Source organism: Grampus griseus (assembly GCF_964374135.1).
Source record: "Grampus griseus genome assembly, chromosome: 2".
NCBI lineage: Eukaryota > Metazoa > Chordata > Mammalia > Artiodactyla > Delphinidae > Grampus > Grampus griseus.
Window position 1 is genome coordinate 127,509,841 of NC_139018.1, and position 576,716 is coordinate 128,086,556.

At 44.4% G+C, this 576,716-nt stretch overlaps 3 protein-coding genes across 4 annotated transcripts; 2 read left to right on the forward strand and 1 right to left on the reverse strand.

Moving 5' to 3' along the window:
• The first annotated feature begins 4,750 nt into the window (after window positions 1–4,750).
• Window positions 4,751–303,974, forward strand: IGF1R (insulin like growth factor 1 receptor). 2 transcript variants are annotated; one of them, XM_082647870.1, is made up of 21 exons: window positions 4,751–4,881; window positions 63,323–63,868; window positions 243,951–244,263; window positions 248,019–248,167; window positions 250,949–251,093; window positions 260,178–260,392; window positions 262,296–262,422; window positions 263,919–264,157; window positions 266,522–266,689; window positions 266,874–267,081; window positions 270,496–270,779; window positions 272,081–272,217; window positions 272,692–272,851; window positions 276,496–276,598; window positions 277,127–277,197; window positions 281,072–281,301; window positions 281,567–281,677; window positions 285,633–285,792; window positions 288,640–288,769; window positions 295,039–295,173; window positions 303,415–303,974. In XM_082647870.1, the coding sequence occupies exons 1-21, from the start codon at window positions 4,788–4,790 to the stop codon at window positions 303,794–303,796; spliced, it is 4,107 nt and encodes a 1,368-aa protein (XP_082503996.1). In that variant the 5' UTR covers window positions 4,751–4,787; the 3' UTR covers window positions 303,797–303,974. The 2 variants fall into 2 exon arrangements, with proteins under 2 accessions (XP_082503996.1, XP_082503997.1); XM_082647871.1 differs by having other exon boundaries at window positions 266,877–267,081.
• Window positions 303,975–313,729: 9,755 nt separating this feature from the next.
• Window positions 313,730–362,986, reverse strand: PGPEP1L (pyroglutamyl-peptidase I like). Its single transcript, XM_082649090.1, is given in 6 exon segments — window positions 313,730–314,402; window positions 314,405–314,523; window positions 324,980–325,206; window positions 326,212–326,334; window positions 355,727–355,779; window positions 362,914–362,986. Coding segments are annotated over 6 exon segments (588 nt in total). The 5' UTR covers window positions 362,948–362,986; the 3' UTR covers window positions 313,730–314,370.
• Window positions 362,987–377,749: 14,763 nt separating this feature from the next.
• LOC309818778 (protein FAM169B-like) lies at window positions 377,750–462,906 on the forward strand (the record flags this gene model as incomplete). Its single annotated transcript, XM_082648713.1, has 9 exons — window positions 377,750–377,780; window positions 398,119–398,252; window positions 401,528–401,627; window positions 422,029–422,114; window positions 427,017–427,194; window positions 452,165–452,347; window positions 456,162–456,293; window positions 460,646–460,740; window positions 461,982–462,906. The coding sequence occupies 9 exons, from the start codon at window positions 377,750–377,752 to the stop codon at window positions 462,159–462,161; spliced, it is 1,119 nt and encodes a 372-aa protein (XP_082504839.1). The 3' UTR covers window positions 462,162–462,906.
• Window positions 462,907–576,716: the final 113,810 nt, after the last annotated feature.

A 576,716-nucleotide genomic window follows, 5' to 3' on the forward strand; every position in this document is an offset into this window, starting at 1 on the left:
CATGAGTTAGGTGTATGTTTACTTAACCTTATAGGAAACTGCCAGACAATTTACAGAATGCACTCTTAATGAACCTGATTACCTATGGAGTGAATTCTTTGACATTGTTTGTTTCATGATTTGTTTTTGTCTTGAATTGCATTGATAGGCTATGGGTACATATTCCTTGAAATATATCCTTAAGGGTAAGACCTTGATTAACTATACAATTTTAGTGGTTCTTTAATGCTTCTGATTTGTTTATACAAACAGCTTGGAATCTAGAAGAATCATATTGGAAAGCTGGGATGATCTCTTTCATGAATTTCTCCCATATTTTTCTTTCTTATCTACTTTAATATTTTATACATGCAAAAATATGTGTAACATATGTGTTAGTTATAAAGCACAATTATAAAATGGAAATCTGTAAATCTACCACCCCATCTGAGGATGAACATATTTTCAAGAACATTGCATGTGCCTTTGGGGTTCTCCCCACTTCCTCCCTGAAGTAACCAAGGTCTGGATTTTGTGCTCTTTATGAATCCTCTTGCTAAGACAAAAACAAAAGCAAAACAAAACAAAACAAAAATATTTTATCATGTATTTGATGGTCTTGCTTTAAAATTTGCCTCATAGTTTTTGTTTTCCCTGCTTTTAAGAGCTTTATCAGAATGGTATTATGTGTATAGTTTTTCGGAACTTACATTTCTTTACTTAACATATTCTTTCAAAGATCTGCTCATGTTGTATGTGGCTGTAGTTTATTCACTCGCTGTTGAATGACATTCCTTTCTGGGAATATATCACAATATATTGTATTACTTGTCAACTGTCATTTGTGCTGTTTCTCATATTTTTCACTTGGTATATATTACATTTGGCGGGGGGGATCTGGTACATTTAGCACAGTAATTTGAGATATAACTCTTTTCAAGTAAACAGTTTTTATAAAGTGAAAATGACCAACCAGTTTCAGTTCCAAAGTAAGGGAAATTTATAAGATACCTGGGGAAAATTGCATAAAACAAAATGTGTGATGCATTGGCAGTGCAGTTGTAAAGCAAATACTCCAATTAATGTTTTACTACCTGATTTTATTTCTAAGGTTGAAAAAATAAGCTTGACTTTGGTATGTAGAATGTAATAATTGAAGAAAATGCAAATCACCTTCTTTGCGTAATCAAGGTAGAGCTGAAAGGCAACCTAAATTTTGATTTTTTTTCTAAATATTAAGCTATATGATAAAAAACATTTAACTTCACTGTCTAAAATAATTTAACCTTATTGACGTCCTAGCACTTTAGGAAAAAAAAAACATTTAAAAAAATCACAAATGAAAGCTCATTTTGGTTAAAAAAAAACCCCTACAATTTAAATAACTGTATGCATTTCTCTTTATTCCATATACCCCCTTATGTTCTCAGGGACAACTGAATGAATTTACTAATACTAAAATATTTATTGTGTAGTATTTAAAGATCTTATATTAGCATCATTCTTTTAAAAAATCAGCTCTAAACTTTTGTCTTAATTTACAAGTATGTATTACAAAATTCTGAATATTAAATATAATGAAAATATAATATTGATATTCTTTTACATTTAATTGCAGAGTGGATCTGTAGGCATTGAAACCAACCTCATATAGGGAATTGTCTGAAGAAATATTTAAAAATTAGTAGACCAAATTTTAATTATTCATATGGTAGTGCCTACTTTTAAAATGATACATGCTAAATTTAAATTTCTTTTTAAAGATTCAAATATATTTCTTTCTTTGCTAATGTCCAGGAATATCTAAAACTGGAACATTTTATTTAAAAATTCAGCTGAATTTCAGTTAAACAAAACAATCCCATATGAATGACTTTCTTAAGTAAAAAAAGATTTATTTCCCTTCTATCCAACTGACTTACTGAATTGAGCTAAAAATTTCCAAGGGGAAAAATGATCTAGGGAATAAATATAGGGGGAAAAGGGCTAGTTTTCCATTATAATAGCTTTTGACTTGTTTTCAGCTCTTAATTTAAAAAATTATTTACGAACGATGGGATGCATAATGTAACGCGGAAACCTTTTACAATTAGAGTAAAAAAAAAAGAAAACTACTTTCCTTTGGAACAGATCCCCTCTTACCAGACAGCCTGATTGTTTATGAGACTAACACTTCTACTCAATCTCGACATTCACAACTCTTTGTTAGCCATCTTCTTTTTACTTATTATTGACAGCAATTAGCCTGAGTCATGAAACTGGACCACATTAAAGGCGACACGTGGTCCAATCACTATTTTTAAAAGTCCACGTATTTCAAACTCCTCTCTCTAGCCATTGCGGGGCTGTTTCCCGCTTTGAGGACCTGGTCTCCGCAGCGTTATTCATTAGATGTCAGTCCTAGGGCAAGTCTCTCTTTGGGGAAACCTCTCCTTGGGCACATTCAAGAAAACCACAGAGGAGACTGGACTGGAAGTTTCTAGTCACTTACAGAGCGAAGGAGGCAAGAGAGACGTGCCCGGGAGGACCCGAGGCAGGTGCGGGTGGGTTTCCGCAGTGACCACTCATTGTGCTTGTGTGAGGCGTGTTCGCCTGTCGCGAACCCAACCGGGAGACCCGTCTCGGCCCCGGTCCCCCCACCCCTTCCTCGGGGAACCCCTCGGACACGCCCCCTAGCCTCGGGGCCCCCGGAGCCCCGCACCGTGCACGCGCCCTGGCCGCTCCCCTCAGCTGTCCACGTGGTGGAGCCAGGAGAAGCGCGAATCCGCGAGGATCTCTCTGGACCCGCCGCGGGTCTCGGAGGCCGGGCCAGCGCTACCCAACCCGGCCGGCCCCCAGTCCGGGCCCCCATATTTCCTCTCCCGGAGGGAGGGAGGCGACACTCCGCGGGCCAGCCCTCCCCGGCTCCTGCCGCGCCCCCTGGCGGCCGCCGCGGGGACGCGCGCTGGGCACGCGGGGCAGCCTGTCTGGGCTCCCCTTCCCCGGCTCCGGGCCCCAGCGGGCCGTCTCCCATTGCTCCCGGGGCCGAGCCACGGGAGCCGCGCCCTTCGCCCTAGCTGCCCGCGAGCCCTGGAACTGTGGGCTCCCCGATGGCGACGCCGTGGCTGCCCCAACCTTGCGCGAATGTGCCCACTTAGTAGCCTGGGGGGTCTCCTTTCTCCCAGGTATGCCCCTCCCGCCACGTTAGAGCTTTCCAGCAGGCTGCGAAAAAATGCCGCATGCACGCACTTATTTATTTCTTTTGCAACAGCTGCAAGAAACAATGAAGCTTTTCAAGAACTGGGGAAACGCGTTTTCCAGCCTTGCTGTTGTTGTTTTCAATGAACCTCTCGGGCCCCGCACTCCCCGCCCGCCCCCACCCCCCACCCCCCACCCCCGCCCCTCCTCCCCTCCCCTGCTAGCTCCTCCGCTGTGCCCGGACAGGCGCCTGGGGCATTGTTTTTGGAGTCTTGCGGGAGGGGAGGGCGCGTGCAGGGTGGCCGGCGCAGTGCGGGTGGGGGCGAGAGCGTGTGGGCGCGCGCGCGTGTGCCCGCGCGGGCAGGGGGCGGGGGCGGTGCTTCGCAGCTTCGCATCCCACGCTCGGGCTCCGCTCCGCACTGCCCTGAGATCCCAGGCTCCGGCTCTTGGCGCGCGCCGGCCTGGGCCGGGCCCTCCGCGCGCCGCGGCTGCGGCTGTGGCCGCTCCAGTGTGCGCGCGGGCGGGTGTGCGCGCGGGCGAGTGTGCGCGGCCCCGAGAGCGCGCGCGCGCGAGCCCCCAGTGTGTGGCAGCGGCGGCGGCAGCGGCGCGGCGAGGCTGAGGCTCTTGTTTACCAGCATTAACTCTGCTGAGCGGAAAAAAAAAAAAAAAAAAAAGGAAAAAAACCCGAGGAGGAGCGAGCGCACCAGGCGAACTCGAGAGGCGAGCGAGAGAGAGGGACGCCGCCAGCGAGCCTGCCCCCGGCGCGCCCGTGCCTGGAGGTTGCAGACCCTCGGCCCCGCTCCCCGGGCCCTCCACGCCCCTCCCGCGCGAGGGGAGCTCCACGGCGCGCCGCGCGCCTCGGCTTTGACCTTCAGCGAGCCGGGGCCCCCGCGCGGAGCCGGCGGCGGCGGCGGCGGCGGCGGCGGCGGGCGGGGGCCGGCGCGGGCCGGGCGGCGGCGGCGCGGAGCCCGGGCGGCGCGGCGGGAGTGCTGAGCGCGGCGCGGTCGGCCCGCCGCTTTGTGTGTGTCCTGGATTTGGGAAGGAGCTCGCGGCGGCGGCGGCGGCGGAGCTGAGGGAGGAGGCGGCGGCGAGCGGAGCCCGGAGGAGGAGGAGGAGGGGGAGCCGCTCATTCATTTTTACTCCGTATTTCTGCCCCCGGTCGGCCTCGCCCGCGACCCGGACTTCGGGGCAATCTTGCGAACTGCGTCGCGCCCTCCCGCCGCGGAGGCTCGGGCGTCGGACAGCCTCCTCCTCTGTCTGGGGCCGGTTTTGTCCTTCCTCGCCGAGACGGATTTGGGCTTTGCCCCCTTTCTTTGCAGTTTTTCCTCCCTCCTGTCTCTTTGGGTTTGAAAATGGAGGCCGACGACGCCGACAGCCCGCCCCGGCGCGCATCGGGTTCCCGACTCCGCCGAGTCCTCGGCCGCGGCTGCCGGCGCTGAGGGGCCGCCCAGCGCCGCCGCCCGCCCCGTCCGCGCAGCCCCGCGGACCCCCGGCCGGCGCCGCCTTTGGAATATTGTTGCCTTCGCCCTTGTTTTTGGAGGGGGGGGCGAAGACTGAGTTTGAGACTTTTTCTTTTCCTTCCCACCCCCCTTTTTTTTTGAGAAAGGGGAATTTCGTCCCAAATAAAAGGAATGAAGTCTGGCTCCGGAGGAGGGTCCCCGACCTCGCTGTGGGGGCTCCTATTTTTCTCCGCCGCGCTCTCGCTCTGGCCGACGAGTGGAGAAAGTGAGTATGTGCCCGCCGCCCGCGGCCACTGCGGGAACTTTTCCTCTGAGGGGCTGCGCCCTGTTTGCGAAACACGAGTTGCCACCGTCGCAGCTGTTGGGCTCCCGATCTCGGGAGCCGCGGGGCGGGGCGCCGAGGGGCTCGGCCGGAAGGCCGGAGGGGCCCCGGGGCCCAGGCTCGTTAGTTTGGAGCCCCGCGGGCCCCAGCTCAGCGCATCCCCACGTGGGAAGGGCCTCGGTGGCTTTCTCTTTCGCTGTCCCTAGAGCCCTGCCCCGGGGGTCGGCTGTCTCCGCAGCGCTCACTCCCGGGCGGCCCGCGGGCTCCAGCAGGGAAGTTCGCGCCCGGCTTCCCGCACCACGCGCCCCTCCCGGTGCGCGGGGCCGCGCACCGCGCAGGCGGCGGTGACAGCTCGCGCGGCCACCTCGCGGCTGGGGCAAACTCGGTGACCGGTGGCGGGAGCGGGCAGCCTGCTGGCCTTTGGGGATGCAAGGTGCCCTGGAGGAGGTGCCTGGCGGAGAGGCTTCGCAGCCCCAGGATGGGTTTCCAAACATTCCAGCGCGGCCTTCTGTGGCCCAACGCGCTTTGTCCCTTGGGCTCTTTGGGTTCCTGGCCTTTCATGTCGCTTTCGCCGGACCCGCGGTGGGTCGCTAGTCCCCGGCTTCCCGGGGCTGCTCAGTGCTGCTTGGGGGTGCGGGGAGCGTTCCCGCCTAGGCCCCCCACGCCTCCACGAAGCCCCTGGAAAAGTGCGAGGTCGGGGGCCCTGCGTCAGTTGGGCTGTTCCGGGGAGCGCGTCCGGACCCCCAGTTCAGAGGGTGCTGGGAGCTTCTCCCAGTTTCTACCGGCGGGTGGACGCTCTCCTCCTCCTGTCAGTGCTAGGGGTGGTAGGGCAGCATCCGAGTGTGCGGGAGTGGGTGTGTGGTCGGAGCCGACTTGCATTTCCATACACGTGCTCGCAACGCGGGGCTGTAGCTGCAGCCACACGGCCGCTCCGGGACACCGAGACGCCGGGCCCTGGCGAGAGGTGTCGTGCGTCGTCGTTTAAGGGGCACCAGGATCTGCGGCGGCGGGGGTGCGGAGGAGGGTGTTTTGTTTTGCTAGCGCGCAACCTTGGGCTGGGTTTCGTGGCCAGAGTTTTGTTGCATTCCCTCCCCCGCTGCCCCGCACTTCCTTTGTACATAGTTAATAAGCAATATCGCTCCACACGCTGTCGCCTGCAATCTGATAGCTTTTGTTTTGGTAGTGTCGGGTAGGGGTAGGGAAGTGCGGGGAGGGAGGGAGTGAGAACTTAGGGCCCCGCGGTGTGTGGAGGGAGGAAAGGAGAGAGTCCTGTTCTTCTCAAAACATTAAAGTGAGGCTTACTGATACATTCGCGATGGCAGGGTAACTTGAACACGATTAAAGTTTAAATGCAGCCACAGAACTGGGGCTAGGAACGACGAGGGCGTGTTGGTGAGTAATGCTTGCCGAGGGTATGCAGGTGGTGCCAATTAACTTTGAAAAATCACGACGGAGCCTCGAAGAGTGAGGGGGGGAATCGGGAGGCAGCGGGGCTGTCTGTCCCCATCATAGGGGCAGTTCGGAAAGGCTGTTCCTGTAAACAAACCCTTCTTAAACGTTTTGTAAGAAATGAGTCCATGATGGAGTAAGAGCAGATTTTTATAGAATTAGCGTGTTTACTTCATGGAGTAAGACTCTGATTGAGTCCGGACCTTCTACAAGTCTGAACTCTCCTGTTCTTTGTTTTCTAAACTTTCCTCTGGCTGGATTGGGCGAAGGGCTTTCGGCTCCCTTCTAAGGCTCGCAGATGGTGTTTGGGGGGACAGAGGAGGGTTTCTAGCCTTTAAAAGCTAAATATAGCTTAGGAGACACAGGAGAGTTAATCCATTTTACTACAGCATGTGGTTGAACTGTGTCGTGTTTCTAGTTTTATTGTTTAATGTTAGTAAGTTCTGAAGTTCACAACAGCAGGAATGGCCTTGCTTCTCCCATGCAGGACTCCGGCATTTTAAAATAGGATATCAAAAAAAAAAATGTAAAAAAATAGGATATCATGTTTGGAGTTCTTCGTGAAAAATATCTTGGCGAAAGGTGGTTTTTTCCCCTGAGAAAACAGGAGGGGTAGGGGCATTTTAACATACTTTTATAGTTCTAGATGCCAAAGCTTTGCTCAAGGGTCCCTTGAAAATGGTTGGTTTCTGAAAACTTGATGGATGGCCAGAAAGCACCCCAATCCTCATTATGGTTTGTTGAAGTTCAAACTCACTACCTGCCCCTCCCTACCTACAGCTTGGAAGTTTTCAGGAGTAAATGATATGCTCAGTGTCAGCGTGTGTTCAGTCCTTAGTCCAAAAGGTGCTGGAATGCTTACTTCTGATAGAAATAAACCACTGAGTCCTATCAGAGACCAACATTCTTTTGGCTGTCTAGTATAATATAATAAAGACTGGGGTGCTGTTGATTAATATTGTGTTGGCCTGTTTAGGGATTAGTGTTTTCTCTCAGAGTGTGATAGCAGTAGGGATGATTTTTTAAATCTTTAACTTAGAAAATCAAGAAGTTTCGAAGCAGATGAAGTCATACAGAATTTTTTATCAATGTACTGTGAACAGTGCATCTGAAGAAGGGAGGTTTGGGAGTTAGGAGTGATAGCCAAATAATATGATGCTTTTTTATATTAAAAAAGTCAATGTGCACTTTAAATGTATTGTGGCCATCTCATTAAAAAGATGTGTCATCTTTCTGCCCTAGGCACAGTCATATCTTATTGTCAGGGAAATGTAGGTATGTGAAAGGTTGGTGTTAAAAGAAGTTGCTGTTTTATTACCAGGAGAAGAATCCAGAATAAGAAGTTTGGAAAGAACCTAAATAGCAAATTATAGTTTAGCCTCTCTAGAGGGAAATAGCAAGTAAACGGTACTTTTGCGGAGGGGTGGGGCGTGGGTTGGAAGTTTAAAAGGGTATATATTTGATTTGTCAGAAGGATTAGAAAAGTCCAACGTTAAGAAATATGCTAAGGTTGACTGGAAGAACATTAAAAACATGCTAAGTGAAAGAAGTCAGTCACAAAAGACCACGTATTATATGATTCCATTTATATGAAGTCCAGAATTAACAAATCCATGGCGACAGAAAGTAGATTAGTGGTTGCATAGGGCTGGGGGAGGAGGGGGTGGGGAGTGGCTGCTAATGGATGCAGGGTTTCTTTTTGGGGTGATGAAAATATTCTAAAATTAGTTTGTGGCGATGGTTGCACAACCTTCTGAAAATACTAAAAACCATTGAACTGTACACTTTAAATGAGTGATTTTTATGCTATGTGAATTATATCCCAAATGTAATATGGGATTTTTTTTTTAAAGAAATATGCTAAGGTTGAAAAGAATGCGTTGTGTTACTCTGAACATAGAATCTAGATTAAAATTATTAAGTAAATTTGTCCAGCAGGTTGATGTCTCTCTTTTTTTAATTTATGGAGTTTTTCAGATCCATGAACTACAAACTGATCGCTGAAGCTCTAACAGCAGAGATTCAGTGCCATAGGAGAAAAAGACAGACAGGAAAAAAGAATCTTGGTTAGACATAGCTCACATTAAGGATTAAGGGGTTGGGTTAAAAAAACGCAAGTGCTAGTAGTGAAGGTCCGATTTGTGACAGTAAAATCCTTAACTGAATCTGAAACAATGTTGGTCTTTCCAAGATGAGAGTTTAGGAGCCGAGTCTGGATGGCATTTTCTATTCCAGTTTTCTTACATATGTTTTCGAACAAGAAAGAATGTAATGTTTAAGATGATAAAGAATTTCCACTGTCTTTTTTTGATATCCCATATTAACCAACCTGGTAGTAAAAACTGAGGAAGAACTGTTCATTTTAATGCAGTGGGCTTTCTTTTTCTTCTTTGTTGCTTGTTTTATTTCTTAAATAGCTCCAGAACCTGAGCAGGAAAGAGAATCTTTGTAGGATACAGCAGCTTTTTCAGGTATACAGTGATTATTTTATTTTTTAATTAAAATTTCTTATTGAACAAAAGATTAAAAAACATAGCAAAGGCATTTTTGTTTTCAAACTGTTCTGTCTTTATCCAGATTTACCTTGGCCTTTTAATAGGAAAAGACCGTAAATTCAGTTGTTGTTTATATTTGTTTTTGGTCTTCATCTGAGGCTCAGTTTACTAATAAAAATGTTTCCTGTTCTTCTTATTGTTGCAAGATCAGGGCAGTAATGAATATCAACTGTATCGTTTTCACTTGTTGCCTTAGAGTTTTGCCAAGGAGAGCCCTCCAGGGACAGTAGCTTCCTTTTAAATCTGGTTTCATTTGTTTTGTAAGAATGAGCTGTAAGAAGCAACTGAATCCAGCCAGCACTTATTGAGCACCTGCTGTATGGAAGCTGGATCCTTTGTTAAGTGATGCCCGAGCCTGCACAGAAAGAGAACTTCACTTTTGTCCTTGGGGCATTTTTGTATAATCGTGCATGAAACAAAGTTTCTGGAAAATTCAGATCTTTTTCAGACTCAGCACAGGGTACACAGTTCTCAAATAACATTTTAAAGGCCCTTTAAAAACATTTCTGTAGACTTAAGACAGGAAGCAAATCACTGTTGTTGATATTCTGAAGGCCTGTGCAGCACCGCTTGCCTTATTAATACCTTCCCTCCTATTGCATTGTTGCTGGCAGGCTGTGGCATCCATGAGACAGTCACCCATCTCGATCAGCTGCACTGCCTTGTTTATAACATTGGTTATGACAATTGTGATTAAAAATGGACAGTGTCGTAGTTACCATTTGCCAGAACTTTAGTAGGAGTTACAGGTGTGTACATGAATGTTTCACAGCACGTTTTGAGTTGTAAGGAAGATGGGACTTACTTGGTTTACATTTTTTGGATTTACACATTGCTTAGTTAGCTTTCTGGAAATCTTTAGAGAACTTTCATAATTGTAAGGCCTTATTTAATTTAAAATACTTGACTGCTTTTAAAAGTGTGAGAGGCTAAGAAAGAGATTGAGGAGGCAATTAAATCTTGAAATGTTTTTTAATTGTAAAATGTCCAAGCCATGTTTCTCTCTGGGTTGTGATTTTTTTCGATTTGTTTTCAAAACTCACTTAAAAATCAACCCTAGTTCATAGAAGAGGTATTTGTGCCCACAGGCCAACTTGCTTTGAACTGCTGTTCTTAGCCAACTTATGACAGGTGCTATCTGAGTCCAAGAGATGCATGCCTCTCAATTGTACTAAATATATAATAGTTGCACACGTGCTTGGGATATAGTTTCTTGATTTCTCTGTCTGAGATGTTCCAAAGGAAAATTCTGAACACTTTAAAGACAAGTTGAATTATGAATGAAGCACTCTGACTTCTCCTTGAAAATGGTGTTTGGCATCCGATTATCAAGAGGAACTTCTCCAGTTATTTGTAAAGAAATGATTTAGCTTAAACTAAGGTGGCAGGGGGGTGGGGTGGGTGGGTGGAGTGGGGAACAACAGTCCCAATGTTTTTGCACATTGAGACTTGTTGACATTTGGGGAGGATTTTCAGTATTTGGAAAGATTAAAACTTTGAAATAAGTACCACCCTTATACCAACCCCCAAGGATCTGGAAGGAACTGATTTCTTCTGAGGAAGGGGCATACATTTTGTGTAAAACGGTTGGTAAACAGAAGATCTTTAAAAACAAGTTAGGTTGTTATCTCAATAGATGCACATTCCCTGGGCATGGTGAAGTTCGTTTCTTTTGATAAATTGTTTTGGTTATATTCGACTCAAAATATTAACAGTGTCTTTGATTTTGAGACTTTTGAAGATTGAAGACTAAATTGTTTTCTATTTTTTTTCCCATTTTTAAATCATCAGTTTTACTCATGTTGTAAAATCCCAAATAATATGTTTAGAAGACTTCTCTACTTTTTCCACTTACGCCAGCTTCACTTAGGGCTTATGAAATTGATTAATTTCAAAATCTGAAGGGAATATTGATATTTCTTTATTTGAATTAAATGGTTTTTTCTCTTTCCTCTTTTCCTCAATAAATACATGTTGAGTACTTATTGGACTCAATTCTTTAAGTTTAAAAATTTGTTCTGATATCATAAACTATTCTACATATGATTTTAAATATATGAGTCAAAACACAGAAGTTACTTGCTATGTTTGTTTAAAACACTAAAACAAACTAGTAAATGAGGCTTTCATTTTTCTTTCTTTTTTCTGCCCTGGACTAGAAGAATTTTTAGATTTTACTGGAACACAGCAGAAAGTTTCTTTTATGATGAGGGATGAATGCCTATGATTGCAATAACTTTTACCGTGTATTGTTGCTACTATTTGTGATGGGGAAAGGTAGGTAGGGATGCAGGGACTGCCTTTATTCTCATATTGGTCCTCTCCTTGGTTAGTACTGGTGATGGCTACTTGGCCAGTTGCTGGGGATGCGTCCATGGAGCTGAGTGTCCCATGTATGATTGCTGATGGTTTCTTATTTGAAATAGATTGGAGGCTAGCCACATAGGGAAAATGCATGCATAAGACAGGTACCACCAAATGCTGCAGAGATAGCTATACCTGCTTTAAATTGTTCACATTGTGATAGTCTGGAAGCCTTAAAAATTTGTTTTTTAATTTAAGCATTTATATTTTAAAGAGGAAGTATTCTATTCTATTCTTGAGGAAGTATTCTATTCCTAGTCCAGAAAGTTCTTGGGGGAGGGAGGTTTGAAAGTTTATTTTTTATATCACTCTTTAGCCTCTTAGTTCCCTTAACAAGACAAGCATCTACTTTAGTAATAGTTGTATGATAAAAAATGCCACTTGTTCAGAATTGTGTGTGTGTATTTCCATCCATTCATCTGAGTTCTGACAGTTTCAAGTACATTATTGTTGCTGTTTTGTATACTTTTGTATGGCTACTTTTTTTTTTTTTTTAAACCTATCACGAGCTTTCTTTAAACTGGCTTCGGAATTATTTGTCAGGTTGGTAATTCAGGTGTATGCATGCTGCTTTCTAAATTACTCTTGACGTGAGAGAACAAATATATGTTGACAGTCTTAAAGCATAAATGTTTTATAGAGCAGAACTTTAAAATTTTCCTTAGATGTTTTGGATGCCTACTTTCAGCTTATCCTCTCATATAAAATACAGTCAGTGGTTTGTCTCTATAAAATTGATTATTGGAAATACATGTTAGACTAAGTACGTGAGACAGTACCAATTTGAGTTAGGCAAATTTTAGTTAATAACACTTTAAGGGAGAAAAGTCTGATGATGATTAGGGAGAGATGAGTTTATAACAATTTTTCTGAAATTGGAAGCATACTAGTGACCTTTAATAACCTCCTGGAGAAAAGTAGTAAGCATAGAAAGAAAGCCCAGGTGAGAGGTCCATGATCTACCTTCCTCTATCAGCTGGCAGTAGTTTTAAGTCATCAGCTATTAATTATATTTAGGTTGCAAAACCCTCAGCAGTTGTGCTCAGATTATCAGTGTCATCCTGTGTTTATTCTCCCCACCTAATTTTCTGGGGTCTCACAGTAGTGGGGTAATACCTACCAATAGCTCACAGACTCCGAATTTGAAAGAGGAACACATTGTCATGAAAACAAACGAACAAAGAGACCAGCGACAGAGGAAGATCTGCTGTTCAGCTTCTGTAGTTCTGTTGTCTGATATCTGTGGATAATGAGTTCATGGCACATGTGAGGTCACAGCATGGTATAGTTTAATCACAGGAAATTCTTTTGTATTGCTGCTTTACTTTGTCGAGCGATATATTTGGGATTTTCTGTCTAACATTACCTCAGTAAGAATTTCAACAACAAATGTTGGATCAGGATGGAATTCCTAGTTAAATTTCAGTTCATCAGCCCTTTTCTGGGGAGACTCATTCATTGAATGTTTCCTTTCTACCTCACTGAGTCACTTGAAATTGTTCAGATTTGTGCATTTCTGGCTCCACCCTGGTCCAGTCCAGACCTGCATGGACTCTTAGAGGAGATGCTTGGTTGGCCTCTGGGCCGGGCACTCTGACTCCTGTGCCCTCCCTCTGCTTTGATGGACTTGCCAGCCCCAGATACTCAGCATGTGCCGCATCATGGTCCAGGAATCAGGTCCAAGGGCCCCCATCTAGGGCTGTAATCCGTCCTACTGAGACTGTGCTGTAGGGATCCCGTGTGAATTCCCAGCACTCTCCAGCAATGGGCTCTAGCTGTGCGGTAAGTAAGCCCATTCCTGTCTCCATGGTTTTGCTCCTGCTGTGTTCATGGCTTGGCATGTTTTTCCTCTTTACTGCTCCCTGTCCCCTCCCCCCTCCAAACTGAATAGTGGAAAGTGCTACTCTAGAGCACAGCAAGGTCACCTGGTTCTAGTTTCTCCTTCGCTGCCAATTAGTTCCCAGGCCCTGAACAAGTTAACTTTTCTGAGTCTCAACAGAAATGTAGAGACTTGAAATAATTGGGGGAGAGTTTTCTCCTTTTCTCATTAAACAACAAAATAAAACCATCTTCTAATATATTTAGAAAATTAAGGTCAGAAAAATTGGGGGAAGAGGAATATTTTTTCATTTAAAAAAATCTCTAGGTTTCAGATCTGTGAAATAGGGACAATACTGTAACTGTCTAAAGATGGGACACTAAGTCAGTTAATTCCTGTCCCTCAAATACCTTCCTGTGGTTATAGTACATCTGAGATGCCATCCTTTAATTTCTAACTCAGATTCCTTCTCCTTCCTGAAGCTTTTCTTGATTACCTTCATTTCTATAGACCTGACTTCCCCCTTATTCCTTTTGATGTCATACCCCCTGCTATGCCGGTAAACAGTGATTTGTTTTGTCTGGTACCTGAGCTGTTGTCATTTTATGAGACTGTAGAGAGCAGGGCAGCCAAAGGGCTTGGGTTTGAATCTCAGCTGCTCAATAGCTAAGGTCTCAAGCAAATTGTTTAATCTTCCTGTGCCTCAGTTCCCTCATCTGCAATACTATGGTTTATTTTTAAATTAATTAATTAATTTATTTTTGGCTGCGTTGGGTCTTCGTTGCTGCGTGCGGGCTTCTCACTGTGGTGGCTTCTCTTGTGGCGGAGCACGGGCTCTAGGCACATGGGCTTCAGTAGTTGTGGCTCGCACGCTCTAGAGCACAGGCTCAGTAGTTGTGGCACACAAGCCCAGTTGCTCCACGGTATGTGGGATCCTCCCGGACCAGGGATCAAACCCGTGTCCCCTGCACTGGCAGGCAGATTCTCAACCACTGCGCCACCAGGGAAGCCCTGTAATATTATAATTTTAATAGAACCTATTCCAGACATTTATTCATAAAAACGAAGTGAACTGATACATATGTCAAGTGCTTAGAACAGAGGCTGGCATATACTGAGCCCTCAGACTTTAGCTTGCTACTGCTCATGACATGACATCCATGAACAGAGATGTTATTTGGGTAGTGCTAGAAACATAGGACGCACTTGACATTTGACTGCCATTGTCAGAGCCTGGCACATAGTAGGTGCTCAATAAATGTTCTGTAATAAAGCTTTATTTTGCTAAGGTGCTTATTAACAGGATTGCAATTTGCTTCTTAAACACAGTTGTGTGATTTTACCTTTTTTCAGTAAACAGTGGCCAGTGCCTGCAGTGCAGCATCCATTTCAGAGATCTGCTTATTATGCTTTCTCTCTTAATTCTTTCATTTGTCAATTTTTGCTGGTGCCCAAGAAGTGTCCAGTGTGCACTTTGCCCACCTCACTAACGCATAGGCGCCATCTAGTGGCCAGAAAGGAAATTTAGCCTCTTGGGTCCTGAATTAACAGTGCCCTATGGATGAAGATAGCAATTACTCCACTGCCCTTCTTAGATTTTGCTGTTTGGCTTGGTTCCTGGGAATCCGGTTTGCAGGAAAATGTGGAGACTGCAGGCTTCTGTAGGAACCGTTGGGATATGGTTTTGAATTAAGATTGTTCTACTGCAACAGTGAGCTAGCATGAGAGAATTAGGGTCTTACTAAGTGATGTAAGCAACCTTGGCAAAGTTGTTATATCTAGTGTGCCTTTTACAATTTGGGATTTAAGATGTTTTTACAGGACTTTAGAAAATGACAACTTCTAAAATACTTCTTTTGAGGTTAGAGATTTAAAAAACCTATTGATTCATTTTTAAAAATAAGGAAGATTTACTTCCCATTGTTCTACTTAAAATATGTGGTAAAACTTTAATTATTATTCTTAAATGTGTGCCCTTGGGCAGTTTTTATGTAGTTCAGGTGTTTACCAGCCAGAAATCCTAATAGAGAATAGTAACAAACACTGTTATTGCTGGCGTTGGGTCTCACATTGGTTGTATTTTGTTAGACATTTTTCTATATTTGGCTTCATACTTCTTGGGTATTTTCAGAATCCACTTTCTCACTTCCTTAGTTGAGGCTACACTAAGTTAGTGTATAGATAGTTCTTCAGTTTTATATTTTGAAAGTTTTAGACTGGTCTCTCCGTGATTGCTTTTTATTATTCTTAATTTGGAAGTCATTGGTTTGGCTGTCTGATACAGGACTGCAACCTGCCATCATCTAAGACATTTTGAACAGCAGCTCCGGCTGTTTCTGAAACAGGCTGTACCCATTCAAGTCTCTCTGCCTTGGCAGGTGGGAGCCTCTCTGCTTGGAACAACTATATTACCAATTTGCCCTCTGGCAAACTCTTTTCAGAATTAGCTACAGTTCCCCCTCTCTGGTGGCCTTGATCCTGCATGCTGGTTGGCCTCACAGCTCTCTCCTTATACCCCTATTAGTGCATCACCCCCAAATTGTTTTATCCCACTGGTCGGGGAAGGGAATGGTACCTTGGTCATCCTTGAATTCCCAGGACGCGGCCCAGTGCCTGGCACATAGGAAGACCTCAAGAAACAGAAGACTTCTTAAAGGGACAAACTCTGTCCCTCTCCCCACTCCCCCATTCACTTTGAAGCACTCTTTACAACACTATTTACAACGAATTTATTTTCATCTTGTCATGATCACTCTGCCAGGTGAAACATTTTATCAGGCCAGTTACTACTACATAGAACTTGAAAGCAATCTTTAAAATCATTGTTTCATCAGGCTTTTTGTACACTGAGGTGAATAAAAATCTTAGAACCCCTGGAAAGGTCACTTGTGATTCTAGCCCTGTGTCAAGGCTGCCTCATCCCTCTGGAGGGAAGCCTTGTTCCAGAAGTTCCCTATAGGTAGGGTTTAATGAATCACTCATCAGCACCAATTTTGTCCTTGGCAGGCTTCAAACTATGTGGAGCTGGGCTCCTGATTGGAGGCAAGCAGTCGGGCTGGGCTCTGCTGTGTGGTGTGCCTGGCTTGGCCTGATGCAGGGGAGCAGGGGGGAGCCTCAGGGGGTCCGGTGGGCACTGCCTCCTCCGCAGCTGCTGACCACTCACACTCTTCCCTCTGAATGACAGGGACCCTCTAGGCTGTTTCTTATGGCTTTTCTAGTCCTCAGATCCTGAGACAATGTAGAGAGAGATGGAGTTCTTAGGAAGGTCTAGTTGGAAGCAGCAGCATCACTGTGAGCAGACATTTGCTTCTGTTTCTTGCATTGTTTTCTTGGTGAGGCCAGTAGACGTTTGCAGTGGATCCTGGCAGGGACAGTAGCTAATCTTAAAGACCTCTGTCACTTAAGTGCTCCCTCTTCTTTAGGGGTCTGGATAAGGCCTTTGACGGCCTCATCGTAGGGCCGTTGGAGGTGAAGCCTGCTCCCTGCACACCACCCCTCCCCCGGAAGTTTACTTGTCTAGGATGGTGTGACGAGGACTCCTGAACATAATTAACACCTAAGAGATTATCGTTAAAAGCGTCATACCCCTGAGGAGACTCGTAAGACGGGATATTTCTTATAGAAAATGTAAACATAATCATTTGAAACTGGCACATTAATTTCAAGCATAGATTGTAAGAGAGTTTTGTAAAATCTCCATGCGAATGTTGAACAGAGTGGATGTGAACCCACCAGGACAAGCCAGCACAGTGCCTGCCTTTCATCTGTCCTTGTCGTGGGGCTGCCTATGCGCAGCGCTGCCTGCCTTTGAAGCCCCCGTCCCCGCACGTACCCCTCTACCTCCCTTTCTCAGGTGTAGGCAGGTATTGGAGCAGGAGTTCCAGGCCTCAGTGTCCCCATCTGTAGTTTGGGATGATGGGAGGATTAGCAATATTGTATCTCAGGTGCTCAGCAGAACCAGCTTGTAGAAAGCATCCAACAGATGCATGTTTTTGTCTGTCTTTTCTCCACATGCTGTGGTGGCCTTGCCGGCCTTTCCCCAGGGCTCCAGGCTCCGGCCTTCCCCACATGCTAACCACTGGAGGATTGACCTCCTTTCCTATATCTACAGTGAAGTTTTGAACTCATGAAGTGTGTGGGCTGCAGGGGTGGGGACGTCGAGCTGCTGAAGAGCACGAGAGGCTGTAGGGGGACGTCTGACTTCAGTGCTCCTTGAATGTATTGGCTCTCAGGGTCCCAGGGGCAAGGTTCCTGGTGGGGCAGGGCCCGTGGAGGTGGGGAGGGCAGGACAGCCAAGCGCTCTGTGAGAGGACTCAGCCTTTTGTGCGTCAACGTGTTCCCTGGGAGACAGTGTGCAAGGGAGGCCTCTCTGGCCTCTTGATGGGGTCCCTGGCATGAACCGGTGAAGGTGTAGGTGAGGGAGGCCCAGGAGGAGGCGGCTCACACAGCAGAGCCCTTCAGAAACAGCTGCCCTGGACTTTAGAAGTGCACACACACATACACCTCATCTTTGTTGGGGGCATCAGGGGTACCTGGTAAGGGTGAGGACCAAGCTGAAACTGGGGGAGCCAACACGGCCTCCAGACTTACTCCTCTCCTCTAAAAATAAAAGTGAAACCTCTTCAGGTGAGCTTGTGCGTTCATTGCCATATGCTGCTTTCCAGCTTTCCAAGGGAACGCAGTCGAGTGATGACCCTGGTTTCCCTCTGAGCTAGGTCATGGGCCCGGCTGGCTGTGGCCTTGGCCTGCTGCGATTGGGGTGGGCAGGGCCTGGCCCCCTGCAGTGCTGGCAGACCTCGCAGGGCCGTTTCCAGGCCTCACCGCACCACCCGGAGCAGTGAGGAATGATTTGTTTGAAAGGGGATGCCAGCTCTGTGTCCAGGTCTGGGCTTTGCTACTGGTGCTTTTTAACGCGTATTGATTTATGCTTTTAACTCGACCAGGCACGTTGTAGTTCTGAGAAGCAGTTGCTGGTCCTTAGCTGGGGCTTGGTGCTGGAAGATTCCTGCTGCCTGTTCTGCAGCTGTTTTCACTGGACAAATAACCTTAAAAACACGCCAGTTTCAGAGGCTTCCTGAAGGGCCTGGGGACTCTGGTGCTACTTTCCTGCTATCAGCATAGTGAATTCTGAATTTTAAATCTCTTTTCACCTGTTGGAGCAAGCAGAGCCTAAGCGTCTCAGAGTGTCCGTTTTCCTTAGTTGGAAAGCAGGCCTTCTGCTGTGCCACAGACTGCTTTTCTCCCCGGTCATGTTTGATGGTCCAGATTCCCTTTAGAGATTTGAGTTAGAGCCTGGAGTCTCTCAAAATGAGAAGTCTACTGATGGGCTGTTCCTGGGACACCTTGTTTTCCTTCTCTGCCCCGGTTTTCTCATCTGTAAAATGGGAGTTGATAATGGTACCCATTTCAGAGGACAAGACTAAGTATTTCATGAGCAAATACGCATACATTCCTTTGAATGTATGACATTCCTGTCATTTGCACTAGGGGTTAGCTCTTCTTATTTTTGCTAAGGATGGAGGAAATACACATGAAAAGTTGTCTATTTCCTTAAAGAATAATTGGTACCCTCCTGGTGTGTATGGATGCTGATGTACTGCTTTTAGCATCATTTGCCTTCTCTGACCTTTACATTAAGACTTGAGCTTCATTTTACTTAGAGGAGTTTCACGAGTGCTTGGTCCAGCCTTCGTCTTTGGGGATGGAAGACACTTCCCTCCCTTCTGTTCCTCTCTCTTCCTGTTATCCCTTCTGCCTCCGGGGAAGGGTGTGAAACATTCTCCTCCAGGAGAGGCAGTTATTTGAATCCCAAGAAAGCCCAGGTGTCAGCACTACAGGACAGAAATGAGTCATTCCCACAATAGTGTGAAGCGTGTACAGCCCTGCACTCTCTTCCTTCCTCAGGAATAGCTCAGGTAATTAGGGGTCAGGCAGCCTTCTGGGGAAGAAGCAGATCTGCATGAGAAATGAGGGTGGGAGTCATAGCCCCTGCCCAAATTTAGGACACAGGATCTGAAACACATGAATCTACTTATCCAGAAAAACTAATTAAAATATTTAAAATTGAGAGTGTGGAAAAATTGAGAACCTGTGGCCCTTGTAGGTCAAGGGCTGTTTGCAGGAATGGGAGTCCCAGAGCCTGGGTCCCCGGCTGCCAGAGAAGGTCTCAGCGAGGGGGTGGGAAGCCAGCCACAGAAATGGTGCCTGGTTAGTAAATGCTTTACTGGAGAGCTTCCCCTAGGACAGAGAGAAGGAATTGCCCTCTTACTCTGCTCTCTTGGGTTGAACGGGGTCTCTGCTTATCAGAATGGGGATCCAGGTTTAGTCCTGCTTCAAGAGCTTGTTAGGTGGGGTTGGGTGGTCTCACTAGGGGGCCATAACCTTTGGTGGTGTTTCTAAGAGACATGTGTCTTGAATCCAAACCACTTACTCAACGAACTTGATGAAACAACTCACAGTAAGAGATGATGCTTTTCTTAGGGGGAGGAGTTAATTCCTTTGGTTTAAAACTTATTTCTTGAGGCCAATAAGCACATGAAAAGATGCTCCACATCACTAGTCATTAGGGAAATGCAGATCAAAATGACGAAGAGATACCAGTTCACACCCATGAGGATGGCAATTATCAAAAAATTGAAAACAACAACTGTTGGCAAGGATGTGAAGAAATTGTAGCCCTTGTGCATTGCTGGTGGGAAAGTAAATTGTGCAGTCACTGTGGAAAAGTGTGGTGGTCCCTTGAAAAATTAAACGTAGAATTGCAGTCTGATCCAGCAGTCCTATGTTAGTATATACCCAAAAGAATTGACAGCAGGGAGTCAGAGATATTTTGCACACCTATGTTCATAGCAGCAAATAATTGTTTGCAATAGCCAAAAGGTGGAAGCAACCCAAGTGTCCATCAATGGATGAATGGTTAAACAAAATGTGACCCATACAAGCAATGAAATATTATGCAGCCTTAAAAAGGAAAGAGGTTCTGACACATGCTGCAACAGGGATGAACCTTGAGGACATCATGTTAAGTGAAATAAGCCAGACACAAATAAACAAATACCATATGATTCCACTTATATGAGGTACCTAGAGCTGTCACATTTATAGTGACAGAAAGTAGAATGGTGGGTACCAGGGGCTGGGGGAGGGGGGAGGATGGGGAGTTAGTGTCTGATGGGTTTGGAGGTTCAGTTTCTCAAGATGGAAAGTGTTCTGTGGATGGATGGTGGCGATGGTTGTGCAACAGTGTGAATGTGTTTAATGACACTGAACTGTGCACTTAAATATGGATAAAGTGGTACTTTTTTTTAATTTTATTTTTTATTTTTTGCGGTACGCGGGCTTCTCACTGCTGTGGCCTCTCCTGTTGCGGAGCACAGGCTCTGGACTTGCAGGCTCAGCGGCCATGGCTCACGGGCCCAGCCGCTCCGCGGCATGTGGGATCCTCCTGGACCGGGGCACGAACCCGTGTCCCCTGCATTGGCAGGCAGACTCTCAACCACTGCGCCATTTTATGTTGTGTTTATTTTACCAAAATTTCAAAAAATCTTATTTCTTGATTGGTTCAACTATGAGTATATGCCATGTGGGAGAGTGGGGGAGACAGACTGAAGAAGGCCAACCCCTGCCCATGGTGGCCACGGTGGAGAAGGCAAGCCAAGGGTGTCACAGGTGCCATGGGAGCACAGTGGAGGGTGTGTGAGGTCAAGGGAGGCCTCACCAGCAAATGTAGATTTGAGCTGAGTCACCAGGGATGGGTTCGTTTTCCATAATGAGAGAGTGTCACAGATCATGTTTTCCTTTCAGGGAAAGCAAGTCAGGAGTCAGACTCTCATGCCATCGACTCACAAATGAAATTTATTACTAATCAGCCATGTGACGTGTAATTGCTTTTTCATTTTCTTATTTTTCCAGATGAGAGATTTGTTTAGATATTTGGTTTCCTCACTGATTAGACTGGAAGTTTTTCATTTGCTTTGACAACTCAATTTCTTCCTGCACACTGTCTCCCCCACGGCATAGGGAGCCCTGAAGGAAAGGGCTTGACCTCTGCAAGCAAGAATGGGAGCATCTCCGAAGTAGAAAAGAGCCAGTGCCTTCCTGTACAGAAGAGAAAATGGAGGCCCCAAGGGGTGTGTTGCTTGAGGGCACAGGGCATGTGCTGCATGTCCAAGGCCAGGCCCGCCTGCCCACCATTCCAGCAGATGCTCTCTGGGCCTGGTTCTTTGTCCTAAGTTGTCACCCTCTAGTTTAACCAGGAGTCAGGGCTCAGGCCTGGACCTGCTGGATTCCAACAAGACCGGGAGGTAGGCAAGCCTGTTTGGCGGTGAAAGGACTTTTCTCCACCCTGCTCAGTTGAGCAGTCTCTAGGTGTGGGCCCTGTGGGAGGAATCTCACTGCTGGCAGCTTAGCCAGGTTTGGAAGTTGGACTGGTATTTTCCCTGCATCTTGGAAGCAAGCCCGAGGGACCACTCTTGTCTTCCCCTGGGCAGGAGGTATTGTCACATGACAAGAGGGTGGTGCACCCCTTTCCCAAGTTGGTGATGTGCTCTTATGGAGCTGGAGGGATGTCTGCATTGGCTCAGGCTTTTATGACAAATTATCATAGACTGGGGGGTTAAACAACAGACATTTTATTTCCCACGGTTTTGGAGGCTGGAAGTCCAACATCAAGGTGCTGGCAGATCGAGTGTCTGATGAGGGCCTACTTACTGGTTTGCAGATGGCCGTCTTCACGTGGTATCTTCATGTGGTGGAGAGAGAGGGAGGGAGAGAGCGCATGCTCTGGTTTCTTCTTTTAAGGACACTCATCCCACCAAGGGGCCCCACCCTCATGACCTCGTTAAACCTAATGACCCTCAAGGCCCCACATCCTAATACCATCCCACTGGGGGTTAGGGCTTCAGCATATGAATTTTCAGGGGACACAAACATGCATCCCATAATGATGGAATAATATATATATAACATTATATTATTATAATATAATACATATATATATTTGTTCTTGGCCAGTTTTGAGAGTTGGTTACAGGTTAGGTTTGAAAAACTAAGTGAAATTCAGTACCTAAAAGTATATACTTTCAAGATGGCACTAAGCACATTTGCCTTCTGATGCTCCAGCCAAATGCTTAAAATGTATAGTTTGTCTTCTGGGCACCTGATTGCTTCTCTTAAAGTGAATGCTTCTTGAGAGGAATACAGTTATTGGGAAATCTCACATGACCCCATTTCTGCCATTTTTGGACAAAGAAGTTGCTGCCTTTAAACTCTGCAGTAGCTCCTGGGGGGAATTGTACTCCAGGACAGCTTAACTTTGAGTTTTTGAAAGCTGGGTTCCTTGGTGAGCACTCATCTTTCAAATGCATGGAATGCAGTTCAGAGGCACTCATCTTAACTTCCTCAGGGTCTATTTTGTAAACCTGACTCCAGCATGGTGGGGAGGGGTTGATGCGGGCTGTGCTGAGGACAGTCCTGCCTCTGGCCCACTTGGGAGTCTGAGCGGTACTTCCTCTCAGCACATCCAGAAGGCTGGATGACTGGGGAGGTGACTGTTAATTGTTTATAAGCATGAACTGTTTACAAGTCATACTTGCTATTTTCAATCTGACATTGCTATTATGTTGTTTTGTTTCTGTTCACAGCTGAGTTTTAAGCTGGGTAGGATTTAAGGATGAGTCACTCCCATGACGGTGAAATCAGTATCGATCAAGCCTTCCCATTACCTTCCGTTAATCCTGTGAGCAGTTTAGAGACGGATGAGACCTCTTAAGACTTCTGCTAGGAGGATCCCCTGCGTGCCGGTTGCTGCCTGCGGGTTGGGCTTCCTTAGGACTCGGTTAGCCCCTTTAATTTGCTGATCTGAAACCTGCAGGAGACGTTTACCATGCTTCTTGGATCCTCCGCTGCCTGAAAATGGGGCGTGCTTAAGTGAAGGGGATAGAAGCCCATGTGAGGTTTTCTCCCCTGTCCCGAACTCCACCCTGACCACCCGTTTGAATGTTCAGTGAGCGTGTGCCAGTTACTTGTGGGGAATTTATGATCCTTTTCTTGCCGCCCTGGACTCCTACTTGAAGGCCGATTTGCCACCTTTTTCTTGTCTCGATCAGAAAGTTGCCCTGAGGGTCATGTGTGCGTGGCAGCTGTGGATTCTTATGGATGAAAGGACAGAGAAAGGTCCAGGGTTAGATGTATGGGCAGAGGGGTGGGAGCAGGACAGCAGCAGGACCACAGAGATCAGCCTTTTCTCGGCCCTGGGAATTCAGGCCCCGACTCCCACGAGGGCAGTGGCCGAAGAGCTCACACCCACCTTCCCTCTGTCCTCTCAGCAGCCCTGCCAGGTAGGTGTGGAAGCCGAAGGCTGCCTGCGCTGGGCCGTGCAGCTGGCTTGGTGGCCCACCTTCGAGTCCTGAGCGTGGTCCCAGAGGCTGACCAAGCTGCGTGGGGCCTGGAGGGTGATCTGGCTCCTGGAGGGGCAGTGGGTCTTTCTCTCTGATGCCAGGCCCACCCCGGGCGCCTGTGAGAGCAGGGGCTGAGGGCGTCACTTGGATGTGGCTACAGTGAGCAGCAGAGTGGAAGGGTTTGGAGATGCTTTTACTGCAGAGCTGAGGAGGCGAACAGGTCAATCAGGGGCCTAAGGGATGTTGAGCTGAGCTCGATAGAGAGAATCTGGTTTTGTAGGAGTTGAAGAGAGACAAATTGGAGTGTCTGGATGTTCAGGGACCTGCCAGTGGTAGGAAGGTGTCACAGATGCAGCTCCAGCCTTAAAAAGAGCTTACTGTGCGGCTGAGAAGATCCGGCGTACACAGCTGCTAGGAGAGGCCTGGGCACTGCAATGAATGAGAACAGGGTGAGCAGAGTGGGAAAGGGTGGTGGAAATTGAGGGGGAGATCCTGAGGCTCCCTGGAAGAGGTGCTTGGAGGACCAGGATTTCACTAGGCATGGGGTGAGCTGAGGTTAGGACCTTAACAGCGTGCGGTGGGGCTTGAAGAAAAGGCTGGAGAGGAGGGTTTGTGGAGGTGGTAGTGGAGGATGAGGCTGGAGGCAGATTGGGAATGGTTTTGGGGGTCCTCAGAGGCCAGCCACGTTGAGGGATGTGGGTGAGTCTCGAGGGCAAAAATAGTTCATTAAAGACTGGTTCTCGGGCTTCCCTGGTGGCGCAGTGGTTGAGAATCTGCCTGCCAATGAAGGGGACATGGGTTCGAGCCCTGGTCTGGGAGGATCCCACAAGCCGCGGACCAGCTAGTTCCGTGAGCCACAGCTACTGAGCCTGTGCGTCTGGAGCTTGTGCTCCGCAATGAGAGGCCGCGATAGTGAGAGGCCCGCGCACTGCGATGAAGAGTGGCCCCCGCTTGCCCCAACTAGAGAAAGCCCTTGCACAGAAACGAAGACCCAACACAGCAAAAATAAATAAATTAATTAATGAACTCCTACCCCCAACATCTTCTTTTAAAAAAAATTAAAAAGGGCCTCCCTGGTGGCACAGCGGTTGAGAGTCCGTCTGCTGATGCAGGGGACGTGGGCTTGTGCCCTGGTCCGGGAGGATCCCACATGCTGCGGAGCGGCTGGGCCCGTGAGCCATGGCCACTGAGCCTGTGCGTCTGGAGCCTGTGCTCCGCAACGGGAGAGGCCACAACAGTGAGAGGCCCGCGTACCGCAAAAAAAAAAAAAAAGACTGGTTCTCTTATTCGTGTAAGTTAAAGAAACACACTGGAGGCCACTGGTCTTTGTGAAATAACCCAGACCTTTTTTGGGGAGATAGAGGAGGCCAGTCCCTCCTGTATGCGAGCATGCCATCGCATTGTACATTCCGGTGTATTTGCCTGTATTTGATTATGGCAGATTTATTGTGATGCCAGACAAAGGCCTCCCAAATTATCACATCTGATAGGAATAAGTAGAAATGACTTCATTTCCATTCTTTTTTCCTTTGCTTTCCACCCCAGATCAACATTTTTTTATACATGTCATCGCATACAACCTGCTAGTGGAGGTGGTATGTCTGATCCCTATAGAAAATAATTGGGAATATTTTCCAGGCCGTGGTAGCTTTCTGGTGTTTGGACTGTGAGGGCTTTGGAATGGAAAGGCATTTCTGATTGAGCTGTCATTACTTTTGGAAGGAGGATGATGGTGCGCTCTTTGCCCTCGATCAGCATGATAAACTCCTATGCAGACGTCTGTTGGGTGTCTTTGCAGAGGAGCGAGCCCTGCACTGTTGCTCGAGCTCCATTTGAAACAGGTGAGGGAGCGATGTCCCCCTCAAATCGGCGTGGCTGAAAGCGTTCACGCAGTTTTGTTGTGTGGGCCTTTGAATTTTACTTAGATGTAGTAGAATCTATCAGGTAGAGTCTTTCTCGAAAACAAAAGTGAGCATCAATATCCATCAATTGTAGTGTGTTTTGAGATGTGAAATATTTAGGGTCCTGAGTCTATTGCAGGTTCCACACTGGGAGGGAACAAGGAGGCTGAAGCATGGGGCCGGCTCTGTCTATGCCCCCCAGGACCTTTCACCCCCTTCTCTTGAGCAACATCTTAAACAAAACCCCATTTGTAGACAGTAAGTCCCCACTGAACCTTTAATTATGGGGGCAAGGTATGTGTGGTGGTAGGGGCATGAAGCCAGAGGTTAGGGGCTTACTCACTGGTTAATTTTCCCTGGCCTTTCTCTCTCAAGTCTCGACTCTTTTAAGATTCAGAAAATAATGCAAAATGCCTGAGATTTCTGAAATTCCTGGCCCTGGAGACTTAAGGACATGAAAGAGCCAGGGTTTTCAGGCTGGCCATTTCAGCATCAACCATTTCCCACTTCCTGATTCATAGCTTCCAGGATTTGTAATGTCTGTAGACATTTTTTTTCTCTCTCTCGTTTAAAAGCAGCCATTGAAAGAAAAAATAAATAGCAAAATCTCCATCCCAGAAGTTCTACTTCCTGTTGTTGTACTATTGAGCTCTGAAAAATAGCTTCACAAGTTTAGGCTCTTGTTTGGGCTATTTCAAAGGAATTCTTGAGATCTTTTTGTTTGGACAGGCAGTATGAAGGTGATAAGTTAAAAGAACTTCAGTTTAATCAGCACAGAAGTGCACAGGCGAAATTTTAGGTTCTTTCTTAGCTTTATGGTGTATGTGTGAATATAACCCAAGCAATAGTGAGTTCTCTAGGGCACACAGACATTTGCAACAATGCCACTTGTTTCCCTTATAATGTTAATGTTTATTTTTGAAAGACTTGTTCAGGTACAAATTACACTTTGTGAATATAAAAGAAGTGGGAATATTTATAATTCCTGCAACAAGGGAGAAAGATCCAAAGTAATCAACAAAATGATGGAATGTCAGGCTTCACATTTTTTTTCCCACCAACACTTTTCATTAAATAAAAGTGCGGATCAGCAAAAGTGTCTCAAGTTCAAATGCTTCCGTGCTACAAATTTTATTCCTTCTATTTGAAAGTTCTGATGTAATTTGTGATAAAAGTCAACATTTTGAGAAACAGAAGAACCTTTTCGGCTTCAAGGGAAGATATCTTAGCCACTGAAGTAGTTCTCATTGTGTTAACTAATTCTGGCCCAGAATCATTTCATCTGCGGTGAATGGTTTCCCCCCGCCACCCCCAAATCCAGGGGCCTAAAAAGTTGAAGCAGATATCTACTGATACTTGATCTGGGCTTTCATGAAGATTAATGAAAATGTTTCTGGGTAGAATTCCTAATGTCCAGCTCCCATTGTGTAGCTCAGTACCTGTTCTGTGCAGATGCTGGGCTGTGTTTTCATCTAGGAGCATGTTAAAGTGCTGTTGCCTGCCTTCTCTGGGGTTATGGTAGCATCTGTTTGGAGGGCAGGTGGTTTTACACAATCTGGTTAATTGATATATTGGTGGAACAGCCCATCTTCTGGGGGACTCTTCCTAGAGGTCATAAACAGGAGAGGTGTCTTTCTGTTTTGTCTTTCTTCAACTGCCCATCCAGTGGGGGAATAACAGCTCTCATCTCTAGTTTTTGGGGGCTCTCTTAACAATAAAAATTGGGGAAAAAAGTACTCAATCCCTGGGTATAACTTTTAGTTTTTAGTGATTTTGTTTTTTTAAAGCACAAAGACCTTTGACTCTCCGTAGCCTTACACATCATCTTTGGAAACACCGCGTTTATAACAAAATAGGTGGTAACTGCTGGATTCTCCCACACGAGGTTACGGTTAGACACACCTGCCTCACCTCTGGCTGATGAATAAATCTTTCCAGGGCTTCCCTGGTGGCGCAGTGGTTGAGAGTCCGCCTGCCGATGCAGGGGACGCGGGTTCGTGCCCCGGTCCGGGAAGATACCACATGCCGCGGAGCGGCTGGGCCCGTGAGCCATGGCCGCTGAGCTTGCACGTCCGGAGCCTGTGCTCCGCAACGGGAGAGGCCACAACAGTGAGAGGCCCGTGTACCGCAAAAAAAAAAAAAAAAAAAAAAAAATGGTGGTAGAGAGAGCTCTTGGGAGCAGGGTGCTCTGAATTAGCAGATGAAGCAACTGCTTTTTAAAATTGCTGTTCATTCTGTGAAACAGTTGATGTGCAAATACCTAATAAGCAACCCCTCTGTGTCGGGCTCTGCTAATTAGTTTTGAATTTTGCGTGTTTGAGGCCAGCATGTTCTTCTCTCTGGAAATCTAGAGAGCTCCCTTTTCTCCTCATCCAGTGAACTTCCCATTGTCATTGCAGTTTCTCTAAAAAATATTTGTACAACTGTGGAACCACGTTTCTCTTGTCTAGTGAATGCTGTCTTGGGGGCCATAGACAAGTTTAATTGGCAGAATGAGTTGGTGGTGGTCTCTGAATGGTCAAAATGTTAATGCCATCTATAGCAAACCTGTATGTTTAAAAGTAATGATAAATTTTCAGCTTTTGGGGGAGAGTGGATTTTAGTCGTGCTTTAAAATAATTACTACAGAATCTAATTCTTGTATTGAGACAGAATTTGTTATCAAATCATAATTACACATGCCAAAAGGACAAAACAGTGATCATGATTGCTTTAACCTAAAATTTTGGAAAGAGAAACTGAAGGCTCCATGAATGCAAGAATTGTGTTCACTGTTGGGTCCATGGTACTTGGCACGTGGTGGGTTTTATGAAATGCAAAGAAACGGAGACCAGAGAGTTCTAAGATCACAACCAAAGCAAAGCTTCCTGCCCTCTTCCACTTACTGCACTCCCGATAGAGCCCATTGCCTCTTGTAGATGAGCCCTGCAGTCGAGAGGGTTCATAATAGCTGTGAGAATTGATTCAACAATCACATGTGCATATGGCAGTACAACCATTTCACATATTTGACCTGTTTAAAGATAATGTGCCACTGTGATGAACAATGAACCTTTAATTAGGGGCAAATATGCCTGCCACCTATGCTACAATTATTACATTTATTGCTTTTTTCCAATTATAATAGTAATAAATGGTTATTAGGGGAAAATCAGAAACTATCATTGGGAAAAAAGGAAAATAAAAATCATCTGTAGTCAATCAGTGTAGAGGTAAACATTGTTAATAGTTTGTTGTTATTTCCTAAGGTCTTTTATTCCCCCTCAACTTATGTGTGTACCTGTATATTTTAAAAACAAAATGGGTGTTCAGTCTACACAGATTTTTATCCTCATTTTCCCCGCTTATCATCACATTGTGAATTTTTGTCTCTTGCATTATATTTTTATCATCTGCAATATGGTTTTTAGTTAAATAATTAAAATTATAATTGTATAATTGATAAATTTAAGCATTTTACAATTTTTGCCATTAAAAATACTGTGATAAAATCATGTGTACTATTGTTCATGTGCTACTCTTATTAGTTCTTTGGGTTAGACTCCTAAAAGTTGAAAGTATGGAATATTAGGACTTCTTTAAGTGTGCATACTTTTGATCCTAGATAAATACTGCCAAATTGCTTTCCAGAAAACTCCTAATTTAAGCTCCCAGCAACAGTACCTGTCACCCATGTTCTTCACCAGTATTGAATGCTAAATTGAGCCTTGCAGTTTTAGCATTTAAAAAATTTAATCTCACTGTTTTAGTTTGTTTCATCTTTTTCTTTTAGTTCTTTAATGCTTCGAGGATTTATTTTGTATTTCAGTAAATTGAGATACCTCCCCCGTTGATTATTCAGTTTTCTGAACATGGTGATGTTTTCTTTTTACCTTCCCTGGATTATCTAATATATTTTGTATTATAGGATCTATTTAAAAACTATCTTTTCCCTCTGATCTGTGTGCTGTTTGTGGTAAAATCGTACTGTCTCACACATGGTAGCTTCATTATATATATTAATATCTTCTAGGAAGAATCTCTACTCAGTGAAATATTTTTGGAGAAGCATTCTTCCACCTGAAGTTTTGCGTGTGTGTGTGTTTTGTTTTGCAGGTCATCTTCTCCATCACCCTCCTGTAAAAGAAAAAATCCATTGGATTTTGGTTGTGATTGTTAATAAATCAATTAAGGAGAAGATAACATTACCAGATATTCGGACTTCTCAGTCAAGGACATTTCATGGCTCTCTTTATTCAACTTTTATTTATCTATTAAGAAATCATAGAAAGTCATAGAGGTTTATACTTTTCCCTTTGGGTTATTCCTAGGTAATTAACACTCTTTTGTTGCTATTGTGGAAGGAATCTTTATTCCCCTTTATATCTTTTAACTGATTATTGCTTTTGTGTGAGGAAAGCTATGGAATTTTGTATATTTATCTTGTATTTACCCAATTCATTGATTGCTCTTGTTAGTTATAGTTTCTTTCAGTTGATTCTCCTGATTTTTCTATACAGAGAGTCGCTGATGACCAATAAGGATAACTTTGTCTCCAGTTTTTTCAGTACTTTGTTTCAGGTATGTATCATTTAGGAAGATAAATGGCTGCAAATAACAGGAAATCTGCCTGATAAAGGCTTAAGCAGTCAGGACTGCTTTTTTTCCAGTTTAAGAAGTCTAGAGGGAAGCAGTCTGTGGCCACTGCAGTGTGCTCAAAGAGGGCATGGAGGACCACAGTCCAGGCTTCTGTTTCTCCATCCATCACTGTGTCTTTGGTCCTCACGTCACAAGATGGCCCCTGTGCCTCCAAGCATCACATCTGTGTTTCAGGCAGGCAGGAAGAGGAAGGTATAAAGGCAAAGGGCAAAAGGGCAGAATGACTTGCCAGCAAGTCCTGCGTAGCCAACTGTCGCTTCCTCAATGGCCACCACTGGCTAGAAGGTGGGAGGTGGTTAGTGGGCCTGCTGTGGGGGTGGGGTGGGGGGTGGGTCAATCAAGCAGCATTCACTGGCTGCAGGGTCTTATTGCATTGGCTGGTTCATCTAAATAGTATTAAATGCTGTTTATGGGGATGTTGGCCCTTTTTGGCTTATATTAATGCTAATGTTCCTGGTATTCCTCAATATGTATGATATCTTTTGGTTTAAGAGAGGTTTTCATCATGTTGAAGAATTACCTGTCTAGTTTTCGTGGGTGACTAATTAGGGATGGATGTTGACTGTCATCAGATGTTGTTTTGGTATCCATTTAGATTGAGATATTGTTGTTGTTATACCCATTAAGGTGATGTGGGAATAGATTACCTGGTAGTCATTCCTCAAATTCCTGGCATAGACTGTTTTTGGTTGTGGTGGGTGACTGTTTAGATTCATAATTTGGTTTGCTTACATTGCATTAAAATTTTTTCATCTCTATATTTAAGTGAGATAACTCTATGGTTCTCTTTGTATGCTGTCTTTTCCTGGTTTTGCTATCAGGATTATGCTAGCTTTGTAAAGTGAACTACCAGTGATTACCTTTTTACCTTCTCTGCAACAGTTGATATAGTGGCAATACAGTGTCCTTTGAAGGCTTGAAAGGGCTCACTTGTTAAACAGTTTGGAGACTGATGCTTTAAAAAATGGATTGTTCTGTGACAACTTAAAAAAATTCTTCCATGGCTATTGGTCTGTTCCAGATTTCTGGTTTTTTTTAAAAATCAATTTTGGTAGGTTAAAGATTTCCAACAAATCAGTCTAATCACATTCAAAAATTACAGCTTAGTTGTCTGTAGAATATTCTTTCTGGTGTTATTTCTTCAGTATGTGTTTTCTCATTTCTATTTTTAGTTACTTTTCTCCTTTATTCTTGGTTAGACCTGCCAGTGCTTTCTTTGTTTTGGGGCTCCTTCCCTCCCCCAAAGAACCAGAATTAATTACTTCCTTTAAGCTTTCTTAGTATTTTGCTTATGTTAGGATTTTGTCTCTTTACACATCTACCTTGCTTATCAGGAGCAAAGATCAGGAGCTGCTTGAGGCCAAGCACTCTGTCTCCTTTCTCTGCACTCTATTTCTTACACACGTCTGTCCACCTGGTACATGACACACATCTGCTTGTTTAATTCTTGCTTTGCATCCACCATCGGCTGTTGCTGTTGTTAGAAGGGAGGTTTTCATTGATTGTAATCTGTGCAGTGGAGTTGCATTGACCTTGCAGGCTTTATGGAGAGGAAGATGCTTGCATATTTGGGTTCATCCCACGGGGTAGCTAGCCCCTGGATAAACCTCCAGGTTGATGTAGCATTGTAATTTGCTGGGTAGTTGGGGAACTCCAGAGGGTGGCTTGGATAACCTCCTGTGGTTCCTGGCTGCAGAGGTGGGAGCAGAGTTGGGACACCATCAACCTAGGTGATGTTCTATGTGAGGGACGGCCTGGATCCTCTTGGGCTCATGCTCCAGCCTCGGAGCTATTCTTACAGGTGCTGTGACATGCCCTTCACCTCAGTGGAGAATCTTGTCCTATGTAAGTCTGGCTCAGTTTAATTTGAAAATTCGGCTCGTGTCTCTGATTTAGACCTGTATCAAGCCAAGATCCTTGAATTTAGGATTTCTCTGGTGGCATCTTGATTATTATCTGGTACACGTGACCACAAGGAGATTGTCATTATTCAGCATGGGTGAGGTGAGGGAGGATAAATGCTATGATTTCTGTTGGGTCATGTAAAATCGATCTGGAATTTTGATGGAGCCTTTATACTGTTTCTTTTGAGCTGGGTGATTCTCCATGTAGGGTGGAGAGTGATTAGGAAGGAGTTGGCTGCCCTTGAGGATGCTCTCAGTCACAGGATCATCTGGTGGGGGCAGGATTGATGAATGAACGACAGGGTGGATATGTGAGCAACCTGCACCCTGGAAACATGCAAGCGGCCTGCCATTGCCATCTGGTCACACAGAGTATTCAGTGGTGATCTGGTTTGACATGATTTTGAGTAACTTCCATCTCCAGTTGATACCAGGGATCTTGCATTTACAAAGGTGATCTGAGTTGTTCTCCAGGAAGGGCTGGGAATATTCTAGGAGAAATGTTTGCTGAAGGTATTCTGCTGGGCGAGCTGGTGTTCCATTTAGGGCCCAAGGGGACCAACCTTAACATTGAAAAAGCATGTCTGTGCTCTTGGATTATTTTTTTGTGGGGAAAAGTATCAAATATAAGAGGAGTCTTTTTCTTTAAATAGTTGATTCAGAAATGTTAGAGGTTTAATTGAAGAACTTGTCTACATTTTTACATTTTCCTTAGGAACATAGAAACTAGTATCTTTCTCTGGGTTGCTTTTAAAATTTATATTTAATGGCTTGTTTTGGGGTCTCAGATGCAGTGGACGGTAATACTGAACTTTTCTTGCTGTGCATTTTGCTCCAAGTGGGCTCTTGGGCAGCCCTTCCCTCCCTAGAGTTGATTAACCTCTTGTGTCAGTGACCTCTTTCCCTGCCAGTGCATCTTGTATGCACTACACGGTACTGGGGTGATTGGTTTATTTTTCTCTCCTGTCATTGTTACAGGGGTTCTTTAAAGCAGGGAAAACGTTCTTTATTTCCCTAGGGCCTGACAAAGTGCCTGGCACATAGTAGGTGTTCATTAAGACAGGTGGAATTGGGTTGGCATTACTAGGTTTTAGAGGATCTGACTAGTTTGACTTCAAAGGGAGATAAAGTGCCTTTTCAAAGGTACAGCTCAGCGATTCCTCAAGTGATCTGGATGTTTACTTTAGGATTCAAAAAGTAAAGTGTTCCGTTTAGTAGTCTAAGTCTTTCACAATCTGATGTTATCCAGTTCTGTTGAATCTCCTCTGTTGTCCCAGATTTGGGGGCCGTTCCTGCTTACAAGGCAGGGAGGTGGCTGGCAAGTCCCCTGGATTCTGCAAAGGGATGTGTCTTCCCTGGGCACTGACCAGCTGGGTTGCAGCTTGTTTATTGCCGTCGGTTTTTAAAGGATGAGGTAGTCTTAGCTCAGCTTAGTTCCATATACAGTAGTTTTGTTTGTTGAGGAAATTGCTGTCTATTGAAGTTTTTAAGATGTCAGGGATATTATGAACTGCAATCAAGTGGGTGTCCTCTTATGTAAGTGCATGTGACAAGCCAATTTCACAAGCACATCTCATCAGTCACAGTTGGATGGTAAGGTTTATTGTTCAAAGTTTTTTGTTGTGTGTGTGTGTGTTTTAAGTAGGGGAGGGAAGCCTCTATGTAGAAACCAAATGGTTTTAGAGGCCAAGAAATGGCACGAAGACATGGGTGTTTAGAAATCTGGACATAATTCCTCATTCCTCTTACTCTCTTCCTTCTTGATCTCTGGGACACTGAGACACCTGTTACTTCAACTCCTTGTTCAGAATATCAAGATGTAATGAAAGGCAAGTGTTGTGACCACCTGGTGGGTATGGATCCCTAGAAGAGCCCTGGAGGCTGATGAAGCCACTCCGAGCAGCATCTTTACCAACTCAGCCTCTGAGCTGAGCCAAGTGCTTTGTTCGTTTGCAAACGGTGCTGCCCATTCCTTAGCCAGTTGCTTAAATCACTTTGGATGTGTTGACAGCCTCAAAAAAGTCACAACTTAAGGGCTTCCCTGGTGGCGCAGTGGTTGAGAGTCCGCCTGCCGATGCAGGGGACACGGGTTTGAGCCCCGGTCCGGGAAGATCCCACATGCTGCGGAGCAACAAAGCCTGTGCGCCGCAACTACTGGGCTTATTCTTTAGAGCCTGCGAGCCACAACTACTGAGCCTGCGTGCCACAACTACTGAAGCCCACGCACCTAGAGCCTGCGCTCTGTGACAAGAGAAGCCACCGCAATGAGAAGCCCACCCACCACAGCTAGAGAAAGGCCATGCGCAGCAATGCAGACCCAACACAGCCAAAAATAAATAAATTTATATATTAAAAAAACAAAGAACCAAAGTTTTAAAAAAAAAAGTTCAAATTTGAAAAAAATGTAAGGGAATGATCTCCTAGGGAGACAGCCTCTGCCTAAAAAATGAAAGCTTTAAAGACATAAATTCTATGTTATAAACAACTTGTAATTTTGATCGTTTTCAGTTGTGGCTCCAACAACCTCTGTGATAGATCTTAAATATGTTTATCACAGCTGGAAAAATGTTTTATTGTCATCTTTGTTTATCTGGTTGTGTCTTACTGTAGCTCTGCTCCTTTGTTTTATGTTTTTTAATAGAAGGGGTGCAGATGAATGTAAACGATACCTAAGAATTGAAACAGGAAAAAAAGAAACACAATGTATTCATCCAAAGCTCTTTCCAGGTTATAGCTAGACGTCACCTGGCAGCCTCCAAGCTGTGGTTTATTGAATAATACTTAATACTTAGCACAGTCCTCAGTGAAGATCTTTTTATGGCCTTTTCTGAATGTTTTTACAAACATAACTAAAGCTTATTCAGATGAGGGCAGGGAGCTTTCTTTATTTTCCTTTTTAATAGGAGCAAGTTTGGCCATTGGGATGCTACCGTTTAGTAAATAGAAGGAGAATTGCAGTTGGAGGAGCCCCTCCGTGTGCTGAGAGCGTGCGTGGGCTTTGGTAAATCTGGGCTTTCATTCCACCATTTAGTGACTTATTTGGGGCAAATTATGTAGTGCCCCCCACCCCCACCCCCCCCCCCCGAGCTTCTAGATGTTTGGGAAACCCTGTGAAGAGTTAGGTCCCACAGTATGCATTCCACATATACATTTTTTCTTCCTCTTCTTTCCTGCATGATTTTTCATAGCCTTGATTTTAGCCCTGCCACTCTGCAGATAACTGGGTGCCATTTGTTAACATAATTTGAAAATTGCAAATTCATTTTAATAATATCTTAGGTCAAGCGTAAAGAGGAAAGTCAGTTTTATGGCCCCAAATCGTACTAGAAAGCTAAATAGAAACCAGTTTTAGATTATTTTAGTTTATCTGTTTCTTTGCCATTCCACCTGATGTATACTGGAGGATCGAATTTCACTAGATTGAAAATCTGAAGATTGATTGGCTCCTAGCATTTCAGGATTCCATTTAACTTTTAAGCAGGAACTCTTGGCTTTTAAGAATGATGCTGTGTTTGAATTCATGGTTAACCTCACCATGATTTCCGGGAAGTGAATGGAAACTTGGCTGGCAGGCACGTGAGCCCAGCAATGGTGCATGGTGGTCTTTAGACCACCGGGAATTGGCCCTGTGGGTCCTTGCTGAGGCTGCAACTTAAAAGGTCACAGACCCCCAACTTCCTCCTTGAGCAGATTAGTGCAGGGGGTTAAAGAGAACCCAGACCCTTGCTCCTCTGGGGTTTTCCATGCTTGGCTTCCTGCTGGACTCTCCTTCCAGATACCCTCCTGGGCCTCTCCTCCTCTGACCTGCTCTGTGCCTGCCCTTCGGCATCTTCCCAGTGGCCAGGCACAACCTCTTTCCTGGGCCTCCAGGAGCAGCCTTGTCTGGCTCGAACAGTGTCTGTATTTGCAGACTGTCTGCCCGGAGTCTCTCTAAAAATGCCTTTTGAGAGCTGGGCCCCCAGGTGGTGCCTCCAGAAGACTGGAAGATGGGAGAAGACTGTGCAAGAGACCAGCGTGCTCCTGGTGTGCAAATCTGTTCAGGGCTGGCAGTGGGTCCCAGTGGTCAGCAGCTACCCTCTCTTGCACCCCTTGTAGCCTGATCACCAAACCTTGGGGTTGCAGCCTTTTTGCATGGTGGGGCAGCTACCAGTGTCTAAAACTATTGGGTTGGCCAAAAAGTGCCTTCGGTTTTTAAGTAAAAATAGAAGACACATTTCTCATTTTCACCAAGAACTTTATTGAACAACGTATTCACCCTTTTGTTCCATTACCTTCTGCCATTTTTCAGGCAATTTCATAATTCCATCTTCCCAAAACTTTTTATCTTTTTGAGCAAAAAACTGTTCTGGGTGCCTTTTACAGTCTTCTAGGGAATTGAAATTTTTTCCATTAAGAGAATTTTAGACCTAAATAAATGGAAATCTGAAGGTGCAATGTCTGGTGAGTATGACGGATGAATCAGAACTTCCCAGCCAAACTGTAGCAGTTTTTGCCTGGTCATCAAAGAAACATGCAGTCTTGCATTATTCTTATGGAAGTTTTTGCATTTTCTGTTGACTAATTCTGGACGCCTTTCATCGAGTGCTGCTTTCAGTTGGCCTAATTGGGGGCAGTACTTGTTGGAATTAATCATTTGGTTTTCCAGAAGGAGCTCACAATGGAGGACTCCCTTCCAATCCCACCATATCCACAACATCTCTTTCTTTGGATGAAGACCGGCCTTTGATGTGGTTGGTGGTGGTTCATTTCGCTTGCTTCGTGATCTCTTCCGTTCCACATTGTTGTACAGTATCCACTTTTCGTCACCTGTCACAATTTGTTTTAAAAACGGAACAATTTCAATTACATTTAAGTAGAGAATCCCATGCGGAAATACGGTTAAGAAGGTTTTTTTCCGCTTATGTGGAACCCAAACATCAAAGCGATTAACATAACCAGGCTGGTGCAAATGATTTTCAATGCTTGATTTGGATATTTTGAGTATATTGGCTATCTCCTGCGTGGTGTAATGTTGATGGTTCTCAATTAATGTCTTGATTTGATCACTATCCACTTCAACTGGTCTACCTGACTGTGGAGCAGTGTCCAGCGAGAAATCTCTGGCCTGAAACTTCGCAAACCACTTTTGACACGTTCGATCAGTCACAGCACCTTCTCCATACACTGCACAAGTCTTTTCTTGCATTTTGGTTGAGATTTTACCTTTCTTGAAATAATAAAGCATAATATGCCGAAAATGTTGCTTTTTTCCTTCCATCTTCATTATTAAAACGGCTACACAAAAATTCACCGATTTTGATGTCTTTTTTCAAAATGCACGCTAATATGACAGCTGTCACATACAATCTAACAAAATTGTTTTGAATGAAGTTAAAGACAGCTAAGTGCTACTAGAGCCATCTTACGAAAAAAACCAAACGAACCTTTTGGCCAACACAATAGTTTGAACTTTACTTAGAGCAGTGTCAGGAGCAATTGACGGCACTTTTTTTTTCTAATTTTAATTGTATACAAAACACAAAATTACCTACACATAACATAAAATTTATGATCTTAACCATTTTAAAGCATACATTTCATTGACATTAAATATATTCACATTGTTCTGGAACCATCACCACCATCCATCTCCAGAGCTTTTCATCTTCCCACACTGAAACTCTGTACTCATTGAACACTAACTCCCCATTTCTGCCTCGCCTCAGCCCCTGGTAAATACCATTCTACTTTCTGTCTCTAAGAACATGACTGCTCTCAGGAACCTCATATAAGTAGGATCAAACACTGTCCTTTTGTGGCTGGCTTATTCACTTAGCATAAATGTTTTCAAGGTTGATTCACGTTGTAGCGTGTATCAGAATTTCTAAAGTCAGAAAAATATTCCATTATATGTATATGACATATTTTGTTTATCATCTCAATGGATACTGGGGTTGCTTCTACCTTTGGGCTATTGTGAATAATGCTGCTATGAACATGGGTTTATAAATATCTCTTGGAGACCCTGCTTTCAATTCTTTTGGGTGTACACCCAGAGCTGGAATTGCTGGATCATATGGTAATTCCGTGATTAATTTTTGAGGAACCACAGTACTGCTTCTATAAAGGCTGCATCATTTTATATTCCCACCAGCAGTGCACAAGGGTTCCAGTTTCTCAGCATCCTTGTCAACATTTTTTTTTTTTTTTGCGGTATGCGGGCCTCTCACTGCTGTGGCCTCTCCCGTTGCAGAGCACAGGCTCCGGACGTACAGGCTCAGCGGCCATGGCTCATGGGCCCAGCCACTCCGCGGCATGTGGGATCTTCCCGACCGGGGCACGAACCCGTGTCCCCTGCATTGGCAGGCGGATTCTCAACCACTGCGCCACCAGGGAAGCCCAACGTTTGTTATTTTGTTTGCTTACTTGTTTATTGGTTGGTAGTAGCCGTCCTAATGGGTATGAGGTGCTATCTTATTGTGGATTTGATTGAGGACACTTTAAAGTTTTAGCAAAGTTTGGTGAAGTATTTGGACTTTTTATGGACACACACGGACTTAAACATGACGGTTTGGGTAGGAGGAGAGGGGAGAGAGTGTGTGAACCACAGCAGCTGATTTTGTACTTGTTATTAATTTGCCCGGTGTTTACTGAGACCTGCTCTTCCTTAGACTTGGGCTGGGTGGGCCCTTGTGAAAGACAGAGAATAAATACAGTCTCTGCCGCCCAGGAGCTCATAGTCCAGTAGCAAGTGAGCACCTGAACCCACAGGTTTAGGGAGATGAGTGCTGCCAGTGTCCCACGGCTGAGCAGAGAGGGAAGGGTCAAGTTGGCACCAAGGTGAGTGTCGAAGGCTGGTGTCGAGAAGATGAGTGTTTTGTTAGAAGGAGCTTCTGGGAAACCTGTGTACCTGATGTGCTGGAGTTTGGGAACCCAGGGTGGCTCCATGTATTGTCCTTGGAGGGGGAGTCCAGGAGCTGAGGCTGGAGGTATTGGCATGGTCAGATCACAGCCCTCACAGGCTATTCTAAGGAGGTTGGGTTTTATCTGGAAGGCACAGGGAGCCTTTGAAGGACTTGAAATAGAAGAATGGGCACCATCAGATTTGCGTTTTAGGAAGACCGCTGTGGTAGCAGGATAGGGGGTGCGTTGTAGATGGTTAGGCCGGGGACCCAGCCCCCAGACAGGTGCTGTGTTGTCATCAGGGAAGAGGTGGCAGCAGCAGCAGCCAGGACTTGGCATCGATGCCATTGGGCTCCAAAGCTGTCATTGTGTAATGGTTAAATTCGGACAAAGAAATAAAGCTCTTAACAGTTATAGCTGCAGAACTCTGTCTCATTTTGCCTTCACATTTTGGCTTTGCTCTCTCTGGCTTCATGGGGAAGATGGAAGCTACTCATCTCTCAGCTGGAGTTAAAGTTCCTCATGATCCCTGGCCCTGGTTTGGTGATGCGACTTGAGCGTATGTGGATGTGGACGGCACAATGGGCTCACCTGGAGATGTTTGCTTGTGGAGCCGCAGCAGGTACCATGTGCTCTGTGGTTCCAGCATGAAACAGGGACTGCTGGACAGGGCGTAGGGTCCCACTGGTTGAGGGCTCTGCGTGCCTGCTTGGTATTTAGAGGAGGACGAGGAGGCTGCCGGCTGGGCTGCCAGTGTGTTCTCTGGTGATCTAAACGTGGATTCTTGTTTCGTGAGCAGAGTGCAGGGTTTGGATTGTGACTCCAGCCCTGGCCTGAGTTCATAGTGAGCAGCTGTGCAGAGCTCTCACTCTGGCTTACTACGCAGATTGTTACCTGGGGGTGTTATGACGCTACTATTTCACGTATGTACCATTGTGTGGAATTGGCACATATGGGGATGACTTTATAACCCTTTTTTTGGGTGGGGGGGCAAGGCTTACCTCTGCTGGGTGTGCTGCATGTTCTCTAGAAACATCTCTGCTTGGCAGCATGCGATGAGGGCTTCATTCTACCCTGCCACCAGCTAGTGGGGGAATTTTGAGAAAGTCATCTAATCTCTCTAGACCTTGGTTTATTCATCTGTGAAGTCGTTTATAGATGCTTAAGGCTCAAGAGTACTTGGTTAGTTATCTGTGACTCAGGAGGCCCGAAGATGAGGTTCAGAGCTCTTTTTGAAATTGCATGCAAGCTCTGTAGTTTTTTGGAGAAAAGGCTCCGGTTTATATCAGACTTTCTGAGACCCAGGTACTAAAAAAGAAACCATGATTAATCTCAGAGGCTCCCTTTTAGCCCTCGTGCTTCCATGCATCAGCATCTGCATTTGGACGGTTCCTCCATGGCCTGGCCTTTCCTTCCTCCTCCCCTCCTCTGTGTGGTGGGTGTGACTTTGCCTTGCCCAGTTGTCAGTGTCAAGTAAGCAGAACCTCAGCCAGTGTTAGCAAAATTAAATCACTCCAAAAAAAAAATCAATGTTAGTGAAATTAAGCCACTTGATCTTAAAAGCAACTTGGAATAACAATTTTTCATCTTTATTGCATTATTCCCCCCGTCTAGATATCTTACAGTTCTTTCTGTTCGTTTGCTTTTGAGTCCTTTCAAGGAGCAGCAGCTTTGGATAGTTGCAGTAGGTATTTGGATACTCCAGTTGGGGACCCAGTGTTCTGTCCTAGGTTGATTAATCAGAAGGTATTAATCTAAAATATTAGAAATTATTTACTCAGGAGGAGACCTTGCATAGTTTAAAGGTGATTCAGAAGGCAGGTTAAGGTCTTGCCATACTTTCCTGCTGTTAACGGGTATCAGTTACCATGTTCTCCTAGCTCTGCCAGGATGCTCCAGGGAGAGCAGTGTCCATCCTCATGGACCCTGTTGGACAGAGAGATTCTGTTACCAGCGGTCCAGCTTACGGGTGAGTGAGGGCTGAGGGCCACGGCCAGGGTGCTCCTTGATTATGCTCTCCCCCAACACCTCCCACAACCTCTAGGCTGTGGGCAGAGGAGTGGGCGTGTCTGGCCCTAGATCAGAATCACAAAATGTTTGTCGGTTCCTTTGGGTGTGGTTTGGGGCCAAGGAGATGGAGCAAGTACGGAATGAACTGCGAGGATTTATCGTCATTTTGATGATGATGATTATTAAAAAATATGTGCTTCTGGTAAAACACTTAAACAGAAGGTAAGGAGCAAAAACGCCGAGCTCTCCTGTCTCCACTCTTCTCAGGCTCTTCCTTCTTCCATCCTACTTCCCAAAGGTAAGCTTCACAGATACTCACTACATGCAGCGAACACGTCGTGTCCTGGGCGTTTTTAAAACATAAATGTGCAATTTGTGGTTTTTCAAGGTAATGTATCTTGGATAGCTTCCTGTAGCAGAGAGATCTATCTACTTTGTTTTTAAAATGGTTTTGCATGTACATGTAATATATGAATGTGTGCTCCTTGTAAAAATTAAAACAGCCCAGAGTCACAGAGTAGAGGTGTTAGCTTTCTCTCTTCTCTCCCTGGTATCTCTGAATCCACTCCCCCTGCCCCTAGAAGTAACCACTGCTAACAACTCCGTATGTCTCTTCCAGGCATTCTCTCCTGTGTGTTTATACACCTGTCGGCAGGTGAGGAGGGAAGCAGCCACAGAGCAATACCGATAGTTTAACAACAACAACAAAAAAACGTAAATACGATCCCTATTGTCATGAGTGTCATCCTCCCTCTCTCTGTCACTGTCTGTCTCTTTTTTAAGTGAGCCTGTTCTGTTAGAATAGTTTTAGGTTACACAGAAGTTGCTGTGACAGTACAGAGTCCATATATACCCCTTAACAGCTTCCCCTGGTAACATCCTACGTTGCCATGGTGTGTGTGCCACAACTGGGGAACCAGCATTAGCACATCACTATTCATTAATGAAACTCAACACTTTTGAAAGATTTCACCAGTTTTTGCCCCGTGTGCCTTTTCTGTCCCAGGATCCCAGGCAGGATCCCACGTTCATTCATTTAGTTGTTGTGTGTCTGTCACCTCCTCTGGTCTGTAACAGTTTCTCAGACGTTCCTTGTTCTTGGTGGCTGTGACAGTTTTGAGGAACACTGGTCAGGTTTTATGCAGAGTGTCCCTCAATTTGGGTTCATCTGATGGTTCTCCTGTGGTTAGACTGGGATCCTGGGTTTGGGCGGTGGGGGAGACCCCAGAGGTGAATTGCCCTCTGTCAGTGTATCCAGGGAACCACACTATCAACATGACCTACCCCCCAGTGATGTTAATCTTGACTGCTTGGTTGAGGTGGTGTTTATTGGACTTCTCTACTGTAAAGGGGTTTAAAAAATCAGCAACATATTGATACTCTCTGTTCTTTTTAATTGCTCTGTATTGATCATTGTAAGGAGACCTTGCAGTTTCTTTAAAAGATGGACATTTAGGTTGTTTCCTGGTTTTTGACTCTATAAATAAGATTCCAGGGAATGCTTTCACATTTATCTCTCTGTCCCACTTTATGTGAGGGGTGGGTCCCCGGAAAAGGAGTTACTGGGTCAACGAGTTTCAGGCATTTGAATGTTTGGCTGGATGTTGCCCTCCAAAATGGCTACATGCTTGCATTCCTACCAAAAGTAGGAGAGCCTCTGTGCCCCTGTTCTCACCATGCTTGGTGTTAGGAGATTTATACTTTTTGCTATTCTGATAAGATAAAATGTTTTAGTTCTCATTTGTCTAATCATGATGCCCTGGAAGTCTTGCTGTAGATGGATGACCACGAATCCTGGACTGTCGAGGAGCATTTGAGAAACCAAGCTCTGCTAGAAATATAAACAAAATAGAGATCTCTTCTGCAGGAATCAGAGCCTTTATCTGAAATCTTTCCCACAGGCCCCAGCATTTAAAAGTGGAAAGCACTCAAGATGTGTTACACCAAGTTTGTTGTTTTCCATCTGATACATCTGCGAGAGCTGCTGCCTGATGGTGTGTGCGTGTTTTGATGGGAAGAAGTACATCTTGTCTCGAGCACCAGGGGACCCGGGGTGAGGGAGGCCTGGTGGATGCAGGAGTGCTCAAGCAGTGGGAGGACCCTGGATCCTCGGTCTTCAGGGTCATTACATTTTGCCCAGGCTTTGGCCCAGGTTCCTTTGACCTGTGTCTCCTCCCTCAGGGCATTGACCCTGGAGCACGTAGGCGCAGTGGTGTTCCCTAACCCTGGGGCCCGGTGGACCAGCAGGCCTGGTCCCATGCGAACACCCTGTTCTTACTGCCCCCCCTAATTGCTGCCCACCAGCTCCAGCCACAGTGCTGTGACTGGGAGGCATGTTAAGCCTCAGAGGCTGGGTCTGGGCTGAGCAGAATGCAGTGGGCACGGGGGTGGGGATGGCCACGGGCAGATGCTGACCCTTCCTGTGAGTGGTGCCACCCGCACGTGGGGAGACAGGATTTGCCGACTGTGGGGACTTGAGACGTTGGCCTAGCCTTTTTTCTCCCTTGCAGATCAACTTCACTTCAATCGCATACTCGTAGCTTGGTTCTGTGCAGCCCCTGAGCGTGGCTGCTGTCCAGCTGGCTCTCCCTCCAGCCGTGTGACGCGGGGAACACGGCTGCAGAGGACTCCCCCTCCCAGGGGTTTGTTTGTCCTCTGAGAGAGGGTCATCTGTTTTCCATGTTTCCCTGCTGTCCAGGGTAGAATTCTTAAAGGCGGCATAGTACATTATCCTAAAGAGGAGACATGGGAGAAAGTTCGGACTCTCTCAGAGCGCCTAAGGTGGGACCACCCAGCAGCACCTGTCTCGTTTCTGGTTTCCATTTAGAAACATGTCCATTATCCAGTACCAAGGAGCACTCGAAGGAATCCCATTGCACTTAATTGCCATACTTTTATGTCTCCAGGTTTTGTTTTTGTTTTAAAGCATAATTATTCTTGTCTATACCATGCTGCTGACTTTTAAGCAAACTAACAGTACGGGCTGGGTAAGGATGCAGGGAGACTGAATTGGAGGGTTGTTCGAGGGGTTACCCACTGCATCGTTTGTTCACGTCCACCCATTCCATGGTAGGCTCTTTAATCCTCTGTGACAGCCTAGCAAGTGGGCATGCCTGTCACCCCTAAACCAATGAGAAGGAGCCTTGGGAGGCTCCAGGCTCCCAGCTGTGCTGCTGGGTGGCTTTGTGAATATCTGCCACTTTCCTGGAGTGAGGGGTGGTGGCAGCGTGGCGTTCCCCCCTTCCCCTGGGACCTCAGTGTGCAGTGCTCCCCTGTCCCCAGCACCCCTGAGCCCACTCACCTGAAGGGCATGGGTGAGAGGGATGCAGATGCTGTGGCTGCATTTGGCCCCTTGCACCTCACTAAGTAGTTTGCTTTAAAGGCAAGTGTCGCTCAGTTTCTCAGAGTTCTCCAGGAACTTGAGAATTATATTGTTATAAACCTGAACTTGTAAAGAAAAAAAAAAGAGCTTCTCAACTGCTGTGAAAGAGCATATAGATTTTTTGATTGGGTGGTAACTCTCTTAACATTAGGGTTTCTTGGTGTGATCTGAATTTCAGCACCAAATAAAGACTGTGTGCGCTAAGGTTGAGGGGGCCGACTTCTCTGTGACTTGCAGAGGAAAGTTTGACCCGTTTCTGAGTAGAATTGTTTTAAAGAACAACGGATACGTGGAGGGAACTTTGTTTGAGAACTGAGATAAAAGTGGGTATGTGATTTCATGGGAACACAGGGGCTGATGAGTGGCAGTTGTCTGATGGAGTTGAAATCCTGCGTTCCGAATCTGTGAGCTCCGCCTATGTCCTCCAAGGAAAACTTTGCCTGTGCAGGAAGAGTTCTCGGAGTTCGACGAAAGTGTATTTTCTCTCTTTATTTTTTCGCCATGGTTTGTGAACAAAAACAAGAATTTGACGTTCTGCAGTGGAATTAACTTGTGGCAGCAATATATGCTTTTCCGTGGGATAAGAGGTCAGAAACGATAGCAGTTTCCCCCCAAGGCAGGGTTTTCATCCCTTTACACGTGGGTTGAGGTATCTGTAAGGCTCTTATGTGAGGGGTCGGGGCTTTGGGGTTGACAGAGGTGTCCACCCTCTGAGCTTGGTCAGATGGCTCTCGAGGTGCACAGGCTGTAGAAGGGCCTCTCTTCTGGTCTCAGGTTCCGGGCAGTAGCATCCTTGCCAGCCTTGCAGTATCACTAAAAAGGAATTTTCTGCTCAGAATCATGTGAGGGAATCCATATGTAAGCCCCAGCTCTGGCCCCTATAGTGACGAACCGATCCCAGGTGGGTCATTTGTTGGTCAGTGTCCTCGGCTGTAAACAGGGCAGATATCACCCCCACAGAGTTACTAGCAGTCGGTGAAATCAAGCTTATAAAATCTCTGAAATGTGCAGGTCCACAGAAATCTTTGTCACCTCTTTAGGCAGCCCATTCTGACTTCAGATAAATCCTATTGTGTGTTCTTATATGGAACCCAAAGCCTTTGCCCTGTGTTGATTCTACATTCTGTGTTCCCGTTCCCCATCAGCTTCACATAGAACCCAGCCAGCCCTCCTTCCTGTGGACCTGCGAATGCTCGTTTTCTGCAGCTGTTACCTATGAGATGGATTTCAGGTCCCTCTTCCTCCTGGCTGTCACTTGGATCCTCTCCCATTTTCTCTCTTCTCTTCTAAAGTGTGGAGACAGAAACCTAGTTTTGGGGACCTCTCCTCTCCTCTTACTTTACAAAGCCTCCCCGAGTATAGTCTAAGGCTGGCTGACTTTTTTTTTGGCAGCCAAAACGCCCCATCGTCACATACAGAAATTGTATCCAGTTAAATCTCCTAAGTCTTTTTCACACCTCCTACATTTGTGCATTTCTTTTTTTGCATCCAAGTGTCCAAATAACATTATTTCCTCTATTGCAATTCCAATCTGTTGATCTTTTTATCTCATGACTCTGTCATCCAATGTATTTGCCATCTCTCCAAGAAACTTGTCATCCTTGAATTTGATAAACATTTTATCTGTGCCATCGTTCAAGTAATTGATAAAGATGTGGAAACATACAGAAAGAGCCTCGTGGCCTTCCACTAGAGACCTTCTTTGTGCCATTCATGAGTCAGCACATCGGAGGGTGAATTGTGCATTTACGAAGCTATTCAAATGTAGTTCGTATTGTTTCACCTTGTTGACGAGGGTATGATGAAATTTTAACACGGCACTGTAGATGAAGTCTTGTGCCCCCGAAGTCTACCAATTTAAAGTCCTCAGGCCAAGAAGGAAAAATAAATCCAAATTTCCAAGTCATTGTGGTTTATGATGGTTTATGGTTTATGATCCATGGCTTCACTTTGCAGCAGTGTTTTTCTTCTGTTTCTGCCTTTGGTTGATAATACGAGAGTACAGGGAGGGAATGTTACTATGGTGGCTTGGGTGTTGGGCTGTTATCTGGAGCAGAGTGGGATTGAACTGCTTGGGAGAAAGGCATTTAACTGATCTTTTGGGGAGCCAAGGTCTGGGAGGGCACTGGTTTAGGATGTCCACTCCTGGCAGGATGCAGGGAGTGTCTTCCTGGAGGCTGCTGGCTAGGCAGCCATGGCATGGATAGAGATATTTTGAATGCAGAGCGTACCAGGCCTCGGTAAAGTTGCAGCATCGCTCAGTGAAGGAGTCAAGGATGCGATTGGCCTCCAGTTGCTTGGATAAGCACACAGTGGAAGAAATACCTGTCCCTTGGAGAGGAGGTGAATCTGGAGGTGTTAGAGCAGCATAATAAATGCCGAAGCTGTAGAAAATACAAAGGCCTTGGCAAAAGTGGGAGTGAGGACTTAAGGGCAGGAGCTGCGGCAAGGGGACAGGCTGGAGCGTGACGGAATTTTCTCGTGCTCACCTCACCACATTTTACAAGGCAAGAGCTGCGTGGAGGTACGACTGTATCTGGCTATAGGAAATGACCTGGGAACAGCAAAAGTTAGAAAATTGATAAACTAGTGTGAGAATTCTGCCCTTGAATCACATCTGACGGAGAGGTCAGCCACAGTCTAGTTGGCAGGGGTGGGGCCTTGCAAGTGGGTTTTTTAGCTTCTTCCCACTTCGTATAGAGGTGTCTGCAGGTGCCCACCTGTCTGACCACTTAATACCTGCCTTGTGTGCTCAGAGCCCATTTTCATGGAGAGTCTGTGCAGGACTCTTATGAGGCCCCTGATTTGTGCCCTGAGGTCTCTGGTTGTACTGGGTGCAGCCCCCCCTGTTATGCCTGGCCTGGCAGCTTATTTCTAAATGCCCCACCCATCTGTGGCAGAGCTGCTTTTCTTCCCACTGGGTTCTCTTTGGTCATGGGTGGTGGATGGGCTGTGTGGCCTGCCTTTAGCTGTTCATTTACACTTGTGTGACCCATGAGGGCCAGAATAAAAACAGTGAAAATTCTCCCCTATGCTTTTAAAAAATTGTGCTTTTAAAAAATTTAATATGTGTACACATATTAAAAAATATGTGTACAAATACACATAGCATAGAATTTACCATCTTAACTGTTTTTAAGTGTACAGTCATGTTAGGGTTGTACAACCAATCTCCAGAACTTTCTTCATCTTGAAAAGCTGAAACTGTACTCATTAAACAACTCTCCATTCCCCCCTACCCCCACCATTCTATTTTCTGCCTCTTTGAACTTGACTGGTGTATGTGGTGGGATCATACAGTATTTGTTCTTTTGTGGTTGGCTAATTTCCACTCGGCATCATGCCCTTAGGGTTCATCCATGTTGTAGCAGGTGTCAGAATTTTCTTTCTTTTTAAGACTGAATGCTGTTTCATTGTATGGACAGACCACATTTTATTTATCCATCCATCTGTTAATGGACACTTGGGTTGCTTCCACCTTTTGGCTGTTGGGAACAATGCTGCTATGGACATGGGCATATAATCCTCTATACTTTGGTTTGGTTACTGACCACTGCCAGAATGACCATTCCCAAACTCCATATTTTTATGATATGCCCAGACCCCTCAGTGGTTGCACTTTTCCATTGCCTTATGAGTGCTGGGACGCTGGCTCCCACTGGGGTTTCCCTTGGCTGCTTTAGTGCCTTCTGTTCCAGGCTTCCCTTTGCCCCCCTGCTCTCCCTCAGACCTCTCCCTCCCCTTTCTCCTCTGTTTAGATCTCTGCTGCCCCTGCCCACCCCCCCCCCGCCCCCTCCCCGGCCCTGGGCCCAGCTCCATGTGGTCCCTGCTGAAGTCAACAGGTGGACCACACTTCTTTCTTGGAGCCCCTGCTGTGTGTAGCTTGCGGTGAGCGCTTGCTTGCTTTTAATGGGATAACTCCCTCTCTGGGCATCTGAGCTGGGTGTCCTGTTATGTTTTGTGTGATGGTTCTCTGTAGCAGGTATGCGTTGGCTCCTCGGGCATCCATGGGGTGTTAACGTTTGTCTGAGTGTGCATCCAGCCCGCGGTGCTGGCTGTGTGAGGGTCACTGCAGGCGAGCCCTGGGCGCTGCCCTGGGGGGCACGGAGTGTGTGGTTTTAGAGCCCATCAGGACTGGCTGCTCCGTGAAGGCAGGAGTGTGTTGGTTTTGTTCACTGCCGACTTCCCAGAACCTGGAAAGTACACGTTAGCACTTGGGAGGTGTTTTATAAGTATTTGTTGGAAGAATGAATACATCTAGTCCCGTACCCTCATCTGAATCAGGAGGAAACCGAGGCACGGCAGTGAAGGACCAATCTCAGGCCAAGTGGTGGTTGGTTGGAGATGGAACCAAGAGTTATCTGGTCCCTGAAGACCGACCTGGTGCCCCTCCCCTCCATCAAAGGCCCCCAATCATATTCAAAGCCTCAGCCATTCAAGGGCCTGACCTTTAACACCACATCCATGAAGAATCGCCTCAAAGTACAGGGGGGAACAGATACGTGGGGTTTCCGCACTGATTATCAGCTTGTTTAGATAATTGGCTAATTGAAAGAGTACAGGTCACTCAAGGGAACTGGAGCATCGTAGAGCCAAGTAAAATACTTTTTAAATGAGTATGTGAATTCTAAGTGCAATGATACGTGTTCTACAAAAGCCAGTGAGATAGAATGGGGGCCACAGGGGCGACTTTTATTTTAGAAGACTTGCCTGTTTCTGAGTAGAAAATCCAAAGTCATAAGGAAGAGGGAAGAGAAGGCAGACGAAACACATTTTCCAGGTCAGGCTGCAGCAGGTCTGCTTGCCTCTCTTTGATCCTACTGTATACCTCCTGCAGGGCGTGAGCCCCATAGCGCCATCCACTGGCTGCACGGATTCAGGGTTCGGAGGCTGACGCGCTCTCACACCTGCACTGTGGTGTGCCTGGTTAGCGGTGAGGCTCCCACAGGGCCCGTGGGGGCCTGAGCAGGTGGCTATAACCAAGGGAGTCTAGTCCCCGTGTGCTGCTTCATCAAAAAGGCAACCAGCCGTCAGAACTGGAAATAAGTAGAAAGGATGGGAGGCTTTCATAAAGGCGCTTTTGAAATACAGAGACTTAGAAAGAATATTGGGCTTTCGATATTTTAAGATCAGAAAGGGATTTGGAGTAACCGCCAGAGCAGGCAAAGTTGTTTTTAATGAAGACCCAGGAAAACAGTTGGTGCGCCTCCGTTGAAACAAATACAGCTTCCTTCTTTACCAATCTGTCTGGCCCCAGGTGCTGTATGTGATGGGGACGCTGGGGCTTGTGTTCCCTACAGCCTTTGAATTAATTCCCGGTAAGTTTCCATTTCTTCATTGGCAGGCAGGATGTAAACATCTCACTTGTCTTTGTAAGTTCTGTGCCACATTGTAGCACTCTGTTTTCAAGTTCAGAGCCTTCAGGACTACATATTATATGTGCATGGGTTTTTAGGTTGTGTATAGTAGACATGGCTCTTATTTGGGGCAGTGAACTTGTTCACTACACATTGAAAATTACACTTGATTTTTAATTTCTGTCCCCACAGTCACCTGTGTAACGCAATCCCTTACATTCTTAAGATGGCCTTTAGTTACTTAATGTGTCAGGTGGCCGGACTGCAGTCTGTGTAAAATATAAATGTACATACACAACGTAAATACATCCTCATTGATACAGAAAGATAAAAAGGCTTAACATGAATTGTGTCTGTTTACATTTACACAGAAAATTCTACTTTAACAAACTTGGGAGTATCAGTAGTGTTTGTTATCACAACATTGTCTTTTTTTCCCCATCTCTGATTTTTTTTTTTTTTTTTTTTGCGGTACGAGGGCCTCTCACTGTTGTGGCCTCTCCCGTTGCGGAGCACAGGCTCCAGATGTGCAGGCTCAGCGGCCATGGCTCATGGGCCTAGCCGCTCTGCGGCATGTGGGATCTTCCCGGACCGGGGCATGAACCTGTGTCCCCTGCATCGGCAGGCAGACTCTCAACCACTGCGCCACCAGGGAAGCCCCATCTCTGACTTTTTGGTTAGTTGTAGTCTACAGAGGAGAAGCTGGTAGAAAGAAACCCATGCCCTGCCTTCCCTGAGTACAATAGAGGGTGTGCTGAGACCTTTACTCAGGGAAGGGGCCACAGACTGAACAGCCACGGGTGGACTGGGGGGCACTAGGGACACTCCAACTCCACCACCTTTTCCTTCTGCTTTGCTGTGCTTCCTACATTGTGTCTGTGGGATGCTTGGGGATTTTCTGGTGAAGATCACATTAAGAACTACAGGTGCACAGGCTTTTCCTGCATCACATAGCAAATGCAGTGGGCAGGGAGGGTAGTGACAGGTAAGGGGGGGGTTAAAGTATTATTTTCTGGGGCAGTGGTTCTCAAAGGGTGGTACCCAGGCCAGCAGGATCAGCATCACCCAGGCACTTACTAGAAATGCAAGTCCTCAGGCCCCTGTGTTCTGTGTTTTACCAAGCCCTCCAGGTGGTTCTGATGCATGCTCACGATTTTGAAGACTGTCCTTCAACCTGCAAAATGAAATTGACCTACTGAGCGCTTGTCTCAGTCTGCTTTCTAGCATCTGCCCTGCTGTTACCCTTGTTCTTTCCCTGTCACACAGGCTGTACCCCTGGGGTTCCCCTGAACTGCCACCAGCCACCTCCAGGTATGTGCCCCCCTTCCCCGCTCCCTGCCTGCCTTTCTGGCAAGACCCTGCTCATCTTTCAGGTCATCCTCCGGGATCCCTTCCTCTGAGAAGGCTTCCTGATCTCCCCAGAGGTGGGGTGTCATGGGCCCCCTTCTTTGCGGTTCCTGAGCCCTGTTCATTGACTATTAAAACTTCTGTTCTACTTTCCACTGGCTTGAGAGGTGGTTGCTATGTCTCCTTGCACAAAACTCAGCTATACATGAATCCTCTCCTAATCTCTTGAATCTGTTTGGCTTTCATAGAGTGATAGCGTCTAGAGGGAGTTTTGCAGTACTAAGTGATTGGTTCCAAAGAGTTAATTTTAAGGGAAATAAGGAACGCTTATCCTGGGCCGATGGCCAAGACATCGGTTTTGTTATGTCGTGTTTTACCACCAGAACCAGAGATGACAACTGGTTCACGAATATGTTTTTCTTCCATTATTTGCCTGTAGACCTGCAGGAAAGTGATGCTAATTATGCTTCCCGATGTCTTTTATTTCCAAGTACAGCGAAGACTGTCCCATGTCCCATATTTTTAAAGAAGAGTTGATCAAAGTGGAGAACATTTTAATTAGATAACTACCTCTGCTATTCTTTAATGGAATTGGTGTCAGAAGGCTAACCCACAGTTTTGCTCATTTCCCCCCTTTTTTATATATTAGTAATATTTAGATGGGGACAACACTATGGATGAATGTTTTTATTAATGTTTAATTTATGTAGTAATATTGCCTCAAGCCTATTACCGTCGATAGGAACACAAAAGCCCTTATCTGATTCTGTGACAGCCTCTGTGTGGTAGGTATGAACAGCCCATTTTGCAGGTGTGGAAAATGAGGCTTAGAGACGGGAGGGATGTGAACCGTTGAGGTCAGGAGCCAGGCAATAGCACTCCAGCGCTTGGACCTGAGTCACCCCATTTTTCTTTTTCTAGGATCCAAGATTGTGTTTAATATTGAGCATATGATAGAGTTGTAATTGAATTTCTTGTATATTTGCTCTTCCAAATACTTAGATACACAGCTTTTGGGGGGCTTCTCAATAAATGCTTTTCATTAGCCCTTCTTATATTAGCAGTTCTTAGGGATTTATTTTCCAAAGATGTGTAGTTTGTTTATGCCATTCACTCAAGTCCCTGGAACAGAAATTCTGCCTTTTTGATGTTTTAAAAATACCTAGGAATTTGGGGGGAATAGTATTTCTTTCAATGGAAAGACTATTTAAAATGGTCTTTGGGGGGAAGTGCCTTCTACCCCACCCCCTTGCCGGCCCAGGCCCCCATCCTTACCTTCCAGCTGTGCTCTTTCCCTCTGCTTCCTGCTTGCCTTCAATTCCATGAGCTTCGATGATTATTTCTTTACAGGCCAGCCTGCGATCTCACATGCCAGTGCCTTTTCTAAGGTTTGCGAGTTCTTTGGCTCTCTGTTGCTTTGAAAAGGGAGAAGCGGTGTTTTACAATTTCCTTTTAATCACCAATGAGTAGTAGCAAGGGTATGCCTTTCCTTCCTACACTGTGTGGAATACTCACTCCCTCAAAGCTTGTATTATTTCGCGGCATAAATGAAGCATCCTGTATTCTCTTTCCTGTTTGTGGCTTGTGCCTTCCGAGCACTGTGCTATCATTAATGGTCCAACTGGGTTTTCCCTCTTCAGTTCCTATCACAAAACACCCCGAAGACTGACAGTGTCACTGATGGAATCCAAAATGGCTGGCGGTCGGGTCCTGCCTTGCACTTTGTGGCTTCGGCTTGTCTTTTCTTCAGGAATAAGTGGGTAGTTTCTTCCTACTTTTCTTCTATAAATGGGGAAAAAGTGTCCAGTGTGGAGGCACCTCTTTTGTTTGAAGAAGCTGTTGGTTCTGGCCCTGTAGTGTGGCCTCTGTGAATGGAATGGTCTATACTGGCTATGGAGGGGAGCCAGGAGGCAGAGTAAAAGGGATTCTTCCCTAGTGTCTGTTTTGGTGGCCATAGAAAACTTAAGCAAACTTTAGTTTTGTGTCTTTATGCTCTTTCCCTGGGTACTGAATTTTCTGGTCTATTGGAGAGGATAGCAAACATTTATTGATGCTAACACTTGCTAGTATCATCAATATATGAATATCAATATGAATACAACAATAATAGATTGCATCCAGGTACTCCTCTATAAAAACTTCTGTTTACTATTTAGGAGGAAACTAATATACTTAATTTACAATAGCATGGAAGGAATATGAATGTTTAGACTGGGCATAGGAAGGAATAAATAGTACAAAAGAAAAAAAAAGACTTTCTCATTGAGTCATTGGCCTGAAGCTGGGTCGTATGTCTTGATTTGGAGAGTCCTCTGGGGGCAGATACCTGATGGAGACCTTGTTCTCTCCATTTCACCTCAGGAAAGGGGAGCAGGAGTGGGAAGCAGGATACAAGGCTTCCTTGGCCCCAGTCGGGCAGCACATCTTTCCTGCAGCTGCCGTGTGCCCGACGTTAGGCCTGGGAGAAAAAGCAGTAAACAAACAGGGCAGAGCCTGTGCTTTCAGTGGGGGTAATAGACACTGATCGCTCAGCTAAACACATCCGTTCAGGTATTGACATTTTTCAGACATGAAAAGTGCTCTGAAATCGATGAAATGGAGAAATGAGGGAGGGAGAGGCAGTAGGGGAGTGCTGGTGAAGCTAGGGTGTTTGGGCAAAGCTCTGAGGAGGTGACATTTGAATGCAGAGCCTCATGATGGGAATGAGGCAGACATGTGACAGGAGGTGGACCCCAGACAGCAGGGCATGAAGGAAGGCACTTGGGGGCCTAAGCGCACTGAGTGAGAACATACTAGAGAAGAGGTAGAAGGAGGCCTGGGTGGTGCGGGCTGGATAGCGGGCTGTCGCTGTTGTCCAGGCTGGAGATGACGGTGGCTCAGGTCAGAGTGAGAGCGGTGGACGGAGACAGGTGGATGTGGAGAAAGGCACTTGCTGTGCGTGTGTGTTAATGATGTGTGGACTGTGCACAGCTGCTGTTTCAGGCGCCGGAGATAGAATTGTGAGCCAAATAGAAAATCACTTCCTGTCCCCCTGGAGCTGATGTCGCAGTGGGAGTGGTCAGCGTGAGAAGAAAGGCCAGGGCTTGGTCCTGAGGAGGGTGGACACGCCCTGGGGGGGGGAGTGGATGGCGTGGTCAAAGAGCTGTGGTGGGAAGAACATCTGAGATTCCCACAGGCTTGGGAGCTGGAGCCAGGAGGACCGTTTTTCTCAGCTTTACTGAGATGATATTGACATTAAAATATGACATAAACATAAGTTTAAGGTGTATGGTGTGGTGATTAGTTACATGGCAAAATGATCACCAACATAAGGTCAGTTAACACCTCCATCCCCTCACAAAAATACGATTTCTGCACATCTGTGGTTTTAACGCTTAAGATCTACTCTCTTAACAGCTTTCAAGTATATAGTTCAGTATTGTTCATTATGGTCACCAAGCTGTGTATTCGCTCCTCCAGTCCTATTGGGGAGTTTATACCCTTGGACCAACATCTCCCCTGGCCCCTGGCAACCACCATTCTAGTCTATTTCTATGGGTTTGGCTTTTTTAGATTCCACATATAAGTGAGAACATAGTGTTTGCCTTTCTCTGTTTGACATTTCAATAAGCATGAGGCCCAAGAGGATGTGTTGCTCCACTGGATACCATGTGGTATGGGGGGGAGAGGAGAATCAGGAATGACTCCTTGGTTTTTGATATGAGCAGTTCAGGGAATGGGAGTGTCAGTGACCAAATATGGAAGCTTGGGAGGCGGACTGAGGTGGGGGTGGGGGACATGAGTTATTAGATTCCTAAGTGGAGCCATGGAGTAGGCAGGTGGATTTTCAACTGCAGAGCTCAGAGCTCCGGGACCATGACACGCCACTGAGAATGAACCAGTGTAGGGGCGGCGCACGAAGCCTGTTGCCCACGTGAAATGACAGAGGCTGACATTTTAGAGGTCAGGTTGAAGAGGAAGGGTGGACAGTGGGTATGTGGGATCAGAGGGGCCTAGAGAAGGAGGCGAGGCCAGAAGACTCTGAAGAGGTCAAGTAAGATGAGGACTGGAACTGTCCTTGTTTTTCTTTTTTTTTTTTTTTTAACATCATTATCGGAGTATAATTGCTTTACAATGGTGTGCTAGTTTCTGCTGTACCACAAAGTGAATCAGCTATACATAAACATAAATCCCCATATCTCCTCCCTCTTGCGTCTTCCTTCCACCCTCGCTATCCCACCCCTCTAGATGGACACAAAGCACCGAGCAGATCTCCCTGTGCTATGCGGCTGCTTCCTACTAGCTATCTGTTTTACATTTGGTAGTGTACATATGTCCATGCCACTATCTACCTTCGTCCCATCTTACCCTTCCCCCTCCCGTGTCCTCAAGTCCATTCTCTACGCCTGCCTCTTTATTCCTGTCCTGCCCATAGGTTCTTCAGAACCATTTTTTTTTTTTTAGATTCCATATATATGTGTTAGCATACGGTATTTGTTTTTCTCTTTCTGACTACTTCACTCTGTATGACAGTCTCTAGGTCCATCCACTTGACTACAAATAATTCAGTTTCGTTTCTTTTTATGGCTGAGTAATATTCCATTGTATATATGTGCCCCATCTTCTTTATCCATTCATCTGTTGATGGATCCTTAGGTTGCTTCCATGTCCTGGCTATTGTAAATAGAGCTGCAATGAACATTGTGATACATGATTCTTTTTGAATTATGGTTTTCTCAGGGTATATGCCCAGTAGTGGGATCGCTGGGTCGTATGGTAGTTCTATTTTTAGTTTTTAAAGGAACCTCCATACTGTTCTCCATAGTGACGGTATCAATTTATATTCCCACCAACAGTGCAAGAGGGTTCCCTTTTCTCCGCACCCTTTCAGCATTTATTGTTCGTAGACTTTTTTTTTTTTTTTTTTTTTGCAGAACGCGGGCCTTTCACTGTTGTGGCCTCTCCTGCTGCGGAGCACAGGCTCTGGACGCGCAGGCTCAGCGGCCGTGGCTCACGGGCCTAGCCGCTCCGTGGCATGTGGGATCTTCCCGGACCGGGGCACGAACCCATGTCCCCTGCATCGGCAGGCGGACTCTCAACCACTGTGCCAGGGAAGCCCTGTTTGTAGACTTTTTGATGATGGCCATTCTGACCGGTGTGAGGTGATACCTCATTGTAGATTTGATTTGCATTTCTCTAATGATTAGTGATATTGAGCATCCTTTCATGTGTTTGTTGGCAGTCTGTATACCTTCTTTGGAGAAATGTCTAGATCTTCTGCCCATTTTTGGATTGGGTTGTTTGTTTTTTTGGTATTGTGCTGCATGAGCTGCCTATATATTTTGGAGATTAATCCTTTGTCAGTTGCTTCGTTTGCAAATATTTTCTCCCATTCTAAAGATTGTCTTTTCATCTTGTTTATGGTTTCCTTTGCTGTGCAAAAGCTTTGAAGTTTCATTAAGTCCCATTTGTTTATTTTTGTTTTTATTTCCATTTTTCTAGGAGGTGGGTTAAAAAGGATCTTGCTGTGATGTGTGTCATAGAGTGTTCTGCCTATGTTTTCCTCTAAGAGTTTTATAGTGTCTGGCCTTACATTTAGGTCTTTAATCCATTTTGAGTTTATTTTTGTGTATGGTGTTAGGAAGTGTTCTAATTTCATTCTTTTACATGTAGCCGTCCAGTTTTCCCAACACCACTTATTGAAGAGGCTGTCTTTTCTCCATTGTATACTCTTGCCTCCTTTATCAAATATAAGGTGACCATATGTGCATAGGTTTATCTCTGGGCTTTCTATCCTGTTCCATTGATCTCTGTTTCTGTTTTTGTGCCAGTACCATACTGTCTTGATTACTGTAGCTTTGTATTATAGTCTGAAGTCAGGGAGCCTGATTCATCCAGCTCCGTTTTTCGTTCTCAAGATTGCTTTGGTTATTGGGGTCTTTTGTGTTTCCATACAAATAGTGCAATTTTTTGTTCTAGTTCTGTGAAAAATGCCATTGGTAGTTTGATAGGGATTGCATTGAATCTATAGATTGCTTTGGTTAGTATAGTCATTTTCACAATGTTGATTCTTCCAATCCAAGAACATGGTATATCTCTCCATCTGTTTGTATCATCTTTAATTTCTTTCATCAGTGTCATAATTTTCTGCATACAGGTCTTTTCTCTCCTTAGGTAGGTTAATCCTAGGTATTTTATTCTTTTTGTTGCAATGGTAAATGGGAGTGTTTCCTTAATTTCTCTTTCAGATTTTTCATCATTAGTGTATAGGAATGCAAGAGATTTCTGTGCATTAATTTTATATCCTGCTACTTTACCAAATTCATTGATTAGCTCTAATAGTTTTCTGGTAGCATCTTTGGGATTCTGTATGTATAGTATCATGTCATCTGCGAACAGTGAGTTTTACTTCTTCTTTTCCATTTGGTTTCCTTTTATTTCTTTTTCTTCTCTGTTTGCTGTAGCTAAAACTTCCAAAACTGTGTTGAATAATGGTGGTGAGAGTGGGCAACTTTGTCTTGTTCCTGATCTTAAAGGAAATGGTTTCAGTTTTTCATCATTGAGAACCATGTTGGCTGTGGGTTTGTCATGTATGGCCTTTATTATGTTGAGGTAGTTTCCCTCTATGCCTACTTTTCTGCAGAGTTTTTATCATAAATGGGTGTTGAATTTTGTCGAAAGCTTTTTCCGCATCTCTTGAGATGATCATATAGTTTTTCTCCTTCAATTTGTTAATATGGTTTATCACATTGATTGATTTGCATATATTGAAGAATCCTTGCATTCCTGGGATTAACCCCACTTGATCGTGGTGTATGATCCTTTTAATGTGCTGCTGGTTTCTGTTTGCTAGTATTTTGTTTAGGGTTTTTGCATCTGTGCTCATCAGTGATATTGGCCTGTAGTTTTCTTTTTTTGTGACATCTTTGTCTGGTTTTGGTATCGGGTGATGGTGGCCTCATAGAATGAGTTTGGAGTGTTCCTCCCTCTGCTATATTTTGGAAGAGTTTGAGAAGGATAGGTGGTTAGCTCTCCTCTGAATGTTTCATAGAATTCTCCTGTGAAGCCATCTGGTCCTGGGTTTTGTTTGTTGGAAGATTTTTAATCACAGTTTCAATTTCAGTGCTTGTGATTGGTCTGTGTATATTTTCTATTTTTTCCTGCTTCAGTCTCGGAAGGTTGAGCTTTTGTACGAATTTGTCCATTTCTTCCAGGTTGTCCATTTTATTGGCATAGAGTTGCTTGTAGTAGTCTCTCATGATCCTTTGTATTTGTGCATTATCAGTTGTTACTTCTCCTTTTTCATTTCTAATTCTATTGATGTGAGTCTTCTCCCTTTTTTTCTGATGAGTCTGGCTAGTGGTTTATCAATTTTGTTTATCTTCTCAAAGAACCAGCTTTTAGTTTTGTTGATCTTAGCTACTCTTTCCTTCATTTCTTTTTCATTTGTTTCTGATCTGATCTTTATGATTTCTTTCCTTCTGCTAACTCTGGGGTTTTTTTGTTCTTCTTTCTCTAATTGCTTTAGGTGTAAGGTTAGGTTGTTTATTTGAGATGTTTCTTGTTTCTTGAGGTAGGATTGTATTGCTATAAACTTCCCTCTTAGAACTACTTTTGCTGCATCCCATAGGTTTTGAGTCATTGTGTTTTCATTGTCATTTGTCGAGGTATTTTTTGATTTCCTCTTTGATTTCTTCAGTGATGTCTTGGTTATTTAGTAGTGTATTGTTTAGCCTCCATGTGTTTGTATTTTTTACAGATTTTTTCCTGTTACTGATATGTAGTCTCATAGCGTTGTGGTCAGAAAAGATACTTCATACGATTTCAATTTTCTTAAATTTACCAAGGCTTGATTTGTGACCCAAGATATGATCTATTCTGGAGAATGTTCCATGAGCACTTGAGAAGACAGTGTATTCTGTTGTTTTTGGATGGAATGTCCTATAAATGTCAGTTAAATCCATCTTGTTTAATGTACCATTTAAAGCTTGTGTTTCCTTATTTATTTTCATTTTGGATGATCTGTCCATTGGTGAAAGTGGGGTGTTAAAGTCCCCTACTATGATTGTGTTACTGTCAATTTCCCCTTTTATGGCTGTTAGCATTTGCCTTAAGTATTAAGGTGCTCCTATGTTGGGTGCATAAATATTTACAATTGTTATATCTTCTTCTTGGATTGATCCCTTGATCATTATGTAGTGTCCTTCTTTGTCTCTTCTAATAGTCTTTATTTTAAAGTCTATTTTGTCTGATATGAGAATTGCTACTCCAGCTTTCTTTTGATTTCCATTTGCATGGAATATCTTTTTCCATCCCCTCACTTTCAGTTTGTATGTGTCCCTAGGTCTGAAGTGGGTGTCTTGTAGACAGCATATATACAGGTCTTGTTTTTGTATCCATTCAGCCAGTCTTTGTCTTTTGGTTGGAGCATTTAATCCATTTACATTTAAGGTAGGTATCGATATGTATGTTCCTGTTACCATATTCTTAATTGTTTTGGATTTGTTATTGTAGGTCTTTTCCTTCTCCTGTGTTTCCTGCCTAGAGAACTTCCTTTAGGATGTTCTGTAAAGCTGGTTTGGTGGTGCTGAATTCTCTTAGCTTTTGCTTCTCTGTAAAGGTTTTAATTTCTCTGTCGAATCTGAATGAGATCCTTGCTGGGTAGAGTAATGTTGGTTGTAGGTTTTACCCTTTCATCACTTTAAATATGTCCTGCCACTGCCTTCTGGCTTGCAGAGTTTCTGCTGAAAGTTCAGCTGTTAACCTTATTGGCATTCCCTTGTATGTTATTTGTTGCTTTTCCCTTGCTGCTTTTAATATTTTTTCTTTGTATTTAATTTTTGATAGTTCGATTAATATGTGTCTTGGCGTGTTTCTCCTGGATTTATTCTGTATGGGACTCTCTGTGCTTCCTGGACTTGATTGACTATTTCCTTTCCCATATTAGGGAAGTTTTCAACTATAATCTCTTCAAGTGTTTTCTCAGTCCCTTTCTTTTTCTCTTCTTCTTTGGGACCCCTATAATTCGAATGTTGGTGCATTTAATGTTGTCCTAGAGGTCTCTGAGACTGTCCTCAGTTCTTTTCATTCTTTTTTCTTTATTCTGTTCTGCAGTAGTTATTTCCACTATTTTAACTTCCAGGTCACGTATCTGTTTTTCTGCATCAGTTATTCTGCTATTGATTCCTTCTAGAGAATTTTTAATTTCATTTATTATATTGTTCATCATTGTTTGCTCTTTAGTTTTTCTAATCCTTGTTAAACGTTTCTTGTATTTTCTCCATTCTATTTCCAAGATTTTGGATCACCTTTACTATCATTATTCTGAATTCTTTTTCAGGTAGACTGCTGATTTCCTCTTCATTTGTTAGGTCTGGTCGGTTTTTATCTTGCTCCTTCATCTGCTGTGTGTTTTTCTGTCTTCTCATTGTGCTTAACTTACTGTGTTTGGGGTCTCTTTTCTGCAGGCTGCAGGTTCATAGTTCTCGTTATTTTTGGTGTCTGCTCCCAGTGGGTAAGGTTGGTTCAGTGGGCTGTGTAGGCTTCCTGGTGGAGGAGACTGGTGCCTGTGTTCTGGTGGATGAGACTGGATCTTGTCTTTCTGGTGGGCAGGACCACGTCCGGTGGTGTGTTTTGGGGTGTCTGTGAACTTATTATGATTTTAGGCAGCCTCTCTGCTAATGTGTGGGGTTGTGTTCCTGTCTTGCTAGTTGTTTGGCATAGGGTGTCCGGCACTGTAGCTTGCTGGTCATTGAGTGGAACTGGGTCTTCGCTTCAAGATGGAGATCTGTGAGAGAGCTTTCACCGTTTTTTATTACGTGGGGCTGGGAGGTCTCTGGTGAACTCGGCTCTACCACCTCAGAGGCTCAGGCCTGACAGCCGGCTGGAGCACCAAGACTGTGATTGTGGAGGCTTGGTGAATCCAAAATCTGATGTAGTAGGCCAGCAGGCCGGAGACTCTGGGAAGAGTTGCAGCCCAAACGAAGGCTGCCGGCAGAATCCCTGTCCTTGGTTTTGATAATGTCATTGGAGGCTTTGCTAAGCTATTTGGTATCATGACCAGGGCAGAAGGGTAGTTGGAGTGGGTTGGAGGTAACCGGTTGGTGAAGATGCTAAGAGATGGGACTGTCCAAGAACTATGTGAAGTTTGGCTGTGAAGGGGCTGGTGTGTTGTGTATGTGACCTTATGTGAAGTACTTGTCTCCTCAAATCGAATTCCTCACCTTCCGGCTGGTGATGGGATTACATAATGTGAGGTACTGTTGAGAGCATCGCAGGAAATGAAGCACACTGATGCATCCAGAGCTTCCAGCACAACCTCTTGCCTGACTGTGGATGTTCTCAGAGTGCTTGTTTCTCCCGTGCTCTTCTCTGTCTGAGAGGCTTCATTTTCCCATCAGTAAAAGGAGGAAATTAGGCCAAATGAAGTTTCCAGTTCTAGGTTCTCACACGTTGCCTGCTTCTCAGCCCAGGGGCTCCCCACTTCCCCCTCTCCCACTGCCTCTGTCCAGTTTCTGCCTGTGGCTGTAAGCCCCACTGGACTCTCTTCCCTTTTCCCACATCTACTCTGCTTTGATTCTGTCTTGCACTCGATCACCAGATTACTTCTCCAAAAAAAACCACAACACCTTGCTTAGCCTTCTCTCTCACCCAAGAGTCTTGAGAGGGGCCTCATTCCTGAGATGAATGTACCTGTCCCCACCTGTGATCCTTTATGACTTGAGCTGTGCTAGACTCACTTCTGCTCTCCTCTGCACCCCTGGCCATCAGATTGGCTGCCGCTTGAATGTATCTTGTTCTGCCTTTTCTCTGGCCTCTGGAATGTTATACCCAGTTTTAAATCCCACCTGTCCCTCAGGAGCTGGTGCGTGTGCAGTGCCCCTTGGTGCTGTGATACAAAGGACCATCTCTCTGCAGGAAGCTCCAAGGCTACTCCTGTCTGCCTTGCTTAGTTCCACTCACATCTAGAGTGGGCCTGCAATGTGCACACACCAACCACCTCCTGCTTCACCTGACAGTTGTTTATCACAGGTCTCAGCTCCCGCCTCCACCACGAGCCTCCTCTGAGGTTTCTTTGCATCTCCTGCAGTGCCATGCATGTTGGGTGCTTCACAAATTAACAAATTACATCAATCAAAAAACGTCACTTTGAGAAGCTGTAATGGAAGGTTTGGGGATTATTAAGTTTTAAGAGAGGATAGTAACCAAGGGTTTTTCTTTGTGTGTATGTTTAGAATTAAAAAAAAAAGTTTCCAGTATTGAGGCTGTTTTATCAAAAGCCTTTAAAATCTGCAGATGCCTTGGCCCAGCAATTCTACTTCTAGGGATTTGTCCTAAGAAAACAGTTTTGAATATCTGCAGAGAATGTCCACTGCAGTGTTGTTTATGATGTGAAAATATGGAGATAACCTAAATATCCAACAATAGGGGATTGGTTTAAAAAGAAAAGAACTCACGGTGCATATTCATATCCTAGAATTACTGTCTCCTTAAAATAATGATGTAGTAAGGCAATGACTTGGTAAAATGTTCATATGAAATGAAGGAAGTATGTTTGAAAACATATTATTGTCCGATTTCCTTTACCTTAAATTATAAAGAAAGGATAATTGGCATAGGTAGTGGTATCTTTGGATGTTGGGATTACTGATGATTTTTACTATCTTTTTGCTATCTGTTACCTAACCTTTCTGCAGGAAGCATACTTTCTTGATTAAGAAAACACTTTATTAAAGTTGGAATTGGATACCTCTTTTATTCATATAAATCACATATTCTTATCTTGCTGCTAAGTTAGCCTTTCTGTCTACACTCATGCAGTGTTGGGGAGAGCCCAAGGCCACCTGCCCATGTCAAATGGTGGTAGGAAACATGGGAGCGTGCTTCTTGGGGTCCCTACCTTCTAGGTCACAGTGACTGTTCTCCAGTGTATACTGCATGGTGTCCTTGAGGCTGGCTGCAGGAGTGAGTCGTTGTCCCTTGGCTCCTGAGCTCTGTGTTCAGGTGCAGGGCACTGACGCTCTGCAGCAGGGGTGGGGAATGTGCAGCCTGGCAGCTGTGCAGTCAGGCCTGGGTTGCAACCTTGACCCTCCCCTGTGCTCCTGTGCGGCCCTGGGCTTTAAGCTGTGGTTTGCACATTGGTGGGATGGGGATGGCACCTCCGGTGACAGTGAGTGTGTTGCACAGCATCTGGCCCAGACTGGGCACTTCCCCAAGGACGGCTGGCTGCTGAGCTCCCCAGATAGCCCACCTGCAGCCACTCCTAAATGGGGTCTTATTTCTTTAATAATAATATAGGTTTCCTGGAAACTGGTCATGTTATGGGTTGGGAAATAGTTTTTAAAAAGTGGTTTCCTTGTAACTGAGACCTGTCCCGCCCTCCCCTCTTGTCTCCCTGCAGTCTGTGGGCCAGGCATCGACATCCGCAACGACTACCAGCAGCTGAAGCGGCTGGAGAACTGCACGGTGATCGAGGGCTACCTCCACATCCTGCTCATTTCCAAGGCTGAGGACTACCGCAGCTACCGCTTCCCCAAGCTCACGGTCATCACTGAGTACCTGCTGCTGTTCCGCGTGGCCGGCCTCGAGAGCCTCGGTGACCTCTTCCCCAACCTCACAGTCATCCGTGGCTGGAAGCTCTTCTACAACTACGCCCTGGTCATCTTCGAGATGACCAACCTCAAGGATATTGGGCTCTACAACCTGCGAAACATTACCCGTGGGGCCATCCGGATCGAGAAGAATGCTGACCTCTGCTACCTCTCCACGGTGGACTGGTCCCTAATCCTGGATGCCGTGTCCAATAACTACATCGTGGGGAATAAACCCCCAAAGGAGTGTGGGGACCTGTGCCCGGGGACGATGGAGGAGAAGCCGCTGTGTGAGAAGACGACCATCAACAACGAGTACAACTACCGCTGCTGGACCACGAACCGCTGTCAGAAAAGTAAGATGAGGATATGACCGTGGCTCCCCTCCTGCTTCTCTCTACCCCCCTCCCCCGCCCTCCCTCCTCTTCTGAATGCGTGGTTCCGACGGGTGGGTACGGCTGTATTGCAATTAGGATGTGGGGTCTTGAGGGGCTTCCTTTTGCATCTGGGAACTGGTAGGTGCAGGACTGTGGCCTGGCTGCAGGCCATCCCGGCTTCTGTCAGACCATTCCAGTCACACACTAGAAACCGTCACTGCACTCCTGGGCTAGAGGCTTGAGGAACTGCTGCTTTGAATTTCTGATGAGAAGGGTGACCTGGTGTGCTTGAAAGTGCCTAAGCCCTGGCAGTCAGAGGCTGCATACGTATCAGCTCTTCCATCCTTTGCGTGAAAGGATGTTTTTTGGTAACGCAGGGCTTCCTTAGCGTGAGTACACCTGGAATATTGTGGAATAAAGGAAAGGTAAAGGCTAATTCACATCCTGTGAAAGTGGTGACCCGCACCCAGTCCTTGGTCCTTAATGATGACGTTACAGTGCTTGGGCATCCTGGTTTATGATGGAGCATCCTTGGAGCACCACCCCAAGGCGGTGGGGGCAGGGGAACCCTGGACCAGTTTCTAGGAGTCCCAGGTTCAGGTCGACCTTGCAGGCTTTGTACACCCCAGGCTACTGCTTCCTTTCTTTTCTACCTCTTTCTTGAAGAATTGTGCAAATCTTGTGAATCACTTATTGAAAGAACTTTGCAATGTGTTTACTGGTCTTGGGGGTCAGGTGGTGGTATTTGGAAGATTCTCGTTTATTCATCTGCTGTGTGTGCTTATTTTCCTTTGAGTATAACTGAACTCTTGCCTGATTGTGATTGATACCTTGAGCGCCGGGTTGTTGGGTATTGAAATGTGACTCTGGGCCTTTGTCTTCTTGCTTTCAGCAATGTTTAGGTCTGTTGGCCAGGAGGGTTCCCCTCACTGGTTGGAAGGCAGTGTGGTAGCTATAAATAGCTGTTTAATGGTTGGCCCAGTTAGAGACCCAAGGAGCCCATGTACTGTAGCTAGTCACGGAGAGCCAAGAAATCCCAAATTGGTAGGCTTGCCTAAACCGTGATGCGTGTAAAATAAACAGACCAAAGGCCAGAGCCCACAGGTAACATTGTTTCAGTTCCCTGCCAGCCAGGGTGGAAGCAGAGAAAGGATGCTTGCTTTGAAGAGCACACGCTTTCCTGCCCTCTGTCATTGGATCAGCGGGTAGGTGAACACTGGTTCGGTAAGGGAGGGATCCCACTGGCTGAAACCAGGACCTTGAAGAGCTGAGAACACCATTGGGCCACTTGGAGAATCCCTTTTGGCTAAGGTTGGGGGAAATACTGTGCTGAAGTCATATTTGTGATTGATTAAAATAGTATCCTATCATTAGGTTACCTGCTAGTTCTGAGAAAACAACAAAAAATATGTTCAAGTAGTCTTGACATTTAAAACTTTTATTTTAAAAGAAAAAGCCATCATCAAAGGAGGTGTCATGTGTCGTGGAAAGATGTTGGATGTGGTATAAGAGGCCCGGGTGACCGTGGGCCAGCCAGCCATTCTGGGCTGTAGTTGGATATGTTTAGAATGTTCCATTGGGCAGCCCCATACTATTCCTTAGTGGTGATCACGTGTGTGTGCAAAACTGATTTGAAAACTCGTAAGGTCTGTACAAAAGGGAGGTGTTACATAAAAAGTCGTTAGGTGGGCACTTGTTCAGTGATTCAGTCGGTATATTTAGGTCTCACTATGGACTTTGGGCTGTTTCTGGCCAGCTGCTTGTTGAAGAAGCCTGGAGCAGGGGCGAGGCATGAGTTCTGGGCCCAAGTCTAGTAGCCGTGACTAGAAATGAGCAAGTAACTTAAACTTGGCTTGGCCCTCAGTTTCTTCATCTGCAAAATGTGATAGCCCCTTGCCTTCCCCATAGGGCTGTTGGAAGATTAGAAAGAGAAAGAGGAAGAGCTCCATGAGAAAGGACCAGGAGATGGAAATGGGGCCTTGGTGCTTCTACAACTGATGCTGATGGGCCTGCTGGCCAGACACCCTCTCCTCCAAGGCCACACCCTGCAGCCTTCTCCCAGGCCAGTGTCTCAGGCCTCCTGATGTTTTTCTGTGATTTCACAATGGAGTATTTACTTAAAATTAATAACAGCATTCAGGGAAATTGTCTCCCCTTCAGCTTGTCCTGAAAACTCAAGCGTTGGCAGGTTTCTTGGAGATTTTCTAGTTGAATCAGAACTCTTTCCCTTTGCATAGATTCCCTTCTGACCTGCTCTGTCCTGTGGAGTAGCCACTAGCCCCACGTCTTGTCGAGTACCTGAACTGCGGCCTATCCAAATTGAGATATTTTTAAGTGTAAAATACACACTGGATTTCAAAGTGTAGTATGGGGGAAAGAAAGTAAGATATTTCCTTAATATTTTGTATGTTGATTACATGTTAAAAATGATGCTTGAGATGAAGTAAAATACATTCCTATAATTTCACCTGTTTCTTTTTACTTTTTAATATGGCTTCTAGAAAATTTGAAATTGCAGATGTAGTTCGCATTCTAATTCTTTTGGAGAATGCTGCTTTAGATCATGCCGTCAAAGGCCCTGGGTTCTTGCCCGCATCATCTCTCTGGCTGAGCACTGCAGTGCTGTGGTGCTCCACAGCTCTCCAGCCAGAGAGCTTAGGAACGATTCAAGGAGCCAGGTGGAGGGCATTGAGTCCAAACAGAATGTCTGCCTTGGGGTCCACATTAGTCTTAAGATGGCCAGTTTAAAAGATTTAAGCATAGAAGAATCCCATTCTATTTTTCTTCCCAGGGCTGGCTACAGACGGAGGGGGAGCATCTGGAGAGATATGTCCAGTCAGGGATATGTGTGACATTTTTGACATAACGGAGAAACGCTCAGTTATGCAGTGCTGATAGGCAGTTTTCACCTGACGCTCTCCTTTAAACTCCCTCTGTAGATCCTGACTGCGGTGGCAGGCAACTGCGTCTACAGCCCCGCTAAGGAAATTACTACGCTGTGGGTTCTCTGCCCGCTTCTGTATTTCTCTGTTGTCTTACAATTTTGAGGGGTGGTTTTATGCAGGCTTGAGTTACTCATTCCTAGAAAGTGATTGACCCTTAGAAAAATGGAGTATGGCTTTTTCCTTCCATGACAGTGTAACTGGTGCCCCCTGAGATGCGACACCGTTGACTCCTTTATCCCTGCCTGCCAGCGTCACTGATTCTCCTCCTACCTGTGCAGCTGTCTCTTTTCTGGCTCCTCGTCCAGTCTTTAATAGCTGTTTTCCAGAGTAACATCCTGGGCCCTCTCTCCACTGTCCTGTTCCCCCAGAATATCTCACCCACTGCTTCAGCATCCTCCCATCTGCATCTGGCTTCCAAATACCATCTCCAGCTCTGACCTCTGTGTGAGCTCTCGACCCTGTCTGCTGTCATGACTGGACCCCCATGGGCGTTTCAGCATCTGGTGGTCTTCTCTGGCTCCTCATTTATAGCCCAGGGTTTTCCTTGTTTCCACTCCTGTGGGTAGTGTTCTTGTTCTCCAAGCTCCCATGTCGGACACTTGGGTACCATCTGGATGCTTCCTTCTCCAACCAGACACCAAGCCCTTTCCATCTGAAATGTTTCCCTAGTCTGCCTTCCTCTGCTCTCCCCGTGTTCGGTGACACGGCCTCTCCCCAGCCTTCTTGCCTCTCTGTCTCGGCCCAGTGACCTTCCCCACACGCATGCTGACCAAGAGGCTCCTGTCCCTAAAATCCTGTAGAGGAGCCTGTGAAACCCCATGAAGCAGGCTGTGCACCTGGCCTTGTGCCTTCAGGTCCTTGACCAGCTGGCCGCCCACTGCTGGAGGACTGCAGGGCTTTGTGGACTCCGGTGAGCCCTTCCTGAAGAGGAGAAGCCTGTCTGTGATGCTGAGTAAATTCTGGGCATATCTTCCAACGCTTGGCCAGCGTGGCTGTCCCCCCAGGGGTGAGCACGCACCTGCTTTGTGAAAGATTGATTGTCAGGAAAATACATTTTCCCCCTTGCGCAGAGAAGGGTGTGGAGTAACAGTCCTCAGCGAGCCAAAAGCCTCGAGGATTATGAAATGCGGATGTTTCCTGTGTAATTTTCATGGTCGTTGCTCCCAGGGAGTCACCCAGACCGTCCCCAGCTCATAACTGGCTGGGAGGGTCAACCATGGGTGGGAGCTCTTCTCTCCCCTGCCCCGGTCAGAATGATTCAAAGCCAAAGATGATGGAGAAGGGTGGGAACCATCTTGAAAGTTGAAGCTTGGCCTGGGGTGCTGTTCATTTATTCGCTGGAGGTCGGCCACGTCCACAGAGGGAATGGGGTGAACCTTCTCTGGGCACCTGTGCTTCTTTCCCCACCCAGTGTGTTGCCTAACTGTGTGTGGTGTTTGCTTGCGTTGGGGCTTTCTGGTACCTGATTTCAGGTATTACTGCTGAAGTTAGTCTCCAAGTACTTTGTAACCCGTCAGGGTGAACAGCTTGTGGTCCACTCGGATCACTATTTTGCCTGTGAGCAGGCCTGGTCTTTGCCAGGCAATCCACCAAGCCTGCAAGCCTGGCCGTGTTGGAAGTTGGCTTCGCTGGTGGTGCAGCCTTACTGCAATTAAAAAGGCATTGACTGGGAACAGCTGTCCCGGAGCTTGTTGCATTTCCTACTGCCTTCGAGATGAGAAACCAGAAAAATAGCAGAGCGGAGCCTTCAAGTGACAAGGCAGGAAATGGCTCCCTTTATTGACAAAAGGAACACATTATACTGCCGTCTCACTGATGGGGTCAGGGACTTCAAATGAAGGCAGGTGGTGTAAAAAAGATAATTCTACGTGTTTTCCCCCCAAACATGTTCTTCTGTTTTTGTTTATCGGACACTCCTCACAAGGGTGGTATTGGTGTGTGGGGCGGAATTGCACCCCTTCCTCATTTGCTTACAGATTGATATGTCAGGCCTGCCAGGTAAAAGTGGGGGGCTTGTTTAAGTTTTTGTAAATCACCTGCTGCATTGAGATGAGGTGGGGAGACAGTTTCTCTGCCCTGAGACCCCATGCATTATTTCATCCTAACACTTCTGGCTAATTCTTCTTCTTTTCTTCTTTTTCTTTTTTAAAGCTTCTTGTGAGGGAGATTTCCCCCTGTGAAATACCGTGTAGTCTCTTGCCACTGTGGACCAGGGTAGGGGCCTGCGTGTCCGCGTGGGGCAGAGGGAGGCCTGAGCATCCGAGAGGAAGGGGCAGACCGTCCAGAGGGCTCCGGCCTGTGTGTAGCTCGGAGCTGGTCTCTCTCCCCCTAGAAGGCCCCTGCTCTGGTTGGCTGCTCCCAGTGTGGGGGTTTCTTTATTTAGAAGGGGGTCACATGCCCCTGGGCCTCACTTCTCTGCCTTCTATAGTCACGCATAAAGGTAGCATTCTCTTCTCCCTGACTGGCGACCCTGTTACCAAGATGGAGAGGCACTTTGTGCCCCTCTGTCCCGTGGACCCTCTTAGCTGACCCCGCCTCTTAGTTCCCGTGCCTTGTCATTGAAAGGCTTCATTCTCCGCTAAGTGTCACCTAATTAAGGTGTCACTCTCCTGCGCTCCCTTCAGAAGTTTGTTTTTTAATAGGGATCTCATCTTAGAGATGAAAAAGCTTTCAGAATAAGTCTCCTAGGGTGATTTTTGCAATTCTAGGTGTTTGGAAAATATTCTGGACTCCCTTCCCATCTCATCAGTTAAGCCTACTTGTAAGACCATTCTGGTTTCTTCCTACTCCTAAAAAGCCTCTTTCTTTTGTTGCGTTAATATTTCTATCTTGCTTTCCTTGTGTGTGTGCCAGCGTGACATTCTCTGCTAGAGTGGGGATGACGTGGAACGTGTGGGCCCGTGGCTAATCCTGTCCTGGACTGCGTTGCTCAACTTGAGTGCATAGGGTGGCTTGGGACTTAGGTTTGGCTCGCAGTGGAGCTGGGAGCCATGACTTGGAAACACGCCTCCTTCTAGCACATGGTGTGATGCCGGGACTCAGGCAGCATGAGGTGGGGTCTCTGACACCATCCTGGGATGGAGTGCTCCCCTGACTTGGAGGAAGCAAGAGACAGCCAAGGTGTTCCAGGAACGCTGGGGGCAGGAGATGGAATCTCTGTCTGCAACACACAGGATACAGAATAGGCATCTGTTTATCACTGTGCCTAACTTCGGAATCTGGACTTAAGACATGTACAGATCTTTTATGTGGAAGAAGGAACCCCATAAACCCCCTAGCTTTATGGAAATCCAAAAGCTAGACCATTCTGGGTTCTGCCACTGGCTAACACATGTGAGCTGGACGTTGTCATGAGAGCTGGGGTTTTGTCTAGTTCCTGACAGGCCTGTCTTCTCAGTCTCTGGAGGAATAGCTCCCTGCAGAGCCCTCGTAGCTGTGTGAGCTGCCCTGCAGGAGGAGGCGAGGGCTGAGCACTTCTTAGAGCTCGGGAGAGACAGCTGCCATCTCAGGTCAGGGAGTGATGGGGGCTTCTGGGGCCTGTGTAGGCAGGGAAGAGTGTCCAGGGAAGATTGTGCTCCTTCAGGGTCAGCATGGCCACTCTTCTGCAGTGTTCAGGGTGTCTTGTTGCTGGCCAGGACCTCACTCCTGGTTTTCCCAGCGTATGCATCCCTGACAACACTGTGGAGGCAGCAGCTACCATCACGTGCCTGCCACCTTCTACTTGACTGGTCTTCAGGCATGTTTAGGTGGCCTCACACCTGGAAGGTGTGGGTTTCCCCTGTGGACCATTATGGTATTTAAGATTGAGATTTGCAAGAATATATAATTTTGTACAAAATAGGATTTAAAAAAAAAAAAACCCTACATTCCAGTATGGACAAATGACATCATATGGCAAAGGTTTAAGAACAGTCTGTGAGGCTTCCCTGGTGGCACAGTGGTTGAGAATCTGCCTGCCAACGCAGGGGACACGGGTTCGAGCCCTGGTCTGGGAAGATCCCACATGCTGTGGAGCAACTGGACCCGTGAGCCACAACTACTGAGCCTGCGCGACTGGAGCTTGTGCTCCACAACGGGAGAGGCCGCGATAGTGAGAGGCCCACGCACCGCCATGAAGGGTGGCCCCCGCTCGCCGCAACTAGAGAAAGCCCTTGCACAGAAATGAAGACCCAACACAGCCAAAAATAAAATAAATAAATAAGTAAAAATTTTAAAAAAAGGAACAGTCTGTGAATTGAGAGGATTCCATACATTAGCCTTCTGTGTTCCCAGGTGCTGGGGTGAGGCTTCCAGGACCCATCTTCCATCTCTGAAACAGGAATGAGCAGGTTTGGAATTTGTAAAGCACTGGACAGAGGGTACAGCACATAGTAGGTTCTTGGAAAATGGTAGCAGCTGCTATTATTTTTAAAAATCGAACTTAATACCTAAGAGCTGCATTCTGAGGTTATTTAAAATTCTGAGCATTAAACTGGATTGACTGTGTATGTTTACTGCCATGTCTTATATGGTCTTTCTCTATTGCTTTTTCTAAATTGCAAAAATTCAATTATCATAAATAGCATGGCATAGTGTAGGAGTGGTTCTTGCTAGTTTAATCCAAATTGTTCAAATTGCTGTGTCTGTCCAGATAAGCCATATCTTTAAAGGACATTCGGTGAGGTACATATGTCTATATGGGGATGCCAGTGGGGCCTCTATAGTTACGTGTAAACTCTATTTATTTGGTTATCAAACCATATGAATTTATTCCGCTTGCAGGCTTGGTGTTGGGAAGAATTAAGAATATCAACAACAAGATTCTTGTTTGATTCTAACATTAAATATTATCTTTTTAAAATGTGTTTTTCGCAGAGAGCAGCAGAGTGGGCACAATTTGGGGTAAAGATAACAAGGACGTACATTTTTATTTGTGACAACTGCAGGTCTCACAGGGTAAAGGTAGCTAACTGCCTGCTCCCTGCTGAAGCATGTGCCTGTTTATTCTCTTCTTTGGTTAATACTAACTTGGTGTGTGTGCGTGCACGTGTGCGCGTGCATACCACTTTATTCTCCCACCCAGCCTCTTCTGCTTTGGCTGTTTTGTTTTATTTCCATCCTCTCACCCCCAGTGCAGGAAACAAACACTGGGTCTCTCTGTCCTCCCTTAGATCTTCCTTCCGTTCAAGGGGATCAGGTGGGTGGGAAAATGCTGTGCAGGAATGTCAGGCCCTCTCCCGGAAGCCCAACTTCTATTTCAGCTCATTATCTGACAGAAATCGCTTTTTGTTTCTCTGCCGTGGTCACAAGCAACCACCGGGTCCTCTTTCCTTTCTTTGTGCCATTTTTCACAGCATCCACGTGGGATGGGAACAGAGGCAGTGTGTTTGGGGACTCTGCATTAAGACGGTGCAGACAGACCCGACCCATGTGTAGCTGCCTCCCATTTGTTTTTGCAAATCCTAATGAAGGGACTCGGGTGAAGGCTGTGAGGTTACTGGAGCTGGTGCAGGCAGGCAGGCCGCTGAGTGCAGGGACTGAGGCTGGGCAGCCCCTGGGCCCTGATCCGTCTGTGCCCGGGGCCCCTGGGAAGCAGGGCCCAGCTGTGACGCGCCTCCATCTGCCCTTAGCAGCAGATCTATGAACCGAGGCTGCCGTTCTGGGTTTCTGGATAGATGCAAAGTGCTTGGATGGTTTTTAGCAGCTGCCAAGACCGGGGAGTAGGGCTTAGTAGTAAAAAGGGTGAAAAAATAAAAGAAAATTAGGAAGCGTAGAGCCTGCAATACGAAAAAAGGCAAGATGAAGGTTGATATTAGAAACACTTCCTGGGCAGCCGAAGTGTTCGAATTAGGATTTATTTATTTATTTATTTATTTATTTATTTGTTTATTTATTTTAACCCCAGAAGGTATTAGTGGTAATATGGAGACAAATGGAAACTAGTCAGATTTCCTAGGTCCAGAAAATGCAAGCTTTATTCCTGTGGTTCCCAGTGTGATGTTTCTGTCCTGATTTCTTGACCTCCAAATGGCCCCTTATGCTTTGCTAAATCGACAATGTTATTAGGGTCTTATTAGACTGTTCCTCAGATAGGTTATAGGATGTATTTTTGTTCCCTTCCTCAGGGGACTTGAAATGATTGGATTATTTTGTAATACGTTGATACTTCTTTTAGAAGCATTTGCATAACTGTGTCAAAGAAGCTTTGGAACAGGTTTTTAAGCAGTGTTGCAGGAAATGTCCCTCGTGCTCTCCTCCACTCATGAGGGAAGACAGAGCAGCCCAGATGCAGGATGGGGCATTTCATGCTCCCTCTTTGTAACTTCACTCATGGGCTGGGTGCACCGTCCAGGTGGTACAGTCTAGGTGACATGGTATCATCTTCTGAGATCAGTGGGTTTCCTGCCCCTCTGACCCCAGCCGCCCCCTCTTTGTGGCCATCATTTCACATTCACTGTGGGAGTCAAGGCTCGAAGGATCTTGACACCATCGTTGCTTATGAATAGAATTCTGAGAATGTATCATTTTCTCAGAAGAATGCTTCTTTAGCTCAACAAATATTTCTTGTTTGCTAAGAAAAAAATCCTTGGAAAAGTCATTGGATGCCCAAGATGGGCGACTAGGAGCGGGGGTGAACTTCTGGGTCTGCTTAAATAAAGCAGTATTTTATTGAGAGGCAATTGATAAAACAGCCAAAGCCAACTTAACAGACTGTCATTTTAAGATGAATTTGTTTTGCAGGATTAATTTGATTTTACATTTTAGATACAACAGCTCTCTGGGCCCCACTGTTGCTTCTGCCTGTTACCAGGCAGAGGAAATGGTTAGGCTGCAGCCACAGATTCACTGAATTTCATGCTAACGCTGTGGGGTCAGGGGACTTAAGACCCTCAACTTGACTTGGTCCCATGGGAAGGTTTATACTGTTTTTTTGGGTAACTGCAACTCTGTCTTGTTGGGCACTGTTGTTCTAACATGGAAAGCCTCAGAGCTTAGAGAGGAGCCACTGAAGATGTGTGAGGAGGGATTAAGTGGTTGTGAGAGGGAAATGGTGATCGGGATGGTGTTCAGACCCCCTTTCCACTAGTAAATAAAAGGTGAGTGGTTTTGGTGACTGGTTTAGCCTGAGCCAGTGCAGATTCTCTTTTCGTAAACAAGCCTGGTGTACATTGTGCAGTTTTAAAAGTGTAAAGTGTGGACTTTCATATGCCAGCTCTTCAACCACCAGTCTCAAACTCTTCCACCATTATCAAAATAAATGCAGACCTCTCGTCAGCATCTTCTCATCTCTGAAGCTAGGATGGAGAGACAGGTGGTGGGTAATCAAAAGGCAAGGAGGAGTAGGGGGCCGCCCTGCCTCACGATCAGATGGAATTTGCATGGAAATTGTGAACACACAAGCATCATTGTTTATTGCAGAAAGCACTGACGAGACTCCTCTGCTGCCGGGTAGCTGAGCGGCCCAATGCCAGCCCTTCCCCTCCCTGCTCCTCGGTTTCCTCATCTTTCCCTGTTGCAGAGTAAGGTGTTGGGGACCTGGGATGGAGCCACTGGCCCTGGCCTTCAGGAAACACTGCTGGAGAATGGAAACAGGTGTTCTAGACTCGCCGTGGTGTGAAGCAGTTGACCTCTTTTGGGATGGGCCCTACCCTTAGGGACAGGCTCCGAGAGCAGTCCTTGGATTGTGGGCTGCGAGTAGTGGTCTCTGACAAGCTCACCGAGGGGTAGCAGATAGAGCATAGGCTGGCGAAGCATCTCAGTGAAAGGGTAGAAGGAGAGAAAAGCAAAATTCCCATTGTTTCCTTCGGTCAGCCTGTTGTGTGCAAGTCCCATGACAGGCAATGAGATGATAGAAACTTAGTATTTTGTTAAGAGAGAAGATAAAAACGTGGCATTGCAGAGAGAGACACACACACAGCGTATGCCGTGTGATGAGGCACTCCACATTTTTTGCCTAAAGAGAAGGAGAGGCAGCAAGTGCTAAGAGCTCCAAGGGGGGAGAGTTCTGTATTTGGAGCTTTGCATGGAAAGAGCATTTGCCTCAAGTGAAATGGAAGGCTTTCATGCAGAACGTTCCCACTTGCTCAGTACTGTTTGCCTAGCACTGTATACACGGCCCTCAACTCATGAATGGGTTGCACTTTGCAAGCCGTATGGAAGGTGGAGGGTATTATTTCACAAAAACAGAAGTCTGAGTGGTGATTGAGGTCCCAGCCGGCAGCCCTGCCCCAAGCCTGTTCAGCTGAGATATCATTTGTGTGTAACTCCTGCCGACAGCTTGTAGAAGAGACTTGTTGAGCTTTATCCCAGAAGGTGGTGCCTTTGCTGACTGATGGGTGAGGCAGGGGTGGTGATGGGAAGCTGGTGGTTTCCACTTTATATCTGATTAAAAAAAAAAGAATCCCTCCCTGAGGGCTCAGCCTTTCCCAGATGGTCAGACAGGCCTGCGGGACGAGGCTGGAGTGTGCAGTGGGAACAGGAGCTGGGACTCAGCTGGGACATTCTGGTGTCCCACTTGGCTGGGTGGGAGGATTCTAAGTTGAATCCAGAACACGTCCACCAGAAGGTGCAGTTTCTGCCCTTGAAGGACTCAAGTTGGTTTCTGTGGTGGTGGACTTTTGGTTCATTACTCATGTCATGATGTTTATGAAGTGCGGATTTGTGACCTATGTCTGGGTTAGATTCCCTGCTCCACCACCAGGGCCACCAAGCAAGTTTTATTACATAAGGTCAGTAAAGTGTCTGACAGTCTCTGGAACCAGAACAGTCTCAGGACATTTTAGTTCCTCCTCTTTTTCCCACTTTGGATCTGATGTGTTTGGGGGGCTGATTTAAGCTTTTTATCACTTTTCTTATTGTGAACTGTTCTTTGTAAATTGTGACAACAAAGGGATCGCAGACAGCCTCCTCCCTCTCTCCTGTCTCTGTCCTCTAGTCAGAGAAAAACTCAGCCTATGATCTTTGGCCTAGAGAAATATTAAATCTATGTTAAGTATGCAGACATGAATGGGCAAAGGAAGGATTTGTGGCAATGAGGATCTGCTGAAACAAATAAGTCATGTAAATAGGCAGAAAGAAATGTGAAATTGATTGCATCTTTCAGCTCCTGGTACTTAATGCAAAGATAAAGTAGTGGGAAAAGGTTGTCACTTGAAGTAATAGAAAGATGAGGGAATTTTGAAGCTGGCTGGGATTTTCCTGCCTGCTAATAGAGTGACTTGGATTACAGACTATAAAAGTGAAGATGTTTGAGGAGGGCAGTTCCATTTAGTACGGATCATGACACTCCCTGCTTTCTGAGCATCTTCTGTTCCAGAGGGGAAGAAGCAGAAATCCCCAGGCCTGGAAGATATTGGATAACAGCTCATTAAACTCTTGTCATAAGCCTTCATTTAGCGTCGTGGGAAGACTCACAATATCTACATTATGAAACCACTTAGATTTTTAAAAAATGCATGTTGTTAACATTTTTTGTTTATTAAGTGGAGCAGTAGATTGGAACTGAATGGATTTGATTCTCTCATCCTGTGTCGTATGCTCAGAAGCCCAAGGTTTCCCAGAATTTTTATTGTGGTAGTGAGAGCACATTTAATTAGTAGGTTTGAAAAGCTTTGGAACAGTTTAGGCCTGTCCACAGTTAATTGACTCAGTGATTAATATTTTGAGAAAATGTGAAGAATTAAACAAATTTACATTTCTTCTAGGATTTTATTTTGTTATTTAAGGTTATACTAAGTGAGTTAATTTTTGAACTAATAAAAGCAAACTATAGCAGGTAACCACTAACTGTTCATGTTATGCATCACCCTCCAGCACACCCCAGATTATTCCATGCGCATCACCTGTGAACCAAGAACCTATGCGCTTACAAGATTAATTTTTAAGGAAGCTCAACTTTCTGGATTTCCATGGTAAGGAAGTTTTTGGTGTGGGCCCCAGAAATGAGAGCTTCCTGGGAGGTAGAGACCGTCTCTCCAGATGGGTCAGTGAAGGACTGTTGTGCGTTGTCTTCTAGGCACTGGCAGTTCTGAAGCAGGGGCTACTAGTGCAGGATGAAAAAGCTGGTTCAGGGAGCTGCAGTATGTCTGTGTGGATCTCACAGTGGAAAGAAAGCTTTAGAGATCATCTAGTCTGACCCCTGACTTGGTTCAGAAATCCCGTCTCCAAGGACCTCAGCATGTGCTCTCACGTGTCTGGCCATTTTCACTCTAAGTTACAGCTGTCATGGTGAACCTCTCCTGGGCCCACAGCTTCATTTTTCCATTAAGCTAAGACCTCTGTAGCAGATGCACCCTTGACATTTTTCCTTGTATCTAAACGTATGCTTGACTGGGGGTGGGCTTTCTAGCTGAGAAGGGGCCTGGGTTAGAGCGAACAGGCTGTGATGGCTCCAGAGCGCTTTGCCCTTGTAGAACATGTTCTGGTTTAGGAAGTGAGAAGAGAGCTTTTCCTTCAGTGGAGAAAGGAGGCAACAGGAGGCTGAGACCCCTGGTCTCACCCCTTGTCCTCACAGCAGGATCCTTCAGCCCTGCCCAGGTATCTATGGATTTGGTTATTCAAGGGTGTGGTGCCATTAGAGCAAAAGAAAAGTCATGGGCCCTGGAATATATAGAAGTTCAATTAGAACTTTGTGTTCCATGTGACTTTGTAGGAACTAGCTTCACATGCCGTGCTTAATCCCCCTGAAAAGTCATGGTGAGTTAGAGGGAAACTTCGACTTGAAAAAGGTCTGGAAGATTGAGCCAAGGCCACCCCCACGGCTCTTGAGGGTCAAGCTGTTTTAGAACCTGGAACACTCCCCTGTCCACCGTCTCCAGCTGGGCACACTCCCTCCTTCCCCTGCCATCATCCGCCCTGCTCCCTTTTCCACTCTCAAGGGCTCTGGGCCTGATGAGAGGGTGGGTGAGTGCCCTAGGCCATACCGATAAATGTGAACAGTGCCAAGAGAAAGGTATTCACCTGATGGTAGAAACATAACTGCAGCATCTTATTAGGTCTGGGTCATTGTCTCCTTGTTCAGTATCTTTACGTGATTCAGTGTTTTCTGTGGGATAGGAAAAAAATCCACATCTAAATCCCAGGCATCTAACAATATTGACAAAAGGGCATTTTTGCTAATCTCTGGTTAAAGCTCTTCAAAACCTGTTAGCAGATCCCCCTACATTTGGAGGTTTTGCAGATTAGAACCCCACCATGCTTCTGCAAATCCCAAAATGAGCTGGCCCTCCAAGGAGCCTGTTGATCTAACCGTGGTGGACCCTGGGGTCTAGCGGGATCAGCTCAGAGGGGAGTTCTTCTGCGTGAGATCTCTGTACAGGTGAACTGACCCCTGCGCCTCCTGGATCCCTGTGGCAATTAGAAAGGACTGTGTTTATGATCGCAGCCAGCCTTCATGGAGCAATTACTACGTGCCAGGCGCCTCTCGAGTGGTCTCCTTCAATCTTTGTCGAAGCCTGTAGGGTGTATGTGGCCATTCCCATCCCCTCCATTTTTTATGGATGAGGAAACTGAGGCACAGAGAATGACATAATAGGTGTAAGTTTTCATGCAGCTAAGCTGCCAACCTGGAATCAGACCTGCTTTTCTTTGATTCCATAGCCTGTGATTCTCCCCATCACACCATGCCACTTTCCAGGGAGCCGCTATGTGCTGTCCAGTGAACATACACCCAACAGTGACCGGCTGGCCTGTCTTGCGCTGGAGAAGGCTAGGCCCCACGGTTGACCGATTCTTGATATCCTGCTCTAGCCAAGGGGCTTCGGTGCACAGCCACCTAGTAAAGGTGGTGAGGGTTCTGTTAGCGTGGCCTCCCCACCTCCTCCCTCTTATTCCTCCCCCTCCCCCCAACCCACCTTCTTTACATGGTCAGAAAATGTATGACTCTAAAGATAAAGGAAAGATGAAAATGAAAGAGTAACATAAGCATAGTCAAATTACAGATGCTTAATTATGAAATGACTTGTTTCTGAATTTTAAATACTTGTGTCTCAGACTTTACTCCCCCCTCCCCTCCCCTCCCCTCCACTTAGGGTGGATTTATTTTTACATTGATGGATTATTTTCACATAGGGAGCAAAACTTTGAGCTGATCAGTGATCAGGTACCTTTGTTTGGCTGATTTGTAACTGGGAGACTTTTTTTTTCTTTTTAAAACCCTTCTTTAATCTTGTAAAAATATCTTTAAATGAATGGATGCTTTAGCTCTGGTCAAGGGCAGGTTGTGATAAAGGACTAAAGGGATGTGATTTACAGGAAACTTTTTATTCTTTTATTTAAAAAAAGAAGTAACAGTCATGCAGGGAGTAATATGAAGTGTCAGGAAATGATTTCTTGAAATCAAATCTTGGATTGCCGATTTCCCCATGAATTAGACTCCTGAATGATGAGTTGGCCACGTAGCCCTTTTTTTTTTTTTTTCCAGTTTTCTTTTATTTATTGGGTAAACCAAACTTGTTGCCTGTCCGGTGTTTAGTTCTGCTTCCCTCAGGCAACCATCATTTACTCAGAGTTTTACTCAAAGAGATAAAGGTGCACCATGAAACTCTGCTCTACGATCCGTTAGCAAAGTTAGGCCTGAGTCCAGAGCCCAGATGCTCTGCGAGCCCCGTGTATGTGTGTGTGTGGTGGTGGTGGGGGGCGGGCAGAGGGCTGTCACTGGAGCTCAGGTGGCCCCACCCTCTGCAGAAGTGACTGTCCTGCCCCTCCTGCGCTGCACCCCGGCTAGAGGGCAGAGCTCAGGTTTTCTCTCTGGGGAAGGGGCCCTGGGCTGCTTCCTCCACCCGCCTGTCCTCCTGTCCTCTGGGTGGGCTGGGCACCGGCGAATTCCTGTGCACTTAGTCACCAGGCGTGCAGCCGTGGGACGATGGTGAGACCGAGACCGCTGCGGCTGCTGTCACCCCAAAGGAATGCCCGCTGCCCAACTGCTGGGCTGGAAAAGGTCTCCTACAGGCAGCCCCGCTGAGGCCAAGGGAAGCCCCCTCCTCTGCTTTCCCATCAAAGGAAAAAGGAGCCAGAGCTAGCACTGTGCTCCCTGGGTATGACCCTTCAACTCACTTTTTAAATGCGTATTTTTGTTTTGCACATTCCTGGGTCTGTAAACACACCCATGGCTATTCAAGCTAGTCATGTTAGTGAAAAGCGATGTTTCCGGCAAGAATTTCTCCCCATTGGATCACCTGTCCTTTTGTCACTCTGGGAAAGGCTGGCCAGCTTTGGTGGGGGTGGGAACGGTCAGGTTGGCTTCTTCAGCCTGGGTAGTCTCCTCATCCAGGGCTTCCCTCGAGACCCCTGTTCATGGGACAGCAGAACAAGGATGAGGGTTGGCCCCCAGTCTTACCTGTGCCAGCTTGTTGAGCCCATCCTGCCTGTTCCCCCAAAGTCAGCTGCTGGGTGAAACCCCAGGGTATGGCTGGTAGTTTTTTCTCTGAACAGATTTTTAAGTGGCTTCCTTTACTCTAGTGGGGAAGCCAACACCTTTACCCTGTGTCCAGAAAGCTCCTTCTAGAAGGAGATAGTAGAATCAGACAGATCCAGCTGAGAGTCTTGGCTGTGTTAGCTCCTGGCTCCGACACCTTGGTCCGGAGCTTCCCTTTCTGTGGCTCTTCTGTGAGCCAGGTGCTGGCTTCCTTCCCAGGCTGTAGGGGGTAAAGGACAGGGCTCAGCACAGGGCCTGGCACAGGACCCTTCCTCAGTGTAATACCAGCAGACGCCGTCGTGATGCTTTTACTCCCATGGGTGGAAGTGTTACAGAATGAGAGGATTACAAAGTAGGCACAGAAATATTGCATATTGAATGCTTTGGGTTCATACATTTCCAAAGAGTGAGATTCTCACGACACCGCTGTTTTCTTAGAAGTTAGATCTTCATATGCCGATAGAAATTAAGTGTAAAAAGGTGCAGACCATTGTAGGTAGTGTGAGCCTTCAGGTCTGCCTTTAGAAAGAGCATATATGGTGGTAAATGCTTGTACAACCATGAAATAGTTTTTCAAAAGGACTCCCAGACAGTGATAAGCACTTATACTCTGTGGGAAGAGGCTGGAGATGCTGGGTGACCCCCACTGTTCACCTTGTGCTCTTTTAGCACTGTGTGGATTTTCTGACCATGTGCATTTAGTGCTTTTATTCTTTTCGAAGGTCAGCGGGTATTATCTGGACAATAAGATTATGGTCCGTTTTTTAATTTTCTTTGTTATACTTCTTTGCCTTAAAAAAACTGTAATGTGTTTTTTTTTAAGGTAGTTTTTTGTTTTGTTTTATCTCTTTTCTTTCTTTTTTTTTTTTTTTGTGGTACGCGGGCCTCTCACTGTTGTGGCCTCTCCCGCTGCAGAGCACAGGCTCCAGACGCGCAGGCTCAGCGGCCATGGCTCACGGGCCCAGCCGCTCCGCGGCATGTGGGATCTTCCTGGACCGGGGCACAAACCCGTGTCCCCCGCATCGGCAGGAGGACTCTCAACCACTGCGCCACCAGGGAAGCCCCCCCCTTTTTTTTTTTTTTGCTGTTTTGTTTTATTTTTCTTCACATCTGATTGTCCTTCTGTGAGAGCAGGCTCTGTGTGAGGACTTAGTGAAATCCTCAGCTCTCTGGAGACAGTAGCTGGGAAGCTCCTTGCTGTTCCTATTGAGAATCGGGCTTTCTCAGGAATAGAAGCCTGGGATTCACCTTCATCCTCTATAAGAGCCCAAACAGTAGGTGCTGGCAGGGACCTTGGTGCGGAATGCCCTTGGGACTGTGTGTGTGTGTGTTTCTTTGGTAAATGGCCTTGACAATGCCGTGTACTTTTGGCAGGCTTGGATAAGGTATTCCCTGCGTAACCCTTGAAAAGAACAATTCTCACTTGTAACACCCTGTTTCTGCAGTTCATGATTTTGTAATTAAAAATTTATGGGATCCCAGGGGCCCATTTAAAGGGCGTCTGGTCTTAACAGACTAGGTAAAAACAGAATTTGTGTCATTGGTTCCTTTAATTTCTCAAATATGGTTATTTGTAAGTGCCTCCTACTGGATGCTTGTGCTCAGTGTTTTATTGATGAAAGAGGCAAGATTACCTAAGGAAACCAGGTGGCCTCACATTCTAATGTCTGAGTGCATCACTGCTTCTCGGGCATTACCTTGGGCAGGTCACCTTGCCTCTCTTGGAAACAGGAAAAGGCATTGTACCCCATCAGTGGTTTGCAGGTTTTTTGACCAGACCCACAGTAAGACGTAGATTTACATCCTAGCCCCAGGACAAAATAAGGATATAACTAAGATAAGTGTTTCCAAAACACTTCTTATCTGATACAGTGCTCACTCTTCCTACCCAAGAAATACCATAATATTTTCTTATTCGATTCTAACGCTGGTAAGAGATGTATTCAACTGATTTTGAGAACTGTCACTGGGTGGCAACTTGGGGTTTGAAAAACACATGATTAAGGTCTTTTCTAGCTTTGATTTTGAGATTAAGGTCTTTTCTAGCTCTGATTTTGAGTGTGTTGGCTCCGAGTTGAGAATCCTGAACTTAGTACACATGGAATTGGCCTTTGAGGTCAGCTTTCTGTTTTCATATGAAAATGAGGAGGGAAGAGCATTACTTATTTCTTAATGGCTACCCCCAAGGATGGGAGGGTTATAAGAATTTGAGTGTATGTTCCTAGTGGAAGGGTGTATTTTGTTGTCCATCCACAAGCATTTTTGAATATTGTGATCAATTGTATCTTATGTACTTTATATCACTTCCTACTTTGTAAAATAACTTAAGTTTGCCATTATTTTTGTTACTTCAATAACTGACTTTTATACCTTCCTGTTTTTCCTCATACTACTTTAATACATACCAAAAAACTAAAGAATTTATCACGTCATTGTAACCACCAGTGTATTATTTTATACTGGAGGCTTTTTATTAGAAGGGAGCTTGATTCAGAGTGACAGCAGATAATGTATGAGCGCTTATTATGTACTGGGTGCTCTTTCTGTTAACTCACACTTGCAAATAACCCCATTAGCTAAGTTCTAGCCATGCTTTGTTGGGCGTGTGAAATCATTAGACGAATTTTGAAAATAACTTGGTCTGTTCTGAAAGGCTCTATGTGATCCAAACCCTGTGGACCAGTCCCTGGTAACTTTGACGGCCATTTTGAAATGTTACCATAGTGATAATTCTTCTGGAATCTCAAGCCATTAAAAGTGATATGGCTAACTCTGGGCTGTGTGCTATAAAAATAGGTGTCATGGAATGTGTGAATCCTTTTCTCAAGATTATAGTCTATACCAACTGAAGGAATATTTTAGTTGATCCTAGAATACTTATTAGGGGCTTGTTGCTCTGCTACCTCTTTTCTTCGTGATGCAGGTCATCGATCCGCATAATCATTAACCTGTTGGAATGAATGGCGTTTAAAAAACTGTTCAATTTTTCCCTCATCTGATGACTTCAGTTATTTTGTCCCTTGCCTCCTTCTCCCAGTGAATTTTTCAAATTGGGTTATGACAAAAGATTAATGACTATTGATATAGCTTCCATAGATTGGTTTGTTTAACTGTGTCTGGTGCTCCTTGGTCCTGTGGCTGGGACTTTGGCCTCTTACCCCGCCAGTCGTGGCGCCTCTTCGAGGAGGCTTGGGAGTTGGCACCAATTATGTCCTGTTTCCTGGAATGTGCTGTGGGCACCTCAGTGGACAGAACACCCTTTCAGCTTTGTGCTGCCCCTTTCACTTCTGAACCCCAGGGTAATAATTAAAAGAGTCTATATTAGTCCCTTCTCTCGTTAGAGGAATACAGGTTGGCGACTCGTAAATAGCGATTAACCCAATGGTCTGGGACGTGAGGCAAACCGCTGGAGAATGTGGGCTGCAGGGACAGTTGACAGCATGTTTACACACAGTTGTGCTGTTGGTTCTATGTGTTGACTGGAATTACTGTCACTGGGGGCAGGGGTTGGGGGGGAGACCAGCTTCACTCCGCCAAGTGGGTAGCCTTAAACCGACTGTGTGTATTTATTTCACAGTCATGGTCCTCACCTCCAAGCTCTCAGTACCATGCGTGCAGCACTGAGGTTCAGCACGCATTGGCTGGTTGCTGCCTCTGCCGGGCACTGAGCTCAGCTCTGGGGACGTGCAGATGAGGGCGCATAGCTGCTCTCCTGGAGGAGACTCACCTAGTGGCACAGACTGAGGTGTTAATAAACTACACAGCAGTGTGGCGTGGATTTTATCAGGGCTGTGTGTGAAGTGTCATGGGAGCCTGGGAGGGGGCTGGTTGGCGTGGAGGGGTCAGGGATGGGTCACACATGAGCAGGGCCTCAGCAGATGCAGAGGAGTTTGTTAGGTACCAGAGATTGAGGGATGAAGTGAATAAAGGCAGTACAGGAATAAATTGGATAGGCAGATTGCCTCAAAGAATGGGGCGGGGAGGCTGGCAGAAACCAGGTTGTGCTGGGCCAGTTTGTCTGCCTGACTGAGGAGATTGGACCTGACTTTACAGGCAGGTGGTGGCTGAGAAGCAGGAGAATGCTAAGAGCAGGTTTGTGTTCTGTAAAGGTTCTCTGACAGTCATTGGGGGAGGGAGGAAGAGAAGCTGGTAGACGCGGTGGGTGGAGAGCGAGCATAGAAAAGGGTGCCAGAGGCCTTTGGAGAAAGATTTAGCAGGACCTGGTGAAGGATGAGGGTGATGGGGACAGCAGAAGAAAAGCAACGAGCCTAAGCATGACCAGTTGAAGAAACTGAGTGATCGCTGGTGCCATTGACCAGGATAGAGGAAGACAGGATAGAAATTTGGTGGGGAGGGAGGGAGAGTGTTTACAGTTTCAACGTGTTAAGTTTGGGGTGCTTGGTGTGAGCAGGTGGACCAGTCTAGGAGGTTTCTGGAAACACCAACATGGCTAGAGAGAGAGAAAGCAGTGGATGCTGTTCTGGAAATCATCCCAGGACTTTGGAGGGGTGTGTGGAGTGGGAAGAAGAGAGTCCCTGGGCCCACTTTTCAGGATAAATCTTCATCTTTTCAATATTCTATATAAGAAAGAGCAGCAGATACAAAGAAGAATGTCTGTGCATCATCAAGCACCTGGCATATTCCCTGGAGGAGAGTTCAGTGAGCCCCTGTAGCAGCAGGAACCCCCAGCCCCTAGTGACCTGGGGACTGGGTCCAATGGCAGCTCTGAGTCTCCAAGGGAGGAGGCTGTTTTGAAGGGCCCAGGTTCTTCCTGTCAGGTTTCAAACAAAGATAGAGGAACCACAGAGAAAGTTTAGGTTAAGCCCCATGTGGTCCAGAGGAGGCCACAGTATCTCAGGAAGGGAAATTCATCCAAGGCCTTTGGAGGAGCCAGGCCTCCCCTACTGTTGCCTTTCCCCCAGCACTATCACTTGAGAGAATAATCCTCCAGAAACCTTAAGCGTATTCTCAGTATAAGTAGCGTGAGCAAAACTACCTGATAAAGGTGAGAAGGGATGGAACCCCCTCCACCCTACCCAGTAAGATCTTAACAAGATGTGGATGTAACACAGGACTGCTTGTGAGCTACTTCTGCTTCCAAAATCACCATGCTAGGGACCCCTAAACAATGACCAGAAAAGGGTCTTTGGGAGGCAACGCCTAGGGGTTTATCTGGTTTACCTCTGATCGCCTCTTCCTTTCTTACAAGTCTTATGTCCAGATAATTTAGTACATTTGATCTGCTAGCGGGTGGGACCGTAATGGGGCTGATATTACACACCCTGAAAGTCCTTTACAAACATACCATGGTGGTGATAACAATAGTTTCCCGAGCAGCAGGTAACATTAGCCTGCCTCATGGGACCCTCGGATGCTGGCCATGCATGTTGCCATTCTTAGATGGAAGCGTGTGCATTCAATTCATGTAAACTATACTGCTGTTTCCATTTGAGGTTTTTGCTGTACTGTAATTTCTTTAGATTTTGTATTTTCCATAATGGTATCACTTAATGTAAAGATCACTCAGGCTTCGTGGCTGGGCATAATAACAGGTATTCATTCTCCTTTAGCAATTTTCCTGTCCTGTTAACCTACAGTCACAGGACATGACGTTTTCATTCAACCTTTTTTTTTTAATGTTTAAAATACTTGGCTATAAATGCATCCTTTTTTATTTCAAAGTAGGTTAGCCTTAATCAAGTCTCAATATTTCTCATCATGCTTTTTTCCTTCAAGTGGAAACACATGGAGAGAAAGTCACGTGTTTCTATCCTCTGGCTCACCTGGTACTGCCCAGAATGGCATACAGAGTTTGCATCCATGGAGGCTTTGTAAAGGTGGCATTAACTTTGCAGTAAAGTAAGTGACCCCAGACCTGTGTCACTTCAGACTTGGTCAAGCGCTAACCAAGCACCTTAAAACTTAAACAGAGGTGTGAGCTTGATAAATCAGTGTGTGTTTTGGACTAATTGGTGACCACCATTCTGAACATTAACTGCCCTTGGATTCCAGGAGGCTGATTGTGTGTAACCTTTGAATACCTCCCTGAGTTTGGACAAGAACTAAATTCATATGGTGCCTTTGTATTTTAAAGGACTCTGGGGGGCCATGAATCACTTTCTTCTAAGGGCAATTTTTGCATTGTTTACTTTTTACGGTTGTTGTTCTGAATTTGGCATTTCCCATCTATGCCAAGACAAATTTATAGGTTAGACTTAAAAAAAATCTGTACAACCTAAATGTGAAAACCAGCCTGGGGGAAGGACTCTATAACTCTACACCCAATTTCCTGCATTTAAAAAAATGCATTGGTAGCAGTATCCTTTCTTCTTGTCTCTGCTTTCTGGTGACATGTGAGACGCTGGCATGTCCTTGTGGCAGTGCTGATTGGACTGTGGCTCTGTTCACTGTGGTTTCCAAGGTTGGGGGAAATGGGGGTGCTGTTTACGGAAGTGCTCTCATGCCAGGGGCTCCTGCAGCGGCCACTTCCCACTTCTTCCAATTCAGGGAGGGCTTCTTGACCTCATGGGAAATGTGTTGTATGGAAATGAAAATGTAGTTTCATTTCCAAGGGGCGATAAACCCATTTCAACTGGTTAATGCAAAAAAAAAAAAAAAAAAAAAAGCCATTTTCATCTCAATGGGAAAGTTTGGGAATGGATCAAGCTTCAGGAGAGCCCCTGGGCACTGCCTTCCCCCGCTCCCCCGACTCGCCTGCTTGCCACGTTGTCTCCATTCTTAAGATACATATGGTGGTGAGAGGGTTGTTAGCAGCTTCAACCCTGCATCCGCCCAGCTTTGGGTTTGGTGCCCAAGAGCCAGTGGTCTGTTCTAATGGCTCAGACTCATTTCCTTACATCTCTGTTGGCTGAGCTCGGCCCTGGTCCCTGCACTCTACCAGTGTGTTCCAGGGAAATGATGCTTTGATGGGCAAGCCCAGGCCACGTGGTCCCTGAGCCTCAGGGAGGAAGAGGGCAAGGTGATCTCCCCGAGGAAAATGTGGATGTTCTGATCAGAAGAAAGAAAGTCGAGAAACAACACCCACCCACTGTATATAGGCAGCACAAGGTTTACAGGAATACATTTCAGCGTGTGAACAGGTTGGAGGTACTTCCAAGGGCAAACAGGACTTTGGTTTCTTTCTCTTAGTGAGTTTAGAGGCAGATACTCTTTCTTCATGAGATGCTTCTTATTGTGGGGCACAGACGGCCTCTAGCTTCTCCCTCCTAACTCTCCTGCCCACTCTACCCAGAGCTCTCTGCCCTGGAGGAGGAGGGCCTGGTGCCATTGCTCTGTTGTCAAAATTGCATTGAACAGGCACATCAAATTAAAAACTTTTGGGCTCACTCACCAAAATGGTTTCCTGTACAATATTCCCCTGAGGGGGGATTGCAAGTAGTTATTTATCCATTTCATTGATCTATTGTTTTTATTAAAAAGAAAAAAAAATCCAACCAACAGAGGAAGTGTAGCCAGCTGCCTAAAGAGTAGAGATGATGGGAGATGATATTTTGATTACATTAATCCATATCCTGTTAGTTCCCTTTGCTTCTGTCGCTGCTACTGGTGAAGTTACTAATGTGAACTAATTACATTTGCTCTGAAAAGCCAGAATTTTTAATGTGTCTCAGCAAGAAAGGTTAATATTATCAATTTAACAGCATGAATGAAACATTGTGTGTATTGAACTTGAACTGTCCTAAAAGCTTGGATAATAAAAACCCAGTGGCTTCTTTTGTAACTCACTGAATAAACAGCTATTGGTGAGAGATGGTTCATACTTTCTTCTTCTCTTTGAGTCTGACGGGGTGCTAGGCAGGCAGTGCTAGATGCTGTCTGTTTACGGGGCAATCTGGCGTGTAACATAGCAGACCACGTGACTAAAGGTGCTCCCTCCTTTTAAAAGTGTGGTGAGGGGGCTGCATATGTCTTCCTGATCAGTGGGCGTATTTTATTTTATTTTTTAACATCTTTATTGGAGTATAATTGCTTTACAATGTTGTGTTAGTTTCTGCTGTACAACAAAGTGAATCAGCAATATGTATACATATATCCCCATATCCCCTCCCTCTTGCGTCTCCCACCCTCCCTATCCCACCCCTCTAGGTGGTCACAAAGCACCAAGCTTATCTCCCTTTGCTATGTGGCTGCTTCCCACTAGCTAGCTATTTTACATTTGGTAGTGTATATATATCAATGCTACTCTCTCACTTCGTAGTGGGGGTATTTTAAAAGAGAAAAACAAATCACTTCACCCCCCCAGTGCTAACAGACTTCCTGTTTTAAAAGCATCTATGAATTACCAGGACTTAACAGCACAATATATCAGTACTTAAAATGTCAGTCGTTTCTCTGGAACCAGCCAGCCCCTAAAAGACAGCATTTTGGAGAGCAAGGTGTTCTGGGAGGGGCACCTCACCTTCAGGGACTTACATGACCCAGTCTCTTGCCCACACACATGGTCCCTGCAGTGCTCCCTTATGTGTAACTGTTTCCTGCTTTCCTGTGACTGACTCAGTGGTGAACAATGAGAATTGGCAGAGCCCTCGGCTGTTCTACGCTATCTGTGTCTTGGGAACCGTCAGGTGGCTTTCTCTCTGGGGCAGTGTGTTGAAGTTTTTGGCTGGTGACACTTTGGTGACCAGTTGGTTCCTCGGTGTCATTCAGTGTTGAGATTAGGAGCCCAGAGTGGATCTGTTCTGCTGAGAACATGACTGTCTCTCTCTGGCCTGAGAGGGATGGTAAGAGTAAGTTGATGGCTGGAAATCTGGTAAGATCTGAGGATGAGGTCGTTCAGATAAATTCCAAATGGTCCTCGGCTAAGTTTTTCAACTGGAATTTTTCCCAAAAAGTCATTTTTAGAAGAATTAAAAAAATGATCTTGCCTCCTTCCTTCCTCTCCCCTCCTCACCAGTATCCTAAGATGAAGAGGAGCAGGTTTTAGAAATACTTTTTTTCATCATGTATTTTTCAGCATTCTGAGCCTGTTGAGATCCATGTTGATCACCGTTGACCTGAGATCCACTGTGGAGCAGAGGGATGGAGTTAGAAGAGGAGGGGAGGTCTCGGGGGTGTGTGGGTGGGGAGGGGCGGCAGGTCTGTAACCTCCTCTCTGGCTCTCAAAGAGTCTCAGGCCAGCCCTTCAGGATTTGTGCCATTTGTATGGCGCTGACAGGGAAGGGCCCGCCCAGGCCCTTGATGTCTGTTGTGGGCGCAGAAGTGTTTCTGGGTCCTGATCTGAGCTCCTCCAGTCTTGTTTGTGTGTTTTGTTTTTTGCGGTACGCGGGCCTCTCACTGTTGGGGCCTCTCCCGTTGCGGAGCACAGGCTCCGGACGTGCAGGCTCAGCGGCCATGGCTCACGGGCCCAGCCGCTCCGCAGCATGTGGGATCTTTCCGGACCGGGGCACGAAGCCGTGTCCCCTGAATCGGCAGGCGGACTCTCAACCACTGCGCCACCAGGGAAGCCCCTCCAGTCTTGTTGATGAGGGCTGTCATTCCAATTCCTCTGGCTGCCCTTGTCATTCAGGTGTTTCTGTGTGCTGGGTCACGCTCGTGTGTCTGGACTGAAATCCTATGACAGTCCATCCGGTTCATGCCTAAATTTGGTCAGGGAGCCTGACGATAGAAAACGATGATGGAGGCAGCAGTTACCCTCCATCTGAGTAAACCATGGTTTATTCCTCAGTTTGGTACTGTTGTAAGGCCAGGGGAGGGGCCGGCTGTTGAAGAGCTTTAAAATGACCGGTGGGATGGGATATCCTATTCAGACTTAGGCTTGTCCAAGTTGCCGGTGCCCGTGCCCAAGGCCCTTGTCTCAGATGCTGTCTGTCCGTGGTGATGTCCTGCTGGACGTGGCCGAGTGCCCACCCTGGCTGCTGGAGACCATGCCTGGCACATGGCTCAGGCCTGATAAATATCAGAGAGGCTATTTATGAACATGTGTGGTCATTTTCTTTATGTTCCAGGTATTGTATGTGAGCTAGAAAATTGCCCCACAGAACTTTAGTCCTGACTTGTTCATTATTAGGCAGTTGTGCCTTTTTGAGGCCAAGTCACAATCCATCCCCTCTTCCTACCCCCATCCCCCACCTCCCTATTCATAAACCTCAGTTTCATTTTCAGGTGAATTTCTCTATTAAGGTTATAAAAGACCAAAATGACTGGAAATTCGGACTTGTACTTGAATACCTCATGATGTCCAACATTCTCTTGAATCCTGTTTTACAGTTTGCCCAGCATACTCACTTGATCCTCCCAACGGCCATTTAGGTGGGTGTAATTAACTGCAGTTTACATTCTAGATGATTGAATGTTGTGCAGTATCGTTGCCCAAGCTTCTTAAGTGAACCCTCACACCCTTCCAGTGCCAGGATGTATACTCATATCCTGAAACACAAACAGAACAAAACTAAATAAGAACCAGATCTAGATGACCTTTTGTCCTACTTAAAAATTCAGAGCTTATACTGCTTTAAAAAAATGAGTTATAACTTTGAGTGTGGAAACGACATGCTCGCTGCTTTTATGCTGTAGCTGTACCATCTGGGGGCTGTACTCTGCATTTTAGACAGAACTGACCTTGATTAATGCTTGACTCAGGAACTATGCAGAACATCCAGGAAATGGTGGTGGCTGATCTTGGCCATTCCTGGTTTTGTGAAATAAAGGCTCACGTGCTGTGTTATCTGGGTGACCTGGTGAAGGTCTAGTGTGAGAGAATCTGCTGCTCTTGTGTTTGTCAACAGCCCTGTCAGCGAATCTTATGCACACATATTATTTTTCCATCATTTTCCTCAAAATGGCACTTTGGGACTTTTCCAGAGTCGAAGTGTAACTGGGGGTATTCATCAAAACAAAATTATAAATTGATAAGACATTATGTCTTTTGATACCAAATGGCATTTGCTTGGTGCTTCATCAGACCCTCTGTTAAAAATTTGTCTCTTGAACCTATACTACCGGCATGAGATTATTATGAAAATAGTCTGAAAAAGGGTATCTTTGCTAAAAGAAAATATTAACCTCGTGACTGGAAACTTGATCTGAAGGAGAGGACGGGAGTCTTGTGACTGTATCTGACATTCATCCTGTCCCCTCTGCTATGTACGTTTATGGGGGACGAGGTTTAACAATTCTGTGAAGAACTCAAGCCTAGAGAACAAACCTGAGAGCATGCTTACATAGTGTCACGTTCTACTTGAAATATTTTGTCTTCATTATGTATTTCAGAGAGTAAAAGCATTATGGCTCAATGTTCTATTAAGCTTTGGGTTAGTTCTCTTGATGTTTGAAAATGTCTTAGCATTCCTGTGTTTGTTGGGCTTGCGATGTAGTTTTGCCCTAATTTACATACCTTGTGCAGGTGATGAATTCACCGTGGGATGTGTGTGGTTTTATGAACTCTTCTTTCCAGTTTTTCCTTTAGAGAATGTCAGGGCGGCAGTTAGGAAGATGATAAATGAGGCCCAGAGTAAATGAAGGCTAAAAAAAGCATTTAACAGGTCAAGAATCTGAAGCTTTTGAGAAGAAAAAAACAATAAACAAGAAACCCAAACAAAGCCAAAACACAGTCCTGAAGCACAACCCATCAAAACCAGGGTTTCAGCATTAACCATAGCCTTGCTGCCAACTCACACTAAGAGCTGTAAAGGCTTTTGTGGTTGGTTATGTGTGACATTAAGAAACCGATGTGTCTGAGAGAAGGAGGGGTTCTCTTTTTGAGGAGAAAAGGACAACAGAGGGAAATGTTTTATTTACAGTAAATACGCGGCTTGCGTCTCTGTAGGGCAGAGCTTGGTTGCTCGAGTTTGGGAGGCAGGAGAGGGGAGGATATTAAAATGTCTGTGCTGCGGAGCTCCCATTAGGGCTGCATGTGTGAAAACATTCTAGAATTCACACAGCTTAGACAAAGTGTTTGATTTAGGAATTACTCCTTCCTGCTCCTTGGCCCCCCCCAAGTGCCTCTCCCCCACTTCCCTGTTAGGAATCTGAATTGGCTCTTTAAAGAGATTGAGTAAAATTTAATTATCTAGGGAAACCTCCACTTTGTATTCCACAGGAATAGTCTTTCTGGTGGGCACATCTCAGAATATCTGTAGTCCAAAAAAATCCTTCCTGAGTAGAAATATTCAAAGGATGGTATTTAATATTGCTTCAACTTTTGTTTTTAAAAAAGTTTTATATGCTCTGTAGTTCCCAGTCTGACTTCACATTTCTAGACCCCATATTTTAGAATAACCCTGAACTGTTGTGTTGACCTGTCCATTTTGCTTTCCATTAAGCTGCCTCCATTGTAGGACTTTTGCTAGAGCTTCACTGTGGTTTTCCTGAGCATTGGGGGTACCCAGGAATCTGTGCACTCTGAAAAAACTTTTGGCTTCTCTGTTCATATCACTTCCTAAAACTTTTAGACACTACATAGAGAAGTGACTTTCTTCTAGGGTTAGGTAAAAGAAAGAAAGACAAATACAGTATGATATCACTTATATGTGGAATCTAAAAAATGCAACAAACTAGTAAATATAACAAAAAGAAGCAGACTCACAGATACACACAACAAACCTAGTGGTTACCAGTGGGAGGGGAAGGACAATATAGGGGCTGGGGAGTGGGAGGTATGAACTAGTAGGTGTAAGATAGGCTACAAGGTTGTATTGTACAACACAGGGAATATAGCTAATATTTTGTAGTAACTATAAATGGAAAGTAACCTTTAAAAATTGTATAAAATTTTAAAATTAAATTAATAATTTTAAAAAGAATTAGAGTTAAGCTTTTGGAAATAAATCAGTGTGATTGCACAGGTGTAAATAAATAAACAAACAAACAAATAAATAAATAAATCTGTTTTGAGAGCAGGAAAAAAAGACTTCCTTCCTGGATGAGGTTTGCTGTCCAGTCTTTCTGCCTGGTTTGCTCATTTCCTTCTTCAGCAACAGGAGGCTCTATATTGGCCTTTTATCAGGTACCCAGAGTGTCATGCCAAAAAATAGTAGACTCTTACCAAAAGCATCCCCTCATGGAGAAGAAACTGCCAAGTCCTTTCCAGGCCGCCGAAGGGTTCTTCAGGTGTCACATCACCCTGTGTTGGAAAACAGACACACTTGTGTACCTGCTGGCTGACACCAGTCCATCACTGCATCCTAGTCCTGTATTTCCTCAGTTTCTGTAGAGTAGTTCTTCTTGGACTAGAGGGACTCTCGGAGTTGTTGGATTTTTCCAGGAGATACTGTGAAGGATCGTCATAAAGAAGCAAAATCAGGTCTTGGTCTAAAGCTTTCAGTAAGTAGGTTTAAAGGCGTAGTCCTGTCATTCTCTTCCTACATGTGGATTTTTATGTGGTTAGTAATACAGTTGTATACATTTATTTATCTAAATTTCTGTTATTTGTTCATGTTCGTGTGGATACATATTAATATATATACACTTGTGTTCAGACAGACTTCCAGCGTGTTTGAAAGGGTTGAGATGCCTAGTTTACAGAAGCCTCTGAGAAGTCAGGTGTGGGGGGCAGAAGGTGAGCCGGTGTGAGGTGGGGAACTTGGTGCTTTAAGAACCGGTCTGTCCTTGGAAAGCTAAGGCTGTAAGCATTCTCTCCCAGAGCTGGGTCCTGAAATGGTTCACCCTACTCTCGTCTGGGTGGGAAACATTCTCTTCAAAGATCAGATCTTCTCCCTGAGGAGTATGTCCAGCTGTCCCGCTTGTGTATCCTGTGAAATATCCATTTAAAATTAGCCCACACCTGGAGTGTGGACAACACGGAGTTAGGTCTAAAACACATCATTTTGTGGATAAATGAGGAATTGAGTAACATTTGAAAATAAACCCGCCAGAACTAGTGCTGGTCATTGTTAAAGCAGGCAGGAGCGGAGGGTAGCTTGGTCTGCCTGAGAGGTGAGATGCTTGAGGGGACGAGTGGGCCCTCGCATGGGGCATCTGTGCGCTCTGATACTGTGGAGATGTTGTAAACATTTCTGAAGGGATTAAGATAATTTTGTAGCATTACCTCTAGGCTAATGTGGCTTGATCTGAACCAGTCCCAGCCACAACTCCTGTGATATATGATTAGCGTAAGATTTTCTGAAGTTCAAAATTTCAATGTAATTTTATTATTTTTTTAAAAAAGACGTAGTGATCATTGGGATTGTTTCAAATAATATTATTTTCACTTGTTACAAAAATTAAGTTCACCTGTATAATAATTGCCCTCATAATGAATCCCTTAAGGAAACACATGTTAATTATGATTCATGGTAAATAGGTTATTTTTAGATTTTTTTTTTATTGCCCCTTCTTCCAGTAACTAGCACTTCTGTGTCTGCCTTTTGAAAATAAAGTACAAATTAGAAGGTTGTAAACCTAAGGGAGGTAAGATGGAAATGCATTTCTGTTTTTATAATTTGCTGCTGATAGGATTTAGAAACAAACAAAACAGTGTTTCCACAACACAGATGTATCATCAAGGTCTTACAATGTACCTTGAGGTAATTGGGATTTTCATGTCTTTTGGAGGAGGGCAGGCCAGTGAGTCATTCATCTCTTCTTTCATTGGTTCATTCATTATGTAAACACGTATTAGATGCTCATTGGGCACGAAGAGTCATTTGCATACATTGGTGCCTGCCCATGTGGACTGACTATTGGGAAGTGCATTAATCACACCAGCCACAAACAAATACACTAGTTCCCCCTTATTTGAGGGGGATACATACGTCCCAAGACCCCCAGTGGATGCCTGAAACTGTGGGTGGTACTGAACCCTATATGTACTATGTTTTTTCCTATACATATATACCTGTGATAAAATTTAATTATAAATTAGGCACAGTAAGAGATCAACAACAAAAATTCATGATAAAGTAGAATAATTATAGCAATATACTGTAATAAAATTTATGTAAATGTGGTCTTTCTCTCTCTCTCAAAATATCTTATGGTACAAATTTAGTGCCTTTTCCATCTTAACTAAGCACTTACCATACACCGTGGCCATAACTTGTGCAGTTTGAGGTGTGACAGCAAAACTAGCACAAATTTCTTTTTTCCTTCTTCACAATTTTATAAAGGGAAGATTCATTCTTACCATAGATCTTAGCAACCTCAGCATATGATTTTTTTTTCCCTTTCTTTTTTAAGTCTAGAGCTTTCAATTTTCACTTAAAGGAAGCACTTTACAGCTTCTCTTTGGCACATCCAAGTTGCCAGCATCACTACTCTTGGGCTTTGGGGCTGTTATTAAGTAAAATAAGGGTCACTTGAACACAAGTCCTGTGATACCATTGATCTGATAACTGAGACGGCTACTAGGTGACTAATGGGCGGATACGCTGGACAAAGGGGGGTACTCACGTCCCGGGCTGGATGGGGCAGGAGGGCCTGCTTTTTCATTGGGCTGCACAGAACAGCATGCAATTTAATACTTATGAATTGTTAATTTCTGGAGTTTTCCATTTAATATTTTCGGACTGTGGTTGACTGAGGGTGACCAAAACTGTGGGCAGTGAAACTGCAGATAAGAGAGGGCTACTGTAGAACATGGCATCTGTGACGAGGGCCACCAAGGCCAGCTGTGGTGCTGTGAAGCTGAGAGGGAGAGGAAAGCCTGTGTCCAGGGCCCATGGTGGGAATGGAGGGGGGCAGGGACGGGGCCAGGCCACGGCAGGGTCCCAGAGGCCAGGTCGAGGGCTTTGTGTTCACCATGTCACGAAGGGAAATCAGATGTGGGGTGCGCATGTGTGAGAGAGAGAGGATATAGTATTGAGAATGTCATATAAAGAATCACCCTGGTCCCCGTGTGCAGAGTAGATTAGAGAGCAGGCCTATTAGGAAGCTATTGGAGGAGCCGAGGCAAAGCGTGCAGTGAACTTGGACTAGTGGCAGCGATAAGAAGAGGTGAGCTGTGGAGAGGTTAGGAGGGCAAGTGGCCCAGACTCTGCTGAGCGGGTGGGTGAACAGGACTCAAGGATAGTGTGCAGGGTTCTGGCCTGGACGGCGGCTGTGGCAGTGCCTGTCCCTGAGCCAGGCGATGCCGGAGCAATCAGGCGGCAAGGATCACGAGTGTGAGTTTGACTTTGGAGGCAGTGAGTCTGAGGCACCTCCGAGTCAGACAGGCCTTTGGAATGTGGACTGGTGCTCAGAGCGGGGTCTGGGATGGCAGCTTAGTTGGGAAGTTCCTAGTCCAGCATCCGGGGAGGGGGTTTGGGGTGAAGAGGCTGTGCCAGGGATGGAGCCTGGAGGCACGTCGACGGTCAAGGGCCGGATTGGGGAACAGGAACCTGTCAAGGAGACCGAGTGGTCCAAGCACAGGGAGGAAGGCAAGGGAGTGTGGTGTCAAGGATCCAGGCGAGAGGTTTCTAGGAGGGAGTGGTTGGTCAAAAGTGCCCAAAGCCACCACGGAGGAAGAGAAAGGAAGAGGGCCACTGGGTCTTGCCACAGGGAGGCTTTGAGTATGTCACCTGAGAGCTGATGCAGGGGCGTGGTTGGGGGGGAAGTGGATGGTGGGAGGCGAGGACATAGAGACGGGTGGCCGTGCCTGAGGCAGAAGGGATGGCAGCTGGAGACTTTGAGGATGGAGTTTGTTTTCTTTACTTTTTTTTTTTGGCCATGCCATGTGGCTTGTGGGATCTTAGTTCCTTGACCGGGGGCGGGGGGTCGAACCCGGGCCGCCTGCAGTGGAAGTGTGGAGTCCTAACCACTGGACCGCCAGGGAATTCCCCATGGACTTTGTTTTCTTTAACAGAGCCTGGAGTCCATGGGAGGGACCCTGCTGAGAGGGAGGGGGGGTCAATGAGAGAAGAGGGGAAAGCCCAGCAAGGATCTGGAGGCTGAGGATGGCTCCAAAGTGCAGATGCAGGGATTCGTTTCAGATAAGAGAGGGGGCAGATGGTCCCTTAGAGGTGACAGTAATGCTGACTGTTCCCTGTTTCATGCCATATTATGACATTTACTGTGGACTTTGTGTATGTTTTCTCATTTCATCCTGGCAGAACCCTATGAGTAGAAGCTGCCATTACCGGCTCATAGAGGAGGACGCTGAGTCCTGGAGAGGCTTCAGAACCATGCCCGTAGTCCCCCAGGAGGGACACAACCTAGTGCAGGACACGACCCCGGCACTTCCTTTCCATGAGCCCGTAGCCTTGGCGAGGAGCTGGGCTGGAGTGGTGGCCTTGTGCTCTGACCCAAAGGCCTGGGGGTAATGGCAACCGTGTCGTGACATTCTTACCCAGTAAAAGTTAGCATGAACTTAATGCTTTCGGGGATGGTTGCATTTATTTTCATGGTTAGTTCTTTTCCTAGTAATATTAACTAGTGTAGGGAGAGGAAAGCTAAGTACTCTTGGAGTAAAACAGCAGTATCTGTGTATTGATTTACTCAACTGAGCTTTCACCTCAATTACTGGCGTTAATTTACACTTTTTTATATTCTTGGTGTTATGAAATGATGGCCATGCATTTATTATAAAATGGTACCAGTTACTCTTTTTTGGAATACATGCATTGGGCCACTGGCTGCATTACGCATTTGCCTACATGACCCCCATTTGATGCTCCTGGCACCCCCATTTGGTTTGTGTGTTGCCACTGACACCTGTTGCAGGTGAGGAAGCTGGGAGGCACAGAGGCCTAGAGGCAGTGACCCGTCAGGAGCTCCTCAGTGGCAGAGCTGTCTCTCCCTCCCGGGTTCTTCTCTCTTCTCTCTCCTCTCTCGTTTCCCTTGAAATGAGAGGGGACTTGGAAACTGGCCTGTGTGGGGGCCCTGGTGGGGCAAGAGGGCTGTGCTTCTCTTTGGTCCTGTTATGGTGTCCTGAGGATAAAGGAGAAAAAAAAAAAGTCTTTGAGGAATTGCAGATGCTGTGTGAGAGATGTCAGGCTGAAAATCCTGGAAGCTGTTCAAATTCCTCTTCGGAGAAACTTCTCTTTTCTCTTCCTTTCCTGTTTGAACGTTAAAGCTGCTCTAAAATCTAAAAGTCCAACAATCTCTATTGTCAAGACTTTGGAAAAACAACAACACTTAACACATTGCGGTTGTGACAGTTTGGCGGTGGTATCTATGAAAGTTATGTAAATGCAGGTAACCTTTGAGCCGGAAGTCCTACTTCTGGGAATTTGTCGTATGATACACCTGCACACATAAAAATTGCAGCATTGTTTGTGATTGTAGTAGACTGGGAACAATCCACGTGTCCTTCAACAGGGACTGGTTAATAAACTAAGATATAGGCACAGAATGGAATACTCTGTAGCTTAAAGAAGCACAAAGACACTCTGTTCTCTGTGTGAATAGATCTCCAGGATATTAACTGAAAAAAGGCAAGGTTTACTTCTTTTTTGTAAAATTAAGGAGTGGAAAATAAAACTATATCTTTGCATTTGCTGGTGTTTATATAGACTGACACCAGAAGGAAAACCAAGAAAGTGAGTAATGTGAGGACACCTGGGGGCAGGCGGGGAACAAACCAGGTAGGGACAGGGTGGAAGTGACACACCTCAGTGTACATTTTTGTATTATTTTCAGTTTTGTCTTGTGCTTATATTATGTATTAAAAGTTAAAAAAAAAAATACTGCTGTGCTTTCTCCTGCTCAGGTAGCAGTGTGCTCTGGAACTCCCTCTATGTTGATCTTGGATGGCATTCCCCTCTTGCAGGAAGACCGAGTGGAAGAGGCCAGTCCATGTCCCTTGGATAGATTTCCTTATTCTGTAACTTACACATCATTTGGGTGGTTGCCTCTCGCCACTTCTAAGAAATCACCTTGGCACTCCTTGTTGCATGGGTGTTTCTCCCACAGTCCACACCCTTCTAACATCACCTACACCAGTAGAGGGGAAACTTGTGCATTTTCTTAGTTTGTAGAAAGGGGTATTTCTAGACATGTTTGCCATCTTCTTTTGGCTTCCTTATCCTTCTCATCATTCAAGTCACAAGGTCTGCTGATCAAATATACTCCCATTTTTAAAAAGAACTTACTTTCTGATTGTTCTGCTTTTAATAGAGGGTTGAGGCCACTACGTGCATATGGTAAGGAATTCAAAGGGCCACATGGATGTGTCTCGTTACTTGTTTCTCTTACCCTCTTTGGGCACTTGAATGGTGTTGATTTTTTCACTAATAAGCATTGGTGAAGAAACGCTTTGAACGCTGGTTTGGAGCAGTGTTATTCTACATCTCTTGAGTTGATCCTAAGCTCTCTCTTGCTCTCTCTTCCCCATCCGCCCACCCCCCGCGCACCTCTCGGCCTGTAGGATTTTAGTTCCCCAACTAGGGACTGAACCCCGGGCCCCAGCAGTGACAGTGCTGAGTCCTAACCACCGGACCGCAAGGGGATTCCCTGATCCTAAGTTCTCTTGATGGATGAATATGTAATTCACCAGGTTCATGGATCACTATGATTACTTTTTCAAGCTATCAGCTATTTAGCTGTCTAATGCCAAATGTTCAGGAGATAATATAAATTCGGTGTAATGTAAATTCAAGCTGTTGACTCCAGCAAATTACCCTTTGAATTATAGCTCTATTGGTTCCCATTTATAGCCACCCTTTAACCACTCAGTTTGTAATCAGAGTATGTCACTTTGGGTGCTAAGTTGAATATGGCTTAGTTTGCATCTTAGATTCCCTCTGACAACTCAGTCTCATAAGAAGAGGTGTGTGAGCATGAGAACCGTGTTGTGTGGTCCTGGAGGGCATGTGGGGGCTTGGTAGTGATTAGAAGGGGATTTTGAGATTTAAAAAAAAGCTACTCCAAACTGCGGCCCTTGGACAATGAATCGACTGGTGGATCGCCACTCTGTGGTTGGGACTTTCGGAGGAGTCCATAAGTTCTGCTGCATCTCTCCAGAGCAAGAGAGAAATGATGCTATGATAAATTTGGGTCAGCTGTGTTGCAGCCCATGGTAGTGGGTATCACTAGTTTGTTGGGAAAATGGCTCCTTACCGACTCTGAAAAATATCACCTATAATACTTGCTTTAGCAGCAGAATGTTTCACTCGTGGTGTGTATGTGTGTGTGGGTGTGTGTGGGTGTTGTGCGGTGTTGTAGGGAGGGGATGAGTTAGGCCAAAGATGTTTGGAATATATTTGTAGGAGATAAATGTTTGCCTATTGAATAATTCTAAAACTAAAAATACCCCCCCCCCGCTTAATTTTGATTTGATTTGATTTGCTTATTGCTACCAGGGAATGATTCTTACATGATCAAAGCATGCTTTCACATATATATTTCTGCATGTCCTTTCTTTATCCATTTAGGTGCATTCCTCAGCGATTATATGTAAAATACAAATGTGTATGCAAATCGTCTTTTTCTATTGACTTTCATTGTAAAATCTGAAAACTGTAGGATCTAAAACAAATCCTGTTTATGACTCCTAATATTCACTTACAAGTGATTGCCTTTATCAGCATTCTGAGTGTTTTGAAACCTTTTGCTATCGCTACAAACATTTAGTTAATTGCTTTTATTCTTGAGCCATCCTTGCTGTACTCTAGGACCTGATTTTCGGCAGCTACAGTGGCTACTCCAGGAGTTATTAGAATTAAGAGCCAGAGGGAGATGCTGTTTAAGTTCCATTTAGGCTGGGTGGGTGTGCGCACATCTTCCGTGTGGGGTGTCTAAGGGGCTCTGTGCTGCAGGGTCAGGCTGGGAAGAAGGCCCTTTGGGTGCATCTCTTTTCTTTCAATGAGGCCCCAAACGTGCATTAGTGAAGTGCTTCCTGTTGACCCATTATTCAACAAGTATTTGTTGTTCCTGGAGGATAACATTGCCTCTTTTTTTTTTCCAGTTGGTTTAAAAAATTGAGTTTAGGTAGGATTCATGTTGAAGCAGTATAATTTAATAGGTTATTGACCACCTCTCTGAAACTCTTCTTCATCTGTAAGATGGGACTGATACCACCTACCCAACTGGCTCACATCCTACAGGTCAACACCTATAGGTCAATATAAGCAACGTTGGGAGCTAATGACCTAGAGGTTGATTTCAGAGATGCTTTAGTTTCAATTTGAGGTTGCTTTGCAACCGGCAAGAGATATTAACACTTCAGTTTGTGATGCTCTCTCCTCCTTGTGACACCCTCCTTGTTATTAATGCTTTAGACACTTATACTAGTACTCACCAGGAACCACAGAATAAGTCCTTTTATTAAATGAATAGCTTCTAATTTACCTATTTTTAAAACTTGGGTTTTTTGTACTCGCCTTATATGTAACCAAGGGGGAATGCTATCTCTTCAAGTGCAGAGGTAACGGTTTAAACTGTCTTAAATATTTATTTGTATTTCTGTTTGTTCTTGGTGACATAAAGTGATTTGAGTCACTCTGACATTTAATCAAGTTAAACAGTGTGGCTTGTAGAAAAAATGTCTAGCAGGTAATCTGAGAGCTTGATAACTAGTAAACAGCTGAGAAATTTTATCAGGATTAATTTATTAATTTCTTAAGCACCTCTTGTCCAGTTTGCCTTTAATTTTCATTTTTTCTAAGTTTCCATTAGCAACTGTGGCCTCACTCATTATTTAATAATGAATGGTTACAAATTGTTTGTGTGTTTTTGTAATTAGAATGTGATAGCAATCATCTATCAGATGAGCTGACACTGTAATGACATAAAGTCAGTAACAATTATGCCTAACAGGAAAATTAATTATGTAATCCTATCATACCCTATTTCACCTAGGAGATTAGATTTGGCTGTGACTAGGCTGGGCTAGGCAGGTGACAGTGTGGTGTAACACTTCTCATTTTTCTGGATAGGCTAGTCCACTGTCATGTTCACCGTATGACCCTGGAAAATCACTTGATTTAGATTTTTAAAAGAAATATTTTCAGGCTTTTGATTTTCTGCTTAAAGGGAGAGAGGGAGAGGGAGAGAGGACCGCTTTTACTTGGGTGGTTTATTCTTCCTGTTTTTTAGTGCATAAGGATATTTGCTGGATTTTCATCCAAGAGGGGCCATCCTTTCTTCTCTTTCCTTACCTATTAGGGACAAGAGCTGTGAGAGTGAATTGTCTGCATACAGCGATACCACTTTGACTCCAGAGAAAGTTCTTACTTTACCTCCGATCTAAGGCACCCCTTCCTCCAGCACATGGAGCAGTTGCAAGTCCAAGGTGCAGGCAGGGACTGGACAGGCTGAGGGGTTCTCAGGTGACTCTGGAGCACCCGACCATGCCTGTACTGGGGTCCCGGGCTGGCCTGTTGTGCAGCCCTCACTGTCCCCTGAGGTTTTGTGGGTCTCAGGCAAGGTGGATGGTCTCTCAGTTCAGGTGCACTTTGCCTGAGAGGAACCCTGATATTATCTAGTCCGGCTTCTCATCTTCCAGGTATAAAAACTGCCGTACTCGGGTATTTAATGATTTGTCTAAGGGTGGAGCTGGGAACACAACCTAAGTCTTCTGAGCCTAGGATGGTATTCTTTCTATCACACCTTGTTCCTACTTTGTTCTGTTTTTTTATTTTTTTTTATTTTTATTTTTTAAAGGAATTTTGCCTTTTTTATTTTTAAATTTTATTTATTTATTTATGGCTGTGTTGGCTCTTCATTTCTGTGCGAGGGCTTTCTCTAGTTGCGGCAAGCGGGGGCCACTCTTCATCGCGGTGCGCCGACCTCTCACTATCGCGGCCTCTCCTGTTGCAGAGCACAGGCTCCAGACGCGCAGGCTCAGTAATTGTGGCTCACGGGGCTAGTTGCTCCGCGGCATGTGGGATCCTCCCAGACCACGGCTCGAACCTGTGTCCCCTGCATTGGCAGGCAGATTCTCAACCACTGCGCCACCAGGGAAGCCCTGTTCTGTTTTTTTTAAATTGCTTAAAACTACTCAGCATCTAGGGATAAAAGTTTGTCTCTCAGCTGAAGAATTTGGAAAAACTCCAGAAAAGTCAAGCCCCATAAGTTCATCACTGAGAGCAGTTGAGTACATTTTCTTCTAGGTTTTTAAAGCATATTTTACCATAGTCAAGCCTCTTCTAGTAACACGTTTATTTCCTGGAAGTTTAAAGTCTTTCAGTGCCATGAAGTCATTCTAAGCCTTATTTTTTAATGATGATGTAACATTGCATGGGATGAAGGTGTCACAATGTATTTAATCATTCCCCAGTGTTGGCCATTTGTACTGGTTCCAGTTTTTCATAATTTTTCATGATTATAAATAAAACTGCAGTGAACACTGCCATACCTTAATCTTTGTCCTTTACTTCAAATGAACTCCTTAGGATACATCCTCTGAAATAGGGTTTCTGAGGAAAGGTATGAACTTAAGGCTCTTGCCCTGTTGCTTCCCAGACAAGCTATTGCCAGTTTAAACTCTGATTCCTGCTCCTAAATCCCGTGTGTGAGATGGTGACGTTCACTTTGTGAGAAGTACCCCACAAATAAGAAAACCACGAGAAGACAGACTAGCACCACTGTTTGGGTATATGCTGTGGTTCACGTGGGTTCCTCCTACCTCTTTCCCCCTCCAGCCTAAGTCAGTCTCATTCTAGATAATCAACATACACAATGTAAACTCTTTACTGTTTATATTATACATTTATTTTTAACCCCCCCCCCCCCCCCCCCCGCTGTCAGTGTTTGTTTGCATGGGAATCAGAGCATCGGGCTGTGTCCTTCAGGAGGTTTTCCATGCCCAGGTGTGTACAGTCTTAGTTCTTTGGGGACTGAGTTGGGGTGGCCCCAAACCCATTTACACATCTCCCCACACACCTGGCCTCATCGTTGGCTCTTCCACATCTCCCTGCCCCCAATATTAGTCAACGATAAGTCGGAGCTTTGAATTAAACATTCCCTAGTGGACTTTTGTGTTTGTTTTTCTTTTTTTATCGAAGTATAGTTGTTGTTTTTTTTCTTTCGGCATTTGTGGACTTTTGACATTTATGACTATTTTCTGAACCCCAAACCAGGTCATTTTGTATAAATCAGGACACACAACTGTGAAAACTCAGGGCATGGGGCAGTTTTAGCCAGTGGGTCCTGCTGTCTGTGGAATTGTCTTGCTTTAAATCCATTTTTAAGGAATGGAGTGTTTATGAATGAAACCATACTTAAATTTTATCCCCTAAATATATTTACATGTGAATAATATAGCTCAACCTAGTGATTTTATATATATATATATATATAAAATTTACTTTGAGTTATAAATGATACATAACTATATTTTAAGTAAAATGTATTATTTCAATCAATATCAAACCTCCAAAAAGAAAAACCTATGATCATAATAAATAAAAGTTACTCAGATGAGTTGAGGAATATGTTTGGGACTGGAAAATTAGATAAACTTTGATATAAATTCTTAGAGGAAAGCAGAGTTTCTTTTTCTAAGTATATTTATAAAGTTGATAGGATTTTACATTAACGTAGTTTTTGAATTACTTCATTTAGTTTTTAACTTATCATCTGGAAGGGGACTGTGAGGAATTCCCTGTTAGTGAAACCATGGTTTCTTACAGATGGTTTTATTTCCTTTTTGTGATATTGCTTGGATCATGAAACAAGTATCTTGGAAAATGTGAGATACAAAGATGTGAGTTGAGTGATCTCTCTTGCATGTAAGCTCTTTCTGTAATAGAGAAAGGCTACTTTTAGTTTAAGCTGAGATGTTTCTCGTTTTCACTCTTGGCTGTGACTTTGTTGAGAGGAGCTTCTGTGCCTTTCTCCTTGAGGACAGTGTCTGCTTCTTGACATTATAGTGTTCCCCCCACCCTCTTGGCCAGCTCGTTTCCCAGGGAAGCCCAGTTTTTCTTTTTTGGAAAAATTTAGACGTATTTTAACACCCAATTAAACTCTCTTCCCTGTTGTTACTTTTTCCTTCTCCATATTTTGTTCTTAATGAATACTGTCTTACAGAATGGGACCAGTATCAAGACAGGGAGGGGACCAGGTCTCAACATTGCCCTTTTTCTTTTCTGCTTTTTTTTTTTTTTTTTTTTTGCGGTACGCGGGCCTCTCACTGTTGTGGCCTCTCCCGTTGCGGAGCACAGGCTCCGGACGCGCAGGCTCAGCGGCTATGGCTCACGGGCCCAGCTGCTCCGCGGCATGTGGGATCTTCCCGGACTGGGGCACGAAGCTGTGTCCCCTGCATCGGCAGGCAGACTCTCAACCACTGCGCCACCAGGGAAGCCCTCTTTTCTGCTTTTAATGATCCCTAATTAATCCAGGCAGCTTGGAAGCAGTAGCAGTGACTCTTCCTGATGTTTTCTTTCTACATTTCCATCTGGGATTTGTATATAGAGGGTTCTACCAGTGCTTCCTTTGTCCTTTTCTTATTGTCCAGAGAGTCTTAAGAGATCTTCTCCAGGAAATCCCTAGCTGCTGCCAGCAGTCTGCCTGTGAATATTTGAGAGAAGTGTCTGCTTTTTAAATAGCAGTGAAGAAGTTCAAGGCTGGTGTTGTGGTTGTGACCAACTCCCAATGTGACTGAGGACTGCAAACGTTTTCAGGTCACCTTTGACTCAAACTGGCAGCAGTGGTAACGTTGAAAAGAAATCCGAACAGAACCTTGGCTATAGTTGGAAGCAGCAAAGGCTGTGGATTTAGGTACTGCCAGGCAGCCCTTGGAGACCCACAGGGGGAAGTTTAGTTCCTTGTTTCTGTTCGTTTTTGAGAGGAATGAGCTAATAAAAAGACACTAGTAATGACGAGCTTCGTAGGTGAGGTTAGACAGTTAACCCTCTTAACAAGCCAAAGACAGGTGGGAGAAGCTATCCCCATTTTACAGATGAGGAAACAGAGGCTCTGGGAGGCTAAGGAACTTGCTACTATGTGAAGTCAGGATTCAAACAGTTGATCTGAGGCCAGCTGCTGCAAGGTATTCCCTTCCTACCTTCCTTTCTAAATTGTCTGTGCCTGGAAGGCGCTTTGTGCCATCAAAACAGATTTTGGCGGGGGAGTGGGGGTCTCTTTAAAATTTTCTTTAACAGAATAAAGATAATTTAAAAATGATGCACATGAAAGATAATATCTATATATATAAAACACATCTCAATGTGTTCTTTCTCTAGGAATATGAAAATATGCACATTTGTACAGTATAATTTTGGGTTTTCATAAAAATAGGATCATCTATTAATATAAAGAGTATTCTATAAATAGTATTCTGTAGCATTTTTGTTGATTTTTCTTAAAATATGGATGTCACTTTAGGTCAATTGCATGTATTAAAATGATGGCAATTTCCAATATGCATGTACTGTAATTTAATCAGCCATATTATACTGATGGACAACATGTTGCTTCTTGTTTGTTTTTTTTCTGTGTTTTGTTGTGCTACTAAAACAGGATTACAGTAAATTCACTTATATATACATATATATCCTTGTTTGCTGCTACTTTTGTTTCTGTGGGAAAGGGCATTATTACCTTGCTCCTGATTTTAATAAAAATATTTCAGGGCTTCCCTGGTGGCGCAGTGGTTGAGAGAACGCCTGCCGATGCAGGGTACACGGGTTCGTGCCCCGGTCGGGGAAGATCCCACATGCCATGGAGCGGCTCGGCCCGTGAGCCATGGCCGCTGAGCCTGCGCGTCCGGAGCCTGTGCTCCGCACCGGGAGAGGCCATAACAGTGAGAGGCCCGCGTACCGCAAAAAAAAAAAAAAAATTCAGTGTTTTAAGCATTGAATATGCCTTTGTTAAGTTTTGGTAAATATAACTGATCATATTTAAGTAGCGTATATCCATTCATGTTTTAGTTTTTATTGAAAGAAGTTGATGAATTTTATTAAATGCCTTTTTGTCATGATATATCGATAATTGTAAGCTTTTGCCTCTATTTTGTGGTGTAATAAATTACGTTGATTAGATTTCCCAATACTGAATCATCTTTGGATTCCTAGAATAACCCTGATTTGTTATGGTGTGGTATTCCTTTCATATGTTGCTAAATTTGATTTGCTAATACTTTATTTAATTTTTATGACTGCAGTCTTGAGATGGGTCTGGAGTTTCTTCCTTATTTGCACTCTGTCAGGTATTGATATTAGGATTATGGGATTTTTTGTTTGTTTGTTTTGTGGTACGCGGACCTCTCACCGCTGTGGCCTCTCCCGTTGCGGAGCACAGGCTCCGGACATGCAGGCCCAGCAGCCATGGCTCACGGGCCCAGCTGCTCCGCGGCATGTGGGATCTTCGCGGACCGGGGCATGAACCCGTGTCGGCAGGCGGACTCTCAACCACTGCGCCACCAGGGAAGCCCCTAGGATTATGTTTTTAAAATGATTTAAGAAGAATTCATCCTTTTCTAAAGTCTGAAAGCATTTGCATAATACAGGAAATACCTAGTTTTTAAATATTAAGGGGAAATCAGCTGGAAAACCACCTGGGCTTGGTACCTCCCCCAACCCTATCCCAAAATCTTTTAAAGCACATTCTTTAATTTTTTAGAATATATTACAGTTGTTCTATTCATCTCTTTACATTTTCTCTGGATCTTGATATTTCCTACTTGCTAGCAAATTAGTTTGCCTAAATTTAAGTTTATTGCACAGAATTGTACATAATATTGTTAAAATTTTTTTTGATATTCATGGTAATAACCCCTTCCTTATTGCTAATGCATATTTTTGCTTTTGTCCTTTTCCCTCCTTAATCAGGCTTGTTAGAGGTTTATATATTTTATTCTCTTCAAAGAACTAGGTATATTAATTTTATATTCAATATTACTTTTTAATTTAATTTCAGTATGTAATCTTTATTAATTCACTTTTACTATTCCTTTTGACTTAAGTTTAATGCCTGTCTCATTTTACTTTTAGTCTTTTAAAATAATGGCATTTAAGGCTATAAATTTTCTTTAACAACAGCTTTAGTTATGTACCTTTGGTTTTAAGATCCGTCTCCTTTTTGTTATTTTCTAGATGGTTTATAATTAAAATATTTACTTGCACTTTGATTCTGAGATTATTTAGGAGCATGTCACTAAATTTTCTTTGGGGTATCTTTTGATATCTTATTACCATCTATGAATGTGGCTCTGAAATATCTATCTAGGGGATTTATTAAAGTTTACTCGTGTCCAAGTACATGATCAATTTTTAATTGTTCCAGGGACATAAAAAAATTATATCCTTGATAAAATACAAAGCTTTCATTTTCTATATTTAGTAAATCAAACTTATTGATTGCATTATATTCAGAGCATCCAAATCTCTGTTTGTTTTTACTGTCAAATTGAGAGGTATGTTAAAGTGTCTTTTATAATTTTTAAGCTGTCATATTTCTAAGAGCTTTTGCTTAATGTATTCACCTCCCATTTTGTTTGATGCATAAAGATGTATAATTCTTATTTTTGCCTCAGATTACATATTTATCATTATGTAATATCCCATTTTGTTCAGTTTAGTACTTACGGCCTTGAATTCTTCTTTATTTGATTTTAATATTGCCACCCTTGTTTTCTTTGTATTTGCTTTGTATACTTTTGTTCAACTCTTCATTTTTAAACTCTTTATCACTTTGTTTTGGGCAGGTTCCATGTTTTGTTTTTGTTTTAAATAGAGCTGGACTTTTAAAATCCAAGGTGACAGTCTTGTCCTTTAACAGGGAAATTCTGCCTTGTCTCTATTGTGATAACTGATCAATTTTGCTTTATTACTTTCATCTTATTCAGTGGTTGTCTCTTATTTTACTTTGTTTTGTTCTTCTCAATTCTTATGGAATTGTTAATTTAAAAGTTGCATTATTTTTTGTTTTGTTTTGTTATTTGTTGGTTTTTTTTGCGGTACGCGGGCCTCTCACTGTTGTGGCCTCTCCCGTTGCGGAGCACAGGCTCCAGACACGCAGGCTCAGCGGCCATGGCTCACGGGCCCAGCCGCTCCGCAGCATGTGGTATCCTCCCGGACCGGGGCACGAGCCTGTGTCCCCTGCATCGGCAGGCGGACTCTCAACCACTGTGCCACCAGGGAAGCCCAAAAGTTGCATTATTTTTAATCCTGCCAGTGCCTAACAGTTGAAAGTAAAACTCTCGTAACATACCAGCATTAAATCTTTTGTCCACCTGGATGTACATTTGCTGAACTCGTGTTGTCCCCATAACTCTGTATCTCATGGGTCTGTCCTCCAAATCTCTTATCCTTTCACTCATGAATTCCAATTGTGTTCTTGTCCTTTGCTTCTTAATGCCTACATTTCTTCTCCTTAATCCTCCAGAACATTAATTTGATACTCTAGAGCAATAGGTATTTTCTCTTCATTTAATTTAATTTTTTATTTTTAAAATTTTATTTTATTATGGTAAGAACACTTGACATGAGATTTATCCTCTTACATTTTGAAGTGTATAGTACGGTATTGTGACTATAGGTACAATGTTGTACAGCAGGTCCTTAGAGTTTAGTCATTTTGTTTAACTGAGACTTTATGCTTTCCTGTTAAGTTTTTCATTGTTTTTTTTTTAATTCAGAAAGTTTTTTTTTTTTTTTTTTTTTTTTTTACTATTTATTTATTTTTGGCTGTGTTGGGTCTTCGTTTCTGTGCGAGGGCTTTCTCCAGCTGCGGCAAGTGGGGGCCACCCTTCATCACTGTGCGCAGGCCTCTCACTATCGTGGCCTCTCTTGTTGCGGAGCACACGCTCCAGACGCACAGGCTCAGTAGTTATGGCTCATGGGCCTAGTTGCTCCGCGGCATGCGAGATCCTCCCAGACCAGGGCTCGAACCCGTGTCCCCTGCGTTGGCAGGCAGATTCTCAACCACTGCGCCACCAGGGAAGCCCCAATTCAGAAAGTTTTTAAGCTATGATCGCGTCTCCATATGTGTTCTCATTACTTTTTTGTTAAAATTTTCCTCTGCTTCATTAGTTTTACTTCCGTGAGTGGCACTTGCAGTTCAGCTCGTTCACCCTCCCTCAGCCCCTTGTCCCTTTGCCTGCTTCCAGCTGCCCTCAGCAGCCATGCAGGTCCCAGGTTGTGTCACGCAGCTGGTGACAAAGTAGCAAGTGGTAGATGCTGGAACTGAGGGAACAGATAGTCTACTGCTGCGTTCTCTGTCCCCAGCGTCTCCTGGCCACAAGGCTTGGGAACTGTGCCACCTCCCATTGAAGCCACCTTCCCTGGGGTTTCAGCGGGGTCCAAAGCCTTCTCCCCTTCACGTGGACCCTCAGCTACACTGACTGTGGAGAATCACACCTGCTCTCTCTTCTGGAGCTATTCCCTGCCCTACCCACCCCTTAGAAGTCCCTCAACCCCAGGCAATGCCAGCAAGCTTTATAGTTGTCCTTGTTACTTCAGGAAGACCTGGCAGGGAGGCAGGATCAAGTCTGTTTGCTCAGGCCACCATCTTCCCCATAGAGAATGTGTCAGAGTAGAAATTTATTTGCTCTGTGTATTGTGAGATAGAAATAGAAAAAAATGCATACCTGCATTGGGAAGCAGCTGTTAAGAGTGATGATACATCAGTGGGGCAGGATTGGCTTTAATTTAACTGTTTGAAATTAGGATACTTCTGTGAAGGAGACATGCACAGTATGTTTGTCTTATGGAAAGGACTGTGTTTCTTACCCTCATCCCCAGCACCTTTGCCCCCACATCACTCAGTACAGAGAGTAAGACATCCTACCAATGGAGTAATCAACATCAATTATACACCTATAAGTGTACACACACACATACACACCCCCCCGCCCCACCCCCCCCACCCCCCCACCCCCCCACCCCCCCTCCGAGAGAAAGGTGGAATTTCCTCTCTTCACAGGTGGAAAACTTGAAGCAAGATACCTAACCTGCTCGGCCCAAATTGGGGAGTGTTAGCATCTGCATCTTAGGATAGGTGTTTGTGGCTTATATTAGCAGGCTAGTTATATGAAGTAGCACTGGGGTGTCCCAGAAAGGACTGCAGAATTAGGTTAAGGCCATGTATGCTTCATTTTAATGAGTCTTATCTTTGGAATTAGTGTGTTTTCCTGCTTTCCAGTATCTTAGAATGGAAGTGCCCAAGTACATCCAGGATTTGGTCCAACGTGGGAAAGACCTTCCCTTGCATCACAGAAGGGCCCCTTGTGTGGTCCATTTGATGAACGCACGGATTATTGCAGTGAGGTGCTATAGAAATAGCTTCATGTCCTTGCAAAATTGCCAACACAAGTAAGAACCTGGAAATTGTTGCTATGCATGTATATCAGGTTTCTTAACCACTTCCATACTGAATTTTCTAAAAGATTTTTTAAAATTTTCAAGTTTTGTAGGCATCTGGGGCAGTATGTCAGACAAAGTTGACTATTTTCAAGGCATTTTTAGACGCTTAGGTACATATTCTGTTTAAAATATCTCTGTGTATCAGGTCTCAAAGTTAAAGTGCCTGTAACCTGCTAATAAAATAGGTGTCTGTTCTGGCCAGCTGAGGTTAAACCACAGTACAAATTGCAGGGTTACTGAATGTTGCTAGCTTTTTATTCCTCAAACGATTTATCTGCCTTCCTGTCCCAAAGCACTTTGAGACTTACTTCTTATCTAAGTTGACCAGTATTTGCAGACAGGGCCAGTGCCTTTGCTGCCACTTTTACTTGTTTTCTGCAAGAGAGCACCATCATCTTTGTCTTTTTTAATGAAGCATTAAGGTCCGTTTACATAGTGATAAATAAAGTAATTACTGCAGCGATGGCGTTCCGCCTAAGTTACCTCGAAAACTGAATGCAAAATCTTTTTAATAGCTCCGTAAGGGTCTCTTGAAGTGTCACAGATTTTTATAACGATAGCTGTAATACAAGTGCCATTATTTACTGGGAGACTTGAACACTCTGACCATTTCCATGGGTCCTCGTGCATCTCCAGCTGAGCTGAGGGAACATCACCGCAGACGCGTGTGTGCTGGCTCCTGTGATGGGTGTTTGCCAGGGTAGCCCTCCGCCAGCGGAAGGAGGCTGGCCTACCACCATCTTGTGATGCCTGGGCTGTGGCTAGTCCAGCTCCCTGTTGCCATGGAGGAGGTTTTAGGATATCTTCTTTTCTGGAAGAAGAGAGCTTCTGTTTTGGGAACTCTAAGGCACTGCCTGGTTTGGAGAGTGTTATGTAAGGAGTTATTCTGTTTTCTGATTGCCCATCATTTGATACAGACCAAACAAAGAACACTTCAGTGATGAAAGGGGAAGGGAACTGTTGCTCAGCTCTTTTCTTGCGGGTATCATTTGCTTCTTGATGTCTAAGTTATTTCGACATTTTAAAGGGACATATATTCTGAACAGTCTCTTTGTGCCAAGTGCAGAGTGAACTAGAGATGAGTTTAGCACAGAGCTGTACGGACAGTCACCCTCTTGGGAGAGTCTGGACCTAGGTGCCATGTGGCCACCCTACAGTGGGGATTCTGCAGCTCTATGTGGAAGGTGCCCCTGGCTCTGAGTTCCAGAGTGTTCTCCTGTGGGAAAGGCTGCAAGGGCGAGGCCTAGCGCTTGGGTTCTTTGTACATCTGTTATTGGCTGTCACTGGCTTTGATGGCTTGGGGTCTCAGGGAGACATGCCATTGTCACTCCCTGCAGTCTGCCAGTGCACAGCTTTCCAGGTCTTGCTGGGTCCCAAGTGAATTTCACAGAGGCAGAGAGGGAGAAGGAACACAATCCAGAGCCAAACTGGGGAAGAGAAAAGGGTCTACAGTCATGGGAGGATGGGGTGGAAGGTGTAGCATTCAGAGCAGGTAGGGAAGTGATGTCATCGCACAGTTCACAGAGAGGGGCCCAGCCAAGGGTGACGCCCTCGTGATTTGACTTCATAGCTGGTCCAGGGCTGGCTACCCGGGTGAGGGGCCAGAGCCAGGGGTACAGGCTAGATGTGCTCCCCGTCCTAGGCTAGGAGAGCCCGCGTGAGCCTCTAGCTCTGCGGGACCCTGCCCTTTCCTGCTGAGGTTTGAGGTGGACCCTCTAATTGCATTCCCACCTGGTAGTCTAGTGGTCTCACCCCTGGGCTTGAGCTCTTGCCCCTGCCAGACAAGCCTTTACTCCTGGGGGTATTCTGTAGGTCCTATTCAGTCCTAACTCCTCTATGATGGCTATCGTGGATGCATCTTTTCAACAAACATGTATTTGCCACCTGTAACTGCCAGGCACTGTGCTAGGCATGGGGTGGTGGGGTGATGATAGTGATGAACTCGCCTTTGGTCCTGCTTTCAGGGTGCTCATGGTCTAGTGGGAGATACAGAGAAAACTTACATCTTAGCCACACAGCCTTTTATTCCTCACCTGTTTTATCAGCCAGTCTTGCCTTCCTATCATTTATTCCCTGTTTAGAGTGTGTCTGAGTCATGTGGCACTTCCATACAGAGACTGCACTGTGGGTTTCCCCGCCTTTTGTAATGATCCCACTTACCTGTCTGACGATGACAATAATTCTTGCATGTGTACAGTGACCGTTACATTTGCATAAAGAAATATTGAAGAATATCCAAGAAACTCAGGAACATTGTTACCTCCTAAATATGTACCTTTTCGTATTATTTTGATATTAGAACCATGTGATTATATCACCTATTACAAAAATGTTTTGAATTTAAAAAATGCACACATTCCAAAAGTTAATTTTTCTGCTATGGAGATCATATTCATTCAAATATGTAAATTAAATTTAAAAGAAAAAGTAGACATTTGAGAGAAAATGAAAACCAACATAATGTGTAGAAATGCAGCTTTGACCATCTCTTGTTATTTAATATTAACATTTTCTGCTGTTCATCTGATATAGTTTAGCTAGGGAAAATCTTTTCATTTCTTTTCTTTCCAACTTTGTTTTTCTCACTGTATTTAAACCTTTCTCCATCCTGTTGTGTTAATTTTCAGTGTTGTGTTTTCGGATGTGAATTAGGGATCACAAGTGATCTTTGAAAGCAAGCAGACATCCTGAGGGCCATAGTTTGTTTGCTTGTTTGTTTTTAGCAACAGTTGACATGGTACAACTGACACGGCTGGGACTTCTGTTTTGTGTTTTTACAACAAAGCACTGTGTCATTGTCATCCTCATGTGGAGCAGGTGCCCCCCCCCCACCTTTCCCTTGTCTGTGAGGCCTTGTGACTGTGTTAATGCACAGCGTCCTCCCACCCTGGGAAGGATGCAGGTTCTCTTTGGAAATCCCTGGGTCTTAGTCTCATCCAAGTTATAACCTTAAATTCTGGTGCACACTTGCTTGTTAAAACTGGTCTAAGTGGATTTAACCTCTTTTGTGCCTTCATTTTGAGTGCTTGGGCTGGAGAGTCCCTTGGAGACCACCTGCCTGGTCATCCACATGTGCTTGCAAATGGCATACAAGTTTTGGGGATTCTTTTTCTGGTAACAGCTTTACTGAGATACTATTCACATACCATACAGTTTACCCATTTAAAGTGTACAATTCAGTGGCTTTTAGTACCTTCAGAGTTACACAGCCATCACCACAATTAGTTTTTTTTAAGAGTATACAATGTTATGATTTAATATATGTATACATTGTGAAATGATTACTACAACCAACGTAATTAGCACATCTACCACCTCACATAGTTATGTGAGGGTTTTTGTTTGTTTGTTTGTTTTTGGTGGTAAGAACACTTCAGTTCTACTCTCCTAGCAAATTTCAGGTGTTGATAGTATACAATACAGTGTTATTAAGGATAGTCACCGTGCTGTGCATCAGAACCTCAGAACTTATTCATCTTATAATGGAAGGTTTGTACATTTTGACCAGCATCTCCTCATTTGCCCCACCCTACGACCCTTGGCAGATGTGTCTGGTTCTATGGGTTTGAATGTCTAGATTCTACGTATAAGTGAGATTGTGCAGTATTTGTGTTTCTCTGTCTGGCTCATTTCACGCAGCGTAATGTCTACCAGGTTCATCCATGTTATCACAAATGACAGGATTTCCTTTATTTTTATGACAATAATATTATATATACGTGTATATATATATATACACGTATATATATATATGTATGTACATGCACACACACATGCACACACACGTATACATATATGTGATATAGAGATATCTCACATTTTCTTTTCCATTCATCTGTCAACGGATATTTAGGTTAGATGTGGATATCTTGACTATTGTGAATAATGCTGCAACGAACATGGGTGCACTTTCAATAATGGCCGTACACTTCTAGCAGTGCTCCCCAGCAGTGATACTGTCCTGCCCAGTGTGACCCTGTTAACATGAGTGGCCTTTAGTGAGAGAGTGTCCTGTTTTTAAAGCATTTTTTCCCCTCGTGGGTCCCTTAGGGAGTGGTCCTTGCTGTGTGCATGTGCCAGGTATGGGTACGTGTTTCAGCTTTTTTATTCTTCTGGAGAACATAATTGTTGCTAATGAGAACGCTTGGCATTGCATCTGATTTGTTTTTGCTGCTGCTGTATTAGTAATAAATAGGTACTCAGTTTGCATATTTAACACCACGTCTTCCTTCAGCCCACACCTCCTCACTACAGGATCAGCTTTTCATTGCTTGGTAGAGCTTTTAATTACATGGGGCTTTTCTGTCTTAACTGGGATATAACTTTTCTCCTTATTAATCAGAAAAAGTCACCAAGAATGTTACAGTGTATAATGGGGAGGAATATTCACAAATAAGCTTTTTTTTTTCTTTTCCTTCCCTTTTTTTTTTTGGTTACACTACTTTTATCACAAGAAAAAAGAGGACTTTTGAAAGTAAAAATAAATTATTCATTTGCTAAAATCATCGACCTTCATGAGTAATACAGTTGGTTTAGTGTTTACAACAAAGGAATTACATACAGGAGAATGCTGGGGACTTACTGAATAAGAGAAATTAGATTTCATTACAAATACAGGCTTTCAACACAGAGAAAGGGTACACTTTATAAATATTGTGAAGAGTTTTTAGAGGTAATAGAATAATAGAGAGTACTAAACCAGTTCAACCAATTTCTAGTGTATTTTTTAACAACACTGTTTCAATGATAATGCTTTACATTGTCTTCGAATCCACAGCTCCACTAAGGTGCCTTGTGTTTTCAGAGCCATTGAGAGTCTGTTTTAAGACTTCCTTTCTGATGTATGTGGTGGGACATTTGCTTTTATTAAAAAACATTTATTATTTTTTTTATTGAGGTAAAATTCACATTACATAAAATTAGCCTTTGAAAAGTGAACAATTCAGTGACATTTAGTTCATCACAATGTTTTGCAACCCCCGTCTCTAACTATCTAGTCCAGAACATTTTCATCAGTTCAACAGGAAACTCTGTACCCATTGAGCAGTTCTCTCTGTTCCCCCTTCCCACCGGCCCCTCACAACCCCTGATCTGTCGCTATGTATTTACCTACTCTGAACATTTCATATGAGTGGAATCATACACTATGTGACCTTTTGTTTCTGGCTTCTTTCACTTATCATATTTTTAAGGTTCATCCATGTTGTAGCATGTATCAGTCCTTTATTACTTTTTTTTTTTTTAATTATTTTTGCCTGTGTTGGGTCTTCGTTGCTGCACATGGGCTTTCCCTAGTTGTGGCAAGTGGGGAAGCCCTTAGTTCATTTTTTATTAAGGTATAATCGACATGTAACATTATATTAGTTTCAGTTGTACAGCATACTAAGTTGATTATTTGTATATATTTACAAAGTGATCACACAATAAGTCTGGTTAACACCCATCACCTCACCTAGTTACAGAATTTTTTTCTCATGGTGAGAACTTTGAAGATTTACTCTCTTAGAAACTTTCAAATACGCAGAACAGTGTTGTTAACTGTGGTCGTCGCCATGCTGTGCATTACTTTTTAATGGGTTTTTAATGGGTTTTTGTGGTAGTTGTGGAGGTGATGGTGTGGTTTTCTCTCTCTCATTTTTTTTTGGGGGGGTGGTTATTCTTAATATATCTTCATATATCTGAGTAGTTGAGTTGGTGATTGAATAACTCATTTCTTGATTATTTTACTCTCTGTGGGTCTACAGGGACCTGTCTTTATATCCCTGTTTAAGTCCTCTTTTTAAAAATTTCACAATGTTAACCTCTGCCAAAGTGGGTGCAGTTACGGTGGGTGGTAGGAAGCAAACCTATTGATTTATTCTTGCAGGCATCAGAAGCAGCACCACTTTAAAATGTTTTGTCATGATCATCTTGTACCCATAGTTCTGTACTAAGTCAGTTACTTTGTTAATTCAAGTTACTCAACAGGAGGTTACTTAAGCAAGTGAGAAATTTATCATTTTATTTGTAGAAAGACTCCATTTCAGCTAGCCAGCCACTTTATTCCAGGGCTGCATGTTGTAAGAGTGGGCTGCCTCCAGGTGTGCCCTTGACCCCTACCCTCCCAGGATGCCTTTTGAGCTATTGGAAAACCCAGATAGGTGTTTTGCATTGGTCAATGGGAATCATTAATTTTCCCATCTATATTTGTTCTGTGTTCTCTGGATTATTAGTTGTAAATAGTTCATTTTTACATGCTTGTATTAGATTCTTTATGTGATCTCTTAATATAAGTGCACTAGGGGAAGAACCATCTCAGTAGTATTATTTTTAATAGTTCAGAGGAAATATCTTTTCTGAGCATGGATTTTTCTGTTCCATCTTTCTTTTCCAGGTAGGCTGTAATTCTGTGCTGTGGTTTTGTTTGGAAGTGGTGTTTTTGTCAAGGTTGCTACCACTGTGAAGTAAGAAAGGGTATGTCAGTGTACAAGGCATAACCGTAATTACCTGGTTGGGCGTGGCTTGTATTTTTTCCTGACTCTTCATGAAATTTTGAAAAATTGAGACCAAAAGCGAGGTTCCTTTTTCCCCTCTAAAAGCTGTTTTAAAATAAAAAATGTAATGAATGTTACATTTGTTAATGTTATGACTGCTTCGAATAACCCAGAAAATATTTTTTATTGTCGGTATTCAATAATTTGCAAGTATAATGATCTCATAGGTAGGTTTTACCTTGATATGTTTTTAGAAATGGTGGTACTTAATATATTAAAATGTGTGGCTCTTAGTTAAAATAGGTTGTCACGGGATGTTGCGCATGAACAGAACTTCATACTTGCACCCAGCTTGTTTCATTCCAGGCAGCCAGCATCCTGGCTGGTGAGGGCCACACTTCCTGCTGGTACTGCTAGGATAGGGAGAGGTGGGGATCACTGTGCCTGTCTTATCTCCCAGCTCAGATCCTTAGCATTGCTTGAATATTTGTGTGTTTGTGTGGGGGTGATGTTTTCCTGAGAATGCTGCTAAATAACAGGAATTCCAAGAGTTCCTCAGCCTGCAGCCCAGTGGTGTGTGTTTCTTCTAGCAATGAGGTAAAATTCATATTGCTGGGGAGACAGCCAGACTTAGAGTTAGAAAACCATCCTCCTGGAGGAGGGGGTGGACTCTTTGGAAATCCACAGGTCCTTTTCCCACACAGGCCACCCTTCAGGACCTTGGATGAGCTCATTTTCCCAGGAAATTGGACTGAGGTCTCCTGATATCTTCAGCTGCACTGAGATTTTTTTTTCCCCCGTAACTTTGATTTCAGTTGATATGTAGTCTCTCCAAAGAAAATATTGATCAGATGCCCTTTCTACACCGTGGCATTGTGCAAGAGGTATCAGGTTTTAAAGTAAAAGTGCACCATTCTGGCCGCTCAGAGCTTACATATTAATACATTTAGCCAATGTGAAATATAAGCCCATTTGATGTTTGTTGCAAAAAAAAAATAGTTTATCTCATCTCTTATTTTAACTCTTTTTGGCACAGAATGTATCAGAAGAGTCAGCAAGAGTTTTAAGTATGTGAATAAATGTTTTGCTCTGTTTTGTGAAAACTTTTAAACAGAAAGACTTAATATTTTCTTTGTAAGCAAACAGCATCAAAAAATAACATTTCTCTGCCTTTCTAGGCTGCATCTTATGGCTAATTTGTCCATGAAGGGATATGTTTTGTGTGATATGGTTTAAATCACTTAAACCCTTGAAAACGTTGCCAAACTCACTCATCTTTGCTTTGACAAGTATAAGGCGTCAGAAAATGAATGGAAGTTAACTCATATTCTCCCTTTTCTGCTGGCTCCCTTCTGTTCTTTTTCTGTAAAAACTCCTAGAGCTCCACTCCTAGGCCTACTCCCAGGAGCCTCCTCAGCCCTCAATCTAGCAGCAGAGCTGCCTGCGTGCAGGGAAAGTAGGAAGATGCTCTCCCGTCATCCCTTTCTTTTAAACTTGGTAAGAAATGTGTCCCAGCATATCAGATGCTCTCAGAATCTCAGCGTGTTACACTACTAGTAATTAAAACTGGAGCCCAAATTGAAGGAGAAATTTTTTTTTTTTTTTTTGTCGGTACGCAGGCCTCTCACTGCTGTGGCCTCTCCCGTTGCGGAGCACAGGCTCTGTACGCGCAGGCTCAGCGGCCATGGCTCACGGGCCGAGTCGCTCCGCGGCATGTGGGATCTTCCCGGACCGGGGCACGAACCCGTGTCCCCTGCATCGGCAGGCGTTCTCTCAACCACTGCGCCACCAGGGAAGCCCCGAGAAATAATTTTTTATTGATTGCTGGCATTTGTAGAAAAGGTTCAATTAGACCAGGATACTAAGGGGGCTTAATGGTGCTTTTATCTGCCGGCACTGACATGGGTATTTTCTGTATCTCGTTTTGCTTGGGAACTTATGAGTCTCTACCACCTTCTGATGAGTGTACCAGCAGCACAGCTTTTACACTTATTAACCATGGCCGTTTTGTTTTGTTTTGTTTTTAAACTTACACATCATGGCACATGCTCAAAGGTTTTCCCAGACACAGTTCCTCTGAAGCGGGATTTGAGGTACTTGCCCCTTCTGTCCTAGGGCACATTGTTTTAGCCCTTCTGTGGTCTTTCCTGTCCTCTGTGGCTCTCTGGGTGCCAGTGGGCCATTAGCTGTCTCTCAAGTCCCTTCCCCTCCCAGCTGTACCCCAGCTCTGTGTAACTCCTCTCGGATATGGAATTTGGGGTCTCCACCACGTCGGCGGACTTCCTAGTTTGGAGGTGATGGTGAGTCACCATAGACTGATTAATGTCCTTCTGCTGGAATTAGAAGTTAGGGGAAGAGAGGTTTGGGCAGATTTTTATCCTGAGGACCTTTGAACCAGGGAATGGAGGGGTAGGTTCAGGGTGTGGGAGTCCATGAAACTGTGAAATATTGTGTCAGCATTTTGTCTATGTGCCTTGTTCTGGGCTGGAGGGACGCCTACAGTCATCAGATTCTCAACTATATTTCTGACCCCTAAACCTTTAGAAACCACCAGTCAATAAGAAGTTTCCAGTTGTGTCTTATTAGTCCCCATGGCAGTCTCTTGGAGAGAGAATGGAGAAAAGTTGGAGAATGGCTCCGTCTGGCTTCATCCCATTGATGAAGCTTTGAGTGGGGGTTGTTGATGAGAGTTGGGCCCCTGTTGTGTAAGGAAGCACAACTCTCCATCTAATGGGGCCCTCAGCGTGCAGCGGGTGGGGGGCGTGGAATGGGACGATGGTGGCCCTGCTGTTTCTATCGGCTCCATCCATCCGTTGTGTATCCTTCTGTCCAAGTCCCTGACATGGAGATCAGGAAGGGGCTGATCTATAGACCCTGCTGCTGCTCTGCTTTCCTAACGTGTGGCGGGACAGTTGATACTTAGTCTGGAGAACAAGACTAAGTAGGATTCGTGAGTATTTTCCCTGCATGCTACCCTCCTATTCTCCACCCCTCTATTCGCCCATCCTTCCCTCTCTTTCTCTGTCCTCACCGCTGTTGCCTGGGGCTCCCAGATTCCCCCAAATGGAGCAGACCCACCTGCAGATGTGTGTGCTTACATGTGCATGTGTATTTGATGAGAAAAAGGGACAAGAAAACGGTGCAGTGGAAGGTGAGGCAGTTGGTCTGGGCCAGAATGTGCCCCCAGAGTGAACTCTGGTGGGGCCCAAATGCATCCTGGAGAGAATAGCTCTCAGGCCAGGGCTTGGGCTGCTTACTGAAGTTCATCTACAAACAAGCAATGACTTATGCAAGAGACGCGTTCAATGATAAAGGGAGAGGAAAAAATTTAAGGGCACAGTTAGGTTTGGATTGTTTGCTTGTTTGTTTGGTTTTTGGCAATTATTGTAAAGCCCAGGGTGTTCTTTGTTTACCAGCAGCGTGCTGATCAGGTTACGGACCCGTTCAGGCTGACTTTCCCTCCTGCCCTTCCTCCTTCCTTCTCCTGCTCTGCCTACAATTTTTTTAAGTAGGCAGGAAGTCTTTTAATTTTTTAACAGCATGGGAATCGCTTAAAGGTCCTCCCTTCTAGTGGTGTATTCATAGCAGCTTAGGTGTGGAAAGACCAGTTTGCACAGCTGAGTTCTCAAATGAACACGCTGCTCATGTTCTTTACATGCATGCATCGAGTGCTTCTCCACGGAGACCCCCAGACTGTGAATAAACATAGAATTTTAGTTGAACTAAAAGCATGAATTTTTTTCTTTAAGATATAACCCCATGGCAATTGTGGAATAATTTGAAAATTTCTGAAAACATGAAGCAGGTGTTTGATGATCAGTTTTCTGACTTATAAATTTGTGAAATAAACCGTATCAAAAATTGCTGTTTTACATGTGTAAATATTTTGTTACAGTTGATTTATTAATACTTTCTAGCCTCTGGAAAAAGAGGAACTTTTTGAAAGTGGCTGGTATTTTTGCTATGCTTTTTCTTTCTCTTTTTTTCTTTTTTTGACTCCTCATGGAGTAGTAGTAGGCTCTGTTCTGTGGAATTACTATTGAACAGGCTATTCTGAACACCAAGGCTTGTGAAGAATTAGAATGGAAGAAGACTTCAAAAGGTCCTTTTTTTGGTAGGGAAGGGGAAGGGGAATGTGGACCAGTAGCAGCAGTCGTGACTTGTTGTTATTCTTTCCATGGCAGGTAAGTAAAGATCATACACAGTGCGTGCTGGTCTCAGGATTGTGAGCGAGGGGGATGTTGAAGGCCGATAGTTAGAATCATTCTCCTTCCCCTTTGGCTAGAGCCATTGCTACTCCTTGATTCAAAGTGCTCCTTACATTATAAATACATGGATTTATGTTCTAAGCTCAGAATTAAAGAATCTTGCCTCACATTTGCGTGCCTCTCTTTCTGAATAAATACTGGTTAGGATCAGGTCAAGTATAGATAAAGTCAGAAAATTGTTTCCAGTAGAGGAACTTTTATCATCATCTCCCCTGGCTACAGTACTCAGATACTTTTGTGTCATTGTTTTTGCCATGCTAGGTAAGTAGCTGGTGTTTCAGAAGATCTCAACCCAACCCCCAATCACACGTTCCCATCCAGAATGTTGGGGGTTGTGCAAAACTTGAGGCTTGAAGTGACTGTCATTTTCTAAAAGATACATGTGGCTGCTCTTGGCCTGGAAGTTCAGCTTTATAAACATACATATAATTAGGGAGGATCAAGGTACCTGTGAACTCTTAACTTGCTCATAAGGGTTGAATCAATTCCCTGAGTGGGGAGAGCGGGAAGCTGTAATGCTAGATAGCTTAATATTCTAATGAAAAAGTTCTTAAGAAGTATGTGAAATATTGACACAAGGGTTCCCATGGAGTGTTGCTTAAGCTGTGAGGTGCCTTGGGGGACATGGACCAGCAACCATTTCCTTTTGCTCACAGCACCCAGGTTTTCCTTTGAGGACCCTATCTGCACTGTGTAGTAGTCACACATTTTGGATGACGTTAATCTCAAACTTGGCATAAGGGGATCAGAGCATCCTCCCATCCCCAAAGGATGGGCTGTCACACAGGCCCACATTATAATCAGGGGGAGGCATTTCCTGGCCACCATTAACAGTACAATTTGGGTTGATTCATTAGAACACTACTCAGGACTTTGGTTTGGTGGTTCTGGGAAGCAGTGTGAATAAGCTTGCGCATTGCAGTTGTGCTGGAGCCATCTTGTAACCACAAGGGACGCCAACTTGAAGACGAAGCCAGTGGGGAGATGGGGGCAGGACAGGGAGAATCACTGAAACATGGAGCAGTAGCCCAGAGCAAACTGGGTGGAGTAGAAATCCACCCTGTTTCTGTATGTTTCAGTTTTGAGCAAATCTTCTTTATTGTATAATCCATTTAAATCAATTATTTTTATTCCTTTGGAGTTGATTGTTGGTCAATGGCCAATTTGGAAATAGCTGAAGAATTAGGCTATGGGTTAGATAATAACACTATGACAAAACAGAGAGGATCTTAAAAGAGGAGGACCATTCACTGAGGTTTTATGAGCCCTCCCTCAGTCCCTTCAAATCAGATTTTAGTTCTTTCCCCTCCAAGTCTTCTGTACTTAGGAATGTTGTGTCTTAAGTCACGTTGGCCACAGTGCCATCGTGGATCCCTCTTGATTCAGGTTGGATTCATTTGTCCAAATGTGGGGCCAAGATACAAGGCAGAGATTGAAAATTGGAGAATGTCATGCACATTTTCCCACAAAGGATTGAAGGATTTGTTTACCACAAATCGCATGAGAACTGTCTGTTGCATGAGAGCAATGTCTGGGTTTTCAGGCATGGAAAATACAGAGCTTGACTATAGAGTATAGTTTTTTTTGACTGATAATTGTTTCTTTAAGAAGAAATGTAGAATATTATTCAGCCTTCAAAAGGAAAATTCCACTACATGCTACAATATGGATGAACCTTGAGGACATTGTGCTGAGTGAAGTAAGCCAGTCGCAAAAAGAAAAATAGTGTTTGACTCCACTTGTATGAGGTCCCTAGAGTAGTCAAATTCATAGAGACAGAAAGTAGAAGGGTGACTGCCAGGGTCTGTGGGAAGGGGGGAATGGGGAGTTAGTGTTTAATGGGTACAGAGTTTCAGGTGTTTGAGAGGAATAGAGTTCTGCAAATGGATGATGTTGATGATGGTTGCTCAACAATATGAATGTACTTAACAGTACTGAACTGTGCATTTAGAACTGGTTTAAATGGTAACTTTTATATTATATATATTTTACCACAATTAAAATAACTTAATTTTTTTTTAAAAAAGAAGAAATTAATTGAGCAGGTCATTGGATATTAGATCAGAAAGCAGGAGGTGGGGTCTCACTTGCTCATTTTGTAGCTCAGGGAATCCTGGAGCTGAGCTCACATGCCTGCCGGATGGTCCTGGGTGTGAGTTCTGACTTGGGTTGGGGGCTGTGTGATTACTAACATGCCTTAGCCCCAGATTCCTTATAAGGAAAACAGGTAGATAATATCTGAGGCATTTTCATCAAGTCTTTGGCGGTGCCAGGTCCCTGGGAGCCCTCAGCATAGGTGACACCTGACTTGTCCTAGGCTAGACTTCAGGTTTACTGTCCCCCTCATGCCACGGCCCCTCTACAGCCCTGTGTCAGGTATCATGTGCTGCCATGTCTCTATTTTATCAGTCATGGATCAGCAGGAAGCCCTAACTTGTTTGTTCATTGTAATCACTGGGGAGCTTTTTAAATCTAGAGCCAGGCTGCCCTCCCCCGAGACCAGTCGAATTACCACTTGCGGTGGGACAGGGCATCGGTATTTCCCCCCAGTTTTATTGAGGTATAGTTGGCAAATAAAATTGTAGATCTTTAAAGTGTACAAGGTGATGATTTGATGTTCCTATACATTGTGAAAGGATTCCCAACATCAAGTTAATTAACATCCATCATCTGACATAGTTACTTTTTTTTTGATAAGAATGCTTATGATCTGCTCGCTTAACACATTTCATTTATACAATATAGTCACCATGTTATGCATTAAAGCCTCAGACTTTATTCATCTTAAAACTGAAAGTTTGAAACCCTGTTACCAGCCACTCCCCATTTCCGCCATGCCCTCAGCCCTTGACAACCCTCATTCTACTATCTTGAGAGTGAAAGTTTTTCTTAATTCAACATTATCTTTCAGTTTCCACATGTTAGTGATTCCCTGCAGTATTTGCCTTTCTCTAAGCTTTGTCTAGATTGTTTTACTTGGTGTAATGACCTCTAGGTTTATCCATGTTGTCGTAAATGCAGGATTTCCTTCCTTTTTGCTGCTGAAAAATATTCCATTGTGTATATAGACACACCATATTTTCTTTATCCATTCATCTGTAGATGGACATTAGGCTGTTTCTATATCTTGTCTATTGTGAATAATGCTTCCGTGAACACGGGAGTGCAGACACTTCTTTGAGATAATGATTTTGTTTCCTTTGGGTCTATACCCAGAAGTGAGATTCTTGGATCATGTGGTAGTTCCACTGTTAATGTTTTCAGGAAGCTCCATACTATTTTCCATGGTGGCTGCACCAATTTACATTCCCACCAATAGTACATAAAGGCTCTCTTTTTTCCACATCCTCACCAACACTTGTTGTCTCTTGTCTTTTTGATGATAGCCATCCCCGCAGGTGTGAGGTGATATCTCACTGTGGTTCTGCTTTGCATTTCCCTGATGGTCAGCTGTGGTGAGGACATCCCAGGTGAGTACTGTGTGCGAACAAGCTGAGGGATGCTGCCCTGGACAGTGTTCTTCTTATGTCTCAGCCTGGTGTCCCGTCACTGCTACCACCACAGTTATGCCACCTATGGACTGTCCCAAGGTCCCGCTTGTGGGAAAACCCTGGGGAAGGTCCTCTGCCCCCTCTGAGATGTGAGAGTGACGCCCGTAAGCCCCAGCTGAAGCTGGGCAGGGGTGGCCAGGGAAGGACCATCTCCCTGTGTGGTGATTCTGGGAACAGGACCCCTGGGGGGCTTGTGAAGTTTCACCTGGCTGGGCCCCCCCCCCCGCCCCCACAGGGCTTCGTGACCCAGCACTTCTCTTACAAGTTCTGCGGTGACCCTGCTGCTGCTAGACCTAGAGTGCACTTGGAGAACCACTGGCCTGTTGAACAAATCTTTGCAAATTAGGGAGGTGTGTCATGGGAGGAAGTGTATCTAGAGTTGAAAGAGTATTTGCTTGAATACGTTGCTGAGCATTTGCCAAGAACACAGCCTTCTTTCTGGCTTTAATCATACATAGAGTCTCTAAATCACACGTAATTACACATCCTTTAAGCAGCTTTTGACTGACTTTGGGTTTCTCTTTATGGTGATTTTCCTTAAACTCCTGAAGGGAGGGCAGGTAGGGCAAGAGAGATTGTATTTCTTTAAAAACAAAACAAAAGGCATATTAGTTACTAGTAGAGTTGCCTTCTAAGTACTTGACTTTAGAAGCGTTACTTTCAGGAGCCCCTTCAGGCCCCCCTGGGTTGAGTTAGGGGCTCTGTGTAGCTGAGGCACATGTGGGGGCCACCCGGCAAGGCACCTAGTCAGGATGCTGATCTGCCCTTGCCTCTCGACTCACCTGAGGCCACGTCAGTGAGCGAGGATGGGGGTCTGTCTTGTCGCAAGAGTGTTTTCAAACTGATTGTTTGGTCTGTGCCTGGCTGTTAGTCCACAGAAAAGCCCGAAAGAACTCACGTCTTAAATGCCCATGACCTTGAATGGTTTTTCCCAAGAGGTGGCCGGATATGTGCTCCTGTCACCTCAGGTATGCGTCCAGACTGCTGTTGTTTCGACGCTGGACACAGGTGCTTAGGAAAATTCCTCACCAAAGGGCTTTCGGGCTTGACAAGCTCTTGCTGTTTCTGTGACCTTGTGCGGTGTCTGGTTTCACGGAAGGCTTTGTTTCTGGGTTCTCGTGGCTGCACTCAGCCTGGCCCTGTAATCACTGGGCGCCTGGAAGGGCTGCGGTCTGCTTCCTGGGGTGCGCTCACATACCGTGTCAGCCCACGTGTGTCGCCGTGGCGGCAGGGGGCCTGGGGGGCAGGGTCGCGAAGCGCACTCAATTCCTGATCATGGCCTTTGTTTGAATTTTGCACTTGCCACAGATGGAGACATTCCTTTGAGCTGCTCAGTGTGGTTTGTTTGAAATGGGCCATCTCTTAATTCACGTGACCCTGGAGCTGGGTAGGGTAGGTCCACATGCTTTTCCACGTTTAAAGTTTAGAAGCTGTTAGCTGTAACCTTTCAAAGAGAGAAGAACTTGCCTTGAATTCAATTTCAGCGTTTGGAAGTTTGAGGAAGGTAGTGAAGGGGGCAAGGGAGGCTCTTAGGAGGTCAAGGGGCCAGCCTTGTGGCCTACGTCGGAAGTCTTTAGTGGCCTATGCAAGAAAGGGATCTCAAGGGTTCAGATGGCTGTGGCATCTCAGGCTGCACATGTCAGTGATGAGAAGAGCACCTAAGGAATGATGTACACTGCAGGGGCCACCCAGAGTCGGGGGATGCTGTGGCGGGCGGGAGGGTGACGCAAGCACACCCTGAAAGCTCATGGAGAGAATGGCATTTTAGCTTAAGGAGGACACAGATGCATCATAGAGTCCACAGACACACACCCTAGACTTGGAGAGGAGCAGCTTGGAGCGGCTGCATTGTTTTTCAGAAAAGTAGGGTAAGTTCCCTGTCAGGATCCCACATGGAGATTGTGACAGTAAGACCCACATGAGGACTGACAGTGGGGAAGGAGAGGAGAGGAGAGGAGAACCTGACAGTACAAAGACCCATGCATGCTATTGTGGTTTTGGTGAGCGTGGGAGATATTGTCATTTATTGAGCACCTACTGCATGCCGGGTGGAGTATTTTCCATAGGGATACTGCAGAACTCAGTAAAAGCAGCTCTGGACAAGTCTGTGGGGGAAAAGAGAGCAGAAATGGGCAGTTATACCCCCTGTTCTGAGAACACAAGAGGGGCATCATGACCAGCTCTGCCTGTGGGCTGCTGAAGGCTTCACAGAGCAGGGGCATCTGCTCAAGGGCTCCGTCACCCCTGTGGTGCATGACATCTGGTTATCTTAACTAGTGGGGAATGGAGAATTTGTAAGGTCTGTTCAATCTGCCTGTATTGACAGTTTTGTTCTTTGAAAAATTAAGAGTGTCTCGCTCCTTTGGCTCCTTTCTCACAATCCTTGGTGCTAAGGTATAGATAGACTTCGTTTATTGGTTCATAATCCCTCATTTTATTATTCATTATTCATGACCTACATGCCTATTGGAAGTCATCCGGTCCCACCCCTCCACTTCACAGGTGAGAAAACAGAGACCTGGACTGGGGCTGTGATTTACAGTTTGTCACATGGTGCAGAAGCCCAGTGGGCACAGGGGCTCAGCCTCTGACTCTCTCTAGTCCGCAGGCTCCTTGACAATAGGAAGGATGCCTTCCAGGGGAACAGAGTAGGGAGTGGAGACGGCCCTGGGCTGGGTGTGCAAAGGCCGGTCTCTGACTGGCCCAGTGACTGAGCAGGTCCCCTCCCTGACCCCTGAGTCTGTTCCCTTTGATGGAGTAGGAGGTGAGGCTGCTCCCTTCTGACTGACAGCATTCCCTTTCACATCTGTCCTGTCTGGAGCCACAGCCTGGTAGTGGCCTTGCAGTGGGAGCCACTGGAGCCATGTGTCGGATCTCAGACGGTGACCTTTGCTGTGTGATTTCCAGTGACTGATCACTGTGGTGTCTCTGGAAGTTAGCATGTGAGTAGTTCTCTGCCTTTTGAAAACAATGGAAAAACCCATTACCAGCTCCCAAACCAGCTGTCTTTCTGCTGATGAACAGAGAGCAAACCATGAAGAACAAAAGAGTGGTTCCTTGTAAGTGCTCTGGGAGTACATAATACCTTTTAAATAAGATTAAAAATTATGTATTATTCTTCCATCCTGGCATCACTGTCAGATAATTGAGCATGAGAGCATTAGGCACTGTGTGCTAGGTACGAACTAGTAACATCAATTCCATGTTCAGTACAGCCACTTTGTTCAAGAACAATGTATTCAAGGTCAGTGTATTTTGGCTGTGCTGCAGGGTTCTGGAAATTCCCAAGAGAATAACTTTTTTGTCTGTTATATAATCCAACACAAGTGAATGCAGTACCTCATGTTTAGTAATGACCTTAAAAATGCAATTGATTCTAAAATTTAGCTTTTAAAAATTTTGACTTGTTTAAAAAAATTCTCTTAAGGTTTAAGGTAGAATTTTTTTTTTTTTCCATTTGTTCAAGAAGTAGTTACAGAGCACTGCTCTGTGCTAGGTACCATCCCAAGTGCTTTACAAATATCAGTTTATTTAATCTTAACCTCATTAGGTAAGTACTGCTGTGCCCACTTTACAGATAAGGGAACTGAACCACAGAGAGGTTAAAGTAAGTTACTCAAGTGGCACGGCTAGTTGGAGGTTTTGATTACTTTTTAAGTTTCAGATAACCACTGTGAAATTTTCTTATCTTGAGCTACACATTTCAGAATCGTTTCTGATGCAGACCAACCATTTAAACAATACTGTCTCTTTCTCTGGAGTCAAACACGGTGATAACATAGTAGCACATGGCTTGGGCTTGTCCCTGGAGGAGGATGCATCCACGGGAGCTGAGGCAAGGGCTGCAGCACCTCTGGGACCACAGCCCTCCAGTAGCTCTGCCAGTCTCAGGATATCCCGGTGGAACAGAGATGAAGATGGCCAGAGGGAACCCAAGCAAAGAAGGGTCAGAGATGCTTTCACTAGCAGTGGAGTTTTCCTACCAGGCCTTGGTGGGGCAAGTCTGAGGGCGGAGCTGGAGTCCCCTGTTCTTTTGTGATCGTTAAAACACTCACGGAGTTCTCTGGCTTGGGGATGTTTAGCTGTTGTAGCGACCTGTATGCAGCTTTATGGGGCTGTCATCTAGAGAGCCCTGCACCAGAGGGCAGCCTCCAGACAGCTGGTGCAGCAGGGTCTACTCAAAATACATACCTCATACACTTTAATGCCACCTATTCAAAGTTAGTGGCCAAGAATGGAGCCAGGTGGATATTTTTCTCTAATAACAACAGGCATTCATATTTATTAAAAATATATCTCTGTGTCAGACACTATTCTAAGTGCTTTGCAATATATTATCTGATTTAATAATTAACTTTAGTAATTTAATAATTCTCAGTATTGTAAATTAATACAGTAAATAAGACTGTAAGGTGAATATGTAGCCTACTTGATAGAACTCTTTTAAGTACCTTGAAGAGTTTTACAATTTTTTATTTACAGGTGAAATTAACATGCGAATTACAAATCATCCTTCACTGTTCACTCAAGCAGGCTGGCTCCTGAAGGATCCCCTTAAGGTTTAGATGGACAACTTAATTGAATTGCTTAATATATTTGAAATTAATAACGTTGCATTTCTCTTTAATGATATAATCCAAATGACAAAGAATAACTCTAATAAGAAATTGCAGGACGTATTTATGAAAAATCCACCCAATCTTACTGACCAATATAGAAAAACAATTTAAATATAGTGAGACGTCATTTTTCCTAGGTGGGAAGCTGGAGTATTACCAACGTCACTCCTCTCCAGATTGATTTATAATTTAAAAACAATTCCACTGCTTCTGCACTTTGTTTGGAGCTTAATAAAGTGATTCTAAAGTTTATCTGGAATATTCAGTAGGTGCGACAAATTTAAAATTTTTTGGCAAAAAAAGAGGAATAAATTGGGGTTGGAATGTGGAGGGGACTTGTCTGATCACTTTTGCTAGAATTAAGTGTCCTCTCACCTCAGCTCCTATTTAAGTCCATTATAAGATTTTTACTTTTTAAGGGGAACTACCAAATAACTGGGGAAGACACTGCTTATCATTTGTGGAACCCAATTTCTCAGTTATGTTAGATTTATTTGACTGAACTTTTTGCAAAGTAGTACTTGGCTTTATTTTTACTGTTTATCAAATAATTTTTGAATAGAAATAATGAGGTATCACATTTATTCTGTCTTGGTAAATATGATAGTATAAACAAGATCGTAAGGCAAATATGTAAACTACTTGGAGATTTTATAACTACCTTGCAGATTTTATAACTCCTATTTGCATATGCACATCACATACTCCTTATATATGATGACCTGTGCTATCATAGTGCCAGGTGCTGAGGTCATACTGAGTCCATTTCCTGTCTTTGTCTACTTGATGGATAATATAGACAACATTGGGATATTGCAAAGGTGAGGGGGTCAAGTTCACTGTTTCTCAAACTTCGAAATCCACTAAGCATCTATTCATACACTGGCCAAGTAAAAGGCTGATTATCTTATCCCCTCCCTGTTTATGTTTTAAACAGCATTTCTCGAATCTGTGTGAACAAATAACTTTCCTATTAATATGTAGAGTTCCTTGAAAGACATGGGTTTGTGAGTCCCTGTTCTAGTCACTTCTTAAGAAGGAACAAGTCAGTGACAGATTTGGATAACTACCTGAATCTGATATATGAGATGATATGAAAAGAAGTAACTTTTTTTTTTTTTTTACCAAGTTGAATTAAGTGGAAAACACACGTTGTTTTAATCACAGTTGATTGATAGAAATCTAAATTTGCATTCCGATTGACTTTTTTTTTTTATTACGGTGAAGATACATTTTTAAAATGTCTGTAGCATAAAGTCATTCCTCCTTCATCCATCCAAGTCATCATCCCTTTCCTCCGAATCATTACAAATAACTTTGAAAATACTCTATCTCATTTATTGACATCTTATTATTATTTATAGGCACATATTCTAATATAGTTTTGAAGACTGAAATGGGATCATTCTTTTGCATTGTTCTGTACCTTTTTTCAGCTTAATAATTTACCTTGATTATCATTTACTGGCAGTACATGTGGATCTACCTTGTTATTTTTAACCATTGCATAATGCTAGAATGATGGACACAATTTGTTTAATCACTCCAAATTAGGCATTTAGGTTGTTTCCAGTTTTTTAGTATTACAAATAACCCTGCAATAAACATGTCTTGGATATGCATTCTTTTAGTTTAAAATAGTCTTGTTCCTTCAGAAAGTTGCTCAATAATTGGCTTAGGAATTCTTTTGTGCTAATTATTGTGATTGCTTACTTTTGAATTCTTCCCTTAGTTTATTATTTTTGTAGTATATAATCCTAAACTATTATAACTGAAGTGGTCCTTCTGCTAAGAATGCAGTTTAGCTTAAAGATGGGATTTCTAAATAAAGACCTAAAAATTAACCTCTTTGGAGCTGTGACTTCCTGATGAAGTGGTAACACATGGACAGGATATGTTCTACATCTGGACAGCCTATATTGGGAAATTATGTGATTTGCAAGAAGCCGTTTGTCTGCTTAGGCTGCCTCAGGATGGCAAGTGAACGTATTGTTGTTGAAAGATTTTTTTCCATTAAATAAAAAAAAATTTTTGAGATAATTGTAGATTCACATGTAGTTATAAGAAATAATACAGAGCAATCCTATACACTAGTTTCCCCCCATAGTAATATTTTGTAAAACTATATTACAATATCACAGTAGGGCTATTGACATTAATATTAACATAGTCAATATACAGAACATTTTCATCAACACAAGGGTATCTCCTGTTGCCCTTTTATAGCCACACCCACTTGCCCCTACCTCTGTAATCTTTTTAACCCCTGGTTACAACTAATCTATCCTCCATCTCTGAAATGTCATTTTAAGAAGGTTAAGTAGAATCATACAATATGTAACATTTTGGGATTAGTTTTTTTCCCACTTAGCATAATTCTCTATAGAGTCATCCAGGTTTCTGTGTGTCCCGTATTATTGCTGACTAGTATTTCATGTCAGGGATGTACCACTGTTAACTTAACCATTTACCCTTGAAGGGCATCTGGATTTGTTTCCAGTTTGGGGCTATTTTTTTTAAAAAAGCTACTATAAACATTCATATATATGTTTTTGAGTGAATGTGTTTTCATTTCTCTGGGTTAAAAGCCCAGGAGTGCAATTGCTAGGTTTTATACGAGAGGCATGTTTAGTTTTTTAAGAAACTGCCAGACTGTTTTCCGGAATGGTTGTGCCATTCTACATAACCACCAGCAAAGTCATATGAATGACACAGGTCCTTCACATCCTTGCGAGCCTTTGGTGTTGTCATTATTCTTATTTATTTACTTACTTATTTATTTAACATCTTTATTGGAGTATAATTGCTTTACAATGTTGTCTTAGTTTCTGCTGTATAACAAAGTGAATCAGCTATATGTACACATATATCCCCATATCCCTTACCTCTTGCGTCTGCCTCCCACCCTCCCTATCCCACCCCTCTAGGTGGTCACAAAGCACCAAGCTTATCTCCCTGTGCTATGCGGCTTCTTCCCACTAGCTATCTATTTTACATTTGGTAGTGTATATATGTCACTGCTACTCTCACTTCGTCCCAGCTTACCCTTCCCCCTCCCCATGTCCTCAAGTCCATTCTCTATGTCTGCGTCTTTATTCCAGTCCTGCCCCTAGGTTCTTCAGAACCAATATTTTTTTAGATTCCATATATATGTGTTAGCATACGGTATTTGTTTTTCTCTTCTGACTTACTTCTCTCTGTATGACAGACGCTAGGTCCATCTACTTCACTACAGATCACTCAATTTTGTTTCTTTTTATGGCTGAGTAATATTCCATTATATATATGTACCACATCTTCTTTATCCATTCATCTGTCGATGGACACTTAGGTTGCTTCCATGTCCTGGCTATTGTAAATAGAGCTGCAGTGAACATTGTGGTACATGACTCTTTTTGAATTATGGTTTTCTTAGGGTATATGCCCAGTAGTGGGATCACTGGGTCGTATGGTAGTTCTATTTTTAGTTTTTTAAGGAACCTCCATACTGTTCTCCATAGTGGCTGTATCAATTTACATTCCCACCAACAGTGCATGAGGGTTCCCTTTTCTCCACACCCTCTCCAGCATTTATTGTGTGTAGAATTTTTTTTTTTTTTTTTTTGCGGTACACGGGCCTCTCACTGTTGTGGCCTCTCCCGTTGTGGCGCACAAGCTCCGAACACGCAGGCTCAGCGGCCATGGCTCACGGGCCCAGCTGCTGCGCGGCATGTGGGATCTTCCTGGACTGAGGCACGAACCCGTGTCCCCTGCATCGGCAGGCGGACTCTCAACCACTGCGCCACCAGGGAAGCCCGTGTGTGTAGATTTTTTGACGGTAGCCATTCAGACTGGTGTGAGGTGATACCTCATTGTATTTTTGATTTGCATTTCTCTAATGATTAGTGATGTCAAGCATCCTTTCATGTGTTTGTTGGCAATCTGTGTATCTTCTTTGGAGAAATGTCTGTTTAGGTATTCTGCCCATTTTTGGATTGGGTTGTTTGTTTTTTTGATATTGAGCTGCATGAGCTGCTTGTATATTTTGGAGATTAATCCTTTGTCAGTTGCTTCCTTGGCAAATATTTTCTCCCATTCTGAGGGTTGTCTTTTCCTCTTGTCTATGGTTTCCTTTGCTGTGCAAAAGCTTTTAAGTTTCATTAGGTCCCATTTCTTTATTTTTGTTTTTATTTCCATTTCTGTAGGATGTGCGTCAAAAAGGATCTTGCTGTGACGTATGTCATAGAGTGTTCTGCCTATGTTTTCCTCTAAGAGTTTTATAGTGTCTGGCCTTGCATTTAGGTCTTTGATCCATTTTGAGTTTATTTTTGTGTATGGTGTTGGGAAGGGTTCTAATTTCATTCTTTTACATGTAGCTGCCCGGTTTTCCCAGCACCACTTATTGAAGAGGCTGTCTTTTCTCCATTGTATATTCTTGCCTCCTTTATCAAATATAAGGTGACCATATGTGCATGGGTTTATCTCTGGGCTTTCTATCCTGTTCCATTGATCTCTGTTTCTTTTTTTATGCCAGTACCATACTGTCTTGATTACTGTAGCTTTGTAGTATAGTCTGAAGTCAGGGAGCCTGATTCCTCCAGCTCCGTTTTTCTTTCACAAGATTGCTTTGGGTATTCGGGGTCTCTTGTGTTTCCGTACAAATTGTGTGATATTTTGTTCTCGTTCTGTGAAAAATGCCATTGGTAGTTTGATAGGGATTGCATTGAATCTGTAGATTGCTTTGGTTAGTATAGTCATTTTCACAGTGTTGATTCTTCCAATCCAAGAACATGGTATATGTCATGTGTTTGTATCATCTTTAATTTCTTTCATCAGTGTCTTACAGTTTTCTGCATACAGGTCTTATTTCTCCTTAGGTAGGTTTATTCCTAGATATTTTATTTTTTTTGTTACAGTGGTAAATGGGAGTGTTTCTTTAGTTTCTCTTTCAGATTTTTCATCTATAGGAATGCAAGAGATTTCTGTGAATTAATTTTGTATCCTGTTACTTTACCAGATTCACTAATTAGCTCTAGTAGTTTTCTGATAACATCTTTAGGATTCTCTATGTATAGTATCATGTCATCTGCAAACAGTGACAGTTTTACTTCTTCTTTTCCGAGTTGGATTCCTTTTATTTCTTTTTCTTCTCTGATTGCTGTGGCTAAAACTTCCAAAACTCTGTTGAATAACAGTGCTGAGAGTGGGCAGCCTTGTCTCCTTCCTGATCTTAGTGGATATGGTTTCAGTTTTTCACCATTGAGAACCATGTTGGCTGTGGGTTTGTCATATATGGCCTTTATTATGTTGAGGTAGGTTCCCTCTATGCCTACTTTCTGGAAGGTTTTTTATCATAAATGGATGTTGAATTTTGTCAAAAGCTTTTTCTGCATCTGTTGAGATTATTATGTGGTTTTTATCCTTCAGTTTGTTAATATGGTGTTTCACATTGATTGGTTTGTGTATATTGAAGAATCCTTGCATTCCTGGGATAAACCCCACTTGATCATGATGTATGATCCTTTTAATGTGCTGTTGGATTGTGTTTGCTCGTATTTTGTTGAGGATTTTTGCATCTATGTTTGTCAGTGATATTGGCCTGTAGTTTTCTTTCTTTGTGACATCTTTGTCTGGTTTTGGTATCAGGGTGATGGTGGACTCGTAGAATAAGTTTGGGAGTGTTGCTCCCTCTGCTATATTTTGGAAGAGTTTGAGAAGGATAAGTGTTATCTCTTCTCTAAATGTTTGATGGAATTCGCCTGTGAAGCCATCTGGTCCTGGGCTTTTGTTTGTTGGAAGATTTTTAATCAGAGTTTCAATTTCAGTGCTTGTGATTGGTCTGTTTATATTTTCTATTTCTTCCTGGTTCAGTCTCAGAGGTTGAGCTTTTCTAAGAATTTGTCCATTTCTTCCAGGTTGTCCATTTTACTGGCATAGAGTTGCTTGTAGTAATCTCTCATGATCCTTTGTATTTCTGCAGTATCATTTGTTTCTTCTTTTTCATTTCTAATTCTGTTGATTTGAGTCTTCTCCCTTTTTTTCTTGATGAGTCTGGCTAATGGTTTATCAATTTTGTTTATTATCTCAAAGGACCAGCTTTTAGTTTTATTGATCTTTGCTATCGTTTCCTTCATTTCTTTTTCATTTATTTCTGATCTAATCTTTATGATTTCTTTCCTTCTGCTAACTTTGAGGGTTTTTTGTTCTTCTTTCTCTAATTGCTTTAGGTGTAAGGTTAGGTTGTTTATTGGAGATTTTTCTTGTACCTTGAGGTAGGATTCTGTTGCTATAAACTTCCCTCCTAGAACTGCTTTGCCTGCCTCCCATAGGTTTTGGGTCATCGTGTCTCCATTGTCATTTGTTTCTAGGTATTTTTTGATTTCCTCTTTGATTTCTTCGGTGCTCTCTTGGTTATTTAGTAGTGTATTGTTTAGCCTCCATGTGTTTGTATGTTTTACAGATTTTCTTCCTGTAATTGATATCTAGTCTCATAGCATTGTGGTCAGGAAAGATACCTGAGCCGATTTCAGTTTTCTTAAATTTACTAAGCCTTGATTTGTGACCCAAGATATGATCTATTCTGGAGAATGTTCCATGAGCACTTGAGAAGAAAGTGTATTCTGTTGTTTTTGGATGGAATGTCCTATAAATGTCAATTAAATCCATCTTGTCTAATGTGTCATTTAAAGCTTGTGTTTCCTTATTTATTTTCATTTTGGATGATCTGTCCATTGGTGAAAGTGGGGTGACTATGATTCTCTAACTGTCAGTTTCCCGTTTTATGGCTGTTAGCCTTTGCCTTATGTATTGAGGTGCTCCTGTGTTGGGTGCATGAATATTTACAATTGTTATATCTTTTTCTTGGATTGATCCCTTCATCTTTATGTAGTGTCCTTCTTTGTCTCTTGTAATAGTCTTTATTTTAAAGTCTATTTTGTCTGATACAAGAATTGTTACTCCAGCTTTCCTTTGGTTTCCATTTGCATGGAGTATCTTTTTCCATCCCCTCACTTTCAGTCTGTATGTGTCCCTAGGTCTGAAGTGGGTCTCTTGTAGACAGCATATATACGAGTCTTGTTTTTGTATCCATTCAGCCAGTCTCTGTCTTTTGGTTGGAGCATTTAATCCATTTACATTTAAGGTAATTATCGATACGCATGTCCCTATTACCATTTTCTTAATTGTTTTGTGGGGTTTTTTGTACGTCTTTTCTTTCTCTTTAGTTTCCTGCATAGAGAAGTTCCTTTAGCATTTGTTGTAAAGCTGGTTTGGTGGTGCTGAATTCTCTTAGCTTTTGCTTCTCTGTAAAGGTTTTAATTTCCCTGTCAAATCTGAATGAGTTCCTTGCTGGGTAGAGTAATCTTGGTTGTAGGTTTTTCCCTTTCATCACTTTAAATATGTCCTGCCACTCCCTTCTGGCTTGCAGAGTTTCTGCTGAAAGATCAGCTGTTAACCTTATGGGGATTCCCTTGTATGTTATTTGTTGCTTTTCCCTTGCTGCTCTTAATATTTTTTCTTTGTATTTAATTTTTGATAGTTTGATTAATATGTGTCTTGGCATGTTGCTTTTTGGATTTATCCTGGGACTCTCTACGCTTCCTGGACTCGATTGACTTTTTCCTTTCCCATGTTAGGGAAGTTTTCAACTATAATGTCTTCAAATATTTTCTCAGTCCCTTTCTTTTTCTCTTCTTCTTCTAGGACCCCTGTAATTCTAATTTTGGTGCATTTAATGTTGTCCCAGAGGTCTTTGAGACTGTCCTCAATTCTTTTCATTCTTTTTTTTGTTCTGCTCTGCAGTAGTTACTTCCACTATTTTATCATCCAGGTCACTTATCCGTTCTTCTGCCTCAGTGATTCTGCTATTGATTCCTTTTAGAGAATTTTTGATTTCATTTATTGTGTTGTTCATCACAGTTTGCTTTTTTGTTCCTCTAGGTCCTTGTTAAACGTTTATTGTATTTTCTCCATTCTATTTCCAAGATTTTGGATCATCTTTTCTATCATTACTCTTTTTCCAGTAGACTGCCTATTTCCTCTTCATTTGTTTGGTCTGGTGGGTTTTTACCTTGCTCCTTCATCTGCTGCATATTTCTCTGTCTTCTCATTTTGTTTAACTTACTGTGTGGGGTCTCCTTTTCACAGGCTTCAGGTTCGTAGTTCACGTTATTTTTGGTGTCTTCCCCCAGTGGGTGAGGTTGGTTCAGTGGCTTGTGTAGGCTTCCTGGTGGAGGGGACTGGTGTCTGTGTTCTGGTGGGTGGAGCTAGATCTTGTGTTTCTGGTAGGGAGGTCCACGTCCAGTGGTGTGTTTTGGGGTGTCTGTGAACTTAGTATGATTTTAGGCAACCTTTCTGCTCTTGGGTGTGGTTGTGTTCCTGTCTTACTAGATGTTTGGCATGGGGCATCCAGCACTGGAGCTTGCTGACCATTGGGTGGAGCTCGGTCTTAGCGTTGAGATAGAGATCTCTTGAAGAGCTCTCACCGATTGATATTATGTGGGGCAGGGAGGTCTTTGGTGGTCCAGTGTCCTGAACTTGGCTCTCCCACCTCAGAGGCTCAGGCCTGGCACCAGGCTGGAGCACCAAGACCCTGTCAGTCACACAGCCAGGTACATGGGTATTTTCTTGCCTTTTGGGAAGTCTGAGGTCTTCTGCCAGCGTTCAGTAGGTGTTGTGTAGGAGTTGTTCCACTTGTAGAAGTATTTTTGATCTATTTCTCAGGAGGAAGGTGATCTCCATGTCTTACTCATCTGCCATTTTGAAGGTCCCCCTTGTCATTGTGGTTTTAATTTGCATTTTCCTGATGGCTAATGATGTTGAACCACCTTTTCATGCCTGTATTTGCAATCCATATATCCTTTTCGGTTAAACATCTCTTCATGTGTTTTGCTGATTATCTAACTGGATTGTTTTTTAATGTTGAGTTTTCAGGGTTCTTTCTGTACTCCAGAGACTAGTCCTTTGCCGGATTATGGTTTGTAAATATTTTCTTCAAGTCTGTAGCATATCTTTTTATCTACTTGATAGGTAGGGTCTTTGCTAAGCAGAAGTTTTAAATTTTGCTGATGTCTAATTTATCAATTTTTTCTTTCATGGTTTGTGATTTTGGTGTCTAAGAACTCTGGCTAGTGCTAGACCCCAAAAGATTCTCTTCTATTTTTTTTCTAAAAGATTTATAGTTTTATATTTTAAATGGTTCATGGCCCATTTTGAGTTAATTTTTGTATAAGGTATGAGACTTAGGTTCAGTTTTTTTTCACCCCAAAGGATATCTAGTTCATCCTCATTTGTAGAAAAAGCTGTCATTCCTCCACTGACTTGCTTTTGTTCCTTTGTCATAAGTCAGTCATGCATATTTGTGTGGGTTTATTTCTGGGTTCCCTATTCTATTCCATTGATCTGTGTCTCTTCCTCTGCCAGTATCACACAATTTTGATTGGTGTAGCTCTATAGTAAATTTTGAATCAGGTAAACTGATTGCTTCCACTTCATTGTTCTTTTCCAAAATTGTTTTAGCTATTCTAGTCCTTTGCCTTTGATATAAATTTTGGAATAAGCATGTCTACATTTTAAAATATCTTGCTGGCATTTTGCCAGGAATTGCACTAAACCTGTGTATCAATTTGGGGGAGAACTGACATGTGTATGATTTGAGTCTTTCGTTCCTTGAGCACAGTGTGTCTCCCCATGTATTTTAGTTTCTATTTGATTTCTTTCATTAGCAGTTTATAGTTTTCAACATACGATTCCTGTGTATGTTTTGTTAGAGTTGTACCTAAGTATTTTTTTTTTTCCATTCCTAGTATATTGAAATACAATTTGCTGAGCTCACATAATAGTTTTAGGAGGTGGGTTGGGGTTTTGTTTTGTTTTGTTTGTTTTGCTTTGTTTTAGAATTTCTTGGGATTTTCTACATAGACAGTCATGTCATCTGCTAATAGGAACAGTTTTCTTTCTTTCGTTCCAGTCTGTATGCTTTTTATTTCTTTTTCTTGTCTTGTTGCAGTATCTGAATAAGGATGATGAGAGGAGAATTCCTTGCCTTATTTATGATCTTAGAAGGATTTCCATATTTTTTCTTTTAAACCTTAAGCTAAAATAAAATCTTACTTTTCTTAAAGATAGAGTAGAATATTTTTCTATTTCAAAACATGTTCTTGTACTAGATAGTACTAACATCTGCCTTATCACCATACCATGGCTTTTAGCTTTAATTTAATGTAGAGGAGTTAGTTTATGCTCAATATATTATTTTTATTAGGAACCACCTCATAAATTTTGTGTAGCATAGTGATGCTATTTCCCAGAAAAAGCACTTTTGTCATAAAGTGAGTTTATATATGTTTAAAACAACTTGTTTTGTAAAATTCCTTCCTTCTTCCTGGGAAAGATTAGAAGTTATTTCGGTACTATGTGCATGCACAGTTTCTGATTGGTCTGTCACATATGAAATGGCATTTAAGTCCAGTTTTTAAGTATAAGTTTTTGTCCACCTTGGGATTAGTTGATATATGGTGCAGAGAGCTGGCATTCTCCTCCTCATGGCAGTAAACAGAGGAGGCCTCGGGGAATCTTTTCCCATTTGTAAATACAAAATATCTGAGAATCCTTTTTTTTTTTTTCCTTTGCTTTTACTGCTAGAGAGAATAGTGTATGAACCTATTCGTACAGGATGAGGCATGAACCTCGGTGGTTGGGGCTGGCCAAAGCACAGATTATCCTGCTGAGCCCTTTAGGCCAGGCTAACTCATACCTGACAACATGTCCTAGTTTATGGTAATCGTTTACCTGAGTTATTATAATTCTAATCACTTGTCATTTAAAACTGCATGTTTATAACATGCCTAGTTTTTGGACAACTTATTAAACTAGAAAGAATATGAACACGCATACATTGTGTATGTGTGTGTGTGTACATTTAAAAGGGTGCGAGCAGTTAAACATGGGAACAGTTCCTAGTAGTTCGTAATTTTATGGTTACAATTCAGTTTGCAACTGAAATTTGTCTTGATTGGTTAGTGTCTTGTAGTAATTAACCTCCAACTCATCAGCATGACATCTTGTTACAAGGAATTGAATCTAATTTTCTTATATAAAGGATGTTTTTAGAAACAATACAGTGTATATCTTGTTTGTACCAAGAATTGAATGTACCCAGTCAGGTACTTGCAGATTCCTTTTGACATGTGAGTTTCTTCATCCTTCTTTCTCTCAGATGCTACAATTCCCTATTTCACTCTTAACACGTGAAAGTAGGGTGTGTGTGCTGAATTTGGGAACATCAAGTAATAGCATCCATAGAAAATACTCACTGATTTCTGTGCTAGGTAATCCAGAGTTTAAAACAATGTCCTTATTGGGGAGGAGTAGCAAAATTTACGTTTAAATACTAATTATAAGACGTGGTGTTGATCAGTCCTAGGGGCATGGGCTTTGAGATCCAACAGAATTTGTGGCTTCTAGGGTTTTGTTTTTCTTCCAGTTGCATTGAGATATAATTGATATACAAGCACTGTATAAGTTTAAGGTATACAACATAGTGATCTGACTTACATACATCATGAAATGATTACCACAAGTTAGTGAACATCCATCATCTCATGTAGGTATAATATGAAAGGAAAAAGAAAAAAATATTTTTCCTGGTCATGAGAACTCTTACGATTTACTCTCAGGAATTTTCATATATAACTTACAGCAGTGTTAGTTATATTAACCATGTTGTACATTACATCCCTAGTGCTTATTTATCCTCTAACGGGAAGTTGGTACCTTGTGACCACCATCATCCAGTTGCCCCTCTCCCCACCCCCGCCTGTGGGAACCACAAATCTGATCTCTTCTTCTATGAGTTTGTTTGTTTTTGATGTATAATTGACCTACAATACTATGTTAGTTTCTGCCGCACAACACAGTAATTTGATATTTCTATACATTTCAAAATAATCACCACGGTAAGTCTAGTTACCATCTGTCACCATACAAAGATATTACATTATTATTGACTATATTCCCCACATTGTACATTTTATCCTCGTGACTCATTTATTTTGTAACTGAAAGTTTGTACCTCTTAATCTCCCTCACCTATTTCATTCATCCTCCCACCCCCTCCCCTCTGACAGCCACCTGTTTCTTCTCTGACTCTTTCTGTTTTATGTTTGTACATTTGTTTCATTTTTTTAAGAGTCCACATATAAGTGAAATCACATGGTATTTGTCTTTCTTTGACTTGTTTCACTTAGCATAATACCCTCTAGGTCTATCCATATTGTTGCAAATGGCAAGATTTCATTCTTTTCTATGGCTGAGTAATACTGCGTTGTATATATATACACCACATCTTCTTTATCCATCTATCTATGGGCACTTAGGTTGCTTCCTTGTCTTGGCTATTGTGAATAATGCTGCAATGAACATAGAGGTGCATGTATCTTTTCAAATTAGTGTTTTTGTTTTCTTTGGAAAAATACCCAGGGATGGAATTGCTGGATTGTGTCATATTTTCTATTTTTAAATTTTTGAGGAAATTTCATGCTGTTTTTCATAGTGGCTGTACCAATTTACAGTCCCACCAACGGCACCCAAGGGTTCCTTTTTCTTTACATCCTCAGCAACAGTTTTTATTGCTTGTCTTTTTGATAATAGCCATTCTGACAGTTGTGAGCAGGTATCTCCCAGGGGTTTTATGGAGCATGTCTGGAGACCTCATCAGTACATTGGGAATAGACACACCTTTAGAGGTATTTTGAGGATTGAAATAGATAAGTGCATAAAGCAGTCTAGCTTGCTGTTTTTATACTATTAATGTTAATACTCAGTAGCCTGTGTCATTTTCCCCTTGGGGCTCCTTCTGGCATGATTCCCTCCCCAGGCAATAAGGGAAAGAGAGGCAGGAGGTCGGACCATGTGGGATGCCCAATACGGTATCCATATTGTAAATCTGGAATGTGGATATCTTTTGGGTTTGCTTACGCAAAGCACACCTGCATGGCCACTAGCTGAGACACAGCACACTAACTGGGCTGATGTGATGAAAGCATGGGTTGCTGGCGGCTGTCTAATCCAATTATGGATGGTTTCTCCATGCCCAGCCTTCTAGTTGTGCCCAGCCCATCTCCCCTGCAGGCCCTGCCCTCTCTCACCCTGCCCTTTCCATGCGTGGTCCGTGGCTGCCCCAGACTGTACTTGTAAGCTTCGCCAGGTACAGTCTCCTTAATCACAGGTGTCGAAAGCAAGTTGCTGAGGTCTATGGTTGAGCGTTAGATTTCCCAGCAAATGACCTCAGTACAGGTCTTGTTCATTCCAGCCATTCAGGGCTGGCACACTTGTGAGGCCAGGAGACTCAGAACAAGGGGAGGGAAACTTGAAGGTGTAACATGGTTTCCTTGGCTCATCTAATGGAGACTCAGAATAATTATCATTGTTGCAAATGGTCCTTACTTTGTGGTCTAATTGTTAAGCAGGGAGTTAAAACAACAACAATGACGACCAGGAGGAAGACTAACATCTTGACCTTTTTGAACAGATCTCCCACTTGAAAGAAAGCTGCTAGCTGCAAGAGAGGGCCCAGGTCTCACAGTGTGGGGACCTCCAAGCTGCCTCTTTATAGGTTGCATGTTACAGTGAAATCACCCATCCCCTTTTGCCCATGTTGGGAAAAAAAGTCCAGGTTCGTGTATGTATTTTTCACTCATAGGGCTTATTTGGCATGGTTTGGGCACAGCTGGTACAAGATGGTACAAGATGACCCAGCAGGTAGACTGTGAGCTGGGCCGTTCAGAGCTGCCTCTGAAATGTGAACACCCTCCCAGCTTGTTGCCATCCTAACCTTTTCCTCAGTCGTGGAGAACTGATCCTGACGTGGGCATTCCTTACCTCTCTCACCCACTTGAGGATTGCGCAGGACCTGTGTTCGGGATGAAAATGGCACTATTTCTGGTTGTTGATGACATACACGAAGGCTGCAGTGCAGTTTAAATATCCTCAGGAGTGCCCTGGATCCATATGTGCCAGTGAGTCCTCGGTCATGAGACCTGATGGGAGGGAGTCAGGTAGAGCCTCCTGTCCTGGTTCCTGGGAAGGAGTCACTGCATGGCAGGAGACTCCAGTGTGGTACCCGTTTTCTGTCCTTGCCTGAATCTGTCTGGCCTGTAGAGCAGAAGAAAGTCACCATCTGGGCCACTCCTGGCCAACCAGAGTTTTCTGCATTTGGGGACTGAGTGGAAGGCGCCCCTGTAGCCCTCCAAATAAATGCCTTCAGACAAATCCAAACACTGTTACAACACCCACCTCAAAATTGTGACACTGTCAGGTTGACTGAATCCAGGAGACAGTGTAGGGCCTTGAGCACGTAGAAATGGTTAAGGAGACATTGCCTTTCATCATCCAAGTTAAACGTTACCCAGCCCTCTCCCCCACCTTTACTAGAACGCTGAACCTGTAGAAGATGGGCATCGACTGTCCTATTTTTATTGAGCCTGAAAAAGGCAACCTCTCACCCTCAACCCAGCTGTATTTCTAACTAAAATCAGTTCTACATTGGAAACACTCTGCAGAAACTTTTAGAATCCTCAACTCAGAAGGAAAAAATTGGCGTTATCAGGTGGTAGTTTCTGGAAAGGGTATGTGTCTGCTTCTTGAATGGGTTACAAGTATTTTGCACATGTGCCTGGAGGCCGTTTGTGGCATGAGAACCTTTTCTTTGAAGAGGGCAAAGGAGGCAGAAGGGCAACAGGAATGATTCTTGAGGTTGCCTCTTTGTGAGGGACAATGGGGTCCTCAGTTTGTGTATTTAACCTCTGGAGCCTTGGCTCATGTTCCAGTGATGGCTAGGGATTTTCTTTTTCTTCTGCAGTTTTTTTAGTTTTCGTAACTGGTTTAGTGACTGCTGTAGGTTGGTGAAGAACTCTGGGGTGACCTGCATGTGCTGATGCTGGACTGAGGGGCTTTGTGCAGGAGCAGATGTTTTATACGCCCTCTGAATGGATAGATTTTAATCTGAAAGCATCAGATTCTGTGCCACTTCCAAAGTTAGAAAGCGACCTGCATGGAAGCGGTGGTTGCCCTCATCCCAGGGTTCAAGTGAGCCTCTTGGACACGGACAACGTTGGAGGAGGAGATGCAGGCACCTCCCTTGGTGGGCAGGGCAGCCACCATCTCTGAGTCATGAGCTAGGACTAGTGAAAGGTCAAAGGGAAGAGTTGTCCTGCTGTCTTCTACATTACAAACTCTCTTCCTGTGCTCTGAGCCCAGTCACTTATCCAGGGTGCTTTTTAGTCAGAGGTGCCAGTGTCTGTTTACATAGTATGTGCATCTCTTCTATTAAAGGATTTTAAAGGCATTTATCTAATGCAAGTCTCCCTCTGTCAGGGGATCTTTTTCCTGATTGCATGTAAATAATGATGTCAACTTTGCACTTTGTGTAATTTCTCAAACTGTTTACTGCTTGGCCTTGATCGGGACTCCCTGAGGATGCTGTGCCCATGCAGAGCCCTGACAGCCCCGGGAGGGTGGTGAGGGGTGGTGTTGTCCCCTGGGCACCATCAGGTGATTCCACTCAGTGTGGAGGCTGTGCAGAAGCAACTCTGTTCATCCTTGTGCAAAACACATTTTTCTCTGTCCTTTTCCTTTTTCCTCTCTGCCTGACATCTCCCTGGTTTTCAGCAAAGCAGTGGGCTTCATGTTTATTCCTTGTGGTTTCTCAGCAGTTACTTCTAGCATCAATTTCAATCGATTAAAGTGGTTAAAGAATTTTTGTGCTCAGGAGTCAGTTAAATATTATTTTCTCTTTTAACTTAGAAACTAGTTTTACAGTGGCTTTTTTCTTTTTCTTTTCTAACCCCCTCCCCCCCTTTTTTTAAAGTTTCTGAAGGCAGATCCTGCTCATAACAGAAGAGAACACGTGAGCTCATGGCTTACTTTTCCCAGTTGACTTTTCTGGTCATTTACCTTTCTGTAAAATGGAAAGACAAACAAGCAAACCCTTAAATCCAACTCAGATCATGATTGCCAACTTCTTTCTTTGTGTGTAATATTTTCTTTGTGTAGTTATATTATTTCTAGGTTATGCCTTCTTTATCTTTGAAAGAAAAAAGAAAAACCTTTACACTGTTTACAAGAACTCGTTGTTCTAGGCTGTACAATTGCATCTGTGACGCTTTTTCCATTTGGAACCACGGGGGCGATAAAGATGTCAGCTGGCTAGCCGTTTTTTTTTAAGGCAAAAATCCATAGTCTTAATTTATACTGTAATCATTTTCATTATGTTTGTAGTGTGTTTCTCAGAAAAGCAAACGTCGCGGTTTCAGTCTCTGTGGTCGAAGCCTCTGGTTCGTCCTTCCTCTGCCTACCACCTCCCTGCTCCTCGTCTAGTCCTTCTCCTTGGAGGATGGGTTGTCTTTCATTTGAAAAGTGAAAATTCCATACCTTACAAAGAAGGCGACATGCCATGTCTTCAATGTAATTAAATGCAACCGTGACTTGAAGTGGACCTTTAAATTTATGCCATTGAACTTTTTCTTTGGGGAAGGGGCTTTTTCATTGAATGGTCTTACAGTTTAATAATGGGGGGGGAAACAACAGGCTGTACAGGGATACATTCTTAAATCCTGTGACCAAGACCCATAATGTAACCCAGGGGCTCTTTTGTGGCCTTGGGAGGGTCTTCCCACTTTGATGAGGAGGGGAGTCCCGGGGGAAGCACCATTGGAGGGAGAATGGTACGTGGGGGTTTGCTCCTGGAGCTCAGAGAAAAAGGAAAGTCCAGGGCTTCCCTGGTGGCGCAGTGGTTGAGAGTCTGCCTGCCTGCCAATGCAGGGGACACGGGTTCGTGCCCCGGTCTGGGAAGATCCCACATGCCGCGGAGAAGTTGGGCCCGTGAGCCACAGCTACTGAGCCTGCGCGTCTTGTGCGCTGCAACAAGAGAGGCCGCGATAGTGAGAGTCCCGCGCATCGTGATGAAGAGTGGCCCCCGCTTGCCGCAACTGGAGAAAGCCCTCAGTCAGAAACGGAGACCCAGCACAGCCAAAAATAAAAAATTAATTAAAAAAAATAAAATAAAAGGAAAGCCCATACCCTGAAAATAGCCCTGAGTTGCTCTGGGTACACTTCATCTGCCAACATTTAGTATCTGTGACTTAGCCAGAGGAAATGCATATTAGCCGCTGAGTTTCCATGGCTTGTGTTCTGGGACTTTGCCCCATGAGGGTACTCTGTGAAGGAACAGGAGGCTCTGTGCCACTGGGGTTTGAGAAGGGCTGGGCAGGTGACTGGAGGAGGAGTCTTGGCAACACCGGAGGCATCCTGCTCGGTCATCTCAGTGTGCATGTTGGGGTGCGGCATGTGCTGTGACGCTGCAGGTCAGAGTGCACAGGGGAAGTGGGGTGCAAAGTGAAGGGGGCACCTGAGTGACCCGTATCCTTGCCTAGAAAGATCATCACTTCTTTCGTTTAAACAAAGCATGTGACGGAACCGTCAGGGATCATTTCTCCCCCTTGTTTTTCCAGGTGGCCTGTCCCTCGATAGGGCTGTGACAGACCTGCACAGAAAACCTTAACTTCCACATGGAAGCACATCTGGGGAAGCTTATTTCAAATGCAGTTTGCCCCGTGCACAGGTGCTGTGGTGCAGCGGGTGGAACAGGGAGCCACTGTCCAGGGGCCTGGCAGGAATGCTGGCCTGGGAGCCTGGAGCCCTGGGCCTTGCAGTTTTGATTGGCTCAGCAAAGCCCCTGGCCTCCCTGGTCTTTTCCCTCTGTAGGACCTCTCTTTATGCCCTGAGGGAAAAACAGAGAAGGGGCTGATCAGAGTCTTCCCCTCACAGAGGTAAGAGGAAACAGTATTTAACAACATGAAAACAAAGTATAAAACTTCTGCCATCTTATAAAACCTATTTTTCTTTCACTTCATGTTGAATCATATAGTCAAGTTAATCAAATTATAGAGTTTTTACCACCCTAAGTATGTGTGTTCATTTACCTTGTAATGCTTAAAACAAAAGCAGAAAATAATATGGGTAAACATAAAGAAAAGATCATTTCCTTTTTTATATTCTTGTTGCCTCCTAGCCAGGTAATTAGTCACATACAAAACCATGTGCAAGCCTTCACGAGACTGAAGCTTGTACCAAAATTTCCTTTAAAGTTTTCATAGCTGTTGGTGCCTGCTCAGATGGCTCCATGATGATAGGTTCTTGATTAGAAATTACTTAACAATGCCTAATGAACTACTGACTAATAAATGTTAACATATATTCTTTTAGTGCCTAAATCACATCTTTGTGGTGCCAGGAAAGCCTTATGTGTGTGGTTGCCCTTATTATAGGCCGCTATGCCTTTGGCAAATGCAACACATATTACTCTGGTATCTCAAAAGACTTAAAAAAGCAACAACCAACTTACTTTGTATCTTTTCCTCTAATAATTGACTTTTAACTTATTTGTAACTTATTATTAAACCTAGTAAGCAGTTTTCTTTTTATTAAATTTTACTTGTATAAGAATGAAGCCAAAAAGAGTTGGCGATCTGTTCAAACATTAAAGTCCTTATCTATGACCACCTACCATGTAACGTGTGACTGGTGGGCTGTGAAAGAGGACAGTTTTCCCACCTAAAGCATTGATATCATAGATCGACAAACTATTTTGCCACCTGATAAAAAGTAAAATGGATGGATGGATCTTGGAGACAATGTCCAAGTGAAAGAAGCCAGTCACAAAAGACCGCCTATTGTCTGATCCCATTTTTAAGTTGTAAGTTGATGAAAGGCTGTGTGACCAATAAATGCTGAGTGTATTTTAGTAAACAGAGTTGTGGTGCTAGAATGAGTTAAAAATGCACAGGCATGCGTGACGTAGTTAATGATGTACACAGTCAGTATTTTGTTGATGCACAGCAATGATGCACAAATGGAAGGTAGCACATTTAAGATGCCTGTTATTTTACACAAACACAAATGAAGGGTCTCAGTGGTGTGGTTTGCTGGGGAAGCAGAAGGTGGAAGGAGAGACGTTGGCAAAGTGGAAATCTGCTCGGATAACTTCTGTACATACTGTAGGCATAGCTCCTCACCTGGCAAGGGGTTCGGTGGAAGAGGCTGGGTAGGGTTTATATAATTCTCCCCCTTGGAAGGGCCAACCAGGCAGTTCAGGGAAAATTTTTTTGTCCTCCCTATTACCTTAAAAATCCCCAAATTCACTTCCTGTAGAATTCTTGAGTCAGATTGTCTTCCTGACTTTCAGTTTTAAGGTATGAAGGGCTGACAGTAAACCCCCCACCACCACCAATGTTTCTTTGCTGATCCAAATGAGTGTTAATTGGTAGAATATTGTAAATGTAGGGGGGGTGGAATTGGAGACTTCAAATGGTAGCTGCTTAGTCTCAGGAGAAGGGAAAGTGACTGACACCCACACACATACCCACCATTATGTGAACTAAGCATTTCTGAGGCATTTTCATGTATCTTGAGAGATAAGAGCACCCAGATTTCTGAGTGAGATTCATCTTTGGAAATATAGAAGACAAATTAGCAAAATCTTTCTAATTTTAAAATGTGCTTTTTGATTTATGTCTGTTTGTTTGGAAAGAGGCTTTTAAAGTAAAAGCTATCGATGTGTGACCATTACCATCAAAGGCTAAATCCTGGCGGGAAGTTATTACCCGGGTTACCATATTAAGATGATTATGGCTGGCGCACGTTATAAGATCTTTTCATATATATTTTTTACATTATAACTTCAATGTTTTTTATTTACATCCCTAGATGGGGACAGGTGGGAGGCCAAATTCCCAAACCCCAAATTTTAAACAGTTATTATTCCTCTTAATTATTGGATGTTTCCTTGAATTTACTGGGTTTTACTTTTGGAAAAGTTCACTTTCATTTTTGGATATTTTGTACCAATATTCTGTGCCTAAACACGGAATTTTTTGTGTGTTCAATAAGAGTTGATGTTTTGAGAGGTGGTGGTGGGTTGCTTGTGACAGACCAAGTACAGATTTGAGTTCAACAAGCTTTTGAACCGGATGTTTCTATGTGCTAAAACTCTGTAAACACTTGTAGCTTTGTCTGCCATTGTATATTGCTGTATTGATTTTTTTTTTCCTCCTGAAAAGCTCCAGGCCTGTCTGTTCTATACCAATACAAAGGCTGGCCTGTTCCCCAGGGCCACTGCACGAGAACCTCTGGGGTCTGTGCACTGTTAGATGTTACCATCTGTGAAGTTGCTCCAGATTCTCTTGCACTTGATCATAAAATTCCATTCCAATTTTGTATGAAATTTCTTTGTCAAAAAGAATAAATGGTTGCTCAACAGATCCAGTTGTCAGTTGCTGACAGATGTGAAAATTAACAAACAGCAAAATGTCTCCCTTTTAGGAAAGGAACGCAAGTACTTAAAAAAAAAAAAAACCTTATACTGTCAATAAATGAATCCGTTTTAAAAGCATTTTCAAACATTTGTAATGAAAATGGAGGCCTTCTAATGTTTCAGGGCTTAGGGAGAGCCATACGTAATCAAATGCTCCTGTTACTGTTATCACTGTAGTAATAGGGCTTAGTTCTGCCCTTTAAGTCACGGACTCAGGTTACTCCCAGTTTTAGCTGCAACCACAGTATGTTTCTCTTTAAAAAGAGATTGTATCCCAACACTTCTCTATACTAAAACATGAGGAGAAGGTAGCTTGTTAAAGTGACAGTTCAGATGTTGTTATTTTGACAGAAATATTAGTAAATGCGTCATATTATCCCTTGCTAAATATTTATAGCTTAGAATGTATACTCTGATGCATAATATTTTATGAAAGAAACATCCTTTTCCTCAAATTTCTTCCACTTCATTGACATCAATCTGTAATTTACACCCAGAGATCTGTAGGAAAAAGACTATATTAAGACCCTTTAATTTCAACGAAGATAAAACTATTCTAAGAGGGAACACCCTTGAATCTTTGGGACCCTTAAAGGTAGAATGTTATGAAATATTTGTATTTATTCTTTTGCTCAGATTTTAATAGCTTCACTTTTGCAGAAAGGCACAAAATGAGGGTGACTTTAGTGCACAGTTTTAGGTTTTGAGATGAAGCAAGGTGCACGATGGTAAGTTACCTGATCTCAGTGCTTACGTAACGGCCATGACAAGTGCCCTATGCATTCCCATCCAGAAAGGAAACGCTGTTGTGAAAATGGCTGTCTTCTCTGCGTTCAGCTCTGTGACTGAAAGACGTTGTTCAACAGCTGTGGGTTTACAAGATGTTGCACGTGGAGTACTTTCCTTGTCTCATTTAGAAAAACCAGTCTAGACTTCCACGGTTTGGTATTCATGGCCATGGTTTTGGACTTTATTAGATGGCTCTCAGAGGTACTTTTCAGGTGGACATTGATTTCGTGCCAGCTGTCTGAGATGTTTTTCCCTAAATATGGGTGGGTGTGTAGGCTACGGTCTGCAGTGGAGAGCAGTTGCCCGTGGTGGGCCTCAGGTGGATTGTGTGGAAGAAGGAAAGGAGCAGAGGTAGAGGAAGAAGCCTGTATGTCCCGCACGGCTCTGTTAACAGCTGAGTAGTTCTCCAGGATAGGCCAACTACAGTTTTTATTCACAAAATGGACTTGAAAATCAGTTAGTAAACAAACCGTCTCCTTTAGATAAGTGACGTTCTGATTTGTCTGTAAAAAGTTCCGTTTCCTAGCTGACGTCCTCTGAAGCACTTTTATGTGCAACCGCTGTGCCAATGTTTGCTGTCATTTGGTTGTAACGAAATCAGTCGTGAACTTCAAAGTGGAATCATTTCAGAGCCTTTCCTCTACAGTAGTTCGGGAAACACAATACCAAGTGACCTTGATTCACTGCGAACTCAACTGGAAAATGTGCCTAGTGTCTCCCTGAAGCAAGAATCCCTCACCTCTTGACCCTCATCATTTTGGGCTTGAGTCCTCAACCTTGTTGTGCAGACGTCAGCACCGTGTAATCTGTGACCTTCTCTGCTCTCTTCTAAGCTATGGCCTGATTGTTTATACCTTAGTGTTGCTATCAGTTTGGACCAGAAGTCATGAATCTTTCCCTGACCTTAACCTCACTGTGGAATGGCTTAAAGAAGAATCTGGATCTGCTGATGTATAAGCACTAAATTATGTGAAAATTAATAACATTTAACCCTCAACTCCTTAAGTAATAAAGTAGTGGGAAAAGAATTGAATGTTTTATAGCAGTTGTAAGTTATCTAGGAAATAGCTAACAGGTAAGTTTTTATTTAACTTAAGTTTCTGAAAGTGGGATGAAAGAGGGTGGGAAAGGAAAGAGCCATTAAGAAAGCTCACTTTAACCTGTATGCTGTGTTATTTTAACTTTGCCCTCCAGGCTCGGTTAAATAGTCATGTACTTTAGGTCTTAAAAAACATACCCACATGTATTAGTAAGTTAAAAATTTAACAGAACACAAATTATGTTAGAATTATGTTTCTTGAAGAAATGATCTAACTTTAATAAGCATATTTTACAAATGCTATTTCCTGAGAACCGCTGCTTTTAGATGGAACATGCCTTTGTGTTGGTCATGCTTTCTTCCTAGTAATTTGAAACACCTATTTAAATTATCTTTTGCAAACAAGCTAACTAGATCACCACTGAGGTTTGTAATGTGCTTTTTGGATATCTGAAATACTGGAGGTATTGAAGGACAGTGCTTGCACACTCATCCATCTCTGCCTCGTGGATGTATTGTGCTCCACCGTGGAGCCCTGCAGGCGGCCCAGGGCTCAGCTTGGACAGGGTCCGTGAGCACCCCAGCCCAGGAAGAGGTGGCCAGCAGGGGACGTGGACTGCGGGGCCCAGGTGTTGTGTTGGGCACTGTGCTGGCAGGTTGTAGTGGACCTTCCTGTGCCCCCCTGGGAGGATGGGGGTGGAGGAGAGGTAAAGGTGCCTCTGTGTGTGTGTGTTTGGTTTTGTTTGGGATCTGTTGTAAAAGCCCAGGCCCTCCCTCACCTTTGGGAGGTTCTGTCACAGAAGTGAGAACTTGGTGGTGAGCATTTCGTTTCTTCAGCAAATGCTGCTGAGCCTCTGACCTGTGCCTGGTGTTCTTCTTGAGCTGAGAATCCTGCAGGGAACAAGCGCAACATGGATAGCTTCGTCCTGCAGTTTACATTACAATGGGAACACATTTGTCTGGCAAATAACATAACTTCTCAGATGTCTCTGAACCCCACATCCACAGTCTGAGCTGCTGAGGTCTCGTGACTGGTAATTGGTGATCTTAATCTGGATTTCTCCATTTATTATTTTCTAACATATGATTTTAACTTACTTAATAATTAAGTCTTTGGTATATTTTCTCTGGTATATTTCTCTGTGTCTCCCTTAGACCCACACAAGCTTTACAAGGGCAAGGATCTTATCTTTTTGTTTTTCTTCCCCATGTCTCCCAAGCACCTAGACAGAGCCTCCGTTCCCAAAGCTCCAGTCAATGTTTGCTGAGTGTGTGTTCACACTGGGTTTGTTTGAACACTCTCGCTAATGAATCCTATTGGAATTCTGACGGTGCATCTAACTCTCAAGGCCGGGGGCCCGGGGTCTCTTGGGGTGGGTGAGCTTGCTTCCACCTCGTTTGCGGGGTGCTCATGTTGGAGTGGGTCCCCCACATCTTCCACAGCTCTCCCCCCGCCCTATGTGTGTAGTGCCCACAGTCACGTTTTGTGGTCCTGGTTTCCCCGAGGTCATGACAGCAGCACCATTAAAGTCCCACCTGCGGCCTTGCGGGCAATTTTTCTTGTTCAGGGAAGTCACCTGATGTCTCTGCTGCGCAGGCAGTGAGTGCATCAGAGGCCAGGAGGCTGGGCGCTGGGGTCGGGGTGCTGGTTTTGAGCGGTGTCCCCAGGCAGCTGTGATGACCGCGCTCAAGCCCGCTCAAGGAGAAGCGGAGCTGACACCTGGTGTTTGGACAGGTCATGCCGTGCAGGATCATTGGCTGTGCGTAGAGTTGCTCATCTGTGGTGACAGATGTTGAGCTGTTATTTAGTAACTTAGGTTTGTTTTCCTTTGCACACAAATAACCTCTTAGCTGCTGAGTGTTTCTGCGGGCGACCACAGAGCCCATCAGCCGGCAGGCGTTTGCAGGCTCCAGAGGTGTTGCATTGAAAGAGAACTTTCGGAGTGTGTGGCACGGGGAAGAACTGGCCCTCCTGCCCCGCTCCCAGATTTCCTTTGTAAAGAACATCAATATAAGCACCACCATTCTTCAGAAACACAGGCCAGGTGCTCGGGTGCACTGTTGTAGCCACTGAGGGCCCAGTGATGGAAACGTTCTAGTGGCAGAAACAGACCATAATCAAGTCACAGTGTCAGACAGTGATGAGTTCTGTGAGCAAGAATAGATGAATAACTGGTGGGGGGTGGGGTTGGGGTTGGGGTTGGGGTCTCAGAGAAGGGCTTTCGGAGGAGGGGACGTTTGCCCTGAGAGTATGAGTCAGCCAGGAGGAGACATGGGGACGTGGTGGCAGGGGACCATAGGTGGAAAGTCCCCAAGGTGGGGATGATCTTGGGGTGTGTGCATGTGGGGAGCAGGGCTGTTTATTCACCCCACACTCTCTGGGCACCTGCCCTGTGCCAGGTGCTGTTCTCGGTACAGGAACAGAGCCATGGACGAGTCTCTGCCTTCATGGAGCTTTTGTTAAATCAGGGCGACCTGGGGACTGTGCTGGGTGGGGTGCTCTTTTCTGTAGGGTACTCAGAGGGGGTCTCTAGTGAGGTGGCATTTGGGCAGAGACCTAAAGGAAGGGTTGCAGGAAAGCCAGGAGGCTGGAGGGCAGGGGGCCATGGTGAGGACCTTGGCTTTGACAGGGACAGGAGATGGCAGGATTCTGAGCAGGGGGGTGACACTGGCTTCTGTGTTGCCAGTAGACTCTAGGGCCGGAACAGAAGCAGAGAGACCAGTAGGAGGTGGCAGTTGCCATGATCCAGGGCAGAGAATGTGCATCTTAGACCAGGATAATGGTGAAGGTTGTTGGGAGATGCAGTTGGAATCCCAAAGCGCCAGCAGGACTGGCAGATGCATATGGGATGCATATGGGACAGCAGAGAAAGAGGAAGAGACAGTCGTGGGGCTGGAGCCCATGAGGGAGGGGTAGAGGGTGGGCACAGCCAGATCATCACGTGGGACAGAAAAAAAAAAAAAAGGATTTTGTTCTCTGTGTTGGAAAGTCGGTGCAGAGAGTTTAGGTGGGGGGTGAGGTGACATAGTGACAGCTTAGCAAAGCAACTAATATTTATTGAGCACTTATTCTGTATCAGCCCTTATGACAACCCTGCAAGAGTCAGCTTCATTGTTATATCCTTCTATAGATGAGGACGCTGATGGACAGAGAGCTTATAAGGTATCTTGCCCTATATACCACACATTTAGTTAGGGCCAAACTTGATTAATTGATGTGCGTCGTAGGGTGTATTTTATTTTTCCTTTAGGGAAGTTACCATGTCTTTGGGTAACCATGCCCACACCCAAGGGGTTAAGAAACATTTTGATGTTTACCAGTTGTTTGCAGATGGGGCCAGAGACAATTTAGGTATTAAAATCTCACTAAATCTGTATCCATTATATGACTCATCTATCTCCTTCTTCCATGGGCCCCCCTCAAAAAATGATCATGGGTACATTCCCCTTACCTGTAAAGCATGTTCATGGTCACAGAAAATACATAGAGAACCACAGGTCTGCAGGTTTCTACATGGGAACTCTCACACTATGGTCAGAAGGTCTGAGACTAGTTAAAAAAAAATGGTTGTGGAATCCGGGCAGCAGCCACTAGGTAATCTCTTTATAAAGGTTGGTGTAATTTCTGTAAGACTCGTTTATTTTGCTCTCAGTTGGTTATCTTGACATTGTTGCCTTGAAGAGGTTATTGTGATTTAATTACAGACCAGGTATCTTACAAGATTCATTTGCTATCTCCACATCATTTTCTCATTTCTTTGGCTGTCAATCCCTGGGTTAAGGTGGGAGGGGGAGGCCTTCGTGGGGGGAGAGAATGTGGTAGCAATGAATGTTTACTGCACAAGAGCGCTCAGGGCTTCTATTATAGTCTGGGGGTGGGGGAGGGAGTGGCGGGGAGCACGCAGGAATGTGACCTCCTGGGCCCCAGCCCTGATGAGCAGGGCGGGATTACAGAGGGACTGTAGTGTTAAAGTTAGGATTTTCTGGAAATGTAGCAGACTCCCCCGCACCCCTTGCCATTTGAGATTTTGAAACCCTACTTCTGTTTTGCAAGAGCCGAGAAGGGACCAGTTAATAGCTCTGATCATCTTGTCTCTGGAGAGAATTTATATCTCAATTTACCAGAAGACAGCTCTGGTATTAGGGCAACAAGAATGGTTTTATTCCTGTTTCCTCTTCCTGCACTCTGTTCCTATTTAATTCTTGCATTAAAACCATTCCTGGTGTGCTTGCTTCGGCAGCACGTATACTAAAATTGGAACGATACAGAGAAGATTAGCATGGCCCCTGAACAAGGATGATGCGCAAATTCGTGAAGCGTTCATATTTTTGAAAAACAAATACTGTATGCTAACACATATATATGGAATCTAAAAAAAAAAAAAATGGTTCTGAAGAACCTAGGGGCAGGGGCAGGACAGGAATAAAGACGCAGACTTAGAGAATGGACTTGAGGACACGGGGAGGGGGATGGGTAAACTGGGACAAAGTAAGAGAGTGGCATGGACATATATATACACTACCAAATGTGAAACAGATAGCTAGTGGGAAGCAGCCACACAGCACAGGGAGATCAGCTCGGTGCTTTGTGACCACCTAGAGGGGTGGGATAGGGAGGGTGGGAGGAAGACGCAAGAGGGAGGAGATATGGGGATATATGTATATGTATAGCTGATTCACTTTGTTATAAAGCAGAAACTAACACACCATTGTAAAGCAATTATATTCAAATAAAGATTTTTTTTAAAAAAAACATTCCTGGTAAATTAGAACATGCTCTGTGTTCAGGCCTTGTTTTGAAGAAGGGTTTTGAGTCTAAAAAATTTGATAGCCTCCCATCTATCATGGTGATTTCTGACTTTCCTAAGGGACTGTGTACTTGAGCGAGGCTTGTTCTTTTGTAAGAACCAGCCTCCCTGGGCCTGGGAAGTGGTGAAAGATGCTCTGCTGGGAGGGGAACCATGGCAAAGGGTTGGACTTGGGGGACTTCAGGATGCAGCATATCAACTGTTGGTGTGTTTGGAAATTTGAAAAGTAATATTAAGAATTAAAGTTGTACAAAACCTCCTAAGATTTCTACCATGGCTGTATAAAGTTTGAGCATGGTGCTATCAGTTTAAAAGTGGACAACTTAAAAATTCCACCTCTTTTGGAAATTTGTTGCCACCTCTACCCCAATTCGGCAGTCTTTAGATAAACTGACAGCCCCCATTTACCAACAAGGAAGAACCTTCGATTTTTGTTTTTTATTATTATCTTTTAAATAGCAGGGTGGTGAGAGATACGGCGTGTGACTCAGCAGATGGGAATTTCTTTAATAACACACTGGGTGTGTAAGCATTAGCCCTGCTCCCCACAAGCAGCTCTGCAGAATGCCCTCCGCCTGTTTGGGGAACAGACCTGGCGACCGAGAGAGGCAGCCCAAACTTCCCTAGAGGAGGCAGACTCGGTGGTGGAATCTGAGGGATTCTCTTTGTTTCATTTGTTTTCCCTCTGTCTTGGAAAACACGGACGCAAATCCAGTCCGGCTCCTGCAGCTGCTGAGGCAAAGCAGGCTTTTTATGAATGAGGCCCAGGAGGGGGAGGAGAGGGCTTGTGTTACAGCAGCAGTTGGTTGGGTAATGCATTTCATTCACTCCCAGCCATCTAGCCCCGGCTGTATTTTAAAGGATATTGTTCATTTTTTGTCGATTCAAATTAGACTTTTCTGCCCCTTGTGCAACTGTGTGTAACTTAGAACACTAAGCATGTTGTGTGCGTTAATTTTTTTTTCGTTTGTTTTGTTTTTTCTGAGTGTTTGCTCATTTAGTTGGAGGAAATGGTAAGAGAAGTGAACTGGGAAAAGGGAAAAAAGGCCTTGTCATCCCTGGGGGCGTTGGTTACATCTCTGTCCCCAAGCCACCCAAGAGGAGGCAGGTGGGGTCCCTGTGCCCAGCCCTGAGAGTGGAGCGCTGATTATGGGCCACCTATTACCTGGTGCCCCAGGTCTGCACGTGCTGGCTCCCTTGCCCTGTCCCCCTCTCCTGTTCCCAGTGGGCAGCTCATTATTTGTGGCACTTGAAGCCTCATTGTTGTGGTCACAGGGTTGTGTGAATTGGAAGCTGTGTGACAATGCTGGCCCCCCTCCCTGCCACCGCTTCCTGCTGGGAGCAGAGAGAAGAGGGCAGGCATTGTCTTGGGCATAAATGAACCTCTATCAAAACAAACACCAGAGAGAGGGGCGGCTGGGTTACAGCTGCCCCTGTGAGCCCCGGCAGAGGGCCGCCGTCCTCGCAAAGAGCGCTTTAAGCCTGGATGAGGCGTGTCCTCGCTGACTGTCCTGTGCGCAAAGAGCGAACCCCAAACCGACGGGCCATCCACACCACCCTCAAAATGATTCCCCATATCAGAAATGCCGGATTTGTGTCCTTGAGCATGGTTGGGGGAAGAGAATTACCCCGAGGCATCATGGCTGTATATGAAGGATAACGCTATTGTAAAGTTGTTCTGCCAGAGAGGTTAAGCACACCCTTCTCCAACGTGGACACTGAGAACAGAGATAGAGACGATTAGGCTGTTTTTTTGCTCCAGCTTTTAAATAGGACCCTTCCCTCCCCATTGCTAGTGGTGCTTTAAGGCACCTAATGCCTGATGTCACGAACTCTCCAGATGTGCCAAGCGTCTTTCTTTAGTTCTCCATGTTTTGATGTTGTATAAACACAACTGGCAATACCCCTAATGCCCATTGCCCAGCACCAGTGTGGAAGCTCACCATTGCATGCCTGACTCGCTTTCCTGGTTGCCCTGGTTTCTCTCCTGTGTGGGTGTCGTGTGTCCCATTAACACCACATGCCCCTCCCCAGCCTAGAATGCCACATCTGGGCTGTTTTAGGCATGGGTGATATGAGTTCGGTTTCTTTTTTTTTTTTTTTTAACTGTAAAAGGAAAGTCTTTCATTGCAATTATACCAAAGGAAGGGATGAGAAGGAATGCATTAAGGACTTGATATAAACAGCTAGTCTTGGGTCCTAATTGTCCCGTTTCTCTTTTTGGCCAGCAGCCAACATGATGTCACTGTGTCCGCGTCCTGAGGGTCTGAATTAAAGGCACACTGCATGGGCCAGCTCTGGGTACAGCGATGGCTTTGGCTTTGAAGTTCAGTTGGGGTCCTGATTAGAAAAAATTTGGGGTAAGCTGACCCAGGGCATGGCTGGCTGGTTCTAAGATGTGATTCTGGCCTGAGCCTTAGTACTAACAGTGGTAGGTCACTTAAGTCCACAGGCTAGGCCCTTGGAGGACTTCAGGACTTAAGGAAGGAGAAGGGATAGAGAAGGATTGCAATAAGAAATAAAACAAGGAACAAGAGAGAACTGCCATAGAAGGAGAGGGAGCAGAACACTTCCAAAGGGGTATTTCCTTATTTAGGAGATTGAGTCATTATAGTGGATGACTGTGCCACTGGCGGCAAAACCATTTTAGTTGAAGGAGCACACCCTGGGTGGCCCAGTGGTTAAGTTGTCAGCAGAGGCAGGGACTGTAGCCTCCTCCTTCTGAAAGATGGGTAGAAAATGGAAGAGGGGAGATAACGCAGGACTGAGGAATGTTTGGGGTTTTGTTTTGTTTGGCTTGAGGGTGGAGGATTGCACCCATGAGGTCAAGGAAGCCAGAATTGTCAAATTCAAGAAGTGTCTCAGATGTTTTGACCAACAGCAACTTTGGAGAGCAAAGTGTATACAGGCTTTGAACTTACCTCCTTGAAAGACTAGACAAATTCACATTGAAAGAATGGATCCCATCATCGCCATGGTCTTGTCTACGTGCAGACATCTTCTGTATGCATTGTATTTGTCTGGCATCATTGGAACAGAAGTTTTTTGCTTGAGTTGATTTCCCAAGTAATCAAAGCTCCCTTCTCGGAGTGCAAGATATTTACATTTTTCTCTTAATTTTTGTTCATTAACAGCACTTTGCTGTCTTTAATGTGGATCATTTTCTTGGCATTCCAGGGCACTATTGTGAAACCTGATGCCTCCGAATCTGTTGCTATGTGGGGCTCCAATTTTTCCTTAACTTAAATGGCCTTGGACATCTATGCATGTTTACATTTTATGCATTTGGTGTATTCTCCTTGTATGCAGGGATTGCGAATTCTGACTTAGTCTATCTGTCTCTCGGTAACGTAGATAACTGTGAATATTTATAAATGATTTTTGCTGAAGCTCAGAGGACTTTTGCTTTGCTTTTATGTCAGCATCAGGTTCCAAGTGTTTCGTGGTTGAGGTACTAGAATCCTGTTCATCAGGTCCATGGAGCATTAAACACATACTCATATAAACACATACTCGGCTATGAACTCCAAATGGGAAAGATTTTTATTTAATGATTTTAGATTTTTGAGCCACTTCTGTTTATATCGCTATATTTTTGTCTCTCATATTCATGGTCTTCAGCAAGTCAGATCCCCTAAGAATTTCTGGTTCGTTTATCTTATATTTTTTTTACACATAGCTCTTTATGTTTTCCCAGACAGGAATTGCGCTACTTGAATTGAAAAGTAAATGTAATATGTAATGTTCTGTTGGTAATTGTTTGTCTCTACTTTAGGCTGACACTGAACTAATGATTTTTTCATTGTACCTGGCTTGAAACACAATGAAAAAGTGATTTCCTACTGCTTTTTTCCCTTAAGCTGGTTCAGTAACTTGAAGGTAATTAAAAATGTACAGACCTCAGGAATGTATTTATATTCCATAGTCATGGGTTGACCAAGTAGTGCTCATGTATAATAGCTGGATGGGATGTACGAACACTGAGGTAATGAGTAGCCTGTTTTATATATTTATTATGTTATTATCTATTTAGAGAAATAAAAAAATCTTTTCTCTGTAGTTCTAGAATGCCGTGAAATGTCTGTTTGAGGCATTATCCTGCCATTTTTACAGGGTGATCTTCCTCTTCTGAATGGTGTTACATGTTGCCAGTATCCCAAGGGCTGGTTTGGGACTAAGGCAAAGGATTTAGGAGGCACAAGTGAAAGGGAAGAAATAAACACATGCCTTTTCTTCTTAAAAGAAGGGTAGTAGTTAGCTTGTTGATTTAGCTTCGAGACTGTGGAGGATGAAGCCTGCACTGCAGGGTAAGTAATGTAGGGGGAGACCCTGAAGGGGAGGTTACGGGGTGGTAGACTGGGCACACACAGTATTGTGACTGTGAGTTGGGAAGGAGAGTGCTAAGAGTATTTTCTGAGTCACAGCCACTCAGACAATACTCGCTAATCCATTTGTTTGAAGATACAGTGAACTGGAGAGGATAAACAAAAATGGGAGATTCTTGCAGATAAGAAATCCAGGATAATTATTCACCAGAGTTTGAAATCATCACCATATTCAAGGACATTTTCTTTTGGGGTGGTTTTATATCTAAGGTTTGCATTTAGATGATGCATGATTCAAAATCCTGGGGTATTAGTGGAGTATCTAAGGTACACGGAAATTGCATTTGAGGATACTCCTGTTTAAACTTTCTGCTGCCAGAGTTGGCAGGCAAGTGAAAAGTTGAAAGAAATTTGGATAGGTCTTGTTCCCCACCCCCTTCCAAAGCTGATACTCACTTTGGGTGGAATGTTTCTCATTTTTTACAGGGCTAATATTCCTCGAGGATTGTTTTCCCCAAAGCGGGCACTCATAGACCCTAAAATTGGGCAGAGCAACAAGACCAGTCTTCCAAATGGCAGTCTGCATGTTAATGTGCTTTTGTGCTCATCCTTTCCAGAAGGTGTCGGTGTGTTTATATGGTATCTTTGTGTGTGGGAGTGATTCAAGGCACTTTGCATCTGCCCACCCTCACCTCCAGCACCCCTGAAATGCAGCCCCTCTTGTCTCTCTTAGTTGCCCTGTAAGTGGTGACCTGTGATAACTCCAGGAGGGTCAGGAAGAAGGATTTGTTTTTCTTGTCTTGCTTAACGAATAAAACCTTTAACTGTGGCCCTTAAAAGAACCTCTAAAATCCTAAAGTAGCTCTGATAAGTTGTTATCATAAATTATTTTTCGTTAGCTAACATGAAGGCCTCAAATACCCTTTTCTTTCTGATTGGTGGGCTGTACGACCAAAACCATTTCTAATAGTTTTGTCAGCTTGTTAGGGAAGACAAAGTGCACTTTTGGTCCTTTGAACTAGGAAAGCACTAGCCATGCACTTCCCACGGCCCTTCTGCAGGGTGAGTATTAGACAGAATTTGTTAGGGGACCGGGCAGGAGGCAGGTGCAGATGTGTGTCTGCAAAGGGCCAGAATCAACGTGGACCCACACATGTTCCCGTCCAGTCTCTGATTCCTTACCTGTTTCAGGTTTCTGTTAGAGTCTGTCTTTGTCTTAATCTTTTCGGTGCTTTTGGTGAGCTACTTAGGAATGTTGTGGGGAGGGCTGGGATGGGTCGGCACAGTGATTTTGGTGAGGCCCAAGAGTAGGCCAACAGTCCAGGACTGTCTTATGTATCAGAGGAAGATGCAGAAAGAGTCGTCACATGTCCTCTTGTCAGCCCTTCCTGCCCGCTCCCACCAACCCCGCTCCTCACTTCTGGGCTCCAGGGAAGAAGGCCTCCCTGCTGCCCCTGACCAGCTGTTCCTTGAGTGCAGCAGCGGCTCTGGGAACTCTCCAAGGAGGCCTCCTTCCTGTGGTTGTCACTCCACTCGTACAGCTAGTCCACAAGCACCTCAGGACAAAATGCAGTCTCTCTCTCCCCATCCCCTCTCCTCTTCCTTCCTATATTTGGAAAGTCTGGGGCTAGCCTGGCAAGAAAGTGGGAGACGGGGTGCAGGAGGAAGAACTGGGAGCAAATGAATGATGCTTCTGTCAGAGGCGTGCAGGCTCTAAGAAAGTAAGAATGTAACCGCAATGCCTTGTCCATCTGCTAAGCCCCCTTGAAGTGGGCTCAGCTCCGTGTGCCACGCTGACACTGTGAGGCCAGCGTGGGCCCAGCCCATCTTGCAGCGCCTGTGCTAGTATCTCCCAGCTGAAAGTTCTGCCCCTCCCTTCCCTTCATTTTTTCTTGATAAGAGCTAAAAAAAATTTTTTTCTTTAAATTCTGGTTGAATAATAGGAGCCTCCCTCTATAATTGGCATGTGTGGGAATATATATTAAATAAACACCTTCTAATAGGTGTTACCAGAACTCCTATGGGAATTCTTTCACAGTGTTTTTTCAGCATTGAGAGGAGAAAGGCTAAGGATGTCTCTTGCCCTATAGTCCTTCTTGTGAACATGTGCTGAAAGCCAGGAGTGGTCCTGTGCCTGGAAAAGTCCATTCTCTGGTGTTAGTAAGTGATAGACAAGGGTGTGTATTTACCAACATCAGGCATCCACAAAATATTGACGTAAGTGTTTTAGGGTACAGCTGGCCCTAAACCTGACACGACAGTTAATATCATGCAAGTTGAAAGTTTTGTAAGTTCTGATGTGATGCGTTCTGTGGGCATTGAAGTCAGAGCTCCCTTGCTCATCCCCAGCGCTCGCAGATCATACCCCTGTGCCTGGCTCACAGCTCCTCAATACGATGCTTTGTTCATTGTAGCATGGTGGGATTTTTATAGATTCAAATAAGTTGGAGGTAGTTTCACATTTTTAACAGCTAAAAACATACTAATCATAAAGCTTAGATTCTCCCAAGTAGGGCGTTGAACACAGGCTGCATCCTGGATGTATTGACAGAGGAACCACATAGTGTGATGGATTCTTTGTCCCTTGGAGCTTCCCTTTGCCTCCCCGAATGCTATATGGTCTAGGCAGCTTTCTAGAGACTTTCCTTATGCAACATGTACCTGTACAAGAAATGTACTCCTTTGTGCCGTCTGAGGCATTTGGGTTGTATGGAGCTTGTTAAATTTCGATTCCCGGCATAGTTTCAGATGTGGATGTATGCTTAGAGAAAGGGTAGGGGCTAAAGCCATCCACGGCTGCCAGATGGGGTTCCGTCCTGGCTCTGTTGCTTACTGGGTGTGACACCCGTGCCTCTGTTTCCCCCTCTGTAAGATGGCATGAACAGTGGTGCCCCCTCGAGGGTTTGTGAGTTTAAAGTGAACCAGTGACCGTGAGGACTTTACAGTGGTGCCTGGACCACAGTAGAACACTGTCCGTGGAAGTGTAAGCCATCGTCACTTTTGTCAACATCACCAGTCATTAATGCATGCACTGTCCCCTGGCTTTTTTTTCTTTCATCCAGCAGTTAGGATTTTCTGTCAAACAAAAGAAAGCCTCTATGTTTCACACAGTGTACGTTCAGAGGAAACAACAGCAGCTGTATGAAAATAGTAATGTTCCTTGCAGAGTCATTATTTGTAGATTTAGTCAGAATGTTTGATCTACAAGTTTTTGTTATAGATATTGTCTTGTAATTGGAAAATTCTCTAAGAGCAGCTCCAATGAACATTCCTTTTTGATGGTTGAGGTGTCACTTTTGTGTGGTAAATAAGCTGTGATGCAAAGACACCAAATACATGTTGTTCAGGACAGGCATTTGTGACAGCATGGCATGGGACAGAGTGATGTTGGGTATCCCCACGAGGAGCTTAGATCAACCCAAGGGAAAGTCACATTTGTTGGTGTAAGAGCCATTAATATTAGAAAGAATTTAAAAATAATAATAAGGTATTGGGATATCAGTTAGCACCAAATTAGATAACTACAACTAAATAGCCTTTCATTAATTCTGAAACCTGAAGTTGAAAGATTTCCATTTTCCTCATCAATATGTTTATCTCCCTCAAAAATGTTTCCAGCTGTGGGATAGATTATGAAGAATTATTTCACTTTGATTTTTAATATTACCAATGCAGCAATTTTGCAATGAAAGAACAGTGGCTATAGGAATGACTCTTCAGCCCTCCAGGACTACTGTGTATACCTGTGTTGCCAACAACACATGGGAACTTAAAAGGCTGGTGAGTTTACTATCCATCCACTGAGAACGCTATAGGCCCTTATGGGTTTTTGTACTGGAGTCATGATGATGAATGTGACATGGACTTCACTTATAGTCTGTGCAGGTATAGGGGAAGTATGTTCTTGAAAGATTCCTATCAGACAGTTAAGATTAGAGGCTTTTTAGATGCGAACCTATTCTGAATGTTCCAGGCCCTCCAGGTGCTAGGTGAGGTGACTGCAGGGTTGATCTGGTGTGGATAATGAAACTCTGAGCAGGGCACATGTCCCAAGGTTCTGGCTGAGCCCCTTTGACATTCCACAGGGCCCTGACTCTGACTCTGCCCGGGCACGTACTGGAGGCAGCCTCAGGGTGGCACAGGGATTCGGGGCACGGCTAGTGGCACTTCAGGGTGCTGGGAGGCTTACCGACCTCCTGTTGTAAACTTGGATTAGTCTTTTTCCAGAGCAGCTGAGATTGGACTCTGCCACCTCAGGGTCAGGAGCTGGAAGTGCTGGCTTATGCTCAGGTGGATCCCGGAGAAGAGCTGTCAGCGTGAGCTCCATGCCTCCCAGGTCCTGCCGGCTCAAGAGGCTTGCCCAGCACCAAGGCTCTGGGCGTTGGGAGTGCTGCCTGCCTGCCAGCCAAGAGATGCGAACCACCGCAGTGAACTGGCAGTGAATTAGCAGGCTCTTAAACTGCCATTTTTTCTCCATTCTGTGTTTTTATAACTCTGCTGCATAGACACCAGATTATAAATCCTGTGCACATAGTCTTAGAGTTTCTGGATTCAACCCCAGAGAAGACTCATTTGGTTTTGAGGAATACTTAAAGAAAACGTTGGTCAGTTCCATTTTCCCACTTAGAGTGCTGCATAAGGGCTCTGCTGTGACAGCCAGACGTGTCCACACAGCCCTCGGGGAGTGTCTGCAGTGGACTCAACTGCTTTGGAGGGAAATGGTTCCAATGGGTTTCCCATCCTCCATCTTTGTTGCTAAAATTGTGTTCCCTGTGTTGTGTTTTGTTAATGTAATGAGAACCCACTACCCCTACTGTGGGGTCTAGGTGGGAGAAGACTGGGCCATCCAGGACTAATACAGGGCTTGGCATGGGCTCTGTAGGTGTGCTCCATCCTGAGGGGGATCCAAACTGGTCCTCACTTTGGGGATTTTGGGTGCACTAAGCAAAAAAGAGGTCAGGAGAGGTCATGAAAGTCAGTTTTATGGTTTGAGTGAAGGCCAACCTTAGAAAATGGGGCCCAGGGTGTTGAACTTTATGGTGGAAGGCGTAGGGGGTGGGAGGGGCAGTTTTTTCCTTGCCTCTCTGTGTAACCTGACCAGCGCCCTGCTCTCTGCTTTCTAGTGGTCAGTGGCCATGCTGTTTGCTTAGTATCTGCATTATATCAATATGGTGTGTTAGAACCTAACTATTGCCAAATTACAGTGTGACATATTTTAGATAAGATTCCCCACCTCATCCCCAAACCAGCACTCTGCCATTTAAAAATGAAAAGTTAAAATGTTTTATTTTAGTCTTCTGGGATAAATTAATCTTGAGAAGAGCAATATTTATCGAACATTTATGTATGTATATGGCCATCCCTTTATATCTTATTCATAAGTGAGCAATTCTCTTGTAAAACAAAGATTCCAAATAATTTTCTTAAGTTTGACTCAAGGTTTGAAAAACAATAGCCCATGCCACCAAAGCAAGCCCGTCATACCTGTTTTTGTAAATAAAGTTTTATTGGAACACATTCATACTCCTTTGCTTACCTCTGTGGCTGCTTTCTTGCTATATGACACAAACAGCACAGTTTTCAAATCTCTTTACAGAAAAAGTTTACTGAACACCAGTGTATTTGGTAGAGGAATAACTAGTCTCTCCTTGAACACCTTCATGTCCAAGAACCTCTTCATCTTATGAGGCAACTTGTTTCATTTTCAGACAACTTAAGAATGCTAGAAGATTCTTCCTTTTTAGAAACAAACAAAACCCTACTTCCTTATAACCTGGTTCCTTTGTGTTGGTTCTATTTGTATCTTATGAACCATAAAAAATAAGTCAAATATCCCTTCAAGATAGTTGCCCTTTTGAATATGTGAGGACAGCTATTCTGTACCCTCTGAATATTTCCTTCTCCAGATTCAACATTTCCTGTTCCTTTACATGTTCTTTACTCCATTTGATAAATTCTAGTTTAACAACCCTCTAAACCATGTCCCAGAGAATTAAAATGCCATCTTTGAGGGTTGTAGCCAATAGAAATCAGACCCAGACTGTTGACTAGCCTTATTTTGGATGCCGTGGCCCCTGGGATGCAGCTGAAGACTGTGTCATCTTTTTGGAACTCATTGACATGGGCCAGCAAAGCACCTTGGACTCTCTGACCCTTTCAGCTGTTAGCCACGTCACCAGTGTATTATGCTTACATTGTTGTTATTTTTCATTAGAACTTTTTTTTTTTTTTTTTTTGCTGTACGCGGGCCTCTCACTGTTGTGGCCTCCCCCGTTGTGGAGCACAGGCTCCGGACGCGCAGGCTCAGCGGCCATGGCTCACGGACCCAGCCGCTCCGTGGCATGTGGGATCTTCCCAGACCGGGTCACAAACCCGTGTCCCCTGCATCGGCAGGCGGACTCTCAACCACTGCGCCACCAGGGAAGCCCTCATTAGAACTTTTTAAAACTTTGTTGTATGAGATTTGGACCCTCTTTCCAACCTGATCTTTTTATATCCTGTTTTATCTATTTGCCCTTGCTCTCAACTTTATCTTTGAATTTCATATGTATGTTGTCCAGGTCCCTCTTTGAGGCCTTGTCCTTGGGCTTAGCCCTGGATCATCCCCGTGGACTTGACTCCAGATGAGCTGCCTTCACAAGTGTCATGAAATGTACTACTGTTGGCAAGCGACCATCAGCCCATTATCTTAAGTCCATAGACCCACTTCCTTTCTCTTATGCTGTTCTAATCTTCAGCTGAAAAGCAGTGGTTTAAGTGGCTTTGCTGGCAGTGCTGATGAATTGGGAGGTCCTCTTCAGATGTTCTCATCATCCTCTTGACTTGAATGAAGGGTACTACCTGGGGCCATGAAAGTTTTGACTTAATTGACTTGTGCTACCTTTCTCTATTAATCATGCCTTTTTATGTACTGTGATTCTGGTGCTTTGATATCTTGAGGCCTTGCTCACTCTGGAGAGACTGTCCCTCCCAGAACTAGTTAATATCTAGAGACAGTAAGTGAGTACACCTTTCATGTGTAAACTAAGCAATCCAGAGGCCATGCCCTCCTCCGTCCTTCCAGCTCCCGTATAGGGCTCTCACGCTCAGGTCCATTATCCACCTGCCCTCCTCACCCCAGGGCCAGGTACCAGCCAACTAGGGACAGCCCCTACACCCCAGAGCCCACTGCAGTATTCAACTCCAGCCAATCCTAAGCCTGCTTACCCTGCCTCACCCATTCCTTCCTGCAGAAGCCACAATTAAAGCTCTTGTTCATGTTTCCCTCTGCCTCCTGACTGACCTGGTGCTTCCCTGTGTGGCTCTGTGCGGCCTGGTGCAGCACTCCTCTTGGGAACTGCAGGTAACAAACTGTCTTTTCAGTGGCAGTCGTCTCCCAATCTGCTGGTCTCACCATACGTGAGTAACAATAAACCCACCCTTATAAAACATGTTGAGATTGTCATATGCTGAGAAATGGATGAAGATTAGGGCAATTTACTGGATGCAGAGTGGACCCATCAATTCCTTATGTCTGAGCTCTGAGACTGGAGAAAAGGTGTAACGGAGCCTGAGTACTGAGAAATTCCTCTTCTGGTGAAGTAGGTTGGAGATACCCAACCCAGCTCCATCATTATGACTCCATATGTTGAAAATCACAATGAGTTTTGACAACCTAGCTCCATCCAATGGGAAAAGGTTCGTAATAGACTCTGGTCTGGCATAGTCGAGGTTTTTTACTTTCAGTGCTGAAGCCCAGGCAAATGCGAAAGCATCCCTCAAGTGTTGTGTCAATCGTGAGATAAGCAAAGTCGGTGCAATGCTGAATAAACCAGAATCTCCTACTTGAGCCTTATAACAAATGAAGCACATGATTGTGGACTGCTCGCCTCACTAGGTCCTATCGAGAAACCAAGATTAAACTTTAAAATACATTTTAGTTTAAGTTACTGGCATGAATGATAAATCCCTTCAGAAGAACACTTTACCATGCAGCTAAAGGTCCTTTTTCTGCCCCGATGTCGCATTGATTGCTGTAGCCTTATATGGTTTGTTGACATGGTTTGAAAAACAAAAATGTATAAGCTCTCCAGATGGCTTTCAGAGGGTTTATTAGTATCTTGGCCATTTGAAACTCCATTTCATCTAAATTGGGAGAGTGAAAGAGGTGAGTAGGAGAAAGACCATTAAAACAGGAGGAGAAGAAACCTCTTTGTGTCAAATGTCAGTGGCTCAGACTGGGAGAGTGGCCATTCTGAATTACTGGAAATAGAAAGATGATTTTTAAGCTTTCTTAGTGGAAATATTCTAACTGGTAAATAAGGGCATTCTGGCTGAGGCACTTTCTTGTACCTGTGGGGAAAATCAAACTTAAATTCTGAAAGGGAATCATAATGCTTTATATTTTTAAACACAAATGATGTCTTTTTCAAGCAGCACCTATAAAGTAATGAGCTTTATTCTTTAGTTCATGCTTTTTTTTAAACCAGGAATAGGAATTAGTACAAAAATATAGGCACTCACTTAAATTCTATTTAATTCCGAAAGAGTATGAAGATATAAGATATAAAAACAGGAACATTTTGAAAGTTTCAGCTTATTACAATTTAAAATCATGGATGACATTTCATAGAAAGTTTAAAAGAAATCACCAGCATAAAATTGTGTGATTGGAATTTTAGAGTAAACAGCTCTCTTCTGGTGAAAGGAGAGCTTCCTGGATAAAGCCAAAGGCAAGGGAAAACCTGGGGAACAATGGCCATTGTCTTTAATGGGTGCTGTTCCTTTTCCTCCTGGTAACAGCCTCTTCCTTTCGTAAAGGAATCACTGCAGTGAAGTTACTGAATAAATGAGGAGGGGGAATCACACCCATCCTTCTGCAGCGGAGAGAGGCCCAGGCCGTGAAAGCAGGCCTTTGTGTGCTCTGGGCTGGGCCCATGGCAAACAGGGCACAATCCAGCTATTGTTTGTTTGGGAAAAGCTACAGCATCCTATTGCAATTATTTACGGAAGAAAAGATTTGATGTTTTTGGAAGAGGTTGGGTGTGTGGGGATGTGGGAGGGAGGGAGACTCACCTCTTGTGCCATCCATTCCCCAACTCTCAATGTGTAGGAGAGAGTGTTACGTGATCCCAGGTGTTGGGGCAGTGAAATTCAAAGCATTCCCAGCTTTGGTCACAGGAATGAGAGAGGGGTTCACCTTCCCCTACGTAAGGCTGATGGGAGGCAGCTCTGTTCCCTTTGAGCCTTCCAGTCCCTCTGACTTTTTGATGCTTTCTTGTACTATTGCCCACACTCCCTCCACGCTGGCTGAAGTCTGGACCTGTTGTGTTGATTGTTAACTAAACGTTAGTGAAAATGAGAACATGTTTGCAGCATCACCACTCACCCTCAGTGTGCATCCTGAAGCTGGCTGCTCTCCCCTCCTCCAAAGGGGTGTCCCACACTCCTGAACAACGGGCATTGCTTGAGACGCTGTTTCTGACCCCCCAGCCCACATTCCCAGTCCTCTCCGATTGGAATTCATGTTCTAACAATTACAGCCCTCCTGCCTGTGCCCACTTCATCTCCCCTCTCAAACATCTGCCTTTCTCTCCTGTGGCGTTCATCATGCCCTTCTCCCTCTGAAGCTTCCCTGACCCTAATCAGGGGTCTTTCACTGATTTCCCTGACCATCTGTGATTTGAGCGCCCAGCTCTCCTCAGGACTCTCCCAGAAATTCCGATCAATAACTCCAAGAGCTGATTGGTACCTTGCCCATAGCAGGCCATCAGGAATTTGTGTGTTTACTGTTCCATTATACATTTTCCTTTATAGAATCATCATTCTTCATACTGCATTTGTGTGCAGACCGCCCTTTTCAAAGATCCAGTAATTCAGAAGCACCTGTGTATATGGAGTATGGTAGAAAGAAAAGACATCGATCCTGGTTGGCGGGTCTCTCCCCATCTGTCCTCCCCTTCTTTGGCCTCCACGAGTTGCCTTAGGTTTCTGGAGCAGCTCAAGCCTGGGCCCTTGAGAAGTTGCGTGCACACTGGGGACTAACTTTGCCTCTCCTTGGGCCTGCGTGCTTTTGTTCCCCAGGCCTGTGCTTTAACATAACACTGAGACTTGATGCTCCCCGGAGTGAACAAATATGAATAACTACTCACTGTAGGTATTACCATTAATTATTCTCTCCTGTCCCACTTGGTCCCCAGAGGACTCTGAGATTGGCACAAACACGATGACTTTCTTTGGGAGGTGGGAGTGGGCCAGGCTCAGAGAGTGGCTGGAAATGCCCAGTTTAAGTTTGAAACCTGCAAAGGCAGGTTCATCCACTTACTTATCAATTTAACTGATACTTAGCATCTACTCGATGTCCTGTCTCGATATAGCAGTGAATGAGATGGAATCGGTTTCTACTGGGTTGGGGATGGGGTGGTACTGTGTTAGGCTGAGGAGTCAGGGAAGCCTCTCTGAGAAGGTGGTTGCTAGGGTCAGCCATGGGACGTTAAGGGAGAAGAGCAAGAAGAAAAAGCCGTGAAGTGGATGCAGACTGGTGCCCAGGAGGCTGGAACTTGTCAGAGGAGGGAAACGGTGTGTTAAACAGCTTGGGACGTGATACCAAAATACCAGCGCCTAGGTGGCTTAAACTAGAGCCATTTATTTCTCACACTTCTGGAGGCTGGAAGTCTGAGATCAGGGTGCCGGCATGGTTGGGTCCTGGGGAAGGATCTCTTCTGGCTTGTAGATGGCTGCCTACTCGCTGTGTTCACACACGGCAGAGGGAGATCTGGTGTTTCTTATAAGGACACTAATCCTGTTGTATCAGGCCCTTACCCTGATGACCTCTTTAACCCTGATTACCTTCTCAAAGGCCACTCCAATACAGTCACGCAGGGGTTAGGGCATCAACATAGTAATGGGGGTGGGGGACACGCATGCAACTCAGTCCATAGCACTGAGTTATGAGATGAACCAGAGTGGTAGGCAAGAGCCAGAGCAGGTGGGGCCCGTAGGCTGTGGCAAGAGTGACAACTTACTTGACCTGCAGCAGGGAGCCAGTGATAGGTTAGAAACAGACACGCTCTGATTTATATCTTATAACAATCACTCTGGCTGTTGTGTGGAGAATGGACCAGAGCCTGGGGAGGGGCAGTAAGACCAGTGAGGAAGCTGTTGGGATAACCCAGTGGAGAGATACAGGTGGCTTGAACTAAGCTGGGTGTCAACCTTGGGATTAGTGACATTTGGGGTCAGATACGTCTTGGCTGGGGGAGGGGGGCTGTCCTGTGCATTGTGGCGAGTTCAGCAGCATCCCTAGTCTATACCTACTAGATACCAGCACTCCCTCCCTATGACAATCAGTTGCCAGATGTGCCTGGGAAGGGGATGGGGGTCACTGGGGTGGGGCAAAATCGTCCCCTGATCACCTCGGGATCAGAGTGATAGCAACTGATAGTGAATTGATCTAGGAATATCTGGGGATTTGTGAAATGTATAGAATATGAAGAATGGAGGGAGAAAAATAAAGATAACAGAGACTTCTTGGCTTGGATAGAACAGGGGATGGAGGTGTTGGTTCCTGAGCTGGAAGGGGAGTGGGGGAGGAACAGGTCTGTTCGGGAAGCGTGTAGAAGAAGCAGGATCTCTGTTTTGCATTTGCTCAGTCTGCAATGCCTCTTAGACACCCAGGGGAAGAGCTAAGAGGGAGCTGAATATCGGAGTGTGGGGTTCAGCAGTCAGGGATGAAGGAAGCATTTGGGATCATCTACTGTTGCTGCCCTTGGAGGAAGGATGAAATGACCTAAGGGTTTTCAAACTCTTTAGTCTTGGGACTCCTTTACCTGGTTAAATATTGAGAGAACCCCAAAGAGCTTTTGTTTATGTGAGTTATATCTATGGAAAAGTAATATTGAATAGGTAAAAAATATTTATTGAATAGGTAAAAAATATTTATTAATTCATCTAAAAAATAATAAACCCATTACATGTAAACATATTTTTGTGGGGGAGGGACCTTATCCCCCTCCATCAAAGTAGTGAGGCGAGAGGTGATGTGTTTGAAAATCTCTTTAATGTCTGGCATAATAGAATTCATTTGGGTTCTGTTATCTGTTTCCGCATTCAATCTGCTATCAATATCACACGCTGAAAAAGTCCACTGTACACTCGTGAGACGGTGCAAGTGAAAAAGGCAAGTAATATCTTCGCAGTGTTAATGAAAATTGGTTAATCTCATACCCCCTGCTCCCCGCCTCCCCAGACCTGGGCAAAAGGGCTGCAGAACCCCCAGGGGTCCACAGACCACACTGAGAGAATTTTTTTTTTTTTTTGGTATAAGAATGTTCATAGCAGCTTTATTCATAGCAGCAAAAAAAAAAAAAAAAAGAAAAAGAAAAGAAAAGAAAAGTGGAAACAGCCCAGGTGTCCACCAACAGGAAAATGGAAAAAACAAACTGACATATTCATACAAGAGAATACTCAGCAATAAAAAGGAATGAACCACTGATACAGGCAACATCAATTAATCTCAAAAACATGCTGAGTGAAAGAGGCATTATGCTTTGCATGATTTCATTTATATGAAGTTTTAGAATAGAAAAATTTAATCTGTGAGGCAAAATAATCAGAACAGTAGTTACATCTGAGAGTCGGGGTAGGGAATGACTGGGAAGGGGCATGAGGAAACTTTCTGGCATGATTGCAATGTTCTAAATTTTGAAAAGGGTTTGGGTTACACAGGTGTATGGATTTGGGAAAAATCAGCAAATTTATACTTAACACTTGTGCATTACACTGCATGTGAATGTACCTTAAAAATTAAAAAAATGAAACCATACTAAACCCTACTTAATGATATGCCTTTTGAAGTATTAAGGGGATATATACTGATGTCTGCAAAAGCATCATAAAAATAACATGGATGGATAAGTATTAAAACATGTAGAATAAAATGTAGAATCCATGTGGTTGGTATTTGGGTATTTACTGTAAAATTCTCTCAATGCCATTGATCCAGAGATTCAATTCCCTGATTTTTATGCTGTTCAGAGTGTGACTGAGGCTCATCAACACTCCCTTACAGACAATGAGTTCCATGCCCCAAGCTGATATTTCAGTTTGGCCCTGTTTAACTAGAGACTTGCTGAAGCCATTTCCATATATGTATAAATTTAGCTTTACCCTCTGCTCATCCAAAGACATGTACATGGGTACCTTCATATCACAGAAATATGTCCTAAACAGCAGAACGTTCCAAGAATATGAAGAAAAGTTTTAATTATATAATTAATAACTGAGTTACCTGGGTAGTGAGTCATCCTTTTTAAGCAACATATAAAATAATTATTTTTAAAGGAAATATTTCTAAAGGACATTTTTAATTGCTTGCATTGAAGAGAATATAATGAACGTAAACTCACTTTTCTCAGTAGGCAAGGTCATCACTGTGAAAGTAGCTTCATTCTCTGATGAGATAATAAAGTGAAGTTCCCAGGGGGACAGAGTAGAGTTTTTCATCTGTGGCAATTGAGACCCCCTTTAAAGGTAAAAGATATTCACTGCCCCTCAGTGTCATTTATAAATTGCTCTGCTATAAAGATACCTAAATACTACAATCATTAAACTAGGCATAAATGTCTTATGATTCTGGATTTTTTATAGCTATAAATTAAATAAATGTACACATTAGATGCAGATAAGACCCCAAAATTCAAACCTAAACATCAGTTTCATGACATGGTGATACTTTCCTGAAACCAGATCAGCACTTAGAATGTGAATAAATAACTGACCTCAGAGGCATGAGTACCTTTCAGTTGTGGGATGCCTCTCTTTGGCATTTCAGGTAGCTTTTCTTTTTAAGTATCGAAGAGCCTCAGTTCACACACAACACCATGACATAATTTGGTCTTCACATGAGCATGTAAACACGTGTTCGTATATTAAATGCACCTTTTCTCTTCCTCTTGGTGTACAAGAACTAGAATAACACAGTCTGCTTCCAGTGTGTTTTTGATGTAAATGCTGATGCTAAAATTGCAGCACTAAATTCTAAGAAGGTTAAATAGAGGAACTAGAAGTTAGAAAAATAGATCATACTCAAAATGAAAACAAACAAAATGAAAACTATTAAGGGGAACTCTCAAGCCCCCAAGAGTGTGCTTGACAACTTTTGGTGTGAGAAGCACCGCACTATGTAAATGGCCTGTGAGTGCCTGGTTTTTGAGATCCTGTGTTGGCTTTTTGTATAGTTGCCTTTTTTTGCATTCTTCATGTTGCTTTTGTTCTAACTGATTTTATCACTACCTCCAGCCTTACTCCCTAAAATTGGCTGCTTCTGATCTACTATAGGCTTAGAACTTAAATATTTAATTTTGCTAAAAGTATATGCAAGTTAATGTTCAGTAGACCATGAATTTAGATGAATAAAACAGAATCGTGAATACATAGTCATCATGGCCCCTTCCTTGCTGGATTTTGGATGTGTAACCATTTTGGAAGGGAGTGGAAGGGGAAAGGGTGGCTTGCTAGCTAATTGAGTTATGGGTAAGGTAGGTGTTAGATGTGCATAGTACTCTAACATGCCTCAAATATTTTGACACCTAGTATGACTTCTTTACCACAGATGATGAAGCCAAGGCAGAGAAATGAGCTGTAGCTCTCTGACCTTCGTTAGTGATGGGAGTGCTACTGATTTATTCATGAAACTCAGTCTCAAACTACTAAATTTGCTTGCTTTGATACCTGCAAGGAGCTTTAGGAATAGGATGCCTGGGACCAATAGGCCAAGATTTGAAGTGTCATAGGGTGGAAGGGAATTAGTTACTGGCCTAGCACATGGAGAGATGTGCACACACACACACACACACACACACACACACACGTTTACATTCACAGTGGCTTCTGAATTCCAACTCCAGACCAGCTCAGTTCCCTTCCCCACCACAGGTAGTCATGAACCTACAAAGGGTGTATGAAGTGCTAAAAATATTTGCAGAGTACGTTGCAAATATTGAACTACTCTATAAATGATAAGTAGTAATTGATGGGAAAGTCTGGGTAGAGCAGATCAGTGCAATCACAGAAAAGAGAGGGCTTCCCTGGAAGCCACCTGCCAATGCAGGGGACACGGGTTCGAGCCCTGGTCCGGGAAGATCCCATATGCTGCGGAGCAACTAAGCCCGTGTGCCACAAGTACTGAAGCCCGCGCTCTAGAGCCCATGAGCCACAACTACTGAAGCCTGCGCACCTAGAGCCCATGCTCCACAACAAGAGAAGTCACTGCAATGAGAAGGCTGCGCACCGCAGCGAAGAGTAGCTCCCACTCGCGGCAATTAGAGAAAGCCCGGGTGCAGCAACGAAGACCCAACGCAGCCAAAAATAAATCAATAAAACAGATTAAAAAAAAAAAAGTCAGGCCTTCAGAAAGGTGGAAAATTCCCTTCATCTCTGCAAGAACTGTTGTAAAGCGGTTGAGCCATCCTCAAATAGTTTTCTATAGTGAGTGTTCCACAACAAAGACGGCCCTGAGAGAGAAACCCTTCCTGAGGCCCTGCCTTCCTGAGATTTGCACCCAGGGCAGTGATGGAGTATGGGGCTTGGTCCTACCCCTGGCCTGCAGGCCAGGGCCAAGTTCTCCTGAGTGTGTTCACGCATCTTTTGGTGATGTTTCTGGCAGGGAGCAAGTAAGTACAAGATTGGGGTCATAGGCATGTTTTAATCTTGAGGCCTTTGTATGTTTGGTTAATGTGGCACAGTATGATCAAGTTCTAGAGTGATAGGAGTTCCTGTCTTACAAGAGCCCAGTGAGCCTAACTTAAAATTTAAAATGCATTTTGACCTGTGGGTATTGGAAGCAGGTGAGTCATTGGGCTTCTCATTGGTTTGGGTTTGTAAAGCCTGTTAATTTTTTTAAAACACATTATCCTAAAAGGAAGCGTTTTGCTTTGAGTTGAACATAAAAAGGTAATAATGTTGCACCAGATCCTTGAACTCTTTGTACTGTTTTGGGACTTGTGTGATCACTCACTGTATAGAAGATGGAAAAAAAACAGAACAAACTGCTTTATTTTCCAAATCAGAAAGGAGTTGTTCCAACTTCTGGTGGTCACATTGTTAACACAAAAACAGTAGAGTTAGGTGAAATAAATTAAGATGACTTATTGTGGAGAAAGAGAGGTAGTGTTTGACTAAATTAGAAACATTCTCTGAGTTTTCGACGTGTGAATGATTTAAATGCGGCTCCAGCACAGGATTGCATGTGGTTTCCATTTTACAGTTTTCCTGCTTGAAAACAAACTGTCAGGATTTTTATTTAAGTTGATCTGATTTAACTCATTCAGGGCTCCGCAGCAAGCTTTGCTCCTCTTCCCATCCCCCTCCTTGTGCCAGGAGGAAGGTCTTAACACGGTGGTTGTGCTGGTTGAAACATTCATCTCGCCAGTTCTGTAATAAACTGAAGTTAAACAGAGGATGTTTGACACTTCATGACTCCATAAGACATGCTTCTTCCTCTCTCTTTCTCTTCTAAATGACTTGGCCTGGTGAGGTCCTGAAGTCCCCGACAAGGGGGAAGCTGAAATACAAAGTTGAATAACAAAGTGATGTCACCAGGAGCCAATTGGAACAGTTGACATCATGTGCCTGGCAGCGACTTCAAATGCCCATCACACAAGAGTAAGGGCTTCAGACCCCCTCCCCGCCCCAATGCCTCCGGTCAGCAGCAGACTTCCAAAGAACAGAGGCAGAGCAGTTACTAAGCCAGGCTGAGCAGTTCATGGAGCTTCCATCTTTTTTTTTTTTTTAACATTTTTATTGGAGTATAATTGCTTTACAATGGTGTGTTAGTTTCTGTGAATCTAACTGTACGTGAATCAGCTATACGTATACATATATCCCCCATATCTCCTCCCTCTTGCATCTCCCTCCCTCCCACCCTCCGTATCCCACCCCTCTAGGTGGTCACAAAGCACCGAGCTGATCTCCCTGTGCTATGCGGCTGCTTCCCACTAGCTATCTATTTTACATTTGGTAGTGTATATATGTCTATGCCACTGTCTCACTTCGTCCCAGCTTACCCTTCCCCCTCCCATGGAGCGTCCGCCTTAGCAAGATAGTAGGATCTCACAAAGCATCAAGACTAATTCAAAGCTTATTTTCTGTTTTTGCCCTACCGATATGGCCAAAATCATTTCTTATTGAGTGAGAACTGGGATAGGGTCAGCTTTGATTCCAGTTGACCTTTGGGAGCTGAGCAGGGCTGGTCTGTGAGCCCTGTGGCACCTTTCCAGGTGACAGACCCCTGGGGCTTTAAGCTAACATTACTTTTCCTGAGCTTAGAGCAATACCCTCTTGGTTTCATTAGCATGGGAGATTGTGCACAGCCTCCACAATTTTCTGTTTGTGACCTAATAGTTAAAACTCTCTAAGGACATGCTTCTCACTTGGACCACCCTGGTTTAAAAAAACATAATAACCATGACAAAAAAACAAAAGCAGCTTGGTTGAACTACTACTTTCAGGCATATTCTCAGAGACTAGACATCTTAAAATCAAGCAAGAAGACTGTACTCATCTTTTATCATTCAGTCGTTTGTGAATGATGTGGTTCAAACAAAACTGAAATGAGAATAGTCTTTCTCACCGAAAATATGTTTGTTGTGTTCGGATGGAACTAACTAGTGGAGGTAACAGGAGAGCACAGTAGTCTGTGCCACCCAGGTGGCGCTGCTTCTCCCCAGGTAGGAAAGAGCAAGTTCACCGCCTGTGTGCACACCCACCTGTCTCTTCTTACTTTCCCATGTGTATCAAGTGGCTCATCATAATTAGGCAGGACTTGGAAGGAATTTTCCTCTCTGTTCCTCTCCTTCATTCTTTTAGGCAGATGCCCCCCATTTCCCTCCCTCTTTTGGTCCCCCTGCCTCTCCCCTAATGTGGTCTCCTGGTTAGAGTCCTCACCATCAGCCTTTCCTCCCCTCTGATCCATCCTGTAAAGTAGCCAAACTGTTTTAGCTAAAGCACTGCTTTGGTTAAGACACTCGCCCACTCAAAATTATTCATAAAGGCTCCCTATTGTCTCTGATGTGAAGTCCTAACTGCTAGACTTAGCTCTCCCTGCTCCATGCCTAGGCTTATTTTTTGCAGCTTTCCGGAAATTCCTGCTAAGATGTCTCCCACCCTCAATCCTCCATTCATGCTTTCTCCCACGTGACTGGACTTCCTTCCCACATTCTTTCCTTGACCATCACTCCCTAACTAAGGTCTCTTTTTTCCCTAAGTTGTAATTTTCAGTCCCTCCCCTAAGACTTGATCATGCACTGAGCTGTTTTTTTCTTTAACTTCACAAACTTGGTATAACCTGGAGGATGTCATAACGGTCAACTCCCTGGATTTGGGAGCCCGGTGGATCCCCTGGTGTTATCAGCTGTGTGACCTTTGTGGCCCTCACCGTCACTTTCCATATCTTTCAAGTAGAATGATCATCTCTACCTCTCAGGGATGTTGTGGGGACGAAATGGTGTGGCCTGTGTGTGTAGAGTGCTTCTGGCAGTGCCCGGTGTGTTAAGTGCCCATAAAGCACTGGTCGTTGTGATAGTGATGGACTCCTGGAAACATGGAGATCCCCAATCCTTCTCCCACGTCCGGACACCTGCATGTTGCAGAAGTTCAGTAAATATTTTTTTCGTCCGTTACTTGTGTACATTCACTGAAATTAGCTGAGTCTTTTAAAACCAGCCCAACTGTACATTTCCTTCAGGGATTTAACTTGCTAAATGTAGAAGAATGATAGAATAGGTAAGCAGTATTTTTCTTGTGATTCTACGTACTATCCATGTTGCAACTTAAAGATTTTTGGAAAGCAATGTAAAAATGATTTACTCTTCTATAATTGGTTTCCTGAAAGCAAAATGATATTTATGTGAGCTGCAATGAAAGATGCAGCTACTGTAATTTATCACCGAGGAGTATTTTCAAAGTGTACGGAATGACTAAAGCTTAAGTGTATGTATTAAACATTCTAGAGGAAGACATTTAGACTATAAATCTATAGACTTTTTGGGGAATTTGTTTTCCTCCTTCTCTGCCAGGTATATGAAGATCTTAAGTTCTTAGGCCTCGGTGGGAGGAAGATTTAAGTTTCCGGGAGTACAGTTGTATCTCTTTTAAATTTTCTATTGTTTATCAGTGACACATATAACCATTTTAGGGAAGTGTTTACTGTAACATTCCCCACCCTAGCTCTGTGTAGTTGTCTGGCAACCTGTGTGATAAAGATAGAAGGAAGTGCTCTATTTTGTTGCTGACAAGGGTATCTTGAAAGTGCTGGAGCACCTGAATAGGCAATAAAACATTGAGAACCACGCCCGGAGCTTGCTCACTGTGATGTGTCTATGGGGTTTATAATGGGAGACCATACAGCTGCCTACGATTACCCTCTCTTTATATCACACTAAACACTCTCCTTAGAAGAAAGAACAAGGAGATAGTTTATTTTAAAATGCAATTGCTATGTTACTAAGATTTGAATTTAGTACTGAGAATAAACCATTATCTGTTATAGAAGCTGATTGGCTAAAAATGTTCAGTCTGCAAGCACCGCCCCCCCACCCACCCAAGAAAAAAGAAGAAATAACAAATGAACATGACAGTGGAGTCTCACATTGGCATTTTCATACCTGTGTTCAGGAGTTTGAGAGTGAACAGCTCTTGGAAAACATGCAGAATATATGGCAGTGGGTGTCTGAATATATACCTCAGTACACAACTCCGTTCAGACCCCTAGTCTAGATTGCTTTGTTGCATTTAAGTGCTATTAACATCCTTAATGAACTGAAGAGGAAGCAGTTATGGGAAAACTGCTGGACTAGGTGTCATTCTAATGCTTATGAGGAGAGTTGGAGGAAACCCTCTGACCTGGTGAACTGGGCACTTGAAGGTAGTGTGAATTGGTTTAAAAGGCCATTTACTCCTCCTTTTGTAAATGGCCTTTTAAACCAACTAGCTTAGCTGATTAAATGTGGTCATTTAAACTACTAGCAACAATCAGAAGGAAAAAGAGGTTCTCATTGTGGCATTCCGCAGTGGAGAGGGAGGCTTGAAAAGAAATTTTTCCTCCCATCCCCATCTCTCCTGCTGAAAGCTGATGCATCAGCCAGGTATCAAGTTTTCCCTACTGGTGGTAAATTGGCCTCCAAAATTTGGTGGCAGAGGTTGCGGGTGTGGAGCGGGGGACGATCTGAGAAAGAAAGGCAGTCAGGAGACACGTCGCCCAGAGTATTCCACACTGCACAAGTGTGCCCTTTAGAATGGTCCCTCTCGCATGAACAAGACTGCCCAGTTTGACTCTTTATTGACTTAGAAAGGAGTGAGTTCTCATGTTCCTCCCAGCGCTCTAGATGCTTGGCCTAAAATTTTCACAGTCCTTCCTTCACCCTCAAGAGCGGCTGTTGGGAACTTTCCTTTGACTCCTAGGGAGTCAGACTTCAACCAGAATCCCAAAAGGAGCTCTCTCACCCAGTCATGTTAGACACGGCACCTGGGTTGGGTCCCTGCCACGGGGTGGACTGAGAGACAGAACGGGCAAAATGACTCACCTGTACCTGACATCTTGTACTTCTGACTCGTTGGATTCTAACAGGGAGACAGAACGGCCTCTGGAAACGTTTGGGGAGAACAAGGGTAGTTGATCCGTTTTGGAAAGAGCACACACACTTTCTGAAACCCATCTAATCACATTGATGTTCAGTTCCTGTGCCCCTGCTGGCCGGGTGGTCTCTGTACCCCACCTCCTCTGCGAAGTAATTTATAATTTGCAAAGAAACACTTACAGGCATGAATAGGACCTACTATTCAAAGGAATCCTGAATGAGTATTTCTTAATTCATATTTGTCCTAATGTATTTACTGAGAATTTTTTTTTCTATTTTGAAGTTCTCTTTTTTAACCTAGGGAAGGCCTACTATGTGCTATTTAGTACATTTGCTCATCTTAATATCACAGTGCATGACAAAGTTGACCAATTCAGTTAAATGCCATACAGTCCTTTATATGAACTTGATGATATTTGAACTACTTGAGAACAACTACTTTCAAGCCCTCAGAAACACTTAGTTACAATTGTTGGCCTAATTGCACATTATTCTTATTCAGTGAAACAAGTTCCTGAGGGCTTCTTAGGATACTGCGCCTTGTTATTTTAAGTCCTTCTTGTTATAAGTCCTTACCAGTAGAAAAACTTCATTAATTTGAAAATAATCTACAATTCAGGCTTGTATTCAAACAAGGCATTTTACCAGCAAGTCCAGCTCAAAGAAATTTTTTTTAACCACATTTGATGTGTTTAGTAAGAGAAGACTATTTTTGCTAGATTCCCTGTTGTTCCTGAGATCAGTTCCCTCCACATCTCTAGCATTATCCATGTCTGAGATTATGTGATGCTAAGTAACCGTAGCACTGATTTGATGGAATTGCTCCATGACTTTTCCACAGCAGTAGCTGCTATTACCTTAAAAAATAACTTGAGTTCTTTTGCCCCTGTATCAAGGTGTTACACAAATATATATTTAGGCTGTTTGGGGGTTACAGATGGCAAACAGCAAGTCCGCGTTTAAGAACGCATTTGCAAGCCAAAATTAAGTGGTGAACCGCTCCGGGGTGTGGGTCTACCGGGGGGGTAATGTCTACTTTGCTTCATTTTGTGGGATAATTTTTCACATTTCTATTTAGCATTCATGATGCTCTAAATAGAAGCAGGAGAACACTGTAGTTCTTGGATCCCGGGAGAGGCAGGCCACGAGAGCTCCTGCTGTTTGGGGACAGTCTGTGATTCTACGTCTTTTTATATGCAGCAATTACGACCTGGAAAGTGGGTGACTCTAATGTTGGTATTCGTCGACTTGAAATTTTTTTAATGCACCAGTGCCAGAGACCAGATCGTCTCGGATGGACCAGAATTGACCACTGCTGTGTTTGGACCACAGTGGTTTGGTGAAATCTGATGCCCTCGCTTTTCTCTGTGTACCTTGTATTTTATTGGAAAAAAATTTATTTATGAAAATGACTGAATATGAAAAGCAAAGTATAATTGAAATTAAGGGGCAGTTCCATAGAGTTGTAACTAATTGACTAATCAGATGTCTATCATAAAATATGTTAAAGGTGGTTTTTCAATACTGAGACAACAGGGGCAGGTAGCCCGTCCTTTGAAGCCTTGTTTGTTCACTTGTCCCCACTGTATCCTGGCCTGGAATGTCCTTTCCCCTCCCTTCAGCAAAGCTGACCCACCCTTTGGGCTCAGCTCCAGCCTCACTCCTATATGGAATCACTACTGACTCCTGGACCCTCCTCCGAGCTTTTGGAGCAATGTTCCTATCTTCCTCCTTTCTGCCTGGGTGGGAGTCCCCGGGAGCTCATCACCGTCATGGCTTTATCTAACATGGCTGCAAGGTGCGTTCTGCCTGGACCTGCCTTTCCCCTGAGTTGTTTTGTTTTTTCTTTTGCCCCGTGTCTCCCATATCCACCAGACTCATGCATTGGGAAAGCCTCCCATCACCTCACACTCAGCCTGTGAAACACCACATGCCTTTTGCTTCTTCAAAGCCAGCCTGGCTTCTGGACTCTACCAGTGATGTACTGGCCTCAGCTCAAAACCTTGAAATCTGTCATCAGGCACCAAATCCTGCCACTTCCTTTCTACTTAAAAGTTCACCTTTCCATTTGTTCCACCCTCATCCGACCCCAGGATTTCTAGCATCCTGAGTGAATTTCCTGCACCCACTTTCTGCACGTCTGAATCCATCTTGCCTTCCCACCTGCCAGCTTAACACTTTTTTGCATGGATCCTGCTCAGGCCAGAAGGTCGCTCACTGTTACCGGATCTAGAACCCACACCCCGCTCACATGACCTCTTCCCCCCACTTACACTGGTGTGTGCTGTCCATACCTCTACCGTGTCTTGACGACATCGCGTCCTCTTCTATTTGCCTGTGTGTCTGGGTCCTTTTCTTTGTATTGCAGGAAATTTTTCCTCTCAACTCGCAGACCTCACATTGCTTTTACCCTCTGGTGGTTTACGTCTGTTTAATTTTATCACTGTGTACAGCTTCTGTGTGCCCAAGGAGATTGTAAACTCCTGGAGGGCAGGGATTAGGTTTTACAGCACTGGAGGGTAGACAGACATCTTAATACACTCTTACAGCCCCTGTTGCACTCAGAGGTGTAGGAATCACACATGTCTTATACCCTAATGGGTCCCTGGCACCTGGCGCAGACACAGGCACATTCTGGGAGCTCATTACATATTTAAATGAATGACTGAATGAGGGAGAGAGGCCAGGAAGGAAATTTTTTATATTTTACATTATTAGGTTATCACTGAGATGTTTAACCTCCTCACAAGCTAGATGTTTTGAGCCACAGTCTAGGCATTTTATTCCTACTCAAGCAGCAGAAAGATTAAGGATAATCCTTTTACAGATATATGTTGACATGTCTCTGTGAATATGAATTAGCTATGTAAATCTTGATTGCCTTTCGTGGGTGCACAGTTTTCTCTCGAAAAGCAAACTTAAGTTAGGTGGGATGCCTCATGAAGATTTAGGCGTCTTTCTCTTCTCTCTTTTAAGACACAATTAATTACGTTATGCTAAATGGAAATTGGCTTCCTAAACTCTGTTTACTTGCTATATGTCTGCAAAAAAAAATTGATGTAATGTGAGCCAGGGCTTACAGAATTTCTGGCACATTCATCTGGTCCCTATTACTCACAGATTTGTAAAACCAGTTTCTTATTGCAAATAGTACTGTTATCTGTTTAATTGCTTCAGATCCTAAACAGTCTGTATCTGTGATAGTGATTGCATTCATTTGTGGCCTTGACTGGGATCTGAATTTTGACCTAGTGTGATGGGCTTGGGTTGGCTAAATGATGCTAGCCATTACTAGGAGGAGATGGTGGGGACTACATTATGGACCCTCCCTCCAAATCGTAACTGTCAAAGACAAGTCACTTTGGGTTGAAGTGTCTACTGGTACCCTCTCCTGAAACTCAGTAGAATGACATGTTGTGTTGGACCATACCAGAAAAGCAAACGAACAAACTTAGGTTCTTGTATTAACTCATTTGATCGCCATCAACGTCAATTTCCTCATCTGTCAAACAGAGTTTTGAATAGTCAATCTCAGTGCTCCCCATGTGGAAATTTAAGAACCACTGTTTATGGAGCTGCCAACGGAGAGTACCGTACTCTCCGTTCTAGACCTTTGCCTGTAGTATCAATGAGTCCTATAAAGTGATATAAATCATAGTTTTTAGTGTTATACGGACTTGGACTTGACTGATTGATTCAATCTTAGTTGTTGACCTGGTCAACCTGGTTTGGTCCAACCTCAGAATGGATTTACAAGTAGACAGCTTTCTAATGTTTGTTGCAAGTAAGCAGCTGGAGTACAGTATTTGCATCAACTGTTTTGTAGAAGTGAGTGATCCTTTATTGATGGTAATACCTTCAGAACTTCATATGAATGACTTGACAATAGTTCCCATTATTGAATGGCCCATTGATAGTTGTCGTCTAAAATTTTCCAGAAATTACAAAGGATTTTTTAAAATGGGCTGGGAGTGAGGAGGGGGCATATCAGTTCCACAAGAATCTTTAGGGCAATTTTACGCTGTTAGGAAGTACATGTAATAGAAACACAGATACGCAAGCTTATATCACACAAATCATTAATCATGCATGCTCCTGACAGGGAGATTATTTTCCAGTTTTTTTAAAAAAGAAAGCTTAAGCTTTTTTTTTGCTTTTTTTATTAAAAAGTAATTTGGAGCCAGTAACTTAACCTGTTTTTCATAAACGTGCTAGCTGGAGGCAGCCAAAAAAATATTCATGCTCACATAGTCGGGGTCCTCAAGTGAACTTATGTCTTGGATCATGATATCTGGTAATTGCTTGAATTATCCTTGTTGAGTAATAGTATGGACCCTGAATACAGGGTTTGATTTATTATGGCCAGATGTCTACTCTGCTGGGTTTATGAGGACTTGCTAAATGGTATCTCCTAATTAAAACCCCCTTTGCCCTGCCACCGTTCTCCCCTACCCCCAGGAAATGAATCCAATCTATCTTCATAGCATGTAACAGTTTGTGTTGTTATATGTTTACAGCTTGATCTTTGGCTAGACTGTGGCTTTTTTAAGGGTTTTTAAGACTTTTAAGCTAATTCTGATTTATCTTTGTATCTCCAACATCACCATATGCCTGGCACACAGTAGGATTTACGCTTACGGCAGAAACACAAAATGTTCATGATAGAAATATCAGGAAGAGTCACTTCCTCTGGCCATGGTAGTCACCATCTATCTGTTTGGCAGGGGGGAAATACCCTTAAGAAAATGGAGGCCATTAAAACCCTCTAGCTTCAACAATATAATCTATGTGCTTCTTTGTTTATTTCACTAAAGGATCAGATTCTGATGAAAACTCTTGGCTTCTTGCTTGTTTCTGCTTTTTTCTGCCTTATTCACCATTTAGCCACCAGAATTGATGCATGGGTCAATAAGGCCCCAGCCCTATTGGCAAAAATAGAGCTGGAAAAGACACTGAACTCTGGGGGTTACCAGAAATATCAGAAAACAGAGCAATTAGTGTTAGGTGGGGATCTCCGAGAATTCTTAACTTTGCAAACCCTTATAACAGCTCTGAAAGACAGCATTGCTAGATGAGCCAGGCAAAGCAGTCCTGGATGGTTCAGCTGGCTCAGGCGTTGGGGATCAAGGGGACCTTTTGCCCATGGACTTGGAAGGGTATTAATTGGGAAAGGACATTTAGGGTGTACTCATAAACTAGCAGACATAAACACAGAATACTAGGGTACGTACTATTACTTGCACTTAGACTGTTGTCACTGTTACAACAGTTTTGGTTGGGGGTTTTCGGGGGGGGGCGCCAGTGGGACACACCTAAATGCTTGCCTGTGTTTGTAAGTAGGAAAGTATTGAGCTGTCTCATAGGCTATGTTGAGCCAAGACAATGTGATTTTTGTCAAAAGTAACTCAGGCTTTTTAGGTGGCCAGGGCAAGAGAAAACACAACACACACAGGATTTGAGGACTCTGCTGAGAGGATACAACTAATACAACTGTTGTTCTTTTGTGTAGGTAACTGGTGAGAAGGAATACAGTAGGACTACCTACCATTAACTCTGACCAACTCTTACCAACAAGGTTGAAGCACTCATCTTTTTTCCATTCTTACCCTTTCAGTGAAAGTTGCAGAGGAGGGATGCAATTTTAATTGTGGCTTTAAAGTGGAGATTTCCTCCAGGAATAATTGTTCCTCTCAGTTAGGAGGTAGGCTTCCATAGTTGTTTAAGACTGTGTTCACCCCACAGGTTGACATAGGCAAGCAGGGTAGACCCTCTTCAGTTAAGTTAATTTTAGTTAAATTTTAGGCACAACTAGTCAAAGTGGGTGAAGTGGGGAGGGGGGAGTTACACGTCCTAGAAACATGTGAAGTTGACTTAGTCTGTAAGGGAGTGGAAAGGAGTGGAAAGCCAGAGCCATCCCCGCAGCAACTCCACGCAGTTGCAGTCTGGGAAGAGCACTGGTCTCCAAATCCTCTAACTTCTGTATAACGAAGTCGCTGCATCCTTAAGTAACTTACTAAAAGTTTGTCAGGACTGCATTTTCTACACAGCCAAGTTCTGAATAAGGAGTGTTTGCTTTGGAATTTAGCCCAATTACTGCAGTATTGTTGAGGGAGATGTGCCCATGAAGGGGTGGGGGTTAAATGAATTGTGAGGATGGTATGAAGTACTTTCTCAATAATTACACTTTCCTCAATGTCAGTGTGACTTCTTTATTCACCTTCTTCCTTCAGTCTATTGAATTTGAATTTCAACTATGTAATATCAGTGGTACTGAAGATTATAAAATCCGTTAAGGGAGAAGAATCTGGAGAGCTAGAACCAAAGCCAGCACCTTTGTAGTGAGGATGACCCCACTCACCAGGGCTAAACTGAACAGTCTCTCTCTTTCTTTTCTTTTTTTTTTTTTAATAACTTTGTAATAATCTTAGACCTAACCAAAAAGTTGAAAAAACAGCACAGAGAGTTCCTGAAATGTCACCCAGTTTTCCCTAACGTTAACATCTTACATAACCATAATCCAATTATCAAAACCAAGAAATGAACATTGGCACAATACTATTAATTACAGGCTTTATTTGGATTTCACCAGTTTTTCCATGAATGTCCTTTTTTTCAGGCCCAGGATCCTTCATTGCATTAGTTTACTATATCTACGTGGTCTCCTCCAATTGTGACAGTTCCTCTGTCTTTCCTTGTTTTTCATGACCTTGATACTTTTGGAGATTATTGATCAGTTATGTTAGAGAATGCTCCTCCACTTGAGTTTCTCTCATGTTTTCTCCTAATTAGACTCAGTTTCTGCATGTGGGGGAAGAAGACCACAGGAGTGAGGTTGTGTTCCTCTCAGTGCATCATGTCAGGGTCATGTCAGTATGTTTACTACTGTGACATGGTCAAGGGCAAGTTTCTCCACTGTAGAGTTTCCTCTTTGTAACCTAATATCTTGGGGGTGGAAGGATGATACTTGGAGACTGTACAAATGTCCTGTTTCTCATCACTCACTGATGTTGGCATCCCTTGGTGGAGCTTACCTGCAACAATGATTACTATGATGTTCTAACGGCAAGTTTCTGTTTCCTTCTATATGTATTCATTGGGATTTTTCTGTAAGGTTGAGCTGTCCCTTTTCCCCTGAACAGGCTCTCTAACCATATTTTTCTCCAGGTAACTTTCTGGGTGGCTGAAAGTGATTTACAAAGAATGGAAATGTCTCTTAAATGTTGAAAGGACAGCAGTGTACTGGGTCCCAAGAATGTCTTCTTCACCTGCCGTTGCGAATCTACAAACTGCCTTGACCGCCATTCTGATTTGGATCCATTGGATTGCCAAACCCGTTAGAGCATTTGCAAAATAGTTTCCATGGCTTGAGAGTCCTTCTGATACTGTTTTTTGTTTTTTTAGTGTTTCTTTACAAACAGCATTCATTTAGTAGGATTTTACAGAGCATGTTTTGGGCCTATTGGAAAGAATTTAGATTTTTCTTATTAAGCCTTTTCTTTTTCTACAAGCATTTAAAGATATTATCCAGACCCTTTAGTTTATCGTCTGTCTGCATTTGATCATCTCAGTGCTTCTTAGTGTCCTCACCAAATATTGAAAGGTCGGTGAATAAAATGAAATATATCTCTTTGGAGCTGTATCAGAAATACAAGCTATAGGTTAGAATACAAGAAGTTGACATTATTGACTAAAGGGAATTTCTAAGATTACCTAGATTTCAATTAACCATGCTCTTTGGCCTTGCTTACCGCAGATTATCAAAAGCTGGCCATCCGGCAAGGAGATAAGAGAGATAGGTTGTCATAAATTCTACCAAATGATGATAATATGTTATTGATGTACAGCAACTTGAATTGTGGGATCAAGATAGAGTCCTCAGCAGAGATGGTATCCAAACTAACTATACTTACAAGAAGATTAAAATGGCCTCTACATCTTGTATGTAAAGCAATGAAAACTGACACATGACCCTGAAAATTCTCTGCCCCTCATTCTAGATTTTGCAGTTAAAAACGATGTCTGGAATGTTAAGAACTAAGACAATTCTACGACTTCTTGGAGTATGAATATTTAGGAGATGGGAATGGTAGGGATGCCTACTTTGCTTTCTTGAATTCCAAACTTATTGTTCAGAAGATAGATGGCAGCCTGTCTACAGCTGGGCAAGGCTCCAGAATGGCCACTGGGAGCCTGTGCTCCTGCAGCACACGACCTTCTCATGTTCTTGCCCATCAAGACCTTCCCAGCACTCCCAAGGTCAAAGGGCTGGGCAGTGTGCTGATCTGAGCATAGTGTTACCCTTGACTGACTCATCTCTATTTATCGGTAGGTCCCAGTGCCCAGAGCATCCCTTTAGAATGGGACTTAGAACAACTTAAATCAGCTTCCAGCCAGAGGCGGCTGGCTGCAGTCCTGGGGGAGCTGCTCAGGCTCCTTTGTCATTGCCTGAAGCTCTGCCCTCCTGTCCCTCGGCTTTCTTCTCCTGACCACTCAGCGGACCTTGGAAAAATACAAGAATTTGTTTCTTAGTGTCTGTTGGAGAGATGGGCTCCTGCTTGTGCTGGGAGAGTTTCTGTTGTCTCAATGCTCACTCAACCCCAAACTCCTACCAAGGCCACCAAGGTCAGGGGGAGGACCAGAGGGCATTTAAAGGGTGAAGAGGCCACTGGGTTTCACAGCAGCACTGCCAACCAAGCTGTAGCTTGTTAGCCCTTCAGGACTCTCGTTCCTCCTGCAAGGTGAGCTTACAACTAGATTACAACAACAGCTGACACTGATTCAACATTTAACATATGCTAGGTACTACTCTAAGCACTTTGCACAAACTGACTCAGTTTTCACATAGAATTACTATCCCTACTTTAGAGGTGAGAAAACTGAGGCACAGAAGGGGTAAGTGAATTGACCAAGGAAGCACAGCTAGTAAATGGCAGACCTGGGCTTTGAACCCAGTCAATCTGGCCCTAGAGACATATCTTAGACGCTACTCTCTGCTGCCTTTTATTACAAGTCCCACCACCTACCCACCCACCCCCAGCCCACTGCCAAACACACACACTGACTCTAGCTGGATGGTTCAGATGTTCAGATGGCTGGAAGTGGTATCTCAGCTCTATATGCGTGAGATATGAAAATGTTAGATTCAAATGCCACTGAGACTTCAGATATTCTGGTGGCTTTGTGTAGAGGAAGGAGGGCCTTTCTGTGTTTGTGTTCCCCTTCTTCCTAGACTTAGTGGCAAGATCATTCTCCTGGATGGTGGAGATGCTAGTGGTAGATGAGATATAACAGCCCCCTGATTCTGCTTTGCCCCCATGAATGACAGGTCCAGGGACCCCCATCTTGCATGGATGTCTCTGCTCAAATGGTCCCTGGGTCTTCATTTCATTTTGGAAAGAAAATCATTTGCCTGCTGTCATTTTATCTATAATTAAAAAAAAAATTACAATCCAGACTTTTTACCATATTATTTATTTGTCAGTTACTCTTTTCAAGTCCCTTCCAAAAGCTTAGTTGTTCCACCAAACTTTGACGTGGCCCTTGTGCTTAACCTTATACTTAAATCACTCTCCTTTGTAGTTTTAACTACACGTTCCAGTCTTTGCTGTCTTCCTGGACATTATTGCTAGCTCAGTTGGGGCCGGCAGGCTGTCAGGGATTCCCCACCCCCACCCCTGAATGGGGGCATTCTGGGGGGAGGGGTGTTAAATGAGCCCAAAGCACATGATGTGAAAGCTGGTGTTGATGAAAGATATTGCAAAAACAGTGTGTGCTGTTATCAAACCTGACTGCCCTTAAAACATTGCTTTCTGTGGTAGCAAAATAAGCTTTTTATAGTGTCCTGTTTCTTCTGGTATTATCTAAACTAGTGGGGGAAAAGTAAGTAAGTAGTAACCTTTAGAAAAAAAAGAAGGTAGAGGGAGAAAATGTACTGAAGGTCTTGTTTTACCAATAAGTTGTTTTAAAAAGTGTGTGTGTGTGTTGGAAATTAGCCTTACTGCCATCATAATGAAGTTATCTAGTGCGTTCTACAGGCTACCAAGAAAGCTATTTCCTCAGTCTTACCGTATCCCCATTGGGATACTTGACTGGTCACCCTACCTGTGTGTGGCTGATCCTCTGCGGATCGAGTGCCTTCACAGTACAGACCCAGATAAAGCGTGGAAGCCTTGGCGAAGAGTATTTGAGAGACAAGCTGCCTGGCCTTGGGGGCAGGGGGGGAGTCCGTTTCCTCCCATGTCATTCTGGTCATCTGCTGCAGGGTGCTTCTCCTCAGCCCGTGGGGGTTCTCCTCTGCTGTGCTTGTACATCTAACAAGAAGTTCAGCCTTGGAAGGTTCTAGAATAGGGGTTTCTCCACCGACACTGCAGCATGTTTGCTTCTACATGGGTGGTTTCCTGAGCAGAACTGTTACCCTTCCTGTCTTCCTGGAAGGAGGTGACTCCTGGTATCTTCTTTCCAGATAAACTCCTTACTAGGACGCCTTCAATAAGCGATTTTCTGGGTGCTTTGTTTTGCTTTTGTTATGTTTTTCCCATAGATAGGAGTAGCATCCTGCTTAGAAAGTTCCCAGTTATGATACCTAAAATGGCCTCCTTGGAAACTTCCAGAACAGACCCCTTAATCTCTGCCCCTAGACAGGAGCAGAAGCAGGTGATGTGCTTTCCTGGCAAGCCGAGTACCCACCACCGCTGCACAGTCTAAGCTGAGAAATCTACATTACGTATGTTCAGTTTTTGGTTTTCACTTCCTTTGCAAAGGAAGAGGCTTCCTTATTAAAACGGATTTTGCTCTGAGGGGGCTAAGAGAAAAACAACCTATTGTCCTGTAGAGGTCAAGGCCATGCTCAACAACAGGACCATTGTGCTGCTGCCCTGTGGGTTGGGGGACAGGGGGAATGTTTATAAAAACAAACTTTTGAAGCAAGGATACTGCAAGGCTTTGTTTACCTGGCACTCTAAACTTAAGGGACTCATTTTGCCTGAAGAATAATGAAGTGCAGAGTTGTAATTAGAAAAGGTTGATGTAATTGATATGTTAACAATCTCTGAGGTTTTTCTCTCTCCCACTTAGGACAGTCATGCACTTATTTTTCTGAAGCCAACATCAGAACTGTCCATCAAAGGCAAAAACAGCCCTCAAGAAACACTGTCTTTTGGCAAAGAAAGACAAAGGTCCTTGTTCTCCAGGCCAGTGCGTGTATGTGTGGAACGTTTTAAAGAACAATTTTGAAATGAACTCTTAGGACAAAACCCTGTTCCAGAGGTGCAACAGGATTTGTGCAAGCAAAGTGGAAATACAGTCATAACAGGACTTGTTCACTTTGACAGTATCTCTCTTAGTCTGGGAGTGAACATTTATAGAAACTTCTGTAGAAACTCAATAGTGCTCTTTTGTCTTTATTAACAAATGACAGTATATATGTAACATGGTGGGTGAGATTTAAAGTTCTCTTTTTGTTATGCGGTCTGAGCTCTAACTTAGAAAGTTACATATCTTCTTGTAGTTGTTAAGCTGTGTCTTTTGTTCACTCACTAGCATGTGTTCCATTTCCACTAACTGGCTGGGGGGTTTTGTTCAGTTTTCTCAGATTTCTTTTTCTTTATCTCATCTTTTCTTCCCCCCCTGAAAATTAGAATATTGTCAACTCATTGGTATTAGTGAGATTCCCACCTATGTGGCTGTGCGTTCTCTTGTCTCTGTAAAGAGGTCAGGTAAATTCACTCTCAGTGGATTAGAGCTGTCCGTCATCCCCGACCCGGGTGTGATGTACTGTGTGCCAGACACTGAGGGAGCCCTGGAGACGACAGAAATAAACAGGATGGAGCCTTTTCTTGTTTACTTTCTTGTTGGTTTAGAGTCTTGCCGCTTCTGGGTGGCATCTAAGAGGAAATTTCATATGCGCCCAATAGATGGCCAGTATAAAATATTGTTAGTCTTCCTCTTTGGCACTCACTCACTTGCCCTGTGCAGGTGGATACCTAGCTTTTCTTCATTCTTTTCTCTTTAAATATTTTTTCTACCTTTATAAAGAACACAACTTCTCCTGACACAGACATAAACACAGACATTCCAAGGAGGAGCCCATTCACAACAATGACAACAGAACTGGGGATAGTGGACCTTATTTAACACCAGTCTGTGTGCCCAACTTGGGATCACTGGGAATGTTTCCTCAGATGTGACATCTCACCTCAAAGAAAGGAGACCCATGCTACCCTGGGTCTGGAGGGTCCACTCACCCACCTGCCAGGCAAAAGCTGCACCCTCAGTCTTCTGCACCCTCAAACTGTCCCATTTCAAAGGAGATCTTGGAATAATGGGATATGAGTGGAGGTGGATGGAGCTGGGTTATAGGTCATGTCTCCTTGTGGGGCACAGCACACCCAAGGTCTGACCTCTGGAGAAAGGCAACCCTGAATGTCAGCATCCCTATGGATTCCCTTAACCTGCCTTCAACTCCAGGTCCCAATCTTCATTAAAAAGATCAGCAGCCTGTTCCTCGGGTGGACAGCCGGACACCTCTTCTGACAGCTCGCAGGTATTCGGTTCCCCATCAGAATCCTCGTCATCCACAGCAAAGCCTTCCTCTTCAGAATGGGTGCCATCACCACGGGTAGGACTATCACAAGGGATGCTCTGTGCTCCACTAGCGAGTTGATCCCTGGCCTTCTTAGTCTCTCTCTCCTGACCGGAGTGATCAGCTGGGACAAAGCCAGGGATCCATGCCTGGTGGCCCCCTGCTCAGCACCCAGGATGCTACTGTGCCATGTGACGCCTCTTCATTCTTAATCCAACCAGAGAGCATCCCTTAAAGAAGAAAAACGAGTCCATGGAAGATTCCCTTTGCTGTCACTGAGCAATCCAGAAAACATTTGCTGCTGCTTACAGGTCTTCTGGGCTTTTTTCAGAGTGGGATTGTTTTTTTTTCTTTTACCGTAAGTAAGTCTATCAGATTAACAGTTGCTAGAAGAGAAACTACATCTAGATACAGAATTACATTCTTGTCAGCAGTACATTTTCATAATAGCAATGGAAAAAACAAATTTTTACCAGCAGCTGAAACATACTAATACTGAAGAAATTCCTGTGAACTATGTGCGCTGCTTTTGTTTGTTTGTTTTCAGAGCAGATGGGCTTGTTTGCTTTTTGCTTAAACATTAATCAAAAATCAATTTATGGCTATGTAAGTGGCATTAGATAATTCTCATTCTGACTCCAGTAAATAATATCTATTTGTTCATGTTAGATAAGTCTGGGGGGCAGTGAAATGTAAAATAGAATTACATGAGATATGACATATGGCTATGTGTTTTATAAATTAATGCTTTTATGCATGTGGGAGGAGAAGTAATATAGCTTACTGACAAAAGGAAAAGCAAAGGAAATTCCAGAGAAAGAACAGGGTAGCAAGTCTAAATAAATTTGGAAGATGAAGAGAATATGATAATTTAGTTATGTCTATTTAACAAATCATCCCCATTTCTATGTTGGGATAAGAACCATGAGAAAAAGAATATTCTAAGTGCTGAACATTTTAATATACTCCAAAGATGCTTTTATAACTCTTGTGCTGACCAAAAAAAAAAAATGAATCTGGGGACCGGAGTGGTATCATACAGACAAATACATTTATATATATTTTTTCCTAATCTTCTAGCAGGCATGTCTGCATTTGTAAATAAGTTGCTTGGGCTAGTCATGTTTGTGCAAAGGTAACTGACATTTCCCTGATATTAGAAAATTAAGTTTAGCTGAGTAACTACATATAGAACACCCATATTTTATATGTAGAGAGATATACCTTCGTTGAAATATCCAGAGAAAGTGAGAGATTATTCAAATTACGATTAATGCTCCCTTTTTCATAGATGTAGATCTGTTAATTGTAAGAAGTCTGTTTTTAAATTAATCAACGGGAACTTTTTATTTCTTCCCTAAGATTCATTTAGCCTTGAAAAGGCCAAAAGTTTAATGAAGCTTCTAAATGCCAATCTTTCCTTCCTTCTGTGAGAGAATATGCTTCAACTATAATTACATTTGCATTGTTTAAAATATTAGTAATTCTACAGCCAGACCTCTGAGATAGCTGAGAAGTGTAAAAGTAAAAGCTTGAAGACATCATCAGGCACCCTGGAGACCCTTTCCTCATACCACATGCTGATCCACCAAAGGATTTCTTATGAGGCTTTTTTTTTTTTTTTTTTTGCGGTACGCAGGCCTCTCACTTTTGTGGCCTCTCCCGTTGCGGAGCACAGGCTCCGGACGCGCAGGCTCAGTGGCTCACGGGCCCAGCCGCTCCGCGGCATGTGGGATCTTCCCGGACCGAGGCACGAACCCGTGTCCCCTGCATCGGCAGGCGGACTCTCAACCACTGCGCCACCGGGGAAGCCCGATGCTTTTTTTACCCCAGCTTTACTGAGGTATAATTGACAAATGAAAATTGACCACCTTGACTGAGGCATACAACTTGAGTTTCTGATATGCATATACACTGTGAAATGCTCACCACAATTAAACTCGTGACCATATCCATCACCTCACTTAAAGTGAGGTTCCCATGAATATTTTTGCCTAATTAAACCTGGAAGGATCTGGGAAGTGCCCAAAACTTTGCAAACTCTTCTTGTATCTCATATCAGTAGATACTCAGTGACTCTGAGAGTAGGGAAAAGAATAACAAATACTCTTCTAATACTTTATTCAGGGTGTGCTGTTAACAGACTAGACATTCTGACTTTCCCTGTGAATTGTGCCTTAGAATTTATTTTTCTTTTACCCTGATTCAGGATCAAAGCTGGCATGAAAACCTCGGAGGAGCTTTGTGTGTGTGCAGTATGGAAATTGAGTTAGTCCCTCTGGCTTCCTCTCCCCCATTCACATATATTCCCTCTTCTTTTCTCTTCCCACCCCCGCTCCCTATTAAGTATATCCTACCCCGGACCCCCTGATTTGCAGCCTTTGCTGTCAGTTGAGGTGAGTCTGTGAAGTTCCCTATTTGTAATTGATTGGCAATGTTCTGTTTCCCTTCTGCTGCTGCAGCTGAATCATCACTTGCCTCTGTCAATTTTCTGAATGCCTCACCTAGTGATCAAGGTGGGGAAATTACAGTGATCAGTGTTCCAACTCTTGTTTGCCCATAAGTGTTCCAAAGTAGTACTTTTAAAAACTCTCCTAAGATATTTTCTTCTTTCATAGTAGGTATAGTGAATATTAAGTGTCCCCTAATTGACTGACACTCCTGTACTATAAAATTGAATTGGCAGCTTTACAGAGTAAAAGGTTAGAGGTATGGGGTTGGTGAAGGCTCAGTTCCTGACAGCATCCTTAGGTTGCCTTGACTATCTTATTGTCGTATGACTACTGTAAGTGGCTGTTTTCATTCAGTCTTTGTTTTTCTAAAAGATATATTCATTTTCCTATAACTTCTTTGATATCAACCAAAGAAACTTTTTTTTGATTATATATACTTTTCTCCCCTCCATTCATTGACCTTAAAATCGATGTTTGCTCTTTCAAATGGCTTATAAAAATTTAAAATTACAGCAGTTGCATAAGCCATGCATAAAAAGCAGGTTTGTACGGTTGCCAAGGATCCATTCATATCTTGTGTTGTTTAGCAGTTGTAACATCTTCTGTTGATTCCTTAGTGCTTCTGCTAGCTGGCTCTGATAAAGTTATCAAGGGTACCATGGGATACATGAAGGCACAACAGTGTGGCTTTACTAAATTTGGAAATAATACATGAGTTAGGAGAGAATTTAAGGGTAATTTAGCTGAGTGTAATTAATCTTTACTTTTGTGCCTATAGCTTAAACTACAGTGGGAAGAATATAAAGACAGGAAAAGTTAAGATCCGTTTCCAGTAGCACCACTAGCAAGTTGGCTGCCTTTGGTCTGATATGTTGGTTTGTCCTTTAGCACTACTGCAAGGTGCTGGTACCAGAGGCACTGTCCAGTCTCTGGTTGGGGCATCCAGGGCTCCCCAGAGGTCTCTGTGTGGGAAACACACAGTGGAGAAGAGGCTGGTACTGATGGACTCAGTGACCCAATGCACCAAGGATCTGCCTTAAAAAATGTTTGAAAGCCACTGGATAAAGCCCTTTGCCCCTCCACCCAAGATTAACAATTCAGTGAATTAGTATGATTAAGGGAAACTACAGAAACACTTTCTCAGGATGTGTTTAAACAAATGTGTGAATGCTCAGTTTATGGCTTGGCATAAATGAAGTATAGCCTTGACTCAGGAATATGTTACATGGCTACCAATTATTATATCAGCTTGTGAGACAAAGGCGCAACACACCATTGTTTACCGGGAAATGTCTCAGTATAGGTGCAGAAGCACTTGGGGATGCCTTGCCAGCCCCAAATCACACCAGCTCCTTGACTGTGCTAATAAACTAAGAGTGCTGGATAGTGTACTATCAGGAAGGAAAAGCCTTGGAACGGAGCAGACCTGCCTGCATCTGAATCCAGGTTCCACCACTTATTTGCATCAGCTGTTCCCTGTCTGTAAAATGGAAATGATCAGACCTGCTGCCCAGATGGAAGTGAGGATAAATTTAGATGGACAAACAGTATAACTGCCCAGCCTGTAGTAAATGCTCACTGATAGCCATGGAGGTTGGAGAATGTCTAAAATCTAATGACAGTAACCTTTGAAGTATGTTCATTTGACTCATGTGATTTGAGGCTTTTCTACTTCTGGTCTCAGAATTGTCTCATCCTACATTATGTGGGGATTTTTATCCCTTTCTTTACCCCCCAAATATTTTCTAAGCACCTTTGTTGCAGGTTGGGTTCTCCACAGACTCCAAGGTGATGTTAGGAATGCAAAAGGTTTACTAAGGAGGAACACTGTGAAAGGGAGAGAGGAGGAAGATGATGGTGGGGGAGGGGCAGGACATGTGTGCATCTGACAGGGATTCTGATCTGACAAAGGCTGTGCCAGCCCTTGGGGAGCTGAGAGCAAAGAGTGCCCGTTTGAGGAGTCCTTGTTGGATGGAGGACCACTGCCATGCTCAGTTTCTGGCCAGGGGCTGCCCTAAAAGAATGTGACCCTAGAAGACGTAGCAGCTGGAGGCCGTGGGTGAATGACACTCTGCAGCTAGACATCACTGTCTAGTCCCTTCTGGAAGAGGACCCACACTGTGCAACTCTTTGCCCACACAGCCCTAATGTTTAAAGTTGGGGTCTCTAGATTTGAAAAATACATGTTTTCAGTGAGAGTTTGGTTATTCTTAAGGGAACATATCTTTAAAACATATGGCTATGGGAGAGGAAACGATTTCTTGACTTATACCAGCAGAGCCTTGCAGTAATCACCTCATGGGAAGTACAGGCCATCACCCACATGTTCACACTTAAGTGCCAATCTCCTTGGATGTTAGCTGGTTTAGACATATGCATTGCTAATATAGTCAACCTAGCCAAGACAGTACCATCTTCCTCAAGCCCCCAGGAAGGTATGAAGTCAGCTGCTCATAATTGTTAGAATCAGTCCTTAATTCTTTTTCCTGTGTATTTCCCCTAACCTCTGAATTGGTTGGGTCCAAAGCTTAAGGATACCATCTTCTCTCTGCCAGCATCCTGCCTTGGCCTCTCCAGCAATATGCCCCACACCATTTGACTTACTTGTTTTATGGATGCCAACTCAAAACGTGTAACTTTGATGCTTGATTAGGATCTTAACCCTTATTTATTGTTAAAGAGTATTCAGCCTTTGAAATTTTCCATCCCACTGTATTCTTCTAAGGGCAGAGAATAGAATGTCCTCTGCTGGAAACAGCATAAACAGATTTGTCATAATTCAACCCTACAATATGCAACTAACTTGTTAGAAGAAATAATAGAAGAATAGAGTCTATTGTCAATGAAAGTAAGAGAAAACACCTAAGAATTAACAACAAAACTTAACACTATTAAAAAATACAAAGACAACTCAAATAAATGGAAAGACATATCATCAAACAGGAATGATCAACGTTATCAAGACATCAGTTCTTTTCAAGTTAACTTGTAAATTTAATGTGATCCAAATACCAGTTAGACTAATTCTAAAGCTATCATGAAAACAAACAAGATAGCCAAGAAGACTGTATAAGAGCAATGAGGAGCCTTAGTGTTATCAGATATTAAAATAGTCCATAGAGTCTAAATAATTAAAACTGTGAAGTACTGGTGCATGAACAGGCCAATAAAACAGAATAGACAGTCCAAATATAGATACAAGTACATAAGGAAATTGAGTATTTGATAAAGGCAGCCTCTGAAATCAGTGGGATAAAGATGAATTCTTCACTTACTGGCATTGGGGCATGGGTAACCACCTGGAAAAGAAATAAAGTTGGGTCCATACATCATACCCTACACTGCGTTGAATTCCAAATGGATCCAAGGTAAAAATGTAAACAGCAAAACTATAAAAGTCCTAAAAGAACACATGAGGGAAACTCCTTTATAACCCTGGAGTGGGTAAGGCCTTTGTAGTTTCAACACAAAATCCAGAAGCCAGAAAAGAAAGCATTCATAAGAATTGAATAAATTATTTTAAAAAAAAAAGTCCTGCATAGCCAGAAACCATAAACAAAGACTAATGCCAAACTAGGAAAAATATATGCAACTTCTGTCATAGACAAAGAGCTAATCTTCCTAGTGAAAAAAAACAGCTACTGGAAATTGTTAAGGAAAAGATTACCAATTCCAAAGGATTTGGGGTGAAATATTGAACAGATAATTCACAGAAAAGGAAATACACATAACTATTAAGCATATGAAAAAAATGTTTTACTCTCACTCATAAAAGAAATGGAAATTAAAACTACACAGAGATACCATATTTTCACCTCTCATATTGGAGAAAATTCAAAATGTTTGATAACACGCTCTGTTGGCAAACCTGCAGGGAAACAGCCCCAAGCTGCTGGAAGCTCTGCAAAATGGTACCACATCTGTGGAGGGGAATTTGGCAATATCTCTCAAGTTATAAATCCATATACCCTTGACTCAGCAACTTTGAGGAGGGCATTTACCCCACAGATATACTTGTACACATGCAAAGTAACAGTTGTGCAAAGTTATTCATTATACCATTGTTTGAAATAGCAATAGATGGGAAATAACTCAAATATCCATCAGTAATGGAATAGATAATTAGGTTAAGGGCAATGGCTCCCAAACTTGTTGACTGATTAGAATTACCTGGAGATTTTTCTTTTTTTTTTAATTTCAAAGTTCAGGTCATACCCCAGACCAATTAAATCAATCTCTGGAAGGTGGGACACAGATTTTATGTTTTTTTGAAGTCCCCCCAAGTGATTCCAATGTACAGACAAGTTTGGGAACCATTGAATTAGGGTTTATCCATACAGTGGAATATAATTTAGCTGTTGAAGTAGGTATCTTCAACATATATTAAGTGAACAAAATAAGCAGAACCGTGTGTACAAAAGGTTATTACTGGTGTGAAAAGAGAGAAATAAAAATATTTGTATTTGCCACATACTGAAAGCAAAGTATGGGAAGGAAGATTCTGTGTTGTATCTCCTATATATATATATTTTTTCATTTCTGAGCTACATAGTTATTACCTATACCAAAAATTTCAGTTTTTATTATTGAAAGTACGAAATTTGTCAATAATAATTTATCCTTTCCTACCATTTATCTGTGTCTGTTTGGGAAAAGCATATAAAGGATGATACATATAACGTGTATCATGTGCATCATGGGGTGCAAACCAGGGACCCCAGGTTCTAGCTGTGGAACCTGGGATTCTCAGGATGACTGGGACTCCTTGGGTCAAGTGCGGCCACAGAGCTAAGCCCTGTCCCCCCCACCCCCTTGTATGTTTCTGTGAGTGTCAGATTGAGGGTTCTGAAGCAAACCCTCCCAGAAAACTAGTCTTCCCTTTGCCTGGATGTGTGTTGCTGAGTGATTTGTTCTGTGCTATCCCTTACGGTGCCCAAAGTTCATTTGGACTAGGCATCCTCTAGGTATACTGGAGATGTGGTGGTGAGTACAACAGATGAAAAGGAAGACAGACTGTAAAGCCTGCAAGTGGATAATCAGATAAGAAGGATGATAGTTAAATCTCATGACGAAAACCAAACAGATCTGCATGATAGTGGCCGGCTGGTGGGCGTGGTGGGGGTGGCGGTGACATTTGAGCCAGAGCTGAAAGGTGAGAAGGAGCCTGCCATAGTCCAGAGGAGGCCTTCAGGAAGAGGGAGGGGGAAGGACCCCGTGGCACAGCCCAGCTTGAAAGTGGGTGCACTGTCAGGTCTGGAGACCAGAATATACTGGTCTATAGACACCTGGGGGCGGGGCACCACTTTGTGGATTTGCCTTTCAGCTCTTGGTTCTTCCAGCAAACCATGCCAGCTGTGGGACTGTCATTATGCCCTGTCCTGGCCAGGCGGAGCGAGGAGCAGATATCCGGAGGCCTCTTTCTCTGAGATGCTCTGGGGGATGGGGTGGCGGGAGCTTGTGAAAGGTCTGCTGCCCAAGGTAGGAAGTAATTTTTTAGGCAAAGAGGAATTTGCCAAGTAGGGTGGGCAGCAAAGGGCCTAACTGGCAGAGGAAACAGCATAAGCAGGAGCAGCTGTGTGTGTGCAGGGAACCACTTAGAGGGGCAGGGGCAGAGCTGTCAGGGCCTCTGCCTGGGGGTGGGGGTGGGGGCTGGGGGTACATATCTGCAAGGAGCCAGTTCAGAGAACATGAGGAGTCAGCTCTGGGCGGGGAGAGGATGAGGACTGCGTTCAGAGGTTTGGCAAGTCCGGAGCATGCTTATTGTGGGCCTGCATCTCAGTAGATACATACATCAGAAGGTGACACCACTTTTGCCCTCAGGAAGTTCAGGGTCTAATGAGGTGGCCAGAGCTGCAAGCAGAGCCCAGATGCGGTGTTGGACGTGCTGTCAGGGACACTGACAGGAGCGGTCTGCAGGGGCAGGGGAAGTTGTGGAGAACAGTGGCCTCTCCCGGGCTGGCAGGGGATAGCACAGAAAGCAGAAGGGGCAGTGAGTGAAGGGTGTGTGTGGCCAGCACAGGGGCCAGTGACAGGAACAGAGTGGCTGGAGGGAGGGACGGTGCTTGGAAGGAAGGAGGCTGTCGACCCGGGGGCTGGGGCCAGGCTGGAAGGGCCAAGGGGCACTAACTCCATGCCGCAGGCAGTGGAGGCTTTTTACAGAAGGGGGCGACTCAAGGGGTGAATTATGGGGCTCCCCGGGACAGCTGGAGGCGAGGCGCTATTGGAGCGGGCAGACAACAGAGGCTGGCGGACAGTGGGGCCTGGGGGTGATGAAGAGGACCCCCAGGTGGTCAGTTCGCCCTAAGTCACGTCCTGCAAGGAGTCCTTTGTATCTTTCTTTATGTTTAAAGCTTGCACAGTCTGGCTGTCTGGCCACGGGTGGCAGCATGGCTTACCATCAGAGTGTAGAGTCAACAGACAAACAACTGTAGTGGAGACCCCTCCTGAGCCCAGCCTCCTGTTTCCCTTCTCCATCAGTACAGGGAGGGGCCTCTCTGGAACCTCTCTCGGAGCTGGTGTGTGGGGACCTCTGGTGATTATGCCACTCCTGGAGGCAGCCCCAGGAGCTGTCTAGCTTGAGGGAGCAGCGCCTCCATGCAGGAAGCTGCAGGTCCCACGAGGATGGTGAGGTCAGAACGAGGAGTGGATTGTGATTCAAGTCAAACCAGATGGGGAGTTACCATGGGATGCCGTGTCCTGGGTGAACTACTCCCTTTATGGAAAATGCAAGTTAACTGCTTATTTCTTGTCAACTGAGCTTAATACCATCATCTCAGTTTCTTTTTATATATGTGCTTCCAAACACAGTCAGCTCTGAGTGAGATAACAGGTCCCTAAACTTGCGATGAGAAGGTCTAAAAAGGTATCTGATTCACCTTTGTGCCATGAGGGCGCGTTGTGTTAAAACAATTTTTAGTACAAGGGTTTAAATCCACTTATGAAAAGACAGAACTGTAAAACTTAGAGAAAGGGGGCAGGAGGGAGGAGCAACTAAATTGGCTTTCGCTCCTTTTAGAGAGTTTTTAAACCCTAAGAAGGAGAGTAAGAATTGTATTTAGAAACAAAACCTTTTTGGTTTTCCACAGAACAAAAATGATGTGAAACTGCAAGTCAGCAGTTCTCGCCCAGGGGCTCTAAAGGACGCTCACTCGTGTTTGCTTTTCTGGGGGACCCTTGGTCGTCTTCCCGCTGTGGGTTCCTTTTGTCTCGGTGCTGCCCCAGCTCAGGGCGAGGACCTGCGGCGGGCATCCCGCGCCCTCCCCGCCTCGGTGGACCAAGGTTGTTTACTACTTTCTACTCCGAGTAGCACGCCAATCACGAGGACCCGCCCTCCCTCCTGTCCAATCGGCTCGTTGGGAACGTCCACCTTTCCGCGGTGCCCGGGCGGCGACTGGCTGGGGCAGCTGTCAGTCAAGCGGGCATCCCGCAAGGATGCAGCAAGAGTATTGGGGACGCGATCACCAGAGCGGAGGAGGAGTAACCTTCTCTATAAACAAGATGTGGGGCCCCCCCCAGTAAAGCGGGGGGGCTGGGGGCGCAAAGCACTACCCAGCCCTCGGGCCCCACCGGAGCCGAGCGGGCTGAGCGCAGAGTTGGGGAATCCCTCCCTCCCTCCTCTGTCAGCCTCCCGCCCACCGCTGCAGTTGTAAACACGTTTCCCTCCATGTCTGTTTTCCTTCTCTCTAACAGTGGCCATTACAGGCTGCTGTTTACCAAAATCTCGTAGGGCACAAACGTCCTCCTGGCCCCGTCCTCCATTGCCCGCGCCTCGCTGCCCTCATTCTGGCTTTTTTCTTTTCGTCCCAATGGTCTGCAGACTAAAGGAGGCTGCGTTGCGATCAGGATTGTTTTCCTTTTATTCTTGTCCATGTGGGACAAGTCACGCTTTGTCAACATGCACCATTTTCTACGGAGATCGTGCTTCCTTTTTAAATTGCGTGCTTGGGTTAGACTGATTTTGGTTAAGAACACTGCAGCCGAAACGGGCGCAGCTCTGGAAGAACTCGGTGGTTTTTTGTTGTTGTTGCTGCTTGGGGACGCTTGGAATGCTGTTTCAATTCTGCGTTTCCTTCCAAGATGGGTCTTGAATCTTTCACCCACTCGTAGGTTTGAGATATGTGCCCCCCACCCCCCAAAAAAAGACAGCATTGTGTTGAACTAAATGTTTTTGTACCTTCTTCTGTGATCTGAATCAGGTTTCCCATTTCAAGCTGCACAATGTGGTTGTATTCAGTGTGATAGGGGCGTTGTGGACAGGAATTATTTGCGACAGGGCTGCCTGGAAAATGCGGAGTGGAGTTTGCGTGGCCCGGAGCAGCTCCAGTGTCTGAGGCTTCTCTGTTACGCTACAGAAGCTCCCAGCAGGAAACGCAGGCAAAATGGCAAAATACAGCATGTGGCATTCGGTTCAAAAATGCCCCCCTTTTTAGGAGCTGCTGCTGCAGAGGACATCCAGTCTTGTTTAGCTCTTCTTTTCAAAAGAAAGGAAAAGTTCTCTATAAAGATAGCTTGTTTGGGATATTTTGTGAGAAGCTCCATCAACAGAAAAATGATGATTTTGAGGTTCTGGTTTGCTGAATGGAGGTTAGGCCTCCTTCGTGTTCTGAATCACAGTCACAGAGAGAGAAGGCCTCCGCTTCTTGGTTTCTAGGAATTGCAGGAACATATGCAGAGCTGCAGCCGTGGGGGCCGGATGGAGCCTTCCGCCCATCTCAGCCCTGCAGCCTGTGTACTTTTTCAGCAGTGGGACATTTGAGGTGCTTATACGTAATGAAAAGGGGGAAAGATACCCTGCAAATGTAAATGTACATTCCTAAATGTAAGGAATGGCACATGTTGGTCATGATTTGCAAGAGCAGCTTTCAGACCGCTTAAACCCCAGGAAACATGTCCTATTTCAACTTAGCCACCACATCTGATTTGGATTTCTCTCTCTCTCAATCTCTCTCTCCCTCTCTCTCTCTCTCTCTCTTCCTCTTCCTCCTCTAGTTGTCCCTTTGTACTCTACCCGACTAGGATAATTTTCCTAGGTGATCTAATTAATGTGTATCATGGTATTATTGTTAGGATAGGTTCAACTTTCATTTCATGATTTGACAGAAGTGGTTCTAGGGCACCATGAGATGAGGGAGGGGACAGGGCAGAGTTCTGCCTCCGGGCCCTGAAGTTCTTGGTGGCATCATCACACCACCTTGTGAAGTTACAAACAGGGTGATTGCTTGAAGACAGAAAGACAGTGCAGTATAAGGAAGTGTGCTGTCATGGTCCGTCCTCCAGCTCCTGGCCCTTCTGAGCTCATCAGGGGCAACTCATTTCACCTCTGTGAGCCTCACATCCCCCTGCATGAGAAGGAAAGAGTGATGTCCTATGCAGTGTCGTGAGGACTAAAGGAAACACCTTAGGAAGTGTGTCTGGCTCTCTGAGGGGCCCACGGAGGTACCCCACTTGCCCTCTCTGCTAAATCTTCCTTCTTCTGGGGCCCTTCCCGTGGGCCTCCTACTGATTCAGGGTGGCATGCTGAGCTCATCTTTCGCTGGGTTTCTGCGTCACCTGCTCTTCCTTGGCCAGGTCAGCCTGTTCATTTTTCCATGCCAACAGCCTCTATGTGCCAGTAAGTCACGTCTGAATAACCAAAGCATGTTTCCCTGCTGGAGGATGCCAGGGCAGGCCGGTCTGGGAGCCAAGCGGCTTTCTCCTGTTCAAATAAGTGGGGGAAGCAGGAGAGCCCTGGCTGCTCTGCTCCTTAGTGGCTTGAGGCCAGTTTTCAATCACCTTTAATCCTCACCCCAGTGTCGGGTTCCCCTGTTCTTTCCCACATGACTAGGCCGTGAGCTTTTGGTGATCTGACTTTAGCTTGCCTTGGCCTTGTCCTTGACATTTGCCCTCCCCCCACCCGCCTGAGAGTCTGTCAGCCTCCAGACTACTCAGTGTTCCTGGGTATGTGGGGCTCCTGTCTCCGTTCCTGACTGCCCTCCCCAGTTCTGGATGCCCCCTGTAGGCCCACCCACTCCATCTTCCAGAACCAACTTCAGACTGCCCCTCCACGAAGCCCTCCCCAGTCCTCACCACTTGTGGGACTCCAGCGTTGTCCCGTGCTGTGTCCTCCATGGGCTCGGGTTCATCTTTTACTTTCTGTGCGTATCCCAGCCTGGGTGAAAGGCAGTGTCATATAATTGCACCCTGGGCTATAGAGCCAGACACACCAGCACCTTGGACATATGACTGACCCTCTGAGCCCTTCTTTCCTCATCTGTAAAAAGAGGTGGTAATACCTGTCCCTTGGGCGAGCCGTGAGGATTAACTGTACTTGGCACTGAGTTTGCTCCTAGTAGGCGTTCAGGAGGTGTACATTATTGTAAGTGTTTTTTATCAGCCGTAGAAGGAGATGTTACCAACTTTAAAGGACCTCCAAGAGAATAACTAAGAATTATGCAAAATCACTTACTAGAAAACCTGTTAATGTTTGCTACCTTTCCTCCATGAGGACAGATGCCCTTTACTATACTTACGCCCTTTTGTGTTCTACTTGGCCAGCCCTTGATAAATATTTATTAAACAAAAAATTAGCTTTTCATATGTAGAAATTTAAAATCTGTTGCTCTGTCAATAGTGATTTTTTATGAAAATGAATACTTACAGGTCAGACTAGAACCCCTAATCTGAAGAAATTGGGCCAAACAGGAAAGTCTGAGCCCCTTGAAGACAGAGTTGTCTGATAAACACCTGGGGCCCCGTGGGTCCTTACTAAACCATTGTTCAAGTATGTTTTTAAAATAAATGGGGAGTTCTGAGTAGTGAAAAAATGATAACACTTGAGGAGCTACCAGCTCCTCCCAGTGTTAGGCAGCTGGTTAGACTGCAGTGGCAGGCTGGCCCCTGATATGGGATGGCCATGGGTGGCCAAAGCATGAATCCACTGTATAATGGGCAGGGGACAGGGTCACTGTGATTTCCCGCCGGCCCCTTTGGAGGGAGGTGGGGTGTGCTGAGCTCTGCCAACTGCTGTGACCCTAGTAGGCACCTTCCCCGATGCTGGGTAGCCCTGAGCCTTAAGGACTATTGAGTTTTGTTCAGCAAACATTTGTGAGATGCCAGAGGGCAAGCGCTCAGCTAAACTTGGGGTACAAAGATGCAGAGCCATGCCCAGCTCTTTCCTTGAAAGAGTGCCCAGGACCATTGTAGCCTTCCTGACCCAAGCAAGAATAGTATAACCCGGCATTATGATGGGCCTGGTCCATAATCGTCACCAGGGGAGCTTTTCCAACTGTATGACTACAGCTCTGTGACCTTGGGCAAGTCACTTTATTTCCTTAAGCCTTGATTTCCCCCTCCTCCTGGCTGAGAAAATATCAGAGCGAGGGGCAGATGAGATAGCACGTGTAAAATGCTTAGTGCTATGCCTTTTGGAAGGAGCCATTGCTGAGTATGGAAGATACTGAACTGTAGCCTGCATACTTGTATGAATCAGTCTGCTGAGTTATTTTCAGTTTGCATCTGAAAATAAAGGGTGGATTGCTCTCCAAATATAAAAGAATTGGATCCAGTCTCTAAAAGGATGTTTGCTGTTCTTCAGCAAAATACCATTCTTCTTAAGTTTCATTCAATCATTCCACAAAAATCTGAGCATCTGTTTTGTCCCAGGCACTGTGCTTGTAATGGGTTTACAACAGCAAACAGAACACTTGCTTTCTGCTCATATCAAGCTGACAGTTGGACAGGGAGTGTAGACATTAAATAAAGAGAAGTATCATGATGGTCATATAGGGGGAAGCCTGGTATGTGTTCTAATATGTAACACCTGCTATGTGTTTTAATATTTAAATAAATCTTGGGAAAGTCTTTCCATCTGAAAATAATGATTTACCCTTTTGCCTGCAAATGCCTCCATTCTCTGTAGGCAACAGGAATCCTTATTCAAGTTTTGGGTGAGAGGTTCTGTTGATAGGGAATAAGGGGTTTTACAATTGAAAGTAAACTAGAGATGATGTGGAGGAGAGATTATATATTGGGTTTTCCTTGGCTCGTGCTTTGGCGTTGCTTAGGGAAAGCAGTTGATGTGCAAGTGGAAAAGTGTTGCTTTAAAGGAGCTACCCCAAAGTGACCCCCAAGTTCAGGTAAACCATTTTGTGTACACTTTTGAAAATAAATGTAAATACCCAAAGCTCACAGATCTGTTCTTTGATCTAGACCAGAGCTGTCCTATGGAACTTCATGTGGTGATGGAAATGTCCTACATTTGCCCTGTCCGATAAGGGAGCCGCCAGCCACATGTGACAGTGGAGCACCTGAAATGTGGCTACTGGGACTGAGAGATGAACTTCAGATTTTATTTAATTTTTAATGAATTTAAATTTAAATAGCCACATGTGGCTGAGGTTTGTGGCCATAAGGCCGTACAGTTCTAGACACAAGATTAACTGACAAAATTCTTTCCCCTTAAAAAGTATGTGTTAATTCTCACAAGGGTAACTAAGACCTGTGTATTTCATTTTTCCTGTCATATTTCAGGTTAATAAAGGGGGCGTACAAAATTTTTTAAATGCAGCACAGTCAATTAGACCAGCTGTCTAATTGCACACATTTTCTGGAGCCATTGATGGTGATTATTGGCAAGTGCTAAATACTCCTAGTGACCTGAGAACTATAAAACAAGCAAGTCATCTTCTGTAATGGAATACCAGTGGGTTTCTTGGTTGAGAGACAACAACCGAGAATATCTTCAGGGTTCTATGGAGTGGCTGTTGATTCCTAGACATTCCAACACTTTTGTGGCTATGAAAATAAGCTGGATTTTAGAAATTTTGAAACAAAATTGAAACTCTCATTTAAGTTTAAATTTTTAGTGGAGTTGATTTTTATTTCTTCTTCTGGCTCATCTGTGTTTTTTTCCCTCCTGCTTTGTTGTTTCATCAGGTTGTGAGAATAAAGCCTGGCTGGTCAGTTTCAATTTTATTTAAATTCATTTTGTCTTCATTCCTTCTAATAGAGCACAGTTCTGTGATATATTGAGATCAGAGTGCTCCCAGGAAACACTGAAATATAAAAACATTTTCATGAAAACATTTCCACTTATATTTAATTTTTCTTCTCAATAGAAAAATATTTCCAACTTAATCCTCCCTCTCCCCTCTTGAAATGAATTGCGTGCTTTAGAAATAACATCAATCCACCCAAGTACACAAGGACAATCTCAGCCATTTAATGGAGATATAAAGAGCAGAGAATGGTGGGGTATAGAGGCACAGACTGCCTTTCAGGATGCTAATAAACATGGGCGAGGCCCCCACCTAGACCCTTGGTTCTCCCCCCAGTAGCACAGCAGACCAACACAGCACTGAGCTCTGGGCCTGCCACCGAGAAATCTCACTCCATCTTAAACCATCATCATTGTTTTATTTTGAACAATTTCTAAGTGTTTGCCAAGGCCAGTTGATGTTGAAACTTCCTGTTTCCAAACCCCATCTGACATCTGGGACCAGCTTTTCTAGAAAGTGTTCGAACAGGCCACAGAGTGGCTCACCCCTTTCTTAAGGAATGGAGGCAAGCAAACCCCTCTCAAGGGTGGACTTGTTCCTTCACTCTACCTCTTTATTTTGTTTTTGTTCCTTAGTGACTTCAGCTTACTAGGAAGCCCAGCCTCGGGAAGGTGAGCTTCTCTTCCAAGGAAAAAGTAAAAACTCAAAGAAAAAAATTGTCCAACACACAGACACATCCAATTTGAGCTCCAGTGTGCAAAGCCCATGAATATTGGTGTCTGTGTAAAAATTCAGCACACACCTGCATAACGAAGAGAGCTTACAGCACAGTGGTCAGGCACATTTCATTTAGTTTTTTGCAACCGCCTATGAGGTAGATTCTACCAACATTGTTTTACCGATGAGCAAAGGAAGGCCCAGAAAAAATAAATTGTCCATGTTCACACATCTGGTAGGTGGGAGAGATGGGATTGGAACCAAGATCTGCCCAGTTTTTAAATGTATGCTTTCACATGCTCTACTGCATCTACAGTCTTTGCCCTCAGACATTAGAGGAAATTTTGTTTCATGTTTTCCCCCAAGTAAGAGCCCATTAAACAAAAATTTCCAGTTTGTAAGCTTTTCTCTCAAGAGGGGAAAGAAAGAAAACCCTTGGGTTTCTAAAGCAATAAGATGAAAAGTAATTTTATTGTATCTGGGTTTTTTGATTAAGTTATATTTTGATGATCATGGAAATTTTTCAAACAATATCAGGAGATCTAGGATTTTTCCTTTAAAAATTGAGTCACTACTTAAAACATACGTCACATTCTTTTTTTTAAATAAATTTATTTATTTTACTTTATTTTTTTATTTGTGTCTGCGTTGGGTCTTCGTTGCTGTGCGCGGACTTTTCTCTGGTTGCGGCGAATGGGGGCTACTCTTTGTTGTGGTGCACAGGCTTCTCATTGTGGTGGCTTCTCTTGTTGTGGAGCACGGGCTCTAGGTGTGCAAGCTTCAATATTTGTGGCACACGGGCTCAGCAGTTGTGGCTCGTGGGTTCTAGAACGCAGGCTCAGTAGTTGTGGCGCACGGGCTTAGTTGCTCTGCAGCATGTGGGATCTTCCTGGACCAGGGCTCAAACCTGTGTCCCCTGCATTGGCAGGCGGATTCTTAACTGCTGCGCCACCAGGGAAGCCCCATGTCACATTCTTAAATGCACTGATTACATGCACAGTGGTTCAGTTACAGGGTATTACAGCTGAAATATAAGAATGCATAGGTGTTAGGATTCTTTTCCTCAACAAGGAGAAACAGCTGGCAAATTCAGGAACTGTAGTTCCATGGGCCTTTCATGTTGTTATGTTTTTGTGCAGGCGTAGCTGTATAACTTGGTCGTGGGTACTGGTCCTTGACGTATTGACTGTTTGATTCCTGTCTGATCATAGTCTTAGACCAATTTTGGTTGCTCGTATCTGAAAATAAGTCAAAGCTTCTTTTGGTCTCAGTACTGAGTACAAGAGTCCAGACACTTGTGCTGGCTCTCCTGGTAGAAGTTGGGGTCTTGGGTATCTCAGATCCTTACCAGATGGTGAACTGCATGTGAGCAGGGGGCTTGCCTCTCTCACAGCTGTCTCTTCGGTGTGCTCAGTAAATATCCGTCCAGTGAACAAAGCTGAGACTACGGCACCAGTTTTTGTACACTCTCAATCTGAAAATCTTTCCAACGTAGATTATGTCCTTCTTTGCTTCTCACGCTTATGAATATGATTTAATTATTTCTGGCTGACTCGGGGACATCAGTGAGCAGAAGTTGCTGTAATATTATGCATAATACAGTGATAGCCTCAAGGCCTAGTAGGAGGCAGCTTGCGCTATACTGACGATTTCTCGTGCTTGTTGTGTTCTTATGGTCTGGTTTTATCATTTTTATGTCTCCATTTCTGTTTTAATAGACTTTCTGCAGTAAGGCAAGAAAGCTTTGTCTATCAGCCCCTCTGCCGGTGATTTGTGGCAGCTTCCTCTTTGCTGCAAGTACTTCAAACATAGATTTGCAAACTCGTCAGAATTGTGTGTAAGAGTAAACAGGCAGTAAGTGCAATGTAGCTTCTTTCTGGTCCTTGGCTATATATATCCTGCAAATGTGGATTTGCTGGATAGCTGAGTTCCGGAAAGGTGAGGTGTTAGTCTGTGAGCAGTTTTTTCCTTCACGTGATAATTTTCTTCTTTTACTTCCCTTCTTCCTTCCATCTCTGTCTCCGTCTCTCTCACAATGTGACAATTGCTGGAATAATTAAGATGACTGGGACACATTAATCCACGTTGAAGCATAACACAGTGATCAAAAACCATCTTCGAAAGGCATGCTGTCCCCACTGTTGGATCCTAGACCAGCCCTCGTACCATGTTTAATGACACAGTGTTTTAGGAGGGTCCCCGTGTCCCTCACTGTCAGATAAATATGCCTGCAGGAGTGCACCTCACTCCTGCCTTTCAATTACCTTGCATAGATGTGGCTCGTGTACTTAAAAGGGTCGTGCATTTCTTGACAACAGAATTCTCACCTTTTCTTGCACACCCCATAAATGCTGGGATCGCCAAAGTAAAAAATGATAGCTTTTGCACATTCATTTTTGGCCTCAATCTTCTATTATTCCCCAATGAAGATCATTTCATTTGAGGCCAGTACCTGGGGAAAAAAAAGTAGATCAAGCTTTTCCAGTGAGATTTTAGTGCAACCCTAACAAACTCTTTCTATTGCCTTCGCTACCACATAGTGGTGGATCAGGAAACTGTAGGACTACGATGCTAGGAAATTGCTGCTAATGCAGTGGAGATTTTTGCTGTTGAAAGAATTTGGTCTCTTTTCTGCATAACACGAAAAGAGCAGAAGCCTATATCATCTGTAGCAGATGACAGAACAGAGTATATGTTCAAATCAGAAAAATTCTCACTACATTTAAAACAAAAAGACAAAGAGTTGTTATAAGGATCCAGGAGAGTCACGCAGTTTTCTCCCAGCCGTTTTTTGATTGTTTTTCTTTGCATCCCTCAACCATTTACTTCCTACTTGGAGGAATTAAATGTTCTGCAATATGGCAGGATGGAAAAGGCCCGCAACATGCATGCCCAGTTCTCCACCAGCCTTGTCGGCCTCTAGCAACAGTATTTCTCTGGGAGTCGAGATTTGCCTTATCTCCAAATTAGGTGTTTACCTTACTTAAGAAACTCTGTCTTGGAGGGTGGGGTTGTTAGTAACCGGTTCAAGTGGAAAGCACACACTGTGAAATTTTGGAGTTTACCAATGATCAATTGGCATGTATCCTGACAGCTCAAGAGTCCCTCAGTTTAGCTGATGATAACATTATAAGTTGCTTTCTTTTCCATTATGAACTTTTTAATAAGATCATTTTGTAACTTTTAAATTTAAAATAATTTCAGACTTGCAAAAGAGTTACAAAAAGTACCAAGAGTTCCCAAACACCCTTCACCCAACTTGTCCATATACTAACATCTTATATGACTGTAATATTGTCAGTTATCAAAACCAGGACTTTTAACACTGATGCAGTACCACGAACCTCTAGATTGGATTCAGATTTATACAGTTTTCCACTGATGTCCTTTTTCTGGTCCTAGATCTAGTAGAGGATCCCACCTCACATGTGTCATATCTCTTCAGTTTCATTGAATCTGGGACATTTTCATCAGTCTTCCTTAGACACTCACTCTCTTCACACATTTGAAGAGCATGGACCAGTTTTTGTTTTTCAATTTTTATTGGAGTATAGTTGCTTTACAATGTTGTGTTAGTTTCTGCTGTATAGCAAAGTGAATCATCTATACGTATACATACAGGGACCAGTTATTTTGTAGAATCTCCTTCAATCTGAATGTGTTTCCTCCTGATTAAACTCAGGTTATACATTTTTAGGAGACACATCATGCGCACGTGTATCATTTCTGACGATGATAACTTTGATCACTTGGTTAAAGTGGTCTCTGCAGTTTCCTCCGTTATTATTACTATTTCTCCCTTTGTAATTAAGAGGCATCTTTTAGGGGTAGATAATTGAGACTATCCTGTTCATACTATTCCTCATTATTTCACCCACTAATTTTAACATCCATTACTGTGGTGTTTGTCAAATGGTGATTTTTCTATTTCTGTTTTCTATTCCTGTTTTCTATTTTTCTATTTCTATTTCACTTAGTAATTGGAATTTTACTCTGAGGACGTTATGTATTTTTAAAATGAGGGACATAAAACTTTTTAAATAGCAGTAGCAGCTCCCCTTTTTCTGGAAGGGTAATTATGAATGACATGAAGCAGAAAAATATGCAGAAGGCTAAGCAATCTCAAATATGAATGTTATTTGAAACATCGTTGCCATCTTTCCCTTCAGAGGAGGTGAAGGAGAAGGGAGGAGATCTCAACTGCCAAAAAAAAAGGTCCCATTAATTTTGGTCCTGGCTGCAAGTGTCTGTTGCTTTTGAGGACTCAAAGAGAGGACACAATTAGAGGGCTGACTCTGAAGCACAGCCCTGAATGTTTTGGATGGGTTAGGAAGGCTTACGCCACCATAAGAAGTTTAATTAATAGTATGAATTTTTATCTCTGAGCTTTTTAAGCTGTAATTGAAAGGGGTGCTCCAGATACTGTTTTCTTCTTTTAAAATATACACTATGACTGACATGGTGAACAATTTGGAGGAGCCCCCGCATTTAATTAAATTTCAGCGGCCCAACATCAAATTCGTATGAGGAAATCATTATTTTGAGTTCTCCATCACTAAGAGATTAAAATCACTCTTTAATCTCAAAGAGAGGGTCTAAAAAATATATTGGGCTATTTTATTCTTTGATTTTAATCCTACCTATATGATCTTTTATATTCTTTTTACTTATGCCTTAAAGTAATAAAAAAGTATCCATACTCAACTGTAATATTTTATTAAAGCTCATGCATCTACTTGAAAGAACTGTGAATGGCTACGTTTTTTCATATCCTGCAATCCACACCAGTTTGTAATTTTATTATCACACTCAGACAAGATCATACTAGGTACACGGAGCTTCCTGTGGCCCTCATTTCTCCTCACTGATGTTTGTAACTTCTCGCAAATTAAATTTTAGGAGTTTGAAATGTAACGGTTATAGTAGGAAAAGAAAGAAGAACCTTACCCACCCTAAGCCTTAGATGCTCAATGGGATAGGCTCACATTTGCAGCACCAAGTAGGAATTTTGACAGTAGAACTGATGATTCTGAATTAGTTTGGATGCTAAAGGCATGTCTTTTAAAGGTGTGGCTGCACAGAATTCAGAATACCTGGTACTAAGATTCTTCTGTGTTTGCAATTTCTTGTTGAATGTTTTAAACTTGGCCTCAGAGCAGAAGGAGATAGCTTAACATTTGTTATTTCTAGACCCCAATCCGGATGTTGGAATAAATCCCAATGAATCAGTTAAATTATTGCAGACGTGCAGACTGCTGCCGTGCATGCCAGTTGCGCCAGCCTCTGCCGGGGCTGGCCGGAGGCAGGACTCAGCGAGTGCATGCCAGGCCCAGAGGGTGGGCTGGACCAGGTGACTATGCTCCCGCCACGCCCACCACCACCTCACGTGGTTTCCGGACACCGCGTGCAGAGAGTGCATGGAAAAGCGAGTGGTCCGGTGTGGCGTTGGGATTTTAGAAGACTTCATCAGCTCCCTGTTGATGTTTTCTAATTTTTAAATCCCAATAGCTGAAAACACATAAAAGGGTTCTCATTTATCTCTGATCACGTCATCTAAACCCCTTGCTGGTTCAAGTTTCTCCACGAAAACATGGTTTGAGTCGTGGGGATCGCTGGCTCAAGCGGAGCCACATTGCCTCCCCGCGAACGTGTACGAAGGGGGATGGCTGGGGTTTGCCCAGTGTTGGTGATCCATGTTACGGTGGAAAAGTAAATCGTTCTGAAGAATTTAACTACAAACCCTAGTTTCTTCTTAAGGATAATTGAGTTTTCATAGAAAACCAGCTGTCCTAAAGTTTTAAGAAGATGGTGCTCTGATCTGCAGCTCTGGCAGCAGTGAAGCCGCTTTCCTGCGGGACAAGCCTCGCAGGGTAGATAACTTGCCGAGGTCGCTCAGGTTCGTTGCCACAGTACTTCCAAGCAGGGGAAAATTTTAAATGAAAACAAAAGATGTAAATGTGATTGCAGAAGAGAAAAATTAATACGGAAGAAGAGTATTCGTTCTCAAATTAAACTGAAGTCTTACTGTTCTGCGTTAGCTAGCGCCCAGTTAATTACTCATGCGCTCCTGCCAGGTACGGAACCACGTCCGAAGGGCGTGAGATGCTCATTCCTTCCACAGGAAGACGCTGGTGCCTCCATCCCCCGCCGCCACCACAGACACGCACGTACCCTCTTAATTTCCTGGCATCCAGTAAATGCAGATCCTAATTTAAATATTCTCGGCACACTCATTTCTTCCCATTTCGCGTGGGAATTTAAGGTTTTCTTCAGTTTGCTTTCTATTAACCTTCATTAAAATGCAATAAAGCAAAAGAGTTTATTAATGGAGATCCAGTGTATAGAGACAATTTAGTGAGAGAAGGAAAGACTCGAAAGAGTAAACCTCATCTTAAAAATCGGAAACAGACTCGTAATTAATAACTTTGAAAATGGAAATACAACTTTTGATGAATTATTTCATAGTAGTAGTTCTGGGGACCAAACATTTGGTAGGTAACTCTATGTCTGATCATCAATTACCGTGATTTCCTTGCATCAGCTCCAGAAAATCAGAATATTCATGAGCTTTCTGGTCTGTCTCAGACCTTCAGGAGCCCTGAAATTCTCCTGTTGGGATGACAGGAAGTGCTGTCGATGGTTTTGGCAGCTGAATGAAACCAGAAACAGATAAGCAGAGAAGAGGGGTGATGTCCGTTGGTTTGGTCCCATCATCCTGCTTTTAATTTGTGAAATTTGAAGTTTTAAAAGTCATGTTAAATGTTTGATCCTTTTTAGAATTCACTGGGTATATTGAGGAAGTGGTTTTGTTTTTGTGAGTTTGTTTAAACAAATGACTGAGGTTTTTGTTTTTCTGCTCTGTCTGGCCAGGCAGCATTGCTACACTTTTTTAAATTCATGAAATACTGACCAATGAGCCTGTTCTTTAGCCCTCCTCTCCTTTTGTGATGGGAAGACAAGGAGGCAGACACCAATGGCGCCTCTCACAATGGAGGTTTGTTTGTTTATTTTTTAATTTAATGGAGGGATTGTAGATAGCTTAAAATTTCCTTGTGCCAGGACAGAGAAAGAGGAGGGGGTGATAAAAGGCATAATTAGTCTATTCTAAACAACTTCAGCAATAGATGATCCATAGGCATTAACTTGGGAAAGCAACAGAAGCTTCTTTCTGGGCCTCATCCTGTGATGTGTTAAACAAATTTGATTTGTTAATTGAAATTTTTCATAAAGGCAAAAATGCACCGAAGTCATTTTTAAGAACTTTAAGTTATATATTAGTAAAGATGGCAATTTGTAATTTTCTGTTGAAAATTACAACAGATATGAGAAACCCTGCCCCTGCCCCTACCCCCAGTCCCTGAAACCCCAAGGCTCCCTTGCCTACTTTAAGAGTTCCTGCTCAGGTGCTTCTGCCTTCCATTCCATGGTCCTCACACCTGGAAGTATGCTTGTCCTTCTGATGTGTATTTTTATGACATGAATGTTTACCTTGAAATTATTATCTGTGTGTACATCTCATCTTTAGAGCCTGGCTACAGAAGGCTTTGTGCATTTCTATCAGCCCTCACAGCTCCTAGTGTGTCTTCCAGACAGGTGCACTCAGGTGTTAAATAAACAAATATTTAATCCATAAGAACTTACAGAAGAAGAGCTCTGTGTATCTTTTTTAAAAAGCCACTGTTACTAAACACTGTGTTTGGAGTGGTACTAATTCTGTGCTCTATCAATTTGTGTGAATTACAGCATGTAAAGTAGAAATAACTGAGAAAAATTTTGAAGTTAAGTTAAGCACGGCAGTAAAGTTGTCAGTTTTTTAGATAGTCAAATTCATTGCTTTTTGGTCCTTCGGGATGGCCCAAAATGGCTCTGACAAATCTTTAAGGCAGTAGGCATAGAGGGAACTTTCCTCAACATAATAAAGGCCATATATGACAAACCCACAGCCAACATCGTCCTCAATGGTGAAAAACTGAAACCATTTCCACTAAGATCAGAAAGGAGATAAGGTTGCCCACTCTCACCACTCTTATTCAACATAGTTTTGGAAGTTTTAGCCACAGCAATCAGAGAAGAAAAGGAAATAAAAGGAATCCAAATCGGAAAAGAAGAAGTAAAGCGTCACTGTTTGCAGATGACATAATACTATACATAGAGAATCCTAAAGATGCTACCAGAAAACTACTAGAGCTAATCAGTGAATTTGATAAAGTAGCAGGATACAAAATTAATGCACAGAAATCTCTGGCATTCCTATACACTAATGATGAAAAATCTGAAAGTGAAATTAAGAAAACACTCCCATTTACCATTGCAACAAAAAGAATAAAATATCCAGGAATAAACCTACCTAAGGAGACAAAAGACCTGTATGCAGAAAATTATAAGACACTGATGAAAGAAATTAAAGATGAGGGCTTCCCTGGTGGCGCAGTGGTTGAGAGTCCGCCTGCCGATGCAGGGAACACGGGTTCGTGCCCCGGTCCGGGAAGATCCCACATGCTGCGGAGCGGCTAGGCCTGTGAGCCATGGCCGCTGAGCCTGCGCATCCGGAGCCTGTGCTTCACAACGGGAGAGGCCACAACAGTGAGAGGCCCGCGTACTGCAAAAAAACAAAAAGAAATTAAAGATGATACAAATAGATGGAGAGATATACCATGTTCTTGGATTGGAAGAATCAACGTTGTGGAAATGACACTACTACCCAAAGCAATCTATAGATTCAATGCAATCCCTATCAAACTACCACTGGCATTTTTCACAGAACTAGAACAAAAAATTTCACAATTTGTATGGAAACACCCTCAGAATGGGAGAAAATATTTGCAAATGAAGCAACTGACAAAGGATTAATCTCCAAAATTTACAAGTAGCTCATGCAGCTCAATAACAAAAAAACAAACAACCCAATCCAAAAATAGGCAGAAGACCTAAAGAAGATATACAGATTGCCAACAAACACATGAAAGAATGCTCAACATCATTAATCATTAGAGAAATGCAAATCAAAACTACAACGAGATATCATCTCACACCAGTCAGAATGGCCATCATCAAAAAATCTAGAAACAATAAATACTGGAGAGGGTGTGGAGAAAAGGGAACACTCTTGCACTGCTGGTGGGAATATGAATTGGTACAGCCACTATGGAGAACAGTATGGAGGTTCCTTAAAAAACTACAAATAGAACTACCATATGACCCAGCAATCCCACTACTGGGCATATACCCTGAGAAAACCATAATTCAAGAAGAGTCATGTACCAAAATGTTTGTTGCAGCTCTATTTACAATAGCCAGGACATGGAAGCAACCTAAGTGTCCATCATCGGATGAATGGATAGAGAAGATGTGGCACATATATACAATGGAATATTACTCAGCCATAAAAAGAAACAAAATTGAGTTATTTGTAGTGAGTTGGATGGACCTAGAGTCTGTCATACAGAGTGAAGTAAGTCAGAAAGAGAAAGACAAATACCGTATGCTAACAGATATATATGGAATCTAAGAAAAAAAAATGTCATGAAGAACCTAGGGGTAAGACGAGAATAAAGACACAGACCTACTAGAGAATGGACTTGAGGATATGGGGAGGGGGAAGGGTAAGCTGTGACAAAGTGCGAGAGAGGCATGGACATATATACCAAACGTAAGGTAGCTAGTGGGAAGCAGCCGCATAGCACAGGGAGATCAGCTCAGTGTTTGTGACTGCCTGGAGGGGTGGGATAGGGAGGGTGGGAGGGAGGGAGACGCAAGAGGGAAGAGATATGGGAACATATGTATATGTATAACTGATTCACTTTGTTATAAAGCAGAAAGTAACACACCATTGTAAAGCAATTATACTCCAATAAAGATGTAAAAAAAAATAAAAATAAATTAAAAAATAAATCTTTAAGGCACAAAACTGAGCTTCGTGTGGTCTTTGTGCTGAGCTGCTGGCATTGAGTACTTTTCTGCTTATCAGCGTTGGCTCCCTGTCAAGTCACAGCCTCTTTGGTCCTCAGTCTCCTCATCAGTGAAATAATGCTGCTTCCTTTCTATGAGTTACGAGAGTGGGTTATGAGAATTATACTGGAAGGTGTGCTGTAGATACTGGTAGAAAGTAGGGACCGTGCAGTCAGGTCGCCTGGGTTGGAATTTCTACCTCTGCCTCTTTCAGGCTGTGTGACTCTAGGCAAGCTGCTCTCTACGTGCCTCAGGCTCTGTTTCGGCGGATAGGGAAGTAGCAGGCTGTCCCTTTCGAAGTTGTGGAGATTAAATAAGCAGTGTATGCCAGGCTCTTAGCACATTGAGCAGTGAGTGCCCCATAAATGGAAGTTGCCTCACTGTAATGATAAGAAACATTCATTTCTTCCCTCCCCACCTGGTACCTTCAGCTTTTACTTACATCAAGCCTTTGAGAGAGAGAGAGAGAATTGTTTTCATTAAAAATTTTTTAATCTGCCCAGAAGCAAGTGTGACCTGAAAGAAGGCTTGGTGTTACGGCAGATGATTTCTTTGGTCATTCTCAGGGGAAAACCAGCCGAGAAATAAACCAGGGGACTATGGTTCATTTTATTCCTCATTACCAAAAAATGGCTTCTCTGATTTTTGTCATTTTTTTCCCTTTTTAGGTGGGTGCAAGGAGAGTAGTTTTTCATATTACTCTTGTCATTATTGTTATTTATTTAATAACAATTCACTATCAAAACTTAGAAGAGTACTTACCCTGCAGGAAACTCTCTTCTGTTACTTATTTGCTTTCAATTTGTATTTTGTCTAATGCCCAAGAGAATTAGAATTTGAGGCAGATTTCAATTAAAGAAAAAAAAAACCTGGGGAGACCTGAATGGCTCAGTCAGCAAGCTACCCATAACACACCAGAAGGACAGTTCGTCTTCCTGGAATCTGGTTCCTCTGGGATTCTTGGCAACCAAGGCAAGAGAGGAAATACAATAAAATCTGTGTATGTATACACATATACCCCACCCAGTACACATATTGTGTATAAAATCCAAGGGCTTTGCTTTTGGAAAGTTTGCATAAGTAACAGTCCAGGTTTAAATTAGCACCTGACTCTACCTGTGTGTGAGGCCCTCTGGAAAGAGCTGTGAGGCAAATAAAGTTAAGGAATGGCATCCCTGCCCTCAGGGAGCTTGTAGTTGAGTAGGAAATGTGTGAGTATGTCATGAGTCATCCAACTAGTGTACCCTGAGCATCTGCTGTGAGCCAGGTTCTAGGCATGGCCCTGGGAACACAGTGATGCAAAAACAGAATTCCCACCCTGGGGGTGGGGGTGGCTGGGAGGGATAAATTGGGAGTTTGAGATTAATGTATACACACTACTATATATAAAATAGATAATCAACAAGGACCTACTGTATAGCACAGGGAACTCAGTATTCGGTAATAAACTATATGGGAAAAGAATCTGAAAAAGAATGGATATATGTATAACTGAATCACTTTGCTGTACCCCCGAAACTAACACAACATTTTAAATCAACTATATTCCAATACAAAATAAAAATTAAATTTAAAAAAAAAGGATTCCCACCCTGGTGCAGTGTATACTGGTGGAAGAAAGAGAGAGTGGCATTAAACAAAAACTTAAGCTCGTTTTTTGAACTGTGGTAAAATACATATAACAAAATTTACCACCTTAACCATTTTTAAGTGTACAGTTCAGCAGCATGAAGTACATTCACATTGTTGTGCACCCATGGCCAGTACCTATCTGCAGAACTCTTTTCATCTTGCACAACTAAAGCTCTGTATCCATTAAACAATAAGTCCCCATTTCTGCTTCCCTGTAGCCCCTAACCAAAAAAAAAGAGTCTTTGATTATAAATGTGGTCAGTGCTTTGAAGGAGATGAATAGGGTGCTGTGACATAACATGATGGGGCAGCAGGAATGGTACCCACCCACGAGACGCTTTTTGGGGTGAAGACAGCCAGGCCCAGCACTGCAGGCTGGGGAGGCAGGTTGAGAGTAGGAAGAGCAGAAGCAGGGAGAAGGAACAGCCTGTATGAAGGCCCAGAGTCACCAAAGGGTCTGCCTTTTCCAAGAAAGAGAAAGGAGGCAGTGTGTTTAGAGCAGGGTCCAGGAGGGTGAAAGGTTTCAGTTTAGTGTGTCTGTGTGTTTTGGTGTATCTCTGTCATGATTTAGTAAAATCACCCCTACCTTGGCACGAAACTAAAATGAGCCGTGTGCAGCTTTTCTGTAACCTGGAGCCCAAACTCCCAGCTGCATCCCAGAACTCCAGGCAGCACCTGCACCAGGAAATCACAGAAATCCTTACTGAATGTACGAATGAGTGCATCTTCCTTGATACAGGCCAGAACAGGGAGATCTGAGAGGAGCAGGTGGTTGTCGTACTCCTGGCTTCCCCCTTTCCAGCACAGTGGCCTGGAGTGATGGGGTCAGGATGCAGGAATATCCCCGTGGCACTGGCACCCTGGATTATTTGTGTGAAGTAGGAACAGTGGGTTCTAGATAGGGAGGTGCAGGTGGCGTGAGAACTGGACAGTCTGACTGGTGCTCTGGCCAGCTGGCTGTCCTTCCCACCTCTACATGGATGAGCCAGCCTGGGATGCCTGTGCACAAAGCCAGTGATTTTTTTTTTTCAAACAGCCTGCACATGTTCTCAGTTGCAACTCAGAGGTCTAGCCTGAAGATCCTGGAAGAGATTCCTTTGACCTGGAAAATCGCAGCGGCAGATATTTTTACTCAGCTTTCAAGCAAGCCTCCAAATGGTTCCTGTAGAACCCATAAATTTGAGGAACCTCAATAACTGACAGCAGAAACTAGTTGCAGAGCCCTTTTGAATAGTATTATTTAGCACTGCCCGTTTATTTGAGCATTGATGTTGCTTGGTGGTGCCCTATCTCAAATTATTTCTCTCTTCCTCTCCCTCCTCCACCTTAGCCCAGCAATTAACAAGGGAGATGCTTCCTCACCTCTTTCTTTAGTGCTTGATCGGAGTTTTTTCCTTCCCACAGAGGAAGGAGCTTGTATTGATATATCTCTTTGCTACTCCCCGAGAGTCTTCATCTAACCTGGAGTAAAGTCAAATTAAGTTATTTTAGGAGCAGTTTGTGTTGGGAGTTTTTTTCTTTTTGAAGAGTCAAATGAAGTCTTTTGGAAAATAGAAAATTTCTTTTTCTTGTCTAAACAGAGCTCACTGCTTGATAAAAGTTTTTTGGTGTTTTTTTTTTTTTTGCGGTATGCGGGCCTCTCACTGTTGTGGCCTCTCCCGTTGCGGAGCACAGGCTATGGACGAGCAGGCTCAGCGGCCATAGCTCACGGGCCCAGCCACTCCGCGGCATGTGGGATCCTCCCGGACTGGGGCACAAACCCGTGTCCCCTGCATCGGCAGGCGGACTCCCAACCACTGCGCCACCAGGGAAGCCCCTTTTTTTTATAAATTTATTTATTTTGGGCTGTGTTGGGTGTTTGTTGCAGCACGCGGGCTTTCTCTAGTTGCGGAGAGCGGGACTACCCTCCGTTGCAGTGCGTGGGCTTCTCATTGCAGTGGCTTCTCTCGTTGTGGAGCATGGGCTGTAGGCGCGTGGGCTTCTGTAGTTGTGGCACATGGGCTCAGTAGTTGTGGCGCACGGGCTCTAGAGCACAGGCTCAGTAGTTGTGGTGCACGGGCTTAGTTGCTCCGTGGCATGTGGGATCTTCCCAGACCAGGGCTCAAACCTGTGTCCCCTGCATTGGCAGGCGGATTCTCAACCACTGCGCCACCAGGGAAGCCCCCGCTTGATAAAAGTTGAAGGTTTAACTTCCATGCTTGTGAAAGCCTTCTTGGCAGATTTAAGAAATTTTTATCTGCCCATGGCTCTCAGCAAACCTCCTCACCCTACCCACCCCTCGCCGACCTGCATCTTGAGGACCCTTTGAAACAGTAACTGAAGCTACAGTGAACCCTCAAACAATGTTGTCTTGGGTAAGTCACTATCTACCTTGTGCTGGATGAAGATTATTTTGGAGCAAACGGATTTAAGAACAGCACTAAATTGGAATGCTAATAAGATAATCTGAAATTTATAATATTTTAATTTGTTTGAGCAGAGATGAAATTTGAAGTATTTTAGAATCCTGTCTCTTGGTTTTCTTTTCTTTTTCTTTCTTAGCCACATAACTCTCCCTCTGAAACAAAATCTTGTGTTATCCCTAATATCTGAAACTGATCAGAGACATGGCTCTTGGTCTCTCTCTCTCTGCCCTTGCCGGTGTATCACAGTCCATAAGTCACCTCCAGGAGATTAGATAGAGACCAGTGGGTCAGTCACAGCGTGAGACCATTTATCTCTCGTACCCCATGCACACATGAGCTGAGCAGGCAGATGGTTGGCAGAGCCAGAGCTAGAACCCTAGGACCTTAAAATCTAGTCTAGGGATCAAATAGTTGTGGCTAATATTTACAGAGGACCTATGACGTACTAAGAAAAATACTCAATACAGTTGTGTGGTTTACCACATTTAATCTTGCACCCATCGCACAAGGTGGTATTATTTGTCTTAGATGTATACTGAGGAAACTCCCTTTGTCATGCAGCAGCCAATAAATGACAAAGCTGGGATATAAACTGACTTCTAACCCCATCGTCCACGTTCTTCTCTAATCTGAACACCACTTGCTCTCCGTGCCATGTCTCCAAAACAGGGTGAACATCTCACAATCTGCATCTCACAGTTTTAAACACTGGCTCTCCCTAAAACCAGTTTGTTGAAAAAGGAGGTAGACAGACAGACATGCCTTCGGCCCTTAAAAATGTGGCCAACCTGGCAATGAATGGGCATAGGCTGTTGCTAAATTTTTGCTTTAAATTTTGTCAGCATAGCTTCTTGGCTGGTAGTTTTGTTTGCTTTGTAATATATTTTTGACACGATTCATGTACAGAGAAATGCTACCACATGCCATCGTGTTGCTCCACCTTGAGGGCAAACCGAGGGTGTCCTGGGGCCACATCAGGGGATATGCGCCCAGACCTGGAAACTGCCCACTGGCAGGGATTGGGGTAAATGACAATGTTCAAGGGCTGGTGGACTTTCTACACAGAATCTCTCACAAACATGTAGTGACATGTGTTAATCTATAAACTGAGACACATTGAAGTTTTCTCACTTTTTCCTGTTCTTTCTGTTTCTTCATTTTCATTGATACTTCTTTCAAGTATCAAAATATCTCCAGTAAGTTTAGGACCAAGTTAAAGATTTATCTTAGGCAGATTTATATTCTTGATGTCTATCATTGTCCAGTATAAAGATATAGGAAAGAAGCCCCAGATAAAGGAAATAGGATCACTGGCTGCTTTCTCCTGGCTGCTTTAGATGTATGCTAATTTGCAGATTGTTTGTATTAATCAAAAAGCAAAACATGCCCCTTAGGAAGGGGCAGAGCCACGTGGCCGCTGCACCTCTGCTCCCATATGTGCCGTGAGACTTGAAAGCCAGCCAGGATTTGAAAGTATTGGATTGGGATAATGTTATTTTTAAAAAAACACCTGGCTAATTTAATATGAAGTGTTTACACTTCACTTTTCTGACAGTGGGTTTTCTATGTAGGTGGTGGAAGATTTCCTGTTACGTTTTGTAAGTTCCAGGGGAGGAGAGTTGCATGTGTGCCCTCTGTGGTCACAGTGACATGAAGGGGATTTCTTAATCCACTGTCATTACCGCGGGCGTAGGTGGATATGGGCTATTGCAGAAGGCGTCCTTTCAACCCCTAGACTGTTGCAAGTTCACAGGTATGTTAATGAAAATTTTTGGAATGGCCTTTTTAGGAATTCCAAATACTGAGTCTTGAAGAAAGATCGTCTTTCCCCCCTGAATGTGTGCTCCGGTTGGAATTGCTGTCTACAGTACCTCGTGGGTGAAACGGATATTTCGAGCATGACTGAGCTTATTAAGAGCCTGAGGCACTTCCTTTACCAGGGGTTTAGAAATTTCAAAGGATGGGGGTTGGGGAGAGAGGAGTTATGAGCATGTGATGTAGAGCTGGCAGGAGGATGGAAGCAACAGGTTCAAAATTTATCTTCTGTGCTCCTGCAGGGCTCTGGCGTGGGCTGAGGTTGGGAATTCAGGAAGATAAGGTCTTACCATCTGTGGAGCAAGAGAAAGTGGATTTGGGGGAAAGTTTAGATGTTTTTGTTTAGGTGGGGGTGGGGGGAGTGCAGGGTGGAGTGAAAATACATTTAATAGGCTTTACTTAGACTGGGAGAAGTATGTTTGTGCAGTGGGAGACATGTGCAATTAGGAGGAAAGTACCTGAATAGGCAGTTTCAGAACTGGAAAATGAGGAACAAATCCACTTCAACATTTCTGGTAGTATCGAAGGGGATTTGTGGGTAGATTATGGCAAGGGATCCTGTGCTTTTAAGGTTGAGGGATGCTCCTCTTTTCTGCGGAGTGTGTGTGTTCGGTTGTGGGGCGGGGGGAGGGGAATATCACATCACAGGGAGACTGGAGCCCTGGGTTTGGAGTTCTGGGACCCAGGTACTGGCATCAGTTCTTTGGGCTGAAGCCAAATGAAGCCTGAGACATTGATCTGTGCTCCAAATTCTTGGGCTGCTTTCAGCTCCAGCAAACGATGATGACTCCTTCCTTTGGGCGTTCGTCTCTTTTCAAAGATGCTCCCAGCTCAGTTGGGAAGCAAAACAAAGTCCTGAGGCACAGACTGGGAGTGGGGTGTGAGCCTTAAGTGAGGGGTCCTCCTGGGTGAATGGGAAACTGAGAGGTCTTTGCCTTCCTCCAAGCCATCCACTTAATAAGCAGTGCACAGAGCCTGGCTCAGGCCTCGATGAACAAACGCTGACTTCAGTCTTTACCCTGGGTTTCAGGTCACTCCGATTGTTTGCAAAACATGTTCTTTTTTTGTCACTTGCCAGCACTTGTTCTCTCTGTGAGTAAAACACAAGCGTCCTGAGGGATGTCGTGCGCCAGTTTGCAGCCAGGGCCGCGCGGCTTCCGCACCCTGGCGTGCCAGGCCCTCTGTTTGGGGATGAGGATGCACCGGGAACTCGGGAGCCAACGGTTGTTTTGACATGAAGTTCGAAGAAGTTGCTACAGAGCTTATTCCTCTGACGGAAATAACAGATAACTCTTTAACATTTTCAGATCTGTTTTCAGTTTTTTCAAGTCCAGGATTTTGGGTAAGATTTTGGAAGAAGAGATTTATGCTTGAGATGCTTCCTTTTTTTTTTAAAGTGACTTGGCCAGTTTGGGGTTTTACAGTATTTAGAGAAAGGGTTAAGAAGTTTTCTTGGGGAAGCAGAGTCCTGTGTTCTGAAAGTTGCTGCCTGCTGACCCCTCCGACAACAGGCAAACCTTGCACACTCCGGTGGTGTGCCAAGCATGTGCGTCACAGGCACACTCATTGGAGCTTGGTGCAGTTGGACCCCTTTATGTTTATGGACGTTTTGTGCAAATTGCTTCAGTCTTCAAGCCAAGGGCAGAATGAAAGAATGATCCTCAGACGTAGTTTCCAAGTTTTGGGCCTCATTTATGTTTTGCATTGTAGAGCTGCCCTGCTTGTTTTTTTAAAATAAAGTTAGCCCTGAGTGTTAAGTTCTTTTATCTTTCAAAGCAGATTCTTTTGAACCCTGAAAATCAGCCTATAGGATACAACAGATAATGTTCAGGAGGCAATTAAAAGATGAAGATGTGGGATGGGGGAAATGTTGCTCAAGCAGGAAGGGGAGACAGAGCCACCCACCTCCCAGCACAAGCCAGGCTTGCTGTACATCATCTCCTTCAGCCCGGCCCTTGGTGGTCAGGTCGCTTGCCATGACTTCAGGGCGAATGAGTGGCAGTGTCTGAAGGGAAAGCCCTGAAATTTCCACACAGCGTTTCAGAGCTCACAGTAAGCTCTGTCATATTTTGCTTCACGTTTCAGCTTTCTTAGAGCCCTGAGTGATGTTGGCTGGGCCTACAGCAATACAATTCACTTTATAATCTGGTTAATGCTCTGGAAAAAAACAAATACCTAAGATCAGAAATGATACTAGATATATATTTTTTAACATCTTTATTGGAGTATAATTGCTTTACAATGTTGTGTTAGTTTCTGCTGTACAACAAAGTGAATCAGCAATATGTATACATATATCCCCATATCCCCTCCCTCCTACGTCTCCCTCCCACCCCCCGCATCCCACCCCTCTAGATGGTCACAAAGCACCAAGCTGATCCCCCTGTGCTATGCGGCTGCTTCCCACTAGCTATCTGTTTTACATTTGGTAGTATATATAAGTCCATGCCACTCTCTCACTTCGTCCAGCTTACCCTTCCCCCTCCTTGTGTCCTCAAGTCCATTCTCTACGTCTGCATCTTTATTCCTGTCCCGCCCCTAGGTTCTTCAGAACTATTTTTTTTTAGATTCCATACATATGTGTTAGCATACGGTATTTGTTTTTCTCTTTCTGACTTACTTCACTCTGTATGACAGACTCTAGGTCCATCCACCTCACTACAAATAACTCAATTTCGTTTCTTTTTATGGCTGAGTAATATTCCATTGTAAATATGTGCCACATCTTCTTTATCCATTCATCTGTCGATGGACACTTAGGTTGCTTCCATGTCCTGGCTATTGTAAATAGAGCTGCAATGAACGTTGTGGTACATGACTCTTTTTGAATTATGGTTTTCTCAGGGTATATGCCCAGTAGTGGGATTTCTGGGTCATATGGTGGTTCTATTTGTAGTTTTTTAAGGAACCTCCATACTGTTCTCCATAGTGGCTATATCAATTTACATTCTCACCAGCAGTGCAAGAGGGTTCCCTTTTCTCCACACCCTCTCCCGCATTTATTGTTTGTAGATTTTTTGATGATGACCATTCTGACTGCTGTGAGCTGATACCTAATTGTAGTTTTGATTTGCATTTCTCTAATGATTAGTGATGTTGAGCATCCTTTCATGTGTTTGTTGGCAATCTGTGTGTCTTCTTTGGAGAAATATCTATTTAGGTCTTCTGCCCATTTTTGGATTGGGCTGTTTGTTTTTTTGATATTGAGCTGCATGAGCTGCCTTGTATATTTTGGAGATTAATCCTTTGTCAGTTGCTTCATTTGCAAATATTTTCTCTCATTCTGAGGGTTGTCTTTGATACTAGATATTTAATGGTTCAGAGAGCAAATAAAAATTCACTCTCAGATGTTTTTTCGTTAATTGGAAGAGGCAGAAGGTACCTACCTGTGAGCCCAACTCTAGTGGGCTGAAATACTGAAATACTCTTTCAACTAGCATTTTACGCAGGAGATACCTGTGTTGGCACTTAAGTTGAACTCAGTTTTACCTGTTATTTACAAAAAAGACCAAAAACCAAAAAATTCAACTCTTAGGGTTTAAAAACTGGGGAGGAGTCTTAAACTTTGGACTCCTTCAGTCACCCTTTCTGAAGTATTGAATCCAGGTTTTTCTTGGTTGAAATGGAGGAAACGATAGATTCCAACATGATTGATTGTCAAGATGGAATTTTAGCACTTTGCATGCACTCTGGCAAGGTTCATAACATATTTATCAAATGTGCTGCCCCACCACTGCCTCCACCACCCACAAAATAAAAACTAAACAAAATATAAATACAAACCAACAGAATTCTGTGAGAACAGCAAGTTTTGTTTTGTTCTATTTAATAGTAATCTTTGCAAGGACATTGCAACATTTTACATTTATGTGCTTTTCCGAGGCACTTTGGAATCCTGAAATAGATTAAATGTAAGTTCCGTGCATTTGGGGGTGTAGGTGTTCTGTGGTCCAGTTATCCAAAAACTGATTCTCATAAGGTTCGTGTGGTAATTCTGTAAACCAGAATGTACGATTATCTGGGATACCCTGTTCCCCCTTCTCTCCCTATGACAGAGTCTACTATACTTTGAAAGTCTAGTGGATCTTTTGTGGTTTCTCCACAGTAGTAAAAATAATTTAACTTCAGGAAATGGGGCCAGCAATCAGATTAGATAACGGAAAAGAATAATGTGGCATTCTAGCATAGCATATACTCTGAAATATATGTTTACAAGTCCAAAAGTGTGCCATCAGGAAGTAACAAGATCAAAGGAAAAACAACCAGAGAGGCTGGAGGGTAATAAATCACTCGAAGGTTGTGATCTGTAGTGGTTGCTATTCATGCTCCTTGGGTAGATTTAATTACAGAAGGAGGTGGGGGAGGGCTGGGCAGGCATTTTTCTCTCTAGTCACCTAAAAAAATTTTGCAAGGCACAATGCTATGTTTAAAAAGCATAGACATCTTTAAGGGCTCAAACAAATTTAAATATATGGTCAAAACTTAAGCTCCCAAGAAGAAAATGGACCAAAGACATTAAGAGACAGTTCATTCAAGAGGTACTGCAATGGCAGGGAAATGGCAGCCGGGGGGCGGGAATCCAGGTGACCCAAGGGACCCAACTTTACTAGCAGCCACAGAACTGAGATGAGATACCTATTTCCCCTTCTGACATTAAGAAAGAAAGAAAAAAATGCGATCAGGGGCCATTTTCTCCTCTTTTTACGAAGGTGCACCCCCATAGAGGCTGTAGCAAAGAAAGTACTATGGTCTCCAGAAGCTTTTTTTTTTAAAGAGGTTTCTGAAGGGGCTTTGCAAAATTGTGAGGTCATTGGCCAGGTGTGTATCCTCCCAAGGAGGCAGCTTTGGAGGAGTTTGTTCAACACTTATGAAGAGGCTGCACCACAGTTCATCTCCGTGTACAGGTGTGCATGTACAAATCTAGATTCCGCACATACTGTAAAAATCCGCCACTGTAGAGAGCTCATTCTTTTATCACTGTCTCCTGGTAAATGGTTCTGTTGTTTTCGACAAAATTTTATCCATAACATTGCTGGTTTCTAAATAATAGTTTCCCTGCGAGTGGCTGCCTTCATTTGATTCATTTAAATTATGTTGACATAAATATTTATGTATGTGGAAAGGGGCTTTTGCATGTGTTGTTGAAGCATTGCACCTTTTGGACTAACAATATCTACCAAAATAAATAGGCAGAAGGGAAGTGTGTAGCCACAGCCATATAGCATGGAGCTCCTCACGGCCGTGTGTGGCATACCGGCAGACTATCAGTAGCAATGATACTGGTCAACACCAGCAAGGCGTGTAATTGCCCAGAAATGGGCCCTAACACCGGTTTTAAGAGATGCAGCCAAAACCACAAAGCTGGAGGCCTCTCCCTCTGAGCTTGGTCTCCACTTGGACGAAACAGCCCCCAATTTGTCCCTACGGGACACAGGCCTGCCTTGTTTGGAAATCAGCAAAGTTTAGGAGCCCACAATACCTCTCATAACTCTGTGTACAGTAACAGAGAGTGGAAATAGGGCTGTGAGCATGAACAAGCAGACAAGTTATAAATATAGAATACTCTCTCAATTCCTCTTCAGTTAGTCATGAAGGGACAGTGTGAGTTTTATAAACTTATAAGGAATATACAAACAGTTCCAAATTTAAAATAACTTGGAGTAATTTTTAAGTGTGTGAAAAGAATATTTTTTCCACCCTGTCCATTTAAGCATCTTTGACAGCCAGTAGTAAGTGATTGCTGTCCTTATGTGCTCATGCCCAGTGGTCACAGAACTGGGGAAGAGTTTCAGAAGAATCATCCATTGTGCGGTGATGTCTCTCTTCTTCTTTTTTGAGAAAGACTCAAAAAAAGGTGAAGGAGGGGATGTGAGTTTTGTGTGAGAGACACTCTGTGTGCTCCTACGTGGAGAAGCGAGCACAGCTCCCAGAGCAGGGGTAGGTCCTGCCTGGACACCTAGAGTGCCCCCCACCCTCTTTCTTTGATTTTCCTCCCATTAGAAGTCTGTATTTCTAAAAATTTTGTATAGGCTTTGAATATGAGATTAAAAGAAAGAAACTCATTGATTTTAAAGTACATTAGGGTGGTTTGATTTTCTAAAAAGAATATTCTGTTTTATAAACATAAAAGGAGTGGGAAGTCAAGTCCTCCCTCCCCTCTTAATATCTGACTTTATTCCTTTCCTTTTCCCTCACCCCCATCTACGGAGGCCCTTCTGTGATGCAGCATCAACTTCATTTGCCAGGCATTCTATAGAGCTTAAGATCATTAGAATATTTCATACTCCATCAGGCATAGCAGGTAGGAGGGTCACCGACTTGGGGAACCTTCCTCCACAGACTAGGTGGCTTTTCCTCTTTTTGCCTAGTACCAGAGGATGACACAATTTAGTCAGTTTGACGGGTTCAAGGCTTTCTTCCTTTAAAATAAATCCAGACCGTGAATAGATTTGGGAGTCCAAATGGGCCTTTGCATCAACTTCTGACTGATGTGCCTGTGATTTTGTCACTACACGTGAATAGAAGGACTTCAGGGCTAATGTGGCCACTTGTGGAACATGAAAGTGTAAATTTATGGAAGAAAATACAGGGGAATGAAGTACTGACACATGCCACAACATGGATGAACCTTGAAAACGTTATGCCAAGTGAAAGAAGCCAGGTATAAAGGGGCACGTTGTGTATGATTCGATTTGTATGAAGTGTCCAGAAGAGGCAAATCTGTAGAGACAGAAAGTAGATTACTGATTGCCTGGGGCTGAGAGGGGAAGGGGCGTGAGGGAAGTGGCTAATGGGTAAACAGTTTCTCTTTGGGGTGATGTTCGCACAACTTGGTGAATATGTTAAAAGCCTTCAATTTGTACACTTTAAATGGGTGAAATTGTGTATGAGTTATATCTCAGTAAAGCTGCTATAAAAATTGTGAAGGAAGAAAAAAATCACAACACCCACAGTAGCCAAAATCAGCAGCTTAGCCAAAGGAAGTTTCCCGGACTGCCCTCTGCTTTTCACTTCGTTTTTGGTGTTAATTGTAATCCTGCATTGAGTCTTTGCATTGATGGCTGCTCTTTCTTTACTCTTACTAATTAGCTATTGACGTTTTAATTTAATAATGGTGTCCTGTATAACTTTCCTCCTGGTTTCCTAGGTGCCTTTTCTCTTTTTCTTCTGTTTTCTCAATAGTCTGCCCAGCACTGCTTATTAGATCCTGGAGACTTCAGTGACCCAATGGGTACTTTCTGTAGGCGATCATTTCTTTTGCTCATTAATGAAATCTTCACAGATGCCTTTAGTAGCCAGTATGAAACGTTTTCCCAAACGTCGTAGCTTATCTCGTGCACCTTGTATACAAGTCAGTAGGGATCTACTTGGAACTTGGCTATTTCTGTGAGCCTAGATTATATTTGTTTATGTGCCGAACCAAGGGGAAGGCACAGAACTGTTTTTTTCTTCTCCTTCATGACCAAGGTTGCAGTCTTGCTGAGACATAGGAATTGGTGAAGAGAATGAACTCTGGTTTATCTAATCTCATGAGTAAGACTTGTTTGGGTGAAAAGGGTTCTGTGGGTCATTGAGTCTCCCTGGGTCTGGCTGTTCTGGCTCCTGATAGCACAGTCACTTATATATAGTTGCCTTTGCCCCACAGAATGCACCCTAAGTGTCTTTCACGACACGAGCTGCTGCTTCACTATTGCAACTAAGCGGTGACCGTTGCTGATAAACTCGACAGGGCCCAGCGTTGCTGGAAGAATGTCCTTGAGGGTTCTGTTTGCTGTAACTCAATAAATAAAGAAAGTTTAGTGGGCACATGCGATCTCCTTAATATCACCTTGACGCTTTACCCTTTTCAAGAGCATGTTTTGTGAGTTTTGTCCTTCCTCCAGACTAAGTGGTTCACCTCAGAGAGAAGAAAAGGATGTTATTTTTTCCTGATGGATGCAGGCTTACAGAGAAAAGTGGCATGAGAAGAACTCCCTAGCCCTTTGCTTTTGGGCAGCAGAGCCTGGCTAAAACATCATGCCACCATGGAGCAGAGCAGGGGAAGAGCCTGTGACCCAGTCAGATAGAGCTGGGTTTGAAGCCCAGGTTTATAGCTTAACAGTTATTCACTTGAACAATTAATAGCCCTGGACAGTTACTAAATCTCTGTGCCTCCATGTAGGCATCTACAAATGAGGATAATGATACTGACCCCATATAATTGTTAACATTAAGTTAAACAATAGGTATAAGATTGAGTCCTGTATTTAGACTCAAATTGCATTCAAGGAGAGACTCCAGCAGTTATTGTGAAAGGAGGACAGGAATGTTAGGTGATTAGAAGGTCTGAATGAGCTAGCTCAGTGTGACAGTGGGAGTTATCTCGAAGGTCATACAGAGAGCCCCTGAGTGTGCTGCCTTGGTCATGGAAGACCGCCACTGGTCTCAGTGTCCTCGTATTCCACACTGTGGAGACTGCTTCTGCAGTGTTAGGGTAGATTGGGGACAGGTAGGGAGCTGTGATGTTCATATATGTTGCATGAGCTGTGGCTTGAGTATTGCCTTCAGAAGGAGGCAGGGATCACCGTCTTGGAATTTTGAGTCTGAGCAGTTGGAAGTCTGACATGTGCAAGAAACCATCCACCTCCCCTGAGTATCAGACACCTGAACGAGGCCAGGGGAGAGCACCATTCTGGGTGGGGGTAAGGAGGAACTTGGTCAAGATGGGTGCCATGCGGCAGTAGCACTTTCTCTAAGAGAAAGAGCTCCCTTCAGCATTGCTTTAAGGCTTACCTAGGTTTTTGAAGAGCAGCACCTCAGACAGGCATGGGATGATGACCTCTTAACTTCCTTTCAACTCTGAGGATCCAGGGTTCGACGAAAGGCAGAACATGGCTGCAGAAGTCCTGGTTGCATTTGAACCGGGGCAGATCTAAGGGCCCTGGGAGCTTCTTGCAAGAGGGTCTCTGCTCCTGCAAGTTCTGAAGTGTCTCTGCCACCTCACAGCCCCTCAAAAGAATGTGAAGGTTGGAGAAGACAGGTGATGGGAGGCGAGTGATGCGGAGGGAAAGTATGTCACTCTTGCCCCCTCTCTGTACCCAGTATTGCAGAAAGTCCATCTGCTGACACATTCTTGTGTCAGGACCCTTCCTCTTAGGAAGGAAGCTGACTCAAAACTGAGTCTTGGAAACACCTTCAAAGATCACAAGGAGGAACTCGTCCGTACACTCTAGTCTTGGGAGAAAATGAGCGCTTTCAGGCTCACTACATTAATAGGTTCAGGAACCGTGGCCCCCCTTTTGCTAACCAGCCTCTCCAGGCTCACCGAGAGCTCTGTTCTGGGACCTTTCTGTGTGCCCCAGGTGCCTTCCCCAAACTCTGTTGCTGGCGCTAACCCTTTCTGCTTCAAACAGAGAAACTGAAGTATCTTCAGGTTCTAACCATTACATTGTCTCTTAGTCTGGCCACTACTGTGGTATTAATAGAATGTTTTCTCCTACACAGGAGGTGGTTTCTTTTGACTTTGAAAAGAGAAATGTTGTTGCAGATGCAACTTTCCTTTCTGAATGTTTAAGACACCAGGGTTACCACTAAATTCAACTTAATGGCTATAGTTTTCCAGGCAGAAGCCAGTTGAAGTTGTTGGAAACTCCACCTGGGATTTCTAGGCAGTGGTCCTCTGGAGTTTTACAGTAGCAGTTTCTCAAGATGTCAAGAAACTTGAAAGATTCTTCTTGTCTCCTTTTTGAGAAAATTGTGCTTTAGTCATTATATATATGTACGTTTTATAAATATATATACACATTCATACGTATATGTGTGAGTGGAGCTCACACACAGTTGTGCCAGGTTTATTTTCGATTTATTTCATGGGTCTAAGCATTTTCGTGTAAGCTTGCTTTTCCATCCTAGCTGACGTATTTAGAGAACTACAGAATAATACACTGGGGTGAAATGTAGCTTCTCCCTGAGCCTGAGAAGCCTTGCTGCTCCTCACCTGTCTGCCCCTTTGATGGGTGTCTCCGCTTGGAGTGATGGGTCGGGAGGAATGTGTGTGCATGAGGTCAAAAGGCAGGAGAGCTCGAAGATTATTTCACAGGATGAAAGGCCATGGGCTCCCTGGCCTGAGGTGGGTTTTCCCTGACCTCTCTGCAGTCCATCATGGCTCCTGGAGATGGGATACCCTTTCTGTCCAACTGGAACATCCAACCAAGGTGGTTCACCCACCTTCTTTGCAGAAAGGACCAGCGTGGAGCTCCAAAAGCAGCAGGGCCTGCAGGCTTCAGAAGCAGCCCTGAAGGCGAGGGTCTCTTTCAGCACTGGTTTGATTTGATGATCAAAGAGAAAGCAGTGGGGCCCAACCTCCTCTTTAAGTCCTTGCTCTGATGTTTGTGTGGCTTATAAGAAGAATTCCATAAATATATTATTATCATTACTTAAACCTGAACTTTGTCAAGGAGGGTGGCAGAGAGGGGTAGCAACATGGGACCCAGAATTCATAGGTGAATATATGGAAATCCACTTGTGTGGGTTATTTTAAAAGAGTGGAGGTATATGAAAGGAGCAGGGACTCTAGTGGGTGCTGCGGGGCCCCCATGGGTGGTGGTAGCCTGGGGATTCTGTCCTGGGTCCTGTTGGCACTCCTCAGATGTCCCTCCCTCCCGGACTCCTCTGCATCTGTCTGCTGACCGCGCCCCATGATGTTACCTCCATGCAGCCGCATGCCAGGCATTTCCATCTGGACGTGTGCAGAAAACAGCACATCCCGAACAGAACCAATCTCTCGCTACCCCTGCTGGGGGCGGAAAAAAACGTAATTCACCACATTAATCTGCCTGCTTTTCCCCATCTGTGCTGCTGCCCCCTTAGTCTGGGCCGCTGTCGGTGCTCGCAGAGATGGCGACCGTGGCCCTGCGGGTCATCGTTCCATTCTCTTTTCCACTTAGCAGCCAGAGTGAGCCTTCTAAAATGCATATCTACTCATGTGACTCCCTGTTTAAAATCCTCAGACAGCATCTCTTTTCTCTTAAGAATGTGCCAAACTCCTATCTTGTGGCTCTCTGCCTCCGTCTACCCATCTTTCCTCCCAATCTCCCCCACCCACCCAGGTCCCAAAGCCTGGGTCCTGCAGTCATGCTGAGTCTGGTTCTCTGACCCTCGCTCCCCATCAGCCCTGCCATCACCCCCATGCACCTGCTAGCTCCTACTGGCCTTTCAAGCCGGGTTCTGGTGCTCCCTTCCCCTGGGAAGCCCTCCTTACTGGCCCTTTGCTTGCCCCTCATATTCCCACTGCTCGTCCTCAGGGGCTGGGCTGTCTCACCTGCTGAGCCTGCAGAACTGGGCCTAGGACCTGGCTGATGTATTTAATAGTCAAAGGAGCCTTTCTCATCCTTAGCTGTGGCTCAGTGCTCTCTGGAGGAGAATGCCGACAGCTTTGGGTAGATTTCTGGCTGTGCTTGGGGGGTGGGGGGCTGCTGTGAGTTCAGTTGACCCAGCTGGGGTTTCCCTCCCCTCTCCTCCCCCACACCCCACAGTGTCTGATGGAATCAGTTTCTCTCCTGGCTGGGCAAGAAAACCACAAAATCTCTCTGGACCACATGTCTCTCTGATGTACTTGGGAAGTCAAAGTGTGCTTTCCTGGAGTTAGCAGCAGTTCACCTTAATGCATAGTGATGCCTGTCTCTTAGGAAAGTCACCCTCTTTTTATATGGAACAGTGGTGTGTCCCTTAGGGTACCCGGAAATACCTGAGAGGACCCTATACCAGTCTGTATTTTGATTCAGAAACTTGACCTTATTTCAACATCCATGAACTGGTTCTATCCTTTAGAAATTATTTGGGATGTGTAAAATACATAGCTAGTGGGAAGCAGCCGCATAGCACAGGGAGGTCAGCTTGGTGCTTTGTGACCACCTAGAGGGGTGGGGGGGGGAGGGAGACTCAAGAGGGTGGAGATATGGGGATATATGTATACGTATAGCTGATTCACTTTGTTATACAGCAGAAACTAACACAACAATGTAAAGCAATTGTACTCCAATAAAGATGTTTAAAAATAAAAAAGAAATTATTTGGTATAGAATGTTTGTGTTTTTTGAAGTTGTATGGCTAAGTGGCCCCTTTTCCATTTTTGTTCCCTGTGAAGAGGATGAGTTCTCCATCTTCTCTTCCAAAATATGCTTTTAAAAATAGTTTCTCTGAGGTAAAGATTGTTAAAGGGCTTATTGGCAAGTACAGAAAGAAAGGTTTTTAAAATCCCTAGAAAGAATTTAATAAATATAAGGACTCAGGGAAGGAGGAAGAGAGTTAAAGGTTGATGTATGTGACTTTTTTTGCTGTCCCCCAAAATGAAGAAAATGAGCTTTTAAATGCAGTGCCTCATTTTTATGGGATTGTGACCCTGAACGAATCCTTTTAGTGTAGATGTGGGACCTGTGTTAGCTTTTCCAACAGTTTACATAGGCGCTTGTTATTGTTGGTCATTGTAAAAATTCCAATGAATAGAAAGATCTCATGGGCAAAATCAATTTGCTTTCCCCGCTGTGTATTTGTTAATTTATAGCACCTTCCATTTTCCTTTTATTTTTAAAAAGTAGAAATGCCTTTCATCATGCTAGGTGTGCTCCTTATTCATGGAAGCCAGGGAAGAAGTTCCCTTCCTTTCTCCCTTAGCTCTGTAATTGGAAATTTGGTAACTGTACTAAATTTTAAGTTTTGGCTCTCGTGTGAAGCAGCCATCCGTCTGCTGGCGAGACACACTGCCCGGGGCTTTTCAAGAAATCCCTTAATAGTCCTGAACACTAATAATATTTATATACATTGAGATGAGGCAAAATTTACAGCGGGCTTCTGGGGCTGGCTCCAGGACTCTCTAATCCTGAACTTCCGCCGGCTCCCCTGCCTCCCTCCCAGAGTCCTCTCAGGTGGTGCTGCAGCCAGGGGAACACTGGCTTCCATCCCTGGGGTTTGTCCTCCAGCAAATAGTCACCTTTCTCTCCCTCTCCCTATCACACCCCTTTTTTTATTCCCCAAAAGCATTTGATACATGTTTGTGTACAGTTGCATCATGTGATGTAGAAGATTTGTGATCTTGATTTGTGATCCCTTTAAGAGGAATTGTTCCATCTTTAAAGAATAGGATTTTACCTAATTTAAGCTTAACTGAAATTCCTTCTGAAGTAGCTCCCATTACTGAAACAAAACCCTAATTCCCTAGCCTGTGTGCTGCTTGTTGCAAGAACTGACTGACGGTGCAATTCTAGTAATGCACCTCGGGAGGGGGCGGTGGGGGGGGCGGTTTGCAATGGACCACTGCCCAGAGATGCTGCTTCAGTGGAATGGGGAATGGAATGCAAAACATATCTACAGATACTTTGTCAGGTTTTTTTTTTTTCTTTCTACTGGAAATGCCCAACATTTATGTTTGAATCTAAGCAAGTGCACAGGGGCATTTTTCTATTCTTTTAAATGCTCTTAGTTTTTAATACTACATTAATAGCTTTTTAATATTGATGTCTGCTACTCGTCATTTTATATAGCATTTTATTTAAATTGTAAGCAAGGAAAGAAGGGTTTTACAAGTAAATATTGTCCCCGGTTAGTCTCTGATGATGATCGTAAGATTCTTAATCAATTTTCCTTCCTCCAAACACAAAGCCTGGTGGTGGCTGATGGCTGATGAGCAGCTCCGGGGACTTCAGTGCTCTGAATGGGGTGTGTGCTCAATCGGCAGGTTTGTGCTGTGACACCGTGAGCATGGTTTCTACAGCTAGTTTCACTTTAACTATGTGAACCTCACAGATGTATTATATAACATGAACTTTGTAGGGACAGCATAACATTTCTCCTCTGGCTTCATCCCTCTTCTTTTAGCTCTGCCCCCTCTGGTCATCATAACCCTCTGTGTTGCTGCCAGATGACCTTTCAAATATGAAAATTAGACCACATCACTCTCCTGCCCAAAAGCTTTGTGATGCCCATTATCCACCAAAGAGCCTAAACCCCTCAGACAGGCCTACAATGCTTCTTTGAGCTGCCCCCCTCCTCTCTCCCAGCATCACCTGTTACGGGACCCCTGCCATCTTCACGAGCACCCAGTTCTCCCACCACAGAAACTCAGTTGCTTTTACACATATTTACATGTGATTTCATCTGTGTTATTCTTATCCTCCTCAGCTTTCAGCTTTCAGTTCCAGCCTCCACACCTCTGTGAAGCCTTCCCGGGAACCCAGGTGCCCTGGGCAGGCTGTACACCACTACACACTCCTGTTCTTACCTGGTGTATTGTCCATCTCTTAAGAACAGGGCCTGGCACACAGGTGCAGTGCACATTCAATAAATAGTTGCTAAGTGGATGAGTAAATGAAGGATAGGCGGACTTAAGTTCTCTTGTTTTTAGTTTAAAAACTTGAACTTAAGGGTTTGCAATTTTATTGCTTCTTTAGATCTTGGACATTGAAGTTACTTCTGTAATGGATATATTTGAACTTAAATAGTCATTTAATCTATGTGATTATTAGATTAAGTGTGAGATTTGAGAGTAAAGTGTGTGTGGTGTGTGCGTGCATTTACTGCAAATACACTAAGCTTGTACATTCAAATTGGTGTTATCAACTTCAGGATGATCCCCTTGGTAGACTGTATATGTATCCCAACATTTTAGGAGCTCCTCCAACAATGTACCTTTTTGGCGTGACTAGAGATCTTTACTCCTTGTAATCTGTTGGGTAGATTAGTTTGTGGAAACAGACAGAAGTCATTGAGAGGCAGTTCTGGTAAACAAAAATGACATAGACCAACAGGAACAGTCTTCTTCTTTGCTTATATTATACGTTGGCTCTGAAGACACTTAGTTGGGATTCATTCAGTTGCATCTAACGAATAGCAGGTGCTTAAACAAGACACAAGTTTATTTCTTATTCATGTAAAGAAATCTAGAGGTAAGCAGTCCAGGGTTAGCCTACTGGCTACACAGTCATGAAGGACCAAGTTCCTTTTATCATGCTCCACTGTTCTTTTTTTTTTTTTAATAGATTTTAATGAGTTGTTTTATTTATTTATTTATTTATGGCTGCTTTGGGTCTTCATTGCTACGTGCAGGCTTTCTCTAGTTGCGGCAAGTGGGGGCTACTCTTTGTTGTGGTGCGTGGGCTTCTCATTGTGGTGGCTTCTCTTGTTGCAGAGCATGGGCTCTAGGCGCATGGGCTTCAGTAGTTGTGGTACGTGGGCTCAGTCGTTGTGGCTCGCGGGCTCAGTAGTTGTGGCGCACGGGCTTAGTTGCTCCACGGCATGTGGGATCTTCCTGGACCAGGGCTCGAACCCGCGTCCCCTGCATTGGCAGGCAGATTCTTAACCACTGCACCACCAGGGAAGACCCTCCACTGTTCTTTATGTGTCACCTCATGGCCCAAGATGGCTGCTTGAGCTTCAGGCATTACACCTGCATTCCAGCCAGCAATGAGGAGGAAAGATGTACCCCCTCTGCTTTAAGGACTCTTCTGGGAAGTTCCACCCCAAAAGTTTTCTAGCGTCTCACTGCCTAGAACTTAGGTCACTTCTAGCTACAAGAGAGGCTGGGAGATATAATATGTAACTGGGTGGCAAATGCCCAATTAAAAATCAAGGTTTTATTACCAAAATAGGTAAGAATAAATAATGGAAGGCCACCTATTTGTCTCAGCCAAAAATGATGATCAGATAAGAAACTTGCAAAATTATTTTAAGCCTGACAGTATCATGAGAATTTGTCTGTTTCTTCTGAGGTGATAGTATTCATTTGAATGTCCAGGTTCTGATACCTGTTTTTAAATGCACCTCTTGGCAGTAAAATAAGGTACTCCTCTATGCAGCTAGTGGATGTGTAAATTGGTACCAACTTCCCAGAGGACAGTTTGACCCAGCAAGGCTAACTCTGGAAATTGATTCTACTGAAATAATTAAGAATTCTCATGAAGATTGAGTGCTCATTGTACTAATAAAATGTTGGCAATAAATGAAATGTCTAATAGTAGGAGACTGATTATAACTTACGATACACTGTGTTATGGCATGCAACGCAGCTGTTAAATTATTGTCGAATTCACAGTATGTTATGCCAAAAAATGCTTTCAGAATGACTTGATCCTTTTTTATAGATATTTATATGTGCATGCACATGCGTAGGAAATGATCTGGGAGGGTCTCCATGGAGGTACTGTTAAGATGACATTGTGATCAAGCGGACTAGATATTCTATGTATTTTCTTATCTATGATCTCTGATTTTTTCATCTTTTTTTATTATAAAGAAAATAATAGAATCTTCACTAAATAATGCATGTCAGAGTCAATAATATACATATTTAAATAATTTTCTGTTGTTTTCCAACTCAAGGAAAAAGTAGGAAGCATATAATGCAAACCAGATTTCATATTTTGTTGACTTACACTTTACTGGCTAGTAAGGCGAACAGCCCCTAGAGTGTGATCCTTACAGCATTGTTATGGAAATAAATGCCAGCTCATCTATTTGGGACAAAAACTGTGGATCTCTTGTTTTTAGACACTGCTTTCACTTAACTTTAGCATAGAGGGAGTCAGGGTAGATAGTTTATAATATCCTATGGTCCTCTGGGATCGAGACACTGCCCACCCACCCACTTTCTTATATTTGAGAATTACCATCAGACATGGGGACTTCTCTGTGATATATTAGGTTGAGATATCATTGCTTATTTGGGGTAAGACCTTTGATATGATACAGGCATGCACAAACTTTTATAAAGCTATTTTGTCAGCATATCCTAGTTTAACCATTTCAAAAATAAATGAGCATTTCTGCACACTAAGGCTTTTCAAGATATTTCAATAAGGAACATATGCAAAAATGCAGATTAAGTAGCACATATAATGCCTTCTAAGGTAATAATAAACTGTATTGTCCACATAGGGCTTCCACGGTGTCACGCATGCCACAGGTAACCTTTCAAGATGGGTATTATTACCCCATTCTGTAGATGAGAAGAGAGGATCAAGGTCAAAGATGGTAAGGACTCCTCCAAGACCAAACATAGTCAAGTAGGAGAGGCTAGATATTAAACCCTGCTCACCTGACTCCAAACGCAGAGTATTTGCTCCCTGCCTTAATGAAATTCTCAATATGTAATACTGTTGATTCACGTCCAATGCCCAGTGACGTTCCATTTGGGGATCGCGTTGTGGTTGATGGGTTGGATTGTGCCAGGTGGAGCGATCTGGCTCTCAGCCAGCCTCACACCCTGCCTGTCACCCACAGTGTGCCCGAGCACGTGCGGGAAGCGGGCGTGCACGGAGAACCACGAGTGCTGCCACCCCGAGTGCCTGGGCAGCTGCAGCGCGCCCGACAACGACACGGCCTGCGTGGCCTGCCGCCACTACTACTATGCCGGTGTCTGTGTGCCCAGCTGCCCGCCCAACACCTACCGCTTCGAGGGCTGGCGTTGTGTGGACCGTGACTTCTGCGCCAACATCCCCAACGCTGAGAGCAGCGATTCCGAGGGCTTCGTGATCCACGACGGCGAGTGCATGCAGGAGTGCCCGTCGGGCTTCATCCGCAACGGCAGCCAGAGGTCAGTGTTGGGGCCCGGGGGGCAGAAAGGTTGATGCTGCCAGTGGCTCCATCCGGGTGGGACCCTGGGGAGGTTAAGGGAGGGGGGCCACCGCAGAGGGCTGGTATAACTTCAGTTTATGATGACTGTAAGAGCAATGGGGAGTCTTTTTGGTTTGAAAGCCTACTGCCTGGCCGTTTGGAATTAAGTACCTGATTTGTGGGCTCAGGTCCCCGGAGGTCACTGACCCCCTGTGCACATGCAGGGCTGCCACCCTCAGCAGCAGGCCGGTGGGGGAGACTGTAGGTTGAGGTTTTCTCACCCTCGATGCTACTCAACACTAGACCAGTGAAGGCTTTGGGAGTGCGGGAAGGAAGACACGGCCAGCCCACCAGCATCCTTAAGGCAGTGAGCAGGCCTCAAAGTCTCTTAGCACTGTCTCCCGTCCTGCCTGAACTAGCTGCCACTAAGAGCAAGCAGTTTGTTCCATCAGCACCTCCTACACACACACGAACCCTTCACCCTCCCTCAGTTTTCTCTGTCTCTCTCATTTTGCTTCCTGAACATTGAGACTTCTCTTGGGAAGCAAAGAAGTTCCTTACGGCAAACAGCATCCCTCTCGTGCATGCCAACTGGACTTCTGTGAATTGGTTTTAAGTTTTTGAAAAAGCAATGCCAGAATTGTTACAAAATACAGGACTATAACCCTGGAAGCAAGAGAAGACTAGAGATTTGCGGATGCTGTTTCCTCCTCTGGAGCAGAGCAGAGAACTCTTAGGAGAGAGTAATTCTGTTGTAATGGACTAAATGCCTACTTCGTGATTAGCACCAGAGGATCCTTACGTTTCGAGGTTCTTCAAAATAAAACTATTCTACAAATATAAAATACCATTGGAAAAGGAAACATTCATTTTGAGTATAACGTGTAACTTCCCTTCTGTTTGCTGCCTTCTGTTTCTGCAAACCTCATCAAGCAAGTCTTGGTAAAGGGGAATCTGTTTCTGGTGTAATATTTGGAGATGTTGCTCCTTCCATAGGCTTAACTTCAAATCAAAGGTAAAGCTCACATTATTTCATAAAGTGAAGTGTAGAGCTTTCTACCTGTCATCATTTCTGTAACGGTTATTATAGTAAAAGTTACTTTAAATACTTTAAAATGGTAAATGTGCCAGGGATGCCAGTGAACTGGAGAGTATACATATTCCACCCAAAATAAGTATGCCACATTTTACTCACATTTTATTGGCAGCCCTAGAACTTAAAAAGGCTTTGCCAGTACCCTGGGCAGTGCCTGGAACCCAGTTAAGGCTCAGCCACAGTTCCTCCCCAGGGGTGGGGGCCAAGATGAGGCAGCTGGTGCATGGCCTTGGGTCATAACTTCTTTGCCTTTCGGGTGTGTTTCCTGTGGTGTCTGGAGGCATTCAGTCATCTGCAGCTGCCAGAGTAGCGGGCAAAGTGGGATGTGCTGTGTACTGTGACAGTTTCTTCTACTGTAATTCATTTTTCAAAGAATTGAGCTGTTATTTTTCCTACCAGTGCTTACAGTCTGTTCAAAGCTACAGATCTCCCTTTTACACTTTAAAATAAAATGCCGTCAAGAACTAATAAATCCCCCTCTCAGCCTTTAAGGGCTATTTGACCCTTACTTTAAAATATTTATTTTTTAATACTGTGTATACCAGAATGGATTTGAGGACGCTTAAACTATCAACATGTAATCAGAGCACTTTCTTAGAAAAACATTTTTTTTTAAGTGCTGGATGATTCCTAGACATTTTAAGAAAGGTGTTTGGTTCAGAAATTGCTATTTGAATAAAATGTCAGGGGGAACTAAACATACACTTAACCTGCAACCCAGAAGTTACACTCCTGAACATTTACCACAGAGAAATGAAAACTTAGGTTCCCACAAAAACCAGGTACACAGTTATTTGTAGCAGCTTCATTTGTAACAGCCAAAAACTGGAAACAGCACAGATGCTCCACAATAGGTAAACGGCTAAGCAAACCGTGATCCATCACACCATGGAATATCAATCAACAGTATAAAGAAACAAACCATTCAAACACACACAGCATGGATGGATCTCAAGGACATTATGCTGTGTGAAAAAAGCCAGTCTCACAAGGTCACACACCATATGATTGCATTTATATAACATTCTCAAAATAACAACATAATAGAGATGGAGAATAGATCAGTGGTTGCCGTGAGTTAGAGATGTGGGGGCAGGGTGACTGTACGGGTAGCACAAGGGAGATGTTTGTGGTGATGGGCTAGCTGGTTATGGTGATTACACAGGTGATAAGATGACATGTAAGTATATGCAGGCATTGTACCTGTGTTAGTTTCCTGGTGTTGATATTGCTTTATCATTATGTAAGATGCAACCATTGGGGGAACCAGGTGAAGGGTACGCAGAACCTTTCTGTACTATTTTTGCAACTTTCTGTGTGTCTGTAATTATTTCAAAATAAAAAGTGTTTAAAAAGGGAGGTGGGGCATTATCTGGTTTGTAGGTAAATTAGAAGCAATAAAAGACCAACAAAGAGTACTGAAGAAAAGCTGCTACCTACTCTAGAAGTGAGCATGTTGAGTGTGATGTTAGAGAAGGGAGAAACCTCCGTTGCTATGGTTGGCCCAGTTCCTTTGGAAACCTTGCCTCCTGTTCTCCCAATATGAAATAAGAAAACAGTAGGAAAATTTTATTTATCTATAAGCTTTTAAACAAAACCCTTCATCTTTGCCTTAAATATGCAGTAAGTTTCGGGGTAGGGGTACTTAATGCTAAGAGCTATAACTTACACTGTTTCCTTGACTGTTTTTCACTTCATGAAGTTTGAACGATCATTCAAGAACCATCATGTAAATATAGTGGCTCTCCAATTCACCGTCCTATTACACACACATCCCATAATGTTGTATCATTTATTTGTTTGGAAATTGACCGAACTTTCTGTGGTTCAGCAGCTGGATTAGTGTTTTGTCCACTGTTTCCTAAATAAGGGTAGGTAAGCAGGAAAAGTGCCAGCGTCACTCACTGGTCCCTGACTGTTGGTGGTTTGTGGCATGTTCAAGATTGCATGTGAAATAGGAGCTTATTACAAAGTAATGGAATTTCCTTGTTTTTATTGTGTATGCAGCGAAAACAACGCTTGGATCAATTTACAAGTTTCTGCCAAACACTGTCAAGAAATTATTTCAGTTGTGCTTTAGCAAGAAAATAATGGATCTGTGCTATAGCACATGCCTTTTGGAATCCCTCATTGGACTTTGCTGGACCGCTGGCTGCAGGAGTTAGATTCCCGTTAGTGGCAGAGACTCTGCCGTCCCTTTGCTGTCCCTGTCCACTCTCCCCGTGGCTCCTCCAGGGTGTGCCAGCAGGGGCCACAACATCAGAGAACAGTTCTGTTCTTCTTGGGAACCCCAGGTGCTTTCTTTCTGCAAAGCTGTTTCTCCCACATGGGACCAGCTGGCTCACCAGTCCCAGCCTATGATACACACATGCCTCAAGGGTGTATCATGTGTTTTGTCTGGAAACAGGCAGCATGCTTTTCCTTTGTAGGCAGTTTCTCCTTTTGGTTGCAATTTGAGTGGTTTATCCTGGGTAGGCTTGGGGATAAGAAACAGTGTGACCACTTGAATGCTTCCACCGGTTGCTTTTTGTAATGTGGACTGTAAAGACACCTAGAATAAAAGCATATCTTTATGATTTTTTTTAATGCAAGAAGACAGACTCAGCTCTCTGTGTTTTGGGTTGGTTTATTTTCAACAGCATGTACTGCATCCCTTGCGAAGGCCCTTGTCCCAAAGTGTGTGAGGAAGAGAAAAAGACAAAGACCATTGATTCTGTCACTTCTGCTCAGATGCTCCAAGGATGCACCATCTTCAAGGGCAATCTACTCATTAATATCCGACGCGGCAGTAAGTATTCCATCTCCCTGGAAGAGAGGGCCAGATCTCTTGGTTTTCTTTTGTTGATGCTTTTCCTACTCATCCATGACTCACAACTAAAATATGGGCCTAGAAAAACAACATGGTGCGTAAGCCTCATGCTCAATGCCCCTCCTTTGAGTTTCCCTTAAAGATAAAAAACAGATTGAAAGGCCGTCTGATTTTCAGCCATTGGCACAGCATTTGTTTCTTCAGAGGGTCATCCCTCATCTTTCTTAAGTCACATCTTACGCAGGATACACACATCCCAACACGTACAAACCCCAGAAGAGACAGATGGATCAAAGGTGTGACTCAGCAGTCTCCAGCCGGAGCCAAGTCCACAGAGCTTTAAGTCCAGAGTCTTGGTTACTTGGATATATTGAAGATACTGAGCAAGGGAAGAGTTTAATGATATCATTTTAAAATTTTATTCAGTCCAAAAGTGGCCAATCTCCAAATTTATTTCTGAGAACCAAAAGAGATAAAAGTATATGTATGTCATCATGCATTTAAAGCTTCGATCTCACCCTCTACAGGATCCCCATTATTTGCAGTAGATGGCTGGCGTTCCTGGTAATTGCATTTGTGTGAAGCATTTCCTGTTGACTTATTTGGTGATACTTTCAGTTCTGATCTGTAATTGACAAGGGCTTCTAGTAACGGTGCCTTAAGTTCTCCACCACTGGAACCACTTGGTGAAGGTACTGATAATTTTGTAAGCTAGGAGAAATATAAGAAGGAGTTGAGGCTGAAAGGAATTTTTTTCTAAATCCTTTTGTGAAGAAGTTTTTTTCTTTTTTTTTATAGTCTGAGGGGCAAAAATGTCCTATTTATTCTGCGCATTTACTTTTCCTTAATACTATTTGTACAATACGTGAGCTCTATTCTTACGGTTTAGAGATGGCAGCAACAAGTTTTCTGCTTAGTTCTTTTGAATTTTTGGATAGCCCTTGATTTTCACAACACCTTTCACTCCTCTACAACAGAGATAACTTTGTTTCCACACAGCTAGAATTTTCTTGCTTTCATGGTATTCTGCAGTTTTATTCTTTTTGCACTTACTAGATTTCTTAATTTTTAAAAAAGTTTTCCTCATTCCCTAGAACATATCCTTTAAATGGCTAACCCTTCTTTTTTTCTTATATTCCTATCCCCAAGATAAAAATTTAATCCACGAATTAAATCCATGGAGAAGTATAATTTGAGAAGGAATTGGTACATATTTGTGCATGATGATGAAATGTGTCTTCCAGTTTATAGCCATCACAGGAAATTGGTTAGACATCTCATTGGAAAGGTCCTTCCTCAGCCTTACTAGAAGGCATGAGTCCTGCCCCACATTTATTTATTTATTTATTTTTAAAATAAATCTTTCAGATTTTGACCGTGAGGATTTTTTTAAATTTTATTTTAATTTTATTTATTTATTGGCTGCGTTGGGTCTTTGTTGTGGTGCGCAGGCTTTTCTCATTGCAGTGGCTTCTCTTGTTGTGGAGTGTGGGCTCTAGGCACATGGGCTTCAGTAGTCATGGCATACAGCCTCAGTAGTTGTGGCTCACGGGCTCTAGAGTGCAGGCTCAGTAGTTGTGGTGCACGGGCTTAGTTGCTCTGTGGCACTCTAGAGTGCAGGCTCAGTAGTTGTGGTGCACGGGCTTAGTTGCTCTGTGGCACGTGGGATCTTCCCGGACCAGGGCTTGAATCCATGTCCCCTGCATTGGCAGGTGGATTCTTAACCACTGCACCACCAGGGAAGTCCCCCACCCCACATTTAAAATTCATGATCTTTTCCTTGAAACATCAACTGCAGGCAACCGCTAGTCTTTACAACTTGAATTTCTCCTTCATTTCTCTTGGAAAACCATCAAGCTGTCCATAAATGTAGGGTGTTACCCTGGAGGACAGTACACTTATTCTTTGAAGTTTATCAATTGAAAGCAAAAGAGAACCTTTTCTTAAGTAAGCCTTCACAAATCATACACAGTAAAATTCTGTTAGTTGAACCACACCCAATTCATTATAGTATGTGTTATAATTTTGGCATAAGTTGAAGTTTATGTTTTTTATTTACTATGAGAAAAAAATAGGCTACAAAATTAAAGGAAATACAGTTTATACATCTTGTCATTTTGACACATCTATTAGCAACGATGTTCCCAACTATTTTATATGTGTGAGAGTTATGAATGTGCATTGTAGAAAACGTAGAAGCATAGAAATGAATTTTTTAAAATTACCTGCCGATAACCATTGTTAACGTTTTGGTGCATTTTCTTCCAGTCTTAGTAAGATGGAAGCTTTAAATATAGATCCCTGTATCTTAGGAACTAGAAATGTGGCAAAGGCAGTTCCTAATGAGACCGAGGAAATGTTGTTTATTTAGTCATGCCCTTGTACTTTGGAGGCAGCACTGTCTGTTGACAGAGCATATTAAAGAAGTTCCCTAGATGTGCCCGCATTTGCTAATTGGCAGTCTGGTGTTTATGATATTACATTCTGTTAATCAGCCTGGGAGCTGCAGTACCCAGCCTTCTAGAAACTCCCCTTCCCTGGCCTTGGGGGCCCCATCCCAGGCGAGGGTGTTGAAAGCCAAGCTTAGGGAAACGCACTTTTGATAAGGGACAAGGGTCCTGTGAAGCCCGAGCACCTCAGTGGCACCATGAAAACAAGACCCGCACTGAATTGCTCTCCACACGCGTTTGCGAGAAACCAAGTGTGTCCGCCCCGCTCACGCTTAGTGAATGCTCAGTAACACGGCCCCCCTTACCGTAGACAACATCGCTTCGGAACTGGAGAACTTCATGGGACTCATTGAGGTCGTGACGGGCTACGTGAAGATCCGCCATTCCCATGCCTTGGTCTCCTTGTCCTTCCTGAAGAACCTTCGCCAGATCCTAGGAGAGGAGCAACTAGAGGGGTAAGTGCTCCAAATTTCACAAGCTGACATTCTCCCACCACAGAGTAAGCAGCCTGCATTTTAAAGTTCTGTGTTTCTAAGGGAAGAGCCCTTTCTCATTAAAAAGAAGAAGTGAAAATGACAGCAGTGCGGGCGCCCTGAGTGAGGACCCACCTGCTCACATGGGGTCTCGTGTAGTCACAATTCTCCGTCCTCAGGACTGGGTTGTGACCCATCCAGGGTTACGTGTCTGACTGTGGCCAGCAAAGCAGCAGATGGGGCTGCAGTAGGGGCTGTTTCTGCCAAAAGCACTGGGAGTGGGTCTGAAGTGCTTACCTCTCCATGAAATCATCATTTATGGGTCCCTTATCTGCCTCAGGGTGCTGTAGTCCACTACGTAAAAGCCATTCCATCTTTTCAGATGTATTAGAACATCAGAGATTTGGAGGCATGTGAACAGTTCATTTTGTTACAAAGAAATCTTGATTCACAGAATTGTTTCTATTGATCAGCCTGTAGGATTTGTGCTACTCATAGAATTTTTGCCTTCTGCAGAGACGTGCTTTGTGATAAGGGTTTTAAACTAGCCGGAGGCCTTTCACCAGAGGAGGAATAAAAGCGGGTGCTTCCTGCACGCGCAATTTCTCTCCAGCACTTAGCCCAGGTGTTCCTTTGCGTACGTGCTTCTCTTCACCGACCCGCCCCCCCTTTAAATACAGCTGTTGCCTGGCTTTAAGCTAATGCTTTGAAATAAAAGGAGACATCCATTAATGAGTTAATTCCTTCTAAAGAGAATTTGGGGAAATAATTTAGGAAAGCAAGAGGTGAGAAGGTCATGAGAAAGGTTGTCCTTGCTGATTTATGTGCCCCGACTGGATAAAGTTACCGCATAAGGGTTTCCTTACAGCCTTCCTGCTTTTTCTCAGACTCACTCTTGGTCAGTCTTAAATTCTTAAAATTCCATCATCTGATATAGCTAAAGAGAGAGGGCAGCTCTTCATTCCATCCTTGAAAAGCACACTGTCCTCCCTGCTGGGAACACTGATTCTTTAGAAAAATGTCTTTCTTTTGGCAAATCCAAGGAGGCTGCCACTGTGCCCAGCCCAAGTGTCCCAGGTCACCGACATGGCAAACCAAGGCTCTGCCAATTTGAGGTGATGGTGTTACTGTTGGTTGTATTAAATTTTAAAGTGAATTTTAGCACAGTTCTTTTATTTTTTTTCCTCCAAGTAGGTTTGTGTTTCTGGAAACCCTGGTGTTGGTAAGCACTTTTGCTTTGGCGTATTGATACCTGCAAGTTTTCCTGCTGCTTGAGGATACACATTCTTTTTTTTTTTTTCCAGGCTGAGCAAGTGATATACATAGAGGGGAAAGCTAACAGGAGAGTTTAATTCATTTTTATTAGGAATTATTACATGATGTGATTACCTTTCAGTTGCGTGTTAACTAAAAGTATTAGGCACTTGAGTGTAGCTGAAAATTAAAGTGTGATTTTTTTTTTTTTATTTACTTTTTTTTTTTGCGTTATGCGGGCCTCTCACTGTTGTGGCCTCTCCCATTGCGGAGCACAGGCTCCGGACGCGCAGGCCCAGCGGCCACAGCTCACGGGCCCAGCCGCTCCGCGGCATGTGGGATCGTCCCAAACTGGGGCACGAACCCGTGTCCCCTGCATCGGCAGGCGGACTCCCAACCACTGCGCCACCAGGGAAGCCCAAAGTGTGATTTTTATTTGCAAGAATATTTATGATGTATTTCTCATTACCTGAATCATGTGTAAAACCCAAAGTCCCAGTGGGGTCTTCTTATAGATGTATGTCATTGCTTAGGTGTTTGGGCCACTTCCAAACTCAGCTAAGCTTCAGGCCCCTGCCCTGCTGATAGTACTTTAGATGTCAGGGAAGGGCAATGGTGAACCTGCTGCTGGTTAGTAGCCCTTGTAGCTCTGAGGATTCTGGGCTTCTAGCCTTGGATTCCTGCCTGCCATTGTTTGGAGGCTCTCTCTTTAGATAGAGCTTGAGAACCTTGCCTCTCTTGATGGGAGCTGTGTTCTCTGAGCTGCCTTCCTCACCCATGACCAAAAATGTATGGGTCATCCTTGCTTGTGATGAAGACCCCTACTGGCTTTGTATCAGGTGTGACCAGTAGCAACAACTCAATTCTGTATTTCTCAGATTTAGGAAGAGGGTTAGGTGCAGCCCCTTTGCCTACTCCCCTCATTCCTGTAAGAAGGGAAGAGTCACACAGATACAGAGAACAAACTAGTGATTACCAGTGGGGAGAGGGAAGGAGGGAGGGGCAATTTAGGAGTAGGGGATTAAGAGGTACAAACTATTACATATAAAATAAATAAGCTACAAGGATATATTGTACAACACAGGGAACATAGCTGATATTTTATAACTATAAATGGAATATAACCTTTAAAAATTGTGAATCATTATGTGTACACATGAAACTTATATAATATTGTACGTCAACTATACTTCAATAAAAATAAATTTTTTAAAAGAATGCAAAATGAGCTATAAAAAGAGACAGTCTTCTGCTCAAACCTGAAAAAAAAAGAAAAAAAAGGGAAGAGTCAGAGGGAGGAAGAGAAGAAAGGTAGATGATAAATAGGTAAATGCCAGCAGTGCCGAGCAGAACTTGCAGAGTGCTACAGGGAAAGAAAAGACACATGCCATGGGCATGAAAAAGAGTCAGGTATCTGATTAAGAAGATCAGACAGGGGACTTCCCTGGCAGTCCAGTGGTTAAGACTTTGCCTTCCAACGCAGGGGGCGCGGCTTCGATCCCTTGTCGGGGAGCCAAGATCCCACATGCCTCCTGGCCAAGAAACCAAAACATAAAACAGAAGCAATATTGTAACAGATTCAATAAAGACTTTAAAAATGGTCCACATCAAAAAACATTAAAAAAGAAAAAAACAAAAACAAAAGAAGAAGAAGATCAGACAGGCTTCTGAGAAGAGGTGGCTTTGTGATGGGCCTTGGAGGGTTTCCAGAAACAGCAAAAAGCAGAGGGTAAAGAAAGGCATTTCAGGACAGGCGGCAGCAGCAAAGGCAACGAGTTGGGGCATCCTGGGACCTGTTTGGCAAATAATACTGGAGAGGTAGGTGGTATGAGAATTATGTAAGCTGTTATGCACCCAGGTATGGAGGTTATAATTTGGATAGGCAGTGGAACCTTTTCAGGGCTTTTGAGTTACCAGAGTGTCAGTAGAACATTTCACTTGAGTGTGCTTTTGGTGTAAGCCAAGATGACTTTTACCCCACGGGTTCCCACACTTTGCTATACATTAGAATCATCTGGGGGCTTTTAAGAAATCCTGATGCCCAAGTTGCACTCTGTCCCAATTCAATCAAAATGTTTGGGGGTGGGATCCAAGCACCATTGCTTTTCAAAAGATTCCCAGGTAATTTCAATGTGCAGCAAAGATTGGAAACCACTATTTTACCCCTTTATTCCTTCTCAGAAGCATATTCCCAAAGCCCTTTGATTTTTTTGCCTAAATATTTTCGTCACACTGTTCCTTAAAGTATGATTTTTCTTGTACCTCTCATAACCAATGAGAATATAAGTAAGTGCTTCCATTTGGTTCAGTGGGAAGAAAGTTTTGTAGCCTTTTGTTTTGATGGAGAACAGACAAATTTGTAGTACAGAGATCCTTTGTATGTGTTACCCTTAGCTTTCCAAACTGGAACTGAGACCCATCTCCAAATGTCTCCTGAGTAGCCCAGACCACGCAGTCAAGTCCAGAGTATGAAATTCAAGAACGTTACCTGGAGTAGACCTCTTAGTCCTCACTCACAGTGAGCTGATTCTGGAATTTGATGTCCAGGCTGGTGACAGACATAGGCAAAATCACATCGGAACAGACAGCAGGGCTGCTGGTCTCTGGAGAAAGGGGCCGGACAACATAGGCAGTCTTCAGTTTGTCCAGAAGAATTCGGATGGCCAAGGCTTCTTTGAGGACATTACTCTGCGTAAGGTGATGTGTTTCTGGAGTAATAACCTTAGACATTAAGAAGATCAAGGTTGGGCTTCCCTGGTGGTACAGTGGTTGAGAGTCCACCTGCCGCTGCACGGGACACGGGTTCGTGTCCCGGTCTGGGAAGATCCCACATGCCGTGGAGCGGCTAGGCCCGTGAGCCATGGCTGCTGAGCCTGCGCGTCTGGAGCCTGTGCTCTGCAACGGGAGAGGCCACAATAGTGAGAGGCCCGCGTACCGCAAAAAAAAAAAAAAAAAAAAAAAAAGATCAAGGTTGTGCTATTTTGGAAAGAAATGGATTTTGGAATACACATGTACAAGATTCCTATGAAATGGCTAATTTTTAAGCCCTTGAATAAGAAAGAGAATATTTCTGTTCTCTGAAAAAATTCCCTTATTTGAACAACCGTATTTTGTGATACATCAGATAAATGAATTAAAATTTCACATTTGTTGGTGTCACCAAGGATTGTTGCCCTGAAAAGAATAAGAGTAGATGGAGGTGGTGGGTTATAAGAATTGGAATTCTTGGATGCAGTTAGGCATCTCTGCTCATGTTCCCACCACTTGACTTTGCAACACTTTGTGCTTTATTCTGCCTTCTTGCAACTCTAAGATTAGGTTGCAACATGGCTATACTTTAACACTTCTTCCAGACTTCCAAAAAATATACACTCAGACATGTGACTCAGCAGTTCCAGGCTCTACCCCGGTATCTCCCCAAGAGAAATGAAAACATGTCCACACGAGACTTGTATGTGATTGCTCATAGCAGTGTTATTCATGATACCAACCCCCCCCACCACCAAAATACCCCACTGGAAACAATCCAAATGTCCATCAGCAGATAAATGGATAAATAAAATGTGGCACAATTGCTGCCCAACAATAATGTAACAACATGAGTGAACCTCAAAAACATTAGGCTAAGTGAAAAAAGCCAGACACGAAAGGCTATACATTTTGTGATTCCATTAATATGTGCTTTGTAGAAAAGGCAAAACTATGGAGGCAGAAAGCAGATCAGTGAAGAGCTGGGGATGGAATTGGAGCTTGACCACCATCGGGAATGAAGAACTTCGGCGTGACGGAAATGTTCTGAAAATGCAGCGTGGTGATGGTTAGACACCTGTGTGAATTTACTGAAGCTTCTGGAACTGTACACTTATAATGAGTGAATTTTTTGGGTAGATAAGTTATACCTCAGTAAAGCTGTTTTTAAAACCCTCAAAGAGGAAACGTTTTCAGAGTATCTGTTTGGTGCCTAGTGCCACTTGAATATAAATTCCCACCCTTGCTGAACCTCCGAGGCTGGTGTAAATATTGAACTTTGGGGGAGACTGGATGTGGTATAAAGCAATCCGTTGCAGACAGGTTGGAGGCAGCATATGTGAAAAGACCAAATCCTGCATCAGTTGCAGATGGCTCGACTGCTAGAGACAAGCCCCCATGTGCTGGGTTCTGATGCCACTGAGGGACCGCCCAAAAGAGGCCATAGTTTTTTCTCTGAGAAATGAAAGGGACTAATGATTTTTTTTTTTTTTCCAATTTGTCAGCAAAGTTTGGAAAGGGGGGAATGTCCCTTCCTGCCCCCATGTTCTGGAGACCCCACCCTCAGCCCCATCTGTCCCAGGTGGGGAGAAACCAAAGAAATACCTTGCCTAGAGTTATTGCTTAGTGAGAGTGGAGATGACGCTCCACCCCGATCTTTGGATTCCCACGTGCAGTGGTCCGAGCCCTGGACCCGGGGCTGTCTTCTAAGTACCACTCGAATCCTCAGCACTTTGCCTTCCTTTGCTTCCCCATCCTTCCTGCCCTTCATTCGAGCAGGCGGGGAGCTGGTGGTGTTGACAACTCAGAAGTAGGACAACCCTGAGATTGGAGCCATAAATAAAACAGTTAGGTGTATAGTATGTGCTGGGCGTTTAGAATATTGATGCAGATAATATATAGATGTCCTCAAGGAGATAACCTCCCACATTGGTCTACATTTTGGCAGATGGGGCCCACCCAAGCATAGAAACAAACATTTTTTGCAACCTTGAAGAGAGCTGGGGCCAGGATACCAATATAGATAAAACCCAGGCACCACGGAGCCTGTGTAAGGGACAGAAGAATAAACAGATAATTTTTTTAAATATGTTTTGAATGTAAAGGCAGCAGCCTAGAAACAATTAGGAAATCACATTTACAGAATAATTGACTTAAACAGGCATTTCCTTTAGGGAACAATAAAATCTAAGTGTGTATATGTGTGTGTTGAAGATATGCAGACAAGTTTCTGCCTTTTACCGTCTTTTAATCCTTACCTGATCGTGGAAGGAATGTGTGGGCAGCCGGGCCTCCAGCTGGGGTTGGGCAAACAAGAGCAGTATTGACAGGCAGCTCGTGAATGGCTTGATTATCATTGTGTTGAGGGTTTCACTTTTATTTTTCTGTCGCTTACACAAGCTCCATAACGCCCCGGTTTTATTGATATTGGTATCCTGGCTCCAGGCCTTCTCAGTGTTGTAAAAAAATGTTTATGTTTACTGTAAAAAGATAATCTTGCTTTTCAAAGTGATTAGTCACATACACAGAATTTCAGTGTGCCTGCCATTCATTTGTCAAATTCCTGATTTATAATTCATGCTCCCTCCCCTGGGGAGAAGCATGTTTTGTTCAGAAGGTATTTTCGGTGCGGTTATGTTCTCTGCTAGTGAAATTAGTTTACTAAAATAAAAGCTTCGTCCTAGGTTGAGTCAGCAATTTGACCTGGGTAATTGGCCTTTACTCCCGGCCCAGAGCTTTCTGCACCAACAAGGAGATTTTGTCCCATGTGGCCTACTTGGGAACCTGGGAGCAGCCAGACCCACGGGGTTCGTGTTGATGCCGCAGAGTGTCCTTCAGAGCTGGGAGTATTCTGAGGGCAAGAATGGCCTATGATAGGAGACATCTGCCTCCACCTGTGAACCCCTCCTCCGGTTGTATAACTCTGCAGACACCCCTTCTCCCAGCAGCATCACCTGCAGCCTGGCAGTGAGGGAGCAGATGGTGGGGGGGGGCACTGTGGACCCCACCTTCCACCTGCCACACCACCCTCCTGCACACATGGCCTTGTGGTACGTAGCCCAAGTCTAGATTCCTTTGGACAATGTCTTACATTCCTTTTCCAGCAGATGTTGGGGAGTGAGCTCTTGCTGAAAGGAAAGGATTTGTTGACTTGCCAGTTTTTGTCACCTGGTTTGGTGGCCGTGAATGTGTCGAGGCCTCAGGTGGGTTTGTGAGGAGCCTGGCTTAGTTTCTGAGGTGCTGCCTCTGGACTTATTGGCTCATTGCACCCCTGTGTGGGCAGGATCCCCACCCCCAGCACCTGCACCGACGTGACCTGGTGCTCGTGGAGGGGCTGGGCTTCAGGCTGGGGGAGCAGATCCCACCTCAGCTCAGTAACTCCTCCTGGGCCCTTAAAACCGACAGGGAGCTCATATGACACCGTTTGTGCCCCTTGTTGTCCAATAAGTGAGTAAACGGAGCTACAGAAAGCACTGAGTGACCTGCCTGTGGCTGTGCAGCTCATAAATGGCATTGATAGTCCTGGAGCCCTGTCTCTGAATGCCTCATGAATTCCCGGGGAAATGTACAGGTGGGCTTCACAGCACTGGAACCATGGCTTTTGCTTTGCTCTCAATGAGTGAGACTCAGGCTGTGGACTGACCGGCGGGTAGAGTCCTGGTAGAGGTCCTGGTCCGGGTGTAAGTGAACCTCACCGGATGCACAGAGGTGCCCAGTGGACACCACCCGGGGCAGAGGAGGTCTCTGGGCTTCTGTCTGAGCTGTCCCGGCTCTGGAAAGAAGGTTGGGATCCTTTCCTTCTCTACTGTTTATGTGTTGGATCCCTGAGTGGGTCCTAGACATAACTCAAAATGTGGCACCAGTACTTAGACTCAGTTTTGTAGAAGGTGCTTGAGTGAGCCCCAGAAGGAAACAGGCTGGAGGATAGGAGGGGGAGAAGGGTCTGAGTTCTGTGGGGAGCAGACCTGTCAGCACAGAGGACTCAGATGGCATCTGTGACCCTGCCTGCCTGGTTTACCAACGGACCCAGACAGAAAGGACCTGCAAGGCTCTTTCTCCAGACCCCAAGCCGGAGCTGTCTGCTCTCTTGCCTCCCCGGGTATGGGTTTGTCTCTGGGTGGCCAGTGTTAGTGGTTGCCGATGCTGGCTGTCCCCCCACCTCTCCTTCAGAAGCAGCTGGGTCTACTGCTTCTGCGTCCACCCACTGGGAGCAGGACCGATGTCTGACTTGGTCGGCTTTGGACCCCCAGCCCCTCGGTGGTGCCCAGGGTCTGTTAGAGCAGTGGTTCTCCAAGTGTGGTCCCAGCATCACCTGGGCGCTAGTTAAAAATGCAGATTCTCAGCCCACCCAGACTTCCTAATGAGAAACTCCCGGGGTGGGGCCCAGCCCTCTGAAAATAAGCTTTGTGCACCCTAAACTTGTTGGACATTGAGTTGCTGTTGCCTGGATGGGTGGCCTGGGGGAATGCCCATCGGGAGCCATTTATCTTCCCCCACCTTCCCCGAGGACTTCGGCTGAGGCTTTTCAGGGTGGATGAATCTGGAGGAGGGAGCTGACCCAGGGTGGGTTCACCCCCGAGTCTGTCTCCCTGTCCCATTCTCTCTTCTACACCGTCATATGCTGCTGACAGCACGGATGGGATGGGATTTACCCCCAAGGATAATGGCAGACTTTCTACAGCAAATTTGTAAGCTGTTCCGGTTGAGTAGCAGAGCATATCTGTTCTCCCATGGACTGATTTCAAGCTCATTGTACGTACTCTGCTTCAGAGAAATAACCAGAGGCATTTCTAGGGAATGATTTCAGTAGCATCCTCCAGTGTGAGAGGCATTATTGTTGGTAATAGGGGTCATCAAATTAATTAGTGTTTTATCTATTTGATATTGTCCTTGAATCATATTGTTGTTATTGTTAACAGTGACTATTCTTTCTTAGATACCATTAATAACTACATCTCTTACCCGCAAAGGCAGTGTTTTCTGGAGCCTTGTGGCGAAGAGGCACAGCATGGGGTGTCTGGTGGCAAAGGGCAAGGGTGCTGATGCTGATTTCTGTGCTTCTAGGAATTACTCCTTCTACGTCCTCGACAACCAGAACTTGCAGCAGCTGTGGGACTGGGACCACCGCAACCTGACCATCAAAGCCGGGAAAATGTACTTTGCTTTCAATCCCAAATTGTGTGTCTCCGAGATTTACCGCATGGAGGAAGTGACGGGGACTAAAGGGCGCCAGAGCAAAGGGGACATAAACACCAGGAACAACGGAGAGAGAGCCTCCTGTGAGTGGACCCTCCTCCTATCTACACAGCAGCTTCCGTTCGTGGCCCCCTCCTTGTTTCATATGGGGCCTCCTTAATGAGCACTTTGCTCACACGTGGATATCTTCAAAGGCAGTAGTGGGGCAGATTCATATTTGTAAATTTTCCGTAGCATCTATTTGTGTGTGCTAAACATTTGTAAATGTGTTCTCACTCAGATTTTAAAGAGGTGCTTACAGAATACACAGAGTTAAGTGTCTTTTATGCTCAGGCACACGGTTGGATTATTTTCTAGGGGAGAGCTGGTCCTGTCCAGCCCCGGGAGGGAGCAAACCCGGCCCTCCGTCTCTGGAGCGGAGGGGAGGCCAGGGGCCCCCGTCCCTGACCTGGCCTCCACCTGGTTCCTACCACAACATGAAAGGTGGAGGGAACCTGCCTCCCTGGATTGATACTGCTTTTTAAATTTAGAACAATATAATTATAATCTTACACTGGTTATGCGACTTCTGCTTTAAGGTTTTGCCTCTGAGCGGTGAGTTTCTCACCTAACCCTGTATGTAAAACTGCTTTTAAAAATGGTGTGGTTCTGTGTGGCTGGATCAAGTTATAAAAGTAGTCTCTCCACCATCGGCTTTTGATAAGGGACAGGTATTAGAAAAGAGTAATCTACGTGATCCAGGGTGATTTGCACGTGCGCTCACGGCGCAAGAGAATCTGCGAAACCGGCAGCATTGGACTTCGTTTTGCTGGCTCTGGATTTACCTGGTAGACACTCGAGTTGCTCAGGAAGAGTTCTTAGAGTCGAGAAACCAGACGCAGAGCTGAAGGGCCTTCTCCCTCACATGCCGCGCCATAGCCCTCACCACATTCCCCATTCAGACCATAGCAGAAGCGGATGCAGCAGAGTGCTGTCAAAGTGTTTTCCTTAGAGTGGGCCAGTCTGACCTGTCAGGTCATGAATGCAGTAGCCATTTATTTTCCCTTGAAAATGAAATCATGTTTCCTCTCTAAATAACACTTTAGCAGGAACTGCAACGTTTTTCCCATCTCAATCCATCACGTTTTGCCCCAGAGACTTCTCAGTTTTTAACTGCCTTTAGCCTCTGTTTCACCTGCTGAGGGTGCAATGGGAGTCGGGCAGACACGGGGGGAAGGACAATTCATAGGAGAGCTTCGTGTCTCCACGAGGGAGGCAATCATCAGTTCTTCCCGGGTTCTCATCACAGTTTGAATCAGGTCCGGGAGCACGAGGGGGCTCGGGGCAGCATCCCCATCATGCCTCACCAGCAGAGGCTTCCTTCCCACAGAGCGCAGAAGGCTGTTCCAAGTGAAATGGGTCCGATCAGCGCTCAATCCATTCCCCGCTGCGCGTCAGCGCTAGCTGGAGCCGCCAAGGCGTTCTTGTGTCCTTGCACAGGAAGGTGTCGATACCGTGTGTGGACTAAGAAAAGTTCCCCTCTGTGGCACAGCTGTTCTGTTACCTGTCTTTGGTAATTTGACACAAGCGGGCAGATATCCACAACTGCAAGACAGGTGTCGTCATGTCTAAGAAGAGTCCACCCAGCATCAAGGTCCACTCTCACCTTCCCCAGCCCCTTGGGTGGCCCGCATCTTAGGGAAGAGCAGAGACAAGGCCACCTTGCTCCATCCAGAGGTCCTTCTCTTCAGGTTAGGAATCACTCACAGGTTCACGTCCAGAGCCACCAAGTGTACTAAAACAAAGGACCGAGCCCCTTGGAGGCCACGTAGCGCAATGTTTGGGTCCTTAGTAGAAACAAGAAAGCCACTGAGAAGTCCAAAAAGGGGCTTTGCAAGTACAGACAGCTTTGGGGGAGAGGGCCATAGTACAGGGCAGGTGACCTCTCAGACACGTGGAGGGAAAGGACATAGATGGGTGTCACTCATGGATGTGCCTTTGCCCCAGGTGAAAGTGACGTCCTGCACTTCACCTCCACCACCACGTGGAAGAACCGCATCATCATCACCTGGCACCGGTACCGGCCCCCTGACTACAGGGACCTCATCAGCTTCACCGTCTACTACAAGGAAGCGTGAGTGTCTGTGCTTGGTGACGTGTTGGCAGGGCTTCATCCTCGCCACCCTCCTGTCTGTCACGTGACATCCATCACCGCCAGTGACAGCTACAAACAAAACAGTGTTAGCTTGAGGCCTTTCCTTCTTCAGTGGGTGATTAGAGGTGCTTGAATAAAATAAGTCCAAAGGGGAAAACTTGTTTTGTGGAGAATTAGGTCAGTCCAGACGTTCATGAACGGAGTTGGAGGGTCTGGTTGCAATATCATTGCAGCCTTGGTCCCCCTGATCCATAGTCTGGGAACACCCCTCAGGATGCTCAGCTCCCCTTGAGGTGACCTCCCGGTGGGTCCATCATCTATTCTGGTCACTCTATCTGTGGCCCCTCCCAAGGTGTGGCCTTCTGCTCTAGGTCATAAGCCCTCCAAACAAGGGACGGAGAATGGAGAGAGACTGACCTTCATGTCTCAAACCTTTCAGAATTTCTCCCAAAATCTACTGGGGGCTTTTCTTGTGCCTTCAGAGGGCGTTTGCCTGCCTGGGCAGCCAGGACATCCCTCCAGATGGCAGCTCTTCTTGGTCTCCCCCTTCCTTCCTGTGCCTCCTGTATCCAGGTGGTTCCCCCAGGCCTCTTAGTCACCCTCCTCACCCAGGTCCCACCTTGATGCCATAGGTCCCTTTCCCAGGTGCTTGGCTTCCCCGGAGCTGGAACCAGAGCCACCAGTGGCAGCATCTGGTACCCTTTGCCCCTGCTGGAGCCGGGGCCCTGGGAGTGCCCTTGCCATGAGAAAAGCAGGATGCGAGATTATCAGGCATTCACTGTCCCTGCACGTGGGAGTCACTCATCTTCCATCACAGCGACAGGGAGGGGTGTGTGAATGTCTGTTTCAGAAACCAGTGTCTGTCTGGCCCTTTCATCTGAGAGGCGTGGAATCCCTGCCCAACTCCGCATCTGTGCAGAATCATCATCCTCTTTAACGGTCTACCAGTGCGCTGACAGTGACGTTAGTGTCTGAGATAATCTGGAAACTAAATATTTGAATGTTATCAGATACTTAAGCAATCAGAATTGTTTGTGAGCATATTAGATTTTAGAAGCTGTATTTGAGAAGTTGTTTTTCTGTAGCAAAGGCATTTTTCTCCAGAAGTTATTCTTTATCAATAATGATGTTTGCATTAAATGACTACTCTTGTTTTTTCTTAATGGTGAAAAAATGGGGAAGAGAGGGAAAGAGCATTTGCGTATATTCTTAAGGAGCAGCATTTCCAATCCCAGTAATTATGGAACTTCCTCTTCCTGAGGCAGAGGGTTCGACTCTATCGTGTGTACAGAACGGTGAAACCTGGAGTCCGGTGGCTTAATTTTATTCTTCTACAAAGATCTAATTGATGATTCGTTTTTATCTAGAATTCCCATTATAGAAAGTATGATGTGGGAGGCCCTGGGGGGAGGTTTCTGAGAGCTTTGATGTCAGCGGCCTAAAACATTCTCTGAGCTTCATCGATTGTGTTTTAGACCCTTTAAAAACGTCACAGAGTATGACGGGCAGGATGCCTGTGGCTCCAACAGCTGGAACATGGTAGATGTGGACCTCCCACCCAACAAGGACGCGGAGCCCGGCATTTTACTGCATGGACTGAAGCCCTGGACACAGTATGCCGTTTACGTCAAGGCTGTGACCCTCACCATGGTGGAGAATGACCACATCCGTGGAGCCAAGAGCGAGATCTTGTACATTCGCACCAACGCTTCAGGTATTCACGCACCATCCCTGCCGTCCCACGCCTCGTCAGCTCAGGGTCCTCACTCATGACAAGATGTAGTCAGAGGGCTGACACTGAGCTGTGCCTGTTGTCTCTCCCTGTCCTGGGCCAGTCTGTCTTTTATTTGTCTGTCTTGTCAATATATAATACTGTATCATATTTCTTTCCCACTCCCTAGCCTCTTCCAGGCCATCTTCTGGACTTGGTACCATCTTCCATTATCATTCTGACTGTCCTGGACCAGTGAGCTCAGGTCCTCCAGGGTGCTGGGTTGGTTTCATTGGGAGACCCAGACTGGATACGGTCCTCTAAGGCTGCCCTTCTTGTTTATTTGGACAGTTGGACCTCTGGGAACTGAAACCCTGGTTGTTGTTCCAGTTACCTCAGGTGGCTCCCTGGTTTCTCACCTTCGTCCTGTAGTGGCTAGGGTTCCAAGAAAGCAGACAAAAGTTGAAAAACATGAGATGAACCATGTTGTGGACATTCCAAGTGTTCACTGATGAAAATGTGCCTCCTTCTCCCCGATCTCCGTTTTCTAAACCAACTCATTTCTCAGCTCCAGAATCTGGAACTAAGGAGAGCAAACATTTGTGTATATTTTCCAAGTATATAAAAACCAGGTTAGAAGTAGGGAAATGCACATCATTTTAAAAGGCACTGATAAACATTCTTTGATGAAGGCCATTGTTACAATACATAGGCTGCTGTAAAATACGCATAAACTGGCACGAAATGAATTTAAATGGCAAAGAGGGTGAGGAAAAAATGTTGGTGGGGAAATCCTTTTGCTCATGTTCTCCTGCCCCCTCCTCCTTTCCCCTCCCCTCCCCTGTTCCATCTCTATGATCCTCTAAGTGGCTACTATCATGTCACTGATGGCACAATGTTTATATCAATAAATGTGACACAGGCTTCTGATTCTAGGCCTGGGATGTTGTAGCAGAGGCTCAAAGGCAACACAACAAGTTGTTCAGCCTAAAAATTTGCAAGTAATTCATTGTAGCTAATTTGGGGAAAATAAAAGTCTTTCTTTGTTAAGACCAATTCTTAAGAAACTTGTTTCCTTTCACCAAAAATGGAAAACAAAGCACTGTACAAATTGAGTCAGTTTGCTCTATTTTGGCGTCTGTCCTCACAAGTGGTAGGGACAGAGACTGACTTGGTCCATGGCCTAGGCTTTTTTGTGACAACTGTTATTGAAACATCTAGGGGTGAGCTGTGTGTTTCTGAAGTACTTATTCTAGGAAGCACTAAAGTGGCCTAGCATTCAGTAAAATGTTTTCCGAGAAAAAGTTAGTATTAGTCCTAACTTTTTCCTAAAGTTTCCTTCCTTACAAGTGTTCAGACCCTTGTGTATAAGATTTTGTACCTTAAGCTTTTAAATTTTAAAAGCAGCTTACATGGCCATTATGCTTAAGTGACATACAACGAAGGTGTCTTTTGCACTTTGGAAAATCTACCAAAATTGATGCTTTTTTCTGAACCCAAAGAGAATAAGATTTCAGTGGTCCCTGGATGCATTTGCCCTTTATACACAGTTCAGCTCCAGGTTTGGGTTTAGGGGCAATAGTAAGTAAATATTGACCAGATTCTTATGCTTTGCCTGTAAATCAATGTTCTTTTGCTGGTAACAGAGTCTGTTACTTGAAATCGGGGCTTTATGTGTGTTCGAGGTGTTTTTAGACTGCTTCTCATAGTTATGACTCCATAGTTCCATTGAATCATGATTATACAATCAGTAGATTTACTGGCCCTTTGCACTACTTTTTCCTCCAAGCCCCCCATACACTCACTCTCTCCCTCTCCCTCTCCCTCTCCCTCTCCCTCTCCCTCTCCCTCTCCCTCTCCCTCTCCCTCTCCCTCTCCCTCTCCCTCTCCCTCCCCCCCCACTCTCTCTCCCCAGCACCCTTTTTACTTCCCCCTTTCATTTTGGCTTTTTGCCATTTTTATCAGAGATTCAAAATCTCAGATGAAATGCAAGTCAGTCAGTTTTACCATTTGCTGAAACTGCTGGCATTAAATGTTTTGGAGGATGGCAGCTATAGTAAATGAGGAAAGTCCAGTGTTTGCATTAACTGTGGGTTTTAAGTCATCCATTCCAACCCTGGCTGTGCTCCCACCACCCTTTTCCACCTGCAGCTCAGTAATGTTTGTTATCACAGAGAACAGATGTTATAAAGGGAAAGTAATACAATTTCAAAACAAGGTTCGGTTTTCATTTTGTGTTTCAGTGTTCACCGCCATTTTCCTGTGGAGATCAGACTTTTGGCTTCTTGTGGGTTTGCTCTGGGTTTCTGACAGCCAGGATCTTGGGTTCGTTCCATTTTCTGAAATGTCCTTTGTCCCCCTTTCCAGTTCCTTCCATCCCCCTGGATGTACTCTCAGCATCAAACTCCTCCTCTCAGCTGATCGTGAAGTGGAACCCTCCTTCCCTGCCCAACGGCAACCTGAGCTACTACATCGTAAGGTGGCAGCGCCAGCCCCAGGACAGCTACCTTTACCGGCACAATTACTGCTCCAAAGGTGAGGGTGGGAGGGGCAGGAGACACCTGTGGCTGTGATTCCCAAACCCCGAGGCCGCATACACCGGGGCCAGCATCAGCTGTCTGTCGGGAAGCAGCTGTGGTCGTGAGCCCAGGTGCTGATGGCTCTTCCTTTCCTCACCAGCCTGTGTAACTTGGCTCTCGTTGGGCTATTCTTTTCCAAGCAGACAAAATCCCCATCAGGAAGTACGCCGATGGCACCATCGACGTTGAGGAGGTGACGGAGAATCCCAAGACCGAAGTGTGTGGTGGGGAGAAAGGGCCGTGCTGCGCTTGCCCCAAAACCGAAGCCGAGAAGCAGGCCGAGAAGGAGGAGGCCGAGTACCGCAAGGTCTTCGAGAATTTCCTTCACAACGCCATCTTCGTGCCCAGGTACTGTGTCCTCTGAGAGGGTCCTTGGGCAGGTCCTGGTGCTTTCTCTGCACCCTGTGGTGTGTAGGTCAACAGCCTCAAAGGTGAGACCCAGCGGCCGTCGAGGAGGGACAACAGTGTAGGCGGCCAGCTTGGCGAGTGGGGTTACTACCCAAGCCACTCAGCCCTCATGGAACGGGCCGGAGCTCACGGCCTGAGCTGTGGGGGGCTGTCAGCGTGACAGGTGACAGGTGCAGCTGCCCTGTGGCTGCCCAGCCCCTGTGGGGGGCACGTGGGCACAGAGAGCGGCAATCACTTGCCCAAGCACACGCCAGCAAGCAGAGGAGCCGGGTTTGGGCCCTCGGTTGCCCTTCCCACGCCTCCCTGCGGCCTCCCAGCCTGGCCAAGGCGGAGCGAAGGCAGAGGGAGAGACTCAGAGTCAGTTTTGAAAGGGGCCCAACTTCAAAGCATAACCGAGAGCCACTGGCACCCTTGACAAGCAGTTTGTGAAGCTGCGCAAAAGACAGCCTTTCCATGCCAAGCAGCCCGACCGACGCCAGGGCATCTGTCTGCTCCGCTGCTCCAGCCTCTGCTTCTGCCTAGTGGGGACAAAAGCGGAGGAAGATAAATGTTTAGAGCAGAATTATTCAAATAGCCAAAAGCTGAGAACATCCCATGTGTCCACCAGGAGATGAATGGATGAACCAATGTGGTCTTGCCCTCCAATGGAATATTATTCAACCCTGTAAAGGAATGAGATTCTGAAGCATGGGCTACCACATGCATGAACCTTGAAAACATTATGCTGAGTGAAAGCACCCAGACGCAGAAGGAGATATTGTATGATTCCATATCTTGAACAGATAAATTCAGATAAATTCAGATAAATTCATGGCAAAAGAAAGTAGATTAGAAGTTACCAGGGGCTGTGCGGAGGGGAAATAGGGTGTTATTCCTTAATGCGTATAGAACTTCTGTTTGGGGTAATGAAAGATTTTGGAAATAGTGGTGATGGTTACACAGAATTATGAATGTAATTAATGACACTGAAATGTGCACCTAAAAGTGGTTAAAATGACAAAATTTTGTTAGTTTTTTTTTTTTTTAACTTTAAAAGTTTGTTTTACCACAAGAAAAAAAAAAGAAAGAAAGAAAGAAAAGAAAAGTGGAGGGACATTTAGCAGGGCAGCCTCGTGATGTCTGGGGAAGGAGATGGAAACAGAGTGGTGACTGATGGCTCCTTTGTCTTCCTGAAAAATTGTAGCACAGAGTTTAGAAACAACCTCATGCCTGAAATCTGGGCAAAGGAGCAAGATTCAGGCCAGCATTATACCTACGAGCCCGTTTCCTGACCCCCATGGTGCCCCAGCTGCCAGCCCACTGTCAGTACGTTGTCCTGGGGATCACTCTTCTTCCAGCTCCCGACCCAGAGGGGCACCAGCAGTCCCGAGCTTCTGTTTATCCTGCAGTTGCTTTGCCCTTAAAAGCTCTCTTAGGTTGTAGCAACAAATGGTTTTGAAAGAGACTTTTATTTTCTGTCACGTGACCTTCCTGATATTTGTATACTAGTCAAAGATAGATATCTTACTTTGAAAAATCATTAAAACAGGAAATCAAGACCTTTTGGAAGTGGAGGCACTATTTCCTTTTCAGAATGAAGCTATCGGTCACTTAGCAGCTTTCTGCCCCCTCCTCTCCTGCCCTTAAAACCATGGAACCTCCCGACCTGCCCCGCCGTTGACATCTCCTGTTCACGGGTGATTGATATGGCTGCAGTTCATGTGTTGGTCCAGATATCCTGTATATCACGTGTGGTCTCGAGAATCAGAAAGTTTGAGGATGGAAAAGAGCTCAAAGATGTTTTAAAACTAGAACCTGGGTTCAGTGGCTTCTCCACCACCCTGATTCACTAACTATGGATTTGGGGCTTAGCCCTTCTTCCCCACACACCGGGGCTCTTTCCCTTCATGGCATTGCTTCTCAACACAGTCCATCGGCCCCCGTGCTAGCAGGGGCTTGGCCGGTGTTACTTCCTTTGGACACAGAAGAGGATGGATTTAGAGCATCCCAGACAGGCCAGCAGGAGCCATCTGTTTATTCTCCAGCAGAGGCTGCCGGCTACGTTGCCGTCTTTTCCCAAAGACCTGTCCGAGGTTCAGGCTGTGAGTCCAGGCTTTGGAAAGGTTTCACTGAAGAGCCCCTAGCTTTCTGTTGATAGTTACAAGACAGTGCCTGTTTTCCTCATCAGTCCAAGAACACAGGATCAGGTGATAGGAAGGCAGAGCTGTGGGTGACACAGATTTCACGAATGCCTTGTGTTTGCATTGTTGAGTTCAAAATAAGTTTCCTCTCCACCACATTCCCCTGATGAATGCGTGTGTCCACCCTGCGGTCTTGATGGCCGCTGTCTGAAGTCTAGTCGCACTTGCTGTCCTTTCATTTCACAGGACAGACATAATATCCTAGTTTGCCCATGGTGAGGGGCCACAGTTGATAAGAACCTCACGTTTGGGATTTTTCACGCCTCCTACTGAGGCGTACATCTGATGTCCACACAATTTCCCACAGAATTTGGGTAAAAGGAGTGTCTGGGTAACAGAACGGCTGAATAAATCATAAAGGAAGCTTTTCTGTTTTACAACTAAATTCTCCAAAGACGATTTTTATTTCTTTCAATTCATTCTAAGAACAGTTTATTTAGAGCTTAAAACCAGTCAAGTCAGGTTGAGTATGACGCTATTCGCCGTCCACATCCATGTGTCTTGAAGTAGGATGGCAGCCTGAGGTCATGAGTTCCTTTCTGGAGTCAGTATCTGGTGCCAAGTGCCTTTCATTGATCCCTGCCTTTATAGTTTAAGTCACAAAGTTTGGTTTAAGTGACTGAAATATCAACAGATGTTGAAGAGTAAACAAGGTTTTCTGACAGGAGTAATTTGTCCCATCGGTGGGTGTGGGAAAAGCTGGCCATGACATTAGCTGCTGGTCACACGGTGTGGACGTGCGGCTGTTTACAGAGAATCGGGACGTGCCATTCTGCTGGCCCCCTGCCTTCCCGACAGCGTCCGGGTGGCCTCCCTTCCCCAGGCCCTGTCCACTGTAACAGCTCTGAGGAAACAGCCCAGGTGCTACTGAGCCTCCCCACTGGAGGGGCTGAGGTGTTAGTTTACCTCTAGATACCATTGAGTAACCACTCAGGGAGCCAGGGGGCAGGTTGCACGTTGAGGCTGAGGTTTGCAGCATAGAGAAAGCAAAATAAATAATGAGGAAGGAAATCCCTGTATTATTATTTGTTGGTTCTTATGCAAGGGGGTTGAGTAGCTCCTTTTATTCCAAGGTGAAGATTTTTCTTTTCTTTCTCTGACTCGAGTCACAGAAAAGACAAAAGAGGTGGAAGCCCTCACTCACAAGCCACATTTCTCTCTCTCTTCCTTGCAGACCTGAACGGAAGCGGAGGGAGGTCATGCAGGTCGCCAACACCACCATGTCCAGCCGGAACAGGAACACCACGGTGGTGGACACCTACAACATCACAGACCCGGAAGAGCTCGAGACCGAGTACCCTTTCTTCGAGAGCAGAGTGGATAACAAGGAGAGAACTGTCATCTCCAACCTCCGGCCTTTTACTCTGTACCGAATCGATATCCACAGCTGTAACCACGAAGCTGAGAAGCTTGGCTGCAGCGCCTCCAACTTTGTCTTTGCAAGAACCATGCCTGCAGGTACGGTGTCATCCAGCTCACCCCACGCCCGACTCACAGCCTAGCGGAGACTGTGATTTGTAGACACGGAGGCCGACACCCAGGGCGATGACCCTTAGTCTCAGTCCTGCTTATTAAAGAACGGGTGGTCATTTGCAGGCAGCTTGGTAGCCCAGCAGCCCAGGGAATGGAGTTCACACATCGTGACCCCACTCCCACCCCGGTCTCTCCATACAAAGTACTCGAGAGCAGGGAGCTCGATGCAGGGTCCGCTCTTTTCCTTCTCCTTGGTTTTCATTGTGCATTCCCATGGCCCTTTCTTGCCAGGTCCCTCCTGAGTTCTTAAGTTTCAGTGAAATCCCCATTTAGCTGCCTTGATTCAGACTGAGTTTTGCTCCTCAAGGTCCGCTCCCAAGCAGCCTTTTGTCCTGCTTGTTTGGTCTTCACCTTCCCCTTGTAAGTTAGAAGCTGCCTGTGGCTTAGACAGCCATACATCCATCTTTCAGGATGGGTGAACTGCCCGGTTCACCTCCTTGCAGAGCTGGCAGGTAGCACAGAGCACAGTGTCTGCAGTCTGGGGGCGGGGCCTCCTGGGCGCAGTTCTGGCACCGACGTGCTGCTGCCAGCCTACCCGGCCTTAGTCTCCTCACCCTCCCAGGAGAGAAAGCCCAGCTGATTTCTCAGTGTTTCCCAGCTGGAACTTGCAGTGACATTGCTCACCACTTGGCTTACTGCTTTAAGAAGCAAAAGCAGGAGAACAGGCACCCCAGCCTCACCCGGCAGCTTCAGGGATCGCTGATGAGGGCAGCAAGCTTGCGCTCAGCACCAGCTTCCTGGCGGCTCCCTCCCAGGCGGGCTCGGGGACCATCCTTTACACCTGCGCAGAAATTGCATCTGCCACATGCAGATGCAGAGCATGAAGGATCTGGGTCCCGGCTTGGAGGCTGGATGCCGCCGCTTCTGCTCACTCAGCACCTTTTCGATGATGCTTGTGTTTGATGGCATCGCATAGAAGCCGAGTAGCAGACCTAAGTGACTCAATTTGCCAAGATTTTCCTCCTGCACTTGAGAGTAGGCTTTTTTGTTGGGAGACTGAGGGGAAGGGAGGGTATGGTGGCATCTTGAGACTTACAGGTCATTAGGTTGCTCCAGTTCCAAAACCCCTGCTGTGTGTGCAAGGCCAGGTCAGGAGGATTTGCTGCGACCGCTGTCCGCAGTCCTGCACGAGGGGTTGGGGAGGGTGTTCTTAGGCTAGTCCAGTGTTTTTCTCCCTCCCTGAGGACTCGAATCTAACTTTATCGCCTATTTCAATTGTTGTGCAGAAGGAGCAGATGACATTCCTGGGCCAGTGACCTGGGAGCCAAGGCCTGAGAACTCCATCTTTTTAAAATGGCCAGAACCTGAGAATCCCAATGGATTGATTTTAATGTATGAAATAAAATATGGATCACAAGTCGAGGTAAGACTGGGGCACCGGCCGTGTGTGGGTGCGTTTCTGTTGCCGGTGTAGCGTGTGTTACACTTCAACACAGGGCACCTCCTGGTTAGCTGAAGACTTTGAACAGTAAAATAAGGAGGTAAGTCAGTGAGGATTCAGGTCTTTTTACCAACTCTATGCTCTTTGGGGAATTCTCACAGTGTGCGAGGAGCTGGCTTATCCTCACCCTCAAGAAACTGTTTCTTTGCAGAAAACGATCTTTCAGCCTAGAGATTGGGCTTAATAACTTAATCCTTCTGGAACTCTTTTTGGTTAAAGAAAGAAGGTTTGGTTAAAGGTCGGGCGTGCTTAGAGTTACTGCAGGACTGCCATAATGTAAGCCTGGGTGTTTTCCCTTTTATTGCAAATTGGGGTCAGTGTTAGGTGGGAGGCGGGAGGCGAGAGGCGAGGCAGTGTGTTTGTGGGAAATTGACACATATGTTTTATTTCCTCCAGGATCAGCGGGAATGTGTGTCCAGACAGGAGTACAGGAAGTATGGAGGGGCCAAGCTAAACCGGCTCAACCCGGGGAACTACACGGCCCGGATCCAGGCCACCTCTCTCTCTGGGAACGGGTCGTGGACTGATCCTGTGTTCTTCTATGTCCAGGCCAAAAGTAAGGCTTGTGGAGGGAGTCGCTGGGAAAACAGAAAGCAGGTGGTGCTGGGACTGGGGAAACCTGGGTCGTCATCCTGGCTCTCTGGTTTTCTGATTTCTGTCGGCCACCTTTCAGAAGAGTCACACTTTTGCCAGCACTTAATCTAGGAGCTCAGGCTGGGGAGCTGCCACACCTGGAGTCCCTACCTCATCTGATGGGCAGGGAGATGGTCTGAGGCCCTCTTTTGAGGGAGACAGCAAGGGGCCCGTGCTCTCAACTTGGTTTATGTCCAAAGCATTTTACAAAGCATTGAATTGACCATTCTGCCTCCTGCCCCGTCAGGGATGCTGACTGGGGCTCCGACTCAGGGCTTAGAATCCTAAGGGGTGACAGAAACCTGGGGGCCTTCTGCTCCAGCCTGCTCCAGGGCAGGAGTCGCCGTGACAGCATCCCAGGCTGAGGCATCACCCCTGTCTCTCCTCAGCGGTAAAATAACAGATGCACTTTTAAAGCAGCAACACACTTTGAAAGCACACAGTGGTCCCTGTTTGGCACAGAGACTGGGCCATGTGGTGAGTTTATGCTCAAACCATCGACAAGACAGAATTCTTAGAAGGCCATTCTAGGCGAGGATTTTAGATTTTAAAAGTGAGTTTTGTAAAATGTATGAGCACAAGGGCACTATACTTGCTTGGCCAAGAAAATTCAGTATTTTCGTTTGGTGACATAAATATCCCTTATTTACATTTTGAGTTTCTGTTATTTTGTATTAGAAACCAAACTTTTAAGATTATTTCATGTTCAGATAATGGGATCAAATCTGGCATAGCACTATTCCTGACTGCTTCCGCGAGAAAAAGCAGTCCCGCCTTGCTCAGTGGTGCTACTTTGGGGTCAGGTGGGCAATTCCCACTGCCCTGGTTTCTCCTGGTGTCCACATCTGTGCTACTCTGGTCTGGAGTCTGAGTTTTTAAATTCAGGATTCAGTCAATCCAGCAGTCCACCTGGTTAGCGCCTAGTCAAAGACATGCATGGTATTTGGAAGTCTACACAGTGACAGATACCAAAAGAAGGATGTGCGGGATAGAATTGCAGACCTTGAGGTAGCATTTGATGAGCCTGGCGCTGTGTGAGGGGTAAACAGATGCTTGAGAAGATAATTCCATCATCTAAAATAGTCTGAATTCTCCATGTGGTCCATTTTACCTACTCTTCCAGTTGGCTAGTGCCACACACTCCAGCGCTGGAACTTTCACAATATTCCCAGAGCCCTCCCCAAAGAAGTGGCTTGTTTTCTCTCTTCTCCTCTCCTCCCCTCTCCACATCCGTCCCTTAGGAACGGAGCCTAGGTTTCGAGGTCTAGCGTGATGCTGTGTTCTTTGAAACAGCAGCATTGGCTTCTGGGGTTCAGTGACCTTGGCTTATCTGCAGAGATGACAGTTTCCTCTCTGCCGTTGCTCCCGCGTTTTTAACCCTGTGAGTGCCGGGAGCCAGTGGGAAACCCAAGAGCCGCTCTGATGGCATCTTTCCAGCAAGAGTTGGCATACAGCATGGGGAAATTAAATCTGCGTGCCTGCTTTACCGTTGGGCAGTTTTTCCTTGTGTCAGACAAGATTCTCTCCTGCTGTGGTTGAGTCTCCCTTCCTCCTGTTCAATCCTCAGAGGAGATGGAAGCTTTGGAAGCTTTCTGGCAACTGCTCTCCTTTTAGGAACCCTTCATGTGCTTGAATACTATTAAATTACTCCTTAGGCTTTTCTTCTCCAGACTAAATAATCTCAGGTTTGGGGCCTTTTCTTGTAGCCCAGTCTCACAGAACAATTTTCTAGCCATTCGGTCATTTTTTTCTTCTCTGGATGTGTTCCACTTTTTCCATGTCCCCGTTGAAATGTGAAACTCAAAAAGAATAGGATACAACTTGACCAGTAGTATAAGTGATAGAGATAGAAGAAATAATCCTCGGGGGCAAAAAAGAAACTCCACTAGCTTCCCAAAGTCCCTGTTAATTTGCAAGTATTTTTAAGAATTAGGAAATGCAGGAGCCTGTATCCATTTTTAGAGCTATTTGATAAAAATATCTTTAATTTAAAAAATTAAAATAGCTTTAATAGTCCTCACAGAGTAATAATAATAGTAGTGTTTAGTGGCAGAATAATCATTGATGGGTGATCTACAATAGATGTAACTTGGTCCCCAGTGAGTTCCAACTTCATTTCCACATACGTGGGTGTCCCACAGGCAATTCAGACGCCTCGTGCACAAAACCAGAATCACAGTTGCTACCTTCAAAATCTCTCTCCATCCTTTGTTCCTCAGCTCAGTCCGTGACCCCGTAATCCACCCACCACCCAAGCCAGGAACCTCACAGCCACCCCTCCCCTTTCCTTCACTCCTGCCACCCATTTCTTATTCAAACCCACATCTCATTGATTCTGCCTCTCAAATACCTCTGGAATCCAGCCTCTGTAGCCACCACCACCGCCTCAGCTCAGAGCCTCCAGGGCGCTTGCTTCGTAGGGAAAATATGAGCCAGAGGCGCCGGAAGCCTGGGTTCCAATCCCTAGGTCATGGCCAGCCAGCTGCATGTGTGACCCTGGGGAGGACAGTTTATCTCTGTGAGGCTTTCTCATTCATAGACAAGGAGCAGTGATTCCTTGGTGAGGTCTGAGCTGGGTGATGCAGAACATGCCCAGGGCACCCCCCCCCACCCGCTGCCCCAGACAGGGCAGGGTCTCCTCCCCGCTGCCAGCCCTTCCAGGCTATCCTCAGGCACAGCCATCTCTCCCACACAAATCCCACCAGCTCACTGTGGGGCTGGAGAGCTCTCACTGGTTCCGCTTAATCTGCAGAATGAAGTTCAGAGTGCTTAGCTTGGACAAGGCCCCTTAGGAGCTGGCCCTGGTTTCTCTCCAGTATCATTTCCAACCATCCTCTGTGCTTGGCGAGCTTCCCCCGACTCCCTTCCCCTCTTCCTTCCTCCCTGCATCCTTGCAGCATGTGTGGTCCACTTGTCTGGTTGTTATACTACCTATGGACATGCCGATCACCAGCATCTGACAGAATTTTCAAGTGTGTAGATCAGCATCCAGCCTGCCATCTGTCATGTAAGAGCTGCGGATGGTGATGAGCAGGCAGGAGCTCTGTGATCTCAGGCTTGGAACTATAGACTCTGATGTTTGGGGCGTATTCAGAGCAGCTTTGGCAAGGGGTGCCATCCAGTTACTTCTTGGTTTTTTTAATTGTCTGTGGAACTGTCCTAAGACAGATAAAAGTCAGTACAGCTTGAGCACTATAATACATAAGAATCTATTCTCTTTTTTAGCAAATGTATGCAATTCCACCAATAGTTATCAAACTGTATACAAAGATTATTTTACTTGAATCCATCATTTGAACTATTATTTCAGAATACACTGTACTTCGAAAATAAAAATGACTTTACTCCTCCATCGGCACTTATTTAATCTTTTTACAAATAATTCAGGGTTTGTTTTTTTTCTCTTTTATGTACAATACTGTTTACCTTCAGAACTCCTAGTTCATGATAGGCAATAAAGGAATTCTCAAGGATTTTTTTCCCCATACTTCCAGCTAAATATAAACAAAGGACACGAGCAGTTTGTTCACCTCATGACATTTTCTTGTTGCCCATTTGTTTCTGCAGCAACGTATGAAAACTTCATCCATCTGATCATTGCTCTGCCCATTGCCGTTCTGTTGATAGTAGGAGGGTTGGTTATAATGCTGTACGTCTTCCATAGAAAAAGGTGAGTAACTTGGTGAAAAGTCTGTGTCTGACTGGTTTGATGATTTGAACCCAAGTTAAGATGAACTTTTTGAGAAGTTTGAGGAATTATCTTATGGATCAGAAAACCTGATTTTCCAATCAAATGTACAGAAAAAAGAGAATATTTTCTAATGATTCAACAACAGAAAAAGACTTTTTCTTTGGAGTCTGGATCATCCCCCCACTGGTTGTCCCATCACAGATAACGCTGCTTGTGCAAAGCTTTTTCAAACATGGTATTTTAACCCTGTACATCAAATAAGCCAACAAAGTAATTTCCAACAAAGTAAAGAAACAAATGTTTCTTAAAAAGCTCTAATTTGAGGCCGTTGAAGAAGCCAAAAGAGGCGTTAGCAAGTGTGGTGGAGCTGTCCTGACAGTACCTCCACTACCCCTTCCCGGTCCTTAATGAATCAGAACAAATAAAACTGAGGTAACAAAGATGAAAATATATATAAAAGTATGTGGGGATTTTATTTTCTAACCTGAATTTCATCCTTTTTGACAGAAATAACAGCAGGCTGGGGAACGGAGTGCTGTATGCCTCTGTGAACCCGGAGTACTTCAGTGCAGCCGATGGTAAGCTTCTAAACTACAGTCACTGTCTGGGGTCCCAGCTCAGGAGCTTTGGGGAGTGTTACGAATTCAGGGGAGGAGGCTTGCATTATTTTGAGGGACCTTTGGCCTCAGATCCATCTTCATTAACACTTTTTTTTTAAACCAATGTTTTGAGCAGTTCACTGAATATGTCAAAAATTCTGGGACTGTCTGGGCTGCCCCAAGGAAAAATGGGCTTCAGAGATGAATGTGGCCAGCACAGTAATCCATTTATTTAATTGCTTGAAATTTTATGCTAGAATGAAAAAATCTGTATAATTGTCAACATCTAGTTGGAAGATATGCTGCAGCTGACAAAACAGTCCTTTTAAACTAGTTTGAGCTTGAGTTTCGTGTCATTATAATTGTCTTTGATCACTACGGCTTCTCTGATTTTTGTATCTTGGAGATTTTCTGTTCATTCCCTCCTGACTGGGGTCTTCACGATTCTTACCCTCATGGCCTGTTCACATTCCCTCTGGTAGTAACTCATGAGAGCCATTTAGTTAAACGTCTGAGATGGTCTGACTTGGAAGGTTTTTTTCCTTATTTGCTGTCTTGTCTTCCAAGTTTGCCAAAATCCTAACTTTTCAAAGTAAGTCAGGGTGAGACATTGGTCACTGGGTACCACTAACTGGCAGTTTGCTAGAGACATTCACAAATGCCATCCCATTTGATCCCTGCATCCCTATAGGATGGGTTGTCTGATGCTCATCTGTCTGTCAGTGGGGTAACGAGGCTCAGAGGGGAAACTCACCCTGGTCACAGAACTAGGCAGTTGAGAAATCAGGATGAGGCAGCCCCTGGCATCTTGCTGACATGTGATGCAGTCACTGTGGGGAAGGACTGTGAAGTCCTGGGGGCTGGGGAGACCGGCAAGCTGGCCCACAGGAGCAGCTGGCCAGGGTTTGTCAAGTGAATAAATAAGTGCATGGAATCAGCTGGATGTATTTAGAAAACACGTTTGCCTCGCTCATGCTTCAGAAGTGGAAGTGTGTGTGCAGGAGACGTGAAATAAAGAGTCATGATTATTCTAATTGCTCATCCTGAAATGAGAAAACAATTTAAAAGCACTATATAAGTGTGTAAAGTTTTATTAATGTGATTTCTTTAATAATTTCTAATTCAAATTGTGTTTACAATAAAGCCAATCAAAAGCAGACTCCTCTGAATGTGAATCAAGTGTAGAATAATGAGGACATTCTTCTTCTTTATATAAAGGTCTCACAAAGTTGTATTTGTGTGTGTGTGTGTGTGTGTGTGGTACGCGGGCCTCTCACCGCTGTGGTCCCTCCCGTTGCGGAGCACAGGCTCCGGACGCCCAGGCTCAGCGGCCATGGCTCACTGTCCCAGCCGCTCCGCGGCATGTGGGATCCTCCCGGATCGGGGCACGAACCCGTGTCCCTTGCATCGGCAGGCGAACTCTCAACCACCGCGCCACCAGGGAAGCCCACAAAGTTGTATTTTTAAAAGACATATATATGTACACACACACCTACATGTCTGTATGTATGTGTGTGTGTGTGTACATATAAGGCTCAGAGAATGTTCTGGAAGGATACACACCAAACTTAAAAGAGTAGTTACTTGTGGAGAGGTTCTTTTTCTTTAAAATAAAAAGGCAAGACGATTTTTATGCATTGTTTGAATAAATAATAGGTTTTTTTTTAATCAAGTAAGGTGAGGAGTCATTACACACTTAATGGAATTTATAAGGAAAATGCAAGTCCACTTCCCACTCTATCAGTGTGGAGTAAGGCTACTGCAAAAATCTGCTCAGTTTTGAAATAAAGCAAGAAGATTGGCATTTGTAGCTTTGACTGTGAAGGATCCAGGAAGTTTAGAGAGAGCACAAATACAATCATATCAGACTCTAACGGCGATTTGAATTCAAATTTTGTGTCTTTCCAGAGTGCCTTCATAATATTTCTTGATTCTTTAAAAACAAAACAAACAAACAAAACTTATTGTCACCCAGGCCAACAGGTAGGAAGACTGTCACCTTATTTGAACTTAATTTATTCAGCCTTTTGACAAGCATCTTATAGCTAGTTTCCTCAAGGGGCAACAAAATGACATTGCAGTTCAAAAATGCTTTAAAAACTTCTCTCTCCAAAAGCTAATCTGCATGTCACCATTCTCCAGAGTACACTGAAAATCCCCTCCAGGGAAACGCTGATAACATTGTGCACGTAAACCTCTCCTGCCTGGCAGGGCTTAGGACTGCTGGCTAAAGTCAGAGCTATTGGGTTGAATCAGCTACCTCCCAGGGAATGAATGTGATTGGTTTTAACTCCATGTTTCATGGTGTGTTACATCGTTAATTCTGATTAAAAGCAAGCCTGGATTTTCAGAGATAAATGGATATATACAGTGTCTCTTTATACTTTCTGAGGGGTATCAGGAAGAGTCTTATCTACTGGGTTGTCTTGCATACTGACTCTCCTAAGTGAGCATCAGCCCCTTCTTCAGGGCTATAAACTGTCTAAGCCATATGGAGGTTGTAATTCCATTTGTGAAATTCCTGAACACATACATACGTACTATGAAATACAAAAATGTATGTGAAAGAAAATTCTAGATTGATTAACATAGTCCATATTGGAAATTCCTTAGAGGTGTAAATTGGTGGTATCTCCTGGGCCTAATTTATAGGCATCTTTGCTTTAAGATATCACTTAAAGGTAGATACCTGGGACTTGGGGGTTTTGGAATATAGCTGTCAATCCACTGCTTCTCTTACATCCAGCTACAGGCCCACGGTTAACATCTGAAAGCCTAAAGGCAAACAGAAGCCATTCCAGGTTCTCAGTCCTTCTGCATTTCTAAGCCAGGACCACCTCTTTCCTACCAGTGGAGCATGCCAAGGGTTCCCCTCTCAGGCAAGGACGTAAGCACACAGCATTAGAAGAATATGATAATAATTGAAATTTCTTATGGAGCTGTAGAACAGGTTGATTTTATTTTAGTTCTCGCCTGCCCATCAGAGTGGTAGGATGAATCCTCTGTTTTGTTTTCTTTCTTTCCTCCCTTCTTCCTTTCCCTCTTTCTTTCTCCTTCCTCCTGCCTAGAATTATTTATTTATTTACTTAAACCAAATTGAATCTGACCAGAAGCATAGGCTGGACAGGAAATCATATTCAGGCTTAGTCATTACCAAGCCCCACCCCCCCAGCCCCTCACCCCAGTGGTGGGAGGTCCCTGAGTTCACAGGCCCCAGGCCTAAGCCCTGGGGAGGTCCTTCTCATCAGCTGTCCCTCCATGCTGGTCACCACTGAATGCCCCTCGGTGCCAGAGCTCAGTTGCTTCCGTACCTCGTTCATCCCTCCAGGGTCTCTGGCAAGGCCAGAGAAACTGTCCAGACTAGAGCAGAGCTACCAATGGAAATATAGGGCCAGTCCCATAAGAAACCTGAAATTTTTCTAGTAGCCACATATAAAATAGGAAAAAGAAACAGGTGAAATACATGTTGATAAGGTTTTCTTTAACTCAGTGTATCCAAAATATTATGTTTTAATATGCAGTCAGTAAAAAAGTTACTGAAATATTTACATTATTTTTTGAAATCCAGCATGAATTTTATACTTATAGCAACATCTCAAATTGGACGACTTTCTGGTTCTTATATGCTGTTGGTATCTTTGAATTATCTAGAACTCCTTGAGGACTTGAAATTTTAGTGTTTGACTGTACAGTGGCCTTGCTGAAATCCACAGCCTGTGGGAGATTCCAGAACAAGCCATATCCTTGTCTCCTGATGTTCTCCTCCGTGGGTTCTAGGAAGTGGCATCTTGCCCTCTTTGACCTGGAGTTTGCCCAAAGCACGTTGTTTCAGTTCTGGCCTCTTCTTCCCCAGTGTACGTGCCTGACGAGTGGGAGGTCGCCCGGGAGAAGATCACCATGAGCCGGGAGCTGGGACAGGGCTCGTTCGGGATGGTTTACGAAGGTGTCGCCAAGGGCGTGGTCAAGGATGAGCCTGAGACCAGGGTGGCCATTAAGACGGTGAACGAGGCCGCCAGCATGCGCGAGAGGATTGAGTTTCTCAACGAGGCCTCGGTGATGAAGGAGTTCAACTGTCATCACGTGGTAAGAGAAGGGCCCCCATGTGTTGGGGAGCACACTTGTGGGTTTGCTGTCTCGCCCTGTCTTCTGTAGGGATCCCCCCCATCACCCCACTGTTCCTTTAGACACTGTGCACACGAAGGTTCTGGATGTGATGCAGGGCTGGCCCGTGAGCCCCAGTGGCCCATCGTATGGGCTCTGCTCTGGGCCAGACGGTCCCAGCGGTGGGAGAGCCGCAGTCGTGGGCAGCCCTCACCCTCTGAGCCCTTCTCTCTGTCCTTCCTCACAGGTGCGCTTGCTGGGCGTGGTATCCCAGGGCCAGCCGACGCTGGTCATCATGGAACTGATGACCCGGGGGGACCTCAAAAGTTATCTCCGATCTCTGAGGCCAGAAATGGAGGTCAGTTTTGATTTTCACTGACATCCCATGTTAACTGTTCCCTTTCCTTTAGAACCTTCCCCCAGAAAATACTGCGTCCTTAAATCCTTTCACTTTTCTTGCCCCGTGCTTGGTTCTTGGTCCTGTATATGAAGGAGTTCCCTGACTAGAGAGATACCTGGATCTTTTGTGAGAGGCACTTGCCAGTCCGCAGGTACCCTATTACTCAAACCCCTGTGTGCTTTTGCTGCTACATCATTCCCTCCACCCCCAGTCACCTCCTCTACCACCGTTTCTCTCTGACTCCCACCCACAGACCATGTCTGCACTGCTCCCTCCCTGGAGCCTTTCCTGCCCCCCACCCCAGCCAGGAGTGCCTGTCTCCTCCACTGCCTTCTCTCCTGGACCGGCTTTCTCTTGTTTGGTTCTTGGTGGATCCCCATCTAGCCCATTATGTTTCCTGTCCATCCCAGACCCAGTGTAGCTCAGTGTCGTGCTTATCAGAGTTCACTGTCAGGTTGACTTGATTCTTGTGCCGGGTGGTTTCCCTCCCAGCTCTGTGCACAGACACCCACTCACTCACAGGCCCCCACCTGACGTGTGCCCCTTCCCCTCCTGTGGGCAATCTGAGCCTTTGAGCCGAGGGAGCCCCATTTCTCAAGCCCTGCATCCACATTTCAGGCTTTATCCGGAATCAGTGTCTTGCTTGAGCTTCTGAATGATCATCACCTCAGCTGCACAGTGATTTCTACTTAGTATCAAAAAAATATCAATTTGTGTTACCATGGTGTCTCCCCATGAACCCAGCTTTGTAACATTTGGAGGAGTGACTTTTTTTTTTTTTTTTTGCGGTACGCAGGCCTCTCACTGTTGTGGCCTCTCCCATTGCGGAGCACAGGCTCCGGACGCGCAGGCTCAGGGGCCATGGCTCACAGGCCCAGCTGCTCCACGGCATGTGGGATCTTCCCAGACCGGGGCACGAACCCGTGTCCCCTGCATTGGCAGGCGGACCCTCAACCACTGCGCCACCAGGGAAGCCCTGGAGGAACGACTTTTAAGAGTATACTGGGAGATAAATACTTAGAAGTGATACCAGCAACATCTGCCTTTCACTTGGCTGCCTTGGTGGGTCTCAAGTCCTCACTTGGACCCTGACTTTGCTGCCTGTTGAGGAAGCTTTGGGTCTGCTTTTGTGCCTTGGATCCTCCCCTTTCTCGACCCCTCTTGAATGTCTGTAGCCTTTCTCTGTTTGAGCTTAATCTTTTGTTTTCTTCTTTTAATTGGCAACTTAATCATCTCCCAAGTAGTAGTTCCTTAATTTTTGTTCCAAGCACTTGTTTATTACACGTTGCTTCCTTTACTCACAGCAGATGATGCATGTGGTTCTGCAAGGTCTGCGAGGCCCAGTGTGGACTGAGGCCCTGAGCAGGGCAGTTTGCAACACATCCACCCTCTGCTCTGCCCAGCGTGGGTCCCCAACTCCCCTGGATCTTAGTGCCTTTTCCCAGCTCACTTTGTAATACACAAGCCAGCACAAAGGAGAAAAGCTTCATCAGCTGGGTAACTGGAGATGTGGTAGTATGTTTCTTATCAGATTCATGTAAGGCACCTCTGAAAAGTCTGAAGCACTTACTTCCTTCGTACCCAGTTTCAGGCACAGAATAAAAATTTGCAACACATAGCCCTAGTCCTGGCTCTGCCACTACCTGTCTGCGTCCTCAGGTGGCTGCTTCAGGCTCTGGGCCTTGGTTTCCTTATGTGTAAAATAAGAGGGTTGGGCAAGATGACTACTAAAGTCCTTTTCAGATGAAAAATTAACTTTAAAAAAAAATTTATTTATTTTTGGCTGCATTGGGTCTTTGTTGCTGTGCACAGGCTTTCTCTAGTTGCGGTGAGCAGGGGCTACTCTTCGTTGCGGTGCGTGGGCTTCTCATTGCAATGGCTTCTCTTGTTGCAGAGCACAGGCTCTAGGCGCCTGGCCTTCAGGAGTTGTGGCATACAGGCTCCAGAGCACATGCTCAGTAGTTGTGGCGCACGGGCTTAGTTGCTCCGCGGCATGTGGGATCCTCCCGGACCAGGGCTCAAACCCGTGTCCCCTGCATTGGCAGGCGGATTCTTAACCACTGTGCCACCAGGGAAGCCCCCCAAAAAATTCACTTTTAGATTTGTCAGATTTAAAGTTGTTCTTTCTAACCCATGTCAAGTATAAAAATACGTATGCTTATCCTGTGGTTTCATTATATTCTACTTGGCATCTTCCCCCAGTGAAGATTCATTCATTTCCCTCACTAAATGCGGATGCTTGTGTATACGCGTCTTAAGTAGTTCTAAGCAAGTTAAATGTTTCTGTTTTCTAAGACGTCTGAAAGAATGGCAGTATTAGCACCATGAACTGACAGAATGTCAGCCCTCTCCTTCAATACTTAAAATCAGGTTCCTTTTTTTGATTCTGTTTTTCATATTAATATTATGAAGCGCCACTTCTAATAAGCGCCTAACTTAATATTCCACAACTTAAGTATTATGAGCATAAAGTTAACATTTTACCTGCCAATTTCCTGGTGTACCGTGCATATCTAAAGCCCTGAAAAGGTTAAAGAGAATGTTAGGTCCTGAGGGAAAAAGGCTCCTCTAAGCAAGGCCCCTTTGTAAAGGAAGGGGGTAGTTTTGGCTTACCCTTTGGGTCATCACATCACTTCCCCAGGCAACTCAGTAATGAGGATTTTAAATCACCACAGACAGTCCTGATAGTAGCTTCAGAATTCAAGTGGAGGGAACCAACCCCCAAGTACTTGGAGAGTTGTTATACTGCTCCTAGAAGCCAGCTTTGGGGCAGAAACTAGCACCTCACTGGGCGAAACCAGCATTCCCTGGGTGTGGACCTTGGCCAGGCACTGGCGGACACTTGCCATGCCTGGTCCCAGGTCATCCTCCCAGCAGTGACCCCGCCTCGACCCCATGTGAAAGAGCCCAGGCAGGAGGCCAGACTGTCTGATCCTAAAGCCCAGGCATGTTCTTCCTGTGGCGCAGGGTTTGAGCTGGGAAGGGGACGTGTGGGACCTGTCAGAGCAGGATGGCTTTGCTGTGTTGTGACAGATGCTCTGTAGTCAGGGAAACTGAGGTAAAGTCTGTTGAACTCACACAAACAAGAGGTGGTCAGCATCTAAACTGGGGGTGCTGATTGGTTTCTACACTTTCTTTTAGGATAAAGAGGCTTGGACACACATTTTATGTAAAACTTTTCTAAATGGATTTATTATTTGGGGGTATTTCTTCTCAATTCTGAAATCGGTATGTTGCCCTTCTCTGCAAAGAGGAAACGTTTATCCGTGTTACCTGTCACTGTTGGACATTGGTCCCCTCCAGAATAAGCTTCTGCTGGACTTAAATGAACTGTCAAGGGCTTGCTTTCCTCAGCACCCACAGAAGATAATAATCCAAGGAATGCCACTCTGTAAGGTGAACAAATTCATCTTGATGGTTTTGTACTTTAGAAGAAAGTTGAAGGGAGAGAAAAGGATTAAATAACTTAATGTAGGAAATAACACATCCAGTGTCCATTCAAGAAACCCGTTTGCTTATTTCCACATGGCCTTTGTAATGTCCTCTCCCTCCTTTTCCCTGTGTGGAGTTGGATTGTGGAAATAAAAGGAACACATACACTAATTGGAATTTGAGTATCCAGAATTTTTAATATCAAAAATTGCTGGTTTCACTTTAAATGATGTTGGCCCCACCCAAAATCGAAGATGCTGGTCCTCCCAAGTTGTGCTAATAGGTGCTTCTCTCCGCAGCTTTGTGATGTGGTCAGAGGGCAAGTGCCATGGCCTCCTTCTGAGCCACTCCTGGTTTCTTAGCAGAATGACCTGTGGTGCTCAGATTGAACAAAGGTGGATTTGCAAACCGTGAAAGAACACGGGGAGGGAAAAATTCCTAAATTCTCACGTGGATTTTTTTTTTTTTTAATCTCCAACAGAATAATCCAGTCCTAGCACCTCCCAGCCTAAGCAAAATGATCCAGATGGCTGGAGAGATTGCAGATGGCATGGCATACCTCAACGCCAATAAGTTTGTCCACAGAGACCTCGCTGCCCGGAACTGCATGGTGGCCGAAGATTTCACAGTCAAAATCGGAGGTGTGTCCTTAGCTTTCCAGATCTGAGCAAGAACTAAACTCGCACATGTTTTAGGGACCAAGTGGGCATTAGCCTGCCTGTGGAGAGGTTTTCCAATGCGTCCCGTGACTGCAGAGTCTTACTCTCTGGAATAATGTGATTGTGTCCAGTCAATAGTCACAAACCCAGCCAGCCTGGCTGTAATCCTGATAGTTCATGGGCGCAGTGGTCCAGGCAGTGGCCAAGGGTGAGCTGAGGCCATGGTCCGTGAGGTTGCCTCTACTGGCACTTGAGGCGTTTCTTGGCAGAACAGTTCTAAGCATTGTTTCCAAAAATGGTTGAGACAGTGTCCTCAGGTGATTTTGACTTGTGCCTAAAAGTTGCCCTCCATACTACCAGTATGTCTTCCAGTTTTCCAGCTTACAAGGAACATTGTCTGCCTCACAACAACCGGGGGTCCATGGCGTTTTCTAAGAGGTGAGGTCCCCGATGGTGAAGCCCGTGCACAGAGCAGAAGTGGTTACAGGATGAGGGAAGACCGCTGCTTTCTGGGGTTCACACCCGAGCTGGTCAACCTCGGAGCTCTTGATCTTTGTTGCAAGCCTTACTTATTAGCTAACTAAACTCCTCCTTAGACCCCTTGTTGCCACCACCCACTGTAACACCAAAAAAGGGGGGTGGTCACTTGTTAGGAATTTACTTTGGACTTTAGGTTTGGTTTTTACTTTGGTCCTTGAATCTGCCTGATAAAACACATAAAACATCAGGGCTGCATGGGAACCACCTGCTCTTCCCACTGTGAGATGATGATGTTTCAGGAAAATGCTGAATATTTATCCTGAGAAGCTACAGGAAGACTTTACATCCAAAAACTATTTAAACCTCTTTGTTTAGCTCTTGAACTGTCTGTTCTGGAAGTGCTCGCCTTCCTTTAGCAGTGTTTTTGGGGTTTTTTTAACAATGAATTTGAATGAATATTTTGGCCCTTTGGTGAGCAATGAGTATCCCCTCTAGAATGGTTTCCCAAGTGGGGATAGGCATCTTTCTCTTTCCTTTGTAGGAGCTAGAGGTAATGGATGGAGCCATATCGTATAGCAAATATCCTTGGCCATCAGTTATTCCGTGTGTCCTTGGATTGGCCCTTTGAGGCATCCACACATTTGACACCCCTGAAAGTCTGAGGCTGTCTTGCCCTGGGGCTCTCAGGGAAGAGCCCCTATGGCTGCTGCCTGGGCTTCCTCTGTGTACCCTGCTCCCTCCCCTTCCCTTCTCAGCGAGGACCCAGATTGCTCCCACAGAGATGCCAACCAGCTCCCCTTCCCCAGCTGCAGAGCCAGGCAGGCACTAACTAAACTAAATCCCGGTTCTGCCACTAACAGACGTGAGGCTTGCGGCAAGTGTCTTTAAGTTCTGTGAGCCCCAATTTCTTGACCTCTGAAATGGGAATGATGCTGTAAGAGAGCCATGAGATGCTGGGAAAGACTCGGTGCAGGAAAGCACCAGGCACGTACGTGCTGGGTGTGGGGCATGTCCTCGGAAATGGAGACGTTAGTGTCTGTGGCCTAACTCAGTTCCTTCTCCTTTACTTCCCTGCTCGCCCTCACTGCGGGAGAGCTGTTTTTGTGCCACTTGCCATTGGAAGTCCAAATCAGCAAGGACTCTATTTGCTGTTTAACCATGTGGCATATTTATAGTGATGTTTTCTTTGTACTGTGTTTTTTCTTCCTGAAATTTGAAATTTTTCTTTTGGGTTAAGGAGGAAATAATCTGTGCTTTTTTTCTGGGATTTCTGTCTTTCCTTTTTGTGCAAGGAAAAGCAGATCCTCTACTTGCACGTCACTGGATAATTCAGAGATAAAACTTTAGCACTTCGTTTTTATTCTTCGCTAGGATTCAAAAATGTTTTTCTAATGCCCAGTGTCCCATGGATTACAAATATGACAAGCAGTTTTACCAGAGGCAATTCGATGGCCGTTAGCATAGTACAAGGAAATTATGTTGATTAACGTCCAAGGAACTTTGTTCTCTGTGTTTGCTTTGTAGCCTTACCTCTTTGTGGCAGAGTTAGAGACATAAATGAACATTTTAAAAAGGAGAGCAGCCCTTTCTCCTGGGAAGGAGAACGGAAGAGTCCCTGTAAGAAAAGGTTACATGATTGAGTGGAAAATCAAAATCTGACAAAGAAGCAATAATTTAGGATTATAAAGCAAGCCTGCCATCAAACATAATTATGTGACATCTTCTAGAGACATGGAAAATGGAAGACATTTTCAAAAATGAGTGGGAGTATTATGTTGAAAAACATTATTGAGTAATAGCTTCAGGGGCCTAGTAAATACCATCTCTTAGGCATCTTACTGTGTACTTTTTTCATCGTGAATTGGTCCTCTCAATATTTTCCCCCTTATTAGATGGTGAAACTACTTTCTTTCCTCTGATAATGAGGCAGTGTTACTAAGTAAATAAAAGTCAACATGCTCCTGACTATTTGATCATGTTTTTAAACCACATACAAATGACCTTTGCTCTACTCAGTACATATTTTCCTGATAAACTATGGGTCCTGATAATTTGTAAGATGCCTCTCATTTTAAATGCAATGAGGGAACTACCTTCTTAAAAGAATCACATTGTAAATATATTTAAAGGCAGAGATTTCTGGGCATTTGCTTGTCATGTGACTCACCGGTCCTCCCCTACGGTTTCTGCCTCATCAGGTGGCAGCATGGATATCGGCCTACCTAAAGCCGGTTTCCCCTTGGACTTGGCTGTGGGCACAGGACCCTCTGAGACGTCACTGTGCCTCTTCGCTTCTCCCCCAACATTACTCACATGGGGTAACTCTCATGCCTTCTCTCCTCCTCACAGATTTTGGGATGACGAGAGACATCTATGAGACCGACTATTACCGGAAGGGAGGGAAGGGGCTGCTGCCCGTGCGCTGGATGTCCCCCGAGTCCCTCAAGGATGGAGTCTTCACCACGCACTCTGACGTCTGGTACGAGAGACCTTTCCTGTAACGCCAGCCCCCGGCCCCCACGAGTCCTTTCCTTTCCTCCTGTTTTCTGTTCATTGTTACCCGTTTCCGGCTTTGACTAAGTGTGATGGGGGCCACCCCCTCATCACTGACGTGTTCCTGTTGTCAGTGGGCACTTGTGGGATTCAAAGAATTTGTGGGACCAACATTTCTTTCAATGCTTAGCTGCTCACCGAGTGGTTGGGAGGCCTGGAGACACACCACCAGGGGCTAGGGTATGGGGACAAGCCAGAAAGTTTTACTTCTTTCTGCTTCTTCCCCACCTGCCTTCTCTCATTTTCTTTCGCAATAAATAGATGCGACGTTGTGTGCGCACATGTGTGCGTATGTGTGTGTTTGGGGAGGTGGTTGCTTCACCTAATTAAACCTTCAGATTGCAGATGCTGCTTATTTTAGACCCAATGCTTATGAGTCTTGATGTGTTTTCCTATTGTTTCCATCAGCTGTCTGTCCTCTTCCAATGGGCACCATCGTTGTTGACCCAGGGATGGTGTGGAAAGCAAAATGTCTCCCTTAGTCATGGACGTATCTTGGGGTAGAAGATGCATCAGCTGCGGATGCAGAGGCCTTTTGATAGTATTGTTTATTGCGGCTCCTCAGCAACATTGTGGAGAGGTGGTCAGTTTCTGAAATACGATTGAGGTTCTTGGCAGGCGAAGGCCCTGGCACGTCTACCTTCTAGAACGTCAGCTAGTTTCTTGGCTGTCCTCTCAGGAGATCCCGTCGCTGGTGGGTTACAGAAATGGTAGTTGTTTACTCCAGCTGTAGGGATGAGCACATAGAGGAGCTATTTAAATAGTGACCGACATCATTTTCTTTTTAACCTCGTGAACCTTGGGATCAAGGGCCTTGGATCCTATTTTGAAGACAGGTGCGAATTGGAAATAGCATTTGAATATGACCCAGCAAAGCATGATTTCTTCTTGAGCTCAAGTGTGAGATCTGTTTTTCAATCAGCCTATTCAAGATGGTTCCCTCTTCACAGTCAAATCAAAGTGTTCGACACCATTTTTAGATATCAAGATGATGGGGAGAGGACAGGCCTGGGCCCACACCCGCATCTGTTTATTCTAGGATCCATGCTTCCAACAACTTTGAGGTCAGCTTACAGTGCAGTAAAATAGAAAACCACGAGAGCCCGGGAAAACAGAGGCAGGGCAGGAAGATAAAACTAGAGTTGTTAATATCTCACAGGCTAAGTTTACCAAATTCTGGTTAGCAGCAGTTGCAACAAGCAGCAGTAAAGGGTGTTCATTGCCATTTTTCTCCCATTTGATGACATAGACATTATGAACCAGTAAGAAAAAATATATATAAACAAGAGTAGGGATTTCATATTCATTCCATTCCATGTTCAGGCTTTGACAGTGCTTTAGTTTTTTTTTTTTTTAACATAGCCTTTGAGGATAACACTGGTAAGGTGGGTAGGCTAGGACAATGGAGAATATGGAAGGCTTCTTAGGTCCCCAGGATCTAAAGTGCTCCCTCTTGAAGGAATGAAAATCATTTTTGAGTATATTCAATGGTACAAAACAGTCACCCCTAAATAGTTAAAGTCTAGAAAGAAATACAAAGAATTGTATTTGACTTTGCAGAAGATACCCTAGAATTTTAGGATCAGAAGATATTCTGAGGTCAGGACCCGTCCCCACACCCCATCTACAGCGTCTTTGACAGCTGGTTTTTGAGCTTCTGCTCACATATTTCCAGGGACTGCTAATTCCTCTCTCATAAAGACAGACAGCCCTAATCCTTAAGACATCCTTGGGTTTTGCAGGTCTTTCTCATGCTATGCTTAAGTCGGCCTCTTGCTGACACCCCGCTGGCCCTTCTCTGTAGCACGGTTGCACAACCTGCTGTTTTTGATAAGACAGGCCTTGGAGTCACAAGGAAATGGTCTCTTTTCTCTAGGTGGAACATCTTTAGGTTTTCCTTGGAGACATTATTCCTATATCCTTGGAGATATCCTTGGAGACATTATTCCCAGGCCCTTGGGCACTGTCCTGGTACCTCCTATATCTCTCTTGTAGCACTGTGTCCCTGCAAATGGTTCCTTTGGGTTAGAAGACACAGGTGTGCCCTCCAGGCATGGAGGGAACCAGGCACAGGACTGGGGAGGGGGAAATCCATGGCTTGAAGGTGTGTTTCCTTCCTGGGCAACTGAATCACCCTACAACAGTCTTCATTTCTTGACTTACTGAGAAGCTTTCCAAATGGCCACAAATATCCAGGGCTGGTTGCTCCCTCCTAGAGTTATTTGGTTCTTCAGTGGTGAATTCACATCAGCTGGTAATGTGGATATCTCTGTAGGTTTCGATTTGCTGGTGGGTGGGACATTGACAGATCCCGTCCTTGTATGAGGAGGTATAATTATTGAATGCTGACTTTAACCAGCACTGGAATTGAAGTGAGTCTCACACCAAGTTGTCCCTTACTTGGGAAAACAGCCCCAATGCTCGAAATTAGAAAAGACTTCACACAAAGGCATTTATCTAATGTTTAAAGATTAAATCCATAAAATTCAAAGCTTGGTTTTGCATGAGGCATTAAATGCCAGTGCCACCTTGTAAATGACCTGCTCGGAAAAGCATGCAGGTGTTGCATCTTTCTCAGCGTCTCTGGCTATGTGGCCTTGGTCAAACCATGGGGTATCTGTGGACTTCAGCTGCTCCATCTGTGAGGTAAGGTCTGTTTGGGGATGTCTGCAGAACCTCAGTAGATGTTTTTGTTTTGTTTTGTTTTGTTTTTTTGTGGTATGCGGGCCTCTCACTGTTGTGGCCTCTCCCATTGCAGAGCACAGGCTCCGGATGTGCAGGCTCAGCGGCCATGGCTCACGGGCCCAGCCGCTCCGCGGCATGTGTGGGATCTTCCCGGACCGGGGCATGAACCTGTGTCCCCTGCATCGGCAGGCCACTGCGCCACCAGGGAAGCCCCTCAGTAGATGTTTAAATGGCCCCTGTGACAACTCCTGATGACAGGGAGGCACGTTGGTGTTGGTTAGAGATGCTTTAGCCTCCATACCTTGGGGCAGAAAAATGGTTGAACTCAGCTAGTCGTGTCCTGGGAAGGATGCCCGGATGCCAGCACTAAGTGGCCCTCACAGACAGGTGGCACTGACATCAAACCAGAGTCACTCCAGGGAAAGCCTTTGTGGAGAGCCGGCTCTGTCACCTTCTGTGTTCTTTCATGTGTGTGATCGTGAGGACCTGGCGTGGCCCCGGCACAGTGCTCAGCGTGTGCAAGAACCAGGGTGCCTACAGACATGGTCCTTGTCCCTGAGGGATGAAGTCTTATAGAGAACAGGAAGCGACCCTGACAGGCTGGGATCACAGACCCCTTCCCCGAAGAGCGGAAGTCGTGGGGCACCCTGAAGTATGGACTTTCACCTTCCGAACAGTGAGGAAGTGGGAACACTGGGGGAAACCACGGTGGTGGGAAGCGCTTAGTTCGTGTAGAGGATGGTGGGACTTCCTCAAGGGAGTTAGGCTGAAGAGAGCTCAAGTGAGGCCTTGGCTGTTTTGTTAGGGGTTTGGGACTAATTCTGCAGTTTCTGTGAGGAGAGGCTTCTGAGCTGGAGAGTGACTTAGAGCCGTGTTTTAAGAAGTTCACGTTAGCTAGAGTGTGAAGCTCCTCTGAGTGAGATGTTGGTGCCAAAAAGGAGGTGTCCTGCAGGCCAGGCAAGGGGGACCATCTGCACTGAGGATGTGCTGGGGGGACGAAAGGAGAGGAGCAGACCTTTGGGCAGGTCTGAGCCTGCACGGGCAAGCTGTGGGGGTTATCTGAGGAGGTGTGGGAAGGATGACCTCAGGGTGCTATTGAATATAGTTCCCCGTGCTATACTGTAGGAGTTTGTTGTTGGCATGTGGACTCTTCTAAGCTGAAGGAGTCGAGAAGTGGAATTTGCAGGAAGGACTCTGACCTTCCCCTGAAGCAGGCTTATGACCCTTATATGCCCTGGAGGAAAGAAGCATCCTTATTTCCTAAGACACCAAGAGGAATCTGAACTAACAAGTCTTGCTGGGTTTCCCCAGTTCACTGTACCCTTTGCTCATATCCTTCTGTCCTGTCCCCCTTTTTCCATGACTTTGTGCTCTTCATCAAAACTAATATAAAAAATGCTTAGGTTTTACTACTTTGTTGGGTCTTCATTTCCTTATGAAGGCTCCTGTGTCGTGTAAAACTTATATTAAAAAAAATCTGTACCCTTTCTCTTGTTAATCTGTCTTTTGATACAGAGCCCCCGCCGAGAACTGAGCAGGACAGAAGAAAAGGATTTTTTTTCCCCTTCTTTACAAAGGAAAGTGGCATTCTCTAAGAAAGTGAATATTTTTTTCCTCGACTGCCCCAAACCTGTTGGGAAACACTTTCTAATTTCTGGAGAATTTCTTTGATTCACTTAGGAGAGAAGCTAAACGCATGAGCTTCTGACTTTATACTAGAGTTGTGGTTCTCGTTTCAGTGATGTTACACTAGCAGTGGTTCTCCACAGGGTTGATGGCATCTCCTAGGAGACATTTGGCAATATCAGCGTGGCGAGACAGAGTTGAGACACATTAAGGTCAAGGGTCCACAGTAACCCAGAGCTTGGAGTGGGGCGGTAGGTGCTGAGAGGTCAGCATGGGCACCGTTCGGTGGGTGCTGGCCGCCTGACAGTAGCTGGCACAGCCGAGGAACGTGTGGGGCAGGAGGGGGACGTGGGGCTGGGAGAAACCGCATTTTCAGGTTATTTCTCAGGCCAGGCCTGCCGTCAGTTGGGTACCACATTTCAGAGGTGGAGTTGGGAGCCATGGCCTCTGAGCCAGAGACCTAGGTGACCGGGCCAATTCAGTCTGCGGAGATCCCCCAGCCCAGGTCGACGGAGGGAGCCCACTGCCCTTGGCTGGGCCTGCGAACACCGCATTTGGGCCTCCAGGCTTTCAACTTTCCTAGGGCTCTCGTGCAATACCAAGACTATTTCTTGGTCACTGAGTTTCAAAAGGATCTTGGGTGGGTCTGTCCTCTGAGGGCTAAGATTCTAAATATTTATGTCTGACATCTGCTCTCAGCATCAATTTGTACAAAACCCTTTTGTTCATGGAAAGGAGCTGAAACATCGAGTAAAACATTCTGATACAAAGTCCGCGGCCCTCCTGGCTCGGCTTGGCCAGGATCCGCAGAGCTCTGGGCGGGAAGCGCCGCCCCAGAATTTTCAGTGCGGCTTTGCCCACACCCCTGGCCTTTGGAAGGTCCAGGAAGCCCCTCGGGTTGGCCAAGCGGCAGGCTTTAATCTGCGGAAATGAACCGAATGGAAAGGCAAATAGACCGTGGAGAATTTGTGAAAGACGCTGATGTATGCTGGGAAGGCACCTTTATTTTGCAGATTACAGCACTGCCTTTTTTAACATCCTCAGTCTGAAATTTCTGTGTATGTGTATACCTATTTTAGTTTGTTTTCCAGTAGTAGGATCTTCTAACCTACAGGCAGAAGCGCATGCGAGGCGGAATCGCTCCCTGCTCCCCTTGCTGACTTGGTTCCTCAGCCACCCGCTTCCCCCCACCTTGGCTAAACTCTGGGCCTAAGGATTCTTCCTAGTGCGCGAGCCCCACCCCAGCCAGTGCCGCCCTTCTCTGTCCCCCACCTGTGAGGCTGAGCCCCTCGTCCCCCCGGGCCCTCCTGGACCTGTAAGATCCCCACTGAGCTTTTCAACACCCCAAGGCCCGGGCCCCCACCCCAGACCAGTGAAATCAGTCGGGGGCCCAGGCATCCTTAAGAGTTAAAAACTCAACCAGGGATTCCTGCGTAGAGAACCACTTAGGTAGAAGTTTCTAAAATGGGGAGCTTGTTGAACAGCTTGCTTGTCCCAGGCTGCATTTAGTCCCAGGGATTTGCACTAAATCACTGTCCCAGCCGGGCCTGGGGACCAGCATTCGATTACTGGTGGTATAAAAGCACATTAGGGAGACGCTGCCCTGCAGGGTCCTGTCTGGGGCTGGGCCCTGAACCCAGCTTGCCTGGGGCTCCCATTGGAGATCACGTGCTCGCAGGCTGTACAAGGGCCCTGAACACTCCTTCCCCTCAGCTGGCAGAGCTGTGCCACCAGGGCTGCATTGACTCAACGACACGAGGATGGATGTTCCACACTTAGCCCGGGGCCTGGCTCGCTGCCCGACATGCGCTCAGTCGCCCAAAGGGAGAGGGCTGGCTCTGTCCACCCGTTTCCGAGCACCTCACGTTTCTTTTCTCCCTGTAGGTCCTTCGGGGTCGTCCTCTGGGAGATCGCCACGCTGGCCGAGCAGCCATACCAGGGCCTGTCCAATGAGCAAGTCCTTCGCTTCGTCATGGAGGGCGGCCTTCTGGACAAGCCGGACAACTGTCCTGACATGCTGTATGTATATGCTGGGTCCCTCTGGCCCCGGCGGGTGCTGGGATGACCAGAGCAGTTAAGAAGAGGGTTTATCCTAATGGAAAGAACCTGTCCCTTTGGGCAAGTGCCTTAATCCTTCCCCATCTTCCTTAATCCTGGGGTTCGGATTTGCAGTTTACATTGTGGTTTCTCAGGCCAAACGTCTTTGTGAAATACTTGACCAAAGCAATCCCTGCTGGTCTGCTCCAGGCAGAGTTTTTTTTAAAAAATGCAGCAACATGACACTGATTACTCTTAAGCCACAGTCCCAGGCTGCTCCCCAGCCATCAGCAGGGCTCCTCCAGGCCTGTGGGGGTGACCTCAGACCTCCTTTTGCAGGCGGTTCCAGGATGCTGCCACCACCTGTGGTCCCCCCATGTTTCTTTCCTGTTAAGTGTTTACAAAAGTCATAAAAGGCCTGTGAGTGGCAGGCTCTCAGCAGCCTCCTCCAGCGGCTGTGCTGACCTAGAGGCGGTCAGGGGGCCTCCCGGCAGGCACAGCCCTGGCATGTAGCTTTCTGTTCCTAAGATCTGTCAGATAATAGGAAACAGTCCGTGATGCCTCGTGGTCCTCCCTGCTCAGTGTTCTTAGGAGAAGCCCCTCTGTCAGTGGAGGTCAGAGCTGCTGAAAGTGTGAGGGTGTGCAGGTGTGAGGATGTGCAGGTGTGCTGTGGTTGGGTCGTCAGGTGCAGACAGGTACAGAAAGCAGTGGACTTGCTTTCGACATGCACATTAAGGCAGGGCTCAAGATTCTTCTGGATCCCAATAGGTAGAAGGTAGGCTACCACTAATACTTCAAGACCAATGCAGGAATTTTCCAGAAGTGCTTTTCAGGACAGATTTGGCCTCACATTGGAAAGGGCCCCAGAGGAGCTGTTGGGCTGTCTCCATGTCTGTGTGGAAGGCTCTACCCAGATCTGCCACCTACCCGTGCACCAGCCTTGAGTGAGCGCTGACTTGGGCAGGGCCCCGTCATGGTGGGGTGATTTACAGATGTGAGTCAGATGCCACGTCGAGTGGGTACCAGGGAAATCGGCCCCAACAGCCAAGAAAGCTCTGTTCATTTGGTCTCCCAAGGTTTCCATGGATCAGGAAATGGGAGTGCTGGCTCCTCTGCTCAGTCTGATGAGGTTGAGATCAAGATGTCAGCCCGAGCTGCGAACATCTGAGGCTCAGGAGGCTCCCTCTCCCAGGCCCCTGCAGGTTGTTGGCAGGAGTCAGCCCCTTGTGGCTGTAGGACTGCGGTCCCAGGGTCTTGCTAGCTCTCAGCTCCCAGCCCTTGCCACACTTCCCCTCCATTGGCCTTCTCACAACAAAGCAGCTTTCTTTTTTTTTTTTTGCGGTACGCGGGCCTCTCACTGCTGTGGCCTCTCCCATCGTGGAGCGCAGGCCCAGCGACCATGGCTCACGGGCCCAGCCGCTCCACGGCATGTGGGATCTTTCCGGACCGGGGCATGAACCCGTGTCCCCTGCATCGGCAGGCGGACTCTCAACTGCTGCACCACCAGGGAAGCCTCCAAAGCAGCTTTCTTCTTCAGGGCCAGCAAGAGAATCTCTCTGCTGCTTTTTGACTTTTTTTTTTTTTTTTTTACCTGATTAAGTCACATCTACCCAGGATAATCTCCCTTCTGATTAACTTAGAGTCAATTATTAGAAACCTAAATGGAGGAGTGAAATCTCATCACATTCACAAGTCCCTCCCACTCAAGTGAGGGGATCATACAGGGCGTTTACACCAGGGGTGGGAATCTTGGGGACTGTCTTAGAATCTGACTGCCTTAGCCTGGGAAGCAGAAACCATTGTCCTGTCAATAAACCAAGGTTTTGGGGGTTTTTTTAAAGCATTTTTAGTGTAGCTTCCAAGACTGAATCCCTAAGCTCCAGGTAGAGGGCGGGGTGGGGAGTGGGGGTGGAACTTGTTCTCCTGACTCTGACTGCGCTGCTTTTTCAGGGGTACGGCAGCTGGGTATCCTGCTCTTTAACTGCTGCCTCTGAGCATTTGCTCAGCCAAAGCCTGTTCTATCCCAGGGACAGCTTGCGTGGAATTAGGAAAGAGGCCAGAGAATGCTGCAGGAAAGGGAACATCTTTGCCTCAGAGTGTGTGTGTATGTGTGAGTGTGAGAGTGTGTGAGTGTATAAGAGTGTGAGTCTGTGTGTGTGTGAGTGTGAGAGCGTCTGTGAGAGTGTGTGTGAGAGTGTGTGAGAATGTGTGTGTGTGAGTGCATGAGAGTGTGTGTGAGTGAGAGTGTATGTCTGAATGTGAGAGTGTGTCTGTGTGAGTGTATGTGTGTGTATGAGAATGTGTATGTGTGTATGAGGGTGTGTGTGTATGTGTGCGAGTGTGTGTGTGTCTGTGTGGGTGTAGGAGTGTGAGTCTGTGTGAGAGTGTATGTGTGCATGTGTGTGTGTGTGTGTCTGTGAGTGTGTGAGTGTATGAGAGAGTGTGAGTCTGTGTGTGTGAGTGTGAGTGTGTGTGAGTGTGTGTGTGTGTTTGTGTGTGTGTGTTGGGGGGGTACCCACTGATCATCTGAGCATGGGCCCAGACTAGGAAATGTACATGTGTCCTGGACGTGGGGCACAGGATACACCCACGCATGACAGGAAGCTCCACTCCTCAGAGGGCTGTGCATAAGGGGGCAGTGGGCATCCTGGATCCCTCACCAACAGACTCCCTAGTACAGCCTCTTCAGACTTCAGGACCCAAAAATGGAAGAGATGCACATGGCCACTTAGTGCATTTTCTTGCCCCTGGTGGAAACTCTCCCTCTCTCCACCTGTGTCAGCTTTTTTTTATTGCAGTATAACATTACCCGAAACCTAACAGTTTAAGACAACAATAAGCATTTATTATCTCACAGAGTTTCTGGAGGTCAGGGATCCAGGAGCAGCTTAGCTGGCTGGCTCTGCCCGGGGGTCTCCTGAGGTCACAGTCTGGCTGGCAGCCAGGGCTGCAGTCATCTGAAGGCTTGACCAGGGCTGGGATCCACTTCCAAGATGCAGAACTCATGCCACCAGTTGCCACGTGAGGCCTTAGTTCCTCTGTGATGCTGCTTGAGTGTCGTCGTGACATGCAGCTGGCTTCTTCTAGAGCAGGGCTCAGAAAACCTTTTCTCCAAAAGGACAGATAGTAAATATTTTCAGCTCTGTGGGCCCCTACGATCTCAACTGCAGCTACTCAACTCTGCTGTTGTACAAGAGCAGCCAGAGACATCACAGGAACAAGTGTGGCCGTGCTCCAAGAAAACTTTATTTCTGGATACTGAAATTTGAATTTCACATAGCTTTCATTTTGTCACAAAATATTATTCTTCTTTGATTTTTTTTAAACGATTTACAAATATAAAAGCCATCCTTAGCTCATAGGCCTTACAAAATTAGACAGCTGGCCAGATTTGGCCCGCGGGCCTAGAGCTTGCCTTCCCTACCCCAGAGCAATTGCTCCCACAGCAGAGCAGAAGCCACAGTGTTCTTTGTGGCCTGGAAGTTACGCTCCACGGTGTCCACAACCTCATATGGGCTACACGGGCAGCCTTATTTGATGTGAAAGGAGATTATGTGAGGCGTGGACACCAGGAAATGAGGACCACTGGGGTGTCAGAGGCCAGTCACCACACCCTACTGATGACTGCCCCCCTCACAGGTGACTGCCCTCCACTTTGAACAGTGCAGCCACTGTATTCATTGTCAGCCCATTAGAAGAACAGCCTTCCTTCTGAGCAAAAATATAAGTAACAGAGTTTGAGGAGTGATGCCCACTGAATTGGCCTGAGCGTGTCCGGTGCCAGAAGAGAGTCTAACACTAGAAGTGGTGGTGTTTTAGCAAGCGTAGAAACAGTCCAAGAAAGCAGGTGTGAGCTTTGTTCGAGTGGTTTGGGGGTGGTGGGAGGAGAGGTACTGTTTTTGAGCTTTCTCGTTGACTTGAATAAACATTGTTTCTGAGAAATTTGTGGGACTCTTGAACTTGATCTGCACCCAGGTGACTGGAGTTTTAATATTAATTTAATATGCCTGGGAAGCAACCCCCCTGCCATGGGAAAGGCAGCATACTTCCTGTTCCCAGCCTAGAGTGACAAGGAAATTTACATGGAGAGGTTACTCTGGCATATTAAGTGTATGATTCAGGAGGCATTTCTGCCTCGCCATCTAGAACCCCCTTAGCAAATTTTTTTCCCTTCTAAGAAAAGAACAAAGTGAAAGGAGGCAAGTCAGTTTTATAAGGAGTGTCTGTATTGTCCTTGTGAATTTATTGATGAGCTTAGGTAAGGAAGACGTGTTCTGGGAGAGGGGTTCTTTTATTACAAAACATGAAAGAATGGACTGTTGTTTCTCTCAGAGGAGAGGAGAGTCACTGAGCCCTCGGGAGTTGCCTGAAAGCCATCGTGGGCCGCCATGTGGGAGAAAGGTCGTGTGCTTCAGTTCCAGAGGTGTGAATGGCACCCATAGGGTAACAGGGGGCGGATATGCAGTGGCTGCTGGTGGACCTCAGCTCAGCATCATTTCCCGGCGATGCCCGGGAGCAGATGAAACTGGCTCTTCCCAAGTAGCCAACAGTCCTGATCCCCTCAATGGAACAGGGTGCACAGCTTTAGAGGAAAGGTACCATGGTCCAGGCTGCAGAGTGTCTAGGCCCATGGGTCTCAACCCTGAGATTCAGTGTGAATCGATCAGCAAGTGGCATGAGACAGATTCGGCTTGTGGTTCAATGGTGGATCCGTATTTTAAATTGACAACAAAGCTTGTCCTTAACCTTCTCTTGCACACAGGTCTCCATACTCACACCACCAATGTCCTTGAGCCCCTCTGAGTGAGTGCTGACTGCTCCAGCCCAGAGCGGGACTGTGGGGAGTGGTCTGCACCCTCAGCAAGTCCGGTGACTGGAAGGACTGGACTCTGATGCTGGGACACGGGCTGGAGCAGAGGTGCGCGCTGAGCATGGACCATGTTCTCTGCGGGTGGGACTTTGACAGTGTGACACATCAAGAGCCTCTGCCAGGGAGGCCTTCAGTGTGCAATGTTCAGAAAGGAATTTGAACTTTTTAGCCCAGAGAGTCATCAGCTCACGGCTGAGTCTGAAAAAACTCAGTAGACTTTGGTGGTTTTGCAGTTTTCAAACATGGTTTTCCCCGTTGCTGATTAAAGCCCCCACATTGTCGGGAATTCTGGGCCAGTTTTGTGGGAATCCAGTGCTTGCGTGGGATCCAAACAGTCAGGAATGGCACTCATGCCCAGTTAGCCTGCAGTGGGCTTTTCCCTGGTGCACGGGCCCTGCCTTAGATCTCTGCCCCAAAACAGAGTAGCCTGGGGTGAGCGGTCAGGCAGGCCCCTGTCCCACTGCCCCTACTGGCTGAGAAGTGGTCATAAGACAGTCCTGGCTGTTCAGGGCTGCCAGGAGGGGAGGAACGGGCGCAAATGAGCCCTGCAGGTCCTCTCTGGAATGCGGGCTCTCTGTCGTGAGTCCTCACCTGGACTGAGGCTGTGCCAGCGCTTAGGTGCTGGGCTGCCCTAGGCCGCTTGGCCCGTGCTTGCAGCCTGCCCGCACACAGCAGGGCCGGGGATGGGGAGGGGACAGTGAGCCGGATGAGACCATCACCCGGCCTCCGGGGTCACACCAGGGCAGCAGCTCCGTCTGGTCCTGCCCCTGCCCCTGCCCCAGGTGAAGGCTGCGTGCATGCACGCCTCCGATGCAGGCATTCAGTAAAGGACGACTCCAGCTCCCCGGAGCTGACCAGTTGTAAAAAACATGCTTTTTTAAAGAGGAGTTTTATCAGCTCATAAATCCTTCTAAAGTCTACTGGAAAGTTTTCTTGTGGAGATAGTGTAAACAAGGTCTTGAATCCCACAGAGTAAAAAGACTTCCTTTTATGGGCAGCAGTGGAAGGGCCGTGACTCTGGAATGGTTTAAAAGTGGTGTCACGTGGTTTGTTTGTGCTGATGTCACTCACATGCCTCCCCTGCTGGTGGCACCTTCTCAGCCCCAGGCCAAGGGGCACGGAGCCAGGGCACATCACGTGTCCTTGGCCCTGGCTGTGCTTCTATTCAGGGATAAGTCAGTCGGCCAGAGAGGAAATTGCAGCCGAGCCGTGGAGAGGGATTTCATGTATTTATGGCCCTTTTTTCTTTGCGGGGGGCGGGGGCGGTTATGGAAGGAGGCTTGTTTGCCATGTGACCCAAGGACAAGCTGCCAGTTTATCTGCAAAGCCCGCACGACACCTGTGACTGTCGGTGGACGGCCAGGAGAGGGAGAGCCTCCAGGCAGGACTGTGGTTTCTCTTGTTTAGGTTGAGAGAAAATTCCTCTTTCGAGGTCGGTGGCGTTCAAAGTGTAAAAACACCATTCACGAGAACTCCATCCCTGCACCACCCTCACTCGTTTGGGAACCTTGGACAAATTATTTAATCTCTTGGTACTTCCACTTCCTCATCTATAAAATGGGGCTATATTATGATACACACCTTCCCAGGCTCGTGAAGAGCAAAGCCATTTACACCCATAACACTACCGAGAGCATTAATTAACTACCGTGTGGTTAGTGCTGTGACCTAGTGTAGGTGATTCAGTTGGGAGGGGAAAGAACTAGTCAGTCTTCATGTTTTGTCTAATTCTTTTTCCGCTAGAGCAGAAGTGACAAGCTTTTTCTGTAAAGGCCCACACGGTAAATATTTCGGGCTTGTAGGCCAAACCATCTCAACTGTTCAACTCGTAGTTGTGGTTTGAAAGCAGCCATAGATCATATGTAAACAAACAGTGTTTCTGTTCCAATAAAACTTGATTTACAAAAGCAGGCAGCAGGCCTCTCTCCCATTCCCACCCTCCCTCAAGGTCACATCCTCTTCCCTCTGACTTGACCCGACACCGTTTTCCCACATCTTTCAAGGTAGCTGGCGGATCGACATGGGAGTTTTCCTGTCCCCACAGGCTTTCTCTCCTTGGAACTTGAACTTTCCCTGGGGCCAGACTTAGGCAGTTGCTCTGTCTGTCAAGTGTCAGCCTGACAGGGGCCAGAAGCCAGTTTGGGGTGCTTTGAGCTTCCTAGATGTGGGTAGTTCCATTGGCCATTTTTATTGAAAACGATCTCATTAGCCAGAAGTTTTAAAACAAAACATAGAATTTTCTAGCGAGAACAGAAGTGGAAGGGAAGGCACTTTGGTCTTCCTGAGAAAGGACTGCTGGCCAGTCCCTTCTCGGAACCTTCTCCACACTCTGGCCAGCCTGGACCTTTGTTCAGCCACCTCCTTTGTGCGCCAGCGGTCTACTTGGCTGGACCACTCTGCATTCCAGGTTAATAAGAAGCACCTCTCCTCCTGCGGCCATTCTGAGCCTCGTCAGAGCCTGGGCCTTCCCTGGCTGTCCTGGCAGCACCCTGCTTTTCCGGTGCAGCCTCCTGCCCTGGGGGCTCAGGCCCAACGCCGGGTTCCTCCCTGTGGCCACGTGACTCTGAGGGCTTCCCAGGGGCTGCAGCCCAGGTGCCCTCTCTGCCTGCCCCAGGCCTGTGCAGGGACTCTGCCACCAGGCTCTCCCTGCTGGCTTGTTGGCATCTGGCTCAGGGACCCCCTGGGCCTCTCACTGGGTTCAGGGCAGCCGGGCTCCCAGGCCGGCTCTGCCACCCCAGGGCATGCAGTGAGCAGCCTGAGCCCTGGCGCCAGACATGGGTCGTGCGCCCCTTCTGTCTTGCAGCCATGCTGCCTGGCACTGCCTGTCCTCAGTTCTCTGCCAGTGGTCCCCTGCCACCAGGAGGAAGAGTAGAAATAGCATGGGTGGAACTGAAGGCGAGATCACTGTGGGGAAAGCTGTGATCACTGCTCAGCCTTATTAGTGAGAAACCAGAGGTTTCTTGCATTCTAATTCTGGAAATAATGTTTCATCAGTGGCTGCAAGAGATGCTTCAAATAGAAAGCTGGTTTGTTTTTAATGTAAATAATACCTGTAATAGCAGACTTGTGTGGAACCTGTATTTGTCCTTCTCAGGAAGTGAGAGTTTGGGTTTTGTATTGTGGAGGGTCCTGGGTCTGGATGAAGTGACTGCACTGGTGGACGTTAAGTCAGGAGAAGCTGGAGGCTACTTGCGCCATCAAGATAGAAAGCCAGAGGCCCAGACAGGCAGCAGAACTGCTTTGGCACACTTGCTGTACACATGCAGGTGGGGAAGCCACAGCAAGTAGCCACAGGGCTGCTCGGCCGTGGCCCCCTTCTAGGCTGGGCCCATCTCTGTCTATCTTCCCCTCAGGTTTGAACTGATGCGCATGTGCTGGCAGTACAACCCCAAGATGAGGCCTTCCTTCCTGGAAATCATCAGCAGCATCAAGGACGAGATGGAGCCCAGCTTCCGGGAGGTCTCCTTCTACTACAGCGAGGAGAACAAGCCACCTGAGCCAGAGGAGCTGGACCTAGAGCCGGAGAACATGGAGAGTGTCCCCTTGGACCCCTCGGCATCCTCGTCCTCCCTGCCACTGCCCGACAGACACTCAGGACACAAGGCCGAGAACGGTCCGGGCCCTGGCGTGCTGGTCCTTCGAGCCAGCTTCGACGAGAGACAGCCTTATGCGCACATGAACGGGGGCCGCAAGAAGGAGCGGGCCTTGCCTCTGCCCCAGTCCTCGACCTGCTGATCCTGGATCCCGATCCGTGCAAACAGTAACGTGCGCACACGGCGGCGGGTGGGGGGGAGAGTTTTAACAATCTATTCACAGCCTCCTGTACCTCAGTGGATCTTCAGAACTGCCATTGCTGCCCACGGGAGACGGCTTCTCTGCAGTAAACACATTTGGGATGTTCCTTTTTTCAATATGCAAGCAGCTTTTTATTTCCCTACCCAAACCCTTAACTGACATGGGCCTTCAAGAACCTTAATGACAACACTTAATAGCAACAGAACACTTGAGAATCAAGTCTCCTCTCTCTCCCTGTCTCTCTCTCCCTCTCTCTCACCTTTCTCTTTCTTTCTGCTTCATGATGGAAACACATTTGCTGCAAGCCCAACGCCCTTTGTATTGGATTGAGGCAACGTCTGTCCCTCCATGGCCCCCCTGAACACACCTGCCGGTCACCATAGGTCTTTATAAAACACGTTGAGACAGGATTTTTTAACCGTATCTTTAACATTTTTAGGAACATACGAAATTTACAAAGGGCCATCGTTCATCCAAGGTTGTTACCATGTTAACGCTGCCAAATTCTGCCAAAACCCCGAACTTTCTCCCTCACCGTCCCCGCACTGTTCTTTTGTTTCCAGAGGCCTGAGCGAGCATGGTAGCTAGTTACTCGTTAAGAGCCACGCTGGTGATGCTCTCCATCCGATCATCCCCTGGTGTTCTTCTCAAGTCTCACATTCACACAGGTCTGATTGCTTTTGACGAGGTTATTATTTGGGGGAACTGGACAGAATGAGACTTCCTCTCAGTGAAGATGGCTTCCCCGCTCCCCCTTCTGCACCCACACCTTCTAGCCCCCAGGAATTCTGGAGGAAACAGGTCCTGTCGGGAGCCTGGAAGACAGGCTTTGAGTAAAGGTCGTCCACGTGCCAGTCTCCTGTCCCCGCCCCAGCTCCCCACCTGGCCCCCAAGAACACAGATGGGAAGGGGTATCCAGGGACTCAGCCCAACTGTTTATGCAAGTTTGCAAGGAAAGAAATTCAAATACCACAACAACAGTACGAAGAAAAGCAGTAAATGGATTCAAGCATTCTAAGCTTTGTTGACATTTTCTCTGTTACTAGGACTTCTTCATGGGTCTTACAGTTCTATGTTAGACCATGAAACATTTGCATACACATCGTCTTTAATGTCACTTTTATAACTTTTTTACGGTTCAGATATTCATCTATACGTCTGTACAGAAAAAAAAAAGCTGCTATTTTTTTTGTTCTTTATCTTTGTGGATTTAATCTATGAAAACCTTCAGGTCTACCCTCTTCCCTCTCTGCTCACTCCAAGAAACTTCTTATGCTTTGTACTAGAGTGCGTGACTTTCTTCCTCTTTTCCCAGTAATTGATACTTATATAACATAATTTGCCATGAACTGTTTGATGCCTTTTTATAAATACATACCCCTCCCCACTCCCCCTGCCCCGTTAGTTCTATTCTACCCCATAGGCTCTGTGGGCACGAGGCTGGTGAGGGGAGCAGGTGGAGAGAAGGCGGGCACCTGCCCTGGACCCTCTCTCCCCAGCCTGCTCTCACAGAGCATTTGAGTCTGTTACAGTGCAAGACATGATACAAACTCAGGTCAGAAAAAAAAGGTTAAATATTTCGCACATCCTTGTTCAGTGTTTATATTCATCATTGTTGAAAAGTCTCACCTTCTCTTTCCCTTGCCTTTGTTTTGGTTGTGACACACATATATCTATTTTTTTAATTCTTGGGTACAACAGCAGTTTTAACTGCAGACACTAGGCATTTGGATTACTATTTTGTTTTTAATGGATATTTAACCCTTCCATCCCATGGAAAACAGCTGCTGAGGCCAGGGGTGCAGCCGAGCGCGCTCCAGTGGGCCCGTCTGCGGCTTCCCGCCACCACCCTCCAGACCGACCTCCCTGTCCTTAGAGCTAGGGACTCCCCAGAGACCCCCTGGCACCAGCGGGGAGTAGGGCGCAGGGGCAGTATCCTCGGGGTGCCGGCCAGCCCGCTGCCAGCACGGGAAAGCGCAGGCGCCGCGGGGCCAAAGCCCGGCGCTCCCTTCCAGGGGACAGGAGCCCTGGCGCAGGCGCGCTGTTCCTCGGCCAGGAAGCCGCGTCCTCGAGGCCGGGGGGTCTTGTTTTGTTTAGTTTTTAGCACTTCTCACCAGAGTGATGACAGCACAAGAGTTGCTTCTGGGATGGAAATGTTTAAATTATGAGTAAGAACAAAGCTACAACATAATGATTGCTAGTTGTGACTGGAGATTAAACACAAAAAAGAAAGTTTGTAGTGCTTTTTTGCTTGTCAGTAGTTTCAGTCCCACTATTTTCTCTAGTCTCTGTCCCATAGTTTTTCCCTTAAAAAAAAAATGAAAAAAAGAAAAAATTAATTAAGAAGGTATTATATGTAGTTTTCTTTTAATTTATTTTGTGATACCAGTTTCAATCACTGTAGAGAAGCCCCCTTATGAATTTAAATACTGAGAAAAGGGTTTTTGTGTGTGTGTGTGTGTGTGTGTGTGTGTGTGTGTGTAAGACGGGACAGTTTTTGGGTTTTTGTTGGTTTTTTTTCCAAACATTTATCTACCTCACTCTTATTTTTTATATGTGTATATATAAAAAGAATACATCTCACATTTCTCAGCACCTGACAATATGCCGTTGATACTGGTAACCTCATCCACACCACAGGCCGTACACACCAGGTGACGCAGGGAGAGGCCAAGCTGTATTCCGGGGTCAAAGCAACACTAGCTCACCTCTCCACTCATTTCGAACAGCTCTCCTTTTTCTGCGACATCTCATTTTGCGTCGCTTCTGTTGTTCTCCTGACTCGGTATCCCAAGAGGTGGAGAGGGGCCCGGCCCAGTTGTCTTGGAAACCAGCTACTTGGTGCAGATTGGGTGGCGGACAGGGAACAGCAGTGGTTTCCAGGTCTTGAGGACAGGCAGTGCTGGGGCCGGGGTCAGGTGGTGTCTCCTTAGGGCCCCCGTTGTCCCTGTGGACGTAGGGTGGGTGCTGGGCTTCCGGCTAGGCCGGCTCAGCCCCTCGCGCAGCCGTTTGGGCGCCAAAAGCCCGCTCCGGGTTCCTGACCTGACGGCCAGTCTCATGTGGAATGTACGGAGAAGAGCCCCCTTCTCCCTCTCCGGGCAGTTCTCTCAACCTCACCCTCACCTCCTCCCCAGGGGCAAACAAAGACGTACCAAACCTTCGGGCTGGAAGGGGCCAGCGGTGGGCGCCGTGCCCCCGCTGGGGCTGTGCCTCACCCCCTCATCCCGCAGTTCACGGGGTGGACGGCGCACCCCCTCCAGCAGCTGCTCTCACAGGCACTAGCGTTTTTTCTGGGAAACGCAGTGGGCGTCTCCCAAAGTGTGGCGGCTCCTTTACAGTCCCAGGACTGCAGTTACACTCAGGAGCTCTTCCCTCCTGCTAGAGCACCCCTCCTCTTTCCCAAGTCCCCTGGGATCTTAAGGTCATTGAGAAATAATGTTTGATCAGGGTTTCCCGCTTCCACACTGTAGGTGACCCCTTGGAATAGTGGCCTCTCCTCTCTTTTGCACATACCTACCGGTTTCCACAACTGGATTTCTACAGATCATTCAGCTGGTTATAAGGGTTTTGTTTAAACTGTCCGAGTTGTTGGTGTCACTTTTTGTTTTATGTAAGTGGTTTTCCTTTTAAGTAGAAAGAAAACACTAACAGTATAGTGCCCATCATAACAAATGCTTCAGAAACACTTAAATAAAAGAAAATTTTGCTTGTGTGATGGTGCAGTCATTTTACTGGACCAAACCACCCACCTTAACTATACCAAGGCATCATCTATCCACAGTTCTAGCCTAATTTTATGCTGATTTTCCCACCTCTTCTTGGTTTCCTCCTTTGTATGCTCCAAATAACTTAAGCTGAGTTGTGGCATTCTCCATGCAGCCTCCTGACAGCAGCTCACACTGCTTGAAGTGACGTGAACCACTGAGGCACATCATTGAACTGATGTGAGCATTAAAACATGATCACACACAGCCCTTCCCTGAGGCAGCAGGAGCTGGTGTATTCTGGAGACGTTGTTGAACTTCAGCTGGGTGAGACCCAGACCACCCCAGGACTCCCTTAGAGGATGTCCTGACTTTTGACACAGTTGGAATGTGCTTCCCCCTTGGAAGATAGAAGACCGTGTTCATGGCCGACACTGGCCTTTCCTTCCAGCCTGTTTCTTATGACTTGGAACAACATTTCAATGATAGAAAAAATGGTTATTGTGGAACTAAATGGCAAAATGCTTGGCATGAAGTGGTGTGTTTCAGTTGGGATAACAGATGTAAGAGCCAAGTATGACGCCAAATTCTAGGCCAGTTTGTTCCACCAAAACCTCTTTCTCAGCAGCCCACCTCTGCTGGCAGGTGGCTGCACGGGATGCAGGCCGCTGTTATGGCAAGGTCACACTTAGATCAGTGAGAAGGCTAGGATGCTTGGTCCAAGGTCCTCAGCTGTCACTGTTGGGTCCTCCAGCCAGACAGTGTCAAAGGCAACTCCTTTTGAAAACACAGGCGCCCTCCAGTTGACAGTAAAGCTCCATGGTATGCCTTGGCCCATTCCAGCAGTCCCAGTAATGCATTTAAGGTTTGGGGTTTGTTCTTTTGTTAATGGTACTTTTGTGTTTGTTGGCTGTCTTTTCATTTCCTGGGCTAAGCAGCATTGGGAGATATGGACCAGAGATCCACTCTTTAAGAACCAGTGATGAAAATCAAACTTTCTTACTCCACTCTGACATAGTTGGTGGTACCAATGAGAACTTCAAGAGAGGATGTTGTTTAGATTGAACCTCTGTTGCCAGAGATGCTGAAGATACAGACCTTGGACAGGCCAGAGGGTTTCGTTTTTGGCCTGCAGCTTAGATGACTAGTTGGTCATTTAGAGAAAAAGCAGATGAACACTCCTTGATGGTGGAATGATAAGGCAGCAGGAAACCATTCTAACAGGGATCATGAATGACGTGGAGAGAGGAAGCACGAGCAGAAGGTACAGGGCTTGGAAGAAGTGTGGGCTGTGCTTGGAACTTGATGGTTTCTGAAGGTATCAGACCACATCAAGGCTCAACAGTCATCCATGGGCATTTGGTTTCAACAGATAAACCTAACATCCTACTTTGGAAACTGTTACTGCGGAGTTCAGTCAAATTGTTCCAAGAACGCAAACTGCATCTCACCCGTCAGGTGTCAGTTCTGGGGCATGACTTTAGGGTTTTGTTTTATTTTGTTTCTGCAAGAACATAATGATCACTCATCTGTATGTCCATGTTTGTGTGTGTCCACATCTTTCTGGTAAACATCGTTGTAATTAGTCACTCATTAGCGTTTTCAATAGGGCTCTTAAGTCCAGTAGATTACGGGTAGTCAGTTGACGAAGATCTGGTTTACAAGAACTAATTAAATGTTTCATTGCATTTTTGTAAGAACATAGAATAATTTTATAAAATGTTTGTAGTTTATAATTGCTGAGAATAATTTAAAGACACTTTTTTTCTCTGTGTGTGCAAATGTGTGTTTGTGATCCATTTTTTTAGGACACCTGTTTACTAGCTAGCTTTACAATATGCCAAAAAAGGATTTTTCCCTGACCCAAGCCGTAGTTCACCCTCTTTCCCCCCATGTTTTGTGCCCTAGTTTATAACAAAGGAATGATGATGATTTAAGAAGTAGTTCTGTATCTTCAGTATCTTGGTCTTCCAGAACCCTCTGGTTGGGCAGGGGATCATCTTTTACTGGTCATTTCCCTTTGGAGTGTAGCTACTTTAACAGACTGAAAGAACCTCACTGGCCAAGGAAAGAGCAGAGGTGTTGCAGCCCAGTGGTGCCATGGCACCTTCGGCACCTGGTTGGGTCGGTTTGGTAGTTGTACTGTTATACAATGCCTTGAGATGGAAGGACTCCGTTGCGTAGCTAATGGTTTTCACAGTGAGCACAGCATACAGACTTATCACACAAAAGATGGTAATTCTGGTGCACGCAGGCCATTTGCTTACATGCCTCATATCATGATTAATGCTTTGCTATAATAAGGAAGAGACCCTATTTATTTTTATTTAAGGCAGAACACCGAACATAGATTTTTTTTCAGTACAAAACAAATTCTTTTTAATAAAAACTATACACACACCAGATTTTTTTAAGTTTGACTCCATTTCCTCTAGCTCCCAATGGGTTATTGGCCATGTCAACACAACCCCACAAAATCCCCATCATTGGCAACATTTGGGTGTTTTGCTCTACATGGGAGAAAGATCCAGAAACAATTTGGGTTTTGTTTGCAACTTTTCATTTGGATGTTTGGCGTTGCACAGACACATCCACAGGTGGAGTAGATGCTTGGCAAAAACACCTGTCTGCTTTCTAAGCCAGTGAGGTTGAGGTGAGAGGTTTGCCAGAGTTTGTCTACCTCTGGGACAAAAATAAAAAAAAAAAAAAAAATCAAACCAGAAGGCGCGATGGAACGGATGCATCGCAAATAATGCATTTTCTGAGTTTTCTTGTTTAAATAAAAAAAAAAGTTTTTAAAAAAAAGTAAAAAAAAAAAAGGTAATAACATGGCCAATTTGTTACATAAAATGACTTTCTGTGTATAAATTATTCCTAAAAAAATTCCTCTGTTTATATAAAAAATCAGTAGATGAAAAAAATTTCAAAAGGTTTTTTTGTATATTCTGTTGTAAGAATTTATTCCTGTTACTGCGATATACTCTGGATTCTTTATGGAAAAAAAAGAAACTGTCTATTTTGAATGGCTGAAGCTAAGGCAACTTTAGTTTCTCTTACTCTGCTTTTTTCTAGTAGTTAAAGTACTACATGGTTTAAGTTAAATAAAAGAATTCCGTATGCATTTTTGGTCTCTGATTTTGCCCCACCCTCCACCCCTTCTGGAAGAATCACCACACTTCTGAGCAGGGAAGCTGAGCTCCGTGTGGCATGTGTGTTCACACATATCGCTGGGAGGTGTTCTGCATGAAGGCTTTGCTCTATTTCTGACAGCTGAACCTTCTCAGCATGCAAATTGCTGGTGAACAGGGAAGCTATTCTGTTTCTCACTCCATTAAATCAGCCAGAAGAACATTTGAATACATAAAATATAGAAATCTGTACTTGATTTTTGAATGATGTGTAGACTTTTCTGCCGACATAAGTCAGGGCAGGTTTGATCTGGGTGACTCTGGGGCAAAGGACTTTCTGCACATTTTCATGTCCTTGTCGGTCACCTCCTCAGAGGGCGCAGGTGAGGCCATAGACACGCACACAGGGTGCAGCTCCCTGGCGCTGCTCAGAAATGTTAGTTACTTTCCAGCCAGCGAACTTGGCCTGCCCCAGGGACTCTACAATCTGGGCATCGTTATCTTTGCCAGGGGAAATGGTTATGGTAGGAAGTGTGAATACATGTTCTAAGGAAACAAGCTGTACATGTTCTAGAATCAAACCTGAGACACATCAGGAAGACAAGCTCATCATTCATTAAACTTTGATCATGGGAAATTATACTCCAGTAATAAAATCAGGCTACTGGACAAAGCGCTAATTAGCAAGGTGTAGGCAGCAGAAGTAAATGAAAGGCCATGCTTACTAAAGACCTGGTGAGTCTCAAATACTTGGACCTAAAAACAAAAAAGAGGGGACTCTCAAGCTTGGCATTGCCCCGGGGTTTTGCTTACCATTGTCACGGAGTGCCTGGCACTCGGGGGACCCTTACTAGATGACCAATGACTAACAGGCTCATTTCTGAGGCTTGGGTGGGTGTCTGGGCTCTAGTGGGGAGGACACAGGAGCCCAGCAGGATTCCCACCTTCCCCGGTGGGTGATGCCATGCTTCCAGGCTGTGGAGGCGCAGTCTGCACCTGTCCTCAGCCAGAGGAGCTGCAGTTTCTTCTGAGGATGAAGGTGCTGGGTCTTTAGAAGTGTTAGACCCTCTCCCCACCATGCCACTGCTTAAGGCCACAATCCAGCAGGGCTATTTCCATATTTACCCTCACAGGTCCAGCAACAAGCCCACATTCAGTAAAGTTTCCTCTCATCACTGATGGACTTTCACATCCATTCTCTCACCAGATCTTCACAACAACTCTGCAAAGGAAGGATTTTTTATTACTCTGTTTTACAGATGAGCAAACACGCAGATATGTCCAAGACCCCCAGCTATTAAATGACCAACCGAGGGCTCAGCCTTTTGAAGCTGTGTCAGCTTTCAAACTGTCTCAGAACTGCTGCGTATCAGCCATAACTAAACAGACCCCAGTGTGTATCAACGGGGGATGGCAGGCCACTTAGCCCAGGATGTGAACTGGGCCTCTGGGGTTCTCCCTAAAAAACCTTGGAGGCCACAGAGGGGAGATGACAGGGACGTTCATCAAGAGGGAGCTCTGGGCCTCCAACTGGATGACATCTAAGAGTTTGCTTGGCGCCAAGCCATACGCATTTTACAATCTGAAATAACACTGGAGCCGGGTCCCAGAGGATGCCTGCTTGCCACCGTCCTGAGACAGAAGCTAAAATAAGGGGGTGTCCAGGGCTCTGGGTAGCAGGTGTTTGCCTACAACTACAGAAGGCTCTCCACATTAACAGCCGTGCAGCAGGACCTATGCTTGCTGGCCAGACCATCCCACCCCACTTGCTGCCTTTGATCTGATACAGTAGGACTTTGATTTTTATGGCAAGTGAGCCAGTTTCATTTGCAAAGGGGTCCTGTAAAGACTATTACAAATGCACAAGTGTGCTGGAGGGCTAATGGTAAAGTGAGTTCCTTTGCCCAGTTCCTTTGTTATTAAGGTGCAGCTGCTTTTTCTTACAGTGAATAAACCTGGGTACTAAGTGACGATTTTTTTTAATGGAATTAAGTGGAAAATGATAGCTGTGAGCATACCAACATAAGAAGAAATTTCCCAGAGCTTAGCCACCTTCAAGCTCTTTCTCCAAAATACAGTGTTGCTAATGGGGTTCCCAATGGAAATTTGCCCCCAGAAAACACGGGACAAGTAAAACCTTGTTGTGAACAGCTTAGAACCGTGTCATAAAGGCAAAATGAAAGATGAAAAGGGGAGGTTCTGTTTCTTAAAATGTAGGGATAACACTGACCATGGCAGAGAAGCTAAACCCAGCTATTAACCTTTGCTTTAGGACCAAACACTACTGGGGGAATGTAAAGTGATACAGCTGCCATGGAAAGCAGTATAGCAGCTCCTCCAAAAAAGTAAACATAGAATTACCTTATGATCCAGCAGTATACACACATATACACACACACCAGGATTCTAACAGATATTTGCACACCAGTGTTCATAGTAGTAGTATTCAAAATAACCAAAAGGTAAAAGCAACCCAGTGTCCATCAAAAGATGAATGGGGCTTCCCTGGTGGCGCAGTGGTTGAGAGTCCGCCTGCCGATGCAGGGGACGCAGGTTCGCGCCCCGGTCTGGGAAGATCCCACATGCCGCGGAGCGGCTGGGCCCGTGAGCCATGGCCGCTGAGCCTGCGCGTCTGGAGCCTGTGCTCCGCAATGGGAGAGGCCACAACAGTGAGAGGCCCGCGTACCACAAAAACAAAACAAAACAAAAAGATGAATGGATAAACAAAATGTGGTCTCTACATACAATGGAATATTATTCAGCCTCAAAGGAAGGAAATTCTGATGCATGCCACAACATGGATGAACCCTGAAGACATTATGCTAAGTGAAATAAGCCAGTCACAAAAGGACAAGGATTCCATTTATATGAGGTCCCTAGAGAAGTTAAATTCAGAGATGGAGGGTAGAATAATAGACGCCAAGGGCCGGGGTTGGGGAGAAGGGTGGAGACACTGTTTAATGGGGACAGAGTTTCCGTTTGGGATGATGAGAAAATCCTGGAGATGGAATGGTGGTGATGGTTGCACAAGTGAATGTACATAATGCCACTGAACACTTAAAGATGGTTAAAATGGCAAATTTTATGTTATGTGTATTTTACAATAATTTTTCAATTAAGTTAAAAAAGAAAAAACCAAACACTAAAGACTCAGTGGCTCAGAAGTTGCCCACAGCACCTGGATGCACAAGCTTGGAGGCCCAGAGTGGGGCGCCCGAGTAGCAGCTGCACCTGCGTTTCCCATGGTCGGCCAGTCGCAGGTCATCCCACCACACGGGGTTCGCAGAACAGGTCTGGGGTCCCAGAAATCTGGGCAGGATCACACAGGCCTGCTGCATAGACTTTTAAGAGGAAAAAAAATTACTAGCATTTCATTTTATTGTCCGGAAAACCATAACTGAAGCTAGTTAAGCCCTTGTGAAATGTCTGCCTTTCAGAGTGTTCTTTCTTCTGACAATAAAATAACCCTTTGTGATTTCATTGGGCTAATTCAGAACTTTTTTCCTCTGTGTAAACTGTTTTACAAGCAAATTTTTAAAAGCCTCTCAAAGCACAGTTGAACGCTGCATACAGGACTGAAACATTTAATTTTCTCTAAAGGAGCAGTCTCCCAGTTGGTTCCCCCTGTCTGGAATCGCAAAGGCTGAGTTTCCTGTGAACCAGGCGTTGAGACCTGGCTTTCTCAGTCTCCTCCAGCATTTCCTGGATGATAACTTGCAGGGCTTTTCCCAGCAGGCTAGCTGGAAGCGAAGGAGATAATGGAGGGACATGGACGAGCGCCGCGCATCCATTTCCATGATGCAAAGACAGGTAGTAGGTGTAATCGCAGACGTACCTACAACCACACAAAATGCCAAGTTACTCCTTGGACCAGCCTCTAACCTCAGTGAAATGTAAGCAGAAGTGGCAATGCAGCATCCGCAAAGCATGAGGGAAGACTGCCACCAGGGAGACCCAGGTTTTGTTCTTCTGCCAAAGAACATGCTGCTGGGAATGAGCCATGGAGAGACCGGCTCTTGGCCTCATGTCCAGCAAGTGACTGAACCCTGGAAGGGACCAGATTTTCAACCAACTAATCCAAAACGTTCTCCCCCCAACCCCGTGAACCTTTCTCATTCATGTCTGCATTGAGTCATTTTGTTGTCACAGCTGCTCCAGGTCTTTGCTCACAACCCTGCAACCTCCACCTTTAGTAGGAGTTAACATAAATCTTTACGTTAACGGATCCAGAGATGAGACAGGAAGAAACAAAAAAAAAGAAGATAAGAAACAAAAAAAAACTAGATGGAACTAGCTGGGAAGAGATGGCCGCAAACCTGACCTCCAACAGACCCTGGGTCTCATTATATGTTGATTTTTCTAAATTAGCATATTAAATGACACATCTACCGGCTGCCATAGCTGGACATTAAGGACCAAAAAAGCATTAAAAAGGGGGTGGCACTCCACTCCCCTGAAAAAGCCCTGCCCCTTCCCAGGCAGACTAATGCCTATGCCACCCCATCATTAGCCTCACTCCTATCTTTCAAATTAAATCCCTCTCACCAAGTGGGTGATAAGTTGACTTGTAAACTTAGTCCCTGCTTCTCCAATCTCTGACTGCTGAATGAGGCTTAACCCAAGCAGGAAAAAGAACCCTCTCCCGCTGAGGCAGGGCGCATCGGCTCGGCTAGGGCCTGAGCAGCGTCCATACAACTTCATTTGGTAACAAATTCTGGCATCCAACAAGGGGCTCATTCTGTCTGTTAACTCAGGGTTACTCACTGACCCAGGGCCAACAAAGCTGGCTAAATAACTGAGCTGTTTGCCCCAGTTCTCAACCGCTGGGCCAGTGAGGGCTACTAAATTAAGCCTGAGATTGAAAAGCAGCCAAGGATCAAGTGGAGCGCTCCTCAGGTAAAGAACATCTCTTTGGGGGTCCCTGGTGGCGCAGTGGTTGAGAGTCCGCCTGCCGATGCAGGCGACGCGGGTGCGTGCCCCGGTCCGGGAAGATCCCACATGCCGCAGAGCGTCTGGGCCCGTGAGCCGTGGCCGCTGAGCCTGCGCGTCCGGAGCCTGTGCTCTGCAACGGGAGAGGCCACGACAGTGAGTGGCCCACGTACCGCAAAAAAAAAAGAACATCTCTTTGTTTCATGTGTGTGACGTGAGCCCTAGTCTCTGTTCTTGATATGAGTGAAGCTTCAATCTCTGTTCTATGTGGTTTCGTTTGTCCTAATGCTCTTGGAAATACATGCCACAACTGTGGGCACGGGTTGAGCACTTGAAGGCCACTATGGCGTTTGCCACCAAAAAGGATAAGTTGGTCATGCACCAGCGTAGATGAGCACTGGGTACCCTGCCAACCAGAAGCAAATGTCCGTGTAAGCAGGCACACTGTAAAACGTTCACAGCCCCAACGTCTACCGCGCTCCCACCTCTAGGGTATAGTCAAAAATGCAAGAGCACACCTTTTGTGTTGGTTCCTCTTGCCCTAACTTGCCATCCCGGGGCAAGGTATACGTCTCTGTTGGGTAGGTCCCTCCCTACTACCCTCTACCACAGATCCCTAGGGATCCCTCCTCTGAGACATGAACCCTTTAAAAACCTTGTTTTCATCAGATTTCAGGAAAATCACGTTGTCTAGTTGGGGAAGGAAGAAGAGGACCCCAAACTGTCCAAAGTCCTTGGGTCCTCGTGGCTGAGAGTATAGAAAACTGGACACGTGCCAAATGCGCATTCGGCCTCCCTGTCTGATTACCTGTAACGGAGCAGGGACACACCTTTTGTGAACAAGCCTCCCTGACTCCCGGAGAGGCTCTTTATCTGAGCAATTTATCTGATTAGAGAACCCTTATTTCCCACTCCCCCTTCACCCTGTCTCTGGGGACTGTTTGCTGAAAGATATCTCCTACAGCCCCACAGCGGGTCTGGGAACATCTAGTCACTGACTTAAGAGGGGCTTTATAGGGGCTTCCCTGGTGGCGCAGTGGTTAAGACTCCGTACTCCCAACGTTGGGGGCCCGGGTTTGATCCCTACTCAGGGAACTAGATGCCACATGCATGCCGCAACTAAGAGTTTACAAGCCACCACTAAGCAGGCCACAAGCCAAAACTAAGAAGCCGGCGAGCCGCAACTAAGGGGACTACCTGCCGTAACTAAGACCTTACACAACCAAATAAATAAAATAAATAAACGTTAAAATAAAAGGGGGGAACTTTATAACTAAGGCCCTCTTGGACAGTGTCTCCCCTACCAGCCCCTGCGAAGATTGGTTCAGGTTTCAGTTAGAGCTCCTAAACCGCTTGGTGTGGGTCAATCTTGTGGGATCTGCATAGCCACCAACCCTAAGAAGAGGCCACTGGGAAGTTGGAAACAGACTAAATAAGGACTCCCCAGTATGGGTAATCAAGCCTCTATCCCAGTGTACGCTGTCAAGGTGCATTCTCCATAACTGGAAATTCTTTGAGTAGCGCCCACTAACAGGGAGACAGCTTATTTTCTGCTGTAACACCGCATGCCCCCAATATAAACTGGCAGATGGAGAAAGTCGGCCAACTAACGACTCTCTAAATTCTAATACTATTTTTTAATTTGACCTCTATTGCCAGCGTTAAAAAAAAAAAATGGGATGAGATCTCCTATGTCCAATTTTTCATGGCCCTTAGCCAAATAAAGGGCTTCTGGAAAAAATGTGAGGCTAGTTCAAATTTCTCTTTCCTGGAATTGGAATCTCAGCCTGAGGATCCTCTTGACTTCCCCCCTCTGCTAAGGGTAGCTGCCCCCGCTTCCAACAGTTCACCTGAGACTCCTGAGTCATTGACATCTACCCCTACCTCTCCTGAATCCCTGATGCTCTCTACTCCCTCAAATTCACCACCTCCCTACCTGGTGCCCCCTCTTCCGCCCAATGGGTGGTCCCCCTCCCTGACTCTTTCACCTCCAACTCTCAGTACACCTTCCTTGGGGACTAGTCCAATGCACACCTGTAGCAGCATTCAGTACCAGCCCTCTGGAATCAATAAGCTATTCCCCCTTCAGGCGGTTCCCAATGCAAAGGGCAAACTGACCACTGTGTTAGGTACCCTTCTCTTCCTTGGATCTCTATAACTGGAAGGATCGATCCAAGGGTTTAAGGGAAGACCCCGAGGAAGTCCTTAATTTAGTCTGGGGAATACTGCATTTGAGTGGATACACAAACCCTCCTAAACATCTTATTGTCTGGGGAAGAAAAGGTACTGATTATAATTAATGCAAGGGAGGAAGCTGCTAAGACCAATCAAAATAACACGGGGCGTGCTGTATACCAGCCTGGAGTCCAGGCTGTTCCCAACACAGACCCTGGGTGGGGCCATCTAGAGGAAAATGGTCAGCAGCACCTCACACATTTCAGGAATTTGATTCTGAAGGGCATTCAATTAGCGGGGAAGAAACTCATAAATTGGAGTATGTTCAAGGAGTCATCCAAGGACTGAAGGAAAATCCCTCAGCCTTCCTTGAGCACCTGAGGGAGTGCCTCCGAGTATATACAAACATAAACCTGGTGTCATTGGAAGGGCAGGTCATTATTAAGTACCATTTTATTTCCCAGAGTGCCCCAGACATTAGGAGAAAATTACAAAAGTTGGAGACAGGGCCCACCACACCTACTTCCGGGCTGGTGGAATCAGCATTTCGGGTGTTTAACAACCGGGATCTGGAGGCCGATACAAAGGAAGATAAACGAGCAGAACAAACTGTCAGTTCTCTGGCTTTAGCAATTCAGGGTTAATCGACCTCCAAGGGATGACACCCCCCCGCAAACACACACACACAAGGGACCCTGTAACATCAATGAGTCGCCTGGGATTTCGAAGACCATGCTCACAGTGGAGAGAAGGGCTTAAAGCCAATCAGTGTGCTAACTGCATAGAGGAGGGCCACTGGAAGGGGGACTGCCCCAAATGTCTCAGAAGGAGACTAAGTGGACCACCATGTCCTGGCCCACCCTCATTGGCCACACACATAAAAGAAGAGGACCGAAGGGGCCCAGGGTCTCCTAGGAGTGCCCCGGAAATTACCCCCAAGAAGCCTTGGCTGACCCTGACTATAGGTGGTAAAAAGGCTGACTTTTTAGTCAACACAGGAGCCACCTACTGGGTCTTGAACACCCAACAAGGCAAAATGACCAAAGATAAATGTAAGATAATGGGAGTGAAAGGGAAGCTGCAGGAACGCAATATTATAGAGCACCTTGAGTGCAATTTGGAAGGAAAAAAGTTATCTCACTCTTTCCTGTATGTCCCAGAATGCCTAATTCCTCTAATAGGAAGAGATTTACTATATAAATTGGGAGCAACAATTTATCTCAGAGACACAAAACTTAACATCAAAATACCTAAGACTCCCTTCCATTCCATAGCACTCATGCTACCACCCTCTTCGGATTAATCCCTCAGTATGGGCCCACGACACCGTGGGCAGAGCCAGGAGGGCACCAGTCATGGTCAAGCTGCGACCCGCCTACAATCACCCAAATAAAAAACAATACCCATTAAGCAGAGAAGCCCTAGCAGGTATTAAGTAGAAAGTCTACTCAAACAAGGGCTTCTTAGACCCTGCCATTTTCCTTGCAACACTCCTAATCTGCCAGTAAAAAAAAAAAAAAAAGCCCAAGAGATACTGGCTAGTTCAGTACCTCCAAGCTGTAAATGAAGCTATGGAGGAAATTCACCCAGGGGTGCCAAATCCCTACACCTTACTCTCTACCCTAAACTGCGAAAGGATTTGGTATTCAGTGCTAGATTTAAAAGACACCTTCTTTTGTGTGCCCTTAGCCCTGTAATCTCAGTACATTTTTGCATTTGAATGGCAGGTGGCAGCATGAGAAAACATTTTTGCTGGATGGTTCTGCTCCAGGGATTTAAAAACTCTCCCACCCTTTTCCGAAAGGTTTTAGCTGAGGCTCTTAGTGACCTTGAGTTAGAACAAGGGAGTAGGACTTCCCTGGTGGCACAGTGGTTTAGAATCTGCCTGCCAATGCAGGGGACACCAGTTCGAGCCCTGGTCCGGGAAGATCCCACATGCCGCTGAGCAAGTGAGCCCGCATGCCACAAGTGCTGAGCCCATGCACCTAGAGCCCATGCTCCACAACAAGAGAAGCCACCGCAATGAGCAGCCCGCGCACAGCAATGAAGAGTAGACCTTGCTCGCTGCAACTAGAGAAAGTCCACATGCAGTAACGAAGACCCACCGCAGCCAAAAATAAAATATAAATAAATTAATTAATTTTTTTTAAAAAAGAACAGGGTACTATACTTCAATATGTGGATGACATTCTAATCACCACCCCACCAAAGAGCTTTTCGACCATAACACAGTTAATGCCTTAAATCATCTGGCCGAGAGAGGATATAAAGTTTCAAAGGAAAAAGCCCAAATATCCCTCCAGCAGGTAGAACACTTAGGGTTTAATAATAGAAAAGGGGCACAGAGCACTTTCTGAGAGGAAAGAACATATTTGCAAGATGGCACTCCTAGTACGAGAAAACAGCTCCAGGGTTTCCTGGGAATGCCTGAGTTCTGCCATATATGGATCCCCAATTCTGCCTTAATTGCTAAGCTCTAGTATGAACAATTAAAAAGGAAGGAACTTGACCGTTTTGAGCAGACCCCCAATTGTGACTGGGCATTCCTAGAACTCAAAAACCATCTCATGAGAATCCCCATGTTACCTGAGTCTACCCTTCCATCTACATGTACATGAGAGAGGAGAAACTGTCCTGGGCTTGCTTAAACAAAAACTTGGACCACTGACTCAGGTTGTAGCCTGTTTTTCTAAACAATTGGACCAAACTGCTAAAGGATAGCCCCCATGTTTACAGGCTGTAGCTGCTACTTCTCAAAGAAGCGAACAAATTAACTTTTGGACAGCCCCTGACCATCTGGACCCCACACCACCTCATAAAGGTAAGGGGGGCAGACTGGTTATCCCCTGGTCAAACCCTGCAAGTCCAAGCCATGCTTCTAGACAACCTGTCTGTGACTCTGAGGCACTGTAATGTCCTTAACCCTGCCTCCTTGCTACATCAGACAGGTCCAAAATTAACTCATGATTGTGAGGAAGTTATGGAACAGGTTTATTCCAGCAGGGCTGACTTAAAGAGCTTCCCTAGAGAGAAGGCAGGATTGGAATGGTCCACTGGTGGGAGTTGCTTTATGAAAGATGGAAAACAAAAGGCAGGCTACACAGTGGTTTCTGTCACTGAAGTGGTAGAAGCTAAAGCCTTGCCCCCTGGCTGCTCTGCTCAGAGGGCTGAGTTAATTACCCTGATCAGAGCACTAGAACTGGGGAAAGGGAAAGTTGTCAATATCTACACTGACTCTAAATATGCCTGTTCAATCCTGCACGCCCATGGGGCCATCTGGAAGGAGAGGGGAATGCTGACCTCAGGGAATAAACAGATTATAAACTGGGGGGGAGGTGAATTATGAGGCTGCTGGAGGCTATACTCCTGCCAAAGAGTATAGCCTGTATTCACTGTAGAGGCCATCAAAAGGGAGAAGCAGAAATAATAAGAGGAAATAACAGAGCAGATATGGCAGCTAAACAAGCAGCAGAGGGTGGGGACAGACTTCAAACGTCACTCCTACTGGTACCCCCAGATCCTAACTCTTACACTCCCATATACACCCCAGAAGAAAGAGAAAAGCCTTTGAGATGGGGCTATTTTAAAAGCCCAGAATATCAGGAATGGAGGGTTAACAATCATGGGCAGCTGTTCTTCCCATCAGCTACTGCACTCCAAGCCATCCGGGAAGCTCACCAGAGCACACGTTATGGGCAGGAGGCCCTGTGTCAATGGCTCACCAAATCCATGACTAATCCCAACTTCTGAAGTCTCCTTAAACAGGTGGTTGAAGCTTGCCCTGTCTCCAGAATAACCCCAACACTTACCGCCCACCAAGGTCAAGGGAGTGACCCCCACCCAGTACAGAGGCACACATCCAGGTCACGACTGGTAAACTGATTTTACAGTAATGCCCCAGGCACAAGGAAATTTTTAGATATTTGCTGGTTTTGACTGACACCTCTGGCTGGATGGAGACATTCCCGACCCAAACCAAGACTAGCTCGGAGACCTCTAAGGCCCTGCTCAAAAAAGTAATCCATCAGTTTGGGCTCCCTAAACCCATTCAAAGCGACAGTGGGCCCGCCTTTGTTTCTCAAATTACTAAGGAAGTCTCTAGAGCCCTAGGAATTAAATGGAGCTTACACTCTTCTTGGAGACCACAATCTTTAGGAAAAGTAAAAAGAACAAATGAGTCTCTCAAAAGAAATTTAGCCAAACTATGTCAAGAGACTCATCAACCTTGGATCTCCCTTCACCCCACAGCACTTTGGAGAATGCAATTAGCCCCTAAAGGAAAGCTCAGGTTAAGTCCATAAGAGATCATGTACAGGAGGCCCATTCCTGAAGGACCTGGCTACAAAGCCAGCCTTAGGGATATGGACCAAATGAAATATGCCTTACAGAGAGGGGAATTCATCAAAGCTTTACACACCTAAGGGAATCAGGAATTGCCTTCCCCTTCTGACATGGTTTTACATTCTTTGTACCCTGGGGATTGGGTTTATTTGAAAACCTGGAAGGCTGGAAATCCACAAGACCAGTTAGACCCCAAGTGGACAGGACCTTATCTTCTCATCTTGACCACTCATTCAGCCTGACAATTGCAGGGCATAACTCCATGGGCCCACCATACCAGAGTGAAGACGGCACCTCCACCTGAGGAAGAAGTTACTGAGCCATGCACCCAATACACCTGTGAACCTGTCACACACCTTAAGTTACTTTTGAAAAGGACTAACTTACCGATAGATAAGTAATGTGGTGGACAGGCTTATTAGTTGGCCTCATCATTACTATTGCCTTGCTTGGCTTCTGCTGTTCTGCCAACCCCCCTCCCTCTGGCAAACGCCTCCTCTGAACATGCTGGACATATGGGATACTAACATTGGAAGCAGGATGAGTGGCCATTATTGTCTATTGTTTCTTCTCTGCTCTATCTATCTCTTACGACCGTCCACACAGAATGGGAATTCAATGCAATAGTAAATTTCTCGAGAATTATAGCCTGTGGAGAAAATCTATCCCAGTGCTGGATCTGTCACCCCCACTCTCCAAGTGACACCTATGGATTAAAGGTATTACATTTTACCTCTAAGAATGATAACCTCACTCTCACCTTGGCTAAACCTACCCCTCTTGAAGTTCATATCCCATCCCTAACGCAGCTTCCCTGCTTGGATTCCCTCTAACGAATACAAAGCACTCACTCTAAAGTGCCATTGCTCTGATCGTCCTGCTGCCACTGCCCCTATCAAACGCCCCTACCAAAGGGAGGAACTTGCAATAACACCTTAGGGCTGCTCTGGACTCTGATCAATGCTTCTTCCATTATCCCACAATTTAAGTACCCCGGGATTGACTCCTGTGGAAATCTCACCTGTTGGTGCCCTCTGAACCAACCTGATGAATACACACAGGGACCGGAAGGGAGATGTACTTATTGGAGAGGGAAAATGCCAGTTCTCTGGCATTTAGTATATGGCCCTCCTAAGGCCTATGGAAAAGCCACTAGTGAAGAATCCCTCAGTAACCCCTGCTATGCAGGTGGGCCTTTCTCCCCACACTGCAAGGGCACCCCCTCTTGGGCTAGCCACTTATGGAGGTGGTTCAACTCCCCAGAACGTAAGCTCCCCCTGGGTACCTATTCCTTTGTGGCCCAAGAATAAACCAACTGCCCCATCAAACCAACCCCAACTCCTCCTTCCCTTCTCTGGGGTGGGCTCTAGCCCTTCCTTGTTTAGATAATGCCCAGTTGGGGGAACATTGCATGCTAGACCAGCTAAATTCTCAGAACCTACGCATAACCATTCATAATATCACCCTGCCCTGAGATAAAAGAGCAATAGGACTCATTCTGGCAGGAATAGGGACTGCTCCAGACTAGCAGCTCCCTGGGGAGGCTTCGCATACCATGAAATCACTCTACAAAATCTCACCCAGGCCTAATTGCTATTATCCTCCTGCTTATCTCTGGGCCTTGCCTCCTTAACTGCCTTGTTAACTTCCTTAGTAAACAGCTTGAAGCCATCAAACTTTAGATGATACTAACACAAGGGTACAAGCAACTGGGACTGCAGCTTGGCGAAAATCAGACTTATTTTAGCCTAGTCAGGAACAGTTCTGCTCCTCTAATCCAGGCAAAAATTATGCTCATGTTCAGCAGGAAGCAGTTCAGAAGTCAGACCTTTGCCCTTCAACGCCCCTCAAGAATGAGGAGCAATAACAAGGAAAGGGGGATTTTATTGCCAGAGCTGCTCCAGGTCTTTGCTCAAAACCTGCCAACCCCCACTTTTAGCAGGAGTTAACATAAATCTTTAAGTTAAAGGATCCAGAGATAAGAAAGAAAGCTACAAACAAACAAACAAAAACAGGTGGTACTAGCTGGGACCAAGATGGCCAGGAACCTGACCTCCAACAGACCCTGAGTCTCATTATATGTTGATTTTACTAAACTAGCTTAATATGCTTAATAAGACACACCTACTGGTGTCCAGGACCAGCGATTAAGGACCATAAAAAGGATAAAAAGGGGGTGGCACCTCACTACCTCAAAAAAGCCCTGCCCCTTCCCAGGCAGACTAACGCATATGCCTCCCCATCATCAGCCTCACTCTGCCTCCCTTTGTCTTTATCTTTAAAATTAAATCTCTCTCACCAGGTAGGTGAGAAGTTGATCTGTGAACTTAGTTCCCACTTCGCCATTCTTTGGCCACTGAATAAAGCTCGAACCCAAAGGGAAAAAGAACACTCAGAGGCCAGGCTAGGACCTGAGCAGGGTTCATAGGACTTAATTTGGTACCAATTTGTTCATTCATTCTTTGCAGGGAGGAGTAACTATCTCCTAGGGGGTCAGAGTCTGGAGAAAAAAAGGTAAATTAATCTTCATCTGGGCTAAACCAGAAGTTAATTCACAACTTTGCCAGCAATAAAAAAAAATAAAACATCCATAAAATGTTAGTGGCTCTCAACTTCTCCATCCTACCCCTTCTCCTCTGCCAGCCACCAGGCCGGTGAGTGGGAGGGGGACTCGGAACCAGGCCTGGGCGTGAGTGAGCAATGGGCCAGTGTGCAGGGTGACTGGGCTGTTCCCCGCCGCCAAGCACCCAGCTGGATGGCACAGGATGGTACATCCCAGGAGAAAGGCTGGTCAGAGGCCACTTCAGCCCTTCCTCCTCCCCTACGTGCCCAGGAACAAAACGCACCTGCCTGCGTCTCGGGAAAAGGCCACCTCCACGCCCTCGACCACCGCGCGCCTGCTGACGGCCCTCATGCTGACTCCCGAAGCGATCACTTCCGGGCCATCTGGAAGGCACACGCCACGCTCAGGGTGGAAGCCTCGGATGTCGGCATCCCTGTAGCCCCAGTTCTTGCCGCACTGTTCCAGAAAGATGGCCTTGGCGGTGGGGTCCATGCCCACATGCACAACGAGCTGTGTGAACACACGTGGCGGCAGGAGATTAGGGAAACTGAGGTCTGCTCTGCCCCCCAGACCACACAGAGGGAGAGCTCTGGGGTGCAAGACACCTCAACATCCCAAATGTGCCAGCATCACCCCCATCCCCTGCCTGCTTCCCCTGATGAATGTGCTGGAATGAAAAACAGCTGGATAGAAACCCATGTGGCATCTTTTATATTTTAAAATATTCTTACAGGGTAGTGTATTCCCTTTTTCCCTGGGGGATCCAGCTGGTATCTAAGCGTGTCCCAGGAGAAGTTTAGCCTTTCTGTGGAGGCTTCCATCTCTTTTATGAAACTCTTTAATAAAGGAAGTTAGTAACAGTCTAATAAAATATTGTTAGAATTTTTTGAGCTGATTATTTTTCCTCTTTGAAAAAATAGCTGATTGTTTTATCAAAATATTTGGGGTGTTGTCTTAATGGTTTGGTGGTCTGTGTTTTATTAATATTATCTGGTCATCGTGTTTGGGGGATATTTGTACCAGCTTCCTATATAGTAACTCTGTTGTGGTAAGATAGGCTGGGAGTGATGAAGATGGGCCTCCCCAGGTGGGCCACTCTCCCGTCTCCCAGTGGGGGCTGCCCTCAAACTGCTCTCCTAGGTCCAAGAGGTCCTTGCCTCTCAGCCCACCTCACAACCCACCTGCCCTGCAAGGGCCTGGCTGGGACCTAACCCAAGGGCCTCTCTGTTAGGTGGAAACTACCTTTGGGTCCGGGCTGGGAATAAAGCTTCCATTTCTTTTCCTCCTTCTTTCTCTCCAGAGTCTTATTCCAAGATCTACTCTGTCTTTCATCTTAAACTTTTACAAATAGACCCTTATGAAATCATCTGGGCCCTTACTGGTGGGATGAGGGGGCAGGGTACACTTCAGCCATTAACCCTAGAAACAGCGTCCTGGGGTTCACAGGTTCTGGGTCTCCACCACATAATCAGCCCTCTGTCCCCCAGCCCAGCTGCCTCCCCAGCTGTCATTTACTTGCGGTTGAAGATCCTCCCAGATTCTGGTGACCCTCTGCTTCACCTCTCTGTAATCCACTGGCAGTTGAAGAATCCGCAACTCCACCTCCATGTCACGACCCAGACCCAGCTTGGAGAGTTCCTGCAGAAAGAAACAGGTGGACTCACCTTTCCTTATGGAGGGCCAAGGGGAGTTCCTGAAAAGCCAACATCGGGGTCATCCAGTCCATTCTCAGGGCCTTCTGTGGGCCTGGACCCTGCCCTCAAGGAGTGGCAAGGGGCCAACAGGGGGGCCATGGTTCCTGCCCTACACACAAGGCCCCACAGAGCTGCTTCTGTCAAGGTGCACATACCCCAAAGGCATGCCTGACCCAGTCTGCAGGTTAGGAAGTAGTTCACAGAGGGGATGCAGAGGAGTTCTAGGGGACAGATGGGGGTGAGTTGGATGAAGAAGCTGGAGAAGAGTGTGCCGAGCAGAGGGAGCTGCAGAGGCACAGGGAGCTTAGAACAGGAATTTATCATCTCACAGTCTTGCAGGACAGAAGTCCAAAATCAAGGTGTCAGCAGGGTCATCCTCCCTCTGTACCTGGTAGGAGAAGGATCCTACCTTGCCTCTTCCAGCTTCTGGTAGCCCCCAATAGTCCTTGGCTTGCGGCAGCATAACTGCAGTCTTCACATCACCTCCCGTTTGTGCATGCTTGTTTTTGTGTCCAGATTCCCCGCTTTATAAGAACACTTCACCCATTACACTCTATAAGGCGGTGCTTTCCAGAAGGTTGATGGCATTACTCTTGCCAAAGTAGAAAGTTCAAGGAAGCCAAACTGTAGTTCTCTGTGGCCTTTATAGAGCTATAGGTGTGGAATGGAGTGCATTTGACATTGGACTTGACACCTCTGTGTATTTTACTTATCTGAAAGACAATGCCCAGGAGACTGAAAGGCCCTGCTTCGGTTTATCAGCTGTTTCCTTTCAAGCCTCTAATCTGATGCTCAAACATCCTTGACTAGTGGTTGGCATTAGAATCCCTCCACTGTTGGGTTCTAGTGGAACTCCTGGTCTAGGGCTGCCCTCCACAACCAGCCACCTTGACATTTCAGTGCAGGAAATAGGAATAGGCACTCTAGGTGGAATAAATACAGATGTCACACATTGCCTCACATCAGCTCAGGTCATGTTTTGCCATCAAATAGATTAAGGAAAACTTTTAATATTTAGAAATCTTTGGATGTCAGAATTGCAGATAAGGGATTGTGGACCAGTATAAACTTGAACTTGTTCAAGTATTACCATGGAATTATTCTCCAGTATCTTCCTGGCATATTTTCTCTCCCTAACTAGAATGTCTCCCTCTTCCTCTTTCTCTCCCAGTTGTCCCTACAGGGAGAGCTGGCAGCTAGGGAGATCTGCCCTGTCACCAGCTCTAGGGACTCTGCTAAGGGGCAGTCAGCCTCCCCTGGAAAGAGGTGACCACTGTCGCCCACACTGTGGTGCTGGAAGTCCTGGGGCCTGCTGATTCCCCTGGAGTACTTGGAGCAAGGGGAGGAACAATTGGAGCCAATAGACATCCACCACTGAGGACAGAAGGCAGACAGGAGGGTAACTGCACCTCCACTGGCTACAGGTCTCCCAGGGCCTTGGCCAAGCTGCCTGGATGGCTACGGGAAGTCTGCAGCCATCCTGAGGTCACCAGTATGTGTGGTAAGCTGTACTGGTGTTGGGAGGGGGAGCTATGGACTGAAAATATGCCTTCCCCCCTCCAAATTCATATGTTGAAACCCTAACCCCCAATGTGATGGTGTTTGGAGATGAAGTCTTTGGGAGGTAATTAGGTTTAGATGAGGTCATGAGGGTGAGGCCCCCATGATGAGATTAGGGCCCTTATAAGAAGAGGAAGAGAGACCAGAGCCTTTCTATCTCTGCAATGTGAGGGAGGACATAACCAGAAGGCAGTCATCTGCAAGCCAGAAAGAAAGTTCTCACCAGGAACCAAATCTGCGGGCACCTTGATCTTGGACTTCCCAGCCTCCAGAACTGTGAGAAATACATGTGTGTTGTTTAAGCCACTCAGCCTATGGTATTTTGTTATAGCAGCCCAACCTGACTAATACAGGTGACCTTCCAGTTGGTAATGAGATTTGGCCTGGTTGAGTTTCAGATACATGCCAGTTCATCCACCCAACTCATTATAACTCTTGAAAGTGACACAGCCAATGTGGGACTGAAGTCAGAATCTGATTTGGGATATTGAGGAACTCCTCCCAACCTGCAATCATGGAAAGAGTCTCCAGGCACTGACTTATGTGGACATTCTGCTCCCTCAAGCATGTGTTCTCCCGCTCTCTCTCTCTCTCTCTCTCTCTCTGTCTGTCTCACAGACACACACTTGGTGTCCTGGGCCATCTACACTGTGACCCATGGCAGACAATAGCATTTTACAAAAAATAGGCCAAGCTGGTGGTCATCAGCAGCCTAAGCCTGGAATGAGGAGGGAACAGGGCAGAAGGGTGCACATACAAAGCGAGACCCCAACTATAGTGATGCAGGGAAAGGCATGGGCTTTGGAGTCAGAAAGACAAAGGTTTGAGATCTGGCTCTGCCACCTTTCACTGGGCAAACTTGGGCATGTTATTTAGGCTTGGTGCATCTCAGTTTTCTCATCTGTGAAATGGACATAATGAAAAGCCAGAGGGATTTTCACAAATGTTAAATGATTCACAAAAAGTGCCCAGCACAGCATCTGGCACAATCGGGACTTTATATGAGGGATTGATGGTTATAATTAATCCATATTAATTTGAGAAAGTCGTTTAAGAGGGATTTATTGAAAGTGATATTTATTAGAATTTGATGAGCTTGGGCCTGTCAGAAGCAGTGAGTAGAACATTCTGCAAAAGCAGTCGGCAGGCCACTGGCTGCCACCACCCTTTCTGCCAAGGAGGGTTGGTTGTTTTAGCAAAGAGAGTATCCGTTCTGTGCAGACCAGAGAGAGCCAGGGGTTTGTGCTTTCCAGACTGGCACACTTTCTCAGCTAGAACTGCAGAGTGTTTTGTGCTCAAGGGGGCAGGGACAAAGCCTGGTATAACCGTTACCAAAGTGGAATCCAGGGTACTGTTCTAGCCACAGGAACCACCAGGCTCTGCAGGGAACTGAGTACCCATGCCAGGCCCATAATCCCGCAAAAAGCCTGAACCCCACCAGTCACAAAGGTCCTCGGGAATCAGAGAGTCCCGCCTTCTGCCTTTCTCCCACTTCTTCTTGCCTCCATGTCATCCGAGATCTGGTCACCAGGAACACATGGCAGTTTAACAAAGGGAACCGAAAGAAGGAGAAAAGACACCAGTTGCTCTCGGAATTTTTTTAAAAATCCACCGAGACTGTGGCACCAACTGGTGTTCCAAAGCGGTTGCTGTTTTTCCAAAATCTAATTCTTCCCTTATCAAATGAGAGTCTGGGGCTAGTACCAGGAAACAGGAAAGCATTTCTTCACTCAGGCATTCAAGAAAAACTCCCCAAGTGCTTGCAATGCAGTCCTCTGCTAGGGCTTGGCGTGTCCTGGAGGGTCACGTTCTCAGAGGAGACGCAGACCAGGAACGGGACGTGATCACAAGAGTCCTGGTTCCGGTTCCAAGGGCTGTGTTTGGCCGCCCCCAGCTGCGGAAGCCTGAGGGTGAGGACCCCTGACTAGGGCATTAGGAAGGAGCCCAGACCCCGCTTTTTCCTCTCCCTACTGCGTGGGTTTGGGCAAATTATTAAAACTTGCTGAGCCTCAGTTTCTTGATCTGCAAAACATAGTAATAACAGGACCTCCCTCTCAAGGGTTGCTGTGAAGGTCAAGCAAGGCTGTGCACATGGAGTTGCAGCCTAAGAGGGCTGCACAGAGGGGGCTTTGACTGGCACTTGGAGGATTAAAAGAGTGTTCCAGGGAAAGGAATAGTGGGAGCTTGGAGGTATGTGCAAACACCCTCCCTCCCTCCCTTCCTTCCTTCCTTCTGCCCTTCCTCCCTCCCTCTCTCCCTCCTTCCCTCTTCCTTCCATTCTTCTCTCGTTCACTTATCCATCAGTCATCGGACTAGGCACTCCTGCGTGCAGCCTCTGTAATAGGCTCTGGCTAAGGGTCTAGGAGTGCCTGTGTGTGCATGTCCGGGGGCTGACCATGGAAGAGGAAATGACAGCTACTTCTTCTTGACCTGCAGGGCTGGAAGGGACCTGGGAACCATCGGGTGCTGAGACCCAGGCCTGGGCTCCCTCCGACCCCATCAGGCTGGAGGCGCTCCGGGGAGAGAGAAACTAAGGCCAGAACTGGGGAGGGGCTCACCAGGCACAGGAAGAAGCCTATAGAGGTGACAGGAGGCCTAGCATACTAAGTATAGGACAGCCACCAGTGGAGCATAATGTAGCCATTCGAAATGATTTTACAAAGAATTTATTGACATAGGAAAACCCATGAAAAGAAGTAAGTTTAAAAATCAGGATCTCAGACTGTTTCCTGCAGCCATTTATGGAAATGGAAACATACTGAAAATGGTCATCCCTTAAGGGGAGAATTAGGGGAGATTCCTATTTCTTTCCATACTCGGCATAACATTTTCACAATGGAATATTTTTGTATGTAATATTTTTCTGGCTCTGAAAGCTTAACAAAGAGTCCAGTAATCAGACTAGCTGCCCCGGAGCATCCTCGCTGTGTGCAGGCACTATGCCCAGCACCTCACCCCAGCCCCCCGATGATGTCACCATTTTACAGATGACAAAACCGAGGATAAGTTTAAAAGAAGGGAGGAGTTCCAGGGAGTAGTCACAAAGGAGATGTTACCACAACATTGGGGTCAACTGTTTAAGGCTTGGGAGAGTTCCCAGGTCACTCTCCTTTCCTTAACAAAGCCAAGTTCTGTTCTCTATATGTGATGACTGTCCCAGCCTGCGCCCAATATCTTTTGGTTATTCCTCCAAACTAGTGGGTCTCTTGCCTGAAAAATCCAGTATGAAAAACAGTGACCCCGTAATTCCTAATCCTCTAACTAGAGCAGTTGTCTCCAAATATTTCTGATTGTATGCCCCTATTGATAAAAGATTTTAGTGTGCACACATGCATGTGGGCATGCACGTGCACACACACACACACACACACACAATCATTAGCTGATGTCTTCATGTCTTAAGGCATGATACACACTGCATGTGGGCTTCACTGTTAATAAGTCGATGTATATATTTTCAGTGGTTTTCTTAATTCTTCCCCTTTTTTGGCCAATTTCTTATTAGATTGTTCTTGTTTTTACATCAAAATGTGTCTGGGAGAGAACTCAGATGAGGTTAGGAAAAGGGTCACTTGGCTGTTTTCACATGTTTGTTCAGGTTTGCATCAGGTTATATCTGTGGGGTTTTTGAAGATCATTTTTGTAAGGATTCCTTGATCATAATTTGAGGCTTAGTTTAATTAAAACTGGATAATATAATTCTGAAACCCATTAACTGGGCTGAAATACTCTGTAATAAAATAAAAATTATTCAAAGATGGAGGGCCTATCACCATGGTGTCCCTTGCTCCAAGGGTGACACGTTCCCTCTTCCCTCAGGAAACCAAGCCTGTCCAAGGACCTGCAGATGTACAAAGCCAGGTCAGCTTTGGTCCAGCTATGAAATTTAGTTTTATAGACTAAAAACATAGAGATTCACACCCATTAGGATGGCCACTATGAAAAAAAAAAAAAGATAGCAAGTGTTGGCAAAGATATGGAGAAACTGCAACCCTTGTGCACTGTTGGTGGGAATGTAAAATGGTGCAGCTGCTATGGAAAACAGTATGGACACTCCTCAAAATATTAAAAATAGAATCATCATGTGATCTAGCAATCCTATGTCTGGGTACATATCCAAAAGAATTGAAAGCAAGAGCTCAAAGAGATATTTGCACATTCATGTTCATTGCAACATTATTCACAATAGGCAAGAGATGGAAGCAACCCAAATGTCCACTGATGGATGAATAAACAAAATGTGATCTATACAATCAATGAAATATTATTCAGCCTTAAAAGGCAGAAAATTCTGGCACATGCTACAATATAGATGAACCTGGAAGACATTCTATACTAAGTGAAATAAGCCAGTCACAAAAAGACAAATACTGTATGATTCCACCTATATGATGGATCTAAAGTGGTCAAATTCATAGAGACAGAAAGTAGAATAATAGTCATCAGGGGTTTGGGGGAGGGGGAAATGGGGAGTTGTTGTTCAACAGATACAGAGTTTTAGTTTTGCAAGCTAAAAAGTTCTGAATATCTGCTGCACAACAACGTGAATATACTTAACACTACAGAAATGTACACCTAAAAATGGTTGAGATGGTAAATTTTATGTGATTTTAATCACAATTTTCTTTTAAAACCATAGAAATGGAAATCCTGATATTTTCATCCTGTCTTCCAATGGATCAACTTGCAAACCCCATTTTGGAAATGATTTTGGATCCTCAAGAAGGTGCTGATGTAGGAAGTATTGGAGGACAAGGGGTGGGTGGGCCTGCACACCTCTCACCTCTGCTTAGGAGGTTGGGCAGGAAAGGGTTAACCCAGGAGTCTGTGGCTGCTCAAACTCTGCACATTTCCAAGAAACACCTGTCTTCAGGACTGGCCCTTGGCTGGCTCCTGGGAGAAAGAGCTCTGAGCCCTTGGGATGTTCTGCTTGATTAGAACAGTTTTGTATGCCTGTGGCCTTGGGTCACATTGTGCTAGTTTGATGAGAGTTTATGCCAACAGTGTGATTTATGGTGGATGCCTGTTTTGCTCTGGAGTCTGAGTAGCTGAGGGCAGGCAGGCAGGCACTGCATACCTAAGTGACTGACCCCAATAAAAACCCTGGACACCAAAGCTCAGATGAGCTTCCCAGGTTGACAACACTTCACACCTGCTGTCACATGGCATTGCTGGGAGAGTTACATGTATCCATGCAACTCCACTGGAAGAGGACACTTGGAAGCTTGTACCTGGTCTCTCCTGGTCTTTGCTCCATGCACCTTTCCCTTTGGTGATTTCAATATGGATCCTTTTGCTGCAGTACACTGCAACCGTGAGTATAACAGCTTTTCTGAGTCCTGATTCAGGTGAATCTTGAAGCCTGAGGGGGGTCTTGGAAACCCCCTGACACAGAGGTATCTCAATGGCTCTTGAATCCTGGCCTCTCCTTAAGAATCATTTCTTCTTTATTTTCTCCTACTAGCTTTTTTTCCAAGCAGAAAAGAAGGCAATTTTCTCTGTTTTCATTCATTCATTCATTCATTTTTTTCCAACATTTTTCAAGTCCTTCCTTTGTCCAAGCACTGTGCTGCCCTGTTCCTACCATGGGTGGGAAATGCCTGTGGAAAGTAAACGTCCTCAGAGCAGGCAGAGGGCAGGCAGGAGAGATGGTACTACTAGGGTCACCTTGGAGGTCACAACTCATTGTAGGAGTCAGGAGAGCAGGCTTGGAGTCTAGTGGGTGCAGTTCAATTCCAGATTTGCCCCTTGGGCACCACCTCAGGCATTTGACTTTGGGAAAATGACTTAGACTTTTAAGAGCTTTGATGTCTCATCTGTAAAACTGAGAGCCCTTGCAGTGGCTCTCCATGGGGATACTGTCCCCACAGAGGGTGTCTGAACATATGTGGAGTGCTCTTAGTGTTTAAGGGAAAGCTACTGACAGTGCCTCAGAGGCTGAGATGCTAAATATCCTTCAATGCACATCTCACTTTATCCCACACTCAACACACAATAGTCTCAGAATAACAATACTAACTCCACTTTTAACAATATGATGACTGAAAAGTTTGAGATATTTTTGTTTTCTATTTGGTTTTCTGTCCTTAAAGTAAATTGCTGGGTTTCAAAACTACTCATCATAGTTCCTCTCTGTGTGATTGTGTCACTAACTGGACACACTGTTAGGCTCATTAACTCAATTTACACGTAATTTCTATGGATTCCTTTTTAAAAATTTTAACGTTGCTTTATTAGTATGTAAAATATGCTACATGGTTCCACAGTTAAATCTACAGAACAAGCTTTATTCAAAGAAGTCTAGTTCCTTTGTTTTTCCCCTCCATAAGAAACTATTTTTTAGCTGTATGATTTATCCTTCATTTTTAATTTCCATAAACAAATATGTGACATATATTTAGGCACCCCTCCCTTCTTATATACACTTTCCCCACCTTTGTGCATCTGTCTTTCCTTATTATTGCCAGTATATCTTTGGGGGAGCTTCTAGAAATTTTCTGGATTGCTGGAGCAACACATATATTATCTTGCTGGGATTGCCAAATTCCTCTCCATTGGGGCTGTACCACATTGCACACCCTCCAGCAAAGTATGACAGTGCCCATCAGCCTCACAGCCTTGCACACTAGTTGTCAAACTTTTGGACTTTTGCCAATCTGATCTTAGCATGGCTTTAATTTGCTTTCCTCTTATGAGCAAGTTTGGGCATATTTTCACATGGGTAAGAGTCATTTGCATTCCTTTCTCTATAAAGTGACTCTCTGTATCTTAGGCATACTTTTCTTTAGGGTCAGTCACCTTTTTTTTTTTTTTTTCATTTATAGAAGCTCTTTATATATCAGGGATACTGCCTTTCAGCTTAGAAGTTTATCAGCTGTATTTGCCCTGAGAGGACTGGACAGGACTGAGTGGGGAAGAGAAAAGACAGAAAGGAATCACCCGCCTAGCTATGGAATAGCAATAGGGAGTCTGCCATGTCCAGAGACCTGGCTAGAAAGGAAGGTAGGTAGAGATTGCCACTGGAGTTTGCTTTTCAGAGGGACACGGTTGGATGTTATTCATCTCTGAATTGATCTCCAGTGGTTTTTGTCCCAAGGATAACACTACACTTTCATTGTCTGTCAACGGTGCTCTCGGCTCCAGTGGGTCCCCGTCTGGGAGCCTGGGCAGATTCAGGCTTCTGCTTGTGGCTCCCAGACCTAAGGAGGCCCCAGGTCTTCTATGCAGCCAGGAGCAGAAGCTTAACCAGAACAGCTACCTGATCCATAACAAGCAAAATCAAGGGTGTTGGAGGGGAGGTACTGTTCAGGCTATAAGATCAGCAGTTCATGCTTTTGATAGGGGCTGGGTACCTGAGGACTGCAATCATTAGTCACATGATCTTTCTTGCAAGGGAGACGTTTTACAAAATAAAGTGTTCTCTGAGTGTCAATCCCCCCAGACTTTACGAGCCATAGAGGACCTCAACCTCAGGTCTGTTCAGCTTACCCTGTCTCTGCAACTGGGTGGAAATGCACCCTCAACCATTTAGCACATCTGACTTTTCCCCAGTGAACTACAGATGGAACTATTAACCAAAATTATCTCAGTCCAAAAGAACATTCCTCCTGCTGGTCTGGTTTCTAATTACCCAGAGGCATGTAGTCAAAGGAACTTGGGTCTGGAAAGTCGAGGTACAAGCCTGTCGCCTCCAATTTCCTCTCTGCCTCTTCCAGCTCTGATACCCATGGTCCTGTGATGCTACCCATGGCCTTTACAGTGGCTACTCCCTCCGCCTGGACCACTTCCCAGGGAGGCTGGTCCTGGTCACTCAGGTCCCAGTCAAAATGTCACGTCCTCAGAGAGGCCTTCCTGGCCCACATCTGCTAGAGGAGTTCCCAAGTCACCATCCAACACATCACTGTGCCCTATGATCTTCGTGGCCCGTAGGACTTGCTGACATTCTCTTGCTTAGTTTTTCGTTTCTTGTCAGTTTTGCCACCATGGAGCACCAGCACCACCGGAGTGGTGTGCTCCAGATGTTGTGGAATGACATGGAATGATCTGTCCCACAAATCCTACATGATTGCATTCTTCACTGGGATTCCAGGATTATCCCAAACAAAACATAATGATAACTCTGTCTACTTAGACTTCTGGAATTTTATCAAACAAATTTTCCAATCACCTAGATTTGAATATTTGACTGACAAAAAAAGTGCCCTGTGGGGCATGTACTAAATAGAGAAGCAGGAGTCTTTGTTGTCCAAATGAGGGAGTGGGGTGTTTAATTTCATTTTCAGTTTATTTTTCAAAATCGAATGTGGGAGATATTTTTTCCTGTGTGTTATATTGGTCATTAATTCTAGTCAAGCCAGACCACTTGATTGACATCTGCAAAAATCTTGGGAAAAAAAGTTCAAATATACAGATGCAATATATTATTATGAAGGTAATTTTCAGTTCCTAAAAAAAAATGACCAGTCAAGAAATTCAAAGGAATTGAGTTAATGATACCTCTCCACTCCTTTCAATGACCTTTGTCTTGATTTAAGGGTACTGGTTTAATAGGATTTATATTAACACTGTGGTACCAATCAAACTGGCAAAGATTTTAGAAACCATAACACCCTAGTGTTGGGGTGTGTAATGAAGCAACATGTACTCTCATTCACTGCTACTGCAAAGGGGAATTGGTATAACCCTTCAGAAGGGTTATGTGGATATGTGGTAACATATCTCCAAGATGGTGTTACCAAACCGAACTTGGCAGTTTGCTACTGACATGAGGTTGTAGTGATGAGAAGTACAGCATTTACTGCAGGGCCAAGCAAGAAGAATGGGCAGCTCATGCTCAAAAGATCCAAACTTGGACTTCCCTTGTGGTGCAATGGTTAAGAATCGGCCTGCCAATGCAGGGCACACAGGTTTCAGCCCAGGAATATCCCACATGCCACGGAGCAACTAGGCCTGTGCCACAACTACTGAGCCTGCACTCTAGAGCCCATGAGCCACAACTACTGAGCCCTCATGCCACAACTACTGAAGCCCGTGTGCCCAGAGCCCATGCTCCACAACAAGAGAAGCCACCACAACTAGAGAAAGCCCATGCGCAGCAACGAAGACCCAATGCAGCCAACAATAATAAAATAAATGTAAAAAAACAGAGAAGCCACCACAATGGGAAGCCCGCACACTGCAACAAACAGTAGCCCCCACTTGCCACAAATAGAGAAAGCCCACGCGCAGCAACAGAGACTCAACATAGCCAAAAATAAATAAATAAATTTATTAAAAAAAATAAACAAGATCTTTATATGATTCCTTCAAAAAAAGAAAAAAAAGACCCAAACTCCCTGATGGCTTTCAGGGAAGGATTTTTAAAGGCAACATTTGGGGTGAGGGGTGCAGGGGGCATGAATTTCTTCTGATTGCTTGGTGGTGAGGTAACAGGGTGGTGTTTCAGGAATCTTAATTATTAACTTTCTGGTTCCAGCCAATCTGGGTCTACGGGCTTGTGGTCAGTATGTAGTCACCATCCTCCACCTGGGTAGGGAGTCTCAGTTTCTGCAGAACAGCACAAAGATTTGCGTCAGATTGTTACGTATACCCTTTGAGGGGGAACTAGGACTCTGTGTTATGGCTGAACTATTGTTTAAGCTATTATTAATTTTTGTTCTTGACTGCTTTTCCTATGTTTCTGCATTCCCTCACTTTCCTAATTAGTAACTGCTTGAATCTGCTCTTTGGAACTCTGGGAAGGCCTAGGAGATGAAAGCCTTTTTCTACAAACAAGAAACACGGAACATGGAGGGGCTTTTGTACTGGAGAGGGCCCAGCAGGGTCCTACTCGATTTCAGTGGCTTCAGTTACGGAATGAATGTTTGTGTCCCCCGAAAATTCATGTTGAAGCCCTTATTCCCAGCGTGATAGTATTTAGAGATAGGGCCTTTGGGAGATAATTAGGTCTAGATAAGGTCATGAAGGTGGGGCCACCACAACGCGATTAGCGTCCTTATAAGGGCATGATGAGACTAGAACTCCGTCTGCATGCTGCATACATGCACCCAGGAAAGACTCTGTGAGGTCATAACCAGGAAGTGGGCCCTCATGAAGAACCCAACCATGTTGGCACCCTGATCTCAGACTTTCAGCCTCTAGAACTGTGAAAAATAGATATTTATTGTTTACGCCACCAGTCTATGGTATTCTGTTATAGCAGCTGGAGCTAAGGCAGTCCCCAGTGGAGCATGCCTCTGGTATTCACAGCCTGCTGTCATCTCCTCCCACAGTGTGCCCGAGCTGGCCTGAACTCATTTTACCACCATAATTCAGCCAGTTCAGGGCCTAAGCCATAGGAGGGCTTAGCAGCTTCTCCCCTAGGCTACCCCATGGGGAGACCTCCTGTGGCAAGGTCTGCTGTCCTAGCACCCAAGCCAAGCTCCGTGATCCTGTCCCAGCCTCCTTCCTACTACAACCACAAGAGAGACCCAAATAAGACCAGCAGAAGAGCTGCCCAGCTGAGCCTAGCTGACCCACACAGCCAGGAAGGATAATAAAATGGTGGTTGTTTGACGCCATTAAGTTCTGGGCTGGCTTGATTGCCAGCAACAGATACCCAACCCAGAACATGACAGTGAAGACTGAGAGGACATGCACTATACTTGGGGTTCTTTTTAGATGGGGAATTACAATCTATTTTTCTGTGTTTCTTTGTGATCTTTGGAGGTCTTATGTAATTGCTCCTCAGTAACTGGAAAACAGAACAAAGCACATTGTTAAAAGTGAGATGTATGTTTTTTTGCTTCCTCGGGAATGTAGTTTCATTAACAGTGATATTCCTTCATGAATGTTAATTGCCCCTGCCAAGTTCTAGGCCTGTGCTGGGTGCTGGAGACAAACTGGAGACCAGGACAGAAAAGAGAGAAGCAACAGATACAGAGAAGAATGTAATGGGGGAGGGAAGGTGGCCAGGCTCAGTGGCAAATGTGGGCAGAAATAAAGATTTATGGTGAAATAAGCAAGACACGATGGACAAATATTGTATGATTCCACTTACATGAGGTTGCTAGAAGAGTCAAATCCATAGAGAAAGGAAGTATAATGGTGATTACCAGGGAGGAGGGAATGGGGAGTTAGAGTTTAATGGGTACAGAGTTTCTGTTTGGGATGGTGGAAAGTTCTGGAGATGAATGGTGGTGATGGTTGCACAAGAATGTGAATGTGTTACTACTGAGCCTGCGCGTCTGGAGCCTGTGCTCTGCAACAAGAGGGGCTGCGACAGTGAGAGGCCCGCGCACCGCAATGAAGAGTGGCCCCCACTTGCCGCAACTAGAGAAAGCCCTCGCACAGAAATGAAGACCCAACACAGCCAAAAATAAATAAATAAATGAAAGCTGAGCTGATGTCCTTCTTCAAAAAAAAAAAAAGAATGTGAATGTGTTAAATGCCACTGAATTGTATGTTTAAAATGGTTAAGTTATATGTTACGTGTATTTTACCACAGTTAAAAAATATGTGTTGATTCCCCGTCACTCTTTTCCACCAATATTTTTTAACCTGACTAAAAAGTACAGTCTGAAGAAAGACTAAATTCACAGTAAATCACTTAGGTCAGGCTGCCATCTCCATCTTTCAGACAGGGTTAATAACTAGGTAGGGATTTTAACAGTCTCCCATGTTCTTTTTTTTTTAAATTTTATTTATTTTTGGCTGCATTGGGTCTTTGTTGCTGTGCGCGGGCTTTCTCTAGTTGTGGTGAGCGGGGGCTACTCTTCGTTGCAGTGTGTGGGCTTCTCACTGCAGTGGCTTCTCTTGCTGTGGAGCACGGGCTCTAGGTGCATGGGCTTCAGTAGTTGCAGCACGTGTGTTCAGTAGCTGTGGTACACGGGCTCTAGAGCGCAGGCTCAGTAATTGTGGTGCACGGGCTTAGTTGCTCCACGGCATGTGGGATCTTCCCAGACCAGGGATTGAACCTGTGTCCCGGGCACTGGCAGGCGGATTCTTAACCACTGCACCACCAGGGAAGTCCCTCCCATTTTCCATATCCAAAAGCCTTCTGGAGTTCTGTGGCATCAAGATCTAGAAGTTGCCTTTGAGACGACAGCAAGGGAATCTGAAAGGTGACAGTGTCTGAGCTTCTGGCCTACGAAGGAGTCTCAGGATTTGAGAAGTTCTTTTCTTCTAAAGAGAAGAATTTTGGATGGCAATTATTCCCACAAAAATTCTGTATTGCAAATCCAGAACAATCTAAATGTGGTTATTTTACCAGGAACTAGGGAAGAGGCAGGGACAGTGGTGAGTACAGACTTTTCCGGTGGCCAGGGTCTGAGGATATCAGCTGTTTGGAAGAGGGTATGGTCTTGAAAAGGGAAGCTTGTGATTAACTGGTGTTTATTTGATGTATCTTTGAGGAACTAGTAAGGATACGAGCTGAGCTAAAACTTTACAGGTTATTATTTTATTTGATTAAATCCTAACAGCAACCTTTCGAACCAAGAAGGGGAGAAGAAAGGAGGATCTGGTCAGCTTGGGCCTCAGTCTCCTTACCTGTATGATGGGAACAATAACAATACTGTGTCTACCATAAAGATTATTAGGACCCCAGGGAGGTCAAGTAAAATGGCAAAGAAAAAGAGGTCTTTAGTGACTTTGATGGGAGTAGCTTGAGTGTGGAACCAGGGCTAGAAGCCAGGTAGTGGTAAATGAATTTAAAAATTAACAGGAATTATGTTCTCTCTCTCTCTCTCTCTCTCTCTTCTTGATCCTCTGGCTAGAGGTTTATCAATTTTATTGATTTTTCTCAAAGAACCAGCTCTTGGTTTCTTTGATTCTCATTATTATCTTTCTGTTCTCTAGCTCACTGATTTCTGCTTTGATCTTTATTATTTCATTTTTTCTCCTTGGTTTGGATTTAATTTGCTCTTTTTCCAGTTTCTTAAGGTAGAAACTGAGTTCACTGACTTGGGACCTTTCTTCTTTTCTAATATTGTCATTCAGTGCTACAAATGTCCCCCTAAGTTCTGCATTAGCAATATGCCACAAATTTTAATATGCTGTGTTTTCACTTTCACTTATTTCAAGACTTTATAATATTGCTTCTGATTTTTTCTTTGATCCATTGCTTATTTAGAAGGGTATTATTTAATTTCCAAATATATGCAGATTTTTCAGATATCTTTCTGTATTTGATTTCTAATTTAAATCCACTGCAGTCAGAGAACATACTTTGTGTATCTTCAATTCTTTTGAATTTATTCAGACTTGTCGTATGACTCAGGATATGGTTGATCTTGGTAAATGTTCTACATGCACTTAAGAGTTGTATTCTGCTTGGGGTGGAGAGTTCTGTAATGTCAATTAGGTCAAGTTGGTTGATAGTTTGTTTAAGTCTTCTGTATCTTTGCTGATTTTTCCATCTATGTGTTCTATCCATTATTGAAAGGGGAATATTAAAATCTCTATAACTGTGGAATAATAGGACTTACAGTTATATTAGTTTTTGCTTTGGGTATTTTGGAGGCACTGTTATTATTGGCATAAACGGTTAGGGTTGGGCTTCCCTGGTGGCGCAGTGGTTGAGAATCTGCCTGCCAATGGAGGGGACACAGGTTCGAGCCCTGGTCTGGGAAGATCCCACATGCTGCGGAGCAGCTAGGCCCGTGAGCCACAACTACTGAGCCTGCACGTCTGGAGCCTGTGCTCCGCAACAAGAGAGGCCGCGATAGTGAGAGGCCTGTGCACGGCGATGAAGACTGGCCCCCGCTTGCCACAACTGGAGAAAGCCCTCGCACAGAAACGAAGACCCAACACAGCCATAAATAAATAAATAATTAAAAAAAAAAAAAAAAGAATCCGCCTGCCAATGCAGGGGACACGGGTTCGAGCTCTGGTCCAGGAAGATCCCACATGCCGTGGAGCAACTAAGCCCATGAGCCACAACTACTGAGCCCTTGTGCCACAACTACTGAAGCCTGCGCAGCTAGAGACTGTGCTCCGCAACAAGAGAAGCTACCGCAATGAGTAGCCCGTGCACTGCAACGAAGAGTAGACCCCGCTTGCCCCAACTAGAGAAAGCCCAGGTGTGGCAATGAAGACCCAATGCAGCCAAAAATAAATAAATAAATAGATACAACAACAACAACAACAACAACAACAAAAATGTTTAGGGCTATGTCGTCTTGATTAACTGGCTGCTTACTATGTAATTGTCTCCAAATCATGAGCTCTTAGAACATAGTTACCAAGACGGATAAAGGATAGGAATGATCTTACAATGGGCAAAAGAGAGGATGACCCCAGCCAGGATGCTGCCTGAGGACTGCTACCCCGAACGCATCTTACGGCTCCCCAGCCACATCCCCATCTCTGGAGAACCCAGGGCCTGAAATCTCACCTCCATAGATGCTTTGGGTTCAACAGTCCCTGTCTAGATATTTTTGCAAATGCCTGTGAGAGAGGAAACACTGCATCAGCATATCTTCCTGCCCAGAGAGAAGGTGCAGCTTGTGAGGGGGGTGGGACCAAAAGCTGGGAGAGTCAGGAGCATCCCAGAGAAGTGCAACCTTACCAAGGCTGGTCGAGGGTGCAGCGTGATTACCTGTGCTTAGATGTTAGTTCAGAGGCCTGGGACCCATCAATGGTGTCTCAAATTGGCTCACAACCTTCAGGCCCACCAGGACCTCCATGGGTTTTGGAATCCCAGGTGTAGCATCCCTAATGTAATGCCAACGTTTTTTCAAAATGTGAAACGTGCTTCTAATGTGGATGTGAGGATGAAGATGAGAAAAACCATTGCTTATAGCCTCTTTCATTTGTTTGTTTGTTTGTTTCTCCAAAAGCTCTGTCCCTCCCCAGAGAAGCTAAGGGTTGTCTTTGAATCCCAGTTCAAACTGACATTCTGCTGCCTGATCTCCAGGGTCACACTTGTTTGTGAACTTTTCTCTGGTGTTAGACTGTGAGTGTTGCAGGATATATTTTCATCATATTTATGGCAACACAAATACAACCCTAAAGCCCTCAAGATTCTGGTGTGGATTCCACAGAACAAGATAAATAGGCCAGAGTGTTTCCTATGCTGACAGAGTGTGTAATCCAGAAAAGACATGATGTATTTCATCAAATCTGAGCCCAGAGAGCGAACGCAAAGCATTATTGTATAAACCACCAAGAAAGCAAAAGCTCTGCTCAACTGTAACAAAGTGTAAGATAGAATTGACTGTAAGATTCGTCTGATTTCAGGATGCCAAAATGTTTAAAAAAATGGAAGTGGGGCTTCCCTGGTGGCGCAGTGGTTGAGAGTCCGCCTGCCGATGCAGGGGGCATGGGTTCATGCCCTGGTCCGGGAAGATCCCACATGCCGCGGAGTGGCTGGGCCCGTGAGCCATGGCCGCTGAGCCTGTGCATCCGGAGCCTGTGCTCCACAACAGGAGAGGCCACAACAGTGAGAGGCCTGCGTAACGCAAAAAAAAAAAAAAAAAAGGAAATGGCTCTTTGCATCAATGAAATATGATAAGTGATGTGATAAGGACAGGAGTACAAGCAGTTTTTTTTTTGACCACACCAGGTCTTCGTTGCTGTGCACGGGCTTTCTCTAGTTGTGGCGAATGGGGACTACTCTTCGTTGCGGTGCATGGGCTTCTCATTGCAGTGGCTTCTCTTGTTATGGATCATAGGCTCTAGGTACGTGGGCTTCAGGAGTTGCAGCACGTGGGCTCAGTAGCTGTGGCACGCGGGCTCTAGAGTGCAGGTTCAGTCGTTGTAGTGCACAGGCTTAGTTGCTCCGCGGTATGTGAGATCTTCCCGGACCAGGGATTGAAGCCATCTCCCCTGCATTGGCAGGCAGATTCTTAACCACTGCGCCACCAGGGAAGTCCCAAGCAGATTTATATATAAAAGGAATGCAGTTAATTTAAAAAAGTGCCCACCTTAGTCTAACTTTCAATGGTGGAAAATGAAATGTGGGATCTTGTGTTTCCCTTGGAAGAGGTGTGTTAGTAAGCAGGGATAGTATAGGAGGTGGGAAAGGTTTCAGAAGATGGACTTTGATAAGGAAGCAAGCCATAACCCAAAGTATAAAAAATTATCCATGAGTCCATACTGACATAAAGAAATGATTACATAAATACATCAACAGGTGAGGCAGGAAGAGCCAAATCTTCCACGCAGACGCATCCCAAACAATTTATGGAGACACTCTGTCCTCAAGGGGGCATAATTCCTCCCTCCTTGAGTGTGAGCGGCACCGAGTGATCTCCTTCCAAAGAGTGAAGTATAAAGAGGGGGAGAAAGCAACTTTACAGTGAGAAACTGGGAAGGACTCCCTCAGCCAGGTGATCAAGGTCAGCGTCAACGGTGATCAGTCACGTCAACAGTATGTGCCCCTGATATTATGGGATAAGAATGGTACTTGACCTCTGTTCCTCCTCCCCAAGCCTACTTGTCTAATCATGAGAAAAGCATCAGACAGATCCCAATTGAAGGACAGTCTATAAAATACTGGACCAGTACTCCTCAAAACTGTCAAAGCCACCAAAAACAAGGAAACTCTAAGAAACTGTCAAAGATCAGAGGAGCCTAAGGACACATGAGGACTAAGTGTAATGTGCCACCTGGAGGGGACCCTGGCACAGGAAAAGGATGCTGGGTGAAAACTAAGGAAATCGGAATAAACTATGGACTTCAGTTAATAATAATATATTAATACTGGTTCATTCATTGTGACAAATGTACCATACTAATGTATGATGTGTAAGATGTTAATGATAGGGGAAACTGGTGGTGGGGGAGTGTGTATATGGGAACTCTCTGTACTATCTTCACAACTTTTCTGTACATCTCAATGTATTTTTAAATAAAAACATAATTTAAAACGAACACAGGGCTTCCCTGGTGGCGCAGTGGTTGAGAGTCTGCCTGCCGATGCAGGGGACACGGGTTCGTGCCCCGGTCCGGGAAGATCCCACATGCCGCAGAGCGGCTGGGCCCGTGAGCCATGGCCGCTGAGCCTGCTCGTCCAGAGCCTGTGCTCCGCAATGGGAGAGGCCACAACAGTGAGAGGCCCGCGTACCGCAAAAAACAAACAAACAAACAAACACACAGAACACCAGTCAGAGAGTTTGCTCTACTTTGGCACCAGGAGGGAGTTGAGGACTCCACGTTTGCTGGGGGCAGGGGTGGGGGTGGGGGACCGCCAGTAAGACACTGGAAAGGTGCTGGTGTCATTTTAAAAGATCTTACTCTGCTTTTTCTGATTTGTCGTCCTGTCAATGTGGGGATGGATTTAGGGTGTAATGAGAAGTAAACATTTGACTCACTTGTCTGTAAATGTCAGGTTTTCCTCCAGATAAGCAGACTAAATGCATTTGCCTGAGTGCTTAATAAAAGCACGGTTTACAGGGAGGGCTGTGAAGCTACAGCAGACACTCCTCATGAGCACGGACTGGGAGGGGCTTCCTCCACCGAGGTGTGGGTTTCCTCTTCATCCTCGGGGGGTGGCCCTTGCGGCCAGGCTGCTTGTGTGGGCTCCCACTGCTATGGGAGCAAGCCTTCTGCCCAGGGCCAGGCTCTTCATCATGGGCTCACATATTCTCCATATCCTTGTGCCATTTCAAAATGAGGATACAAGGACAGTCTTACTTCAGGCTGTACAGGGGCCAGCATGAACTGGGGACAGTAATATGGCTACTTCTCTTCCAACCCATAAGATGGGTTCACACTACACAGTCACCGGATTAAAGAAATAAGGTGTAAGAAATCATGAAAAAGGGTTCAAGTGAGTTGGGGTTATCCAGCCTTCGAGGTCAAATTCCACACAACCCATCCAAGTGGTTGCCCTGGAAATGATTGGCACTGAGCTGGTTGCTATCACAGGTGAGGTCCCTGCACATTACAGGGAGATGTTGGGGTCTCCTTGTATCCTCATGCTGGTGACTTTTATCCCAGATCTTCCTGTATTAATCAAGAAAACAAAACAAACCCCACTGCGGGCCAGATTTGAAAAATGTCCAAAACTGTCTGTCATACGTATGGTCCGTTTTCCCCTAGGTTGGAAAAAGTTTTATCATGGGATTTTAGGAAAGAAAATAAAGCAGAATCAAAAGAAACAATTTACTTCTACTTGGAAAGGCAAGCAGTTACCTGCCTGTCCCTGAGTGTGGTCTGCACAACTCATCCTTCATTCTAAAGCATTCTTCAGCTTGGTGCTTCTTTTTCTCTTCTGATTCACTGCCTTTTGTTCTTTATTATTATGCTTTTTTAAAGCAACATGTAAGAAAGGCACAAAGCCACCTCATCTCTGGAGTATAGAGAAGCTATTCTGCATATCAAGTTGATCAAATCTGGCAAGAGCTCTGATCTCTTGGCCCCCCAGGCTGGGTTTATTTTAAGTGCAGTTATATAATATCCTAGCCCAACTGACCCAGGGTGTGTTTTACAAAACCCTTGTTTTATTTGCTGCCTTTCCAGGCTCAGGCGCTTCTAAAAGAGTTCAGGACATAATTTCTTTCGAAAGAATATGAGGTGGTACTGGCTCCAAAATGAAAGTGTTCAGAAACCAGGAGATAATGCTCAGCTATTGCATCAGTCAGGGGATGAGGCTTACGACTGGGGAGGGCAGGGTGCCCAGCACAGGCCAGCCTAGTGTTAAAGTCTTTGGTACATGCTGTTGGTAAACAGCGTTAAGTCACCCTTCTGGGAGTTTATAGGAGATGCCTTTGTTCATTGGGAACTTTCAGCATTTATATTATTTTTCTGTATTTTCCTTCTTTTAAAACAATCTTCCATTTAAGAGCAACCACAACAAAAATGCATTCAAGTTATTATTTAGAGGTGAAATAATCTCAGAGGTGAAATGCTGCTGAGTGTAGAACTGCACTCTTTTCCCTCTCTATCATTTCATACATCCCCACTTACAATGCCTGGCATGGAGTAGGCACTCATGAGACGTTGGTATTCACAAGGTTGACTTCCAGTGGGAGGATGCAGGAGGATAGAAAAGAATGACAATCATTCACGTATCCAGTCAACACATAGCCACTGGAAGGCTTGCTTCAGGCCAGGCCCTCTGTGGGGATGGGGGTATGTTGATGCTGGTCCCCACAGTGTGCTGCTTATACTGACTCTGGGAGCTGTGTGCCCTCTTGTGCATTATTTAGTCCATCTAAGCCTGTTTCTGTATCTGTATAATGGGTCCAATGTATATATCTGAACTAGCTTGGACCTTTGTCTTAATACCCCACTTAGATGATTAGCCTTACGACGGATGCTCTGTTGGCCATATGCTGGCACTTTCAGTGGATACTCCCAGGGAGGTCCCAAACCAGGATCAGAAGGTCTAACACTGAGTGGAGTCTACACACACATTAGTGGAGGTCACTGAATAACCATAGATGGTGCAGGAAGAGAGCCTGGTCTGAGGACTGAGAGTGAAGTAGCCTTTAAAGAGACTGCCAGTGCCTCTGCCCTGGAGCACAACACCAGAAAGAAGGAGAAAGAAGAAGCTATTGATGGATAGCAGGGACCCGTGGAGAAGGCAAATGGGTGGCAGAGGGCACCGAAGCTGGGCTTGGGTTTGCTTCCTCATCAGCTGGTAAGAAGGTTTCTGTTCTGGTCACATTGTGAGCAAGAAGACCAAGCAGCAGATCATCTTGTCTGTGTCTCAGGCACTGGCGGGAGAGCTTCAAAGACGGTAAAGATGAACTCATGACAGAAAGCCAGCCATGATGACGTGGATGTAGGGCTGAGGCATTTGGGTGAATAGCCTCACTTTGTTCACCCCTGGGTCACTGGGTAGTGGGTCTTGATATTTCTTGAGTTCTAAGAAGTTTAAAAGCCATTCCTTTTTTTTTTTTCTGGCCATGCCACACGGCTTGCAGGATCTGTTTCCCAACCAGGGATTGAACCTGGGCCCCGGCAGTGAAAGCACCAAGTCTTAACCACTGGACAGCCAGGGAATTCCCTAAAAGCCATTCTTGTGCTGGAAGAGGTCCTCTTCTTCTGAACCAAGTGTTAATTTCCCCCAAGGGAAGAGCGAGGCAAGTGGGCTGAACCTGGACTTCACTCAGCAGGACCACCTGAGACTGGAATCTAGGCATGGCCATTTCATGGCACATGTCCCCAGGCCAGATAGCCAACCTCTGAGCACACATTTCCTCACCTGCAAAATGGGAATAACAGTATCAACCTCTTTGGACTGTAGGAAGAATTCAGCAAGCCACTCTGCATGAAGTGTCTGGAGCACCCAGCGCATGGTGGTTTAGAGAATTTATTCCCTCTTGCCTTTACCCTGTCCTTCACTGCTGCTTCCAGATGGCCTTCCCAGTGACCTCCCAGGGGTGCAGCTTTTTCTCACTTTGCTTTAGGTTCCTTTCTTTCATACGTTCTCCAGAATGAAATTAATCTTTTCCTCTTCAGAGTCTCATAATGTAGCACTTCTCAGAATCTGCTCTGGGTTATAATTATCTTATTCATGAGCCATCTCCTCCCCCTACACAGGAACCCCTCTAGGGAACTGTGATATGAGAAAGAGTATATCTGGTCTTTGTCTCCAGTTCCAGGCAGAGAGCTTCAAAATTCTTGGAATTTCCAGAGCAACAGGAGTATCTTTGTTATGCTGCTGGGGTGCCTCATGGTGGTCCCTTGAAAGTTGCAGGATGGGATCTGGTCACCAGAAAAGCCAGCCACATGACTAGAGGGTGGGGACTTTCAGCTGCCTGACCTTCAGGGAGGGGAAGTAGACTGAAGTAGACTGAGTTCAATCACATGGCCAGTGATTTAACCAACCTTGCCTACACAATGAAGCTCCAATAAAAACTCTGCATGTGGAGGTTCCATGGCGCTTCCTGGTTGATGAATGCATTGATCTGCCAGAAGGGTGATGCACCCTGACTCCATGGGGAGAGGGCATGAAACTTCTGCATTTGGGACCCATCCAGAATTCAACCCATATGTATCCTTTATTTTAAAAAATTGTAAGTTTAGTGCTTTTCTGAGCTCTGTGTGTCATTCTAGCAAATTATCAAAACTGTGGGGGTCATGAAAATTCCTGAATTTTCCCAAAGCACAGGTGACCTGAGGACCCCTGAAATGCAGCTGGTGTCTGAAGCAGGGGCAGTCTTGTGGAGAACTTTGCCCTTAATCTGTGAAATTTGTGTGTACTCCAGGGGGTTAGTGTCAGAATTGTACTGCAGTATACCTGGCTGGGGTGGAATAGGAACAGGAAGAGATTCATGTGTTAGTAGACTGTCTTCCAAATCAGGAACTGAATAAATATAGGTTGAACTAAGAAGAGTTGACTTAATATTTTATATCCATAGCAACATTGTTATTTCTTCGGCCTTCCTCTGATTTGGGGCAACCCCTAATATTGGGGTCTTGGTGGCAGATAGAGCCTGGCTCCCCCCACAAATGCTGAAAAGGTCAGTCTCACTGTGGCCAGGTCAGGATCAACCAATCAGGCACACTCATCTTTGACTCTGAATCAGGAGCAAATATCTCTGATAGAAGAAACATCCATCTTCCCAGGGTAACAGTAATGCCACTGGGAGTATGCAGCAGCCAGTGCCATTGGGACAAGCTACAATAACTAGTATTCAGCTGGACAACAACAGTGTGTTCATCTACCTTGTTTCCTATGGGGTAATTTTTTGGTCCCTTTGATTAAAGTTTTGTTCATTTTTTCCTTATTCTGTTTTGTTTCCCTGCTCCCTTGGAAATCATATACTCTATTTCTACTCTTTCATAGTTACTCTTGAAATTTTGCCACACATATATAATTGGGATTTATCCCAGGGATGGAAGGATTTTTTCAATATCTGCAAATCAATCAATGGTGATACACCACATTAACAAACTGAAGAATAAAAACCATATGATCATCTCAATAGATGCAGAACAAGTTTTTGATAAAATTCAACATCCATTTATGATAAAACTCTCCAGAATGTGGGCGTAGAGGGAACATACCTCAGCATAATAAAGGCCATACATGACAAACCCACAGCAAACATCATACTCAATGGTGCAAATCTAAAAGCATTCCCTCTAAGATCAGGAACAAGATAAGGATGCCCCTCTTTCCCACTTTTATTCAATATTGTTTTGGAATTCCCAGCCACAGCAATCAGAGAAGCAAAACAAATAAAAGGAATCCAAACTGGAAAGGAAGAAGTGAAACTTCACTGTTTGCAATGACTATACATTGAAAATCCTAAAGATACCAGCAGAAAACTACTAGAGCTCATCAATGAATTCAGTAAAGTTGCAGGATACAAAATTAATATACAGAAATCTGTTGCATTTCTATACACTAACAAGGAAACATCAGAAAGAGAAATTAAGGAAACAATTCCGTTTACCATTTCATCAAAAAGAATAAAATATCTAGGAATAAACCTACCTAAGAAAACAAAACCTGTACTCAGAAAACTATAAGACACTGATGAAAGAAATGGAAGATGACACAAACAGATGGACAGATATAACATGTTCTTGAATTGGAAGAAACAATATTGTTAAAATGACCATACTACCCAAGGCAATCTAGATTCAATGCAATCCCTATCAAATTACCAATGGTATTTTTCACAGAACTAGAACCAAAAAATTTTTAAAAATTTGTATGGAAACACAAAAGACCCTGAATAGCCAAGACAATCTTGAGAAAGAAGAATGGAGCTGGAAGAATCATATTCTCTGACTTCACACTATACTATAAAGCTACATTAATCAAAACTGTATGGTACTGGCACAAAAACAGACATATAGATCAATGGAACAGGATAGAAAGCCCAGAAATAAACCCCTGCACTTATGGTCAATTAATCTACAACAAAGGAGGCAAAAATATACAATGGAGAAAAGACAGTCTCTTCAATAAGTGGTGCTGGGAAAACCTGACAGCTCCATGTAAAATAATGAAATTAAAACATTCTCCTGGGACTTCCCTGGTGGTCCAGGGGTTAAGACTCCATGCTTCCACTGTAGGGGGCGTGGGTTTGATCTCTGGCTGGGGAAGTTCCACATGCCGCCTGTGTGGTGTGGCTGAAAAAACAAAGAAAAGAAAAAAAGAACATTCTCTAATACCATATAAAAAAATAAACTGAAAATGCATTAAAGACCATAAAAGACCAGACACTATAAAATTGTAAGACCAGATACGATAAAACTCCTAGAGGAAAACATAGGCAGATTGCTCTCTGACATAAATTGCAGCAATATATTTTTTGAATCCATCTCCTAATGTTAATAAAAGCAAAAAGAAACAAATGGCTAATTAAACTTAAAAGCTTTTGCACAGAAAAGGAAACCATAAACAAAATGAAAAGACAACCTACAGACTAGAGGAAAATATTTGCAAATGATGCAACCCACAGGGATTAATTTCCAAAATATACAAACAGCTCATACAGCTCAATATCAAAAAAACAAACAACCCAATCAAAAAATGGGCAGAAGACCTAAATAGACATTTCTCCAAAGAAGACATACAAATGCCCAACAGGAACATGAAAAGATGCTCAACATCACTAATTATTAGAGAAATGCAGATCAAAACTAAAATGAGGTACCACCTCACACCAGTCAGAATGGCCATCATCAGAAAGTCTACAAATAATAAATGCTGGGGAGGGTGTAGAGAAAGGGAAGCTTCTTACACTGTTGGTGGGAATAAATTGGTGCAGTCACTATGGAGAACAGTACAGAGGTTTCTTAAAAAACTAAAAATAGAGTTACCATATAAGCCAGCAATCCCACTCCTGGGCCTATATCCAGAAGAGACGAAAACTCTAATTCAAAAAGATACATGCACCCTAACGTTCATAGCAGCACTATTCACAATTGCCAAGACATGGAAACAACATAAGTGTCCACCAACAGATGAATGGTTAAAGAAGATATGGTACATATACACATGGAATATTACTCAGCCATAAAAAAGAATAAAATAATGCCATTTGCAGCAACACGGATGGACCTAGAGATTATCATACTAAGTGAAGTAAGTCAGACAGAGAAAGACAAATATCATATGATATCACTTATATGTGGAATCTAAAAAAATGATACAAATGAACTTATTTATAAAATAGAAATGGACTCATAGACATAGAAAACAAATTTACAGTTACTAAAGGGGAAAGGTGGGGAGGGATAAATTAGGAGTTTGGGATTAAGATACACATCACTATATATATAAAATATATAAACAACAATGGCCTACTGTATATAGCAAAGGGAACTATATTCAATACCTTGTAATAACCTATAATGGAAAAGAATCTGAAAAAGAATATATATATATATTCAGCTATATATATACATATATACAATCGAATCACTTTGCTGTACACCTGAAACTAATACAACATTGTAAATCAACTATACTTCAATTAATATATATATTATATATAAATATAAATATATATAATTTAACAAAGTCTGAATTTGATATCAGGATGCCTGTCTATACAAGGGCCTTAGAAGACTTAAACTTCAATCACTCCTCTTAACTTCTATGCCTTCATTGTCTTATATTTTAGTTCAATCCTTTATTTTTAAACTTACAATTAGCCATTTATTATTATTATCATTGTTAACAAATAATGCTAGTTTAGATTTTACCTTTGGGCTCACAATTCCTCTTTGCATCTCACACCATCTTTCTGGGATAATTTTCCTTCCTTCTGAATGATATCCTTTACATGTTCCTTTAGGGTTGTGCCTGCTGGTAGTAAACTCTTGATGCTTGCTTTAATGAAAATGTCTTCATTTCATCCTTGTTTTGAAAAATAATTTTGCTGGGTATGCAATTTCAGGTTGACAATATTTTTCCAGCATTTTGATGATGTTACTCCACTGTTTTCTAGCTTTTATTGTTGTTTTTGAAAAATTTACTCTCAGTCTAATTGTATTGTCTTTTGTAGGTGACCTGTCTTTTCCCCCGACTACTTTCAAATCTCCTTGTCTTTGGTTTTCTGCAGTTTTCCCATGATGTGTATATGTATTGATTTTATTTGTTTTTGCTTGGTATATTTTATACTTCTTATCTCTGTGGATTTATGTCTTTCATCCAATTCTGCAATAGTCTCAACCATTACCTCTTTGGCTAGTGCTTTATTTCATTCATTCTCTCCTTATGGAACTCCAAATAAACATATGTTCAAATATCTCATTTTATTATCCATATTTCTTAATTTCTTTTTTCATTTCCTTGTCCATCTCTTTATGCTGCCCTTTAAACAATATCATCAGAGCTATCTTCTAGTTCATTAATTTTTCTTATCTGTTTCTAAACTGCCATTTACATGTATTTCACATACCATACAATTTACCCATTTAAAGTCTATAATTCATTGCCTTCTAGTATATTCAGAGTTGTGCAACCATCACCACAGTCAATTTTAGAACCTTTTCATCAACCCTAAAAAAAACCCATACCCATTAACAGTCACTCCCTATTTCCCCCAATCCCCCACTCACCTGCCCTAGGCAACCACTAATCTACTTTATGTCTCAATAGATTTGCTTCATCTGGACAGTCATCTAAATGTAATCATATAATATGTGGTCTTTGGTGAGTGGCATCTTTCACTTAGCATAATTCTAAACTGTCTTTTAAGTCATCTGTTAAATTCTTCACTTCAACAATTGTGTTTTAAATTTCTATAAGCTCTATTACTCCCTTTTTCAATTTGCCTAATCTTTTGATAGTTTTTGTGATTCTATCATTACTTCTTCAAGCATTCCATATATAATTATGTTACTTTCTGATAATATCTAGCAGAATGATTTAGAACCTCAAGTTTTTGAGGTTCTAAATCTGCTTCTGCTCATTCTTACTGAGGGTAGTTTGTTTCTTTGAATATTTGGTGATCTTTGATTGGAAATAAATGTTTAGTTTATCTTAGTTTGTGGAAAATCTAAGGTTTTAAATCCTCAAGAGAAATTGCATATGCTTTGCTGGGAGTCAGGGGTGCTAGAGACCACAGGATCTCCTTTCAAGGGTCTGGCTTACAGTAAGAGCCTTGGTTTCATTGTATCCCCTTTGCTAAAAACAATGTTGATAATGGCACGTGCCCCCCTGCCTTTTGTGTGTTAGGGTGGGGGTGCTGACCCTCACCCCTTCAGGCTGCAGCCCTGGGTATGTGTGATGTATTTCTGTGCATGGCATGACATATATGGGCTTTCCTTTACTACTACGTGTCCAGCAATGCACAGAAGTTCTATCTTATCTAGTTTATCTACAGGGGAAGGGCCGCTCAGAGCACCTAGTTTGCCATTCTACTACCTCTTCCTGGAAACCCCCAGTCTGCTTCTGTTTCTGCCCTTCTGCCCTGATTCTCCAGCTTTATTGGTGAATCTTGAGTCTACAAAATAATCCCCTCCCTCATTCCATTTCCTGTGTGGATCTCCAAAGTCCAATTCTATTTGCCTGCAACTGAGAAAACTGACTGGTAGAATAGCTTCTTAGTAATAAGAATGAAATTTGTGAGAACCAGCAGTTGCCCTGCCATGCTCTGAGGGCTTTATGGGTGTTAATACCTGTAGTCATCACAACCTTCCCATTTTACAGATAAGAAAACTGAGGCACAAAAAGAAGGACTCAGGGACCATTTGGGATTCAGCAGAAAAAGTCCTGTTTTTCGAGGAACTGGCTGCAAACACCCAGGAACTCATAAAGCCCTGACCTTGCCTTTCTGGCATGTTGTGTGCAGCAGTGAGTCTTGGCAGTGAGTCTGGGGTTCTCTGAGTTTTTTTCCTGGTTGAAAAAAACCCAAGTTCTAACTCAAGAGTGGAGAGTTTCCTTGACCGCGTCTGTGTGGACAGGCTAAAAAATGAATGCTACAGTGGCTGCAAACGCATGATTCAAGTGGTTTTGCTGCATTTTCAGCTTGACTGGGTAACTCTGAGAACAGACTCAAGATCCTACCTTTGGCTTGATCCAACAGAAGCATGAAATTGATGGTCAAGTGTGAATAAGTAGCCAGCTGTGCTCTGAGCCTCTAAATGACACCGTGTGGGGACTGGTAGGAGTGGGGCAATTGCTTCAGGGAGGAGAGCTCTGTTCTACGGATGAGACCCCTCTTCACGCCCTGTCTGAGGACATGCTCTCTCCTGACTGCTTTCTTAACAATGAAGCTGTGCTCTGAGCCTCTAAATGACACCGCGTGGGGACTGGTAGGAGCGGGGCAATTGCTTCAGGGAGGAGAGCTCTGTTCTACGGATGAGACCCCTCTTCACGCCCTGTCTGAGGACATGCTCTCTCCTGGCTGCTTTCTTAAAAATGAAGCCATGTTGTTTATAATTATAACCATGTATTAAGCTCTTACCCTGTGCCAGGCACTATGCTTTAAAAAAGCTGCTTTTACAGACTTACTTGCTTCACACACATACCTCTTTTACTCCTCAGAACGATCCTGTAACATCAGCACTATTATCCTTCCATGTCATGAATGAGAACACCACGGCTGGGGGCAGTGACTTTCCTGACACTCCACAGCCAGAAGGGGTTCCCAGCTCTCAGGGCAGCAGAGCCTTCCTGGGCCACTCCCCATCCTTCCCAGGGGTGTCCCTTCAGCCTGTTTTCTTTACCACTGAGCCAGATGGGCCCCCTATGGGCAGGTGAGTCACAACCCAAGGACAAAAAGCTAGCTCGTGTCCCAGGGCACCCAGTGTGTGTTTTCTCCCCTCCCGTGTGGATCTGGTCACCAAGGAGCCTACGTGCTGGATTTTCTCAGAACCACAGAAGGAACCAGCTGGGTCGTGCGCTCCTGGGTCTGGGCTTAGAGGGTTTTTACCTTTACTGCTTCCCAGCTGGAATTCACCAGGTGCTGCCGGAAGGGCCCGAAACCTGAAACCAAAGAAAGCCTGGTTTCCTCAGTCCGTGCCTTGGGCCGAGGTGTCTCTGCTTCTGTGCTGCTCCCCGCACCTCCTTGGGGACCTCTTGTGATTCCCTGGGCCATCAAGGACTCCACACACCCCCTTTCTTGTGGAGGCTTGCAACCTTGCCCGTCTGGAAGCATTTTCCAAGTCCTCTTGTGTGAGGCATTGTAGGGGGGCCCTAAAGGAATGTGGGGCTGATCCACCACCAAGTAGGAGGGCTCGAGAAGGTGTGAGCACACATGTCCAGTTAAAATGCATGCTGTGTAGAGGGACCAGAAACACACCCATGTGAATATGCCCAGCTGTCTGTTAACAAAGGTGCAAAAGCAATTCAATGGAGAGGGACAGCCTTTTAACAAATGGGGCTGGATAAATCAGACACCTATAGGCAAAAAAAATGGATCCCTCAGCCTGCACTGTATACAAAAATTAATTCAAAATTGATCATGGACTTAAATGTAAAAACCAAACTTATAAAACTTTTTGGGGAAAAAAAAGGGAGAAAATCTTGGGACCTAGTGTTAGGCAAAGAGTCCATAGACTTGACACCAAGTGCGCGATCCATCAAAGTAAAAACTGATAAAGTGGACCTCATCAGAATGAAAACCTTTTGTTCTGCAAAAGACCCTGCTGAGAGGATGAAAAGATACTCTGCAGACAGTTGTAAATCACATATCTGACAAAGGCATTGTATGTAAATCGTATAAGAAAACTCTCAAAACTCAACTTTAAAAGACGGTCTAGGGACTTTTCTGGTGGCGCAGTGGTTAAGAATCCACCTGCCAATGCAGGAGACACGGGTTCGAGCCCTGGTCCGGGAAGATCCCACATGTCACAGAGCAATTAAGCCCATGCACCACAACTACTAAGCCTGCACTCTAGAGCCCACGAGCCACAACTACTGAGCCCGCATGCCACAACTTCTGAAGCCCGCGCGCCTAGAGCCTGTGCTCCGCAACAAGAGAAGCCACTGCAGTGAGAAGCCTGTGCACCACAACGAAGAGTAGCCCCCGCTTGCCACAACTAGAGAAAGCCCACACGCAGCAATGAAGACCCAACACAGCCAAAAATAAAAAATTAATTAATTAAAAAGAAAAAAAAAGACAGTCCAGTTAGAAAACGGGCAAAAAACATGAAGAAACATTTCACTGAAGAGGATATACAGGTGGCAAATAAGCACATGAAAAACGTTTCAACATCATTAGCCATCAGGGAAATGCAAATTAAAATCACAATGAGGGCTTCCCTGGTGGTGCAGTGGTTAAGAGTCTGCCTGCCAATGCAGGGGACATGGGTTCGAGCCCTGGTCTGGGAGGATCCCACATGCCACAGAGCAACTGGGCCCGTGAGCCACAACTATTGAGCCTGCACGTCTGGAGCCTGTGCTCCGCAACGAGAGGCCGCGATAGTGAGAGGTCCGCGCACAGTGATGAAGGGTGGCCCCCACTCACCACAACTCGAGAAAGCTCTTGCCAGAAATGAAGACCCAACACAGCCAAAAATAAATTAATTAATTAAAAAAAAAGCCATAAAATCACAATGAGATGTCACTACACTTCTCTCAGGGTGGCTAAAATAGAAATACTGGTAACACCCAAAGCTGACAAGGATGAAGAGGAACTAGGTCACACATACATTGTTGGTGGGAATGTAATGGTACTGCCACTCTGGGAAATGGTTTGACAGTTTCTTTTAAAATTGAAAGTGGACTTCCAAGCACTTGCACTGCTGGACATTTACCCCAGAGAAATGAAAACTTATTTTCACACAGAAACTTGTACACAAATGTTCACTGCAGCTTTATTTGTAATAGCTCATAGCTAGAAACCAACTCAATGTCCTTCAATGAGTGAAAGGTTAAATAAACTGTGGTTCATCTAGATCCCAGAATACTACTCAGCAGTGAAAAGAAAAAAGTAGAAACAACCCAAGTGTCCATCAACTGATGAATAAACAAAATATGGTATTACCCATACAATGGCATATTATTTGGCAATAAAAAGAAGTGTTATGTTACAACATGGATGAACCTTGAAAACATGCTCAGTGAACGAGGCCAGTCACAAAACTGTATGATTCCATTTATGTGAAATGTCCAGAAGTGGCAACCTATAAAGACAGAAAGTAGATTAGTGGTTGCCTAGAGCTTGACTCTGTGTGTGTGTGTGTGTGTGTGTGTGTGTGTGTATGTAGTGGGGGAGTGGGGATGAGGATTAGGGAGTCGAGTTTCTTTTGGGGGTAATGAAAATATTCTCAATTGACTGTGTTGAGAAACGCATAACTCTGTGACTACTAAAAGCCATTGAACTGTATGCTTTAAATGAGTGAATTGTATAGCATGAGAATTATATCTCAATAAAGCTGTTAAAAAATTGCTTTAAAAGTGAAGGAGGGCTTCCCTGGTGGCGCAGTGGTTGAGAGTCCGCCTGCCGATGCAGGGGACACGGGTTCGTGCCCCCGTCCGGGAAGATCCCACATGCCATGGAGCAGCTGGGCCCGTAAGCCATGGCCGCTGAGCCTGTGCATCCGGAGCCTGTGCTCCGCAACAGGAGAGGCCACAACAGTGAGAGGCCCATGTACCACAAAAAAAAAAAAAAAAAGTGAAGGAATTATTGGTATAAACAACTTATAAGAAGCTCAAGGGAATTATGCTGAGTGAAAAAAAGCCAATCTCAAAAGGATACATACTGCATGATTCCATTTACCTTGGGCTGGCCAAAAAGTTCATTCGAGTTTTTCCATAAGCTCTTATGGGAAAACCTGAACGGATTTTTTGGCCAACCCAATATAATATTTGTAAATTATAATTTACATCTATAAACATAATTATAGAGATGACGAACAGATTAATGGTTACCAGGAGTTAGAGCTGGGGGAAAAGGGTAGGTGTGGCCATAAAGGGGTAGTTCGAAGGAGCCTTGTGATGTTGGTACAGTTATTTATCTTGATGGTGGTGGTTACACAAAGCTACACACGTGATAATACCACATAGAGTTATGCATGCATGTGCACGCACACACACACACACACACACACATACACACTGAGTTATACCAATATCAGTATCTTAGCTTTGATATTGAAGATGTTAACATTGGAGGAGGCTGGGTGAAAGATGCAGAGGACCAGTCTATACATTTTCTTTGCAAATTCTTGTGAATCTATAATTATTTCAAAATTAAAAGTTTAAAAAAGTGTGAGATTTGGTCCAGCGTTTCTCAAATGCTAATACACATGTATATCTTATTAAAATGTAGAATCTGATTGGGCAGGTCTGGGGTGATGCTGGAGATTCTGAATTCCTAACAAGCTCCCCAGTGGTACTGATGCTACTGGCCCTTGGACCACACTTGGAATAGCAAGGCTTTGAACAACAACTAGGATCAGAATACAGAGCGGGGAGAGAAGATGGGTGGAGGTGGTTAGGGAAGTCTCCTGGAGGAGGTGGCGGTGACCCAGGACTTCATGGGGGAGGAGGAGGCAGAGAGGTTGGAGGGGCTGAGCCTGGGCAAGGTGAGACCCAGGAGAGGCCTCACTCTGGGAAGGAGCTTCTGGATGAGGTGTGTGGACGGAAGGGCTTGTTCCTAGAACTGGGAACACTTATTTACACTGTGTACTATTATGTAATTTAATTGCAATGAAGATTTCTAATAAAATGCAGTTAAACAGAATTTTGCTTTGGGGAGGACAGCAAACCTCCTCTGAGACTAGCTTAGGAAATGTTTCCTGCTGCCTGGGGAGAAGGACACCATCACCCTCTCAGTGTTGCAGCTGCTTATTTTTACGGCACCCACACCATGCAGTGACCCCGCCAAAGCTCAGGCCGTGGCGCAACAGCAGCCAAGAGTGGTCAGAGACCTCAGTGTCTGGGTTCAGGCTTCTGTTGTTGCATCTCAGCCCCACCACTTAGCAGCTGGGTGACGTTGAGCAAGTTACTTAGCTTCAGTGCCTTGATTTTCTCATCTGTAAAATGCACACTAATTATAATAATCTAAAAGGGTTGTTGTGCAGATTAAATGAATAAAACGGAGCATTTGCAATACTGCCTCAAACACAGGAAGCAGTGTCAGCGTTCTCCTTCATAGTTGTTATAGTTACATACCTCCTGGGACCTCTGGACAGATTAAACAATGCCATGTACAGCACGTATTGTTTCCAGAAGCTGGTAGATGCTAAACAAATGCTAAATCCTTTTATACTGTCTCTCTGGGCAGCGTGGGATGGGCTCCAGCTAGACCCTCACTCTGCCCTGATTCTCTCTGATCATTTGATGCCACCATTTCTCAGCCCCAACCCCCCTGCCTGGGCACCGTGCCTATCAATCAGAGGCCCTGTCCTTACTTTTCCATGTTGAGATTTCATGTGTACTTTAGGCCTCTATTTCTCTCTCCAGAAATTGAGAGGTCTGTACTGGTATGTATGTGTGTATGTATATATATATATATATATATATATATATATGCATATATATAGAAAGAGATTTATTATAAGGTATTGGCTCATGTGATTATGAGCCACAGGCTGGAGACCCAGGAAAGCCAGTGGAGTAAATTCCAGTCCAAGGCTGAAGGCCCGAGACCCAGGAGCACCAGTTTGAGAGCAGGAGAAGACTAATGTGCCGGATCATGCCTTCAGACAGAGAATTCAACCCTCCTCTGCTTTTTTATTCTATTCAGACCCTATTCAGACCCTTAATGGATTAGATGAGGCCCAGTCACACTGGAGAGGGCACTGCTTTACTGAGCCCACCGATTCAAATGCTAAGCTCTTCCAAAAACACCATCACAGACACATCCATATAACGTTTAACCAGATATCTGGGCACTCCGTGGCCCAGTCAAGTTGACACATGAAATTAACCATCACAAGCCTTTTAGGATGGTGTGGCTAGGAGGAGGGACCAGGACCCTGGGGGCCTCTTGCTTCATCTCTCCTTCAGTGTGGCCCATGCGCAGAGCTCAACAGTTCCTGCCTGGCCCCTGTAGGGGAGGCCAGCCGCTATCAAGTGGGCCTGTGACTGGTGGGCTCACTTCAGGGTGGGCACTGGGCTGCAGCTAGAGGTGACTTTCTCCAGCTCAGCTTTACCTGGAACCCAGCTGACGTTTTGAGTTCCATCTATCTGATTCCCGTGATGTATTTCTCAAATCATCAGATTCTGAGATGGGGAGGAGCTACAATTAAATACCTACCTCTGAAACCTCACCTCCACCCCAAACCCCGGACCTCAGGTCTTTAGAGCAGAAGTCAGTTCTGGAGAGGGCTGTGCCTCTGAAATTCTGGAACCTCTGGGTCTAGAGCACTAGCAAGTTTGACTCACAAAGGGTGAAACTTTCTCAGGGAATAGAAAAGTTTGGGACACGATGTCCCAGGAAGCTAGTGGTGTTTTCTGACTTTGACTGAATCTTACAGAATAAATAAGACTGGAGTTGCCAAGCAAAAAAGAAAAAGAAAAAAAAGGAAAATACTGAGATTAAGGAAAAATCACTGAGAAATCAGGTACCTCCTGGGATGACTGTAGGAATACTAAAAATGCAGTGACACCAGAAAAAATCACATGCTGCTTTAGAATCATATTCAGATCAGTGTATGCAGATCATTTCTTATCTGTTTTCAATTAGGCAAAACAACTCAGCAAATGAAGGTTTGAGGCTCTTGTTTTGCAGGGTCAAACCTTACACTTTAAACTTGGCAGGCCCTCGAGTGGAACTTGTGAAAAGGGGCTGGAGAAATCTCTTGGAATCAAGAGAGGCCCTCTGGAGGGAGGCAGGTTTTCTCACTCTCCCATTGTCATCATTTGGTGCCAGTCCGAATGTCTTGATCTTAAGGCAGTTTGTCAGAGCCCTTGTTCCCCCACCATCTGTCTACGTGCCAATTGTCTTAGTGAGATTTACACGTGAAGCAAAACCAATTAAACGAAAAGACTGCCCTTAGCAGCTCAGAGCATTTTTAATAAAGGAAGGCCACACTCTGGAAGCCAGTGAGTATTCCCAGATCGCAGCTGATTATCAGGTACTTCATCAAACAATCCAGAGTTTGCCAGCAAACCACAAGTTGACAGGACAGAGGCAGGGGTTGATGTGAGTCTAAGGCTTGCCCTGGTGCTTCAATATTCATATTTCATTTGTGACAAGTGTCATATTTATCAGGGGTACAGTTTCCTTAGGAATTCAAGGGTAATCTGAACCAATCTCTAATACCCAAAATAACACAAATGAGAACAAGGGAGATAAAAGGTTTTCGAAAGAACTTTCTTTTTCTCAGAAGGTTAACAGGAGTTTGATTATAGTCTGAAAATATTAAGATAGGTAACTTTCAATTTTCCACACACACAGGAACCCTTCTCTCTTCAATGTTTCCTTCATCCAACACAATTCAAAAAACTTAAAATATGCCAAATGTGTCTAAAAATAAAGAGCTTTGTGAAGAAATCAAGTCCTCCAGGGACCAGCTGTGACAACGACTGGGGGTGTCTGGGGTTGATTTTGAATGTGCTGGTGAAAGGCAGGAGTGGGTGGCTACCATTCCTTCTGAGTTGACCTTCTGGGGTTCAAAGTCTCTAACTGGTGGCTCTCAGAGGGTGCTTAGAGTTCCCTGGGTGGCTAAAAGCCCTCTAGTTTTGTAGGGGAGCTATGTGCCCCTGTCGGGGTGGGCACTGTAGATGGACTGTCTCAGCCTTATTAGGCTCTGTTCTTTCTGAGTCCCCTGCTCCCCCTTCCTTGCTATGCAGCTGTACCCCAGTGGATGCCACATGGGCCCCAGACTCGGACAGACGGCGCCAGCCTCTGCCTCCCCCCTGATGGGCTGAAGGACAAGGTCTGAGCCTAAGCCACATGTGGGCACCTACTGTGTATGCCACTCAAGGGTTATTTGAAGTGAATGACAGGACAGAAACAGAAAAGCCTCTCTGTCTCCTGTTTTTTTTTGTTTTTTTTTTTTTTTAATAGGGCATAGCAGGAAGTTAGCTCCATCTGGAATTATTGGAACCACCAGTTGCCACTCTTTTTTCCCCATGAGGGAACTTTATGTCCAGGATCAGGCAAGTGCGCATTCCATGGTCAGGCTAAAAGCAGCAGCAAGTGGAAAAGCAGAAAAGTCGTCTTACCGGTCACCACCACGCAGCTGGACTGGGAATCCATGAAACCGGAGTTGGGAGGGCGCTTCTGCGCCTGCGCGGGTCAGAGGCCCGACCCTGGGCGCTCCGAGCGCCGCGCGCCCCTCCCGGCTGGTCGCGGGCCTCCCGCTGGGGTGGGGACCAACCACCCCGCCCCGCAGCGTTTTGGGGGCCCTGAAAGACTGAAGACTCTGGGGTGGGGGGGGAGGGTGTAAGACAACCCCCCTCCGAAAGCAGAAATAGCCAGCTCAGGACGCACAGGCTGCGGCAACAGAAAAGTAGAAGGTCGGAGCGCCATCAGGGTCTTTCTGGCCACTTGGGGGCGGGGTCATTTTGTTGGTCGGTGTGTTCGAACGTGAGCCACGAGTCTGGCGACCAACTGTCTCAGTTTGCCTGGGACTGGGATAGGACGGGGTTAAAAGGTGCTGAAACCCGTACAGCCCCAGTGAGTCAGGATGGTGGGGACCTTACAAGTTGTTTTGTTTAGACCTTGGCTTGATGAAATTTGGTAGCTCTTGAAACCGATTTTGCAAAATATGTTTAAAAAAAAAAAGGAAAAAGAAACCAAAACCACAGATGAAGCTTATAGTTAAAAGTGATGGTTGAAAGCACCTGCTGCCTGTAAGCTGTGGCTCCGTAGGCAAGTTAACCTGTGCCCCATCCGCTTCTCCTTGCAGCGAAATGGGGATGATCGCAGCACCGCTTCCTGGGTGGAGTCTTACCCCTGCCCACTGTCCCCGTACCTCCCACAGCCCTGGGGGCAGAGGATCACTCGGCCAGCGGTGTCTGCTTGGGCTTCCCTGGCTGTGCTCTCACCGTCCCCAATTCTGCCTGCATCAGTGCTGAATAGGGCGCTTGGCTAGCTACAAGCACCACTAAATGCTTTCGCATGTCACCTGGCTCTGTAGCCCATTCCTCCTCCTTTTTGTGTCACAGTAACCAAAAGAGCTAACATTTGGGGCTAGTTATGCGACATCTTGACCTTTCAGACTATACTACTTAAAACAAACAAACACCTTTTTTAAAATTAAAAATACTTTTTACAAAAGCTGTCTAATAAGAGGTACAAAAACCATCATTCTCTTTCCCCATCTGGGCATGGCCATGAGAGGCTCCATCCAGGGGCGGCCAGGAGAACCCCACCAACCCCGGCATCATACTGCTTCCCCAGGTTCAGACTACTCCTTAATAGAGGGCGTGACCTCTTCTTAATTCCATCTTCTTAATTGGCCCCCTGATAAACAATACACCTTAATTGGGATTGCTGCCAAGGAACTAGAGTCCACCTGATGCCTTCCTGGGCCACTGAACAAACAGCCATTCCTTTTTTTTTTTTTGCGGTACGCGGGCTTCTCGCTGTTGTGGCCTATCCCATTGCGGAGAACAGGCTCCGGACGCGCAGGCTTAGCGGCCATGACTCACGGGCCCAGCCGCTCCGCGGCATGTGGGATCTTCCCGGACCGGGGCACGAACCCGTATCCCCTGCATCGGCAGGAGGACTCTCGACCACTGCGCCACCAGGGAAGCCCCAGCCATTCCTTTTAATTGGCCCCTGGTGTGGGCTGCAGGCTTATTTACAGCAGAGAACAGGTGGGAAGAGGCATTTGCCCCCAGTGGCCTTCCCGTGCCTGCTGTGGGAAGATGGGGCCAGCTTGTTTTGCAGAGGATATAGAGAGCTTTGCATGTCACCCTATTTTGAGATTAGACAATACAAAATTACAAGTTTGAGAGCAATTAACCGGTTTCTCATATTCTCACGGTTGATGTTCCCCACCACCACCTCTGGTAAATGGCTCCCCTAGTTCATGTCACTCACCTAGTCCTTCTATCAAGAGGGCTTTGCTTGTTCATCACAGTTATAAACGAGGCGATTAGATCATTAGAAATGCCCACATTTGTTAAGTTGGTTGCTGCTAAGGTCAAATTCTGATATCAACATAACTAACGCGGTCTGAGTATCTAACTTGTTTACTAATGTTACTTACTAGTTTACTAATGTTAACTTATCAGACCTCAAAACAGACTCCTCAACTGCTAAGACTGTCCGTTTTTAACAGTGCTACTTTTCTGATAATGAAGCTTCAATTTTTACTTTTCTATGTTTTTCAGGATTTGACATGAGCCATTCCTATTTTAACTGCAACTGGGATGTGTCCTAGAATTTTCACTTTCCCATAATTCACTTATTATGTCCTAAAATTTCCTCTAATTTTGCAGTTAATGAAAAAGAAAATGAGAGACATAAACTATTTCGACTTAGCCACAGTGACATTTTCCCCTCTTGAGGGAAAGACACACACACATTCTCATTCTCGAAAATGAGAACAATTCAGAGAAGTATGGATTTTGAGGTCTGACATTTGCACTTTTATTTCTTTTTCCACTGTAAAAACAAATGGTCTCTAACAATTGCCAATGTCAAACATAATCTTTAGGCCGATGAAATATAGTAAGCCTGAGAATGAATAGGGCAACTAAAGAGAGATGTCTTGTTTAACAAAAAGCACAGTGATCTTCCTTACAAGTTAGATTCCTGGGAGGAAAAATTTGTAATCATATTTGACTCTGGGATTAAGAGGGCAAGGTGTGACCCTCTCTCACTGAACCGGAAAGCAAGCAGCGGTATGCACGTGTTCTCACCAGGGAGGACAAATGGGGTTGCCAAGATGACAGTATCCCAAGGCCTAAAATATTTCTTGTTTTGAACCAAACATATAACGTTGTGGGGTTTGTTTTAAATTGCTTACTGGCAAGTTGTGACTTCCTGCTTAAGGAAGAAGGATTAAAAAGTTTGTTTATTGTCTTTGACACAAACAATTCTTGCAACATATTTTGTACACTTCACATAAATGAGATGTAATCAAACTGGTCAAATTCCTCTTGGGAGGTGGAGAATATAAATCAGCAAGAAGTACTGGTGGTTAAAATGATAATAATAACAACAACAGCAACACTCCTCTGTCAAACGTCACTGCTTCCAAATCAGCTACTTACTCTACCATAAAACACAGAACTCCTAGCCAAACTGCCTCTTGTCAAAGCACTAACCAGTTCTCCAAAAATGTCAGTCTTCTAAGGTAGACTTTGGGAATCGCCCTCTCCTATTACTTTGCCTTTTCAGCTTAATAGTCCAACAGGGGTGGATACACAGTTTCCGTAAAGAAGTAGATGGTAAATATTTTAAGCTTTGTGGGCCATATGGATTTTCCAGCAGCCATAGATAATATGCAAATAAGCAGGCGTGCCAGTGTACCAATAATTATCTATGGATGCTGAAATTTGAATGTCCATGTGTCATAAACTATTATTCTTCTAATTTTTTTCAACTATCTACAAATGTGAAAATTATTCTAGTCCACAGGCTGCACAAAAATAGGCAGTGGGCTGGGTTGGGGCCGTGGGTTGTAGTTTGACAAACCCTGCCCTAGAATATAATTTTTCTCTGGTATGGAACATGATAGAGCTGGTGATAAAGTGACCTTGTGGTATACATGAACAAATTTTCAATTAAATGAGTAGATTTTAATTAAAATAAAACCAAGGATTAAGTAATTCAGAATGTTCCATCAAAAACCTCATTGCTTTCCTTTTTTTGTTAGGTTCACCCGGTGTTAAATTAGAAGAGCATTCTGAATAAATGTGGTAGACAGTTTTGTGTTCAAAATGATAGTATTTATGATTTTTACCACTGTGGAATTAGCTCATTGAAGCAGTTATCAATTAATATTTTTTCTCACCCATCTATGTGTAATTGCTAGTTGTCCTAGGCGAGATTAGGCTTCAACACCCAGGTAAGGAAGGATCCTGAAGCTGTACTTCATTTTTTTGGAGGATTCAGGTGCCATATATTCATGCCTTATTCATGCCATACATTCATCTTCCTACTAAAGCCTCGCTCTCAAATGCTTATGACATTTACTTATTTAAATATAAAAAATTTGAGACTTTTATAACATTCTGAAACAACCATTTAAAACTGGTTTAAAACAATGAGGGAATTGCTATGTGAGAGATCATATAATAATGCTGGGATTATCTTTAGCATTCCATGGGAAACTGGTATAGAAGATACAAGTTTTTATAACTTCACCTACGCAATATGAATTAATAGCTTGAAAAATTAGTGTTTTAAAATTTCTGACAGTCTGCTGTGATACATCATAGGTAATAGTTTCCTTACATTTTATAGGAGAAAGTTTTGCCTATATTTTTCTTCTGTCTTGTATTTTTCCCTTTGACTTTTGCTGTCTTGATTTTTTTTTTTTCCTAAGGACTACATTTCCTTGACTGAAAAGTAACAACTGCAGCTACAGGAATTGGTTTATTTATTGAAATCCAGTAGCTTGCTAGCCCTATTGTTTAAATACTGTATTTTTCTTTTGAATTTCACAAATATCTTGGGAATGGCTAGAACAGTTGTGTTCTTAACACTGAGGAAATTCCTGTGTAGATAAATGAGGCCAGATGGAGGACGCATCAGAGCACTTAACCTCCTGGAATGAAGGGAGGACCATACTGAAAACATGCTCCAAGCCCCTATTTTCCGGTTTATATATATAAACAATATTTTTCATTTTTTCTTTGTTAGAGTTAAGGGCAATTTTGGTGTCAAAAATGAGTGCCATGTGCCTGAGTAAGTTTGAGCAAGATTTAGAAATCCAACAACTGATTTACAGACCATCTGATAGTCTACCTAGAAATTCTGTGATAATTGACTTTAGAAATTACTGGACCTCATAAAAGTGGCTGAATGTAAGACTGGCATTGACCCAAGCTAACGGTTTTCTTATATACCAGCAATAACTGATTGGTAAATCTAATTGAAGAAAAGAAAGAGCCATTCAAAATAGCTGGCAAATACCAGAAATATATAGGAATAAACCTAGCAAGGAATATATGAGATCCATTTGTAAGAACTGTAGAACTTTGGCCAAAAAAAAAAAAGATAAAAGTAATTCACATATCTGCTGACCTGAGGTGCCAGGTGCAGCCATTTTGCACTAGGAACTCTGGTCTGAAGCGCCAGGTAAGAAGCCTCTATGTTACACCCTATGAAACTAGACGAAGCAGGAAGGAAAAGTGAAAAAAAAGCTGCACTGATGAGACCGCAAGGGAAGACTACCTATTATCAAAGAAAGACTCCAATTCATCTCTACTTAAAAGGGGTTCTTGCTGCTCTGGCTGGCTGTCAGGCCTGAGCCTCCGAGGTGGGAGAGCTGAGTCCAGGACATTGGACACCAGAGACCTCCCATTCCCACGTAATATCAATCAGTGGGAGCTCTCCCAGAAATCTCCGTCTCAACACTAAGACCCAGCTCCACCCAACGGCCAGCAAGAACCAGCGCTGGACACCCCCTGCCAAACAACTAGCAAGACAAGAACACAGCCACACCCATTAGCAGAGAAGCTGCCTAAAGTCATATTAAGTTCACAGACACCCTAAAACACACCACCAGACATGGACTTGCCCACCAGAAGAACAAGATCCAGCCCCACCCACCAGAACATAGGCACCAGTCCCCACTACCAGGAAGCCTACACAAGCCACTGAACAAATCTCACCCACTGGGGTCAGACACCAAAAATAACAAGAACTAAGAACTTGAAGCCTGTGAAAAGGAGACCCCAAACACACTAAGTAAGTTAAAATGAGAAGATAGAGAAATATGCAGCCGATGAAGGAGCAAGGTAAAAATCCATCAGACCAAACAAATGAAGAGGAAATAGGCAGTCTACCTGAAAAAGAATTCAGAGTAATTATAGTAAAGATGATCCCAAATCTTGGAAATAGAATGGAGAAAATAAAAGAAACGTTTAACAAGGATCTAGAGGAACAAAAGAGCAAACAAGCAATGATGAACAACACAATAAACGAAATTAAAAATTCTCTAGAAGGAATCAATAGCAGAATAACAGAGGCAGAGGAACGGATAAGTGACCTGGAAGATAAAATAGTGGAAATAATTACTGCAGAACAGAATAAAGAAAAAAGAATGAAAAGAATTGAGGACAGTCTCAGAGACCTCTGGGACAACATTAAAGGTACCAATATTCGAATTATAGGGGTCCCAGAATAAAAAGACAAAAAGAAAGGGTCCGAGAAAACATTTGAAGAGATTATAGTCAAAAACTTCCCTAACATGGGAAAGGAAATAGTGAGTCGAGTCCAGAGGGCACAGAGAGTCCCATACAGGATAAATCCAAGGAGAAACACGCCACGACACACATTAATCAAACTATAAAAAATTAAAAACGAAGAAAGAGGTATGAAAAGCAGCAAGGGAAAAGAAACAAATAACATACAAGGAAATCCCCATAAGGTTAACAGCTGATCTTTCATCAGAAACTCTACAAGCCAGAGGGAGTGGCAGGGCATATTTAAAGTGATGAAAGGCTAGCTGATTCACTTTGTTATAAAGCAGAAACTAACACACCATTGTAAAGCAATTATACTCCAATAAAGATGTTAAATAAATAAATAAATAAATACAGTGATGAAAGGGAAAAACCTACAACCAAGATTACTCTACCCAGCAAGGATCTCATTCAGATTCAACAGAGAAATTAAAACCTTTACAGACAAGCAAACATTAGGAGAATTCAGCACCAACAAACCAGCTTTACAACAAATGCTAAAGGAACTTCTCTAGGCAGGAAACACAAAAGATGAAAAAACATACAAAAACAAACCCACAACAATTAAGAAAATGGTAATAGGAACATAAATATCGATAATTACCTTAAATGTAAATGGATTAAATGCTCCAACCAAAAGACACAGACTGGGTAAATGGGAACAAAAACAAGACCCGTATATATGCTGTCTACAAGAGACCCACTTCAGACCTAGGGACACATACAGACTGAAAGTGAGGGGATGGAAAAAGATATTCCATGCAAATGGAAATCAAAAGAAACCTGGAGTAGGAATACTCATATCAGACTAGACTTTATAATAAAGACTGTTACAAGAGACAAAGAGGGACACTACATAATGATCAAAGGATCAATCCAAGAAGAAGATATAACAATTATAAATATTTATGCACGCCACATAGGAGCACCTTAATACATTAGGCAAATGCTAACAACCATAAAAGGGGAAATTGACAGTAACACAAAAGTAGTAGGGGACTTTAACACCCCACTTTCACCAATGGACAGATCATCCAAATGAAAATAAATAAGGAAACACAAGCTTTAAATGATACATTAAGCAAGATGGACTTAATTGATATTTATAGGACATTCCATCCAAAAACAACAGAATACACTTTCTTCTCAAGTGCTCAGGGAACAGTCTCCAGGATAGATCATATCTTGGGTCAAGCCTCGGTAAATTTAAGAATATATAAATTATATCAGGTATCTTTTCTGACCACAACGCTATGCAACTAGATATCAATTACAAAAAAAAAAAAACTGTAAAAAACACAAATACATGGAGGCTAAACAATACGCTACTAAATAACCAGGAGAGAACTGAAGAAATCAAAGATGAAATAAAAAAATACCTAGAAACAAATGACAATGAAAACACAATGACCCAAAACCTATGGGATGCAGCAAAAGCACTTCTAAGAAGGAAGTTTATAGCAATACAACCCTACCTCAAGAAATAAGAAAACTCACAAACAAACAACTTAACCTTACATGTAAAGCAATTGAAGAAAGAAGAATAAAAAAACACCCAAAGTTAGCAGAAAGAAGGAAATCATAAGATCATATCAGAAATAAATGAAAAATAAATGAAGGAAACAATAGCAAAGATCAATAAAACTAAGAGCTGGTTCTTTGAGAAGATAAACAAATTGCTAAACCATTAGCTAGCCTCATCAAGAAAAAAAGGAAGAAGACTCAAATCAACAGAATTAGAAATGAAAAAGGAGGAGTAACAGCTGACACTAGAGAGACACAGAGGATCATGAGAGACTACTACAGGCAACTATATGCCAATAAAATGGACAACCTGGAAGAAATGGACAAATTCTTAGAAAAGTACAACCTTCCAAGACTGAACCAGGGAGAAATGGAAAATATAAACAGAACAATCACAAGCACTGAAATTGAGACTGTGATTAAAAATCTTCCAACAAACAAAAACCCAGGACCAGATGGCTTCACAGTTGAATTCTATCAAACATTTAGAGAAGAGCTAACACCTATCCTTCTCAAACTCTTCCAAAATATAGAGAGGGAGGAATACTCCCAAACTCATTCTACAAGGCCACCATCACCCTGATGCCAAAACCAGATAAAGATATCACAAAAAAAGAAAACTACAGGCCAATATCACTGATGAACATAGATGCAAAAGTCCTCAACAAAATACTAGCAAACAGAATCCAACAGCACATTAAAAGGATCATACACCATGATCAAGTGGGGTTTATCCCAGGAATGCGACGATTCTTCAATATATGCAAATCAATCAATGTGATGCACCATATTAATAAATTGAAGGTTAAAAACCATATGATCATCTCAATAGATGCAGAAAAGCTTTCAACAAAATTCAACACCCATTTATGATAAAAACTCTCCAGAAAGTGGGCTTAGAGGGGACCTACCTCAACGTAATAAAGGCCATATGTGACAAACCCACAGTCAACATCTCTCTCAATGGTGAAAAACTGAAACCATTTCCATTAAGATCAGGAACAAGACAGGGTTGCCCACTCTCACTACTATTATTCAACATAGTTTTGAAAGTTTTAAGCCATGGCAATCAGAGAAGAAAAAGAAATAAAAAGAATCCAAATCAGAAAAGAAGAAGTAAAATTGTCACTGTTTGCAGGTGACATGATACTATACATAGAGAATCCTAAAGATACTACCAGAAAACTACTAGAGCTAATCAATGAATTTGGTAAAGTTTCAGGTTACAAAATTAATGCACAGAAATCTCTTGCATTCCTATACAGTAATGATGAATAATCTGAAAGATAAATTAAGGGAACACTCCCATTTACCTTTGCAAGAAAAAGAATAAAATACCTAGGAATAAACCTACCTAAGGAGACAAAAGACCTGAATGCAGAAAACTATAAGACCCTGATGAAAGAAATTAAAGATGATACAAACAGATGGAGAGATATACCATGTTCTTGGATTGGAAGAATCAACATTGTGAAAATGACTATACTACCCAAAGCAATCTACAGATTCAATACAATCCTTATCAAATTACCAATAGCATTTTTCACAGAACTAGAACAAAAAATTGCACAATTTGTATGGAAACACAAAAGACCCTGAAGAGCCAAAGCAATCTTGAGAAGAAAAACGAAGCAGGAGGAATCAGGCTCCCAGACTTCAGACTATATTACAAAACTACAGTAATCAAGGCAGTATGGTACTGGCACAAAAACAGAAATATAGATCAATGGAACAGGATAGAAAGCCCAGAGATAAACCCACGCACGTATGGTCACCTTATCTTTGATGAAGGAGGCAAGAATATACAATGGAGAAAAGATAGCCTCTTCAATAAGTGGTTTTGGGAAAACTGGACAGGTACATGTAAAAGTATGAAATTAGGACACTCCCTAACACCATACACAAAAATAAACTCAAAATGGATTAAAGATCTAAATATAAGGCCAGACACTATAAAGCTCTTAGAGGAAAACATAGGCAGAACACTCTGTGACATAAATCACTTCAAGAGCCTTTTTGACCCACCTCCTAGAGAAATGGAAATAAAAACAAAAGTAAAGAAATGGGACCTAATGAAACTTCAAAGCTTTTGCACAGCAAAGGAAACCATAAACAAGATGAAAAGACAACCCTCAGAGTGGGAGAAAATATTTGCAAATGAAACAATGGACAACGGATTAATCTCTAAAATATACAAGCAGCTCATGGAGCTCAATATCAGAAAAACAAGCAACCCAATCCAAAAATGGGTGGAAGACCTAAATAGACATTTCTCCAAAGAATATATAGAGATTGCCAACAAACAGATGAAAGGATGCTCAACATCACTAATCATTAGAGAAATGCAAATCAAAACCACAATGAGGTATCACCTCACACTGGTCAGAGTGGCCATCATAGAAAAATCTGTAAAGTGTCCATCAACAGATGAATTGATAAAGAAGATGTGGCACAATGGTTAAGAATCCATCTGCCAATGCAGGGGACACAGGTTCGAGCCCTGGTCCGGGAAGATACCACATGCTGCAGAGCAACTAAGCCCATGCACACCACAACTCCTGAGACTGCGCTCTAGAGCCCATGAGCCACAGCTACTGAAGCCCACACACCTAGCGCCCATGCTCCACAACAAGAAAAGCCACTGCAATGAGAAGCCCGTGCACCACAACAAAGAGTAGCCCCCAGTTCCTGCAATTAGAGAAAGCCCGCAAGCAGCAGCAAAGACCCAATGCAGCCATTAAAAAAAAAAAGAAAGAAAGAAAAGATGTGGCACATATATACAGTGGAATATTACTCAGCCATAAAAAGAAACGAAATTGAGTTATTTGTAGTGAGGTGGATGGACCTAGATTCTGTCATACAGTGTGAAGTAAGTCAGAAATAGAAAAACAAATACTGTATGCTAACACATATATATGGAATCTAAAAAAGAATTGTTCTGAAGAACCTAGGGGCAGACAGGAATAAATATGCAGATGTAGAGAATGGACTTGAGGACATGGGGAGTGGGAAGGGTAAGCTGGGACGAAGTGAGAGAGTGGCATGGACATACATACACTACCAAATGTAAAATAGATAGCTAGTGGGAAGCAGCTGCATGGTACAGGGAGATCAGCTCGGTGCTTTGTGACCACCTAGAGGGGTGGGATAGGGAGGGTGGGAGGAGATATGGGGATATATGTATATGTATAGCTGATTCACTATGCTATAAAGCAGCAACTAACACACCATGGTAAAGCAATTATACTCCAATAAATATGTTAAAAAAATAAAATAAAATAAAAGGTGGACACCTGAAAAAAAAAACCTACAAACAATAATTGCTGAAGAGGGTGTGGAGAAAAGGGAACACTCTTGCACTGTGGTGGGAATGTAAACTGATACAGCCATGATGGAGAACAGTATGGAGGTTCCTTAAAGAACTAAAAATAGAACTACCATATGACCTAGCAATCCTACTGCTGTGCATATACCCTGACAAAACCATAATTCAAAAAGAGGCATGTACCACAATGTTCATTGCAGCTCTATTTACAATAGCCAGGACATGGACACAACCTAAATGTCCATCGACAGATGAATGGATAAAGAAGAGATGGCACATATATGCAATGGAATATTACTCAGCCATGAAAAGAAACGAAATTGAGTTATTTGTAGTGAGGTGAATGGACCTAGACTCTGTCATACAGAGTGAAGTAATTCAGAAAGAGGAAAACAAATACCGTATGCTAACACATATATATGGAATCTGAAAAAAATGGTTCTGATGAACCTAGGGTTAGAACAGGAATAAAGATGCAGATGTACAAAACGGAATTGAGGACATGGTGGCAGGGGGAAGGGTAAGCTGGGACGAAGTGAGAGAGTAGCATTGACAAATATACACTACCAAATGTAAAATAGCTACTGGGAGGCACCTGCATAGCACAAGGAGATCAGCTCGGTGCTTTGTGACCACTAGAGGAGTGGGATAGGGAGGGTGGGAGGGTGATGCAAGAGGAAGGTGATATGGGGATATATGTATACGTATAGCTGATTCACTTTGTTATACAGCAGAAACTAACACAACATTGTAAAGCAATTATACTCCAATAAAGATGTTTAAAAAAAAAGAAAAAAGAAAAGACCTGACTAAACCAAGGTGTGCTATGTTCTTTGATGGGAGGACTCAAAACTTTAAAGATGTTAATATTCTGCAAATTAATGTTTAAAACTAGAAACAATCTCGGTGAAACCTCAATATCCTTTATTTGTTTGTTCCAATATTTGATGAGGGTGGTTTGTCCTCCTATATTTCCAAATATATTATGAAGCTGTCGTAATTCAAATAGTGTGGTATTGTAGGAACAGGGCAATAAAACAAGAGCCATAATGTATATAAGGATTTAAAATATGGTTAAGGAAGTAACTCAAATTAGTGGAGGAAAGAATGGACCATTTGATGGTGTGGGGATAATTGGCTATAGTGAGATCTATTCCTTATGCAGTATACATAAATAAATTCTATTTGGATTTATTTTTATTTGTTGGCCATGCCGTGTGGCATGTGGGATTTTTGTTCCCCAGCCAGGGATCAAGCCCGCACCCCCTGCAATGGAAACGCAGAGTCTTAATCACTGGACCCCCAGGGAAGTCCATCTAGTTGGATTTAAATCCAAATCTAAAGACCAAAACAGTACAAACACTGAAAGCAAAAGTAGAAGGGTTTATTTCTAATTTGGGGGTGGTTTCAGCCTACCCAAGCAAGACAGAAAACCCAGAAACTATAAAGGAAAAGAGGAAGTATTTGACTAAGTTCTGACTTTGAGACAGGAGTTGAATAAGCAGCTGAGAAGCAAGGAACTTTTCAGTCTATTGCTGTTTCTTTCTGTTTTTAAAAGGAACATGTATTCAGGTACCATGTGAGTAATTAAAAAAAAAATATGTCAAGGCCTTTGAACAATTATGTTTTGCACCAGAGATTAATAAATCTTTAGCCCTATGTGCCAACAGCTTAAGTAGCACCCTCGATTATCAGGGGCTCAAAAAAGGCACAGGGGCCAAAAAAGAGATTTCCTTCCACCTCAGGACATTTGTACTTGCTGTAGCCTTGGCCATTTTCCCTTCCCACATGTTTAGCCTCTTCATTTTCTTCATGTTTTTCCTCAAATGTCATCCTTTCAACAAGGCTTACAATTAACACTTTATTTAAAATTATAAAAGCCTCCTCCCATCCCATTTCTCTGTTTTATTTTTTTCCTTAGCTGTTCTTTAACATACTATTATGTTCTCTTTATCTCCTGCCCACTTCTGCCCAGAAAGTAACCTCCATGAAGGCAAGGTTTTGTCCATTTTGTTCACTGCGGAATCCCTAGAATCTAGACCATATAGGGCACATAGTAGGAAGCTAACAAATATGTGTTGAATGAAAATAAGGTGTTTGGAGGAGTTAAGTGTCTGGAATGCTATCACCCAAGGAGCTCTGTGTTTTTATCACTGTAGAAAACGAAATCTCACACTTCCAAGAGATGACTCAGGGTGGCTCTGAAAACACGCACCTCAGATTGGAACTTGAACCCACGTGGCCGGGACTCAAACCGGCCAAAACCCACGGTCTTCCAACTGAGATCACACCCCTGGCTTCAGGACTTAATGAAGCTCAGGTTCTTAATGTCTCATCGTGGAAAGAATTCAGTGAGAGACAAAGTGATAGGTAAGAAGTGGACTTATTTATAGAGAAACACACTCCATAGGCAGAGTGTTGGCCATCTCAGAAGGTGAGAAAGGCACCAGGGTATTGGATTGTCAATTTTTATAGGAGTGGGTAATTTCATAGGCTGAGTGGGAGGAGTATTCCAGCTATCTCAGGAAGGGGTGGGGATATCCAGAAATTGAGCCATCGCCCACTTTTTGATCCTTATGGTAGGCCTTGGAACTGTCATGGCACCTGTGGATGTGTCATTTAGCTTGCAGATGTGTTACAGTGAGCGTATACTGAGCCTCAGGTTCTAGTGGAAGTGGACCTGTCTGCCATCTTGGGCCCATTTGGTTTTAATCAGTTTATGTCATGTCCTCGGGCTATGTCATTCTTTCAAATGCTGTGCCCTGCCCCCTTCCCTCCTGTTTCAGCTCTAAGGGGAGCCTCCAGCTCCGGACACAGTAAATACTGCAGCAATGTGCCATGGAAGTGAAACTGGGACCATTTTTCTTCCTCTGCTTGGGGGTGCCCTGGTCTTCCTCAGGTGGGTTGCTTCAAAGGTGAGGTTGCATGGTGGGGAGTAGCTGAGAGGCCCCCCTGAGCCACGGTTTGCTGGGGTACAGGGAGAAAGCAGGCAAATGAATTCTACACCCATCCTGGGGGCAGAGGGTCAGAAGGGCTGAGGATGCAGCTCTGAGGGAGCCGGTCCAGAAGGGCAAACTTCAGAGCTGCCAACCAAAGAGGGTAGGTGCCAGCTGACAGGCCTTTGGGTTCCAAGGCCATTGGCATTTTAAAACTACCCCTGCTCCCCCTCTCCCCTGTAAAAAACACCTTCAAACAGGCCCAAAAGAAATGGTAGAGAAACAATTGCTTCTCATTGAATTTTGCTACTTCAAGTGAGTAAAAGCTTGAACATTTAATTAAAAAAAGGTATTAGTTATCAGAAAAAGCACTTTGCAGTTGTTAGGAAAAAAACTGAAAAGACTGAAAAAATGGGCAGAAAAGATTACTGGGGGCCCTGCGTTATGGGGGCCATTCGTTGTCTTTGAGCTAGTTTTCAACTGTATACGTTTTCGAAAAGGGATAATACAAGCGATTCTTGCCCATAGAAACAGAAATAACAGGAAGTGGGAAGGGGCGTAGAGAGTGGGGTGCCAGGCCGAGGGGCGCTGGCGAGGGCGTGGGGCTGCGAACGGCTTCTCTTCCAACAGGAGTAGTAAGAGAAATACTAACTACTCACTAACTACTCATCGGAAGTGATGAGCTCGCTTTGGAAACTGTCTGCAGGGAGCAGGGGTCGCTAGCTACGACCGCAGGGCGGTGGCCCCGGCGCTGGGGGCGGGGAGGGGGTAGGGAAAACATCGGGGCGCAGGCCGGGCAGCCGCGGTGCTGGAGCGGGGGCATTCCTGGAGGAGGGGCCGGGGCGGGGCGGGGCAGCGGGCGGGGCAGAGGGGGCGGGGCGGGGCTGGGCGCCCGGAAAGCGGGAGCATGGAGGCGGAGGCCGCGGGCAGGGCAGCAGGTAAGGGTAGCTGCGGCCAGGCCGGCCCGGAGCCTGCCCGCTTCCCTCGCGGTCTGCCGCGCGGGCCCCACCCCACGTGTCGGGTTTCAATGGCTGGGCTGGCCTGAACGCTCCGGGCCCCCGCGCTGCAAAACGAGACTGTAAACAGCGCGCCGCGGCCAGGGAAACTTTCCCCGGAATTGGCGCCAGGGCGCCGCGAGCCGCGCACCTGTTGCCGCCAGGGAACGAGATAGTGGGCGGCCCTGGATGTCAGGGGCGAGACCACCCCCGGGAGGGGCAACCCCCGAGGGGTCTCCGTCACTGCCCTCCCGGCCGTCCCTAGGACCCCCAGCAGCCGGGACCCGATGGCCTGGCCTGGCGAACTCCTTGCCTTCCCTTAGCCTTGGTGGTCTTGTCTGTGAAATGGGAAGCGCACGGTGGGGAGGGTTCGGTAAAGCAGCTCGGGGGACGGCGGGTGCCCCTGTTGCCCCTGTTCGGGGACTGCCAGTTCTGGCCCCCGGCCTGGTGCGCGGCGGGCGTGCCGCCCCGGGCCCTGCAGGCCAGCAGGGGAGCCTGGATTTGCGGGCGCGCCCGGGAGCCCGCCTCCTCCCTCGCGTCCCATGCCTGCCCCCTCTCCGGAGAACCGGGCGAAACCGTGAGACTTCTGAATTTGAAAGCACGTGGGACAGATCCCCGAAAGAGTTTCCAGCAGTCCTGCAAAGGAAGGAGTATTTGGATGGGAGCAAGCATAGGGGCGTTTGATGCCGAGAAGTGACTCTTTCTCTCCTGCATCTTTCCTTTGTTCCCCCGGGGACCCGCGGCACGTAGGGCCCCTTGGCTGGGTGCTCATGTCCAGTCCGACCCTCGCTAGAGCCCTGCGCCCACGTGCAGTCAAACCGCAGATTGGCCACTTTCTCCCACCACTCATCTCTAAGGAAAAACTCAATCTTACAGAGGCTCCTCTGCCTTTTATTAGAAGCCAACGGCGGTGGATTACTTGTTATTGTGACCTGCATTCAAAAACTGTGACTTTTAGTTGTTTTTCCCGATTTCAAGTGAGGGAGTTAAGGAGAGAAGGTGGCCACTGTCACTTGTATGAATTACTTACATTCCTTGTCAAAGTTTTCATTGGTCTAGAGATTGAGAAAGGGTTTTGTCTCTAGTTTTAGAGGGAGAAGTACTATTTCGTTTTTTATTTTTCTGTGGTCCTTTCTGGAAAGTTGGTTAATAGTGAGTGCTGTTGCCAGTTTATTGTTTGAGAACTTGGGCAAGAAGAAAAAGTGACCTGCTCTTTTGCTATCACCTTCCTCACCTGCAAAACGGAGAAGACTTTGCCCACTTCGGGACTTACTGTACAGAAATATCTCATATATTTTAAACACTTAGCTGGTCTGCACACAAAGCTGCTCAGTTTAGCTTTCTCCCTTCCCCTCCCCCTCCGAGTGGTACCATGAGTCAGAAAGTTCCTCCCAGCTAGTGCCTTAGAGCTGTGCTTATTCTACCCAGCTTTACTGTTTTAATGGGAAAAGTAATGGTAATTTCATCTTCTGGAAAAGTGTAGTTGGCCTAAACGGTTTCAGGATTTTCCTGTATTTATGTCGGCGTTTGCTGTGGCTTTCATGGTTGCTGATGGCCCAGATGACACACAGCAGTTGCACATTAATCATTTCCACATGTGCTGGATCCTAATGGATGGGAGTTTTACATAGCTGAATCGATGCCTGAGCTTTGATAGCCCATTTCCAAAAAGGGCTTCAGCCAACCATGCATACGTGGGAATCCTTTTTCTTTGAGCAAGGAAGCATGAAACTGAGAATTGTGCTTTCAGGTAAGGCTGTGTCCCGGTCCCCACTTAGTTCTAGCACTAAAAGGTAGGGAAAGGGCACATGACATTCCCGTGGGAGTTGCCTCTGTATCTAGATGAGGTTCCTCAATATTGGTGTGTCTGGGCAGGGGTACCCTCAATAATTCAAAACATACCCCAGGGCCACACACACATTCTCTCTCCCTCTCTCTCTCTCTCTCTCTCTCTGAGTCTGTATGTATTTTTAATTTCCCTGATACTGAAGACCGTCTTAGGTTCCACCAGACCATCAGTTGCTGTCATTTCAGCTTGGAGTATAGTAGAAAGGAAGAAGAAAGTCAGACACGACCCAGTTCTGTTACTCCTCTCATCCTTTACCTTGAAGTTCCCTCATCTATAAAATAAGGTCTTGACCTGCCGCATAAGGATTAGATGAGACCTTGTGTTCATCAGAGCGGACTGCTGGGCCCCTTGTGAAATTTTGAGTAGACTCAGAGAAGGCCCTTTATTTTGCACCCCCCCTTCTGTTTACACAGCAAATGAAAGCGTCTGTGAGAATTACCTGTTTTATGATCTCCATTTAGGCAGTCAGTTTAGTGTTCCAGTTTTGAAAAGTTAGGTGCCAGACAGTTTGCAGTGGTAATACAAGCAGAGCTTTATAGACAGGAAAGCTAGCAAGCAAGGAGGAAAATCCGGATGACTCCAAAGCTTGGGTTGGGACAGTGGTGATGCCACTAAAGAAACTGATTCTGGGAGGGGGAATACATGATGCAGTCTAAACACGGTGACTTCAGACTGTTTCAGTAGCTTCCCGTTGGAGACACTGAAGAGTTAGTCAGAAACACTGACGCTGGAGCAGAGGAGGAATCTAGAAAGGCCAGTGCTGGCCCTTTTGGGGCCCTGTTGGGGACCCCTGTTGCCAAGTGGGAGGAGCACAGCAGTTGGAGGCGTGGCACGGGCATCTCCTGGGAGATGGGAGGTGGGGAGGAGCTGAGGGCACAGCCCGAAGGCTCAGGGAGGGAGAAGCTCTGAGAACCTGATGTTGAGACCCAAGGAGGAGAGACTGAAAAGAAAAAAGCCCATGGGGGCAGGGCCTGGGGCTGAGGGAGGCCTAGGCAGGTGCTGACTGCATGGGCTCAGAAGGAGGGTCAGGGAGAGGGAGAGGCCAGCAGGGAAGGGGGTCGGCATGTCACATGACCCTGAAGGGGGTCAAGCATAGCTGATGTTTCAGGGACAAGAAGAGGGAGAAGGCTGAGCTTGAGGTGGTGATATGAGTGTGGGGAGGTGGCTTTTCCCTTGCGTTTTTGGTGGAGGAGACTTGAAGACACTTTTAGTAAACTAACCCTTAGGAGCACTTTTCTGCCTGCCGAGTATTGCTCTAAACACTTTCTAAGCGTTACCTTAATTGATCCTCATAGTAAATAGTAAATGTAGATACTATTATTATCCCATTTTACTGGTGAGGAAGCTGAGGCACAGAGATATAGTCACTTTCCTAAGGTCACCTGGCTAGTAAGTGGTAGTGCTGGGATTTCAATTGGGGGGTGATTGGTGGTGGTGGTCTGACTCCCCAGAGAAAGGGACTTAAAATGAGGGTGATGTCTGCCCCCCTTCCCCCTGCCCCAAACCGAAATGGAGACTCAGGAACGTGATAATCCATGAGCTAGCTCCTCAGAGATGACCTCATGTTAACATAACACTTCAAAAAAAAAAAATCAAATATTCATCAGTCATTTTGCATCTTCTCTAGTTCAAGGTGTAGAAGTGTCCTTTTAGAGGAACAGGGACCTGGCAACTTGGAGGAATCTCAGTTCCTGAGGGGCAGGGCCTCACTGGGGTTATGACAGAGGGCTGGGCTGGGCACTGGGACTCCTGTCACTAAGTGCTTTTGTGCCCTAGGTGAGTCTCCATTCCTTCATCAGGAGGGGGGGGAAAGGATAAGATGGTCTCTAAAACTCCACTCGGCCATGAAGTTTGTCAGTTACTTCCTGTCACTGTAACCAGACTGTAATCCTACTGAGGGCAGGACCCTTACTGGTGTTTCTGTCCTAGTGCCCTGCTTGCCGCTGGCACATGGTCAGAGCCCTGTGAGCTTTGGATGGAGGAATCATTTCCTTTCAGGTGCTGGTGAAGACCTTTGTTGGTTCCCTGGCTACAGGAAGGGTTGCTGGGAGGATTTTACAGATTGTGTGTTTTAGGACGTGGGGTGATTCAAGCTGGCCTGCCACCCCTGGGGTTGAGTGCCCCTGGTCAGCCCATCCCCTGGGAAATGTCTTTCTAGGGGTCCCACTCTTCTTGGGAAGGCCTGGTCCGCAGTGAGTCCTCCTAATGGCCTGGACATTTTGTATGTCCCCTGTCTGTTGGTTGTGATTCTTTGCCGTATAATGGAATCCATCCTATAGATGGTCGTTGTTCACCCCCATCTCTAGACATCAAGGGGTGTATTATGTCTGTATTAAACAGGGATCTCTGCTATACTAGGCCAGGCCAGAGATGGCTGCTGTCCTGACCTCTGGCTTCTGCCGTGGCCTGGCAGGATGGAGTGAATGACCAGGCGTCCAGGACTCGGGCTGGGCAGTGGGAAGGCAGTGGGCACTGAAGTGTTGTCTTTCTGACCTTTGAAACCCTAGTCTGGTGACCGGCTGACTGGCCTTAGCTGGGTTCCTGACAGCAGCTGGCTCCTGGCTCCTCTGATGACATTCTTATTTGTAGCTCAGCTCTGGGAAATTCCAAACAGAGGATTATAGAAAAGAGCTGTGTTTTCTTTTGTGTTGTGTGGTATAGAAAGCAATTTTAGGACACAATTCAAGCACACTTGTTGGTCAGATGCCCCTGGTGTCCCGTGACTTTTAAAGTCAGGGTTATTGTGGGGGTTAAGTGACTGTCAGTAGCAACTGAAGGTCCAGGGCCTTTGAATAACGTTTGTTAGGATGTAACAGCTGTGGTTTACAAATTCCATGCCTTTTAGTGCACCCATCCTCTGTTGTGGGTGTTTCCTTTTCCAAGGCCGACGATCAGCAACCTTCAGTGGGGGTGGGACACACAGCATGTGTATATAAAGGCCACTGTCTGCCGAAATCCGGGCATGTCTCTCTCCCTGATTCTTTGGACCACTCGGAACCCTTTCGCAGCAGACCCTTTGCATTCCCTGTGCCCAGGCAGTGGCTTCGCTTCCTGCTTAAACCAGTGCCTATTATCTGTTGAGGCACAGAATCATTTCGATGCTTCTTTGCTCCTCCGAATCTGGGCAGCCACGGGGGCCACTGGGAATGGCCTGAGGCTGAGGGCTGGGGGCTCCTGGGGAGGGCAGAGGGGAAGGTTCTGTCCATGTGTGTGTTGGGGGCTCCCAAGGCCCAAACCCTCCTAGACTGCTTGGTTTCCTTGTCTTGCAGAAATTAAGACAAATGTGTTTTTCTTGGAAACCGAGTCTCTAACCACTACTCGCAAGTTCCACTGACAGAGAAAGCTGTATTCATTTACTCAGTGCATTTTGCTGAAATAACCCCTAATTGGAGTCCCTGAGTGTTTCATTCAGTGATAAGTGCTTGAGAAGTCAAAGTTGTGGGGATGCCATCATTGCAGAGACTTCTGCTCACAGTGCTGTCTCACCGCCCACTGTGCTCTGTGAAATGCTGCTTAGTGGACCAGGCTTGGTGAGTGTATGTATGTGGGGCGAGGCATATAGGCTCAAGCAGTGAAGTATACTCAGTTGTTCATTTTGACCTATGTTTTCCAGCAAATGATTTCTTTAATGCATGTGTGTTGCCCATGTTTGGTCTGTTAGAACGTCCTGGAAAAACATTTTTGTAAGCTATGCAGAAGGAAAAGAATTGCTCTGTGTTTCTTCAGAATACATGATAACTGAGTAAAAATATTATTAAGATATTCAAAAATGCTTGGTCAATACACTAATAAAAATTTGTCCTTGTGCAAAAGCATAGTCTAGTTACTTGTTGGCGAATATATATATTTTTTAACATCTTTACTGGAGTATAATTGCTTTACAATGGTGTGTTAGTTTCTGCTGTATAACAAAGTGAATCAGCTATATATATATACATATAGCTCCATACCTCCTCCCTCTTGCGTTCTCCCTCCCACGCTCCCTATCCCACCCCTCTAGGTGGACACAAAGCACCGAGCTGATCTCCCTGTGCTATGCGGCTGCGTCCCACTAGCTATCTATTTTACATTTGGTAGTGTATATATGTCCATGCCTCTCTCTCACTTCGTCACAGTTTACCCTTCCGCCTCCCCCTGTCCTCAAGCCCATTCTCTATGTCTGCATTTTTATTCCTGTCCTGCCCCTAGGTTCTTCAGAGCCATGTTTTTTTTTTTTTAATTTTAGATTCCATATATATGTGTTAGCATACGGCATTTGTTTTTCTCTTTCTGACTTACTTCACTCTGTATGACAGACTCTAGGTCCATCCACCTCACTACAAATAACTCAATTTCATTTCTTTTTATGGCTGAGTAATATTCCATTGTATATATGTGCCACATCTTTATCCATTCATCTGTCGATGGACACTTAGGTTGCTTCCATGTCCTGGCTATTATAAATTGAGCTGCAATGAACATTGTGGCTATTATAAATAGAGCTGCAATGAACATCTTCTTTATCCATTCATCTGTCGATGGACACTTAGTTTGCTTCCATGTCCTGGCTATTGTAAATAGAGCTGCAATGAACATTGTGGTGCATGCCTCTTTTTGAATTATGGTTTTCTCAGGGTATATGCCCAGTAGTGGAATTGCTGGCTCGTATGGTAGTTCTACTTTTAGTTTTTTAAGGAATCTCCATACTGTTCTCTATAGCGGCTATATCAATTTACATTCCCACCAACAGTGCAAGAGGGTTCCCTCTTCTCCACACCCTCTCCAGCATTTATTGTTTGTAGATTTTTTTTTTTTTTTTCCGGTACGCAGGCCTCTCACTGTTGTGACCTCTCCTGTTGCGGAGCACAGGCTCCGGACGCACAGGCTCAGCGGCCATGGCTCACGGGCCCAGCCGCTCCGTGGCATGTGGGATCCTCCCAGACTGGGGCATGGACCCGTGTCCCCTGCATCGTCAGGCAGACTCTCAACCACTGTGCCACCAGGGAAGCCCTGTTTGTAGATTTTTTGATGATGGCCATTCTGACTGGTGTGAGGTGATACCTCATTGTAGTTTTGATTTGCATTTCTCTAATGATTAGTGATGTTGAGCATCCTTTCATGTGTTTGTTGGCAATCTGTATATCTTCTTTGGAGAAATGTCTGTTTAGGTCTTCCACCCAATTTTGGATTGGGTTGTTTGCTTTTTTTGATATTGAGCTGCATGAGCTGCTTGTGTATTTTGGAGATTAATCCTTTGTCTGTTGCTTCTTTGGCAAATATTTTCTCCCATTCTGAGGTTTCTCCCATTCTTTTTGTCTTGTTTATGGTTTCCTTTGCTGTGCAAAAGCTTTTAAGTTTCATTAGGTTCCATTTCTTTATTTTTCTTTTTATTTCCATTTGTCTAGGAGGTGGGTCAAAAAGGATCTTACTGTGATTTATGTCATGGAGTGTTCTGCCTATGTTTTCCTCTAAGAATTTTATAGTGTCTGGACTTACATTTAGGTCTTTAATCCATTTTGAGTTTATTTTTGTGTATGGTGTTAGCAGGTGTTCTAATTTCATTCTTTTACATGTAGCTGTCTAGTTTTCCCAGCACCACTTATTGAAGAAGCTGTCTTTTCTCCATTGTATATTCTTGCCTCCTTCATCAAAGATAAGATGACCATATGTGTGTGGGTTTATCTCTGAGCTTTCTATCCTGTTCCATTGATCTATATTTCTGTTTTTGTGCCAGTACCATACTGTCTCGATTACTGTAGCTTTGTAGTATAGTCTGAAGTCAGGGAGCCTGATTCCTCCTGCTCTGTTTTTCTGTCTCAAGATTGGTTTGGCTCTTCGGGGTCTTTTGTGGTTCCATACAAATTGTGAAATTTGACAAATATGTTTTTAATCATAAGAATTAAATATGAATATTGACAGATCATCTTGTTTTCATTTCTTGCCTTTTTTTAAATTGAGATATTCCCCACCCTGGCTCTAATTCCATTTTTTTCTCTCTCCTATTTTGAAATTTAATATCTGTATTTGTATTCTCTTAGGGGTTTGACATTTTAATGTGCATGTTAATTCTAATTAATTCTGAAATTAATCAGTTTTAAACTTTCTCTGGAATCATATAAGGGCCTTGAAATGCCTTCACTCAGATTACTTCCTTCCCAATTTCTGTGCTATGTGTTATGTAGCACCTTAGTTCTGTTATTATTTTTTTTTAAACCTCCTTAAATTAGAAGTTTTTGTTTTGTATGGTCAGCATTGGCTTGGGTTTTATCCAAATGTTTCTCATTTTCTTTGCTCCCATTCCTTCTTCTTCTTTTTTTTTTAATATAAATTTATTTATTTAATTTTTGGCTGTGTTGGGTCTTCATTGCTGTGTGTGGGCTTTCTTTAGTTGCAGCAAGTGGGGGCTACTCTTTGTTGCGGTGTGTGGGCTTCTCAGTTACGGTGGCTTCTCTTTGTTGTGGAGCACAGGCTCTAGGTACGCGGGCTCAGTAGTTGTGGCACACGGGCTTAGTTGCTCCGTGGCATGTGGGATCTTCCCGGACCAGGGCTCGAACCCATGTCCCCTGCATTGGCAGGCAGATTCTTAACCACTGAGCCATGAAGGAAGTCCCTCCTATTCCTTCTTGACTGACTTCCTCTTGAGGTCAATTTCCTTTCCCTTGATAATAGGCATCCTTTAGAAATAACTTTAGGGAGGATCTGTTGGTAGTAAACTCAGGTTTTGTTTTTCTAAACTGTTTTTTATTTCACCTGCATTGTTGGAAGTTAGTTCTGCTGAATGGAGGGTGAAAGTTATTTTCCTTTCGCACTTTAAAAATGTTCTTCCATTGTCTCCTGGCTTCCATAGTTGCTGTTGAGAAGGCAGCTGTCAACGAAGCTGTCCTATTGGGAGGATGTGTCTTTCCCTTCTGGCTGCTTTCATGGTCACCTTTTTGTATTGGGTTGGTGAAAAGGTTCATTCAGTTTTTTCCATAAGATGGCTCTAGTAGCACTTAGTTGACTTTAACTTCATTTGAAACAATTTTGTTAGATTGTGTTGTGACAGCTGTCATATCAGCATGCATTTAAAAAAACTTATCAAAATTGGTGAATTTTTGTATAGCCATTTTAATATTGAAGATAGAAGGAAAAAGCAACATTTTCAGCATATTATGCTTTATTATTTCAAGAAAGGTAAAAAGGCAACTGAAACACAAAAAAATATTTGTGCAGTGTATGGAGAAGGTGCTGTGACTGATTGAACGTGTCAGAAGTGGTTGGTGAAGTTTTGTGCTGGAAATTTCTCACTGGATGGTGCTCCACAGTTGGGTAGATCAATTGAAGTCGATAGTGATCAAATCGAGACATTAATTGAGAACAATCAACATTATACCATGCTGGGAGATAGCTTACATACTCAAAATATCCAAATCAAGCATTGAAAATCATTTGCACCAGCCTGGTTATGTTAATGGCTTTGATGTTTGGGTTCCACATAAGTTAAGTGGAAAAAAACCTTCTTGACAGTATTTCCACATGTGATTCTCTACTTAAATGTAACGAAAGCATTCCGGTTTTTAAAACAAATTGTGACGGGCGATGAAAAGTGGATACTGTACAATAACGTGGAATGGAAGAGACTGTGGGGCAAGCGAAATGAACCACCATCAACCACACCAAAGGTCAGTCTTCATCCAAAGAAGATGATGTTGTGTATATGGTGGGATTGGAAGAGAGTCCTCTATTATGAGCTCCTTCTGGAAAACCAAATGATTGATTCCAACAAGTACTGCTCCCAAGTAGACCAACTGAAATCAGCACTCGATGAAAAGCATCTGGAATTAGTCAAAAGAAAATGCATAATCTTCCATCAGGATAATGCAAGACCACATGTTTCTTTGATGACCAGGCAAAAACTGTTACAGCTTGGCTGGGAAGTTCTGATTCATCTGCTGTGTTCACCAGACACTGCACCTTTAGATTTCCATTTATTTCGGTTTTTACAAAATTCTCTTAATGGAAAAAATTTCAATTCCCTGGAAGACTGTAAAAGGCACCTGGAACAGTTCTTTGCTCAAAAAGATAAAAAATTTTGGGAAGACGGAATTATGAAGTTGCCTGAAAAATGGCAGAAGGTAGTGGAACAAAACGGTGTATAGGTTGTTCAATATATTTCTTGGTGAAAATGAAAAATGTGTCTTTTATTTTTACTTAAAAACTGAAGGAACTTTTTGGCCAACCCAATGTTTGTTGTTTTGCAGCTTGACCGCAGTGTGTTTAGGAGGGGAGTTTTCTTTATTTTTCCTCCTTTGGGGTTGGTTGGGATCCCAAAGTCAGAGGACAGGTGTCTTTCATTAATTCTGGAAAAATTTCAAACAAATTTCATCAAATCTTGACTCTTCCTTACTGTTTTTTCTCCTTCTGGAACTTCAGTTACATTGTTGGTAGACCATATCATTCTACTCTCCGTCTCTCTTAACCTGCCTTTCATGTTTTACACTTGTTCTGTCTTTCTGTGCTGCATTTCTGGGTAATTTTTTCAGATCTATTTTTCTGTTCATTGGCTATTTCAGACATAAATTTCTAGAAGCTCTTTCTTTCCCTCTAGAATGTTATGGGACAATTTAAAAAATCTTGGCCCTTTATATTCCCTATTTAAAGTTCTTCAAACATATTTCATATCTCTATCTTCTGTATTAGATAATTTCAGTATCTGCAGTCTTTATGGGTCTGAGTCTATAGTTTGTGCTCTTTTGTGGCAGTTTATTTCATCATATGTTAGAGATTTTTGAAATCAGGTCTGAATGACCCCGAAGCTCTTGCCCTCGTGCCCAAACCTCACTCTCTATGTGGCCTGATGTTGGGGAGGTCTGATGAGGTGGCATCATTTTGTGGGTGCTTCATCTGTGTTTTTATACTGGTTCAGTTTGTAATACCTCAAGGAAAATAGTATTTTTGAATAATGTACATCTTATTCTTCTGTTGGCAGGTTCATCAATTTCCCCCTTTGGAAAGAGCTAGGATCTTAACAGAAATTAGACTGTTTCCAATGTTAGTTTATAAATGTCACAATATGAAAGCTACTAGTTGAATTTCATTGACTTATATGAAGTGGAGGGGTTAAAGCAGAAAGTCAGCTTAGCCCCTCACCTCACACATCCATCTAGCAGCAGGTTCTGCCATGTCCACTGCTAACATCTAGCTCAAGCCTGCCATCTCCTTCTCATCATCTAAACTGCCATCATTAGTCTAAGCCATCATCATCACTTGACTCAACTTGCACTGCCCCTGGTTCGGATTCCTGCTGCAGTGTGATCTGGAGGAGGCAGCAAATACACAGTCCAGTTATCATGCCCCACTGGGGACCCTTCAGCATCCTCCTACTGCATTCTTCTTGAAACCTGAAGTCGGAACTTGGCCAGCGTCCTATTACTCTAGCCCCTGTCTGCCTGCTTCCTGTGACCTTGCTCTTCTCCCCTTGGCCAGCCATGCTGCAGGCACACTGGCCACCCTTGAGCGCTTGGACTCCCTCCACTCCTTTCTTCCTCCTGCAGGGGCTGTTCCTTCAGTCTGGGTGGCTCTTGATCTTGCTCTGCATGAGGCGAACATTTTATTCTTCAGTCCTTCTGCTTAAAGGTTACCTCCTTAGAGAGACCTTTGCTGGTCATCCTGTCCTGTCTCCCACCTCCCTTGTCACTCGCCTCCCTCCATGCCATGGGGGTATTAACTGTTTTTATGTCTCCCGCCCAGGCGGTAAGTTCTATAAGAGCAGAGGCCACTTCTGCTTTTTCACCACTGTATCGACTAGCACTTAGCACAGTGTCTGGCAATAATAGTAGGAAAGTTCCTAAATGATGACCATGATTGTTTTATATTATACATTATAAAATAGCTTTATAGCAGAAAGTTTTTTCAAACCTTTGCTGTGGTGTTGGTATTGAATGTGATCAGGGTCTGATTAGACCTCTTTCCAGGACCGTAGGGTATCAGGAAGACCTTTGTCTAAGCTAAGGTCACCCTTGGGCAGGGACCCTGGGAGCAGATATCATAGAAGCCTCAGGGTATTACTACTACTACTACTACTACCACCATCACCACTACTACAGTACTATTACTACTATTATTATATTTTACTATTACTACTATTATTATATTACAAAATATATATATATATTATATTTTTTAAAAAGTAGTTTTTTTTCCCCCAAGCCTTAAAGTACAAATGACAATGCACACTCAGTCTGTCCTCTTTTCACTGCTGCCACCTCCCAGCTTCTGCCTCTTTCTTGGGAGTATGGCTCAGATGGACAGTGGGCAGAGGTGGCATCATTGCCCTGTGATGCAGGTGCTGTGATGAATCCTGTGTAGGTAGCCCATTTAGACCACATCAGCCTTGCCACTTATCTCTTTGTGAATTCATGTCATTCTAATTCTTACAAGCTTTTAAAGTAGTTGTTAAAAGTTATTAATATGTGGGCAAGAGAGTTAATAGACATTTCTCCAAAGACACACAAATGGCCAGTCAGCACGTGAAAAGATGCTCAGCATCACTAACCATTAGGGAAATACAAATCAAAACCACATCCATTTGGATGGCTGTTATCAGAAAAAGCAGAAAATGACAAGTGTTGGGTGAGAATGTGGAGAAATTGGAATCTTTGTGCATTGCTGGTGTAAAATGGTACAGCCACTGTGGGGTATGGCAATTCTTCAAAAAATTAAGCACAGAACTACTGTATGATCCAGCAATTCCACTTCTGGGTATATCCCCAAAAGTCGTGAAAGCAGGGACTAGAAGAGATATTTCTAGATCTATATTTATGGCAGCATTATTCACAATAGCCAAAAGGTGGAAGCAATCCAAGTGAACATCAACAGATGAATGGATAAGCAAAATGGGGTGTGTGTATATATATAATGGAGTATTATTCAGCCTTAAAAAGGCAGGTATTTTAAACAGTACTATACTGAGCACTAGCTGCCTTTTGGTGCTAGTACACAATGTGTGGTCCTTGACACAATATAAATTAGTAAGTACACAAATTGGTGAAAGTACTTCTGGAAATCTCAAGATCTGGGTTTGAATCTCAGCCCCATTACTAACTTTCCATTTTGAGAATGTTTCCACTTCTGAAAAATGGGGTCAGTTCTTTGTTCTTTCTTGACTTCAAAGGGTTGATGTAAGTTTCAAACAAACGAGGAAGTGTGACAGCCCTTTTGTTATCTGGAAAATACTGTACAAATGTAAGGTATAAAAGGGTACATTTTAATGTGAGAACATATCGCTATTTTTCTAATGCTTTCTCTCCCAACTAGTACTTGAGAAACTTTGTTTATCCACAGAAGGCAGAATGTTAACTTTCTTTTATATGTCTTCAGTTTAAAACTGGGCTGGTACTAACGTGGATGCAAATATTTCTATTAGGCAGGTACCTCTTCATCTACTTTTCAGTTTTACACAGAAGAGACCCGTGCCCTTATAAAATGTAGCTTTCTCAACACATTTCCGGACATTGGGAAGTAACTACACTTTCCCTAAGCGACTCATTGTCTAGGTTTAAGGTAATCCCATTCTTCTCCATTCATTCTCCATGTGGGGTAGTCCGGGTGATGAGGCTGAGTGCTTAAACAGGGGGCACCAGCTTAATCTAGAATTGGGTCATGGAGACTGAGGACTAGTCTACTTTCAGCTCTCCTTGTTGCTTTGCACAGGGCTGAGCATACCAGATAGAGACCTAACTTTGTCCTCTTCAGAAATATTATTGTTAGCAGTGTAATAGATGGACATATAGGGATGTGATTTCTGGATGAAAGTTTATAAAGTCCATTAACAACCACAGTTTTTGGGTAAGTTCTGAGAAATGTTATTCTGTGACTAATGGGTAGAACATTATGGTGATGAGTTATTTGTCTTCCTCTCGTGTGCTGTGTGGTTTAGGGCTCTGCTTCCTGCGGGCCAACTGCCCCCCACCCCCACCCCGCCCAGCCTTTCCCCACCAGCTTCAGGACCACCACATCTTGTGGTGATGTTACTGACACTGGGATTTGATATTTTTACAAGTTCCTGGTCAGTTAAATTCAGGATACAAAGAGTCAGGCTCTCCATGTTCTCCTGAGTATGTGCCAAAGCTCTCTTCCTTCTGGTAAAGGTTAGACAAATAGGGCATCATAATGATGACCACATGGGATGGAGGAGTTCAGGTTCAGGGGCAAAGGGTGGACCTGAGCTTCCTGCAGCTGTATCAGATGAGGACCCCTCTTCTGTTACCATTCATGAGGAAGCAGACATTTGAGATGCTGTTTCCTCCTGTCTGCCCCAAATAGGGCTCCACATTTGTCCCCAAATGTGACACCTCTTTGAATGCAAAAGGAACAGTATGTTTCAGACCCACTTCATATCCTTTTGAATGATTCAGGGGGAAAAATAGTTTAATCTCTGTATCATTTGCCTAAGGGTAAGATGCACCAGTGCTCAGATTATGAGACCTTCATATTAAAAGCAATTAGGATTACATAAATCTTTGTGTGGGTGGCACACAAAGTCATCTGCATATTTTACCATCTTAGATTTGGGACAAGTGATTTATTCTCAGCCAAGGCAATGACAAGTTGCAAGTTGGCCAGTACTAAATCTGTGATAACAGAGCAACAGGCTCCCTGTCAGTTACCAGTAATGAAACCTACCCTGCCACCACCTGCAGACCTCTCCCAGAGCTTCCTCCGTTCCCTGACAACTTTGCTCATCTGCTCAGAAATTCTAACATTTTCTACATTCTGTCTTCCAACATTTTTTTTCAATTCTTTGCTAAGAATATTTTGGCAATCAGATGCTCTTCAAAAACCAACAAAAATATCCAAGTGTGTATTTACTTCACCTTCTGTTCTCTTCTCCTCTATGTGGAGGATTGTTCTGCTGACACCACGGCCCCCTTGCCTGTGGTCCTTGAGCTCCAGGTATTTGCATATTTGCTATCTGTCTGATAGTGATGGGTCCTCTTGCCCTGACATTATGTCAAAGCACTCTTCTCTAAGATATTGTTTGTCATCTGTCCATCAGTGTTCTGGGACGGGGGTCCCTAGTTAAATAAGTTTGGGAAATAAATGCTGGATTAATCAAATCTCATTGCTGCAGGGTTTCTAAATGTCCAGATTGGTGATAGGCACAAAGAACCCCCAGCAGTGAGCTCTGAGCATCACAGCAGTTTCCCTTTTCCAAACTCGCTGGCCTCAGAAACCTCCTTCCACAGCATATCTTGTGAAGCTAGTGTTCCACAGAATATATGTGTGAAAATGCATGCTACAAGGGAAGTCAGGAACGTAGGATTCTTTGGCCCTCTTAAAAAAGAAAAATTAAATGTAATCATACTTTAAGAGTAGTTCTCAGCTTTAAGGCATCCTGTGGTGAATGCTTTGGAGGGTCAGGATGAAGTTTGCATTTGTGAATACTGAATTTTCTTAAAGCAGGCAGCTTTGAAGTGCATGCCTCACTGGACATCAGGGACCCTGGTGAATTCCTGGTGCTGAATTCTGAGCCATTGAGGTGGCATTTGGAAATCTTCTCCCTTTAGGCACTACCCTACCACCGTGGGTGTGCAAAACACCTGGGTTCAGACACTTCTTGTCTGATGCCCTCTCTCGGGTTAGAAACTAGGCTCCAAACTCTCTGCTAAGCTCAGAATTAGGTGCTTAGCCCCACTCAGCGTATTTCTTCTATAATAAGGATTCCTTCTAATAATTTCCTTTTAGAAGCAAATTATTTTGTGAAGAAAACCACCAGATAGCTTATGTGAAAAAGAAAAGCAAAAATAAAAAAATTCTGTACCCTGGAAACTCAAGATTTGGTACAAAGATCCTGAATGATTTCAGCATTTTCCCTGGAAGAATGCTTTAAGATAGACCTCTGCTTTTGTTTTTCGGGTGACCACAACCAACTTATGCTTAAAGTGAATTCTTAAAATCGGGGTTCGTTGGGGGATTTCTATTTCTTTGCTGTCTGCAATGAATTATCATTTCAACTGTGTGCCGTTTTTCATAAAAGCATTTTGCATTGTACTGAAAAGATTACATTCTTTTGGCTTTGGAAAAATATTTCCTGTTGGGTTCAAACCATTAAAGCCTGTTAGCATTTCACATCTGGAAGCTCCTGCCCGAGTCTGCCTTCCATCAGCAGCTCGGAGGCCAGGCTGGTCTCCGGCGCGTGCAGAAGACGCCCCAGACTTGTTTACTTCCCGAGGGCCCCTCTGCAAGGCCCAAATGTGCCCTTGTGGTTGGCGGGTGGGCGGGGGCGGGGCTTCCTTCCTCCCTGCAATGGAGGGGGGTGTGTGTGTGTGTGTGTGTGTGTGTGTGTGTGTGTGTGTGTGTGTGTGTGTGTGTGTGTGTGTGTGTGTGTGTGTGTGTGTGTGTGTGTGTGTGTGTGTGTGTGTGTGTGTGTGTGTGTGTCCATCCTGGGTTGGGGAAGGGGTCTCCCTTGCCAGCCAGCATTGGATGCCCCCTCCCCTCTCCCTCCTGCCCTAAGCATTTCCCTTTTTATTTTTTTCACTCCCACCCAGTTTTCCAGAAAGCTAACCCAAACATTTTCCGTGTAAGGAGGAGTCTGCCCGAACTTTTCTGATGGGGCAGTTTCCCCAGAGAGATGAGAAGGAATTAAAACCCCAAAGGCTGGAGCAGCCTCCTCCTGTCCCCGGCCAGCTTGGGGGGCCCTTTCCCTGGGGTGCAGGGGTCTGGCCCAGCTTAAAGGTTTTAAAAGGGAACCTTTAAGAGATCTTTGGAAATTCCTTTTCGTGGAGGGTTAATTTATCCCCAGAGCCAGGCCCGATGCAGCCCCCATGCTCACGCTATCGGGCTGATAGCGGGCAGACCCCCAGGGACCCGCGCCTGGGCTGCAAGGCAGGAGAGCCCTGAGGGGCCAGGGTGCCCTGGGAATACTGTCCGTCAGGTTCTTTGAGGGGCTCTCACAGCTCCAGCAGCGTACCCGGCCAGGGAAGTGATTTCATGGTGTACAAGGAGCAAAATACATTCACTGCATTTCTCCTGACCACACTCGGCCAGAGCCAATGCCAGGCAAGCTGTGGCAGCCTCTGGGGGAGCCAGGCAGAGGCCCCTAGGCCCAGTGGTCTTGGGTGAGGTACCCCACCCTGTGCCCCTCCGCAAAACGTGGACGATTATGCTGTCCTCCCAGTGCCCTGTCAGCAGAGGTCTCAGCTTGTGTGTGTGTGTGTGTGTGTATTGGTTGGGGGGGTGTCATTGATAAGGCTTGTCAGTCAAACCTCAACCTCACTGGAGTGGACTGAAGGCTTGACTCTGACAAACATCTCTCCCAAGACACAGGGCCAGCGCCAGAGAGTAAAAGTCCAGGTGGGATTTTTACTTGCTCTGTAAGACTGCATTCCTGGGGGCGTCTGGAGAAAGGTAGCTATTGAAGTTGCTTTCATGGGAGAATCATGCAGCATGAGTCAGGTGCCCTAGGGCTGAAGCAGCCCACTTCCCAGTATGTTTTTCTTAATTTATTTGAACGTGCACTGAATCTTTTTTCATACCTGTGGGAAGCCACTAGACCAACTGGATGAATAGCAGTTTGAACAGAGAGCTCAGCTAAACAACCACCCACATTTCCGAAGTGCTCAGGATGAGAAAGGCATAGGGAGAGGCCTTTGTTGGCGAGGGGTGTTGGGGCCAGGAGAGGAGAGAACAAGCACTCAGTGTGCCTGGAGGGAGTCTTCACGTTGCTGGTGGGGTGAGGCTGCCTCACCTGCTGACCCATGTGAAAGGCCGAGTTCAGGTGTGTAAGGCCCTGCAGCACAGGGGAAGTGGCCAAGGTGTATCAATTCCCATCCTGAGCCAAGCTGGATTCTAACACGGGACTCAATAACCCACAGAGCCCTTGCCTTTTGGGGCTCCAGGAAGGCCCCTGGGTGTGCTAGAGTTTGAGATGGGCCTTGAAGATGGCAAGGCAGAAGGAGCTGGGGAGTAGGGGTGCTGCAGAGGAAGGGGGCATGTGATTGTAAAGGGCCTTCGAGGCTTGGTAGAGGAGACCGTCTGGATGGGGTCACTAACATCATCTGAGTGTTTTATACATTCTGAAATCAGACAGACCTTCATGCCCTGGTGTTGCCACTGACTAGCCAAATGGTTTCCTCTTTAGGCCTCAGTTTTCTCATCTGTAAATTGGAGTTAGGCTAGACTCAGTGAAATAAGAGGTGTGTAGCACTCAGCAACCTGCTGGCACCTGGGGCCAGGGTATAGCTACAATATTTTTATTGGTGGCAGATAGAGGAAGGATGAGTGGAAAGGGGTGAGGCCAGAGGTTATTGTGAGATGCTGAGGCCTTGAACTGAGAGCATCAGGACGATTGGAGATAGGTGATGCAGGCTGAGGGTTTGGTGGCAGGTTTGAAGTGGTTCCTGAGCAAGGAACCATCTGGCTTGGCTTGGATCCATCGGCTTTGAGCTGTATTCCTGGAGGGCCCAGTAAGGAGTAGGGAGGGCGTAGAGGTTCAGCTTGAGGGCTGTGTCTGATCAGTTGCTGGGGGCTTCCTGGCCCATCACAGTGAGAAGGAGCCTGGGCTTCCTTGAATGTGTGTGTATAGAGAGAAAACACATATGCGCACACACACCACAAGTGTGTGCCTTGAACAGCAGAATATCCCTGCTACCTAGAGGCACAACCTTGTTTAGAAAGAGACCCCCCAAGTTCATCATTGACTGTTCATTGTCACTGAATGGACTGTTAATTTTTCATGTCTTTATTTGAAACATTTTAATCAGTGCATTTATAGTTGTAATTTTTTGGTGTGCACTTCACACTCAAATAAATACTTAAAAAAATTGAATAGTGGGAGAGTATTTACTCATCTCTTTGCCACTGTGTGTGTGCTGGTGATGTTTTCACCATGAAAAGTCAGGGGCAGGGGGAGGGGCTCATGCAGGACTGAGGCCTAGTCCACCCCTGCTCTTGACATCCTCTGTTTTCTATGAGCACTGCCCCCAATCAACAGCAGTAAAATTCATCATAGGCAAGCTTGGTGAACTGGAGACGTGAAACTTTTTGCTGCTAAGAGCAGTCTCTCTTCTCTGAAAAGTGTCTGCAGAAGGAATGGAGATTCTGAGAGAAAGTAGGAAGCTGATATTTCAGTGGGTGTTTATGCACAAGCTTATCTTCCTTGAGGAGGCAGAGGAGGAGGAGGAGGAGGAGGAGGAGGGGGGAGGGGGAGGAGGAGGAGGAGGGGGAGGAGGGGAGGAGGGGGAGGGCGATGGGGAGGAGGAGGGGGATGGGGAGGGGGAGGAGGAAGAGGAGGAGGAGGAGGAGGAGGAGGGGAGTAGGGGGGATGGGATGGGGAGGAGGAGGAGAGGAGGGGAGGAGGAGGAGGAGGGGGAGGGGGAGGGGGAGGAGAGGAAGAAGAAGAAGACAGCTGCTTTGGCACCCTTCCCACCATAGGAGGCCCAGAAATGCATCAGAGGAGGGGACCATGGAAGGGCAGAAGCTACAGAGCCCCCTCCCACTCAGGGATGTGCCAGCCAGAGATGAGCCAGCACCTCCTGGGAAAACCAACTGCCATTTCCAAGCTGAATTGTATGCTCTCAATTTGTATGATTATTCGAGGATATAATTTTCCTCTAAAAGTACTGTGATAAGAAAGAGATGCTGAGTAGAGCTGGGAGATAACTTGCAAATTAATAGGTGCAATAGTCTATCTGTGAATGGCCATGTCGGTTTACACATGTAGTTTTATAGTTCATACTAACTAGTACGTTTAAACTCTCTTACAATAAAGCAGTCCAATTAAAGGAGAAGAATTGACAAATCTTAACTTCGTGGCAAATGTAAGCTGGCAAACTAAAAACTCAGGCTGGATTTTGTCAAAGTTAGCAAGGTTCTAAGCAGCTGGGGTCAGCTCTCAGGGTACCTGTTTGTACATGTGGCTGTGGTGGAGGACACTACTAGAAAATACTTGGGAAACCATTTGATAGTTAGGGGGTATGAAAGGAAGTTTCTGCAGTGGTCTAAGAGGGTTCGCATTGAACCTCATGTCTCCTTGGGGTTGGTGCCAACCCCACCATCAGGAATGTCTTCTATTTTCTTTTGGTTCCTGCTGCTACACTGCTCTTTTCTTTTTCACTTAAAAAAAAAACAGGTGAACAGAATATTTTTTTTTTTTGGCGGTACGCGGGCCTCTCACTGCTGTGGCCTCTCCCACTGCGGAGCACAGGCTCTGGACGCGCAGGCTCAGCGGCCATGGCTCACGGGCCCAGCTGCTCCATGGCACGTGGGATCTTCCCGGGCCGAGGCACGAACCCGTGTCCCCTGCATCGCCAGGCGGACTCTCAACCACTGCACCACCAGGGAAGCCCGGTGAACAGAATTTTTAAAGCAAGTTTCAATTGGCTGCTTTTTTCTTTTCATATTCAAGAAATAAGTGACTTTTATTTCAATGATAGAGGAAAGCTCATGTCATTTCTTGCCTTCTTTTTCCCCTAGCAGGCATTTACCCAGTGGATATTTTGGAAGATGACCCTGCTGGGCATCGGGAAGCGGCTCTGGCTTACCGTGCCACTCTTGGGGAAGGAGCATGGCCCTCACCAGAGGTTTTCTCTCTTCCCACTGGGGAGCAGGTATGTGTGGTCTTCCTCATTGGTGGAGAGTTCTGTAAAATCTAAATTATTAAAAAGGAGAATGTTAGTGAAAGAGCATTACAGATTAAAAAAAAAATCCTTCTGGGGTAAATACTAGAATAATTCCACTTTGAGAAGCAAAAGGAATCCTGGATTGGGATTCTGAGGTCTTGAGGATAAGTCCAGTTCTATAAAGCAGTCAGCCAAATAGCCTGCTGTGAATCCCATGCCTACCACTTAATAGCTGTGTGACCTTGAGCAAGTGTCTTTACCTCTCTGCTCTTGCTATTCTCATCTCAGAAGTTGGGACAATAACAGCGCTTACTTCATACTGTTGTTATGAGGACTAATTGAGATGCTGTGTGTATTGCCTGACTGGCCTCAGTTTTCCCATTTGTAAATGAGGGGATTGACTGACCTTTAGTCTCTAAGGTTTGACTTAGTCCTAAAAGTTTCTGACTTGGAATGAAGTTGTATCAATTATGATTTTTAGCAATGATAAGATTGAATTTTGAATATGGGCTGGAAGAAGATAGAAATGAAAACTATTTGTTAGGACAGTGGGATTGTGGGTGAAATTTAATAATTGTGTTATTTTTAAGGCCTTCCCCCCTCCCCTGAAGTAAATAAAAAGAATATGTGAATCTTGGGCTGTACCTAAATTGGTTACCTGTTTTTCAAATTTGAGGCTGATCCGTTGAAAGAGGCAAGATTTTCTTGTTTTATATGAATAAGATTTCACTCATAACAGAAATCATTGCTCTCTGGCAGGCAAAGTTGGTTGAGGAAGACAGGGTTTTATTTTGCTGTATTGAAGTTGTTCCAGAGTTAATTAAAACAATGGCTTGTACAGTTTATATAGTGTGGCTTCCTTGAGATTTTGGAGATGCTAGTTTGTAATTAACTCCTGGAAGAATCCAGCTCCCATGGGTGATTCCTTATTGTTGATCTGCCGAGGGAGGTGGCTGTACTCACACGCTTTCAGCGCCCCCTAGTGACAGCTAAACCAGCAAGCAAGCAAACTCTCAGTCAAGACTAGGGGCTTACTCTTGGGGAACTGCGGGGCTGGTGGGCTGCAGGGTTGTTGGATGGAGTCGGGGAGGGGGGGAATGCTAGGTAATCTGAGAAGTGTGGCGAAATACAAGAGTTAGCGCTGAAGTACTTTAGGGTGCAGTTTCAGTTATCTATCTGATTTTATTTCACATTTATTTATGGATTACATCGCTTAACAACAACAAAACCCCCCAATATGTAGTATGCTCACAGAGTGAATAATTTTAGTGTTATTAGCAAAAACATAATAAAATAAGACAGTTACTAAAATTAAGTTGTTTTAATGTGATAGAAATGCTGAAATGTCTTTCTACCTATTTGCTTCTCCCCTTTCTAAAAAAAGAGTCCTGAAAATAATCATTTGGTTTCCTACCAATTTAGCAATTAATTAAGAAATGGTAGCAGTTTCCTACCATTTAGCAGGTTTTGAAATAGTCTGATTTGCGATGATGATAGACCTCCTCATTGCTTTTAGCAAATTTAACTTTTCTTTTTGAAACCAGAGACATTTTTTTAAACAAACAAACAAAAAAGACAAGGATGTACCACACCACATCACTCTGGTTCTCCTCAAAGTCTTTTCTTTTCATAATTAACTCTGTTTTCAGTCTTGAAATTGTCTTATCATATTTAAAATATAATAATACTTACTGATTTTTCTTGGTTATAGAACAGTATATGCTCAGTGTATACTATTTGGGAACTATAGCCAAGGACAGAGAAAATAAAATCACCCATGTTCATTGCTGTGAACATTTTGATGTGTTTCCATTGGATTTTATTTCTGGGCATGCTTTTTTAACATTCAGATCACACTCAGAGTACAATATTGTCTATAATAAGCATCTTTCTATGTTAATCCAATGCTTTGTACATATTGTTTTTAATGGCCTTGTAACGGCCATCTGAGGGGTGAATTGTGCTTCATATAGCCACCACGGGGAGCCAGCTGGGGGACTCTTCGTTAAGGTGACTTGAAGACTGGGAGCCACCAAGATGTTTATGGGTCTCAGGATTTGTTAAGAAACAATTCTCTGAAACCAAGGAGGCCTGCTGTAAACTTTTACAAGCAGCCTGCCTGCCTCACTCAGCCGACACGTCCTTTTCTCATTTTCTTACACTCTCCTCGGTTTTCAAAACAGACTTTGGAGTGGAGCGTGTTGTCCTTTTGCTTTGGGAGCTGATGCCAGTGGGTTCGATGGCCGGGAACAGAACTTGGCAAGTGGGTGCTTGAGAGAAGGCTCTGGGGCAGCCCAGCATCAGGGACCCTGCATGTGCTGCTTGGTATTCCTTGTGGTCATGAGCAAACGGGTGCTGGGCACTGAGGATCTTACCCCCGGGGCTGCCTCAGAGCCAGAGCTGAGACTGCAGGGCCCAGAGAGGGTGTGGGTTTCTTGAGGCTGCTTGCAGGGATCCGAGCCAGGGCAGCAGGCAGCCTGAGTGGCATTGCGGGTGGACGCAGGCTTGTCTAGGCTGTTTGCATAGAGTGGCTGCAGGGGGACAGTTGAGGTCGGCTTGGCAGGTGCAGCCTGAGGTTGGGATGTGGCCTTCTGCTTTGGCAGGTGGAGGCCCGACAGGGATTCGGGTGGGGAAGGCTGCTGGGGCAGGAAGTGAATGGAAGGAGAGACCGCAAGGGGGTCAGCTGAGGAAATGTTCAGTCATTACTTGGATAGACAGACAGGTGAACAAGGGGAAGAGCAGGTTTGCTGGGTGGGAGATAGAGGAAGGGCCGTTGTCAGATTGCCCTCGTGTTTAGCTCAGAGTGGGTAAGGTTTCCATTTTCATGTTGCCTCCATCCTGTCAATTTTTTTAAAAAATTATTTATTTTTATTTACTTTATTTTTGGCTGTGTTGGGTCTCCATTGTGGTGCTTGGGCTTCTCATCGTGGTGGGTTCTCTTGTTGCGGAGCACAGGCTCTAGGCACGTGGGCTTTAGTAGTTGTGGCTCGTGGGCTCTAGAGCGCAGACTCAGTAGTTGTGGCGCACGGGCTTAGTTGCTCTGCGGCACGTGAGATCTTCCTGGACCAGGGCTTGAACCCGTGTTCCCTGCATTGGCAGGCAGATTCTTAACCACTGTGCCACCAGGGAAGCCCCGTCCTGTCAAATTAACTTCTGTGCAACAGTGTTCTTTCAGTGAATATTGTGCTAATTTAATTGTTAAGCAATTTCTTGTGCCCTTACTGTGGTGACAGAACAAAATGGTGCTTTTACTATTTTTTCAGGTTAAACTTGAAGCTTCGTCTGTTTGCTTTTGCACTGTGCACTGTGATGAACCTCAACATAAAATCTTGGTCTTGGTTAATCCCCAGGACACAAAGACAGGTTGGTAGTTATTCATTAACTTAATAAACAAGGATTCTGATTTGTTTACAACAAATGGAATCAAACACCTCAGAAATGATGGTTGTACTCTTCGGCTGGACTTAGAAGGACATCAAGGCAGAACTGGTTTATTTTCAGCTTTTAGAGATCTGGTAAGGCATTATGATTTCTGTTTATTGACACACATTGATTTTTGTATTGAAGACACCAGACACCTTCTTGCCCATAGTGGCAGTATTCAAAGCTGCTTTTAAGGGTAGCATTTACTGTTCTTATTAATAACATTGTGTGCACAGGGTGGAGCCCTTTTGTTGGAGTGTCACCGCAGCCCTGCAAAGCACAGGGACCATTCTTATCCCTGCCAGACAGATGAGGAAATGAGGCCTCTGATGGTCAGCTGGTGTAGGGTAGGGGATTTTTGCAAGGTGATTATCCGGTGGGGTTTTGTTTCTGGTGGTGAAACTTATGTAATCTGTAACTCATTTATTCTCCCTCTGCATTATCGAGAGCCTGTTTTTGACCAATTTCAGCTTCTTGGAGTGAGTGCTCTGAGCACACGTGGATGGCTGTGCTCAGTTGCATATAGGGCAGGGGTCTGGGGCTGTTGGCAGTGAGCAGTGTGAGGTTGGAGAGGGTTCCAGGCTATCAGTCCACCTGGAGCCCAGGCCACCAGTGAGCTGGAAGCAAACTCCTCGTCTCTGACCTCAAGGGAGTTCCAATTCAAATTCAATCCTATTTAGAAATTTACTCCTTTAGTATACTTTAATGTGTTTTAAAGATTTCCTACAATTCCCATATATTGCTTTCCTAATAAGAAATTAAAAAAACAAACCCTTAGTGAGTTAGCCCTCTTTCAGTGTTGTGGTGTCTGGTGAAAGTTTGGGGTTATGGGTCTTCACAATTTGCAAAGGGGCCTCTTTCAGCTCTCCAGCTCCCCTGGAGATGGACTTTTGCCTTAAACACCGCATGTCCATCTGGGGTTTGTAGTCAGAGGATGCCCTGTTCGATGGGTGTCACAAAGCCCAAGGTGACCTCCTTGACTGGGGAACGTTATTCACCACGTAGACGGTTGTTAACGCTTCTCTTGTTACTAATCCTGAGACACGAGTGTGCTTAGCTAGCTGTCTGGGAGTTTTGGGCATGTTGGCGAAGCCTCCTCCTTGCTCCAGGGCTGGGGGTGGCTGAGCTGTGTGTGAGAGCTTTCTGGTCAAGGTTCAGGACATCTCCTACTCCTGTCAGGTCAAGCCCTGGTTGAACAAAGGGATTATGATAACCCCAGGCCTTTGACATTGCCTTGAATTTGTGACTCCAGCTGGCACCAGGTTAGTGAAAGTAACAGGATGTGCACTCCTTGGGAAACAGATTGTCAAAAAACTCTGAAAATATCATTTGCCAGTTTTTTTTTTTTTTTTTTTTTGCGGTATGCGGGCCTCTCACTGCTGTGGCCTCTCCCGTTGCGGAGCACAGGCTCCAGACGCGCAGGCTCAGCGGCCATGGCTCACGGGCCCAGCCGCTCTGCGGCATGTGGGATCTTCCCGGACCGGGGCACGAACCCGTGTCCCCTGCATCGGCAGGCGGACTCTCAACCACTGCGCCACCGGGGAAGCCCCTCATTTGCCAGTTTTAAGAAAATGTCCAAATATCAGCAGCCCTCCCTCTGCCTTTTTTTGGCATTTAACACTATTCTGGTTATAGGTCTTTAACTGCAATTTGCAAAATGCAAATATATGACTGACTCATAAAAATCTGTTTCCTATTTCTATTGTACTTAATTTTTTGATCGTTTTCAAGAATGTATTATAATAAATATTCATAAGCTCCAAGAAATCTCACTCTGGACCTTTCTTTATATTTCATAGAACTTTAAATAAAGTTTCCAAACGTTTTCCTGCTGCTGGGGCTCTATGATGGTTGCTGCAATTTTGCGTGATTTCCAAAAAGCACTCAGGTGTTATCCACACCTCATGCTCTTTAGTCTGGTATTTTGAAGCAGGCACGATATGTAAATACACCTCTTGTGCCTTGAAACACGTGGACTCCGAAGCAGCCGATGGTACCATAGAGCCTCTTCACAGCTTTGACACATGTGCCACTTCAGTTATGTGCTTAGCTGTGACCATCAAGAAGGCTGTCCCTGGTTACTTTATAATTTTCCAATTATATTTGTGAAGGCCTTGTGTTTGTGTGGTTAGATGGAAGCTAAAGGGATCAGAGCTGTTTGATAAGCCCGTGTATGAGTTAATTATTGGTAAGCTGATTGAATCCATCATAGTAACTTCCAATAACCCTGCGAGCAAATGAAAAACATCCTGGAGTTGTGAATTCCCTGGTGGCAAGTAGTTAATATTCCTGGCGGGCTACTGAGTTAAGGCAGACCTCAGAGACGTTGCGCAGGTTCCGGACCACTGCAGTAAAACGAATATGGCAGTAAAGAGAGTCACACGAATTCTTTGGTTTCTCAAATATAGAAAAGTTATATTTACCCTATACTGTAGTCTGTTAAGTGTGCAGTAGCATTATGTCTAAGAAAACAATGTACACACCTTAATTGAAAACACTTTATTGCTAAAAAAGCTGACCATCATCTGAGCCTTCAGCAAGTCATAGTAATCTTTTTGTAATAGTAACATCAAAAATCACTGATCACAGATCATCATAACACATGTAATAATAACGAAAGAGTTTGAAATATTGCGAGAATGACCAAAATGTGACACAAAGATGTAAAGTGAGCAATTGCTGTTGGGAAAATGACGCTGACATAGGGTTGACACAAACCTTCGATTTGTAAAAAAAATGCAATAAAGTGAAGCACAGGAAAATGAGGTCTGCCTGCAATGCAGCTGTCCAGCTTTCCCCTGTAAGAAACTGGGGATGTGCCTTCCGTGAAGGTGGTTTGTGAAGTACGTGCCCTCGTTCTGTCTGGCTGTTCCCTGCGGGGCTCATGCTTGACTGTTTCTCTAATCAGTGGCTGGTTTCTGTCACCGAGGGGACACAGCCGAAGGCACACAGCCGAAGGCTGCCAAGAACCCTCCCTTCCTTAGTTGTTTTGTACCTCCCCACGGCCCTATCTTTCATTTATTTCCCCTTGTTTTACTATTCCTCTTATTTTTAAATTATTAACTGAACTCAAGTGTTTACAAAGATTAAAAATATAACTCTCCTCATCAAAAAAGTAGTCTTTTCTTACCTCCTATATTAAATCAAAACTGCTTATCCTGGCATTCCAGATTCCCATCAACTGATGGCCTTTTGCTTCTCTCATTTCTTCCTGGGACCTGCAGAATAGAATTGATGAACCCGGACTTTGGCATCAGATTCAACAGACTTGGCGTCCTGGCTCTGACAACTGACTGAGTGACCCGGATAAGTGATTTGGCCTCTCCAAGTCTCAATTTGGTCATTTGCAAAATGGGAGCATCTTAGCTACTTCACAAGGTAGTTGTGAGGATGAAATGATTTGTGGCAGAAAATCTGATGCTTTGGACCATCTAGGGCAGAGAGTAGGCGTGAAATTAGAAGTATTCTTCCATCGTGGTGCACTTTTGCATGTTCTTCTCTGTCTTTGAGTGCTGTGTTATAGAAGCACAGAGTTTTAGAATGGGAGGCCTTCTTGTCAACTGCTGGCCAAACTTTGGCAACTGAATTACCTCCCTGATGGATTCTGCTTGCAAACATCACGGAGAAGAAGGTAACACCACACTAGGGCAATCTCATCTGTTTTTGAACTACTCTAATGGTAAGACCATTGTTCTTTCTACTAATCCAAAACTGCCTCGTTGGATAATGTCATGCAGTCCATCCAAAAGCAGCCAGAGATCAAGGATGGGCTGGGGAGGATGTACCTCTACACCACCTGGCTAAAAAGAAACAGGTGGCAGTTGTCATCCTTGGAAGCGCAGTGAGCCTGGACATTGCAGTGGGCTGCTGGAAAGCAGATGGAACCTGGGGCTGCCTTAATGGAAGCATAATGTTCCAGCTCAATTACAGCCCCATTCTCTTTGGTTGCTGCTCAGGATGCAGCTGAAACAAACTGGTGCTTATCCGTGGAGAGCAACTGGGGGGGTCGAGAGGGCTTGAAACCATTTGAACAAGGCTCGAGGAAACTAGGGCTATTTAGCTTTAGAGAAGGGAGACAAGGTTCCAGAAGCTCACAGTTGAAAGGGTGTTTAGATCATTAGGTCCAGTGCTTTCCAAGATGATTTTAGGTGGTACAGCTGAATTTCAGAAGGAGAAAAAGGATGATCTTTTGAATTTTATTTCAATTTTAAATATATCAAGGAAAGAGATTCTGTTTCCTACTAATATGGCTTTAATGCTTAGCTAACACTTGTTAATCTCCTTTTAAAAAAAAAAAGAAAATAGGTCTCCCAGCTGAGCACCTTTAGCTAGACTTTAAAGATTTATCATAGTAAGATTTATTTTTATAATCATAGCAAATGATGCCTCTTTTATGGTAGGGCTAAGAAGGTAGTATAGAGATATATCAGAATCATGAAGGTGTTGTCTGGGGCACCGGCTTGTAGTCTGGGAGAGCCTGGCCTGTTCCGGGACAGCTCTATTAGAACGTTCTTCTTAAAGAGCCCAAACTGATATGCTCGTGTGTCTCCTCATTGGCCTAGTGCCCCTACGGGGGCCATCCAGGTAGGTGGGCATGGCTGCTCCACAGGGCAGATCTTCCTAGGCCTGAGGCCAGCTGCCATGTTTCCTGAGTCTTCTTTTAAGATCACTCACACGTTTCTCATTCTTTAGCTGTTCCTCCTTTGTTGTGGGCTCCAGAGCCCATCACATCCTGGATCCTTCTTTCAGATCTGGCTTCTCTTGGAACATGGTGTGCAGATACCACGTCATGGATGGTCTGGTGGAAAGAAGCTGGGTTTTGGAGTCAAGTAGACCTGAGTTCAAATCTTCTGCCCTTTATGAGTGGGTGGTCTGGGTTAAGTTATTTAGCACCTCTGAGCTTCAGTTTCCTGTCTTCCTACTCAGGTGTGGCCCGTGGCCTAGCAGCGAGATGGCACCGCACAGGGAAGCTTGTTAGAAATGCAGGCACTTGTGCCCCACCCAGACCCGCTGAGTCAGAATCTGTCCTTTAACAAGATCTCCAGAAGCCATCTGAGAAATGCGCTCTAGAGAACCGTGAGAGGAGAGTGGTGGCTGGTGAGAGCATTCCTCACTTTTCTTGGACATTCAGTTTCCACAAAGTTAGCCTCAGTTTACCTTGGCATTTCCTTAGAACCAGCCCAAGGCTGACTCACCTCTAGCTGACGGCTCATTACCATGCATGCCCGGCCCCTGGGCTTTTATCACAAACTTGTTGTCAAGACATTGCTCTGTCCTCCAATGTTTTGAACCCACAGGAAGGACTACTATTATTCCCATTATATATATAGATATATATAAACAAACAGTTTTATGGAGCTGTAATTCACATATCATACAATTACCCATTTAAAGCATACAATTCAGTGATTTTTAGTATATTCACAGAGTTGTGCGTCTGTCACCACACTTAATTTTCATTACCCCTAAAAGGAACCAACCCCACTTCCCTATCCTCCTTAGCCTTAGGCAATCTCTTCCATTTCTATAGATTTGCCTGTTCTGGACATTTCCTATGAATGGAATCATGGAGTATGTGGACTTGTGTGTCTGGCTTCCTTCATTGCATAATGCCTTCAGGAATCATCCATTCTGAAGCATGTTTCAGTACTTCATTTATTTTTATGGCTGAATACTATTCCATTGTATGGATTTGCCACATTTTGTTTATCGATTTACCAATTGATGGATGTTTGGGTCGTTTCCACCTTTTGGCTATTATGAGTAATGCTGCTGTGAAAATTCTTGTACAGGTTTTTGTGTAGATATATATGCATGTATCTTTTTAAGTCAGTGTTTTTGTTTTCTTCAGATAAATACCCAGAAGTGGGATTGCTGAATCATGGGGTAGTTCTATTTAAAAAAATTTAAGGGACCTCCATACTGTTTTTCATAATGGTTGCACCAACTTACGTTTCCACCAATAGTGCATAAAGGTTCCCTTTTCTCTACATCCTCACCAACACTTGCTATCTCTTGTCTTTTTGATAATAACCATTCTAACAGATGTGAAGTGATATTTCTTTGTGGTTTTGGTTTCCATTTCCCTGATGATTAGTGATGTTGAACACTTTTTTATGTAGCTGTTGGCCATCCGTATGTCTTTGGAAAATGTCTTTTCAGATTAAATGTATTCTGAGATTCAGTTTCCAATGTGTGGAAGTGTGTGGTTTCCCATAGCACCAAGTAGTTCTCTAGCACCAGCTGGTTGTCCTTCCATTTACCTCAATTCTGACACTACCTGGAGATACCATCAGATTCTATAGGTTAGGGGTTTAGTCCTACCAGACTCCCTTGCCCCCCACTTCAGACACCAGCCTCAAGCCTACGCTTTACCTGTACTTCTGACCAACTGGCTATAAATCAGAGGTTCCCATGACTCTGTGCCCCCTTCAGGCTCACCACTCTCTCAGTACCTCCACATGTTCACTAGCCCAGAAGTTCTCTGAACCCAGTCCTTTTGGATTTTTATGGAGGCTTCATTACAAAGGCATGATTGATGAAATCACTGACCATTGGCAGCTGATGCAACCTCCAGGCTCTCGCCCCTCCCCGGAGGCCAGGCAGATGGGACTGAAAATTCCAACCCTCTAATCACGTGGTTGGTTCTTCTGGCAACCAGCCCCCATCCTTAGGTGGGTCCAAACATCACCTCAGTAACATAACAAGAGACACCTTCCCTGCTCTCATCACTTAAGAAATTCCAAGGGTTTTAGGAGTACTACACCAGAAATGGGAAGAAGACCAAATATATATATTTCTTAATGTAAATCACAGCATCACACAGATCCTCTGCCTATTTTTTAACCACATTGTTTTTTTGCTGTTGAGTTGTATGAGTTTTTATATGTTTTGGACCTTTTATCAAATATATGATTTGCAAACATTTTCTCCTATTCAGTAGGTTACCTTTTCATTTTGTTGACAGTTTCCTTTGCTGTATAGAAGTTTTTTAGTTTGATGTAGTTCCACTTGTTTTTTTTTTGCTTTTGTTGCCTTTGCTTTTGGTGTCAAGTCCAAAAAATCATCGCCAAGACCAATGTCAGGGGGTCCTTGTGGTTTTGATTTGCATATCCCTGGTGACTAATGATGTTGAACATCCTTTCAAGTATCTGTTGGTCATTTTAATATCTTCTTTGGACAACTATCTATTGAGATTCTTTACCCATTTTTGCATTGGGTTATTTATCTTCTTGAGTTGTAAGAATTCTTTATATATTCTAGATACTATCCCTTATCAGATTTATAAAAATTTTCTCCTATGTTGTGGGTTATCTTTTTACTTTCTTGATGGTGTCCTTAGAAACACAAAAGTTTAAAATTTTTATCATGTCCTGTTTATCTGTTTTTTGTTGTTGTTTTGTTGCTTGTGCTTTTGTTGTTAAATCTAAGAAAACTTTGCCTGTTTTGAAGAGTAAGTCCTTTCATCCAGTTATATTAACTCTTCCTACTGGCTGTGTAGTTAATATCATTTGAAGTTCTGAAGGTGTGCATTCTTTATTTTTAATACAAGTATTTAAAAATGCTTATTAAAAAATTCATGCAATTATTATACCACAAAACACACACCTAACCCATTATTTAGCATACATTTCTGGAGATTTCAAGAGACTTTCATAAAATGCAAGTCAAGAGACTTTATGAAATACATGCCTGCAGTTAAGAATGGAGGGAGGGCTTCCCTGGTGGCTCAGTGGTTGAGAGTCCGCCTGCCGATGCAGGGGACACAGGTTCGTGCCTCGGTCCGGGAAGATCCCACGTGCCACGGAGCGGCTGAGCCCGTGAGCCATGGCCGCTGAGGCTGCATGTCCGGAGCCTGTGCTGCACAACGGGAGAGGCCACAGCAGTGAGAGGCCCGCGTACCGCAAAAAAAAAAAAAAAAAAAAAAAGAATGGAGGGAAATCTGGCTGCTGAAATTAAGATGACTTATGTTTAATTATTCTCCTAACACTTGCCTAGAACACTCGTCAGAAAAGGGAGTGAGGCCAATTTGTCTCTTCTGGTCTTGGTGAATTCATGCTGATTTTAAGTCCAGTCTTTCTTTTCTAGGGTACTTACAGATCATCTTCCATAATTCACTCTAGGCCACCATTAGGAAGGGATGTTCAGGGAACCAGGCATTAGTTCCAAGACCTGCACCTTCCCCACACACACCAGGATGGCACTGGCTCATGTGTCTTTCTGGCCCCTTCCGGCATCTCATGCTCTCAGCGACTAAAGGTTACAACTTCAGGATCACATTCGCAGGACTTCTGGCCCCTGGGATGTACATTCACTGAGGCTTATGCCTCTCTAAAAGGAGCTAATGCACTCCTTTGCTTTTCCACTGTTTCCAGCTGCTTGCTCCTAATTTGGAGGCCCTTTGCCTTCTCTGTGGCCAGTAGAGCCTCTGGCTAAGTTGTATTTCTTCCTCGGGCTCTCCCCTCCGAGTCCCGCCAGCCTACCCAGGCAGCTGTCCTGTTTCCTTGAACGTCTTCCCAGCCTGCCTGAACTTCCTCAGTGCCCGGCTTTTCCTACTTTGGTCTTACAGGATGGTGCTGGGCCTGGGGACCTTGGCTGTGGGGAGGCCTCTTCCACCCTTTGCACTCGTCCTTTTAACATCTGACCCTTTCTGATGGAAGCCCTCTTGGCAAGCTCCTAGGCCACGTGGATACTTTTCCTAGATGATCTCTTCCTGCTTTCCTTGTCAGGAAACTTGTCAGGTTTTTTTCAGCTCTCCTTATGACAATATCTGTTTGATTTTTTTTTTCTTCCATAAAAAGTAGTGGTTGATGATCAGAGGACAGAGCAACGAGTGTCCAGAGGCTGATTAAAAAATGTCTATTTAGCGCTTCCCTGGTGGTGCAGTGGTTGAGAGTCCACCTGCCGATGCAGGGGATGCGGGTTCGTGCCCCGGTCCGGGAAGATCCCACATGCCGTGGAGCGGCTGGGCCCATGAACCATGGCCGTTGAGCCTGCGCGTCCGGAGCCTGTGCTCCGCAACGGGAGAGGCCACAACAGTGAGAGGCCCGCGTACCGCAAAAAAAAAAAAAAAAAAGTCTATTTATAATTGAGTCAAATGAAAGAGACCTAATGCCACAGTGCTATGGAAGCTTCCAGAATAAGGGGACTCTTGGGTATTGCTGGGTGTAGGAGGAGCATGAGTTCTTGGCAGGGAAGTGCCTGTCTGGCTAGCATATGGGGTAGGAGGCCTGAGAAGTTCTCCACTGCCCGCTCACCGGGACCTCTGTTCTCCTCTCCCACTGTCCAGGCCGACTGGTGGTCACACAGTGGTCACACAGCTGCTCCTCTGCCCTGCAGGGCTGGGTGCTCTGGACGTGAAGCAGTACCCGTGGAGGCGCATGGAATCTGGAAAGTAGGCCCCCTCATCCCAGGCAGTGCCCCACCTTACAGACTCTGGCCCTGAGTCTTACTGACCCCTTCTCTGAACGTTTTGCAGCTTCCTTTCATAAAGCCTTCTCTACACTCCTGGCCCCTGCCTGGTGGGGAGGCCATGCTGAGGGGAGCTGGCCAGTTGCCTGGTGACGTTATGGAGGATGGGTGGGGACTGGGGCTGGAGAGGGGTCCGCCTTTGGATCTCAGCCCTTCGAAGAATGCCTTAGTCATGATCGGAAGGAAGGATGGAGAGAAGGGAGGACAAGTGTTGAGTGTCCAGGAGTCTGGGAGCGCCCACAGGAGAGATGCTGAGGCCTCGCCCGGTGGGGAGAACTCGGGTTGGTGAAATAGTGGAAACGACAGGATTTGGGATGAATTGGAGGGGCCAAGGAGGGAGGCCTGGAAATGACTGGGGTTCCGGCTGGGGCAACAGTGCTGGGTGATCTGGAAGGAAGAGCTTGGGGCGAGGGCAACCTGAGCTCCTCTGCAGGGTCTGTGGGCTGTCAAATTGAAGGAGGGGTCCGGGCAGGGACCTGGATCCCAGGTGTACGTCACTTTGCAGCCGTTCTTGGCTCTTTCTTCCTGGAGGGTGTGTTGTGAATTCCCTGTGCAGGGGAAGTGTCGAGGCTGAGAAACAGAAAGCGGGGTCCTTGCGGAGAGAGAGGACAGAGGGACGGCTGTTTGTGTTTGTTACCACACGCTGGCTTCCCTGATTGGAACATCTATCCCCCTAGCCTGCTTCCAGGACGTTTTGTGACCAAGCATAACACTCATCCTTAAAATTGCTGCTAATTTATTTATGGCTTTTGGTGATTGCGTGTCATGTGCACCCTGAGAAAAACAAGCAGGGAATCAAAAAATGATGATTTTTTCCTGGAAAAGCATGCCCATTCTAGGCCTGCAGTGACAGCGAGAGCCAAGGCAAACACTCAGTTGAAACCAGAGCCGCTGTGTAGCCGCCTTCCTGGTGGCTGTCGTGGGCTGAGAGGTGATTGTGACACAGCGGGCCTGGGGCCAGGCCTTCTCTGGGCTGCGTTTGGGGCAGGTGGGTGGTGGTTCAGGAGGGGTGGGTGGGTGGAAACTGAGATGCCCTGAGATGCCCAGAGAACTTCTGCAGAACTGGAAGGCCCTTTCTGGGACGTTCCTCACCCCTGAGAAGGCTGCCCAGATTTGGGGGAGGGGTTGGGGGAAAGGCCAGAAGATGGGGTAGGGGGAGGCGCTGTGAATTTCTGACCTTCAGGAAGGGGGCACCCAGCTAGAGCAGCTCCTGGTCCCCTGTTGGCCTTGAAGGGAGAGGTCAGGCCTCCCGGTGAGTGGGATGGATGGGGCTAAACCCAGCTCTGTTAGCAGGATGAACCTGTGGACCTGAGTCAGTGAAGTGGTTTTTAATATCTCTGGTAAAAACCAAGCTAATATGGCAGGAGTGGAGGAGAGGCTCGTTGCCCTGGTGAAGTCTGAGTTTCAGCATGTGGAGAACTAATTACAGTTTTCCTGGCTTTGAAGTGTGATGACCCCCGCGGACTCACGAACCCCAAGGGTTCAGGGACCGCCTGATTAGCAGCCTCGTTGGTGCAGCCTCCCGTGATCCCATGGACGTTGAATCTTTACGTTTAAGTCTGTGCTTGCATTTTGAATAAAGGAGAGGTAGACATTAGCCTGAAATGGATCCCATCCTCCCAACCTTCTACATGGGGGAGTCCCGCTTAAGTGGGTTTGACAGTTTGGGGGAAAAGAGTTCTGGCCAGAAATTCAGGCTCGATTTAAATACCTGCTTCTCGTGGTGGCTAAGGCGCCCGTGTGGCTGTGCAAGCTCAGCCGGTGTCAGGTGGCCCCCAGGTTGAGTGGGACCTGACTTCACATAAGCTAAGAGAGCTCCGTGCTAGAAACCAGGAGAGTTCTGTTTTCCGTGGGCCGTGACGGATGCGGATGGAAGAGCTATTTGCAGTGACAGCGCTGTGTGTTTGGGAGCACATGTTGGCTATTGTTGGGGATTTCCTTCTTTATTCCCTATTAATTTATGACACTTACTGTGAGTTGGATGTCAATGTAGGGGAAAACAGCATCCCACAAACAAAAAACATGTCATTCTTACCAAGGGACTAATGGTATTTGGAAAACAGAGAAGCTCCAAGGAAAATATTCCGAGAGTCACGGATGTGCGGGGTTGGGGGCGCTTCTCTGAGGCATCCTAGGGCTTTACCACTGCAGCTTGGGCTGTCTGCACCTCTCTGTGCTTCCCCCAACCCTGAGAAACTTGCTGTACTTGCCTTGGTACGGCCTGTGATTTTAAGATGCCTTTCCTAGATAGACTAGCTCTGGTGTGGGCTTCTTTCGGCCTCCAACACCTTGCTGTCCAGCTGTGCCTCAGGATCCAGGCACCTCATCTTACCTGGTCTTCCTGGAGTTAAAATCTCCACTCATGGAAACAAAGTCGCCGAAGGCAAGAAGGGCCTAAGAACCACAGGGAAGCTGATGCAGATATACTACAAACCAGATGTTTCGTTCTCCCTGGCAAAGAGGTGCCCAAGTTCACAGGGCATCTGGGGAAGCGTTTTCCTCTAAGGAAGACATCTGTATGGAAATGGTAGCCCGAGTAATGCGATATGACAGTTGCTATGTCAACTTGCGTATTTTTCCCCTCCCCTTAAATTATTGACCGGCTCAGTCAATGTTGCATAAAAGTCATGCAATGCCTTGGAATGTGTTTATGTGCTGTCCTCTGCCAGAACTTTTCAGCATTTTTTTCCTACGTGTATTTTGCTTTTGGGAAGATGGCCTGTCACTTTGGTTTAACTGTGCTCTTTTTTGGGGGAAGTACATATTTCTTAGATTTGTAACAGGGCAGTGGCAGCTTAGACTCCAGGGGAGCCATTGGGGGAGGCTGGTGGGGGGTAACAGGCAGACCTGAAGCTCCTTTGGTTGTGACTGAAGAAGTGTAAACCATGGGCCAGTATGTAAACAGCTTGCAGTTATTGTGGGGAGGTAGGGTGTGTGTGTGTGTGGGAGGGGTGTGTGCGCGTGTGCAAGCGTGCGCATGAGAGCTCCTCCCTCCTTGGTTGCTATGATGGTGTGGGGAATGGGCCTTCTCTGTCTCTGCTCACCTCTGGCTGTGTATCCAGCCACCTGCTGGCCACCCTGACGTTGCTATCTCTAACAGGCATTTCAAAACTGAAACCCTCACACCTCTTCCTCGTCCTCACTTCCTTCTGGTGAAGACACCTGCGTGCTTCTTCTCAAGCTTGGGAGCTGGCTGCTGTCCTGCCTTCCCTCTCTCTTCTGCCTTAGGACCAGTTTGATTCCCAGGTGGTCTTTTCTGCCACCCGAGCATCTCCCTCCCTGCCAGCATGACTGCTGCACTCATCCCCTCCTTACTTCTTGGCTGGATGACCACAGGCTCCCATTGCCCTCCTTGTCTCCAGCCTTACCTACACCCGAATCCAGTGTGATCCTTCTCAAATAACCTTTTTCTTTTTTTCTTCTTAATTTCTAAAGGACTAATTCTTCCCACCTGGGCATAACCCAACTGTTCTCTCTCTAAACCACCACTCTGATCATGTCTCGCATCGATTGGACTCCTCCAGAGACTGACAAAGCCAGTACCTCAACCTGGTCCCCAGAGACCCCAGCACCGGAGCCCCGTCTGGCTCAGGCCTATTCTTGGAACTCTGCCTAGCCCTTCCAGACAGCTTGCTATGGTCTGAATATTTGTGTCACCCAGCAAATTTATATGTTGAAATCCTAAGCCCATGTAATGGGGTTGGGATGTGGGGCCTTTGGGAGGTGCTTAGGTCATGAGGGTGGAGTCCCCTCGAATAAGGACACCGTGGGAAGTCAGCTGTCTGCAACCCAGAAGGGCTCTCATCAGAACCTGGCCATGCTGGCACCCTGATCTCAGACTTCCAGTCCAGAAATGTGAGAGGTAAATTTATGTTGTTATAAGCCACCCAGACTGTGGTATTTTGTCACAGCAGCATGAATGGATGAAGACGTAGCCCTTGAGCAGGTGCCTGATGCTGCTTCCATCTTGGGCGCTGGTCATGGTCTGTGTGGTCCTGGCCTGGTGGCCTGTCTCACTCCTGCTGGGCAGTGTCTTCTGCCCTAGATCCCTGGTGCCAAGTACAGTGCCTGAACTTGTCAGTGTTTGCTGTGTAAATGGCAGCCCTCCTCCCCGTCTTGACGTGCAAAACGAGGTCCACTCTGTTCAGGTCTTTCTGTGCCGGCCTCTCCTTTCTCATCGCTGTCTTGGCTTGTCGCCTCCTTGTCTCTCCTCTCATCTTTGTCTTCCCTACTCTGTCGGCCTTCATGGAGTCTGGACTCAGCTCTGTCCCCTTGTCTCTTTGTCCATTCTTCACCTGGAGTATAGAGGTTAGAGCGGGGGCTCTGGAGTCAGTGAGAGCCAGTTCTCATCCAGTCCCAGCACTGCTGTTTACAGGCACTTGATCTTGAGTTCTTAACCCTTCTGAGCCTCACCTGAAAAAAAGTCAGCCAGACGCTTGGTGGATGCTTGGACATGTGGTTCTGGTGAATATTATTACTTTAAAACAGTAATCAGGTCATGTCCCTCTCCTCTGAAGCATGGCGGCCACTGGTGGTCTGCAGGATACGGCCCCCAACCCCTCCCTGGCCAGAGGTGCTTTGCGTCCCAGGCACTGTCTCCTCCTCCAAGCTGTAAGTGTCTTAAGCCAGAGTCTAAATTTAATTCCTCCAGTGGATTTATTATGTGCTCTGTACATAATAGCTGCTCAACATGTGGGTTGGATGAGCACCATGTGCTTCAGAATTGTGACCTCTGCAGGGTCCTGAGCCACTTTGCTGCCTCCTGCATCCTTGGTGCTGGGCAGATGAGGAGGGACAGCAAGCACGGCCACATGAGCCCAGTGCTCCCCGCTGGGTGTTGATCTCTACAGTGCTCCTCCTTGCTGAGCTGGACGGTGGCCTCAAAGTCCTTGTCAGGACAGCTCCCCACTGCCACAGCCCACCCATCCAAGGTGACAGGTGACAATCAGTTCTCCCTGACCTGTACTGTGGAAAAATCACACTAACTTTTAAAAAATGTTTGTTGTATTGATTGATTTAAAAATATTTAAATAAAAAAGGAATTAGCTCCATTAAGAAATCTTAGGCAAGATGAAAGGTTTAAAAATCTTGTTGGGGGCTTCCCTGGTGGCGCAGTCGTTGAGAATCTGCCTGCTAATGCAGGGGACTCGGATTCGAGCCCTGGTCTGGGAAGATCCCACATGCCGCGGAGCAACTGGGCCCGTGAGCCACAACTACTGAGCCTGCGCGTCTGGAGCCTGTGCTCTGCAACGAGAGGCCGCGATAGTGAGAGACCCGCGCACCACGATGAAGAGTGGCCCCCGCTTGCCACAACTAGAGAAAGCCCTCGCACAGAAACGAAGACCCAACACAGCCAAAAATAAATAAATAAATAAATAAATAAATAAATAAATAAATAAATAAATAAATAAATAAATAAATAAAAAAAAAGCCAAGCATTTGAAGCCCTTTAAAAAAAAATATATCTTGTTGGGAGGTTCTGGGCAGGTGAAAGTGTGTGCCTTGATCAGGCATGATGTGTCCCCACAGCCCTGGAAGGAGGAAGTGAGGGACATGATGGTTGGCTTAATGCACCCTGATGGAAAAGGACCAGTCGTGAGCAAACGTAGTGAGTAGGAATGTGTCCCCACTCACGTTGGGAGGCAGCGGATAGGATGGCAGCAATCAAGCTGGGGAAGAAAGACAGACATTTCCCTGCAAACCAGAGCAGAAAGTTTGGAGAGGGAGCTCCCAGGAAGAAACCCAGTGTTAGCAAGCAGCTTCCATCGTGTCGCTGACAAAAGCCAGCAAATAACAAAGGGCTTTTCATACTTCTTTGGAATCCCAGAGCAACACTTGAAGCAGGTGGAGGAAGCTTTTGGACACCACTGAAAAGCTTCCCTTTGGACAAAGCAGTTTGGTGAAGTGAGCTCTTTCACCAAATCTGCATAACGGCCAGGTGAGAGGATGTTGTGGGCTCCATGTGACAGGTGGGGGACTCGAGGTGGGGGAAGGGTGAAGGTCACACCTTGAAGAAGCTGGAATCTGAACCCCACCTGGCTCTGAAGTCTGTGTTCTCCCTACACCAGGTCCATAGGGATGTATCCAAAATGTCTTATGTTGTCTTGCTCTCCGTCAGCACTGGTTTACGTTTGTTGAGATGGCTGTGAAGAGTAGAGTGAAAGGTCTGTGTTGCGATTTATTTTTATGTGTGTGGATGTCCGGTTGTTCTAGCACCATTTGTTGGAAGGACTATCTTTGTTCCATTGTGTTGCCTTTGCTTCTCTGTCAAAGTTGACCAAATAGAAGTTGACTACATTTACGTGGGTCTATTTCTGGGCTCTACATTCTGTTCCATTGATCTGTCTTCCACTGATACCACACTGCCTGGGTTACTGTAGCTTTATAGTAAGTCTTGAAGTTGAGTAGTGTCAGTCCTTCAAGTTTGTTCTCCTTCAGTGTTGTCTTTGGCCTCTCTATGTAAATTTTAGAATCATTTTGGTGAAATCCACAAAATAACTTCTTGGGATTTTGATTGGAATTGCATTGAACCTATAGGTCAAGTTGGGAAGAACTGACATCTTGATAATATCGAGGTTTCCTATTCGAGAACATAGAATATCTCTTTAATTTTTATTTGATTTTGTTAATCAGAGTTTTGTAATTTTCCTTGTATAGCTCTTACACATATTTTTGTTAGATTGCATAAATCTAAGTATTTCATTTTGTATAAGCCTAAGTATCTCATTTTTGAGGGGTGCTAATGTAAATGGTATTGTTTTTAATTTCAAATTCTACTTGTTCATTGCTGGCATACAGGGAAGTGGTGGGCTTTTGCATATTAGCTGTGTATCCTGCAACCTTGCTATAATCGATGTTTGCAGCTCTGCCTCTCCCTTGTTTAAGCCTTGCCCAGCTACCCCCAATGTTTAGGCTGCCCTGAGTGTGGCCTTGGACTTTTAGGGCTCTGTGCCTCTGCTCATGGGTTACTCTGCCCTCTCATGTCATCTCTGCCTGTTTTGAAGCCTTACACAGTGATCCAGAGCCTGAGCTGGCAAATTCCCCAGGGATGCTTTCCCAAACCCCTCAGCAGAACTGACCCCCTCCTCTGGGTCCTCTGGACTCCGTGGCTCCCAGCTCGATTCTAGCACCTATCATGTCCTGCCCTATATCACATCAGCTTGTCTAGCTCTCTCTTCTCTGCAGGCTACCAACTCCCAGGGGCAAGGATGGAGACTTACTCATCAGCCTCTGGAGACCTGGGACAGGGCCCTTTGTGCATTCGGGAACTCAGCCCCAGGTAGTTGAATTCAGTTCATCCTGCTGAGCCTTGATGAAACCAGGCCACTGGGAGTCAGCCTTAGGGACCTCACTGTCTTAACATGTTTGGAAGACCTTGGGGTGTTATAGAATGAAATCCATTACTGGCATCTTCTTTGTGGTTACATGTCACTCAAGGGGAGAGGGGAATTAAATCAGTGAAGCAAGGCTGGCCTGTGACCCACAATGCCCCATCGACTGCTGTCACAACTGCTCAGCCTTTTGCAGGGGTCCAGTCTCCCAGGTCCTAGATGGTGGAGAGCCAGAGGGTACTGATCAGGATTGTATTTTTCTTTTAAAAGTATGGATGTGTGGTTTCCAGTTTCATTTTATTTTATTTTATTTTTTTATTTATTTAGGCTGTCTTAGTTTCAGCACATGGGATCTTCATTGCGGCATGTGGGATCTTTCATTGTGGAGCACGCGCTTCTCTCTAGTTGTGGTGTGTGGGATTTTCTTTCTCTCGTTGTGGCACGTGGGCTCCAAGGTGCATGGGCTCTGTAGTTTGCGGCACGCAGGCTCTCTAGTTGAGGCATGCGAGCACCGTAGTTGTGGTGCGTGGGCTTAGTTGCCTTGCTGCATGTGGGAATCTTAGTTCCCCGACCATGGATCGAACCTGCGTCCCCTGCATTGGAAGGCGGATTCTTTACCACTGGACCACCGGGGAAGGCCCCAGTTTCCACTTTCTAACTCTTGGAACCTGCTGGCTCCACGGTCTCAAAAGCGATGCCCCAAGGCTGGGTCTGCAATGCCTGCCAGTCCCCCAGGTCCATCTTTTGTCCTTGCTGAGCTGGAAACAGCCTCTCTCCGAGGACTCTGGCCCCTTTCCTCTTGACTAGGTAGCAGTCTTTTCTGATCAAAAGCTGGTATTCTTTGGAAGGCTGACTCTTTTTCAAGAGTTGTTTGAGGACAATTCATTTTAAATCTATTACATTTGATCAGACTTCACCTTCATTGTTATGTACACTTAACAGCTTACTATTAGTTTTGAAAAAAATTCAGTCTATTTTGTGACAACTTGTGTGGCTAATTAATGCTCTGCAGTGCACTGTGTAACTTGCAAGGCACCACACAAACACCAAATCATAACACATTTCCTGTTTGAAACTATCTTAGTAAATTGAACATCTGTATTACAGTAATACACTGTATTAGTCAATTGAACATCTTTTATTGATTCACCTTGTTAAGCAGGGAAATAATCCTTATGGTTTTATAAGCCTCTTGCAAGTTCTAGTAGATGCCATTTGGAACATGAATTTAGTTGAATAAGTGAAGGCAGATGTCAGGCATTTAATTGGCACTTCTCTCTCAGTCAGCTGTATCAATTTTGGAACTATTGTTGGAGAAGATAAAATTCGCCAATGGTATGAAACTGACAGTGGATTAGATGCTGTTGGTCTTCGGAGAGGAGGGAGGGACTGTGCAGAGTTAGTGCTTGACAATAGCTAATGTCATCACCTGGTCTTCATAGGGTTTTCTACGAAAGTTCCTCAAAGAGCAGAGAGGAATAGGGAAGAAGGTGGTGGCAGCTTAACTTGATTGCCCCACAAAATTTGTTTTAAAGTCTTGAGCCTTATAGTAAATGTTCAAGGGACTTTTGTTTTCTACTCTGTGTTATTTTCCTTCAACTCTTCAGCCAAAAAGATTTGACTGGGAAGATGTATCTTTTTATCTGTGGCTTTTGGACCCCTTGGGCTCAGATACCTGGCTTGAGAAACAGGCATAAAAATGGCAATTAAAGGGGTATAAAAAGATAGTGGAGGAGAACTAAACTATGGTACCTTCAGACAATGGAATGTTTTAGCACCAGATACGGTGCTGAGAAGAATTTTGAGCTATCAAGCCATGAAAAGACATAGAGTAACCTTCAATGCATTTCACTAGGGGAAAGAAACTAATGTGATGACTCCAATTATATGACATTCTGGAAAAGGCAAAACTATGGAGACAGAAAAAAGATCAGTGGTTGCCAGGGGTAAGGGGTGGTGAGGAGGGATGAACAGGCAGAGCACAGAGAGTTTTTAGGGCAATGAAAATACTCTGTATGATATCATAGTGATGGATACATGTGAAGATACATTTGTTCAAACCCATAGAGTGAACCCTAATGTAAACTAGAACTTTGGGCGATATGATGTATCAGTGTAGGTCCATCAGTTGTAACAAATGTACCACTCTGGTGGGGGGTGATGATAGTGGGGGATGTGTGTGTGGGGGAGGGGGACTATGGGAAATCTCTGTACCTTCCTTTCAATTTTGCCATGAACCTAAAACTTCTCTTGAAAACAATCTTAAAAAAAAAAAAAGATACCAGAAAATAACCAAAGTGACTTTAGTGTTTTAAAATGTGATTTTTAAGCAAGGAAAGGAGAGACAAGAGGCAGAGGCCATGATTGCATTTGCATTTGGAGTGGCCCCTCAGGAGGGATAGATTGGCAGGGCAGACTGGGGGGACAGGGGACCAGGTGGAGTGCTCTCAGTTACCTAGAGAGATGGACCAGTAGCATTCAGGGTTGGGGAGGGAGTGGATCCTGTCCTGGGGCAGCAGGTGGAATGATGGGACCTGGCAACTGCAGCATGAGCAGGGGAGAACTGACGCATTCATCAGCAGGTGCTGAGGGCATCCTACCTGCCTGGCCCTGCGTTGGGTGTTTCACACCTGATCCTCATTGGAATTTGTTAGCCACCTTGGGTGATCAGTTTGGGCAGCTCTGATGAGGAATCTGGGGCTTAGTGAGGTTGAGAGTGTTCCAGGATCACCTCTACTAAGCAGCAGGACCCATGTCTAAACTCAAGGTGGGTGGAATCAACAGGCCTCAGTGACTGTCTAGACAAGGGCGGGGCATGAGTGGGGTAGGAGAGATGTCTCTACCCTTCCTCTCTTGCAGGTCCCAGCCCCAGAGTCTTCTTATCCAAAGCCCCCCCACAACCCCTGCATGATTATTCCTCATCAACAGCTGACCCACCTCTGGCCTCTTGGAAAGAGCACTGAACTTGGAGTCCAGTGGCTGAGGGTTCGACCCGACCTCAGCCCTCCTAGCTGTTTGCCTTCCCCTCTCAGAATGTTAGCGTCCTCAGAAAAAGGCAGATGACAATTTCATCATGAGAATGAAAGAAAAGCACGTGAAAGAAGCCAGCGTCAAACCCAGCACCGAGGGTGATAAGAAGATGGTGTGTTCCATGCCCTTAGATAATGTTGGGTTTGACTAAATTTGCGGAGCTCCAAGTTGTGTCACATAGTTGGACTTTGAAAAAAAATATAATTCTCACCCATTGAATTTGTCAATATTGGTGTGTAGCCTCTTGCGCCCAGTAGCATTGGGGTCCATCCTGTGTTGGGGTCAACAACAGGCCATCTCTGCAGACACCTGTGAAGTCCTTTGAGGTGACAGTGGTCACTCTGTCCTGGTCAGTGCTCTCAGACAACTCAGCTCTAGAAACATCGCCTGCTTTTGCCGCACATAACTTTCCTTTGCACCTTCACAGTGGCTGCATGTTGCTAAAACTGCCCCTTTGGTGGCCAGTTGGCCATGTGTATATCATTGTTTTCTCTTGGCTTCCTCTTTAGTTGTGGCTGTTTACATGAAGGAGTCCTGGTGGACCACTGAAGATGTACTAAGAACCTCTGATCCTGCAAGAGAAGGTCTGATGAAGGTGAGGTATTGCAAATTTAAGTGGACGTTGCAAAACAGGTTTTAAAGGTCAGTGTACTTATTATCATGTTAATAATTTAAGCAGTCTACCCCTGTGGATTCATTTTCTAGGACTGCTGTAACAAAGTGCCAACAAACTGGGTGGTTTAAACAACAGAAGTGTATCATTTCCCAGTCCCAGAGGCTAGAAGTCCAAAATCAAGGTGTTGGCAGGGTTGGTTTCTTCCGAGAGCTGTGAGGGAGAATCTGTTCCAGGCCTCTCTCATAACTTATGGTGGCCTCAGCTTTCCTTGGCTTATCAATGGCATTCTCCCTGTGTCTTCCCATCCTTTTCCCTCTTTGTCTGTCTATCTTTGTCCAAATTCCCCTTTTCCATGTGGACAGCAGTCATGTTGGATTAGGGCCCACCCGAATGACCTCATCTTGACGTGATCATCTGCAAAGATTCTATTTCCAAATAAATCACATTCATAGGTACTGGGGGTTAGGACTTTAACATCTTTTTGGGGGACACAGTTCAATCTGTAACACCCTGCCAGCAAGGAAAATAGTAGTAAATGGCTATATGCAACAGATACCTGGCTATTGGTAAATCTCTCTTACCTTCCTGAGTGGCCTCTCACATCTTAATTTTGAAACTTTAATCCACATCATCTCTCTAGAGTGTAGGGAGGTTCTCTTTATTGCATTCCAGTAGTGTTTATTGGTACTTACTATGAGGTAGATATTACGTTAGATGCTAGCCTGTGGATTACCCAGACTTTTCACAGGGATTATCTGACTTCAGAATCTTTAAGGTATTTGTTTTGCAGACAAAGAAATTGAAGCTGAGCCACACAGCTTGTAAGTGATTTAACTGGACACAAATGCTAGTCTCTCTGACAACAGGCCTGGTGGTCTTTGAAGCACTGTGGCTTTATAGAGACCTAGGATGGCAAGGGTGAGGGTTCCTTGTGGCTAAGGATGTTCAATATCTTTTCATGTCCTTATTGGCCATTCGTGTGTCCTTTTGGGGAAAATACCTATTAAAATCCTTGGCCCACTTTTTAAAAAATTTATTTATTTTATTTATTTTTGGCTGTGTTGGATCTTTGTTGCTGCACGCGGGCTTTCTCTAGTTGCAGCGAGTTTACTCTTTGTTGCAGTGTGCGGGCTTCTCATTGCAGGGCACGGGCTCTAGGCACGTGGGCTTCAGTAGTTGTGGCATATGGGCTCTAGAGCTCAGGCTCAGTGGTTGTGGCACACAGGCTTAGTTGCTCCATGGCATGTGGGATCTTCCCGGACCGGGGCTTGAACCCGTGTCCCCTGCATTGGCAGGTGGATTCTTAACCACTGTGCCACCAGGGAAGCCCCCTTGGCCCACTTTGTAATTGGATTGACTTTTTCCTGTTGAGTTGTAAGAGTTTTTCTATATTCTAGATGCAAGTTCTTATTGCATATATGATTAACAAATATTTCTCCCCAGTCTATGGGTTGTCTTTTTCAAGTCTGTTTTTCCCCCAGCTTTGTTGAGATATAATTGACATATAACACTGTGTAAGTTTAAGGTGCACAATGCGTTGATTTGATACACTGCAAAATGATTACCACCAGTGTTAGTTAACACCTGCATCACATCACATAATTGCCATTTCTTTTTTGTGGTGAGAACATTTAAGACCTCCTCTCTTAGCAACTTTCAAGTATGTAATATAGTATCATTAGCTACAATCACTATGCTGTATATTAGATCCCCAGAACTTGTTCATCTTATAACTGGAAGTTTGAACCTTCTGACCATCTTTCCCTCTCCCCCACCGCCAGCTCCTGACAACAACCACTCTAGTCTCTGTTGCTATGAGTTTGGCTCTTTCATGTTACATGTATGAGATCATGCAGTGTTTGTCTTTCCCCTTATTTCACTCAGTATAATACCCTCAACTTCCATCCATGTTGTCACAAATTGCAGGATGTTTTCAGATCTGGTTTTAATTGACTTGATAGACATTATTATTATTATTTATTTTATTTTATTTTACGCTGCGTTGGGTCTTCGTTGCTGCGTGTGGGCTTTCTCTAGCTGCGGCAAGCAGGGGCTACTTTTCATTGCGGTGCGAGGGCTTCTCATTGTGGTGGCTTCTCCTGTTGCGGAGCATGGGCTCTAGGCACGCAGGCTGCAGTAGTTGTAGCACGTGGTCTCAGTAGTTGTGGCTCGCAGGCTCTAGAGCACAGCCTCAGTAGTTGTGGCGCATAGGCTTAGTTGCTCCATGGCATGTGGGAGCTTCCCAGACCAGGGCTCGAACCTGTGTCCCCTGCATTGGCAGGCGGATTCTTAACCACTGCACCACCAGGGAAGCCCAATAGATATTATTTTGAAAAGGGTTTTCTTCCAGTAAGTTAACGATGGCTGGAGATTCAGCAAATGGGTGCTGCCTGGCATACACACACACACATCTGCCTGTGTGTGTCATTGTCTGTGCATGAAGCAGGTGGTATGAGCGGTTGGGTGTTCTGAATCCCGGGAAGAGTTTGATTTGCTTTTTAAATATATATATATATTTTTCAGAACAAGAGTGGTCACTTCCCTTGTGTATCAATTCTTCGAAATTTAGATGAGGAAAACCCTCACATTTTCTGAAAATGTGGCTTATGTTGTGAACAGAGAGATTCCACTTAATGAAGCAGGTTGTAAAGATCTGTCTGCCCCAGCTGTATGTAGGGATAGTTTCCCTCTCCATTTACAGAACTTGGTGTCTTGACCTTTTTTTCTTTTAATTACATTCTGTTTCTTAGCCAGCTCTTCTTTACAAATTACCAAACCAAACCAAACAAAACACCAACTTTCTTAGTGTTCTTTCTGTGAACATAATTAGTGGTTCTAATTGAGGGATTAGAACTGGTTCTTAGTTTTGTGTTTTGAGAAACATTTCTAAGTCAGAATCACATGTCACACATTTTTTTCCCCCTGTAATGAAATTGGACAAATTAAGTGCATTTTCTTTTTCTCCTTTTTTCTCCTGCCAGTTTTTGATTGGATATTTCCCTTCTGCCAGATGCAATCTGTTTTTCTCTTCTGGCTTTCCTCTGAACTTTTTGGTTTTATAAGTTGAAAAATATAGCCTCCCACATTACACCCCTTGGGTTTTGTGATGAACTAGTTATTCTTAAAGTCTGAACTTGATTTGGCTGCTACTGTCTGAGATACAAAATTGAGGTGGCTTCTCAGAGTTAAGCTGGTGTGGCTTTTGCAAATCTTTTTCTCATCTAAGATTTGGCTCCAGATGAAGGTGAAACATTTTGCATTCTGGGCCAGTTAATAAGTTTATTGGCACTAAACACTTTGTGCCATTTGCTAGAGGGCTGCAAGCTAACTTATTTTTATTATTGGAGCATTTGAAAAACATACAAATGTCTGAGAGACCACTTAGGCAGTCTTCTCCCTTGATTAGTGGAGGAAACTGAAACTGAAAGGCGTTGTGAGTTGCTGAAGATCTCCCAGCAAATCTAGGCCAAGAAGCCGTGACCACAATGATGATGGTGATGATAATAAACATTTAAGGGTCCAGTATTAAATACAAAACCAAACATTTCATATTTATATCAAACTTCCCTTTCCCAAAGCTCTAATGGATGAAAGTGCAGAAGGGAGCCACTGGCTGGGCTGTAGCAGGTACCCTGGCCTGGGACTCAGAAGTCCTGGTCTGGTGCTGTAAACCTGCCTGCCTTTGACAGAGCCCTTGTCCAGCTGTCTTAAGGCCTCTTCAGAATAAGGCAGGGAAATCAGTACACGTAATTGCTTAGCCTCTTTGAGCTTCAATTTCCTCACCTATAAACTAGGACCTCTCTGGTGGGTGGTGAGAATCGAATGGTAGCAGGTGGGGGGCAATCTCAGCCCAGGTAATACTCTTGCTGATTTCACGGTGCTGCATAGGAAGGGGCGACAAACACCCACACCCTTAGGCTGTCACACAGCAATGTTGTTGAAATAAAAGCTAATAAAACAATACCATCACTTTGTCGCTAGCTGATTGGTTTCATCTCAAGTGCCACATTTTAGCGGTTGCTTGTAGTTGTCCGGGAGACTGCATTTAGGAGGATCCTGAGACCATATCCAGGCTCAGCCACATAGAGTGGGGATTGATTAGTTATGTCTGCTGTGGGTGTAGGAGTGGGAGGCCTTCATTTATGCCACACCTGTGCCATCCGTGGGCTATACAAATGCAGAGAATATGAACAGGCAGGAGCAGGAAATCATTTTGACTTGTTAATGGTCAAGCTCTTTTGTGGGCCTGACCTTGACCACAATACAGTTTCCTCAATTGTCATGACATTGCAATGGGTGAGAGACAGTTCCATTTTGTAGCCTTAGGATGGGCTAGGCCTTGAGTCCCAGTAACTCTCTGGGGTTGGGACTCTAGTATGTGCTCAAAATCAGTCACAAGCCATTGAAAATCAGTTGCTCTTGGTGTAGCAACTGGACACCAATAATTATCCCCAATTATTTACCCTCCTTCTGAGGGTCAGAATTCTGGGGCTGTTGTTAAAAATGGCAGACTGGGTTTATCTCTGGACACATCCAGGGTTTCTGCTGAAATTGCTTGCCTCTATGTAACCTCCTGTTTCACTGGCATGTGACTGATTGTTCTCTGTCTCTTCACATTCCATGTCTGTGGTCCTGGAGACCCAGGAGGCCCCTCTGGCCATGTTCCTCGCTCCTGGAGGCCAGTGCATGTGAAAGGTCAGGGGTGGGAAAACCTCCGTGAGAAACTATGATCCGCATTTTGGATCTTGAGCATGAGAAGAACTGTATGGTGGGGGAGCCCACCTGGCCCCGGGGTGTGGGTTGATTCCAAGCATAGAATTTATTGTGTCTGATTTTCCCCTCTTGTCTCACTTAGATGTTCTTTTTGTTTTTCCTTCAAAGGTTCAGTCATTTGGGGAAAGGATTGTGCTTTTTATTCTAAACGTCGTTATTTTTGGAAGACTGGAGAGGAATTTGGATGATGATGACATGTTTTTTTTACCTCACTCTGTGAAGGAGGAGGCTAAAATTCTGTGGAGAGACGGAGCAGCTGTTGGATTTTACACAACCAAAAGGAAAGGTAAGGGCCACGCGGCCGTGTGGGGTCACTGCCACTTCAGGCTCCGGGGGGGAGGCTTCTGGGTGTCTGCCTGCCTTGGAGGACTCCTTGAGCCCAAGCGTTACTTGGAGAGAATCTTCTGGCACGAGAAGTATCACTAATTCAGCTGTCATGTAAATAAGCCGAAGGTATGGATTTCATTTTCACCACATTTCTCGTTTTACTGGCAGAGTGAATATTCATCATGGTCCTTGGATTCCCAGGCAGTGCCATGGCCCCCGTAAAATACTTGTTGCTGTTAATGGTTGTAAAATGACTTTGCAAGCTCAATGCTTTTCATTTCTTTTCTTTAATGTTACCAATTAGCTGTCAGGAAAAATGCCATTGGTAATAGCTGACATGTGGTGCAAATGCACACTGGATGCCAAGATTTATAGACATTACCTCAGAAGAGAGGGAGGTCGGCGCGATAACGAGGTTAGGGTAAAATCCTGGGGCTTATTTTTAGGGGCTGTGATGAGCAGGGAGTGTGGAACTTGTACTATTTTGTCTAAGAGATCAGTCTCTTCTTTTTTTTTTTTTTTTTTTTTTTTTGCGCTACGCGGGCCTCTCACTGCTGTGGCCTCTCCCGTTGCGGAGCACAGGCTCCGGACGCACAAGCTCAGCGGCCATGGCTCACGGGCCCAGGCGCTCCACGGCATGTGGGATCTTCCCGGACCGGGGCACAAACCCGTGTCCCCTGCATCGGCAGGCGGACTCTCAACCACTGCACCACCAGGGAAGCCCCAGTCTCTTCTTTAATGATGCTTTCTTTAATAGTTTCTTTGATTTTGAAAGGCTGTCAACATCTCTGACCCAGCTGGTCCAAGCCCCATCATTTAATTCTTACAAAGTTCTGAATTTTAGCAAAAATAAAATTTCCAGGTACACCACCATAGATATGCTGTTGTCTGAGTTGAGTGTTTTTCTCTGGGGATAAAAAGGCTATGATTATGGTTTTGAGCTGTGTTCACATTGTGTATGTGTTCCACCTGTCCAGGGTGGAGTAAATCTGCGTTTCAGTTTTTTCCCTCGATGTGGTGTGAGATGACCAGTTTCCCACGCAAGCAAGTCATGTAATTACTTATTTGTCAAGGTCAGTCACAGAGGCTGAAGCACCTGTGTCTTTCAGCTCCTTGGGTCATGAAAGCCCTTTGTCCTTTGTTTTGATGTACTGTTTCACTTTTTGGGGTGGCTGTATTCTTTAGTCATTATTTAGATAGACCAAGGATCTGGAGAATACTTGAAATGGAAGTATTTTTTTAATTCCTCTTTCTTAGGAGACCCATTTGTTGTCATTTTCTACCAAATGGCTTGTCTTAAATCTGTAGCTAAATCATTTGTGCTGTAGATGTCCTACTAATAGAAACAAAAACTGTTAACAGATTCCAACCTGATGTATGAGAACCGCAGCTAAGGGGCAGAAGGAGCTTGACCTTGGTCTTGCCCACTGCTGCTGTTGCTCCTGGTTGCAGTGATACCCTAGACTTTGTTCTGTGAGAATTAAGCAGAGGCTGGATGTGGCTGCCTCATTCTTCCCAAGGCAGACCCAGAACCTTGGAGTGGAAGGAGGATATTATGGTGTTGAATTGAGGCAGATCAGTCTAGGTGCTTGGATTTCTGCCTCCTCTTCATTTCTGACGAATTCCACGAATTTGATGGAAAGTTCTCTGAAGCTGCTTACTAGGTATTGTTGTTTTCATCCATGCACTGATTTTTTTAAGTGGCAATTGACTTAGTTACTCAACAACTGAGTTAGTTTAAAAAGTATCAAATGAGGGACTTCCCTGGTGGTACAATGGTTAAGAATCCGCCTGCCAACGAAGGGACATGGGTTCAATCCCTGGTCTGGGAAGATCCCACATGCCGTGGAGGAACTAAGCCTGTGCGCCACAACTACTGAGCCTGCGTGCCACAACTTCTGAAGCCCTCATGCCTAGAGCCCATGCTCCGCAACAAAGCCACTGCAATGAGGAGCCCTTGTACCACAACGAAGAGTAGCCCCTTGCTCGCGCAACTAGAGAAAGCCTGCACGCAGCAATGAGGATCCAACACAGCCAAAAATACATAAATAAATAAATAAATAAATTTATATATTAAAAAGTATCAAATGAGTAGAAAGTTAAGTAAATAAAATATATTTTTCAGGTATACATTGCCAATTAAAAACATTTTTTACTGCCTATTTCTGGATTAGCTTATTTTTGGAGAGACAGAATAAAAGCATTTCCATGGAATAATTATATAGACCTTGCCACCAGCAATGTTTGAGAGTTCCAATCACTCTACATCCTTGCTGGTACTTGGTGTTGTATTTTTAATTTTAGTCATTCTGCAAGATGGGAAGTGGTATCTAATTTTGGTTTTAATTTGCATTTTACTAATGATATTGATCATGTTTTCATGTGCTTTTGTTATGGTCATATATCTTTTTTGGTAAGTGTCTGCTCAAATATTTTTGCCTACTTTTATTGCGTTATTTGTTTTCTTATTATTGAGCTTTGAGCATTCTTTATGTGTTTTAGATATTGGTTCTTAGATATATTTTGAAAACATTTTCATTTTGGTTTAATAATTTTTTCAAAGAGCAGAAGTGTTAAATTTTAGTGGTCTAATTTATCATTTACCAATTTTCATTATAATTCAGTTCAAAATATTTTCCAATTTACTTTGTGATTTCTGTGGTTCCTTTAAAAGTGAGTTTTAAATTTCCAGATATTTGTGAGCTGTTCCAGATGTTTTATTTTTCATTGATTTCTAATTTAATTCTGTTGTAATAAGATAATATAGTCTCTAACTATATTATCTTATTAAATTTTAATATTTTGAAAACTGTTGAGAGTTGTTTTACGGCCCTGTATATTATTTTGGTAGACACTCCATATGGACTTGAAAGAGTGTGTGTATTCTGTAGGTATTAGGTTTCCTGTTTGGTTAGGAAATGTTGGCTAGGGTAAAGTGACTGATGGTGTCATTCAGATCTTCTATATTCTTAACTAATATTTTTGTCTGAGTCTATGAATTTATGAGGGAAGTATGTTAAAATCTTTATGATTGTGGATTCATCTCTGCTTTTAGTTGTCAGTTTTTACTTTGTGTATTTTGGAGCTTTGTTATTAGTCACATCTAATTTATAATTGCTATATTTGCCTGATGTATTGACCATTTTGTTATTATGAAGTGTCCTTCCACTTGTCCCTAGTAATATCTCTTGTTAAGAAGTCTATTTTGTCTGTTTTTAATACAGCCACTTCATCTTCTTATGCTCACTGTTTGCACAGAATATATTCTTTCTAGCTTTTTACTTTTAGTCTATGTCTTTATATTTAAAGCATGTGTATTGTTGACAGCATACAACTGGGTCTTGGATTTTAAATCTAGTTTTAATAATCTCTGCCTTTTGATTGGAACATTAGTCTATTTACATTTAATTTTTTAAGATTTATTTATTTTTGGTAGTGTTGGGTCTATGTTGCTCCTCGTGGGCTTCTCTAGTTGTGGCGAGCGGGGGCTACTCTTCATTGCGGTGCGCGGGCTTCTCATTGCGGTGGCTTCTCTTGTTGTGGAGTACGGGCTCTAGGCATGCGGCTTCAGTAGTTGTGACACGTGGGCTCAGTAGTTGTGGCTCATGGGCTCTAGAGTGCAGGCTCAGTAGTTGTGGTGTGTGGGCTTAGTCGCTCCGCAGCATGTGGGATCTTCCCAGACCAGGGATCGAACTCATGTCCCCTGCATTGGCAGGTGGATTCTTAATGACTGCGCCACCAGGGAAGTCCCCTACATTTAATTATTGATATGATTGTACTTAGATCTTCTCTGCTGCAATTTGTTTTGTGTCTTCTGTTCTTCCTTTCCTGTCTCCTTTTGTTTTAATCAGATTTTTTTTTTTTTTTTTTTTTTTGCGGTACGCGGGCCTCGCGCTGTTGTGGCCCCCACTGTTGCAGAGCACAGGCTTTGGACGCGCAGGCTCAGCGGCCATGGCTCACGGGCCCAGCCACTCCGCGGCATGTGGGATCCTCCCGGACAGGGGCACGAACCCGCGTCCCATGCATCGGCAGGTGGACTCTCAACCCCTGCGCCACCAGGGAAGCCCTTAATCAGATATTTTTTACTATTCCATTTTAATTCCTCTCTTGGCTTTCTAGCTTTATATTTTTGTACTTTTTAAAGTTGTTGCTCTAGAGATTACACATGCATCTTAAACTTAAATTAACTTAGAGTGAATATTGAATTACTTAAGTTAAAATATAGAAACTTTGCAATAGTGTATTTTTATGTACCCATCATTTTATTTACATAACTGCTATTGTTATATGTTAGATCTGTTTGTTATAAATCTGTTGCTACTGACTTATAAGTTTTAATTTAAGTAGTTATATCTTTTAAAGATGTTAAGAAAAAATACATAGTTTAAAAATATTTACCCACATATTTACGATTACAATTTTTTTGTATAGGTCCCAGTTGCCCTTTAGGCTAAAGTACTTCCTTTAGCGTTTCTTGTAGTGGAGTTGCTGGCAGTAAATTCTCTCAGGTTTTGTTTACTGAAAATGCCTTTATTTCGCCTTCATATCTGAAGGGTTGTTTAGCTGGATGTAGAGTAATTAGTGTTAGCTTTTTTTGTGTGTGTGGCACGCGGGCCTCTCACTGCCGTGGCCTCTCCCGTTGTGGAGCACAGGCCCTGGACGCACAGGCCCAGCGGCCATGGCCCACGGGCCCAGCCGCTCTGCGGCATGTGGGATCCCCCCGGACCGGGGCACGAACCCTTGTCCCCTGCATCGGCAGGCAGACTCCCAACCACTGCGCCACCAGGGAAGCCCTTAGTGTTAGCTTTTTTTCCCTCAGAATTTTGAATATGTTGTTCCAGTATCCTCTGGCTTTCATAGTCTTGGGTGAGAAGTCAGCAGTTAATCTATTGTTGTTCGTCTTACATGACATGGCATTTTTCTCTGAATGCTTTTAAGACTTTCTCTTTAGCTTCTTTTGCAGTTTAACTGATTTGTCTAGGAGTGATTTTATTTTTGTTTATCTTTTTGGGAGTTTGTTGAGCTTTCTGAATCTTTAAAGTTTTCTACCAAATTCAGGAAGTTCTTGGCCATTATTGCTTCAAATTTTTGTGCTATTTTCTCTTTTCTTTTTCTGGGATTCCAGTTATATGTACCTTGGGGTGCTTCACATTGTCTTGCAGCTCTCTGAAATTTTGTTCATTTTTCTTCAAACATTTTTCTCTTTCTTGGCTGGATAATTTCTCTTGAACCATATTCCCAACTTTAGCTGCCATCTCCAAACTCTTGTTGAACCTATTTAAAATTTTCAGTTACTGTACTTTTGAGCTGTATAATTTCTGTTATGTATAGTTTCTGTTTCTTTGTTGAGATTCTCTATTTATTCATTGAGCATATATTTCCCTTTAATTTGAAAAATTAATTCTTTGAACATATTTGTAAAGCTATTTTAAGTTCTTTGTCTACCAAATCCAACATCTGGGCCTATTTAAAATCAGTTATATTAGAGTGACATCAGCAACATGACAGAGTGAAAAGCTCCCTTTCAGTCAACAGCCAGTAAAGCATCCACAGCTCAACAAAGGTGCCTCTGCTGAACCCACTGGGATGCCAGAGATTTCCACATATCTGCACATTTAAAGGTGGGTGGACTGGAACACATAGGGGAGGCAGAACTGAGGGAACAGCAGCCCAGCTCTCTGGCCATGGAAGCTGAGCCCATAGCCCCAGAGAACACATAACAGCAGGGGAGGCAGTGAGCACAACTCTGGCCTTGCAGCCGCAGTGGTGCCTGCAGCCACAGGTAACTGGGCAGCAGCAGCAGTGGGGCCTGAGACCCCATTCCTCCAGCCACTGACGTGCTCTCAACTCAGGCCCCCTACTCCTCCACGCACAGTGATGGAGTCTGTGAACCTTACAACACTGGGCATAGCACAGGTGCCTGGGCAACCCCTGCTCCGCCCACCCTCATCCTCCCCCTGTGGCAGCAGAGTCTACAACTCAGGGGATCCTGGATGCCAGGGAAGAGCCCATCATTCCAGTGACATTAGCAGCAGGAAGGCATCATTGACCCCTGGAGACACAAGAAGCAATAATGAGGACACAGGCCACACCTCTGACAGAGGTGGTGGAAGGTAGAATGTGCCAACTCTCAAACATAACTGGAGGCAGCTCAGGTAAGGAAAACCATAAACTTGTGCTATAGCGCCACCTACTGGAAAACAGAAGAAAGACCTCTAATTTCTAACCTGTTGAATCATTAGAATCAAGCAGAAAGATATTTGCTACTTCAAATGCATGGGCAGAGGAACAACTCATCATGTGCCATGAAGAGCCAAAGTAACGCTATGCCACAAAAAGAAAATGACAGTTCTCCAGAAGCCAAATTTAAAGTCACAGAATATTGCAATTTAACTGACAAAGAATTCAAAATAGGTGTCATGAAGAAGTTCATTGAGCTATGAGAAAACTCAGAAAGACAGTTCAGTGAGCTCAGGAGTAAAATTAATGGTCAGAAGGAATACTTTCCTGAAGATATTGAAACTCTAAGAAAGAACCAAGAAGAAATTCTGGAGCTGAAGAACTCAATAAACAACATAAAGAATGCATTAGAAAGCACTGGAAATACATCAGACCACATGGAAGAGAGAATTGGTGAGCTTGAGGACAGAAATCTAGAAATGATGCAAGTAGAAGAGGGAAGAGAATTAAAATATAAAAAATGAAGAAATTCTACGAGAGCTATCTAGCTCTTTAAGAAGGGTGCATATTAGGGTTATGGGTATCCCAGAAGGAGAAGAGTGGGAAAAAGGAGCAGAGAGATTATTTAAAGAAATCATAGCTGAGAAATTCTCAAACCTGCAGAAGAAACTTGATATACACGTCCATGAAGCTAAGAGAACACCTAATTGCCTCAATGCAAAAAGACCTTCTTAAAGACACATCATATCAAAATTGTCAAAAGTCAATGACAAAGAAAGAATTTTTAAAGGCAGCCAGGGAAAAAAAAGGATGGTAACCTACAAGGGAACCCACAGAGGCTATCAGAAGATTTCTCAGCAGAAAGTTGACAGGCCAGGAGGGAGTAGAATGACATCCTTAAGATACTGAAAGATAAAAACTGTCACCGAAGAATACTTTATCCAGCAGTATTATCACTCAGATATAAAGGAGGAATAAAGACTTCCCCAGGTAACTAAAAACTGAGGGAGTTCATCAACACTAGATGTGCCTTACAAGAAATGTTGAAAGGAGCTCTTGTACCAGAAACAAGAAGGTAAAAGGACACAAAACTTTGAGTAAGGTGATACATAGAATCAGAAAATTGTAACTCTTTATCAGAATAGGTATTAAACATTTTATTATAGCATAAAGGTTAAAGGGGGAAAATCAGAAAAAATTATTATAGCTACTTCAATTTGGCAACAAACTCACAACGTGAAAAGGGATAATTTGAGACAACAAAAATGCAGAAGGGGAAGGGGAAAAGGTCAGAAACCCTGTAGGTAAATGAAGATAAGATGTGATCAGCAGAAAAAGGACTATTTTATCTATGAGGAGTTTTATACAAACCTCATGGTAACCACAAAACATAAATCTAGAGCAGAGACAATAAACATAAAAAAGGAGGAAACTGAAAAAAATCATAGAAAACTACCAAACCAAGATGGCAGGCTGAAACACAAGAACAAAGCAACAACAGTGATATAGAGAAACCAGAAAACAAAAGATAAAATGGCAGTAGTAAGTTCTCATTTACCAATAATTACCCTAAATGTAAATGGAGTGAATTCACCAATGAAAAGACACAGAGTGGCTGGATGGATTAAAAAACAAGAAACAACCATACATTACAGGAGGCTCACCTCAGCTCTAAAGACAAGCATATGTTAAAAGTGAAGGGATGGAAGATAACACTCCAAGCAAATGCCAGTCAAAAGAGAGTGGGTGTAGCCATACTCAACAGACAAAATGGACTTAAAGCCCAAAAAGGTAACAAGAGACAAAAATGGACAGTATATAACAATAAAGGGGACAATTTATCAAGGAAACTAAGTGATTAATATATATATATATATATGTATATATAATGCATATATATATGCATTTAACATAGGAGCACCAAAATATATAAAACAATTATTAACAGACCTAAAGGGAGAAATTGACAGCAACATAATAATAGTAGGGGACTTTAACACCCCACTTACATTAATGGATAGATCGTCCAGACAAAATAATCAACAAGGAAACTGAGGTGATAAATGAAACATTAGACCAGATGTATTGGATAGATTTGTACAGAACATTCCATCCAAATGCAGTGGAATACACAGTCTTCTCAAGTGCACATGGAACTTTCTCAAGGGTAGGCCATGTGTTGAGACACAAAACAAGTCTCAGTAAATTTAAGAAGATTGAAATCACATCAAGCATCTTTTCTGATCACAATGGTATGAAACTAGAAACCAACTACAAGAAGAAATATGGAAAAAATCACAGATATATGAAGACTGAACAAAGTGCTACTGAACAGCTATTGGGTTGATGAAGAAATCAAAGGAGAAATAAAAAATTACCTGAAGATAAATTAAGATGAAAAGATGACATACCAAAATTTATACGATGCAGCAAAAGTGGTACTAAGAGGGAAGTTTATAGCAAAACAGGCCTACCTCAAGATACAAGAAAAATCTCGAACAATTTAAACTTACACTGAAAGGAACTAGAAAAAGAAGAGCAAACAAAGCCCAACGTCAGTAGGAGGAAAGAAATAATAAAGTCAGAAGAGGAGAAATAACAACGGATACCACAGAAATACCAAGGATTACAAGAGAATATTATGAAAAGCTATATTCAACAAATTGGACAACTTAGAAGAAATGGACACCTTCTTAGAATCATACAACTGTCCAAGACTGAATCATGAAGAAACAGAAAATCTGACTAGACTGATCACTAGTACAGAGATTGAAACAGTAGTCAAGAAGCTCCCCACAAAACAGAGGTTCAGAACCAGACAGCTTCACAGGTGAATACTACCAAATATTCAAAGCTTTAATGCCTGTCCTTCCCAAACTCTTCCAAAAAATGTAATAGAAGGGAGTGCTTCCTAACTTGTTTTGCGAGGACAGCATCATCCTGATACAAAAATCAGACAAAGACAGCACACACACACACACACACACACACACACACACACACAGTGATGATGTCTATGATGAACATAGTTCAATATCTCTGATAAACATAGTTGTAAAAATTCTCAACAAAATATTAGCAGACAAAATCCAACAATACATTAAAAGGTTCATACACCATGATGAAGTGGGATTTATTCCAGAGATGCAAGGATGGTTCAACATATACAAGTCAGTCAGCATGATACAGCACATAAACAAAATGAAGGATAAAAAACATATGATTATCTCAGTAGATCTAGAAAAAGCAGTTGACAAAATTAAATGCCCACTTACGATAAAAATTCTTAATAAAGTGGTAGAAGGGACATACTTCCACATAATAAAGGCCATATGTAATAAACCCACAGCTAACATCATACTCAGTCATGAAAAACTGAAAGCTCTCCCTCTAAAATCAGGAACAAGATAAGGGTACTGACTCTTGCCACTCTTATTTAATATAATATTGGAAGTCCTAACCAGGGCAATTAGGCAAGAAATAAAAGGCATCCAAATTAGAAACGAAGAAGTAAAACTATTTGCAGATGATATGATTTTATATATAGGAAAGCTTGAAGACTCTACCAAAGAACTATTAGCAATAACGAGCAAATACAGTGAAGTTGCAAGGTATAAAATCAACATACAAAAATGTGTTATGTTTCTATATGCTAACGATGAGCTAGCAGAAAGAGAAATTAAGAAAACAATACCATTTACAATCGCAACAAAAGAAATCAAATACCTAGGAATAAATTTAACAAGGAGGTGGAAGACCTGAAATGGAAGAAGACAAAAATAAATGGAAAGATATTCTGTGCTCATGGATTGGAAGAATTAAAATTGTTAAAACATCCATATTACCTAAAGCAATCTACAGATTTAATGCAATCCCTATCAAAATACCAAGGATATTTTTCATAGAAATTAAGCAAAGAAATTCTAGAATTTATGTGGAACCATAAAAGACTTCAAATAGCCAAAGCAATGCTGAGAAAAAGGGCAAAACTAGAGGTATCACACTCCCTAATTTCACACTCTTTTACAAAGCTATAGCAATTAAAACAGCATGGTATTTGCAGAAAAGCATACATAGATCAATGGAATGGAATTGAGAACCCAGACATAAACTCACATGTATACGAACTATTAACTTACAACAAAGGAGCAAAGAACATACAATAGGGAAAGGATAGTCTCTCCAATAAATGGTGTTGAGGAATCTGGACAGCCACATGCAAACAAATGAAACTAGACACTATCTCACAACATACACAAAAATCAGGTCAAAATGGATTAAAGACTTGAATGAAAGATCTGAAACCATAAAACTCCTAGAAGGAAACATAGGCAGTATACTCTTTGACATTGGTCTTAGCAATATCTTTCTGGATCTGTCTCCTCAGGCAAAGGAAACAAAAGCAAAAATAAACTACATCAAACTTAAAAGCTTCCATGCAACAAAGGAGACCATCAACAAAATGAAAAGATAAACTACCAAATGGGAGAAGATATTTGTAAATGTACATCTTATAAAATGTTAATATATAAAATATTTAAAGAACTCATACAAATCAACAACAGAAAAATAAACAACTTGATTAAAAAAAATGAGCAGAGGATCTGAATAGACATTTTCCCAGAGAAGACATACAGATGGCCAACAGGCATATGAAAAGATGTTTGACATCACTAATTATTGGGGAAATGCAAATCAGAACCACAGTGAGATATCACCTCATGCCTGTTGGAATAGCTGTTATCAAAAAAGCAAGAAATAACAAGTGTTGGTGAGGATGTGGAGAAAAGGGAACCTTTGTATGGTTCCATACACTGTTGGTAGGAATGTAAACTGGTGCAGCCACTATGGAAAACAGTATGGAGATTCCTCAAAAAATTAAGAATAGAACTATTATATGATCCAGCTATCCTACATCTGAGTTTCTAAAGAATATGAAAACACTAATTCAAAAAGATATATGTTCATCACAGCATTATTTACAACAGCCAAGACATGGAAACAACTTAAATACCCATCAGCAGATGAATGGATGAAGAAGATGTGGCATACATACACCATGGAATACTATGCAGCCATAAAAAGATGAAAACTTGCTGTTTCTGACAACATGGGTAGGATAGAACTTGAGGGCATTATGCTAAATGAAATAAGTCAGATGGAGAAAGACAAGTACTGCGTGATTTCTCATATGTGAAATATAAAAACAAACAAACAAAACCCCAAAATAAATGAACAAACCAAACCTAATAAAACAAGCACCTAGATATGGAGAACAGAGTAGTGGTTACCACAGGGGAGGGAGTGGAAGGGGGAGGGTGAAATGGGTAAAGGGGATCAACTGTATGGTGACAAAACTAAATTTTTGGTGATGAGCACAGTGTAGGGTATTCAAAAGTATAAATATATTGTACATGTGAAATGTATATAATGTTATAAACCAATGTTACCTCAATAAAAAATAAATCTAAAGAAAAAAGAAAAAGATAAAATCAGTTATATTGACTATATCTGTTTTTTTTTTTTTTTTCCTGAGTGTGGGTCACAGTTTCCTGTTTCTTTGCATGTGTTGGTTGAAGGCTAGATGTTGCAGATTGCAGCAACTCTGACTTTTTATGTGTGTTTTTGAGGATTTTTGATCTGGGAGGTATTTAGCTTGCCTGGATTCAAATCACAAACTCTGTCTCCTTTGCTATGTAACTGCTGACACGTGTTAGTATGACGTCTCATGGCTGCTTCTGTAGCCTGGCTCTGTAGAGGTCTTCCCTGTGCCTGCAAAGTTGATGGCCAGACAAAGATTTGGGTATGGACGTTGCTGATCCCTGTGGTTTCCTTGCGTCTGCTGGTTTTGGGCTCTTACCCTTACCCGTCAAACCCATTTGGTTTCAGCTTTCTGCCAGTTGAGCTGCCCAAGTTGAGGAATGTACTTGGTTAAGAAAAGCAACAGAGTCACAGATCTGATCATGTGTAGTTCCATCTTTCAAGGTTGGATATCTCTCTGGTTTCTGACTTCTTTTGGTTGAGTCCTCTGGATTCTCCTTCACTCATGTGTAGATTATTTATGAGCCAGAGATTTGGGCAGTTGCTCTGAATTAAGGTTTCATTCATTCTGTGGTTTCCATGTTGCTACTGAGCCTTTAAATTTCCAACTACTTTCCTAGTCCTAAAATTTGATCTTTGTTGCCTTTAGCTGGTAAGGCTGCAGCGTTTCCCACCAATATTTTCCGTAGCCTTGGGGGTTGAGTTATACCCTGTGGCCAGTAAGCTGCAAACTCACAGGTTTTAACCTATTTCATTTGCAATTTTCTGAAATTAAAATTTCTTCTGGTTTCTATGTGCTTTTGAATGCCTTATGGTATCTGTGAGTAATTTTTTAAAATTTGTTTCTAAAATAGTTATTATATATGAGACTCTGCATGACCACTTAATTTACCATCATCATCTGATGGGGACTCTGTCCAGGGATGAATCATAGAATTTTATTCCTTGCTTTCCTATCCCTTTCTATAAGTAGAGAGAGGGATTTGCTCTGATGAATTAAAAAATGGTTGATATTAGCAACATGCTGATAAATTAAGCAAAAAATAATTTAGATAGTGAACAGATATTATTTACAATGTTTTATTATTTTAAACATATGATTTGTGAAAAAAAATCACTGGCGAATACTTGTGGTTTAATTGACTATAGGAGGAGTTAATAGTTCAAAAGTTCAGAACAGTTAATGGTGTTTCTTCAGTCGTGGCCCTGTCCTTGGTGCTTGTCACAGCTTCATGTAGTGTTGTGTTGATACCTAGGTTATGGGCGTAGCACATGGCATGCTTTCCAACTTTGCAGCAGTACAATTTCTCTTCATTAGCTTAGATCCACATGATTCAGAATATCTGTTAATTTAGTTTCAGCTAGGCTGCAGCTTATAATTTCATTCTGTGACGAAAAGAAAATATGCAGATTCATTGCATAAACTGGATCACGGGGGGCAGGTTGCACCTTTTTAAGAGTATACATTGTTCCTAAGCACATTCATTTTTATATGTGTGTGTCTTTAAGTATTATTAAAAAAATTGTCGGACAGTAAAATTGATCTCTTTTTTGGCTTTTCAGTTCTGTGAATTTTATAATCACAACCATAATTAAAATACAGGATAGTTCTCCACCCCCCTCTAAAACTCTTTCTTGTTCTAATCTTTTCCACCCCTTAGCCCCCCACCCATAACCCCTGGCAACCACTGATCTGTTCTCTATCACTGTAGTGTTATCTTTTCTGGAATGTCACGTAGTGGAATCAGACCGTAGGTAGCCTTGTGAGACTGACTTGTTTCACTTTTTCATGATGCTTTTGTGACTCACCCAAATCATTGTGTCTGTCAGTAGTTTGTGCCTCTTTAGTGTGAGGAGAACATTCAGTTTTGAAACAAGTGGGTGCCTTGGTATAGAATGAATGAGATCTTTTCAGGTAGACCTCTCTTTGGGAACATTTGTTAATGGGCCAGTTTGAGTTTCTCCCTTCATTTGATAGTTCCATAATTGCCTTTCTTACAAAATATTGACACTTTAGTCATTTCATTATTTTGTGCTGAAATTCTCCCTAGATAACCAAAATTAGTGGGATTTTACTTTACTTTTGCCCTCAAACCATTAGTCCACAAGACAGCATTCAAGGAAAAAAACACTGGACTGGTAAGTGGAGAGTCGGCCGATTTAAGGCAGGGCTAGTAAGTATTTTGCTTTTGTATAAAAATAGATGACGAACAGCTTTGTGTCGCAGATTCCTGAAAGCCCAACACTCATGCAAATCGTAAAAACAGGAATGGCACTTAAAAGTCTTCAATTAAGTGACTTGCCATCTAGACAAGCGTGTGACCTGTGAGATGGCTGTGATGCCTTGAAGTGGCCTCAGCTGCCCTGCTGGTCACCAGGGCCTTCTGCTCTCCCCTCCCCCTGATACTCCATGTCACAGGCCACTCCTACCCTGTTGTCCCCTCAAGCAGGGGGCCTTCATGCCATGTTCTGGACTTTAGTGGAGACATAAGCAGCAAAAGTGGAGTAATGGGAGTGTGGTGTAGGTTCAGGTACCAGCTCTGCTGTCCGATGAGAAAGGGGTTGCTGTTGTGTGGAAGCGAAGGGCTTGCAAGATGGGGTATTGGAAGGGTGCAGGGGAAGTTCATGGGATGCAGACCGGCTTCCTGTGCTGGGATGGGTACCCAGCTGCTGCTCCATTCTCATCTTTGCAAGTCATCTTCCTTTGCTCACTTATGTTTCCTGTTTCCTCATAACCTTGACTGTAGTTTGCCATGATGCCCACCCAGCTCTACCTGTACTGCCCTGAAGGGCTGAGACCTATTATAGTGCCAGTTTCACTTCATTCAAAACCTCTTGAAAGAATCAGGTTGATCCAGCTGGCCTGCAGATTGAGTTCTTGTGGATCATGGGTCCACCTTGGTGGGCAGGCTTTCGTGCTTCCGATATGGCCACCTAGCCTCAGCTCTTTAACTGGGGCTGTGGTAGGGGCAGTTTTAAAGAAATACCGTGGCTGAGCAGACACCCCATAATCATCCGTGGGAGGATCCAGTTGATGAAGTCTCAGCCTGGGCTGGAACACCTCCAGTCAGGACCATCAGGCAGCCCTTCGTTGCTGCATAATGCCTAATGGATAGAATGTTCCAGCAGCACACTCTGTGCTGCTTCTCTGTCCTGGGCCACAGGAGTTCTTGGGCTGTGCCCCAGACCCCCGGCACCAGACACCGGCACTGGAATGGGGCCCAACAATTTATGTTTTAACAAGCCCTCCAGGTGATTCTCATGTTTCATTCTAGAGTTTGAGACCCACTCACCTAAGGCATGCATTTTCAGTGGTAGTTTCTTTTGCTTAAAAAAGTTTTTTCTATGTTCTGTGTCATATGAACTGGATAATGTGCAGAGTCCAGTGTTATATTAAACTGAAGCAGTTCTTTCTACTGTAATTGACAAATGAGATGAATTACTGGTACAAATTTTCTTATGTTAAACCACCCGGGATAAATCCAACTTGGCCAAGGTTATTTCCTTTAAGCAAATAAGTTTTTCTTCAATATTTTAAAAATGAATCTAATTTTATGGCACCTTATAAATAAATTCCTGTTATAATAATCAAACATATAGAAAGAAATGATACTTTTCAAAGAGGAAACAATATAACTAAAGCTTATCTCCCAGTATATCTTGTTTTGGGGTGGTTCATGTTAATGCATTATTTTCAGTTGTTTTTGAGAAAAGATGATTATTATACAAATAGGATTCTGAACACTTAGTCTTGCTTGTTAAAAGTGATTTTTTTTTTTTTTGCGGTACACGGGCCTCTCACTGTCGCGGCGTCTCCCGTTGCGGAGCACAGGCTCCGGACGCGCAGGCTCAGCGGCCATGGCTCACGGGCCCAGCTGCTCCGCGGCATGTGGGATCTTCCTAGACTGGGGCACGAACCCATGTCCTCTGCATCGGCAGGCGGACTCTCAACCACTGCGCCACCAGGGAAGCCCCCAAAAGTGATGTTTTTCTGGAGCAGGTGTTGGCAGCTATGGCCCATAGACCAAATTCTGCCTATCGTTCGTTTTTGTAAATAAAATTTTATTGAAACACAGCTTCGCGCATTCGTATTGTTCATGGCTGATTTTGCTCTACAACTGCAGGGGTGAGTGGTTGTCCCCAAAGCCTAAAGTATTTTCTACCTGACCCTTACAGAAATAGTTTGCCAGCCCCTGTTCTAGAGAATACAGTTTAAATGTCTCATATTAAAAAAAAAAGATTTTATCCAAATTGATGTTAGTAATGCTCCTCGGTGGGGAGAATTTGGGAACATCCAGACCATTTAGTGGTATTGTCAATAGATGCTCAGCTGCCCCAGGTGCCCAGGGAGTGTGGCTCTAACCTTGTGAAGCGGGCTCATGACAGACATGCAGTATGATTGTCATGAAAAGATAGTGTCAATGGTTAGCAAAAGTTAACACTTTTAGCTACTACTGTTTTGAGTTTCCCAGGTTTAAGAGTATCCCAAATATCTTTATAGTTTGCACTTAATCTCTTGGACTAGCAACTGTGACTATTTGGCCTGCATTTGGATTTTTAGAGCAATTATACTTAAAATGCTCCACAGAGCCAAGTGTCTGCAGCAGCTACTGTCAGCGTATTGCCTTTGGGCATTAGCAGTACAAACCCGGACAGGTGCTCACAGCCAACACAAATGCAGCTTTGCAAAAGGAAGTGTGAAGAGAGCTTTGGCCGGGCGCTTGGCTCTTTTGAGTTCTGTGGACCCACACCTTAACTTTCCTGGTGCCCGGGTCTTGAGTGTCAAGACATCCGGGCAGTGGAAATACACTATGGCGTTTGTCTTGCCCACTTGTCTCTTATGTCGTCTTCCTTCTGACAAATCTTTTTGAAGCAGATACTCTTTATTCCGCTACTTCCTGGCTGTCTGCTGCTATCACTGCCCTATGGTGCACCGTCTGTCTTAGGTGTCCTAAGAATATATTCCTCTCTTCCTAGAGTAACTGTCTTCCTCTTTGTCTTTGATCTGTTGGGGTACGTATTGTTAGGGGGATAGCCTGCTGGTGCCCCCTCCTATACTCTTTGGTGGGCTTCATCTTATCCTCACAGATCTTCCTTCTTCAGGTCCTCCCAGGCTGTTGATGGAAAAGCCCTCTGTGTGGTGTTAGTTCATGCCTGGGGGTGGTAGTTTCACCCTGGATACCTTATTGATCGTTTGTATCTCCCCCAGAACAGCCTGGGGCATGAGCAGAGAAACCAGTTACCAGTGGAGTAACTTTGTTGAGTTCGGTTTGCTACTGTTGGTTTAAGTTTTTTGTCTTATGTTCAGGAACTACTGTTATTTGCTTAATTATCTGATCTTCATTTGCTTTTTATCTTTTTCTCTGAAAAGGTTACACTGTGCTCATAGGCTGAGTCATGGACTAATGTCTCTTTTTCTGTGCTCTGGAAGGCTTTCCTGGGAAAGTTGGCAGAACTTATCTCTAAAGTCACCTGGCCTGGCGTGTTCAGTGTGGGAGGGATTTAAACTACTGCGTTCAGATTTCCATGGTCATAGGATAGTTTAGTTTTTCTGTTTTTCTGTGAGTCAGTTTTGGTGGGTTGTATTATCTTAGGAATTTGGCCTTTTCATCTGTTCAAATCTATTGGCCTACAGTTATTTACAGTATTCTCTTACCTTTTAAATTTCTGCCACATCTATAGTGATATATCTATTTTAATTCCTAATGTGCTTTATGAATTGTCTTCTTTCTGGCTTTAGCAACTCTTGAATTTAAAAAAAAATACTTTATGTTGTATCTTTGTTTTTGTTTTAATTCATTTCTATCCTTTTTGTCTCCTTCCCTTTAACTTCTTTGCTGTGGTATCAACACTCCCCATGAGCTGATGAAAGCCAGTTGGGCAGCTGTTACTGACAAAAAGGAGCCAAGTCCTATGTTTTTAACCTTTCTTGCCCCTGTCAGCTGCCATGTCTATAAAATGGGTAGAGTGGATGAGATCATGGCTAGGGTTCCTACCAACTGTTCTGTGCTATTGTATGTGGGAAGGTTTCCTAGGATTTTATGTTCTGATTATGAATGGGGAGTCCATTTGTGTGCAACCAGCTTACTCTCTCAGCCCCGTTCACAATCAGGCTGCAATATTCTTATTACAGTTCATTAATATTCTTATTAAGAGGCCAATTTGTTGCTTTGTGAATTGAGATGGGTTTTATTTGACCAACTTGAAAGTATGATGAGCCTTTAGGAAGGGCTGGCGCAGTGTTCCTCTGCCCCACCCCATACTTTTATTTTGAAATAATTTTAGTTTTACAGAAGAGTTGCAAAGATAGGACAGAGAGTTCCTGTTATACCCTCACTCACCTTGCCCTAATGTTAGCATCGTACATAACCATGGCACAGTGGTCAAAACTGAGAAACTAACACTGGCTGATCTTCCAGCAGTGTCCTTCTCTTGTAGGATCTGATCAGGAGTCTTTGTTGTCTTTAATCTTCAGGTCTTCTTAGCCTCCCCTACCAATTTGGGACCATTTCTTGGTTTTCCTTGTCTTTCATGACCTAGACACTTTTGAGGAGTACTGGTCAGGAGATTTATGGAATGTCCATTAATTTAGATTTGTATGATATTATCTCATTATTTACCAAGGTTATGGGTTTGGGGCACAGTGAAGCATGCTTCTCCTCACGTGGTCATATCAGGTGTGAGGTACAAGATGCCAACGTTACTACTGGTGATATTCACCCTGATCACTCAAGGGGGTGTCTACCCCCTTTCTATACTATAAAGTTATTATTTTTCCCTTTCCTTATTTAATTGTATCTTTCTAATACAATTTAATACAATTCATTGTATCTTTTCAAATCAGTTTTTTTGAAGTATAATTTTACATCCCATAAAAGTTGCCAATTTTAAGTGTACCATTCAGTGACTTGTTTTTCAGCAAATTTAGAGAGTTGTATGACCAGCACCACAATCCAGATTTTAGATATTTCCATCACCCCAAAAAGTTGCCTTTTTTTGGTGTCAGTCTCTTTCCATCTCAGCTCTAGAGAACGACTGCTCTGCTCTCTGTCTCCATCAATTTGCCTTTCCTGGATGTTTCATATAAATGGAAAGATACAGTATGTGGTCTTCTGTGTCTGGCTTCTTTCACTCAGCTTGGTGTTTTTGAGGTTCATCCAAATTACAGCATATATTAGTATTTTATTCCTTTTTATTGCTGAGTAATGTTCCATGGTATGACTGTACCACATTTTGTTTATGCATTTACCAGTATGGTTTCCAGTTTTTGGCTGTTATGAATAGTGCTGGTATAAATGCTTGCATACATGTCTTTGTATGGACATGTTTTTGTTTCTCTTAAGTGGGTTCCTAGGAGCAGAACTGGTGGGTCTTTGGTTAGCATATGTTTTAACTTCTCAAGAAACTGCCAAATTATTTGACAAAGTTTCTGTACCATTATGTATTCCCAGCAGCAATATATGAGGGTTCCAATTTCTCCACATCTTGTCAGCGCTTGTCTTTTTGATTATAGCCATTTAGTAGGTCAAAAGTGGCATTTCATTGTGGTTTTAATTTGCATTTTTAAATGACTAATGGTGTTGAGTATCTTTTCACTGATTATTAACCATTTGTGTGTCTTCTTTGAAGAAATGTCTGTTCAGATCATCTGTCCGTTTTTAATTGGTTGTTGGTTTTCTTTTTGTTGAATTATAAGAGTTCTTTATATAGTCTGGATATGTCTTTTATCAGGAATGTGATTTGCAACATTTTCTTACAGTCTGTGGCTTGTCTTTTTATTTTTTTTTGTGGTGTCTTTTGAAGTACCAAGTTAATTTTGATGAAGTCAGATTTACCAGTTGGTTGTGTCCATTGATGTCAAAGCTAAGAACTCTTTGCCTAACCCAAGGTTGTGAAGATTTCCTTCTGTGTTTTCTTCTAAAAGCTTTACAGTTTTAACTCTTATATTTATGTCTAGATACATCTTGAATTAATTTTTTAAATGATGTGAAGTAAGGGTCCAGCTTCATTTTTAAAAATATTATACATTAATTTAATATAATACATTAATATAATACATTAATTAATTAATGTATACATTTTTTATACATTAAAAAATTAGCAGATTTTACCTTTTACAGCAGTTTTAGGTTTATAGAAAAATTGAGCAGAAAGTGCAGAGAGTTCTCATCCCCCTCCACACACACAGTTTCCTCTATTATTAATATATTGCATTAGTGTGGTACATTTATTATAATTCATAAACCAATATTGATGCATGTATTAGTTGACTAGGGCTCCCGTAACAGAGCAGCACACATTGGGTGGCTTAAACAACAGAAATTAATTTTCACACGGTTCTGGAGGCTGGAATTCCAAGGTCAGGGTGTAGGCAAGTTTGGCCGTCTGCTCAGTGTGTCCTCTCACGGTTTTCCTGTGTGTTGTGTGCATTCTTGGTGTCCCTCTGTGTGTCCAAATTTCCTCTTCTTATAAGGACACCAACTGGATTGGATTAGAGCCCATCTAAAGACCTCATTTTGAGTTCATCACCTCTTAAAGGCCCTGTCTCCAAATACAGACACATTCTGATGTACTGAGGGTTTGGGGAGACACAATTCAGTCCATAAGAATACATTATTATTAACTAAAGTCCATAGTTTACATTAGGGTTCATTCTTTGTGTTGTATGTTTTGTGGGTTTCAACAAATGTATAAAGACATGTTCTATCATTGTACCATCATACAGAGTAGCTTCACTGCCCTAAAAATCCTGTGTTCCACCTATTCATCCCTTGCTCTCCCCTACCCCTTGGCAACCACTAATATTTTTACTGCCTTCGTAGTTTTGCCTTTTCCAGAAGATAGAATTGTAATTGTATGCTATGTAGCCTTTGTGGATTGGCTTCTTTTACTTAGTAATGTGCTGTAAGGTTTCTCTATATCCTTTTATGGCACGATAGCTCATTTCCTTTTAACACTGACTAGTATTCCATTATCTGGATGTACCATAATTTATTTATCCACTCTCCCATTGAAGCATATATTGGTTGCTTCCAAGTTTTGGTAATTATGAATATAGGCATTACAAACATTTGTGTGCCGGTTTTTGAGTAGACATAAGTTTTCAACTCCTTCAGGTAAATATAAATGAGCACAATTGCTGGATCCTATGGTAAGAGTAGGTTTAGTTCTGTAAGAAACCACCAAGCTGGGACTTCCCTGGTGGCGCAGTGGTTAAGAATGCCAATTCAGGGGACACGAGTTCGATCCCTGGTTGGGGAAGATACCACATGCTGCGGAGCAGCTAAGCCCATGCACCACAACTACTGAGCCTGCTCTCTAGAGCCTGTGAGCCACAACTTCTTAGCCTGTGTGCCACAACTGCTGAAGCCCGTGCGCCTAGAGCCCATGCTCCACAACAAGAGAAGCCACTGCAATGTGAAGCCCCGTGCACCACAACAAAGAGTAGCCCCCGCTCGCCACAACTAGAGAAAGCCTGCATGCAGCAATGAAGACTCCATGCAGCCAAAAATTAAAAAAAAAAAAAAAAAAGAAAAGAAACCACTAAGCTGTCATCCAGAGTGGCTGTACCATTTTGCATTCCCACCAACAATGAAAGAGAGTTCCTTTTGCTCCACATCTTCAACAGCACTTTGGTGTTTTCAGTGTTCTGGATTTTGGCCATTCTAATAGGTGTATGGTAGTATCTCACTTTTTAAAAATTTTTATTTCCCTGATGATATATGATGTGGCACATCTTCTTATGTTACTTGTCATCTGTACAGCTTCTTTGGTGAGGTGTCTATTAAGGTCTTTGGCTCACTTTTTAATCAAGTTGTTTGTTTTTTTATTGTTGAGTTTTATGAGCTCTTTGTATATTTTGGATAATAGTTCTTTATCAGATATGTCTTTTGAATATATTTTTCCCCCAGTTTGTGGCTTCTCATTCTCTTGACAGTGTTCTTCACAGAGCAGAAAAATTTGATTTTAATGAAATTCAACTCTCAATTTTTTCTTTCATGGATCATGCCTTTGATGCTGTATGTACAAGTTTATTGCCAAACCCAAGGTCATCTAGATTTTCTCCTATGTTATCTTCCAGTTCTGTAGTTTTGCATTGTACATTTGTGTCTGTGATCCATTTTGAGCTATGTTTTGTGAAGGGTTTAAGGTCTGTGTCTAGATTCATGGTTTTGCGTGTGGATGTCCAACTGTCCCAGCATCACTTGTTGAAAAGACTGTCCTTCCTCTATTCACTTTGCTTTGCTCCTTTGTCAGAGATAAGTTGATTGTGTTTGTGTGGGTCTCATTCTGGGCTCTGTTCTGTTGCAGCTTCATTCATTAATTTGTTCATTTTTAATTAATTAATTAATTTTTGGCTTATGGATGTCCAATCATTCCACCACAGTTTGTTGAAAAGTCTGTCTTTTCCCCCACTGAGTTACCATGGCATTTTGTAGAAATTCGGAGTGTAAGAGTTTACTTCTGGACTCTCGCTTCTGCTCCATTGATCTATATGCCCACTTTTGCACCATTATCACACTGTCTGATTACCTTGATTTTATAAGAAGCTTTGAAATTGGTTCATATAAAACCTCCAACTTTGTTCTTCTTCTTTTTTTTTTCTGTTTTTTTTATCCTAGAGACTTTGCATTTCACATGAATTTTACTCTCAGCTTGTCAATTTCCACAAAAGAGCCTGCTGGGATTTTGATAGGACTGTTGTTAAACTTACAGGTCAGTTTGGGAAGAACTGGCAACTTAACAGTATTGAGTCATCCAATCCAGCAGTCCCCAACCTTTTTGGCACCAGGGACTGGTTTCGTGGAAGACAGTTTTTCCGTGGTGGGGTATGGTTTTGGGATGATTCAAGCGCATTACATTTGTTGTGCACTTTATTTCTATTAATATTACATTTTAATATATAATGAAATAATTATACAACTCACCATAATGCAGAATCATTGGGAGCCCTGAGCTTGTTTTCCTGCAACTAGATGGTCCCATCTGGGGGTGATGGGAGACAGTGACACCTGAAGTGTGTTGCTTATGTCCAGTCTATTATGTAAGATGCAGCTTAATTGTCACTTGCCACTCACTGATAGGGTTTTGATATGATTCTGCAAGCAATTGATTTATTATGATCTCTGTGCAGTCAAACCTCTCTGCTAATGATAATCTGTATTTGCAGCCACTCCCCAGTGCTAGCATCACTGCCTCAGCTCCACCTCAGATCATCAGGCATTAGATTCTCATAAGGAGGGTGCAACCTACATCCTCTCATGCACAGTACACAGTAGGGTTAGTGCTCCTGTGAGAATCTAATGCCGCCACTGATCTGACAGGAGGTGGAACTCTGGCGGTAATACGAGTGTTGGGGAGCGGCTGTAAATACAGATGAAGCTTCGCTCGCTCGCCCGCTGCTCAACTCCTGCTGTGTGGCCTGGTTCCTAACAGGCCATGGACCGGTACTGGTCTGTGGCTTGGAGGTTGGGGACCCTGATCCAATCCATGAACATGGAATTTCTCTTCATTTATTTAGATCTTCTTTAATTTCCCTCAACTATGTTTTGTGCTTTTCAGTATTTAAGGCTTATGCTTCTTTTGTTAAATATATTCCTGAGTATTTACTTTTTAATGCTGTTGTGAGTGGAATTGTATCTTTATTTAATTTTAAACATTCTTAGCTTTGAAGGACTTCACTGTTTGGGGACCATTGTTCTTGTTGTCTATAAAATTGGAAGTTATATAATTGCAACCCAGTTGGTGCTGTTATTTCAGGCACATTTAGGGTAAATTCCAAATTCTTTACAATTACCATCTCAAGTGAATTGGGGTTGCTCGTTGGTCACAGATTATTTATTTATTCATTCATATTGGGCACAAAACCAACTATTTATTTAGCTCACCATTCTTTTGGTTGGCAATTTTGCTGAGGCTCAGCTGGGTGGTTTTCTGCTCTAGGCTGGGCTGGCCTATGCGTCTGTGGTCACCTGCCCACCTGTTTCTTAAGACCAGCTAGATGTTGGCTGGGACCACGAGGGTGCCTGGGCCATGTTTCTCTCCTGGTGGCAGGCTAGCCTGGGTTTGTTCTTGTGTTGAGTGATAGGGATCTGTGAAAGAATGGAGGGGCCCTGGACCCCGAGAGGCCTAGGCTCGGAACTGGTGTGCTCTTGCCAGCTTCATTCTGTTGCTCAAAGTGAGTCACCAGGCCAGCAAGATTGAAGGGGAGAGGAAGTAGACCCCATATCTTGATGGGAGGACCTTCAAAATCACATGCAAAGGTGTGTGGATATAGGACAGGGAATAACTGTGGCCATTTTTCAAACAGTTCACTACAGTAGCATGTAGCTCTGCAATTCAGCTTGGCTAATTAGACTCAGAATCATTTTTTTGTTTGTTTGGGAAATTACTCACCTTTGAATCTTTGCAGACACAAATACCACCTCTTCCAATAGGAGCTGACTATGCGACATATTTCTTTTCCTGGATTCCAGTGCATCTAGAGCACAGGCAGCTGTGCAGCTGGGAAGTGAGGAAGGTGATATAGTTGGGTGTGTGTGGCATTTCTAGCTAGGGTGACAACAGAGGTGACTGACTGCAAGGGTAGGTTCCTGTTGCAGAAGCAGCAACTTTGCTGCTGTTAGTGCTGGTTGCGGTAAAGTTAAATTCAGGGTAGAAAAGTGGGAGAGGTGCCAGCTGTAGCCTCTCTTGCTCTGCAATAGCAGGGTCATTGATGTTCTATGGGAAACAGGACTTAGGCTGTTTGGGTCAGGCGTGCTTTGCCATAATTGGCCATGGTGAACTCTGAACAAGTCCATGCCATGGAGATGCGTTGGCTGGGTCTCCAAGCCCACATCACGGAGAACTTTGATGTTGCCCAGATGTTCCTCCTTCGTTTTGGGGGTCTCTGAACTGTGCACAGTGAGGGAGGGGTGTGAGGAGTATGGGTGCGCGACGGCCTCGCTCTGCTCAGTCACTGGGTTTGCATTTCATTCCAGGGCAATAGCCTAGTGGCCTTGCTCACAGTAATTGACAATGTGTGGGCTGCCCAGTAAGCTGGAGAGCTGGTGGTTTAGGGTGATCTGCTGTTTGGTCTTTAGTGGTTTAGTTTGTGAGGCTGCACTGCTTCCGGATGGTACCAGTGACCTGGCAAGTGGGAGTCCCGCCGGGTCCTGGCAGGCTAGTCCAGCCCAGGGGACAGCACGTGTCTCTTGCTTTCCCCGCAGGCAGCCTGTGTGGTGATGGCACGGGTGTGTGCTACCTGCTGCCTGTCTTAGACACCGTGTTTGTCCGGAGGAGCCATCGCCACCAGGGCCTGGGCCTGGCCATGCTGAGGGACTTCTGCCACACGTTCCGAGAGGACGAGGCCCTGGGCATCAGCTGGCCCATCTCCCCTGCCATGTACCAAGGTAATCACTGCATCGGGAGGAGCGCTTGGGTAACGGGGATGGGTAACTCATATGCGTTCCAGATGATTCTGGGGTGGGAGGTCCCTCAGAGCCGCTGGCACCATGACACACCTGTGAGTTGTCTCTTTCCTCTGAGAAATCTCCTGTTGCTTCAGCACTGAGACTTTAAGCTTGATCACAAGGGGCAAACCTTTCCCAGTCCCTGAGAAGAATTGGATTTAGAAATAATAAGAACCAAATCAACACAGCGTCAGAGAGAAGCAGAATCCAGGGAACCCACTGCGCTGCTGGTTGTTGCTGGGCCTCAGAGGGCCTTTGCTCTTGCACGGGAAGATGCTAGTCATCACTTTGCCTTTCCAACTCGGAGCCCCAGGGGGACCAGGAGCTGAGGGAAGGCAAGCTCCAAATGCACTGAGCCCTGGGCACCTGTGTAGCTCTTACTACAGAAGATGGCTCCCCACATCTGCTCTTGTCCTACCGAGTCCATGTATTAGTCAGGCTTCTCCAGAGAAACAGAACTGGTAGGATATATATATATATAGAGAGAGAGAGAGAGAGAGAGAGAGGGAGAGAGGGAGAGAGGGAGGGAGGGAGGGAGGGAGGGGGGAGGGGGAGAGGAGGGGGAGGGGGGAGAGAGAGAGAGAGAGAAAGAGAGAGAGGGAAAGAGAGAGAGGGAAAGAGAGAGAAGAGATTTATTATAAGAAATTGGCTCAGACAACGTGGAGATTGAGGTATCCTAAGATTACAGTCAGCAAGCTGGAAGCTCAGGAGGACTGATGGTGTGGTTCCAGTCCAAATGCCAACAGGCTTGAGACCCAAGAAAAGCCAGTGTTTCAGTTCAAGTCCAAAGATAGGAAAAGACCAATGTCCCAGCTCAGTCAGTCAGGCAGGAGGAGTTCCTCTCACTTGTGGGAGGGTCAGACTTTTTGTTTTGTAGTCAGGCCCTCAACTGATTGGCTGAGGTCCACCCACAATGGGGAGGGCAATCTGCTTTACTCCGTCTAAGATTCAAATGTGAATCCTGGGACTTCCCTGGTGGCGCAGTGGTTAAGAATCTGCCTGCCAATGCAGGGGACATGGGTTTAACCCCTGGTGTGGGAAGATTCCACATGCTGCAGAGCAGTTAAGCCCGTGTGCCACAACTACTGAGCCTATGCTCTAGAGCCCATGAGCCACAACTACTAAGCCCACGTGCCACAACTACTGAGCCCATGTGCCACAACTGCTGAAGCCTGCACGCCTAGGGCCCATGCTCTGCAAAAAAGAGAAGCCACCACAATGAGAAGCCCGCTCACCGCAATGAAGAGTAGCCCCTGCTCGCCACAACTAGAGAAAGCCCTCACACAGCAACGAAGACCCAACGCAGCCATAAATAAATAAATAATTAATTAAAAATGTGAATCTCATCCAAAAACACCCTCACAGACACACCCAGAATAATGTATGACGAAATGTCTGGATACCCCTGGCCCACTCAAGTTGACGTATAACATGAACTACCACAATCCTTCTCCAGGTTCTGGAAAAGAAATCTTAATATGTATTTGCCAGAGGAAATTCAGAAAGCCCTTATCCTAAATGTTTCACTCCAAATCAGCAAGGGTGGGAGATACTGGGGAGCATCTCCCAGGATCCATGGTCCCCCATGAAGCACATCCACCCCACACTGGGCCCTGCCTCACTTCTTGTCAAACAGATACTTTTGGACCCTTACTATTGAGTTTCCAGTGTCCTTATGGTGTGAGAACAACAGATAGGAGAGAAAAGCTGCGAAAGGCAAGGAAACTTCTGTTGCTCGGAAGTCATAAGAAAACCAGGCGAAAACATATTTTCCTCAAGTGGGTTTGGTCATTTCTTTGTATTTTCAAACTCTCCATCTCTCACGAAACTCTGAAGATCCTGAATTTGTGCAAAGAATACTGGAGGCTTGCTGCACTGGTTTGCTCACTTGGAGGTCTTGGAAAGTTCTGGAACTCCGGCACTGGTTCTCTGTCCATGCCCACCTGCTGTCTATCCCTCCCCTCATTCTCATTTCAGCTCTGAGACTTTGTTTGAGTGTGTTGGCCCCCAGGGCAGCCACCTAGGTCTCTCCTGGGGAGGAGCAGGCTCCAAAGGGCGGGGGCCACCCCCAGGCCAGCACTGCAGAGACCCTCGCAGGGGCCTGTATCTCCACCTGGTAGAGAAAGAAGATCTGAAGGTACTGATTCTGAATCACACTTGGGGTCTCAGTGGCCCAGCCAAGGGTGCTGGGGCCTTGAGCTTCTACGTCACCCTGATTGTGCCTGGGCTCATGCGTGAGCAGGCAGAGTGTGGACAAAGCAGGACAAAGCAGCAGCTGGAGGCTCAAGGCCGGGCCGGATGTGGCTGCTTCAGGCTTCACTGACTGCCTTTTATCCAGTACAGTCCTGCCCTTGGAATGGCCCGGAGGGCCTCCCGCCCAGGGCCCCACGCTTTAGCACCCTGTTGAAGCTGCGCCTCTCTCCACGGGATGAGGAATCTGCGGGTCCAAGAGGATGTTCTCGCCTGGGTGCAGGCCACTCCTAAAGCAGGTCAGGCTACCAGAACCCCAGGGTTCCTGTCAGGGGCTGCCAAGGGCCCAAGTGGACTCTGTCCTGGATCTGTGCTCCCAAGAGCAGAGGATGCCACCAATTTGCACATCCTTAGGCCCTGGGACAGCTGCTGGTGGGGTGTAGGTGGAGCGTGGGCGTGGTGTCCATATTTGCATGCACAGGCCCCTTGCCATGGGCGGGGAGCTGGGATGGGAGGAGGGGTGGGCTGCCAGCTGGGGGCCAGCTCTCTTGGCATCGCCACATTCAGGTGCAAAACTCCAAGGAGTCTAAGAATTCTAAATTTGAAACTGGCTTTTCCTGCTGTTAAGAAGTTATATTTGTCAAGACAGGAGAGCAGAACATTCTCTCTAGCACTCGGCTAGCTTGGCTTACGCCTTTTGAGTACTTAGCATCATGCTCTGTGGGTCTCCATCTGTGCTCTTGCCCTGGGCCTGATGGAGCCCCCAGCACCTGCACTACCAGGAGCAGCTTCCCATTCGGCTGGATTCGGGGCCCTGCCACGTGGAAATGCTGTGAACATAAAAGTCTACAACCTTGAGGGGGTTCTGGAGTCAAGGTGTCTGTGGATGAGCTGGAAGGCTCCCTGGGAGAAGAGGGCTGTGGAAGCTCAGAAAGAGGAAGGACAGTGCCTGTGGAGAGGACCGAGTGGGGTGCCGTTATGGGCTGAATTGGATCCCCCCCAAATTCTAACCCCCAAGGGGACTGTATGTGGAGATGGGGTCTATAAGGAGGTAACTGAGTGTGAGGTTAGATGAGGTCATAAGGGTGGGCCCAGATCCCATAGGACTGGTAAGAGGAGGTCCCAGTAAGAGGAGGAGACTAGGACACAGATGGGTACGGAAGGAAGACGGTGTGAAGACACAGTAAGAAGGTACCATCTCCAAGCTGAGGAGAGAGGTCTCAGGAGAAGGCAAGCCTGCCAACACCTCGATCTCAGACTTCCAGCCTCCAGAGCTGCGAGGCAATAAATGTCTATTGTTTAAGGCCCTGGGTGTGTGGTGTTTTGTTGTGGCCGCCTGAGCAGGCTTAATGGGATGGATGAAAGTGGGAGGCAGGTGAGGAGGATGGCGGGCGGGGTGGTGGGGGTTGGCGTGGGCCAGCGGCAGAGCAGAGAGCTGGGGGTGGGCCGGGCCAGGCTGCAGGAAGGACGGAAGTGGCCGTGCCTGGGGACGCAGACGAGGGACGGCGTGTGTGCACCAGGGCTGCGTGGGCCTCCCTGACTCCTGTGTGCAACTTCCCCTCAGTCTGTAGGAAGTTCCTGGCGGCGCATCCAGAGGAGCGGGGGCGCCTGTGGGAGGCGGAGCCCCCAGGAGCCTGGGGCCAGCGAGTCAACATCTGGCTGAAGGTTCAGCTTCAACAGGCAAGGCGTCCAGATTGTGAGTCGGGGTGAAAGCATGCCCTTTGGTCTGGTTTTTTCCAGTGTCGGTAACGGAAGCACAGATTCACTGGTGCGGATCGAGTCAGGCTGCGCAGACGTTCTGTTTGTTGCTGGTGCAGGAATAGAGGAGGGGGTGAAACCCGGGAGGTGGCATCCTGGCCTTCCTCCACCTCCCATCCTGAACGAACCACACCTTCCAGACCCTCTTGCTCAAATAGATCTCCCCCACTTTAGCCAAATCAGAGACTGCCTGGGACTAAGGGTTCCCTGTTTCCAGTCGGAAAGGGTCATTGAAACATGCAAGAGGATTAATTGCCTCTGTCTAGCAGAAGGTCCCTGGAAAGCATTGTTTCCCGTAGGCAATGTGTGCATCTGGTAAAAATTCTAAGACACACGAGGGTTTGCTGGAAGAGCGAGCTCTGTCCCTTCTCCTCCGGGGAGGGTTCACGTGGGTGTGAGGCAGCCCTGTTACAGACACACAGGCCGTCTTCAGCGAGTTTGTGGCGAGTTTTTTTTTTTTTTTTTTTTTTTTTCGGTAGGCGGGCCTCTCACTGTTGTGGCCTCTCCCGTTGCGGAGCACAGGCTCCGGACGCGCAGGCTCAGCGGCCATGGCTCACGGGCCTAGCTGCTCCGCGGCACGTGGGATCTTCCCAGACTGGGGCACGAACCCATGTCCCCTGCATCGGCAGGCGGACTCTCAACCACTACGCCACCAGGGAAGCCCTGTGGCGGGTTTTTGATGGATGGTGTCTGTGCCCAGGTGGTGGGTCTGAGGGCCGGAGGGGCAAACAGGGTGGCAGACACACATTGTCTTTAGGTCTCCAGGCTGCTTTCTGTCCGCGTTCCCTCCACCTCTCCCAGGTAGGGGAGGATGGCCTCAGCTACAGCTGGAGGTGCAGCTGGGGGCAGGGCTGCAGGGGAGATGGGGGCGAGGGAGCGTCTCTTTAGATTCACCGGCCACGATGAAAGCATGGCTGAGGTACCTTCAGGGTCGAGTGCCACTTCCGAGGCTGCAGGCAGCTCATTAGGGGATGCATGGGCAGGCTGAGGTGCCAGGCTTTCTCTTCCCATGGTGACTGATTCCCCTGAGGTGGCGACAGGGGAGAGTGCCTGGGAGTTTATTGATGATGATGGTGATAGGTTTTGCTCCTCTGGTGCCTTTCCGCTAGGAGGCTTAATGGGTCTTTACAGATATTAATGGGGTGACCGGGCACCTGGGAAGGAGGCTGTGGCAGGGCTGTGACTGTGATCCTAATGAGACAGTTAAGTGACTTGCCCTGTGGCGTAGAAAGTTGGAAATGATGGGAAGCCAGCCAGGGTCCCAGGCCCTTGGCCGACCAGCCGTGTGAGTTTCTCACTGGGCTTCACAAAGGAGCCTGCAGCCCCCATGCCTCCTGGCCTTTGTGGCTTGGATGTTGCACTTCCTTGGCTGGAAATGGAAAACAAAATGGTTTGCCCATCAGAATGTGGAAATCATGTGGAAATTGCATGGGCTGGAGGGGGTTTGCAGGGGAGGACGTTTTTGCATAATTGGGGAGATGGCTTCCTCTGAGGAGAATTCCACTGGGGGTTATTTCAAGAGCTGAGAGAGTTGGTGTGGTCTGGTCAGAGGAAATGAGCTAAAATTCAGATGCCAGCCCTGTCACTTTAACTCACTCTGAGATGCACCAACTCTCTCCTTAAAACGGCAAATGAGGGGACTTTCACAGAGAAGGTTCCAGAAGCATGCTTGAGTCCCTTGAAGGAAGAAGGGTCATCATTATAATTAGGGATATAATTAGATTACCAAGACTATAATTTTTTGAAAAATTCTAAGTTGTGGTCTTTTCACTCCCTGTGTAAATCATGGCTAGTTCCCAGTTTCACCCACACCTCCTGTATCCCCCCAGGGCCAGCAGTCAGGATTTTAATTCACTCGTGAAGGTTTTCCGCCAACCAGCTTCATTTTGTAACAATTTTGTCAGTCGACGCTGACATTCAGGTTTTTTCCAGGCCGGCCGGCTAGTGGGGGCCACAGATGCGATCACAGATTAGCCCAGATGCTCAGCAGTTTCTCTGTTTTTGGTCTGATTCTCTCCTCACGGAAATCAGCAAATGTTAGCCCACTGGGTTTTCCCACCCATCACCAAACAATGCAGATTCTGGAATCTTCTCTTCCTTGGAAATGTCACGAGGCCACTTATTTTAATTTTAGTTTTAATCAGTTATTCTTAGAGTTGCTTTCTTGAATTGTTCTGTTTTTCAAATTCTATCTTTTGTCCCTTTATTTCTGACTATTATTTAGGAGGTTTCCTACAATTTCATGGGCCACAGAAATAGAACTATAAGCCAGAAGCCCGGTGGGGCCCGTTGCTTTTCACATTCTAACTAAGGTGTGGACATATTACAACATTCCACAACATTTCAGCGGGAAATTAACTTCTCCTTTCAAATGTTTTAAAATCTGTTTTTGAAGCAGTGTCATTTGTGGACTGGGGATTTTAGAGTTTGCACGGTCCTGAGTGTTGATAACATCTGTGGCTTATAAAGGCCCTGAAAATATTTACAGGGTTATTCAGACCTTTTGAGAGAAGGAGTTTGTGGGAAACTTTTTTCTTCCTATACTCAGTTACATATGAAGCCTTTGAAACTTGACCAATAGGATCAGAATTCTGTCCGATGTGACTTCCCCATTAGCTTGCACATGCCTAAGTTTCTTTACTGGGGGGGGGGGGGATGAAATTGAATACGTCAACAGTCGATTTTTTTGTTGTTGTTGTTAACGGAAAAAGTTGCTGGAGGCAGGAAGTAATTGCACACAGATTAAAAAAGAATTTTTTTTTCATTTTTAGGTTATATTTTTGCTTTCTTTCCAGGTGAAGTTTTAATAGATTCAGCTGTCATCCATGGGGAAAATACTTTTCTTCTGTTTGTATTTAATTTTTAAAGCTGGAGGGAATGTACATAAAGAGATGTGAAATATTTGAGCTGAGGAAGTGGGGTCATTTTTCTAAAAGCCTGATGCTTAGCAGACTGCAGCTCTAACTTGTTTCAGCTTGTTCTGGAGAGTCAGGCATTACACAGAGCAGTAGCAAGAGCAAGCATATGGGGGTGAGCCAGGCTGGGAAGGGCAGAGAACAGAACCACCACGCTGGATGGGCTTTTTGGTCTAATGCTGCTCTTTGAAAGGTTGTGTGGCTCCCTCTAGTGGCCACTGTTATCTGCTGCAGCATCGGATGGTAAATCATAGGCATCTGCCTTTGACCTACCTGTGTGACTGCTTCTCAGATTCTCATCCTCGTGAGTCCAAATTATCATTAATTTAAAAAAAAGTATTGCACCTTCATTGCTTAGGAATAAAGTACAAGGGAAAGTTTGATAGCTATTAACATACTTCCATCCATAACACATGACACCAAAGTTTCACACATCAGGAAAGGAAGAAAGTTGATAATGGATTATCTACTTCATTCTCTCATTCATTCATTCACTCACTCATTCAGTTGATTACTGTTAACAGAGCATTTCTCAGCACTGGGAAGTGTCCAGGTGATCCGGATACAGTAGTCAATGAGGCTGGCTGAGAAGTATCTGAGCTCATTTATGAGCTTATGGTTTTTGTGAAGGAAAGTACATGGGCAGCTACTACTGTATTATATAAAATCTTACATATCAGAGAAGGCTAAAGAGGGCTGGCATTTTTAGATGCTTATGATTCAATTTTGCCAAACCAAATTTTCCTCATTTATAGAGTCTGGAAATAAACTTTAAACATTTACTTATATAGGTAACAAGTAATATTCTTTATTCGAAAAATGTGTTTCATTTGTATTTTCATGTGTTTCATTTGTATTTTCAGCTCAAATGGAAAACTGCATATTTTTTTCTTAAAGGATCTGAACCCCTCACCACACCTCCACATATGGATTTTGGGGTGTGGGGAGGTGCACAGTAGGATAAGAAAGTCACCCCCTTCCAAGTTGGTACTGATTTGGTAGGAGCGGGGAGAGAGGCTGAATTAACATGTGTGATTATGGTCTCTCTTGTGAGTAAGAATTCCAGTGAGCAAAGAGGGGGGCCAAGGAATAGAATGGGAGATCTGACTGCATTTAATGCCTGAATAGTTGGGAGAATAGATCAAAATTCCAGCTCAGAAATGCTTGAATAGAACCACTCTCCCAATACCTGGAAGGTTTTCCTGTCCTTGGGGGGCATGTAGCAGGTGTCAGGGTGAAGGTCAAAAGGATAGAACTGGGTCGTGGGGTTCCTTGCTTTTGGAAGTGTCCCCATTATATTATTAATCTTTTGACTGTCCAGTCCCTTGGGAGTCACCCCATTTGCTCACCCCACTCTCTTGCTTGGGGAGGGCAGCTCACCCAGGAAATTCCAAGGAGGAAGTGACTGCTCTTGGGTGCACTTCTCAAGACGGTGGACCCGGAATATCCCATAATGGAGAAGACAACAAGGTACAGTGACAAATGTGTGTCATTCTAGGACTAGTCATTGTGTCATGCTCATGAAGTTTCCTAAACACCTCTGCTCTGGGCTCCTCTGGGGCAGTAGGCCCTTGATTTATGCTCAGAATCTCCGAGCTGCAGTGGAAGGAGAGGCCATTGCAATTAGACTTTTCACGGTCCTCTTCTCTAAGCTAGACAAGCTCTGACAAAGCCAAAACTAAACAGAGAACACATGGGAATGAGCCGTAATTTTGCATTGTTAAGGAAATACTGAAAAATCTGAATTTCAGATTCTGTGATGGACCAGTATCTTTCAAGCAGAACTAATGTGTGGACAAATTTATCTTTCTTTCCTTCCCCGCCCCTCAAGCCCAGATGCTAGAAAATGGAATAGGGCATTAGGTTATGAGATGGTTCAGAGCAATGGTAGACAGAACCGCGGGTAAGGATGGTTCCTGAATATTCCTTGCTGGCCTGTTGTCGTCAGTAGTTTATAAGATTTTGGAGTGATACGATTCCATGAGTATTTTCCTGAGGCCAAGCCAGACACTTGTCCACACAAGGTGATTGTGCTGACATCCATTTGCTGGCGTGGAAGGGCCTTTGCTCTGGAATCCCTAAAGAAACGATAATGACATTAAACTCCAAAACTTACAAATGCATTTTGTGGGGAATGCTGCTTATATTGGAAAACAGATGGTTCTGGGATAGAAGACTCAACATCAAAGGCATAAAACATCTCAGAAAGTGCTGGATTATCTTAGAAAAGCTGACTAGTGTCTGACATCAGTTCTAGCCATCTGGCAGAGGAGGGCCTTCCTGTTCCTTGGGTCACAGTGGAAAGATGGGCTGTCAGGCTACTGAACCGAGCGTGTGCTTTGCCTCTGTGCTAATCTCTGACTCTCCTTTTAAACGTTGAAGGCCGTTAGAGGAAGCAGGAGGTGTCCAGTGTGACCTGACGCCTGCGGGCGTGTGTCTGGGGAAGTCTGCGCTTCCCCACTTTTATAGTAGTGCCTCCTTGCCTTGTTCTCTCTTGGATCTCCCCGGGCCAGGACTTCATGTCCCACCACTAAATATATGTTCCCATCAGTAAATCTGTGCTCAGAGCATCTTATGTACAGAACACGGTGTCCCTGCGGCCGGCCTGGTGTGTGAACCTGGCTCGCCTGCTCTGACTCTGAGCTCGCGGTGCGGGGCGCAGCCAGGCCTGTGTTAATTGGGATGCTCTGTTGATTCTTTTCTGGTTTCAGGAGAGGATCAGTGGAGAAGAAGTGGAGAAGAATGATCAAGATTGCGCAGTGACAGAAGCAGCTGGGTGGCTTGCGAGAGCATGCTGGGCTGAGCAGGAGGGGAAGGAAGCCAAGAGGACGGCGGTGGATGCTGGGCTGCCCCCAGGGTCGTGGCGGAAACACATGCGTCCCAGCTCCTAACCCCTAACTCGCAGAGGCTGAGCTGAGTCCACCGAGAGGCTTGCCTAGGCTCCAGGGGACGTGGGTTTGAGAGCTACCTGCCACTCCATGCTCCTGTCGCTGGGAGCTGGCCTCTGTCCTTGCTGTGCTGTCATTTGAGGAGCAAATGACCACACAGACCTTCCTACCTCAGGCTTGATGTGTGGACTCAGGTGATGGGAAGCCTGAGAAGCCCCCCATTTAATCCGAAGGTGCTGTACAGGGGCAAGTAATCATTTTCCCACGCTCAGATTTCAGAAGCCCATTCGTTAAACCTAACATGGTTTCTCTTGCTCAGGATGAATTTGTGAAGACTGCACTGGAACCACATGACTACGCCTCTTTCTTCAGCACAAGGAAGCCCAGGGCTGCCCCGTCCACACTGCAGAAATCCCTCTGGGGTTTGCCCATGACAGCTCTGCTGTAACTGCGAGACCCCAGACACCAGAGGGGTTTCCAAGGAGACATGTTTCTTTCTGGAGAAGCTTCAGCCACGTCGGAAGCTCCCTGAGGTCAGGACCAGGCTGCCTGGTGCACACCCAGGCCTCTGGCTCACGTCTGGCTGGTGCAGGAGGCGCTCAGAGTGGACTCCAGGCGGGCACCAGGATCGTAGCAGCACCTACTTCCCAAGGGAACCACCAGAGGGGACTTCAGGCTGATGGCCCTTCTATAGTATTGGTGCCTTCAGCGGACAGGCTTGTGCTAATAAAGGTGACTGTAAAGGTGACATCCTGGCCTGCATGTGACAGCAACCCCCCTTTCTACATACCTACACAGCCCTGCTCCAGCACGTGCCCAGCCGCCATCAGGGTTCCTGCCCCCCCAGACCTCAGTGAGGACAGGCGAGGCTGGCCGTGGCAAGTGCTGAAGCCTGTTCACAGGGCAAGGCACAGTCCAGGCAGCTTCACGAGGTCTCAGAGCCTGTCTCCTGAGATCGGGATGGGCTTTCTCCGCAGTCAGCATGGGCTCTCCCAGGGTCAGCAGGATTCTTTCCAGGGAAGGCTGGTCAGGTCGTCCTGGGGCGGGCAACCCAAGTGCCGCCTTGACTTCTGGGGAGTGCAAACCTGATTGTATCACCAAGGACACCCCACCCCCTCTGTGGCTCGACACTGTCTTTGCAGCACTCAGGGCCTGTCACAGAGGGCCCCGCTGACGCCGCACCTGCCTCTGGGCTCGCCCGCCCTGTCTTCTGTTGCCTGGCTGCCTGGGCCTCTCCATCCTCAGACACACCCGGGTCTCACTTAGGGTCTGCTGGGGGTCTTTGCCTTCCCCGCCCTCACCACTCCCTCCTGCACGCATGCATGTGCGCGCGCGCGCGCACACACACACACACACACACACACACACGCACACACGTTAGTCAGGCTCATTCCTGCTTACACATCTGGTTTCAGCTCAGGTGTCCTCTCTTTCCCACATGGCCTCTAAGCACTCGTCACTCGCTGGGCCTCCCTGAGCCTCCACCAGGGTCAGCCTGGGGTGGCTGAGTGTCAGCTCCGACCTGGCCCTTGGTAACTGGTGGGGGGTGGATGGTGACATGTCACCTCAGGAGTGAGGGGTGACACCTTCCTTCTGTTCCTCTGCTGCTAGACCCTGGAGAGGTGGGTGGAAGGACAGTTTCAATCTTTTAGGGATTTAGTGAAGTCCATCCTGGAGGCTGGGGGTGGGAAGAAGACGACCGGTGCCGAGTGCTGGCAAGATACTTGCTGCTTCCCTGAGTGGTTAAAGGGTACATGGGGTGGGACCTCTGTTACTTATTTACTCACCCATGTGTCCATCCATCCATCCATCCTCCCACCCATCCATTTCCCTGTCCCTCTCTTGCTCTCTCCCTCCATCTCTCCACTCATCTTCCCACCCACGAATTTACCCATTTGTTCACATCCATCCATCCATCCATCCATCCATCCATCCATCCATCCATCCATCCATCTATCCATCCTGCTGTACAATAGACATTCAGTATGCTTGCTCAGGGCCAAGCCCTGTGCTGGGCACAGGGGACATACAGATAAGTGAAGCATGGTCCCTGGACTCAAGGAAACTTTTCTGGAAGGGTCCCTCCTGGAATCTTCCAATACGCTTGTCTCTCTTACATTCGTTAGAAAGAGGGATGAGTCCAACTGAACAGAAAGTTTAGAGCTCCGTACGGAGATGTAAAGTCCCCCAGTGCATGTAGGCTCTCTGGGAAGGAGGCACAGTGGTCTCAAGTCTGTAGTGGAGGGGCTGCTGTGTGTGACGTCAGACGTAACCTTTCACACATGGTGTAGATGTGAGCTGTGAACATTTCACTGTTTGAGACAAATCACTGGTGCTTTCTGTTTATGAGGAAATGAACTGATCAAAGTGGCTCAGGGGTTTGATGAAGTTACTATCAATAAGAGAATCCTCCCAAGGAAGAAAAACTGATGTGTTGATGTAATTCATTTAAAGATGTACGAACAGGGCTTCCCTGGTGGCGCAGTGGTTGAGAGTCCACCTGCCAATGCAGGGGACACGGGTTCGTGCCCCAGTCCGGGAAGATCCCACATGCCACGGAGTGGCTGGGTCCGTGAGCCATGGCCGCTGAGCCTGCGCTCCACAACGGGAGAGGCCACAACAGTGAGAGGCCCGCCTACCGGAAAAAAAAAAAAAAAAAAAAAGATGTACGAACAAACCACGTGGCGTTAGAGAGAAACGTGGAGCTCAGAGCAGCCTCTCCCTGGCAGCACACAGCCCTGTCGGTGTGGGGCTCTGTGCAGGGTTCCTTCCAAGTGGCAGGGGTGCATGAAGACTGTCAGATAGGCTGTGTGCGTGGTGTGTTTTATTTTTATTTTTTAAAAATTTATTTATTTTTTTATTGGAGTATAATTGCTTTACAATGTTGTTTTAGTTTCTGCTATACAATGAAGTGAATCAGCTATATGTATACCTATATCCTCTCCTTCTTGGACCTTGGATCTCCCCTCCCTCCCCCATCCCACCCATCTAGATTGTCACAGAGCACCAAGCTGAGCTTCCTGTGCTTTATAGCATGTTCTCGCTAGCTATCAGTTTTACACATGGTAGTGTATATATGTCAATCCTAATCTCCCAATTTGTCCCACCCTCCCCTTCCCACCCTGTGTCCACACGTCCGTTCTCTACGTCTGTATCTCTATTTCTACCCTGCAAATAGGTTCATCTGTACCGTTTTTCTAGATTCCACATATATGCGTTAATATACAATATTTGTTTTTCTCTTTCTGGCTTACTTTGCTCTGTATGACAGACTCTAGGTCCACCACATCTCTACAAATGACCCAATTTCGTTCTTTTTTATGGCTAAGTAATATTCCATTGCATATATGTACCACATCTTCTTTATCCATTCATATGTTGATGGACACTTAGGTTGTTTCCATGTCCTGACTATTGTAAATAGTGCTACAATGAACATTGGGGTACATATGTCCTTTTGAATTTTGAATTATGGTTTTCTCAGGGTATATGCCCAGTAGTGGGTTGCTGGGTCATATGATAGTTCTATTTTTAGTTTTTTAAGGAACCTCCATACTGTTCTCCATAGTGGCTGTATCAATTTACATTTCCACCAACAATGCAAGAGGGTTCCCTTTTCTCCACACCCTCTCTAGCATTTACTGTTTGTAGAGTTGTTTTTTTTTCTGTCGGTACGCAGGCCTCTCACTGTTGTGGCCTCTCCCGTTGTGGAGCACAGGCTCTGAATGCCCAGGCTCAGCGGCGATGGTTCATGGGCCCAGCTGCTCCATGGCATGTGGGATCTTCCTGGACCAGGGCACGAACCCGTGTCCCCTGCATTGGCAGGCAGACTCTCAACCACTGCGCCACCAGGGAAGCCCTGTAGATTTTTTGATGATGGCCATTCTGACTGGTGTGAGGTGATAACCTCATTGTAGTTTTGATTTGCATTTCTCTAATAATTAGTGATGTTGAGCATCTTTTCATGTGCCTCTTGGCCATCTGTATGTCTTCTTTGGTGACATGTCTATTTAGGTCTTCTGCCCATCTTTTAATTGGGTTGTTTGATTTTTTGATATTGAGCTCCATGAACTGTTTGTATATTTTGGAGATTAATCCTTTGTCAGTTGCTTCATTTGCAAATATTTTCTCCCATTCTGAGGATTGTCTTTTTGTCTTGTTTATGGTTTCCTTTGCTGTGCAAAAGCTTTTAAGTTTAATTAAGTCCCATTTGTTTATTTTTGTCTTTATTTCCATTACTCTAGGATGTGGGTCAAAAAGATCTTGCTGTGGTTTATGTCAAAGAGTGTTTTTCCTATGTTTTCCTCTAAGAGTTTTATAGTGTCCAGTCTTACATTTAGGTCTTTAATCCATTTTGAGTTTATTTTTGTGTACAGTGTTAGGTAGTGCTCTAATTTTATTCTTTTATATGTAGCTGTCCAGTTTTCCCAGCACCACTTATTGAAGAGGCTGTCTTTTCTCCATTGTATGTTCTTGCCTCCTTTGTCATAAATTAGATGACCATATGTGCGTGGGTTTATCTCTGGGCTTTCTATCCTGTACCATTGATCTATATTTCTGTTTTTATGCCAGTACCATACAGTCTTGATTACTGTAGGTTTGTAGTATAGTTTGAAGTCAGGGAGTCTGATTCCTCCAGCTCCGTGTTTCTTTCTCAAGATTGCTTTGGCTATTCGGGGTCTTTTGTGTTTTCATACAAATTGTAAAATTTTTTTTGTTCTAATTCTATGAAGAATTCCATTGGTAATTTGATAGGGATTTCATTGAATCTGTAGATTGCTTTGGGTAGTATTTTCATTTTCACAATATTGATACTTTCAATCCAAGAACATGGTATATTTCTCCATCTGTTTATGTCATCTTTGATTTCTTTCATCAGTGTTTTATAGTTTTCTGAGTATAGATTTTTGCCTCCTTAGGTAGGTTTATTCCTAAGTATTTTATTCTTTTTGTTGTGATGGTAAATGGGATTATTTCCTTAATTTCTCTTTCTGATTTTTCGTTGTTAATGTATAGGAATGCAAGAGATTTCTGTGCATTAATTTTGTATCCTGCAACCTTACCAAATTCATTGATTAGTTCTAGTAGTTTTCTGGTGGCATCCTTAGGATTTTCTATGTATAGTATCATGTCATCTGCAAACAGTGACAGTTTTACTATTTCTTTTCCAATTTGGATTCCTTTTATTTCTTTTTCTTCTCTGATTGCTGTGGCTAAAACTTCCAAAACTATGTTGAATAATAGTGGTGAGAGTGGACATCCTTGTCTTCTTCCTGATCTTAGTGGAAATGCTTTCAGTTTTTCAGCATTGAGAATGATGTTTGCTGTGGGTTTGTCGTATAAGACCTTTATTATGTTGAGGTAGGTTCCCTCTATGCCCATTTTCTGGAGAGTTTTTATCATGAATTGGTGTTGAATTTTGTCAAAAGCTTTTTCTGCATCTATTGAGATGATCATATGTTTTTTATTCCTTAATTTGTTTATATGGTGTGTCACATTGGTTGATTTGCATATATGGAAGAATCCTTGCATTCCTGGGATAAATCCCACCTGATCATGTTGTATGATCCTTTTAATGTGTTGTTGGATTCTGTTTGCTAGTATTTTATTGAGGATTTTTGTGTCTATGTTCATCAGTGATATTTGTCTGGAATATTCTTTTTTTGTGATATCATTATCTGGTTTTGGTATCAGGGTGATGGTGGCCTTGTAGAACGAATTTGGGAGTGTTCCTCCCTCTGCAATTTTTTGGAGAAGTTTCAGAAGGACAGGTGTTAGCTCTCCTCTAAATGTTGGATAGAATTCACCTGTGAAGCCATCTGGTCCTGGACTTTTGTTTGTTGGAAGATTTTTTAATTACAGTTTCAATTTCATTACTTGTGATAGGTCTGTTTATATTTTCTAATTCTTCCTGGTTCAGTCTTGAGAGATTGTACCTTTTCAAGAATTTGTCCATTTCTTCCAGGTTGTCCATTTTATTGGCATACAGTTGCCTGTAATAATCACTTATAATCCTTTGTATTTCTGCGGTGTCAGTTGTGATTTCTCCTTTTTCATTTCTAATTTATTGATTTGTGTCCTCTCCCTTTTGTTCTTGATGAGTCTGGCTAAATGTTTATCAATTTTGTTCATCTTCTCAAGGAACCAACTTTTAGTTTTGTTGATCTTTGCTATTGTTTTCTTGTTTTCTATTTCATTTATTTCTGATATGATCTTTATGATTTCTTTCCTTCTACTGATTTCTGTGCATTAATTTTGTATTTTCTTTGTTCTTCTTTCTCTAGTTGCTTTAGGTGTAAGATTTGATTGTTTATTTGAGATTTTTCTTGTTCTTGAGGTGAGATTGAATTGCTATAAAATTCCCTCTTAGAACTGCTTTTGTTGCATCCTATAGGTTTCGGGTTGTCATTTGTTTCTATGTGTTTTTTAATTTCCTCTTTGATTTCTTCAGTGATCTCTTGATTATTTAGTAGCGCACTGTTCAGTTTCCATGTATTTGTGTTTTTTACAGTTTTTTTTCCTGTAATTGATTTCTAATCTTATAGTGTTGTGGTCAGAAAAGATGCTTGATACAATTTCAGTTTTCTTAAATTTTCTGAGGCTTGATTTGTGACCCAAGATGTGATCTATCCTGGAGAATGTTCTGTGTGCACTTGAGAAGAAAGTGTATTCTGCCACTTTGGGGTGGAATGGCCTATAAATATCAATTAAATCTATCTGATCTGTTGTGTCATTTAAAGCTTGTGTTTATTTATTTATTTTCTGTTTGGATGATCTGTCCATTGGTGTAATCGGGGTGTTAAAGTCCCTTACTATTGTGTTACTGTTGATTTCCCCTTTTATGGTTGTTAGCATTTGCCTTATGTATTAAGCTGCTCCTATGCTGGGGACATAAATATTTATAATTGTTATATCTTCTTCTTGGATTGATCCCTGATTATTATGTAGTGTCCTTCCTTATCTCTTGTAACAGTCTTTATTTTAAATAAAGTCTGTTTTATCTGATACAAGTATTGCTACTCCAGCTTTCTTTTCATTTCCATTTGCATGGAATATCTTTTTCCATCCCCTCACTTTCAGTCTGTATGTGTCCCTAGGTCTGAAGTGGGTCTCTTGTAGACAGCATATGTATGGGTCTTGTTTTTGTATCCATTCAGCCTGTCCGTGTCTTTTTGTTGGAGCATTTAATCCATTTACATTCAAGGTGATTATCGTTATGTTCCTATTACCATTTTCTCAATTGTTTTGGGTTTGTTTTTATGGGTCTTTTCCTTCTCTTGTGTTTCCCGCTTAGAGAAGTTCCTTTAGCATTTGCTGTAAAGCTGGTTTGGTGGTGCTGAATTCTCTTAGCTTTTGCTTGTCTGTAAAGCTTTTGATTTTTATGTCAAATATGAATGAAATCCTTGCTGGGTAGAGTAATCTTGGTTGTAGGTTTTTCTTCTTCATCACTTTAAGTATATCCTGCCGCTCCCTTCTGGCCTGCAGAGTTTCTGCTGAAAAATCAGCTGATAACCTTATGGGGATTCCCTTGTATGTTATTTTTTTGCTTTTCCTTTGCTGCTTTTAATGTTTTTTCTTTGAATATAATGTTAGTTTGATTAATATGTGTCTTGGTGTGTTTATCCTAGGGATTATCCTGCCTGGGACTCTCTGCGCTTCCTGGGCTTTGGTGGCTGTTTCCTTTCCCACATTAGGGAAGTTTTCTACTATAATCTCTTCGAATATTTTCTCAGACACTTTTTTTTTTTCTATTTTTCTTCTGGAACCCTATAATTTGAACGTTGGTGCGTTTAGTGTTGTCCCAGTGGTTTCTGCGATTGTCTTCAATTCTTTTCACTCTTTTTTCTTTATTCTGCTCCTTGGCAGTTATTTCCACCATTTTGTCTTCCAGCTCACTTATTCGTTCTTTTGACTCAGTTATTCTGTTATTGATTCCTTCTAGTGTATTTTTCATTTCAGTTATTGTGTTGTTCATCTCTGTTTGTTCTTTAGTTCTTCTAGATCTTTGTTAAACATTTCTTGTATTTGCTCAATCTGTGCCTCCATTCTATTTCTGAGATTCTGGATCATCTTTACTATCATTACTCTGAATTCTTTTTCAGGTAGGTTGCCTATTTCCTCTTCTTTTATTTGGTTGTAGGTTTTTACCTTGCTTCTTCATCTGTAACATATTTTTTTGTCATCTAATTTTTTTGTTGTTGTTGGGTGGGATTGTGTTTCTATCTTACTGGTTGTTTGGCCTGAGGCTTCCAGCACTGGAGTTTGTAGGCTGTTGGGTAGAGCTGGGTCTTGGTGCCGAGATGAGGACCTCCAGGAGACCTCACTGTGATGAATATTCCATGGGGTCTGTGGTTCTCTTTTAGTCCAGTGGTTTGGTTCAGACTCAGAGGTCCCACTGCCAGAGCTCAGGCCTGACCCCCGTCTTGTGAACCAAGATCCTGCAAGCCGCATAGGGCGGCCAAAAAAAAAGCAGAACAATAACAGAGTAAAAAATAAAATAAGATTAGAAGACTAACAGTTATGTTAGAAAAAATAAATATAGATGAAACAACAACCAGAAGGTAAAACAGAACCACAATAGCAAAAAAGAGGAAAGCAAAAAAAAGCTGGAAAAGGCCTTGGCTGTGGGGGGCAGGGCTTTGGTGGTGGGCGAGGTCTAAGCTTAGGACCCACATGCAGGAAAAGGCCCTGGGGGTGGGGGTGAGGGGCGGGGCTTAGGCTCAGCACAGCCAGTGGGGCCCACAAGTGCCTCTGGCCTCAGAGGGCTGAGGATCAGGTCCTGGACCCCAGCTGGCTCCCTAGGCCTGAGTGGCCAGGGGAAATGCTAGGCGCATTCCCCCCTGATCCTCCAATCCCAGAGGGCTCCTCTCCATCTGCCTCTCCTCTTCTTCCTCCCCACCCCCCATGCCCCTAGGACCAATGGGGCTGGAGGGGGCCCTGGAAGGCGGAGGACCCGGCCTGGGACCCCAGCAAGCTTCCTGGGGCCTGAGTGGGCAGGGGAAACTAGTTGCATCTCCCTTGATCCTCCGACCCTGGAGGGTCCCTCCCCGGTCGCCGCTTCTCTTCTCCCTGCACACCTCCACAACCCTAGGACCCACACGGCTGTAGGGTACCTTGGAGGGCGGAGGACCTGACCTGGGAGCCCAGCAGGCTTCCCACGGCCTGAGTGGGCGGGGGAAACACCAGCTGCACTTTCCCTGATCCTCTGGTCCTGGTGGGTACCCCCACCTCATCTGCCTCTCCTCCTCTTCCCCCTCCTCTGTCCCTCCTATGCCCCTAGGACCCATGCTGCCAGAGGGGGTCTCGGAGGGTGGAGGACCAGGCCCGGGGCCCCTGCAGGCTTCTCAGGGCCCGAGTGGGCAGGAGAAATGCTAGCCACACACCCCCTGATCCTCTGAGCCTCTGAGGGTCCCCCCAGGTGTGGTAACCCCTCCCTTCTCCCAGCCACCCCTCAGGGGTGCCGGTCCTGTCTGATCTCCACTTCTCCTCCCCCCTCACTCCCCCCCCACATCCTACCTGGTCACTCGGGGGTTCCTCCTTTTTCCTTGGGCATCGGAGTCCCCACCTGGTAGATGCCCTAGTTGTGGGGAGACGTGAACTCTGCGTCCTCCCACTCCGCCATCTTGACTCTGCTTCTCTGGTGTGTTGTTTTATTAAATCACCGTTTTAAAATTTATTATTCCATTCCTCCATGTTCTTGCCTGTTATTATATAACAGCTCTGTTGAGATATAATTTACAATCCATCAAGTTTATTTTAAAGTATATACTGTTGTGGTTTCTAGTATGTTTACAGAGTTGTGCAACCACTACCACAGTCAGTACCTCAAAAAGAAACCCTGTACCCGTTAGCAGCCTCTCCCTTTCCACCTACCACCCAGCCCTAGGCAACCACAAATTCTAGTTTCTCTCTCCAGAATTGCCTGTTGTGGACATGTCATAGAAGTGGGATCATACAACGTGTGGTCATTTGCATCTTTTTCTTTTTTTCATTTAGTATAATGTTTTTAAGGTTCATCCATGTCGTAGCATGTATCAGAATAACTGAAGAATATTCCACTGTATGGATATACCACTTTTTAAAAATCCATTTCTTGATTGATGGACTTTTGGGTTGATGTCAGTTTTTCGCAACCATCAATAATGCTGCTATGAACATTGTGTTTTTATGTGGACATATGCCTTCAATTCTCTTGGGTCTATACCCAAGTGTGGAATTTCAGGTCATATGGTAACTCTATTTTTAACATTTTGAGGAACTGCCAAATTATTTTTCAAAGTGATACACCATTTTACGTTTCCTCCAGCAATAGGGGAGTGTTCCAGTTTCTCCCCATCCCAGCCAGCACTCTTTGCTTTTGATCTTTGTGATTATGGCCCCACCCTAATGCTTGAGAACTAGTATCTTGTAATGGTTTTCACGTGCATTTCCTTGATGACTAGTGACGTGGAGCAACTTTCCATGTGCTTGTCAGCCCTTTTTATGTCTTCTTTGGAGGAACGTTTATTCAGTTCCTTTGCCCATTTCTTAAGTGGATTGTCTTTTTATTTTTGAGTTGTAATAGTTCTTTATATATTCTGGATACAAGTCTCTTATCACATACATCATTTGCAAATATTGATATTTTCTCCCATTCCATGGGTTGTCTTTTCACTTTCTTGGTGATGTAATTTGAAGTGCAACGTTTTGATGAAGTCCAGTTTATCTGCTTTTCCTTTGGTGGCTTTCTGTGTTGCAGTAGTAATAGTTGTGTTTTATAAATGCATGTCCTTTTATTCCCATCTAAAGGGAGTTAACGGGGAGGAAGTTATTTGACTCTACAATGAATATATATAGAAAAATTCACAGGGAAGTCATTACTTGGAAGAAAGCTATGCCCAGATCCTGGGCCCGTGCCCTGTGGGCTGCTCTACCCCAAACTTAGCATAAGATCCAGAAATCCCACTCTTGGGTATATATGCAAGAGAACTGAAGGCATATGTCCACATAAAAACTTGTACACGTATGTTCATAGCAGCATTGTTGATAATAACCAAAAACTGAAATCAACTAAAAAATCCATCAACTGGCAGTGGGGATAGACAAAATGTGGTATAGCCATACAATGGAATATTCTTCAGCTATAAAAAGGAATGAAGTGCTAATACATGCTACAACATGGATGAACCTTAAAATCCTGCTCAGTAAAGAAAACCAGATGCAAGGTGGGCAGAGGACGTTGGGGACCCAGGGTCATGCAGAAGCTTGCCTTAGGGGTTCAGTGTCTGGCAGCGGTGGTGACACTTATTGCTATGCACTGGACCTCAGACAGATTTTCCCTCAGAGTTTTAGGCTGCCTCAGCATCGGGTATTTTTGAGAAGATTCAGACCTGGATGGGAACCTTAGAACTTGATTTTCCTCGTAATCGATGTCCTGAGCCCTCCTTCTGGCTGGTGGCAGAAAACGGTGATCTTAGATTTGCAGAGAGCGTGGGCAGTTTTCCCAGGGAGATACCCACGGCGGCCACACGATGGCAGCCTTGCACAAACCAAAGCCCGCTCAGCCCAGGCGGCAGGCAGCCCTTGGTGTGTGTCCCCAGGCAGTGGACCCAGCCTGCCTCCTGTAGAATCCGCGGACGCCCAGCCTGGGTGGGCATCTTTAATCGCAGCTGGAAACTCGGTGCTTTACAAGGGAAAGAAACAGCCGTGCAAACTGCTCATGCCTGCCTCTGTTGATCGGTTTCAGTATGGAACTAGTTCCCCCCTCCCCCTACCCCGCTCTGCCTCTCTGGCATTTCAGTGTGCAACAAGACGGATAATAAGTTAGACTTATTCTTGAGAGAGCTCAAATCTCTATTCCTTTCTTTCTTTTAAGGAAAAAATGTTTATCTTTCATTGTGAGTCCAGGAGTGCAGACAGATTTCAAAGTTTCCTAATTTCTTCACTCACACGGTAGGCCTGCCAGCAAAAAAATAGGACCTGGAGCTGCCAACCCACTAAAATTCACCCTACCTCCCTCCGCCACAGGTTGAAAGAGGAGGCTGTGAGGCTCACCTGCTCCCCGGGTAGCTCACAGGGTGAGCGTTTAGGCGATGCTGCGGTTAAAGGGAGAGAATGAAAAATGTTGGGTGGGGCTTCCCTGGTAGCGCAATGGTTGAGAGTCCGCCTGCCTATGCAGGGAACGTGGGTTCGTGCCCCGGTCCAGGAAGATCCCACATGCCACAGAGCGGCTGGGCCCGTGAGCCATGGCCGTTGAGCGTGCACGTCCGGAGCCTGTGCTGCACAACGGAAGAGGCCACAACAGTGAGAGGCCCACATACCGCAAAAAAAAGAAGAAAAAAATGTTGGGTGAACGCTGAACCATCTGTGGAGGTCTGGTGTGCTCCCAGCAAAGGGAATTGTTCCCTCTCGGTTTCCATGCACCCGCATGTGGGATTCACACTGTTCCCATCAGCACTGGGTGCAGAGAAACAGGGAGATCATTCCATCAAGCTCTCTTTTAAAAAAAAAAAACAGCTTACTGAGATATAATTGATATACAGTAAACTGCACATACTTATTGTATATAATTCGGTTAGTTTGGACATATGCACAAACCCGTGAAGCCGTCACCACCATATCAAGGTAATGGACATGTCCATCACCTCCAAACATTTCCTGTGTCCCTTTTTTTTGGGGAGGGGTAAGAAGATTTAACAGGAGATACGCCCTCTTCATCAATTTTTAAGTGCATAATACGCTAGTCATGACTGCAGGCGCTGCTGCACGTTAGCTCTCTGGAATGTGTTCATCTTATGTAACTGAAACTTTATATCAATTGAACAACAGCTCCTGCATCCCCCACTCCCCTGGCCCCTGGTAACCACCATTCAATTTTCTACTTCTATGAGTTTGACTATTTTAGGTACCTCATGTAAGTGGAATCATGCAATATTTTTCATTCTGTGTCCAGCTTATTTCACTCAGCGTAATGTTCTCCAGTTTCATCCGTGTTGTCACCAATGGCAGGATTTCCTTCTTTTTCAAGGCTGAAGAATATTCCATTGCATGGAGAGACCTGCAAGATGGCGGAAGAGTAAGACGTGGAGATCCCCTTCCTCCCCACAAATACCTCAGAAATACATCGATATGTGGAACACCTCCTACAGAACACCTACTGAACGCTGGCAGAAGACCCCAGACTTCCCAAAAGGCAGGAAACTCCCCACGTACCTGGGTAGGGCAAAAGAAAAAAGAAAAGACAGAGATAAAAGGATAAGAACGGGACCTGCACCAGTGGGAGGGAGTTGTGAAGGAGGAAAGGTTTCCACACACTAGGAAGCCGCTTCGCCGTCGGAGATGGTCGGGGGGATGGTGGGGTGGAGGGAAGCTTCGGAGCCATGGAGGAGAGCACAGCAACAGGGGTGCAGAGGGCAAAGCAGAGATTCCTGCACAGAGGATCGGTGCTGACCGGCACTCACCAGCCTGAGAGGCTTGTCGGCTCACCTGCGGGGACGGGTGGGGGCTGGAGCTGAGGCTCGGGCTTCGGAAGTCAGATCCCAGGGAGAGGACTGGGGATGGCTGCGTGAACACAGCCTGAAGCGGGCTAGTGTGCCACAGCTAGCTGGGAGGGAGTCCAGGAAAAAGTCTGGAGCTGCCTAAGAGGCAAGAGACCAATGTTTCGGGGTGAGCCAGGAGAGGGGATTCAGAGCATGGCCTAAATGAGCTCCAGAGATGGGCATGAGCTGCGGCTATCAGTGTGGACAACAGACATGGGAATGAAATGCTAAGGCTGCTGCTGCAGCCACCAAGAAGCCTGTGTGCAAGCACAGGTCACTGTCCACACCTCCCCTCCCAGGAGCCTGTTCAGCCCACCACTGCAAGGGTCCCGTGATCCAGGGACAACTTCCCCAGGAGAACACATGTCACACCTCAGGCTGTTGCAATGTCACGCCAACCTCTGCCACCGCAGGCTCGTCCTGCACACTGTACCCCTCCCTACCCCCAGCATGAGTGACCCAGAGCCCCCGAATCAGCTTCTCCTTTAACCCCCGTCCTGTCTGGGTGGGAACAGATGCCCTCAGGCAACCTACACACAGAGGTGGGGCCAATCCAAAGCTGAACCCTGGGAGCTGTGCAAACAAAGAAGAGACAGGGAAATTTCTCCCAGCAGCCTCAGGAGCAGCGGATTAAATCTCCACAATCAACTTGACGTACCCTGCGTCTGTGGAGTACCTGAATAGACAATGAATCATCCCAAAATTGAGGCGGTGGACTTTGGGAGCAATGATATATATATATTTTTTCCTTTTTCTCTTTTTGTGAGTGTGTATATGTATGTTTCTTTGTGTGATTTTGTCTGTATAGCTTTGCTTTTACCATTTGTCCTAGGGTTCTGTCTGTCTTTTTTTTTTTAGTATAGTTTTTAGCGCTTGTTATCATTGGTGGATTTGTTTTTGGTTTGGCTGCTCTCTTCTTCCTGTCTTTTTCTTTTTTTATTACTTTTTAATTTTTTATTTTTAATAATTTTTTATTTTAATAAATTTATTTCTTTTTTTTTTCTTTCTTTCTTTTTTTCTCCCTTTTCTTCTGAGCCATGTGGCTGACAGGGTCTTGGTCCTCCGACCGGATGTCAGGCCTGTGTTTCTGAGGTGGGAGAGCTAAGTTCAGGACATTGGTCCACCAGAGACCTCCTGGCTCCACATAATATCAAACGGCGAAAGCTCTCCCATAGATCTCCATCTCAACGCTAAGACCCAGCTCCACTCAACAACCAGCAAGCTATAGCTCTGGACACCCTATGCCAAACAATTAGCAAGACAGGAACACAACCCCACCCATTAGCAGAGAGGCTACCTAAAATCATAATAAGGTCACAGACACCCCAAAACATACCACCGGCCACGGTCCTGCCCACCAGAAAGACAATATCCAGCCTCATCCACCAGAACACAGGCACCAGTCCCCTCCACCAGGAAGCCTAAACAACCCACTGAACCAACCTTAGCCACTGGGGGCAGACACCGAAAACAACAGGAACTATGAACCTGCAGCCTGCGAAAAGGAGACCCCAAACACAGCAAGTTAAGTAAAATGAGAAGACAGAGAAACACACAGCAGATGAAGGAGCAAGGTAAAAACCCACCAGACCAAACAAATGAAGAGGAATTAGGAAGTCTACCTGAAAAAGAATTCAGAGTAATGATATAAAGATGATGCCAAATTTTGGAATTAGATTGGAGAAAATACAAGAAACGTTTAAAATGGACCTAGAAGAACTAAAGAGCAAACAAATAAAGATGAACAACAAAATAAATGAAATTAAAAATTCTGTAGAAGGAATCAATAGCAGAATAACTGAGGCAGAAGGACGGAGAAGTGACCTGGAAGATAAAACAGTGGAAATAACTAACACAGGGCAGATTAAGAAAAAGCAATGAAAAGAATTGAGGACAGTCTCAGAGACCTCTGGGACAATATTAAACATACCAACATTCAAATGATAGAGGTCCCAGAAGGAGAAGAGAAAAAGAAAGGGACTGAGGAAATATTTTAGGACATTATAATTGAAAACTTCCCTAATAGGGGAAAGGAAATAGTCAAGTCCAGGAAGCACAGAGAGTCCCATACAGGATAAATCCAAAGAGAAACATGACAAGACACATATTAATCAAACTATCAAAAATTAAATACAAAGAAAAAATATTAAAAGCAGCAAGGGAAAAACAACAAATAACATACAAGGGAATCCCCATAAGTTTAACAGCTGATCTTTCAGCAGAAACTCTGCAAGCCAGAAGGGAGTGGCAAGACATATTTAAAGTGATGAAAGGGAAAACCCTACAACAAAGATTACTCCACCCAGGAAGGATCTCATTCAGATTTGACAGAGAAATCAAAAGCTTTACAGACAAGCAAAAGCGAAGAGAATTCAGCACCACCAAACCAGCACTACAACAAATGCAAAAGGAACTTCTCTAGGCAGGAAACACAAGAGAAGGAAAAGACCTACAATAACAAACCCCAAACAATTGAGAAAATGGTAATAGGAACATACATATCGATAATTACCTTAAATGTAAATGGATTAAATGCTCCAACCAAAAGACATAGACTGGCTGAATGGATACAGAAACAAGACCCATATATTTGCTGTCTACAAGAGACCCACTTCAGACCTAGGGACACATACAGACTGAAAGTGAGGGGATGGAAAAAGATATTCCATGCAAATGGAAATCAAAAGAAAGCTGGAGTAGCAATTCTCATATCAGACAAAATAGACTTTAAAATAAAGACTATTACAAGAGACAAAGAAGGACACTACCTAATGATCAAGGGATCAATCCAAGAAGAAGATATAATGATTGTAAATATATATGCACCCAACATAGGAACACCTCAATACATAAGGCGAATGCTAACATTCATAAAAGGGGAAATCGACAGTAACACAATAATAGTAGGGGACTTTAACGCCCCACTTTCACCAATGGACAGATCATCCAAAATGAAAATAAATAAGGAAACACACGCTTTAAATTACACAATAGACCAGATATATTTAATTGATATTTATAGGACTTTCCATCCAAAAACAACAGAATACAATTTCTTCTCAAGTGCTCATGGAACATTCTCCAGGATAGATCATATCTTGGGTCACAAATCAAGTCTTGGTAAATTTAAGAAAACTGAAATCGTATCAAGTGCCTTTTCTGACTACAACACTATGAGACTAGATATCAATTACAGGAAAAAATCTGTAAAAAATAAAAACACATGGAGGCTAAACAATACACTACATAATAACCATGAGATGACTGAAGAAATCAAAAATGAAATTAAAAAAATACCTAGAAACAAATGACAATGAAAACACGACGACCCAAAACATATGGGATGCAGCAAAAGCAGTTCTAAGAGGGAAGTTTATAGCAATACAATCCTACCTCAAGAAACAGAAAACATCTCAAATAAACAACCTAACCTTACACTTAAAGCCATTAGAGAAAGAAGAACAAAAAACCCCCACAGTTAGCAGAAGGAAAGAAATCAGAAAGATCAGATCAGAAATAAATGAAAAAGAAATGAAAGAAACAATAGCAAAGATCAATAAAACTAAAAGCTGGTTCTTTGAGAAGATAAACAAAATTGATAAACCATTAGCCAGACTCATCAAGAGAAAAAGGGAGAAGACTCAAATCAATAGAATTAGAAATGAAAAAGGAAAGGTAACAACTGACACTGGAGAAATACAAAGGATCATGAGAGATTACTACAAGCAACTGTATGCCAATAAAATGGACAACCTGGAAGTAATGGACAAATTCTTAGAAAAGCAAAACCTTCTGACACAGAACCAGGAAGAAATAGAAAATATAAACAGACCAATCACAAGCACTGAAATTGAGACTGTGATTAAAAATCTTCCACCAAACAAAAACCCAGGACCAGATGGCTTCACAGGCGAATTCTATCAAATATTTAGAGAAGAGCTAACACCTATCCTTCTCAAACTCTTCCAAAATATAGCAGAGGGAGGAACACTTCCAAACTCATTCTATGAGACCACCATCACCCTGATACCAAAAGCAGACAAGGATGTCACAAAGAGAGAAAACTACAGGCAATATCACTGAAAACAGATGCAAGAATCCTCAACAGAATACTAGCAAACAGAATCCAGCAGCACATTAAAAGGATCATACACCATGATCACGTGGGGTTTATCCCAGGAATGCACAGATCGTTCAATATACACAAATCAATCAATGTGATACACCATATTAACAAATTGAAGGATAAAAACCATATGATTATCTCAATAGATGTGGAAAAAGCTTTTGACAAAATTCAACACCTATTTATGGTAAAAACCCTCCACAAAGCAGGCAGAGAGGGAACTTACCTCAACATAATAAAGGCCATATATGACAAACCCACAGCCAACATCGTTCTCAATGGTGAAAAACTGAAACCATATCCACTAAGATCAGGAAGGAGACAAGGTTGCCCACTCTCAGCACTGTTATTCAACATAGTTTTGGAAGTTTTAGCCACAGCAATCAGAGAAGAAAAAGAAATAAAAGGAATCCAAATCAGAAAAGAAGAAATAAAGCTGTCACTGTTTGCAGATGACATGATACTATACACAGAGAATCCTAAAGATGCTACCAGAAAACTACTAGAGCTAATCAGTGAATTTGGTAAAGTAGCAGGATACAAAATTAATGCACAGAAATCTCTTGCATTCCTAGACACTAATGGTGAAAAATGTGAAAGTGAAATTAAGAAAACACTCCCATTTGCCATTGCAACAAAAAGAATAAAATACCTAGGAATAAACCTACCTGAGGAGACAAAAGACCTGTACTCAGAAAACTATATGACACTGATGAAAGAAATTAAAGATGATACAAACAGATGGAGAGATATACCATGTTTTTGGATTGGAGGAATCAACATTGTGAACATGACTGTACTAGCCAAAGCAATCTACAGATTCAATGCAATCCCTATCAAATTACCAATGGCATTTTTCACAGAGCTAGAACAAAAAATTTCACAATTTGTATGGAAACACAAAGAACCCCGAATAGCCAAAACAATCTTAAGAAAGATAAATGGAGCTGGAGGAGTCATGCTCCCTGACTTCAGACTATATTACAAAGCTACAGTAATGAAGACAGTATGGTACTGGCACAAAAACAGAAATATAGATCAATGGAACAGGATAGAAAGCCCAGAGATAAACCCACGCACAAATGCTCACCTTATTTTTGATAAAGGAGGCAAGAATATACAATGGAGAAAAGAGAGCCTCTTCAATAAGTGGTGCTGGAAGAACAGCTACATGTAGAAGAATGAAATTAGAACACCTGCTAACACCATACACAAAAATAAACCCAAAATGGATTGAAGACCTAAATGTAAGGCCAGACTATAAAACTCTTAGAGGAAAACATAGGCAGAACACTTCATGACATAAGTCACACCAAGATCCTTTTTGACCCACCTCTTAGAGAAATGGAAATAAGAATAAACAAATGGGACCGAATGAAACTTAGAAGCTTTTTCACAGCAAAAGAACCATAAACAAGATGAAAAGACAACCCTCAGAATGGGAGAAAATATTTGCAAATGAAGCAACTGATAGATGATTAATCTCCAAAATTTAAAAGCAGCTTTTGTAGCTCAATATCAACAAAACAAACAACCCAATCCAAAAATGGGCAGAACACCTAAACAGACATTTCTCCAATGAAGATATACAGATTTCCAACAAACACATGAAAGGATGCTCAACATCACTAATAATTAGAGAAATGCAAATCAAAACTACAATGAGGTATCACCCCACACCAGTCAGGATGGCCATCATCAAAAAATCTAGAAACAATAAATGCTGGAGAGGGTGTGGAGAAAAGGGAACCCTCTTGCAGTGTTGGTGGGAATGTGAATTGATACAGCCACTATGGAGAACAGTATGGAGGTTCCTTAAAAAACTAAAAATAGAGCTACCATATAACCCAGCAATCCCATTACTGGGCATATACCCTGAGAAAACCATAATTCAAAAAGAGTCATGTGCCACAATGTTCATTGCAGCTCTATTTACAATTGCTAGGGTATGGAAGCAACTTAAGTGCCCATCGACAGATGAAAGGATAAAGAAGATGTGGTACATATATACAATGGAATATTACTCAGCCATAAAAAGAAATGAAACTGAGTTATTTGTAGTGAGGTGGATGGACCTAGAGTCTGTCATACAGAGTGAAGTAAGTCAGAATGAGAAAAATAAATACCGTATGCTAACACATATATGTGCAATCTAAAAAAAGAAAAAAAAGGTTTTGAAGAACTTAGGGGCAGGACAGGAATAAAGACGCAGACGTAGAGAATGGATTTGAGGACATGGGGAGGGGGAAGGTTAAGCTGGGATGAAGTGAGAGAGTGGCATGGACTTATATATACTACCAAATGTAAAATAGATAGCTAGTGGGAAGCAGCCGCATAGCACAGCGAGATCAGCCCGGTGCTTTGTGACCACCTAGAGGGGCGGGATAGGGAGGCGGGGAGGGAGACACAGGAGGGAGGAGATACGGGGATACATATATATGTATAGCTGATTCACTATGTTATAAAGCAGAAACTAACAGACCAGTGTAAAGCAATTATACTCCAATAAAGATGTTAAAAAGAATTCCATTGCATATATATATCACTTTTTAAAAATCTGCTCATCTGTCATTGGACATTTAGGTTGTTTCCATGTCTTGGCTATTGTGAGAAATGCTGTAGTGAACATGGGGTGCAGAGATCTACAACATTGTAAATCAACTATACTTCAATCAAATAAATTTTGAAAAAATCCTGATTTCGATTCTTTCTCTTTAATGGTACCTCCCAGAGCAGGACTCTTTCAGTCAGACTCATTTTTTGCATTTGATGGCATTTTATTTTTCTTTTCTTTCTTTTTTTTTTTAAAAAATGACTATTTATTTTGAATTTTATTTATTTTTGGCTGCGCTGGGTCTTCGTTGCTGCGCTCAGGCTTCCTCTAGTTGCTCCGAGCGGGGGCTACTCTTCGTTGTGGTGCGCGGGCTTCTCATTGCGGTGGCTTCTCTTGTTGCCGAGCACGGACTCCAGAGCGGAGGCTCAGTAGTTGTGGCGCTTGGGCTCAGTTGCTCTGCGGCATATGGGATCTTCCTGGACCAGGGGTCGAACCTGTGTCCCCTGCGTTGGCAGGAGGACTCCTAATTACTGCACCACCAGGGAAGTCCTCATTTTATTTTTCTTATGCAACCTGTTCCCTTCCTTTTGTGCACCACTGTGTTGCAGGGAGGTGGGGGTGGGGTTGTGCGATGCCTACCTCTGGGTAAATGTGCATTGACCCCCCCACACCCAGAGCAGGGTTCTGGGGAGGAACACATGTGGGGTCCTTTGTGCTCCTGTGCAGCCCCTGCCCGTCCCTGCTCTCAGCTCCCCGGCCCTTCAGCATCCTCCCTGGAGGAGGGGTTCAGGAAGCCCTGGGGCCCGTGCTCCTAGAAGCAGGTCACCATCCAGCTGTGATCTGGACTCCCTTCTGTTCTGTGTCATCAGTGTGGCCCCATTTTCACCTTTAGTTTTCTGATATGCTACTCGGCCTTTTCTCAGCAGCAGCATCTAAAACATTTTGGGGCCAGTTTTGCTCATTTATAAAATGGGAATAGTGTCCCCCTTGCAGGATTCACTGAGAGGCTTAAGGTTAAATGCCCTATATACAGGGATGCCCAGGTCCTGGTGGCCATGGCTGTAATGCTGAGAAAAATGGACTTGGGAGTGAGAAGAGGGGAGGCAGAATAGCAAGCAGAGCTGCTGCCTGGCCGTCTACCCCATGGAGGGAGAGCTGTGTGGGGGTGAGATGGGGAGCAAGTCTGGCCCTCAGGTCGGGTGGGACGGGTGGGGACACCCTTCTGGCTGACACCCACCCCCAAGTTAAGCCAAGCTGGGCCAGCTCCCAGAGGAGCCGAGCCCGCCCAGCGCCAGCGTTCCACACGGGGACAGCATGCTTTCTGCCTCTGGGGGTCCTTGTTCCTGGGATGAAACAGTGCGTGTGCGTTCATCCCCTCTGTGGGCCAGGCGCTGAGCTGAGGCCAGGACAGCCTCATGCACGTGGAGCCGTGGCCCCTCCCCTCCTGGAACGTTCTGGCCAGTGTGAGTAGCAGCTGCTATTATTGCAAAAAGCAATGACGGTAATGGGGACAGGGGTTCTGGTTTCCTCCTGGCCTGAATAATCAGCATGTGACACATGACATTAAAAAGTGCTGGTAAAAGAGCTCCTTTGGGAGAATAAGCACAGAGCCTGTCGCAGATGAAGACGGAAGGGGGAGGGGGGAATCGTCCTCCCACTGCTCTGGGCTTCAAGGGCCAGATACAAGTACAGCCAGTGAGGTGAATGCAGAGAGGTGGGGGGGGGATTTCTGAAGAGGGTGCTGCTGGTGGGGTGGGGGTGGGGAGAAGGGAAGGAGGGAGAGAAAGAGAGAAAGAGAGAGAGGGAGGGAGAGGGGGAGGAGGGAGGGGCAGGGACAGAGAAAGGGAAGGGGGAGGGAGGGGAGAAGGGGAGGGGAAGGGGGAGGAGGGAGGGGCAGAGAAAGGGAGGGAAGGAGGGAGGGGGAGGCAGGAAGGAGCGGGGAGGAAGCAGAGGAGGATTTGGGGCGTGGTGGATAAGGTCTGTGGCAGTGGCTGGTGGCATTGTTTGGCCACCCTGGACTTTCTGTTATGATGCTAAAGGAGCAGCCTGGAAGCGAAAGTCCACTTGGATGTTCACCTTGATTGCCAGCTCCCTGAATTCAGGGTGGAGGCTCCCTGACCCTACAGCACTGAGGCAGTCGGCTCTGGTCTGTGACTATCAATTGACAGCCAGAATAGATGGAAAGAAAGCCCAGAGAACTTGGATGCTGTCAAATCTGGCGGGTGTCCCCTGTGGAGAAGCCCTTGGGCTGGGTGGGTGGGCACACACCCAGGTTAGGAGGCCTGTGCTCCAGGCGACAGCTCTGTGGGGCCTGCAGGGCAGGGCTGGGTGACCCAGCAGCCCTGAGGCTCTGCGTGGGAACAGGTGCCCTTGCCTTTAAGGGAGTCATATCCTGCTACGTTTCTACCTGGCCCAGAGGTACACTGCAATTTCTTGGTGTTTATACTTCTAGATCTTTTTCTTTAAAAGACCAGAGTAGTGATCATATTGTACATGCAATTTGCTTCTTGCTTTTTAAATTACCTGAGTTGTTTTACCCCAGTGTTTTAACCATCATACTTAAGACTGCCCAAGATCTCCTGGAATACCATAATTTACACGACCACATTCCTCCTCTTGGATATTTAGGCTGCTTCCTGGTTTTAGCTATTATAAAGAACTATCTGCCAAATGTAGAGATCTTATCCAAAGGAATAAAAGCAAAGCGTGGAGATAGGGGAGAATGTATTTGGTTGGGGAGGATTTCCAATATCTCTGAGACCCTTTCCTCCCAAGGCCACCCTTCCTGGGGATTCTGTTTCCTTGGCACAAGCTTTGGCTTTAAGAGTCTACCCCCTTCCCCCGTCAGCCTCTCTCTGCCTGGGACCCCCAGCTCTGAGCTCTCCTCCTGGGTGGATGGGAAGCACAGGGAGAGGAGAGGCACGGACTGGACTGACGCTCAGCTGTGAGGCAGCGCTCAGAACCGTGGAGCAGAGACGTCCAGTTGCAAGAGAAGAGGGCACAGACCATGCCTGCTTCCTGGCAGACATGCCGTTTCTGTATTGTTGCCCAAGAAAGATGAAATTTAGCCCATAAATATGGTTCTAACCATGCAGTCCCGCAAGGGCATCCCCATCCACAGGATGGGGAATCTTGGAGCTTTGGGGTGAGGGTGGCATGGGGACTGTTCGGGCTACATTGATGGCCCAGCCTCTGGTTTCTCTTCCTACAAGGTGACCAGTGCGTGGTCCACGGTACCCTCCTAGGTGAGACAATGTCCTCGTGGCTACATGGCCGTACCACAGAGACTCTAGATTCTTCCGCTGAGGCACACTGAGGTTCCTTGGAGGTAGGAAACTTAATTGACCCAGTTTAATTTGGGGTGGGAATATTCTTGGTCAAGTAAGAGGGAAAATTGTACGAAGAGCTGGGGGGCTGTGACCTAGCCCATCTCTGCCCTGAGCTGGCGAGTGAGATGGGAAGACACGGTCCCTTGGACTGGCTTTCTTGTCCCAGCAGTGAGGGCCTCCCTCTGGGTGCTCTTAAGGCACTTCCAGTTCTTGGAGTTAGTGGCTCCTGTCTCCCCATGGAGACTGGCCACCAGCATACACCTGAGAAACAGCTGGCCAGAGTGACAGTGGACAAAGATGCAGGTGGGACTGTGGCTCACCCCAGGGCTGCCTGGCTGCCCGGGCCCACGTGCAAGCTTACCTTCCTCTGCCCAGGGCACCAAACCAGCGATAGTCATGGAAGAAGTTAGGGATCTAATGAGTAAATGGCCAGGAAAGAAGATGCTGGAAGCCACCGAAGGCCTAGTGGCTCCTGAATAAGATCTTGTATCAGTGAGGGCAGGAGGCTAAGGGTGCTGTATGAGTCAGGGTTCTCCAGAGAAACAGACCAATGGGATATTTATCTACCTACCCTATCTATTGATACTTGCTTACTTACCTTTCTATCTCTAGAAAGATTTACCGTGAGGAATTGGCTCCTGCGGTTCTGGAGGCTGAGAAATCCCGAGATCTGCCATCTGCAAGCTGGAGACCCAGGGAAGGTGATGGTGTATATTGCAGTCCGAGTCTGAAGCCCTGAGAACCAGGAGTGAAGATGGTGTAAGTCCCAATGCAAGGGCGGAAGAGTGAGGACCCAGCTCATGCAGTTAGGCAGGGGGCTGGGGGTGGGGGTGAGGAGAGAAAGAATATCCTCCCTTCCCCCTCAGTGGATTGGATGATGCCCTACCACTGGGGAGGGCAATCTGCTCTACTCAGACCACTGATTCCGACGCTAATCTCACCTGGAAACACCCCCACAAACACACCCCAAAATAATGTTTAGCCAGATATCTGGGCACCCCACGATCCAGTCAAGTTGACACATAAAATTAGCTCTCCCAGATGCTGTGGCAGAACCAGCAGCCTTGTGAGGAGGGTAAGCTGGCGGCACAATTCGGGGTAGGTTGTCCATGCCTCCTGCTCCAGAGGAGGCTGACTTCCCTCACCTGGATCCCAGGGTCTTTGGGAGATTGTGGGCACACTGGAAAGAGCTGTAGCAGAATATAGCACAGTGGTTGCCCGCGTTCTGGTGTGACCAGCCGGCTCTGATTCCCCCAAGAGAGCCTGTGGACCCTGCTTGGAATGTGAGATGTTTGGATTGGTGTGCTGATGACCATTTTTAAGTTTAATAGTTCCGGGTTGATTTTTATTTGAGGCAAGTGATACTGTTTTGATTTACAATTGTGATATGAAGGTGATGTTTAAAATCTATGTATAAGAGGTGAGTTGACTTAAGAAAAATAAGTAAGCAATAATACAAGTGGCAAAACTGCAAGGGTGATATGGATATAAATACAGCTGGAAAACATCAGGAAGACTCACCCTGGAAGGAAGTTTCTTAAACTCCTAGCAGTGAACTGACCAGCAAGGGCCACGGTACAACTTTGGTAGGGATTTTCCGTCCTTCCTGTTTTTCTCCCTTACATCTCTCTTGGGTCTGTGATAATTTTTTCTCCTCAATTCTTACACTACAAGGAGATAGCAGTAAAATGGCAGGACACGTACCCGGAGTCTGGAGATTTGGCTTTGTGTTCTGACTGTGCCATTCTGCATGCAGGTGGTCTTGGGCGAGTTTAGCCTCTCTGGGCCTCAGTCTCCTCATCTGGGAAATGGGGATAATGAGATCCTGGTTCCCAGGGTTTGTTGGGCGGTCGGATAAGCTGATGTATGCGGAGGCTTCTCAGCTGTAAGGCGTGTGCAACTGGGTTGCCACACTGGCTGTGCTGAGTGCAGGACGCCCCATGCAGTTTGAGTGTGGTGGGTGACCCAGGCCTAAGCCAGTCAGAGCAGGAGCTGGTTGAGATAGAATCAGTCTAAACAGACTAAAAAGAGGCTGGTGGGAAATGTGTGGGAAGACTGCTGCCGTACTGTGGCTACAGAGGAGGGCCAGAAGATAGAATTGGAGCTAAGAGTGGGAGAGACACCAGATCCCAGTGATTGAGTCCCTGAATCCAGCCAGCTCCATCCCTAGAGTGTTCAGTTGCAAGAGTTAAAAATCCCCCTCTGTTGCCTAATCCAGTTTGAGTTTTCTCCCCCTTCCTTCCTTCTACCTTCCATCCCTCCCTCCCTCCCTTCCTTCTTTCTTTCCTTTCTTTGCTTTCCTTCCTTCCAAGAGTCCAGACTGATACATTCTTTTTCTCCAATTTTCTGTCTTTTGTAATAATGGAAGGAAAAGGAAGGTTACATGGAACTACAGATCGTTAGTTTTCTACAGGCCTTCAGGACCATCTAATTCTGCCCATTTGTCTGACACATGACTTTCATGGGACCTGTCACTTTTGCCTCTGTGGGCCCCTTCTTCCATGAAAAACCAAACCAAAAAGCCCATTTTGCTACTGTGTTAGCATAAAGATGAATCTAAACCAGGACAGATTGTATTCATTTTTTTTTTCTTAGTTAAAAATAAATCAGAACATTTCCTTGGGCCCTAGGCATGGTGCCTACTGTGCTGATGGATAAGTCACCTCTAAGGGGGTGAGCTTTTCTCCTGCTTGTATACATTTTTGTTGTGGGCATACATTTGTAATGAACAGATAGTTTCTAGTTATAAGCAAGTTGCTTTTTCAATTGATGTATGATGCAATTAAGAGCCATATCAACTGAGATCCATTTCTTGATTTACAGGTATAAGCAATGTTGTGGATTCTGGTGGGTAGGGGCTCAGACCATTGACCACTTCTGATTGGGTCAATTCATTTGTGGTCAGATTTACTGCGATGGGGAGGGTGGGTGTTGTGGTGGCGCACAGATCTCTGGCTCACTTCTGATTGGCTGAATGCATTTGTGGTGTAATTGGCTTGACTGTGATGGGGTGGGGCTTAGGGTAATGCTCACTTTTGATTGGCTGAATACACTTGGTCTGATTTACTAGGATGTGATAGGCTGGTACTAAGAGCACTGCTCACTTCTGATTGGCTGAATGCAAATAGTGGCTCAAGACTGCAGGCTGAAAAAAAACCACACTGTCATGGCATCATGCTGGTTGTACCAGCACAGAAGCTCCCCATCTGTGTCAATAAATCTCTAGCTTAAAATGTCCCCAATACAAGTCTTTCTGTAAAGGTTATGGAAAACCCAGGAACATTCATTATGCAGAGATGACCTAAATTTGTCCCTGAAAGTTGGTTGTAGGTATCCTAACTTCATTGACTGTCTGGATGCTGTGATTAGAACCAAGGGCCTTCACGGTGTGGCAGGTCTGGGGCTGGGACCAACTTTGTCTCCCAGTGGATTCCAGCCTGCAAGGGCATGGGGGTGGGAAAGATAGTCCTGATGTTCTGCTCTATCTTATCTCCTCTCCCATGTCCCCCCAGCTCCTCCTCGGCTTTTCCTAAAAGAGTTCCCATACCGAGGCCCTGGAACTCTGTCAGTATAACTGGAGCGAGATAAGTGCAGACCACGGGAGCTTTCCAAATGTTAGGAGGAAGCGGTTCAGCGTAAATAACTATTAAGCTTAAACAGCGGGTCCCAGAGTGGGGCCCTAGACCAGCAACATCGACGGTCACCAAGAGAACATGATAGAAATGCAGGTTCTCAGAGACTCCGGATGTGGCCCAGGAATCCTTGTTTTAGCAAGCCCTCCAGGTGACATTGATGCACGCTCAGGTTGAGAACCTGTGCCTTGCTATGATCTCTTCTTGAAAGAACAGTTTTATTTGGAGGAGGCCTTCCCATGACAGCTTTGCTAACCTACCTGCAGACCCAGCATACAGGCCCCAGGCTGGCCGGCTCTAGCCTAGGGAAGCAGTCCCTGAGAACCTGAGAGGTCTCGCACGAGGTTCCAGGTGCTGGGGAGTCCGGGGAATCCCACTCCAGCGACCCCTTTAGGTCCTTCATCAGCACCCAAACCGAATAGGTCCATCCTTGTGTACATTTTGGCCTTTAATTCTCTTAATGATGTGGCATCGGTAGCCACTTGTGTTGTCTAAGAAGCTCCGGAGGAGGTATCACTGTTCTGTGGCGACGGATCCACATTTTCCCTGGAAGGGAAGATCCCGGCTCACAGCGCGCGGATCTCCGCGGCTGCCCCACACGGCCACTAGATGGCGCTGTTGCACTTTCCTGCGGGCTCCCTCCCGGCTTCCTCGGTTCCCACCAGGGCCCCCGAAGTGAAATAACAACGAGCCTCTGTGAGCCAAGGCCTGTTTCACTAAGATGTCCAGGACATGATATGCAGCCAGGAGGCTTTGACCAGAGGGAACGCGGACTGTGGGACTGGAGCTGCAAATCCCTTTAGGACTTTACTGGTCTCTATCCCCACGCACAGCACGGCTCCCCTGCGCTGGTAGAGTTCTGGTCACAGGCCCTAATATCAGTCGGGTGGAAGAGCGCTCATAAAAGTGGCGACAGGCTATTTTCTTCTCTGGGGAGACCTCTAATCTGAGCGCATTCTTCTTGTTCTTTTGTGTGTCTGTGCATCAATTCAACCATGACAGGGAGTAAAAGCAAAAACACCGTAGGTTGGCAGGGGCCCTGCGGAAGACCCCGCAGATAAAGAAGGACCTGCCGGATGTGAGGATATGGGGCCCGGGCACGTGCATGAGTGGGCCTGTGGTGGATGGGGGGCCGAGGGAGGGCAGGCAAGGCCAGGCTGGGACCGGTTTAGGGCCGATTGGGCGCGCGGGGGTGGGGGTGGGGCGGTCAGAGCCCAGGACAGCCTCAGCGCCCGAGAACTGCACGCGATTGCAGGGTGGCAGAGGGGCCACGTCCAGCGACCCCTCCCCCCCCAGGACGTGGCGGTCTCCTTGGAGGATGAGGCTGTAACGGTAATAAACACAACAGCAGCAGTGACAATAAAATGCATACCATGTGCAGGGCGCTGTTCAAAAAGAACTACTGCCTGTGGTTTTCCCACCCCACCCCATGAAGGAGAAAGTGCTGTGTCCCAGTTTACAGGTGGGGAGATAGAGGCACAGAGAGGTGAGTCAGGCCACACCACAAAGAAGAGCAGAGGCAGGATTCACCACTAGGCTCTCCGATTCCAGAGCTTCCTGGTCACAAGGCTGGTGGCCCTTGGCCTCTAGGAGTGGTCCCTGGAAGCTGCCTCCTGACTGAGGGAGGGGCTGGCCCTATTGGGGCCTCTTGGGATTCACCTCTTCTCACTGGCATCAGGGCCAAAGAGGAGCCAGAGGGCCCCAGCGCTGTGGGGTGACATTGCTCTGCTGGAGGCCCACCTTCTCCCCCAGATCAGCTCCAAGGTCCTGAGGTTGCCTGAGGAGCCGTATCAGCTCCCAAAATGCACAGCTTTGGTTCCACCAGGGAGGTTCTTTTAGAGGGCTCAGGCCCCTGAAAGGCTGTGCTGCAGAGGCATTGATGAAGCTGCAGCTTTAGAATGAGGCTTCTTCTTGGGCTTCCCTGGTGGCGCAGTGGTTGAGAGTCCGCCTGCCGATGCAGGGGACACGGGTTCGTGCCCTGGTCTGGGAGGATCCCACATGCCGTGGAGCGGCTGGGCCCGTGAGCCATGGCCGCTGAGCCTGCGCGTCCGGAGCCTGTGCTCTGCAATGGGAGAGGCCACAGCAGTGAGAGGCCCGCATACCCCCCCCCCCAAAAAAAAAAAAAAAGAATGAGGCTTCTTCTCAAGAAGAGAACCTGGTCCACAGGTGCAGGGGCAAGACCAGGTGAGGGCAAGTGGAAACCCCCAGATCAGGGCAAGCAGTCCGCCAGAGCCAGGCATGTCCACGGGAGCCTGAGGTGGTCTCAGCTTGGTGGGTGGCACCCCTTCACCTAACTGCTCAAGCCCATGCCCCCCACCCTGGCTTCTGCCTCAGAGCAAACACAACCATGAGACTGTCAGGACCACCCCCAAATGCCTAGCCCCTCACGCCTCCTGAGGGTTACTGAACAGAAGTCGGGTCTGTTCACCCTTGTGCAGTAAAGCCAATCTACTGACACCGGGTTGTAGTGAAGGAAAGTGCAGTGTTTATTGCAGGCACCAAGCAAGGAGTCCAGGCAGCTAGTGCTCAAAAGGCCTGAACTCCCCAAAGGCTTTCAGGGAACGGTTTCTAAAGACAGGGTGAGGGAGGGGGATTATGGGGTGTGTGATCAGCTCGTGGACATTCTCTTGATTGGTTGGTGGTGAGGTAATCGGGAGTCAATCTCATCAACCTTCTGGTTCCAACCGGTCTGTGGTCTACATGCTTATGGGCAGCATACAGTTAACTTCTTCCACCTGGTGGGGGATTCAGTATCTGCATAACTGCTCAAAGGACCTGGCTAAGAATGTTCTCTATAGCCCTTGAGGAGGAATTAAAGTCCTTGACTTTGTTTAATGGCTGAACTATTACTGTTTTGTCTTGCTCGACTGTTTTCCTTTTTTTCTGCATTTTCTCACTTCTCTGATTAAATTTATTCTTTGGAATTTGGGGAAGGCCTAGGAGGCTAAAGTTTTTCTACAGACAAGAGGCAGGTGGAGGACGTGGGGCAGGGGGTCTGTCCCAGGGAAGACTGAGACATGATCAAATTTAGGTTTCCGATTTTACATCCTCACAGGGTCCCCATTTTACTTTCTTATATCTTTCTGGACTTCTCCCTTAGAGCTTTCAACAGTTCGTGATGATGAATCTACTTGTGTGCTCTCTGGTTTGCCATTTGGCTCCTCTTTACCCCGTAAGCTCCATGACACTGTCCGTTTCAATCCCCACTGTGCTCGGGCCTAAGGAAGATGCTGGAACCCAGTGGGTACTGGAGAAGATTGGAATTGGTCCTCTCCTGGGCCCCACACTGGTCCCACCCCTGCCCGATCACACCTTGTTACCAACTAATACTCTAATGACTTGAGCCTGCAGAGGCTCAAGATCAGATTTAAACATCAACTTTTTATTTGGAATTAATTAGAAAATTTACAAGAGTTGCAAAAATGCAAATAGTACAAGGAGCACCCCTGTGTCCTTTGCCCAGATTTGTTCTGTGTGTGATTTTTTGTCTGAGCCATTTGAGGTTGTTACACATGGCATGGGCTTTTAACCCTAAGTGTTTCCACATTTCTTTTTTTAAATTACATTGACGTGTTTGAAGCATGGAGTACCATTGCTGTTCCTTCTCAGGTGTAACATCTGGAGGCAAATTTAAAGTCAGAACCTTCCTTGAGCACCTTCTCTTAGCGCCTTCTTCTGTTTTTCTTTGCTTCCATGGGATCTGTGCAAATGCTGTTGCCTCAGGAGCTGGCTCTTTTCCAATGTGGGCTCTAAAGAGAACATTCTTCTTCTCAACTGTGGTTGTCAGACCTCGTTGAGCCTCCTGGCTTCCAACAGGAAGGCCCGGCTTCAGGCGTGAGTGATGCCGGCGGCTCCCACGCTTCCCAAACGCCGTTTCCTCTGGACTTACTGCCAGTCCTCCCCAAGGAGCAGATCCAGGCAGGGAACCATCTACCTTTTCCCTCCTTGGTGGTGTCACTGCATAGTTTTGAAAACACTCCAGTGTGTGTTATGCCACAAATGGCAGGGGTTTGGTGGGAACACTTGGAGAGCGGCCAAAATGCTCACACCCCAAGAAGCTATTACCGGCCATGGGCTACCAGGGATGACCCGGTACCTGAGTGTCCCTGGGGGAGGGATCATGGAGTGCTGGGGCACAGGGGCACAGGGGCTCTGGGCTGCAGCAGTGACATCCTTGTGGGCAGCCTTTGCTGCATGGTCCTTGCCAGTCCCAGGAAAGATAAAAGACATCTGTTTTGATGCTTTAAAGTGTCCACTGGGAAGGTGGCCTGGGGACGTGGAAGGAGAGCCCACGTTTGAGTCTTGAGTTCAAATCTTGGTTCTATATCTGACTAATGTAGGGCTTTAAGTACTCCAGAGCCTCTTCACTGTTCAAAGTTTGTAGCAATGACAGAGAATGTGTGTAATGGGCATCGTGTCTGCCCACAGTTGGTGACTTCAAAGTGCGGTGCTCTTTCCCCCCTCCCGCCTCCTGGCTGCCTTTTCTGCTCACTCCCCTGGCAGGGGGACAGGGAGAGACCTAACAGAAGGCCCAGGTGCTGGGTGTGCCGCCTGCATCCAGGCCTGAGTGGGCACAGGTGTCTATAAACTCCCACTGCCCTGGCATTGTTGACTTTTGCTGTTTGGCAATGTTTGTGGGGTACCCAGGACTTGTTATGAATGTGGTATAGTAAGACATCCAGAAACCGAGGTGATGGCTGTCCTGAAGAAGAATTTGATCATACTCACAGTTTTCTAGGAACAGAAGGCATAGGACTCCACCCTGGGCCAAAGAGGAAGCACTGGGTGGGTCAGGAGGCAGAGGGAGCGGGGGAAATGTGGATGCGAGCCTTTACTGTGGTTTCCAAGGAAGGAATGATTGAGGCAGGGTACACAGCCTTGGGATAGGCTGGTTTGAGTAATTTCAGAGCTCTGGGGCACATGGGGCTGTCCCTGGTTGTCTGATGCCTGGCCCTAGGGCAGGCAGAGAGTGGGTCTGAGTGTAGAGCCTGATACAGGAGCTGGCTGGGAGTGTGGGTTCTGGATTGGCCGGTCTGCATGAGAAAGGCATTCTCCGTGTCACGGAATTGCTTAACTATCTGTAGGAAATGGTTAACCCTGGAAGGGGCAGTCCTTCCAGGGTCAGCAAGGCCCAAGATGTCAGGGCATCAGAAAACAGAGGATAAATGACACAGTCAATACAGGCATCTTCTATCCCCAGGAAGGAGGAAGGTCTGACTTTGGGGATCCCACCCAGCCAGGCTGTGCTCTGGTCCCTCAAGGCCATGGCGTGTGTTTGTGATCTTCTAGAATGCATATTTCACAGCCACAAATAAAAACTTCCTGGGTGACTGCAGAAAGGCTGGACTTTTCATTCGAATAGAGATACTTCCAGCATGGCACAAATCTCGGCAGGCAGAGCAGTGCTCACAGATGCCCTGTGGAGAGCCTCTCTTTCATCATTTTCTTGCACACTCATCACCAGGGTGGCCACCAAGGATGCCAGCCTCGGACGGGTTGGTGATGCCCAGGAAACGATGACCCCTCCAGAAGAGGGTGGCATGGTGACTGTGCATTGCATTGTGTCTCACTGGAGTTTCTGTGTTTTCTGATGGCAACTTGGGAGGAGAAGAAAAAATTGTACACACTCTGGAATGTGAGAGTTCAGAACTTACCAGGTTTTGTTTACAACTGGGAATGAGACCATTCTAGGTCACCAGCTCCAGGGCAGGGCACTAGAGTCAAGTGGCCTTGTACATTAGTTTCCGTGTGTGCACACACGTGTGTGTGCATGTGTATGTGTGTGCACATAGGCTGTGCGGCGGTCAGAGCTGTGTGGGTTCTAGGGATGAGGGTGAAGTTCTCTCCTGGGCCCCCGTGAGTGTGCACCCGGTGCGGAGAAGAAAGATTCCTCTTGCTCAGCTCTCTGACTGGGGAGAAGGGGCTCCCAGTTAGGAGTGATACTGCCCAAGGTTCTGGGGCTGGGGCGGGGGAGGTGTCTGGTCTGATAGCATCAATGGGCTTGGATTGGTGAAATTGTGGAAGAGTTCAAACTCTTGGATAGAAGACTACAGCACGTTGGTTGAGCCAAAATTAGTAATGGCCCTTTAACCAACGTTTAAGTTTCTCCAGAGAATGTGCGATACCTCCTTCTCTCCCCACCTCCCTTCCTGCCTCTCTTCTTTCCTTGCCTGCTTCCCTTCCCACCTTCTACACCATCTGTGAACCAGTCACTGTGTCTTAGGCACTGGGCACAAAAGAGTGAACAAGGAAAGGCCCAGTGCCTGCCTGGATGGAGTGATAACCTGGACCAGGGTTTCTCAATCTCGACATTACTCAAGCTTGGGGCTGGATGAGTCTTTGTGATGGGGCCTCCTGTGCCCTGGAAGGTATTTAGCGGCATCCCTGGCCTCTATCTGGTAGAAGCCAGTAGCAACTCCCTTCTCTCCACAGTTTTGACAATGAAGAAATATCTTCAGACTTTCCCCAGTGTCCCTGGGTGACCCGGTTGCCCTGCTTGAGAACCACTGATCCAGTGGGAAAGACAGACGACTTAATTTTCCCCAGGCAGCCCAGCTTATGGAGCATGAAGGGTCTCAGTGGCGTCTTTCCAGGGTCACCTCCTGCTCACAGGCCAGTGGAGCTGGCAGATGGCACTTAGTATGTGCCTGTTGAGAAAGTGATTGACCACAGGTCCCCAGATAAAACTCCAGTGCAAGAGAAACGTGTCTTAATAACGTGGGGGGATCATCATGGAAGCTCTCAATTGGTACCGCCCGAAAAGGTAGGTGGAGGTATCAGTGAATAAGATAAGGGGCAAAATGACCTGCCCTGTTATTCTGTTTTGGCCTTTCCTTCACCTTGAAATAACTGTGTGTAGGAGAGTGCATTCATTTGGTGGCAGACCTACAATCTGAATTTTGTCCACTTTTCGAGTAAACCTCGAATTCCCTCTGTGTTTCCGTGGCCCCTTGAAGGGGAGGCAAAGAGAGTGTGCAAATGGATTTCTTTGTGCCTGATCCAGGGGGCCAACCTCAGCTTGTGCCAAGCGTTTGGCTGTATCTTGAGCTTGGCGAAGGCATATACATATGCTGCCTGTGATGTCCAACGGAAGAGGACCATCTGATTCAAGAATCCTCTACAGGAGACTCTGTCAACACCCCCTGCATCTTCCTCCCTGTGTCCAGCTGGGTTTCTTTCTCTCTGCTCAGCTCCAAAGTGTTGATGGGTCAATCAATGCCATACTTGCAATTTTATCTCAGCTGGGAGTTCTAGTGGGCGCCTCTGTGCCTGTGTGCATGTGTGCGTGTGAGCTACCTCCTTGGTTAACACATACTCGGTTAAAGTGCTACAAGATGCTGCTGGAAAGGATTTTATCTTCCTCATTTGACCTTTGAAAGAGGCCATGCCTGCTTCAAGTTCCTCAAATGCTCAAGGATGATTACAAGCATTTTAGAAAGCAAGACACGAAAATGGAAACTTTTTAGTGTAACAAGACATGCTTTGGCTGTTTCAATCATTGAAATGACAAGTTTGGAAACCCCTTTAAGTGAAATCATAAGACACCAATTTTGAGAAGATATTTTTAAAAAGGAAACCTGTACTAAATACCCAAACTAACAATGGTGATGATGCTTATGATGACAATGACAGATCCACATAATTTCCTTTTCAAAGGCTTTTAGGTCCCTCTCAGTCATTCGGGCTCCAAACCTTGGAATAATCTCCTTGATCTTTCTTTTCTACACTTCTCATCATCCACTAGTTACCGAGATCCATAGTGTTTCCATCTTTCAGCAGTCATGGGCGTTCCCGTCTTTTCTGTTCCCTCCTCCCTCATCCAGCCCCTCACATGTCTTCCCTAAACTTTGACAAGGGCTGTCTAACAGGTCTCCTTATTCCCTTCACTTGATCATTCATCTTCCAGGTCAGATGCCTACCTCTCTCTCCCCAGGACTCCTGCAGGAGCCTCCTCTCTGGACTAGCTCTCCATTTTTGTTTACTTCCTCACCAATTTCTAGAGATACAGTTGCCTGTGATCCATCTAAAGTGCATGTCTGATCACATTCACTCCTTGCTTAAATCCCTGCCTGCCTTCCCATCAAGGGCTGTATAACATCCAGCCTCCATCTCTGGTTCTGAGACTCTGGGACACAGCCTCCAGCCCGCTCCCCGGGTTCTTCTCACGCTATGTCTTGTTCTGTGGCACCACGACCCTTGCTGCTACCATCACACCAGGAACTTCCCCACCTTGGCACCCTGTTTCTATTTCCCTTTAGCGGTGGGATGAAGAGCAGGGGAGAGAGGAAGCAGCACAATGGGGGGCCCCTGTGAATGTAAGCCCCAAGAGTCCAAAGACATTTGGGGAGCACTGAACTTTCCAGCTGGCAAGGAACAGGGGTCCCCAGCCAATTTTATGTGGGCCTCAGAGGACATATATATTCTGAATCTACGTATAGATTCTGGAACCAAGGTGCTAATTAAACTCCCTAATGATCTTGACCTGGAAAGTGAGGGCCTTTCCCGAGTCCCGTGTGAGCCTGGCAGCGCTGGGACTCTTGTTGCTACTGGGAACTCACAGCCATACCCAGCAGAGGAATGTGCCGAGAGGAATTTCTGCTTCTTTGCACATTTTAAACTCACTTCCAAATTAGGGAAAGAAACACTTTGTCACCCCCGTGCAAGAATCCAAATTCTCTGAGCCGTTTTGTCCTCTTCTTGCCCAACACAGGCGGTATTGAGGTATGGCGTGCACGCTCATTAGTATGAGTACAGTTGATTCCTTTTTCCATTTTTTTATTGAAGTATAGTTGATTTACAATGTTGTGTTAATTTATGCTGTACAACAAAGTGATTCAGTTATACATATATATACATTCTTTCTTTAAAATATGAATACAGTTGATTTTTAAAGAGAGCAGTGAGCAAATCCGGAGCTCCCCACACTTTCCTAAATGCAAAATAGCGGCCTTTTTTTCAAATTGAAGTATAGTTGATTTACAATATTGTGTTAGTTTCAGATGTACAGCAAAATGATTCAGTGTATACATATATATTTCAGATTATTTACCATTATAAGTTATCACAAGATATTGAATATAGTTCCCCGTGCTATATAGTAAATCTTGTTGCTTATCTATTTTATGTATAGTAGTTTGTATCTGTTAATCCCATACTCCTAATTTATCCCTCCCCCCATCTCTTTTCCCTTTGGTAACCATAAGTCTGTTTTTCTATGTCTGTAAGTCTGTTTCTGTTTTGTATATAGATTCAGTTGTATTATTTTTTAGATTCCACATATAAGTGTTATCATATAATATTTGTCTTTCTGTATCTGACTTACTTCACTTAGTATGATAATCTCTAGGTCCATCCAGGTTACTGCAAATGGCAAAATTTCATTTTTTTTATGGCTGAGTAGTATTCCATTATATGTGTGTATATATGTGTATATCTATCTATCTATCTATCTATCTATCTCACATCTTCTTAAGCCAGTTGTCTGTTGATGTGCACTTGGGTTATTTTCATGTCTTAGCTATTGTAAATAGTGCTGCTATGGAACATTGGGGTGCATATATCTTTTTGAATTAGAATTTTCATTTTCTTCCAGGTATATACCCAAGAGTGGGATTGCTGGGTCATATGATAACTCTATTTTTAGTTTTTTAAGGAACCTCCATAGTTTTCTTCATAGTGGCTGCACCAATTTACATTCCCACCAACACGGTAGGAGGGTTCTCTTTTCTCCACACCCTTTCCAGCATTTATTATTTGTATACTTTTCGATGATGGCCATGCTAAATGGAAAATCAAGCTGTCTTCTGCACTTATCCCCTTCCACTCTGAACTTGTAGATATTGGGAAGGACTTGATGCTTTTGCCTTCCAGTCGTCTTTGTCACCACTGTCCAGGGCTGGTTTGGATGGAGCTTCCTAGGCATCTCCTTCTCTTGCAGTGTATTGTGCTCATTAGCATGATCCACAAAATATTTCCCTTTCTTCCTAGTCTGGGCACATGCTGGGATTGCACCTCCTGGCCACCCCCCCCCCCCCCCGTGATTAGGTGGTGCCAAGTGATTAGTTCAGGCTAATGGTTGTTCATGGACCATGACACCCACAGAGGGGACATTTCATTGACAGTATGAGTCCCTCCAGAGCTCACTTTCTTCCTGGCATTGGTGATCACCACCATTTGAAATACTGATTATTCAGTAAGCCTGGATCTCCAAGAAGAGTCCCCTTGCTGACCTGCAAAGGATATGTGACATGATTTTTAACTCATTGAGATTTTGGAGCTGTTTGTTACTGCAGCACAACCTAGCATTCCCTGACTGATACATAATGTTGGAATTTTTGGCAACTTAATATTTGCCATAACTTCACTTACACAGAGGCAATGTCTTTGCCTTTCATGGTTTATCAATTTACATTCCTTGAGAGAAGTTTTACTGATGGCCTATTGGATGGTCAGAATTTATTGTCCTTTGCAAAATTTGGAAGAGAGAAGTTGTGGTCTGTTTTTGGCCACTCAGCCCAGTGGTCTGATATCTTAGAATGACCTTGGCCTACTTTGTGTGGTTACCTTTCTGGCTTGATAACATATGCCCCAGCTTTGGCCATGCCACTCCATGGCAGGGCTTGGTTAATGTTGGTAGTGACTACAACTTAGTGAGTGCTAACCGTGTACCAGGCACTGAGCATATCTTTTCTCTGATTCTCAGCACAGCTTCATAAGGTAGGTCTTATTCTCAGTGATAACTTTGAGGGACAAAGAGGCTAAATACCTTGCCTGAACTCACTTTGCTAGTGGAGCCAAGATTTGGACCCAACTCTGGATGTAAAAGTCAATCTTCTTTTTATTGTATCTAACCACTTTTCCTTTGCAAAATTTCCAGGAAAGGGATGAAAGGTGCCCCTTTCCTTAGGGCTATTATCCTTGGGGACTTAGTACCTTGATGTTCTTTCTTTGGTTGGATGCTATATTTTCATTAGTTTACTCCCTCACTCACACACGCACTCATTTATAAATTTATTCACTCATTCATTCATTCACCTATTCAACAGGCTTTGTTGAGATGCTGTTAGGTGCTGGGTTTTGCTTGGGGCTGAGATTGAGATGTGACCAGGTTATGATTCTTACCCCCAACCTCAATTGACTCACAGCCTTGAGGGCATGGCAATATGCATATAGACCCACAGAAAGTGTTACAGACATGTCCAGGAAAGTCTGGGCCCACTGCAGAGGCGGCTCCTGGTCTAAATGGGGTACCAAGTTGTGTCAGGGCTGACTTCCTGGAGGAAGTGACACCAGAAATAGTTGTAGACTATTTTTTGTCTTCTATGTGTCTTTGAGAGTCTTTCACTGTTTGCACCCCTGGACCCCATCCCATTAAATCCATATCCTGAGGATCAGTGTCATTATCATCAGCCAAGATCCTTCTGTTTTTGAGAGTTGCAACATCAGTGGCTCCTAGAGTCCATCCTCTTTCCCTGGCAGGTGATCGAACCCCTTCCTGTTCTCCTGCCCCCGTAAGAGTCACCGTTTCCCTATATCCCTTACAGAGAAGGTTAGGTGGCCCTTCCTAAAGAGTCCTAGCTCTCTGGAGGCATAAAAAGATTTTTCCAAACTTTTGCTTTTAATGGCTTGGGGTTGGTTGCAGAACTCTTCTCCAGCAGGAAAAATGAACAGGACCCTCTGATTATGCGCTCCTGAGATGGCTGGGGTAATTTGAGCAGAAATGGCTTTGCTACTCTGGGGAAAAAATGTAATTCTCATGTATGCAAAGCATGAACCAGAGTTGCCATGTTCACTTCTTGTTTTTCAACCCCCCACAGGCCAACTCACATATCTGGGTCAGAGGGTCTATTGATTACCTGTCAGGGCCTGAGGTGCAGGTAATCAATGACACTAACCTATAGGAAAGATGGCCTTGAATGCAGAAATCCCATCATGTTGACCCGCTGTTTCTTCTGTTCTGTAAGTGCTTTGTAGGGAAGCAAAACTCTCCAAACTAGAGCCACAAACACCCTCAGTCCTGACAATGTTCCTTCAAGCCAAGGCTTTAGAAATGCTCCCTCTGAATGAACCAAAGGTAGTTTGTTCTCTGGGTCCCTCAGCCCTTAAATAGTCATGGGGTTTGCAGGGAGGTAGGGAAGAGATAAGTATTGCAACAGGAGGATTCATGAGGAAGAGAGATAAAGAGTGATTTTGTCAGGAGGTCCCTAGGACCATAACCTTGACCTTTTATTAATGTTTAATCAGGTGCTTAGAGCAAAGCACTTTAAAAACTCCTACAAATCCATAAGACTGATGAAGGGTCCTGTGATGGAGGAGGCTGGCTTTGCCTTGGACAGCTTATGACACTCCCCACGCTATCTTTCTGGAGAGAAATGTCACCCAGAGCAGGTGCTGGCTTCTTATCACGTGTCTGTCAGGAGGGTCTGGTCCAGCATTTGTGTTGAAAGAGCCAATGACATAGCAGCTGCAGTGGCTCTTAGGGCTGTCTACCCAGCATCCAGTCCCTCTTCCTCCACGCCCCAGGGACAGCTGTGGGAAGCAGGAAGTGTGACAGGGGAATCTGTGTGTAGCGTCCCCTGGTGGTTGAGGTGAGTTGAGGTGGGAGCATACGAACTGTGCTGGCCAATATGAGGAAAGTTCCAGAGTCCACAGAGGGAGGAAGGGTTCTCTCTCTTGCAAGATAAGGAGTCTACCTTCCAGCCCACCTGTTTGATGGACAGCTGCTGCTGGCCACCATCTTTCAACTTCCTGGAGACCAGTGTTATAATGAAATTGACTGTGGACAGCGGAGCACAATCCTTGAAGACACCATTGAATTGAGAAACCAGTGCCCAACCTGGGCACCCTATTATAGGAAGTAATCAATGTTCATATTTTAAAACCAGTTTGAATCTGAGTTGTCTGTTACTTGGAATTGAAAACATCTAAACTGGGCAGATATTGTGGTACAGCTGTGATCCTGGATTGCGGTCAAATAATGCTGGTTAACATAAAAAACCACAATCTGGGCCACTGGATATGGGAAGGGAGTTTGAATTACAGAAAGTCTGAAAAAAAGGGCATGTGTTGCCCATAGGAAGACAGTGGGGTTAATAACAGATCTCCTGATGGAGGGTCTTCCTGGGTGACATCCTGCAGGGAGGGAGTGTGAGTGTAGGATGCCACAGAACTGGTTGGGCGAGTCATTAAGTCGAAAGTGGTCTACAATACCAGTTCCACATGGTGACACTCTTTAATGATTTGTCGTCCCATGACTGATGGGAATCACGTGTAATGGTGCTTTAAAGAACAGCAGAACCTCAAATAGTCAGAGACCAACTTTCCAACACCTTCAAGTATCAAGAACAACTCCACACTTGGAGCGCAGGGAGAGAACACTTTCTCAGGGTCAGGGGCGAGGAAGGCGGTGATCCCCGTGCTACTCACTCACCCTCCGTAAACTGTGAGTGGGGACTGTGTACTCCTGGCCCCAGGCTTACAGAAAAGTATAGTCTCCTGGGATGAGGCTCAGAATTCTGTATTTTCAACAAGTGTTCCCAGGAGATTTTTTTTTTTTTTTTTTTTTTGTAGATAAAGCCTTTGGATGATTACTTTGAGGACTAGCAGTGATAGGGGCAGTAGGGAAGCTGAAGATGACAGGGTGCTGTCTGGAAGGAAGGGACTAATGAAGTTGACTGAGGGGTTAACTGTGTGTGAGAGAGAGAGGAGGAGACAGCCTACGTTATTCCACAGTGCGACGTATGTATGTGATTTGTGTAGTCACAGCGCCACGTACAATGTGCATCAAATTTGGGTCTGTCTCTAAAAACGAGAAGGGCAACTGACCGGTAGTGATAGGAGCCTGGGGAAGGTGGGGGTGGGGGGGGGTGGGGACAGTGAAATCAGGGGCAGCCAAGCACAGTCCCCACAGTAGTGGTTCCACTAGTTGGAAATCTGTCCTGGACCCTGTGGCCCTGAGCTTGTACAGGATAAACTGTCCCAGGTAAAGCCCAAATGGAGGGCTCAGCATTCATTAAAGATGCATTTCTGTAGGGTGAGGAAGAAATTCAGACAGGCTGGCACCTGCCCTCAGGTTCTGCAGCCTCACCGGACTTGTTCCAGAAATGTAAGTTCCACTGGGGATTCCTGGACTTGGGTGGTTGCCCAGGAGGTCTGGGAAACAGCACAGGCCCTGACTTGCATATACCCTTTTTTCCCTTCTAATTAAAAAAAATAGTGGTGAAATACACATAACATTAAATTGACTATCTCCATCATTTTAAGTGTACATTTCAGTGTTATTAAGTCCCTTCATACTGTTGTGCAACCATCACCACTGCCCATCTTATGCCCCGCTCCCCCAGCCCCTGGCCACCACCATCCTATTTTCTGTCTCTGTGAACCTGACTACTCTATGTAACTCATGTGAGTGGAATTATACAGTATTTGTCCCTTTGTGACTGGCTTATTTCACTTGAAGCAGGATGTCTTCAAGCTTCATCCATGTTGTAGCAGGTGTCAGAATTGCCTTTTTCAAGGCCGAGTAATATTCCATTGTAAGGATCTACCACATCTTGCTCATCCATTCATCCCTTGATGAATAGTTGCATGGTACCTTTTAAAAGTGTTTCCATCATCCAGTAATTAAAACCATGAGGTCAGAGTCCACACTCTCATTTACCTACATTGAATCATTTCCCTGGCATCCTACTCATAGTTAATTTGACCTCTGTGAGGAAAGGGCTTGGGAGGCAAAGAAAAGCATTCATGTGTCTCTCATGGAATCCTCTGTGAGCTGGCACCCGGGGCTTCCCTTAGGGAGGACAGGAGGCTGGACCCTGCTCACGGCATCTTAGCTGTTCACCTAGGGCTTGAGGGCTTCTGTGCTAATGCACCCCGGTTTCCCCCTGTGCCTTCTTTCTACCTGGCGCCTGAGGTGTTACTGTGGACTGTCCCTGGGCACTGGAGTCAGATACACCTGGCACTGTGTGTCACCACCTCTCTGAGCCTCTGTCCACTATGACCTGGAAGGTGAGAAACAAGTGCTACAGCACAGGTCTGACCAATGGTGAGCGCTCAAGAAATGGTGGTTTCCTTCTCCGCTCCCCTCCCCGTGTGGTCACCCAATTAAGAGAAAATAGTACCTGCTGTTTTTGCGAATCACATACATTTTATGCTGTCACACTGGTCAGTCAGGCCTCACTTATGCTCCCCATAGAGTTGAGCTGTCTCTGAGAAGAAGCCTTCCTAGGACACCCTGGGGGTCACCCTAATTCCATTATTCAGGGGCACAGTGAAGTCCCAAGGGGCTTAATGTTGTGGCATTGGAAGCAGAACTTAAACCCGGGTCTGGTTGGGTGAGAGGACTGGGGGGACCCACACTGCGCCCCTTAGAGACGTGCAGAGATTTAATTGCTGCAACCTGATAGCTCTGATGACTGCCCAGGAGGTAAATGCTGTTGGTTGATTAGGTTAAGTCAGGTTTTGGACGAAAAACCTCACTACACAGTCGGGTCTGCGGTAGCATTTGTGGAGCTTGCAATGAGTCTGGTCACCTTAGAAGTTCCCTGATGCTGACCCCTTGGTTACAAAGCTCCATCTCAACACAGATGGAACATGCCCTCAAGTAAGCAGGACAAATGTGTGGAAAGTACCAGCAGACCCGGCAGGGTATGGGAGCCCCCCGCTGGGACCCCAGTTTGTGGCTGGTGCAGGTGGGGGCCCAGAGAGTGAAGCGGAGCGTTTCCATGGGTTCAGACACCACCTCCTTCTCCCTGGCCCCGCTGTCCTTCCTCTGCTGCCCTGGCCCCTTCCCTTCCTGATACAGTCATTTCCTTCTGAGTCTGGGTCTACCCATGTAGAAACAAGAGCACTATGACTAATTATAAAATCATTATATGATTAAACTCAATTAACTTCAAATAACCCTTGAAATTTGCTTAATGTCAGCCCTTGGCCCTGCTTGAACTGCTGAATATTGCTCTCTTTTGAAATTCTGAAGATATGAGCTGGTTCTGCTCTGGTACCTGGTACTCGCTGGGGCACCCATGTCTCTGAGTGTGGGGCAGGAAGTGGTGACTTCGGCCGAGGGACCTAGAGCAAGTGGTGGGGAAGTTTTGGGAACAGAAGAGGTGAAATTGGGGGCACCTGCAGCTCTGCTGGGTATTAGACGATGAATTGCTGGCTGGGAACCCTGAGGGGACCTTTCCCTTGGGCTCTGACAAGTTTGTTCAAACCTTTGACTTTGCACTTGATGCCTGTTATAGGCTGAATTGTGTCCCCCTGCCCCCAGTTCATATGTTGGAGGCCTGACGCTAGTATCTCAGAATATATTTGACTGTATTTGGAGATAGGATATTTTAAAAGGTAATTAAGTTAAAATGAGGTCATTAGGGTAGACTCTAATCCAATTGGATTGATGTCCTTATAAGAAGAGGTTAGGACACAGACATGCACTGAAGGAAGGCCCATGAGATCACAGCAAGAAGATGGCAGTCTGCAAGCCGAGGAGAGGCCTCAGTAGAAACCAGCCCTGCTTATGCCTTGATCTTGGACTTCCAACCTCCAGAACTGTGGTGTGTGTAAGCCCCGCAGTGTGTCTTATTTTGTTATGGCCACTTGAACAGATGAACAGGACCCTTCACTCTGCTCGATTTGGGCAAACCGTCTCCCACCCAGCACTGTTTTGGGGGCCAGAAACTCACCTCATTCCATGAGGCACCCTGTTAGCCTTAAGAAGGTGACTGGAGCCCTGATGGCAGAGGCAGGAGGCAGGCACCCCTCAGATAAATTATGAGTAGTAAAATGAAGAGTTGGGAATGTGATCCGGAACCTCTCAGGAGGGAGGCCAGCAGCCACCTAGAATTTCAATGCTGACTAAATGTTAGGAGAACAGGGTAAGAAGATACATAAATGGTCAATAGGTACATGAAAAGGGGCTCAACATCACTAATGAGCAAAGAAATGCAAATCAAAACTACAAAGAGATGTCACCTCACACCTGTTAGGGTGGCTGTTTTCAAAAAGACAGGAGATAACAAATGTGGAGAAAAGGGAACCCGTGTGTACTCTTGGTGAGAATGTAAATTGTTGCATCCACTATGGAGAACAGTATGTAGCTTCCTCAAAAAATTAAAAATAGAACTAACCTATGATCCAGCAATTCCACTTCTGGGTGTTTATCCAAAGGAACTGAAATCAGGATCTTGAAGAGGTGTTCCCACTCTCATGTTCATGGCAGCATTATTCACAGTAGCCAATATATGAAACAACCTAAGTGTCCATCAATGGATGAAGAGATAAAGAAATTTATATATATACACACATATATGTATACATATACACATATATATACATATATATAAAATATATGAGTACAATGAAAAATTATTCAGCCTTAGAAAAGGAGTTCCTTCCATTTGCAACAATATGGATGAAACTGGAGGACATTATAGTGAGTGAAATAACCCAGTTGCAGAAAGAAAAATACTGCATGATATCACTTACATGTGGAATCTAAAAAAGTCAAATTCATAGAAGCAGAGAGTAGGACGGTGGTTCCCAGGGGCCGGGAAGGTGGGGGAAATGGGGAGATGTTGGTCAAAAAGTATAAAGCTTCAGGTATGTCGGATGACTGAGAACAGCAACAAGAAGATGGTAATTATGTGAGGACATGGCCAGGTTAATTAGCTTGACTGTAGTCATCATTTCACTGTGTGTATGTGAATCCAAACATCAGGTTCTACACCTTAAAAATATATAATTTTTATTTAAAAAAAACAAAAGAAATGGGTAAGAACTGGCTAAATGTTCAGTGTCCTGGTTGCCTCACCTGTAAAATGGGGATGGTAAGTGTCCACCTCACAGGGTCCTGAAACTTAATTGAATTATTTACACTTAGAACTGGCCTGCAGAGAGGGAACATTGACAAAATGTTAGCAATTGTATTAGTTTTCTGTTGCTGTGTAATAAATGAGCACATACTTAGCGGGTTCACATGATGCCCATGTATTCACTCACAGTTCTGTAGGTTAGGAGACCGGGCATGTCACGGCTGGGTTCTCTGCTCAGGGTCTGACAGGTAGAATCAGGGTCTTGGCCAGGCTGTGTTCCTTTACGGAGGTTCTGGGCAAGAATCAGCCTCCAAGCTCAGTCAGACTGTTGATCAAATTCACTTCTTTACCACTGTAGGAACGAGGCCCCTGTTTCTTTAGCCTAGCCTTTCAGCCAGGGGCTGCTCTCAGCTCCTAGGGGTCACCCACATGCCTTGCCACACGGTCTTCTCCATCTTCAGAGCCAGCCAGAGAGATCTGCCCTTGCATCGAATCCCTGTCAGGCTTTGACTCTCTTTAGCCAGGAGGAGCCCTGTCCCTTCTAAGGCATCACCTGATTAGGTCTGACTTACCCAGTGTAATTGCCCTTTCTTAGGGTCAACAGATTTGGGACCTTAATTACATCTGTGACATCCCTTCACAGGGGCACCTAGATTAGTGTTTGACTGAACATCTGGGAGAACGTACGAGTGTACCATCCCAGAATTCTGCCGGCCACAGCAATCCTTGTTATTATAAGTGTATCATTCCAGAGAATAAAAAGAAATAAAAGGAATCCAAATCGGAAAAGAAGAAGTAAAGCTGTCACTGTTTGCAGATGACATGATACTATACACAGAGAATCCTAAAGATGCTACCAGAAAACTACTAGAGCTAATCAATGAATTTGGTAAAGTAGCAGGATACAAAATTAATGCACAGAAATCTCTTGCATTCCTAGACACTAATGATGAAAAATCTGAAAGTGAAATTAAAAAACACTCCCATTTACCATTGCGACAGAAAGAATAAAATACCTAGGAATAAACCTACCTAAGGAGACAAAAGACCTGTTTGCAGAAAACTATAAGACACTGATGAAAGAAATTAAAGATGATACGAATAGATGGAGAGATATACCATGTTCTTGGATTGGAAGCATCAACACTGTGAAAATGACTATACTACCCAAAGCAATCTACAGATTCAATGCAATCCCTATCAAACTACCACTGGCATTTTTCACAGAACTAGAAAAAAATTTTTCACAATTTTTAAGGAAACACAAAAGATCCCAAATAGCCAAAGCAATCTTGAGAAATAAATACAGAGTTGGAGGAATCAGGCTTCCTGACTTCAGACTATACTACAAAGCTACAGTAATGAAGACAGTATGGTACTGGCACAAAAACAGAAATATAGATCAATGGAACAGGATAGAAAGCCCAGAGATAAACCCATGCATATGTGGTCACCTTACTTTTTTTTTTTTAATTAATTTATTTTATTTTTGGCTGAGTTGGCTCTTAATTGCTGTGCACGGGATTTTTCTAGCTGCAGCAAGCGGGGGCTGCTCTTCGTTGCGGTGCACGGGCTTCTTATTGTGGTGTCTTCTCTTGTTGCGGAGCATGGGCTCTAGGCATGTGAGCTTCAGTAGTTGTGGCTTGTGGGCTCTAGAGAGCAGGCTCAGTCGTTGTGGCACACAGGCTTAGTTGCCCCATGGCATGTGGGATCTTCCTGGACGAGGGCTTGAACCCGTGTCCCCTGCGTTGGCAGGTGGATTCTTAACCACTGTGCCACCAGGGAAGCCCTGGTCACCTTATCTTTGATAAAGGAGGCAAGAATATATAATGGAGAAAAGACACCCTCTTCAATAAGTGGTGCTGGGAAAACTGGACAGCTACATGTAAAAGAATGAAATTAGAACACTCCCTAACACCATACACAAAAATAAACTCAAAATGGATTAAAGACCTAAATGTAAGGCCAGACACTATCAAACTCTTAGAGGAAAACATGGGCAGAACACCCTATGACATAAATCACAGCAAGATCCTTTTTGACCCACTTCCTAGAGAAATGGAAATAAAACCAAAAATAAACAAACGGGACCTAATGAAACTTAAAAGCTTTTGCACAGCAAGGGAAACCATAAACAAGACGAAAAGACAACCCTCAGAATGGGAGAAAATATTTGCAAATGAAGCAACTGACCAATGATTAATCTCCAAAATTTACAAGCAGCTCATGTAGCTCAATATCAAAAAAAACCAAACAACCCAATCCAAAAATGGGCAGAAGACCTAAATAGACATTTCTCCAAAGAAGATATACAGATTACCAGCAAACACATGAAAGAATGCTCAACATTACAATCATTAGAGAAATGCAAATCAAAACTACAATGAGGTATCACCTCACACCAGTCAGAATGGCCATCATCAAAAAATCTACAAACAATAATTGCTGGAGAGTGTATGGAGAAAAGGGAACCCTCATACACTGTTGGTGGGAATGTAAATTGATACAGCCATTATGGAGAACAATATGGAGGTTCCTTAAAAAACTAAAAATAGAACTACCATATGACCCAGCAATCCCACTACTGGGCGTATACCCTGAGCAAACCATAATTCAAAAAGAGTCATGTGCCACAATGTTCATTGCAGCTCTATTTACAATAGCCAGGACATTGAAGCAACCTAAGTGTCCATCAACAGATGAATGGATAAAGAAGATGTGGCACATATATACAATGGAATATTACTCAGCCATAAAAAGAAACGAAATTGATTTATTTGTAGTGAGTTGGATGGACCTAGAGTCTGTCATACAGAGTGAAGTAAGTCAGAAAGAGAAAAACAAATACTGTATGCTAACACATATATATGGAACCAAAAAAAAAAAAAAAGGTCATGAAGAACCTAGGGGCAAGACGGGAATAAAGACGCAGACCTACTAGAGAATGGACTTGAGGATAAGGGGAGGGGGTAGGGTAAACTGGGACAAAGTGAGAGAGTGGCATGGACATATAAACACTACCAAATGTAAAATAGCTAGCTAGTGGGAAGCAGTCGCATAGCACAGGGTCATTAGCTCAGTGCTTTGTGACCAGCTAGCAGGGTGGGATAGGGCAGGTGGGAGGGAGAGAGATGCAAGAGGGAGGAGATATGGGGATATATGTATATGTATAACTGATTCACTTTGTTATAAAGCAGAAACTAACACACCATTGTAAAGCAATTATGCTCCAATGAAAACATTTAAAAATTCATAAACAAAACAAAACAAAAAAAAGTGTATCATTCCTGCTCTGTTTGGGGAGCTAATCTGGGTTTGCTTGCCTCTAAAAGTGTCGCCTGCAGATAGGGCTGCAGTGATATGAAGAATGCATTATTCTCTTGAGTCATTTCTGTGCACTTTCTACTGACCTACTGGGAAGGGGTCCTCATTGTTCTCCATTTTTACTCCCAGCCCCTTTCCCCCCGATTGATTTTATCCCCCCTTCTTCCTCCTTTTAGGGGTTACCGTACCATGGTAAGCAATGGTCTTTGCTGTGATCGACCCTGATACCCCATAGTTTGGGTGCTCTCCTGGTGTCCCCTCTGGAAGCGGCTCTGCTGCCTGGGGTGCCCTGAGGTTGGAGCCAGAGTCCGTGGACTGAAGTCCTCACTTGCTCTCATTTAGCAACCTGGCTGCCTTTCCTAATTTCCAAATGGGGAATAATGACCCAACTGTCAGAGCTGTCTTAAGGCTTGAGTGAGAGGATGGGCCTGCATACATTTCAGCTGTTATAAACCATCCAGCTGATGCAAGATTATACAATTGTCCGAGTCTCCTTTAGATTACCCAGTAAGTGAACTCTGCAGGCTGGCTAGAGGGGTTTAGATAACCTGGAGTACTAGAGAGATATCATATTTGCTAGGTAAGACATCATTCCTTTTTCAAGGAAGTCCCCATCATTTGCACAAATCTATATCACCTTCCACATTCCTTCACCATAGTGACTGTGAACTCTGGACACTTCCCTCTTAAATTAATAGTGGAGTTGTGGTCGGCTCATGGATACAGAGGGAAAGTTTCCAAAGACTCCACTGAAAGGCTGTGAATTTTGTGCAGCAGGTTGGACCTCAGCAGGGCTGGGTGCCACTTCTGTTGGTGTCAGCAGAAGTCTCTCACCTGGTTCTTCAAGGAAATGTGTCTCCAGCCCTTGGAGGCTGGGAACTTTAACATTCTGCACTGAGGGGAGCAGTCAGCTCTTACTGTGCTCAGGGACAGTGAGCCCAATGGACGCTTTGATGATCTTTGTGATGGTTAATTTAATGTATCAAACTTGGTGTTTTGGGATGAGATTAACCTTTTAAATTGGTGGATTTTGAGTAAAATATGTTGCTATCCATGATGTGGGTGGGCCTCGTCCAATCAGTTGAAGGCCAGGATAGAACAGAAAGACTGGCCTCTCCAAGCCAAAACATAAAATAAAATTCTCCAGCAGACTGTCTTCAGCCTGGAATGCACCATTGGCTCTCCTAGGTCTCTGCCTCCTGCCCACAATGCAGATGTGGACTTCCCAGCCTCCATAATGTGAGCAAATGCTCTGTAATAAATCTCTGTCTATACCTATACACCTCCTATTGGTTCTGTTTCTCTGGAGAACCCTGACTAATGCAGATCTTTTTCTCAAATCTGCTCTTTTCTCTCTCCATTCAATGGTGTCCCATCCTTCCAGTCCTCAAGCCTGGAAAGCCGGTGGCCGTTTTTTCTCTGTCACCTCCGCTCCCCCAACTCCTCATCAGTCACTAGGTTCTGCCGAGTCCACCTCTGAATGCCTCAGCTGTGCCCACTCTCCTCTGTTTGTACTTCTGTCCCTCAGGCCTTAATAATTTCTTGGCTAAAGAATTTTTAAAGCTGTTTAACTGTTTAACTTCCAACTTAACCCTCTCGTTCTCTGCAGAGATACTGTCCCCAAACACGACTCACCTCATGCCACTTCCCTGCTTAGATCAGTTCACATTCTGGCCACAAATTACCCTTCCAATTTCCTGTCCTGACCTTCTTGCTTCCCCACCACTGACGTACGTGACTTTGTTCATTCCTCATGACCTCACTTAAAGGCCACCTCTCCAGTGGAGGCTTTTCCAAAATCTCTCACGGTTTCTTTTGAACATGCATGGCTTGGGGATATGATCAAAATGCAATGATTTTATCCCCATTTCCTGCCTCAGCTGGACTCCATGACCTCACCAGCCACTCTAAAGCAATAGAAGGTCCTGCAGTGTTGACAGCAAACAGAGTTTCCATCCAGGACTGAAGACACTCGGTCTTGAGTAATATTCAATGTTCTGAATCTGATTGAAGTTAAAACCTCTCCTCTGGGCACCAGGGCCAGCTGCCTGCCCCCTGGCAGGGGTGGCAGTGTACAGGGGTACCTCGCTTGCCCTCCCTACTGCTCTGCCCCCGTCTTGCTGGTTCTGCTAGAGCATGGAGAGAGAGTGGGAAGGAGCTAAGAACAGCTTTACCTGATGCTTTGGTCAGTGCGAGCTGCATAACCTGCAGACTGGGGGGCTTAAGCATTAGAAATTGGTTTCCTCACAGTTCTGGAGCCTGCAAGTCCAAGATCAAGGTGCCATCAGGGTCTGTTTCTGCTAAGAGCTCTCTCCCTGACTTGCAGACAGCTGCCTTCTCACTGCGTTCTCACATGGCAGAGGGAGGAAGCTAGCTCTCTGATGTCCCTTCTTATAAGGGCATTAATCTGAGCATGAGGGCTCCACCCTCATGACCTCATCTAAACCTAATTATCTCCCAAAGGTCCCTTTTCCAAATACCATCACATTGGGGGTAGGGCTTTCACATGTGGATTTGGGTGGGCATGATTCAGTCCATAGCATTTGACTCATACCACTGGGAGATGTTAGCAGCTCTCTGAATCTAGCCTACCTTCAAAGCTGCCTCTCCTTCATCATGCAGATGTGGGTCTTTCAGAGGCTATGGCCCTTGTGAAGAGGTGGTACTCACCTCCAGCTCTTGTCCCTCCTCAGGCCCAGTTTCTCCACCTGTCTCCCTGCACAGACCTCTTTGTGGTATGATCCCTTTAATAATGTTCCCAGGACAAGCTCCCACCTGTGGATTCCGATCTGGGTCCTTGACTCACCTGCGGAGGGAAGACCCTCTACCTCAGCTCCAGCCTCTCTCTTTCTGATCCCTTAGGCATGGGCCAGACTCAGCCCCCTGCATCCCCCACTCCAGGGCTGTTGCCTAGCTCGCCAATCATCTGCTTGAAGCCCCCCTTTCAGCGAGCCATGCCAGCTGAAGCCTCAGGTGAGGTCAACACCTGGAGTCCTGTCCCATTTCTCAGGGACGGCACGGTGGCCCCCAGCTCCGGCCATGCAGGCTGCATGTGACCTTGCTCACGTCCACGTTTACCTACTCCTCCTCTGCAAGCCTGATTCCGCGGGGTTTTACTGCTGCTGCCTGGACCACATCTACCTGCTCTGTCTTGTGGTGCAGCTTCCTAAGAAAGACCACCACTGGTTTCTGCTAGACCTCAGAAGGGTTAAGTTCATACCTGGGATCTGGATTTCGCCCTGTTGAGCCCAGCTGTGGCCGGGGCCAGAAGACCACCAGCCCAAACATGGCCACGGAAGCCACAGGCGGGACGAGAGCTGGGCAGGCCCTCTGGAACATGCTTCCTGCAGCCTGGGGCTGGATGGTATTTTTCTTCACAGTCCCTGGCGTCCAGCCCATCACTTTGCATGGGATAGGTACTTAGGTTACCGGTGAGAAGAGTGCACATCTCTGTTGAGAAAGGCACTGTGCTTGCTTGCTTTCCTAACCCCCACAGCACCTTGCAGCATGTTTTATACGACAGAAGTGCTTAATAAATATTTCTGACGGATTCACTGGGAAAAAGGTGGTCCAGGCATGCCTTCTGGAAACGTCCCGTAAGCCCCATTATTCCTTTTTGCAGTCGATTGTCGTGGAATGGGCCTTTTGGCATTAATCCCAGAAGGGCAGTAAACAAAGATGGCTGTATAATTTTACTGTCTCTCATCCTCCATCAGAGCTGGCTTCCTTGCTTCCATCCACAGCTCTGCCTCATTGCATCTGGGTTCAGCCTTAGTACAGCGGTTGGATCACGCTAATAGCCCCTGGATCTTCATTTTAAACAATAATGTTTGTTTCCAGAATAATTGAACTCAGTGGGGATACATAGGGTGTAGAACACTTTATAACACTCGCTGTGAAAAAGGGGAAATCAAGAATTTGCTTGATGGCATATAGTTCAGGGAACACAATTTATCAGAGCTGTCTTTATCTACTTAGGTTTTAGTGATTCGGTGCTGGGGGAAAATAGCCTCAGACATAAAATTCGAAGAGCACTTCTGGCAAAGCCTGTCGGTTTAATTCAGATGTTAAATATTTTCTGGAGGGTCAAGCGCCCAAGGCCCGGTATGTTTTGTCCTTTGAGTGAAACTACCTAAAATAAAAAAGAGATAATCAGTAGCCCCAACCTGGGATACACTTCAACGTCGGAAGGGCAGAGGTCCCAATTTCACAGGAAACTAATGTTCCAGCTCTGGGGCTCTGAGAAAAGAGTTTGAAATGTGGATAATTTCATTATGTAAAAGGCAGCTCAGGAAAATTCTTGTTCCTGGAAAATAGATGCTTTATTTAAGGTCGATGAAGTTGGAACTCTTTACCTGTCTGCAATTTCCCCAACCTAGATGAGTGGACATTCCCGCCAAGGAACCATGCAGAGCGATTTTCCCAAGGGGGCCCTGCCATGTTTCCAAGTGTCCTGGGCTAATCACCAGGAATGGGCAGGCATCGGTTGGCTCCCAGGTCTCAGGGAGCAAATCTGTAGGTTTCTGGAGAGAATTCTGGCCTCTGGGGGCTTCAGTTCGCATTGTGAGGTTTGTATGCAGAAGGTTCTTTATTCTCCCTGACACCTCTTGCCAGTAGAATTGACTCTGTGGTCCCTTGTGCTAAGATCCCCAAAGGGTGGTTTTCCAGGAAGTTCTTCCCACCAAAGTACGCCTTTGACACAGAGAGGAATCTTCCTGACACCAATGAGCTAATTACTAACCCAAATACTACATTTAACTCTTACGTAGGAAAGATTTAGAGAATTATACTTCTGTGTTCAACTTTCCTTATGGACTAGCTATAGTGTCCAGAGGTAACTGGAAAGAATTCTATAAAACAGAACTCTTTATTAACGCAAATTAAATATAAACATTAACCAGTTTTAGTGTAAACATTGTCTTAAACTATGCAATTAGAATAAGATTTGATAATTAGCTCCTTTATTTACTAGCTGCACTCATGGAATACATTAGGAAGGAAGAGGTAAACTGAAGTTGGAACATAACTTATAAGCAAAACAAAACAGAGCCACACACACAAACTTACGTTTCAAAATAGGAAGTGACAAGGTTTTAAAACAATTTTGGAATGATCCTCCAATCGCCAGGACCCTGAATTTGTGGTGTTGCATACTCAGACACTGAACATTTCAATTATAGAGAAATAACTCTAATTTATAATACAGATTAGGTTCAAGGACTTGGTACCTAAGAATCTCACAGCATGAAGTCAAGTCTGCCCGGGGTTTTTGCATGGAAAAAATAGTTTCCATAACGGCTGTCTCTTGGAATTCCTTTTATTATTCACTTAAAGTGTATATATCTCTGCAAAAATATTAACCCTAGCATGACCATGTAGTTCACTCTCCTAGCCTGGCCACTTTTAGCGTGAAAGGGGAAGCTATTAGTAATTAAGTGGGGACATCAGACATTAACCAGGACTGTCAGAAGCGGTTTCTCAGGAAACTAGACACCAGTGTAATCATGGCCTCTTCTTTCTTTGTCTCTACCTTTACCATCCTGATATTTGCTTCAGGTTCTCCACCAGGATATTCCTATGGGTGTAAAATGTGTAAAGCAGTAGTGCTGAGTCCCCCCGAAGCAGCGCTTGGAAGGCAGAAGAGTTCAATAGTTAAGGAGACACGTCCTGGCATCACCCCTTATTAACTCTGTGACCTAAAGTGACTTATTTCACCTCGTGTGCCTCAATTTTCCTCATCTGTAAAATAGGGATTGTTATGAAGGTTAAAGAACCTAAAACAACATTTATTAGTGCTTCATAGTATATAGTGAGCACTCAATCACTGTAGCTATTATGGTATTATTATTAAAAGCTTTAAAATGATGGATTTGATCATCTTCAAAAACAACAAAAACTAGGAGTCTGACTTCTCCAAAGATTGAGCTTTGCAAGGGCTAGATAAGGTTGGAAGGAAATACATTGAAAAGGTTTTGTCATACTTTATTAAATATTAAACTGGTTTTTCTCTAGGAAGAAGCACTTTGGAAGGCGAGTCTAGGAAAGGCCTTTGGCTTCCTGAATTTTCTCAGATCTGGGCAGGCCTGGGTCTGCGCTTTCCTTGGTGACAGCCACCAAGGATACCTTGGTTTGTGAGCTCCTGTATGGTTGATGAAGCCCATTCGCCTGAATTCCTTGTATCCTTACTTAAGCCATGTGAGGAAATGACGTGGGCCCATTTTCCAGATGAGGCTATTGAGGTTCACTTGGTAAACAGAGGAAGTCCCGGGGAGAGATAGGACTGGTGCCAGACCTTATGACACGAAGTTGGGTTTCTTTTTGTTGCATTGCCCACCTGCCTTCTTTGAGGCTTAGCACACAGGGTGGCCACAAGTACACGCCCCGTCACAGAGGCTAAACTCGGGAATGTGGAATGAGCGTGGGGTCCAGGGACACACATCACCAGCAGTGTCACCTTCGGGTTCTCCTCCAGGCAGCCAACAAGGCCCCCATCCAATAGATGCTCAGCTGAGGCTTTTTATTGAAAAAAATTTTATTCCTAGATACTCTGGGTTGTTTGAATGTAACAGATCAGGATGATACATAATCACAGTGATTTCCAAAGTGTGTGGGGTGATTTCTTTTTGAAAGAGGAAGAAGAGCGGCTCTGTTTCATCAGGTATTTCCACAGCAGTACCCCCGCCCCAATTCCATACAGATGTTGGATACACATATGGAATCGCATATTAATGCAAAAGACACACAACACTTCAGCTGGCTTATCTGGTAACCGATATGGTGTGTGTGTATGTGTGTGTGTGTTCATGCCCACTGAGGGGGATGATTAAGGATCACGTAAGGACCTCCATATGTCTGTTTGGGTGTGAAAGGCCACACTAGCCCACACTTATGTCAATGTAGTGCCGTGATGCTCTCTCTGCGGTGTGCATTTTGCTGTCCAACATCCTTATTTCTCAGCCACTTGGTTTCAGACTTGGAAAAGCTGCATTTGATGTTGAAAGCTAAGTTCACACCAGACGGGGTATTTAAAAACCCAGAATCTGATGCCTGAGGTGTGAAAAAAACATTTTTCATCCTTTATGTGCATACCAAAAGCTGGGAAAGTTTTTCTTAACTTACCAGGGAACCTAAAGCATTGACAGAAAATGTCAGTGTTGTGAGGGTAACTTCTCTGTTGTTCCAAGAAGAATTTAGGAATGATCCCTGACATTTCAGCCATAAAACTGTTTCAAATAAATATTGGTTTGGTAGAAAAAAGATCCAAATGTTCAGTGACAGGGGTAATCTTTTGAGAAAAGGTTACTCAAATTTGATAAATTAAAATAGATTTATCTGACTTAAAAAAATTATGTGATTACACACAGATTTTGAAGCTTACAAAACAAAACAAAAATGTACAAGAAGCAGGTGAGGAAATCAGGGCTAAAGGAAGTAAGGTCAGCACAATTAGAAAGACGGAGGGCATGTTATTTCGCTGCAATGATTACTACACTCTCTAGCTCATTCGAGCCTTCTGCAGGGCTGGCCACGACTTTCTGAAAGCGGTACCTGGATTGGAGGCTCTTCCTTCCCAGTTCTCCCTCCTTCCTTCCCATCTTCTCTCCCAGCTGTCAGACCTGCATCACAAACTGAAGGCTCCCATCCTGCTCCTGAGATCCCTGTTCCCTTTACAAATCTCTTGACACGTGTGCTCATTAATCACTTGCCTGTGATTCCCAATTTCTCACCAGCTCCCAGGTGTGGCTGCTGGTCCCTGGACCACACACTGAGTACAGTGAGCCCTCGTTTGCCAGCTGGGTGGCACTTTGTATCACAAGTTTTACTTTATGTGTATATTCCCTGCTAGAGTGTAGCCGTCAAGGAGGAAAGGAACCCTGTCTGGTTCATTTTCGTTCCCCTTCACGTGTCCTTCGTATCGTAGTGCTTTTCCCAGATACAACTCTCAGCTGAAAGGTAGCAGTTTATCGGAGGAAGTTGGAGGAAGACTCCCTCACTCAAAGTATCTCATGGGAAATACATTCTGTGTTTGCAAAAGTTAAACCTGGTCCCGTAATGGGCTTCAACTCTAAAGATGATTTTTTAAAAATTAGGGTAGCTCAGAAAATAAATGATGGAAGCTAAGAATTCTAAATCCTAGCGTCCCAACTGAGTGGGGAGGAGTTATCCACAGTATCGGCTGAAGCCTTGTTTCAAGGCTGTGGTACAGCAGAGATGGGGAACCTCATAGGCATCTTCCCCAGTTCTCAGACCTCTAGGGTCCAGCCACCACCCAACACTAGACAGTGGTAAGAGAGGGGTGCCATGTGCATCCGTGGCTTCCTTGCTCTCTTTCGTTCCTTTAGAACATAAGTTGGCAAACTTTGTCTATGAAGGGCCAGATAGTAAATATTTTAGTTTTTGAGGGCCAGAAGTTCTCTGTTACAGCTTCTCAACTCTGCCATTCTAGCGAGCCAGCAGCCATAGACAATAAATGAGTGAGCGTGGCTGTGTTCCAATAAAACTATTTACATAGCCAAGTGGTAGGCCGGTATGGCCAATGGGCCGTAGTTTGCTGACTGCTGCTCTAAAACTGTTTGTGCCAATAGGTGAGGCATATAGGGAACAGATTCTTGAAGGTCTCTTCTGAAAGGAAACGTTCCTCCTGATCTCTCATTTAATACTCAAGCAGGGAGGCGGCCTTGCCCCACTTGGTGGATGAGGACCCCGAAGCTCCATAGCATCAGCCAGTTGCCCATGGCAACAGAGCTGGTAGGAGATGCAGGTGCGATCTGAGTGCAGATCTACTGAGTAAGAATCCAGTGTTCTTTGTACACTATGATTTCTTTGGTCTTGCCTTGGAGTGTGGGCTACAGGCTCAGAATTCCACTGTGCAGTGTAGGGTCACCCCACCTGGCTCTCCTAGAATGGAAACCTGTCCCACGCTCATACATGGCAGGAAACTGACTCAACTCTTCTGCTTACCAATAGGCCCAGTACAGATGACAGCGCGTTACCTTGAACCATGTAGAAACTGGCTGACTTTCCTACAACACGCCTTTGTGCACAAGCCAGTGAACACCAATAGAAAAAGAAAATAACCTTATCACAAATTAAAAGAACAATCTTTAGAAAATAGCTGAAATGTAAGGTTAATTGGAGCCAGAAATGTCAAATTAATGCAGCAATGCACTGGGGAGCCTGCCCTGGCCTTTGTGCACAGAATCAGTGCACACGACGAAGGGAAGCAGGGGACGATATAATAGGATTTTAGGGAGTCCCCTGTCATATTAAACAGGCTTTGCAATTAATTTCTTGCTGCAATGTTATTTTCATTGGCCTATATTTTCCTTGACCTCTCACATTTTTTAAGCTACCAATGCAGGGCAAGTGGGATTTAGGACTCAAATGGCACAAACCCACAAAACTGTCTGGACTTAAAATCAGTAGAAATGTGATAAAACTGCAGTGGGTTGGGTGGGTAGTCAGAGCACTCCTGGGGTGAGTTGGGGTTCCCATGTCCTTCAGTGGGCAGGTGCTGACCTGGGAATGGGGTTCCTGCTCTGCTTGGTGATCGGCCCCTTTTAGTACCACCCCCAGGTCCCATCTTGCAGGAAGGTCTTGGGGTGCCCACAAGGAGGGCAATGGTCTTACAAGCCAAGGTCTTGCATTCACTGAGCACGAAACACAGGCTAAGCACCTTTTAAAAGCATTATGTTATTTAATCTTCCTAAAACCCCATGAGATATGTTCTGTAATTATTGCCATTTTCAGATGGGGAAATGGAGGCACAGAATAGTTAAGGGCCTGGCGGAAGCCACATACGTGGTAAATATCCCAGGCTGGGATCTGAACCCAGGTCTTCCTGATTCCAGGGGCTGTGTGTTTAACCGCTCTTTCATACTTTGTCCTCCTCAGGATGACACCAAAGTTTATCCAGAATGTGCAGGCTACATGATCATAATCAATTTTATTTGCATTTTTATCTTTTAAAATTTTGAATCATGGTAAAGATACACATAATGTAAAATTTACCATCTTGACCATTTTTAGGTGTACAGTTCAGTAGCGCTAAGTATATTCCCATTGTTGTAAACCAACCTCCAGAGCTCTTTTCATTTTGCAAAACGGAACCCCTGAAGACATTAAACCATAACTCCTCATTCCTCCACCCGCCCCCAAACCTTGGCAACCACCTTTCTACCTTCTGTCTCTATGAATTGGACTACTCTCCGTATCTCATATAAGTGGAATCATACAGTATTTGTCCTTTTGTGATTGGCTTATTTCACTTAGCACAATGTCCTCAAGGTTCATCCATGTTGTAACAGGCATCAGAATTTCCTTCCTTTTTAAGGCTGAATAACATTTCATTGTATGGATGGACGACCTTTTGTTTAACTATTCATCCATCAATGGGCATTCGGATGGCTTTCACCTTTTATCTATTGTGAACTATGCAACTGTGAATGCAAAATGGCTGAGTGATAAAAAGATGAGAGACATTCTAGCATTGAGATTCATCTTTGCAAAACACAGAAGCATTTAAACAAAATGCTTTATAAGTTGGCTGCTTTGGGCTCCCTGATAAAGAATATATGTATCTGAAAATTCTTTGGACGGACTTGGGGTAGGGAATTTGAAGGGCTTGTATATTTTAAAACTAGAAGCATGGCATACGGGCATCATGGCTAACATGGGCCATCGCTTTTTTGGAAACTGTTGGTCTTGGAATTGCTGGAAAGCCTGTGTCTTCACTCTGGAATAGTTCATGAAAGTGAGTGCTGCCTCCCTGTAGATCACACTCGTTAAAGCATTCATCCTACGTCAGGCTGACTTGGAGTAAAATGTCATATTAATTCAGAAATGTGTCCCAGGAGACATGTGTGGCTTTTGAGGGACCACTCTCAACAGCACGCTCCAGGACCACAGAGAAAGCTCCCTGCCCTGTAAATGAGCCTCTCAGAAGACCAGGGGCCCTGACCAAAGCTGGGTTCCTTCATTCTGGATAGAGGAAAGAAAGGAAATGAGCATTTGGCTTTGTCTGTTTCAATCCTCACCACTACCTTCTAAGATAGATATTGTTTTGTCCACTTTCCCATGGAGGAAACTGAGGATCAGAAGGGTCAGCTCACTGAGGGTCAGACGCTAGTAAACAAAACAGCCAGACATGTTCCCCCATTCTGAGCCCGAGTCCAGCTCTTGTTCCTGCATGCTACGCTGGATTCCTGTCATGTGGTTCTTCAGGATAAGTGATAACATCAGAGAGAATTCCAGTTTCCTTACACATTTCCATAGAAGTATCTTCCACAGATATGTCTTCCACATTCCTGTGTGTGTTTATATACACATTAACACTTACTATTTAATATATATGATGATGGAAGTTGATCTTCCATATGCTAATTAGTTTTTTGAATATGTGCAATTGTTTAAAATCCACCCAAACCGAAGAATGAGTTTGAGTGTGTTTAGCCAACTCAGTGATTCATGATCTTTTAGGAGACATGACATGTGACTTAGAGATACGCATATACAGCTGGCATATCTCCAGCCCTTTGGACTCCACTGAGAATTTAGAATTCCGAGGTATCTTTTAACCTTTCTCACCTTCCCCCTACAATGAGAGCAACTGTTTGTATTCCTAGCATGCTGCAAAGGTGGCAGGATTTTAGAAGGTGGGGAGATTTTGTTGTCATCTGGGCAAATCCTTAATTGTCCCTGCTAACCAGGTGGCCAGCTGATGAACCACTATATTTCAATGGTATAAGCAGCAATTTATAGTTAAATATTTGCACGTGTATCTAATTGCCTATGCGAAATTGTTCCTGCCAAATAGAAGTCTGGTTGAGCCTTCAAAATAACTTGGCATCCAACACGCATTAATATTTTAAACCATTGCTAACACTTGGTGCTGCAGATCCAATTTTACTAATGTGTGCGTGTTTTTTTAAACACCTCCCACTGCAGTGTGTAATTTTTGAATCTCTATAGCATGCTTAGAATACCATTGTAAGGTCCCAAGAACCAAGAATTCTGATGGTGTATCCACAGTGCCCAGATAACCAGTAGAAAAAACCCCCCAAATTCAGTTAATCAACTTTTTTCCCCCCCCAAATGATGCCAAAAAACCGAGTTAACTTTGTGTTACTGCCTCGGAGCACGGGGAGAGTCCGTCACTCAGTGCAACGTCGGGTCGAAGAGGACACAGCAGCTGCGATTCACGCTTTAACCCATGAATGAAGTCCTTCATGGAGCACGTGTGTTCCTAGTTCTGGGCTGGAGCAGGGCAGCCAGCATTTGCAGCAAAGCAGCAGGTGGGGGTTTGGGAGAGGTATTTGCCCTGCCTAAGGGGGGCGGTAGTGAGCTCTGAGTCCATGGCTGAATGTCCACAGAGGCATCCTGCAGGGTGTGAGGAGCCCAGATGGTCCAGGCGGAAGGAGGAAGGACAGAGCCTACTTGGGGAACGCTGGCACGTTGGCTCGGCGTCTGGCAGGTGAGGGGCCCGCGGGAGGGGGTGGGGCATGAGGCTGGCGAGGACACAGGGACCCGAGATCATGGAAGAATTTGCAAGGACTGAGGACTGTGGACTTCAGCCCAAGGGATCTTCCATAGGGGAAGTGCACTAGTGCCACTGATGGCTCTGTCTCTGAGATAAGCAACTCATGGGCTGTAGCATCAACACTGTGGCAGGGGAACTTCATTTAACTCTTGAATACTCTGTGATCCATAGACCACAAAGAGTAAATCACCCCCACCCACCAACCCTGGGGTCTTACTTCTGTGAAGATTGTGAGGCTAAACATTATTGGAGCTTAGAATTCAAAAGCAATATTGGTGCAGCTACAGTCTCAGACACTGCAGCAACCGTTTATTTAGTTGATTTAACAAACATTCATTTCATTCAGTGGTTTCCCAACCAGACAAGATGTCCAGAGTGAGACATCTTTCTTGTCAGAACCATGGTGACGGTACTCCTGGCATGGCATCTACTGGCTAGAGGCCAGGGGTGCTGCTAAACAGCCTACGGTGCACAGGACAGCCCACAGCAGAGAATTATCTGGCCCCAAATGTCTACAGTGCTGAGGTTGAGAAACCCTGATTTAGTACCTACCAGCTCTGGACATTGTGCCAATCACTGGAAATATTGACATAAATTAGAATTGCTCAGTGGCCTCGAGGAACTTGTGAGCTACAGCAAGGGCAGACTTAGAGACACATAGCTGGGGGCCAAGGAAGGGCTGTGAGCTGTGTGTTTCCAGAAACAGGAGCACCTATGCCCAAGTCCATGTACGGACCAAGATGTTTGCTCTGCCCTTTCTCATGTGAAAAAACAAGCCATTTCCTTCCTTCACTGCTGGGCCAGCTCTTTTCTTGGCCTACATGAGAAGTAAGTGAGACTAGCGCAGGGAAGTTGGAATGGGAAAAAAAAGTTGAGGGAAAACAGCTAAGGAAAGATAGACTGAATTTAGAATGCCTAGCTGTCCTTTAAATTTTATTTCTACATCGTATTTTATTTGTAGAGGCAGGCAAGGGCCTTACTGAGTTGCTGACAACCCATGAATTCTAGGTTCAGAGCTGACACATAAGAGATGCTTAATAAACATTTGTTGACTTGATTTAGAACCTGGTCTTGCGTGAAATCTCTTACACTCTTTACTTGGTGCACTTTCAGGGGCAATGTTTTTATGGTGTCCAATGTTCCCAAGTGATAGGGAGCACATCCTAAAGGGAGCAACACCATGAAGAAGCAGCCTCCGCGGACGCTCCCAGCAAGGCCATTAGCTCCCACTCTGCCTGCTTTCTCAATCAGGCTAGTTACCAAAGTCCCTGTTTCCTGCTGACCTTCTCCTGCTGGGGAGGGTGGGCTGCAGCTGCACCGCCAGCCAGGACCCCGACAGCTTCCCAGATGTCTGTGCTGCAGGGGCGACGGTCCCTCCTCAGCCCCAATGCCCCACTGCAAGGGCTCCTGCAAACTCAGGCCTGCAGTGACCCTTTCGGAGACCCCCTTTGGTTTCAGAATCATTTGCATCCACTCTGGGTCACAGCAGCAGGTAGAGTGACAGGATGGGAGAACCACAGATGGACCCGAGGCCCACACTTAGGCAAAAGAGTGACATGAATGGAGAAGAAAATGTAAAAATTCCTCTGTGCTGGAGAAAGATTATGCCGGCTTACCCACTGGGTTCCCGCTGAGCACAGTTGTAACTGGAATGTATTCTTTGCCAGGTTTATTGGGTCCTGGAGCGACTTGTTACTGAACTGGTCAATTAATCTATCTTTTTGTTTTTTAATGAGTTAGGGGATTTCCTTCAGCAGAAAATCACCAGGAAGCATGACCAAATGCCCAGAGCTCAGGGAAAGGCTGGTCTTTCCTTCTAGAAAACCCTATTCAACAATTAAACGAGGAAATGGACGCCTCCCGCTACAGGTGGCAAATTGGTCTGATCTGGAAGCCAAAGAGGAAGGGTTTACCCTGCACAGAGGTGAGTACAGGGAGATCACCATGAAACTGATTACTCAAGGGCAGCAGTTTGAGGATTCGGAAATAAATCCGTGAGTCTCCCTGCTGAGAGGCAAATGATTTCTATTTAAAAACCTGCTTGTTCCATGTAGTAACTCCCAGTGTAGCAATAATTAATGATATCAGAAGGTTAAGAAAGACCTGCTGCTGGAATCCCTCTGCTCCAAGTATGAAATTGGATTAAAGTGAAGATAAACTTAGACACTAAATCTGTTGAGGAAGTCAGTAATTATGTGGAAATGCACACATTTTGTGCTATTTGAGGGAGTCAGGTGGCTGATGAGTCAATAGTCTTGTCCCGGGCATTTGGGCCTTGGTGGAGATGAACCGTCAGAGGACGCTGAACAGGGCATTGTACCCACTTTAGTCCCAACTCTAGATTTAATTTTTTTTCCCAAAGTGAAGTTCTGTGGGCCTTTTGGATACAACCTGCGGTCAATGCTACTGGCTGCTTACCTATTTCCCTTCTTCTTTCCTAACAAATTTTTTTTCAGGTGGACAGTGTACAGACCAAAGAAGGGAATTGCCAGGCAGTCTGGCAGTTGGGGGTGGCTGTGTGCATGCTTCCGGCTAAAGAAACTCAAGAGGAAATATACTGAACACAACATTGTAAATCAACTGTACTCCTATAAAAATTAGAAAAAAAAAAAGGAAATATACTGGATGGGGCTTCTGGGAAAGTTGTTTTTCTTGATAAAAAGGGACAAAATCAGTTAGTTGACTAGCGTGTGCCTTTCGCCCTCCTCTTCTGCTCTTTTCCCTGTCTGGAATAGCAATGGAAGGGCTGGAAATTGGTAGCCATTTTGTCACCATAGGGATGAAGTTTCTGTCCTAAGGGTGGTGGAACTAGAAGGAGCCTGGCTTCTTTGTGATTTCCTTGGGCAAATGGGAAGGAGAAGGCCCTGCCATCAGGCATCTTAACTGATCAAGCCCCAAGTCATGAATTTTTGATTTAGAATAAAATCATTTTGCTGATTTCAGGCATAGAGCCAAAAGAAATCCAATCATGGGCAGCATGGTGATGCCATTTGGGATGACTCAGTGTGAATCTTCCCTGAGAGGAAGAGCTGGGCCCGCAGGGGTGCATTCTCTGGGCACAGGAAGAATGGAGGAGGTGCTGATGGCTTCCTCTGGTGTGTGGCTGAGGGATGTGGCTCTTTTTGTCCCCTCTGGGTCTCTCCAGTCACCCTTGGTGTATCACAGCTGCCTCCAGGGCCCTGATCAGTTCCCTTCACTCTGGATTCTGAGTTGAACAGGAGGTATAGTTGTATCAATGCTTTTAGGACTAATAGAAAAAAAAACCCTCAATCCTTCTCCCTGTCAATATCCAAAGGTCACTGTCTAGACAGAGAGGACCGGATTTCTGCATGGCCGATTCTCTTGTTCCTAGGATGCTGCTGTTTGGATGCAGGCAAAGCTGAGCCAGAGGATGTCGCCCACCTTCCAGGCATCTCTGTGAAAGATCCACTGTAGTTGCTTATTATCTGGGGTTGGGTTTCCTTCTCAGGGTGCCATGCCTCTGCCTTGACTCTCTTTGTGATGGGCTGGCTCTGTGGGGGGACTGGGGTGCCGGGGTGTGTGCCGACAAGGCCCTCCTGGATTTGGGCAGGGAACAGCTCTCAGGCCGGTGCTTGCTGAAAACCGTTCTTCCCCTGGCAGGAACCTTCAGCTCCCTGACACTTGCTGGATGACATCAAAGTCCTTTCCTGGCTGAAGGGTCCAGTATTCGGTCTTTCATCATTTAAAGCCTGCATTTCCATGCATCGCTTTAATCGGTCCTCATAACAACTTGAGCTAGTTATTTTTAGCCTTAAGTCACATATGGGGAAACTGAGGTTGCAAGAGGTTTGACATCTGGGTCTCAAAGTTACTCCTTTGAGGCAGAGCTGGGCCTGAATTCCGTGGAACCTTTTTCCTTCTCCCATCTCTGCCTCCACACTGGCTCCCTGCCCTCCCCACCCCCACCCTGCACACATTCCTGTGCTGCAACCCCAGGAATGACAGGGACTGTTGCCTGAGCTGCTTGAATTCACACATCTAGTTTTCTACTCCTTCCTGGACACACAACTAAACTGTGCTTTCCCAGGCCTCCCTTGTATTGGATGGCACAGCGAGTTCAGTCCAAGGATGTGGGCAGAAATGATTCCTGCTGCTTTCAGTTCTGGACAATAAAAATTCCTGTGTGATGAGGACCCAGACTGTGGAGGATCTAAAGTCTTAGAGGGACTTTAAGAAGTCCCATTATCAATGGCAGAGCCACAGAGTAAAAGGTATCCAAGACGTGTCTTGGAATGGAGCCGCCTAACTTATACTGGTCTGTCACACCAGTGAGGCCTGTTTGTTACATCAGCTAGTGTTACTAACCTTGACCAATACAGGCGGCTGGTGTTGCTGACACACAAATGTTTGTATTGGATCTTGTAAGTCATGACCGGTTAGTGGGAAGAAACCACATCCCAGATATTCTGAGATGGGTATAAGTTTTTTGTGGAGACATTCTCTTACAATTTGAGATTCCTGTGACCACATGTCTCTGAAGATGGCTGACATGTGCAATGTTTTTAGGGATGGAGCCACTGAAGTGTGAATATAACCTGCAGCCCCCAGTTATCAATTCTGCCTGTCTTTAGGCTCTCAGAATTTTCCCTTAATGATAACTTAGTCCCCAAACTGAATTCCTCCTTGGGTTTTTCTGTAAACATAAAAGTGATTTTTTTGCAACCACTTCCTGAACTTAGCTTACAGAGAATTCTCAAGTCGTAGAAGTAGCTCTAGACGTCTTCATCACCTTCTGTCACCCTCCCCATCACACACGCACATACACAAACACACACACTCACACTCACAGAATTCAAAGTCATATTGAGTTTTGATTCCCAAGAGTGGTGTGTTTGAGACTGTGTCTATATGTACGAGTGCAGTGCAAGTTACTTCACTTCTGAAATTCAGTTTCTTCATGGGGAAAATGGAGATAAAGATACCCATGTCTCTGGGTTGTTGTGAGAGCAGAATGTGATCATGTAGGTAAAGCATGGGCACTGAGCTTCCTGGGCTCCACCACCTGGGGATCTGATGCTTATTAACTGCACAGACTTGTCTCCAGGGTTGAATCACAGGCTGGGGCAAATCCAAAGATTCTTAAGTTGTTAAATAGCAGTTTGATAGTAGGTGTGCAATGAGAAGATATCTAATCTGAGAGGAAGTGCAGCTACTGATTTGCTTCAAACAGTCTACTTTTAAAAAGAGGTTTTGAACGCTTTGAAAAGAATTACATTTTCTCAGGGTTCCAGGACTTTTTTTCCATTATTGTGTTTCACCCTTTATCCTCTGTTTCAGTTAAAATCGACTTTCTATCATTCCCCTCAAGGCAGGTTAGTATATACTACGGGGCTTGTTTTAAGTGAAAAGTCTCGTAAATTTGAACCCTTATTTATTATTTATGGTAGTAGAAGAAGGCTTCCCTTCTCACGCTCTCAGCAGCAGCCTGCTGACACTTGAGATCAGAAGCTGAATTTAGAATGTATGTTCCTCTCGGTGAATGCAGCAACTACACTTGCTGTCCTTTTGGGATGCCTTCCACTTGGAGTGCTGCTTTATGGTACCTGGTACTTCCTTTTCATTACCATTTTAACTTTGCTTCTTCTAACATCAGTCGAAGTGACCAGAGTTGGCAGCTCTTACATTATGTATCCAAAGAAATATTTTGGGGACCTATTAATTTTCAACCACTTCAGTTGGCAAGCGAAGGCCTGGAAACAAATGAGCTTGGCCAGCAGCCCAGGCTGTCAAACCGGCTGCTGTTCATTAGCGAGGACCCACCTTTTGTGCTTTGATGTGGTTCTACTCTGCGGCTGGTTTCTTTATCTGAGTTCCTGGATGGCTTTGGGATCTTGGGGGTTATTACTAGACTTACTCAAGCAGGAACTGAGACACTGAGTCGTGTGTAAAGGGAGGCAGCACTGGGGGTCTCTGTTGAAGGGTCTTAATGCGTGCTTCTTGCCCATTGTTTCTATTCCTGGCACTCTAGGTTTGCATTTCAGTCCCATGAATGGGGACATATGAACTCAGAAAAATACCTTCCTCTTTACTTCAGAACAGGAAATCAATTCTGACATGTATCATGTGCATTTCTCATCTGTGAGCAGAGCCTTGGGCTTCTCGGCTGCTCGGTTGTTCTTTTCTAATCTGCTCTTCCCTCCCAGCCACCCTCTTGTTCTCTGCCTTGGGGATCCCACTGTCCAGGAGAAGAGTGGGGGAAGTTTCTGGATATTCTGTCTCTCCCCCTCCTCCTTTTATTTTCTTCTAGAAGATAACACATTTTCTTATTACAAAAGTATTACGTGTTTTCTGTACAAACGGCACAAAATGCCCTTGGAGAAGATGCTCTAACTGAATTTAAATTGGGATTGAGATACGGCAGAGCCTGATCAACAAGTGAGATGATGTACATCCCTCCCCGCTGCCCCTGCCTGTCTATCTGTGTGAATTTACTATTCATTTTATTTTTGCAGAGGTACAAAGTAGGAGGCTTGCTAAGGGAGAAGAGGTACCTTAAGCCAGAGCATTTGAATCATAAGGACTGCCAAAATGCACCTGGCCTTCCTCCGTACAATCTTTAAGAATTGCATTTACCTTCCTAGATCATCTTCTAAATCAGCCTTTTGTGAAGGATGATCCGAGGACCCTTGGAAATTCCCAAGACTCTCAGAGATTCTGCAAGATCCTCCTTTTCCCAATTATATATCTGTGTGAGGCTGGATTTTCTTCACATACTTCAACCAAACAACATGTAGCAACAGACTAAATACAGAAGCAGACCCAATGATACAGCTGTCTTCTTTGAAACTAGATTTTAAAGAGATTTGCAAAATATAAAATGATGCCCCTCTTCTCACTTTTTTTTTTGGAAATATAGTTTTTCTTTCAAAAATATAAATATATTTTTATATTAACATGTAATGGGTTTAATTATGGTTATTTTAAAATGAACTAATAAATATTTAAACATTTCTTTGTTTTAATTTTTAATATAGTAAATATTGATAGATAAAACCTACATAAACAAAATTGCTTTGGGGTCCTCAATAAGTTTTAAACGTGTAAAGGAGTTTTGAGAATAACTATCCTAGTGGTCTCTTCCAGTGCACTGATGTATATTTTTGTGCCTTAAAAATCAGTTGTCTTTAGGACACATCCTAAATGTCCATTAACTATAATGGATAATAAATGATGATCTATTCATACAATGGAATACTATACAGCAACAAACATGAATAAATTATAGCTACACACAATTACATGTTGAGTGAAAGAATTCAGGCATAAGAGCATACATATTGTAGGTTTAAAAACTGGTAAAAAAATAAACTATAGTGTTTAGGAATGCCTACACAGGTGGTAAAAATATAAAGGAAGCATAGAGGCAATACTGAAGACTCAAATAAAATCAGAAATGAAAGAGAAGTTACAACTGATACCACAGAAATACAAAGGATCATAAGAGCTTACTATGAACCACTATATGCTAACAATTTGGACAACCTAGAAGAAATGGATAAATTCCTAGAAATATACAGTCTTCCAAAACTGAATCATGAAGAAATAGAAAATCTGAATAGACTGATTACTAGTAAAGATATCAAAACAGTCATAAAAATATCTCCCGACAAACAAGAGCCCAGAACAAGACAGCTTCATGACAAATTCTACAAAACATTCAAAGAATATTTAATACCTATCCTTCTTAAATGCTTCCAAAAAATTGAACAGGAGGAAAACCTTCCAAACACATTTTTTGAAGCCAGCATTATCCTGATACTAAAACCAGGACACCACACACACACACACACACACACACACACACACACACACAGAAAATTATAAGCCTATATTCTTGATGAACATAGGTGCAAAAATCATCAACAAAATGTTAGCAAACCTAGTCCAACAATACATTAAAAGGGTCATACACCATGATCAAGTGGGATTTACTCCAGGGATGCAAGGATGGTTCAACATCCACAAATCAATTGATGTGATACATCACATTAACAGAATGAAGAATAAAAATCATATGATCATCACAATAGATGCAGAAAAAGCATTTGACAAAATTCCACATTTATTTATGGTAAAAACTCTCAACAAAGTGGGTATTAGAGGGAATGTACCTCAACATAATAAAGTTTGCGTATGACAAACCCACCACTAACATCATACTCAATGGTGAAAAACCGAAAGCTTTTCCTGTAAGACCTGGAATGTAAGATCTGGAACAAGACAAGGATGCCCATTCCTGCCACTGTTATTCAACTTAGTACTGGAAGTTCTAACCACAGCAATTAGGCAAGAAAAAGAAGTAAAATACATCCAGGTCAGAAAGGAGGAAGTGAAACTGTCACTATTTGCAGATGACATGATACTGTATATAAAAACCCTAAAGACCCCACAAAAAACTGTTAGAACTAATAAATTAATTCAGTAAAGTGACAAAATCAATATACAGAAATCTGTGGCATTTCTATACACTAATAATGAAATATCAGAAAGAGAAATCAAGAAAACAATCTCATTTACAATTGCATTAAAAATAATGAAAGTCCTAGGAATAATTTTTTTTTTTTGGCCATGCCACACAGCTTGTGGGATCTTAGTTCCCTGACCAGGGATTGAACCTGCAGCCTCAGCAGTGAAAGCACAGAGTCCCAACCACTGAACCGCCAGGGAATTCCCTCCTAGGCATAAGTTTAACCAAGGAGGTGAAAGAACTATACACTGAGACTGTAAGACTCTGATGAAAGAAACTGAAAAAGACACAAGTAAATGAAGAGATTTTCCATGCTCATGGATTAGAAGAATTACTATTGTTAAAATATCCATACTAACCAAAATAATCTACAGATACAATTCAATCCCTATCAGGATTCCAATGGCATATTTCACAGAACTAGAAAAAGTACTTCTAAAATTTTTATGGAACCACAGAAAAATCCCAAATAGCCAATATGATATTGAGAAAGAAGAACTGGAGGTAACTCATGCCCTGATTTCAAACTATACTACAAAGCTATAGTAATCAAAGCAGTATAGCAACTGGTGCAAAAACAGACACACAGATCAATGGAACAGAAATGATTGCCCAGAAATAAATCCACACATTTATGGACAATTAATTCTCTACTAAGGAGCAAAGAACATATGATAGTCTCTTCAATAAATGGAGTTGGGAAAACTGGACAGCCACATACAAAAGAATGAAATTAGACAACTATCTTACACCATACACAAAGATTAACTCAAAATGGATTAAAGACTTGAATGCAAGACCTGAAACCATAAAATTCCTAGAAGAAAACATGGGCAGTAACCTTATTGACATCAGTCTTTGTGGATCTGACTCCAAAGGCAAGGGTGACAAATGCAAAAGTAAACAAATGAGGCTACATCAAAGTAAAAAGTTTCGGTATAGTGAAGTAAACTGTCATCAAGACATAAAGGCAACTTACTGAGTGGGAGATGATATTTCCAAATCACATATTCAATAGGTTTTAATATTCAAAAATATAAAGAACTCATTAACTCAACAACAACAGCAAAACAACCTGACTGAAAAATGAGCAGAGAATCTGAATAGACATTTTTCCAAAGAAGACATACAGATGGCCAAAGGCATATGGAAAGATGTTCAACGTCACTAATTATTAGGGAAATGAAAATCATAACCACAATGAGATACCATCTCACACCTGTTAGGATAGCTATTATCAAAAAGACAACAGATAACAAGAATTGGAAAGGATATGGAGAGAAGGGAACACTCATACACTTGTTGGTGGGACTATAAATTGGTGCAGCCACTATGAAAAACAGTATGGAGATTCCTCAAAAAATTAAGAACTGAGCTGCCATATGATCCAGTTATTCCACTTCTGGGTATTTATCTGAAGAACACGAAAACACAAATTGGAAAAGATATATGCATCCCTAAGTTTATTGCAGCATTATTCACAATCGTCAAGATACGGAAACAACCTAATTGTCCTTGGATGGATGAATGAATAAAAAAAGACATGGTATATATAGACAGTGGCATGCTACTCAGCCATAAAGGAGAATGAAATCCTGTCATTTGCAACAGCATGGATGAACCTTGAAAGTATTATGCTAAGTGAAATAAGTCAGAGGAAGAAAGACAAATGCCATATGATTTTACTCATATTGGGATTGACACATATACACTATTGTTACTATGTGTAAAATAGATAATTAATGAGAACCTACTGTATAGCACAGGGAACTCTACTCAATGCTCTGTGGTGAGCGAAAGGGGAAGGAAACACCCAAAAGAGGGGATATATGTATAGGTATAGCTGATTCACTTTGCTGTACAGTAGAAACTAACACAACATTGTAAAGCAACTATACTCCAATAAAAATTAACAAAACAAAGCAAAAACAAACTCGTAGTGAAAGAGATCAGATTGGTGGCTACCAGAGGGGAAGTGTGTTGGGGGATGGGTGAAATGTGTGAAAGGGGTAGACTTCCTGGTTATGAATGGTAACTAGATGTGGTGGCAATCGATTTGCAGTGTAGACAGATGTCAAACTATAATGCTGTGCACCCGAAACATATAATGAAACAAATTTTCTCTGTTAAAATAATTGGTGTGGCTCCTGCCTCATGACTGAACCCTTGATGATACAGAAAATGGTTCCAGGAGTGACCCCAAGAGAAAGATCCTTAAAGCTGGGATTTGAGGCATGAGTTGATATGTCCGTGGACTTGACTAAGTGCTGAGCCCTTGTTGTGGTACGTGGTTGTGTCATGAGTAACCTATGTACCCCCTGTGTTGGCTTGTAGTGCAATGCTTACTGAAGCAAAGACCATGCAGCTCAATCACAGGCTACTTCCTGTGATTGTCAGGCAGTCATGATGACCTCAAGGACTGTGAGATGGGATGGCTTTTTCTCAGGGTGCTGGGGCCCTTACAGAAAGAAAATCAACATGTTCAGGTCTTTAAACTCGAAGTTCAAGTCTTACACAGAAACAGAGAGCCTCTAGAGTGACCCCCACTCTCCACCCACCCACCCCAAATCTGTTTTTCTTGTAGACCCAGGGCTGAGCTTGCTGAAAATCAGACAACATATTTAATTGTGCGGGATGCAGAATTACAACCTACAGTGAATTCAAAGCTATGACAATTCTCTCACATGAAATTTAAGGTGTTGTTTGGGAAGGACTGGAACCCCGAGGCCAGGTATAGAGACATCTAGATGGATTCAGATGAGGCTGATACTTGTGAAACCCTGAGACACTTTGATCCTTCCTTTCCAGTGGAAGCAACTTGCCATCTGTGTCTGAGAAGACCAGGCTTTTATTGCTTGAAGCCACTGACAGAATCTCATGCGGGAAAGTTGCCTTGCAAGGTAGACCCACCCTCCCCAACACCTAACTAACCACATCTCACGGCTCAGCATGCTCCAGAGAGCAAGTGAAAAGTCTACACAGGAGGAAACAGCCTATATTTCAAAAGATTTGCAAGAGTTTGCTAATTTATGTTACCAGAAACCTGGGGAATATGTGTAGTCATGTATTTTAAGGATGTTAGACAAAGAAGATTGGATACAACCCTGGAGGAGAAATTTTTCTACACAGTTGCACTTATCAGAGATCCAGGATTTCATGTGCACCTGAAATTGGATCTAGTGGTTTATTTGGTTGGATGACTCAAGCTTGGATTGGTGTGGTGTCCCACATTTAATGATAGTGAGATGCCAGAAGTTCCTTGGCATAATACAGAGGGAGGCACCCAAAGGAGTAGGGATGTGGGGAAGTTGAAGTGGATTTATTTTGTGAAAGTTTCACTTTCCTCTCCCCACTACAGCTCTCATGAGAGGCCTGAGTGTCTTCCCTTTGTTAAGGGTCTGAGAAATGCAGGTGTGAGGGGAACACTAGCATTCTTGAAAAGTTTTGCTGATTGGTCTTCACTGTGGGCCATGTGATGACGAGAGATGCTGTGGCTCAGGTGCACTCTGTGGCTCCAGTGGGGACGATGGGATCCCGGAGCAGCAGAGATCAAATGCTGCTCTTAACACCAGAGACAAGGGGGGCTGTGCAGGAACAGATGGCTGTCCCCACAGGGGCTTTGGCAGTGGCTAATGATTCTGAAAGCAGCTCTTTTGCCCCTTTCCTGTTTGCCCATTTCTGTTCCCCTCTAACCTTAAGAGAACCTAATTATAGGAATCAGATCACTAGGCAATTTAACCTAACTCCTGACTTCTTCTCTCCTGAATGCACACCATGCCTTGTCTAACCTGTTGATCCTTTTCCTAGATAAAAAGAAGAATGAAGAATGAAGCAGTTAAAAAGAAAATGATGAATAGCACTCTAACCCCAACAGCGCCCCCTAAGCAATCCTGCAGGCAGATCACACAGGCAAGATAACATCTGGAGAGTCAGTCAGTCTGCATGCAATGGAGCATGATGCAGAACCCAGCCTCGTGCCTCGATGATTCACTGAGATTCTTCCCCTCCCCCATTTTCCCCTTTAAAAACTGGCATGGCTGAGTAGAATCTTCAGAGTTGGTCTCTGGACCCAAGTCGTCCTTCTCCCCAGATTGCCGACTTTTCTGATTAAAGCACCTTTCCTTTCTACTAACACTTGCCTCTTGAAGTATTGGCTTATGAGCAGCGAGCAGCTGAACCTGGGTTTGGTAAAAATTCTGGTGTCTTCAGGAATGAAAAAGCTGGGCAGCCTACTAAAATACATCTGTATAACGGGGGAAACTTCAGGTCTTGTGGACAGAGGTGCCGCAGTGGAGAGTTCCGACCTCTCATTCCAATCCCAGGCCTAAGCCAGTTCACAGAGGGGGAGCCCCTTGATTGCAAGCAGGCGGGGTCCCCTTGAGGACTGCTGCACTGTCACAAGTATAGACTGTAAATCTTCCTCCAATGCTCTAATGTCATGGGGTCATTAACAAGGATGATGCCACACTGAGGAAAAATAAATACATAGACCCTTCAGGATTTTCTGACTCTGAATTGTTGCTAATTCCTGGAAGCCAGAATACCACTTGTATCTACCCATTGAAGTGGGGGCTTATGGTGCTCTGGTTGTAAATGGAGAAGTGAGCCCTTGTGCAGAGCCTCCAAGTTCCACGGTCTGGTTCAGGACCAGGCTGCTTTTCACAATGACACCCCAGTGCTGGGCGCTCCAGAGCCGGGCATGCAGGGCTTCATTTCACGATGGCACATGGTGCTGGAGCAGCACAGGGAGGGCTCTGCTTGGGAGTGTCACTAAGTCAAAGCTTTTGAGAGTTGGCAGGGGTCAATAGCAACACATTATCTGGATTAACCGGGACAAACAAACATGACTATCACAACCTGTTAGAGACTGTCCTATGTGAGAAATGCTCTCTGGCAAGGAGATTCCCTCTCTGCTTTTTTTTTTTTTTTTTTTTTTTTAATGGAGGCAGCAGAAGAATTAGAGGCTGGAATGAGCTTTCATGGAATTAGGCTGACCTCATACCCCAAAGCAGGAATAAGCCTGTGAAACAGAGAACTGTGCACATAACTACCACTGAGAAAGGATGGGAAGCAGTTTTCTGTCTCCACCCTTGGGTTTAAACATTACTTCTTTGACTTTCCTTAGCCCCTGGGGTTCCTAGCATCTTCATTTCTACCACACTGTTCTGTCTTTATAAACTTTCTGGGCTGCTTCTGCTGCTATACTGTGGCTGCAGAGACACGTGTCACTGTTTTCTATGCTCGGGCCCTGGCCACAAGTATGTGCTTGATAAACATTTTCTAAATGGAGAGTTTAATTGCTCTTTTATCTTCTTATCTCTCTGCACTGACAACCTCTTTCTCCATAGACAGACAGATTCTCTCTCTCTCTCTCTCTCTCTGTGTCTCTTAAGAAAGATGGGATAGAAGAAAAGAGTTTAGAATTATGTTTTCTGTTCTAGTTTTATACTATGGGGCATCCCTCAAGAATTGTAAATCACCTCTCCAAATGATTAAAATAAGATTCAAACTCATATAAACCAAGCAGAATTTCTATTTTCTCTCAAAGTGCAGGATATGTCAATAAAGTTAGGTTCAGAAAACTCCAAAAAAAAAATTCCTCAATAGACATTAAGGGATTTGAGTTTGGTAACTGACTCAGTGAGAGGTACTCTTGTTTTCACTGCTAATACTACTCAGTAAGAGTTTCAGTGATGCTTGGTGGGACTCTGAAATTTTGGAAAAGAATTTTGCAGGCTTCTTATATGTCCTTCCTTGGAGAGGTTCTGCTGTGAAATGGAGTCTGCGGGGTTGCAGATCTTTGGGTTGGGTAAAGATCCCCACCAAATAAATACAAATCCCGCATCATTGCTGTTTTTGCTGTGTTGTCATGCCTCCATTTTTTGTGCCCATTATTTTCTATCCCATTTAATTTTCAGAACGTGCCACACAGGGAGCAGAATTTGTCTTCACTTTGCAGATGAGGGATCCGAGGCTCAGAAGGAGTACAAAGCATTTTTCACTGTCTACAAGAAAACGAGTGGCTGAGAGATTCCACCAGGGCTATCTGACTCCTGGTGCTCCTTGAACTGTCTCTTGAATAGGAGCTTGGGTGCCATGAGGACAGAAGCTCCAGGTCTGAGAAGGGTCCCGGGCTTGGACTTGAAATATGACAACTACATCGAGGGTTGTTCTAATTCCTGTGGGAAGTTGAGGGTGGCCGGCCTTTGTCCTCATCCAAGCCTCTTGAGAACTAGAGTGTCCTTCTGTTCAGGCAATTTGGGACACTGGCTCAATCCTTAGTTTCCTTCTTGACCATATATGAGGATAAATAGTGCCCTAGGCATGCTGTGGATGAAATGAAACAATGAACACCAAATGCTCCAAAAATGGAGGCTTTAAAAACATGGCAGCCATCATGCTTTATATTCATTGAGTTGGTGACTCTCTATCTGAGCCAAAAATGTGCAGCACTCAAGGCTCCATTTCACTGGCGAACCAATGACCTCCCCAAGAGAGAGCACTTGGGATCAATGAGAGTGTCAACGACACTGTCCAATAGCTTAAATTTTTTTTTTTTTTTCGGTACGCGGGCCTCTCACTGTTGTGGCCTCTCCCGTTGGCGGAGTGCAGGCTCCGGATGCGCAGGCTCAGCGGCCATGGCTCACAGGCCTAGCCACTCTGCGGCATGTGGGATCCCCCCGGACTGGGGCACGAACCCGTGTCCCCTGCACGGGCAGGCGGACTCTCAACCACTGCGCCACCAGGGAAGCCCCCAATGGCTTAAATTTAATGTCACTGTGTATGTCTTTCAACCATGACTTGGAGTTATTGTCATCGGAAACAGTCTCTCTCTTTTAGTCGATCCCCAAGTTTTAAATTCAAATTTTAACTTTTTTCCCCCTTGGGGTTTTATATCCTATCTTTGTACTGACATGAGTGTAAGTATGGAAAAATTTATCTAGACTTATATCCATATAGATATAACATAGATAAAATTGATGGCAGGATGGGCTTTTTCTGTCCCCTTCTTTTCTCTGCCTTGTGTTTTTCCCTAAAATATTATTTTGGTGGCAAGAATTAGAGAAAGTCTGTTAACACTATAGTTTGTCTAAGCTGTGCTGTAAGAGGTGACCAATGATTGATGGTCCTGCAGGTGTTTCATTCTGAAGGACGTAGAGGATGTCTCTTAAGAATCTTTCGTGAGTCCTCTCATCTGGTGGACTGGGAGCTGGGGATCTGTCAAGCAGGGATGGGAAAGGTAAAGAACTGAATGCTGTGTGTGACCATGATCATCTAATGGTGAAATTTCTTTCCAGCAGGGGATTGTACCTTCAAGCACTTTTAGACTTTGCTCACACAACTAAGAGTTTAAACATATGATCTTTTTTTGTTGTTGTTAACATCTTTATTGGAGTATAATTGCTTTACAATGGTGTGTTAGTTTCTACTTTACACCAAAGTGAATCATCTATACATATATATATATATATATATCACCACATCTCCTCCCTCTTGCGTCTCCCTCTCACCCTCCCTATCCTACCCCTCTAGGTGGTCACAAAGCAGGGAGCTGATCTCCCTGTGCTGTGCGACTGCTTCCCACTAGCTATCTATTTTACATTTGATAGTGTATATATGTCCATGCCACTCTCTCACTTCGTCCCAGCTTACTCTTCCCCCGCTCCCCGTGTCCTCAAGTCCATTCTCTACGTCTGCGTCTTTATTCCTGTCCTGCCCCTAGGGTCTTCATAACCTTTTTTTTTTTTTTTTTAGATTGCATATATATATGTTAGCATACGGTATTTGTTTTTCTCATTCTGACTTACTTCACTCCATATGACAGAATATAGGTCCATCCACTTCACTACAAATAACTCTATTTTGTTTCTTTCTTTCTTTTTTTTTTTTTTTGCAGTACGCTGGCCTCTCACTGTTGTGGCCTTTCCTGTTGCGGAGCACAGGCTCCAGACGCGCAGGCTCAGTGGTCATGGCTCACGGGCCTAGCCGATCCGCGGCATGTGGGATCTTCCCGGACCGGGGCACGAACCCGCGTCTCCTGCATCGTCAGGCGGACTCTCAACCACTGCGCCACCAGGGAAGCCCTCAATTTCGTTTCTTTTTATTGCTGAGTAATATTCCATTGTATATATGTGCCACATCTTTACCCATTCATCTGTCGTTGGACACTTAGGTGGCTTCCATGTCCTGGCTATTGTAAATAGAGCTGCCATGAACATTGTGGTACATGACTCTTTTTGAATTATGGTTTGCTCAGGGTATATGCCCAGTAGTGGGATTGCTGGGTCATATGGTAGTTCTATTTTTAGTTTTTTAAGGAACCTCCATACTGTTCTCCATAATGGCTGTATCAATTTACATTCCCACCAACAGTGTATGAGTGTTCCCTTTTCTCCAAACCCTCTCCAGAAATTATTGTTTGTAGATTTTTTTGATGATGGCCATTCTGACTGGTGTGAGGTGATACCTCATTGTAGTTTTGATTTGCATTTCTCTAATGATTGTGTTGTTGAGCATTCTTTCATGTGTTTGCTGGTAACCTGTATATCTTCTTTGGAAAAATGTCTATTTAGGTCTTCTACCCATTTTTGGATTGGGTTGTTTGGTTTTTTTGATATTGAGCTGCATGAGCTGTTTGTAAATTTTGGAGATTAATCATTGGTCAGTTGCTTCATTTGCAAATATTTTCTCCAATTCTGAGGGTTGTCTTTTCGTCTTGTTTATGGTTTGCCTTGCTGTGTAAAAGCTTTTAAGTTTCATTAGGTCCCATTTGTTTATTTTTATTTCCATTTCTCTACGAGGTGGGTCAAAAAGGGTATTGCTGTGATTTATGTCATAGAGTGTTCTGCCTATGTTTTCCTCTAAGAGCTTTATAGTGCCTGGCCTTACATTTAGGCCTTTAATCCATTTTGAGTTTATTTTTGTGTATGATGTTAGCAGGTGTTCTACTTTCATTCTTCTACGTGTAGCTGTCCAGTTTTCCCAGCACCACTTATTGAAGAGGGTGCCTTTTCTCCATTGTATATTCTTGCCTCCTTTATCAAAAATAAGGTGATCATATGTGCGTGGGTTTATCTCTGGGCTTTCTGTCCTGTTCCATTGATCTATGTTTCTGTTTTTGTGCCAGTACCATACTGTCTTGATTACTGTAGCTTTGTAGTATAGTCTGAAGTCAGGAAGCCTGATTCCTCCAACTCTGTATTTATTTCTCAAGATTGCTTTGGCTATTCGGGGTCTTTTGTGTTTCCTTAAAAATTGTGAAATTTTTTGTTCTAGGTCTGTGAGAAATACCATTGGTAGTTTGATAGAGATTGCACTAAATGTGTAGATTGCTTTGGGTAGTATAGTCATTTTCACAATGTTGATTCTTCCCATCCAAGAACATGATATATCTCTCCATCTGTTTGTATCATCTTTAATTTCTTTCATCAGTGTCTTATAGTTTTCTGCATACAGGTCTTTTGTCTCCTCAGGTAGGTTTATTCCTAGGTATTTTATTCTTTTTGTTGCAATGGTAAATGGGAGTGTTTCCTTAATTTCCCTCTCAGATTTTTTCATCACTGGTGTATAGGAATGCAAGAGATTTCTGTGCATTAATTTCGGATCCTGCTACTTTACCAAATTCATTGATTAGCTTTAGTAGTTTTCTGGTAGCATCTCAGGATTCTCCATGTATAGTATCATGTCATTTGCAAACAGTGACAGCTTTACTTCTTCTTTTCTGATTTGGATTCCTTTTATTTCTTTTTTTCTTCTCTGATTGTTGTGGCTAAAATTTCCAAAACTATGTTGAATAATAGTGGTGAGAGTGGGCAACCTTGTCTTCTTTCTGATATTAGTGGAAATGGTTTCAGTTTTTCACCACTGAGAGAGATGTTGACTGTGGGTTTGTCATATATGGTTTTTATTATGTTGAGGTAAGTTCCCTCTCTGCCTACTTTCTGGAAGGTTTTTATCATAAATGGATGTTGAATTTTGTCAAAAGTGTTTTCTGCATCTATTGAGATGATCATGTGATTTTTTCCTTTAATTTGTTAATATGGTGCTTCATGTAGATTGATTTGTGTATATTGAACAATCCTTGCATTCCTGGAATAGACACCACGTGATCATGGTGTATGATCTTTTTAATGTGCTGTTGGATTCTGTTTGCTCTTAATTTGTTGTGGATTTTTTGAATCTATGTTCATCAGTGATATTGGCCTGTAGTTTTCTTTCTTTGTGACATCTTTGTCTGGTTTAGTACCAGGGTGATGGTGGCTTCATAGAATGAGTTTGGGAGTGTTCCTCCCTCTGCTATATTTTGGAAGAGTTTGAGAAGGATAAGTGTTAGCTCTTCTCTAAATGTTTGATAGAATTCGCCTGTGAAGCCATCTGGTCCTGGGCTTCTGTTTGTTGGAAGATTTTTAATCACAGTCTCAATTTCAGTGCTTGTGATTGGTTTGTTTATATTGTCTATTTCTTCCTCGTTCAGTCTCAGAAGGTTGTGCATTTCTAAGAATTTGTCCATTTCTTCCAGGTTGTCCATTTTATTGGCATAGAGTTGCTTGTAGTATTCTCTCATGATCCTTTGTATTTCTGCAGCATCAGTTGTTACTTCTCCTTTTTCATTTCTAATTCTGTTGATTTGAGTCTTCTCCCTTTTTTTCTTGATGAGTCTGGCTAATGGTTTATCTATTTTGTTTATCTTCTCAAAGAAGTAGCTTTTAGTTTTATTGATCTTTGCTATTGTTTCCTTCATTTATTTTTCATTTATTTCTGATATGATCTTTATGATTTCTTTCCTTCTGCTAACTTTGGGGGTTTTTTGTTCTTCCTTCTCTAATTGCTTTAGGTGTAAGGTTATGTTGTTTATTTGAGATGTTTCTTCTTTCTTGAGGTAGGATTGTATTGCTATAAACTTTGCTCTTAGAAATGCTTTTGCTGCATCCCATAGGTTTTGAGTCATCATGTTTTCATTGTCATTTGTTTTAGGTATTTTTTAATTTCATCTTTGATTTTTTCAGTGATCTCTTGGTTACTAAGTAGTGTATTGTTTAGCCTCCATGTGTTTGTATTTTTTACAGATTTTTTTTCTGTCTCATACTGTTGTGGTCAGAAAAGATACTTGATAAGATTTCAATTTTTTAAAATTTACCAAGGCTTGATTTGTGACCCAAGATGTGATCTATCCTGGAGAATGTTCCATGAGCACTTGAGAAGAAAGTGTATTCTGTTGTTTTTGGCTGGAATGTCCTACAAATATCAATTAAGTCCATCTTGTTTAATGTATCATTTAAAGCTTGTATTTCCTTATTTATTCTCATTTTGGATGATCTGTCCATTGGTGAAAGTGTGGTGTTAAAGTTCCCTATTATGATTGTGTTACTGTCAATATCCCCTTCTATGGTGTTAGCATTTGCCTTATGTATTGAGGTGCTCCTATGTTCAGTGCATAAATATTTACAATTGTTATATCTTCTTCTTGGATTGATCCCTTGATCACTATGTAGTGTCCTTCTTTGTCTCCTGTAATAGTCTTTATTTTAAAGTCTATTTTGTCTGATATGAGAATTGCTACTCCAGCTTTCTTTTGATTATCATTTGCATGGAATATCTTTTTCCATCCCCTCACTTTCAGTTTGTATGTGTCCCTAGGTCTGAAGTGGGTCTCTTGTAGACAGCATATATACAGGTTTGGTTTTGGATCCATTCAGCCAGTCTATGTCTTTTGATTGGAACATTTAATCCATTTACATTTAAGGTAATTATCGATATGTATGCTCCTATTACCATTTTCTTAATTGTTTTGGGTTTAATATTGTAGGTCTTTTCCTTCTCTTGTGTTTCCTGCCTAGAGAAGTTCCTTTTGCATTTGTTGTAAAGCTGGTTTTGTGGTGCTGAATTCTTAGCTTTTGCTTGTTTGTAAAGGTTTTAATTTCTCCGTCTAATCTGAATGAGATCCTTGCTGGGTAGAGTAATCTTGGTTGTAGGTTTGTCCCTTTCATCACTTTAAATATGTCCTGCCACTCACTTCTGGTTTGCAGAGTTTCTGCTGAAAGATCAGCTGTTAACTTTATGGGGATTCCCTTGTATGTTATTTGTTGTTTTTCCCTTGCTGCTTTTAATATTTTTTCTTTGTATTTAATTTTTGATAGCTTGATTAATATATGTCTTGATGTGTTTCTCTTTGGATTTATCCTGTATGGGACTCTCTGAGCTTCCTGGACTTGATTAACTATTTCCTACACATATAATCTTAATCTCTCTCTCTCTGTCACCAGTTATTTAAATAACGGGTCCAAATCAGTTTCTCTTTTATCTGTCCTGAGTAGGGCATAGTATACTGAGGTCAATTAAATTTTGTAATAAAGAATAGCAGGTAAGCTAGACACACTTCAATAATTTTTAAGGACAGTGAAACCCCAAGCATACACTTCACATTTGAATGTTATAGAAGGAAATGTCCTTCTGTGGATGAGGACTCAGAGGTCTTAGGGCCTCAGGGTCATGTAAGAACACTAGCCGTCATGGACAAGGAGAGGCACAGGGCTCTTAGCCAACGTTTCATTCAGGGGATCTTGTGTTGTGCTCCGTGGGACTCTATAAACAATGGAAGATTTAACCTGGGCATTTATGCTGATTAGCTTGCTAGGGCTGCCATAGCAAAGTACCAGCATGAGTGACTTAGAACAATAGAAATTTATTGTCTCACAGTTCTGGAGTCCAGAAATTCAAAGTCAATGGTAGGGCCATACTCCCTCTCAGGTGCTAGGGGATGCGGGGTGGGGGGTGGCGGGGCGAAGGGGAAGGATCTGTTCTTTGCCTCTCTCCTCACTTCTGATAGCCTCAGGCTTGTAGAAGATCATGTTCTCCCTGTGTCTCTTCACATCGTCTTTCCTTTGTGCATGTCTCTGTGTCCAAATTTCCCTTCTTATAAGGACATCAATCATATTGGATTAGGACCCATTCACATGACCTCATTTTAACTTGATTACCTCTGTACTGACACTCTCTCTAAATAAGGTCACATTCTGAGGTACTGGGGGTTAGGAATCCAATATATCTTTTTTAGGGGGGACACTATTTAACTCATAACAGATGCCTATAATACATTGGAGCTTTGGATAAGACTTGTTGGAAAACAGAAGTTTTTTGTTAAGTATCTTGAAAATTCATTATCTGAAAAGTGAGGAAACTAAGGCCTAGTGGGGATAGGTGTTTTGTTCAAGTTGTAGAGCTTATGTGGCAGATTTAGGATTCAAACCCAGGATCTTGGGAGGTCTCAGTGTATTTTCCACTACACAGCAGTAGCAGCCATGCTAGTTCTGATTGCTAGCATGGCTGCTAACCCAACTTTATTCTTTAAAATTTTTATTAGTCGTTTTCAAAAATGTCCCTTTTAATTGGAGAAATTGACATTGACATTCTGTTGGTTGGAAAGAGCCTAAGGCAACGTAAAGTAATTGTCTTTCATTAGATGAGTTCAGAAGTTTGATGATCTCCGTCAGCTGCTGAAAAATATTCATTTCTTCCTGGAATAAGTTTGAAGTGAAAAGGTGGAAAACAGTCCAACAGCTAATGACGTACAATCAATACTGAATAGAAAGAACATAGTACTGCTGTTGGGCATCTTTTATTTCTTTATTCCCTTTCTACCTATTTTTTTCCCCATTATTTGACAAGACTCGTTGACAGATACTAATTTAAAGGATTCAGAACTTCTGAGGGAGTGGAAGTCAGTTTGGAAATCCTGTGTAGTCTTGGTTCTCTTGTGATGGTTTGGGAATGTGGAGACCCACAGAATGAAAGTAATCAGTTGGTGAGATTTGTCTTGTTAGACGAAGATCTGTGTCATACTGTTTGGCATGAAGGCTAGCCTGAGATCTGTCCAAGAGGCCAGTTCTTTGGCACGTTGTGTGGTGGGTCACATTTGTCCTGGTGACCCCTGACACTCTCCCCATAGTCCTTCCTTGTTGTTGACCGTCTAGGCACCTGGGGCTCTCCTTAGTCACTTCCTGTGTCATGCCTAAGGAACTCTGGGAAGATAGCAGCTAGAATGCGTATCTCTGAGCCCTCTTCCTCTTTGGAGTAACACAATGACCCATGACCAACGCAGGCCTGCCTGTGAGTTGGTCTGCACTCTCTGAGGAAAACAGGCAAGGCATTCTCCAGGGCATGGGGCATGGGGTGAACTGGGAGGGACCAGCACAGAGGAGAAGGCCTGCCTCCCCTGGTGGCCTAGAGGGAAGACTGCAGACATGGTGTTCCTTGAGACGGCCCGGCCAGCAGAGGTCTGGGCCCTCCCTAGGGATCTTCCTGAACCTTCTGCTCTGGGGTTGCCCATAGTGCTGACCCCAGAAAGCTGGAGGGACCCCACAAAGAGTCTGGAAACCATTTGTGGGCTTCTGTTTGGGAGATAACCTGTTGGTTGAAATGGACTAAACCTGAGTAGTGAGGCTTCTTTGGTATTTCTCAGCTGAGAAATAAGTTGGGTTTGGGTCCTCCAGGAAGCAGCTGGAAGACACAGTGAGAAGTGCAAGGTATTCTGGGAGTTAATGCTTGTGAAAGGCAAAGAGAAGGAGGAGGACTAGGCAAGGAAAACCTTCAGACCATGATGTGGGGCTGTTTCTGTTCAGAAGAGGGGAGGGAAGAAGGGTGGAGAAGCAACTTGGAGAAAGTGAGTCATCCCAGTATGGAGCTGCAGCGCAAAGATTGCTCACAGTGTCGCAGGACAGAAATGGCCAGTCCTAGTACCTCGGCCGGGCTCAGTCACTGGCTGTGAGCTGCCTGAGGAGAATATGGCCTCGGCTTGAACACTGTGGCAAATCCTAAATATGCTGCAGCTGAAGGCTGCTACTTGCACTCCTGGTGGAAGGTTCTTGCAGGGACATCTGAACAGCTACTGTACGGCTGCTACAAGGGGTACAGCTTGAGCCCCTCGTTTGCTACCAGAACAGAAGAGCAAGGTCTGCCTTGCCTTCCTGCTTTCTGGCTTGTGTTGCTGGAAAGACCCAAACAACCTGAACTGTGCCTATTCTTCATACAACCATGAAAAGGCCAGCATGGCATAACTGTGCAAGTGGGCTCTGTAACTTGAGGGAGGAATACCGGTTTGCAAACTGGAATTAAATGAAGGAACAGAGACAGGAGACAATGAGCAAGAGAGATGAAGATGAAGATATATACCATATATATACATTATATATATATATATATATATATATATATATATATATACGGTATATAATCTTCCCTCTCCCTGTTTTTCATATATCTATAGCTATATCATCTATATTTAAATCTGTATATCTATATAGGTCAATTCAATGGCATGCAGTAGAGCAAAAGAAGATTTTCTAGAATTTAAAAACAAAATTTTCAATTTCAAAGATTTTCTATATTTATATTCCTATGTACTATGTATTTTTTCCTATGTAATATGTATTTGTATGTTATATATAAATATATACATATACAAAAATATGTAAATAATATATATATAAACAGGTATAAACACATGGACAGGTTCATATGTTACAAATAGTGTATCGATTTGAGTCTGTGTTTATGTTCTCATAGGCATGGAGAAATGCATGCAAAGATAAATACATTCGGGCTTCCCTGGTGGCGCAGTGGTTGAGAGTCCGCCTGCCGATGCAGGGGACACGGCTTCGTGCCCCGGTCTGGGAAGATCCCACATGCCGTGGAGCGGCTGGGCCCGTGAGCCATGGCTGCTGAGCCTGCGCATCCGGAGCCTGTGCTCCGCAACGGGAGAAGCCACAGCAGTGAGAGGCCCGCCTACTGCAAAAAAAATAAAAAAAATAAAAAAAATAAGTACATTCATGAGAGTGTGGTTATCTGGGGGGTCGGTAAGAACAAGGAGACAGTCTACCTGCATACCAATTATTAATATTATTTTACAACATTGGATTGTATTCCTATTACCACAAATTATTTGTGCATTAACATTTTAATTTTATCAAAGTTAAAACATGCCCATTGTTAAAAATCTAGTAGTGCCAAATAGATTTGTAATGAAGAAAAGAGGCACTGCCTTGCTCTTTCCTACCGGCAATCACTTTTAATTATTTCAGCTGTCTCTTTTGGTTTTTACTCCCAGATTTCTAAATAATATGCTCATCCTGCTACTTCTTGATTTTTCCCACTTTAGGTCTTGTCCACGTCTTCCTGGTGATATGGACAAGCAATATCTCCCTGGCACCTCCCCACCGCACCCCACCAGGCCTCTCCTCTCCTCTTCCCTGTATGATTATATGCTATCACAACCGTTAGTTAAATCAACGAAAACTGTCCATATCATTATGTCTATATGACTACAGTTTCCTGGAGAGTCAAATATCATACTATGCTTGCATTTCTTTGATTATATAGGTTATTTTTTGTGTTTCCAGTAAACCATGTCTTTTTACCATTGTTATCTCCTAGCAATCTGATTCCCATTATAGTGTAATATGCACTTCTTATCTTTCTTCTAGAGAAAATTACACACATGCAAACATGTCTGTTTATACTTTCCTTCCCCCGAGAAATAGCAGCATATTATACACACTATCCCTCACTTGAAAAAAAATACGTCTTAGGAACTGTTCTACATAGACATGCTTTGTTCTTTATAATGGCTGCATAGTGTTCAGTCATATGAATACACCCAAATTTATTTAACTAGTGCTGTACTGATGAAAATTTAGGTTATCATCAGATATGGAATGCATATACTATACACATGTCATTTTATGTGTGCGTTTATTATCTACCTAAAAGATAAATTCCTATATGTGGAATTTCTGGGTAAAACAACGTGGGCATTTTAAGTTTGGATGAGATGATGAAGTTGTTCCTTAAGGGGACTCTACCAGTTTACATTTCTATCAACATAACTCTCTCCAGCCTTTTGCCAGCACAGAATAATTGCTAACTTACTTCTTCTTTACCAAACTGATAAAGAACTACAATGAGATATGATTATAGTTTTATTTTGCATTTCTCTTACATGGATAAGTTTGCATTTATTTAAGAGCCATTTATAATATCTAATAGTGTGTTTTGCCAATTTTTCTATTGGACTGTATGTTCTATTGATTTGTTGACACAATGTTTTAAGGAAATAGGCTTTGTGTTGGGTTTTGTCTTTCAGATTATTTTCTTCCACTTGATGTTTGTCTTTTGACTTTGTTTATAGTGTTTCTTTCATGCAGAAAATTTCAATTTTTATCTAATCAAATTTGGCAATTGTATAGCCTTAGTCTACTTATGAGAAAACATCAGGCAAATCAAAATTGAGGAACATTTGACATGTAATGTAAAATAATGTAATACTTTTCATACTAAGGAAAAATAACAACTAACTGCAACATGCTATCCTGAATAGGACCTGGAACTGAAAAAGGACATTGATGGAAAAACTGGTGAAATTGAAATAAGGTCTTTAGTATTGTGCCAATGTGAATTTTCTGGTTCTGATAATTATATTATGGTTATGTAAGACATTAACATTAGTGGAAGCTGGGTGGTGGGGGAGATATGTAAAAACTCTCTATAACTTTCTAGGCATTTTAAAGTTAAACATTTGCAATTTTAGCAGAGGATGCCAACCGTCTAACTGATATTTATTTTACCCTCCTTCCTTATTAACAGAACCCTGGGCATTGTTCCAGCTTCTTTGCAGAGTAGAGTAGTTAAAGCAGACTGTGGGGCTTCAGTGAAAGTCAATTTACCTTTCTCTTCCAGTTGCCTTGGAAGCAGAAAACATGGCTGGAGCTTCAGCAGCCATCTTTGGTTTGTGAAGGAAGGGACAAAAGAATTTCAGAGACCTGATACTTGACATCATTGATATTCTGAACCAACTGCAGCACAGGTCTATCCTTTTGTGATTCTCTATATTCCAAGAACACAATTTCTAACTGGCTTTTCTCATTTTAAGAACTTAAAAGACTCCATGTTCTTTCCAGTATGATTTCATTTTCATTTTTATATTAAAAATATTCCATCATCTGGAATTAATTTCATTTGGTCTAAGGATTGAGATAGAGATCTAACTTAATTTTCCCCAAATACCTACTCAGTTGCTCAAAACTATTAATGTATTGAATTCCCCACCCCTACCTGATATTCAATGCCATTTTAATAATCTGCTAGATTTTAATATTTATTTTGGTCTATTTCTGGGATTTCTATCCGGTTGCATTGATCTAACTATTCATGTGCCACAATATCTTAACTGTAGTTTTACAATATATTTTAATACCTAGAAGGACAAGTATTTCCTCAACTTTTTATTTCCAATTTTTTTCTGGCTTTTTGTGTATTTCCATATTAACTTTAGAATCAGATTGTGTTCTATAATTTTTGATTGGTATTTATATTGAGATTGCATTAAATTTATGTATTAATTTAGGAAGGCTGGATATCTTTTTAATATTGAGTCTTCCTTATCTCAACAAATGAAGTATGCCTTTTAATTCAGTCAAGTATTCCAGTTTCTAGCATCTAGCACTATGCCTACCACATAGTAGGTGCTTAAAGTTATGTGTATATATGTATGTGATATATATGTGAATATATAATATATAAATGTATATATAATTTGTACATATATTTTGAAATGACTGAATGAATAGGTTTTTAGTTATTGACTGGATTTTTAGAAAACATTAACAGTAGCAACAAGAAAACAATGACATTGTATTAGGATTCGCCTAGAGAAACACATACATACATATTTTGATTCATTTATTTATTTATTTTAAAGAAAGTGGATTGCATAATTTTGGTGTGTGGTAAGTACAAAATCTATAGAGCAGACCAGCATGTTGGAAATTTAGCTAAGAATTGATGTTGCAGTCTTGAGTCTGAACTCCACAGAGCAGCAGGCTGCAAACTCAGGCAGGATTTCCATGTCACAGTTTTGAGACAGAATTGCTTCTTCTTCAGGATACCCCAGTCTTTGCTCCTAAGGCCTTCAACTGATTAGACAAGGCCCACCCACATTGTGGAGAGTAATCTACTTTACTCAAAGTCTACTGATTGGAGAAATTATCTTAAATCTTAAAAAAAATACCTTCATAGAAACATCTAGACTGGTGTTTAACCAAACAACTGGGCTCTGTAACCTAGCCAAGATGTCACATAAAATTAATCATCACACACGAAAATAAAACCTACTTTTGGACACACATTATATCCAGGCACTGTGGTAGGCACTGGGGCAGACAGACCCTAGTGTGGCCCCTAAAAATTCCTGCCTCTTGGTGTCCATGATTTTGTGTGATTCTCTCCCCTTGCACATGGGCAGGACTTGGGACTTGCTTCTAACCCATAGACTTCAGAGGTGATTGGCTGTCACTCCTGTGACTGTTTGCATTATATAAAACTGTGCCAGCAGACTGGAGCGAGTGGTGCCCCTGTTGTCCTGCGTGAAGCTGTGGGGGAAGTTTGCTGTGATGTGATCCTGAAGGCAGCCTTCAAGAGCCGAGGGCCTCAACCCTACGAGGACTGACTTCTGCCAACAACCATGTGAGCTTGGAAGAAGACCCTGAGCTTTGTAGGGGACCACAGCCTCAGCCTTGATTTCAGACTCTGAGCGGAGGACCCTGGTAGCTGTGCCTGGACTCTTGACCCAGGGACACTGTGAGATAATAAGTGTGCACTGTTTTAATCCTCTAGGTTTGTGGTGACTTGTTACACAGCAAGAGCAAGCGAATACAACACTTTGTACACACCCCACACTAACGTTAAAGGTAGGTGTCAGGGCTCCCATTTCCCAGAGGAGGCTCTGGGGCTTGGAGAAGTCAAACATCTGGCCCACATCAGAGCTACTTTGGAGCAGAGCTGGGACTCCAGCCCCAGGGTGTCCGAGCCTGCAGCCACATTTCTCCTCAGCAAAGTGTGGAAAACAGACCCGATAATGAGCTTTGTGAAATGGTGAGGACAGAAAGAAGAAAAAATTTGTTGTGTATATGTAAATAGAGAGTTGAGGAGGTGAGATTTAAATGCTCTTTTCACCAAGAAAGACTCCAGGAAGCTGGGTCACTTTCTCTCAGGGGCCAGGTCACTTTCTCTCCAGGCCTCCCTCTGCAGGTAACCTTAAGATGCTTTAGGGGGTCTTCATTAGTAATGAAGAGTTTAAACACTGTCTGAACTGATCTTCCTTTGTACGTGTGTGTGTCCTTTGTTGGACTTTGATGCAGACCGGGTAGGTAAGAGGTGAGCAGGATGCCGTAGTGGGCAGAGTAGGGGCGTGGGATTCATGGCTGCTCTTGTCCAGGGCTGAGCTGAGCCAGCTCAAAGGTGCTAGAAGTCTGTTTGACAATTGCCTTCTACTCTCATGGCAGCAAATTAGCTCCCTGCGGGTAGTACTGCCTCCTGTTATCTAAAGATGCCAGGACTTTTTATTATCCCTATCTTCTGGTCCGTCTTCTGTCTTAGTGTAAGAGTTAAGACTCAGACAACGTTTCAGGGCCCTGACCTATTTCATGCCATAGCTCTGCCTTGGGGGATGCATGAGTCTCATCTGGTCACGAGATGAAGAGATCCAGGGCCAGAAGGACACGGCATGATGCCATGTCCTTGCTCCACTCCCTGAGGTGGGCTCTCAGATGAGGAGTCCCTCCCTGAGTCTTTGTGGTCCCATGGGTGGTAAACGTATTCTTGCTGGGAAGAAATCCTTGCTTACAGTTTTTCCTTTTCTCTAAAACTGAGCAGTTTTTGCTCCTTCTGAGTCCCATCTTGCCTTCTAAGAGGCTTCCCCGGATTAACCCTAAGGGAACCCATCTCCTCCTCCCTAATAACTTCTGAGGTCAAGTTGCTCATCCTTCTTAGTCTCTGCTTTGGTTTTATGTTCTCTGTTGATGACATTTGACATGCTCCATGAGCTGGCCCTGCCCACAGCTGTCTGGCTTTTCTTCCTGTCACCTCCCCCATGGTACATGAAGATGCCCCAAATCTGGAGCCTGGGATTAGGAACAGGTTTGGATGAGCTTTTAGCAGCTAGAAATTCTCTCTCTCCCTCTCTCTCTTGTTCTCTGTTCTTATATCCATCCATCCATCCATCTATCCATCCATCCTTCTTGCATACTGTCAGAACATTTTCTTCTGCCAAACAAGTTAGAGTTGACTCATTTGTCAACTTTGTTGGTTATTCAATGAAATCAATTATTTTGGTTATATAGAACCAGCTAAAATATTAGCACATAGTCCCAATTAAAAAAATATTGAGTGGGATCTGTCTTTATCTTCAGTTCCATTTTTGTCATGTCATTCATTCTTTAAAAAATTTTTTTAAATTTAATTTTGTTTTGATTTTTGGCTATGCCACATGGCCTTGGAACCTTAGTTCCCCGACCAGGGATGGAACCCAGGCCCACAGCAGTGAAAGCACCAAGTCTTAACCACTGGACCACCAGGGAATTCCCCATTCATTCTTAATATATATAAATAGGTACATGTTATTAATAAAGGTAGAACTTTTGTGATATTTGAAGATCCAATGGATCCTTGATAACTGCCCTATAGTCCCATGTTACTGTAGGCACTCATAATTGATTTTTTTTTCCCCCAAGGCCAGGAAAGACAAGAAGCTTACTTTGGTGTTGATTAGAACCATTAAATTGAGCATAAGGGAAAAGCACATTGCTCCAATTACCATCTTTGCTAAATTGGATGTAGAATCTTCTTATTTCATAAAGCCTTTAGCAATGACTTTTTAAAAAAAATATTTTCTTCATTTATGGACAGTGCCTCAGGCATCCATTATATGATAGGTGCTTAATAAATAATAATAACAGTTGTTATGTTGGAGCAGAAATCTGCTGATCCTTTCACATGAATGGATCTCCTTTCACTTGAAACCTCTGTTCTATTACGTAGGAGTCTGTATTTGTTTTAACACCACATTATTGTGGCTTTTTATTTCAATGCATCAGCATTCCATTTATCTGCATGCTTCAGGATTTATGGTTATTACTGTGCCTGTTTTTTGTCTCCTCCATATTCCCAAGCTTCAAATTCTTTTCTTTTTAAATTCCAAGAGTTCAGATAACAACGTAAAATACATAATAAATTTATGCCTCAGTAAATAATACAAGAAGTGAATGAAGCTCTGCATATGATTATACTCATTTTGTCTGTATTTTTCTCACTTGAAAAAATTTTGATCAGTTTATTCTTTATCACTTTGGGAAATAATATAAAATGTGATTAGAGGCCTACATAATCTGGGCTGCATTCCCAGAACTGGTTTTATTTAGTGTTGTATTTGGGTGATGAAATGTTTATGCCACAGCAACAGACTTTTCAAGTTACATTATATTCAGTAAAGGTATTGCATTTGAACCTCTTATTGTCCATTTTGGGGTGACTGGGACAGGTTTTTTTTTTTTTTTAACTCTAAACCTTATACAAAGTGTATTGGTTGGAAAATATTTTAATAAGAATGACACATTTCTCGCCATTTCATAAAATGAATATAATTTGATCTTTCCTTCATGACTCAAAGTTGTTACAAACCTAAATTGTGGAGCATAGCAATGTCTTCAAGAGTTTTCAAAATGTTCTCAAACTAAACATTCCTAGGCTGCTTTCTAGAACTTATAATTCATTGTTTTTGTCTCCTGCATTGCCAGGCTGTTCCTTTTTCTCTCTTTGCTGCTGTTTCTGTCTAATGTTCCCCTCTCTTCCACCCTCCAGTCATAATGCAAACTTTGAGATTGAAAAATAGATAATTAATATTGTTGGTATTGTAAGTTAAATAAAGAGTCAGTGAGTTAGGAATAAGGCATTAGGCTCTGTGTGGGAACTCAAGTGTGTGGACCCAAACTCTGCACTGAGAGCTGCTGGTGTATATCTCTCAGGACCTCAGTTTTCCCTCCTGTAAAATGACAGAGTTAGGTTATAAGAGCTCCAGTCTTAACATTTATAAGTCTTTAGTCTTTGTACTTTATGACAGGTATGTTGTCTCCTTGGATGCCATTTCTGTTTACCTCTGGGCTTTTGCTGTATTATCATCAAGGTGATCTGCTGGACGTTTCCCCCCATATAACATTAGTCTAGTCATTACCTCACTCTGCCTCAGGTGTGGATCTGTGATCACTCCCTGTAAACTACCAGAACACAAATCTCCATGTCAGAGGCTGCTTCCTACAGGAAAACCTGACCTCTGACAGAGCTATTTAATAAAGACTTGTGTGCTTGACTTTATATGCTGTATTGAAAAAAATTAGCAAAATAATACATGCAAAAAATGTAAGAACAAATGGTAGGATGAATAATGGCTCCAAAAAGACATCCACTTCCTAGTTCCTAGAATCTGTGAACATATTACCTTATACGGTAAAAGAGACGCTGAAGGTACGATTAAGTTAAGGACCTTGACATGGGGAGATTATTTTGGATTATCAGGTGGGTCCAGTGTAATGAAAAGGTCATTGTAAGAGGGAGACAGGAAGCTGGTTTTGGAGATGGAGGAAGGGACCACAAGCCAAGGAACCCAGGTGGCCCCTGGAAGTTGGAAACAGATCAAGGAAACAGATTCTTCCCTAGAATATCCAAAAAGGATTGCTACCCTGCTGACTCATTGAGGTCAGCCCTGTAAGACTTCTTTTGCACTTCTGACCTCTAGAACAATAAGGGAATGAATGTGTGTTGTTTTAAGCCACAAGGCTTGTGGTTCTTTGTGACTGTAGTTGTGGCTGTGGGGAATTAACGCAGAACTGCTCTTCATCTCATTGTCTGTGACTTATTCTCTGACTCCTTTATACAAGTGAGCTGATTACAGGGTTCCAGAAAGGATGTGCTGGAGCCATTTTCGCAGACACGGAACCCAAAGCTGTGCTGTAGAGGACACCTGAGCCCAGTTCTATGGCCCCTCTGTCCTGCCTGTTATCGAGTGTGGATTCCCTTTGCAGGTCCTGGATCCCGGGACAGTGGGGGAGACCCTGGCATTGGGGGATGGGAACTTCTCCAGATTCTGCCCCATGGCTGACAGCGAGAACCAGCACTTCCACCTCTTTGCCCGGGGCACTCAAGCTTCTGCCTGTGCCTGCAGGTCGCAGGCCTTCCTGTGTGTGTGTGTGTGTGTGTGTGTGTGTGTGTGTGTGTGTGTGTCCCAAGGCTGCACCCCTCGGATGGATCCCTGCCTTTATTCTTCTTGGTTTCCTCTGCCAGGTCCTGATACACCAAGCCAGCCTCACCTGCTGGTGTTTTGGTGCTTACCTGCTCCCCATACTCTTGGGACCCACCAGGTTCCCTGCATGTCCTGGACCTTCACTCCCCTTCTCCCTGGTCTCTGTGACATCATCTGCTCCAATCTGGGGGTCTCCGTGGCTCTGGTGTCAGTCAGAACTCTCCAGCCTGAGCACTTTTAATCTCAGCCTGTGTATTTTGCATCGTTCAACACTCATATTCCAGAAGGGTGAGGAGAGAAAAGGACAATTGAAACGTAAAGTCTTGTAACAAGAAAAATCACAGGGTGGGCATTTTCCTTGGTTCTGTACTGGTGTGTTTTCCTTCCACTTTCTCCTAAGATATACATTATGTTCCAAATGCTCTGAAAAGAAGCGTTTGGGCTGACTTTGCCTCATTATAATCAATAGGAAACTGTGTTTGCCATGTGGAGGGGCATTCCCATTTCAGCCTGCAGTAAACGCCACTTCATTTTCCTCATTCATTAGGGTGAGGCTTCCAGAGTAGGATTAATGATCTGTGTTGAGGGAGCTCCCTGTTCTCCATTTATAGAATTTGTTCTTTCAAATGAAGGTGTTAATTATGGGCTTCTGAAAATTATGCTCTGTGCACTGCCCCGTGAGGAACGCAGGACACAAAAGTAACTAGATGAGTTTTACTCTTTCCAGTAATTTAACTGGGGGGCTCTGGGTGGTGCCAACCTGTCAGCCCTGCCTGGGCATCCCCAGCCCATTAACACAGCAGCTAAGACTGATGTGCAAGACACAGAGTCAGCAAATTATCTGTTCTGATCTGAAAAATTTGTCCAGGGAGTGTTGTATTGAAATTGGTTCTCTACCAGATTTGTTGGAAATGGTCAGAAGTTCAAATATCATCAGCCTTGTTTCACTTATTACTTGTTTGACTACTGTGAAGGGAGGAGGGGATGACAGGAAAGAAAATGCAACTTCATGTAGTGCATCAGAGCCAGACAGACCTGGGTTCAAGACTCAGCTCTACCCTTTTATAAAAGGTAAGACCTGGGATGAGATCTCAGTTATTTTATCTGTAAAATGGGGAATAGTAATATAGTATCTACTTTTCAAGATTGTTGGTGAGTTAAATAACATGATATAAAGTGCCTTGTTTAGTACCTGGCTTATGGCAAGGGCTCAATAAGATGTTAATTTCCTTACCTCATATTATATAGTCTGTAATCATGCTAGACTTCTAAAGATCCAAACTGCAGGCACTACCCAAGCACACCATTGTTTTATGCGGAATAGTTCTCTTTTTCTGTATTCCGTAATTTCTTATTCTGTGATTTTGGGCTTCATGCTGGCAAAAGAATGGGTGCTAGGTGTTCTAGGGATGTGTGAGTATTTACTAGAATGAGTCATTGCTCAACTTTGCCCTTCAAATTAGATTTTGGTTTGATGCTATTGGCATCATCAAAGGACAAAGGATTTCCAAATTCTTTAGTGGAACTAGAACAAAGTGGAGGCGTCAGATCACATAGTTTTTCTGTAATGTGGAGAAGGTCCTCCTTCATGTAATGAAGGCTAGACCTTGAGGCTCATTGGCCAGTAGAAGTAGAAAGGTTAAGCCTGCCTCTCTGGCAGTGGAGTGTGGGATAAAGAAGGGACAGAGTCATAGAATGGAGGCCTGCACCTTGAGGTGCATGAGTGGTGCATTAGAAACACCCAGATAGGTTTGGGGGGTTCACAGGAGATGGGGCTAATGGCATGCCTGCCTGACTTATCCTCTAGGGAGCTGCCTGTTCTCTGTCACTTCCAACAAGACACAGACTGATACTGTAGCAGTACTGGCAGGAGGGGGCTTGATCAGTGAGCTTGAGATTGGCCTGAACATGGTAGAGGCTGGTATGCAGAGGTTCCTGTGCCCTAGCAATGGGATGTGCAGGTGCGATGGGGCCAGGGTCTGGGCCTTTGAGACTGGTAGTAACTGACCCTAGCCATGACTCTAGAGGGAGACTCCATCACGTTGAGGACAAAAAGCCACATGAGACCATTGATACTTTGGTAGCAGAGACCAAGGAGGATCCAGAAGACACTGTATCCAAGGACCTTTTCTCCTTCCCTAGCCCATGCCCATGAAGACACAGTGAGCTTCTGTCACATCTGCAGGCCCACCTTAGGGAACAGGACAAGCTTCTGCCTGATGAGAGGGAGTCAACAGAAAGGCTCCTGCCGTGAGGTCAAACTTTGCAGAGAGTGGCTATTTAAACCAAGAGGGGATTATTCAAACCTGGAGAGACAGGAGAATGGTCAATTGGCATGTTAAAATTTTTCTGCTACCAGGGAGAAAATATATTAAGTGCATTTTCAATGCGCATCTGAGTATGGTGTGAATAAATTTGGAAACACACTAGTTATTAAAGCATGGTATGCAAAACATTACTTATATAAATTTAATTAAGAGCTATGTTAGATTTAATTCACTTCAGTGGAATTTTGAGTTTCTCTTTGGTTCTCATGCTACTGCTGTGATTTCTAAAAATGTTTGTGTCCACATGTCACAGGTTGCCTATGAATCTTTAAAGATTTTCTCTTTTATTTTCTGCAGTTTGAATATGATATGCTTATTTATTTGGTATTTATTTATTTATATTATTTATTTTGGTATTTATCCAGCTTGGTGTTCCCTGAGCTTCCTGGGTCTGTGGCTTGGTGTTTGTCATTAATTTTGCAACGTTCTCAGCCATTATTATGTCAAATATTTCTGCTCTGTTCTGTTTTTTGTGTCTTTCTGGTATTCTGAATTTTCATGTTACACTTTTTGAAATTGTCCCCTTCGATGTTCTGTTCTGTTTTTTTTTTTTTTTAAATTCCTTTTTCTCTTTGCATTTCAGTTTGAGAAATTTCTTTTGACATTTCTTCAATCTCTCTGATTCCTTGGCCATATTCAGTCTAATGATGAGCTTATCAAAACATTCACTTTTGTTATGGTGTTTTCTATTTTTAACATTTCCTTTGGATTTTTTTAATTAGAGTTTCAATCTCTTTGCTCATGTTAGCCATGTTGTATACTTTATCCATTAGAGTCCTTAGCATACTTATCGTAGTTATTTTAAATTACTGGTGTGATAAGTCCCAAATCTCTGCCATATCTGAGTCTGGTTCTGATTCTTGCTTTATTTCTTCATTATATGTTTTTCTTGTCTTTTGGCATATTTAGTAATTGTTGAAAGTTGGACGTGTCATATTGGGTAATAGGCTTTTGGTGTGAGATTTTATGTTAATCTGGCTAGGAATTGGGCTGTGTTTAATGTTTGCTATAGTTGTAGGTGCTAGAGGCTTTATTTTGTTTACATTTTTATAGTATATAATATTATTTTAAAAAATGTTTTTAGTTTTAAAAAACCAGAGGCCTCAAATTCCCCCAGTGGCCTTATTTTTGTGTCTCCTGTTGACTTTGGGCTTCCATAAGTACTGGTCTGAATCTTGCAGCTCTTTCAGCTGTAATCCCCTCATGTTCTTCTGGAGCCCCATTGGTTGGGGATGGGGAGTGTTCTCTAATCTTACGATTAAATCTCAGTATTTTAGTGGGCCTCTGTGTCTGGGCTGTGACCTTCACAAGTGTCTCTCCAGTGGTGTACATTATTCACCCCCACTTCCTACCCACTGGGGCGGGACTGGAAGTCTTGAGGGGCTGGAGTGGGAGGAATGCCCTTCGCCCAGCTTGGATGAGGCTCTTTCCCCTTGGAGAGTTGGCCTTCAGAACCCTTGGGGGTATTTTACAATGATGACTCTTCCCTTGCTACTGCCAAGCCATGAGGGGATCTTTCTCAGATCCATACTGAGAATTTGATGGCACAATGCACAAAAGCATGGAGGCCCCCAAAGCTGTAGCCCCAGGAATTCCTCACTCTTAACTACTACACCCAGCCTCCAGCAATTCCTCAAAATTGCCATTTAAGTGATGCGGCCAGTTTATGGCTGCATGGGCTTCTGCTCCAGATGAGCAGATCTCGACTGTGACTCTGGATACGCCTGTCTTTCTAGAACTCAGTTCTCTGATGGTTCCAAGAAAAGAGGTTGATTCTTAGTTTGTTCAGCCTTTTCTTGTAAGAAGGAGAGAGACAGCTTCCTAGCCCTTTACATGTCAGGGCTGGAACTGGAAGTCTGTTTGGTCTAAGCTGTCTTCAGTTGTGAGCTGCTGAAGTCCAGAGATGGGTCCGTCACTGTGCTGTCTAGAGTAGCCTGCAGTCACCACGCACAACTCAGTCCATTTGGTGATTTTCAGTCTAGGTCACTAAGCTTAGTCATTTGTGGAGTTTTTAGAATCTGTAGCTGCCTTGTCTGACTCCTGAAGATTCTCAGTGAGTGGATCTGATGTGAGACCCAGGCATCTGTGTGTTTAAATGAACTCCCAGGGTGATTCTGATAGGTCCACTGTAGAAGACTCTGGATGATGGCCATAAATCCAACACATCTCATGGAGAAATAGGGCAAGATTTTGGCTTCTTTCCCCTTGTTCAGTCCCCCACCATTCCCAAGCAAACTGCATCACATTGTCTGGGAACAACATTGGAGAACCAAGGAGGTCCATTATAGAACTTATAAATGAAATAAAGATAGTTGTGTAATAGTTGGGGCCCAGTCAAGAAAACAGAGAAACAGAAATCACAGTAGATACTTCAGTAGGGATAATTTAATATGGGGTTAAATAAATGCAGAAAGATTGAAATAGTGAAACACAAATTCTGAAGTAGCACAGAGATACCAACTACCAGAACCTCAGGTTATCAAAACTAGGAGCTCAGAGGTGGGGCACTGCAGAGCTGGGACTCAGATCTTGGAGGAGGAGGCACAGCTGGCTGCTGATGGAACTTCAGGAGAGTGCAAAACGGGTACCATGGAGTTGGGACTCAGACCTCCAAAGAGAGATTGCATGCTGCTGGTTCTGGGAATGTCAAAAAAGCTGGAGGTTGGGACCATTGCTGCTGCCAGGGTGAAGTGCCAGGGCTTGGGCATCATTGATGGGAAGAGTGAAGGAGCCAGTCCTTTATTCTGTCTCCAGCCCTGCAATCTCCTACTATCGCCCCCCATTGGCAGAGCCTAACAGGGGCAGCAAACAAAGGAGAAATGCTAGACCCAGCATCACAGGGCAGAGTACAGAAGGGTGAGTTTGGAGCTGAGTGGCAATAGTTTAATAACCAGTATTCAAAGAGTTAAAAGGATTAATCCAACACATAGCAGCTGAGAGAGAGACCCACAGTTACCTTAAAGAAAGTATCTCTAAGTGTAGTCAGACTGGACCAGAAGTTGATTTGAATGTGTTTACTTATATTAAGGGGGACCAGTCAGTTCAGAGGTTCAGAGAAAGGCACTGCTTATAGAGGCAGCTGATAGCTGATCCCATCTGACATCATTATAATTTATTTGGTTGCAAGTGACAGAAGCCTACTGAAACAAGAAGGAGGAATTTCCTGTAAAGGTAAGAGAGTAACTGAAGGATGATGTGTACAGCAGGGAGGGAATCAGTTTCCAGGTTGGTGGGGCTGTGGACTGGGCAGCAGTTTAGGCTGATGACTTTGGCAACATTCTTCTCATCATGGGGAAGAGTGCCTCCATCACTTCAGCTGAGCTACACTCTATAGATCTGGTTCACGTCTTGGTTCTAATTTCATGTTCTTCAAGTCTGTTTCTGATTGTAATTTGATTTTCTATTCTGTATTTTCTCCTGGCCATGCCCAAGAAAACAGTCCAACCATGCCAAGGCCATTAACCCACAGGCATTGAGTTTATTCATCAGTCTTGGTTAATTTGACTATGGTGAGTCTACCATTGGGTGACAAATCTTTCTGAGGGTTGACAAGACCAGGACTCTGAGCCTTTAAGACTGAAGGTTATGACACAGCTCTCTGGTGAATTCTTCAAGAGATATCCCACTCCATTTTCTCCTGGAAGTGTTCCAAATGAACAACATATCTTTCCTATTAAGCAAAAGATTTTGTAGATTAATTATGTAAGTCTATGAAGGAAGAAGTACTTAAATATTTCTCTTGTTGTCCTGGAGAGGCCTAATTTCTTTCCTTCTTTTTTTTTAACTAGGCATGAGTTTTGCTTTTCCTCATGCCTGGCGTCTTAAGACAAGAGCAATAATTATACAATATCCTGTAAGCTCCCCAGGGGTCCTTCCTGGTTAGATGGGGGTAACACTGTTAACTGCGACCTCTTCAAAATAGAAGGGCTTATGAAGCATGCTGCTATCATTAGGTGTGTAACAAACAGCACCCCGAGCCAGAAGGATGCCTACGTGAGTCACAATTTGGTCCTGATGTTTTTCAGAGGAGGAGTGAGAGTCCCTGTCACAGCCATCATGCATTTTCAGACCACACGTGCTGCCTTGTGCCCTTGACTTCATGGCCCCAGTTTGGGCAGGATGTAACTGTCTCCCAGGCAGTCTACAGTTTTATTCATCTCTGACTGGATAAAATCACATCATGCACACTGGAATCCTGTTGGATGAACACCTAACTTACTCAAATTCAACTCGATGAGCTCCTTCCAAGATGGCATTTTTGGAAGGAGAGACTCATCCCTGGAAGATACACAGGATTCATCTGCATTCACACAGTTGATCAGATATTCAAACTTTATGCAAACACAATAATGTACTGGGTAGTATACACCCAACCACGTGTGCTAAGAGGCAATAAAGTGAGGGATTAGGGAGAGTGCTCTGGAGCCAGACTCCCAGTGTTCGAATCCTGACTCCACCACTTGGTGGCTCTGTGACCTTGGGTGAGTGTAGTTGAATTGCTCTGTGCCTCAGTTTCCCACAGCTATAAAATGGAACTCATGATCATACCTACTTCTTAAGGATAGAATAGAATAGTGCTGGCACATGGCTCTCACTGGGTGCTAGGTATTATCACAATTATTCTTACTCAACTCATTAAGTTACTTATGGGATTTTCAAGGGCAAATCTGACTCCACATGATTTTTCCATTACTTGCTGATTTTATAAATTTCACGGGGCTAACCTACAAAAAGCAGGGCTCCTCTGCTAGGCGTATCTCCAAAGCTAAGTCCTCTCAGGGGGCCCAAGAATTATGATCTTCTTCCAGCTTGGTGGGAAGGAAGGCTACACCCCTGCGCAGGCCCCCTTCCCTCCTTGTTGCTGAGCTAACCTTGATAGAAAACTTCCAGCAAAGCATTTCTGCAGGGCAATCCATAAAGCATGACCTAGATCTATATTAAACCTACAAAAATCAACTTCCAACAGTGAGAAACAGCTTTATATGATAAAATAGTGATTACATTTTCTAATGATTGCTCAAAGTATTTTGTAATCTATAGGGAATATATTGTGTGAATTGCTTATTGGACCCCAACTACCCCACCCCAAGTTTCTTTCTTTTTTTTTTTTTTGGCGGTACGTGGGCCTCTCACTGCTGCGGCCTCTCCCGCTGTGGAGCACAGGCTCCGGACGCGCAGGCTCAGTGGCCATGGCTCACGGTCCCAGCTGCTCTGTGGCATGTGGGATCTTCCCGGACCGGGGCACGAACCTGTGTCCCCTGCATCGGCAGGCGGACTCCCAACCACTGCGCCACCAGGGAAGACCGCCAAGTTTCTTTTTTCAAAAATAGGATCATACTTTTCAGACTCCAAGTGAAGTGCTAGCATTTTCCATTTTCTTATGAGAAACTATTTTTCTGTTAAAAAGTTTAGAGCTATAGATTCTTTGAAAATCTTTCGAAGGGTATACAGTAATGTGTAGTGGGCCTTGACTTAACATTATTCATAAAGAAGTTTCCTGATCAGAAATGCTCTAGCTCTTTTTCCTGCTTCTTTGTATAACCCGTTTAGGTTTCCAAGGCAAGAATTCCTGGCTAGAGGTTTAGACCCCAACCACAAGAGTTAACAAACAGCTTTTCTGAAGAGAGAACACATGACACTGCTGGTCGTGAAGAAAATGCTCTGGGTCTGGATTCTAACAGGGTGTGGAGAAGATGGAAGGAAGAAAGATGATAGAAAAGGGAAGTGCAGGGCTGAGTAGACTTTCTGGGCTGGATCAGTGTTGGTCTGGAAAATGGCTTTGTTGCTGATCTCAATACAGGGATCACTGGCTTCTGCTGAGAATGATATGCATTGGAGTAGATCAGCCTACTCTGTACAAAGATGTAAAGGTTATTTTCTCATTTGAAAATATGCACTGGCTCCCAAAGATTTCTGTTCAAAATATAAGCTAGGATGAATATTCTAATAAAGGATATAAAATATTAAGTTGGAAGGGATTGAAATAAATTAAAAAATGTATATACACAGGACATGTATATACATGTATGTTTGTATGCATATATACACACATGTATGCTTGTGTGTGTGTGTGTGCGTGTGTGTGCCCCAGTGTCAAACTCGATGCTGCGTGTGCGTGTTTCATTAAAGGAGCACAGATTTGGAGACTGGACTATTATTTACAGTGACTTGCAGCCTCGGGGGCAGCAGTGAAATGGAAAAGAGCAGGGCAGCCTGCTCTCCGAGCGATGTTCCCTGAGTTTGAAAGGTTATGTCATGTTTCCTGGTAATTGATTCCATGGGTTTGGATTCTACGACATAAGTTTGGGCTGTTTCCACTCTGCCTGTGTTTCCTGGTGAACGTGTCTCCCAATTGTTTTCATATTGACCTCATTACCCAGCCCTGGCGAGGAGCTTGGAACAGCCTCGTTAACAGCTACCGGCTGCTGAGGGCTGCCTGGCCCCCAAGTCCTGGCGCCTCTGTCCTGGGAGGGGAGCGTGGTGGGTGTGAATGCCTCTCTCCTGACTTAGGAAGGCTGATCCTGCCCGCAGCAGAGACCAGCTGTGGTCACCGAACAAGGACTGCTGGAGTGTGAGGGTGTGCTGGAGGCTGGGGGGACCATTCCTCTTCCTCATGGGAGGGCAAGGAACAGAAGGAGGAGAAGACGAGAGACACCCAGGTCCCCAGTCTCAGATTCTTAACTCATAAACAGAGAGACCCGATCAAGACCAACATAAAATTTCCAAATTTCCCAACTCCTTTTCAGATCAGTTCTGGAAGCTCATTTTGAGCCATGAGACAGTAATTTTTTTTCAATCTACTGCCTCATATACCTCCTGCTTACAAAATGCTCTCCCTGGTCCACTCTCAAAAGAATTACAGTGCTTGTGAAAACAAAGTCATTCCAACCCTGGGAAATGGACCCTTCTTAAAATACTCAATGAATTCAAAGTTTTATCTCCCCAGACTGTTGAGGAACTTGAACATGAGTCAGTGGCCAAAGTGCTTCTATCACTTGCATGGGAGGAAGCCAAGTGGGTTGGGATGGGTCTGTGCTTGTGTTCATCAGCCCTCATCTCTGGCATGATCTCACTCCTTGTGTTGTAGCCATGGCCGAGTTATTTGAAATCCCAGAGCCAGTCAAATGGAGATCATGTTCATACCCTTGTTATGATAATTAAATTAGATCTCATCCAGGGAGAACTTAATCAAGACTAATTTAAGTTATTTAAAACCATATTTCTGAGTTTTACTATAGAGCTAATTCATTCACTGGAGTCTGGCCAGTCTTAAGGTAGAAGAAGGAAAACTAAAGTCTGACATGGAGGAAAGAGAACATTCTGAACCATGAAGGTCAATCAGGCAGTAGAATAATTTTGCTCAGGAAGCTGTCAAGACACTAGAACTAGAGATATTCAAGGGAAAATTGGATGTAATACTTAGGGAAATAGCATGGGAAGACTCTTTGCCCTTGTGTTCGATATCTGAAGGAGATGACCCAGCAGCTAATCCATAAATAAAATGCTTTTTTGTTGTTGTCTAAGATTTTGGCGCTTTGGGAATGATGGGATGTATCGGGCTCTTTGAAAAGTGATAATACAAAAAATATTTCAGTAAAATGAAAGCCTGATGTCTCTCTTCACCACAAAAACTATATTTGAAATGTGAGACCCATCCTAAAATGCAAATCTGACCACGTTGCTCACTTTCTGTGTTAAAGTAGATCAGCCTACTCTATACAAACATGTATAATGACTCAACACCTTAGAACTTTATTTTTTGCTCCATAGTTTGAGGCAGCTGTTCCTGGCTGGCAGGAAGCTTTCTTCCACACAGTGTTTCAGGAATCCAGTTCCTTTCGCCTTCTGGTTCCACATGCCCTACACACTTTCCATCCTCTCCAAGCACTGGTAGAAGGAGAAAGGATGTGAAAGAGGGTCAGCCACTTCTTAAAAGCCTTGGCCAAGTCAGACGCCATCTTCCTTCCCACATCGCACTGGCTGGGACCCAGTCATGTGGCCACACCTGCCAGCAAGGGATGCTGGGAAGCAGGGTCTGCTGCATGCCCGGAAAGAGGAGGAGATGGCTCACACTCTCTTAAAGTCTTTCATAAGATTCCCGCTGCTCTGAGAGACTGGAGCCTTTACACCAGGCAGAGCAAAGTCACAGTCTTTGAGAAACAAAAGCTACAGAACCTCTCCCCATCGTTACACCCATTGCCAGTTCTACCTGCAGGTTTAGGGAGCATTCCCAGATGCTGTAGGCAGAAACCCTGATCTTGAGGGACAGAGAAATTGTTCTCTGAAAATGGTCCAGTTTGTGAGGTAGCTTTTTCATGAAAAACCTGTGCACTTTCAGAAGGCCTGGGGTAGATAGGGAGCATGCAAAGGGCTTATTTTAATGCCAATGTCCTTAAGATTGGTTGCCTGAAGACATACATGTGTGGAAAATGCTAGTTCCACACACAGTGAGCTGAGCTGTTTTCTCCAAAGGCATTGCTAATAAGGCCCTGTTTGACTGCCATCCTCAGCCATGTGAGACTATCGTGACTCCTGGGCCTAGAGGCGTGGCTGATTTGTATATACAAGGTAGCCAGTCCCAGAGGCCCAACTGCACAGAAACGCTTGCAGGTGTTAGCCATTTCCTGGCAAAACCCCACAAATGAGCTACAACCCTCAAGACACAACCCTCTGGAAGCTTTTGCAGGGTAGTTTGCAGACTAAATAATATTCATCTGTAACCCGTTTAATTACCCAAGCTGTATATTTAACTGCCCTAGACTTGCTGGTCTGACTTTTACAGTGAATCGGATGTGAGGGGAGTTAACAGAAGGCGGGGCTCCAGCCATCATGTAGAGCTCAACAAAGCCCAAACAGAGGCTCGTCTGCCCAGAGACAAGTCAGATGGGTGCAAGGTGGCAGTTTCCTGCTCTATTCCTTGCCTGTCAAGAACAATCAACACGTCATGATGTGACCAGAGACCTGTGCAGTTGGGACTTTGAGCACAGTGTCTCCGTGGTCTGAGAGGATTCTGCTGTGCCCTAGGAAGGAAGGGAAGTTAAGGCACTGGATTGTTTGAGTTGCAAAACTCCCTTGAATACCCTGCTTTCCTCCTCCAGGTAGTCCCTGTACATCCCAGCTAATATACCAAACAACTAAACATTTTCCCTTCTAGGAGAGAATCAAATTTCATGTTAGAGTCTAAATGATGTTTCTTTGGTCTTTGCTTGTTACGAATGGTATAGATGGAGCCCTCTCTCCCCCAAGAGTGAGGTGTTGGGAAGCTACTGTGCATTTTATACCACAAGAGAGGTACCTTCTGGGTGCATGCTCACATGGTGAGCCTCTGAAGTGTTTAGAGGGCGCAGTCATCGGATAAGTAATTGCTCAGGGTGTCTGGAGGTTCATGCCAATGTATTTTCATCACACAATTCATTTGTCTGTGGGCAGACATCCCTGCCCACTCTCTGCTTGAGGAGCACTGTTCTCATGTGGGTTTGAAACCCATTAGCCTTCTCTGGCTAGGAGTTGAACAGAGACTGTTCTGAGACAAATGCAAACTTAACTGCATAATTAGATGAGGAAGTTTGATGAGAAAGTATTTGTATGAAGTGCAGTGCATTCCTCTTTGGGAATATTGGGCACAAACAATTGTGGTAGGATGGAGAAACAGCAATTTTTTTCTCCTATATTTCCAAAGTATAGAATTATATGGGTAAGAGAGAGATAGGGTGATCAGGTCATTTGAGCAAAGTTTTATTTGTTTTATTTATTTGAAATAAATATTGTTTATTTTTAAAATAAAATATTTTAAACAATATTATCGTTTCCTTTTCTTATTATTGTAAATAATTCTTCAATGAACATCTTCCTGCAAATAACTTGTTTTCTTCTTCTAAATTATGTCCTAAAGTATAAATTTTACACATGGAAATAACTGATTAAAGGATATGACTTTTTTTGACATTAAAAATATATTGTCAACTTACTTTTTCAGGAGAATTATTCTGATTTATATTGTCACCAGCAAGTAATAAGCTTAAGAGTTTCACTGCAATTTTATCAGTGTTGGATTTTGCCTCATTCTTTTGTTCATGTACTAGGTCTGAAATGGCACTCATTATTTCAATTTGCTTTTCTTTTATTTATAGCAATGGTATTTTCCCATGCGCTTGCTTACTCTTTGTGGGTTTTTGGTGAATATTCAAATACTGTGACTTTTTGCTGATTTTGCTATATAGTATTTTTTTCCATTTGAATGAGCCTTTTATAAAACATGAGAATTATCCCTTTAAACAAAGTGAAGCCTAGCAGTGATAATTATGTTCATATCTATAAAATGTGCGTAATAATTCATTCCCTGAGCTATTGCATCAAATTGTGATAATGCATTTCAAAGTGCTTTGAAAAATCCTAAGCATTATATACATGCAAGATGATCTCAATATAAAATTTTAATGTAAAAATTTATATTTAGCTAGAAGTATGAGTATAAGTATAAATGTACATACTTTGGGGATAATAGCTTGATAGGAATTCATATGCAAAACACCTGGGTACTTTGATCACAAACTCAGTAAGAGACAATGGGGGGACTCAAGTGATAAGAGGTCAATATGAGACACTATTTATGCCTGAATGCATATTTTTTTTTTCTTACCAAAGTTATCCATCAGAAAAAAATGTCACCTTATATTCAGGTTCTAACAAAGTCTCTCATATTATAGGAAGAAAATATTATTAAGAAGACATATTACCCTAAAAGTACCTCAGTTAATGCTAGTTTTGATGCTTTCAGAGCCCCTTGATAGAATCAGTTTAAAAAGGAGGCAAAGAAAGTTTACATCAATTTAGTGATTATTCCCAGGTGTATGACCTCACAATTTTAAAAGCTGAATGTTAGTTTAAACAAGTCTTTCACTGATGTTTTAGAGATCGCTCTACAAAACCCAACCGGTAAGGGGTTATATTGTGGAAATCACACACCCAAACCTATGAGATGAATTTAAAAAGCCTAATTGCCTAATTTTATGCAAATGGACTTTTGTGGCTTGGGTGAACATTTTTAGTAAATGCACCACACACAGATTTAAACAGTGCCATATTCCTTGAACTACAACTACGAAATGAAACACTATAGATGAACATTGACCAAAGGAGCTAAACACAAAAAAGCACTTATATAAAATTCCAAACCAGGCAGCTCTGATCGACTGTGTTAGAAGTCAGGATAGTGATCACCTTCTGAAAGAGGGAAAGGGAGAGGTTGCTGGGATGATGGCCATGTGATGGGTGCAAGGGTCAGTGCACTTTGTGCAAAACCAACAAGCCATACAAGAATTAGTGTACTTTTCTGTATATGCATGTCGTATGTCAGTGAAATGTTTTAAAAAGACTTCATTTTGAACAACTTAGAACAGAAGATGGTGTGCTCTGGAAAACTTTTTTACATGATTCCGAAAGAGGCTCTAGTGGTAGCAAAGATGATGTCAAAGATGCAAATGGAGAGTGAATAATTTTTGTGAAGACAAGTGGGTAGGAATTCTTAGAAGCCACAATTCTAAATGAATCTATTATAATAAACTATGGGATTCAGAATAAGCATGGCATTTAATTCTTAAATTACAAAATTAAAATTAAAAATTTGAGGTAGATGTTTGACTATTTCATCTTGACGCCTCAGTTATATATCCACATTGGTCACACGGTGTGCTGTAGGCTTTTCTCATTGGGACTGTAGCCTGGCTTTGTGTGGAGTGTCATGTTATTTCGAGGGGCAGTTTGAGCTTATCTGCATGTTTATTTCTAGGTACTTTGTTTTAAAAGGGAGACTTACATCATGAAGTTGGCCCAGAAGAGGGTGACCAGAGTACTGAGAAATTCCCAGAGCATTTGTATGAGGAAAGGCTGAGAGTTGCTAAGTCGAGATAAGAGAAGACTTGGGGTATACCAGATGTCTATGAATATCAGAAGTGTTGTCATGTGGCTCCAGAAAACTGAACTAAGACCAGTGAGCAGAGGGCACATTTCAAGCCAGTATTAGGAAGAATTTTTATAACATTTGCAGGTCTTTATATGTGAGATGGGCTGCCTTCAAATTAGTCCCCTAGGAGACTCAAGAAGCTGGGTAATTATTTGTTAGAAATACTTGTAGAAGGGATTCCTTCAGTGGACTAGCTCATCTTCTAAGATTTCTCCCAACCTCAAGAGCTCATGATTTCATGGGACCTTTCTTAGCTGTCTTTCCATTGTCAGTGCTGTGTCTGCAACGTTTGAGAGGTGGAGAGTTACTCTATGAAGTGATCCACTCCATGGAGTCAAGCTATTATGGCACCAGTCCTGGACCAGGATATCTGATTTGATTCTTCACAGGGATCAAATGAACAAAAAATAACTTTCTTTTCTCTTTGCTAATTTTTCTAGGTCAAAACTCTGAACCACCAATGTGCTTTGCTTAGCTTACAGAATTTAAAAAAAATGAATTTGTTGGCAACATTTAAAAATCAGAAGTTTTCACAGGAAACTCCAGGTTTTTGGGACTTTCTTGAAAAACCTGTAGTCAGGAAATGCTGGACCCAGTTCCTACAGGCTGCAATGGGGGGCCATGTGGTCTTTGCTCCCTATAGATGGGGTGGCATTCCTGGGTTCACCAAGGCCCCACTTACTCATTCACATCATATGTCCAACCCTCGCATCCTCTGAGTTTGCAATCTTTGTTATAAGAAGGTAGTTAAAATTTTTTAAAAAAAATTTTATGCATAATTTCAATTGCCTGTAAAAACCAATTAAGTTTACAGGGATCTGTCCACAGCAATGAAAAGTCAAAGTCTAATGTTTGTCAATAAGTTTTACATCCTAAGTAAAAATGATCTTACTAAGAATTGGTATAGGATCTGCTAACTTGCTTTTCAGTATGAATTTAGAACATTATTTTTCTCGCCAGCTTAATCTCTCTGTTCCTCAGTTTCCTCATACGTAAAATATAATGTAAGATACAGTAATAATAACTAACTCATGGCACAATTTTTGTGGGTTAAATGGAGGCATGCTGGAAAAGCACTATGTCAGTGCGTGGCACATAGAAAACTCTCAGTAAATATTTATTTTGTGGGGGAATACGATGAAGGAATAATATAAATTTCAAATTGTCTAAAATGTATTCAGTAAAATATACTGAGATAGAAATCTCAAAATATTTACTATGCTATTGAACTGGCAAACATTTCAATAATTTGGCTGCCATTTTGTTTGGTGGGATTGATAAACTCATATCATTGTCATGTTCACTTTCCAGCTCTCCTACTCTGACACAGTGGTCACCAGTGTCCTGGAGGCTCCCTTAGACTGGGAATGCTCACTCGATGGGACGGGGGTCTTTTAAAAGATATCAATAGTTTCCCCACTTTCTTACCTAGGACATCTTTGGAGGGGATTGTCCTAAAAAACAGAAACAGAGCCAAAATCCAAACGAATGAACCCACAAGCAAAATAGACAATTCCTTCTGGAATAATAGAATGGCAAAAGTCTCTTAGGTACTACCTGCAGTTAGCCAAACTCAAGGTGAACGGCACGGTCCTCCAACACTGCCAAGTCTGCCCAAGATTTCTTGACACCAGCTATAAGAGTGAGTGTCCTCAGGGCCACCCTCACATGAAACCATTTAGTTATAAATTTGGGGGTCTTCGTGGGCTTCCTCTGGTTTGGTAATTTGCTAGAGTAACTCACAGAACTCTATACTTGCAAGCACTATACTTGCAAGCACTATACTTGCAATTAAAGTTTTATTATAACAAAAGGATTCCAATCAGAACCAGCCAAAGGAAGAGACACATAGGGCAGAATCTGAGACCGGGGATGTCTCACATGTAAAGCTTCAGTGTCCTCAGGGATGTGTTATCCTCCTACAGGAGGATAACACATGTGACAATATGCATGGAGTATGGCCAACCTGGGAAGCTCATCAAGTTTCAGAGTCCAGAGTTCTTTTTAGGGTTTCACTATGTAGGCATGATTGATTGAATCCTTGACCATGTGACTCAATCTCTAGGCCCCCTCCTCTCCTTGGAAGGCCTGCTGGTATCAGGTGGCTCAAAGCCTAAACTCTCTAATCACATGGTTGGTCCTTCTCATAGCCAGTACCCCATCCGGAGTCACCTTCTTAGAATAAACTATCCAGGGACCTACCATGAATAACAAATACATTGCTGTCACTCAGGTAATTCCCAGGTTTAGAGGTTACCTCCTTTATGGCTGTTCATATGAACTCTGACAGAGCTGGGACAGAGCCAGACCTCTCTTTGGGAAAAGTTCATTCTTCACTACATAGGTACATGCTTGCAGCAGGCAGCCTCTTAGATGGCCCCCAATGATCGCCCCCTCCTTGTGTGATCCCCTTCCTTTGAATGTGGGCTGGACCCAGTGACGCATTTCTAGTAAATAGAATTCTGGAAAGTGATGGATGTCACTTCTGGGATTAGGTTAGAGAAAGATTCCGGCTTCCCTCCTGCTGCCTCCCTTCTTGCATTGATGAAGCCAGCTGCCATGTTGTGGGCTGCCCTATGGAGAGGCCCATGGCACGGGGCGGGGAAGTGAGGGAGACCTCTCGCCAACAGCCAGCAAGTCACTGAGGGCTTTAGTCAATCCAACAGCCTGTGAGGAACTGAGTCCTGGGAACAACCATGAGCAAGTTTGAGAGTAGAACCCTCCCCATCTGAGCCTTGAGATGAGACCCACACCAACATCTTGACCAGCATCTTGATTGAATCTTGTGAGAGACCCTGGCCTCCCTCAAGACACCCAGCTAAGCCACACCTGCATTCCTGACCCACAGAAACTATGAGAACATAAATGCTTGCTGTTTAAAGCTGCTAAGTGTTGGCATAATTTTTTCATGAATCAACAGATAAAACACCACATTATCTTATCCTTTGCTCTTTTCTCTTAGAAATCTGCTAATTTCCAATTATGGAAATATCTTTCAGATCAGCAGTTTGAAAGATGGATTACAGATGCAATATTTAAGTTTAAACACGTCCTTTATGGCTGTTCATATGAACTCTGATGTATAGAATAAGGTTACTTTACTTTAAGACATTCTTACTTACTTACCTCTTATTATTTTCCTTGCAACAAGTTAGTATGAAATTAATGCATTTTGTAGGTTTTTAATTTTCTTAATTCTTTTAAAACAAAGCACATACATCTAGCCAATGTTATTCAAGGGATAAACTTCTCCTCAATAGGAGAAATTAATGGAAACTGTTTAGGTTTATCTTCATTACACATCAGGTCTATTTCCCCCAAATTTGAGTATTTATCAAACTAATAGGGAATTGAGTTATTAAAATGTTACTTCTGGAGAATATGTTTTTGAAAATATGAACACCAACCCAAAAGCTACATTTTTCTTGAAAGTTCTTATTTTGGAGTTTGAATTTTCTTGGAGCTAAGCCCTCTGATAGTTGTTAAGCCTACACCTGTAAATTTTCTCCCCAGACGACACTGTCATTTAGTGACCAACTGTTTCTCTGTGGATAAATTCAATTATAAATTACAATAGAATTGAATGCTGTCATAGCATCCCTCACTCTCCAAGTATCTTAACATCCTCTGTGGATTATAAAGTAATTACAGTGCTCGAAGGACAGCTTAATAATTGTGGACTAGAACACAGACTTTCCCATATTCAAGAAGGACTCATTCCCAGCCAGGAACATTAAGTTGGGTTTTATTGAGACTGAAGCCAGGCAGCTAAGTGATCCTCTGTGCTATTTTGAAAAATATCCTGGGATCTTTAATTTCCACCTGGATGGTCAGGGAGGGGAGAGAATGACCTCACTGGGAGTGACCTTGAGTTGCACTCCAGGTCTTGAACCAGGTAACCTCCCACCCCGGAGGTGAGATGTGCAATATGAGTGAATTACACAGCCTCCTAATTATTTGTGCTCAATCCCAACTGCATTCCCACGGTTGGTTCTCTCCCAGGTTAAGTCCAGATGGTGGCCAAGAAGAAAATCTCAAAAGTTTTCAGAGAGCTGTTTCCTAAGAATGTTTTGATTGGTCTATATGTGATCTTGTTTTGTTGTTGTTGCCGTTTAATACAGTTTTTTTTCTTTCTGGGGTGCCATTCATATAATACACCTGAAAAACACTCGAGCTTGTTTGCTGCCATCTTCCTTTGGCACATTTAAGATGCAGCCTCTCTCTCTTTCTCCTTTGTTCCCTCTCATCTGTTGCCTTGGCACTGCTGAGTGATTTCATGATTACTGCATCTTCTGCTCCTCACCTTGACAGGCTTTGCTATGAAAAGGTGCTAATTAAGCTACAATTATTGTACCTGTCATTGGTGTGGCTCCAGGACGCACAAGACCCGGGTTAGCTTGTGTGTGTGTGCGTGTGTGTGTGTGTGTGTTTGGTTTTCAGCTTTTTGAGGAATTGTTACCAGTGAGAATTAGTTTAGAGCTTATCAACACAACAAGTTCTTCAATCAACCTATGGGGTTGACTCTGAAGCAATTCAAAGGGAATTTGGCAGTTAATTACATGCTGTGCAGTTTGTGGTACTCCTAATTCCACACCCACTAAAGCTGAATATTTTCTGAATCTACAGAGAAGTATGTGCATTCTGAAAACAGGTGTTAACTTCCTTCCTCACCTTGCCCTGTTAATGTTGGGAATGGTAATGAAGAGAGTGCTATTTCATCAGTGTCTAAAACATGACGTAAATTCACGCCCCTGCCTGGCCCTGTGCGCTCACCCCTGGATGGTGATAACCATGACGTTCTCCCCGGAATTGGTTCCCAGGCACTGACTGCATTTCTTCTGAAGCTAAGTACTTAGGTTTGCTTCCATGCCTTTGAATATAACTTGTAGTGTCAGCAAGTTTCTAAAGCACACCACCCCATATCTTTCACAGCTCAAGGTAAATTCTATACCATGAATTTATAGGATTTTTTTCTTTCACTTGGGGTGAGAATGTACCTTGTTCTAGCACTATTTTTCTGATATCTCATTCATCCGTTTACATGAATCCCGTTTTTCTTGCTGTGGTTAAAAGAAGTTGCCAAAGTTCTCCACGTAGATGTGAAACTTTTGATTGTGATTTCCTTGAAGTTAGGTGGGACTGGAACATTTTAATCCTTGTATCCTGAATGCCTATCACATTGACCAGAACCAAGCAGACACTCAACAGTTATTGAGAAGCAGAGAGTTGAAGGGTGGTCACCGGGGGCAGGGAGGTGGGGGGAATGAGAGAGTGTTGGTCAAAGTGTACAAAGCTGAATTTATGTAGGATGGCTAAGTCTAAGATCTAACGTACAGCAATGATAACTATAATTAATAATACTGTTTTGAATACTGGAAATTCGCTAAGAGTAGATTTCAGGCGCTTTCACCACAAAAAAAAAAAAAAAGAGAAAGAAAGAATGGTAATTATGTGAGGAGATGAAGATGTTAATTAGCCTGATGGTAGTAATCATTTCACTATGTGTATGTATATCAAATCATCATATTGTATACCTTAAATATATACAATTTGAAAATTAAAGACAGTTATTGAATGATGTAAAGATGGAACAGTTCTGTCAAACAATCAATTGAATTAATTTTATGCACATAATTCATTGGTTGACTGAATTAATCTACTTGAGGGCTGCTTTGGGCATCGGGGATATTCATCCATTTCTGGAGAAAATACAATCACCTTGATTAACAATGTTGGAGCCGTTCGATTGCGAGGGGCCCAAAGAACCATGGTTGAATTCTGCTTCGGCATAATGCCATTTTCTACTAGACAATGGATTAGAGCTTTCTGATAATTGATATGAAAATTTCAGCTCTGAATGACATCCAGAAAATCTCCTTCTGCAGTAAACAAACAAAATGTTCAGAGGGAATCTGAGAAGAGGCTGAGTCTTTTACCTCTCACATGGCAAGGGAATCCTTGAAGTCTCTTAGGAGAGGATGGTTTCATTATGAAATAGCGGCAGGCCAAAGCATCAACCAACGGCTCACGTTGGAAGCAGAGAGGGAGCTTCCAGCTTAGGGGAGGACCGATCATAATAGTGACAGCTGAGATAATAAAGACATGTCATTCATGCTACTTTTTTTGCAGAAACCATAACATCCTTGTGAAAGTTAAAGGGACAAGAAAAATACGTGTTTTGAAAAGGGAGGTGTTGGAGGGAAGATGGGGGTGGAAACATAAAAAGTGGTTTAATGTATCTCCTTGGAACATTTCAACTTAGCCCCTGAGGCTTTTACGTAACCCTGTCACTGTCCCAACACCTCGCGCTGACAGTCTTGGTAATTGTTCGGTTGGTGGGGCTGTTTTCTGCAGACGCATTGAAGCAGGAGGGAATACTCTCGCCCCGCCTCCTGCCGCCTGGCACGGGGTCCCAGAGGCGAACAGATTCAGGGCTTGGTGATGCTGGAGAGAAGGATCGATTCTGTCAATCAGGCTGCCCAGCTACTGTCAGGCTTCGAGAACTTTCACCTTCTCCTTGGCGTTGTTAGAACTCCCAAATCCCTTTGCAGGCCTTTTCTATTAGACACAGACTCCCAAGTTTTGATTTTTTGCTCCCAAAGTCATTTTTTAAATAATTACCTGCATTGAACCACACTTTACCATCTGTGGGCTGAGAGCGGGCAAATGATTTATTAGTCTTGGTTTCTAAGCACGTGGAGCAGAGTGGGATTGATCTGGCTGGTGACACACAGAGCCGATGGGTGGGGGTCCATGTCAGGGTGACGCTTCTCTTACAGCTGACACCCACGTGGGGACCAGGTTTGATGTTCAGTCGGTCAACTGTGACA

What these genes read in the sequence shown, in the direction of transcription:
- IGF1R (XM_082647870.1), top strand. Translation starts at nt 4,788, where the DNA reads ATGAAGTCTGGCTCCGGAGGAGGGTCCCCGACCTCGCTGTGGGGGCTC. An exon ending in CTGGCCGACGAGTGGAGAAA is followed by an intron (nt 4,882 to 63,322) that starts GTGAGTATGTGC and finishes GTCTCCCTGCAG; the next exon opens with TCTGTGGGCCAGGCATCGAC. An exon ending in CAACGGAGAGAGAGCCTCCT is followed by an intron (nt 260,393 to 262,295) that starts GTGAGTGGACCC and finishes CCTTTGCCCCAG; the next exon opens with GTGAAAGTGACGTCCTGCAC.